We start from the raw sequence: 572,508 nt of genomic DNA, 5'->3' as shown, positions 1-572,508 counted from the left end.
CCATCGTGCCCAGCAGTCCGCTCACGCGGCGGCCCAACAGGTCCAGGACCTGTGCAGTAATCCTCTATCTATACCCCTCTGTCCTCTTTTCCAATACCATACTCTGTCCTATCACGTCCTCTGGAAGCGCATTCCAGGTGTCCTAGCATTGGTTCTGAATCTGTCCCCTTTCAACTTTGCCGAATGCCCTCTCATTCTTGTAGTTTTCGAAAGTTTAAAGAATCTGTCCCTCTCCACTCTCTCTATGCCCTTCATGATCTTGTAAGTCTCTATCATGTACCCTCTAAGTCTCCTCTTCTCCAGGGAAAAGAGTCCCAGTTTCTCCAATCTCTCAGCGTATGAAAGGTTTTCCATACCTTTTATCAAACGTGTCGCTCTCCTCTGAACCCTCTCGAGTATCGCCATATCCTTCTTAAGGTATGGCGACCAATATTGGACGCAGTACTCCAGATGCGGGCGCACCATCGCCCGATACAATGGCAGGATAACTTCTTTCATTCTGGTTGTAATACCCTTCTTGATTATGCCTAGCATTCTGTTTGCCTTCTTAGCGGCCGCTGCGCACTGTGCCGTCGGCTTCATTGTCATGTCCACCATTATCCCCAAGTCCCTTTCTTGGGTACTCTCATTCAATAACATCCCTCCCATCGTGTAGCTGTACCTCGGGTTTCTGCTTCCCACATGTAATATTTTACATTTCTCTACGTTGAACTTCATCTGCCAACTCATCACCCACTCCTCTAGATTGTTCAAGTCCCTTTGTAATTCTTCACAGTCCTCTTTAGTGCGAGCACCACTAAATAGTTTGGTGTCGTCTGCAAATTTTATTATTTCGCACTTCGTCCCTGTTTCTAGATCATTTATAAATATATTAAATAGCAGCGGTCCGAGCACTGACCCCTGCGGAACACCACTCGTGACCATCCTCCAGTCCGAGTAGTGGGCCTTCACTCCTATCCTCTGCTTCCTTCCCGCCAACCAATTTCTGATCCATCTATGTACGTCCCTTCCACCCCATGGTTCTTCAGTTTCCGAAGTAGGCGTTCATGGGGTACATTGTCAAAGGCTTTTTGGAAATCTAAATATACGATGTCTATGGGGTCCCCTTTGTTCATCCGTTTGTTAATTCCTTCGAAGTGCAGTAAGTTCGTTAGGTATGATCTCCCCTTGCAGAAGCCATGTTGGCTGATTATCAGAAGTTTATTTCTTTCAAAATGCTCATCGATATTGTCTTTTATCAGTGCTTTTGCCATTTTCCCTGGAACCGAGGTCAGATTCACCAGTCTGTAGTTTCCCGGGTCACCTCTTGATCCCTTTTTAAAGATGGGAGTAACATTGGCTATCTTCCAATCCTCCTGGATCACGCCTGTTTTCAGGGATAGATTGCAAATTTGCTGCAGTAGTCCCGCTATTTCCTCCTTTAGTTCTTTCAGAACCCTTGGGTGAATTCCGTCCGGGCCCAGCGATTTGTCAGTTTTTAATTTTTCTATCTGCCTGCTTCAAGGCTTACTTCCATGGATGTTAATTTTTCTGCTTGGTCTCCTTTGAAGATTTGCTCTGGTTCCGGTACATTGGATGTGTCCTCTTTTGTAAATACAGACGAAAAGAACATGTTTAGTCTTTCTGCCACTTCTTTCTCCTCCTTCACCACTCCCTTCCTGTCTCCGTCATCCAGCGGTCCCACCTCCTCCCTAGCCAGCTGCTTCCCTTTAACATATCTGAAGAACGGTTTGAAATTTCCCACCAACTAAGACTGCAATGAGCTAAACCCCGCAGAGGAACAGGGTGATCCAGACTGTGTCTCTGGGGTGACCACCTCCAAAGCAGAGCATAATGAAAAGGGCGCATGTGGGCCTGAGCCCACCTCACCACATCAAGGGAAGCTGCCATCGATCCCAAGACTTGGAGGAAATCCTGCGCCCGAAGACACCGGGATGCCATAAGCAGGCGAAACTGAGATTGCAATTTGCTTACTTGGGCCTCTGGGAGGAAGACCTTCCCCAATACTCCAGGCACTGCAAGGGGGCCATCCGGCTCTTGGAAAGGTTGACAACCCATCTCAGTGACTTTAGGAACTCCACCACCTGAGCCATGACCCGAGTGCTCTCCTGGAATGACTTTGCGCGAATCAACCAGTCATCCAGGTAGGGATGCACCAGAATGCCCTCTGTCCGCAAGGCCGCCGCGACAACCACCATAACCTTGGTGAATGTCCGTGGAGCCGTGGCCAAACCAAAAGGACGCACACAGAACAGAAAGTGCTAGACCAAGACCGCAAAACGAAGAAAGCACTGATGGGAAGTCCGGAATGAAATATGCAAGTAGGCCTCTGTCAGGTCGAGAGAGGTTAAACATCTCTTCATTGTAAACTATCTGTATATTGTATTTACTGCCTTTCTTAAGATTCTGCATGCTGTATTCTCTTAACTCTGCATATTGTAACTCGCTGACTGTCCAGCCCTCTTCAATGTAAACCGCCTAGAAGTCTCACGACTATGGCGGTATAGAAGAATAAAGTTATTATTATTATTAAATTCTTCTCCGGCTGAACCGCCAGAATCACAGATCGTAATGTCTCCATGTGAAAAGATAGAAACCCTGAGAGCCCTGTCGACCCCCTTCAAATCTAAGATGGGCCAAAAGGACTCCTCTTTCTTGGGCACCACAAAGTAAATCGAGTACCTGACGGTGCAACACTCCAGAGGGGGAACTGAAACAACAGCTTTGAGATCTAGCAATCTTTGAAGGGTCTGGTGAAAAGCCTTCTTCTTCCAAGCTGCCTGACAAGGAGAAGCTAGAAAATGATCTGGTAGGGAGTGGGGAAACTGCAGAGCAGAACCGTCCTGAATCACCTCCAGCCAAGCACCAGAGGGGATGCCGGCTAAGAGTCATTGGGCAGAACTGATAGTTGGAGAACCGGCAGAGGGATTCTAAGACCCCAATGGGCCCTCCGATAGGACTGCATTCGCTGAAACGACCCCGGACAAAATCAGAGGTCAGGTAGGGAGCAGCTCCACACCAAGGGCGGTACCTGTGGAAATCTCTTAGATGCCCCTGAGCAGTGCCACCACAAACAGCCTGGCAAGCACGGTCTTCAGGCAGACGGGGTACTTTAGAGTCCATCAGAGTTTGAACTAATTTGTCCAAAACCTCTGTAAACAAAAAGGACCCCCGAAAAAGAAAACTGAGTGAGTTTAATGTTGGAAACCACATCTGCCGACCAACCCCAAAGCCAGAAGGACCAACGCACAGCCACACCAAAAACTATGGATTTGGCAGATGTCCGCAAGAAGTCATAGAAGGCGTCAGAGAAGAAGGAGGCAGCCATCTCAATTTTCCCCACCTCCTGATTCACAAAGGACCAGCCATCAGACTCACTGTCAAGGACCCGCTCAGCCCACCACATCATGGCCTGAGCCACCAGTCCCCCACAAATAGCTGCCTGGACCCCCAAGGCAGACACATCAAAATTCTGTTTAAGAATGGTCTTCAACTTAAGCTCCTCAGAGTCCTGTAGACAGAACAACCCTCAACGGGCACAGTATGCCATGTAGTAATAGCTGAGACCACCGCGTCCACCACTGGCGACTTTAAGGTAGCCCTATCCCCAACAGGGATGGGATACAAACAAGCCAAGGAGCGCGCATATCAAAAAGAAGCCTCCGGCGAAGTCCACTGTGCCAGGATAATATCCAGAAAAAAACAGATGTATCGGGCAATAGCGGGAAGCAGAGGAAATCCCCCAAAGAAGAGGGTCCTCCACATTTGGGTTCTCAGGCGGCACCTCCTCAAAGCACAACACCAAGGAGGAGGAGATCTGCTGATTCAGATCTGAGAGCTTATCCCTCTGAAAAACGCTCCTCAGACAAGTCCTCATCCCAGGCCATATGTAGGAGACTGGACGAGGGAGGACGCAAAAAGAATTAAGGGGTGGAAAACTGGAACGCTCTTCAGGAGTCTGTCATAGGGGAAAACACCCTCCAGGGATTCAAGAAAAAGTTAGACAAGTTCCTGCTGAACCGGAACGTACACAGGTAGGGCTAGTCTCAGTTAAAGCGCTAGTATTTGACCAGAGGGCTGCCGCGTGAGCGGACTGCCGGGCACGATGGACCACTGGTCTGACCAAGCAGTAGCAATTCTTATGTGTCAAAACAGCAGGGGGGGCGGAGGGAACAAACACCCCGGAGACCCCTGGTACACAAGCAGGACCCCTGGCCGCCAAATATGCTTTACATAAAGCAAAAAGAAAATGAGGGGGGAAAAAACCCCTGGTGGAACCATGGGACTCCCTTCCCCAGCAGGGGACCCAGCTGAAATCTGTCCCTGTTATTCCAAAACATGGAGGTCACCTGAGGCTACATAGAAGATGGAGGGGCTAGCTGAGGAAAAACGGCAAAAAGCATGCCACAAATAACCCTCCAGGGCCTGTAGCAGCTGGGAAGCTTGAACTATCCCAGCCGCTAAAGCAGGCAAAAAACAGCATCAGCTGTGAGAAAAAACAGATGAGAGGAAATTCCCAGCCGCTTTGGCGGTAAGGGAATCCTTTGTACCCCTGTCGGTGGCTGAGGAAATCCCTCCGTGAGCAGCAGGGGAAGACCGGCACTAGCGGCGGGGAGCCCTGGTCACTGACACCTGCTGCCAACGATACTCCTCTACCACACCAGCCCGAACAGCTGATTTCAGGCTGGCCGCGAGTGCCTCACGTCTGGAGCAAACTGAGCACTTCTTCCTCTGAGAAGTGCTCATTGCTCCTTAGGCGACCTAGCTAAAAGAAAAAGTGCCGGTTAGTTGAAAAATACAATAATTTACAGGGAAAGCAACCCTTCAGACCAGCATTGCCTCAGGATTTTATTTTTTACAGAACATACTCCACTTGGCTCTCCAAACAGTATGCCTTACCACCCAGGGGGTAAGGCTTACCGATGAGGCATCTGTAAAAAAAATGTTAGGGAGGTGGAGGAAAGGGGGAAGGGACCCAGCACACGACCTGCCGGGTTTGACACCCCCGAGGTCAGATGGACCCCCAAACAGGGTCTACCCAAGCTTAATCTGGCACTAAAAATGGAATAAAAAGTCCTAAACAAATTCTAACAGCCCTACCAAGGGAGATGGGTACAGCTCACCACACCGCTAGAGACTGGGAGAAGACTGAGGTAATTAGGGAGGAGTCACATGATATGTACTATTCCAAAGTTTTGTCTCAGTCTCCACCTGCTGGTCATGATGAGATATAACCCACTTGTAAGATTCCTATGCCAGTCTGGAGAGTTGCTAAAGAAGTAGATAGATTTTGAGAAGGAGAAAAATGGAAGAAAGTTGAATGTTAAAAGTTACGTATGTAATATCATGTAAACCGTTTAGGTTCTAGACAGTATAGAGATTTCTAAAATAAAATAAATAATGCTAAAGATGGATGTAGGGCAGAAAGTGAAGGAGAGAAAAACAGCAAATGGATAAGAAGGCCCAGGATACGCAGTTAAGTACACAGACACAAGGAACTGCAGCCAGAGACTGGGATAAGATGGTTACAAAAATAAAATCACCAGACAACAAAGGTAGGGGAAAATGATTTTATTTTCAATTTATTGACTGAAATTTTCAGTTTTGAGAATTTACATCTGCTGTCTATATTTTGCACTGTTCAGGAAGAAATTAATTTGTTTCTATTTCTCTGGCGTTGTACTGTATGCAGTCTTGCATCTTAGGGTTTTGTTTGTATATATATTAGTACTTTTAGTTTGTGGTCCTGTATTTTCATAGGGGTTATCTGTGTTCTGTATGTGTGACCAAGGTCAGGTGTTCTGGTAGGAATAAATATTGAGAAGCATACAAAGTGTTTTGTGTAGTTTAATTTTGTAATTAACCATTATGTAATGTAATGTAATTTATTTCTTATATACCGCTACATCCGTTAGGTTCTAAGCGGTTTGAAGAAAATATACATTAAGTTTATAAATGAGAAGTAAGAAGGTACTTAAAAAATTCCCTTACTGTCCCGAAGGCTCACAATCTAACTAAAGTACCTGGAAATTAATAAAGAAGAGAAAATAAAGATGGTTGAAAAAAGAAAAATTCTATGTGAACTTATAGGATGGAAATTAAACTGACAGTGAAGAACTGTATGAAAAATACATATGGAATGCAGTTAGAGAGGGTAGGTTACAATCTATTTATGGTATTTGTTTAATTGGAAGGTGTTAAGGTGGGTAATTTGGGGGAAGGTTATCTGAAGGTAGGCGAATCTTCTGGAGATAAAAGAGGAGGGGTTAAGATATTTGGATGAATTTTTTGAAAAGCAGGGTTTTGATTTCTTTTCTGAATGTTTTGAAGTTGTCTGATATTGTCATAAGATTGGAGATGGAATGGTTGATTTTTGCTGCTTGTGTTGCCAGAAGGTTGTCAAACATTTTCTTGCGTTGTGTGCCTTTGAGTGGGGGGAAGGCGAAAGGGTTCGAGGTTCTTCTGTGTCTTGAGGTGGAGATTTGGTTTAAGCGGTTGTTTAGATAGGAGGGGGAAGAGCCGTGTAATGCTTTGAATATCAGGCAGTGGAATTTGAATTGGATTCGTGCTTGTATGGGTAACCAGTGAGAGTCTAAGAAGGCAGTTGTTATGTGATCATATTTTTTGAGTGAGTAGATCAATCTGAGGGCGGTGTTTTGTATGGTCTGGAGTTGTTTTATCATAGTGGCTGGACAAGGAAGATATAGGGAGTTGCAATAATCCAGCAGACCTAAGACTAGGGATTGGACGATTAGTCTAAATTGTGCTTGGTCAAAGAATTTTCTGATTTTACGGAGATTTCTCATGGTTAGAAAAGCTTTCTGGGTTGTTTTTTTGTTATTATGTGTTATTAATAATATTATATTGTGTTGTGGTATGCGAGGTAGGCCTGCTAGGATTGGCCCTAGTATAAGGCCCATGCCTAGAGCAGTTGATTCCCATTCTGCCCAAGATAAAGAACAATTTTCCTTCTTACCTGATATTCCCACTAAAACCAGCAGAGGGAGCTTAGGGGTTGAGCTACAGACTTCCCCTCCCCCTCACCTTCCCAAGGCTTGTGACCGGAAATGCTTTGCACCTGGGAAGGTTGGGCGGGGCTGTAAGTTCCTTAACCGCAGGTCTGGGCAGTTGGAAAGGCAGAGGGAGAACTGGAGAGCAGGAGAACAGTCGCAAGAGAAGTACTGGCAGCCTAGCTCAGGACTAAGAGCTCTGCAGGACCAACAATCCCCAGAATGTATGGAAATTGTTGAAGATGGGACTGAGATGACTCCTGACCTTTCCGAAGTTCCACAAGCCATGGAACTAGAATTTGAACCAGGCCCAGAGGTTCAAACTGTTCAACCCATGGAAGTGTGTGTCTCCAAGGCAAGTTCCAAATCTGCCTAAGGAAAAAGGTATTGCAATTTATTATGCTTTGGGACACTGAACTGTTTGTTTTTCTTTTGAAGCTGTGCTCTAATTCTCCCTGGTGAGGTTTAAGCAGGGAAGCACAGGAATTTGGGACTGAAAGAACCTATGCTTATTTGTTTGCTGTGTTTCTCCCTGTTATGAAGAAAGTGGACTTTATCCAGCCAGTGTGGTGGGGATTTAGCCCCACGTTTTTGAGGTGGGATAGTGGGCTCATTTTTGTAGCAATTGTACAACACGTGGAGCACACCACCTGGTTAGCATTTCCAATTGCTGAAGGAGTGCAGTGCTGTGTCACTGACCATTGTCCAAGTTTGCTTTCAAAGGGAAGAGACTGTTTTCTTTTGTTAGTTTTTTCTTTTTGCAAGGACTTTGAAGCTGAGGCTCATTGACACAGAGCCCTTTTTGCTGTTTGAGTTTGAAACTTTATCGTGTATGATATTGAATTTGAGTTTTGTTTTTGAAGGCTGGATGGTTTGTTTAAAGAATCCTGACAAAAGTTTGTTTTTCATTTTGGTTTACTGCTTTGCAACAAAATAAATCCAGTCCTGATTTTTATGATAACTTACCTGACTTTTTGGCAGAATCCTTATTCTAAACCAGTCTGCTTTTTCCTTCCTTGTGGAGCCTTCCGTGGCTCACAAGGGCATAATCCTTGTTCCCGCAGTCCTGGACACATTGCCCTGAGAGTGCAGGTGACAGTGTGCATATATGAAAAATGAATAGAAAAAATTGTATTACAATTAGTACTATCATGGGGATGGGGTCTGGGGCAGAGCTTTTGGGCCTCTCCAAACAAAAAAGTGTTCCACTGCCTACGTTATGCGGTGAGAAATAGGTAATCAGTAGGCCTCTTTTAGTAGTGGGGAAACATGATCAAATTTTTTGGCCTTATATAAAAGTTTTACTGCTGTATTTTGTATTGTTTGTAATATTCTAATTTATTTTAAAGGGATATCCTGCTGTAAAGAGAACTACGGCAGTCCATTTGAGAGATGACTAAAGAGGAGATTTTAGAAGAGTTGAAATCAAGCGTATCATCCGTACTTTGTGGAAGCATTTTAAACAACTGAACTTATTTATTTAAAAATGTATATACCACACAATACCTACATGGTTTACAAAAAAACATACATCATAATGAGAAATTACTTATTTGTTGATGATAGGATAGCTTGTTATCTAATATTACCCCTAGTAATTTAATGGAAGTATCCATTTGGATTGGAATTGAACATATGCATATAGAGGTGTTTATATCCTCTTTAGCACTGCAAGGGAAAAGAACTGCTTTTGTTTTGGAAATATTTAAAGAGCATATTTTCATTGAGACACTGACTAATCTGTTCCAATTTTTGATTGATTTCTTGAATTTTGCCAGGATTCTGAGTTTAAAGGATGTAATAGTTGGATATCGTCTGCAGAGGCAAAAACTGTAAAGCCTATTGCTTGTGCAAGAGTTAGTAAAGGAGTGAGGAAGAGATTAAAAAGGATAGAAACATAGAAGATGACGGCAGAAAAGGGCTACAGCCCATCAAGTCTGCCCACTCTGCTTGCCCTAATGACCCAATTTCCTTATCTTGACCCTCGTAGGGATCCCACATGGGTATCCCATTTATTCTTAAAGTCTGGCATGCTGTCTGCCTCGATCACCTGCACTGGAAGCTTGTTCCAATGATCAACCACTCTCTCTTAGGGAGAGATTGAATAGCTATTGGATGGAGCCTTGAGGAACTTCAAAGTTTTGAATATAAGCTTTTGATATAGAGGTATCCATATTTACCTACTATGATCTGTCTGAGAAATATAAAAAACCATTTCATAACAGTTCCTGAAATTCCTAGAGTATTCAGCCTCTTTATTAATAGTGAGTTTAAATAGGAAGTTTAGAAGAACCTATATCTTTAAAAGAAATAGAAACAGCATTGAAGTCTCTTAGAGTTGGATCCGCTCCAGGTGGAGATGGTTATACTGTTGAATTTTATAAATCATTCCAAAATATCATATTACCATATCTGTTAAATTTGTTTCAATATCAAATAAAGAATGAAAATATATCTGGTACTATGGCAGAATCGATAATTATAGTCTTACCAAAACCAAACAAAGATCCTACTCTGGTTTCAAATTACAGGCCTATTTCATTATTAAATGTAGATAATAAATTAATGGCTAAAGTATTAGCATTAAGATTGGCAAAAGCTCTTCCTTTCATTATTGATGTACATCAAACAGGATTTATTGCTAAAAGACATTCATCAGACAATACTAGACTAGCATTCCACTCATTAAATTTAGCAAAAAATATAAATGATCCAGTTTTTTTAAATTTCTTTAGATGCAGAAAAAGCTTTTGATAGAGTGGAATGGAATTTTATATATCAAGCTTTACATTGGTTTGGTATAGGATCCGGTTTTATTAAAATGATTCAGACATTGTATAGCTCTCCTGGAGCAAGATTATATATTAACAATAATTTATCAACTAAATTCAACTTGCATAGGGGAGTTAGACAAGGATGCCCTTTGTCTCCATTACTTTTTGATGTTGTCCTAGAACCTTTATTAATTGCAATAAAAAAAACTAGGGAAATAAAGGGAATCTCATTTACCAGTTTTGAATTTAAATTATCTGCATATGCAGATGATATATTATTATATTTAAGAGAACCAGAAATTACTATTCCATGTATGCTTAATTTAATAGAAAAATACGGTACATTTTCTGGATATAAAATTAATTGGAATAAATCTGAAATCCTCCCAATTAATGTTCATTGTACCAAAGGATTATTTGATCCATATTCATTTATTTGGAAAGAGGATGGAATAAAATACTTAGGAATTATGATCAAAAATACAATTGAAGACACAGTCAAAGAGAATGAAAAACTTTTATTGAAAAAAATAACAGAAATGTGTGAGCAATGGAATCCATTACATCTTTCTTGGTGGGGAAGAATTCAAACAATTAAAATGATGATATTGCCTGTGGTTTGTTACCAAATGAGTATGATTCCAATATTTTTTCAGGGGTCATTTTATAAAAAACTTAACAATATTCTTACAAAATTTGTTTGGTGTGGGAAAAGACCAAGAATCGCTTTAGTATCATTACAAAGACCAATTATGGAAGGGGGGGTAAATTTTCCAAATTTTTATAGGTATCATCAAGCCTATATTTTAAGACAGGGTATGTATTGGATCCTCCCAGATCTCTTAGAAAATGTACCAGATTGGCTGTATTTAGAATGGCGGCTCCTGTTCCCTTTAAATCCAGAACACTTAATTTCTATATCAATGCTTATAAGATACAAAGAACACAGAATCTTATTAGATACTTGGAAAACATTAAGATACATAAATAATCTGACACCAGAACCAATTGCTAAATCCCTAAATCAATCAATATGGGTAAACTCCAGGATCAGAATTGGCGGAATTAAAATTGTCTGGAAACAATGGATAACTGCAGGAATAAGAACATTAAATGACATCATATCAGAAGGTTCCTTGCTTAGTTTTTCACAATTGCAAAATAAATTTAGACTAAATAAAACACAATTTTTTAAATGGATGCAATTGAAGCAAGCCATTCAGGTAGGGTTCCCTGAATGGAAAATTCTCAATACTCAATATAGTTTGCAAGTTTTATGTTTCCAGACGGATTTCTTGGGTCACCAAGCCGCAAAATGGTATAAATTAATAAATGGATTTCTAAATAAAAAAAAGAAAACTGGACTTAGGGATATTTGGAGCATTGAGATTGGACAGACAATTTCTGCATCTCAATGGCCAAAATTCTGGTCCTGGAGATTAAGATTAACAAAGTCAGCATCTATGAGTCAAACATGGTTATTTTTATTACATAGAGTGTTATGGACCCCGACGCGCTTGCAAAAGATAGATAATACTAGATCTAATAGATGTTGGCATTGTAAAATAGAAGTAGGGACATTGGATCATTTAATTTTTTTTTGTCCCTGTATAAAAGCTTTTTGGAATTTAATTTGGCCCCAAATAAATATATTACTAGAAAATCACGTAGGACTCTCATATGATACCATATTATTCGGTACTGCAATGAGAACACAGAGTCCAATATCAGCAAATAATAATAAATTACTTTTAATATTGACAGGAGTTGCCATGCAGCAAATCACACAAAATTGGAAAGATTTTACCAAACTAAATTATACATTCTGGTGGAACTCGGTATGTCACATTTACAAAATGGAGAAAATTTTGGCTTTACAACAAGGAAATATTAAAAATTTTAAGAAAATATGGGATCCATTGACTAATTATTCTAGAGATCAGATATCTTAACACATTGATAATAGTAATATAGGGTTAGGGTGGGAAATATAGATATTAATATGAAAGAAAAATGGAAAAACAATTAATAGGGGAAAGGGATGAATATCTATGATATGAATTTGTACATACATATATATTTTATTATACATTTTATAATATGTGATTCATGTATTGAAAGAATGAAAATTCTATAAATAAAAAGTTAAAAAAAAAATAGTGAGTGATCAATGGTGTTGAATGCTGCTGTTAGGTCAAGAGAAATTAGAAGAATGGATTTCCAGTGATCTAGATAATATAAGATTGAGGTAGTGATACCTATCAAAGAGAGTTTGGTGGAGTGATTGGGTTTAAATCCAGTTTGGATTGGGTGTAGGACATTTGTTTTTTTCTAAGTAAGCAGTTAATTGATTAAAGACATTTTTTTTCTGTTTCACTATGAATGGTAGATTTGCTATAGAATGGTAACTTGAACAGTTATCAGTAGGGAAGTTTGGATGTTTAAGTTTTGGTCAAATAAACAAATATTTCCAGGTTCAGCCATGCTTCAGTTGGCATTTTTGGTTGAAACCGAAATCCCTCTTGCCATATGCACTCTCTTCTACTGCTCCCTCCAAGCTCAGCAGGAGCCCCCCACCTATAGTCCCACCAGTTGCCTGTCCTTAGCAAATGTAAACACAAGACTAAAGCAGAAACCCCCCCCCCCTTCCTACTGGAAGCAATATAGCTGGAGGACTTCTGCTCAGCTTAGAGGGAACAGTGCTGGACCGGAACCTTCTCTCCAACATCAGAATTGACATCGGGGGAAGGCTTGTGGGCTGGCCACGTGCAGTCACTGCACGTGCCTGGCCCGATCCTGTTGCAGCGGCAGGAATGGAGCGTGGCAGGGTTGGCTTGGTGGTGGGGTAGGGAGGAAGCAGCGGTGATGGCTTCAGTGGTGGGGACAGGCAGGGAGAGATCCCAAGCAGCGGCAGCCAGCCTGCATACCCCCAACAGGTGGCCCGCGTACCCCCAACAGGCGGTTCGTGTACGTACCGCAGGTTGAGAAACACTGCTCTAGTACACTAGTAGTCAGCATTAATAGACAATGGTGGGAAGGAGGAATTATCAAGCTATGCTAGGCCTCTAACCTGCGTTATTTGCTTCTTAACGCATGTTAAAGGTCCCCAAAATTGGGTGCAGTGCCCTATCATAGTGTTAAATAAGACATCCCACGTTACATGTAATTTTGCCCTACTTTAATGAAGCAAAATTGTTGCCAACAACCCTGTCATTTAAATAATTGACAACAATTCAAAAGTTCTTAAAATTCAAAAATTGCTACAAATCTTATCAAATTTAATAACAATTACAATGTTTTGTACTTTTTCATTTTTCAATTACTGTACTATAATTACACATCACATTTCCCAAACACACTCATTAAATGAAAGATTAGGTTTCTTACCTCTGCTAATCTTCCTTCTTGTAAATCTCCTCTGGAGGCTGAACTCGTGGGTTCTTATATGTCTGATAGCTTCTGCTGCAGGTTTACTAAAACTTGTTCCCTCCCCTTTGGGCTACCTGCCCGGGAGCTTCCTGTCATGCTCAGTTAGTAGAAAAGCCAGGTAGATCTGCTCAAGAAAATATCACACTAAAAACTACAGCCAAAAAAGGCCAACTGTAATCAAACACATAATGTAAAAACATTATAAAACTGCAAAACCTAGGAAATTTAAGGAACGTAGATACAGCCTGAAGAACAGAAGGGGCGTGGCCTCCTCGGGGACCCCCCCCAATCTCTAAACCTTATCAAGGGGAATACGCATGTAATTATTAGTGAAGCTGGTCAAAGACAGAAATACAGCTTACCAGTAATTGACGAGGTGATCTGCGAATCGGACAAAACAGATGGATGGGAGTTCAGCCTCCAGAGGAGATTTACAAGAAGAAAGATTAGCAGAAGTAAGAAACCTAATCTTTCATTCTTGTACAATCACTCTGGAGGCTGAACTCGTGGGACGTATCAAAGCAGTCCCAAATCTCAGGGGTGGGTGGGCCCGATGAGCCCGCCACGAGAACAGAAGTGCCAAATGCTGTATCACCCTTAGTCGCCACATTGAGCTGGTAAAACCTGGAAAAGGTACAAAGGGAAGCCCACTGGCCGCCTGACAAATCTTCTCAGGCAAGACCGCATGAGATTCAGCCCACAAGGATGCCATTCTCTGGTAGAGTGTGTCAGCCTAGCTATCGCTACCATTCAGCATTTTTAGTTGGCATTACTTATGTCAGCGAAGGCCTATGGAAAAATTATATCAATCTGACTCTGGCATGGGAATGCAGATAGACCCTGAGGACAGGGAAATTGTGTTAAGTATCCCTGATATGTTTTAAGTAGCTCTGATTGAATCATGACTAGCTAAAAGGTGTTAATGTCTGATTAAGAGGGTGCTTAGGACAATGGGTCCAAGTGCACAAAGAAGCCAGAGACTTAATCCCATCACCATGCTTGCAAGTATCACACCCTCCTTAGCAATTAAATTAACCATTGTTTCAAACAGTTTACAAATTCTAAACAGAAAGATACTGGGAGATACAATAATTTCTTTATTCAGAATAAGATTCCAAGGTATAAAAGCCTGCTCTCTGCAAAACACAGGGAGCTATCAATCTATCTATCAATCTCTGGAGGAGAGGGGTCTCAACTCTCCCTCTCTTTCTCTGTCTATCCTTCCCTATCTATGGAACACGAAGCTTAGACCATCCCCCTTTTCTCTCTCTCTCTCTGCCTTTCCCTGAAACTTCATGCTTCCTTCTGGACTCTGTAAGGCAGGGAAACTACTTTGCTCTCTACTTAATTGTAAATGCTTCATTGTAATGCTTATAAATATTGCTTTTCTGTAAGCCTATTTCTATAATATATTCTTTATATAATCACCTCTGGCTGTGCTCGTTTATTCTACTTCCTGGTGAGTCATCTGTGAGGGAACTGAACCTGGAACCTGGCGTTGGTCATACGCCTTTTCACTTAACCCCTACCACCATACATTGGGGGGGGCCACTAACGAAACTGACAGAGTGTATCTTCACCCCAAGGGGAGGCTTCTTCCCTGTCACCACATAGGCCGCGGAAATGGCCGCACGTATCCAACGTGACATGGTAGCCCTGGAAGCAGGCCGACTTCTGACAGATAGAAGTTGTTAGTGGCCTCTAGGTATCTCAAAATGAGACGCCACACATCCAGAGACTGCAAAACACAGTCCTGAGACTTGGAACCCGAAGGAACAAAGGCTAGCAAACTAACTTCCTGGTTGATGTGGAAAGTGGAAACCACTTTCGGAAGAGAAGAAAACAGTCCTCAAAATCATTGTAATTCACATTGCGGCTAATTGGAAAAATTATACAAATCTTAATTATTCTTTTTGATGGAATTCACTTTGTCACATTTTTAAAATGGAAAGAGCAATTGCTGTACAGAAAGGTAATTATAACAACTTTATAAAGATCTGGGGGCCATTAGAGAATTATTGTAATGAATGAACATCGTTTTCCTTTCTGATGGATACATGTATTTTATTGGAGGGAGGGGGGAAATTGGATGATTAATATTTTTATTTAATTATTGGATTTCTGTATGTATTATGAAAATTTTCATTGAAGAATTGTTGGGTGGGGGGAAGGGTTATAATTTCTACTTTAATGGATTTTATGTATAAGAATGTCAAGTGCTGTATATTTTATTAGTATTGTAATGTTTTAATATTAATCACTTGTTTGTCAGTTTTAAAATGAATAAAGAATTAAAAAAAAAAAATCACTGCAGATTCCTTGATGCGAAGAAAGGAACCTCTGCATAACAAAGCCTGAAGCTCTGACACTCGCCGTGCCGATGTGACCGCCCACCAGGAAGACGGTCTTAATGGTAAGATTTTTCAGAGAGATCCCATCCAGGGGTTCAAAGGGCAAACAAGTCAGGGAGCGTAGTACCAAATTCAGGTTCCATGATGGGCAAAGCAGTCACAAGGGAGGCCTAGGCCTCTCGGCCCTCCTCAAGAACCAGACAACATCCCTGTGAGAAGCCAGAGAACCCTGAACAAAGAGGGACCTAAACAGGAGAGTCCCACAATCTGAACACGTAAAGAAGAGACCGCCAGACCCTTCTTGAGGCCAGCCTGCAGGAAGTCCAGAACATGAGCCACCAACTGTACCAAAGAGTCCACCTGAACCCCCACACACCAAGCCTGAAAACATCTCCAGGCTTTTGCGTAGGCCAATACAGCTGATTTCCGCTTGCTCTGCAAAAGCATGGCGATAACCGCAGAGGAATAACCCCTGGCTGCCCAGGCTGCCCGCTCAAGAGCCAGGCCATAATATCAAAGCAGTCCGGATCTTGAAGTGCAATCGGCCCCTGCGTGAGCAACCTCCGATGGGCAAGGAAGATACAGACACCTCTCTGAGAACAACCTCACAAGGTCTGTGTACCAAGGCCATCCTGTCCTGAGGTGGCCATCTGTGAAGTTTGGAGCAAAAACGAAGCTTCTAAGTCCAAAAATTAAAGTTTAAAAAAGCTAAAGAAAATCCAAGATGGCCACCATGGGTGCCGATTTTGACAGAAAAACACCCATTAAAAACCCAGGAAAACATGAAAAACAGGGATTTTAGGATTTTACAGGTGGGGAGGACCAGAGCATGCAGGGAAACTACCCAAAACCCCAATTTGAGCACCCCCCAAAATCGGCAAACTCTGTGACTCACAGACACCACAGAGACATGTGCTGAAATGCATGTCAATGGCAGCCAGCAATATACAGTGAAAGCATAGGGAGATCAGTACCTCAGGAGCCGATTAAACTGGATTTTTAAGGTCTTCTGACCGCCTCACCTTCCCTGTCACCACAGATCACGACCACCAGGACCCCTCAGGGAAGACACAAGGTCCGGTTCCGATCCTGGTGTACCTCCACAGAACCGCAGCAGCCTGCACTCTACCCCTTTGCGGACAAACCAGGGCAGAGATGGCTCCTGATCCTGGAGACCTGATCCAATCTGCAGGCTGTCCAGAGGATTAGGATTTTTTGAGTCCAAGTTTTAATGAGTATATCTGAGGAATATGATGTGAATGATGTGTAATTATAGTACAATAATTGCAATATGAAAAAGTAAAATAATTTAATGTTAAATTTGATGAGATTTGTAGCAAATTTTGAATTTAACAACTTTTGAATTGTTACATTGAATCAGTATAGCAAAATTATTTAAATGGCAAGAGTTATTGACAACAATTTAGCTTCATTAAAGTAGGGCAAGAATACAAGTTGAAGCTATTTAAGTTTCTCACTGTATTGTATTAATTGAGAATTCAAGACCTTATATGTAATGAGATGCAAAACATGCAAATGCATATAAAGCAGCTCATTAAATCCCATATTTGTGACTTGAGGTGTGTCATTAGTGCAGAGCCTGCTAAGCCATGGCCCAGTGCCTTTGGGTCATTTCTTAAAATGACAAGCAGCATGTTAAATTTTATGACTCCTCCCCCCCCTTGAGAGAAAAAAAAACAAATTGTAATCAAGCCCCCTTCCCCCAAGATTACTCTAACATCCACCCCCACCCAAAGATGTCCAAAGGTCTAGTTGGTGAGGAGGAGCAATCCCCTGTTTCTGTTCTGCCAGCAAACACCTAAATTAAAGACAGCAGAAGTAACAATTTTAGTATATAAGGCAGTTTCCTGGATGGTAGACAGATGTGTGCGTGTGCTGGGTGAGGTATTGTGTGTGTGTGTGTGTGGGGGGGGTGAACAAATATGGTTGGTAGTAGTGTATTTCCATGTAGGATGGAACAAATATTTTTTCACATGCTAGGTGTTGGAAGTGGTGCCTATGAGAATGGCAGATGATCTCAATAGAGCAGCAGATCTCTTGGTGGATTGCAATCTCGGTGGAGGGGATGAGGGACAAGGAGATAGCAGTATGTATGGCTTGTGTAATATTGGGAAGTTGGTAAACGTCTGGAGGTTCCTGCATCTGGGAAACAAGGAATACACACGTTTAAGGGAAAAGAGAAAGGATTTGATATATTGCCTTTCTGTGATGAACTTCCAAGAACCAACATTTACAACCTAAACAGAAGCATGAGAGAGGTGGGTAAACTGCACAGTGTGATAATTATAATTTCATACTACCTTATCAGGCAGATTAGATGGGCCATTTTGATCTATATCTGCTACTATTTCACTCTGAAACATGAACACTAGAGACCATGCTGACACATTTAGACTAATCAATTGTGATTCAAATTGTCAATGCTGTGCTTAGAACTGTATCATCATCAACGTTCTTCTACAACCATTGTGGAGATATAGTCCCGGTAATGAAGAACATGCTTATCTGGATCCACAGCAGCAGATATCATCTCCTCCATCTCCTCCTGGGTGAAAGGCTCACCTAGAAGAGAGAGACATTTACTTATATAATGCATCATTTATCCTCGGTGTAGCTTTCTCACTCTAACTTATTTCCCGAGTCTTAGACTGAATTTAGGAGGAACAGAATATATGGCCTGATAAAGATACAAGTCTGATCATAAGAACCTCATAACCAGCCATCTTTGTCTTACCTCCTCTCCATTTTAATATTCAGTCAATGACAGTCAGTGTGTGTGGGGGGGGGGGATGGATGTTTTTTTTACAAACACTTGCCATCACTAGCTAAATTAACCCACTATATTATGTGCTCGGCCAGCATCCACCTAACTTTTCTTTTTAATTAGATTCCCCGAGCCCTTTCCAGATCCCCTGAAAATGCCCCCCTTTCCTTTCCCCAAGCCTGCAGCAAGAATCCTCCTTCCCTCCCCCCACCCTTGTCATGCAGGTAGGTCCTCTTCCCAGGCCTACCTGAAAAAGCACCACAAGGGTGGCAGCAAGGAGTTGTGCTCCTGCCATATATACTGGTTTATGCTAGTGTTCTATAATGGAATCTGTGTTCCTTTATATAATAGATATCTACAGCACACCCTGTTATGGAATATTCCCTCAGAAGAAACAATACACCATAGTCTAGTCACAGAGATATAACAGCGGCAAGGATGGTTTATGGATTATGAACTTGGTATACTATTTATTCCAAATAGTGAGTCTTGGGGGTTCACAATTCTAAAAACAATTCAATTTACAAAGAAAGGAAATCCATTCAAAATAGGACAGTGTATCTACATTCATATCAAGGACAGTAGTAGATAGTCTGGCAGATCAATCTCATATCAACCCCCAGTACCAAAAGCCAAATTGTTATGTGCAATCTTTTGTTTCAATGATTTTTTATTGACAACTGAACGACACAACAGCAGAGAAAACATACCAAGATTAAAGTACAGTCATCCATTATTATACAGAAGGAATAGAAACTAAAGTCTCTACCCTCCTAAACCCAGACAAACGTGTAAGATTCCCTGAGTCCCTAGCTAGTAGAATCAAAAAAGGATCCTAAACCTCCAACTAAGACAGGAGTCAGGGTTCTTATGACTCCCACGTACAAAGGGAACCCAAAGGACCCCCCAAACACACACACAGGAGAGAATACAGCAAAACTACCTAAGCGTGCAGGGTGATCTCCCCCCCACCCAAAAAAAAAAAAAAATCAAGCCAAAAGCTCTAATTGAAAGGTTCAGATCAGGACATCACCAGTTGATTCAAGATATGGCTGCAAATCCTGGGGCTCAAAGATTGTATGTATGCTCCCCATATCGCATAAAAACCTTTTTGCCCTTTAAATGTAAGCTGCAAAGATCTCAGTTCCATCAATAAAAGTGTATGGAGTTTATTGTGCCAATGCCAGAACGAAGGAGCAGAACTCTGCGTCCAATAGAAAAGAATCTTTTTCGCCCTTACCACACAGGCCTTTCTTACCCAGTCTCAGCCTCTTTCCACCTACTCGTAAAACAAAGTACTTTGGGAGAGAGGACAGCCCTTGAGGTTAGCTCAAAAGTTTGTGGGCTCTGCAACAATTGAAGACATCAGCCAGCCAGAGATCCTGATGAATTGGCCCTGCTGGAAGCGGCTATCCATTGGACCCTGCGGCTGTCCCTCCTCCGACAGCAATTTTGACTTCAATGTTGGCATGATTCCTCCTTCTGAACTGGTGTTAACAAGGAATCGTCTACTGCCTGCCTGTTTTACATTGAACTGTGCCTTACATTGAACTGCCTTACATTGATCTTTCTTTTAGCTTTCTTTTAAGTTTCATTACATTTACTTTCTTTCCCATTTCATTTTTGAATTTTCTTTCATTGTGATTTCATTGTGTAGCATGTTATGGAATGTATTAACTTTGTAAATGTATCCTTGTAACCGGGCTCCTGGGAAGGATGGGCTATAAAAATGAACAAATAAATAAATAATAAAATAACTGGACCAACAAGAGCCCCGAGAATAACAAAAAACAGAGAAAATGACCCAAGTTTCCACAGAGAAAATGGCAATCCAAACCAAGCAAAAGATGTGGAAACCACAATGTTCAAAAACTTCATTTTATTTCTTCAAAGAGAACTAAAAACACTGTCCACATTTGTGTTTACGGACCCAACATGGGCCGTGTTTCAGTAAAACACGTGATTCAGTGATTCAATGGGAAAAGATGTTATAAAATAGCATTGCTAACCGAATAAACCATAACTCGAGAAGTGTGAGCGCTGCGCCATAAACTCTTGCTGCAATCCAAGAGATTATTTCAAAATCCTCCCCAAATATCTAATTATCAACCTCCAAAAAGACTGAATTTGTGCACATCCCCAAAAAGCATGAATAAAAAGTCCCCTCCTCCCTCTGACATTTTGTGCACACTGCAGTTTCAATACCTCCGATATGGAACAATCTAGATTCCCGTAATTCTGTTGAATATATCCAATGGGGAAGAGAACCCAAAAACTGTAGCAACTCTATCGGTCCTATGTTACAGTGTAAGTCGTCTGTCCATTTTATAGCTAGCTCTGCAAGACAACAATGTGGCGAACTCCTTGCTAACTTTTTATGAAACATCAAAATTGTAAGTAAATCAACCAGTAATGTTTCAAATAAGTCATCTAGTTGGACAGCCATCTCCCGTTGCAAAGAAGCCACTGGCAAAACTGAACGTAATGCTGTAACTGCAGATATGCAAATCTGTCTGCAAAAGCAACCTCAGAGCCTAAAAGAACCTCCAGACTTTTCAACTGCCCCTCCTGCGTTACCACATGTTTTAATTGATGCAATCCCCATGCATCCCAGATGGTAAAACGAGGGTTCTCAATTCCAGGCAAAAATGTGCCATTCCTACTCAGTGGTAATAGACAATTACAACTTGGATTAAAATTCCCCCAGTCTGACAGATCCTTCCACAACTGTCAAAGAGCACAAATAGGTAAAAAGGAACGTTAACCTGTAGAATGTAGGTCAAACGTGGTGGATAGCCCAAAGAGCACTCCCTCTTCAAGGGAGAAAAATCATCTGTATCATGCAACCAATCCCGAGATGGCACAATTCGCATGCCATATTATAGAGTTTAATACCCAGCCCACCCCTCGGCCAACTTCCTAGAAGGTACTTAGACTTCATCCAAGCCTTGGAGCCACCCCAACAAAAGTGGGTGAGCAATTTATGAAGGGAACCTATATCTCTCTTCATCAGATATAAGGGAAGAGTTTGCAAAAAAAATATAACCATTTATAAGCTAATTTTTCCCATTAAAGATAAAGGCAAACTTTCCCATTTCTGAAAAAGCACAGTTACTTACCGTAACAGGTGTTATCCAGGGACAGCAGGCATATATTCTCACATGTGGGTGACGTCATCTACAGAGCCCCGATGCGGAAGCATTTTCAAGCAAACTTGATTGAAGATTTAAGTTTGCTCTGCTGTTCCACGCATGCGTGCCTTCCTGCTCCACTAGGGGGTGCATCCCCTCGTGGTCTCCAGTTCACTTAACTAGCCAAGAAGCCAACCTCGGGGAGGTGGGCGGGTTGTGAGAATATATGCCTGCTGTCCCTGGATAACACCTGTTACGGTAAGTAATTGTGCTTTATCCCAGGACAAGCAGGCATGATATTCTCACATGTGGGTGACCTCCAAGCTAACTGAAAAGGGATGGAGGGAAGTTGGCAATTTAAGCAAATAGATTTCGCAATACCGATTGGCCGAACCGGCCATTGCTTCTGGACAGTGAGTCCAGACAGTAGTGGGAGGTGAAGGTATGAACCGAAGACCACGTAGCAGCCTTGCAGATTTCCTCAATAGGTGTGGACCTGAGGAATGCTACGGAGGCTGCCATCACTCGGACCTTATGTCCCGTTACTCGACCATGTAGCGCGAGACCAGCCTGAGCGTAGCAAAAGGAGATGCAATCGGCCAACCAGTTGGACAAGGTGCGTTTGGAAACTGGGTGACCTAACCGGTTTGGGTCGAAGGACAAAAACAGTTGTGGGACTTTCCGGTGTGACTGAGTGCGTTGGAGGTAAAAGGCCAACACTCTTTTGCAGTCAAGAGTGTGGAGCGCCACTTCTCCGGGGTGAGAGTGGGGCTTGGGAAAAAACACAGGCAAGACAATGGACTGATTGAGATGAAAATCAGACACTACTTTAGGTAAGAACTTTGGATGGGTGCGGAGTACCACCTTGTCGTGATGGAATACCGTGAAGGGTGGGTCCGCTACTAGAGCTTGTAACTCACTAACCCGCCAGGCGGAAGTGAGCGCGAGCAGGAAAATCACCTTCCAAGTGAGAAATTTTGGATGGCATTTGTCTAGGGGCTCAAATGGAGGTTTCATTAGTTGAGCCAGAACCACGTTAAGGTCCCAAACCACCGGGGGGGGGGGGGGGGTTTGAGAGGAGGGTGGACGTTCAGAAGACCTTTCATGAAGCGAGAGACTAAGGGATGGAGCGAGAGGGCTTTCCCTTCCAGGGGCTGATGAAAGGCCGCAATCGCACTGAGGTGTACTCGAATGGAGTTGGTCTTTAGGCCGGAATGAGATAATTGAAGTAAATAGTCAAGGACCAGAGGGACGGGGACCGACACCGGGTCCTGGCTGTGGGAGGAGCACCAGGTTGAGAATCTGGTCCACTTTTGGGAGTAGCAGGTTCTCGTCGAGGTCTTTCTAGAGGCCTCCAATATCTCCTTGACTGATTGAGACACGGGGAGAGCAGTCAGGGGGAGAGAAACCAAGCATTCAGATGAAGAGATTGAAGATTGGGATGTAACAGCGAACCCTGACCCTGTGATAGTAGAGAGGGAAACAGAGGCAGAGGCAGTGGATCTCTGACACTGAGTTGAAGTAGAAGGGAAAACCACGGCTGGCGTGGCCAGCGAGGGGCAATCAGGATCAGGGTGGCTTGTACTGTTTTCAGGTGGACAAGCGTCCGCAGTATCAGAGGAAACGGCGGGAACGCGTACAGGAACCTTCCCTCCCAGTCGAGGAGGAAGGCGTCGGCCTCGAGCCGGTCCGGGGAGTACATCCGGGAACAGAAGAGAGGCAGCTTGTGGTTGTGGGGGGATGCGAAAAGATCTATTTGAGGCGTCCCCCACTTTTCGAACACCTGTCATAGGATCTGAGAGTGCAGTGACCACTCGTGTGGCTGGAGGAGGCGGCTGAGTCTGTCCGCCAGACAGTTTTGTTCTCCTTGTATGTACACCGCTCGAAGGAAGGTGTTGTTGGAGATTGCCCATTTCCAGAGGCGCAGGGCTTCCCGGCAAAGGGACCAAGACCCTGTTCCCCCTTGTTTGTTTACGTAGTACATTGCTACTTGGTTGTCGGTTCGGATGAGAACCACTCGGTCGTGGAGCAGATGTTGAAAAGCTACAGCTGCGAGATAGATGGCCCGAAGCTCTAGCACGTTGATGTGGCAGCGACGGTCTTCTGCTGACCACATCCCTTGAGTGCGTAGGCCGTCTAGATGGGCTCCCCAAGCGTACTCCGACGAGTCCGTGGTGAGTATCTTGCTGTGAGGTGGGGTGAGGAAGAGCAAACCTTTGGAAAGATTTGAAGAGTCGGCCCACCAGCGGAGCGATCGTTGCAAAGAAGGCGTCACTGTCACGGGGCGGTCGATCGGGTCCCGGTCTTGACGCCATTGAGAGGCCAAGGTCCATTGAGGAATTCTCAGATGGAGGCGGGCGAAGGGTGTGACGTGGACGGTGGAGGCCATGTGGCCCAGAAGAGTCATCATCTGCCGAGCTGATACCGAGGTCAGCAGGGAAAACCTTCGACTCAGACTTACTAATGCCTCTAGACGCGGAGGGGGGAGGAAGGAACGGAGGTGAACCGTGTCCAGCGTGGCCCCGATGAACTGCAGGGACTGGGAGGGGCGTAGTTGGGATTTTGGGAAGTTTATCTCGAACCCCAGACTTTGTAGGTAGGTAATAGTCTGTTGGGTTGCTGAGATAACCGCTTCCCTGGACGGGGCTTTGATCAGCCAGTCGTCCAGGTAGGGGAATACCTGGAGGCCCTGGGAGCGTAAGCTTGCTGCGACTACCACAAGGCACTTGGTGAAGACCCGAGGTGACGATGCTAGGCCGAAGGGGAAGACACGGTATTGTAGGTGCCAGTCCCCTACCTGAAAACGCAAGAACTTGCGGTGAGCGGGGTGCACTGGGACATGCGTGTACACCTCCTTCAGATCGAGGGAGCAGAGCCAGTCGCCCTCGTCGATCGGGGGTAGAGGGTCGGTAGGGAAAGCATCCGAAATTTTTCCCGTACCAGAAATTTGTTGAGGCGTCTCAAGTCTAGTATTGGGCGTAGGTCTCCCGTTTTTTTCGGTACCAGGAAGTAACGGGAGTAGAAGCCCTTCCCTCGTTGGTCGGGGGAACCTCCTCCACTGCTCTCAGGCGAAGCAGGTCTCGAGCTTCGGAGAGGAGTAGGGGTAGCTGCGTCTGGTTGGGAGGGCAATTCCTTGGGGGGTTGTCCGGAGGAATGGCCCGAAAGTTGAGAGAGTATCCTGATGAGATCACGCCAAGGACCCATGCGTCCGACGTGACTTGTTCCCAGCGAGGGTAAAAGGCTTTGAGGCGACCCCCGATGGGAAGGAGGCCTGGGACTATGGCGGAGGGGGCCTGCCCCCTTCCGCGTATCCCGTCAAAAGGACGGGGATGGTTTGGTAGTCGCAGGCGGTTGGGCCTTGGGCATGGCCCGGTGGTGGGCTTGTGGACACCTGGGTGGAGGCCGCGAGAAGGCAGGGGTGGATTTTTGTGGGTAGCGGCGTGGAGGGGCCCTGTACGGCCTGGACACGGGCGGTTTAGGCTTTTGCCGGACGAGGGAGGCGAACGAGCGTTCGTGTTCGGAGAGGCGTTTTGTAGCCGCCTCGATAGTGTCATCGAACAGTTCTTTTCCCACGCAGGGGAAGTTAGCCAACCGGTCCTGCAAGTTGGGGTCCATGTCGACCAGGCGCAGCCAAGCTAGTCGGCGCATGGTGATAGCAAAGGCTGCCTCTCTGGAGGAGAGTTCGAAGCCATCGTATGCCGCGTGGAATAGATGGAGGCGCAGGTTGGAGAGGGACTCTAAAAGCAGGCCAAATGCTCCTTGCCGGGAGGCCAGTAGGTCAGTCTCAAAGGCTCTCAATAGTCCAATGAGGTGTTTGAGGTAGGATGTGAAGGTGAAAGTGTAGCTTTGCACCCTAGAGGCCATCATTGCATTTTGATATAGTCTCCTGCCGAACTTGTCCAAGGTTCGGCCTTCTCGGCCTGGGGGGACCGCAGCTGAGACCCGGGATGGGTGAGCCTTTTTCAAGGAGGATTCTACTAGCAGCGACTGGTGGGAGAGCTGTGGTTGTTCGAATCCCGGATAGGGTACTGTGCGGTACTTGGCCTCCATTTTGGAGGGTACGGCTGTGACCATGTAGGGGGTCTCCAGGTTCCTGAAGAAGGCCTGTTGGAGTACCGGGTTAGGTGGTAAGCGAAGGGACTCTCTGGGCAGTGATGGCATATCCAGCTCCGCTAGGTACTCCTTAGAGTATCTGGAGTCGGACTGGAGGTCTAAGTCCAAAGCGTGGCCCATGTCCTGGACAAAGCGAGTGAAGGATGGGCGGAATGTTCCCAGGGCCCCGTGCGGGGTCGGTGAACGAGACCTCCGTCGGGTGGAGAAGGATGGGGAGGCTTCCCTCAAGTATCGAGGTTCCTGCTCCGATCCACGCTCCGAGACCGGGGAAGCACTGTGAGAGTGTTCCGAGGTCGTCGATCTTCGGCGTCTCAAGGAGCCCCTCGGAGACGATGCCGGGGTTCGAGGTACCGATTGATGTCGAATCGGTGGCCTCGACCCAGACTCCCTCGGAGAATACCTGCAACCTCGGGTCGGGCTCCCAGTCCGAGATGGAGTTCGGAGGATGCGCGGGTTGGAGAGTGATAACTCAGCCACCCTTAGTGGTCCCGTACGAGGTGTAGGAGAACGGCCTCGTAGAGTTGGTGAACCTCGGGCCTTCTTGGAGGTACGGCGGTTCGAGGTTTCTGTCGTTTTAGCACGACGTTTTGCCCCGCGGCGGTCTGTGGAGGGAGAGCGTCTCGGGCGCCTCGGCGAGGAGTCCGAGGAGGATGGGATGCGGCGAAGCTTGCGCACTTTTCCCCGAGGTTGCTCGATGCGAGGCTCAGGCTGGTCTGGCACCTGCGGGGTTGAGGTCGAGGCCGATTGTAACAGGGCCATTGCAGCGGACAGCTCCGACGAGATCATCGCTTGGAGTAGGTCCTGGAAGACGGGCACGGACAGCATCGAAGGCATGTCCACTGCCTCGGTGCACTCCACCGGGGGCGACCTCGTATCAGAGTATTCCCGTGTGGTGGAGGCACGGCCCGAAGGCTTGGAGGGCTTAGCCGAGGCTGTAAGCATGGGGCTTCCGCCATGCGTCAACGGTGTCCCCGAGGCTGGCTTCTTCGATGTTAAGGAACCTGAAGAAGGAAGAGGGGACTTACCCGGGGCCGAGGCTTTCTGCTGTCCCGAGGGCTTCGGATTCGGGTCTCGGGGCGATGCCGAGGTATTCGGGGCCGAGGTCAAGGCCGGGGCCGACCTCGAGGCCGAGGTAGAGGGTTGGTCCGGAGCAAAAAGGTCCGCCATGCGGGCTTTTCTTCGACGGAGGGCCTGGTTCTGGAAAGTAGCGCACTGGGGGCAGGAGTCGGTTGGATGAGCCGCCCCCAGGCAGAGGATGCACCGGCGATGCGGGTCTGTGATGGAAAGAAGCCGCTCACACCGGGTGCACTTTTTAAAGCCGGTCAAAGGCCGGGACATAGAATCGAAAGTAGCCGCGGCTCGAGTAGCCACGCGGCCACGGGGACCCGGAAGCCTCCGGGTCGTCAAAACGAAGCAGGAATCAAGTTGAAAAGTAAAGAATTCGCGCACAGCGATTTAATCGAGAAAAAACAAGAAAAAATTGCGGTGCTAGAAGGCAGTTGGGGCAGAGCCTGAAAAACACGACTTCTAGGCTCAGCGGAAAATTTTGAACTGGAGACCACGAGGGGATGCACCCCCTAGTAGAGCAGGAAGGCACGCATGCGTGGAGCAGCAGAGCAAACTTAAATCTTCAATCAAGTTTGCTTGAAAATGCTTCCGCATCGGGGCTCCGTAGATGACGTCACCCACATGTGAGAATATCATGCCTGCTTGTCCTGGGATAATATCTTTTAGTGACGTCCATTAAATGAGAAATGTTAAGTTTGTGTAAAGATGAGGGGGGTTCATACTCAATAATATACCCAGGTATTTAAAGGACTCCCCTGCACATCGCAAAAGTCAGGCCAGCAGAAGTTGCTTATGTAAATCCTATATAGAGGAAAGATATTCTGATGTACTCAAATTTAACTTAAATCCCGAATAGTCCCCAAACTCTGGCCGGATTCTATATATGGACCAAAAGATCATCAGCATAAGCCAAAATTTTAAATATCTCAGACCCCAGCCGGACTCCCTCTATTTTGGGACTGTCCATGATATCTCTAATCAAAGAATCCAGTATCAAGACAAACAATAGAGGGGACAATGGGCACCCCTGCCTATTTCCCCTACCTATTTCAAAAGAGACAGCGTACTATTCATTTACTCCAGTCTTCGCTCTAGGTGAACAATAGAGTATTCTGATACCTGATATAAAAGCCCCTGAAAATCCATAGGCCTTCAAAGCATCAAATAAAAAAGGTCAATAAACCCGATTGAAAGCCTTCTCAGCATCGAAGCTAATAAGCATGGAAGGACTAGCTTCTCTCCACACTCTTTCCAAAGATAGCCCAATTTGCCTAAGATTATTAGCTGTTCTACGGCCCTGCACAAAACCTACTTGTGGAGAGGCCAATATATTAAGGGTAATATATGGGACAAACAATTAGGTAATATTTTTGCAGAGTTTTGCCTCAAAACGATATTAACGAGATCGGTTTGTAAGAATCGAGAAGGGATCCTTCCCCTGTTTAGGCAGTACAATGATGAAAGCCTCCTTCAAAGACTCTGCTAAAGATTCCATTTCAAGGAAGGAGTTGAGAGCGCTTGTTAAGTAACCCGCCATGCCTTCATTCAGAATTTTATAAAACTCTGAGGATAGGCCATCAACCCTGGCGCTTTACCCAGGATGTTACTCTTTTTATTGTATAATATACTTTCTCTGCAGAGATGGGGGCATTAAGAGCTTCATTCTGATTGGCACTAAGTTTTGGCAGAGCCAAATTAGACATATACATGACCCCATCTGGAGGAGGATTTGCTGGCAGGGCATACAATTCTGCAAAAAAATCCCTAAATCGAGCCAAAATTCCATTGTCCCTAATTAGATCCCCCACTGAGGACCAAAGTTGTAATGCTCTTCAAGGACTATGCTCCCCAGCAATCAGTCTGGCCAGCATGGAACCCTGTTTATTCACGTTTATACAACTGAAAATGATAGGGCAAAGAAATCGACTCAGTACTATCATGAATCAACTGATTAAGAGTAACCAGGGAGGAGAGCCACTCGACCCTAATTGCCATTGAAGGATTAAGGCCATAATGACGCCTACTATCCCACACCCTTCCCTCCGATCATTTAATATCTGCCTCAAGAAATCGTTTTTTTATGGGTATGATAGGATATGATTTCTCCCCGCAGTACCACCTTGGCCGCTTCCAAAACAGGGTAGGCTGGGACATATGTTCACTATTGAGGGTTGCATAATCCTTCCATCTTTTAATCAGGTAATCATGATACTTCTGCTCAAAGTAAAGAGCCTTAGGACATTTCCAAGGACGTCTAGGGCCAGCAAAAGCACCTGCAAGATCTATCCATACCAAGGCATAGTCTGAGACACAGTCCCTATTCCTGCAGCCTGCAACCTGGAGGAAAAGGAAGATGATACCAACAGATAATCTATCCTCAATTGGGTACCATGAGTGTGCAAACACATGAATATAATCACATTCTGTAGTATATAAAAAGCGGCAAGCGTCTATAAGATCCAATGTATATAACCCCCAAGAGACGTCAACTGTCTCATCCAACCCGAAGCAGATCTATCCATAAGTGGATCATAGGTTGTATTAAAATCCCCACCTAGAATCAAGGGAACGTTTTCATAAACCTGAGCTGAGCAGAGTTCTATAAAACTTCTTATTGTAAACATTGGGGCCATATATGTTTACCAAAAGCATTTCCTGTCCATTCAGAGTTAGGTGGGCAATGATATATCTACCCAGGTATCTATTTAATGGAATGCTTGACTACCTAAAGGCCTTCCTGAACAAGACCAGCACTCCAGCTTTTTTGTTTCTAGTACCGTGTTTCCCAGAAAATAAGACAGTGTCTTATATTAATTTTGGGTCCAAAAATTGCATTAGGGCTTATTTTCGGGGGATGTCTTATTTTTTTTCATGTACAACAATCATCTCTCCCTTTCTCTCTTCCACCCTAATTCTTCCTATTTCCTTTCTCCCCCCTTCCATGTGCAGCATCTTTCCTCCCCTCTCACCCATCCCCTTATGCAGCTTCTTTCTATCCCTCCCTCCTATTCCCCTGACCCACCGACCTTCCCACCATATAGCGAATGTCTTAGAAAAATAAATGATGAGTGATGCAATTCATGCCTACTGAGGAGCCCTTTTATGGCATGACAATCCTTCAGGCCCCGGCCGCTATATCTCTCCTCTGCAAACCAAACCAAAGGACAGAGAACAAATGAAAAAGAATCCAATATGATTGTCTGCTGTGAGGGGTCCATATCCGCATTGTGTTGCGCTCCAGCACACAGTTTGTTTAAAGTCCCAATGCATCTTTTACTGCAAAATGTGTACAAAAACCCCAAAATTGTTTCATTATACTTAACCAAAAATAAGTCACAGACCAGAATTCATCTCTCAGTTGGTCTGCTTCCCAGCTTCATGGTTAAGGTGAAACCATCATCACTCACTTCAAGCCCAAACATTCATGGGATTAAGAAGGTGAAGTGGAAGGCTCCAACGTGTTAATAAAGTCCTGCGCTTTGCTGACTTTTTCAAAATAGTGGACTTTCCCAGCATGGTGGATGCGCAATTTTGCAGGGTATAATAATCAGAATTGAATCTTTTTCCTCACCAACGCTGAACAATAGGTACAAATACGTTTCTTGCTGTAGCTACTTTTAGAATAATAATCCTGAAAGCAGAGTATTTTTTGTCCATCATATTTAAGCTCAAGTCCAGAGCAAAGCGCTCACAGAATATAAAATGGAGAAGGCGGATGAGAACAGCACGTGGTTTAGCTCCAGGCTCTCTCAGAGGACCAACTCTGTGAACCCGTTCTATGCGTATTGGGCCCAATTGGGAACCAAATTTTACTGCCTCCAACAGCCAAGTCTCCAACTTATGTGACAGATCACCTTCTCCTGCAGACTCCGGGAGGCCCACGGAATGTAAGTTATTTCTTCTGGACCTGTTCTCCAGGTCATCGAGTTTGCTTTCCATGTCTGCTAGTCTTTTATGCAGTTCCGCTGCGGGAGCCTCAGCTGCAGCCTGCTGATCCTCTAAAGCAGTGGTCTCCAACCTTTTTGACACCAAGGACCGCTTTTACAGAAGCAAATATTTCCAGGGACCAGTAGGGAGGGGGAGGATATGGGGCAGGTTCATACACAATATACATTAACAAAATAAATAAAAAAGGCTTTTCCTCTCACCTTTCAAATCTGACATATTGTAATCACAAAATAGAAAATAAAATTATTTTTCTACCTTTTGTTGTCTGGTCATTTTGTTTTTCCATCATCTTGGAACAGTTTGTCTTTCTGCTTTTTGTCTATCTTCTACCAATTCTCTTTCCAGTTCTCTTCTACCAATTCTGCTGTCCAATTTTTCTCTTTTCTACTGTTCCATTCCTACCTTATGCCTGTCTCCAAATTAATGATTTTTCCCTTTCAGCTTTCTTAACTTTTTCTTTTCTTTTTTGCCTCTGTCCACTCAAATCTTGCTGTCTTTCTCACCCTTCTTCTTTTTAAATTTTCAGCTACCTCTCAATTCTCCATCTTCGCTCAGTCTCTAGCTCTCCCATTTGCCATCTCACTCCTTTCCCAGCCTCCTATTTCCTCTTAGTAAAAGGAGCCCATAAAGTACTATAGGTTTCTATGGAACTTTGTGTGTTTAGTGCTTTGAAAAAGAGCTTCAAAAGCTATTACTTTTGAAATATTGGATATTATATAAGACAATTTTTTAAAGTTTATGATTTTAACATACAGAAAAATGTCATTATAAAAATATACAAAAGATCAATTAAAGGGCTTGGACGCGAATGATGACGGTCGGGTGAAGGCGAAGCTCCGTACAAACAAGCTTATTTTACGAAATTTACTACAAAAAAATTTATTTCCCATGATCTTGATGGTGATATAAATTGAAATCTGCATCCTCAACAGAGACGGAGAGACGTTTGAAGACGAAAAAATCAAAGTGAAAGTGCCGTTTTTAAAGTCTGAGAAGTAAGGAGTAAAAAGCAGGAGACTGACGAAATTTGATACTGCTGGTGAGCTACCTAACAACAAGCTTGAAAATTTCTTCTTTATAAATAATAAATGAGGAGGTTGTGCCTGTCGTGCTGTGGAGATAAGCTGTTTTAAAATAGCTCTCCTCTGCCGGAGATGAAGTAAAGTTAGCTATAAAACTTGACAACGGTTTTTTTTTTAAATCTATTTCCTTGCTGCCAAATTCAAAAAAAATTGTGAATGACTAATATAATATAATGTCATCTCCTCTCCTCTTCTGATATAAAAGATTGTTTGTTTTTTCTTGGGCTGTGAGAAAGATGACAGTATAAAAAACCAACGGTTTTTAACCTAAAAAAAATAATATCGAAGAATGAGAGGCGCTGGAAACTGATAAAAATATATACTTATACATATATTTCAAAAATACTGAAAGGATTACTGCTCTCCTTAGTAAGGGCTGCGATTGGGCTCATAAGAGGAAAGCAAGAAAAAAGGATTACTGAATTTTCAGCGCTGATGCAAAGTGTCAACAAAAAAAAAAAAAAAGTGACTAACAGATTTAACAAAATAAATCTGTAAAAGATTAAACAGCAATATCTAAAAATTAAGGAAAGAAAGGTTGCTAATTTGAATATTATTGCCTTCATAAAAAGCTGAGACAAGGCTTGAAGGAAGAGAAACAGAGAGAAGAACTACTGACATTTTTTTTTTACTCACAGCAATAGAACTTGAGACAAATAACTGACAGTTGCTCTAAGAATATTGAAATAAAAGTTTTGAGTCTGTTCTAATAAAAGATTGAGACAGATAATTAAGAAAGGAGAAAAGAAGGAAAAAAAAAAAGGAAAAAGGCTGGAAAAAGAAAAATTTTAAAAAATATAGAAACAAATCCTGAAAGAAATCCACTCATCATAAATAGAATACTCAAAACAAAAAAGATAAGAGACAAAATATTGAAACTGATACCAAGAGACAGTGAAGATAAGCTGTAATAAAGAGAAGAAAAGAATAAAAGAAGATGACATCTAAAAAACAAAACAAAAATGATGCAGAAGCAAGTGGTTCCGGTATTGGTAGCAGCAATAAAAGATCAAAACCAGAGCCAAATAACACACCCTCAAAAGTTCCGTTGCCATCAGATGAAAGCCCCGACGTCATGGAAGAATTGAGACAAATTAAAGAAATAGTATTAGACAGCAATAAAAAACTAAAAAAAGCAATTGAAGATGCTGCAATTCTCACCAAAAGAGTTGATATAGTTGAAAATAAAATAAATGATCTAGAAAACAATACAGAACAACTAAATACAGACATGAGAAAATCTAAAATAATATGGAAAGAAGTTGAAGAAATTAAAAGAGACTTGGAAGACAGCCGAAATAGAGAAAGAAGGAATAATTTAAGGATCATCGGAATTCCGGAAGGGGTAGAAAAAAATGACCCTATAACATTCCTGGAACAATTTCTACCTAAAATACTACCTTTAAAATTCAAATCTGCATTAGAAATAGAAAGAGCGCACAGAATACCAACACAGAATAAAAACCTTCAATCAAGACCAAGAACTTTAATATTTAAACTTTTGAGACACCAACAAGCAGTAGAAATCTGCCAGCTAGCAAAGGAAAACAAAAACCTAAAATGTCAGGATGCAAGAATCCACATTGTTCCTGACTTTGCAAAAGAGACTGCACTACGAAGAAAACAATTCCTGGACATGAGACCCCAACTGCGAGCTCTAGGGGCTAGATATGGCCTTCTGTATCCAGCAGTAATGAAAATTACCATTGCTAACAAGACTCAAAATTTTTCAGATCCTACAAAACTTCAAGATTTCCTTGATCAATATGAACAGCCAATGTCCTCTTAAACAAGAACTTATTATCGAATAATATATTTGTGTTTATATTTATAATTATGTTTAAATTAATAAAACATAAAGATTAAATTGGAATACAAATGTAAAGTTCGATACAGAAACAGAAACAGATCTTTCAAATCCAACTGAAAGGAAATAGAAGAACATAGAACTGTGATTTAAACTACAGGAATATTCTAAACAACGAAATTGATTCTATGTCAAAAGGATCCAACATGCAATCTTGCCATGCTGATGAGAGATAAGATATGAACGAACATGAGACAAACGAAGGATTGGATCAAAGACAAAGAAATGAAATGGATATAGATTGAAAATTGACTGAAATAACAATAGACAAGAAAAACTTGAGACGCAAAATAAGACAGGAGGATTGTGAAAACTGAGAATAATTTCCTGATATTACCGGAATGTCATTTGTTTGTTAAACCCTTTTTACAAAACCAAGATACGATTTGTGACGACGACCAAGACAGTAACAGACACTCAGAGATGTTATTGCCACAGCTTGCTCTGAAAAGAAAAGAAAAGGAATGCTCTTCTGGACATAATAGTTTCCTACTCTTTGATTTGATATTCTAAAATGTAACTAATGACTATTTTGAAGGGAAAAAGTTAAAGGTAATCTCCTGAAGGTTGGACTGAGGAGAAATCTGTTCATCCTTTGTGACTGCCTTCAAACATATACCTAAGCCTTAAAAATATAAGTTATAATATTTCAATTACAACTATATATCATTTTGAATTAATTCATATATAACTGAATTAGTGGTATACATTGTTGTCATATGCAATAATTTCCTTAAAGAAAAGGGAAATAATATAAATTATACTTATTATTTAAAAATGAAAGCATTTCTTGAAACCACTTAGAACTTACTGTTAGAAAACAATTATTTTATTATACAATACAAACCAAAACAACAAAAAAAAAAAAAAAAAAAAAAAAAAATTATACATTGGGAATTTATAATGAAATAAAATAAATTAAAACATCTCTAAATGGAGAAATATAATTAAAAAAAAAAATAAAATAAAATAAAATAAAATAAATAATAATAGTAGTAAATAAATTTATATATTTTAATAGCTTGTAGGAGTTATATACACCTAACCTCAAAATGCGTATCCAAGTGGTCATACTAAAATGGGGAGGGAAGGGAGGGAAGGGAATGGGAAAATATAATGGAAAATGGGAAAAAAAAGAAAAAGTGTACATTCTAAAATATTTTAAATACTGGGGGAAAAAATTAAGAAAAACAATTCATATAATTTTAAGGAAAATATATCAAAAATACATAAATGGATCTTAAAATAATATCCTTAAATGTTAATGGTCTAAATCATATGATAAAAAGGAAAAAAGCTCTACTATTTTTAAAAAGGCAAAATGCGGATTTATGCTTTATACAAGAGACCCACCTCTCAAATATTGAATCTAGTAAACTACAAGGAGGTTGGGTCAAACATTGTTTTTTCTCACCAGCTACAAGGAAAAAAGCAGGTGTTGCTATTCTGGTAAATAAAAAATGTACTGCTACATTCAAATTAAAGGCAACAGATATTAATGGAAGATGGATAATTGTGGAAATGAATCTGGGAAATACTACCATGACGTTGATTAATATATACGCCCCTAATTCGAACCAAAATGAATTTTTTAAAACTCTTCAACAACTGATATTGCCACTGGCTACTTCAAATCTAATAGTAGCTGGGGATTTTAATGCTGTTATGGATCCTCTATTGGACAAAAACCCAAGTAGATATATGAAATCAATGGGATTAGATAATTTAATACAAACTTGTGATTTAATAGATATTTGGCGAATACTTCATTTTAATGGACGGGAATTTTCATTCTGTTCTCATGTTCACAATTCCTTTTCAAGAATAGATTATATTTTTATATCAAAACACCTAGCACATCAAGTAACAAAAGCTGCCATTGATCCAATTATTTTATCTGATCATGGTGGGGTATGGATTGAAATTAAGATCACAGATCAAAATACAAATAGACCAATATGGAAGTTTGATAATACATTGCTTGCTGATCCAATATTTTGTGAAAATTTTCAAATAAAAATGAAAGATTTTTTTCAAGTAAATGATAAAGATGAGATCTCTAGAGAAATATTATGGGATGCATTTAAAGCATCAATAAGAGGACAAATCATTTCTTATTCGGCTTATCTTAACAAACAAAATAAAAAACAATACTCTAATTTAGAAAAAGAAATTAAAAATTTAGAATTAAAACTAATAAAAAAATGGGAATATTCTATACAACAAGAACTGTTAAAACTCAAATGTAAATACAATGAAATATCATCAAAAATGATAAGAAAAGATTTATTTGCACAGCAGGCACTGTATTATGGAAACTCAAATAAGTCGGGAAGAATACTGGCAAATTATCTAAAAGTGAAAAAAAAGAAAACAAAAATAATTGCTATAAAAGATGAAAATGGTGAAACACTTACACAAATTGATCCAATCTTAAAACAATTTCTAAAATTCTATAAATCTCTTTATTCTTCCGAGACTTATTTAAATAAAGAAAAGGAAGGTTTAGAATTCTTAAATTTATTAGAGGGTCCAAAAGTTCCTGAACATATAAAACGAAGTATGGAAGAACCAATATCACTAAAAGAATTAGAAACAGCTTTGAAATCCCTTAGAGTTGGATCCGCTCCAGGTGGTGATGGTTATACAGTTGAATTTTATAAAACATTTCAAAACTTTTTATTACCCTATTTATTAAATCTTATTCAATATCAACTTAATAAAGGTTGTACAAATGGCACTATGGCAGAATCATTAACAATAGTTTTGCCAAAGCCAAATAAAGATCCCACTTTGGTATCAAACTATAGACCAATCTCTTTAATAAATGTAGATGGAAAATTATTAGCAAAAATCCTTGCGTTAAGATTGGCTAAAGCTCTCCCACATATTATAAGTATGTCTCAAACAGGATTTGTTGCTCAAAGACATTCATCTCATAACACTAGACTAGCATTCCATATGTTATACTTAACAAAGAAAATGAACGAGCCCACTTTTGCTGTATCTTTAGATGCAGAAAAGGCTTTTGATAGAATAGAATGGACATTTATGTATCAAGCAATGGAATGGTTTGGTATAGGTCCTGGATTCTCACAAATGATACAAACATTATATAGCTCCCCTTCTGCTAGATTATACATTAATAATATGTTTTCAGAAAAATTCAATCTACAAAGAGGAGTTAGACAAGGTTGTCCTTTGTCTCCTTTACTGTTTGATATAGTTTTAGAACCCTTAATATTAGCAATCCAACAAGTAAAGGAGATACAAGGTATACCTCATTCAGATAAAGAATATAAAATATCAGCTTATGCTGATGATTTATTATTATATTTGAGGAACCCAGAATCTACCATTCCACATTTACTTGAACTAATTGAAAAATTTGGAAAATTTTCAGGATATAAAATAAATTGGAACAAATCAGAAGTACTTCCATTAAATATACATTGTACAAAAGGTTTATTTAAATCATTCTCTTTTGTTTGGAAGGAGGATGCTATTAAATATCTTGGAATTTGGATTACAAAAAATATAGATGACACAATGAAAATTAATGAAAAAAATTTATTACAAAAAATAACAGAGATGTGTGAGCAATGGAACCCTTTACACTTATCTTGGTGGGGAAGAATACAAACTGTTAAAATGATGATATTACCTGTAGTCTGTTACCAAATGGGAATGATACCAATTTTCTTCCAAAATTCTTTTTATAAAAAATTAAATAAAATATTGACAAAGTTTATTTGGCTTGGGAAAAATCCCAGAGTTGCTTTAGTGTCACTACAAAGACCAATTGCGGAGGGAGGGGTAAACTTTCCCAACTTCTATAGGTATCATCAAGCCTATATTTTACGTCAAGGTATGTATTGGATCCTCCCAGAGCCCAATGTAAATATCCCAGAATGGTTTTGGCTAGAATGGAGACTTATGTTTCCATTACGTCTTAGTCATGTAGTTAGTATCAAAATGCCAAGGCTATACAAAGAACATAAAATATTCATGGATACATGGAAAACTTTAAGATATATAAGTAATCTAACTCCTATTCCAATTAGTAAATCAACAACTCAAACAATTTGGTTAAACCCCAAGATCAAAATAGGCGGTTTCAAAATAATCTGGAAAAACTGGATGACAGCAGGTATTCGTATTCTAGACGATATAATAAAAAATGGTAAAATGCTGGAGTTTTCACAATTGCAACATAAATTTGATCTTAATAAAACACAATATTTTAGATGGTTGCAATTGAAGCAATCCATTCAAGAAGGGTTCCCTGAATGGAAAAATCTTACTAATTATCACAGCTTGGAATTCTTGTGTTTCCAGATAAATTCAATAGGACATGAAGCTGCACAGTGGTATAAATTAATATCTGGATATATAAATAAAAAACCAAAAAATGGTCTTAGAGACATTTGGAGCATTGAGATAAAGCACCAAATTAGTGCATCTCAATGGCCACGACTTTGGTCTTGGAGGTTAAAATGTACGTTGTCAGCATCTATGAGACAAACTTGGTTTTTTCTTTTACATAGAGCTTTATGGACCCCTACACGTTTACATAGAATTGATAGCTCTAAATCTAATAGATGCTGGCACTGTCATATTGAAATTGGGACATTAGACCATCTTCTATTCTTTTGTCCATTCATCTTAACATTCTGGAAATCAATTTGGCCTCAAATTAATAGGATGTTAGAAAACCCAGTAGCCTTGACATATGATACTATATTATTTGGAACAACAATGAGAACAAAAAGTCAAATAACATCAAATAATAACAAATTATTATACATTTTAACTGGAATAGCAGTACAACAAATCACATTGAATTGGAAAAATCATGACAGATTAAATTACACTTTCTGGTGGAATTCTGTTTGTCATATATATAAAATGGAACTTACCATAGCAACACAAAAAGGATATATTAATAAATTTCAAAAGATATGGAGACCATTAACAGAATTTTATAATGAATGATTAACTTTTCCCAAGATAAAAATTGATTAGAGGGAAATGAGATGGGATTTTATTTCTGATTTACACACTATATCAATGTTGAATGAATTTACAATAAAGTTGTTTTGAAATATTATTGATTGAATGGGAGGGAGGGAGGGAGGGGGAATACTACATTCAAAAGAAATTATATAAATCTAGATTTACTGCATAATATTATAAAACTTGTATAAAATTAATTTTCTAAAAAAATGTTAAACTTGAAGATGATAAGTATGTATATCAAGTGTATATATTTAAGTATCTAATAAGTTTATATGAAACACTTGTTGTAACAAAAGAAAATGAATAAAGATTATAAAAAAAAAAGAAAAAAAAAAAAAAAAAGATCAATTAAAATGTCCTTATGTCAAATTACTTCCCAAGGAAAAGATATGTCAGGATTTAGAAAAACATTCTTACTGTCAAAAGTAACTTTCATAGCCTTAAATGCTTTGTGGACATAAAACCAATGTTCCCATAAGCAAAACTGCATTAGGAATTGCTCTCAGGAGTAGTGAGAAGTCAATCACAGGAACATGATGTTCTTACAAGTTGTAGAATAATGACCTTGGCAGAAACTGTGATGACAGCACTTCTGCTGTGAGGCATCTCCTGTAAATACTTCCCCCTCCCACCCATGTATGTCTTTTTCATAAAAAAAGATTACCTTCTTCAGTCATGTACTTGATGAGCTCCTCTTTCTTCAGAAACCCTTGCTGGTTTTGATCTAACACCTAGGAAAGCCAGAAAAGCAAAGAGTTCAGCCAGCCACCTTACAAATATTACATCTCATTTTCTAAAATAAAAAGTTAGAGAGAAAAAATAAATAAATGACTTTTGCCTGCTCAGTTTCACAAAAATGTTTTAAGATTTCCTTTTTAAAATTGTCAGAAAGTAGAATGGGAATGTGGTACATGCTCACCGAAACAAAGAGTAACATTACATTACATAAAGAGATTATGGGCTAGATTTACAAAGCCCACCGATTGTGTTTGCGATTGTGTACTGACCCGATTTTCCTCCGACCTGATTCACTAACCTCTGTGCCGATCATCCTCTGATCCAATCCACACATGCAAATGAGGGGAAACGGCATGCAAAATAGGCAAACAGCAATTCACTAAACAAATCTGGAACATCGACTGGGCTGGCCGATCAACAAAAAAAATAATTGCTGGGGACCAGTTGCTCATGTGCTTTCTGACTGCATCTCCTGCTCTCTGCCCCGATTCTCCTCTCGTCGCCCTCCTCTCTGCCCCAAATCTCCTCTTGCTGCCCCAACTCGCCACCCTGCTCTCACCCCGATTCTCCTTTCGCCGCCCTGCTCTCTGCCCCACTCCTGCCCTGATTTGCCGCCCTGCTCTCGCCATGCTCTCTGCCCCAACTCACCGCCCTGCGCTCTGAATCTCCTCTTGCCACCCCAACTCCCCTGTCCTTCCCCCGCAGTGCAAGCCCGTGGTTTTAACACATGGGTTTAAAGCATGTTAAAACCATGGGCTAGCAAAGTATTAAAAAAGTTTAAAAAAAAACCTCACAGCTCTGTAAGCATGCGCAGACTATCTGCAGACAAAGAAGATGGTCTGCACATGCTTTAGGAACGCTCACTAGCGATCTGTGTGGTCGGTGGGGGGCCTTCCTCTGATTGCCCCCATTTGCATGCTGACCCGTTGAGAATTCATCAGCCTGCCGCATATCGCTTACGGATTGGGCATGATTGGGCAGCTTAGTGAATCTAGCCCTATGTCCTTACCTTGATAATATATTTTCCTGTAGATAGGTGCGTCATTCTGGACAAGCGGATTATCTCCTCATGGCCGCAAGCCATATGCAGAAGGAATCTATTCTAGATTTTTTTCTGTGATCCTCCTACTTCACTGGGAGTTCTACTGCCACCTGCAGTTAGTACCTAAGCAAACAAGAGCTCCATTGAAATTATGTGAAGGACAAAGATGGGAAAATTTCCCAAACAAATCAACTGTTCTGCTCAAACATACTAACACTGGAACACTCACAGGGACATTCTATAACAGCAAACCGGCTCCGCAGGACTGCATCCTTTTCTCTGACAACAGACCACTGGGGAGGGTCTCAAGGAACTGAAGCCTCCGAGAAACAAAGTTTAAATGCACTTGAAGTGAAAAAATAAGAAACAGAAGCAAAGAAACAGCAAAAGACTTCTGCTCGGACTGCTTGCAGAATTGAAAACGAAGGTAATTTACTGATTCTCTCACTAGGGGGAGTGCAGCATATGCTCAAAAAACGTGAATTCTGCAATACCTGGGCTGCGGGTTAGGATTGAACACCTAGTGTATGGAATCCGGAAGGGACGTAACAGAACAGGGCTTTGTCTGAGGTTTTTCCTCTCAGTGGGGCCTGACTTAACTCATATTGTGGTTTTTTTCACCTTCTACATCAGGAGTGCCCACACTTTTTGGGCTTGCGAGCTACTTTTAAAATGACCAAGTCAAAATGATCTACCAACAATAAAAAAATTTTTAAAAACCCACAAAGCACACTGAAAGGCAGAGAAAATGTTAATTATCATTCATATTCCGGGTTTTTTTCAAAGAGGTCAAGGCAGATGATTCTATGCAATGTCATCTCAATAACAACCATACAAAAATAGACAAATATAGCCCCTACCTTTTTACTAAACCACATAGCAGTTTTTAGCGCAGGGAGTTGCGCTGAATGCCCCACGCTGCTCTCGACGCTCATAGGCTCCCTGCGCTAAAAACCGCTATTGTGGTTTAGTAAAAGGGAGCCATAGTGCAAAATATAGACAGCAGATATAAATTCTCAAAACAGACACATTTTGATCACTAAATTGAAAATAAAATCATTTTTCCTACTTTTGTTTGGTGATTTCATGAGTCTCTGGTTGCACTTTCTTCTTCTGACTTCTTCTCACTTCACTCTGGCTGCACTTCTTCTGACATCTTCTGATTTCAGCCCACTCCTTCTTTCAGCCTCCTATATGCTTTCTCTCTTCCATACCTCATTCTCTCCCCCAACTTTTTCTTTCTTTCTCCCTGCCTCCTGTTCTTTCTTTCTCTCTCTCTCTCCATGCCCACTTTCTTTTTGTCTCCCTGCTTGCCCCCTTTGTTTCTTTCTCCCTGCCCTCCCCCAAGCCACTAGGTTTGCCGTCGCCACCGAGGAACAGGCCTCTAAGCCACCGCCCCCCAAGCTCTGCATGCAGAAGTCTTGCACTGACCAGCATTCTGCTCCCCTTCAATTCTGATGTCGGAGAGGAAGTTCCGGGCCAGCCAGGCAGCGATTGGCTGGCCCAGAAATTCCTCTCCGATGTAAGAATTGATGTCAGGGAGAGGAATGCTGGTCAGCGTGAGGCTTCTGCAGGCCCAAATCTCTGGATCCCCAGGGCCGAGGAAAAGAAAAGAAAAAAAGCCAGTCTTCCATGAGAGCTGTTCCAGTCTCTTTTTAGCACGACACTCAACTTCCCATTTTCAGGCTCAAGACGTCAGAGCAGCAGCAGCAGCTCCGGCATTTTGGGCAGAGCACCTCCTGCTCCCGACCGCCTTTCTCCAGTCTGGCTTGTCAATTCCGCCAGGGGCAGCCGGCGCTCAGCTCTCAAGGGTCGTGACTTCCCTAGACCTCCCTCCCGCCTTCTCCCGAAGGAAGTGACATCATTCCCCAGTCGGACGACGGGTTCTGGCAGTCGGGCAGGAAGGGCGCAGCAAGAATGAGTGTGCTTGGGGAACCTTGGGGAGATTCCGGTGGGGAACCTTGGGGAGAGGAAGGCTGATCGGCCGGCCGATTGGAACGGCAACACGAGATCAACTGGCGTTGTCTTCCCGATCGACCGGTCGATCGCGATCGACATGTTGGGCACCCCTGTTCTACATGATCCATGTGAATGTGTTTTATATAGATCAGTACAAAAATCTCATGCACGAATACAGGATGTCCGGGGCAGTACTTGGAGAGACCTCCCAGGAAAGGTACTTGGCAGTTCTTTTTTTTTTTTTTTTTAAATTCTTTATTCATTTTAAAACTTTCATCAAGTGTACAAAAATTGCAACACAATAACATAGATTTAACCACTTGTACATTTTATCGTTATATCTTATAATTGCAAATATAACCCTCCCTCTCCCATCCTGAAATCCCTCTAGTAATTTTATTTTTCTTTTTTTTTTAATATTTTATTTATAAATTTTTCATTCTTACAATAATTTAATTTTACATAAACTTCAATTAATACATGAAAAATTGTGAATACAAGTAATTCATCTTATCACATAAAATATAACCCTCCCCTTTCTTCATTTCTTAAATCCATATAATATACATTCCCACCCTTCCCCAATCTAATATATTCATTACTAATGTGCTATGAAACCTGATCATTGGAATATCGAGTCAATGGTTCCCAAATTTTCTTAAAATTATGAATATTTCCCTGTTGTAATGCTATTGTTTTTTCCATTTTGTATATATGACAGACTGAATTCCACCAAAATGTAAAATTTAATTTGGTGTAGTCCTTCCAATTTTGAGTTATTTGTTGCATGGCGACCCCTGTCAATATTAATAATAGTTTGTTATTGTTTGCTGAAATCGGACTCTGAGTTCTCATTGCTGTACCAAATAGTATAGTATCATATGAGAGTCCTACATGATTTTCTAGTAATTCATTAATTTGGGGCCAAATTAGTTTCCAAAATGCATTTATACAGAGACAAAAAAAAAATGAAGTGATCTAATGTCCCGACTTCTACTTTGCAATGCCAGCATCTATTAGATCTAGTACTATCTATTTTTTGTAAACGCGTAGGGGTCCATAAAGTTCTATGTAACAAAAACAACCAAGTTTGACTCATAGATGCTGACTTTTATAGATCTTAATCTCCAGGACCAAAATCGTGGCCATTGAGATTCAGAAATTGTCTGACCAATCTCAATACTCCAAATATCCCTAAGTTCAGTTTTCTTTTTTTTGTTTAAAAATCCATTTAACAATTTATACCATTTTGCGGCTTGGTGACCCAAAAAATCTGCCTGGAAACATAGAACCTGCAGACTATATTAAGTATTAAGAGCTTTCCATTCAGGGAACCCTGCCTGAATAGCTTGCTTCAATTGCAACCATTTAAAATATTGTGTTTTATTTAATCCAAATTTATGTTGCAATTGTGAAAAACTAAGCATTGCTCCTTCTGAAATAACATCATTCAATGTTCGTATACCTGCAATTATCCATTGTTTCCAGACGATTTTGTATCCGCCAATCTTGATCCTGGAGTTTACCCAAATTGATTGATTTAATGATTTAGCAATTGGTTCTAGTGATAGATTACTGATATATCTTAATGTCTTCCAAGTATCCAACATAATTCTGTTATCCTTATATCTTCTAGGCATGTTTATACTAATTAGATGTTCTAAATGTAATGGGAACACTAATAAACAGATAGAGGAACCAGTTCAAAAGTTACTTTCCACTGTTAACGGTGCTCAGAATCCAAGATGGAATTAAATTCCATCTTGGATTCTGAGCACCGTTAACAGTGGAAAGTAACTTTTGAACTGGTTCCTCTATCTGTTTATTAGTGTTCCCGTTTTTTGGAACTAGGTTTTTTTGACCTAACCCAGTCGTTTATATTGGGATTCAGCACTAAATGTAATGGGAACAGGAGCCGCCATTCTAGATATAGCCAATCTGGTACATTCTCCATGAGATCTGGGAGGATCCAATACATACCCTGTCTTAGAATATAGGCTTGATGGTACCTATAAAATTTTGGAAAATTTACCCCTCCCTCCACAATTGGTCTTTGTAAAGATACTAAAGCAATTCTGGGTCTTTTCCCAAACCAAACAAATTTTGTAAGAATATTGTTTAACTTTTTATAAAATGACCCCTGAAAAAATATTGGTATCATACTCATTTGATAACAAACCATAGGCAATATCATCATTTTAATTGTTTGGACTCTTCCCCACCAAGAAAGATGTAAAGGATTCCATTGCTCACACATTTCTGTTATTTTTTTAAATAAAAGTTTTTCATTTTCTTTGACTGTATCTTCAATTGTATTTTTGATAATAATACCTAAATATTTTAATCCTTCTTCTTTCCAAATAAATGAATATGAATCAAATAATCCTTTGGTACAGTGAACATTAATTGGAAGAATTTCCGATTTACTCCAATTAATTTTATATCCAGAAAATTTCCCAAATTTCTCTAGAAGATTAAGTAAACTTGGAACAGTATTCCCCGGTTCTCTTAAATATAATAATATATCATCTGCATATGCAGAAAGTTTAAATTCCCAGTAAGAAAATGGAATTCCCTTTATCTCCTTAGTTTGATTAATTGCAATTAATAAGGGTTCTAAAACAATATCAAAAAGTAAGGGGGACAAAGGACATCCTTGTCTAACTCCCCTACGCAAGTTAAATCTATCTGATAAATTGTTATTAATATATAATCTTGTACCAGGAGAGCTATACAATGTCTGAATCATTTTAATAAAACCGGGGCCTATTCCAAACCATTCCAGAGCTTGATACATATAACTCCATTCCACTCTATCAAATGCTTTTTCTGCATCTAAAGATAGCATAAAAGCTGGATCATTCATATTTTTCACTAAATTTAAAGAGTGGAATGCTAATCTAGTATTGTTTGATGAGTGTCTTTTAGCAATAAATCCTGTTTGGTGTACATCAATAATAAAAGGAAGAGCTTTTGCCAATCTTATTGCTAATACTTTAGCAAGCAACTTACCATCTACATTTAATAAAGATATAGGCCTATAATTTGAAACCAAGGTAGGATCCCTGTTTGGTTTTGGTAAGACAATAATTATCGAATCAGCCATAGTACCTGATATATTCCCATTATTTATTTGGTATTGATACAAATTTAATAAATATGGTAAGATGATATTTTGAAATGTTTTATAGAATTCAACAGTATATCCATCACCACCCGGAGCGGATCCAACTCTAAGAGACTTCAATGCTGATTCTATTTCTTTTAAAGATATAGGATCTTCTAAACTTCGTTTTATATGATCCGGAACATTTGGTCCAATAAATGAGTTTAAGAAATTTAATCCCTCTTGTTCTTTATTTTCATAAGATTCAGAAGAATATAAATCTTTATAAAAATCAAGAAATTGTATTAAAATATCTTTGGTGTTAGTGTGTGTGTTGCCTTGTGTGTCTTTAATTGCAATAATCTTAGATTTCCTTTTTTTTGCTTTGAGAAAATTAGCTAATAATCTTCCAGCTTTGTTTGAATTACCATAGTACTGAACTTGCTTATAGAAGATATCTTTCCTTACAAATTGAGAAGAAATCTCATTATATTTCGCTTTTACTTTTAATAAATTTTGTAATGTATTATGTTCCCATTTCTCAATTAATTTATTTTCTAATACTTTAATTTGGTTTTCCAGATCAACATATTGTTTTTTAAGTTGTTTTTTGATAAATGCTGAATATGAAATAATATTTCCTCTTATTGTTGCTTTAAATGCGTCCCACAAAATCTCAGCATTAATATTGTCCGAATTCATCTTTAATTTAAAATCTTCCAGAAAGTTCGAATCCGCAAGTAAAGCATTATCAAATTTCCAAATTGGATTGAAATGTTCTACATCATTATTCTTAAAGTCAATCCACACACCAGCATGGTCTGAAATTATAATGGGATCAATAACTGCATTCATCACTCGCTGCGCTATATTATTAGACACGAATATATAATCAATTCGTGAGAAAGATTTGTGGACCTGAGAACAAAAAGAGAATTCCTGATCATTAAAATGAAGAATATGCCATATATCAACTAAATTACAAGATTGAACCAAATTATCTAAACCTAATGATTTCATTATTCTACTTGGTCTCTTATCCAAAATTGGATCCATTACAGCATTGAAATCCCCTGCTACTATTAAATTAGAAGTAGCCAGTGGTAACAGTAATTGTTGAACTTGTTTGAAAAACTCCATTTGATTCGAATTAGGAGAATATAAATTTAATAAATCCAGGGTTGTATTTCCTAGAACCATTTTGATATGCACCCATCTTCCTAAAGTTTATTAATTTGAAATCAGCATTGCACTTCCTATTTATCAGGACAGCAACCCCAGCTTTTTTCCCCATTGCAGGTGCAAAGAAGCATTTAGAAATCCAACCCCCAGATAACTTTTTAGATTCAATATCAGAAAGGTGCGACTCTTGAATAAAATATATGTCCGCATTTTGCTTTTTAAGGAACATTAGTACTTTCTTTCTCTTAATAGGATGATTTAAACCATTGACGTTAATAGAATAAATTTTTATATCCATCTATTTTATAATTAAATTTTGGCAAATACTTCTATAATAATAAAGATGACTAGACCTCAGCACATTAAGTAAATATAATTCATTCATCCAATTCCCCCATCCCTTCCCCCCCCTAAAATAAGATTATAAAAGAAAAATTCAAATTTTACATTTATCCCATTTTCAATCCTCATCAATATATTATTACTGTGAACCCCCCTCCCTCTCTCTATGCTTCCTCCCCTCCCCCCCATAATCATTGTCTGATCTGGAACACACATTGGTATAGCAGACCCTAAACCCCCTCCCCCAGACAACTAATATCCCTCCATATTGAATTAATATCTCTAAAAAATTCAGCTATTCTTTTTTCCCCCACATATTTAATATTTCATTATTTCTATCCATACATATTCAATCATTCAATTAATAATTATTATCATTAATATTAATATTTCATTGTAGCAAATAACATAAAATTATCTATAATGAATTCAAATATAACTATTCAAATAAATTTTCATTCATATAAGTTATTCATATAAATAATAGTATCTTAAAAATCTTTATCTCCTTAGTAATTATCTCTTCTTTAAAAAACCCAATTCCCAGACTTAACCCTTTATTTAATAATTTTTGTATTTCATATCAATTAGTATCTAGGTAAAATATATCATTATATTAAGTATCATACTTAATTAATTCATATAAATTATAAATATATCTTCCTTTCAAAGTAATATATATCCTATCTTAATATTTTGTTAACATTTTCAATTTTAACTATAATTCCATGTATATTAAATATTCATTGTTAATTTAAATATATTCATTCATAGCGTTAATATATTACTAATATTAGCATCTAACCAATTTATTTATAACATTCTCATTTAAAAATCAATCATAATATATTCAATATAAATAAATATTTGAATAAAATATATATTTTCATATTTATTAATAAAAGTCTAAAATTATTTCCTATTTTATTAATAATCCCTTTTGAAATATGTAATATCCTATATTTATTTCCTCATATTAATCAATTATTGTTATTCAGGATAGTTAGTAATTAGTAGTTAGGTAAATATATATATTATATTTATAATATCTCTCATAGATAATTAACTTCTTGTTAAATTAAAAATGTATCAGTAAATTCACAATATTGAAAAATTAGTCAAAAGCTCTTCATCTGCAATAAAATGCAGTAAAAATAACTTGGACCAATATCAATCCACTTCTTTTTTTTTCCCCCTCTTTTCTTCTCTTCAAAATGAGTCTTCTCCATTTTCTCTTTTTCCTTTAATCAATTTTCCTTTATGTAGACATCGGTTCCTCTTGTGATAGAAATTCTTTAAGTTTTGCAGGGTCTTGAAAATATCAGGACTTATTTCCAGTAGATCGCATTGTAGATGGATAGTACAAGCTGTACATGTAACCTTTTTCTTTCAACTGCTGCCTCAGCATAAGAAACTGCTTTCTGATGTTTGCAGTATGTTTTGCAAAGTCTGGAACCAATAACAATTTAGACCCTTTATAATTTAAATTTTTGTTCGCTTTTGCTACTTTCAGGATTTCTAAAGCTTGCTGGTATCTCAAAACTTTAAAAATCAAGGGTCTGGGGCCATTCTGATTCACTGGTTTTTTTGAAGGGATTCTATGTGCACATTCTATCTCCAACGGCCACTTGGAGTTTAACTGTAACAGTTTAGGTAGTAAGTTCTCTAAAAACTGTACAGTGTCTCCCCCTTCAAGATTTTCAGCCAGTCCAAGCACTCTGATGTTCTTCCTTTTCCCCGATTCTCCAAATCTATCAGCTGATTTTTCAAGCTTTCTACATTTTGTCTTTCACTGTCACACTTTTGTGTGACAGTTTCCAGCAGTTCAATTCTCTCCTCAATCACAGACATCCTCTGCCTGTCAGTCTGGATCTCCTGCCTCAGACCCAGCACCTCCTCCTTTACCTCCGAAATTTTGCCAGCGTTGTCTGTCAGCATTAATTTAATTTTAAATAGCTCCGCCATTATATCTGCTTTATCTGAGAATTCCTCTGTTTCCAACAGGATCGGGACACTCGACGGCGACACCGGAGTCACTTTAGATCTTTTTGCCGATACACCGGAAGTGCACGGCTTCTCCAATTTGCCTTGCCTTGTGGTAGCCATTTCAGAAGTTATTTTTTGTTTTTATAACGCGGGTGAGCGATTCTTAGCAGCTGTTTCCTTTCCTTTAGTTGTCTGAGTTCAGGGAGCTCCGTTGCTATGCGACCATTTTGCGTGCTCCAAGCCACGCCCTCAATTTTATTTTTCATATAATAGAAACCCTCCCCCCACCCCACCCTTATCTCACATATTAAATATAGAAATATTAGAAAAATGTCATCAATCATGACAAAAGGACATTAATGGTTCCCAAATTTTAATGAAGTTTTTATAATTTCCATTTTGCACTGCTATTGATCTTTCCATTCTGTATATGTGACAAACTGTATTCCACCAAAATTTAAAATTAAGCCTACTATGGTCTTTCCAGTTATTAGTAATATGTTGAATGGCTACTCCGGTCAAAATCAATAAAAGTTTGTTATTACACATTGATATCTGACTCTTTTTTCTCATAGACATACCAAAAAGTACAGTATCATAAGTTAATGCTACGTGATTTTCTAATAAACAATTTACTTGATCCCAGATTGAGTTCCAAAAGGCTAAGATATGGGGACAATAAAACAAAAGATGATCTAAAGTCCCTATATCCAGATTACAATGCCAGCATCTATTAGACAAAGAACTATTTAACTTTTGCAATCTAACTGGGGTCCAAAAAAAAATTGCCAAGTTGTATGTTCGCTTGTATATCGAAGTGCATAGGGGACTTGGGAGTTCTGATCGACAAGTCGATGAAGCCATCCATGCAATGTGCGGTGGCGGCAAAAAGGGCAAACAGAATGCTGGGAATGATAAAGAAGGGGATCACGAACAGATCAGAGAAGATTATCATGCCACTGTACCGGGCCATGGTGCGCCCTCACCTGGAGTACTGTAACACGGTACTACTCAAAAGGGTCCAGAGAAGAGCGACTAAAATGATTAAGTGGATGGAGAAGTTGCCATACAGTGAGAGATTGGAGAAGCTGGGCCTCTTCTCCCTTGAAAAGAAGAGACTGCGAGGGGACATGATTGAAACATTCAAAATACTGAGGGGAATATACTTAGTAGAGAAAGACAGACTGTTCACCCTCTCCAAGGTAGGGAGAACGAGAGGACACTCTCTAAAGTTGAAAGGGGATAGATTCCATACAAAAGAAATTCATCTTCACCCAGAGAGTGGTAGAAAACTGGAACGCTCTTCTGGAGTCTGTTATAGGGGAAAACACCCTCCAGGGTTTCAAGACAAAGTTGGACAAGTTCATGCTAAACTGGCGAGACTGGATTCATTTGGAGCATTGGTCTTGATCTTGGGGCTGCTGCGTGAGCGAACTGCTGGACAGGATGGACCATTGCTCTGACCCAGCAGCGGCAATTCTTATGTTCTTATGAATCTGAACTAATAATATATTAAACATCTAAGAAACCCATTAGTTGATATGTGACTAGACCGTCTATTAATTTTGTAAAGAAAGGTATTGATACTATTAATCTGCAATTGGAAGTATTCCAGTTAGATTCTTTTGTATCGCTCCTAAATTAATGGGACCCTTTAAAGTTCCTACTATACACATGTTATAGAAAAATAATACTAATAAGATAGTGACAAAATGTTTTGGGACAATGCACATGTCCAATAACTGTGACACGGACAGAATGAGAGGGGGAGGGAGGTGAGGGGGATAAGGAGGGGGAAGGAAGGAAGAAAGGGGGAGGGAATAGGGAGGGAATGGAGGGAAGGCGGGAAGGGGAAGGAAGGGGGAAGGTGAAGAGGAAGGAAGGGTGGAACAAGGGAAGAGAGGAAGGAAGTGGAGAAGGGAGAGAGAGAAGGAAAGGAAGGGGGAAGGGAGGGAAGAAAGAGGGGAAGGAAGGGAGATGAAAAAGAAAGGGAAATGAGGAAGGGGTTAGGAAAGAAGGCGCAAGAGGGAAGGGAAAGGAAGTGAAAAGGAAGGAAGGAGAGGAGCGGGGAAAGGAGGAGGGGAAGGAAGGGATGGAGAAAATCTCAGATTCATCTGTTCCTTGCTCCAGGCAAAAGTGCCTTTTTTAAAGTTGAACCTAGCCTTTTTTCTTTATTTTTAAATTAATGAAATTAAGCCCACTCCCACTCTTATCTCAACCGATTACCATTCTCTTGACTGCACCAGGAGCTTTTCTCTGTGACTAGTCTAAGTGCAGCAGTCCACCCATGACCATCTGCTGTAGACAGAGAAATACTGAAGACCTTAGGTTCTATGATACTCTTGTGGGGCACAGCCCACAATTCTTTAGTCTCTGTCTTCATCTGCTGGCTGATGGATGCAACCCACAGATCCTAGATTGGGCTGGTAAAGATGCTAAGGAATACTAAATTATTGTTTCATTACAGAGAAGAAAAAAAAAAAACATAAGTAAAAAATAAAAGACAATAGTTATTTTCTTACGAACTTCAAATGCACGCAGGAGGACATCTTCTGTGCTTGGACGAAATCTGCAAGGATATCATAACAGTAGTCAGTATTTAGACAGTCACACTATCTCATCTGAATTTATTATAAAATTGTAGAAAGATTCCCCTTTCTTTAACTGACCATCTGGAGTTCTGTTGCATATCAATGAACAAAGTAGACATAAATTAGGTAAAATCACTTTAAAATAAGTTTACATATTGCAATAAAAAAACTCCAGACAAATATAAGCACTGCAACAAGACTTGTTGAACCGCCTAGAACCATTCCTGGTCAGGCGGTATATAAAAAATAAAACTATTATTATTATTAGCACTTATTTAGTGAACAAAGGCAAATAGCTCAAACAAAGAACCTATCATAAGCCAACAAAACTGGAAGACTGTTAAGAAGATAATTCTAGAAAGCGGGCACCAACATTTAGGCCCCCTTTTATGAAACTGCAATAGCAGTTTTTAGCGTGGGGAGCCACGCTGAATGGCCTGCGCTGCTCCCGACGCTCGAATTCCTATGAGCGTCGGGAGCAGCACGGGCCATTAGATACGGATCCCAGCGCTAAAAACTGCTATCGCAGTTTCGTAAAAGGGGGCCTTAGGACTAACCCCCAGATTCTGTAACTGGTGCCCATGTCGAAGGCCGCTGATCACATGTCAATCACGCAACAATGCTGGTTACAGAATTGCACCTGATTCAACTAAGATAGGCGGCTGATATGTAGGCCCGGAAAACCCTGGCCTACATTTCAGCTGCCAATCTATGCTGCGGGAATCTAAAGCCAGTCTGCAACTGCCTTAAGTTGATCGTGGCAGGACTCCCCAAAGCAGCGACAGGAGGGATACCCAATCCCTCCTAGCCTGATACCTCCCAACACCCCCCCTCTGAAATTGGCAGGAGGGATGCCCACTCCCTCCTGCCTGACACCTCAACACTCCCCATCTGAAATCAGGAGGGATGCTCACTGCCTCCTGCTTGAGAACACTCCACCCCAACATCCTATGCCGACACCCCTGACACTCCCCTGTACCTTTCCTTTCCCAGTGCATCCTAGGATACACTGGGAGGGGTCTAAGGCTCTGATTGGCACAGGCACCTAAGGCCATTCCCATATGGCCCTCCTGGACCAATCAGAGCTTTAGGCTCTGCCCAGTGCATCCCAGGATGCACCAGGAAGGGGAAGGCCTGCCATTTTGAAGAGGCGGGTCTAGGAAGAAGGGGAAAGCTGACAGTCGACCGAGAGTCGATGATTCAGGAACCGGTATACCCAGAGGATACCGTGCAGGAAGATAGCAGGGAAGACTCACCGGATCATAAGCAAGACAGAAAACCTGACAGATCGAAAGAGACATAGGAGGGAAGGAAATGCAAGAAAGTGACAGGCCACAAACTCAAGTGTATGTACACAAACACAAGGAGTCTAAGGAATAAGATGGGTGAATTAGAAGCTATGGCACAAAAAGATAATCTTGACATCATCGGCATCACGGAAACATGGTGGAACGAGGAAAACATCTGGGACACTGTGCTACCGGGATACAAGCTATACCACAGAGACAGAGTGGCTCAAAAAGGCGAGGGCATTGCCCTATACATCAAAGAGGGAATTGAGTCTACCAGAGGGAACACGCCGGAATCAAACAATAAGGTAGAGTCTCTATGGGCCAAAATTCTGGGAACAAATGGAGCGGAAACAAAGATCGGCATCTATTACCGACCCCCGGAGCAGTCCAAAGAAACTGATGGAGAAATGATGGACGAGATTAAACGCAATTGCAAAGGAGGTAACGCAGTTATCATTGGTGACTTCAATTATCCGGGGATAGACTGGAATCTAGACACCTCCGGCTGTGGTAGGGAGACCAAGTTCCTGGATGCTATAGGTGATTGCTTCCTGGAACAACTTGTCAAGGAAAATACGAGAGGAAACGCAGTTTTGGACTTAATTCTAAATGGACTACGAGGACCAGCGCAGGGTATAAAAGTAGAGGGGACGCTGGGAACCAGTGATCATACTTTAATATAACAAGTTCAGTATAAAACTATTCGAGGCTTGTGTGGATGAGATCACATGGTTTGCGCGGACGGGGATCGAGCTCTCGGGGACGGGGCGGGGACAGAGACAAAATTTTTCCCCGTGTCATTCTCTAGGCTCTGCCACAAATCGATTTCAACTACATGCAGGTGAGTGGGGTGTCAGTTGGGTTGACGTAGCCGTCGTAGTGCAAGTGGGCACAGGGTATGGCTCTCAAAAAAATCTTAATTGTTGTACTGCTGATTTTAGCTCTTTTGACTAATGAGTTTGCCTACCACTTGTCTAGGATTAAGGCCACATTTCTTCATATGGGAACACAAGTAGTGGTGAGTCTGGAGCAAATGTTCACTTACTATCATTGGTATATAAACACAGTAAAAAAAACCAAACCCCCCAAAAACCACAGCTAAACCGCAGAATTGTCAGTACAGAAAAATCAAATTATAGCATTCCTCAGCTCTGACTCAAAAAGCAGAAGAAAAGCTCTGGAATGATGTGCACCTGAACAGCAGCACTTTGTAGAGGCATGGCTGACAAAGCCTAATAAGTGATCTCTAGCTATGTTACCAGCATTTTATTCACCTCCTGTCAAGTAAGACTCTGGTCATCATTGGAAGAAATTTTTCAAAACGGATGTATCCTGTAGGTTCTTCATCTTCTACCTACAAACAGAACAGGTTTTAATTTACCCTTAACAAATAATTAAGAGAGAATTGGTTAGATGGAAAGAATTAGACAGTAGAAACCTGATACCACTGAAGCAAGGGAAGTAAACTGCACTGAAGTTTTAGTACTCAAGGGTCTACTCTTAGCCCTAGTTTGTTTAATTTATTTCTAGCACCACTCACTACTTTCATTTGGGCTTTGAATAGCTTTTCTTATATCTAAGCAGATGGATATTGTAATAAAGGTTCTCTGGTTTTATATTGTTCATATTTCCTTGAATAAACAGTTTTCCAGTGCAATAGGTGAGATTCTAGACCAGTGGTTCCGAACCCTGTCCTGGAGGACCACCAGGCCCTAATGAATATGCATGGCGCAGATTTGCATGCCTGTCACATCCATTATATGCAAATCTCTCTCATACATATTCATTAGGTCTAGCCTGAAAACCCAATTGGTCTGGTGGTCCTCCAGGATAGGGTTGGGAACCACTGCTCTAGACCATTCGGTTATTTCCCTTTACTCGCAAAATAGAATTTTGCCTCTAGGGTACATCACAGGCTAGCTTAGCTCCTCCCATCAGTCTTTCTCTTCTGCATGTGATTACAGTGTGTTAGTTCTGCTTTCTCCAATTTATTATTTTTAATTCAATGTAGTTTATCCCCTTTCGCGGTTCTTTTGCATTCTACGGACATTTGAAGTTCAGTCTGTAGCTGACAGGCTGATCCCTTCGGGGTATCTGTCAGCCAGTCTCCTAGTCTTTCCTTGGATGTCAGGGCTGTCCCTGACCTTATCTCACTCCCTGTTAAGCAGGTGGGGGGGGAGGGGGTCGAGCGCAGACTATTCAGCATGCTTAGGGGGCTCAGTGGTGTTCCGCAGCATGCAGGCTGCATTTTTGCACCTCCGCCTGTCTCCGTGCGAAGTCAGTGATCTGCAGGGGTGGAGGCATTGTTACACAGTGGAATCTGACAGGCAACCCGAAGATCAGCTTGAGGACAGCTTTGCCAGCAGTGTGGTAGTGAATTCTCACTCTGGTTCTTAATCAGGGTTAGAGAGCAGCTGCAGTAAAAGGAGCTGACAGGCTCCAACAACGATTTCTAAAACTTAATTTTGAGGGGTTTTGAGTGTTTTCCAGTGATCCTCTGTGTTCCCCCACCTGAAAAATTCTATTTTGGTAATTTTTTATTTTCGGGAAGGGTCCAGTGGCCATCTCAGATTTTCAGCAATCTTTTTTTCAACTTCTCCCTGTTTCTTTAAAATTTGGATACTTGCCAAGAAAATTACTGGATCTCCTACCTTGGATTCATGCCAAATTTGTAATTTGCTGCTGAGAATTTTGTGCCATGTGGCGTGGACTTGGGGGGCGGTAACTACTGGTTCAGCCTCCTCTTCACAGAAACAGGTGATTTTACATGTTCAGCTAGTCCATTGGGCTGGCCGTTTTTGCTTTCGGGGCTTGATTCTGTAGCGGCAGTGGCGGCCAGCCACATCTAAAGTGAGCAAGTTTCAGTCATCTCAGTGACTCTATGCTCCAGAGTCCAGATGCCTTCTCAGAATGCATGAGATTTTTGTGCTCCAAGTTTCAAGCCAGGGATCCAGATGCTGGCTGTTCTGTTCCCCCTGCACAGTCTCTGCCCGTTACCGCCTCAGGAATTTCAGCGTCTGCACCTGCTCTGTCTGTTCCTTCTTTGCAGCCAGTTCAGGGGGCGCCAGCGGCGAATCCGGTCCTCAATGACTATTTGGTTGCAAGGGCTGCACTGCTTGGATTAGAGGATCCAGATTTGACTTCTGGATCTGAGGATCCCTTAGGGCATCCGGATCCTGGTTCTGATCAGACTGGTGCTCCTGTTTAACTTTGCGGCGCTGCTTGCTCTGTCTTGGCAGGGCTTGAGCTTGGATGCCAAGTCTCCTCCTTCTATTTCTGTTACTTCTTTTCCCTGGTTTTGCAAAGTGCGCTCACAGTCTGGGTCCCTTCCAGGGCATCCAGATATCAGTTTCACAGTTATGGAACAGTTTGATTTTCCGGAATGCTAGCACTATCTCCCACCGGTATCTTCTGGTGCAGGAGTGACAGCAGCTGTTGGGGCAACCATAGGTGATTCCTGGGGTTCTCAGGTGACCCAACGCACGTCGCTGCCTAGTGACAGTTTTTGACTCGGCTAATTTAGGAGTTAAAGCAGTTGTGGCAATGTCCTTCATGCCAAGCCTGCCTAGTTTGCTACATATGCTAGAGAATGAGGTGGTAGAGCCTCCTCCTCCTCAGCTTCTGATGGCTGGGATGGATTTCATGATGGATGGTTCTATAACATTTTGAGAGGACTGGCTTCAGGGTCAGCGTATTCTTTGTCAGCCCGCCAAATACTTTGGGTTTGGCAGTAAGCTACTGCTATGTCCTCCATGGCAACTCTAGCCCGGCGGACTTTCTGGAGCAGTTGCTGTTGGGAAATTGGCTGGATGCTCTCATGACTTCGGAAATGGATCATCGTCCACAGGCGCTGCCGGATGGTATAGCGCCCCCTTTTTGGGGATCTGAAATGATTTTTTTTGTGCCTACTGACCACATTATCCTTCCTTGTCGCAGAGATCCTTTCAGGGTTTCATGGGTCTGTTTGCGACCTACGGGCGCTTTCAACCTGCCTCTGCCCGACCTGCCAGAAAAGAAAAAAAAAACCAATAAAAAATATGACGCCAGGAAGTTGAAGACCCCTATGTGGTTAGGGGGTCAGATCTTGGAGCGGCTGCAGGCCTGGATTATAGAGGCCACCTCCAGCAAAAGACAAGATGTGATGGTAGTAAAGATTGCATCATAAACAACATTAGCAGCTCACTTCTTAGTACTGCAATGGGAAATAAACCAAAATAAAAAACTATACGAAAAAGGAGATTAGTACTGAAAAATAGCTGGAAAGCGATGACCACAAATGCTTGCAGTCTAAGTAACAAAGTTCATAGTATGCAAACCCTGATGTTAGAGACAGACTTGGATATTGGTGCTATCACAGAGACATGGTTCAGTGAATCCCATGGATGGGATACAAACATACCGGAATATTATTTTTTTAGGAAGGACAGAGATGATCAATATCCAAGCGACTGAAATGCAAGGGACCTGGGGAGAGGAAGAAGTGATATAGATCGCTCTGAAAAGAGAAGATGGAACTTCTATCTACATGGGTATAGTCTACAGACCTCTGACTCAATCGCAGCAAATTAATAAAGATCTGATTGTGGATGCCCAAAAGTTTGGACAGAAAGAGGAGGTGCTGCTGTTGGGAGATTTCAACCTGCCAGATGTGGACTGGAAAGTTCCATTTGCGGAAACGGAAAAAAGTAGGGAGATTGTGGACGCCTTTCAAGAGGCTCTGCTCAGACAAATGGTGACGGAACCCACGAGGGAAAAAGCGATATTGGATCTGGTCCTCATAAATGGGGAGAGTATCTCTAATGTTAGAGTGGGTACTCACCTGGGAAGTAGCGATCATCAAACGGTTTGGTTTGATATAACAGCTAAAAAGAAGAGCGGCCGCACTATACTTAAAGTCCTAGATTTCATAAGGACTTTAATCCAATGGGAGAGTACCTGAAGAAAGAGCTGTTAGGATGGGAGGACATAAGAGAAGTGGGAAAACAGTGGTCTAAGCTGAAGGGAGCAATAAAAATGGCTATAGATCTTTATGTTCACCCTCTCCAAGGTGGGGAGAACGAGAGGGCACTTTCTAAAGTGGAAAGGGGTAGATTCCATACAAACGTATGGTAGTTCTTCTTCACCCAGAGAGTGGTAGAAACTGAAACGCTGCTCTGGAGTCTGTTATAGGAGAAAACACCCGCCAGGGATTCAAGACAAAGTTGGATAAGTTCCTGCTAAACTGGAACGTACGCAGGTGAGGCTGGACTCATTTAGAGCACTGGTCTTTGACCTGTGGGCCGCCGCGTGAGCAGACTGCTGGGCACGATGGACCACTGGTCTGACCCAGTAGCGGCAATTCTTATGTTCTTATGTGAAGAAAATAAATAAAAACAAGAGAAAAAGGAAACCGATATGGTTCTACAAACTAGTGGCAGAGAAAATAAAGGCAAAAGAGTTGGCGTTCCTGAAATATAAAAACCCCAAGAAGAGGTGTATAGAAAAGACTACCGGGTGAAACTGAAAGAAACCAAGAGGGAGATACGTCTGACGAAAGCGCAGGTGGAAGAACAAATGGCTAAAAATGTATAAAAGGGAGACAAAAATTTTTTTTCAGATATATTAGTGAAAGGAGGAAGACGAAAAATTGAATTGCTAAACTAAAAGATGCTAGGAACCGATATGTGGAGAGTGTTAGCTTCATCTTCAGCAACAGCTATCTGTCTCCCACAAAGTCGCTGGATTTCCAGGGGGTGCTGTTCGATACAGGCTTGGAGACAGAAAATGTGTTCACAGATTTCGGAGTTCTAAAAAAAAGAAGAAACCCCCCTCCCCAAACAAAGCACAAGTCGGCGCCTACATGTTCTTGGCTCCATGGGGATCTGCCAGAGGTGATGTCTTGGGCGAGGGCGTACTTGCATCTTCTTCAGAAGGCCTGGCTCATCTTCCTATGTCAGGCAATTAGAATGCTAGACTAAATGGATCTCTATGTCTTTAACTATTTCAGACAAATATACAGCTATAGCCATACGGTGTATAAGGAAGCATGACCTTTTTTGAACCTCAGAAACAATTGCACTGTCAATAGTTATGTTATTTTACAATGATTAAATGCACTCCAGTTGCAAAATTAATTACAACAAACATATAAACCGACTTCAAAAGCATATAACACTTACTTCTGCAATCATGTCATGAAGCTCCCCTTCACTAGGACAGCAACCTAGTGATCTAATAATGGTACCAATTTCCCTAAAAAAAATAAAAAATTAAATTAAATAATACCAGATTGCCAGTATCAATATACATTTGACAAACACTTGGGGTAAGGGTGGGACAAGGTTCTGAATAATCCAAAAGACATGCAATCTTATCAGAAACATATTGGTAAAGTTACTACAGTGCTTCAAGGATTGACTATACTGTAAACGTAACTGGGATGTTTAATAATTTGTTAATCTCAAGGTGAACAAAGATGAGAGGGTGGGGGTTAAGGGCACCAATAAGAAGGAAAGAGGGAGAACATAACAGACCCTGCTGAATTTATTGAAGTCGTTATTCTATTTTTTTCTTCCATAAAGCAATATGTTCAGAAGCTAAACCAAAGGGCGATATATCAAATACCAATAAAACTTGGAAACTAAACATAAATTCCAAGATAGGATGGAAGTTTTTGTACCTCCTTTGAAGGAGCATATATAACAGTCATAGATTCAGTTGTATGGCCACAATTTAACTGTCTTTTGTCCTAAATTTTCCATCAGCTCAATTCCCAGTGATCTTGGGCAAGCCACTTAACCGTCCAATGTCTCAGGTATAAACGCTGATTTTAAGTTTACAAGGACATAAAAATAACTACAGTAACTTAAGTAACTCAGTGTGAGCTAACTCCACAAATCCCTTTGCCGTGTTGAAACTCTCTAGTGCTTGATAGCATGCCAATGTTTTCATGGCACGTCAAAACCCGCAGACCTGTTTGAGTTTTACAACAGATAGCATGGGACAAGCTGTTCGTAGATGCCATCTTAAATTCAGATCCAGTCTTTGTCTCCACCACCTCTACCACTCTTTCTGTAAAGAAGTATTTCCTTAGATTATTCCTGAGCCTATCACCTCTTAACATCATCCTATGTCCTCTCCTTCCGTGGCTTTCCTTCCTTTGAAAAAGACTCACCTCCTGTACATTAATGCCACAGAGATATTTAAACGTCTCTACCATATCCTGTTCTGGGAACAGTGGACGAAAACAAGCACATCCATCCTAGATAAAATAGCCCCTAAACGAAACAGAACAAACCGCTCAAATAAATATAATAAATGGTTCGACTCCGAATTATTAAACATGAAACAATCAGTAAGACGACTAGAAAGGATCTGGAATAAAACAGGAGAAATATCAGACCGGAACAATTGGAGATCCAACATAAAGGACTACAAACAATTGATAAAAGAAAAATGAAAAACATTCTACTCATCCAAAATTCATACATCCAATATGAGTTCAAAAGGATTCAACACTAAAGAACTGTTCAACCTGGTTACAAATTTATTCGACACCACACGCCACAATCAATCCATGCACGACATAAAACTTCCATCAGCAGACGATCTAGCTCAACACTTTGACTCAAAAATTAAGAACCTAAGGAACAATTGCCCAACAAACAGCATACCTGCACATCAAATAGCCAACATACATGAAAACGAAATACCTGTGGATATGTTTTGGACCTCCTTTCAGGATCTAGAATGGAATAACTTCATAAAACTCTATAACAAGTACACTAAGGGAGTCACGTGATGACATGAACGAGTGAAGACGTCTCCTCGTTCGCTCCGGGGCAGCCCTGCCGAACTTTCTATAAATTGCTGATCCTCTACCAACCTGATCCACGCGAGTGGTACCTGGCACTCTCCACCATTATATGGACCGCTATCTCACCAGGTCGCAGGAATCCATGCAGCCGAAAACGGCGAGAAAGGAGCGAGAGCGTGCACGACCAGTGGAACCCAAGATGGCGGCGAGCCCCGCGACGGCGGTCTCTGGCCTCACTGAATCGGCCTTGAGCGACATTAAAACGGCGCTGGCACAGGTATTGGGGCCCCAGATGGAGACACTTACTGCCAAATATCAAATATTGAAACGCTAATGGCAGCAGCCGCGGCTCGCATGACAGACCTTGAAAAAAGAGTGTCGGACCTGGAGGACTCCTCCGCGGCGCGGGACACGGATCTTGGTGCGCTGCAGGCGCAGGTTAGAGCTCAGGCAGACAAACTCGATGATCTGGAGAACAGATCTCGTCGCTCTAACCTGCGTCTGATGGGCATCCCCGAGACACTGCCGGATCGCTCGCTATCGGAGCAATTGGAGGGCTGGCTTCAGGCGGAATTTGCTCTGCGTCCTTCGATGGGGCCCTTGCGCATTGAGCGGGCACATCGTTTAGGCCTCCGACCTGGCCTGGAAACACGCCCGCGTGCTGTGATTTTAAAGCTTCTAAATTTCCAACACAAGGTTGAATTGCTTCGCCAATACAGGACCAAGAAGGACAACTTGAAATTTGATGGTAATCCGGTCCGCCTTAGTCAAGACTTTTCAGTAGCCTTGCAAGAACGGCGAAGACCTTACTATCCTCTATGTTCGCGCCTAGTTGATTTGAAGCAACGTTTTCAATTTAATTACCCAGCTCAGCTGAAGATTCAATGCAATGGAGTCTAGAAATCTTTCCAGACCCCGGAGGCCGCGGATGACTACATAAAACAATTAGCGGCCCCGAGTGAGTGAGCTGACTGAACCTGGTTTGGCCGCTGGCCTGAGCGGGCCTGTGGCTGCTGCGGACGCCTGGGCTTAATTATTTTTGAGGACTGAATGCCTTATGGCTTCTAAGGTTGGGGCTGACATTCAAAGGTTAGGGTGGCCCCGGAGGGGTCTTCTTCAGTGACTCTAGCTCTCCCGTATGGGGGTTCTTGGGTTTGTTCAAAGGGAAGTTGGGGTTGGGAATTGTTTTGGGGCAGCAGCGGTATGGTATAGTATTATTTGCAGTTCTGTTTTTTATTCTTTGAAGAATTTCTTACAACTGAGTGGATGGTCCGACTGGGGGTTGATTGTTTGTCCTTGGGGCGAGGCTGGGCGCCCTGGGACACATGTTCTTGGATGGCACAGAATCCTTATCGGGCAGGGTATAGATTCTTAAAGGTGATCGTAAGTTGCGCATACTTTCCTGGAATGTATCGGGAATAACTTCACCAGTAAAACGCACTAAAATATTGACGCAGCTGAAACATCACTCTGCAGATATAGCTTGCTTACAGGAGACCAGGCTTACTGATAGTGAACATCTGAAACTCAGGAGAGGCTGGGTTGGAGAGGTACACTTTGCTTCCTCCCCTGGGAGGAGAGCCGGGGTGGCCATATTGATTCGCAAGGGCTTTTTAGGCATAGTACGGGTCCTGCGGCATGATCCTCAGGGCCGGTACATCTTGGCGAGAGTGGAGGGGCCTGGTGGGACATTTAGACTATTGGTGGGTTACGGTCCCAATGGCTATCAACATACATTTTTTCAGAATTTGGTGAATATTTGTGTGCAGGATCCGGATGGCCCATTAATCTTGGTGGGTGACCTGAATCAGGTACATAATCCGGCTATGGACCGCTCCGGGCCGACGGGTGTGGCCAGGGTGGGGCGGACTGGGGGCGTTCCCTACTTGTGTCGAGCCTTGGGGTTGGTGGACCCCTGGAGACTCCTGCATCCAACGGAGCGGGACTATACACACCAGTCTAGAGCACATGGCACCTTTTCCAGAATTGATTACACATTACTTTCCGAGACATTGTTTGCTACGGTCACTGAGGCCACGATAGGCCCACTCGAAATATCGGATCATAATATGATTTGGCTTGATGTGACATTGGGTGGTCAATCGGGTCCCGGGTCGGGATGGCGCTTCTTTCCCTCTTACTTGCATACTGATGCTCACTTTCAAAAATTTTTACTTGAAAAGTGGGAGGCCTACTACACACATAATGCCCAACATGTTGATCAACCAACCCTATTTTGGGACACAGCCAAGGCGGTATTGCGTGGAGATATTATTGCTTATGTCGCGACTAGAACCCGTCGAATAGCACATCGCATAATACATCTTGAACGGCAGTTAGTATTGCTGAAACAGGATTTACTGCGAGATCCCTTGGAGGCCAACAATGAGGCATATAGGGCGGTGTTGGTGGCGCTTAATTCCTTAATTCACGAACGTACCAAGAAACTCCTATTTTACCGTAAATTCCGTTTTTACAAATATGGTAATAAGGCCGGGAAATTGCTAGCATCCATAACAAAAAGTTGGAAGGGATCTAGATATATTCCCATGATACGGGAGAGCCCTGGGAACTTTTTAACCTCCCCAGGGGACATCTCGGCTGGCTTTCAGAAATATTTTGAGACCTTTTACGCGTCCCCTGGCCCTTACGTGGGCCCTGCTGTATGTGACTATCTTGCAGACGCAGGACTACCTCGCCTGACAGCTGCCCAGATATCCAGGTTAGATCGTCCACTGCATGTGCTTGAGGTGACCCAGGCAATACAAAAATTGAAGTCTTGCACTGCTCCGGGACCAGATGGTTATTCACCCGAGTTTTACAAGATCTTGTCCCCTGCTATAGGCACTTCCCTGTTGGATTATTATTTATCTATTCAGGAAAGTGGGGCTTTCCCCCGTTACAGTAATGTAGCCCTGATTACATTGATCCCAAAACCATCTAAACCACCCGATGAAATCGAATCCTATCGGCCAATCTCATTATTAAATGTTGACGTTAAAATACTAGCTAGAATCTTGGCTGACAGGTTGGCCCGTATTCTGTCCTCCATTATTGTACCCGAGCAAGTGGGATTTGTTAGGAACAGACAATCTACGATCAACGTTAGACGGATACTCTTAGCTTACTCTCGAGCACAGCAAGCGCACCGCCCGGGCTTGCTGGTCGGACTTGATGCGGCTAAGGCCTTTGATAAGGTTCATTGGCATTACTTGTTTCAGGTCTTACAATATATAGGGATCCCTGCTAGTTTCATGTCCTCCGTGCGAGCTTTATATGCTGGCCCGACGGCCTCGGTGTTGGTCAATGGAGTGAGATCTTCCCCGTTTGAAATAGGTAGGGGGACCAGACAGGGATGCCCACTATCTCCTTTATTTTTTCTGTTATATTTAGACCCCTTGCTACGCACCCTCCAAAGAGATGATGTCCTCATAGGTCTATCAGAGGGTGAGTCGCAATTACGGGTGCTAGCCTTTGCGGATGATCTCTTGCTCGCACTGGGTGACCCCCATAGCTCTCTACCACGGGCGTTGGAAATATTAGATGAGTTCCATATTTATTCGGGCCTGGAGCTGAATAGGCAGAAATCTTTAGCACTTCCTACACTTCTAGAGGTGCAACAGACTTGGCCGGGAGACTTTCCCTTACAGTGGGCCCCCTCTTCCTTGACATACTTAGGAGTGATCATTCCCAGAAATTTAAATAGCTTATACACTGCCAATGTTTTGCCCTTGCTTCATCGAACATCTAGTACCTTGAATGGCTGGCAGAAATTCCCTCTCTCTTTGTCCGGCCGTATAGCCCTGTACATCATGATGATACTGCCCCAGTGGATATATATCCTGCAAATGCTACCGGTTATGTTATCTACACAACATATAGCACTCCATAGGTCCCACTTGTCTAAGTTTTTGTGGCAGGGTAAACGAGCGAGGATTGCCCTGGTCAAGCTCATGCTGCCGCTCGCTCAAGGGGGGTTAGGATTACTATGTATAGCCAGATTTAATCTTGCATGTCAATTACATCACATCCATGATTGGTTTTGCAATACCACTGACTTCTCATTGCCTGTGATTGAATGTTTTCCTTTTCAGCCATACCATTTTAGCTATCTTCTTCATGCTCCCAGGTTGCCGGACTTACCTCAGTTGCAGTCCCACCCGCTTTTGCCAGCAATGCGTAAAGCATGGAAATTGTTATGCAAGATGTTACAGATTTCTCCACACAATACACCATATCTTCCTATAGCTGGCAATGGGGACTTCTTACCTGGCTTGAACTCCACAGTGTTTCGACGTTGGTCCCGTGCGGGCCTTACCTATGTGTTCCAGACCGTACAAACTACTGGTTCTCCACTCTCCTTTAGCGACTTGCAAGCAAAATTTCGTCTACTGTCCACGGACTGGTTTGCATACCGGCAACTCCAACATTACCTACATGCTTTACCTCCGGCGGGGTTACGAGAGGACGTTCAGGACAGCTTACAGGAGGCGCTCTCTCTTACAGCCCAAGAGTCCATACCGCTTCGTTTCTATCATAAGTGGCTGCAGGAGCGTGCTGGTGACTTGGACTTTTCTTACCTGGCTCAGAAGTGGACTGTTGACCTCCAACTACCCATTTCAGCAGACGAGATCCGAAAGGGCTTGCGTGTAGGTAGGGCCACCATTGTATCTGCTGTGGAGAGGGAACGGAATTATAAGTTTCTTTTCCGAACATTCTATACACCAAAGAGGACACATGTAATGGGGCTCAGCGCGGGACACTGTTGCGGGAAATGTGCTTGTCCTATGGCATCGTTTGGACACATGTTCTGGTCTTGCCCCCTGATATCTTCCTTTTGGATACAAGTGGTGACTTGGGTGGCGCGACTGTGGAATTGTTCTTGGAGACTGCACCCCAGCTTCCTCTTTACTATGCAGATTCGATTTCACCCGCCTAGACCAGGCTGTGCAGCCTTCCTTCGTAAAACCGTGTTGCTGGGACGGAAATGTATCTTATTACAGTGGCTATTGCCTCAACCTCCAACCATCCCCCAATGGAGAACATTAATGCTACAACAAATGTTATTGGAACGCCGAGAGATTGTGGACATGTTGACCAAGCCTGGACGTTTGTTCTATCACTGTTGGTACCCCTTTAGTTTGACTTTTACTTCCTATGTTCAACACCAAATTTGGAATATTTGAGTTACTTATCTGCACCTTTACTTTCCTTTGACATGTTACCGCTGCTGCCGGGGCGGGTGGGTGGGTGGGAGGGTGGTGGGTTGGGAGGGTGGGGATTGGATCTATGTTATGTTCTGAAAAAACGATTTGTTATGAGCTTTGTTATCCTTGTGGTATTTAAGAACATAAGAAGTTGCCTCCACCGGGATCAGACCAGAGGTCCATCGCACCCAGCGGTCCGCACCCGCGGCGGCCCATCAGGTCCATGACCTGTCAAGTGTTCCCTGCCCTAAAAAAAACCTATCCTTACTTCTATCTGTATCCCTCAATCCCCTTTTCCTTCAAGAATTTATCCAAACCTTCTTTGAATCCCTGTAGTGTCTTCTGCCATAATAACAAGTACACTAAATTACACTGCATTCTAGATCCTTGTCCCCCCAACATTATGAAAACAGCCCCATTAGACTTTAAACTAACACTGTGGAGTTATCTGACCAATAAGTTCAAAAACGGAAAATTCCTAACGAATAACGGTCACATTATAATCACCCCAATTCCAAAAAATCATAAACAATCCCTAACATCTGTAACCAACTATAGACCGGTAGCATCCATTCCATTCTTCGTAAAAATAATGGAAGGTTTAGTACATACCCAATTGATGAACTACCTTGATCAGTTCTCACTACTACATGAAACCCAGTCTGGCTTCAGACCTCTGTTTAGCACTGAGACGGTGATTGCAGCGACCCTAGAATACTTACGCAACTTATTCAGCAAGGGCCATAATGCCTTAATCATGCAATTTGACATGAGCTCGGCCTTCGACCTGGTGGATCACAAAAAATTGCTACAATGTTTAGACGCAATCGGCATCGGAGGTGAGGTATTTGACTGGTTCCGAGGATTCCTTACGACCCGCACCTATCAAGTACGCTTCAACTGCAACCTCTCTAAAACATGGAGAAACCCATCAGGCGTTCCACAGGGGTCTCCATTATCCCCACTACTCTTTAACGTCTATATATCATCACTAGGCATGCAGCTGGCCCAACGGGGTATAAAAGTATTCAGTTATGCGGATGACTTTACAATCATTATCCCGTTTAATACGTCACCCTCCGAAATCACCCCCACGGCAACAGAAGCGCTAAACCTGATGGAACAATGGACCACAGAATTCAAACTGAAGCTTAATTCAGATAAAACTAAATTCTTCATAGCCTCGCCACACCCACATATCACCACAACACCACTACGCATTAACAATCTTAACTACCCTATTCAACCTACAATGAAGGTTCTGGGGGTAATACTGGATCAAGGTCTAACTATGAAAGACCATGTGGAATCCCTAGTTAGAAAGGGGTTTTTTACTCTCTGGAAACTTAGGTCCATTAGAGCATACTTCGACGCTTCAGCATTCAGAATTCTGGTACAATCCCTAATACTAAGCCACCTTGATTATTGCAACATTACCCATCTGGCAATCACCCGGAAGCAAATGCAGAGACTACAACTGATACAAAATGCAGCAGTCAGGTTGATCTTCAGACTGAAGAAGTCCGATCATATAACCCCTTCCTACCGACTCCTGCACTGGCTGCCAATGGAGGCACGTACGAAGTTCAAACTAGGATGTCTCTGCTTCAAGGTATTATCCGGTCTAGCCCCTAAATATATAACAGACCTCTTCTCATTCCCAACCAACAGACATGAGAGAAGAGCACACCAGAAATTCGTTTCCCCACCAGCCAGAGGATGCAAATATAAGAGACACCATCAACAACTTCTATCATACCAAGCAGCCTTATGGGGCAAAGACTTGGAAAAACTAATTACACACACAAACAATTATGGTGAATTTAGGAAACACCTAAAAACATACCTGTTCTCGAAATACCTAGGTGACGAATCAGGACAATAGCCCCCATCGCAATCCCTCCCCAAATTAGATCTTGTAAACTGTTAACCTCTAATCTCTAACTATGAATGTTCCTTTCAATTTATGGAATTTTTCTAATTCATTGTAAACCGCATGGAACTTCACGGTCCTGCAGTATATAAACTGTTGTTATTATTTTTATTGTTGCTACTATCAGATATTCACTGCTACACTCTGTAATTCGATGTCTGTGCAGTTTCTCTTCATTGTAAACCGCCTAGAAGTCGCAAGATTGTTGGCGGTATATAAGAATAAAGTTATTATTATTATTATTATTATATCCCCTCTTTCCCGTCTTTCTGCCAGAGTATACATGTTAGGATCTTTAAGTCTGTCCCTATACGATTTATGACAAAGACCACCACTAACCAATTTTGTAGCAGCCCTCTGGACTAATTAGTCTTTTTCAAAAAAAGGAAAGCTCCAGAAGAAGACGACATAGGATGAAGTAAGAAGCTCAGGAATAATCTAAGGAAATACTTTTTTTATAGAAAGGGTGGTAGATGTGTGGAATAGTCTCCTGGTAGAGGTGGTGGAGACAAGCACATGGGATCTCTTAGAGAGAGAAGGAGATAGTGGATGCTGTGGATGGGCAGACTGAATGGGCCATTTGTTTTTTCTGCGGGTTCTAGAATTTTTCTAGGGCCGGGGAGAAGTAAAAACAGCAGCTATGGCTCAGCTGGCTAGCTGTGGGATGTTTCTATACCAGGATTAAGTTCTATACATGTTCCAACAGTAGTTTATAAGTACAGTCAAATCTCTGTTTACAAGTGCTGCACTCTGCAAGACGAGCAAAACATTTGCAAAATCTGCGCCTCGCAAACCGAGCGTTGATTCGATTTGCAAGTGCCCCCCCCCTGCGATCTGGCATTCCCCCCGCCACGATCCGGCATCCCCCACTCACCCACCCAAGCACAATCTCTTACCCTGATGTGGCACGGGCACCAGCACCAACACACAGGACATGCCGGTGCCTGAAAATCCTCCCTCTTCCTTAGGCTGGGCCTTGAGCATCTGCACATGCTCAAGGCCTTCTAGTTCTCGCTCTCTCCAAGAATCTCGAAATGAGTGAGGGATGCTGGATCGCGGCAGCGGGGGGAGGGGGCGACGCTAGTGGGGGGATGCCGGATCATAGGGCGATGCCGGATCGCGGTGGGGGGTGTGTGGAGCAGCGCCGGTGGCCTCCGGGGGGGGGGGGAAACATATCAAACGAGTTTCCCTTACTTCCTATGGGGAAACTCGCTTTGATATACGAATAAATTGGTTTAAGAGCATGCTTCTGGAACAAATTATGCTCGTAAACCAAGGTTCCAATGTATTTGTTGTTTTTTCCTCTCCTGTTTGGAGTGTGTTATACTGTTTTCAGTTGCAGTCTTTCCTAGGTTCTGCTTGGCTATTCGGCAGACTGAGTTGCTGGGCAGATTCTAGCCTGATATACAAGTTTGTGCTCAGTCTCCACCTGCTGGTAGCAGTGAGGCATATGGCCCTTGGGCGTTTGGATTACAGAGGAGTAGAGGGGGCAAAACCACTGCTGTGTGGGGCCACACAGGGGAAGACGTCAAGGGAAAACCACCCCCCCAAGACCCCGTAGTGGACACGAAACCTCCAGCCACCAGCACATAAGCTTTATAAAGTGCTAACATAAATTCAGGGGGAAAGACCCCCAGCAACCCCAAGGGACACCCTGCCCCAGCAGGGGATCCTGACATACCTTGCCCCTATATTTCCAGAACAGGGGGAAGGTCACCTGATGTAACTGAGATGAAGGAGGAGGTTTCTGCTGAAATTGCACCTGAAACTGCCAAAATTGGAGCTCCTGCGGCCTGCCACATCTGAAAAGCCTGAGACTTTCCCGACGCTGAGGCCAAGGAACAGACTGACGTGAAAATGGAATCCCCAGCCGTTCCGGCGACAAGGGAATCCTTTTCTTCCTGACCGTTGGCGGCTGGGGAATTGTCCACGTGGGCGTCCTGTGATCCGAAGCCGACTCGCAAGGTACATGCGGCGGGGTGCCCTGGCCGCCAGCATCCGCTGCCGACGAGGCTACCCCACTGCTTCAGCCTGCACAATGCTTGCACAGGCCGGCCATGAGTACCTCGCATCCGGAGCACGAGCACTTTTTCCCTTTAAAAGTGCTCATTGTGCTGAAAACCGCCCTAACTAAAAGAAAAGTGCCAATTAAATGAGAAAATACAGTAAAAAGGCAGTTTTAAAGGGAAATTAGCCCTTTAGACCGGCACACCTCAGGATTTTTGGTTGTGTTTTTGGTTTTGTTTTTTACACAATAGACTCCACGACTCTCAAAGCAGGAGGGCTGACCACCAGAGGGCCAGGCCGCCGGCTGAGGCATCTCTACAAAAATGTGGGGAGGTGGAGGAAGGTGGGGGGAGGAACCCAGTACGAGACCCGCAAGGTTTAACACCCCTGAGGTCGGACGGATCCCCAAACAGGACCCGTCCAAGCTCTATCTGGCACAAAAGGGGAACCAGGAGTCCAAAAACAAAGTTTCAAAAGTTCTAAGAGGGGAGCCGAATTAGCTTTACCACCTGCTACCAGACATTGAGGAAGACTTGATTATTAGGGAGGAAGCTATACTGATATACAAGTTTGATCTCAGTCTCCACCTGCTGGTAGCAGTGAGGTATAATACCCATCCGTAAGGAACTATATTGGTCTACCAGGCGATACAGAAGCAGCATTATCAATGCCAGGAAGAAATGAAGCATTGAGACGTAAAGGCAAGAAGGGGGATACACTGGTCGAGATACCATGAAAGCGAGAAACCCAATTCCAAACCCTCTTCAAAGAGTCATGTAAAACAGTACGAGAAAGGGTCCCCGTGCATCTGGAGGGGATGGCATGTAAAAACGCACTAAAATGAAAATTACGAAAACAGGAAAGTTCCAAGGGAGTATTGGTAAAGTAAGAGGTGCCCCAAAATAAATCATTGATATGGCGCATAACGCAACCTTCAGTCAAAAAGCAAAGATTCAATAAGTCTAACCCTCCCCCCTTGTACCATGGTAAGGTGGCTTTCCGATAGGAAAGATGTGCCCTTTTACCATCCCAGAGAAAAATTTGTATCAAGTGAATGAATCTCATATCATCCTTATGGGACAAATAAAGAGGAAGCACCTGGAAGACAAAGAGCCAACAAGGCACAACAACCATGTTATATAAGCTAACTCTGCCCATAAGAGAGAGGGGTTACCCCTGCCATAAACGCAACTGATTAGTCAAGTCTTGAATAAGGGCTCAATGTTAGACGTACATAGGTGTGACAGATCCATAGGCAATCTGGTTTCTTTTTTAAAGATGTGCTACCAATTCCCATAGGCTTCTTTGCATTCAGCACACCCTAATTAGTAGCGCAGGTTTGTAAAAGGAGCCTTCTAGAAAGGTGGGGAAATATTTCATTGAGAGATATCTATTACTTTAAGATTTTTTTTTTTCCAAGTTTATTTAAAATTTGATAAAAATGCTTCTAAAACTTTCTAAGTGCTGTACATAATAAAAATAGGGGGTATAAAACAATCAGAAATACAAACAAGACAATCTTTGGATGGCAACTAATAAGAACAAAGGGAAAAGAGGGGAAGAACTACAATGATATAAAGAAAAGTTCATAATAAAGGAAAAAAATGATGGGATGGGTACATGACTAGAAAAATTTTAGGAAAATAGAAGAAATTGAAGGATTAACTGATCAGTTGCTAATGGATTCAAGTTTCAAATGCGTCTTTAAAGAGAAGTTTTCAAAGAATTTTTAAATCTTTCCATGAATGAGGGACTTTTGCTTCAGTGTTATAATACAGTGTCTATAATATATAATAATAAGTATTATAATTCTTTTAAGTTTCTGCTGTTCACTCACATATCTGACAATACTTTTAACATTGTAGAAAAAATATTTTCCAAACCTGACATCCACAACTTTATTATTCTCGTGGTCAAACACATCAAAAGCTTCGGTAATCTTTTTATGTAGTTCTGCTACCAATGCCTCTGCAGAAGAACACAAGATAATTATTTTCCTCCAAGGACCTTGTTCAATAATGATTTTTCCAGAGGCCAAAGAACTGGCAAAAATGCTCTCAGTAAGACCATAAGGGGGGAATTCATCAAGAGGCGCTAATCAATTTTCTACTACAACTATCACTAATGATAAACGTATGCAGCACTGTAAATTAAAACATTCAAGAGACAGCTCCTTGCTCAGTAGAGCTTATAGTCTAATCAAACAGGACAAGTAAGGGGGTTAGGGAGTTCCTCAGGCATGAGTACTTTACAAGCGAGTGGGGGTTAGGAGTTAAAAGTGGGCTTTTAGCCTGGATTTGAATACAGTCAGGGACGGAGCTTGATGTACTAACTCAGGCGCAATAAATGCTAAGATGACCATAGGAATATAGTTGACATCTTAGCATTTAGCTTGCACTAAATCCGTTAGCACTCTGATGAATTCCCCCCTAAAACTGTTAAAAATGTACTATGAAAGAATATAATTTGTTTTAAACATCACATTACTACTAAGGGCTTTCAGAGGCCAACATTTCAAAATGATTCGGGGTGCCAAACACAACAGAAATTATTATTCTCTGGACATAATGATGGAGCCCAGTATTGTCTATTGACTGTTCCAGGCTGGATCCAAATTATGGAATACACAGCCTTTAGAATTGCAGAACATTCAATCTGTGAAAGATTTTAAAAAGGGTTTGAAGACTTACTGTTTCAACAATATTTTGAAGCTCAATTTCTCGCATACGGAGAATTTTAACATTAGCAGCATTTAAATCCATGGCTTTGGCCTTTTCAGCAACAATTTCGGACAATTGGGTGGGTGACTTTCCATTTTCCTGGGCTCAGACCTCTATTAAATATCTGGGGGCGTGGTTAAAAGGTAAAGTGAAAAAGGCTATTAGAGCCCAAAAAACCTGTGAGGGAATCTGTGGGACCATTGGATGATCAAGGAGCAAAAGGGACGCTCAGGGAGGATAAGGCCATAGAGGAAAAACTGAATGAATTCTTTGCTTCAGTCTTTACGGAAGAAGATGTAAGAGATCTACCTGAACCGGAAATGGTTTTCAAGGGTGATGATGCAGAGGATGTACTAAGCCAAATCGACAAGTTAAAAAGTGATAAATCGCCTGGACCGGATGGTATACATCACAGGGTACTAAAAGAACTCAAACATGAAATTGCTGACCTACTGTTGGTGATCTGTAACCTGTCACTAAAATCATCTGTAATACCTAAAGATTGGAGGGTGGCCAATGTTAATTTTTAAAAAAGGTTCCGGGGAGATCCAGGAAATTACAGACCAGTAAGTCTCACATCAGTGACGGGCAAAATGGTAGAAACGATTATAAAAAATAAAATTGTGGAACACGTAGACAAACATGATTTAATGAGACGGAGTCAGCATGGGTTCAGCCAAGGGAGATCTTGCCTCACCAATTTGCTTGACTTCTTTGAAGGTGTAAATAAACATGTGGATAAAAGGTGAGCTGGTTGATATAGTGAATCTAGATTTTCAGAAAGCTTTTGATAAAGTTCCTCACGAGAGGCTCCTGAGAAAGTTAAAGTGTCATGGAATAGGTGGCAAAGTTCTTTAGATCTTTCAGCTACCTTCGACACCATAGACCACCAACTATTACTTCAAAGACTTCATCACTGAAGCTGAAACCGTGGATTGAAGACAATGTTTTATTTTTCTTTTTTTCCAGTTTATGAATTATTTTTAATCTTATTCATTGTTTTGCCACTTGTTTTTGTTTTGTTCTATTTCTTTTTTTTGAAAATATGTTTATTAAAGGATCAGTGCATACGAGAAAATACAAATTGTGACCATACAAGAAAGACATCATATACAACAATCAAGGGTGCAGGTAAAAATAACAAACGTCAATACATCCACGACATATCCTCCCCCATGCAGATCCAATTTTATTTTTAAATGAACCCCCCCCCTCCAGCCCCTCCCCCCCACCCTCCCTGTGCACCCATGATCTCTAACCAGCCCTAAAAGGAACTCCAATAATCCAAATAGGTCTTAGATTTCCAGCTCACAGCCCCCCGGCGGTGCTGCCGCTCCCACCCAGCCATCAGAGACATATTAGCCCGCCACTGTTGCACCGTTGGCCGCGTAGTACCAATCCAGTGGCGAAGAATTAGTTTCTTTGTGATTCCTAAGGCCACTAAAAGAAAGCGCCTTCCAGATTCGCTAACACCCGCTTCCACCAGGGGACCTGTGACACCCAACAACAACGTCCTATAAGACCAGTCTATAGATAATCCTATAACTTTCTCCAGCTCTTGAAGCACAAAAATCCACAGGGGCCCTACATGTGAACACTCCAAAAAGTGATGTACCAAGGTGTCCCGACGGGCCGGGCAACGGGGGCAGCAGTCATCAGGCCATAGCCCCATCTTTCGTCCCTTACATCTCGTTAAATAAGATTGGTGCAGAATCTGTAGATGTACTTCCCGCAAACTCACATTAGGGGAGGCAGAGGCACATTCCTGAAAACACAGAACTAATTCATCAGCAGTGACCTGCTCACCCAAAGCAGAGGTCCAATCCGTTGCCATGGCATCAAGAAACTTATCAGACCGCCGTTCCCTCCCCACTTTATACCACTCCGAGAGCGTGTTACATTCAGATGGGGCTGACAAAAACTGTTGATCCAAGGAAGTAAAGGTGGGCAAGCTGCTCTCCGGTGAGCGGAGCACCAAACAATAACTATGCATCTGCAAGTACGCAAACATAGACCCTGCTGTCCAACCCCAGCGGTCCCGGCATGCCAGAAAAGAGGGAACCAAGCCCGACCCCACTTCAGCAACCTGCCCCACAAAACGACACCCAGACGTCCGAACTGAGGCAAAAAAAGCATGTAACGAACCAGCAGGAAACTTAGGGTTACCCACCAATTCCGTAAAAGGCGAAGGACCTACCGCGCCCCCCAAGGAAGACCGCCACCAGCACCAGGCCATTCGTAAGGGACGAAGCATAGAAGGACAGGGTCCCGCCCCATGCCACATGAGGTTAAAAACTGACACCGGGGCTGACAAAATGTACCAGAATCCAACCGGGGCAAATCTGGCAACTCCCGTATGTAATTCATGTACCCATCTCAACAAAGCAGCAACATTATAGAGACGCAAATCGGGCAAGTTCACACCTCTGTGCTCGCGCCCCCTAATCAGTTTGTTATAGCCAATTTTCACCCGGCGGGAGCGCCATATAAAGGACGAAACGATCCCCCTATAGGCCTGCACATCTTTCTGTTTGATCCAAATAGGCACCATTTGTAGTGGATACAGGAGCTTCGGCAAGAGGACCATTTTAATAAGGGCAACGCGTCCCAGGAGCGAGAGGGGAAACTCCATCCATTTTTTACACAGAGCTCGGACTGCATCAAATTTATCAAGTACGTTCTTCCGATAGACCACCCCCGGATCTGCATGCAGATATATTCCCAGATATTTGAGCGTACCCTTAGACCATTGCAACGGAAAGGAAGGATCCTGCCAAAGAGTACACGGGGGCGGACCGCCAGAGCCTCTGACTTATCAAAGTTAATTCGCAACCCGGAAAAGGCTCCAAATCTCTGTATAAGATCTATTAATCGAGGAACCCCCTCTGCAGCATCTCCCAGAAAGATGAGCATGTCATCCGCAAACAAATTAATTTTAAATTCCTGGGAACCCAACCAAATACCACGCAAGTCAGTGCTCTGACGGAGCTTAGCCGCAAGAGGCTCTAGAGCCAGGACAAAAAGCATCGGGGAGAGGGGACAGCCCTGGCGCGTCCCCCTCTCGAGTTCAAAAGAAGAGGTAAGCTCCCCATTAATCAGGATTTGGGCCGTAGGATGAGCGTATAATGATCGAATCCCAGTCAGAAAGCTCCCCATAATGCCGAACTGGGGAAGAACCCAAAAAAGATAATCCCACAACACTTTGTCGAACGCTTTTTCCGCGTCTAAACTAACTATAAGAGCATTCTGCTGTCCCGGGTGTTGCCCAACAAGTCCAGGATTCTGAAGCACCGAAAGCGCCCTCAGTACATTAGCAGATGAATAGCGGCCTGGCACAAAACCTGCCTGGTCCGAATGAATTAAATTGGGCAAAACCCGACCCAGGCGAGCCGCCATAATAGCAGCAAACAACTTGATATCTTGATTGAGCAGAGAAATGGGTCTATAGGATCCCAGCTGATCTTCTGCTCGACCCGGTTTCGGTAGAACCACAATATTGGCGTGAGTTAGTCTATGCGGAGGCAATGCACCTCTACTGAGAGCCCCACATAGGGCTTGAAATGGGCCCACCACTCGTACCCCTAACAACTTATAATATTCAGAACCCAGTCCGTCAGGCCCAGGGGCTTTAGCCAATTTTAAGGCCCGAATAGCTTGTTGAATTTCCAACCCTCGCACCGGGGCATTTAACGCCTCTCGCTGCTCATGTCCCAGGGACGGAAGCTGTAGGTCTTGAAAGAAAGTCGTCCTCTGTCCTGTGTCACAGGTCCCCCTGTCATATAGCGCTCTATAGTAGTTAATAAAACTCTGCTGTATTCCATCTTGGGCAGTTACCTCACTACCATCAGGCGCCCGAATCCGTGAAATAATGCGCTTCGGAGCCCTTGAGGCAACCAAAGATGCAAGCAGTTTCCCGGCTTTGTTACCCCAGCGATGGAGGCGATATTTATACAATCTGATATCTCTAAGCGCTCTTTCCGCTAATAAATCATTAATTTGCCTATGTAGGTCAGAGTATTGAGATCGAGCTGTCGCAGCACCCAGAGCATGTAAACTCCCACGCAGCGCGGCCAGACGCTGTGTTAAGTCCAACAGTGTCTTATCTTGGGCTCTGCGCTTGCGGGTAGTGTACTCAATAATTTTACCACGCAAGACCGCCTTGCTCGCCTCCCAAAACACCACCTCTGATACATCAGAAGCAGGGTTTTCGTTCACAAAGAAATCCCATTGTTGTTCCAGGAAGTCCTTAAACTCATCATCTTCGTATAACGTGGGATTCATACGCCAGCTAGTAGTTGGCCCCTGGTACCCCGGCCTATCAATGAGCTCCAGCCAAACCAAGTGGTGATCGGACAAAACGCCATCTTCAATCACCACTCGTGGAATACCCGCCAGCAGAGAAGGAGCCACCAGCAGGTAGTCCAAGCGACTATGAACATCATGCACTTGAGAGTGAAAAGTGAAGTCAGATTCAGTAGGATGCAGTGTGCGCCAGACATCAATCAGACCCAGTTGGTGTAGCACAAAGTTCACCCCCTTATGGTCGCCTCCATTCAATCGAGGCTTAGGCGGCTTGCAATCAACAAGTGGGTCTGCAGTGATGTTAAAGTCCCCACCTAGTACCAAGTGATATTCAGAAAAAGGCGTCAAAGCCGCTACTAGTACAGAAAAAAATCTATGAGAGTATACATTAGGTGCATAAAGAGAACAAAACACATATTTCTTTCCCAAGAAAACTCCAGCCCAAATCACATATCGCCCCTCCGGGTCCTGTATCACCTTGTGCATAGTACAAGGGTGCTTTTTATGAAAGAGGAGAGCAACACCTCGCTTTCTGGAGTTATAGGAAGCAAAAGCTACTTCCCCTACCCAATCCCTCTTCAGTTTAACATGTTCTGTCACGCTGAGGTGAGTCTCCTGAAGCATTAAAACATCTACTTTTAATTTTTTACAGTATTGAAATAGTTTGCTGCGCTTCACTGGGGAGTGCAAGCCATCAATGTTGAAGCTGGCAATCTTAACAGAACTCACAATAGCAGTTGGTAAGAAGTACGTCCCCCCAGAGACAACAGATCTGTGGGGCAGCAGCGCCGGCCTCCCAGCCAAACCAGCACGCCACCCACTGAATTATCATTACATTCCTGATCAGAGACCCCAGGTGCATCCCACCCCCCATCCTGTCCCCCCAAAAACCCCCTCCCACCCCATTCTCGTCTGCTCTCATCCCCTCAACCCTACCCCCAGGTCCCCATACATCTCAACCATTCTCACACCAAATAATCCCCACACACACAACCAAAATCCCACCACTACCTCCATTCCCCTCTCCCTTCTCACACGAACACTCTCGTCCTCCCATCCACCACCCGGCCCCCCGACTGAAAACTAAAGTGGGAACCCCCACAACAACTCTAGTGGGCTAAAACATCCAAGTATATGGAAAACGCATTGAAGCAGTGCAAAGAGAGCTGCATAAACAACAAACTGGCAAATCTCTCAAACAGGCACTCAACATAATCTCAAACCAAGAATCCAGAGGCCAAAAGTCCTTGCAGTGCAGGTCTCCTGCTCCCGCTGGGTGTCGAGGCGGTATGGCCTCCAGTAGCTCAAGGAGCTGTATAGACTGAAGTTATGCCACGCAAACAGGTCACACAGGCAGCAGCAGAACATATGCCCCCAGCAACAGCAATCAGGACAAAGTCAGCACCACACTGTCAGAAGACCAAAACGACTTGATAGAAGAAACACCACCAGAAATCACACGACAGACGCCCATCAGCGCTCCTGATTGTCCGGTAGCCTCTCGAGGAACTTTTTCAGCTCATCCGCCGTGCTCATGGTGAAAGTTCGATTTTCATGGGTTAGTCTCACCTTAGCGGGGTAAAGAAATGCAAATCGTATTCCCCTCGTGACCAACTGCGAGCAATACGGCGTAAGGGCCCTGCGCTGCTCCGCGACTTTGGTGGAGAAATCTTGAAATATCATAATCTTAGCCCCTTCATAGGACAGAGATCTGTTTTTCTTGAACAGGTCCAACAGGCGCGCTTTGATTGCATAATTGTGGAATCTGGCCAGCACCGGCCTCGGACGGCCCGGTCCGTCTCCCTCGCGTCGCTGCCCAACACGATGGACCCGCTCTACCACCACCGGGCCAGCCTGCTCCGCCAGGCCCAGCTCCTTCGGCAGCCATCTTTCCACCACTTGGAGAAGTTCAGGGTCCTTAACTGATTCCGGGAGCCCTATCAGACGGAGGTTCTTTCTGCGGGCCCTGTTCTCCTGGTCCTCCACTTTCTCGAGCAGTTGGCACTCTCGGGTCTCCAGGGAGTCAAGCCGGCTATCTGCGACCCCCGCTCTGTCTTCTTGTGCCGCGACCCGTTCCTCCATCTGGTGGATCTGCGTCGCATGGCCAGTGCTAGCTGATTTCATCCATGGAAGCATGCAGCTTGGCCAATTTATCATCTAGTAGTTGAGAGAGGTTTCTCATGGATACCTGGAGCACTTCATCCGAGGTGCGGTCCACTGGCGCCTCCGTTTGCCATTTTTAGAGCCGGTGCCACGCTGTTTCTAGGGGCCTTCAGGGCTCGAGTCGGCATCCCCCGCGCCGCCACCGTGAGTCACGCGCCAGATGCTCCCGACGCTCCCCAGCTCAGCGGGAGCGATCCCGGAAGTGCAGGAGCCGAAGTAAACAGAAATTTACCGCCGGCGGCAGGCGTTAGGGGAGCCGAATGGTGCAGGGAGGACGGAGCTCCGCGTTCAGGCGTCCGCTCAGGTGACGGCCATCACGTGACGTCCCGTTTTGTTCTATTTCTATCATTTAAATTTCTCCAGAATTCTTTTGTTCAACGGTTCCTCCTTCTGCATCTATTCCTTTCTCTCCTCTCTTCTACCTTCCAAAGTACTTAGTTCAATACAGTCTTGTTAGAATGTTTATTTTCTTATTTTTCCTCTATCTCTACTTTTCACTTCTTTATTACTCTCTAGGTACTTTAGTTAGATTGTGAGCCTTCGGGACAGTAAGGGAATTTCTAAGTACCTTTCTTACTTATAATTTTAATGTATATTTTCTGTAAACCGCTTAGAACCTAACGGATGTAGCGGTATATAAGAAATAAATTGTTGCAGTCGGAATCTCTGAGCAAATCTTTGACTGGTTCTCTTCCTATTTCTCAAATCGCATTTCTGTAGGCTCCTTCAACAACTCAACATGAACGGTTTTTGAAAATAACTTTGGTATTCCACAAGGATCAATACTGTCTCTCCTCTGCTCTTCAATGTCTACCTGGCTCCTTTATTGACACTATGCCAGTCTATCGGTCTTACCGCTTTTGCTTACGCAGATGATATCCAGATCATCCATCCTATTGACGCATCCAATCACAATGACATTAATCTCGTTAACACAAAATTAGATAAGATCAGCCAATGGCTCTGCGAAAATATGCTCTCTCTTAGTATCTCCAAAACCAATTGCATTCTTTTCCCATGGAAAGAAAATATTCACCTTACTTCTCCTATTACCATTAATGGCACACCAATTAATTCCGTTAAAATCCTAAGTGTAATAACAGACAGCAAATTATCCTACCATCTTCAGATTTGTGGAGTAGTTAATAACTGTTTTTTCAAACTCAAAATGATTAGATCTCTAGCAAGCATTCTTGACCCTCAGTCCCTTAACATCCTAATTCACACCAAGCTTGACTACTGTAATTCATTGCACAAAGGGATCTGCCAAAAGGATATCAGTCGTCTTCAATTAATACAAAACACTGCCATAAAAATGATCATGAATAAGAAGAAATTTGATTACATTACCCCCTTGTTAAATAATGTGCATTAGTTACCTATTCCACATTGAATAACATATAAAATAGCTCTACTTTCCTTCAAAACCCCCCAAAAACTGCCTTCATGCATAAGCTCCTCATACCTCATGATCCTTCGAAAACCTTAAGATCTGCATCTCAACACCTTCTTCACATACCATCTTTAAAAATTATTAGTACTCGCAGGGCTTCTTCATTCGGGAAGGCAAGAAAAAAGTTTTAAACGGTCTTTGAAAAAAACGCGTCTTCTTAGCTCCGCAGAAACTAAGAAACTGGGGACCGCGCGCCTCCGTCGGGCAGGAAGGCACTCGCACATACGCGGTGCGGCCTAGCTAGAACTTTCTAAGTTCTTAGAGTGCAATCACTCTAAAATTGTCCGTACCGGGGCTCCGTCGGTGCTGTCACCCATCAGTTAAGAATATGCTGCCTGCTTGTCCTGGGATAAGCTCCTCATCCCTCATGATCCTTCGAAAACCTTAAGATCTGCATCTCAACACCTTCTTCACATACCATCTTTAAAAATTATTAGTACTCGCAGGGCTTCTTCATTTGCAATCACAGCTCTTTCAATCTGAAATTCTTTACCTCCATACATTAGAGCTGAACAAAATTTAGATAAATTCAAGGGAAACCTTAAATCAGTGGCGTACCTAGGGTATGTGGCACCCGGGGCCCATCATTTTTTGACACCCCCCCCCCCCCCCTCATGTAAAATTTTTTTTTTTTTTTTTTTGCAATAACCATGAAATGGAATAAATGGTCAGAATAGAAACAGGCAGTGAAAATTTTCTTTTTTTTTTTTTTTTTTTTTTCCAAAGTATTTTTATTGAGAATGGCAAAAGGTCCAGACAAGCAACCATGGTCTGTACAGAAACTTATACATTATCAAAAAGAACACAGAATGAGAGTAACAGCAACAACAAGCATGAACAAGCCTCTCCCAAGAGAAAATTGCCAATGAGAGGCATAGCAATACACAACAAAAGGCCAAAACTTGGGGCAAGCAAACAAATCCCACCCCAGAACCCACAAGAATAATAAGCCGGACTAGACCCTCAGCCATATTTTATAATGAAAAAAAACCCCCACAAGCAACAACACCCAGACCGCTCACCAGACACACCAATCCGCACAACAAGCACCCAAGAAACACCCAGCCACCACCCAGACAAAACTACCAGACACACCTACCCCACCAAGCCCAGACCCAACCCCCCCTCCCCAGAGAGTGCAAGCGCAAAGTGGACCGTGAAAAGGGCAGCTGCAGAAGTGGAAAGCCCCAGATAAGTAGGTTAGCTAAAGAAAGCCCACAGATAGAAGAAATCAGGATAACAGAAGTTCCAACAAATGCTCCCACAGAAAATTTTCTTTTATTGAACCTCATTTATGTAACCATTATTCCAAACATAACATAACATAAATTATGTCTGAATTGTCATGACATCAGAAGTACATATGGAGTAGTTGCAGGTGATGCTTGGGACAGTTCTGATTATGTTAGTTTGGTTTTATGTGTTTTTTTAATAGAAGGGTTTTTATTTCTTTTTTTAAGGTTTTGTAGTTTGTGGTCGAGGTCAATAGGTTGTAGAGTTGGGGGGTCAAGTGTTGCAGCTCGAATGGCTAGGAGGTTGTCGAACAGTTTTTTTCTTTTGACGTTTTTGGTTGGAGGGTGTGTGAATGGTGCGTGAGTTCTCCTATGTCTGTTTGAAGTGGATTGAATTATTTAGCTGAAGAAATTAGTTACCCCCCCCCATTCCACACACATTAATTCTCTTCCATTTTTGTTCCCATTATAAAAAAACACTGATAAGTTCCCAGGAAAAAAATACATTAAAATAAGAAGTGAAAACAAAGGCCCCTACAGATGAGAACATAACATAAGAATAGCCTAACTGGGTCACACCAATGGTCCATCATGCCCAGTAGCCCATTCTCATGGTAGCCAATAGTGCTGCCCGATTCAGAGAAAAATATTTCATTCGATCCGATTCACCCTGTTGAATCGATTTTTCGATTAGATTCACTGTTAATGACACCGCTTTTTAAGTTTAAACAAAGTATAACAATAAATTTCACAACAACAATAAATTTCACAAAGTACTTAAAAAAAAAAAAATCACATTTTTCCATTAAAGCAGTTCTGGAGACATTTGCTTGAACAGTCTTTTTTCCCAGTCCATAAGCAAGCAATATGAAAAAGATTTCCTTAATTATCTACTCAAACATTTTTGCTATTTACTTTCATTGTACCTATACTATTATTCAGTAGAAAAAATGGACTTAACTGTGCAGGAAATGAATCTCCTCATACACCCACCATATAGTGCAAAAATGTGCAAAGGTCTGTTTTTTTCTTTCGATCACTACATAGCCTAATGCCACACAAGCAGCGCTGTTACAAACATATTCTGAAGGTCAATGCTAAGGTTGACAAAGTTTCCTTCCTTGGACCAGAAGGAGATACTGACAAACCACTGGAAGAGATTCTAAAACAACTACCCAGAAATAACACCCAAAGACCCACTCAGTGTGTGAACCAGTTGAGTGGAGTGGACTAACTGGGGGTGGAAATGGGCCCAGAGTTTGCTCAGCAGAATTTCCCAGACTACCTCTTCCTCTCAACACACTGACATGCTACCACCACCACCAACACTAGGAACACCTCACCGAGTATGCCAGCAATGCTTATAAACTTTATAAAACACATTATTATATTTTCTTATAAAGCATATATTTTAACTGAACTCAGCCTTGCCATTCACAAAAATAGAAAAGTTCCCATTTCAAGCTGTCTCATGTACACTTTTCAAATCTAACATATTGTAATCACAAAACAGAAAATAAAATTATTTTTTCTACCTTTTGTTCTCTGATCAATATTCAAATCTTGTTGGTCCCAGGCTCTTGTTGTCTTGCTTGCCAGGGTCTCCTTTCTCCGTGCTAACCATCCGTCTGCCATCTCTGTTCTCCCCTTCCGTTTCCCTTCCCTCTCCCGGAGATCTGGCATCTTTCCTTTTTTTTGTCTCCATCCACAGATTCACCTTTTCTCAACTCCCCACCACCCCAGGATCCACCATCTCTCCCTTTCTGTTCCCAACTATCCTCCTATCCAGTATCTCTATCCCCCCTCCACACCATCCCCTGTTTCCAAGTTCTCTCCCTTTCTGTTCCTTCCCTCCCTAAATCCCATTATGCACCATCTCTCTCCCACTCCTCTGTTTTTAGACCCATTATTTCTAACCCCCAAAGTCTGGCATATGCATGTATCTTTGAACCCCCCCTTCCCTCTCTCCCTCTGTGTACTTTTACACCAGGACCCCCCCCCCCCGAAGGTCTGTCCCCCCTCCGAAGGGCTACACCCCACCCCTGAAGGACTGCACCCCCCCCGAAGGCCTGCACTCCCTTGAAGGTCTGCACCCCCCCGAAGGCCTGTCCCCCCCTTGAAGGCCTGTCCCACCCCCTTGTAGGCCTGTCCCCCCTTTAAGGCCTGCCTGCCTGCCTTTCCCCCCCTTGAAGGCCTGCACCCCCCCCCGAAGGCCTGCACTCCCTTGAAGGTCTGCACCCCCCCGAAGGCCTGTCCCCCCTTGTAGGCCTGTCCCCCCCCCTTGTAGGCCTGTCCCCCCCCCTTGTAGGCCTGTCCCCCCCCTTGAAGGCCTGCCTGCCTTTCCCCCCTTGAAGGCCTGCACCCCCCTTGAAGGCCTGCACCCCCCTTGAAGGCCTGCACCCCCCCTTGAAGGCCTGCCCCCCCCCTTGAAGGCCTGTCCCCCCCCCTTGAAGGCCTGTCCCCCCCCCTTGTAGGCCTGTCCCCCCCCCTTGTAGGCCTGTCCCCCCCTTGAAGGCCTGCCTGCCTTTCCCCCCTTGAAGGCCTGCACCCCCTTGAAGGTCTGCACCCCCCCAAAGGCCTACACCCCCCCCCCCGAAGGTCTGCACCCCCCTGAAGGCCTGCCTGCCCCCTTGAAGGCCTGCACCCCTTGAATGTCTGCCCCCCCCCCCGAAGGCCTGTCCCCCCTTGAAGGCCTGCCTGCCTGTCACCCCCTCCCCCTTGAAAGCCTGCTTGCCTTCCCGCCCCGCCCCACCCTGAAGGCCTGATGCCCCGACCCACCCCGAAGGACCGCTCGCCCCCCTGGCCTCCCCGCACCACCTATGAACAGCCGCAGCAGGATCGCGAAGTCAGCGTCGGGTACCAGCCCTAAGGGGGTGTTCCCGGCCTTGCCGTTCAGTCCCCCGCCACCCCCGAAGGACCGCTCGCCCCCCTGGCCTCCCCGCACCACCTATGAACAGCCGCAGCAGGATCGCGAAGTCAGCGTCAGCGATCCCTGCTGCTTCCTGCGCCACGGTCCCGCCCCTCCTCTGACGTCAGAGGAGGGGCGGGATCGCGTCGTAGGAAGCAGCGCAGGGATGCTGACGCTGACTTCGCGATCCTGCTGCGGCTGTTCATAGGTGGTGCGGGGAGGCCAGGGGGGCGAGCGGTCCTTCGGGGGTGGCGGGGGACTGAACGGCAAGGCCGGGAACACCCCCTTAGGGCTGGTACCCGGGGCGGCCCGCCCCCCCCGCCCCCTCCTAGGTACGCCACTGCCTTAAATGTTTCTTTTTCAAAGATGCATTCGAATGCTAATGATCTCAGGGTCTGTCCAAATAAACAATGAAACCGATTCCTTCCATCTTATTAACATCTTATTAGCAAGATCCCAGTTCAAATTCTATTGTCTACTATACAAAGTAATACATGGAACAGCCCCCAGCTACCTAAATAACAGACTACACCGTAACCTCTCACACAGACTAAGGAGAACTCAGAGCCTATTCACTCACCCCCCTCTCAAAGGAACACGACGAAAGAAACTATACGACAGCCTTTTAGCGACACAGGCAGCAAAGATCGATACTACCATCACCAATCTACTGACCAAATCTACAGACATTAAAGTATTCCGAAAAGAAATCAAAACTCATCTCTTCAAAAAACACTTCCCATCATCATAACCTCATAAAAGTATTAGAAAATGTTCTCACGACCACCTCCATCACCACCACCAGCAACACCCTGAATCCGAACAGTATTATCTCTATTCGTCTAAACAACCTATCACTATCTACTACCTGCTATCAATTTCTCCTGGAAAAGTCCAGACTAACAATTGTAACTGGACACACTCTTGATTACATGTACTGCAATGCTACTGGAAATGTCCAGTCCTCTAACTTGTAATCCGCTTAGAACCGCAAGGCACAAGCGGAATAGAAATCACTAATGTAATGTAATGTAATGTAATCTTCTCCACCACCCCTCTGTTTTTACCTGATTTGTTCTCTTTTCTATTAAATTGTATTTCCTCCACTTCCCTCTTGTTTTCACATATGTCATGTTTCTCAGTCATTAATTAATAAGTACCGTATTTGCCGGCGTATAAGACAACTTTTCAGTACCTTAAAATCCTCCCCAAAGTCGGGGGTCGTCTTATATGCCGGGTACTGTTTACATGCAGTGGCGTACCAAGGGGGGGCGGAGGGGGAGGTGCGCCCCGGGTGCCAGCCCTAAGGGGGTGCTCCTGGCCTTGCCGTTCAGTCCCCCCCCACCCCCGAAGGACCGCTCGCCCCACTGACCTTCCTGCACCACCTGTGAAGCAGCCCGCAGCAGGATCGCGAAGTCAGCGTCAGCGATCCCTGCGCTGCTTCCTGCGCCGCGATCCCGCCCCTCCTCTGACGTCAGAGGAGGGGCGGGACCGTGGCGCAGGAAGCAGCGCAGGGATCGCTGACGCTGACTTCGCGATCCTGCTGCGGCTGCTTCATAGGTGGTGCGGGGAGGCCAGGGGGGCGAGCGGTCCTTCGGGGTGGGTCGGGGCATCAGGCCTTCAGGGTGGGGCGGGCGGGCAGGCAGGCAGGCTTTCAAGGGGGAGGGGGTGACAGGCAGGCAGGCAGGCCTTCAAGGGGGGACAGGCCTTCAAGGGGGAAAGGCAGGCAGGCAGGCCTTCAAGGGAGAGACAGGCCTATAAGGGGGGGACAGGCCTACAAGGGGGGGGACAGGCCTTCGGGGGGGTGCAGGCCTTCGGGGGGTGCAGGCCTTCAAGGGGGGGACAGGCAGGCAGAAGGTTGTGCAGAAGGTGTGCGGAAGAAGGGGTAGTCTTATACGGTGAGTATATAACAAACTCTATATTTTAACTGTAAAAGTTGGGGGGTCGTCTTATACGCCGGCAAATACGGTATGTTAAATATTCCCCCTTTTTTTATTGTAAAATGCTAAGAATTTATGATGAGCGTTTCATCAAATTTTAATAAACTTTCATTTGTGGATTATGAATTGGTTATTGGATAGAAAACAGAAATGGTCATTTTTCTCAATGGAGGAGAGTAAACAGTGCCTCAGGGGCCTTACTGGGACCGGCTCTATTTAACTTATTTATAAATGAGCTGAAAATTGGAACAAGTGAGGTGATTAAATTTGCAGATGACACTAAACTGTTCAAAGTTGTTAAAATGAATGCAGATTGTGAAAAATTGCAGGTGGACCTTAGGAAATTGGAAGACTGGGCGTCCAAATGGCAGATCAAATTTAATGTTGACAAATGCAAAGTGATGCACATTGGGAAGAATAACCTGAATCACAGTTGCTGGATGCTGGGGTCCACTTTGGGGGTTAGTGCCTAATAAAAGGATCTGGGTAAGATTCTCAAAACTTTAATGCGGTTGCTAAACTGTTTTACGGTGGTTTAGCCTGCACGCATTTTAGCTCAAGGCCAGCAAAGAAGAGGAGGCCAATCTTTGGGCACCGGCACCAACGCACAAGACATGCCGGTGCCGAGATGGAAGTAAGAAGCCTGTTCAGGTGGGTCTGGGGGACTTCAGATCGCGGCAGGGGAGGGTGCCAGATCACACGGGTGGGACCTTCGGGGGGAGCAATGCCGGTTCTCGTGGGGGGGGGATAGAGCAGCGCTGCTGGCCTCGGGGGATGGGGGTTGTGGGAATGAATCAAGCGAGTTTCCCTTAGTTCCTATGGGGAAACTCGCTTTGATATACGAGTATTTTGGTTTACGAGCATGCTTCTAGAACAAATTATGCTTGTAATAATAATAATAACTTTATTTTTGTATACCGCCATACCCGGAAGAGTTCTAGGCGGTTCACATCAATTAAACAGAGTTATAGGCGGTTCTATACCGGAATTGATCAAAGTTGTGAACAAAGAAATTGAAGTTGGGGGGTGGTAAACCAAGGTACCACTGTATTTCATTAGTGAAGGTTAATATGGAGAGACAAGCATGTTTGGGGGAGGGATGGGCTGGGGAGGGCTTTAATGGCTGGGAGGGTGAAGATGGGCTGGAGTAGATTTTGACTGAGATTTTGGCAGTTGGAACCCGAGGACAGTATCGGGTAGAGCTTTGGATTCTTGCCCAGAAATAGCTAAGAAGAAAAAATTTAAATTGAATCTGGAAGGGCATCTGGATGGACCATTCGGGACTTTATCTGCCGTCATTTACTATGTTAGGCTAAAATTTTAATAAATATTTTATAATCTGTATTTAATAAAGCAATAGGCCGGTAGGAAGCGCAGTTCTCAGGGTTCTTCCCTGGTTTTAAAAGCTTTCTGGGATCTTAGTTTAGGAGAGGACCACTTAGAAAAAGCATTGCTCAAGGGGATAGGACGGGGATGTCTCACGGATCTGTTTGGCCCTATTAGGAAGAGAGACTCAGCATAATCCATACAAGGAATGATGGGAGGGGGAATTGGGTTGGCAAGGGTATGATACATTGTGGGCACGGATATATAAAAAACTGCATCACCTGTCTCTTCTAGATTTAAATTATTTTATTGATGATGGTTGAAAGCATATAATACTGAGACTGGTCAATTGAACAAGAGAATCAAACAAGAAACAAGAGTATTAAACTCACCTGTTTCTTCTAATCTAATAGAAAATGGATATAAACTTTATTATTAATGGTATATGATCCCATGTAAAATATCTCGCATATATGGTATCCCTAAGAACCTGTGCTGTGGCCAGCATAGGGATTTCTGTTATATCTAGTGGGACTGCCCCTTGGTACAGGACTACTGGCGGCAGGTGGGCCAGCTACTGGTGATCATTACTGTAATGGAAAACATCTCCCTGTTTTGATAGAATGCTATCTACTCAACACTGCTCCTCCTGGATATACAAATGATGAACATTGTCTGGCAATCGTTGTGTTTACAGTAGCCCAAATTGCACTTGCCTGCCTTTGGCGATCCGCCCAGATACCAGAATGTAAAACCCTTCTGGGGCAGTTGAACTAAATTCAGTTAATGTGCAAACTTACCTCTATCTGTCAGAATACATTACTGGCCTATCATAGAGCTTGGGACTGTTATGACTCTCTGCTGCCGGAGGGGAAGAGGGGAATAGATGTTTACATATGCAGAGTGTTAAACATTGTGGTGTCATGTCATATATATTTTAAAAACTGTTCCAGCAGCTGGTAACAGAACCCATGCAGTATGGGGTCATACTGGACTTAGGGCCCCTTTTACAAAACTGCGATAGCAGTTTTTAGCGCAGGGAGCTGCGCTGAATGGCCCGTGATGCTCCAGACGCTCATAGGAACTCTATGATCATCGGAAGCAGCGCGGCTCCCTGCGCTAAAAACTGCTTTCACAGTTTCGTAAAAGGGGGGGGAGGGGATAGGGGAAGCAAGTGCTTGACCTGGATCGGTAGCATGGAATATTGCTACTCCTTTGGTTTTGGCTAGGTACTAGTGACCTGGATTGACCACCCGTGAGAACAGGCTACTGGGCTTGATGGACCATTGGTCTGACCCAGTAAGGCTATTCTTATGTTATTATGTTATATGAGCAGGGTTGCCACTGCCAGTTCCAGCCCAGTATGAACTGGTCCTTCACCAGGGCAGAGACTGAAAAGAAATAGAATTAAAAGCACAAAGTTAGAAAAAGTAGAGTTATTAGTGCAGATGTGGAATATCTTAATTGAGTGACTGTTTAACAGTTGGATTCTCTAGCCTTCTCATCATATGAAAACCAAATTTTAGGATATATAACACACTCTGACAATCCTATTCCTTCTCTCACCATATAATCATACCTAGTACACAATGTATACAAGAAAAATTAAATTTTACTTACCTACTGTAGCTTGAAAGCCACTGGGAGGGACCCAAACAGAGCCCCCAAAATGTAAGTTATGTGCAGGAGATGTGCAGCAGACGAGCTCCCGGAATGTACGGTTGTACCCCCACACTGCACTAGGTCCCAGGAGGTTCAGTAAGAAGTGAAATTAACGACAATGACAGCCAACAGTGGTTGCTTAGTATTACAGATATGCAATGTTTAAATAAGAAACATACATAAAGGTATTCTATTATGTAGCTGCTTCTGTGCTCTTGTGAATGAGAAAAGACAGGGCTGTGATGGTGAAGAGAGGAGACAAGAGAGAGGGTGTTGGGGATAAACAAGGGTCCAGAGAGAGAGACAGGGCGGGGAGTGGTCAAGAGAGGAGGCTTTAAAAGTTTGGAATCTTATTCTAAAAATAGGATCTATTGTAGCTCTCCTGGGAGAATGGTATAGAAAATGAAATAAAAATATTTCTGTTCTGTGTTCACCGAGAGTGGGATCGTAGAAGACAAATGCAAATGGAGTTGGAGGTCTGGTAGACCTTGATCAATTTTCAGAGGATTGTGTTCGTGAGGAGCTAAAGATGAACAAAGCAATGGGGCTGGATGGCATACATCCGAGGGTACTGAAGGAATTTAGGGGAGTTCTGGTGACTCTGCTGGGCAACTTTTTCAAATCCCGGTAATTCTGACTTCTGTGGTAAGTAAATTAATGGATACACTTTAAAAACAGAGAATAGTGAAGTTTCTTGAATCCCATTGATTACAGGATCCAAGACAACATGGATTCACTAGAGGTAGGTTTTGTTAGACAAATCTAATCAATTTTTTTGACTGGGTGACTAGAGAATTGGATGGAGCAGTGCATTAGATGTGATGTATTTAGATTTTAGCTAAGACTTTGACAGTGTTCCACACAGGCATCAATAATAATAAAACCCTAAGCGCACATGCACACCCTCCTTACCTGTGTGATCCGTAACTCTGTGGCCCCGCATGCGCAGTAGAAGGAGTCAGCGGTGGTTTCTTCTGCGCATGCGGAGGCACCTTAAACAGGGCCACACGGAGGCGACTCCCCCCTCCCTCCGTCTAACAGGTACTGTTCTGCGGCCCCCGGTCTGGCCGGCTTCCTTACAGTTCCCTTGACGAACTTATTTTTAAGTTCAGAGCCGCATCTGTGTCGAAAGCCTCTCTGATGTCACGTCAGAGAGAAGGCTTCCGACACAGGCGGGGATCATGAGAGGAGCCGCCGCGGAAGCTTTAAACTCAAAAATAACTTCGGTAAAGGACTGTAAGGGAGCCGGCCATACACAAACAGAAATGCTGCTGGGAAGGGGGGAATGCTCCTGCAGCTGCACAGGAAAGTGGAGGGGGAGGGAAATACCGCTGTTGTTGCTGCTGCACAGGGAAGTGGGATGGGGGGAGGGAAATGCTGCTGCTGCACAGGGGAAAGGGAGAGAGACAGACAGAAAGAAAGGAAGAAAGAGACAGGGGCAGGGAGAGAGACAGAAAGAAAGACAAACAGACATATATTCTAGCACCTGTTAATGTAAAAGGCTTAAACACTAGTCTAATAAATAAACTGAATGCCCTTGGGATGGGCCCCAAAGTGACAGATTGGGTCAGGAACTGATTGAGTGGAAAGCAACAGAAAGTAGTGGTCAATGGAGAGCTCTCTGAGGAAAGCGATATTATCAGTAGTGTACCTCAAGGTTCAGTTCTTGGGCCTGTTTTTTTAAAAACATTTTAAAACAGCGATATTGCTGAAGAGCTGTCAGGTAAGATTTGCCTCTTTGCGGATGATATCAAAATCTGCAATACAGTAAACACCCCTGATATACATGAGGAAGGACCTAGCAAAGCTTGAAGAATGGTTTGAAATTTGGCAGCTAAGATTTAATGCTAAGAAATGCAAGGTCATGCATCCTAATTCATGCTCTTGATGTAACTTCGCTGCATTCCTGCAGCCTCTCTTTTTGTAAACCATCTTGAACTGAAAGGTATGATGGGATATAAATAAAGCTATCGTTATTATTATAGTGGATGCTGTGGCTAAGCCATTTGGCCTTTATCTACCAACATGTTTCAATGATGGTCAGAGAAGGGAAAAACTGTGGTGCAGAAACTGTTGGAGAAGACAAGATCAAGGCCATTCTGTTACATAAAAACCTTGAAAATGAGGGATAGAATTGTCATCACCTGAGAACGATACCTAACAGCCAGATTCCAGGCCCACGATTGTAGGTTTTTGGTAGCAGCCTTAGGGAGGGAATTAATGGGCACTAACCAATTTAGTGCACACTAAATGCTAAAATGCCTATTATATTCCTATGGGTGACTTAGCATTTTGCACATGCTAAATCGGTTAGTGCCCCTTGATGAATTCCCCCCTTAGTGTATGGGTTCTGGCCCAGATTACTCTCTTTCATCTTCCAGACTCTGTATGGAGAAGGTAACATGTGGAATGGTTGATATAAAATAAAGAAAAAATCCCCAAGTATGTATTTGCAAATATATCTCATCTCTAGTCCAACTGAGCTAGAAGTACTAAGGACTATTTGGGAAAATGAACTTAGCCAAATAACTGGAAAAATTATAGTAATCTTAATTATACATTTTGGTGGAATTCGGTATGCCATATTTTTAAGATAGAAAAAGCAATTGCAATACAAAAAGGGAACTATATAATAATTTTATAAAGATCTGGGGGCCATTGGAACGATATTGTAATGAGTAAACATCATTTTCTTTGGATGAATGAATATATGTACACATAGGGGGGAGTGGGGGGGTTGTTTTTCTGGAAATTTCACTAAATTATATGTTTATATTATATTTATGATATAATTGATTATAATATTTGAAAGAAGGTGGGTGGGACGGGATATAATTTTTATATTTTTAGAATTATATGAGAATTACAAGTGTTATTGTTGTTACTAATGATATATTCCTGTACGCTTGCTGTAAGTTTTCAAAATGAATAAAGAATTTAAAAAAACAAATATATTTTCCTAATGGAAAAAGTGCTGGATTACTTCAAGACAGCTGGTGTGTGCTACTATGATTTTATCTACAGTGAAAGGGTAGATATAATACTGTACAAGTAAAATTATAAGACTATAAGGGGGGAAGAGGACAATGAACGTTCTGGCCCTCACAAGGCAGCACTGAAATATAGTGCTATAAAAGGCAAAGGGAGGATAACTTTCTAATACAAGTTTGGAGATGTTCCCTCTTTTGTAGCATTTCAAGACCCAGATGAGCAATAGTCCAAACGAGCCAAACAACAGAGAATATTTTTTTTCTTTTCTTCAGGGCTGCACTGTGCTATTTTTTTTTTTATCATGCTAACTGAAATGCCTTTCTTTTTTAGCAGCCTCTGTCATCTCACAGTTTGCATGCCAAGCTTTTGGTACAAGCCAGCCTGGGACTGGGAATGGTGAAGAAGAACTGGATGGACCACTATCAGCCAATACTTCCTTTGCCATATTGTGTTATTATTGCTGTTCTAGAGGCTCTCCTCTCCCCTTATTCCAGGCCAGGTCTTTAAACTGCTGCTATGTGCTCACAGGTTCTGCTAAAGGCCTTTAGAGGTCACCGGCTATTGACCAGAAAGCACTGTAGGCAGCTGCCTACAAGAAGAACACTTAGGATCAGTGCAGTGACGTATTAAGGGTAGGAGGCAGCCCCTCCCCCCCTTTGCCACTTCCTGGCCCATAGTGGTGTCGTAGTAGTAGAGGGGCACTAGGTGGCTGGCGCGAGGGGGGAAATGGAGGCTCAAAGCAAGCAGCAGCTCTGCTACGAGGCCATCGCAGCCGGAAGCTACTGCTCGTCTCCCTCTGCCCTTACCGGCGCTGTCTTTCTCCACAACCTCCGCCATCTCACGCGCCGCCGTTGCTATGAGGACAAGACGCCACGCCACGCGCACGCGCCTTGGAACCTGGAGACGGCAGCCGCGCCTGCGCCTTGCCTCACCTCACAAACTGACCCACCCGCAGAAGTCCTGATAGTTTGAGAGGCAGCTGCAATCAGTGTTGGTCAAAGAACTTAATACTCCCATAAAAGTACTTAAGTGAGAGTTAAAAGTATCAGAACTACTCAAATGCAACTATTGTTAACATTTTTACCCCAACAACTTTATTACTCTATAATTGTGTGTTTGTGAGTCATTATTAAAACCAACACAGCTAAACAGATGTTCAACACCTGCACTTGCAGAAAGTAGAGTGATAAAAAGTTCCTTCTAATCAGGCCAGGCTATCTTCTGACTCATAGGCAAAGGGAGCTCTGATCAACCAGTCGTCCAGATACGGGTGAACCAGGACATCCAGGGAGTGACGATGGGCCGCTATTGTCAATCCAAAGGGGAGAGCTGCAAACTGAAATTGCTACCCAAGATATGGAACCGCAGAAACTTCTGGTGGTCCGGGAAAATGGAAATGTGGAGATATGCCTCCGTCAGATCAAGTGAGGCCAGAAACTCCCCCAGTGCCACTGATGCTATCACTGAGCATGTCTCCATGTGGAAGCTCTGTTTTCAGAGCCACATTGACCGCCTTGAGCTCCAGAATCGGTGTCTAGTTGTCAGATCCTTTCTTTGGAACAATGGAGTATATCGAGTATCTCCCACAGCCCAAGTTTTGCTCTGACATGGGTTCGATTGCCACAAGATCCCAAAGTGTGCAGACCATGGCCTGCACCCAAACCACCTTCTTGGAGCGGCCCACAGGGGAATCCAGAAAATACTCAGAGGTCAGAGAAACTCCAATATGTGGCCACAGCGGAGGACCTCCAGAACCTAGAGGTCAGAGGCAATGGACTCTCATTCCACCAAAAAAGCTGACAGACTCCCCCCAATGTATGGAGGAGGAGATGGCATCAGAGCTGTTTTTTTAGCAGAAGCCGACAGCCAATCGCTGACTGCTGACGGTTAGTCCTGCTGAAGCGTGATCTGGAAGATGAAGAGGACCGCTGTCCTGAGGAAGAACCTTAGTATGGACAGGAACGACGAAAAGGACAATAATTAGAACGTCCTGAACTCCTGGAAGGGCGGGGCCTGCTCCCAGGCAATGCCTTGGGTTTGCAATCCTGAACACTGGCCATAAGGTCATCCAGACCCAGGCTGAACAGCAGCTGACCTTTAAAGGGCAACTGGCTCAATGTAGGTTTAGAAGATGAATCACCAGACAGACCATTGCCTGATCCAGAGCATTCTTTAAGCCAAAACAGAGTAGATGCCAAGCTTGGCAAAAACTTTCAAGATGTTATACAAGGCATCAGCCATGTAATCCACTCCAGAGATGAGAAAATCCAAATCACGGAGCACCACAGTGTCAGGATCATGGCGCAGCTTGGAATGACATGTCCAAGCAATGAAAGATGAGGCTGTTGCCGCTTTGACATCAGCCATGGCCGAGTCAAACAGACGCTTAAGGATGAAATCCACGTATCGGTCCTGAACATCCTTCAAGACTACCCCTCCATCTGTGGGAAGAGATGTGCGCTTGGTGATCTGTGCCACTGAGGAATCCACCTTTGGAGAAACAAAGCGCTTGTTAAAACCATCCGTCATGGGATAAAGCCTCGCCATGGCCCAAACGCATTTCAGAGGACCTTCTGAATTGTCCCAGATATCTGAAAGGACACAAACCACATCAGGATTATCAGAAAAAGAGGCAGCTTGTGGCCTCTGATCACTCATGAGAGAACATTCAGCAGTGACTGGCTGATCCGACTGCAGCTTCATTTCTTGCAGAGATTCAGAAATTAAATCCATAAGGTATGCACTGTGGAGTCACTCTCCAAATCACAAGTCCCACATGGATCTGGATCATGGAGATCCACAAGATTCGTAATATCTGCGGCCACCGCAGTACTGCCTGGCAAAATCAGAGGAATCGAAATAGTGCCCACCGCAACTGTGGGTACCGCCATCTTACACTCTGGAGCCCCCGCAGGACAAGGGGAAAGACCCAGGTCCAGTGAAATAGGAGTCCCTTGATCGCCCAGAGCCAGAGGAAGGGAAACAGGCAGAGACTTTTAAACTAAGTATGAATGATAAAGCATATTCACAAAATCCAGGGGAAAAAGTTCCCCTGCAGTGGGAGCCAACTTCAGCATGTCAGATTTGGAATGCTTGGAAGACTTGAGAAGTTTTGCGCCAGATTTCACCAAAACGCCACCATTGCACTCCTCAAGGTCCCCAGACGCCAATTTTGCGGGAGTCAGGGCAGAAGGCGCTTGAAGGACCTCCCTGGAGGTAGAAGGCACTACATCTGTGCAAATCTTGCCCCCCCTCATGGGCCACAGCACACGTGGAGCACAGCTGAACATCTGACAGCTATCTACTGCAAACGAGGCATAAATCCATCCCATCCTGTCCTGGGGAGGCCATCTATGAAGTTTTCTTGCAAAAACGAAGCCAAGAAGTATGAAAAATATACTTTAATTCAAATCAGGAAAAATCTAAGATGGCTGCCACAGGTACTGATTTTGAAGAAAAATAGCCCAGAAAAAGAACAGGAACCCTCAGAAAATGACAATTTGGGGATTTAAGAGGTGGGGAAGGGTAGGGAATGCAGGGAAACAACCCAAAAATCCCTTTTGAAGACCCCCCCCCCCCCCACACACACACAATTGCTGATTCAGTATGTCAGCCTCTTACTCACTGTTACATGTGCTGTCTGATAGAAGCTGTAGGCAAAGCTGAACACAGCATACAGGGAGATTCTGAGCCTCAGGAACTGGAAATCTGGATTTCAAGTCTTCTGACTGCCCCTCACAGGCAGACCACCACAGACAGAGACCTCCGCCATCCATGGACACGCTGCGCAGATGTCTGGCGGAGGAACACAATCTGGCTCCAATCCAAGTCGTGCCTCCATGGAACCACTCAGCCTGCGGTCTACCCACTAGCGGATGAACCTGGAGTGAGCAAGCTGCAGAGGGAACAGTCTCTGAGCTCCGACATGATGTGCTGGCTTTCCGGGGACTTACTGCTGAGCAGGGAACCCCCAGAAGCAGACGTTCTCCAACAGTCTGTGATCTCCCACCGCAAGGATGTACCCACAGGGAACCTCCACAGCACAAGGGTGAAACTGTGACCGAAAAGTACCGATAGTACTGAAAAAACCCGCAAAAGAAACACAAGCAGAAGAGATTGTCCAATTTGACACGGACAAGAGGACATGAAATGAAGCTAAGGGGGGACAAGTTCAGGACTAATGTCAGGAAGTTCTGCTTCACACAGAGAGTGGTGGACATCTGGAATACTCTCCCAGGGGAGATTATTGCGGAATCGACAGTCCCAGGCTTCAAAAGCAAACTAGATGTATATCTCCTTGAGAAAGGCATATAAAGATATGGTGGCTATAAAATAAACCAGGTATATACCTGGCGGGGCCTCCGCGTGTGCGGATCGCCGGACTTGATGGACCGAAGGTCTGATCCGGAGATGGCGCTTCTTATGTTCTTAGATAAGTTCCTATAGCCCGGCCTGTAGGAATTTAGACTGGAGTCCAGAGGAGCATGCTCAGTGGTAAGGTGTCAGAGGGAGGGGGGAAAAGCTTCCCTGGCGGGATGAGGTAAACAACCCATTGGTCCCGGAATAAAGTGAGATTGTACAAGAATGTTGTTTATAACCCACCTTGAACTCTGCTTTGTGATGATTTGGCGGGAAATAAGATTACATATAACATAAGAGCTGCTGAATGAGAAAAAGGAAGTAGAGAGATTGTGTATGATGGCTCCCTAATGAGTTTCACATAGAAAGATGTAAAGAATGCAGGCAGGGCTGATGTTTTATTCCATACATGATAGTTTGGTCTTTCTTTTTTTCTGACCTTGTATTATGTTGTCACTACTATTCTATTTACTCTTTCTCTCATGCTTTCTCTATTCATACTTTCCGACAGAAGTGTCTGCTTGATATTCTGGTTATGTCATTTGCTTTTTTCTCATAAAGGTGATATTTACTATGTCCTACCACCACATATATTATTATCAGATTATGGCTGACTTACATATCCTTTCTTTTAATGTGAATGGTTTGAACCATCCTATTAAAAGAAAAAAGATAACTAACTATGTATCTAATAAACATCCTGATGTGATTTATTTACAGGAGACCCACCTCCCGCCCGCTGCCTCCTTGAAATTTAAAATGAAGGGATATTCCACTCATTTATATTCCCCTGCAACACAGAGGAAGAAAAATGGGATATCAATACTTCTCAGTGACAAGCTATCCCCAATTATTCATTCTGTTAAAACAGATTCTGACGGAAGGTGGTGTCTAGTATATGCTGCATTGCACTCTGTAGATTTTGTGCTCCTTAATATTTACGCTCCTGTTTTAGATCACCCGGACTTTTTCAAAGATCTTCAGCTGGCGTTAGTTGAATATGGCTCTTGCTCTCTGATATTAGGAGGTGACTTCAACCAAATTCAGGACATTTATATAGATCGATCATCTTCTTGCAGACCCTCAAAGTCCAAATCTTTCTCAGCCCTACATGCTTTAATGGAAGCCTTCTCCCTTGTAGATCCATGGCGTTTATTGCACCCGAAAAGTAGAGAGTACTCTCACTTTTCACCACCACACAACACTTACTCAAGAATTGATTTCTTTCTTCTTTCCCCTTCAAGACGTAACAAATACTATCATACACCCAATATCTCTTACAGACCACGCAGCCATTTCCTTGCAATTAATTACTCCTGCCCCACGCAAAGAATCTCCCTCTTGGCGACTTAATAATACTCTACTTTAGATGATGCAATAGTGGACAAAATCAAATCTTTTACCACGGAATTTTTTGAAATTAACACCAAAGATTCAGAAACCTGTCCTGCTATTGTTTGGGAAGCTTACAAAGCCTCTCTCAGAGGTGAATTGATTAAACTTGCTTCCTGGAAAAAAAAAAACAATCCATACAAAAAGAAAAAGAATTGGAAATCTCTATCAAAAACTTAGAACTACAACATATGTCCACTCATTTACATGATCCATCCATGTTCCAACGCATTCAAAATCTTAAATATGAATATAATACTCTGGTTTCCCACACAGCCAGACGTGATATTTTCATTTCCTCCTCCGGTCACTATATGGGAGATAATCTTATGGGTCGCCCTTTAGCTAGATATCTTAAAACTAAATCAAAACGTTTACACATCTCAGCTGTTCAAGACCCATCAGGACAATTAGCTAGAACTAGATCTCTGATTTCTTCCCAATTTGAAAAATTTTATACTGCTCTATATCAATCTGAGCTTTCAATCCCTGAATCGGACATAGAATCTTTCCTCGCCTCTTTAACTCACCCGACTGTATCAGAATCTATTAAAACAAAACTGGACGCTCCCATCACCACGTCTGAGATTGAAACTGCTATACAGTGTCAGCGTCTATGAGACAAACTTGGTTCTTTTTATTACATAGAGCTTTTTGGACCCCTACACGTTTACAAAAATTAGACAGTTCTAAGTCTAATAGATGCTGGCACTGTAATCTAGAACCAGGGACATTAGATCACTTATTGTATCATTGTCCCTACATTAAAAGTTTTTGGAATTCAATTTGGCCACAAATTAATAAATTGATGGAAAATCATATATCAATATCATATGATACAATATTATTTGGAATGATGATGAGGAAAAAAAGTCAAATTACACCAGAAAATAACAAGCTTTTATTAATTATGACAGGAGTCGCCATTCAACATATAACTAACAACTGGAAGAATTATAAAAACCTAAATTATACATTTTGGTGGAATACAATTTGTCATATATACAAAATGGAAAGAGCAATAGCAATACAAAGAGGGACATATACTAAATTTATAAAAATATGGGGGCCATTGACAAAATATTGTAATGAATAAATAATAGAATTTTTCTTCTTCTTTTCTTCTTTTTAATAATTTTTGAGTGACACACATAGAGGGGAGGTAATGAAAATAATTTTTACATAATATGATATAATATGATATATAATATGCAAGGTATGATTGAAAAGTAATAGAAGGGTGGGGGGAGGGAAAGGGAGAAAATTTATTTAGAACATGATCTATTAGATATAAAAGTGATATTGTGTATTTATCAATTGTATTTAATATGTTGTACACTTTATGTAAAATTTGAAAATAAAAAATAATGGGAAAAAAAAAAAAAGAAACTGCTATATCCTCCTTACCCACTGGGAAAGCCCCAGGTCCGGATGGCTTTTCTAATGAATTTTTCAAAATTTTCCGAGCTCTTTTATCGTCTCAGCTCCTCGCGTATTATGATTTTCTCCACTCCACTCCGGATAAACAGTTTAATTTCGCTGAGGCCACTATTGTAGTTATTCCTAAACCAGAACGTGATGCTACTTTGGTTAAAAATTTCCGTCCTATCTCTCTCCTTAATTTGGATTACAAAATTATGGCAAAACTACTCGCATTAAGACTCACCACAGTGATCCCAACCCTTGTACACAAAGATCAAACAGGATTCATCAAACAAAGATACATAGGAGATAATTTACGCTTATTTCACCATATCAATGCTCACGCCAAAACACTGTTGGATCCTGTGATTGGTCTAGCCATTGATGCTGAGAAAGCCTTTGACCGAGTGGAGTGGCCATTCTTATTCCGAGTACTGAAATGGTACAATTTTGGTCCTTTCTTCACAAATTGGATAGAAACACTATATAGACAACCCACAGCCCGTATTCTGATTAACAACTCTCTCTCCAACAAATTCCCCCTTCATAGAGGCACCCGTCAAGGCTGTCCCCTCTCACCATTGTTATTTGACTTATCGTTGGAACCTCTCCTGTCAGCTATCCGACAATGTCCCCTAATTAAGGGTATCCCCTTGTCCAATAGAGACATTAAATTAGCAGCCTATGCTGACGATGTCCTTCTCTTTCTTAGAGATCCTCTTGTCTCCTTGCCCCATCTTATTAACACTGTCTCTCAATACTCTCAACTCTCTGGATACTCTGTTAATTGGGAGAAATCAGAGATCTTTCCTCTCAATGACCATATCTCCTCCTCAGATCTGGCTCAATTTCCTTTTTCATGGTCACATGGAGCTGTGAAATATTTAGGGGTCCTAATTCATAAAGATCCAGTACATGCCCAGGATTTGAACATATCCAAAATCAAAAATTTAGTTTCAAATACCACAACTCGTTGGTCCCCACTTTATTTGTCATGGTGGGGTAGAATAGCCTCCATTAAAATGACTTTAGCCCCGCAAATTAATTACACCCTTTCCATGCTTCCCCTCCTATGCCAGAAAAAATTATTTCATTGGCTCAATATGAAAATCTCTGAATTTATTTGGAACAAGAAAAAACCCCGTATTGCTCTCGCCAAGCTGAAAGCCTCTAAAATTAATGGCGGATTAAATTTATCAGATTTTTATTATTATTATATCGCATCTTTAGCCAAATATGGAGCTTATTGGATCGTTAATTCTAATCCTCAGGATCAACCAGCATGGTTTGAAATGGAACGCTTTTTATGTGCACCACTGTGCGTTTCCTGCTTCCTTACGGTGTCAATACCTAGACACTTGAGAAAGTATTCCTTGTTGAGTGCAACGCAGCATGCTTTTCATCTTTTAGATGCAACAGCTGAGATCTCTGTTAGTGAAAGCCCGCTCATGTCCCTTTGGAATAACCCTAAAATTCAAAATAAAGGTAGATCCCTCTCATGGAAAAGGTGGCAACGGGCGGGAGTCGAGTTTGCTCATCAATTGATCTCCTCCACCTCAATTGTTCCTTTTCATACTTTTTGTTCTGCATATTCATTTCCACCCTCTATACATTCCCAATGGCTCATGCTTACTGAAATACTGTCTAAGGTACATATGCGCCATGACTTTATGACCTCTATCCACACTGTTCACCACTGGTCTACTCTGGCTTTAATGAAGGGTAGAGCGATATCTCTTTTTTATAGTATTCTAAGGGATCACTCTTTCACCTTTTCACCTCAATCAATGAACCAATGGGACTCGATTCTGCAGACTACACTCTCTGATATAGATTGGGAACTTTTCTGGTCCTCCACAAACCGTCCTCTCCTATCTTCCAGAGTCTCACAATCAATGTTCTTCGTTATGTGGAATGCAGTATGGACCCCATATCGCATGTGGAAAGCGAAGCTAAAACAAGACTCCACCTGCTGGAACTGTTTGAAAGAGTCTGGAACTCTTGATCACATGCTTTTTCATTGCACTATAGTCCACTCCTTCTGGATTCGTATTTGGGACACTATAAAATCTATTACTAAGTGTTCAGAAGAGATTTCCATGGACATTGTAATTCTTCGTTCTCAACACCCTTGTTTCACACAAACAAACTGCCCACCTAAACTCATTGACGCCATGTTTGTAACAGCTCTTATGCATATTCTGAAAAATTGGAAATCATCCTCGCTACTTGACTACACCTTTTGGTGGAATTCTCTGAGCATGTATCACAAATTTGAATCTTATGCATATGAGAAAAACATGATTTCTCGACTCTCCACAAACATGATGCAAAATAAATCACCTTGGTCATTCTTAGACTCATATGTTCATTCTAATCAGTAGACACTTCTGCCTCTCTATCTATCTATCTATCTCTTTTTCCTCTTCTCCCTCTTTCTTTCCCTCTCTCTTATTTCACTCTCCCTGCTTTTCTGCCTTTCATATATCTTCTATTAGCAGTTACATATACCCTAGATTCTTTTTATTAATCTGGTTGTAAGTAAATGATTATAGATATGGACTTTTTCTATACCATTGTGTCTTATTCAGATTTTGTGTGTTTGAACTGCTTTCTGTAAATTTCTTATAATATTCAATAAAAACTATTGAACTAAAAAAAAAAAAAAAAAAAAGAAAAACAAACTGTAATTAAGACCCAGCAGGAGGATACAAGAAATGGTGAAAGAAAACACTGTAATAGCTTTATAACTTAACTATTTTAATTTATACAGTATATGAATACAGTCATTATTTTATAATCTTTTACAAATTACAATTATGCTTGAATCTCTTTAATATATTAGACATGCTGTACATAAAGGTGGGACCATGAACCACATATAAGGAATAAACAGCCCAGTGACTCCTGTCACTACTAGCCAGGTCCATGACACATTAAAACTGCTCTGCTGCACATAAGTTTGTTCAAGATAAAGGAATTTCACTGGTTCCAGTGAAGCTGAGTTATATTCACTCTGCAGGGTGGAAACACTTTGTAATTTATTTTCATCTGCCATTCACCTGGAAGTTCCTCTACACTAGTGGTTCCCAACCCTGTCCTGGAGGATCACCAGGCCAGTCGGGTTTTCAGGATAGCCCAAATAAACATAGTAACATAGTAGATGACAGCAGATAAAAACCCGAATGGTCCATCCAGTCTGCCCAACTTGATTCAAATTAAATTTTTAAATTTTTTCTTCTTAGCTATTTCTGGGCAAGAATCCAAAGCTCTACCCAGTACTGTGCTTGGGTTCCAAATGCCGAAATCTCCGTCAAAACTGACTCCAGCCCATCTACACCCTCCCAGCTCATCCTCCACCAAACGGCCATATAGACACACAGACCGTGCAAGTCTGCCCAGTACTGGCCAAATGAATATGTATGAGAGAGATCTGCATATAATGGAGGTGCCAGGCATGCAAATCTACTCTATGCATATTCATTAAGGCTATCCTGAAAATCCAACTGGCCTGGTGGTCCTCCAGGACAGGGTTGGGAACCACTGCTCTACACTGCTTTCCCTGAATCTAGAGCAGTGTTCCGCTAACTTTCTCAAGCCACAGCACATTAAAGGTAATGTCGTCATGATGATGTCACATGCATGTGTGAAGGCCCTCCAGATGGGCCCTGAGGCACCAGTGGTGGGTGCCAGCAGGGAAGAGGGCCAGAGAGGCACTGGTGCCTACAGGATGTGCCTCTCGGCGCCTCTCCTCCTTCCTAGTGTGCCAAGGCACACCTGAAATCTCAGGAGGCACACAGTTTGCGATACACTGATCTAGAGCTCTTGGTGAGAAAATTCCAGATACCATGGGATAAATTTTCAAAAGTACTTTAGCACACAAAAGGACTTATGCATATAACTCAGCCCTAGGGGATACTTTTATAATGCGTATTATAATCAGAAAGCCTGTTTTACACACAGAAAAAGGGTTTTATAAAATTATGTACTGTATCATTTCTATTGAGCACTGATCAAAGAGTGCAAGAACCAAAGGGAGAGGTTCCTTAGGGCTAACACATCAACATATTTCCTAATGCATAACTCATTAAACTTGGAATACTTTGAAGGCCTGATACCCAAAGCAAACTGGTTTTAGCCAGTCTAAATTAAATGTTATTTTGCAGCTAATACACAGAGGCTTTCAGCCATTGCTTTACTGGGCATAGAAGCAGTGACTGAAAGTCCTATTTATTTAATTCGATTTATATCCCATCCTACCCAAGGAGCCCAGAACAGATAATGAGCTTGCTTGTATTAAATGAGCTCATTAGCGATTCCGTCCTATGCTCGTAAAACTGTCTCATAAAGCCCTCCTGCCCTAATGATTACAAGTTACCAACAGCTCTTAAGCTACCAGGTTTTAGTAGTTAGGGCATAGGGACAGAACCACCCAACACTAAAGGCCTGCCGTTACAAAAGATACCTGAACAGAACACTTGCCTTCCAAGCAGGTCAATGGAACGATTGGTTGGGTTACATTATCACGCACTCCTCTTCCTACCTAAGTTTCAGAAAACTTATAAAAACAAACTTGTTCAACCAATTTGTAACCAAGTCCTCTTAAGCCCTACCTCTCCATCTCCAACCAAATTGTTCCCAAGTTCTCTCATGCCTCACCTCTGTATCATGCTCTCCTGTATTTTGATGATCTTACATGGTACCTATATTCGCTGATTGTCCAGCTCTTCTTTGTTGTAAACCGCCTTGAACTACCACAGCTTTGGCGGTATATAAGAATAAAATTATTATTATTATTATAAAATCTTGCTTTTAGCAGACAATATTTTATTATTTTTCCAGGATCCGGAGTCCTCTCTTTTGGCTTTATCTGCTGTATGGTAAGATGTCGGGATTTAGGATAAACCTCGGGAAGTCAAAATTTTGAATGTGAATTTGGAGTCTTGCCAAGTACAGAGATTGAAAGCTTTATATCCCTTTAAATGGGCTACCCATTTGATTAAATATCTTGGGGTCCATTTGACTGCAGACTCGGAACAGCTCTTTCAGGCTAATTTTCCCCATATGTTGCACCATTTGTTTCAGGAGCTAGATCGGTGAGAGGGACTAACGTTAAGTTAGCTGGGCAGGATTGCTGCAATCAAAATGATACTGTTGCCCAAACTATTGTACCTCTTTATGGCCTTGCCCATTCAGATTACTCGGGCATTTTTTTGGTCCCTTACAAGCAAAATATTTGCTTATTTTTGGCGCCATAAGCCCCCCCAGATACGTACAGCGATCCTTTTTCAGAATAAACAAAATGGAGGCATGGTGAAAAAACAGTGTGACAAGGCAGTGGCTGCTGCCAGAAGGATGCTGGACTGTATAAAGAGAAGCGTAGCCAGTAGAAGGAAGAAGGTGTTGATGCCCCTGTACAGGTCATTGGTAAGGCCCCCACTTGGAGTATTGTGTTCAGTTTTGGAGACCGTATCTGGCGAAGGACGTAAGAAGACTTGAAGCGGTCCAGAAGAGGGTGACGAAAATGATAGGAAGCTTGCGCCAGAAGACGTATGAGGAGAGACTGGAAGCCCTGAATATGTATACCCTAGAGGAAAGGAGAGACAGGGGAGATATGATTCAGACGTTCAAATACTTGAACATAATCTTTTCCAGAGAAAGGAAAATGGTAAAACCAGAGGACATAATTTGAGGTTGAGGGGTGGTAGATTCAAGAGCAATGTTAGGAAATTCTACTTTACAGAGAGGGTGGTGGATGCCTGGAATGTGCTCCCGAGAGAGGTGGTGGAGAGGAAAACGGTGATGGAGTTCAAAGAAGTGTGGGATGAACACAGAAGATCTAGAATCAGAAAATAATAGTAAATATTGAACTAAGGCCAGTACTGGGCAGACTTGCATGGTCTGTGTCTTTATATGGCTGTTTGGGGGAGGGCTGGGCTGGGAAGGGCTTCAATGGCTGGGAGGGTGTGGATGGGCTGGAATGAGTTTTGACAGAGATTTCGGCAGTTGGAACCCAAGTACAATACCGGGTAGAGCTTTGGATTCTTGCCCAGAAATAGCTAAGAAGAAAAAATTTAAATTGAATCGGGAAGGGCAGACTGGATGGACCATCCAGGTCTTTATCTGCCATCATCTACTATGTTACTATGGGAGTACCTCACTTTTAATTGTATTATAAAGCTGCCTTATTACAGGATATAGTGGTTTGGATCAAATACTTGGATAGGTCCTGGATTTATATTGAACAAACTTTTCTTCCCTCTATCACACTTTGGAGGCTGCCTTGGTCTCCTACCTCAATACTTAAAGCTCGGCTCTCGGTTAAGAATCCTTTTCTGAGGGTAGTCTTGGCTAATTAGTATGCAGTTCGCAGGCAAATGTTTCCTGATCGGGTTTATTTTGCTTTCACTCCAATTAGTCTTATATTTGGCTTTTTGATAGGGGGAGAAGATTCCTTTTGCTATAAATGGGTGGAAGCAGGATTACGTACTTTAGCACAGCTTTGGCAGGATCAGGCCATTTTGCATTTTCAACAACTTCAGGAGGATCGGGATGCTTTTGCCTACACTCAATTGTGTACTTTTTTGTATAAGAATGTCTTTTGGGATATCAACCTGGAAGATATTGAGTTGGAGAAAGCATTTTGGCAGGGTTATGGTCATGGAGGGGTGTCTCGGATTTATCAGGTGCTCCTCTTGCGGGAGGATCCAGCTGATCCCTATAAACAGCAATGGAAGAGGGATTTAACGTGGGCCAATATCTATAAATCTTTATTTGTGGATCCTATTTCTGCCTCTTTGCTTGAGAATGGGTATAAGATGTACTATAGATGGAATTTAACACCCCAGCACTTGCGTCATATTTGTGTGGATCAGTCTGGGCTTTGCTGGAGGAACTGTGGCTATTTGGGTGATTTTTGGCATATATGGTGGGCATGTCCTTTTACAAAAAATTACTGGTATATGGTGGGTCAGCTTTTGGTGGGGATCATGGGTAAACATTGTCCCGTAATGACCCATTGTTGCTTCTTAAATGCTTGTATCCCGGGATATTCTCCTCCTGAATATCGCCTGGCAGGATTTTTATTTACAGTGGCACGTTTGGCATTGGCCCTTTGTTGGTGTTCTCCAAAATGGCTTACTAAACTCTGCCTTTTGCTTAGAATGGACTATGTCCAACTGATGTGTAAATTAGTGGCTACGAAAAGGCAAACATTACACTTTTATAGTAAGATTTGGAGTATTTATTTGAGGTTCCCTTTGAATGATGCGGCTGGTCTCTTTCTGACCTTTCCTTTCCAATTGTACTGTATCTCTGCTGGGGTGTTGCTGTAAGTTGGGTGGGGAGGAGGTAGGCTGTATTGGGGTTGGGTGACAAAGCTTGTTATATTTGTTGAAGTATTTGTATTGGCTATTGCTTATTTTGAAAATATTCAATAAAATAAAATGTTAATGAAGAAAAAATGGTATTACAATTAGTACTTTTATGGGGCGAGGTCTGGGGTAGAGACTGGGCAGGGTCTGGGACAGAGTTTGCAAACCCCCCAAACAAAAAAGCATTCCACTGCCTTTGGGAACACCACACAGAATAGATATTATCCATTTGGACTCAGTAGGTACGTGACTTCAAGAATCCCTGGAACCATCTATGCACCCTGTCTTGAATTCCGAACGTATAGAATGATTGACCAGATTGAATGCAAAACATAAATCAAACTGCAAAATAAGGGCACTGCTGCCTTTACTAAATAGATTATGAAGAGAATCCAAAACAGCAGCAAGAACAGTTTCTGTACTATACCGAGATCAAAAACCTGACTGTGTAACATGTAACAGAGAGAGACACAGTAATCAGAAAATAATGGTATATACTGAAGAACTAAAGCCAGTACTGGGCAGACTTGTGTGGTCTGTGTCCCGTATATGGCTGTTCAATTGAGGGTGGTTTAGATGAGCTGGAGTGAGCTTTGACAGAGACTCCAGTAAATGTAACCTATGCACAGTACTGGGCAGAGCTCTGGGTTTCTGGCCCAAAAGTATCTAAGAAAAATAATAATTTAAATTAAATCATTAAATTTTAGAGTGTATGTTTGGACAGACTGGATGGACTATTTGGGGTCTTTATCTGCTGTCATTTACTATATATATTACTATGTAGATCCGTTTCTAACAACAGATGTTAACAGTGTTAGAGTGTGTGGAAATGCAGCAGTATGCTTTAGAAAAATCTAGCTGAGTTTCTTATACAAAAATCTAATTTTCCCGAACAATATGACATTTAAATCCATATCTACAGCAATCTGGGAATATGTTTTGTGCAGTCTGCAGCCTGCCACTTTGAGTATGCTCTAATGCAAATGTACCTAATATAGAGGCTCCCCCACACCAATATAACAGGCACAAGTGCATGGATGCATGTGTTATCATTTTGATAGGTCTGCACTGTGCAAGTATTGGAGAACTCTTTACCAATGAAATACCATTCATTTGAGCCAACCTACTTGCTTCCACAAGGATGAAGAAAATTGCCAGAGACAGATCCATAAGCTCTGTGGGTGCTCTGATCAGCAATGATATTGCTGGATGAGAATGGAGAAGAGGAGGGAGGTTGAGGGGGTTGTGATGAAGAGGCTTAATATTGGGGGTCCCTAAGCACTTTCAATACTGGTGGCTCTGATACCTATGACCAGATTACTGCTAATGTAAAGGAAAATATTTAATTTAAAGCTCGAGGCTGTATCTTGCTAACTTAGGAGGATTTTGAAAACTACCTCTAGGCCTCCTTGAGGGCCGCAATCCAGTCGGGTTTTCAGGATTTCCCCACTGAATATGCATGAGATCTATGTGCATGCACTGCTTTCAATGCATATTCATTGGGGAGATCATGAAAACCCGACTGGATTGTGGCCCTCGAGGAGGGACTTTGACACCCCTGCTCTAGGCATACAGTAATCTCTGTTGTGCCACAATGTGCACATACATAGAATGGAAGTTTCTCAAGGAGGGTGACAAGTGAGGGATGGCATATGTCCCTGCAGAAAAAAAGCACAATCAGAGCAAAAAGGCCACCTAATGGTTAGTGCACTAGACTGAGAATCAGGGGAACAGAGCTGGATTCCAATGGCAGTTCCATGTGACTCTGAGCATAGGACAGAATCGCTAATGGGGGCTAATTTTAGCACAAGCAAGCTCCATTACCCCAGGTACAAAATAAAAACTTGCATAGAATACAACCAAAGGAGGACAGTATATCAAATCACATCCCCTTCTCTTTCAAAAGCTACTAGCAAAGGCAGGCAGTTGATTAAAACAGATCTATTACATTGATTCAATGTGCTTATGATATACAGTGGATAAGAAGCATGGAGGGAAGTTGGTCAGTACACATTTGATGGACTAGTTCACAGAGTATGGCAGCTCCTGGTTCAGCTGAAACCCAGCTGGGTTCAGGGATCCCTTTGTACAGTGGCTAGGAAGCTGCCGGCTCATGTGAGCTTTTCTATGGTACTGGCATCCTCAGCCACTCTTAAGCTGCCTCTTTCAGCTTTATTCTCCTAGCTCATCCTTCTCTGTAGTACTCATTTTTAAAAATTATACTTTAACAATTTTGGGTAATGAAAATAATTTCCCCAAGTCTGTTGTATTGTTGCTTTATTTATATTGGTGCAAGGGGGAGTTTCAACTAACAGCACAGCAGTGGCTGTTTTATTGCACCTAAGATTTCATCAATGGAAGCAGCATGCATATTTTTTCAGGAATGAGAAACAGCAGAAATCTGTTCACAGCCAATTGATTAAAGAGAATTTGTTTGTAATTTCACACACTATCAAAACTTGCATGTGTATCAGGTTAAGTTTCAAATCACATGCAAATGTCAGAATATCCACATTTTTATGTCCAAAATCATTGAATATACTAATTCATTCAATGATTATCTCAAAAATTGATTATTGCAATGCGTTATTTAAGGGAATGGCTCAAAAGGAAATTAGGCGGCTGCAGATAATCCAGAATGCTTCCATTAAACTGATTATGAAAGCAAAGAAGTTGGATCATGTGACTCCTTTACTTCAAAAAGCTCATTGGCTTCCAGTATCTCATCATATTCTATATAAATTATGTTTGCTTACATTCAAATCTCTCTTAGTTGAAACTCTAGCTTTTATTTATAAAGCATTGATACCATATAATTCTTCTAGATTATTGAGATCAAATGACCAACATTTATTGGTCATTCCTTCTCTTAAAATTATCAATACTAGACGGCAATTTATCTTTATTATTACGGCGCCTCAGACTTGGAATTCCCTCCCACTTTACTTAAGAGAGGAAAAGAACTTGGAAAAGTTTAAGAGCAAACTTAAGAGTTTTCTTTTTAAAGATGCATTCAATATTTAATTGATTTGCCTACTGTTCTTCTGTTTATTTTTAAAACTTCTATTCAGTTTTGTCTTTCCCTTCCTGTTGTGCTTAACCTCTAATTGTTGACTCCTACATTACTTAGATTGTATTTCTTTCCTTGCCTTGCCTATTGTTTCATTGTGTTCGTAAATGAGTTTTTTTTATTATGTTTTGCAAACTTAGTCCCTTTGTTAGTTATGTATGTTTATTTTATGTATATTTTAACTATGTATTTTGCTGATTTGTACATCGCTTAGAATTTGGAATAGGCGATTAATCAAATTGTAAATAAACTTGAATTGAAAAGAACTGAAATCAAGTATTTCAAATGGAAGCAACCAGCCAATGTCTGTCAAAATCTGAGCACACAGTTGAAGTTTTGGCTTATCTGATGTACATCACAGCCTACTTGGAGTTGTAGTCATCCTAAAAGTTCTTAGGAGCTGTAGTTATCCCAAAGTGTTCTAGGTTAAACATAAGAATTGCCGCTGCTGGGTCAGACCAGTGGTCCATCGTGTCCAGCAGTCTGCTCACATGGCGGCCCTATGGTCAAAGACCAGGGCCCTAACTTAGACAAGCCCTACCCAATTACATTCTGGTTCAGCAGGAACTTGTCCAACTTTGTCTTGAATCCCTGGAGGGTGTTTTCCCCTATGACAGACTCCGGAAGAGCGATCTAGTTTTCTACCACTCTCTGGGTGAAGAAGAACTTCCTTATGTTCGTACGGAATCTATCTCCTTTCCATTTTAGAGAGTGCCCTCTCGTTCTTCCTACCTTGGAGAGGGTGAACAACCTGTCATTATTAACTGAGTCTATTTCCTTCAGTACCTTTAATGTTTCGATCATGTTCTCAATCTCCTCTGTTGGAGGGAGAAGAGGCCCAGTTTCTCTAATCTTTTGCTGTACGGCAACTCCTCCAGCCCTTTTACCATCTTAGTCGCTCTTCTCTGGACTCTTTTGAGTAGTACCGTGTCCTTCTTCATGTATGGCGACCAGTGTTGGACGCAGTACTCGAGGTGAGGGCGCACCATGGCCCGGTACAGCGGCATGATAACCTTCTCCGATCTGTTCGTGATCCCCTTCTTTATCATTCCTAGCATTCTGTTCACCCTTTTCGCCACTGTCACACATTGCGCAGACGGCTTCATCGACTTGTCGATCATAACTCCCAAGTTTCTTTCCTGGGAGGTCTCTCCAAGTACCGCCTCGGACATCCTGTATTCGTGCATGAGATTTTTGTTACCTACATGCATCACTTTACACTTATCCACGTTGAATCTCATCTGCCATGTTGATGCCCATTCCTCGAGCCTGATTATGTCACATTCCAAATCTTCGCAATCCCCCTGCGACTTCACTACTCCGAATAACTTCGTATCGTCCGCAAATTTAATCACCTCAGTCGTTGTACCAATGTCCAGATTGTTTATAAAGATGTTGAAGAGCATAGGTCCAAGCACCGAGCCCTGCAGCACCCCACTGGTGACACTCTTCCAGTCTGAGTATTGTCCATTTACCCCCACTCTCTGTTTCCTATGCTCCAACCAGTTTTTAATCCATGTGAGTATTTCATCCTTGATCCCATGGCTCGCAATTTTCCAAAGTAGTCATTCATGTGGAACCTTGTCAAACGCCTTCTGAAAATCCAGATATACAATGTCGATCGGGTGCCCTTGTCTATCTGGATTTTCAGAAGGCGTACTTGGAAATAAAAAAAATCTGGAATGCTTCATTGAAAATTAAAATCCCAGGACCAATTTCCTAATAACTTGAAGCAATCTGAAGTGTCTACCATAGTGATGTTCTTAAAGCATAGTGTCAGGAAGGGAGCACAGAAATGCAGGAGTGTATTTTAGGTGGCTGATAAAGAAGCAAGATGGCGAGAGGATTTAAAGGAAAGAGCAAATGATCTGACTTTCTTTTTGCTTCCTCTCTTTCTGTAAGAAAGCAGAACTTGAGCACCTCTTTATGCAAAATTCTCAAATGAGGAATGCCCATCAGACTTCCCTGCATAATTTCTGTAAGCTCTTACCTGCTCTTATGACCAGATATTAGAAACTAGTAAAATAAATTTAGTATGTAGCAAATCACTCAACTGGATATATTGCCCAAGGCAAGAAGCAGGCCTTCTTGCCCAAATTTCAGAACTTCCTTATGGTAAAACATGTCCAGCTGATTTATTTAAAATATATATATATATTTATATATATAAAAAAATAATACTTTCATGCAATAGAAGATGCTCAGTGCCATTCATTAGAAAAAGAGAGTGGAGGGACAGGCTCATTTTCATGTCCAGATCACTGGTGCACACCAAATGGTTTTTCTCTTATTTCCCATTCAGCTCTTTCTTTTCTCTCCATCTCCATTCTCCTTGTTTTCTTGCTTCTCACTAATACTAATGGTACAATCCCATACAAATCCCAAAAGAACCGAACAGAATCCCATCCCCACAAACAGTTCTCTTTAGTTGGAAGAATCAATCCTCTCCTGGCGCCGTTTCATGATTTCCTGTAGCTCTGTTTCACCCTGGTTCTTCTGGAAGAAACACAGCATAAATGGCAATGAGAAATAGGTCTTATACAAGTCAGCAGGGTTTAAACTGAACAATGGAGATGGGGAGTTAGGGAGAGGGAATGGGCAAGCCAAGGACAAGAAGCAGAAGGGCTGATCTCTACTCTGCTTCAGACTCATCCCCCTTCCTTCCTCCTTTCCATGTTACCTGGAGGCAGAGCACAGCACCCTACTGTTCTGGCTCTGGAGTCTGAAAAAAGGTTTAGACAAATTCTCCAACTGTGCCCCCTTTTTAATCTCCCAGCTTCCTTTCCCACCCTAAACCCTAAAAGGAGAGGACAAAAGGGAATATAACGGGAACTCTTTCTAAACAAGCACTTATGTCTAGATTGCTCCCTCCATTTACCATAAAGGTCACGTTTTGGAAAATTGCAGAATTCTACTTCATCGTGGTGCTGCTAGTATGTACCATAAAATCTTAGAACTCTCTGGGATTCTACCAGGAACATGTGGCCTGAATTGGCTACTGTTGGAAGCAGGATACTAGGCTAGATAGACCTCTAGCCTGACCTGGTAGAGAAACTCTTATTTATTTTATTCAACAAGTTTATATCCCACACTATCTATAAAATCTAAGCTAGTTAGAATAAAAATATATACAAAATCAGAACATATTAAAAACAAATATGGTGGTGGAGAGGAAACAGAGGGACAGATTGAAGGGGATGCAAGGTGGAAGAATATTGGACCTAGTGATGGAGGGAGATGTGGCATGGTGCTGGAGAGGGGTAATAGAAGGAGAAATGGGCATGGGCCTGGTAGGCAGTGGTGAAAAATGCTGCACATGCTCCAGGGGATGAGAAAGGGAGAAATGTTAGATGTTCCAGTAGAGGGGGTGGGAGAGATGCCTGAATATCTCAAGATGGTGAGAGACAGAGAGGGAGACATATTGTCAATAAGGGTGGAGGAGAAAGGAAGAAAAGTTGGACTCATGGAGAGACAGAGAGAGATGTTGGTTGGGGAAGGGAATGAGGTCCGGAAGAGAAGAAGCATGCAGGAGACAGAAAGAAAGAAATACTGGATGCACAGTCAGAAGGAAGTGCAACCAGCGACTCATGAAATTACCAGCCAACAAAGGTAAGAAAAATGATTTTATTTTTAATTTAGTGATCAAAATATGTCCATTTTGAGAATTTATATCTGCTGTCTATATTTTGCACTATATTTTTCTGGTTTTCTATAGTTGTTACTGAGATGAAATTCCATATTTTAAAGTCATCTGCTTTGACCTCTTTGAAAACCCCCCAATATAAATAATAATTAAGATTTTTCTGCATACTGTGTGTGCTTGTGGTTTTTTTGCGGTTACCATTATGTATTAATAAGATTATATTGTGTGTATATGAAAAATGGATGGGGAAAAAATACAATTACTACTATTATTATGGGGGTGGGGTCTGGGGTGGAGCCTGAGCAGGTCTGGGGAGGAGCTTGGGGGGGTACTTGGTTGATACTTGTTAGACTTGGCTTGAAGAAGTTGAGAAACATTGGTCTATAACACTGAGTGAAAATTTCCCAGAACACCCCGACTTGCCCATGCCCTTCTCATGGCCACATCCATGGACTTTGGGTGCACAGTTTTTATATAATAGCGCAGAGCAATATGCATGTGTAAATCCATATCGGTACCCAGTAACATGTATAATTGGTTGTAAGCGCCCAATTACTGACATTAATTGGCTCATTACTCAATCTAGTTGCACACACATCTCAGGATTATGCCCAGATTTGGGAATCCAAATGCGAGCATCCTTTATAGAATCCAGGCAATTCTATGTTTTGCTTGTATATTAAAAAGAATAGAAGAACTGCATTCTGGGCCAATTCAGGCTGTCGTCCCCCTCGCCCCCCCCATGGGTCCCAACATTTTTAAATGATTAAGGGGTGAAAAACACAATACAAATTACCCCTCTCTGTATATAATGAAGGACCTTGGTACCCACTTACACCTAAAGAACTGATTCTATGGTTTCCCCCAGAAACGAAGAACTAAAGGGTGTGGGATTTACTAAAGGAATACACAGCACCCTAACATCGATGAAAGGCAATTCCACAAATCAATGCACTACACCAATGACAAAGGAAAGTCACTTACCTCCAGCAGAGATTTTTGTACTGTGGTCTGGCTATATACCCGGGATCCTTCTTCCCCACACACTTTCCTTAGTTCGTCCTTGTTAAGGGAAAAAAGCTGTGCCCCTGTCAGGATACCCAGCTGTGTCACTGTCCTAAGGAAACACAAAACAGTAGAACAGTTAAAAAGTGATAAATCTAAATTCCCCTTTTTGAATGTATTCTGGCACAGCAGCTGTCTCCCCCAGTCTACCATGTCACAGTGCTGGGGAGTAGGAGTCATTCAGGTCAGAACTGCCATGATCTCAAAATAAATTATCCAGTTAACTTTAATTCGGATATTCAGAAAAGGAAATCAGTTAGGTTGCTGGATTTGAATACATCTGGTAAACAGTTAGCCCGAGAAAAGGTTAACTAGTCTGGCCAGGCTATATCCAGGCAGCCCTGAATCCTTTAACCAAATCCAAATCTTTGGAATGAAAGCAAATTAAGAAAAGTTAATCAGAAAAAGCTTCTGAATATCACCTCTTTATTTCAAATAGGTTTTTGGGCGATATAAATTAATTAGGAAATCGAATATGAATCAAGTTCATCAAACAGTCCCTTTAATTCATCCAGATATTTCCAATTAAACTGTTATTTATACCACATGAGTAGATTGTGAGGTATTGCAGGGGGATCTTATGAGACTGGGAGAATGGATATGTGCAAAGTAATATATGTAGGAAAATGTAATCTGAACTATGGATTCTGTTTTAGGTATCACCATTCAGGTAAAGGATCCTGTATGTCAATGTGGGGAAGACATTGACATTTTCAGCTCAGTTTGAAGTGGCATTAAAAACAAAACAAAACACAAGAAGTGGAAAAGCCAACCACAGAGCAAATGCAAGAAAAAACAGAAGTGGGGTGTGTGTGTGTGTGTGAAGAATGGACTTCCAGAAGGAGGAGGACACAGCAGATGATCAGACCTGACACCGTACCATGTTTTGGCAAAAAAGAAAAAATCACCCGCCTCAGGGGTAGCCAATAAACCAGGTAAATTAAAACAAGAATTGGTAAGAAAAAATCCTACAGTAAGCGTACAACATTTCTGTGAAGAGTAGTTAAAAGACACAATTCTGTACAAGCAACAAACTATAAGCTCATTTCTTTTTAAGTTCTGAATTAAAGAAGAATTGAGTCCATCTAGTAATGTTCTGAGACTACAGTTTAGTGTGGGGGTGCCCAAGCTCCACCTCCACCCCCAGAATTTGCGCAGAATTTCAGTCCTCCCTCTCTACAGCCTGAATCAGTGCCAGCGACATCTCTTTGGCTCTACAGGCTTTCCTCTACTGCGGTCTCACTCTCACCCTCAATGTCCCTTCCTTTTTCTTCAGGTGGGACCACGGTAGAGGAAAGCCTGCAGAGCCAGAGGCAGGTTGCCTATATCAGTGAACCTGAGCTACACAGGATGGATTGGGGAGAGAATGAAGTGTTGGCTGGGGAGGATAGGGTGACAGATGTTGGCTGGTGGGGACAGTGGTGAGAGAGTGAGAGGTGCTGACTTGGTGTGGGAGGGGGGGAACAGGGGTGAGAGAAATGCTGGCTGGTGGACAGGGGTGAGAGATGGTGGTGAGAGGCACATCCTGTAGGCAAAGAAACAAAGGAAAAAACTGCAGGAATGTTGTAGAAGTTAATCAGTATTCTTATAAAATTTGTTTGGTTGGGCAAAACTCCTAGAATTGCCTTAGTATCTTTACAAAAATCAATTGCGGAGGGTGGGGTAAATTTTCCCAATTTCTATAGGTATCATCAAGCCTATATTTTGCGACAGGGTATGTATTGGATCCTCCCAGAGCTCATTGATAATACCCCAGATTGGGTGTGGTTGGAATGGCGACTCATGTTCCATTTACGATTATGTCATGTACTTAGTATTAAAATGCCTAGATTATATAAAGAAAACAGAATATTTATGGATACATGGAAAACTCTCTGATATGTTAGTAATTTAACGCCTATTCCAATCTATAAATCAACAAATCAAACTATATGGTTAAACTCCAAGATTCAAATTGGCGGATTTAAGGTCATCTGGAAGCATTGGATGATTGCAGGTAAACAAATTTTGGGCGATGTTATTTCAAACAGTAAGCTGCTTGACTTTTCACAGTTGCAACATAAATATGGTCTTAATAAATCACAAAGTTTTAGATGGTTGCAACTGAAGCAGGCTATTCAGGAGGGGTTCCCTGAATGGAAAAATCTCAATAATCAGTATAATCTGGAGTTCTTATGCTTTCAGGCGGACTTCTTGGGTCAACAGGCCGCACAGTGGTATAAATGGATTTATAAATAAAAAACCTAAAAATGGACTTAGGGACATCTGGAGCATTGAGATAAAGCATCAAATTACTGCGTCTCAATGGCCACGAATTTGGTCTTGGAGAATGAGATGTACAGTATCTGCATCTATGAGACAAACTTGGTTTTTCCTTTTACATAGAGCATTTTGGACCCCAGTCAGATTACAAAAGTTAGATAGCTCTGAGTTTAATAGATGCTGGCATTGTAATCTGGAAGCAGGGACTTTAGATCATTTAATATTCTATTGTCCCTGTATCATGACATTTTGGAAATCAATTTGGTCTGAAATTAATTGTTTACTAGAAAACCATGTAGCATTATCATATGATACAATTCTGTTCGGTATGTCAATGAGAACAAAAAGTCAAATTTCATCAAGCAATAATAAACTTTTATTGATTAGGACAGGAATCGCCATACAACATATCACCAGTAATTGGAAAAATTACAGTAGACTTAACTATACCTTCTGGTGGAATTCGTTGTGGCACATTTACAAAATGGAAAGAATAATTGCCATATAAAAAGGGAATTATAATAATTTTAAAAAGATTTGGGGGCCACTGACAAATTATTGCAAGGATTAGACACCATTTTCCACTGAAAGAACATTTATACATAGGGGGAGGATATAAAGTTATATTAAAGGTTTGATCAATAGTTAAGAATATAATATTTATATGATATTTTTGTGGGAAGGGTGGGTGGGGAGGGTATACATTTATGTTTTGAAGATGATGTTAGAAGAAATACATATGATGTTTATAAGGTTTAAATGGTGTAAGATTGTGTTCTTGATGTAAGATGGAAAAACGAATAAAGAATTAAAAAAAAAAAAGAAAGACTTGGTGTCTTGTACACTATTCCTGCAGTTTTTTCCTTTGTTTCTTGTTCGACATATCACGCTATGTCCTGTAGGCGGTCAACCGGAGTCTCTCTTCACCTTTCTTTCTCCAGCAACCCTCCGCCCCCACCGGCGGTAGCAGGAGGCTAAGGGCTGTGGCTGAAGGGCATCCGCCCATGAGCATGACATCATCACGTCAATGTCCATGCATTTCTGGATGCCCTCCAGCCGCGACTCAGAGTTTAGTGTTCTGTGGCACACTGGTCTAAAAGGTTTCAAAAAGTTGTCTAAAGTGCATTTCTTCCAGTCTTTGCTTGGAAATTCCACCAAATTGTTCATATTTGATCTGTTTTGTAGAATGCTGACCATAACAGGTATCTGAGGTTTTTTTGGTTCAAAATACAGCCTGGCCTTCAGTTGTATAAATGCTGTCTCCAAATCCAGAAATGCGGAGAAAAGTTTTACACTATTCAATTTGATACCTTCAGCGAGAAGAAAGTCACTAAGCGAGAAAAATTTGAAGGCTCTGTTTTCTCTACTATAATTTAATGAAAATACTGAATTGGACTGAAATTCTGGATAATAATTAGCAAAAATATTGTTTAAATGTTGTCAAAAAACCTTGCAGAATTTGCAATTTATCATTGGGTTTTACTAAACAGCGGTAGAGGTTTTTACCGCAGGCTAGTGAAGTAAATGCTCATAGAATTCCTATAAGTGTCAGAGCATTTACCTCCCTGGCCTGCGGTAGAAACATCCACCACTGTTTAGTAAAAGGAGCACTATGTGCATTGAATTTGGAATTTGTTTGCATAGAATTCTGCCAGGAGTAATTTCTTCTTCATATACTATGGGCTCCTTTTACTAAGCTGCGTTAGCGTTTTTAGCGCAGCTAGAACTAACGCCAGCTCCGGGCGGGCGGGGGTTCGGGTGAAGTGGGCCGATGGCAGGAGGGAGAGGGGATCCCTCCTGCTATAAGTTTGGCGGGTGGGCGACGGAAGCCCTGACAGCAGTGACAGGAGGCTGCTTCTCCTGTCACTACTGTCAGGGCTCTGCACCGACTCAATCGCTCACTGAGCAATTGAGTCGGGGAGTCTGCATGCAAATCATTTGCATACAGACTTGATAGTGAATCAATCGCTGTTTAAAACACTGCACAACAATTTTTTGGTTAAGTCTTGATTCCTGAAAAGTTTTTGGTGATTATGACAGGTACCAACTTGGTATGCTCAAATATGGTTTTGGTTTTACTGCATCACGTAAGAACTATGAGAAATAGACATTTTTATGTTTACTGACAATAAAATATATAGTCAAGTTTACGTTTCGCACAAGCGACTAAATGAAACAGAATTAAAAGTGTTTTGCTCCCGAGTTTCTTTTATATTCAGTGTCTGGTGCATCACGTTGTAGCATCCAACAATAGTCGGCAAGATCGGTGTATGGAAGCCACCATTATAGCATGGTGAGACAGCGCAAGCTCGTTCAGACCTGCCCAGACATGCCCAGGATGTCATCTTCCATAAAACAGCTTCCAACCTGGCTAGATTTTATGCATGGACATACCCAGGCGGCACAAACCGTTGTTGATAAGACACTTATGGGAGAAAAAATTGTTTGCATCCAAATATAAGAAAAAATCATGACAAAATTGAAGATTTCTCTGAAATGGTACGTGATGGGTAATTTTTGATGTAATATTCATGATCAGCACCCAAAATTCTATAAGAAACACCCAGCAGTGTTCAGGAAGCAAAAACTTTGTTGTGCAGTGAAATCGGCCAGAGAATTGGCCAACAGCGATTGAGTTGCTATCTTTAGTGAATTTGGGCCTTAGTTTTTGAATTGTCTTAAAATTTCATTTCAGTCACATCCTTTCACTTTTGAAATCAATTTTTTTTTTATTACTGCATCAAGATTTACAGACTAGGGGACACTCAATGAAGTTAGAGTAATACTTTTCAAACCAATAGGAGGAAATATTTTTTTACTCAGAAAATAGTTAAGCTCTGGAACGCATTTTCCAGAGGATGTGGTAAGAGCAGTTAATGTAGCTGGTTTTAAAAAAAGGTTTGGACAAGTTCCTGGAGGAAAAGTCCATAGTCTGCTGTTGAGACAGATATGGGAGAAGCCACTGCTTGCCCTGGATCGGTGCCATGGTCTTACCCAGTAAGGCTATTCTTATGTTATGTTCTTATATTTAGACATAAATTGTGGGCTTTTCAAATGGTACCAAGACAAGCTCAGGGCATGAGGTGCCGTACAGTTCTCCTCTAATCTTTACCCTAGGTAAAGCCTACGTATTGCACCACAGCACAGATGTGACAAGAATATGGTAAGATTTTGACAGACCCTCCAGACAATAACTCTAGTATACACTTACCCTTTACTAAAGCCCTTAGCTTCCAGCCATGCTTTCACCTCTTCAGGGCCAGACTCAAAAGTGAGAGGCACGTACACTTGCTGGGTCTTCTCCACCCTGTAGTTCTTTGATGGAGGATGTGTCTTACTGGTGATCTTCTTTAACAGTTCATCATTCACCTCATCCATATGATGGATCAGCTCTGCAAATCAAGGACCTTAAATTCAAGAACTGGGGAAGGCCTGGACAGATGTAATGCATCCATCGGGCATGATTTCACGCATGGATAAGCAGGTGGCTATTGAACTACCAAAGGAATTGCCATTCATTAATTCATAATCAATTTGAGCTTTATCGACCGGTTAATTAGTCAAATTTTGCAGCAGATATTATGTAATAATTTAGTCTGTGCTATCAGCAATGTTTATGACACAAACAATAACTGCTCCCCTCCTGAAGCAGCTCATCCAGCTTTGGTTTTGTTGCACTGCATGCATGGAATTATAGTTCCAGTTTTTACTTTAAACTGGCATTAAAACCCCAAATCTTCTCGTTAGGGTTCACAGAAGTTTACAATATACAGTCCATAAATGACCTATATACCAGTCCCCCCATGCATATGCATGCAACAGGGCAAAATAAGAACTGAATCAGACTCTTTGGTGCAAGACCTAGATTCAGTTTGTGGGTACACATACAGAAATTGAGGGGATCTCACAACAGTGACACTTAGCGTCCTTACGCGGCTTAGTAAAAGGAGCCCTTAGTAGCCAGACTCAGGGTGCTAGTCTGTCGGTGACTGCTGAAGGGTTATAAATGAAAGCTCCATTAGAGGCCGATTCTGACTGAGCTGGAACTGGAGTTGTCCATCTCAGCTGACATAGTCTTGATTTTCTGCACTGTGCGCACAGGTTAGTAATTTGTGATTAAAAACCAAAACCACAAATCCATCATACTGTGGGGAAAAACCAGGACTGGAACAGACTGTTCACTTGATCTAGACTGAGGTAGAAATGGTTGCAAGTAGTCCAGGAGAGCTGAATGAATGCCACACTCCCCAAAAGGGGGCTTCACTGCTCTAAAAAAGATTCAGTCAGCATAGAATTGTTTCTAATTTTTTGGACTCTCATTGTGGTAGCCTCTGGAGACGTTTCACAATTTTATTATAAAGTGATAATAAACAGGCATTAACTTTATAACATAGCACTCCTAGCTGCTCCTCAACAGGCAGTAGGGGCACTGGGAGATATCTGCAAGCATGCACACTGTCACTACATGTTTGCAGCCTAGAGGAAAGCACCAAGGGGCTTTAGGAGGACAGAATTTAAAGCAGATGCTCTGATCACTTATTCTAAATGCCCTGAGGAGGAAACTGCATAAGAAGAAGGGAATGAAACACTGTAGACTTACGCTCTTTGGCATCTTGGGAAGCAGGTCGTCCTGCCAATTCACTTGCCCATTTTTCTCCACCATAACTGACTGGCTGTTTGTTGGTAGGGCTGGAAGGCATCATCCCTCTGGGACTCACATCACCTCGGTATTTACTGCCAGCCTAAAGAACAAAGAATCAGAAAGTGCACTTAAAGGCACATTGCAGAGAAGATGTTTGGCCTTTTCTTAGCTTTCAGACTTTTTCTCAGAAGATAATATTGGCTCCCAAGTTTCAAGTAGAATCTCCATTAATTTCCTCTCTTGCCTCCAGAGACACCTGACTTATTCTTTGTTAGTGATAACATTTACATATTCCAGGACAAGCATCATCCACGGAGCCCCAATGTGGACAGCTGCACAAGCAATCTTGCTTGAAGAACTTTAGAAAGTTCGCAACTGACCACACCGCGGAGCTAAAAAGTCGGATTTTCAACTGCTCTTTGTTTTATTGCTTTGCCTTTCCGCTCAAGCATAATTTTTCTTTCTGAATTCTATTTTTTTCTTTTAGCATTGTTCCTTCAATTTAAAAAAAAACAAACCCCACAAACAAACAAAAAATAACAAATTTTTCTTTCCCTCACAGGCTTCTTGTCGATGGGGCCTATTTACAACGTCTCAGCCTAAATTTTGGCTGCGGCGGCTCTCTTGTCAATGTCCTGATTTTGTTTTTTTCCCATTCCCTCAAAGTTTGTTCTCCTATATCCTTTCTCCTGTTTCTCATATCCCGGAGGTTTGGGAGTGGCTATAGGGGAGATGGAGGCCACTATATCCTTTTTAGGATGTTTTTTCCCTCATTTCTATTATTGAACACCAGAGGCTTATTTCCCCTTTCTTTGTTCACAAACAACACACACGTTCTACCGTGTAACTTCTGCTTCCCTATTTTATCGATTGCTTCTACTCTCTCGATCTCAGGGACTTTATTAATTTCTTCTGAACCCTACCTCTAGAACTTCTAGAGATTTCGTATGTAGTCCCTGGGCATTTTTTTTTTTTTTTTCCAATTCTTTATTCATTTTTTCATCTTACATCAAGAACACAATATTACATCAATTGAATCATTTACATCACTTGAAATTCTTTCTATATATCATCTTAAATACATAAATTAACTCCCTCCCCCACCCACCCTTTTCCCTGGGCATTTTTCTATCCTTCTTGGATTTCGCTGTTTGCCTTCTTCCTCACCGTTTTTCACAGGAAATTCCAGTGGTTCAAAGGTTACATTTTCTGCTTCCATATTCCACGGCCCAGGGGTTCAGTCTGGGTACTTCGGTGTATATTCATTTTTATCTACCAACTTGGTTTCCTCTTTCGGGGCATTACCTGAGTACCTGATTTGGTGACAGCAACCTGAAGATCACAGGACTCTTTCAGTATTTCTCTGATCACCTGGCTCAATTAGGATCTTATGTCTCAGGGTATGCTGTTCAGAAATATACTGAACAGAATCAAAAACAGTGCCGATCCTTGAGGCACTCCACTACTCGCCTTCCCTTTTTTTCCAAGTGAATTTCATTTACTTCCTCCCTCTGTCATCTGTCTGTCAATCTAATCCAGTTCAATGAAAACAAGTGGAATTGTCCAATAAAAAGGTGCAACAAATAAAGATGTCTTTCAACTCATCTGGACAAACAGGTTATTCTTTATTCTTCCAAAAATACTCGACCCGAAGAATAAAGAATAACCTGTTTGTCCAGATGAGTTGAAAGACATCTTTATTTGTTGCACCTTTTTATTGGACAATTCCACTTGTTTTCATTGTTCTATCTTTTGTGGATTTGTTTCCCCTGTGTTTTGCGAATCTAATCCAGTTCACCACTTAGGGTCCTAACTCCAACCTGATAAGTTTATTTAAGAACCTCCTATCAGGAATCAAGTCAAAGGCTTTGCTGAAATCTCTGGTCATCCAATCAAAGAAATGAATGAGATTCGTTTCGCACAATTTACTTTTAGTAAAATCATGTTGCCTTGGATCTTGCAAGCCATTGGATTTGAGGAAATTCACTATCCTTTCCTTCAGTTTTCCAATAGCCAGAGTGAGGCTTATCAGCCTGTAGTTTCCCACTTCTCTGTCACCACTTTTGTGAAGAGGGACCACATCTGCACTTCTCCAAACCAACTGAACCTCTCCGGTCTCCAGGATTACTAAACAAATGTTTAAGAGGACCAGCCAGAACCTCTCTGAGATGGATCCTGACTGGTCCCATGGCTTTGTCCACCTTCAATTTTTCAAGTTGTTTATGAACACTTTCTTCATATGCAGTTTTGCCAGCCACTCGCGGTCCTTCTCCAGGATTTTCTTCCATAAACATGGAAGTATTTATTTAGCATGTTTGCCTTTTCCTCATCACTCTCCTCACAGCGGTTCATAGTTTCTTTCAGTCTCAATTCCATTTCTAGCTATTTGCTCTTCTGCTTGTGCTTCCACTAGCAGCCTCTTTTACAAAGCCACGTGGCAACAGCCCCAAAGCCCTTTAAATCTCTATGGCTTCGGGGCCGTTTGCACAGCCGCTAGCACGGCTTTGTAAAAGAGGTCGAAGATGTCTCTCTCTTTCATCTTGCAGTTCCTCTTCTTGAGTTTCTTTGTATTTCATAAACACCAACTATTTTCCCTTTATTTTCTTAGTCACTTGTTTGGAGAACCATATCAGTTTCCTTTTTTTCTTGCTTTTTTTAAATTTTCCTCACAAAGTTGGCAGCCATTTTTATTGCTCCTTTCAGCTTGGACAATAATCCTTCCACTTCTAATATGTCCTCCCATCCTATCATCTCTATCTTTACATATGTCCCAATTTTACTAAAGCCAACATGTTTGAAATCCCCACTCCCTCTCTCATATATACCATTTCTGTACACCTCTCCCATATATGCCACTCACCCAGCCTTCATCCAGTCTCTCATACAACCCTTACCTTCACATACTCTCCCCCCAGCATTCACCAAGCCTCTCTCATACATATTATTCCTCTAGTTATCATACAGGCTCTTTAACACCTCATATATATCTCCCCATACTCAGTCTTTTGATACCTACTCTCTCTCCCAGGCCTTCACTCAGTCTCTCATATACCTCCCCGCTCACCACCATTCACCCAGACTCTCTCTCAGACCTCTCCCCTAGTCTTCATCAAGTCTCTATCTAATATATACAACTCCCAAGCCCATCACCCAGTCTCTGTCTCATATACATCGCCCCCACCCCTCACCATCCCTCTTGTTTACCAGTCATCCACCCTTAATCCAGTCTCTTTCATCCTTCATCCAATTTTTCTCTCATATATACCACTCCTCTACCCTTCACCTAGTCTCTTTCTCTCTCTCTCATATATACTACATCCCCTTCCTTCGTCCCATCTCTTTTTCTCTCAAATATACCATTCCCCCAAAGACTTGTGGAAGCATGCCAAGAAGATAGGAAGTAGTAATCGAGACTAAGAGATATCAAACACGCTACTAGTGATAATGATGAAGTCATCAGATAACTGGACAAATCATCATTATTAGCTTGGGTAGCTTATAAACAGCATTTTTTTGTGAGATATGCCAAATATTATGCTGGTATTGTTAAGTGATTACAGAGTTTCCATTATTAGTTAAAAAGTACCTGCACATAATGTGTACAGCAGTGGGGACATTTAGTAGTGCTATAGAAATGATGAGTTGGGGAGAAGAGACCTACCCAAGAGGGATGCTAACCTTGGGAGAGGTTTTGAAAGGCTGCAGAATGGCTGTAAAAAGCCAGCAGAGTAAACTCTCTCTAAGAGACGGACACAGACCTAGAGAAAGAGAATGAATTCCTTGAACTAGGGATTTGGTGTACTGCTCAGAAGGAACTTACTCCTGACTGCAGAAGAGTGAGCATAGTGGAGTTCATAAACTGTTTCTTTGAAATCAAATGTCTTTGCTTAAGGCTCTGCTCAGCCCAAGAGCAGTTTTTCCAAGCCGGATAGAGAACTGCTCAAATCAGAGCATCAATCTAGACGTGCCAAGTGCAAGGAATATATAACAATGCCCATCCTTTTCCTTCTGAAAATGGAGTTGGATGTCCATATTTTGGCCCCTCCCTGGTCTCGTCCAAAACACACCCACACCATGCCTCCTTGCCATATGGAGGTACTGCTGTTTTAGATATACATATTCCTGGCTTTATAAAATTGAAATTTGGATTAGAGAATGACACGGGGATAAATCTGTCCCTGTCCCCACAGGAACTCAATTTCTCCATCCCTGCCCCATTCCTGTAAGCTCTGCCTTAACTGCACAAGTGTTTGAGGCTTGTGCAGATGAGGATGGAGCATGCAGGAATGGGACAGGGACGGGAAAATTGAGTTTCTATGGGGACGGGGAAAATTTTGTCTCCGTGTCATTCTCTAATTTGGATGTCTAAATGCTGGTTTTCAGCCATGCAAAACACAGAGCTTCTAAAATGACAACCTTTATGATTATGACCTCAGCTTTTATCACCTCAGGTATACGATGTGTGCTGTTACCTGGTTGTAGGATAGCTCTGCCTCACTGGCGAGATCTTCAGCTGTTACCACATCCAGGATGTTGTAGGGCACTACACCCACCTGTCCACTCCGAGAGAGCAGTTTGCACCACTGTTTGTTACCTTCTAACACCTGCAAAATTGTAAACCAGTCACTTAAAAGATTTGTAAAGAATGACACAGCCTAAAGATGCAGAGAACAGGACAGTAAAAATCCAAGAGGCTAACACCGCTAGGCAATGAAGGGACAATTCTATAACTGGATGCCCACATTTAAGTGTCCCTTGCATGCATGTAGGTAAGTGGCAGCAAAAGAGCTAAACACTATTCAGTAAGAGCCCACACAAGTGCCATAGTGCATAGATACAAGGGTGGGGGTTCACATGGGGGAGCCTGGGTGGTGCTGCCATTTATGGCACCAGTTACAGAATATTGAAATTATGCATGCCCTTGCTATATTTATGTGTCAGTAGGTACATCAGGTATATTATGGAGGACATAATAAAAAAAAAAGTCTAAGTTCCCTTTTGGCCTAGGCCCTAAACGCTGAAAGTAGAAGCTGGGAAAACGTCCATTCTCAAAAAAAAAGTCCAAAATGAGGGTTTTTTTTGAGAATGGCCTACCTCTACGTTCAGCAGTTTAAATGGCCATACCACCACTACATCTACACTTACAACACATTATCAACCCCAAAACAGCCTAAGCCCCAAATGCCCATAGGTGAAGGAGGGGCAAAAGCTGAATTCTGTAACCGGTGTCTGTCAAAAACAACACCGGTTACAGAATCCACCCCCCCCTAATGACTGCGGCAAGAGAGATGGCTCATCTCCCCTGTTGCGATCGCAATGGCGATCGGCCCACCTCCAAACTGCCACAACAGGAGAGATGCCCAATCTTTCCTGCTGCGATCCTCCCTCCCCCCCCGCCCCCCCCACCAAACCGATACGGGGAGGAGGGAGCCAAACCTCTCCTTCCCCGGTGACCCCCCGATCTGATATGGGCAGGAGGGATCCCAGGCCCTCCTGCCCATGATTCACCCCTCCATGACCGGCCCCCACGAACCCCCGATTGGCCTCCCCCAACCTGCGACCCTGCCCCCCCACCTAAAATCAGTTGGCCAGACGGACAGGTTCCAAGCCCACCCGAATAGCGGTCCTTAGGGCCTGATTGGGCCAGGCGCCTAAGGCCTCGCCCACAGGAAGGGCTTAAGGTAACTGGGCTAATTCCGCAATTAGCTCAGTGGCCCCTTTTCGGCACTTATACCTGTTTTAACTTGGTCTAAGTCAAAATGTATAAGTGCCGACTAGGTAACCTGTTACAACTTTGGTTATACCTACTGTACGACTGTCTAGGTCAGCCTACCTTCTGCCCTATCCCCTCTTCTAAAAACGTCTCTTTTCACTCTAGGCCAGTGGTCTCAAACTTGTGGCCCGCCAGGTACTATTTTGAGGCCCTCGGTATGTTTATCATAATCACAAAACAGTTTCTTGATCATATGTCTTTTTAGCTATAAATTATAATATTATTATTAAGACTTAGCCAAAAGGAAAGATTTATAAACTATAAAGCACAGTTACTTACCGTAACAGGTGTTATCCAGGGACAGCAGGCAGATATTCTTGACTGATGGGTGACGGCACTGACGGAGCCCCGGTACGGACAATTTTAGAGTGATTGCACTCTAAGAACTTGGAAAGTTCTAGCAGGCCGCACCGCGCATGCGCGAGTGCCTTCCCGCCTGACGGAGGCGCGCGGTCCCCAGTTAGGATAAGCCAGCTAAGAAGCCAACCCGGGGAGGTGGGTGGGACGCAAGAATATCTGCCTGCTGTCCCTGGATAACACCTGTTACGGTAAGTAACTGTGCTTTATCCCAGGACAAGCAGGCAGCATATTCTTGACTGATGGGTGACCTCCAAGCTAACAAAAAGAGGGATGGAGGGAAGGTTGGCCATTAGGAAAACAAATTTTGCAAAACAGATTGGCCGAAGTGTCCATCCTGTCTGGAGAAAGCATCCAGACAATAATGCGATGTAAAAGTATGAACTGAGGACCAAGTAGCAGCCTTGCAGATTTCCTCAATAGGAGTTGAACGGAGGAAAGCTACAGATGCTGCCATAGCTCGAATCTATGGGCCGTGACAGAACCTTCCAGTGTCAGTCCGGCCTGAGCATAACAGAACGAAATGCACGCTGCAAGCCAATTTGACAGCGTACGTTTAGAAACAGGACGTCCCAATTTATTCGGATCAAAGGACAGAAAGAGTTGGGGTGACGATCTGTGGGGCTTAGTACGGTCTAAATAGTAAGCCAAAGCCCGCTTATAGTCCAAAGTATGCAGAGCCTGTTCTCCAGAATGAGAGTGAGGTTTCGGAAAGAAGACAGGCAGAACAATAGATTGGTTGAGATGGAATTCAGAGACAACCTTAGGGAGAAACTTTGGATGAGTACGCAGAACCACCTTGTCATGATGAAAGACTGTAAAAGGTGGATCAGCAACTAGTGCATGTAGCTCACTGACCCTCCTGGCAGAGGTAAGAGCAATAAGGAAAAGTATCTTCCAAGTGAGAAACTTGAAAGGAGTGGTAGCCAAAGGTTCAAATGGAGGCTTCATTAAGGCGGAAAGAACCACATTGAGATCCCAGATTACAGGAGGGGCTTTGAGAGGCGGTTTCACATTGAAAAGACCCCGCATGAATCTGGACACCAAGGGATGAGCCGAGAGAAGTTTTCCATGAACTGGCTCATGAAAAGCAGCAATAGCGCTGAGGTGGACTCTGATGGAAGTAGACTTGAGGCCAGAGTCAGACAAAGAAAGAAGATATTCCAACAAGGTCTCCACTGCAAGGGAAGTGGGATCATGATGATGAAGAAGACACCAGGAAGAAAACCGTGTCCACTTCTGATGGTAACATTGCAGAGTGGCCGGTTTCCTGGAGACATCCAGAATGGAACAAACGGGCTGAGATAAAAGAGTATCATGAGAAGTCAGCCCAAGAGAAACCAAGCTGTCAGGTGCAGAGACTGAAGGTTGGGATGCAGAAGGGTCTCCTGACGTTGTGTAAGCAGAGAAGGAAACAGTGGAAGAAGAAAAGGCTCCCTGGAACTGAGTTGAAGTAGAAGGGAGAACCAATGTTGCCTGGGCCACTGTGGAGCAATCAGAATCATGGTGGCTCGTTCCCTCTTGAGCTTGAACAAGGTTCTTAACATGAGAGGCAGAGGAGGGAAAGCGTACAGGAACAGATTGGACCAATCGAGGAGAAATGCATCCGCTGCCAGACGGTGAGGAGAGTAGAGTCTGGAGCAGAATAGGGGCAGCTGGTGATTGTGAGGAGCTGCAAAGAGGTCTATCTGAGGAGTGCCCCACTGAGCGAAGATGGACTGTAGAGTTAAAGGATCGAGTGTCCACTCGTGAGGTTGGAGAATTCTGCTGAGCTTGTCCGCTAAGGAATTCTGTTCTCCCTGAATGTAGATAGCTTTCAGGAATAGTTGATGATCTGTGGCCCAAGTCCAAATTTTCTGGGCTTCCTGGCACAAGAGGCGAGAGCCTGTCCCACCCTGCTTGTTGATGTAGTACATCACAACTTGATTGTCTGTGCACAGCAGGTGGACTTGAGGAAAGAGAAGATGTTGGAAGGCCTTGAGGGCATAAAACATCGCTCTGAGTTCCAGGAAATTGATGTGATGCTTCATTTCCTGGGCTGTCCAAAGTCCTTGAGTTTGGAACTCATTTAAATGAGCTCCCCAGGCATAAGGGGAGGCGTCGGTGATGATAAGTTGATGAGGAGGTAGATGGAACAGAAGACCACTGGAGAGATTCGAGGATATCAACCACCATTGTAGAGACTGACGAAGAGATGATGTCGTGAGCAAGGATCCGTTGCTTGGGACCACTGGGTAGCTAGGGTCCACTGAGGAGTGCGCAGGTGAAGACGTGCGAAGGGTGTGACATGCACTGTGGAGGCCATGTGACCCAAGAGTATCATCATTTGCTTGGCAGAGATGGAACTTTGTGGGAGTACCTGCTGACATAGAGATTGAAGAGTTTGAAGACGGTTGGACGGTAGGAACGCTCTCATGAGGACTGTGTCCAGCACCGCTCCAATGAATTGAAGTCTCTGAGTGGGGATGAGATGAGATTTGAGAAGATTGATCTCGAACCCCAGAAGTTGTAGAAACAGGATGGTTTGGTTGGTGGCCAGGAGCACTGTCGGAGATGAATTGGCCTTGATTAACCAATTGTCCAAGTAAGGAAAGACCTGAAGGTGGTGAGAGCGTAGAAAGGCAGCCACCACAATCAGACATTTGGTGAACACTCTCGGAGAGGAGGCAAGACCGAAGGGCAGCACCTTGTAATGGTAATGACAATGATTGATCATGAAGTGGAGATACTGTCTGGAGGCCAGATTGACGGGTACATGAGTGTATGCCTCTTTGAGATCGAGGGAGCATAGCCAGTCGTCTTGATGGAGAAGAGGATAAAGAGTTGCCAGAGAAAGCATCTTGAATTTCTCCTTGACCAAGCATTTGTTGAGATCGCGAAGATCTAGTATGGGTCTGAGATCCCCTGTTTTTTTGGGAACCAGAAAATAATGGGAGTAGAATCCCTGCCCCTTCTGATCTAGAGGAACTTCCTCTATGGCGTTCAGAAGGAGGAGGGATTGAACCTCCTGAAGAAGGAGAGAAGACTGAGAGGTGTTCAAAGCAGACTCTCTTGGCAGACTTTGTGCAGGAAGTGTCTGAAAGTTGAGAGAGTAGCCGTGGCGGATGATGTTGAGGACCCACTGATCCGATGTGATGTTCTCCCAACGGCTGATGTAACAAGAAAGACGTCCTCCTAGAGGTCGAGGGAGATGGGTAGATGGTGGAATACTGGCTATGCTTTGGAGAACCACGTCAAAAGGGTTGGGTAGACTTTTGTGGTGGAGGAGGCTTCACCTGTTGCTGCTGGGCTGGCCTAGCAGGTTGTCGCTATTGTTGGCGCTGACGTCTAGGCTGTTGAGTAGCCGGTGGCAAGGGACGAGCAGCATAGCGGCGCTGGTAGGCGGATTGTTGGCGAAAAGGCCGAGCAGGTGAAGTCTTTTTCTTAGTCTTCAGGAGAGTATCCCACCGAGTCTCATGGGCAGACAGTTTTTGTGTAGTGGAATCCATTGACTCTCCAAAGAGCTCATCACCTAAACAGGGAGCATTTGCTAGGCGGTCCTGATGATTTACATCGAGCTCCGAGACTGAGCCATGCCAACCGACGCATGGCAACAGACATAGCCGTGGCTCTAGACGTCAATTCAAAAGTATCAATAATTGACCTAACTAGGAATTTTCGTAACTGGAGAAGAGAGGAAGAACAGGCATGAAAAGCAGATTTTTTGCGGTCAGGGAGGTACTTTTCAAACGCAGCCATGTTTTGTATGAGGTGCTTTAAATAAAAGGAAAAATGAAAAGCATAATTCCCTGACCTATTGGCTAACATGGCATTTTGATATAAACGTTTGCCAAATTTGTCCATGGCCTTTCCTTCTCTGCCAGGAGGGACTGAGGCATACACACTAGCTCCCGCTGATTTCTTAAGAGTGGATTCTACCAAAAGAGACTCATGCGGGAGCTGAGGTTTGTCAAAACCAGGAATGGGGATAACTTTGTACAAGGAGTCCAATTTACGAGGAGCTCCTGGTACAGTCAGGGGAGTCTCCAGATTTTTATAAAAGGTCTCCCGTAAGATGTCATGGAGAGGAAGTTTGAGAAATTCCCTTGGAGGCTGGTCAAAGTCCAGAGCATCAAGGAATGCCTTGGATTTCTTAGACTCAGCCTCCAAGGGAATAGAAAGAGATTCACACATCTCTTTTAAGAAAGAGGTAAAGGATGTGGAATCCTGTTTAGAAGAGGGATCTGCAACAAGTTGATCCTCTTCATCAGAGGAACACTCACCCTCAGACAGAAAGGGCTCTTCAGAGTCACCCCACAAATCAGGGTCCCTAATATGAGAGCTACGGTCTCGAGACTCCGGAGTGGAGGGTTCCAAGTGTCGGGATTTGCGCGCCGACTTACCCGACCTCATAGATACGGTACCGGGAGATGTTACATGCTGCGTCGGCACCGAAGTCTACACCGCCTGGTGTTGAGCTCTTGGTTCCAGAGCTAAGATTGGCATCGAAGTCGATGAAGCAGTGTGGACCGGTACCGACAAAGTGGATGCCGATAAAAGAGGGCGCTCCACTGTCGGTACCGGTGGCTCAGACCGGACCGGGACTGGAAAGCTCGGTGTCAAAAGTGCGGGAAGGAGTTGTAACTGCTCCTTAAGTTGCACTTGCAGGACAGCAGCAATCCGCTTGTCCAGCGAAGGCACCGGTACCGCCTTTTTCTTCTGCGGTACCTGCGGTGCCGCTCTATGCTCCGAGGATGAGGAACCCGATGTCGAGGGGCTCACCTCAATAGGGGCGGAGCGCTTCCGTGGGTGCCTCGAGGTCGGCAGGACTGGACTCGCTGCTACTGAGACCGGAGGACGCTCCAACGGGGAAGGCTTCTTAGCCGGCTTACCTGCGGGATGCGACGCTGGCGCGGTGTCGACGAAGTAGGTGCCGACTGAGATGGGGCCGATGTCGGTGCCGGTGCTGCGGAATCAGACATCTCGGCGCCAAATAACAACTGCTGTTGGATCTGGCGGTTTTTTAGAGTTCTCTTTTTTAAAGTCGCACAGCGGGTGCAGGTGGACGCTCGGTGGTCAGGACCAAGACACTGCAGACACCAGTTGTGCGGGTCTGTGAGTGAAATTGGTCGAGCGCATCGCTGGCACTTCTTAAACCCGGGTTGAGGGGGCATGAAGGTAAAAACGGCTTCTGCCAAATCGAAGGCCGAGGCCTCGATGGTGGAAACAGGCCCCGCCGGGGCGAAACCGAAAAAATGAAAAAGAAAACAAAATTAGTTGTTTTTTTTTAAACAAAGAAAGAAAGCAAAAGAAGGAAATAATATTTCCGAACAAGTTTACGCGAGCGGGAAGGCGATAAGGAACAAAAGTTTTCAACAGCCGTTGAAACGTGCGTCTTCTTAGCTCCGCGGGAACTAAGAAACTGGGGACCGCGCGCCTCCGTCGGGCGGGAAGGCACTCGCGCGTGCGCGGTGCGGCCTGCTAGAACTTTCAAAGTTCTTAGAGTACAATCACTCTAAAATTGTCCGTACCGGGGCTCCGTCGGTGCCGTCACCCATCAGTCAAGAATATGCTGCCTGCTTGTCCTGGGATAAAGAGTTTTACCTCATGCAAAATTGTCATTTCTTTAATAAGACATGAACTATTTTTTCAGAGGCCCTCCAAGTACTTACAAATCCAAAATGTGGCCCTGCAAAGGGTTTGAGTTTGAGACCACTGCTCTAGGCGTTTAGAGGCAGGGGAAAGGCCTAAGCTTTGAATATCGGTACTTGGATGATCTGGCTTTTTGATCATCCAAGTACCGATTTAGGCCACTTTTTTGACTTTTCTTTTTTTTTTAAATTACGAGCCCCCTAGATTTTAGGATGTGGTACAATTCTCTAACGGAAGGATCCCAGATGTCATTATAAACAGATTCTCAACACACAGCATTGAGGTACCTAAAAGGAGCCAGTCACTTATAGAATGTCTCCCTATTTGTAAGAATACTAGCGTGCGTATGTGTATATGTAATCTAATTTTAAGCATTTTTAAAGTTTAATCCCAAAGATTGTCCAAAGTGGAGTCGCAAATATATACAATGCATAATAGTGGAAGCCTACTAAGATTAATTATCATCCAAATATTTCTTGTACAAGTGGTATATCAAATTCAATAAATACAATACAATACAATTCAATTCGATAGATTGTGAGCCCAATGGGACAGATAGGAAACATGCTCAAGTAACTGATTGTAAATCGCTTAGATAACTGATAGGTAGTATATAAATACTTAAAATTACAATAAATAAATCTAACAATTTTTTGAATGAATCCTCTTAAAAGAAGGAAAACATATGAAGATCTAATATTCTCCTTATGGTAGATGGAAAATTAATTAATTGAATCAAATGAACTGAGGTTAGATTATGAATATTAAATATCAAACAGAATGACTTAAATAAAACTCGTAGCAAAATATCCTTTATTCAGCTAAGTAACTGGAGGGACAAGCGACTCATTTTTTCATTCCCTGTTCAGGTCAGTGGGTTAGACATTCGGGGCATTGTCTTCCACATTTATATATATTTATTTATAGCACATTGTTTGCACTTGACTTGCACTTTAAAGCACACAGGAGCACCCAGATGATGGTGTGTGGCTGGCAGTGAGTGGTAATCTCTGCTCAATGTTTGCTGGCTTTGCTATTCTAAGAACTAGAGCTGCTCTTTGAGTCGCTCTTTAAAGCTTTCAAACTCACACTGAGGGTGCTCCTTATCTTACAAATTTAGGTTTGAGGTTTATATATTTTTGATGGAGTCTAGGGAGTTAACTTTAATGCAATGTCCTAGGGTACGCCCAACTTATATTTTGGTGTCTTTTAAATAAAATTTGAACATAAAATGAGAACTACCGAAGCCCAGAAAGCTGTATTCTCCAGAAATTGAAGTTTTTGTTGTAATTTTATTGAGATGCCAAGATATAGAACATAAAACGTATATATTGTGATGAGGGAAGTAGGGTATCATAGAAGGTGCAGAAAGGAAGTCCCACCTCTTTACTATTCACATCATGGGGGCCCCCTCAAATCATACAAATCAATTCAGGAAAAGGGTCAGTTAAACACTATTTCATACTCAAATCCAAACCCCATATGGATACCAACATACACCTCTGCAACACTACCAGGCTTAAATCATACACACCAACCACTCATACACTATAGAGCAACAGGGACATCACAGACAAACTAAAAAAAGAAGAAAAGAAAGGTGGAGAAAAAGCCTCAGTTCAGCTTCATCTGGCAAAAACTCCACCCTTCACAGCAAACCCTGTACTCAAAAGATTCCACAAGATGTAGAGAAAAGCACTGTGGTCACCTGCAGAGTGATGTTGAACAACACGCCAGGGCAAACAGCCCCTAAATGTGAAAAAGTGAACAGGTGAGCACTCAAGCACTACAGTCCAGATTCTTGTGTCGAAACCAGAAAAAAACAATCAACCACTTAGCTGCTTTCTGCATTCAGGGTGTAACTCAGTCCAACCTCCACTCCCTGGGCCATGCAGCCACTGAACCCGACGAGAAACCCTCCGTTTCGCGTTGGTCGCTGCGTCAGGGGTTTTACTTGCACTGGTCCTCCAAGACACATTCCAGACCCACCATGCTTTACTGGCTCTCACAACACTTCACAAATTAATGCTGGCGCACAGATGCCCCGCAGTCACCCGACAGAAATCCTATATAAGCTCCGCCTCCAGTCCAAATCAACCAATCAATATTCTTTACGATCCGAAAAAGGCCACCCACTCAATCCGTGCATTCAGTCCTAAGGGATGAACAGACTGCAGCGTAAAGATCCATTTTTGCTCCTTCTGTCGGAGAATGCGCCTCCAATTGCCCCGACGAACCGAATACACGATGTGCTCAATCACCGTGCACCGAAGAGCCCCAAATTCATGATTAGCCTCCAAGCAATGCATCACCAGTGACTCCTCCATTCTCCTGGTATGCAGACATGATCTGTGCTTGATAATTCTGACCTTTAATTGACGGTAAGTATGTCCCACATACATCATGGGACAGGGGCAAATGATGATGTAAACCACCCCTTCAGTCAGACAGGAAGTGGCACTACGAAGTTTATATACTTTCCCAGTCCTAGGATGCACAAACACGTCTGACTCAGTCATTAAAGAGCACACTGAGCAATGACCACAGCTACGGTGTGCTAGCATTGTCTCCAAACCCACAGGTACAGACACAGGTCTCAAAACAGTAGGGCTAAGCATGGCACACAGATTCCAATTACGCCCATAAGAAAATAAAACTTGAAGATGTTGTAAACATGGATGAATCCGTAACACATTCAGATGACGACGAATGACACGCTGTGTGCTTCTATACATATGGTTGAACTCGGCGACAAATGAAACCATGTCCTGGAACCCCTGTCCCTGACGATATTCAAGCAAGGCCTCTCTATGATTTTATATAGGGCCCTTTTCCTGGCCCAAGCTACTACCTGAATAGGATACCCTCTATTAACAAACTTATCTTGTAGGAGGGTTGACTGGTGTCGAAATTCCTCATTAGAGCTGCAGATGCGTCTATAACGCAGAAATTGGGCAAACGGAATACTAGTCTTCATAGTCAGCATGCTGCTGAACTGCAAAAGTGAATTACGATCTGTTTCCTTAACATGTACAGTGGTGTGGATAGAACCACCCGCAACCTCCACTGTAACATCCAAAAATGCTATTTTGGTATGATGGAAATTCATCTCAAATTTTAACGCAGGATGGCATGCATTGATGTAATCTCTGAATGAAAACAATTCATCCAGAGTTCCACGCCAAACACAAAAGATGTCATCTATGAAGCGTGTCCACCCCACCATAGCTTGAAAAAATCTGGAGGGGTAAATAAACCGTTTCTCAAAAAAAACCATAAACAGATTGGCAATAGTGGGGGCAAAAGTAGCACCCATGGCAACCCCCGAACACTGCATGTAAAACAGACTCTCAAAAACAAAATAATTTTTCTTCATAGCTAGAGCAGTCAGCCCCAGCAGAAAATCAGGAGGGACCAGCCATGGGCGAGGCAATTGATGCAAGAAATTGCCTCGCCCATGGCTGGTCCCTCCTGAGGGATAGAGGTGTATAAAGAGGCCACATCAAACATCACCAAAAAAGTTACCTCAGATACTCATGTTCCCAACTACCCAACAGATTCAAAAAATGGGTGGTATCCTTAAGAAGAGATTGCACAAAAGACAGACAGGGATGCAAGTGAATATCCATATACTGGCACACACGTTCCAACAAAGAATCCCTCCCTGCCACTATCGGTCTACCTGGGGGGGGGGGGGGTGCGCATTTTTGTGTATTTTTGGAAGTAAATAGAAAGCAGGGAATTTAAAGTGTTGAAAAGTCAGAAAATTGTACTCAGCTTTCGTGAGGAACCCTGCCTTCCTACCACTATTCACCATCCCTATCAGCAACTCAAAAATCTCATCTGAAGGATCCCTATCCAAAGGGAGATAGTTACTAGCCTGCTGGAGTTGCTTCTTAGCTTCAGACAAATACTGTTCCCGGATCCCACACCACTATGCCCCCCCCTTATCAGCACGCCGTATAACAAAATACTGCCATAAAACTTATTTACAAATTGGGAAAATATGACCATGTTACACCTCTCCTGAAAGAAGCTCATTGGCTACCTATAACCCATCATATCACGTATAAAACAATTATGCTAGTTTTTAAAATCAGATTCTCCCGCCAACCTTCTTTTCTAGATAAACTTCTAATCCCCTACTGATCATCTCGGACCCTTAGATCAGCTGATCAAAACCTTCTATCTATCCCTACAATTAAAGATTTCTTTTATACGAGAAAGACCAACTTTTCGGTAGTCGCTCCTACCCTATGGAACTCATTGCCATCTCATATTCGTCACGAGACATCACTCGATAAATTTAAGGCTAAATTAAAAACTTTCTTATTCCAAGACGCTTTCTCCTCTTCCCAAATATAACTTATTCTCCTATACCTCAACCGCTTTTAAGAAGCGATCCCATTCCTTATGTTTCATCCTTCCCTATTTCCATTTTTTTTTTTTTGCATAATGTATTTTTTTTTTTTTTTCCCTTCTATCTCATTATTCCCTGCCTTCACTCTCCAATATGTAATGTAATGTAATTTATTTCTTATATACCTCTACATCCGTTAGGTTCTAAGCAGTTACAGAAAATATACATTAAAATTATAAGTAAGGAAGGTACTTAGAAAATTCCCTCACTGTCCCGAAGGCTCACAATCTAACTAAAGTACCTAAAGAGTAATAGAGAAGTGAAAAGTACAGATAGAGGAAAGATTAAGAAAATAAACATTCTAACAAGATTGTATTGAATTAAGTACTTTGGGAGGGAGAAGAGAGGAGAGAAAGGTATAGATGTAGAAGGAGGAACTGTTGAACAAGGAATTCTGGGGAAATTTAAATAGTAGAAGTAGAACAAGACAAAAAACAAATGGCAAAACAATGAATAAGATTAAAAATAATTAGATAAACTGGAAAAAAATAAAAAATAAAAAACATTGACTTCAGTCTAAAGTTTCAGCTTCAATTTCAAATCTCCTTCTCTGTGATGGTCTTCTTCATATAATCCTTACAACTCACTGCCCGTGTTCCAGCTGCTACACTGAACGACTGCTTCAAGATGACTGCCATAGATGTTTATTATTATTATTATTGTACTATTTTTAACTTGTAAACCGGCTAGATACTTGTTGATGGTCGGTATAGTAAAAATTTAATAAACTTGAAACTTGAGGTCTCAGTCTTCAACCTCTCCAGAGCATCACGCTCAGCGCGTGTCAGATCATGATGAAATTGTCGATCAATATTTTCCATTGCAGAAACATCTTTCAGTACCGCTAACTGAAATGCACTGAGAACCGGATCCAAAGGACCCGGAAGGGTCCACCCTGATTTATTTCTCACAACAGAGCGATCTCCAGGGGAATCCACAGTGGAATCAAAAAATAATCTCAATTGTAATTTTCTAATAAAATTTTCCAATTCTATCCGAAATTGGAAAGGAGAATGTTTTTCAGTGGGGACAAATGACAACCCTTTAGCTAGCAAACTCTCTTCCATATTGGATAGGGTATAGCTCGAAATATTTACCACAACTGATCTGCTCTGGACTGAGACATCGTTTGATATTTCTTGCGGCCCCTGCGATTGTTGCCTCTCCCCCTGGCTCATTTGGATTCCCCCTCCTTCTCAACTCTCTGGGGGATGTCTTCACTACCACTTGAGCCCTCAGAAGATGTTTGAAACCTGGTGGTTTTCTTTTGACCCACCTTACCATCACCATCACTGTCACATCTCATCCACGCATACACAAAACCTGTGGAATAATCTCTCTGGTCCCTTTGAAATTTTTTAATTTTCTGCTGATGCAATTCCCCTTTAAACCTATCAGCTTTACCCCGCATCTCATTTAATTTACTCTCATACGCCTCTGCGGTCTTTAGACCTTCCAGGGCCTCAGTGATAATCTGTTGTTCACCCTGGATTCGACCCTGCGCAGTTTGAATCAGCAACAACATCAAATCCAGGGAACACCTATTTAGGATTTTATTCCAATGTTCTACAAAACCGGGATCATCCTCAAATAAACGTGGGGCCCGAGACATCCGGGCCCCCTCAAATCCCCAAACTCCCATCCCATACACCTCTGTTGGGCTAAAAGTGTTTCTGAAAGTCCACCAGCCCAAGAAATATAGAATTTTCCTTTAGGTAACTATCACAAGGAACCCTGAGCTTCAAAGGTAGAACCCTTTAAGTGCAGGATCAGGGGAAGGAAACCAGAATGCTAAGAGAAGTTTACCCGTGGGGGGAGGATATAGGATCCCCGCCAAGTGAAGAGCATGAAACACCCATGGAGGTAGGTGAGGGAGAGAGTCAGAAATGGGACATGGAGATTGATCAATAATCTAGAGTCACAATCCAAAGAGGAAAGAGAGAATATTTCAACTGTTCTCTGAGGATGGTGAATCTCTCTCTTTGGACTCCATGCTTGGATGATCAGGTATGTTGTCATAACCTGAGCGCCAATTTTAATCTGTGTAAAAAAGTATCCAGCCTTGTTCTGGCCAAACCCTATTTGCCTTAGGGTGAACTTGGAAACTAAATCTATATAAAAGACTACATTTGCATAAGAGACTAACTTGCATACTCAGCCAACTAGTTGCTTGGATATAAGTTTACTAGTGAAGCACTGCAGTCCTGAGAGAACATTCTCTCAGTCTTCCTGTTTTATAAATATTTATTCATTTTTACATCTTACAACAAGTGTATCAATAATTGATAACTGAAATTAAATACATCACTTGAATTTCTATCATATTTAACATTAATACATAAAATTTAACCCCTTCCCTCCCACCCCTACCATAACATATAGAATAAAATCTATCCTATAAAATATTCTTTTCTACTGATCCAAGCACTTAATAAAATTAGGAATTCCCCCCTCCCATCCTTCACTTATATCTATAATAATAAAACCCTAGAGTGCATGTGCGCTCTTGAAATTTCGTGAGTCCTGGCACCGTGAGGTGTTCTTCTGTGCCAGTCCTCAGGGCGCCTACGCTAGCTGGAGGCGCATGACTGTGGAGCTCTTTCAATGACCACCTTACAGTCAAGCCTACGGGCTGCCGACCCCGCAGTATTGCACCTGGTCGGTGGCTGAGGTGGAGGCGCGGGGCACTGCCCAACCTGCTGGACGCTTCACGTGTTCTGCGGTACAGGGGCAGGAGCGTGGAGATCGGGTCCAGGGAAGAGGAAGGTTTGTTGTGCGCTGAAAGGGTAAGGGAGCCGGCCAGAAACAAACATGCTGCTGCACAGAGAAATGGGGTGGGGGGAGGGAAGGAAAATGCTGCTGCACAGGGAAATGGAGGGGGGAGGGAAATGCTGCGGCTACACAGGAAAGTTGGGGTGGAGGAGAGGGAAAGGGGGCCAGGGAACAAACTTGCTTTGCTTTAGGGGGGGAGGGGTGTGCTGGGGGCAGGGAGCAATCTTGGTTTGCTTTGGGGGGAGACAGAAGGGGGCCACGGAGAAAGACAGACAGACAAAGGGGGCCAGGGAGAGAGACAGACAGACAAAGGGGGCCAGGGAGAGCCACAGACAGAACGAATGACAGACAGACAGCATCCAAAGAGAGAGAGACAAAGAAAACAAAACAGACAGCAGACATCTGTTCTAACACCCGTTAATGTAACGGGCTTAAAGACTAGTTGTACATATAATGGAAAAATGGTATCTATTCATTACAATAATTTGTCAATGGCCCCCATCTCTCTTTGAATTTTTTATAATTCCCTTTTTGTACGGCTATTGTTCTCTCCATTTTATAGATGTGACGCAACGAGTTCCACCAAAAACTGTAATTAAGTCTGCTCCAATTTTTCCAATTATTTGTGATATGTTGTATGGCGACTCCTGTCATAATCAATAAAAGCTTATTATTATTTGATTAAATTTGGCTTTTTGTTCTCATTGACATCCCAAATAGGATCATATCATACGATAAAGCCACAGTATTCTCCAATAAACAATTTATTTGCGTCCAAATTGATTTCCAAAAAAAAGGTCAAGATAAAGGGACAATAGTATAACAAATGATCTAAAGTCCCTATCTCAAGATTACAATGCCAGCATCTATCAGACTTAAAGCTATTTAACTTCTGCAATCTAACTGGGGTCCAAAATGCTCTATGTAAAAGGAAAAACCAAGTTTGTCTCATAGATGCGAAGAGACAGGGGAGATATGATTCAGATACTTCAAGTTCAAATACTTGAAGGGTATTAACGTAGAACAAAATCTTTTCCAGAGAAAGGAAAATGGTAAAACCAGAGGACATAATTTGAGGTTGAGGGGTGGTAGATTCAGGGGCAATGTTAGGAAATTCTACTTTACGGAGAGGGTAGTGGTTGCCTGGAATGCGCTCCCGAAAGAGGTGGTGGAGAGTAAAACTGTGACTGAGTTCAAAAAAGCGTGGGATGAACTCAGAAGATTTAGAATCAGAAAATAATATTAAATATTGAACTAGGCCAGTTACTGGGCAGACTTGCACGGTCTGTGTCTGTGTATGGCCGTTGGTGGAGGATGGGCAGGGGAGGGCTTCAATGGCAGGGAGGGTGTAGATGGGCTGGAGTAAGTCTTAACAGAGATTTCGGCAGTTGGAACCCAAGCACAGTACCGGGTAAAGCTTTGGATTCTTGCCCAGAAATAGCTAAGAAGAAAAAAAAAAATTTAAATTGAATCAGGTTGGGCAGACTGGATGGACCATTCGGGTCTTTATCTGCCGTCATCTACTATGTTACTATGTACATCTCATCCTCCAAGACCAAATTTGTGGCCATTTAGACGCAGGAATTTGATGCTTTGAGGGGCGTGGCTTGGAAGCGCATGGCAACAGTCGGGTGAACGGTGAGCTCCGTCCCGATAGATCATTTTAAAGATTATTTAAGTTACAAAAGTTAACTTTTCTTGTTGGATACGGGAGAATTAATTATAAATATGGCGTCTGGAAAGAATAACAAAGCTGATTCAGCTTTTGTGATGCCGGCAAGTGCAAAAAGAGCCAAACCCGAGCCTCCGACCCCTTCGAAAAAACAGGCTGAGAAGGAAGTTGTTGAAACAGCTGAAATATTGAAGGAACTGAAAGCAATTAAAGAAATTGTGCTAGGAAACTCCAAGGATATTAAAGAGGTTAAGAAGGAAGTAAATATTCTTAACAGGAAAATGGAGCTGGTGGAGAATAAGATTGTTAATCTTAATGATAGAATGCTGGCAGTTGAAACAGATTTATTCAAATTCAAGCCGGTGCAAAAGAAAATGGATATACTTACGCAAATGCTGGAGGATTGTAGTAATAGGGAGAGAAGGAGTAATTTAAGATTACTTGGGATCCCGGAAGGGGCAGAAGAAAATAATATTACTTCCTTTCTGGAGAATCTCCTCCCTAAAATCCTCCCTCTCAACTTTAAATATCCTATTGAAATTGAAAGAGCTCACAGAATACCAGTCAGGAGGACTGATACTCAAAGACCTCGTCCAATAATATTCAAGCTCTTAAGACATCAGCAAGTATTGGATATTATTCGGCTGGCTAAAGAAAATAAGAACTTAAAGTTTCAGGACTCTCGCATACACTTTGTTCCAGATTTTGCTCCTGCCACTGCAGCAAAGAGGAAAAAATTTCTTGATATGAGACCACAGCTCAGAAGTCTTGGAGCAAAATATGGGTTGATTTATCCAGCGATGATGAAAGTGACTTTCAAGAATAAAACAATGAATTTCAAGGAACCAGAAGAGTTGCAGGACTTTTTGCAGAAACAAGAGGAAATTATGATTACATAGAGACATGGACTTTATTATCTATTTTTTAGATGCTCTGTGTTGCATTTCAATTTCTTTAAAAGATGCAGTTCAATGTATTATATATTTGGTGCTTTTAATACAGTCATTAATACAGTTAGTACAGTTTACTGGCTTTAGAATTGAAAGGGTTTCATATTTGGAATCTTATCCTTTTATGGAGTTATGGAATCATTTACAGGCTGTTTATTTTTGATGTTAATGTAGTTTTGATGAGTAACCTCATATGGTATTACTTATATAGTAATATGCTTTTATGTAAAAAGATTATTGGAATGGAAAAGGAAGAGGAAGAAAGAAAAAAACAGGAAAGGAGGAAAAAAAAATGATTTTTGTTATGAATCACTTTATTCTTAATATTGATTGGGGTTCTACATAAAAGTTTTGTTTGGTTTTTATTAAAGAAAATTCTTTTAAGGGGGTCGGTTTAGATATTAGGGATTTGAGGAAAGGGTTTAATTGTTAAAATATTCTTTGTGTAACTTATGATTATAGATTTTTTTTTGTTGTTTTTGAATGTTCTATGGGCGGAATTCTCTTTACCTGATTATCTATGTGTGTTTTCAAGCTTACACATTTATTAAAGGGTGGGGGGTGGGAATAGGGTGGAGGGCTGGGAAGGGGAGGGGGAGTGGGATGATTAATGTTTCTTTAAGACATGAAGTTGGGAAAAGTGCAGAAATTGAAATGTTTATTGAAATTGGGATAAATGTAAAATTTGAATTTTTCTTTTATAATCTTATTTTCGGGGGGGGGGGGGGTAAGGGATGGGGGGATTGGATGAAGAAAATATATTTACTTAATGTGCTGAGGTCTGGTCATCTTTATTATTATAGAAGTATTTGCCAAAATTTAATTATAAAATAGATGGATATAAAAATTTATTCTATTAATGTCAATGGTTTAAATCATCCTATTAAGAGAAAGAAAGTACTAACGTTCCTTAAAAAGCAAAATGCGGACATATATTTTATTCAAGAGTCGCACCTTTCTGATATTGAATCTAAAAAGTTATCTGGGGGTTGGATTTCTAAATGCTTCTTTGCACCTGCAATGGGGAAAAAAGCTGAGGTTGCTGTCCTGATAAATAGGAAGTGCAATGCTGATTTCAAATTAATAAACTTTGATCCTTTAGGAAGATGGGTGCATATCAAAATGGTTCTGGGAAATACAACCCTGGATTTATTAAATTTATATGCTCCTAATTCGAATCAAATGGAGTTTTTCAAACAAGTTCAACAATTACTGTTACCACTGGCTACTTCTAATTTAATTGTAGCAGGGGATTTCAATGCTGTAATGGATCCAATTTTGGATAAGAGACCAAGTAGAATAATGAAATCATTAGGTTTAGATAATTTGGTTCAATCTTGTAATTTAGTTGATATATGGCGTATTCTTCATTTTAATGATCAGGAATTCTCTTTTTGTTCTCAGGTCCACAAATCTTTCTCACGAATTGATTATATATTCCTGTCTAATAATATAGCGCAGCGAGTGATGAATGCAGTTATTGATCCCATTATAATTTCAGACCATGCTGGTGTGTGGATTGACTTTAAGAATAATGATGTAGAACATTTCAATCCAATTTGGAAATTTGATAATGCTTTACTTGCGGATTCGAACTTTCTGGAAGATTTTAAATTAAAGATGAATGAATTTTTTCAAATAAATAATTCAGACAATATTAATGCTGAGATTTTGTGGGACGCATTTAAAGCAACAATAAGAGGAAATATTATTTCATATTCAGCATTTATCAAAAAACAACTTAAAAAACAATATGTTGATCTGGAAAACCAAATTAAAGTATTAGAAAATAAATTAATTGAGAAATGGGAACATAATACATTACAAAATTTATTAAAAGTAAAAGCAAAATATAATGAGATTTCTTCTCAATTTGTGAGGAAAGATATCTTCTATAAGCAAGTTCAGTACTATGGTAATTCAAACAAAGCTGGAAGATTATTAGCTAATTTTCTCAAAGCAAAAAAAAGGAAATCTAAGATTATTGCAATTAAAGACACACAAGGCAACACACACACTAACACCAAAGATATTTTAATACAATTTCTTGATTTTTATAAAGATTTATATTCTTCTGAATCTTATGAAAATAAAGAACAAGAGGGATTAAATTTCTTAAACTCATTTATTGGACCAAATGTTCCGGATCATATAAAACGAAGTTTAGAAGATCCTATATCTTTAAAGAAATAGAATCAGCATTGAAGTCTCTTAGAGTTGGATCCGCTCCGGGTGGTGATGGTTATACTGTTGAATTCTATAAAAATTTCAAAATATCATCTTACCATATTTATTAAATTTGTATCAATATCAAATAAATAATGGGAATATATCAGGTACTATGGCTGATTCGATAATTATTGTCTTACCAAAACCAAACAGGGATCCTACATTTCAAATTACAGGCCTATATCTTTATTAAATGTAGATGGTAAGTTGCTTGCTAAAGTATTAGCAATAAGATTGGCAAAAGCTCTTCCTTTTATTATTGATGTACACCAAACAGGATTTATTGCTAAAAGACACTCATCAAACAATACTAGATTAGCATTCCACTCTTTAAATTTAGTGAAAAATATGAATGATCCAGCTTTTATGCTATCTTTAGATGCAGAAAAAGCATTTGATAGAGTGGAATGGAGTTATATGTATCAAGCTCTGGAATGGTTTGGAATAGGCCCCGGTTTTATTAAAATGATTCAGACATTGTATAGCTCTCCTGGTGCAAGATTATATATTAATAACAATTTATCAGATAGATTTAACTTGCGTAGGGGAGTTAGACAAGGATGTCCTTTGTCCCCCTTACTTTTTGATATTGTTTTAGAACCCTTATTAATTGCAATTAATCAAACTAAGGAGATAAAGGGAATCCCATTTTCTTACTGGGAATTTAAACTTTCTGCATATGCAGATGATATATTATTATATTTAAGAGAACCGGGGAATACTGTTCCAAGTTTACTTAATCTTCTAGAGAAATTTGGGAAATTTTCTGGATATAAAATTAATTGGAGTAAATCGGAAATTCTTCCAATTAATGTTCACTGTACCAAAGGATTATTTGATTCATATTCATTTATTTGGAAAGAAGAAGGATTAAAATATTTAGGAATTATTATCAAAAATACAATTGAAGATACAGTCAAAGAAAATGAAAAACTTTTAATAAAAAAAATAACAGAAATGTGTGAGCAATGGAATCCTTTACATCTTTCTTGGTGGGGAAGAGTCCAAACAATTAAAATGATGATGTTGCCTGTGGTTTGTTATCAAATGAGTATGATACCAATATTTTTTCAGGGGTCATTCTATAAAAAATTAAATAATATTCTTACAAAGTTTGTTTGGTTTGGGAAAAGACCCAGAATTGCTTTAGTATCTTTACAAAGACCAATTGTGGAGGGAGGGGTAAATTTTCCAAATTTTTATAGGTACCATCAAGCCTATATTCTAAGACAGGGTATGTATTGGATCCTCCCAGATCTCATGGAGAATGTACCAGATTGGCTATATCTAGAATGGCGGCTCCTGTTCCCACTACATCTAGAACATCTAATTAGTATAAACATGCCAAGAAGATATAAGGATAACAGAATTTTATTGGATACTTGGAAGACGTTAAGATATGTTAGTAATCTATCAACAGAACCAATTGCTAAATCATTAAATCAATCAATTTGGGTAAACTCCAGGATCAAGATTGGCGGATACAAAATCGTCTGGAAACAATGGATAATTGCAGGTATACGAACATTGAATGATATTATTTCAGAAGGAACAATGCTTAGTTTTTCACAATTGCAACATAAATTTGGATTAAATAAAACACAATATTTTAAGTGGTTGCAATTGAAGCAAGCTATTCAGGCAGGGTTCCCTGAATGGAAAGCTCTTAATACTTAATATAGTCTGCAGGTTCTATGTTTCCAGGCGGATTTCTTGGGTCACCAAGCCGCAAAATGGTATAAATTGTTAAATGGATTTTTAAATAAAAAAAAAAAAGAAAACTGGACTTAGGGATATTTGGAGTATTGAGATTGGTCAGACAATATCTGAGTCTCAATGGCCACGATTTTGGTCCTGGAGATTAAGATCTACAAAGTCAGCATCTATGAGTCAAACTTGGATGTTTTTGTTACATAGAGTTTTATGGACCCCTACGCGCTTACAAAAGATAGATAGTACTAGATCTAATAGATGCTGGCATTGCAGAATAGAAGTTGGAACATTAGACCATTTAATTTTTTTTTGTCCCTGTGTAAATGCATTTTGGAAACTAATTTGGTCCCAAATTAATGAATTACTAGAAAATCATGTAGGACTCTCATATGATACTATACTATTTGGTACAGCAATGAGAACTCAGAGTCCGATTTCAGCAAACAATAACAAACTATTATTAATATTGACAGGGGTCGCCATGCAACAAATAACTCAAAATTGGAAGGATTATACCAAATTAAACTATACATTTTGGTGGAATTCAGTATGTCATATATACAAAATGGAAAAAACAATAGCATTACAACAGGGAAATATTCATAATTTTAAGAAAATTTGGGAACCATTGACTCGTTATTCCAATGATCAGATTTCATAGCACATTAGTAATGATTATATTAGAATGGGGAGGGGAGGGGAATGTATATTATATGGATTTAAGAAATGAAAAAAGGGGAGGGTTATATTTTATGTGATAAGATGAATTATTTGTAATCACAATTTTTCATGTATTATTTGAAGCTTTATGTACAATTAAATTATTGTAAGAATGAAAAATTTATAAATAAAATATTAAAAAAAAAAAAAAAAAAGAAATTTGATGCTTAATCTCAATGCTCCAAATGTCCCGAAGACCAGTTTTTGGTTTTTTATTCATAAATCCAGATATCAATTTATACCACTGAGCGGCCTGGTGTCCCAGGAAGTCCGTCTGAAAGCATAAGAACTCCAAACTATATTGATTATTAAGATTTCTCCATTCAGGGAACCCCGCCTGAATGGCCTGCTTCAGTTGCAACCATCTAAAGCTTTGTGATTTATTAAGACCATATTTATGCTGCAGCTGTGAAGTCAAACAGTTCACTATTTGAAATAACATTGCCCAAAATCCACCAATTTGAATCTTGGAGTTTAACCATATAGTTTGATTTGTCGATTTATAGATTGGAATAGATGTTAAATTACTGACATATCGCAGTTTTCCATGTATCCATAAATATTCTGTTCTCTTTATATAATCTAGGCATTTTAATACTAAGGACATGACATAATCGTAAAGGGAACATGAATCGCCACTCCAACCATAACTAATCTGGGGTATTATCAATGAACTCTGGGAGGACCCAATACATACCCTGGCGCAAAATATAGGCTTGATGATACCTATAGAAATTTGGAAAACTTACCCCACCCTCCGCAATTTATTTTTGTAAAGATCCTAAAGCGATTCTATGAGTTTTGCCCAGCCAAACAAATTTTGTAAGAATTCTGTTTAACTTTTTATAAAAGGACCCCTTAAAAAAAACTGGTAACATTCCCATCTGATAACAAACCACAGGCAATATCATCATTTTAATAGTTTGGACTCTCCCCCACCAAGACAGGTGTAATGGATTCCATTGCTCACACATTTCTGTTACCTTCTGTAATAAAGATTTTTCATTCTCTTTCATTGTGTCTTCCAGTGTATTTTTTATCCAAATTCCTAAATATTTTAATCCATCTTCCTTCCATACAAAAGAAAATGAATCAAACAAGCCTTTTGTACAATACACACTTAGTGGAAGAACTTCAGATTTACTCCAATTTATTTTATAACCTGAGAATTTTCCAAATTTCTCAATCAATTCAAGTAAGCATGGAATGGTTGTTTCTGGATTTCTCAAATGAAGCAAAATATCATCTGCATATGCAGAGACTTTGTATTCCTGATCTGAATAAGGAATACCCTGTATCTCCTTTACTTGCTGAATAGTTAATAATAAGGGTTCCAAAACAATATAAAAAAGCAAAGGAGATAGAGGACAACTTTGTCTAACTCCCCTCCGCAAATTAAAGCGTTCTGAAAAATTATTATTAATATATAATTTTGCAAAAGGGGAGCTATACAATGTTTGAATCATTTGTATAAATCCTGAACCTATTCCAAACCATTCCATAGCTTGATACATGAAGGTCCATTCCACTCGATCAAAGGCTTTTTCTGCATCCAAGGACACAGAAAAAGCCGAATCTTTCATGGCTTTTGTTAAATTCAACACATGAAAAGCCAATCTTGTGTTATTAGATGAGTGTCTTTTAGAAACAAACCCAGTTTGGTGCATATCAATAATAAAAGGGAGAGCCTTAGCTAAGCGTAAAGCCAATGTCTTAGCCAAAAGTTTTCAATCTACATTGATTAGCGAGATAGGCCTGTAATTTGAAACCAACGTGGGATCTTTATTTGGCTTTGGCAAAACTATAGTCAATGATTCTGCCATAGTACCATAGGAAGTAATCATGCCGCTGTATCATGCAATGGTGCGCCTGCACCTGGAGTACTGTGTCCAGTACTGGTCGCCGTACCTCAAGAAAGACATGGCAGTACTTGAGGGGGTCCAGAGAAGAGCGACTAAACTGATAAAAGGTATGGAAAATTTTTCATACGCTGACAGGTTGAAAATGCTGGGGCTGTTCTCCCTAGAGAAGCGTAGACTTAGAGGAGACATGATAGAAACCTTCAAAATCATGAAGGGCATAGAGAAGGTAGATAGGGACAGATTCTTCAGACTGTGGGGAACCACAAGTACCAGGGGTCACTCGGAGAAATTGAAAGGGTTTAGAACAAATGCTAGGAAGTTCTTTTTTACCGAAAGGGTGGTGGACACATGGAACGCACTTCCAGAGGTTGTGATAGGCCAGAGCACAGTACAGGGGTTCAAGGAAGGTTTAGATAGGTTCCTAAAGGACAAGGGGATTGAGGGGTACAGATAGAAGCAGAGGTAGAAATATAGAAATGGTTAGGAATCACTTCACAGGTCATAGACCTGATGGGCCGCCGCGGGAGCGGACCGCTGGGCGCGATGGACCTCTGGTCTGACCCAGTGGAGGCAACTTCTTATGTTCTTACCTGTAATGCAACCCTTAGTTAATTGAGCCTGATATAAATTTAACAGATGAGGTAATAGGGTAACTTGAAATGGTTTATAAAATTCTACTGTGAAACCATCACCACCTGGAGCGGATCCAAATCTAAGAGATTTCAACGCTGATCCTAATTCTTTTAATGATATAGGCTCCTCTAAACTTCTTTTAATATGTTCAGGAACTTTCGGACCATTAATTAATTTCAAAAATTCTAATCCATCCTTTCCCCTATTGTCATATGGCTCAGAAGTGTATAAGTCTTTATAAAAATTTAGGAATTGATTTAAAATATCTCCAATTTGAGTAAGTGTATAACCTTTCTCATCCTTTATTGCAATAATTTTTGTTCTTCTTTTCTTTGCTTTAAGATAATCTATAATAATAAAGTGCTAAGCGCGCATGCGCACTCTTACCGGCGTGTTCCCTGAGATCTGATCTGTCGGGCTGTGGCCGGTAGGAGTACGCATGCGTGCCAGACAAGCCTCTCTGCTCTTCACCTTGCGCCGCTGCAGTGGGTCCTCTCACGGAGGATTCCGATGAAGGCAGCGACCGTGAGGGGAGCCACCGTGACACCTTCAAAATTAAAAATAAACTTCGGCCAGAAATGGCCCCACACTCGCGGCTTGGCTTCTCACATGTGGGAATCCCTAGCTACCAAGCTCACCAAAAACAAATAAAAATTTATAGTGATTTGGAATAGCAAGGCCTACCAGAACCAATACCTGTAACAAAAAAAATCCCTGTTGTGAAGATGCAGCCTGGAAATGAAAAGACAGAGCCTAGGAGGGTGGAGCTGGATTCTAGACTCCAAACAAATTCTCTAACCAAACCAGCTCTCTCATTGGACATTCTGCTTGAGGTAAATGTATATACTGAAGGCCATGTTGCAGCTCTGCAAATCTCCTTAATGGAAGTTGATTTCAAGTGGGCTACCGATGCTGCCATGGCGCTGACACTGTGAGCTGTGATATGGCCAACAGTGGCCAACCCAGGTCCCACATACCCAGACAGATCGAGAAGGATGAGGATAGAACAGAGGCCATTGGATCTGGCCAGGAACAGGTTGTTAGAGACTTTAGTAAGGGCAGTTTCCACAGAATGGAGAGGGTGAAAGCCCCATTGAAGCAGGACAAGAATATCTTGAGAAGAAAGGAAGTCCAGGCAATGGTGGTGAACAGCATGCTCGAGTAGCATGGATAGGAAGAGGAGGAGGGAGATGGGAGCAATAATTGGAGGTGGATTTGGGATCTAGAGAGGGTTTTTTGAAGAGAGGTATAAGTTTGGCATGTTTGAAGACATCAGGAACTGTTGTAGTGGAGAGTGATAGATTGAGGATGTGACGGATGGGAGGGATGACAGTGGGAGTAATAGCTCCAAGTAGGCGGGAGGGAACTGGATCAGAAGAACAGGTGATGGGTTTGGTGGAGGAGAGATGGTGAGCAGTTTCCTCTTCCTGACAGAAGGATGGGGTGGATTACTTCTGGAGATCTTGGTCAGCATTATTCTTTAGCACTCTCCAGACCAGTAGAGGTTAATCTTTACGAATGGGTATATATCCAATCATGACCAGCAGGTGGAGACTGAAAACAAAACTTTGGGACAGTATATACTATCCTCCCTTCTCTATTTCCCTCAGTCTTCTTTCAGTCTCCAGCAGGTGTTGATGTGATCTGTACCCATCTCTCTTGGTAGGGCTGTTGGAATTTATTTAGGGGGTTTATTGTCCCTGTTTTTGGCCGGACGGAGCTTGGGCGGACCCTGTTTGGGGGTTCATCCGACCTCGGGGGTGTCAAACCCGGCGGGTCTCGAGCGGGGTCCCTCCCCCCACTTCCTCCACCTCCCCACATTTTTTTAGAGGAGCCTCAGCAGTAAGCATTGCCCCCTAAATCAAGCAAGGCATATTGCTTCGAGAGCCTGTGGAGTCTGTTCTGTAAAAAAAAAAATAAAAAAAATCCTGAGGTAGTGCTGGTCTGGAGGGTTGTTTCCCTTTAAAAAAACTGTATTTTACTGTATTTTTTCAACTAACCGGCACTTTTTTACAGCTAGGTCGCGTATGGAGCAATGAGCACTTCTAAAGGGAAAAAGTGCTCATTGTGCTCCAGACGCGAGGCACTCGCGGCCGGCCTGTGCAAGCGGTGTTCAGGCCGGTGCGGTGGAGGAGCTCCGTCGGCAGTGGCTGCAGGCGCCCAGAGCTCCCCGCCGATGGTGACTCGCGAGTCGGCAGGAAGCAGTGGAGAAGCCCGGTCTTCTCCATCCGCCCACGGAGGGATTCCCCGAGCCGCCGACGGTCGGGTTTTTGAGGATTCCCTCTCAGCTGATTTTTTGACAGCTGATGCCGGCTTGCCTGCTTTAGCGGCTGAGACTGTTCAGGTTTCTCAGCCGCTACAGGCTATGGAGGGAGCTTTTTTGGCGGGAAAGTCGCCATCTTCTCTGTCTGTCCCCTCCATTTTGTCTTCCACCTCAGGTGACCTTCCCCCTGTTTTGTCTATGCAGGGGCAGGTTTCTGCTGGGTCCCCTGCTGTGGCAGGGAGTCCCTTGGGACCCTCGGGGGGGTTTTCTCCTGATTTCTTTTTTTCCTTATGCAGAGCCTATTTTCAGGCGGCTGGGGGTCCCGGATGCGCCCAGGGGGTTTCGGGGGGTGGGGTTTCCTCCGCGCTCCCTGCGGCTTTGCCTCTCTCGTCTGGTGTGGCGTCCCCTCTGCCGCCTCCCTTGTCCAAGCGTCCGCGGGTTTCGTGGGACGAGGATTTGTGGTCGGAGGAACGTGTCGGTCTGGAGGAGGACCTGGACCCTTCTGAGGAATTCCAGGACCCTCTGGAGGGGACGGAAGCTGGCGGCGGGTTGTCGGGTTTCCCGTTCTCCGATGAAGAGGCGTCCGTGGTGCGCCTTTTTCAGAGAGATGAGCTGCCTGACCTTATTCAACAGGTTTCTTCGGTTTTGCGTTTTGAGGACGCGCCGCCGGAGACTCCGCGTGTGGGGGACCCTCTGTTACGGGGGATCCGTTCCGTTTCCCGCTCTTTTCCTATGCATCAGGATATTCGAGATATTATTCTAGAGCAGTGGAAAACGCCGGAGACGCCGTTTCGGCTGGCACGCAGCATGGCTCGCCTGTATCCCATTCCAGAAGGGGATCGGGCTACGTTAGCTTCGCCAGTCGTTGATGCGGTGGTCTCGGCAATTTCCAAGCGGCATACCGTGCCTGTTGAGGGCGGTTCTGCCTTGCGGATCTCCGAGGAGCGCAAGTTGGAGAACATCCGTAAGCAAAATTTTCAGGTCTCTGCCTTTGGGGTCCAGGCGGCTATTTGTGGGGGACTGGTCGCTCGCGCCGTGTTTCGGTGGGCGGAGCGTGTCTTGGATCGGGAGTCTGATGACTGGTCTCTGGTGGATCAGGAGGTAGCGAAGATTGAGATGGCTGCCTCATTCCTCTCAGATGCTCTATATGACTTGGTGCGGATCTCGGCTAAGTCTATGGCTTTTGGCGTGGCCGCAAGGCGTGTTTTGTGGCTGTGCGCTTGGGCGGCGGATGCTGCGTCCAAAGCTAAGCTTACTAAATTTCCCTTTCGGGGGTCGTTTTTATTTGGGGAGGAATTGGATAAGTTGATTCAGACTCTGTCGGACTCGAAAGTGCCCCGTCTGCCGGAGGACCGTGCCCGCCCTGCGTCTCGGGGTGGTGCGGCCCGGGGGCGTTTGAGGGAATTTCGCAATATCGCCCTGGGTGTGGGGCTGCTTCTTTCCAGTCTCCGGGGTTTTCCCGGGGTCGGTTCTTCCAGCGCATGCAGCCCTTTCGGGGGGCCCGTCGGGGGGCAGGGAATCCCTCCGCCGGTTCCCCCGCTTCCCGTCCTGCACAATGACGCCTTGCCGGCGCCCCCTTTGGTTCCGGTGGGGGCCCGGCTGCGCGACTTTTTCCCCAAATGGGCCGAGATCACGTCCGATCAGTGGGTCCTGGAGGTGGTGCGGGACGGTTATGCCCTGGAGTTCGCCCGCTCTCTGCCGGACTTTTTCCTCGCTTCTCCATGTCAGACTCCTGGAAAGACGCAGGCTTTTAGCCAGACCCTTCAGCGCTTGCTAGATCTCAGGGCAGTTGTTCCAGTGCCCCCTCCGGAGTGGGGCACGGGCAGGTACTCCATTTACTTTGTGGTGCCCAAGAAGGAGGGGACCTTTCGGCCCATCCTCGATTTGAAAGGGGTCAACAGGGCTCTCAAGATTCCCTCTTTCCGTATGGAAACTATGCGGTCGGTCATTCTGGCGGTTCAGCCGGGGGAGTTTCTCACTTCTCTCGATCTGACGGAGGCCTACTTGCATGTTCCCATTCGGGCCTCTCATCAGCGTTTCCTGCGCTTTGCAATCTTGGGTCAGCACTATCAGTTCTGTGCGCTTCCCTTTGGGCTGGCCACGGCTCCCCGGACGTTCACCAAGGTGATGGTGGTCGTCGCGGCAGCCTTGCGGTCGGAGGGCATCCTGGTACATCCCTACCTAGACGACTGGTTAATTCGGGCAAAGTCGTTGCAGGAAAGCTCCTGGGTTACGGCTCGGGTGGTGGAGTTTCTCCGGTCGCTGGGCTGGGTGGTCAACCTTTCCAAGAGCCGGTTGGTCCCAGCTCAGCGTCTGGAGTACCTTGGGGTGCTGTTCAACACCTCCTTGGGGAAGGTCTTCCTCCCAGAGGCCCGGGTGAGCAAATTGCAATCTCAGATTCGCCTGCTTTTGGCGTCCCGGTGTCCTCAGGCGCGAGATTTCCTCCAGGTCTTGGGGTCGATGGCGGAGTCCCTGGACGTGGTGAGGTGGGCGCGGGCCCACATGCGTCCTCTCCAGTATGCTCTGCTCCGGAGGTGGTCTCCCCAGAGGCAAGGGATGGATGTTCCGGTTCCCCTGCGAGGCTTGGCGCGCTGCAGTCTGCGTTGGTGGCTCCAGAACCCTCACCTAGTTCAGGGGGTGGGTCTGGATCTTCCGCAGTGGACGGTGCTCCTTACGGATGCGAGTCTCCTGGGTTGGGGGGCTCAGTGTTTGGGTCACTCAGCTCAGGGTACTTGGTCCGCGGAGGAGGCCTCCTGGTCGATCAACGTGTTGGAGACCAGAGCGGTCCGGCTGGCGCTGTTGGCTTTCCACTCCCTTTTGTTGGGCAAGTCGGTCAGAGTCCTGTCGGACAATGCCATGGCGGTGGCTTATGTCAATCGTCAGGGGGGCACCAAGAGCACTCAGGTGGCGCAGGAGGCGGCTCGGCTCATGGTTTGGGCGGAGTCACATCTTCTGGACCTCTCGGCCTCTCACATTGCCGGGGTAGAAAATGTTCAGGCGGACTTCCTCAGTCGTCACTTCTTGGATCCAGGAGAGTGGTGTCTCGGCGCCGTGGCGTTTCAGTTGATAGTGCAGGCTTGGGGGCAGCCCCTGATGGATCTGATGGCCACAAGTGGCAACGCCAAAGTGCCCCGCTTCTTCAGTCGTCGCAGGGACGGTCTGGCCGAGGGTCTGGATGCTCTGGTCCAACCGTGGCCAACGGAGGGGCTGTTGTATGTGTTCCCTCCTTGGCCATTAGTGGGCAGAATACTGCTTCGCATTGTTCGCCATCCGGGGCTGGTGGTTTTGGTGGCTCTGGATTGGCCTCGTCGTCCGTGGTATGCGGATCTGGTGAGGCATCTGGTGGCGGATCCTCTTCCTCTGCCTCTCGTGTGCGATCTTCTGACGCAGGGTCCCATTCCCATGTTCGACCCGTCTCCCTTTTGTCTTACGGCTTGGCTCTTGAAAGGGGCCGCCTTAGTAAGAAGGGATATTCAGATAAGGTGATCTCTACACTTTTGGGGTCCCGGAGGCTTTCTACCTCTCGGGCTTATGTGCGGGTTTGGCGTCTTTTTGAGGAATGGTGCCGGGCGCGGGGAGTGGTCTCTTTTCGCGCTTCCCTGCCTAACATTCTAGAGTTCTTGCAGGATGGCCTGGATAGAGGCCTGGCTTGGTCTTCTCTCCGGGTTCAACTGGCGGCGCTGTCGGCTTTTCGGGGGCTGGTGACAGGTCAGCGTTTGTCGGCCATTCCTGATGTAATTCGCTTTCTTCGGGCGGCCAAGTTGCTCAGGCCTCCCATTCGGCCCTCGATTCCCTCTTGGGATCTCAATCTGGTTCTCTCGGTTTTGGTGCGCCCGCCTTTCGAGCCGTTGGATGGCTGTTCTTTGAAGGACCTTACGCTGAAGTCGGTCTTTTTGGTGGCCATTACTTCCGCTAGGCGGGTTTCTGAGCTACAGGCTTTCTCTTATAGGGCTCCCTTCTTGGAATTTTCGAGGGAGCGGGTTGTTTTGCGGCCTGTTCCTTCTTTTCTGCCGAAAGTAGTTTCTCCTTTTCATGTCAATCAATCGGTGGTCCTCCCGGTCTTGGGTAGTCGGGAGGGCTCTTCTGAGCAACGGCAGCTGCGTAAGTTGGATGTCGGTCGGGTCCTCCGCGCTTATGTGCAGCGGACCCAGGACTTTCGGAGCTCCGATCATCTCTTTGTCCTTCTGGCGGGTCCTCGTCGGGGGGCTGGCGCTTCTAAGGCTACTATTGCGCGCTGGATCAAGGAGACGATTGCTTCCGCTTATCTTCTGAGTCAGAAGCCGGTTCCGGAGTTTCTCAAGGCTCATTCCACTCGGGGTCAGGCGGCTTCTTGGGCTGAGTCGTCGCTCGTGCCTCCGGTGGATATTTGTAAGGCTGCGGTTTGGTCCTCCTTGCATTCATTTGTTAGACATTATCGGGTAAATGTTCAGGCGCGTCGGGACGCGGTGTTCGGTGAGCGTGTTCTGGTATCGGCCCTTCGGGGGTCCCGCCCGTGAGAGGGACTGCTTTGGTACGTCCCATTCGTAAAGATTAACCTCTACTGGTCTGGAGAGTGCTAAAGAAGGAGAAATTAGGTTCTTACCTGCTAATTTACTTTCTTTTAGCTTCTCCAGACCAGTAGAGGTCCCCACCCTGTCTGTTGTTGTTGGGGCTGTTTCGCGGGCAGTTTTTGTTTTTTGCTGCGGGTTCTAGTATTTTTCTAGGGCCGGGAAGATTTAAAGAACAGCGGCTGTGGCTCGGCTGGCTTAGCTGGCGAGCTGTGGGGACATTTTCCTTCGGGTATTTCTTCTCTGCATTTTCCAACAGCATTTGGGTATGTTATTTGTTACTCCTGTTCGGAGTATTGTTTTCTTTCTGTTTTCCAGTTCTTGGTTCTGCTTGGCTATTCGGCAGACTGAGGGAAATAGAGAAGGGAGGATAGTATATACTGTCCCAAAGTTTTGTTTTCAGTCTCCACCTGCTGGTCATGATTGGATATATACCCATTCGTAAAGATTAACCTCTACTGGTCTGGAGAAGCTAAAAGAAAGTAAATTAGCAGGTAAGAACCTAATTTCTCCTTTTTTTGTATGATAGTCATCTAAGTTTGTCCTCAGAACCCTGGGTAAAAAAACAGTTTAGGAAAATAATGCATTTCTTTACCTCCAGAATCTCGTCCCGTAGAACTGAGAGTTCATTGGCATTTCGGGCAGTGAAATCATATCTGATTTTGGCATATTTCTTGGATTGCCCTGTTGCTTGTGCCTCATAGTTCCTTAAAGAAAGAGTATACACAGATGAAGACAATGACATTCTCCTCATTAATAGTGCCTTTCTTGGGGGGAAAAAAGGCAAAGAGCTGTTCAGTGAATTTCACTTTGTATCTGCTTCTTTTTGGTTCATTACCATTTGCTCACACTTTCCCTGGCTGCAAGTGAGAAGGGTTTGTAACATGCAGTCCTCCAGATTTAACACTGAGCAGTATCCAGCTGATGGAGTAATGATGTCATGAGATTCAGCAGAGCATAAATAATGTGGAAAGTATGAGCCCCATTAATGCTTGGGCTTGTGAAACATTACTCCCCAGTACAGATTTCCCTTATACTGTATTTTCTAAACTGAAAAGACTGCAGATCCCAGAAAAGGCATTCAGTAGAATCTCAGTTATCCGGCACCCAGGGGGATTGGTGGATACCAGGTAACTGTTTTTCTGGTTAATAGAAAGTGTGTTAGAAACCTTGTCTAACACTCTCTATTTCCCCCTCCCACTTGCCCTGAGCCACGAAGCCCTCCTCCCTCCCTCAAGCCCCGAAGTGGCAGAAGCAGGTGGCGGTCCTAAGCTGAAAACCCCTTCGCTCTCTCCTTTCCTGAAGCACAGTGGTCAGCAGAAGGCAGCCTCAAAACAGGCTGTTCGCGGCTAGCCCTGGCAGAGCCTTTCCTCTGATGTGTTGGAAGTGAGGCGTCGGAGGAAAAGCCGTGCTGGGGCTGGCCGCGAGCAGCCTGTGCCTCCTGCTGACCACTGCGCTTTGGGTAAGGAAGAGAGAAAGGGAGGGAGGGCGCGAGAGAGAGTTCATGGCTCAGGACCACTGCTTGCTTCTGTCACTTCGGGGCTTGAGGGAGGAGAGCTTTGCAGCTCAGAACCGCTGCTACATTGGGGCTTCGAGGTGGAAGGGAGGGTTTGCGCTTCAGGACACTGCTGCTGGTGCTTGGGTGAACATCTTTTTTTACACTGGCAATTTTTTTTGTCTGTTGTTTTGGACCCCTAGATCCGCTCCCCAGGCCCACCCAGTTCCACCCAGCCCTGCCCCCTACTGTCTGTTCATTGGGCAGAAAGGCATCCACACATGCACGCACAGATGCCCCCTCCCGACGCAATTTCTTTTCAAAACCCAGACAAAGTGCCTTGTGCTAGCCTACTAGAGAAAGAGAGATTGTTCACCCTCTCCAATGTGAAGAGAATGAGAGGGCACTCGCTAAAGTTAAAAGGGAAAAGATTCCATACAAACATAAGGAAGTTCTTCTTCACCCAGAGAGTGGTAGAAATCTGGAACGCAAGTAATAACTGAGAGGACTACTCTTATTGTCTCATTTGCCTTAGAGTTTGATAGGGATTTGATTTTTCGAACATATTTTCGACATATGAATAAAACTTTTTGGGGTTCAATAATTCATATATTTCCTGATATATCTTGTGAGACGCAGAAGAGAAGAAAAGACTTTTTGGTTTATAGACCTAGAGTAATTGCTCTGGGTGCTTCCTTTGTATTAAAATTTCCTGCCAAGTGCTGTATCTCGTTAGAAGGAAAATCTTTTCTATTTTTTGAACTCAAACAATTGTTACAATTTATTGTGGCCAAGGAAGGGGGGAAGTAACCATAGGACCAATGATGATTCCTACAATTTAGCGAACTGGCAGCCGGAAGTGGTTTCTCTTACTTCTATTATATCCTGATAAATGATTTTTGTAATTTCCTTTTATTTTTATTTGCTTAGGTCTTGGATCATTATGTTTTTCTTTTAAAATTTCTTTGGATGGGGTCACCATCCATGGTTTCTTGTATTTTAATTCCAATCCATATTCAAGTTGAAGTGCTTGTTTAACTCAAACTGTGTGAGGGAAACAGAATTCTTAGAGGCTGTGAGGGACTGCTTTATGGATCAGCTTGTCAAGGAACCAACAAGAGGAGATGCCACTCTTGACCTAATCCTCAACGGAATAGGGGGACCTGCAAAAGAAGTGGAAGTAGTAGGGCCACTAGGAAACAGTGATCACAACATGATCCAGTACAAATTAGGAGTAAGTACAACAAAAGGGAAAAGAACCACAGTGACAACGTTCAACTTCAAGAAAGGGAACTATGATGCTATGAGAGCAATGGTAAGAAAAAAACTTAGAAACAGCTCAAGGAAAACAGAAACTGTAGAGCAAGCCTGGTCTCTATTCAAGGGCACAGTGCAAGAAGCACAACATATGTACATCCCCATATTTAGAAAAGGGTGCAAAAAAAACCAAACAAAAGACCCCGCATGGATAAACCATGAGGTGAAGAAAGCGATAGGAGACAAAAAAAAATCATTCTGGAAATGGAAAAAGGACCAAACTGGGGAAAACTGGAATGAACACAGGAAATGCCAAAGAGAATGTCACCAAGTGGTTAGGAGAGCGAAAAGAGAATACGAAGTGAGATTGGCCAGGGAGGCAAAAAACTTCAAATCATTCTTTAGATATGTTAAAGGGAAGAAACCGGCGAGGGAGGAAGTAGGACCGTTGGATGACGGAGATAAAAAGGGAGTGATAAAGGAGCAAAAAGAGGTAGCTGACAGGTTAAACAAATTCTTCTCGTCAGTCTTCACAAGCGAGGACACATCCAATGTACCGGAACCCGACGTGATCTTCCATGGTGATCAAGAAGAAAAACTGTCGGCAATAGAGGTGAGCCATGAGGATGTCCTCCAACAGATAGATAGATTGAAAAGCAACAAATCACCAGGCCCAGACGGAATCCACCCTAGGGTACTAAAAGAACTAAGAAATGAGATAGCGGAAATACTCCAACGAGTTTGCAACCTATCCTTGAAAACTGGAGAGATTCCGGAGGACTGGAAGATAGCAAATGTTACACCTATCTTTAAAAAGGGGTCAAGAGGAGACCCGGGAAACTATAGGCCGGTAAGTTTGACATCGGTTCCAGGCAAGATGGTAGAAGCACTGATAAAGGACAGCATCTGTGAGCACATCGAAAAAAATGGGCTGATGAAAGCGAGCCAACATGGCTTCTGCAAGGGAAGATCGTGCCAAACAAACTTACTGCACTTCTTTGAGGGGGTAAACAGCCAGTTGGACAAAGGGGAACCTGTAGACATCATTTACCTTGACTTCCAAAAGGCCTTTGACAAGGTACCCCATGAGCGGTTACTTAGGAAGCTGTGGAACCACGGGGTGGAAGGGGACGTACACAGATGGGTCAAACACTGGTTGGCAGGCAGGAGACAGAGGGTTGGAGTGAAGGGTCACTACTCGGGCTGGAGGAAAGTCACGAGCGGAGTTCCGCAGGGGTCTGTACTTGGACCGCTGCTGTTCAATGTATTTATTAATGACCTGGAAACGGGGACGAAATGTGAAGTTATAAAATTTGCGGATGACACTAAACTCTGTAGAAGGGTCAGAACTACGGAAGAGTGTGAGGACCTACAAAGGGACCTAAGCAAACTGGAGGAGTGGGCGAATAAATGGCAGATGAAATTCAATGTAGGGAAATGCAAGGTCATGCATATAGGGAGAAAGAACCCGATGTTCAGCTACCAAATGGGGGGATTAGTATTAGAGGGAAGTAACCTTGAAAGAGATTTGGGTGTACTGGTGGATACAACAATGAAGTCAACGGCGCAATGCGCAGCAGCCGCGAAGAAGGCAAACAGAATGTTGGGTATTATTAAAAATGGTATTACGACCAGAACAAAAGAAGTCATCCTGCCGTTGTATCGGGCAATGGTGCGCCCGCACCTGGAGTACTGTGTTCAGTATTGGTCACCGCACCTTAAGAAGGATATGGCAATACTTGAGAGGGTCCAGAGGAGAGCGACACGAATGATTAAGGGCATGGAAAACCTTTCATACACAGAAAGACTGGAGAAGCTGGAGCTCTTCTCCCTGGAAAAGCGGAGACTCAGAGGAGACATGATAGAGACCTACAAGATCATGAAGGGCATAGAGAGAGTGGAGAGAGACAGATTCTTCAAACTTTCAAAACATAAAAGAACAAGAGGGCATTCGGAAAAATTGGAAGGGGATAGATTCAAAACAAATGCTAGGAAGTTTTTCTTTACTCAGCGGGTGGTGGAGACTTGGAATGCGCTTCCAGAGGATGTAATAGGGCAGAGTACGGTACTGGGGTTTAAGAAAGGATTGGACAATTTCCTGTTGGAAAAGGGGATAGAGGGGTATAGATAGAGGATTATTATGCAGGTCCTGGACCTGTTGGGCCGCCGCGTGAGCGGACTGCTGGGCACGATGGACCTCAGGTCTGACCCGGCAGAGGCATTGCTTATGTATCTTATGTAAAATGTAAAATTTGAATTAAAAAAAAAAAAAAATCTGGAACGCTCTTTCGAAACCCTTCAGGGATTCAAGACAAGGTTGGATAACTTCCTACTGGAACAGAACGTACGCAGGTAGGGCTAGTCTCAGTTAGGGCACTGGTCTTTGACCTAAGGGCCGCCGCGTGAGCAGACTGCTGGGCACAATGGACCACTGGTCTGACCCAGCAGCGGCAAATCTTATGTTCTTAGTGAGGACGAAGCAGTTACTTCACTGGTAGTGTTTGTCACCATCCAGCTGTGGCTGATACCAATGTCACCAGCCTAAGGGAAGATGGCTTACCTTCTTTAAATAAATCTGACTTGCAGAAGGCCCAGATAAATGATACAGGTTTAAAGCTGGTGTGGAAAGCCAAGAAGTACCATAAACTTATTGAATTTATAATGTCAAATCATCCAGAAGTATCTCTTCTACTTTGTGAATGGGGCTGTCTGGTTATGTCTGATGATTTGTTATATCAAACAACCCACAATGCCACCAGTTGCCCCCAAAATCAGTTGGTGCTGCCACAGAAATTTTGTGGTTCTGTATTAAGTTTCCATGATGAGACAGGCCATATGGGTGTGGATCGCACCACTGAGCTGATCAAGGCCAGGTTATTTTGGCCCAGAGTGTCTGCTGACATCAAACAGATGACTGTATCTATGGTAGTTGAAGATTAATGTTCACTCTCAAATGTCATATGCTATATGTGGCCAGGATAAAGGGACAAAACAAAAAAGCATTGGCATTTAACTCTCAAAGAACATTCACTGGTCACAAAAAGGAAAAGTAAATAAGCGTGAGACACTTCAGTATGGGCCTGGATTTAAGACAAATAACTTTTTATGGCCCCAGAAACTGGTGCTGGTCACCTAAGAGTTTTCTGCCCGAGGCCATAAAATGTTATTCGTCTTAAATCCAGGCCCGTACTGAGATGTCTCACGCTTATTTATTATTCCCTTTTGTGATCAGTGAATATTCTTTGAGAGTTAAATACAGGGCACTGCCAATGCTTTTTTGTTTTGTTATATTATATTTTGGCAGTTTTTCTTAGAGTTTTTTGATTGCCTTTCAAGATAAAGGGAAGCAGGCTAAGCTATAGGATAGTCTTACTTGCTTCCTTGCTGCATGCCTTGGGGCAGATCCCCTGTCTGGCCTCCTTTGAAAGATGATTTACGGCTTGGATACCCATTGACCGATGACCACTGAAAAGATCAAAGAAACTATTTTAGAGGTGTGATATGATTGTGAGAAAGAAAGGATACCTGCATGCTGAAGACTTACCTGATCCTGTCCAGATGTATCTGGTGGGTGACCAAGGTCCATTTCCCAGGGGGCTCCTTGGAAGATTTCAAGTGGAGGCTGCCAGCCACTGTGGAATTTAGGGATGTACTGTGGAACCACATGTTCTTTGGGCCATTCAGCTCTTCACAGAAATATAAATAAAACAGAAATGCATCAGGAAGGGATTCACTGATATCCCTATATCAGAGTTTTTTTCAGGCATATGTGCCAGCACTTGTCCACCCTTTTCATTGCATGCTCACATTGTCCAGCCAACTCCCAAATGTAAACAAGCAGCTTGGCACTGCCCCATATCCTCTCTTCTGTAGCTAATCTACTGGCACTTGGACAACAATATTGGGAGTCAGTGTTACTGCAGTGTCAATGCCTACCAGTTCCATTGCAGGGCTTGGCGAAAGCAGCATGGGCCGAGGGTCTGCACATATCAAAATCCCTGTAGTTTCCTTTGAACAGGAAGGGCACTGCACGAGGGCAGCTACAGGGACAGATAAAGCACAGTTACTTACCGTAACAGGTGTTATCCAGGGACAGCAGGCATATATTCTCACATGTGGGTGACGTCATCTACGGAGCCCCAGCGCGGACAGCTTTTCAAGCAAACTTGATTGAAGTTTCAAGTTTGCTACACTGCACCACGCATGTGCATGCCTTCTTGCCCACTAGAGGGCGCATCCCCACCTCGTGGTCCTCAGTTCCATAACCAGCAAAGAAGCCATCCCCGGGGAGGAGGGCGGGTTGTGAGAATATATGCCTGCTGTCCCTGGATAACACCTGTTACGGTAAGTAACTGTGCTTTATCCCAGGACAAGCAGGCATGATATTCTCACATGTGGGTGACCTCCAAGCCAACCAAAAAAGGGCAGGTGGGAGGATGGCAATTTAGGAAAACAGGTTACGTAACACCGACTGGCCAAACTGGCCGTCGCTTCTGGACAAAGTATCCAGACAGTAGTGGGAGGTGAACGTATGAACCGAAGACCAAGTGGCAGCTTTACATATGTCCTCCACAGGAGTAGACCGGAGGAAAGCAACAGAAGCTGCCATAGCCCTGACCTTATGCCCTGTGACTCGACCATGGAGCGTGAGACCAGCCTGAGCGTAGCAAAAAGAAATACAAGCAGCCAACCAGTTGGACAAGGTGCGCTTGGAAACAGGATGTCCCAATCGATTAGGATCAAAGGACAAAAACAATTGAGGAACCTTCCGATGAGACTTGGTACGTTGGAGATAAAAGGCCAACGCCCTCTTACAGTCAAGCATGTGAAGCGCCGCCTCACCAGGATGCGAGTGGGGCTTCGGGAAGAACACCGGAAGGACAATAGACTGATTGAGGTGGAAATCAGACACAACCTTAGGCAAAAATTTAGGATGGGTGCGAAGAACCACCTTGTCATGATGGAACACAGTAAAGGGCGGGTCCGCAACCAAAGCCTGAAGCTCACTAATTCGACGAGCAGACGTGAGCGCAAGTAAAAAGACCACCTTTCAAGTGAGAAACTTAGGAAGAGACTTGTCAATTGGCTCAAAGGGAGGTTTTATCAGCTGAGCCAAGACCACATTCAGATCCCAAACTACAGGAGGAGGTTTCAGAGGAGGATTAACATTAACTAAACCCCTCATGAAACGAACCACCAGAGGATGCAGAGAGAGAGAACGTCCCTCTAGATGCCGATGGAAAGCAGCAATAGCACTGAGATGCACCCGGATGGAAGTTGTCTTCAGCCCAGACTTGGACAAATGCAGCAAATATTCCAGAACCGAGGACACCGGAACCAAACTCGGGTCCAGATGGTGCGAGGCACACCAGGATGAAAATCTGGTCCACTTCTGGGAATAACAAAGCCGAGTCGAGGCCTTGCGCGAGGCATCCAACACCTCCCTGACCGCCGAAGTAAGGGGGAAAGGAACCAAGCCGTCAGATGTAATGACTGAAGATTGGGATGCAACAGCGAACCCCGACTCTGAGACAGCAGAGAGGGAAACACAGGTAGAAGTGGAGGCTCCCTGGCACTGAGTTGAAGGAGCAGGGAGAACCAGTGCTGACAAGGCCAACGAGGCGCGATGAGAATCATAGTGGCTCTGGATGACTTGAGGTGAACCAACGTCCTCAAGATCAGAGGAAAAGGAGGAAACGCATAAAGGAATCTCCCTCCCCAGTCGAGAAGGAAGGCATCTGCCTCGAGACGGTCCTGGGAGTAAATCCGGGAACAATAGAGGGGTAGTTTGCGAGTCTCCGGGGAAGCAAAGAGATCCACCTGAGGGGTCCCCCAGTGGTCGAATACCTCGCGTAGGACTCGGGAGTTTAGCGACCACTCGTGCGGCTGGAGAAGACGACTGAGTTTGTCTGCGATACAATTCTTTTCTCCCTGAATGTAGACCGCCCGCAGGAAGATGTTCTGGGAGGTCGCCCATTCCCAAAGGCGCAAGGCTTCCCGGCACAGAGACCAAGAGCCCGTTCCCCCTTGTTTGTTTACATAATACATGGCCACTTGGTTGTCCGTCCGTACCAGGACTACCTGATTGCGCAGCAGATGACAGAACGCTCGAGCTGCCAGGAAAATGGCCCGAAGCTCCAACACATTGATGTGACAAAGATGGTCCTCCGCCGACCATAGCGCTTGAGTCCGCAGACCGTCGAGGTGAGCTCCCCACGTGTACTCCGAAGAGTCCGTGGTCAGGACCTTGCAATGTGGAGGAACGAGAAAGAGCAAACCCCCGGAAAGATTGGAAGAGTCAGTCCACCAACGGAGCGATCGTCTCAAGGAAGGAGTCACCGTTACAGGAAGGGAGAGCGGGTCTCAATCCTGACGCCACTGGGAGGCCAAGGTCCACTGAGGGAGTCTCAGATGCAATTGGGCAAACGGCGTGACATGAACTGTCGAGGCCATGTGGCCGAGTAGAATCATCAGCCTGTGGGCAGATACGGAGCGCTGCAGCAAAATCTGACGGGCCAGGCGAAGCAGAGCCTCCAGTCTCGACGAGGGAAGGCGAACCGTGTCCAGCACGGCCCCGATAAACTGAAGGGATTGAGCCGGGCACAGCTGCGATTTGGGAAAATTGACCACGAACCCCAGACGTTGAAGAAAAATGATAGTCTGTCGGGTCGCTGAGATAACCCCCTCCCGGGATGAAGCCTTGATCAGCCAATCGTCCAGGTAGGGGAAGACCTGCAGCCCCTGAGATCTCAGGGCAGCCGCGACCACCACCATACACTTCGTGAAGACCCGAGGAGACGAGGCCAGCCCGAAGGGAAGGACGCGATACTGGAGGTGCAACTCCCCCACCCGGAACCGTAAGAACTTGCGGAAGGCGGGATGCACCGGAACATGAGTATATGCTTCCTTCAGGTCCAGGGAGCACATCCAGTCCCCCGAGTCTAACAGAGGGTACAGGACTGGGAGGGACAACATACGGAACTTCTCCCGGACAAGAAACTTCTTGAGCCCTCTGAGGTCCAGAATTGGGCGTAAGTCCCCTGTCTTCTTCGGGACCAAGAAGTACCTGGAGTAAAACCCCCGTCCCCTTTGGTTCGGGGGAACAGGCTCCACCGCCCAAAGGCTCAACAAGGATTTGGCTTCCGACAGGAGAAGAGGAAGCTGGTCTCGACAGGCAAGAGAAGCCCCCGGCGGATGTTCCGGCGGCCTGGCTAAGAAGTTTAGCGAGTAACCCTTGGAGATGATCCGGAGCACCCAAGCGTCCGACGTGATCTGGGCCTAGGCTGGAAGAAAGGCCTGTAATCGGCCCCCGATAGGAAGGGGTCCTTTGACAGTGCGGAGGGGGCCCGCCCCCAACCGCGCATCACGTCAAAAAGACGGAGCGGGTTTAGACGCTCCTTGCGCCTGAGGCTTCGGTTGGGACGTTCTGCCCTGCTGCTGGGGACGCCGGGGCGGAGGCCTGGAGAAAGCCGGCGTCGACTTCTGCGGGTACCGCCGCGGAGGAGGTCTAAACGGCTTCTGCGGCGGGGCCCGGGGTTTAGGACGGACCAATGAGGCGATAGAGCGCTCATGTTCAGACAAGCGTTTGGTCGCCGCCTCCAAGGACTCATCGAACAACTCGGAGCCAACACAGGGAAGGTTGGCCAGGCGTTCCTGCAAGTTCGGGTCCATATCTAACGTCCGAAGCCATGCAAGATGGCGCATCGCCACCGCAAAGGCGGACACGCGAGAGGCCAACTCAAAGGCATCGTAGACTGCGTGAAAGAGGTAGAGGCGCAGCTGGGATAAATTGGCCATAAAGGCGCCAAAATCCTCCTTATGGGAATCAGGCATGACTCCATAATACCTGGGCAACGCCTTGACCATCTGCCTTAAATAGGAGGAGAAGGTGAATGCGTAATTAAGGACCCTGGCGGCCATCAAGGAGTTAGAATAGAGCCGACGACCAAACTTGTCCAGGGTCCGCCCCTCCCGCCCGGGGGGAACCGCAGCCGAGACCCGAGAAGGCTGGGACTTCTTCAATGCAGACTCCACCAGCAACGACTGGTGAGACAACTGCGCTTTATCGAAGCCCTTGCAGGGGACTGTGCGGTACTTAGACTCCATCTTAGACGGAACAGCTGTGACTGTAAGAGGGGAGTCCAAGTTCCTCAGGAAGGTCTGGTGTAGAACCTTGTTAAGAGGCAGCCGGGGGGTCTCTCTGGGAGGAGAGGGCAAATCCTGCTCCTCCAAAAATTCCTTCGTATATCGAGACCCTGACGCCAGATCAAGGTCCAAGGCTCTTCCCATTTCAAGGACAAATCTGGAAAAGGAAGAGGGCTTCGAAGGAGGCGAGGGAGAACGAGAAGTCTTTGTCGCCAAGAAGGAAAGGGAAGCCTCACGGGAATAACGAGGCTCCCTCCCCGTGCCCGACCCCGAACCCCAAGAGGCCGCACCAAGCGATCTCGACGGGGTCGGGGACCGGCTACGCCCCGAGGAACCCCTGCGGGAAGTCCCCGGGGTATGAGGGATCGAGGCACGCCCCCTCCGTCTCGGCGAAGAGTCCCTCGAGTACTCAACCTCGGAGGAACGGAGAAGCCTCGGATTATCGAGGCGAAGCTCGGAGACCCGAAGGGTCTCGGCCCCGGTCGGCGAGGAGCGACTGCGTCGTCGAGGAGAAACCCGTTGACGTTTGGGTTTCCTCGACCGACGCTTCGCTCGAGGCCGACCCGAGGGCGAGGAGCCCCGGGAGGACCTCGACGAGGATGAAGAGGGAGAGATCCTCCGAACCCTCCGCCCCTTGTCCCGAGGCCGCACACTCCGCTCAGGCTGGTTAGCCGAGGTCGAGGGCAAGGCCGGGGTCGAGGCCGAAGCTGTCCCGGGGGCCGAAGTCGAGGGTACCGAGGCCGCCGACGCCGGGGCCACCGAAGGCGGCTGGAGGTGCGCGAGGGCACCGACAGCTCCGAGGTAATAAGCGCACGGAGTAAGTCCTGAAAGGCCAGTACCGCCATCATGGCAGGCAGATCCGGGGCCGGCGGGTGCTCCCTCGAGGGCGACCTTGGTCTCGAGTATTCCCGCGGGGCACCCGACTTCGATGCTCGGGGCGGGGCCGAGGACGACCCACCCGCCCCCGTCGATGATCCAGAGGATGGCTTCTTCGAAGCTGGAAGAGAAGAAGGAAGTGAGGACTTACCCTTCGTCGACTTCGGGGTCGAGGAGACCGGCTTCGACGAAGCGGGCTGACGGGGCGAGGTCGAGGGAGACGAGGCCGAGGTCAAGGCCGGGGCCGAAGCCGAGGCCGACGTCGAGGCCTTCCCCGCCCCGGAGTCCACCGCAAAGAGCTCCGCCATCCGAGCGCGACAGTGGCGGAGGGCCCTGGTTTGAAAAGTAGAGCACCGAGTACAAGAATCGGTCGGGTGCTCAGGGCCCAAACAAAGCAAGCACCACCGGTGAGGATCGGTAATTGACAGGAGACGATCGCACCGGGTGCACTTTTTAAAACCCGTCAAGGGACGGGACATGGACACGAAACCCGGCCGGGAACGAACGAGGTCCCGCGGCCGCGGCTACCGGGAGCCCCCGGAGCTGACGTAAGAAAATAAAAGTTTTTTGTTTTTTTTTTTTGACGAAACTCGATACACAATCAAAGAAAAAAGCAAAATAAGCACAGCGACCAAGAGAAAAACACTCAGCCGCGGTGTCAGAAGGCTAAACACGAAGAGCACAATTTCCACAGGGCTTCTGGCTCCGCGGAAAAGACTGAACTGAGGACCACGAGGTGGGGATGCGCCCTCTAGTGGGCAAGAAGGCATGCACATGTGTGGTGCAGTGCAGCAAACTTGAAACTTCAATCAAGTTTGCTTGAAAAGCTGTCCGCGCTGGGGCTCCGTAGATGACGTCACCCACATGTGAGAATATCATGTCTGCTTGTCCTGGGATAATGCTGCGTTCCGGGGTGAAAGGTTGACTTTAAGAGGGTGACTTAATATTAAGAGATGAAACAGCCCACGCTGTAAGGCCTGTGCTGAATTGACCACTCTGAAAAAAAATTATTGGCCAAATCAGTTTGTGGCAACCATGCTCACTGGAATTTTGCCACTTTTTCTGCGTATAACTTCAATAGATTCAGTTCCTGGGATATAATGAATACTGAAGATAGGGTATTTGATAGTAGATTAGCTTATGCTTCATGCTATTGCCAGATATATAGATTTGTTTACCTGGAACAAGTCCACGTCTCACCCAATGACTCCCAGAGCGCCATCTCTTTTGGTGTCAGGTGTCCTCTCAGGAAGTCTGTGGCATCCTTGGACAGAAGAGGGCTGAGTACAGACCTGGCCATCTCTGGGCTTCCAATACTCTGAATTATCTGCAAGATTTCACAAACAAGGTCAGGTGGATTCTGCACTGAGCATGTGATAGAGCTCTACAAGGTGCTATGTGTTGAGATTCAGAACCAAGAAATTCAGGACAATTTATATACATAGTGTCAAAAATTACATAAAGTGATAAAAGGAAAGATGCATAAAAGGAACATTAATAATAATTCCTAGGTTCTGATGATTTTGAGTATTGTCTCTGGTCATGTTTGGGAAATTCTGAAACCTCATGGGGAACTTAAAATCATGCTCACAAAACTGAAAGTACATTTTCAAAGGGATATCTTGCATGTATTTTTTTTTTTAATTAAATTAAGAGGGCAACTGTGGAGCCATTCCTGACCATACAGAAAACCCAGGGCATGGGTTTATAAGCCCCTTCTCTCTCTACCTCCAGATTTTGATCTTTAAATAACTAAATAATCAAACATCATTACCTTCCCAAACATCTGCTGTTCTATTAATTGAATGTTCCAAATCATTCAAGAAAAAAATAAAATTGTACAGAAATGTAGATGATACTAAAAGTAACAAAATAAAAAAGATTATAAAATCAGAATATTCTACATCTAAAATCCTTGCCTATCACTGCACAGTTATGCTTTCCTCTGTACAAATTTGATAACATTCTGGACAGCCAGACAAGGATTCCTAAGCCCTACTTGCCCCCCTTTCCTCACCCTCCTCTGAAGTCTGCCCAATACAATAAGTACCCCAAGAAAAATCTCCCTCTTGCTGTCTCCATCAGTGTACAGTTTTCTCCAACAGTCTATATGAAAAGCACATACTAGGGGGCGTGGCTTCGAGGCGAACGAAGATGGCTGTGTGAGGAAACAGCTCCATGGTGACAGGCAGCTTGATTTAAAATAATAGCGGTAAAAGTTTAAAGGAAAGACAAAATTAGTGAGAGAAAAGAAGTATAAGAATGGCGTCGGGCAGACAAAGTAAATCTTCCGTGGCTGGAGCTGGTTCGGGGTCTCTTAAAAGATCAAAAATTGACTCCACTTCCCCGCAGATGGTGCCGTTGCCAGCGGATGAAATTGATAACAGAGATCTTATGAGAGAAATACAAACGATAAAAGATATCGTTTTGGAAAATTCAAAAGACATAAAGGAGGTGAAAGGAGAGATAGTGAGTTTAACTCAAAGGTTAAATGCAGTGGATTTGAAAATGGAATGTTTAGAAAAACGGGTGGAAAAATGTGAGGAGGAAAAAGTACTGTGTAAAAAAGATCATAAAGAAATTGAAGCATTAAGAAGGGATTTTGTGGATTTGTCCAATCGTGCAAGAAGGAACAATTTGAGGGTACTTGGATTACCAGAGGAGATTGAGAAGGGTGATCCTATTACTTTTCTGTTAAATTTCCTACCTAAGATTCTACCAATTCAAAGTAAGTTTCCGTTGGAGAAAGAAAGGGCGCACAGAATTCCAGCAAAGAGATTAAGCAGCCAAAAGGGACCGCGACCTTTAATATGTAAGCTACTTAGATATCAGCAAGTAGAAGAGATCCTGAAATTAGCAAAGGAACATAAAAATATGAAATGTCAGGATGCAAAGATATTTATAGTCCCGGATTTTGCCAAGGAAACTGCATATAAAAGAAAACAGCTATTAGAATTACGCCCACAATTGAGAGCAATGGGTGCCAGGTTTGGATTAGTATACCCGGCTATAATGCGGGTGACTCATAACAACAAAACTCTCAGTTTTGAAGAAGCAGAGAAGTTAAAAGAATATATAGATAAATGTGAAAGCCCGATGAATACCTAAAATGAAAATGAAGATATTAATGAGAAGTCTGTTAATGTTTTAATAGTGTGATGCAAAGGTTATGTTTATTTGACTTTATTCATAGCGGGGTATTGTTTTTGAATATAAAACTGTCATTTTCCATTACTTGAGACAGTTGACTGTGGGGATTGGCAACATTCTGAACTGAGCTTGAGGTAATTTAAATATGGGGAGTGGTAACATTCTGAACTGAGCTCGAGGTAATTTAAATATGGGGAGTGGTAACATTCTGAACTGAGCTCGAGGTAATTTAAATATGGGGAGTGGTAACATTCTGAACTGAGCTCGAGGTAATTTAAATATGGGGAGTGGTAACATTCTGGACTGAGCTTGAGGAAACTTAACTGTGGAGAATGGCAGCATTTTGGACTGAGCTCGAGGCAATTTGATTGTGAAGATTGGCAGCATTCTGGACTGAGCATGAGGCAATTTAACTATGGGGACTGGCAGCGTTATGGTTTGAGATGGAAGTAATTTAATTAAGAAGAATGGCATTATTCTGGACTGTGATTATGGTAATCCAACTGTGAAGATGGGAAGCATTCTGGACTGAGATTGAGCTAATGCAACTATGGAGATTGGCAGCGTTATGGTCTGAGATGGAGGTAATTTAATTGAAGAGATTGGCAGCATTCTGGACTGAGCTCGTGACAATTTAAAGGTGGAGAATGGCAGCATTTTGGACTGAGATTGAGGCAATGCAGATGTGGGGATTGGCAGTGTTATAGCTGGAGATGGTGATAATTTAATTGAAGAGATTGGCAGCATTCTGGTCTGAGTTCGCAGCAATTCAATTGTGGGGATTGGCAGCATTTTGGACTGAGTTTGAGGAAATTCAACCATGAGGATTGTCAGTATAATGGACTGAGCTAGAGGAAATTTACCTGTGGAGATTGACAACATTCTGGACTGAGCTTTGTGGTCAATGGAATTCAGAAAGTTGCTGAGTGATCTACTGGATGTAGATTGGTAAAGACAGTTTAATGAAGAACGTCTGAATTGGAATAGTCTGGACTCCTGATCCATATAAAAGAGAGAAGATCATAGGTTTGATATCTTCAAATGAGAAATATGAATGATGATATATAAATGCTGTCTAATTCTTGGAAAAATGGAAATGACTAATGTGTTAAATGATTATTCTAATTTTTGAAAGGGGTTGAAGGGTAAATGTAAAGGATTATTTATATAAGTGAGGAAGGGAAAAAAAAGGGAAAAGAGAAAAGGAAAAAAAAAAAAAAAGGAAAAAAAATATAATAAAAGATATAAAAATGCCTTTGAAATTTATTTATAAGTTATTAATAGATTTTTATAGAGTAATGGGGAAGGTTTGGGAAATACATATAAAAGATTGAAGTTTTTATTTCTTGTATGTTATATGAGATACTAAGGGTTAGATGGAAAAAAAAAAAGATAGGAGGAAAAGGAGAAGAGGAAGAAATTTAAAAAAAAATAAAAATAAATACAAAAAGGAAAAAAAAAAAAAAATTAAAGAAATAAAGAAGGAAAAAAAAAAAATATATATATTTTTTTGTCTTTTCATTATTAATAAGAAGTTATAGGGAAGCGGATAGATTAAGTATGATGTTGCCTGTGGGGAGTTTTTCTTTTACACAGTCAGTATGTGCGTTTCGAAGTCTTCATTTATGATGGGGGTGGGGAAGGAGGGGGATGGGTATTTGGGAGGGACTGAGAAGGTGGGGAGGGAGGGTAAGCTTGTATTTTGGTTTAAGGGAAAAGGAAAAGTTTATAATATATGTTTGAGTAGGATATATTTGTATATTATATTTTATTTATATAATGGGTTTTAAAATTTTTTCTTTGAACGTAAATGGCCTCAATCATCCAATAAAAAGGAAAAAGGTAATGTCATATATTAAGCAACAAAATATAGATATTTGTTTTCTTTAGGAGACATATTTGTCTGGAATAGAGTCTATGAAGCTGTCAGATAATTGGATAAAGCAATGTTTATATGCACCAGCGATGAAAAAGAAAGCAGGAGTAGCAATATTAATTAATAAAAAATGTCCAGCAACATTTAATATGGTTAAAGCAGATCCTCAAGGAAGGTGGTTACTTGTTGACATGAGCATGGGCAATAATACAATGGCGTTTACTAAATGTGTATGCCCCTAATTCGAATCAAAGTGAATTCTTTAAATCTCTACAACAATTAATTTTGCCACTGGCTACTACTAATTTAGTGGTGGCAGGGGATTTCAATGCTGTTATAGATCCAATAATGGATAAAATCCTAGAAGAATTATGAAATCAATGGGATTAGATAATTTGATACAATCATGTAATTTAAAAGATATATGGCGTATTCTTCATTTTAATGATCGGGAATTTACATTTTGTTCACATGTTCATCAATCGTTTTCAAGAATTGAAACAAAAATTGAAACAAAAATACCCATTTTTGTTTCAGATCAGATGGTACAGCAAGTTGTAAAACCAATAGTAATATCTGATCATGGTGGTATATGGATAGAAGTTAACTTAGTAGATCAGGATAATTCCAAACCTGTATGGAGGTTTGATAATACATTGATTGCTGATTCTAAATTTTGCACAGAATTTCAGAACAAAATTAGTAAATATTTTCTGTTTAATGATTTAGAGGAAATGTCGATTGAAATTTTATGGGATGCTTTCAAAGCAACGATGAGAGGACAAATTATATCATATTCTGCATATAAAAAGAAACAACTAAGGAAGCAATTTGTAAGTTTGGAAAAAGAAATTAAAAATTTAGAATTAAAATTGATTAACAAATGGGAACAAGCTACATTTCAAATATTGTTAAAAAAAAAATATGAATATAATGAGGTTTCCTCTGGATTAGTAAAGAAAGATATTTTTACTCAGCAAACGTTGTATTATGGTAGTGCAAATAGGGCTGGAAGACTATTGGCAAATTATTTAAAAAAAAAAAAAAAAAAGGAAGGAGAAAATAGGTATAATTAAAGATGAGTTAGGGAATTCTCATTCTCAAATTGGAAGTATATTAAAACAATTTTTGAAGTATTATAAGTCGCTGTATTCTTCTGAGTCTTATTTAAATAAAGAGAAAGATGGGTTGGATTTTTTGAGTTCAGTTGAAGGTCCTAAGGTTCCTGATCATATAAAAAGAAGTTTAGATGAACCTATATCACTAAAAGAATTACAAACGGCATTGAAATCCCTTAGAGCTGGGACCGCTCCAGGTGGAGATGGATTTACGGTAGAGTTTTATAGAGAATTTCAAATTTCCCTTTTACCTTATTTATTAAAATTATATCAGGATCAACTAAATAAAGGTTGTATATTAGGCACTATGGCAGAATCTTTAACTATTGTTTTGCCAAAGCCAAATAAAGATCCAACATTGGTTTCAAACTACAGGCCTATATCTTTAATAAATGTAGATGGTAAATTATTAGCTAAGATTTTAGCATTAAGATTGGCTAAAGCTCTTCCGCATATAATAGGAATGAATCAAACTGGATTTGTTGCTCAAAGACACTCTTCTAATAATACTAGACTGGCATTTCAGATGTATTATTTAACAAAACAAATTAATGATCCGGCTTTTTCGGTATCACTAGATGCTGAGAAGGCTTTTGATTGTGTAGAATGGAATTTCATGTATCAAGCTATGGAGTGGTTTGGTATTGGATCCGGATTTATACAAATGATTCAAGCACTGAATAGCTCCCCAACTGCTCGTTTATACATAAATAATAATTTTTCAGATGCTTTTAAATTGCAGAGGGGAGTTAGACAGGGTTGTCCATTATCTCCTTTGCTCTTTGATATAGTTCTTGAACCCTTGTTGTTAGCTATTCGACAGGCAAAGGACATACAGGGTATTCCATGTGCTGGAGTGGAATATAAAGTATCCGCTTATGCAGATGACATCTTGCTTCATTTGAGGAATCCGGAAACAACAATTCCATATCTACTGGAGGTAATAGATACATTTGGAAAATTCTCAGGATACAAAATAAATTGGACTAAATCAGATATTTTACCTTTAAATGTGCATTGTACAAAAGGTATACTTGATTCTTTCCCTTTTATTTGGAAAGAGGATGGAATAAAGTACTTAGGTATTTGGTTGAATAAAACACTCGAAGAGACAATGAGAATAAATGAAAAATTTTTATTACAAAAAGTTACAGAGTTGTGTGAGCAATGGAATCCTTTACATTTGTCATGGTGGGGAAGAGTTCAAACTGTTAAAATGATGATTTTGCCTGTAGTTTGCTATCAATTGGGAATGATACCAGTGTTTTTTTCAGGGGTCTTTCTATAAAAAATTAAATAGTATTCTGGTTAAATTTATTTGGCTGGGTAAAATTGCAAGAGTGGCTCTAGTGTCTTTGCAAAGACCAATTGAGGAGGGTGGGGTAAATTTTCCCAATTTTTATAGGTATCATCAGGCCTATATCATGCGCCAAGGTATGTATTGGGTCCTCCCAGAGCTTTTGGAACAACTACCAGAGTGGTTATGTGTGGAGAGATCACTTATCTTTCCACTTAGGCTTGATCTTCTGCTTGGTATAAAAGTGCCTAGAATATGTACAGACAATAGAGTATTAATGGATACTTGGAAAACATTAAGATTTGTAGACAAATTAACTACTGATTCTATTTTAAAATCGAAACAACAGACTATTTGGGTAAACTCCAAGATACAAATAGGCAGGTTTAAGGTTGTCTGGAAGGATTGGATTAAAGCAGGTATAAGATCCTTAACGGAAGTAATTGATAATGGTAAGCTGCTTGATTTTTCACAATTGCAACATAAATATGGTCTGAATAAAAAACAAAGTTATAAGTGGTTGCAATTGAAGCAGGCTATTCAGGTGGGGTTCCCTGAATGGAAATCTTTAAATGATCATTACAGCTTAGAATTCTTATGTTTCCAGGCAGATTTTCTGGGACACCAGGCCGCAAAGTGGTATAAAATTATATCTAATTATTTGAATAAGAAACCAAAAAATGGATTAAGAGATATTTGGAGCATTGAGATTAAGCATCAGATTAATGCATCTCAATGGCCACGTATTTGGTCTTGGAGAATTAAAGGTACGATGTCGGCATCTATTAGGCAAACAAGGTTCTTTTTGTTGCATAGAGCATTCTGGACCCCTACTAGATTACAAAAATTAGATTGCCCTAAGTCTAATAGATGCTGGCATTGTAAAATTGAAGTTGGAACTTTAGACCATCTTTTATTTTATTGTCCATGTATTCAGGCATTTTGGATATCAATCTGGGATCAAGTTAACCTAATGATGGAGAATCATGTGGCATTGTCCTATGACCCAGTGGTTTTTGGAATGTGCATGAGGGCTAAATGCCAAATATCTGCAGCAAACAATAAATTACTGATGATTCTTACTGGTGTGGGAATTCAGCAAATAACGACTAATTGGAAAGACTGTTCTAGACTGAATTGTAGTTTTTGGTGGAACTCAGTATGCCATATGTATAAGATGGAAAGATTTCTTGCAGTACAGAGGGGGCATTTTAAAAGGTTTCAGGAGGTGTGGAGGTCATTAATTGAATATTATAATGATTAAGGTTTATTCTTTTTCCTTAGGGGATAATTTGTAGAAATGGGGGTGGGTGGGGGGATAGGATAATCCAATTAAATAGCGGTATATTTCAACTGATTAATGGATATAAGAAACATGGTATATATGTATGAATAGAAAAGGAAAGGGAGTAAAATTATTGGAAATATGTTGTTATGAAATATTAGGGGATATATGTACTATGATGAGATGTATTTGTTGTGCATTAATGTATATAATAAAATGAAAAAAGAGTTTGAGGAAGAAAGGGTGGGGGGAGGGATAGGTTAAAATATGATTAATTGTATTAAGGAAGAGGGATGACTAAGTATGTATATGTTTGGATAGATTATTTTATTGATATGGGAAGGGATGGGAGGTGGGTGGGGGGGGGAATTAAAACATGTATAATAATATTGTGTAAGAATGTCAAGTGAGTTATGTGAATTAATTGTAATATTATTGTACACTTGTTGAGAGAAATAAAAAGGAATAAAGATTAAAAAAAAAAAAAAAAAGAAAAGAACATACTAACTCAAGTTCAACTTGGAAACCAAAGCACCCCCCTAATTCTATATAGGGCATCAAAAGATAGGTGCCAATTAACATCTGTTTAAGCGCCAAAGGTTAGGCACTTAAGTGCAAAATAGGAATGACACAGTAGTTTAGTGCCAAAGTACATTGTAGACAAGACGCTGAAATCTTCCGCCCAATGTGTGACAATGGCCAGAAAAGCAAACAAGCTGCTAGGAATTATTAGAAAAGGGATGGTAAACAAGACTAAGAAAGTTATAATTTCTCTGTATCACTCCATGGTGTGACCTCACCTTAAGTATTATGTTCAATGCTGGTCACCTTATCTCCAAAAAGATATTGCGGAACTAGAAAGGGTTCAAAGAAGAGCAACCAAGATAAGAGGGATGGAACTTCTCTTATATGAGGAAAAGACCATAGTGATTTATGCTTCATTGCCTACTGCCCCATAGGAGCTTTCTAGTCTTGCAGGATGAGAGGAAGAAATGAAACTGTTTTAACCAGAACACAGTATATTCCTATGATGATGACTTCCAACTACTATACCCAATCAATCAACAAGAAATTCAAGACATTAATCTCAAACTAGAAACAATCAAGCAATGACTACTCAATAACATGTTAATTCTTAAATCCATTAACATCAACGGGGATGATCTTCTCCCCAAATAATACTGATGATCTACCTGTCTCCCCAATCCTCCTTAAATCTACTCCAGTAAAATTTACAAATTCTGTAAAATTTTAGGTGTTGTACTCAATAACAAACTGACTCTCAATTCCGTTGTGGAAAAATGCTTCTGTAAATTAAGAATGATTAGATCCATTGCAAATCTATTAGAGCCATCATCTCTTAACATCCTCCTGCCCTCATTAGTCATCTCACAATTACTGGGCAATGATTATGCTGGGAGCCTAAAAGCTGTTGAGGTAACACTGACTTAACTCAGTGGCTCTTAGCCTGAATCAGATTCTCCCACATAGCTTTTCAGATCAAACTATAGACAGTACATACCAGTTCCAGAGGCCCAAACAGGAAATGGACCAGCTCTGAGGAGCTTGGGTTCTGAATGTGTTTCTTCAGTTTGGCCTGAAACAAAAGGAGAAGACCCATTGGGTAAATAGGGAAGGTGACCCCCCACCTCTCCCCAGCCCTCTGCAGCACAAGGAGGCCATGTGTTTGACTCTAATCCTACCAATTTGATTCCTCATTTAAAGTAAGTTTAATAACAGAATAAGTAATTACATTTTTTAACTGAATTAAAACCAGACCCACATTAGGCCATTAGGAAGTTTGCAATACTATGGAGATATTCCAAATTCGTGTGCTTGTTAAAGTCCCTGACTAATTGCAGAAGTCTCTGGTCAGCTGGAGATATTTCCTTTTTATTGAAAACAGACAGGGCCGGCATTAGGGGGAGAGCAAAGAGGTCAGTTGCCCTGGGCCCTGAGGCTCTAGGAGGCCCCATGAGCTGGCAAAATTGAGGCTGGGAGCTTGCTACCGGCCAGTGTGCTGCTGGACGGCACTCTCTAAATGCGCCCCTTCGCCTGCATCTCCTGCTCTCCCGCCCACCGCGTTTAACTTCTTTGAAAAGCACTGTACCGCCCTGCAGCTGGCCCTGGCGTCTTCTCTCCACTGCGGCCTGCCCTCTCTGACAAAGCAATGTTACTTACCGTAACAGTTGCTATCCAGGGACAGCAGGCAGCTATTCTCACTAGTGGGTGATGTCATCCGACAGAGCCTTGATACGGATGTCTCACAAGCATATTTTGCTTGAAGAAACTCAGAAGTTTCGAGATGCCCACTAGTGAGAATACCTGCCTGCTTGTCCTGGGATAACTCCCTGTTTCCATTAGGGCTGGCTGCAGTGGAGAAGATGCTGGAGCCAGCTGCAGGGCGGCACAGTGCTTTTTGAAGAAGTTAAACGAGGCGGGCGGGTGAGCAGACTGGCAGGAGGGGGAGATGCAGGCAAAGGGGCGCGTTTAGAGAGTGCCGACCAGCAGGCACGCTGGACAGTAGCTGGGTGTAGAGAGGAGCATATGGGACTGGGGGAAGGGAGAGATATTGGACTCAGATGAGGGAAGGAGGGAGAGATGTATGAGAGGGAGAGATGTCAGATGTGTGAGGGACAGAAATCGATGGATTTGGGGACGGCAGAGGGAGTAGAAGGAGGGGGGGCAGAAGAGGGACAATAAGAGATGGATTTGGAGGACAGAGGGAGTAAGAGAGGGAGAGATGTCCATGAGGGAAGGCAGAAGGAAAGGGGAGGGAGAAATGGATGGGGGGGCTTGGTGGAGGGGGCAAGATAGGGAAAGAGATTCAGGGGAGGGAACAGAAGGGGGAGGGAGAGATGGACAACTTGGTGAAAGCACAGAAGGAAGAGAAGACATGGTTAGGGAAAGGCGGAGGTGATATGGACTGGGGGCCGGGAGAGGTGAAAGATGTCATACTTGGGAGCAATACCAGGACCTCTGGCCATATTCTGCTGCTGCCTGTGGCTTTGTGAAGAAAGAAGTGCAGCTGGAAAGGAGGAGACCAACCTACTTGGATGTTTTAGAGCCAGCTAGAACACAGGTACACACTCTTGGGAGGGGGCATGAACTGGGGACACAGAAGGGAGGGAGGAAGAGAGGCACATTGGGTCACAGGAGGGAACTGTATAGATTAAGAGGATAGGATAGTTGCAAAGGGAGAGATATGGCATGGGAGGACAGTTGGGAAGAGAAAGGGAGAGAATTGGACTTGGGGATGGAAGGAGGGAAGAAAAAATGTTAGGTCTGGAAGTGGAAGGGAAATTGATGCAGCATCTTTTTTTCCCTCCCTCAAGGAGGGAGAAAAGAACAGAAAAGAGAGGGAGAGATGTTGGATCACAGGGAGACAGAATGAAAGATAGAACCATAGGAGGGAAGAGAAGTGGGATAAGAAGATGGTAGAGGAAGGAGAGAAAGGGACAGAGAGATGTAGCCTGATGAGAGAGGGAGGGCAATTCTGGAAGTGGTGAGCCAAATGGAAGAAGTCAAAAAGCATGATGAGAACACTGAGTACAGTGGTAGAAATATGGTAATGGGGAGTAAATAGAGGGAAATAGGAGGTTGGGAAAGGAGTGAGAGATGGGAAATGGAACAGCTACAGAATGAGAGGAGGTGGAAAATTCATAAGTAGCTTAAAATGTAAAAAGAAGGGTGAGAAAGAAGGTAAGATTTGAGCACACAGAGGCAGTAAAGAAAAAAGGGAGGAAAGCTGAAAGGGCAAAATCAATATGTTGGAGACAGACATAGTGAAGGAATGGAGCAAGAGGAAAGAGGAGAAAAAAAATGGACAGTAGACACTGGAAAGAGAATTAGTAGAAGATAGACAAAAGCCGAAAGAGAAACTAGGACCAAGATGATGGAAAAACAGAATGTCCAGACAAGATAGAAGGAGAAATTAGGTTCTTACCTGCTAATTTTCTTTCTTCTAGACCAGTGATTCCCAACCCTGTCCTGGAGGAACACCAGGCCAATCGGGTTTTCAGGCTAGCCCTAATGAATATGCATGAGAGAGATTTGCATATGATGGAAGTGATAGGCATGCAAATTTGCTTCATGCATATTCATTAGGGCTAGCCTGAAAACCCAATTGGCCTGGTGTTCCTCCAGGACAGGGTTGGGAACCACTGTTCTAGACCACTGTCTCAAACTTTCTCGAGCAAGGGCACACTAAAGGTACTGGCCATAGCTCGAGGCAACCAGAAGTGCGCAGATGTCGCTGTGATGACATCACACATATGCGTGACATTATCATATCGACATCCGTGCATGTGCAGAGGCCTTCTAGATGGGCACTGAGATGCCAGTAGGGGGTACCAGCAGGGAATAGGGCCGTTGAGAAGGAGAGGCATTAACGCCAGCTGATTGCCTTACAGCAGTGTTTCTCAACTACTTCAAGCTAAATACCCCCTAACTCTAACAAATATCAAGTGAGTACCCCAACCACAGACCTCCCTAGGCCCACCCAAACTCTGCCCCAGATCCCATCCCCTTTACTAATTGTAATGCAATTTTTTCCATTCATTTTTAATATACACAGCAGACATAAATTCTCAAAACTGACATTTCAATCACTAAATTGAAAATAAAATCATTTTACCTACCGGCGATCCTCTGCAGGATGCTGTAATTAACTTTAAAGGTGAGACCTGGAGGCCAGGGGGGAAGCCGGAGGACGGTAGAAAGAAGGGGGAAACATGCAGGCCTTCGGCGAATCGGGCAGCGCTGGTGCTGTACCACATAGGGAAGTCAACTGGCAGGCGCCTCTCTTCCTCCTCAGTGTGCCATGGCACACTTGGAATCTCAGGAGGCACACTAGTGTGCCCCGACACACAGCTTGAGATACACTGTGCTAGACTTTCCAGAAAGATATAGCTTAACAGATGGGTATATATCTCATCATGACCAGCAGGTGGAGACTGACAAAACTTTGGAATAGTATATACTAGGTGACTCTCCTTGAATCCTTCAGTCTGCCGAATAGCCAAGCAGAACCAAGAACTATAAAAAAAACAACAAGACTCCGAACAGGAGTAACTAATTTACAGGAATGCTGTTGGAAAATGCAAAGGAGGCAAATGAAAAATGCCAACAGCCCCACAGCTCGCATGCCAAGCCACAGCCACTGTTCTTTGATCTCCCTGGCCCTAGAAAAATGCTAGAACCCACAGAAAAAGCAAAATCTTCACACAATAACAACACGACAACAGACAGGGTGAGGTGCTATACCGGTCTGGAGAGTCTAGAAGAAATAAAATTAACAGATAAACCTAATTTCTCCTTCTTCAGCAACTGTCCAGACCAGTATAGCTTAACAGATGTGATGTACCAAAGAAGTACCCATCAAGGGTGGGACCCTTGAAGGGCTGACACCAGAACACGCTCACTGAACAGCGCGTCCCGATGCGACTGAACATCCACATGGTAGTATCTGACAAAGGAATGCAGCGTAGACCAAACTGCAGCCTTGCAAATATCCACTGGAGTCACTAGAGAAGACTTAGCCCAAGAAGGTGCCTGACCCCGAGTGGAAAGAGCTTTGAGAAATTCCGAAAAGCACAGTTACTTACCGTAACAGGTGTTATCCAGGGACAGCAGGCATATATTCTCACATGTGGGTGACGTCATCTACGGAGCCCCAGCGCGGACAGCTTTTCAAGCAAACTTGATTGAAGTTTCTAGTTTGCTACACTGCACCACGCATGTGCATGCCCTCTTGCCCACTAGAGGGCGCATCCCACCTCGTGGTCCTCAGTTCCATAACCAACAAAGAAGCCATCCCCGGGGAGATGGGCGGGTTGTGAGAATATATGCCTGCTGTCCCTGGATAACACCTGTTACGGTAAGTAACTGTGCTTTATCCCAGGACAAGCAGGCATGATATTCTCACATGTGGGTGACCTCCAAGCCAACCAAAAAAGGGCAGGTGGGAGGATGGCAATTTAGGAAAACAGATTACGTAACACCGACTGGCCAAACCAGCCATCGCTTCTGGACAAAGTGTCCAGACAGTAGTGGGAGGTGAACGTATGAACCGAAGACCAAGTGGCAGCTTTACATATGTCCTCCACAGGAGTAGACCGGAGGAAAGCAACAGAAGCTGCCATAGCCCGGACCTTATGCCCCGTGACTCGACCATGGAGCGTGAGACCAGCCTGAGCGTAGCAAAAAGAAATACAAGCAGCCAACCAGTTGGACAAGGTGCGCTTGGAAACAGGATTTCCCAACCGATTAGGATCAAAGGACAAAAACAATTGAGGAACTTCCGATGAGACTTGGTACGTTGGAGATAAAAAGCCAACGCCCTCTTACAGTCAAGCGTGTGAAGCGCCGCCTCTCCAGGATGAGAGTGGGGCTTCGGGAAGAACACCGGAAGAACAATAGACTGATTGAGGTGGAAATCAGACACAACCTTAGGCAGAAATTTAGGATGGGTGCGAAGAACCACCTTGTCATGATGGAACACAGTAAAGGGCGGGTCCGCAACCAAAGCCTGTAGCTCACTAATGCGACGAGCCGACGTGAGCGCAAGTAAAAAGACCACCTTCCAAGTGAGAAACTTAAGAAGAGACTTATCAATCGGCTCAAAAGGAGGTTTCATCAGCTGAGCCAAGACCACATTAAGATCCCAAACCACGGGAGGAGGTTTCAGAGGGGGATTAACATTAACTAAACCCCTCATGAAACGAACCACCAGAGGATGAAGAGAGAGAGAACGTCCCTCTAGATGCCGATGGAAAGCAGCAATAGCACAGAGATGTACCCGGATGGAAGTCGTCTTCAGCCCAGACTTGGACAAATGCAACAAATATTCCAGAACCGAGGACACCGGAACCAAACTTGGATCCAAATGGTGCGAGGTACACCAGGATGAAAATCTGGTCCACTTCTGAGAATAACAAAGCCGAGTCGAGGCCTTGCGCGAGGCATCCAACACCTCCCTGACCGCCGAAGTAAGGGGGAAAGGAACCAAGCCGTCAGATGTAATGACTGAAGATTGGGATGCAACAGCGAACCCCGACTCTGAGACAGCAGAGAGGGAAACACAGGTAGAAGTGGAGGCTCCCTGGCACTGAGTTGAAGGAGCAGGGAGAACCAGTGCTGACAAGGCCAACGAGGCGCGATGAGAATCATAGTGGCTCTGGATGACTTGAGGTGAACCAACGTCCTCAAGATCAGAGGAAAAGGAGGAAACGCATAAAGGAATCTCCCTCCCCAGTCGAGAAGGAAGGCATCTGCCTCGAGACGGTCCTGGGAGTAAATCCGTGAACAATAGAGGGGCAGTTTGCGAGTCTCCGGGGAGGCAAACAGATCCACCTGAGGAGTCCCCCAGCGGTCGAAGACCTCGCGCAGAACTCGGGAGTTTAGCGACCACTCGTGCAGCTGGAGAAGACGACTGAGTTTGTCGGCCAGACAATTCTTCTCTCCCTGAATGTAAACCGCCCGCAGGAAGATGTTCTGGGAGGTCGCCCATTCCCAAAGGCGCAAAGCTTCCCTGCACAGGGACCAAGAGCCCGTCCCCCCCTTGCTTGTTTACATAATACATTGCCACTTGGTTGTCCGTCCGTACCAGGACCACCTGATTGCGCAGCAGATGACCGAACGCTCGAGCTGCCAGAAAAATGGCCCGAAGCTCCAACACATTGATGTGACAAAGACGGTCCTCCGCCGACCATAGCGCTTGAGTCCGCAGACCATCGAGGTGAGCTCTCCACGCGTACTCCGAAGAGTCCGTGGTCAGGACCTTGCGATGTGGAGGGACGAGAAAGAGCAAACCCCCGGAAAGATTGGACGAGTTGGTCTCAAGGAAGGAGTCACCGTTACAGGAAGGGAGAGCGGGTCTCGATCCTGACGCCACTGGGAGGCCAAGGTCCACTGAGGAAGTCTCAGATGCAATCTGGCAAACGGCGTGACATGAACTGTCGAGGCCATGTGGCCGAGTAGAATCATCAGCCTGTGGGCAAAGACGGAGCGTTGCAGCAGAATCTGACGGGCCAGGCGAAGCAGAGCCTCCAGTCTCGACGAGGGCAGAAATGCACGAAGGCGAACCGTGTCCAGCACGGCCCCGATAAACTGAAGGGATTGAGCCGGGCACAACTGCGATTTGGGAAAATTTACCTCGAACCCCAGACGTTGGAGAAAAATGATAGTCTGTCGGGTCGCTGAGATAACCACCTCCCGGGATGAAGCTTTGATCAGCCAATCGTCCAGGTAGGGGAAGACCTGCAGCCCCTGAGATCTCAGGGCAGCCACGACCACCACCATACACTTCGTAAAGACCCGAGGAGACGAGGCCAGCCCGAAGGGAAGGACTCGATATTGGAGGTGCAACTCCCCCACCTGGAACCGTAAGTACTGGCAGAAGGCGGGATGCACCGGAACATGAGTATATGCTTCCTTTAGGTCCAGGGAGCACATCCAGTCCCCCGATTCTAACAGAGGGTACAGGACTGGGAGGGATAACATACGGAACTTCTCCAGGACAAGAAACTTGTTGAGCCTCTGGAGGTCCAGAATCGGGCGCAAGTCCCCTGTCTTCTTCGGGATCAAAAAGTACCGGGAGTAGAACCCCCGTCCCCTTTGGTTCGGGGGAACAGGCTCCACCGCCCGAAGGCTCAACAAGGATTTGGCTTCCGATAAAAGCAGAGGAAGCAGGTCTCGACAGGCAAGGGAAGCCCCCGGCGGATGCTCCGGTGGCATGGCTAAAAAGTTTAGTGAGTAACCCTCGGAGATGATCCGGAGTACCCATGCGTCCGACGTGATCTCGGCCCAGGCTGGGAGGAAGGCCTGCAATCGGCCTCCGATAGGAAGGGGGTCCTTTGACAATGCGGAGGGGGCCCGCCCCCAACCGCGCATCACGTCAAAAAGACGGAGCGGGTTTAGATGCTCCTTGCGCCTGAGGCTTTGGTTGGGACGCCCTGCCCTGCTGCTGGGAACGCCGGGGCGGAGGCCTGGAAAAGGCCGGCGTCGACTTCTGCGGGTACCGCCACGGTGGAGGTCTAAACGGCTTCTGCGGCGGAGTCCGGGGTTTAGGACGGACCAATGAGGCAATAGAGCGCTCATGTTCAGACAAGCGTTTGGTCGCCGCCTCCAAGGACTCGTCGAACAACTCGGAGCCAACACAGGGGAGGTTGGCCAGACGTTCTTGCAAGTTCGGGTCCATTTCCAAAGTACGAAGCCATGCGAGACGGCGCATCGCCACCGCAAAAGCGGATACGCGAGAGGCCAACTCAAAGGCATCGTAGACTGCGTGAAAAAGGTAGAGGCGCAGCTGGGATAAATTGGTCATAAAGGCTCCAAAATCCTCCTTATGGGAATCAGGCATGACTCCATAATACCTGGGTAATGCCTTCACCATCTGCCTTAAATAGGAGGAGAAGGTGAATGCGTAATTAAGGACCCTGGCGGCCATCAAGGAGTTGGAATAGAGGCGACGACCAAACTTGTCCAGGGTCCGCCCCTCCCGCCCGGGGGGGACCGCCGCAGAGACCCGAGAAGGCTGGGACTTCTTCAACGCCGACTCCACCAGCAACGACTGGTGAAATAACTGGGCTTTATCGAATCCCTTGCAGGGGAGTGAGCGGTATTTAGACTCCATCTTAGACAGGACAGCTGTGACTGTAAGAGGGGAGTCCAAGTTCCTCAGGAAGGTCTGGTGTAGAACCTTGTTAAGAGGCAGCCGAGGGGTCTCTCTGGGAGGAGAGGGCAAATCCTGCTCCTCCAAAAATTCCTTTGTGTATTGAGACCCAGCCGCCAGATCAAGGTCCAAAGCCCTCCCCATATCAAGCACAAATCTTGAAAAGGAGGAGGGCTTCGAAGGAGGCGAGGGAGAACGAGAAGCCCTCGTCGCCAAGAAGGAAGGGGAAGCCTCACGGGAATAACGAGGTTCCTGCCCCGTGCCCGAACCCGAACCCCAAGAGGCCGCACCCAGCGACCTCGACGGGGTCGGGGACTGGCCATGCCCCGAGGAACTCCTGCGGGAAGTCCCCGGGGTATGAGGGACTGAGGCACGCCCCTTCCGTCTCGGCGAAGAGTCCCTCGAGTACTCAACCTCGGAGGAGCGGCGAAGCTCGGAGACCCGAAGGGTCTTGGTCCCGGTCGGCGAGGAGCGGCCGCGTCGTCGAGGAGAGACCCGTTGATGTTTGGGCTTCCTCGACCGACGCTTCGCCCGAGGCCGACCCGAGGGCGAGGAGCCCTCGGAGGACCTCATCGAGGACGAAGAGGAAGAGATCCTCCGAACCCTCCGCCCCTTGTCCCGAGGCCGCACGCTCCGGTCAGGCTGGTCAGCTGAGGTCGAGGGCAAGGCCGAGGCCGAAGCCGTCCCGGGGGCCGAAGTCGAGGGTGCCGAGACCGAGGCGGCCGACGCGGGGGCCTCTGAAGGTGGTTGGAGGTGCGCGAGGGCGCCGGACAGCTCCGAGGTAATGAGCGCACGGAGCAAGTCCTGAAAGGCCGGTACCGCCATCATGGCAGGTATATCCGGGGCCGGCGGGTGCTCCCTCGAGGGCGACCTCGGTCTCGAGTATTCCCGCGGGGCACCCGACTTCGACGCTCGGGGCGGGGCCGAGGACGACCCACCCGCCCCCGTCGATGATCCTGAGGATGGCTTCTTCGCTGGAAGAGAAGAAGGAAGTGAGGACTTACCCTTCTCCGGCTTCGGGGTCGAGGAGACCGGCTTCGACGAAGCGGTCTGTCGGGGCGAGGTCGAGGGCGACGAGGCCGAGGTCAAGGCCGGGGCCGAAACCGAGGCCGACGTCGAGGCCTTCCCCGCCCCGGTGTCCACCGCAAAGAGCTCCGCCATCCGAGCGCGACGGCGGCGGAGGGCCCTGGACTGAAAAGTAGAGCACCGAGTATAGGAATCGGTCGGGTGCTCCGGGCCCAGACAAAGTAAGCACCACCGGTGAGGATCGGTGATCGAAAGGAGCCGATCGCACCGGGTGCACTTTTTAAAGCCCGTCAAGGGACGGGACATGGATACAAAAAACGGCCGGGCACGAACGAGGTCCCGCGGCCGCGGCTACCGGGAGCCCCCGGAGCCGAACGGAAAATCTTTTTATTTATATTTCGATGAAAAAAGATACACAAACCAATAAAACAACAAATTAAGCACAGCGACCGAGAAAAAAATACTCAGCCGCGGTGTCAGAAGGCAAAATCGAAGAGCACAAATTCCACAGGGCTTCTGGCTCCGCGGAAAAAACTGAACTGAGGACCACGAGGTGGGATGCGCCCTCTAGTGGGCAAGAAGGCATGCACATGCGTGGTGCAGTGTAGCAAACTTGAAACTTCAATCAAGTTTGCTTGAAAAGCTGTCCGCGCTGGGGCTCCGTAGATGACGTCACCCACATGTGAGAATATCATGCCTGCTTGTCCTGGGATAACAGACTTTTTCTGAAGAAGATAAGCAGAAGTAATAGTCTCCTTGATCCAACGCACAATGGAAACCTTGGAGGTGCCATCCCCCTTATGAGGACATAAGAACACAAGAATAGCCTCACTGGGTCAGACTAATGGTCCATCAAGCCCAGTAGCCCATTCCCACGGTGGCCAATCCAGGTCACCAGTACCTGGCCAAAACCCAAGATGTAGTAATATTCCATGCTAGCAATACAGGGCAAGCAGTGGCTTCTCCCGTGTCTTTATCAATAACCGACTATGGACTTTTCCTCCAGGAACTTGTCCAAACCTTTCTTAAAACCAGCTACGCTATCTGTTCTTACCACATCTTCTGGCAATGCGTTCCAGAGCTTAACTATTCTGAGTGAAAAAAAATTTCCTCCAATTGGTTTTAAAAGTATTTCCCTGTAACTGAGATGTGGGGGAAAGCTGACAGTTGCCCGGGAGTAGATGGTTCTGTGTAAGGTATCTTTGGAGGATACTATTGAAACAGGATATTTAGGGAGTCCCGGTAGAGAGGTTCCAATAATGGTGAAAGAAAGCCAGGAGGGTTTAAGAGGAAGGCAGAGTAAAAGACTCAAATTTTCCCCGTCTTCTCAGCAGCCTGTAGTTGCAAGGAAAAAACACAATTTGAATTGTCTGTATGCAAATGCTAGAAGCCTAAAAAATAAAATAGGTGAGTTAGATGATGAGGTAGATATAATAGGCATCTCGGAGACCTGGTGGAAGGAGGACAATCAATGGGACACTATTACTTGGGTACAAATTATATCACAAGGATAGAGTAGATCAAAACGGAGAGGAGGGTAGCACTATATGTTAAAGAGGGAATTGAATCAAATAAAATAAACATTCTGCATGGCATAGATAGCAGTGTGGAATCCTTGTGGATAGAAATCCCATGTGTGAAGGGAAGAAATATAAAGGTTGGATTATACTACTGTACCCCGGGACAAAATGAGCAGACAGATGAAGAAATGTTTTCAGAGATTAGGAAAGCTGGAGAAATGGACCCACTAGAACAGGGGCGCCCACACTTTTTGGGCTTGCGAGCTACTTTTAAAATGACCAAGTCAAAATGATCTACCAACAATAAAAAATTTTTAAAACCCCCCACAAAGCACACTGAAAGGCAGAGAAAATGTTAATTATCATTCATATTCCGGGTTTTTTTCAAAGAGGTCAAGGCAGATGACTCTATGCAATGTCATCTCAATAACAACCATACAAAAATAGACAAATATAGCCCCTCCCTTTTTATTAAACCACATAGCAGTTTTTAGTGCAGGGAGTTGCGCTGAATGCCCCACACTGCTCTCGACGCTCATAGGCTCCCTGCGCTAAAAACCGCTATTGTGGTTTAGTAAAAGGGGAGCCATAGTGCAAAATATAGACAGCAGATATAAATTCTCAAAACAGACACATTTTGATCACTAAATTGAAAATAAAATCATTTTTCCTACTTTTGTTTGATGATTTCATGAGTCTCTGGTTGCACTTTCTTCTTCTGACTTCTTCTCACTTCACTCTGGCTGCACTTCTTCTGACATCTTCTGATTTCAGCCCACTCCTTCTTTCAGCCTCCTATATGCTTTCTCTCTTCCATACCTCATTCTCTCCTCCAACTTTTTCTTTCTTTCTCCCTGCCTCCTGTTCTTTCTTTCTCTCTCTCTCTCCATGCCCACTTTCTTTCTGTCTCCCTGCTTGCCCCCTTTGTTTCTTTCTCCCTGCCCTCCCCCAAGCCACTAGGTTTGCCGTCGCCACCGGGGAACAGGCCTCCAAGCCACCGCCCCCCAAGCTCTGCATGCAGAAGCCTAACGCTGACCTGCATTCCTCTCCCCGACATCAATTCTTACATCGGAGAGGAAGTTCCGGGCCAGCCAGGCAGCGATTGGCTGGCCCAGAAATTCCTCTCCGATGTAAGAATTGATGTCGGGGAGAAGAATGCAGGTCAGCGTTAGGCTTCTGCAGGCCCAAATCTCTGGATCCCCAGGGCCGAGGAAAAGAAAAGAAAAAAAGCCAGTCTTCCATGAGAGCCGTTCCAGTCTCTTTTTAGCAGGACACTCAACTTCACATTTTCAGGCTCAAGACGTCAGAGCAGCAGCAGCAGCTCCGGCATTTTTGGGCAGAGCACCTCCTGCTCCCGACCGCCTTTCTCCAATCTGGCTTGTCAATTCCACCAGGGGCAGCCGGCGCTCAGCTCTCAAGGGTCGTGACTTCCCTAGACCTCCCTCCCGCCTTCTCCCGAAGGAAGTGACTTCATCCCCCAGTCGGAAGACGCAGTCGGGCAGGAAGGGCGCAGCAAGAATGAGTGTGCGTGGGGAACCTTGGGGAGATTCCGGTGGGGAACCTTGGGGAGAGGAAGGCTGATCGGCCGGCCGATTGGAACGGCAACACGAGATCGACTGGCGTTGCCTTCCCGATCGACCGGTCGATCGCGATCGACGTGTTGGGCACCCCTGCACTAGAAGGACTAACAGATGATCTGATCTGCTGTGTTCTCTGTACATAAGAGCGAAGAATCCAACCAACATCCAACTTGCGCAACTGTTGCTGCTCAGAAGATCTCTCTCGACTACCCAACGCTGGGAGAACCACTGACTGATTGACATGAAAAGGAGAAACTACCTTTGGAAGAAAGGAAGGCACAGGCCGCAACACGACCTGCTCCCTAGAGAACTCCAGGAAGGGAGACCTACAAGAGAAAGCCTGTAGCTCCAAAACACACCTAGAAGAAGTAATAGCCACTAAGAAGAAGACCGCCTTAAGAGTAAGGTCCTTCAACGAGCAGGCACCCAAAGGCTCAAAAGGCAGGCGCACCAGCACAGACAAGATCAGATTAAGATCCCAAGAAGGAACAGACGGTTGTATGGGAGGCTTGAGCAATTTGGCCGCCCACAAAAAGCTAACGACATCAGGAATAGCAGTCAGACGCTGACCTCGCACCAACCCATGAAAAGCTGACAGGCCATAAGCTGAACCCAGAGAGAAGACCAAGCCAGGCCCCAGTCCAGGCCCTCCTGCAAGAACTCTACGATGTTAGGCAGGGAAGCGCGATAAGAAACCACTCCCCGCGCTGTACACCACTCCTCAAATATGCTCCAAACCCGCACATAAGCCCAAGAAGTGGAAAGTCTGCAGGATGCCAACAGGGTTGAAATGACTTTATCTGAATACACTTGCTTACCTAGGCACTCCCTTTCAAGAGCCAAGCTGTAAGACAAAAGGGACCTGGATTGAACATTGGAATAGGACCCTGAGTCAGAAGGTTGGGCGAGAGTGGCAGAGGTAGAGGATCCGCCACCAGATGCTGCACCAGGTCCGCATACCACGGGCACCTGGGCCAATCCAGGCCCACTAGAATCACCAGGCCTGGATGGCAAACAATGCGAAGGAGAACTCTGCCCACTAATGGCCACGGAGGGAACACGTTGGCCATGGTTGGACCAGAGCATCCAGACCCTCAGCCTGCCTGTCTCTGTGGCGACTGAAGAAGCGTGGTGTTTTGGCGTTGACACTCGTGGCCAGGAGCTGGTCATCAGCTGGTGAGGCTTAGGGATTCCCACCAACTACAGCAAGGGAGAGGTTCATTTTGAGGGGGGCCTAAGCTCAAAGTGGGAGGCCCAGCCCCCTCTCGTGGTTATGTCAACAATTGTGTTTAGTACAAAATGAAGTACTTGCTGAGTTTGTTTTGGGGTTTCCAGTTCAGTTTTGGTATTCATATTTCAAGTTCTAATTTGTGATCCATTGTTCTGCATTTGGTGAAGTCTGTGTGTTCTGTGTGAAGAAGTCAGTTAAAATGGTTTTATACATATATGGTAGTTATGGTGGGTATAAAAATTCTTACCTGGGCCCCAGCAAGTCTAAAACCGGCACTGAAAACAGGACTGCTGCATAGTGATGGTATACTACAATTATATACTTATATTTAAAGCCCTAATAATACAAATAACCAAACAGCACTTTTGCATTATCAGAGGATATTCTAAAGGGTCTTGTGGCCAGCAACAGAAAGTATACTTGTGGGGTAAAAAGGGGGAATGAGGGGGAAGAGGGGAACTAAGGGAACAAATAAGCAAATAAAACTCAAAAGAGAGAAGGTCGAAGGCAGGGTCGAAATGGTCAGGTTGGAAGCTTCAAAACAGGGGGATCAAAGCGGCAGAGTCAAAAAATACTTCCTTGCAGCAGAGGTGTTTGTAATGTAGCTTGAGGTTGCCAGTTGGCTTCAGATTTTACAGACTCACTGATTCAGTCTTGGTATTACCTCATTGGTTACGAACTCACTGTTCTAATTCCTCCACTACAGTCTCCAAGAAACTATAAAAATGTTAATAATAATAATTTTATTCTTGTATACCATTAGTTCAAGGCGGTTCACAAAAAAAGAAAACTGTACAATTAGTGAATCACATACAAGAACGTGTCAAATAGGAGGAAGTGACGTCACCACGGAAGATGGCCGCTTAAACTTAGAGCTCTGACGGGGCTCGCGGTTTTCAGTAAAATAATTTGCTTATCGAGAAGAAAGCGAGCGTCATCTACAGAGGATACAGACCGCGGATTGCATGGCGAGTCGGAGGAAGTTGGAGAAATTCCACTTCACTAGCGATAAGACGGTAAAAACTCGCTCGCAAGCTCCCGGCTCCCCGATAACGTCACCCAAGATGGCGGAGCTGATCGCGCCTGTACCAATTGCGCCTTCCCAGACCAGCACATTACCGACTGATTGCCGTATGGAAGGGAAGATAGAATTGTGGTTCCGAGATCTCAAAGCAGAAATGGTGGGGCTGAGATCCGATGTTAAGGCAGCGCTGGGGGAGCTTCGAGCAGAAGTAAGTGAACTGAGTGGCAGAGTTCATGTTGCAGAGGAAAGGTTGAGCCACGTGGAAACTTCGGCGGAGGAACGCACAGCAGCCATGGATACCACAGTAGCACACTTGGAGGAATTAAAGAAACAGGTTGAGGATCTGGAGAATCGCTCCAGGAGAAATAACCTGCATTTCAAAGGGGTGCCTGACTTGGAACGATTTAAAGACGCCAGGGAAGTGGTTTCTGACTTTTGTTCAGCTCTACTTGCTGATGAGGGTCACACGGAGATATCAGTGATCGATTTGCAGAGAGCACATAGAAGCCTAGGTCAATTGAAAGGACCTGGCAACCGTGATATAATTGCTTGTTTTGGAGATTTCCAGATGAAAGAAAAGGTTTTACAAGCTGCCCGACGCCGCCCTGATTTTGTGTGGCAGGGGTTGAAAATCGGGGTTTATCAGGATCTAGCTCTAACCACACTCCAGAAGCGAAGATCTTTTAGAGAAATCACCCAACTATTGCGTACTGAAGGATATAGATACAGGTGGCTTTTCCCCTTTGGCTTGCATTTTACTATAAATGGAACTCATAGAAAGGTGGATAATGTCCTGGACGCTTGGCTGGCATTGAAAGAACTTGGCTGTCGGATGCCTCCGGATATCTCTGCCCAGGGTCGGAGCGGTCTAGAACTGGAGACTGGAACAAGCAACGCACTGCACATAGTTGTTGACAACCTGCCTTCCACGTCCGTTACTGGATAGGGAGATCCAGACTGGATTTTACTGGCTATTTCCAGATTATTCCTACAATAGTTGGGAATGGGACTTCTATGTAGGTTAGAGGATATAGGTTGGATGATTATGGCATTCACAGATTACACTGTTCTGGGTGGGTGCAACTCACTGATAATGTTGGTTCTTTGAATATATAGTTGACAGGGGTAATATTGATATAAGTGGTTTCTTTTGAATGAGTGGGAGTATGGCAGTGTGTGTGATGAGGGTAAGCACTAAGAGACGTGTCTTTATGGACCTTTTCGGTATGACTCACTTCTTATCATGGCTGATTCGAAACTTGGTGAATCAGCTAATCGGAGGGGGGGAGGGGATGTTCGTAAGGGCTCCGGTAGACGACGGGCTCTGGGGGATGGGAGGTCTCTGGGGATATCCCCTGGGATGATTATAGGATCTTGGAATGTAAATGGGCTTAACAGTCCTGGCAAACGGAGTATAATTTTCCGGGAACTTAGTCGTATGAAGTGGGACATTTGTCTCCTTCAAGAGACACACTTAAGGCCCCGAGATGTTTCCCTGCTCCAGCGGCCGCAGTTTGACATGCTCTGGACCCATCAGGGAGAGGGAGATTCCAAAAGGGCAGGGGGACTGGCCATCTTGGCACGTAAGGGACTGGGCCTGCAGGTGGAACAGGTCTATAGGGATGGAGAGGACAGGTGTTTAGCGATACGAGGAGTACTCCAGGGTCGCCCTCTAACTATTATCAACATCTATGGTCCTAATGTGGGTCAGGAGGCCTACTATAGGAAATTGAGGCGAGCACGGAGTACTTTTGTGCAAGGTGCGATTTATTTGGGAGGAGACTTTAATGTCCCCCCAGAACCCGCAATAGACCATTCCGGGGGAGGGCGCAGATCACTTCGGAAACCAGCTGCAGAACTACGGGCTTTAATGGGATCACTTGGCCTAGTAGATGGATGGCGCCTACTACACGGGACACAAAGGGCTTATACTTTTTACTCACATGCACAAAATATTTATACGAGATTGGATGGGGTATGGATTCATAGGAATCAAGCAGGGGGGCTGCGAGCAGCGGAGATAGAACCGATGCATGTGTCAGATCATGCGCCGGTTTGGATATCATGCACGGAAATGTTGGACCCGGGGGGCAGTACGTATTGGAGACTTAATGAATCCCTGCTGAGTTCCCCTCAGGTGGTTTCTGCGGTGGACCATCTTATCGGAGACTATCTAACTTTGAATGATACTGGGGAAGTATCTGATGCTATATTGTGGGACGCTCTTAAAGCGGTTGTCCGGGGCAAATTTATTAAATGGGGGGCTAGATTTAAAAAACAGAGAGCCCGAGCCTTTCTTCAATTAAGAATTCGTTTGACTCAGTTGGAAAAGCAACATCAGAATAGGAGGGACACCCGATCATTGATTCAATTACAAAGAGTAAGGGATGAATTATATTAACTTCAAGTGGAAGAAACGGAACGTATGCGAGAGAGATTCCGACTTAATATCTATGAACATAGTAATAAAGCTAGTGCACAATTTGCTAGATATATACGGATTAAACAAGCTCGGAATACTATTACACGAATTACAAGAGAAGTAGGGGGGGAATTACACGTCACGGACTCCACTATTCAAAAGGAATTCAAAATTTTTTATTCGGAACTATACGGGCATCCGGGGCCCATGGAGGAGGGAGCGCAGACTGGATTTTTGGACTCGCTGCAGATACCGGTGTTATCAGAATCGGATCAGGAATATTTAAGAGAGCCGATACAACTTTCTGAGATTCTAGGGGTGATTGGCGGGTTGAAGAATGGTAAATCTCCAGGGTTGGACGGGTATACTAGCCGATATTATAAACAATTCTCGGCGCACTTGGGGCCCCTTCTGGCTAGAGTAGCTAATGGAATCTCCGGGGGAGGTAGGTTTCAGCCTACGATGGGGGAAGCAGGGGTGGTGATACTGCCCAAACCGGGACGGGATCCTTTACTCTGTGGATCTTATCGACCCATATCTTTGCTAAATTTAGATGCAAAAATATTGGCCAAGGTTTTAGCTCAGCGTCTGGGGAAGGTATTACCTACCCTGATTCATCAAGATCAAGCGGGGTTTATACAGAGGAGACAGGTGAGCGATAACATCAGACGAACTCTTAATTTACTATGGGAAGTGGGTGAGAGCCGAGATAGGGCAGTCTTGATCTCGGTCAATGCTGAGAAAGCATTTGATCGGGTTCTTTGGGGGTTTTTATGGGATGTGATGGATAGGATGGGTCTGGGGGGAAAGTTTGGAGAATGGGTTCGGGCTCTATATGTGGAACCGAGGGCATGCCTACGGATTAATCAATCGTACACTGATTTCTTCTCTATCTACAGGGGAACTCGGCAGGGATGCCCCCTTTCTCCTTTATTGTTTGCGGTGTCCCTTGAACCACTCGCGTTAGCTATTAGACATCATGCATCGTTGGTTGGGGTAGTCAGTGGGGGGATAGAACACCGAATAGCGATGTTTGCAGATGACATCCTTCTATATGTGGGACAACCTGAGCTTTCTATACCTCATATACTACAGATATTTGATACTTATGGGAAGGTTTCCGGATTTAAAATAAATTTAACAAAGACGGAGATCTTGAATTTGACGCTGACACGGCAGGAGGTGGATAATTTGCGGGATACTTTCCCCTTTAGATGGGCGGAGCAAGGGATTAGATACCTGGGAATTTATATTCCTTCGGACCTCCAGAGAATATATGACAAGAATTACTTGCCTATTTATCGAACTATCCGAGCTGACTTGCAACGTTGGCATGGGCTGTGGATATCATGGTGGGGCAGGATTGCGATCATAAAAATGAATGTACTTCCCAGGTTGTTGTTCCTCTTTCAGACTTTGCCAATACCAGTCCCTTTAGGAGACTTGAGGAGATTGGGCAGGGAAATTCGTAGTTTTATTTGGCATCGTAAATCCCCAAGACTATCCCAATCCTTGTTGTGGGCCCCTAGGGAGGTGGGGGGCAGGGGGTTGCCTAATCTGGTGTGGTATTACCAAGCGGTGCAGTTGAAAATGGTGCTAGAATGGGAAGTAGGGGAGTATAAAAGTGGGGTACAAATAGAAAGGAATTATAGTGACATGGAACCTTTGAAATTCAAGATGTGGTCATCTGGGGCGCAGCGTACGTGGGTCCAGAGCATGTCTAACCCTTTTGTGCAACATTTGGCATGATTATGGAGTCAAACGCGTAAGCAGATGGGAGACGGGGCTCAGGTTTCATCACTGACAGGGATACAACATGAACCTCTGTTTCCAGCAGGCCGAGATAATAGGGTCTTTCACCGTTGGTTTCAAAAGGGACTAAGAGTGTTTCGTGATCTCATTGGAAAGGATGGGCCCATTCCATTCCCTATACTTCAACAACATTATGATTTACCAGATGGGGACTGTTTTGCATACTTACAAATTCGACATTTTATTTTAGCAGAAGGTTGGGGTTCTGGGTTACAGCTAGATAAGGAACCTTTGGAAAATCTTTGGTTGTTGCTGCAGAAGGTTCCTAAACCTCTGTCGGTGGTTTACTTACCCGCTACTTACCCTTTTCGAACGAAATGGGAGGGAGACCTAGACTCAAGGATGTCTGATAAAGATTGGGAGACGATTTGCAGGGAGGCATATAAAGCTTCTTCCTGTGCATTGGTTCAGGAAAATGCATACAAGGTGCTAACACGGTGGTATTATACACCGGAACGTCTGCACAGAATGTATCCTGGAGTGCCTGATCTATGTTGGAGATGTGGACAGCAAGGGGGATCTTTTATGCATATCTGGTGGGATTGTAGGCTCATTCAATCCTTCTGGAAAGTTGTGACTAGTATACTGTCTGAATGTCTGGGGGAATGTGTTGCTCTATCTCCTCAGAGCTGTCTTTTAGGATTATATAACATCAGGGACTGTTCTTGGCAGACTAAATTTCTCAGATGGGGCTTAGCAGCAGCGAAATGTCTAATTGCTAACCATTGGAAAAATGTGGAAGCTCCCTCTCATGGGTAACTCGATTACTTTCTATGGGAAAGATGGAGATAGCCATAGCGAAGAGATGTCATAATTATACCACTTATTTTCATACCTGGAGGAAGTTGGAAGAAATATTGGATGCTCTTTAGGGGACCTTCTAGGGACCCTTGCCTTGTTGTCTGCTGGAAGAATGGGGTTGGGGGGGGGGTTTTGGGGAATGAGGATGACAGGGGAACTTGTATTAAGATGGGACTTGGGTGATGTGGAAGTTTGCTTATTGGAACTGATAATATCTTGATTTCCCTATTGCGTTATCTAACTGCTGTTTGTATATGATATTCTTTGCTGTATGTAGTAATGCATATATTGTGTTGCCTCTGTGCGCTGTTAAATACGAAAGTTTCTTTTCAATAAACATTTAAATATAAAAAAAAAAAAAAAAGAACGTGTCAAATATCACTCAGGAAATACAATAATAATAATCAGGTCACATATTTATCAAACAGATAAGTTTGCAATAATTTTCTGAATGAATGATAAGACCAAACTTGAGGAATAAGAATATTCCAGCAAGAATTCATAGCACTGGCCTGAAATGCAAGACTGTTCCCTAAAAATCTTTTCTAGCGACATGCTTTTACAGATGGAAACATAAACCAATTAAGTTTTCGTGTGTTCTTATTGGACTTATAAAATTCGAAGTGGGAAGAAAGGTAGACTGGGGTCAATCCAAACAGATACAGCCAAACTTAAACAAGACTCTGGCCTCAAATGGTCGCCAATGAAGCTTCAAATAATAGGGGCATAAGTGATCATATTTTTTTAGGCCAAAGATCAGACGAACTGCTGTATTCTGTATTATTCTGAGTCTATTTAGAATTTTTTTATGAGATGCCAGGTAAACAATATTACAATAGTCCAAAACAGACAGAATCGATGACTGAACCAATAGCCTGAAGGACATTTGATCAAATGGTACGAAGCTTCCATAATACTGAGAAGCATTTTTTAGTCAATAGATCTGTATACAGTTGGCAAGTCTGGACTGGATCAGCCTATCCTGAAATCTAGAGCCACTGTATCAATTGGCAGCCAATCCTCTTTATCATTTAATTTTCCCTGTTTTATCAGCTTTGTACAGCTTGCACAGCAATGTACAAATAATGCAAAATAAGATGTATTCAATTCCACTTATTTTTCAGTTGCACCATGCCTTGAACGCTTGCCTGGCAATACAAATGCTTCTTTTGGACTCAACAGATCCCAAATATTCAGAACACCTTCTTTACACCTTGAGGCTAGAAGGCACCATGGATTATTTTTTATTTATTCATTTCACTTATAGTCGCCTAAAACCTAAGAGGGTTTCAATATTAAAACATAGACAACAAAAATACTCAGAATGAAAAACAAGACAATGACTGCCTCAATACAGCAATAACTCTCTGCTTCTACCCATCCAATTACAGCAAGATCAAATTAGTTAGCCAAAGGAGAAGAAATGTATTCAGTGCGCTTTGGACAATGCTAGTGCTCTATCAGTGCTCTTGATATCGTGAGAATCTGTGCCTTACCAGGAGATTGAGGGCCAGCTTAGTCTTCTGGAAACAGTCAATAAATTCTTCCTCTGTGGGAGGCTTGGCTCGCAATGTGAGCATACCCTCTGTGGGAAAGAAGAAAATCATGCAGGTTCAGGTTTCAGTCTCTGCCATAGATAAAATGTAGCCATAAACACTTGAACCTGCGTTTTCAGCAAGTAGATCTTTGATGAAAAGCATGTGCAAAGATACTGTAGATATAGCACAGTTACTTACCGTAACAGTTGTTATCCAGGGACAGCAGGCAGATATTCTCAACAGTGGGTGACGTCACTGACGGAGCCCCGCAGCGGACAGCCTCGCAATCAGACTAGCTTGAAGATCTTCTTAAGAGCTTACGAGTGCTGCACTGCACATGTGCGAGTGCCTTCCCGCCCGAGTGAGGGCGCACATCTCCTGTGAGTTACCTCATTTCAGATAGCTAGCTAAGAAGCCAACCAGGGGAGGAGGGTAGGTTGTGAGAATATCTGCCTGCTGTCCCTGGATAACAACTGTTATGGTAGGTAACTGTGCTTTATCCCAGGACAAGCAGGCAGCATATTCTCAACAGTGAGTGACCTGCAAGCTAAGCATAGTGGGATGGAGGGAGAGTTGGCAAGTTAAGAAAAAAGATTTTGTAAAACAGACTGGCCAAAATGGCCATCCCTTCTGGAGAAAGTATCCAGACAGTAATGAGAGGTGAATGTATGAACCGAGGACCAAGTGGCAGCCTTACAGATTTCCTCAATAGGAGTTGATCTGAGGAAAGCTACAGACGCCGCCATTGCTTGAACTCTGTGGTCCGTGACTCAACCCTGCAGAGGGAGACCAGCCTGAGCATAGCAGAAAGAGAAGCAAGCAGCCATCCAGTTGAATATGGTTCGCTTTGAGACAGGATGCCCCAACTTATTTGGATCGAAGGAGATGAAAAGTTGTGGGGCTGTTTTGTGAGGTTGAGTGCGTTGCAAGTAGAAAGCCAAGGCACGCTTACGGTCCAAAGTATGGAGCGCCACTTCTCCAGGGTGAGAATGAGGCTTTGGAAAAAATACTGGAAGAACAATAGATTGATTGATGTGAAATTCTGAAACAACTTTAGGCAAGAATTTTGGATGAGTACAGAGGACCACCTTGTCATGGTGGAAAACTGTGAAAGGTGGATCCGCAACCAAAGCTTGTAACTCACTGACTCTTCGAGCAGACATAAGGGCAATCAGGAAAACTACTTTCCAAGTAAGATACTTGAGATAAGCCTTATCAATTGGTTCAAAAGGAGGCTTCATCAATTGATCCAGGACAACATTGAGATCCCAGACCACTGGAAGTGGCTTGAGCGGTGGATGAACATTAAAAAGTACTTTCATGAAGCGGGAAACCACAGGGTGTGCAGATAGAGGTTTCCCATCAAGAGGCTGATGAAAAGCAGCAATCCCACTGAGATGGACTCGGATAGATGTAGAGCAAGGACACATCCAATGTACCAGAACCCGAGGAGATCATAAGTGGGGATCAAGATGAAAAGCTGGAGCAAATAGAGGTAAGCCATGAAGACGTCCTCCGACAGATAGATAGATTGAAAAGCGACAAATCACCAGGCCCGGACGGAATCCACTCAAGGGTACTAAAAGAACTGAGAAAGGAAATAGCGGAAACACTCCGGCAAATATGTAACTTATCATTGAAAACTGGGGAGATCTCGCAGGACTGGAAAATAGCAAATGTCATGCCTATCTTTAAGAAGGGATCGAGAGGTGACCCGGGAAACTACAGGCTGGTGAGCTTGACTTCGGTTCCGGGTAAGATGATGGAAGCACTGATTAAGGACAGCATCTGTGAGCACATAGAAAAAAATGGGCAGCTGAGGGCGAGCCAGCATGGCTTCTGCAAGGGAAGGTCATGCCTCACAAACTTACTACACTTCTATGAGGGAATAAACAGCCAGATGGACAAAGGGGAACCCATAGACATCATTTACCTCGACTTCCAAAAAGCCTTTGACAAGGTACCCCACGAACGGCTGCTTAAGAAGCTGTGGAACCACGGGGTGGAGGGGGATGTATACCGATGGATTAAACACTGGTTGGCGGGCAGAAAACAAAGGGTTGGAGTGAAGGGCCAATACTCAGACTGGCAATGGGTCACAAGCGGAGTTCCACAGGGGTCAGTGTCAGCTCCTGTTCAATATATTTATAAACGATCTGGAGACTGGGACGAAATGTGAGGTTATCAAATTTGCAGATGACACCAAACTCTGCAGCATGGTCAGAACAGCGGAAGACTGTGAGGAACTGCAAAGGGACCTAACGAAACTGGAAGAGTGGGTAAAAAAGTGGCAGATGCGTTTTAATATAGAGAAATGCAAGGTCATGCATGTTGGGGGAAAAAACCCGATGTTCAGCTATACAATAGGGGGATCATTGCTAGGAGTAAGTACCCTTGAAAGAGACCTGGGTGTGCTGGTGGATACAACAATGAAAGCATTGGCACAATGTGCGACAGCCTCAAAGAAAGCAAACAGAATGCTGGGTATCATCAAGAAGGGTATCACGACCAGGACAAAGGAAGTCATCATGCCACTGTATCGTGCAAAGGTACGCTCGCATCTGGAGTACTGTGTCCAGTATTGGTCGCCATACCTCAAGAAGGACATGGCAATACTTGAGGGGATCCAGAGAAGAGCGATGAAAATGATAAGAGGTATGGAAAACTTTTCATATGCCGACAGGCTAGAAAAGCTGGGGCTGTTCTCCCTGGAAAAGCGGAGACGTAGAGGAGACATGGTAGAAACTTTCAAGATCCTGAAAGGCATAGATAAGGTAGATAGGGACAGATTCTTCAGACTGTGGGGAACAACAAGTACAAGGGGGCACTCGGAGAAACTGAAAGGGGATAGGTTTAGAACCAATGCCAGGAAGTTCTTCTTCACCCAGAGAGTGGTGGACACATGGAACGCACTCCCGGAGGTTGTGATAGGGCAAAAGACACTACAGGGATTCAAAGAAGGTTTGGATAAATTCCTGAAGGATAAGGGGATTCAGGGGTACGGACAGAAGTAGTGATAGGTTTTAGGATGAGGCAGGGACCACTTTGACAGGTCATGGACCTGATGGGCCGCCGTGGGTGCGGACTGCTGGGCGTGATGCAGTGATCCGTCGGTGACGTCACCCACTGTTGAGAATATGCTGCTTGCTTGTCCTGGGATAATGCATCTTCCCATGTCCTGTCTCCATACATCACTCATCTGCAATTCATGCAGTGTATCTGCTGGATCTGTCTTACCATGGCTAATTCCCATTTCTTCTTTCTACCTCCACTTTTTTATGCAGTGTACCAAATAACTGCCACTTTATATCACTGTTAAAAAAATCTCAATATTATATGTAAAAGCAAGCAAAACATAAATAAAAAAATTACTTGCATAAAATCAATAAACAAGTAATAAAATCTATAGCAGTGTTCTCAGCGTGCAACAGGAAATAAGTCCTTACATTAATGATGGAGCCTAGTGCAGGAGCGTTTCTCCATTTTCAACTCATTGATGTGTTTTAAAAGCATACCACACATGTGAATCACTTCCCCCTCCCAGTATTTATTAAAGCTTAGAACAAAATTCAACTCTTTGGACAGTAATATGGATACATGAGGACTTGTGTCCTGCTATCCATAAAGAACAACTGATAACTTGGTTGGCTGCAAGGACCAGCTGGATATTAAGTCTTCACTGTGAGCTGATTTCAATAGAAAAAACTGCATACAAGGCATTGCAATGGGCAGATGGTAACATAGCTAGTAGGTTTTGTTTTTTTCTCATATTTTTGGCAGGAAGGCAGCCTGAAAATGAAGAATATGGGCTTGAGGTTTGAGTGGGGAGGGGGAACAGAACTGGATGCTAATTCTCAAAAATATTCTAGAAGACAAACTTGCCAGAACCTATTGTTGCATCAGGTGTCTCTTCGAAGGAGTAAATGGGTAGATAGACAAAGGTGAACCAGTCGACATCATATATCTAGATTTTCAGAAGGCGTTCAACAAGGTCCGCATGAACGCCAACTTTGGAAAATTGCGAGCAATGGAATCGAGGGTGATATACTCACATGGATTAAAAACTGGTTGGCGGAAAGGAAACAGAGAGTGGGGGTGAATGGGCAATACTTGGACTGGAAAAGCGTCACAAGTGGAGTGCCATAGGGTTCGGTGCTCGATGGCATGATGAGTGAGGTGATTAAATTCACGGACGATACAAAGTTATTCAGAGTAGTGAGGACACAGAAGGATTTCTAAGACCTACAAAGAGACATAAATACTTATCCAGTCAATATTAGGGTAACTGAAATTCATTATTATTCCAGTGTGGCCCAATTTCTGTCATATTTTCGCATCTGTCTGTTTGTACAGCCTCACCAGAACTCTTCCCTTCTATTCGTAAGGATTTTTGGTTATTTTTTCCTGCTGAATTTTTATTCTGTTTGGCTTAATTCCTTCTTTAACCAATAGCACGACCTCACTGCCAATCTGATCCACTCTGTCAATGTTATATAATTTGTACCCATTAGTTAGCCTCCTTCCGCTACAGTAGATCTCTAAGATGACTATTATAGTTAGTGCTATATATTCTTAACTCTCCTATTTTAGCTTACGATTCTACTATTTATATACAGACATTTGAAAGTGTGATTTTTGTTTGTGGGTGGGTTTTTTTTTTTGTTTTTTTTTTTTGGGGGGGGGGTAATATTGGATCTAGAAACATTACAGTATAGTAAATCTTTTTACAGAATGGATTTTTGTGACCTGTATACCACCATCCCAAACCGCATACAAAACAAATAAAAATCAACTTACACAACAATAAAATTGGTTCCCAGATATGATAGCAACATATTTTCCCCTTACAATAAAAACATGCATCTTACAACATCATGGATTTGATTAAGCCATGGATTAATCAAGAAAGCTATAGTAAAATGGACAGCTAAGAAAAGCTGTAAGAAAAAGATGGGCCCAGGCCCAGCCAATGCTCCAGCAGATGCAACTGAACAAGAAGCTTGAGCATTACCCAAAAGGATAAGACCAAGTAATATCAACACCGTAGATGTACCCCTCTTTCTCTTCCTAATGCCTCTGATGTACCTGCTGGAGCTTTTTTCTTGTTCTTTTTTCCTTTCTTCCTCTGCTTTAGCTGTCTGAAGGCTTCGGCAGCTTTCTGTAATCTTGCTACAAAGAACTCAATGTCATCCAGGGTGCAGTTCAGTGTTTGCTGAAAGGGAACACAGGAAAACTGCATGAATCAGAAGTACCAAAGAGAAACAGAATGAGGTGCAGAAGTCTGCTGTGTGAGTAGAGGTGAACATTCAGCTCTTTACTACAGCCCCTGTATGCTCTGTTTAAAAGCTGACTCCTATGGTAGCGTCTTCTTACTTCACGTTAAATATGTGCAAAAGTACATTTCAATAAAAGTGGCTGAAGATTTCTCCTGTTGTGTACACTAAAGTCTTCCTACAGCTGGTTTTAAGAAAGGTTTGGACAAGTTCCTGGAGGAAAAGTCCATAATCTGTTATTGAGAAAGACATGGGGGAAGCCGCTGCTTGCCCTGGATCGGTAGCATGGAATGTTGCTACTCCTTGGGTTTTGGCCAGGTTCTAGTGACCTGGATTGGCCACCATGAGGTCGGGCTACTGGGCTATTCTTAGGTTCTTAATTTAGCAGTAGTTCTTAAACCTGTCCTAAGCAGCTGGATTTATCGCGATATCTAAAATAAATATGTACGAGACAGAATCATATATACCAGTGTCTCACAAACTTTCTCGAGCCAGGGCACACTATACCTAGTGTCCCCAGCTCGAGACACCCAGAATTGCGCTGGCATCAGCATGATGATGTCATGCGCATGTGTGACATCAGCGCATGCGCATAGGCCCTTCAAATGGGCCTTGCACAGAAAGACCCGCGCTGGAGAGAAGACCAGCAGAGAGAAGAGGTGCCGGCATCGTGAGATTGCTTAAAGGACGTGCATCTCTTCGTGAGAGGCACATCCTATAGACAGTCATCTGGCGTCAGCACCTCTCCTCTTCCCTAGTGTATTGCAGCACACTAGAAATCTCAGGAGGCACATAGTTTGCGATACACTGATATATAGAATGGTTTTCCAGTGTATCTTTTGCATATTTGTTGCCTTAGCCTGAAAGCCAGGCAAGCTGTGAGGTAAAGAGGATAAGTTTAGGATCCACTGCTCTGACATAGCTGGGTGTATGGCTCAGTACTAGAATAGCAGTGGATGCTGGAGGCCAGAACTGAAATATGTTGGCAAACTGTGTGGGTTCAGTGCTGGAAGAGAAGGGAATGTACTGGAGACCACACCTGAGATATGGTGAAACAAATTGCGTGCTAGGCTCAGCGCTAGAATAAAAGGGATAGGCTGGAAACTGGAACAATGGGGTTGGTGCTGGAACAGCAAGACGTACAATTGTGCTGGGTATCAGAATATCAATGCCTGCCTCATATCAGTGTGGTTAGACTTGGATTTCCCTCAGCAGCACAGAGATTGATCTCAGATCCCCTCACTCTTTTCTCCCAAGGAGACTGACCCTACAACACAGATCTCTCACTTCTCCCAGGCAACTACTCATGGAGACTAACCCTCATTCACTTCTCACAGGTAAAAGACTGGCCTCAGAAAACAGATCCCTCACTTTTCCCAGGTAACCAGGCAGAAAGCGACCCTGGGACACAGGTTCACACTCACAACTGCTCACAGGTGGAAGACTGACCCCAGAACACAGATCCCCTCACGTCTCCCACTCACAGTTTCTTTTTCAATCTTCTGGGCCAAAACCTCTCGGGATTCTTCCTGGTCCTGTGAGCTGGTGCTCCGCCGATCAGACTCTGCCAGATACAGAAGAACAGTATAGTATGTCAGTGTGTGGAGGTTGTAGATCCATCTCAGGCCAAAGGCTATGTGCAGTGTAGACGGTGAAGTATTATCAAGTATTTGTGCAGTGCTTGCAGTAAGGCACCTGATAATGTCCTTCTCTATATTTTCCAATACACTAATTCCAACTGTAAAATTACCTACCCACAGTCACAACTACTACTACTTATCATTTCCTTAGCACTGCTAGACATACACAGCTCTGTACGTTAAAACATACAAGAGTCAATCCCTGTTCAGTACAGCTTACAATCTAAGCAAGTAGACAAACAGGACAAGTAGGGGATCAGGAGTTAAAGGCAACCTCGGAAAAGCCTGGTTTTGAATACTGCCAGGGACAGAGCTCGACATACTGACTCGGGCAATTTGTTCCAGGCATATGGTGCAGCATATGAGAAGAAACGTAGTCTGGAGTTGGCGAAGGAGAAGGGTACAGACAGGAGCGACTTGCCAATAATGGAGTTCCCAGGGAGGAGTATAGGGAAAGATAAGAGGAAAGATACTGAGAAGCTGCAGAGTGAATGCTCTTGGAAGTCAATAAGAAGAGTTGGAACATATGTGGAAATGGATAGGGAGCCAATGAAGTGACTTGAGGAGAGGAGTGATGTGAGCATCGGTCAGGTGAGGAAGGGTCAGATTTTGGTGATATTATAGAGAAAGAAACAACAGGTTTGGAGGTCAGTTGGATTTGTGCAGAGAAAGAGGAGTCAAAGATCAATGTGAGGTTGTGAGCTGATGAGTCAGGGAGGATGAGTTTGTTATTCACGAAGATAGAGGAGGGGTGGGTTTAGGTGGCAGTTGAACATTCAAGGCAGCGATGTCAGACAGGCAGGCTGAGACTCAGGCCTGGATTCCTGTAGAGATTTCTGGTGTAGAGAGGTAGATCTGAGAGTTGTCAGCATATTGAAAACCATGGAAGAAGATCAGAGGGAATGGAATGAGTATAGTTGGAGAAAAGAGGAGGTCCCAGGACACAGGCTTTAGGTAATTCAACTGATAGTGGGATAGCAGTGGAGGATCTGAAGGTGCAATGTAAGAGATAAAAAGAATAGAGCCCTGAAAATCCAAGTGAGGACAGTGGTCTACAGTGTCAAAAGCCTCAGATAGATCAAGAAAGATGAGGATAGAATAGAGGCCTTTGGATCTGGCCAGGACCAGGTTATTGGAGACTTTAGCAAGGGCAGTTTCTGGAGAGTGCAGGGGGGCAAAAGCCTGAATGGAGTGGGTCAAGAATAGTTACATTACATTACATTACATTACAGATTTCTATTCCGCTTGTGCCTTGCGGTTCTAAGGGGATTACAAATTAAGAGACTGGACAATTTCAGGAATATTACAGTACATAGAATCAGGAATGTATCAAGTTACAATTGTTAGTCTGGAAGTTTCCAGGAGAAATTTAGAGCTCATAGTAGATGAATAGTAGGTTGATGAAGAGAGTTGTACAATGTTTAGGTATAGTTATGGTGGGGTGATCGTGTGAGTATTTTCTAGTGCTATGTTGAGGTTAAGATGATGGAAAGTATTTTTTGAAGAGATGAGTTTTGATTTCTTTTCGGAATTCTTTTATGTCTATTGATTTGATCAGTAGATTGGAAATGGTAGTGTCAATTTTTGCTGCCTGTGTAGCTAAAAGGCTGTCGTATAGTTTCATGCGTCGTGTACCTTTGAGAGGAGGGTAGGCGAATAGGTTTTGAGTTCTCCTTAATCTGTGTGAGAGATTACGGTGTAGTCTTTTGTTTAGGTAGCTGGGTGCTGTTCCGTGTGTTACTTTGTATAGTAGACAGTAGAATTTGAACTTGGATCTTGCTTTTATTGGTAGCCAGTGTGAGTCAAGGTAAGCATCGGTGATGTGGTCAAATTTGCTGAGGGAATAGATGAGTCTGAGGGCCGTGTTCTGAACGGTCTGTAATTGTTTTATCATGTAGTTTGGGCATGATAGGTATAGGCTGTTGCAGTAATCTACTATGCTTAGAACTAGGGATTGTACTACTATCTTGTATTGATCCTTGATGAAGAATTTTCTTATTTTTCTTAGGTTACGCATTGTGAAGAATGCTCTTTGGATGATTTTGTAGATTTGGGTCTGCATTGTGCAATTTCTGTCTAGTTGAATTCCTAGGATCTTGAGTGTGCTTTGCATTGGGTACTTGATTGTGTTTAATTCCAGTTCTGTGCATGATGGTTTTTTTTCCTTCTCTAATAGTAGGAATTTAGTTTTTTCCGAGTTCAGTTTCAGTTTATGACTTGACATCCATTTTTCTACCGTTTCCATTATTATTTTCAGGTGGTTTGTTGATAAGGGGTCTTGTATGTTGAAGGGGGTGAGGATTGTTATATCATCCGCATAGCTGAATGATATTGTGTTTAGGGCGTCTAGGGTAATGCCGAGAGATGCTATGAAGAGGTTGAATAATATAGGAGATAATGGCGATCCTTGTGGTACTCCACATGGGTTTGACCATGGGTCGGATAGATGCTCTTTTGACTTGACTCTGTATGTTCGAGTTTTAAGGAAGCCTTGGAACCAGTTGTGAACATTGCCAGAGATTCCTATTGCATCTAATGTCTGGAGTAGTGTGGGGTGGTCAACTAGGTCAAATGCAGCAGAGAGATCGAGTTGAATGAGAAGTAGTTTGTTTCCTTTGCTAAGGTGTTGTCGGGCTGTGTCTAATAGTGATATCAGTAGCGTTTCTGTGCTATGGTTAGATCTGAATCCAGATTGGGATGGATGCAGTATGTGATGGTCTTCAAGGAAGTTGGAGAGATATTGTACGACTAGGCCTTCTGTTAGTTTGATATATAGTGGGATTGAGGCGATTGGTCTGTAGTTTGTAGGATTGTCTATAGGACCTTTGGGATCTTTTAGGATAGGAGTAATTATGATTTCTCCTAGTTCCGGTGGGAAATGACCTTCCCTTAGTGTAGTTTGAAGCCATAGTGTGAGGTTGGCTTTTAATTTGGTGGAGGCTGTAGTTAGTAAGTATGGGGGACAGTTGTTCAGGTCACATGAGGATTTGCTGTATTTTTTGTAAAGCCTGTCCACGTCTGACCATTGTATCTTTGGGAAGGTTGTCCAGATCCTGTCTGCTGGGATTGCTTCATCTATTGTGGGATTGATTTGTATTTCTTCTAAGTTGATTCGTGAATTATTGAATGTGGATCTGGTTGTGATGATTTTGTGTTTGAAATAATCCGCTAATTGGGTGGCTGTGGGAGTTTGGTTTCCATGGGTGGCGAGAAATGGTTTGGTGTCGGTGAGGTTTCTTACGATTTCAAAAAGTTTTTTAGTGTCTGGTTTTTCAGTGCCAATGAGTTTAGAGTAGAAGTTTTTTCGTTTTTCCTTCAGTTTGGTATTGTATAGTTTGATTTGGATTTTCCATTCATCTTTGGTATGATTATGTTTCTGTTTTTTCCATGACCTTTCCAGTTGTCTGCATTTCCTTTTTATTTGTAAGAGTTCATCGTCGAACCATTTGTTGGATGGTCTGTCTATTTTGTATTTGTTTTTTATTGGAGCTAGTTCGTTTAATGTGGTTTCACTGAGGGTCCGCCAACTGTTTATGAAGTCTTTGGGGTTGTTGGGGTCTATTTCGGGGTCAACTGTGTTCCAGAATGTGGTAGGTTCGATTTTCGGTCTGATCTTGATGTGCAATTTCTTTGGGATGGGTTTGCTGTTATTTTGAGCCCAATTGATAGTGAATGAATATTTGTAATGGTCTGACCAGAGGGTAGGGTGCCAGGACCCATTTGAGATGTGTATTTTTTGTGTGTTTTGGTTTGGAGGTGAGTAAGCTGCTATATCAAGTTGATGACCTTTTTCGTGTGTAGGTTCTGGGTTAAGAATTTGGTAGGATAGGGAATTGAGGTATGAGAGTATATCTGTTGCTTGTTTGGATGTTTGATCTTCTAAGTGGAGATTTAAGTCTCCAAGGATCAAGTTGTGTGTGGAGGAGAGAGAGTTCTGGAAGATGAATTCTTCAAGTTCTTGTTTTGCAGTGTTCCATTTGCCTGGAGTAATGTAGCAAAGAAGGCAGTTCAGATTTCCAGTTAGTGATTTGTCAGATATTTGGCAGGCTAGCAGGTCTAGGTAAGGGGTGGAGTACTTGGTTAGGACATCGATGTTGAGATTGTTTTTTATTATGATTGCTAAACCTCCTCCTCTTTTGTTTTCTCTACATACTAATTCTAGTTTATATCCTTTGGGGCAGGATTTTGTAATGCTTGGATCTGAAGCCGAGTTGAGCCATGTTTCAGTTAGGAAGAGGCAGCCTAGATTATCTTTGATCAGCCAGTCCTTGATTAATTCTGCTAGTTAGCGATGACAAGTTAAGGCAACAGAAGTGTACAGCACATTCAAAGTAGTTTGGATGAGAATGGGAAGAGGGAAATGGGGTGATAGTTGGGAGGGCAGGTGGGGTCCAGTGAAGATTTTTTTTGAGGAGTGATATAATTACGGCCTGTTTGGAGACATTAGGGATAGTTGCAGTGGAAAGTGATAAGTTGAGAATGTGACAGATGGAAGGGATGACAGTAAGAGAGATAGATGAGTGGGAATTGGATCAGAGAAACAGGTAGCAAGTTTGGAGGAGAAAAGAAAATATGCAGTTCAGTGATTTCAGGAAAGGAAGAAGGCAGCAGGTTCTAAAAGGAGAGTTGACAGAGTGGGCTGGGGAAAAAGAGGTGGCTTGGTTGAAAACCGAAGGTTAATCTCATGAACCTTGTCATAGAAGTACACAGCCACAGTCTGGTAGAAAGTGATGGAGGGGTTGGAGGTGAGGATACTGAGTAGAGAGTTCAGTGTGGTAAAGAGACGGTGAGCTGAGAGAGTTAGTCAAATGGGTGTAGTAGCTTTGTTTGCCTAGAGAAAGGGCAGACTGGAATGAGGTCAGGAGCAATGTTCCCTCTAAGGATTGATGAGGTGTGTGCAAAAAAAAATATGCATGAGCGACAAGTTACATACTCCACAAATTTATGAGCAGGCGCGGCGGACGAGTGCCTGTGAGATTGTGGGAGGGTTAAATACTCAAAACTTAGAAGAATAACAATTTACTTAAAGTTTTTGCTTCGCCAGCTTTCTGGTATCTTTACATACAGTGGCATACCTAGCATATGTAACACCTGGGGCCCATCATTTTTTGGCACCCCCCCCCAATCATCCCCAGTCTTTCTTCAATCTTTCCCTCTTCCAGGTCTTTCAACTTTCAACTCTCTACTTCTACCTAACCAACAAGCACACTTAACAGGCGGACCACACCAACCACTCTATTCTAACAGGCAGACCACACTATCCTCTAATATTTAATAATATTTAAATTAGTCTGTCCTCTCTAGCTCACTAACAACAGGCAACCTTAACTGTCAATTAACTTACTACTATATCCCTCTGACCAAGTACTAACTAACTAATTTATCCCTCCAACCTCAACACTTTCTGACCAACACCTAACAGCCCCCATTCTGACAAATATCTAAAAAAAAAATAATAATAATAATAATAAAAAACTTTTATATATGGCAGGCAGAACTAGAAGCAGCAAGACTTCAGTCAAGACAGGTATCTCAGTCGCCGAAAGTACCCAGGGGATGGCTATGGTCTTCGTACAGATAGAGGGGAAGCCTGGACAGAGGGCAGAGGTCTCTGTACAGACCGAGGCCATCCCCTCAAAGATATCTTCAGTCTTCACTCAGACGGAACCAATTGATCAGCCAGATGAAAGCCTTCTGCTAGAGCTGAGGAGCCTGAGAGAGGAGATTCAACGCTTAAGAAGCATCCGTGACGACGAGACCTTCATCAACGGAGTAATCCAGGAGCTGTCTCAGATCGCCGAACGAGAGCCTGACAAGACCATCCTTGAGACACCCAAAGCTTCCAGAACTTCAGACTTGAATCCAACTGTCGGAATTCAGGAAGTCACTGGAGACGCTGATTCCTGGCAGCTGGTGACTTCCTCCACAGGAAAACGCAGAAAACCTCATTCTGTTTCTCTCTCTCACATACAGGGCAGCTCTACATCGACACCACATATCCCCCTTAAGAACAGATACCAGCTGCTACAGGAGGGTCCTGACAACAAGGTACAAGAAGTGGTTGAGCAGACGGTTCCAGTTCCAGAGTCAACAGGTCGGCCCACCCCTAGGAAGCGCAGAGTTGTGGTCATCGGGGATTCACTGCTAAGGGGCACCGAGGGACCAATTTGTAGACCAGATCTGCAATCAAGAGAGGTCTGCTGTTTGCCGGGAGCCAGGATCCGGGATGTAACCGCTAGCCTGGGCAGACTCATCAAGCCCCAGGATCACTTCCCCATGATTCTCATCCACGTCGGAACCAACGACACTGCCAGGTGCACCCCGGAGAGCATACCCGAAGACTTCAGAGCCCTGGAAGAGAAGCTGAGGAGGATGGATGCGCAGGTGGTCTTCTCCTCGATCCTCCCAGTGAGGGGCAAGGGCAGTGCCAGGGAGGATCGAGTCCGAAGGGCGAACTACTGGCTGCAGGGATGGTGCAAGGAGATGAACTTTGGGTTCCTGCACCACGGAGAGGCACTGCAAGGACTGCTGGGACCAGACGGGTTACACCTGACCAAGAGGGGGAAGAACGTCCTTGGACACCGTCTAGCCCGCCTACTACACAGGGCTTTAAACTAGGTAAGTTGGGGGAGGGTACGGGCACAAACAACCCACCTGACGAGCTAAGCTACCAATACTCTTTTGAGACTGATCTAAGTAAACACTATAATTCTGGGACACATTACAATTCTGGGTCTAGGGGGAGTACACATAGCAATTCTGGGTCTAGAGGGAGTACACCCTGTAATTCTGGGTCCAACGAGAGTGCACACTTTGCAAAATGCACTAAAGGAGCTTAGGTAGCCCAAACAGGAATACTCCCACAGGGTACACACATTACCGAGTCTGGGATAGGAGCACACTGTAGTCATGGGGAGTCCGGGACAGGTACACGCTGTAGCTCTGGGTCTAGGGAGTATAAGAGACACGCGAATAATGCTAATGGTGTCCTAGTTGATAAAGAGGGATTGTCCCCACTGAGATGCAACAAACACACAACATGGAGGGCTATGTACGTCAACGCCCACAGTCTGGAAAACAAGATCCTAGACTTGGAAACAGAAATGAGGAATGCCGACCTGGATGTGGTGGCGATATCTGAGACCTGGCTCTCAGACTCCCACTGGTGGGACATGGTCATACCAGGTTACAACTTGCTTCGCCGGGACAGGGAGGGCAAAATGGGAGGTGGTGTAGCATTATATACTAAAGATGACATTAAGGTCACCAGAATCACAGATGTACAGTACACTGGGGAATCCCTTTGGGTAAATTTGGCCAGAGGGAAGGACAAATGCCTGTACCTTGGCGTAGTATACAGACCCCCAAGACATCAAGATGACCTAGATATGGAATTAATCGGAGATATAGAGAATATCACCTTGCGGGGGGACACAGTATTGGTAGGTGACTTCAACATGCCTGATGTGGATTGGGTCACACTTTCTTCTGCTTCCGGCAGCAGCAGGAAGCTATTAAACTCTTTGAATGGAGCAAGACTCAGGCAACTGGTATTGGAACCAACAAGGGATCAGGCAATATTGGACCTGGTACTTACCAATGGAGAAAGTATCACAGAGGTCTCGGTGGGTGACACTTTGGCCTCCAGTGACCTCAATATGATATGGTTCAATCTCAAGAAAGGTTTCACGAAATTTACCACACTGACCAAGGTGCTCAAATTCAAGGACACAAACTTCCAAGACATGGGAGACTTCGTTCACCAGGCGCTACAAAGCCAAGCAGACACCGACAGCGTGGAAGAAATGTGGTCAACTTTGAAAGCCACCATACAGGAAGCAACAAACCGCTATGTTAAATCAGTAAGCAAACGGAGTAGGAACAACAAGCCACAGTGGCTCTCTACGGAGATCTCGGACCTCATCAAAGAAAAGAAAAAAGCATTCATCTCTTACAAACAATCAGGGACACAGGACCACCTCTACCTCAAAGAATAAAACAGCCCAGGAATAAATGGGTCACAGTAGGCTCAGGAAGGCTGCGACATGTAACACAGAAACATCCACCTTCACTAATAGTACCTCTACAGAATTCCTTCGCTCCACTAGTGCACTGCGATACTCAGGAAAACAGAAGGGAAGTGGGACTGGAACCAATGAAGGTAACTCAAGAGAACAAGCGCACCCTAAGTACAAATAAAAAAGCCAAAAACAGAAAACTATTACTGTTGGGGGATTCCATCATCAGAGGCATTAACCTTGGAACACAGGGCGAGGAGACCAAAATAGTTGAAATGTCTTCCAGGATCCTCAGCTACCAGGATTTCCAGGCAAATACTGACTATAATTAAGGAAGAAACTAAGGATTTTAACACTGATGTTGTTATCCATCTGGGAACAAATGACCTGGCCAACAACTCCACACTTGCAGCATAGAAAGCTTTTCGGGAGCTTGGTGAGGGCGTGAAACATTTTGTAAACACTTTAGCTTTTTCTGAAATACTGCCTGCATATGGAAAGGGAGAGCAAAGAGTGAAAAACACAGAGGACTTTAATAGATGGCTCAGAGCCTGGTGTCATCAAGAAGGCTTCAGGTACATAGGAGGATGGGGAAATACATGGAAGGACAAGAAGCTATATTGCACTGATGGGCTACATATTACTACAGCAGGAAAAAGAAACCTTGCAGAGAAATTTAGACAATATTTTTCTAGGCATTTAAACTAGAAAGTGGGGGTGGTGTATGTACGAAGGACAATTATAGAGACCACCCCCGGCAAAAGAAAAGATGTGATAGTAGTAAAGGCTGCAACATAAGCAATATCAGCAACTCATTTCTTAGTATTGCAACGGAAAGTGAAACGACACAAAAATCCATACGAAAAAGGAGATTATCGCTGAAAAATAGCTGGAAAGCGATGACCACAAATGCTCGCAGTCTAAGCAACAAAGTTCATGATCTGCAAGCCCTGATATTAGAGGCAGATCTAGATATTGTTGCTATCACAGAGACATGGTTCAGTGAATCACATGGATGGGATGCAAACATACCAGAATATAATCTTTTTAGGAAGGACAGAGATGGTCATAAAGGTGGAGGAGTAGCTCTCTATGTAAAGATCAATATCCAAGCGACCGAAATGCAAGGGATCTGGGGAGAGGAAGAAGCGATATGGATTGCTCTGAAAAGAGAAGATGGAACTTCTATCTACGTGGGTGTAGTCTATAGACCTCCGACTCAATCGCAGCAAATTGATAAGGATCTGATTGTGGATATCCAAAAGTTTGGAAAGAAAGAGGAGGTTCTGCTGTTGGGAGATTTCAACCTGCCGGATGCGGACTGGAATGCGGAATCAGAAAGAAATAGGGAGATTGTGGATGCCTTTCAAGAGGCTCTGCTCAGACAAATGGTGACGGAACCCACAAGGGAAAAAGCGATATTGGATCTGGTCCTCACAAATGGAGAGAGTATCTCTAATGTTCGAGTGGGTGCTCACCTGGGTAGTAGCGATCATCAAACGGTTTGGTTTGATATAACGGCTAAAGTGGAGAGCGGCCGCACGATACTTAAAGTCCTAGATTTCAAACGTACAGACTTTAATGCAATGGGAAAGTACCTGAAGAAAGAGCTGTTAGGATGGGAGGACATAAGAGAAGTGGAAAGACAGTGGTCTAAGCTGAAAGGAGCGATAAAAATGGCTACGGACCTTTATGTGAAGAAAATCAATAAAAACAAGAGAAAAAGGAAGCCGATATGGTTCTCCAACCTAGTGGCTGAGAAAATAAAGGCGAAAGAGTTGGCGTTCATGAAATATAAAAAAAACCCAAGAAGAGGAGAGCAGAAAGGATTACAGGGTGAAACTGAAAGGCACAGGCGGAAGAACAAATGGCTAAAAATGTAAAAAAGGGAGATAAAAATTTTTTCAGATATATTAGTGAAAGGAGGAAGATAAAAAATAGAATTCTAGGCTAAAAGATACTGGGAACAAATATGTGGAGAGTGATGAGGAGAAAGCAAATGTGCTAAACAAATACTTCTGTTCTGTGTTCACAGAAGAAAATCCTGGAGAAGGACCGAGATTGTCTGGCAAAGTTACACGAGAAAATGGAGTAGATTCTGCGCCGTTCACGGAGGAGGGTGTTTATGAGCAACTTGAAAAACTGAAGGTGGACAAAGCGATGGGACCAGACGGGATCCATCCCAGGATACTAAGGGAGCTCAGAGAGGTTCTGGCGAGTCCTATTAAAGATTTGTTCAACAAATCTCTGGAGTCGGGAGTGATTCCTGGGGATTGGAGGAGAGCGGATGTGGTCCCTATTCATAAAAGTGGTCACAGGGATGAAGCAGGAAACTACAGGCCGGTGAGCCTCACTTCAGTTGTTGGAAAAATAATGGAAGTGTTGCTGAAAGAAAGGATAGTGTACTTCCTTGAATCTAATGGGTTACAGGATCCGAGGCAACATGGCTTTACAAAAGGTAAATCGTGCCAAACGAATCTGATTGAATTTTTTGATTGGGTGACCAGAGAGCTGGATCAAGGACATATGCTAGATGTAATTTACTTGGATTTCAGCAAAGCCTTTGATACAGTTCCTCATAGGAGACTGTTGAACAAACTTGAAGGGCTGAAGTTAGGACCCAAAGTGGTGAACTGGGTCAGAAACTGGCTGTCGGACAGACGCCAGAGGGTGGTGGTTAATGGAAGTCGCTCGAAGGAAGGAAAGGTGACTAGTGGAGTCCCTCAGGGTTCTGTGTTGGGGCCAATCCTGTTCAATATGTATGTGAGTGACATTGCTGAAGGGTTAGAAGGAAAAGTGTGCCTTTTTGCAGATGATACCAAGATTTGTAACAGAGTAGACACCGAAGAGGGAGTGGAAAATATGAAAAAGGATCTGCAAAAGTTAGAGGAATGGTCTAATGCCTGGCAACTAAAATTCAATGCAAAGAAATGCAGAGTAATGCATTTGGGGATTAATAATAGGAAGGAACCATATATGCTGGGAGGAGAGAAGCTGATATGCACGGACGGGGAGAGGGACCTAGGGGTGATAGTGTCCGAAGATCTAAAGGCGAAAAAACAGTGTGACAAGGCAGTGGCTGCTGCCAGAAGGATGCTGGGCTGTATAAAGAGAGGCGTAGTCAGTAGAAGGAAGAAGATGTTGATGCCCCTGTACAGGTCATTGGTGAGGCCCCACTTGGAGAATTGTGTTCAGTTTTGGAGACCGTATCTGGCGAAAGACGTAAGAAGACTTGAGGCGGTCCAGAGGAGGGCGACGAAAATGATAGGAGGCTTGCGCCAGAAGATGTATGAGGAGAGATTGGAAGCCCTGAATATGTATACCCTAGAGGAAAGGAGAGACAGGGAAGATATGATTCAGACGTTCAAATACTTGAAGGGTATTAATGTAGAACAAAATCTTTTCCAGAGAAAGGAAAATGGTAAAACCAGAGGACATAATTTGAGGTTGAGGGGTGGTAGATTCAGGGGCAATGTTAGGAAATTCTACTTTACGGAGAGGGTAGTGGATGCCTGGAATGCGCTCCCGAGAGAGGTGGTGGAGAGTAAAACTGTGACTGAGTTCAAAGAAGCGTGGGATGAACACAGGTTTAGAATCAGAAAATAATATTAAATATTGAACTAGGCCAGTTACTGGGCAGACTTGCACGGTCTGTGTCGGTGTATGGCCGTTTGGTGAAGGATGGGCAGGGGAGGGCTTCAATGGCTGGGAGGGTGTAGATGGGCTGGAGTAAGTCTTAACAGAGATTTTGGCAGTTGGAACCCAAGCACAGACCGGGTAAAGCTTTGGATTCTTGCCCAGAAATAGCTAAGAAGAAAATTTAAAAAAAATTAAAAATTTTTTAAATTGAATCAGGTTGGGCAGACTGGATGGACCATTCGGGTCTTTATCTGCCGTCATCTACTATGTTACTATGACTCTAGAGTAGAATATCTGGCCAAGTCAAGAGCCGTCAAAGCAGCAGTTAGGGAGGCCAAATTCCGCATGGAGGAGTCTCTAGCAAAGAACATCCAGAAAGGAGATAAATCTTTCTTCAGGTATATCAGTGACAGAAATAAGAACTTGGGCGGGATAGTACGTCTCAGAAAACCAGACGGAGACTATGTAGAGACGGACTTGGAAAAAGCCCAACTGTTAAATGAATACTTCTGCTCAGTCTTCACCCGCGAGGCGCCGGGAATCAGCCCTCAGCCACAGACAAGGGTTGAATCAGTTGACCCGTTTAGTAATTTCAAGTTTACACCCAGCAGCGTCTACTGCGAGTTGTCAAAAATGAAGGTCAACAAGGCAATGGGGCCTGACAACCTACACCCCAGGGTGCTCAGGGAATTGGGTGATGTCTTGGCGGAACCGCTATCCGCGCTCTTCAATCTCTCCCTTAGTACAGGTAACGTCCCGATGGACTGGAAGACGGCTAACATCATTCCACTCCACAAGAAAGGCTCCAGGATGAAGATGGCAAATTACAGACCAGTGAGTCTCACATCAATAGTGAGCAAACTAATGGAAACCCTAATCAAATGCCAATTGGATAGGATCATGGACGAGGAGAATCTACAGGATCCCCACCAACATGGATTTACTAAAGGGAGATCCTGCCAATCTAACCTGATCAGCTTCTTTGAATGGGTGACGAGGAAGCTGGATGTTCGGGAGTCCATGGACATCGTCTACCTGGACTTCAGCAAAGCATTTGATAGTGTACCACAACGCAGGTTGCTGAGAAAGATGAGTTCTTTAGGTTTGGGCGACACATTGACCAAATGGATTGGGAACTGGCTTGTAGGTAGGCTTCAGAGGGTAGTGGTGAATGGCACCCCCTCCGAAATGTCAGAGGTGATAAGTGGAGTGCCACAGGGCTCCGTCCTGGGCCCGATCCTGTTCAACATCTATATAAGAGACTTGGCAGAAGGGCTCCGAGGTAGAATAACATTATTCGCCGATGATGCCAAACTAAGCAATGTAGTGAGCAAAAGCACAACAGTCAAAAATTCAATGGCAGACGATATGATGCATGACCTATTTCTACTGGAACGCTGGTCTAGGTCCTGGCAACTCAGTTTCAATGCCAAAAAATGCAAAGTCATGCACCTGGGAAGCCAAAATCCATGCAAGACTTACACCCTAAATGGCGAGATCCTGACAAGAACTGAAGCAGAAAGAGACTTAGGGGTGATTGTCAGTGAAGACATGAAGTCTGCAAATCAAGTGGAGCAAGCTTCATCCAAAGCAAGGCAAATCATAGGTTGCATACGCAGGAGTTTCGTCAGCCGTAAACCTGAAGTCATTATGCCATTGTATAGATCCATGGCGAAACCACACTTAGAGTACTGTGTGCAATTCTGGAGGCTGCATTACCGCAAGGATGTGCTGAGACTGGAATCAGTCCAGAGAATGGCCACCAGGATGGTCTCAGGACTCAAGGATCTCCCATACGAGGAGCGGCTAGGGAAGTTACAGCTCTACTCACTCGAGGAACGTAGAGAGAGGGGAGATATGATCGAGACATTCAAGTATCTCATGGGCTGCATCGAGGTAGAAGAAGATATCTTCTTTTTCAAGGGTCCCGCAGCAACAAGGGGGCATCCGTGGAAAATCAGGGGCGGGAAACTGCACGGTGACACTAGGAAGTTCTTCTTCACTGAAAGGGTGGTTGATCGCTGGAATAGTCTTCCATTTCAGGTTATTGAGGCCAGCAGCGTGCCAGATTTTAAGGCCAAATGGGATAGACATGTGGGATCTATCCGTAAAGATAGATAGGGAGGGTCATTGGGGTGGGCAGACTTGATGGGCCGTGGCCCTTATCTACCGTCTATTTCTATGTTTCTAAATGAGTATGATACCAATTTTTTTCCCGGGATCCTTTTATAAAAAGCTTAATGGTATTCTTATGAAATTTCTTTGGCTGGGTAAAATGCCTAGAGTTACTTTAGTATCTCTACAAAAATCAATTGAGGAGGGTGGGGTAAATTTTCCAAATTTTTATAGGTATCATCAAGCCTATATTTTACACCAGGGTATGTATTGGGTCCTCCCAGAACTCATAGACAATGCTCTGGATTGGTTATATTTGGAGTGGCGGCTCTTGTTTCCTTTAAATTTGTCTCATGTGCTAAGTATCAAAATGCCTAGGAAATATAAAGAGAATAGAATTTTGATTGACACATGGAAAACATTGAGATTCATTAGTAATTTAACACCTATTCCAATAAATAAGTCAACGAATCAATCTTTATGGATAAACTCCAAGATTCAAATTGGCGGATCTCAAATCTTATGGAAGAATTGGATTATTGCAGATATTCGAACTCTGAATGATGTTATTTCAGAAGGTAAACTGCTTGATTTTTCACAGCTACAACATAGATTTGGTCTCAATAAATCACAAAGTTTTAAATGGTTGCAGCTGAAGCAGGCTATTCAGGTAGGGTTCCCTGAATGGAAAACTCTTAATAATCAATTTAGTTCGAGTTCTTATGCTTCTAAGCAGACTTCCTGGGACATCAAGCCGCATTGTGGTATAAATTAATATCTGGATATATGAATAAAAAGCCAAAAAATGGTCTTAGAGACATTTGGAGTATTGAGATTAAGCAGCAAATTTCTGCATCTCAATGGCCACAAATTTGGTCTTGGAGAATGAGATGTACAGTGTCTGTATCTATGAGACAAACTTGGTTTTTTGGACCCCGGTTCGTTTACAAAAGTTAGATAGCTCTAAATCTAATAGATGCTGGCACTGTAATCTCGAAGCAGGGACACTTGATCATTTACTTTTTTATTGTCCTTGTATTATGATTTTCTGGAATTCAATTTGGTCTCAAGTAAATTCTCTATTAGAAAACCATGTTGCTTTAACATATGATACGGTTTTGTTTGGCTATGAGGAAAAAAAGTCAATTATCATCAAGTATTAATAAACTTTTACTGATCATGACAGGGGTCGCCATTCAGCATATTACCAACAATTGGAAAAATCACACTAATCTTAATTATACTTACTGGTGAAATTCATTATGCCATATTTATAAGATGGAAAGAGCAATTGCTTTGCAGAAAGGGTCTTACAATAAATTTTTGAAGATCTGGGGGCCGTTGGAAAATTATTGTAATGTGTAGACATCATTTTTTCTTAGATAATATGTGTATAATTAGGGGGGTGGGGGGTTGTTTGGAATTTTTTATTAAATGCTTACTTCATTATATTCTTTTATATATGTTTAATTGAATTAATTGCAGTAGGGTGGGTGGGAAGGGTAAAAATTCAAGTATGTATGATATTATTAGAAAGATTTTCAAGTGTTTTAATTTGTTATAAAGGTATATTACTGTACACTTGTTACAAGATTTAAAATGAATAAAGAATTAAAAAAAAAAAAATTCAAAGGTCCACCGAAATGTTTCCGGTATAAAGATGCCTTTGAACAGTAATTTCTTTCTCTAACAGAGCTATTGGCCATTTATCCTCTTATTTTCCTTCTCTTCTCCCTTCTTTCTCCTATTCTTTTCTCAAATGAATTAATTACTCCTCCTTTTCGTTCATTCCATCTATGTCTTCTTTTCTTGACCATATTGTAGTTCCTCCTCCTTTTCTCTTGATAATCTGTCTGGTATGTTTTTGCCTTTGTAGTCAGTTGTATATGTTTTTGTCTTAAATCTTTGTAAAACCTTATTTTTTAGCATTGTATCCTTGCCTAGAATTTATGATAGGCATGTAATCAAATTTTAAATAAACTATGAAACTAAGAGTGAATACATGGATGGAAGGAACATCCAGAAATGACTTTCGTTTTCGCGCCGTTGTTTTCGCTAAATCTGGAACGATTAAGGAAGAAAGGTAGCGAGACTAGGAAGTTCTTCTTCACTGAAAGGGTGGTTGATCGCTGGAATAGTCTTCCACTTCAGGTTATTGAGGCCAGCAGCATGCCAGATTTTAAGGCCAGATGGGATAGACATATGGGATCTATCCGCAAAGATAGATAGGGAGGGTCACTGGAGTGGGCAGACTTGATGGGCCGTGGCCCTTATCTGCCGTCTATTTCTATGTTTCTATGATTGAGGGGGAAGAAGAGGTTGAAATCTACAAGAGGGTGAGAGTAACAGCCCAACACCACCTTACAAGGGGCCACTGAAAAGTTCTTAGCCCAACCAACAAAGCTGGGGCAGTTTCCATTGAGGGATATACATATGGAGGGGCATCATTAAAAACAAACAAACATCTAAGTCCCCTTTTGGCCTAAGGCCCTAGGCGTCCAAAGTAGGAAGCAGGGAAATGTTCATTCTTGAAAAAAATGTTCAAAATATGGGGGGGGGGGGGGGTTGAGCATGGCCTACCTGCATGTTCAGGAGTTTAATACCCAGACTGCCACTATGTCTACCTTTAAGCCCTATTCTCGGAAAGAAAAAAAAAAAAAATCACCCAAGTACCAAACACCCAAAACAAGACCTTTTAGACGTGGGAGGGACCAGCCCTTCGCCTAAAAGCACGATTCTTTAGCCGGTGTCTGTTCTAAGCACCGGTTAGAGAATCATGGAACCTTTCCTTCCCCCCTCCCCGCAACGATGTACTTTTGCACATATTTAATGATGCCCAGTCCCTCCTGCCCAAAGCCGCTGCGACACCCCACACCATTGATTGGCGACAGGAGGAATGTCCAGTCTCTTCTGCTAACCCCCCCCCTGCGAAAGTTTGCCCCCACCACCCCTCTTGGTCTAAGTCAAAATGTATAAGTTCTGTCCAGGCAACCTGTCAAACTTTTTGATTTTGGCTGCTGGACGATTAAGTGTAGGTTAGCCCATATCCCATCCACCTCCCGCCTTACCCACTCCTCCAAAAACACCCCTTTTTGCTTTGGGCGCAAAGAGGTAGGGAAAAGGCCTAAGCTGGTTTTAGATACGTCTAAAACCCTGTTCGATTATTGATACTTGGATGATCTGTTTTTTTGATCGTCCAAATGTCAATTTAGGCAGGTTTTTAGATTTTTTAAAAATTATTATTATGAGCCCCTTAGTCCAAAAATTTTTTCACTTTTTTCATTCCAGATTTTTCCAATGGAATGAAAAAAGTTGAAAATCTCTAGACTAAGTGTATAGTCCTCGATGGAAACTCCCCAACTTTGTTGGTTGGGTTGACAACTACCCAGTGACCCCTCATATTAGCTTTAAGTGGTTGAAAAGAGTATACGGGTCTGGGGGGGGAGGGGGGATGCATTATTAAGGGGAGAGTGTGGTGCAGTGGTTAAAAGCTATAGCCTCAGCACCCTGAGGATACAGAGAAGAATCAGAAGCCCTAGTTTCATCCTTGCTAAGATCCTTATGCACCTGTTTCACTTGGCGCTGATGGAGGGATAACACGATTCTTGGCATTCATCTGGAATCCTTTGGGTTTAGGGCTGGTAGCAGGTCCAGGAGCTGGCAGAATAGATTCTCTCTGAGTCTTGATCTTTTCTTGGTTTACCCTATGGAAAAGTAGCAATAAATATCAACAAGCAGAGCACAGACTGCCAAACTCTACCCACACCAGTTCCTTAGCCATGTGTAAGTTTCAAAGATAAAATAATTCCAGTATAAGACAAAATCTTAAAACTGCCAGATTAAAAACCTAAGTAGCTTGGTTTATAAATTTGTCCATTGCACTAGAGAAAGGGGACAGTAAAGAAAGGAGAAGTACTAGCTTCTCACATATACTGTAACAATATATTAGGGCTGAAGGAAGATTACAAATTTTAATTGCAATTAATCACATTGTGTGGTTGCAATTAATATGTAATAGTTTAAAAGAAAATTTGACAAACATCTAATTCCTATCCTATTTATGAAAATACAGTGCCCTAAATATTACAATGGGACTCTAAAATATCAATACATCTATAGAAAACTGAACAAGCCAAATTACTACAGAATAATACATAAACAATTCATGCTAACAGAATACCTCAGTCACACACACACGGAACACAAATGCCAAATACAGAATAACTGACCACAAACTATAAACCTCTTGCATGTAGTACAATATCAGAGATACAAGACAGACATTTCTTCCTATACAAAATATAAGTAATATGGAACATGCTAGGGATGATGTTAAGAGGTGCAACTAGGGCAATTGTTCTTTTTTGATCCATATCTCTGGGAAATGATATCTAAATCATTTTCTAACTGTTCTGTCCCTCTGACATGGAAAACGGCTCTCGTTTTTCCAAAAATTAAACATCACAATCTCGATCCCTCTCTCCCAACAAATTACCGTCCAATTGCAAATCTTCCTTTAATATCTAAACTAACTGAAAAAATCATACACACACAACTGTCAGAATTCATTGAAAAAACCTTTGTTCTACATCCCTGTCAAACAGGCTTCCGCTCATCACACTCGACTGAACTATCCCTGCTAGGCCTTATTTCAACCATACACTACTACCATGACCATCAAAAATCTGTTCTTCTCATCTCACTCGACCTATCTGCTGCCTTTGATACTATTGATCACTCGCTTCTCCTAAATAGACTTAAAGAATGTGGTATCACAGGAACGGCACTATCTTGGTTTTCATCCTATTTTCAAGAACGCAGCTTCAAAGTCTTCGCCAGAAATGAAACCTCTCCATCAATATCTCTAACGTATGGGGTCCCGCAAGGCTCCATTCTTTCCCCTTTACTATTCAATATCTTTCTATCTCCCCTCTTAACCCTAGCACAATCCATAGGTTTCACGATCTTTGCCTATGCAGACGATATACAACTACTTCACCCAATCAATATTTCCAACACCTCTGACATAAAAGATATAAACAATAAACTGGATTCCATAAGCGACTGGCTACATTCTAATAAACTCTCTCTTAACGTAGATAAATCCCGTGGTCTTCTATTCTCAATAAAAAATCCTGAATTTCTACCAGATAAAATTACTATCAAATCTATCCCAATTCAAATGGAGACAAAAATCAAACTCTTAGGTGTCATCATTGATAAAGATTTATCATTTCATGATCATATTAGTTCGGTTGTCAAAACATGTTTCTACAAACTACGCATAATTCGTTCTTTGACCCCAATTCTAGAAACCGAATCCATCAAAATTCTTATCCATTCCCTAATAATCTCTCATCTGGATTACTGTAATTCCCTACTCAACGGTCTCCCACAAAAAGAAATTCGTCGCCTTCAACTTATACAAAACACAGCAATAAAACTCATCTACAACTTAGGTAAATATGATCATGTAACACCAGCTTTGAAAGATGCACACTGGTTACCCATGACTCACCGAATCACCTACAAAATCATCCTTTTGTCATTCAAAATAAAATCTTCTCATCTGCCATCATACCTTCACAAACTTCTTATCCCACAGTGCCCCACTCGAACTCTGAGATCTTCAAACCAAAATCTCTTATTGATTCCATCCATAAAATAATTTTATTATACACGCAAAATAAACTTTGCAGTAACTGCCCCGACATTGTGGAACTCCCTTCCACAACCACTACGTGACGAACAAAATCTTGAGAAATTTAAGAAAAGCCTAAAAACTTTCTTATTTCGAGATGCATTCTCTTCCATTTAATTTCTATTCTTTGTAATTTAATTTTTCGCTTTCAAAAACATTCAATATATCTCATCCCCATCCCACATGTATTTTTCCCAACCCCTCTTTCTTCTTTTCTACTTACAATGTAACTTCACCCATCCTCTCCCTCTCTCCTCACTGTCAAGTCTGTCTTGTTATTGTTTTCAATGTTCACTTTATAATATTTAAATAACTTAATACTCTTTGTTTTCAATTGCTTCTACTCTTAACTGTCAATTTTTTTTTAAAATCCAATGTAAACCGTCCAGATATTTGCTTGATGGTCGGTATATTAAAATTTAATAAACTTGAAACTTGGCTTCCTGGCCAGAGAGAGCCCCAAGCCTGCCAAAAGCTGAAGATGGCTCAGTCAGCCTAACAGACTTTGGGGTCCCTTCCCAATTTTCTGGCCTGGGCCCCAGCCATGTCTAACACCTGCTCTGGCAAGATGTATATTCCAAATTTAAAATTCTATTCACATAATAGAAAAAAAACAAATTTTTTTTTCTACTTTACTGATGTCTGGTCATTTCATTTTTTTAATATCATGTTGGTCCTAGTCTCTAGTTTCTGCTTCCCTCTGTCTTCCCTTAACTCACTTGCCATGGCGTCCTGTTCATCTGACGTTTCTTCTCTCTCCATGTCCACCATCCATCTTCTTATCTCTGTCCCTATATTTCCTTGTTCAGCATTTCCCATGTTCATATCCCTATATTCAATATCACCCCTCTGGGTCTCCATGCCCCCCTCCATGTCTACCATCTCCCTTCTGTGCTCCTATTCTCCCTTATGTCTAGTATTTCCTTTTTGTCTCCAGCATTGCCTCTCTATTCCCATATTTTCCCCATCCCACCCTCCATATCTGGTATTGATGAATGGGGATGACATATGGACACAGAGAGGCATCTCCCCTCTATCCCAGTCCTTATACTCCCAGCTAATGCCCAACATTGCTCCCCTCTCTCCTTCCCCCACACCAATGTGTTCCTTTCCTCTATGATGCTACCCCAATCAGTGTTTCTTCCTCTCTTCTCCCCCTCTTTTCACCATCTGGTTCTTTCTTCCACTGTGGGTTCAGCATTTGACCTCCTTTTCCTTCATCCCCTGGTCTGGTACATCTCTCCCTTCCCTCCAGCCCTCTTCCCCACTGCAGATTTGGCACCTCCAGCCCCCTCCTCTGCAGGTCCAATACTTCTCTTCTCTCCTACAAGCCCCCTCCTCTGCAGGTTCAACATATTTCTCTTCTCTCCTTCATGCCCAGCACCTCTCTCCTTTCCTTACAACCCCCTCCCCTCTAAAGGGTCAGCTTCTCTCTCCTTTCCTTACAGCCCCCTCCTCTAAAGAGGGTGCACTTACTTGAGCGTCTGTGGTCGTAGTTTCTTTCCCTGTTTTTTGTCTGCAAGAGCACTCTCAATATCAGCGTGGATCATTTCTGCCTGCAAGAGAAAAAAAAACCATGAGCCTCATCTTGACACAGTGAAGACCAGGAAGCAAACTCCAGCTCTAAGAAAGCTGCTGAGCTGCTAGCGTCCTTTGGGCCCTGCTTGCTCCCTCTTTGCCATGGTATTAAGCTTAATTTCTATGTCCCCTTTCTTTACAGATTTTCCATTTCTTTTATTTTTAAAGTAAACATTGTGCATGTTTGGTTATGGACATGCTCCACTTACTGAAGCATAGGCCAAGAGGAAAAGATTTCAGGATCTTTTGCAGTGGTGATGGTTTATATCTATCATTGTTTTCTTCTTCCTGAGGCTTCTAGAGAAGATGATCACAATTGTACCCTAATTTCTCCTGTTCTAGAGAGGTGAAAATAAAGTGAACCAGGGAGAAAGGAGTAAAGAGATGGTGTGAGAGTCCCTGAGGACAGATGGACAGAAGGGATTGAGATGAGAAGCTGTGCAAGACAACTGCTAGAAAACTATAGGGGAATAAGTAAGGACAGATACCATTCAATCAGTGGCATAGTAAAGGGATGTGGTCTGCCCCAGGCGTTGTCTTGATAGGGGCGTGACACCCGTCCTTCTCTCTGCCCCCTCACTGCCCTGCGCCCATGCCGCTTCACTTCCCCCATACCTCAGTAACGTTCCTGGCTTAAGTAGCAACCCCCAACCTGCCTGTGTCGGCTCTTCTTCTGACATCACTTCCTGGACCTGCACCTAGGAAGTGACGTCAGAGGGAAAGCCCACGCAGGTGCGACAGCGGGTTGGAGTTGCTACTTGTGCCAGGAATGTTACAAAGGTAGGGGGAAGGGAAGCAGCACACACGTGCTACAGTGGGAGGGGGATGGAGAAGGGGACCGGGGGGGGGGCGGCGGGGTACCACCACCCCAGATGTCTCTCACCCTTGCTATGTCACTGCACTCAAAATGGCTCCCTGAGGAGACCTACTGCACATGGACAGAAGTAAGAAAAAGGGTAAGAGGGGGGGAGTTAAAATCAAACAAATATTACTGTGATTATAAAGCTTGTGAAAAGTTTGTACAAAAGATGGATCTGCTGTAATTGAATGAATTTATCCTGAACTACTGATGAAAAGGTATAAGCTAAAATACATCTTGCATTTTTATTGGGTCTATTACTAAGTGATCCTTTGCTGTATGTGAATGTCCATTCTCTACCCCTCCCCCCATGGTTTCTGACCTCCACGTCACAGTTGAAAAAGTGAATATCTGGCTTGCTTTGCTCCGAGTCCTGACACACCAGCAGTAGCACGGAGGAGTACCGCAGAACTGTTGCCACTGTTTGGCAGTGATGGACGATAGACAGTGGGAAGTCTTCCAGCTCTTCCTATCAAAATAGAGATCATCATAGGATAAATACAAAGAGAAGACAGATAATCAGACTTTGGCCCACCATCCGTCGCTTCTGTTCAAAACATTAATTATCCAAAGAGGATAACGCTCACAAGCTATCTAGACCACACACGCCTTGCTTTCAGACGTCATCCATGCAGAATGAAAAGCTCTGGTACTACACCATCTTTGGATAATTATAATGCTGCTCCACAAAAAAAGCACTTGGTTTTATTACATTTTCTATATACTGCCAGTTTACATGGTACATAGAGGTGATTTCTCTGTTCCTATTAGATTCATGATATGTTTTTGTATCTGGAGCAATGGAGGGTCAAGCGACTTGCCCAGGATCACAAGAAGCCGCAGTGGGAACTAGACCTCAACCCCTGCACTAACCATTAGGCTACTCCTCCACTTTGCCTTGTACATTTTTCATATTCTGTTGCCTATATTAATACTATTAAAAATGCATTAAAGTAGAAGTTTGATTCAACTTACTGTATACTTTCACTGAAAACAATTACAGAAATAATCAGAAAGTAATTAAGAATAAGAAATCAAAGTATTGATTTCAGAAGTCCTTGACATTCACTCCCAGACCTCAATGTCAGGTTTTCAGGCTACACCTAATAAGTATGTATGAGAGAGTTCTGATTGCCTTCTACCTTGGCTATATGTAAATCTTTCCCATGCATAGTCATTAGGGATATTCTGGAAAACCGACTTTTTGGTGGCCCTTGAGGATTGGGAATGAAGACCACTGGCATAAGCTTTTATACCTTCTTAACTTAATACCTGGTAAAGCCCCTTTTCCACTAACAGCAGCCATTAGTTTCATAGGATAAGCATCTATCAATATTGCACAGCAGGACAGTGCAGTTTATGCTTCTTCTTTCTGGCAGAATATCTCCATCTTTTTCAGTTTGACCGATGATCATGGATGCTGAGGAACAAAGCCAGACTTGGGCACAAGCACACACACACACACACCATGCTTACTTGAAATTTTGTCCCCCCAGTAGCCCTGCTGGGGATCATCTGTGGACAGCAGTCTTCAAATTTTGCCACTGGATTATGCTTTGAGCTTTGGTTGGGACACTTGAGGACTCATTTTATTCTTACTGAGTTACTCCACTGCTGCTTTTGCTGTGTGTTTAGGATCACTGTTCCACCAATAGTGGTAGAGAGTCTTGTGAAGATCGCCATATGGATGGTGCAAAGTATAAGCAAAGGTGAAATGAAGAAGAAACGAGAGCCGGCGTGGGTAAAAGGTGAAGTGAAAGAGGCTATTAGAGCCAAAAAAACATCCTTTAAAGCAGTGTTTTTCAACCTTTTTTTGGCAAAGGCACACTTGTTTCATGAAAAAAATCACGAGGCACACCACCATTAGAAAATGTTAAAAAATTTAACTCTGTGCCTATATTGACTATATATAAAGTAATTCACTTGAGTGCCACCGCCGCCATCGGGAACAGGCCGGCGCCAAGTTCTCCCTGCTTCTCTTCCCCGCGGGGCCGACCAACTCTCGCCACCCGTCGTCAATTCTAACGTCGGAGAGGACGTTCTAGGCCAGCCAGGCAGCGATTGGCTGGCCCAGAACGTCCTCTCTGACGTCAGAATTGACACGAGTGGCGAGAGTTGGCCGGCCCCACAGGGAAAAGCAGGGAGAACTTGGCGCCGGCCTATTTCCGATGGCGGCGGTGGCACTCAAGTGGCTAAAGAGCCGCAGTTTGCCGGCCTAGGGACAACACTGGAGGGTGGCCAGCTGTGCACCCCCTTGGGACGTAAACCCGGGGTGGGGCAGACCGCCCCCCCACCCTGGTATGCCACTATCTGTACCTCACTCCCTCCCTATGACCAAAAATTCTCCTTTCTTCTATTCCCCGTGTACACAACCATCTCTTTCCCTCCCTTCCTCTCTCCAAAGTCCATGCCTTGTGTCCAAACACTCATTCCCTCCCCCACCTCAGCATCTCTTTCCCTCCCTTCCTCTCTCCCAAGTCCATTTCTTCTGTGTCCAAAAACGCATTCCCTCCCCCACCTCAGCATCTCTTTCCCTCCCTTCCTCTCTCCCAAGTCCATGCCTTCTGTGTCCAAAAACGCATTCCCTCCCCCACCTCAGCATCTCTTTCCCTCCCTTCCTCTCTCCCAAGTCCATGCCTTCTGTGTCCAAAAACACATTCCCTCTCCCACCTCAGCATCTCTTTCCCTCCCTTCCTCTCTCCCAAGTCCATGCCTTCTGTGTCCAAAAACGCATTCCCTCCCCCACCTCAGCATCTCTTTCCCTCCCTTCCTCTCTCCCAAGTCCATGCCTTCTGTGTCCAAAAACACATTCCCTCTCCCACCTCAGCATCTCTTTCCCTCCCTTCCTCTCTCCCAAGTCCATGCCTTCTGTGTCCAAAAACGCATTCCCTCCCCCACCTCAGCATCTCTTTCCCTCCCTCTCTCCCAAGTTCATGCCTTGTGTCCAAAACGCACTCCCTCCCCCCTTTTGTGTTCCGTGTTTGCCTCCCAGCCCATCTTTGCAACTTTCTCAGCAAAACGAAGCTCAAGCCGCGAGGCTTGTCTTCTGCTTCCTGCCTGCCCTGCCGCGCACAAATAGCCGAACGGAAGTATTCTCCGACGTCAGTGCTGACGTCGGAGGGCAGGCTTTGCTTAAGCCCTCCCTCCGACGTCAGCGCTGACATCGGGGAACGCTTGCGATCGGCTATATGTTAGCTGCAGGGCAGGCAGGAACAGAAGACGAGCCTCGCGGCTCGAGATGTATTGAACTCCGCGGGTCCCCCGTCCAGCTCTCTCCTGTCCACGTGGGGCGGACCGCCCCTCTCCCTAGACTGTGGCCTAGGACCCTGGGGGAGCCCGGGCCCCCTGTCAGCTCCGGGCCCCTGAATGCAGGACTGGTGGTACTGCCCTGATGGCGGCCCTGACCGTATGGCACACCAGGCAACATCTCGCGGCACACTAGTGTGCCGCGGAACAGCGGTTGAAAAACACTGCTTTAAAGAATGGAAAAAGGATCCGAATGAAGAAAATAAGAAGAAACACAAGCACTGGCAAGATAAATGCAAAGCATTGATAAAAACAGCTAAGAAAGAATATGAAGAGAAACTTGCAAAAGAGATAAAAACTCATAGCAATTTTTTTAGGTACATCAGAAGCAGAAAACCTGTGAGGGAACCTATGGGACCGTTGGATGATCAAGGAGCAAAAGGGGTACTCAGGGAGGATAATGCCATAGCGGAAAGACTGAATGAATTCTTTGCTTCGGTCTTTACGGAAGATCTACCTGAACTGGAAATGGTTTTCAAGGGTGATGATGCGGAGGAACTGAAAGAAATCTCGGTGAATCTGGAAGATATACAAACCCAAACCGACAAGTTAAAAAGTAATAAATTGCCTGGACCGGATGGTATACATCCCAGGGTACTAAAATAATTTAAACATGAAATTGCTGACCTGCTGTTAGTGATCTGTAACCTGTCACTAAAATCATCTGTAGTACCTAAAGATTAGAGGGTGGCCAATGTGACGCCGGTTTTTAAAAAGGGCTCCAGGAGAAATCTGAGAAATTACAGACCGGTAAGCCTCACTTCAATGCCAGGCAAAATGGTAGAAACAATTATAAAAAATAAAATTGTGGAGCACGTAGACAAACATGATTTAATGAGATGGAGTCAGCATGGGTTCAGCCAAGGGAGATCTTGCCTTACCAATCTGCTTTACTTCTTTGAAGGTGTGAATAAACATGTGGCTAAAGGTGAGCCGATTGATATAGTGTATCTAGATTTTCAGAAAGCTTTTGATAAAGTTCCTCACGAGAGGCTCCTGAGAAAATTAAAGAGTCATGGGATAGGTGGAAAAGTTCAGTTGTGGATTAGGAATTGGTTATTGGATAGAAAACAGAGGGTAGGGTTAAATGGTCATTTTTCTCAATGGAAGAGAGTAAACAGTGGAGTGCCGCAGGGGTGTGTACTAGGACCGGTGCTATTTAACTTATTTATAAATGATCTGGAAATTGGAACGAGTGAGGTGATTAAATTTGCAGATGACACCAAACTGTTCAAAGTTGTTAAAATGCATGCGGATTGTGAAAAATTGCAGGCGGACCTTAGGAAATTGGAAGACTGGGCGTACAAATGGCAGATGAAATTTAATGTGGATAAATTCAAAGTGATGCACATTGGGAATAATAGCCTGAATCACAGTTACCGGATGCTAGGGTCCACCTTGGGGATTAGCACCCAAGAAAAGGATCTGGGTTTCATCGTAGACAATACAATGAAACCTTTCTCCTAATGTGTGGCGGCAACCAAAAAAGCAACAGGATGCTAGGAATTATTTTAAAAAGGGATGGTTAACAAGACTAAGAATGTTAAAATTCTCCTGTATCGCTCCATGGTGCGATCTCATCTGGAGTACTGCGTTCAATTCTGGTCTCCTTATCTCAAAAAAGGTTCAAAGAAGAGTGACCAAGATGGTAAAAGGGATGGAACTCCTCTCGTATGAGGAATGACTAAAACGATTAGGGCTCTTCAGCTTGGAAAAGAGACGGCTGAGGGGAGATATGATTGAAGTTTACAAAATCCTGAGTGGAGTAGAATGGGTACAAGTGAATCGAATTTTCACTCTGTCAAAAATTACAAAGACTAGGGAACACTCAAAGTTACAGGGAAATACATTCAAAAGCAATAGGAGGAAATTTTTTATCACTCGGCGAATAGTTAAGCTCTGGAACACACTGCCAGAGGATGTGCTAAGAGTGGATAGTGTAGCTGGTTTTAAGAAAGGTTTGGACAAGTTCATGGAGGAAAAGTCCATAGTCTGTTATTGAGAAAGACATGGAGGAAGCCACTGCTTGCCTTGGATCGGTAGCAAGGAATATTGCTACTCCTTGGGTTTTGACCAGGTACTAGTGACCTGGATTGGCCACCGTAAGAACAGGCTACTTGGCTTGATGGACCATTGGTCTGATTCAGTAAGGCTATTCTTATGTTCTTATCTTGGAAGAAAACCTGTTCTATTCTGCCTAGACTGAGAAATATATTTGAAAAACATGCAATGGAAGCAGTGGGTCAGATTTAATATCCAGATGTAAGGCCAAAAGGACCCCAAAATATGGAGGAGATAAGAATATACATAGATCAATTTTAGAGATTCCTGTAAAAATATCATTGTGGAAGCCCAGACCAGATGTATTAAAAAAGTTGGAAAGAAGAAAAAACAAGAGCCAGCATGGTTAAAAGGTGAAGTGAAAGAGGCTATTACAGTCAAGAAAACATCCTTTAAAGAATGGAAAAAGGATTCCAATGAAGAAAATATGAGACATAATCATTGGCAAGTTAGATGCAAAGCATTGATAAAGAAAGCTAAACAAGAATATGAAGAACAACTTGCCAAAGAGGCAAAAACTCATAGTAACATTTTTTTAGGTACATTAAAAGCAGAAAACCTGTGAGGGAATCCGTGGGACCATTAGATGATCAAGGAGTAAAAGGAGCGCTTAGGGAGGATAAGGCCATAGTGGAGAGACTGAATAAATTCTTTGCTTCAGTCTTTATGGAAGATGTAAGAAATCTACCTGAACTGGAAATGGTTTTCAAGGGTGATGAGAAGGAGGAATTGAAAGAAATCTCTGTGAACATGGAAGATGTACTGTATTTTCACGCATATAACGCGCGCGTTATACGCGTTTTTACCTACCGCGCATACCCCTCGCGCGTTATACGCGTGAGCGCGGTATACAAAATTTTTTTTACATAGTTCCCACCCCGCCTGACGCCCGATTCACCCCCCCAGCAGGACCGCTCGCACCCCCACCCCGAACGACCGCTCCCACGCGCTCCCACCCGCACCCGCATCCACGATCGGAGCAAGAGGGAGCCCAAGCCCTCTTGCCCGGCTGACACCCCAACTCCTCGACAATATCGGGCCAGGAGGGAGCCCAAACCCTCCTGGCCACGGCGACCCCCTACCCCCACCCCGCACTACATTACGGGCAGGAGGGATCCCAGGCCCTCCTGCCCTCGACGCAAACCCCCTTCCCTCCAATGACTGCCCCCCCCAAGAACCTCCGACCGCCCTCCCAGCTGACCCACGACCCCCCTGGTCGACCCCCACGACACCCCCACCCCCCTTCCCCGTACCTTTGGTAGTTGGCCGGACAGACGGGAGCCAAACCCGCCTGTCCGGCAGGCAGCCAACGACGGAATGAGGCCGGATTGGCCCATCCGTCCCAAAGCTCCGCCTACTGGTGGGGCCTAAGGCGCGTGGGCCAATCAGAATAGGCCCTGGAGCCTTAGGTCCCACCTGGGGGCGCGGCCTGAGGCACATGGGCCCAACCCGACCATGTGCCTCAGGCCGCGCCCCCAGGTGGGACCTAAGGCTCCAGGGCCTATTCTGATTGGCCCACGCGCCTTAGGCCCCACCAGTAGGCGGAGCTTTAGGACGGATGGGCCAATCCGGCCTCATTCCGTCGTTGGCTGCCTGCCGGACAGGCGGGTTTGGCTCCCGTCTGTCCCAACTACACAAAGGTACGGGGAAGGCGGGTGGGGGTGTCGTGGGGGTCGGCTGGGGGGGCAGGGCGGGCGAAAGGAGAGTTGGGACAGCGCACGGAGAGGCGGGGCAGTGCACGGAAAGTCAGGGCGGGTGAACGGAGAGTCGGGACAGCGCACGGAGAGGCGGGGCAGTGCACGGAAAGTCAGGGAGGGTGAACGGAGAGTCGGGGCAGCGCACGGAGAGTCGGGGCAGTGCACGGAAAGTCAGGGAGGGTGAACGGAGAGTCGGGACAGCGCACGGAGAGGCGGGGCAGTGCACGGAAAGTCAGGGAGGGTGAACGGATAGTCGGGACAGCGCACGGAGAGTCGGGGAGGGCGAAAGGAGAGTCGGGGAGGGCGAAAGGACAGTCGGGCAGCATGCGCGGTATACCCGTGAGCGCGGTATACAAAAATTTTTGTACATAAAATCGTGGTTTCTGCGCGCTATACCCGTGTGCGCGTTTTACACGGGTGCATGTTATCTGCGTGAAAATACGGTACTAAGCCAAATCGACAAGTTAAACAGTGATAAATCACCTGGACCGGATGGTATACATCCCAGGGTACTAAAACTCAAACATGAAATTGCTGATCTGTCGCTAAAATCGTCTCTATTACCTGAAGATTGGAGGGTGGCCAATATTACTCCAATTTTTAAAAAGGGTTCCATGGGAGATCTGGGGAATTATAAACCTGTAAGCCTGACCTCAGTGCCAGGCAAAAGAGTGGAAGCAATTATAAAAAATAAAATTGTAGAACATGTAGACAAACATGATTTAATGATTTGGAGTCAGCATGATTTTCCAAGGACTGCTAAGCATGGATGGTTTGCATCTATCAAAGAAAGGAACTGTCTTCAGCAGCAGATTGGCTAATCTACTGAAGAAGGCTTTAAATTAGAATCGTTGGGGCAAGGTGATCAAAGCCCTCAGGTAAATGTAGTTATCATTGAGGAAACATTGAAACCCTTGACTCAATGTGTGGCAGTGGCTAAGAAAGCAAATAGAATATTAGGAATTATCAGGAAAGAAAGGAAAACAAACATGAAAATCACTCTATGGTACAGCTGCACCTCGAACACTGTGTGCAATTCTGTTCGCTGTATCTCAAAAAACGATATAGCAGAATTAGAAATGGTACAGAGAAGAATGATGAAAATGATAAAAGGGATGGGACAGCTAAAGGAAAGGCTAAAGCGGATAGGGCTCTTTAGCTCAGTAGTGATATGATAGAGATCTATAAAATACTGAATGGAATGGAAAGAGAGTAGATGTCAATCACTTGTTTACTCTTTCCAAAAACACTAGGACTAGGGGGCATGTGATGAAGCTACTAAGTAGTAGATTTAAAACAAGCCAGAGAAAATATTTTTTCACATAACATGCAATTAAACTCTGGAATTTGTTGCTGGAGAAGGTGGTGAAATCAGTTAGCTTAACATTGTTTATAAAAGGTTTGGGTAATTTTCTAAAAGAGAAGTCCATAGGCCATTATTGAGATGGCTTGGGGAAATCCACTGCTTATTCTTAGATAAGCCTCTAAGAAAATGGCTATATTTTCTTATATTAATTTACCGGGATCAGATCTCTAAACGTACTATAACCATACATAGAAACCGGTATAGAGTGTTTTCAAAAAGCTACAATAGAGTATGAGTATGCCTCAGCCCCACCACTCCACCGCTGTGCTAGCTCTTGACTGCGGAGAGATTTATGTGGCACTTCATCATTGGCCGCTCATAATCATTTTAAACCTACTATTGCTATATTTTCAAAATTTTTTATGTATATGTTTTTTGTGTATTTTCTTATGCATGTCTATAAAAACTTCTTAGCTATAAAGCTCAACTGTACTTAGTTGTACTTAGCTTGTATTGCATAGCTAAATCCAGCCAACGCCGGCGAGTGAAAAAATAGCAATAGTAGGTTTAAAATGATTATGAGCGGCCAATGATGAAGTGCCACATAAATCTCTCCGCAGTCAAGAGCTAGCACAGCGGTGGAGTGGTGGAGCTGAGACATACTCATACTCTATTGAAGCTTTTTGAAAACACTTTATACCGGTTTCTATGTATGGTTATATTCCTAGATAAGCAGCATAAAATCTGTATTACTACTTTGGGATCTTGCTAGGTACTTGGGACCTGGGTTGGAAACTGTTGGAAACAGGATATTGGGCTTGATGGACCTTTGGTCTGTCCCAGTATGGCAGTTCTTATGTTCTTAATCACTAATACCTCTACATGAATGAGAAAAAGGGGTAATGTCTGGAAAGCAGTATATATTAATGCTCAAAGTATGGGAAACAAGGTTTTGAATTCAGAGGCTAAGATGGAAAAGGTTGAGTTGGATTCAGGTGATTTTAATATGCCAGATGTTGATTGGGGTATCTCCATTGCAGGATCAGAAGTAGGGAGATCTTGGATTCTCTACATAGAGAACTGTTCCCGCAGTTGGTAATGTAACCCACACAGGATGGGGCCATACTGGACTTGGTGCTTACAAATGTGGAAAGTGTTTCTGATGTTATAGTGGATGATCGCCAAACAGTGTGGTTTAATATTAACACAGGTGTAGAGAGGGCTCATTCAAAAGCAAAAGTCCTAGACTTAAAAAAAAAAAAACCCAACTGTTGAGATGGGGAATTATGTCATAAAATTGTCTGGATGGGAACATCTGGAAGAAGTAGGAAAGCAGTGAAGGAGCTATTTTAAGAGCAAGTAAGAAATTGTAAGAGGAAAAGAAGGCTGCTTTGGTTCTCAAAAGTAGTAGCTGAGAAGGTAAGGAATACGAGGTTAGCTTTCATAAACTACAAACGATCGCAGAATGAAGAAGACAGGCAAACATATCTGGAAAAGTTAAGAGAGGTTGGTCAAGTAGTCAGGAAAGTAAAGATGCAAATGGAAGAAAAAATGACATGGTAAAATAGACGAACAAGACATTTCTACCATGATGTACTTATAAAACAAGAAAAATTGATTAATCTTACCATGTTAATGTAATTTTGAAAGTTTTTTTGTAATATCGCTGTCTGTATACAGTCTCTTCTTCTGTAAACTGCTCTGAACTGTTTGTGGTATTGCGGTATATAAAAATAAAGTTATTATTTATTTAATTTTTTTAAGATATATTAGCGATATAGGAAGTGCAAAAGTATGTGTTGTCTGAGAATTGTCTGTCTCCTCCAATGTAATTTTGTGTGTCCATAATTACTACAGAGCCTACAGGGGATCACAAGCAGATCTGAAAAGGTTATCATGCTGTTATACAAGGCCATGGTACATCCCCACCTGGAATACTGCATCCAACACTGGTCACTGTACATGAAAATGGACACAGTACTACTCGAAAGGGTGCAGAGAAGAGCGAAAAAATGGTTAAGGGACTGGGGGAGATGCCATACAACGAGAAACTGGGCCTCTTTTCCCTTGAAAAGAGAAGACAGAGAGGGGACATGATCGAAACATTCAAAATATTGAAGGGAATTGACTTAGTAGAGAAAGAGAGATTGTTCACCCTCTCCAAAGTGATGAGAACAAGGGGGCACTTGCTAAAGTTAGAAAGGAAAAGATTCCGTACAAACGTAAGGAAGTTCTTCTTCACCCAGAGAATGGTAGAAATCTGGAACACTCTTCTGGAGGCTGTTAAAGGGGAAAGCACCCTTCAGGGATTCAAGGTTGGATAAGTTCCTACTGGAACAGAACATACGCAAGTAAGGAATGTCTCCAGGGTACCTTGTTTCCCATTTCTCCTTGAACTACTCCAACAAGCTTACACGTAGAGTTCATCTATTTACATATCCTATCATAAAATCTTGTTGTTTTAAGAGATTTCTCGAGAGAACCTTCTCTTTTCAGGCAGCCAAAATGAATGACTGGTTTTGGTAAAATTTTGCCAGGTGTCTCATCTTATTATTCTTTTAGAAAATCAGTAAAGACACAGCTATTTGACAAATTTGTAACTTAAGCTATAACTATGTATCTCTTATGATTTATAAAAAAACTAATGTATCTTTTACGACTTGTACATATTCGCTGAATTTCCAGCTTTGTTGTAATCCGTCTAGAACCGTTTAAGGTCTGGCGGTATATAGGAATAACATTATTATTATTAGATTCAAAAAGGGCACTGGTCTTTGAGCTAAGAGCTGCTGTGTGAATGGACTGCTGGGCACGATGGACCACTGGTCTGATCCAGTAGCGGCAAATCTTATGTTCTCCTTTGCCTGCAGGTTTGATGACAATGTTTTGATTATTTTGTAAGCTTTTTCTGGTTCTACGGAATTTTGTTTGCTGGAAAATTGTGATTTCACCCTATGTCTAAAACTTTCTACGTGGTTGTCTAGTTTGTTGTGTTATCCATTGTGTGGAGTGAAATACATATTCTTTTGCTTAAAACTGTATTCCAGTCTGTTGAGAGTCTCTCTATTATGGAAATGTTCTCTCAAGTGGAGTTTTCTGAAAAATTCTTCTAGATCTAAGAATAGTTGAATTTCATCTAGTTTGCAGGAGGGACAGAATGAGAGTCCTTTAGACAGTACAGAGATTTCATGCTGTAATTGCTATTTAGAAAGGTTTACTATCCCCATTTGATTTGCACTTCCCTAGGTGTGGTCAATGGGAATTTGCCTGCAGAAAATATGTTGGCTTTCACGATCTCCTTGTCTGTTTGAGTTTTGATTCCCATATTCCTTAGATAAATTGGAAAAAGGGTCCAAGTTGTTTGACTCTGTTCCATGAGGCGTTATGCTGCAGATGATCCAAGATGAGATGCTATTCTCTCTATGATTCTGCATTAGAGAAGTTAACTCTATTTTTGTAAATATCAATGTACTGTTTTGGGGGTTTTTTTTAGTTTGGATTTCTTGCAGGTCCTTCTGCAGTTGGCTCATAAGGCCGGGATTTAGCTCCTGAATGTTCCTTATGATTTCTTCTCGCTGGGTTTTTAGAAATCATTTCTTTCTTCTTGTACAGTTGATGTCTAAGTTCATTTCTAAGTTTCTGACCGGTGCGTTTGCAAAGTTTTTCTTCAAAGTTAAATTATAAGTGGTAGCCAAATGATTTTTGATCTTAAATCCTTTGGGGATTATGTAATTCTTGCAGATTGTCAGAAAGTAAATGTGACTGCTCAGTCAAACACTTTTACATTTTTTTCAATACATACCATCCTACAATCAAAATCAATACTGACTACTCCTCAGAGAAAGCCAACTTTCTAGACACCACATTTAAATATCTTCATGGTATAAATGCACAGGATTCAAGCCTCTTTCAATGGAAAGGAGACTTCAGAATGAGGCGTGATAGGAGACAGTGAAAAGGGATAGACTCAGGAGTAATCTCATTATGGAAAGGGTTGTAGAGTTAGGCCTGTATATAAATTTGAGAAATAGCAGAGCTTAGTAGCTGATGTAGTTGAGCTGACTAGATAGATCATATGATCTTTAACTGCTATCATTTTTTGATGTTTCTATTTTTTGGGCCTTTTCCCTGCAATATATATCCTATCAGATACTCTCCCTGTCCCTTGTCATGTCTCATACCTTTGTTGTAGAGTCCAGTAGTCGAATAGATTTGTCGTTCACTTCTAATAGCATCTCCTGAGTCCAAATCTTCTCCTTGGCCTCTAGCTGGATTAGTTTTTTGATGGCATCATCAACTGTTATAATAGCTTCACTTTTATCCATCACAAATGTAGCCAGATGCTGGAAATAAAAAGCAGAAAAATGTATAACCACAGGCCTCCTATCACGTGTAGATGGGATACTGCCCCACTCCATTTACTCCATTTCCCTCCTGTGATAACCTCTCTGACTCTTCAGATACCTATTCTGCAGGAATGAATATGTATGGTGTAAATTTAGCTGGAATTGTTACTGCTTCAGGTTTATATATATACATACACACATTTATACATGTTATATGTATCTGGCCCTGTTGCAGATTGCCCCAAAGTCTTCTCTTTTTGTATATTGTCACAAGTCCAGCACTGACACTAGCCTTGTGTCAGTCAGAACACTTAAGCACACACACTTAAATACAACCAGAGCTGATCAGTGCAGTTCTGAAGTCCCTATATCAGAACTGAATGCCTACCCTGAGTCAGAGTTAGAGTCAAGGACTGAACAGAGTTCTGTGCCAGTTAGGAGCAGAATGCCTGATAAATAGCCAAGGAATACCTGTAAAAAAAAAAAAAAAAAAAGCACCTAGGAAACAGGGACTGGCCCCTTTAAGCTCTAACTTAATGAGAAAGATGGCTAAGCAGGGGAAGAGCTCGAGAGAGCTGAGTTTCAGCCCTCCCCCACGCAGAGTTTGGCGTGTTTCCTGCACTCACTGGCACAATCAAGACTTGGAGCTTCAGTCAGAGGGAGAGCAGGCTGAGGGTACAGATTCTCTTGGGGAAGCTCCTGAGCAGCACAGCCAGAGGACAATGGTATGTTGGAACCTGAGGAGTCTCTGCTACCAGAGCAAGAGAATCTACCTGAGCCAATGGAGGTTATGGACACTCCTGAGCAGCATGACCGGGAAACTATGGAAGCAAGTTAATTTTTGGTTTAAAAGTTTTTCTTTACTGCTGTCTGGAGCAGTGCAGAGCTTTTGAGTGACTTTTGGAGCTGCATTCAATGTATAGGAGCTGTGAGAACTGTGGAGGCTATTGAAGCAAACTAGCTGGGCATGCCTCAGGAAGACTGAGGTTAGTTTTTTAAAAGTTTTTCCTTCTTGAGGATTATTTTTTCTTGTGTGCAGTGGCAGTGGAAGCAGGGCCTGCAAAAGTCTGTCAAACTGGAAGAGTGAACGGACTGAACCATGGCAAACAAGTGACTTTATTTGACCGTTTGGAACTTTTTACATTTTCCTTCTTTCATGCCATACATTCAAGAGGCAGTTGAGAATTTGGGAAAAATCACCAGCCATCTTAGGTGTGGGAATATGGTGAGCTTTTTGAAACCTGTTAATATTAAGGTGGATTCGCCAATTCACCATCCACCAGCTCCCAATTGTTGTTGACGAGCTGGGAAAGAAGAGTTTAAGAGGAATGCATTTGGGAATTGTAAAGGCCTGAATTTTTGATCTCTCTTTGTTGAACTGTTTAATGCTTCCTTCTTAGTAAAGGAGCAGGAATATGAACTTTTTTTAAAAAAAAATTTGCTTAGTTTGCTAAAGAGAGACTTTACTGCACAAACAGCCAGAGTTTAAGCAGGTCTGAAAAATAAGCCTTTAAGGCCCTGCCGAGCCAGAGCTCTGGAACTGTGAAACAAAAGGAAATTTTGGAACTGTGTCCTATAAATCTGTTTTAGTTGCACCTTCTTGAACACAGTGTCGAATAAAACACCTTTTTTCTTTTGAGATAAATGCTTACCGTGCCATTCTGTTTACTGTGCTAAAGAGCTATAGAATTTCACCTGAGCAGGGCCTTCCTCCCTCTTACGGAATCATGTTGGCCTTGGTATAGTGGTAAAGCAAAAAGAACCAACAAAATCTGCAGTGATGATGCAAAGCAAAAACCAAAACAAAACTGCAGGAAAAATGTTCAAGGCGCAGGAATTTATTAAAATGACACAAATCTTAAAACATATATGACATATATAAAACAAATACATGAGCTACAATAATTGCATCCAAAGAACTGCTCCTGATATCCGTGTGGACTGGACCTGACACGGTCTGTGTTTCAAAGAAACACTTCTTCCTCAGGGGTCCTACGGAGAATGGTATTGTAAGCAAGAATAAATAACACAGTACAAATGACCCACTAAGCCAAAGTTATATACGTTATACTGTGGTTGAAGGAAAATGTCCCAACAGTGGTGAGTACAGAAACAGTACTGAGAACCATTTGAAAGACACAAACCCAAGGTGAATAAAAAAGTGTAGTGAAAAACATATATAACAGATAACCAACCAAGAAAAGATAACATCATATAATAAAATCAAATAGGAGAATTAATAAATAATAATAATAATTTTATTTTTATATACCGCCAAAGCCATAGTAGTTCGAGGCGGTTTACAACAAGAAGAGCTGGACAGTCAGTGAAAAAATAACAATGAAGTCTTTGGTTACATAAAGTCACAATGTAGGGAATGAATGAATTAAACAATAAAAATATATATAGAAGAAAGAATGAAAACCATGCTGTGAATTAATATAGTGATCTAACCATAGGGTCAATAGGAAGTAAAGATAAAGACTATTATATATGTACAGTGGTGCCTCACACAACGAACTTAATTCGTTCCAGGAGCAAGTTTGTTATGCGAAAAGTTCGTTATGTGAAACGCGTTTTCCCATAACAATACATGTTAAAAAAAATAATTCGTTCTGTAGCATAAAATATGCTAAGATGACATAAAAAAAGATAAATTTTTGGTTATTATTTTTATTTAGATACATCTAAAAACATAATTGTTTTTTAAAACAACACACATTTTTTAAATTTAAAGACAGACTAAGTAGAGTCTAATTTTACAGTGAGAGAGGGCAGAGTCTCAGCGGCAAAAACTGGGACTTAACTGTTCATTTTTTTTTTTTTTCTACCGTGTTTCCCCGATGATAAGGCAGGGCCATCAAATAAGACAGCCCCCCCTTTTTAGAAAAAAATGTAAAATAAGGCACCCCCCCGCAAATAAGCCACCCACCGATACCTGCGCTTACCCGAATCGGGTGGTACGGTGGGTGACTCCGTGTGGTCCCTGGCACCCCCGACACGATCGGGGCAAGAGGGAGCTCAAGCCCTCTTGCCCCCCCCCGACTCCCCGACACGATCGGGGCAAGAGGGAGCTCAAGCCCTCTTGCCCCCCCCCGACTCCCCGACACGATCGGGGCAAGAGGGAGCTCAAGCCCTCTTGCCCCCCCGACTCCCCGACACGATCGGGGCAAGAGGGAGCTCAAGCCCCCTTGCCCCCCCGACTCCCCGACACGATCGGGGCAAAAGGGAGCTCAAGCCCTCTTGCCCCCCCGACTCCCCGACACGATCGGGGCAAAAGGGAGCCCAAGCCCTCTTGCCCCGCCGATTCCCCAACTCCCCACACAATATCGGGCCAGGAGGGAGCCCAAGTCCTCCTGGCCACGGCGACCCCCTAACCCCACCCTGCACTACATTACGGGCAGGAGGGATCCCAGGCCCCCCTGCCCTCGACGCAAACCCCCCCTCCCCCCAACGACCGCCCCCCCCCAAGAACCTCCGACCGCCCCCCCAGCCGACCCGCGACCCCCCTGGCCGACCCCCACGACACCCCCAACCCCCTTCCCCATACCTTTCTGTAGTTGGCCGGACAGACGGGAGCCAAACCCGCCTGTCCGGCAGGCAGCCATCGACGGAATGAGGCCAGATTGGCCCATCCGTCCCAAAGCTCCGCCTACTGGTGGGGCCTAAGGCGCCTGGGCCAATCAGAATAGGCCCGGGAGCCTTAGGTCCCTCCTGGGGGCAGGGCCTGAGGCACATGGTCGGGTTGGGCCCATGTGCCTCAGGCCCCGCCCCCAGGAGGGACCTAAGGCTCCCGGGCCTATTCTGATTGGCCCAGGCGCCTTAGGCCCCACCAGTAGGCGGAGCTTTGGGACGGATGGGCCAATCCGGCCTCATTCCGTCGTTGGCTGCCTGCCGGACAGGCGGGTTTGGCTCCCGTCTGTCCGGCCAACTACAGAAAGGTACGGGGAAGGGGGTTGGGGGTGTCGTGGGGGTCGGCCAGGGGGGTCGCGGGTCGGCTGGGGGGGCGGTCGGAGGTTCTTGGGGGGGGGCGGTCGTTGGGGGGAGGGGGGGTTTGCGTCGAGGGCAGGAGGGCCTGGGATCCCTCCTGCCCGTAATGTAGTGCAGGGTGGGGTTAGGGGGTCGCCGTGGCCAGGAGGACTTGGGCTCCCTCCTGGCCCGATATTGTGTGGGGAGTTGGGGAATCGGCGGGGCAAGAGGGCTTGGGCTCCTTTTTGCCCCGATCGTGTCGGGGAGTCGGGGGGGGCAAGAGGGAACCAGGCGGAGAGAGGGCAGTTAAGCGCAGTGCCTGCGCGGAAGGATGCAGCTCGGGCGACTTCGTTGTGTGAAACGAAGTTCGTTGTACGGATCAAGACATAAAGTTCGTTGTGCGCAGCGTTCGCTGTGCGAGGCGTCCGTTATGCGAGGCACCACTGTATATGAATATATGTACCCAAATGTTGGTACGTGAAATATCAGAAAACCATATTGGATAAAATAGTCAAAATCTATATAAATAAACAAAGAGGCCAATATATGAGTGAAACCTTGAAATACAAAACTCCTATCAAAGTAGCTTTATATAATCTTGCAAAATTCACATGAAATGGCATCACACAAACAAACTATTCACAGCATAGATGTAAGCATCCCGGCAGTGCATGGTTCATAATGCGCATAGATTATTTAATCAAAGAAAAAGAGCATAGGTGATATAATCAATGAAAAAGAGCCAACGTGTTACCCGTGCATAGCTCCTGTACCAATAAAGAGTAGACAATTTAATCAATATTAAAACAATATTAGAAATGCCGGCATGGCAGCCTTGCTAAATGTGTGCGTTGGCCCGATGTAAAGTCTATCTTGAGACCTGGAACTTATCTTCCAAAACTGGAGTAAAGACCACCGATGCACGGCCTGTGCAAACTAACCACAAAGGGAAGGGGAGAAATGCAAATGCAAAAATGAGATTCTAAATGGTATGATAAGTGTAAAAGAGAAATTAACCACGTCATATAGCTACGAAAGGTGAGATGCGGACAGAGATATTTAAAAAACCCTTAGAGTTGGTAAGAAAGAAGGACAGATATACCTAAAATCTGATGTACTCAAAACTAGAAACCATGCTAAGAGAAAAAGAGATGATTTAAAGGAACGTTACGGATATACTGTGTTAAACATTAAAATGTGTGAAAAGAAAAAAGAACTTACTAAAAATGAACAGGCGTAAAAGTCTCCTGTCTAAGGCACTGCACCATGAAAACCAAAGTGCAGAGTAAAAAACGCCTTGGGAAATGACTAATGATATACATAAAACGTAATGACGTGGGAACGTCAAATGTAAGAGAAAGCAAAATTTGAAACTGGCAATCAATGTTCTGATAGGAGAGAAAATATGACGGTGAGAAAATAAATCAAAGAGAAAGTTAGGGGTAATGAAGTAACAGATGACAGATAGTGAGACGAAACCGTAAAAAGTAGAGGAAAAAGATATACTGTGACACCAAAACGGGTAGCCTTAAGAAATGATGAAACAGATGTCTCTTATGAGAATTTATGATAATACCAATCTGGTGAAAGTAAAGGATGGCAATGGAAATGTGAATGAAAGGAAGGGGGTAAGTGGGGAATCGCAATATGTAACAGGTAAAAGTAGCATATATAAATACGTGAACTAAAGTGCAACAGGGTAGTGGTCCAAGCACCTTGAGTTTCTAGATCTTGATACCCACCCACAAAACTTTCCACTTCCTTCCCTGAAAAATTCTCTCCCTCCGCTGTCGAGGAGTAAACTCAAGTGTTGGGATTACACCTTAAACAATCTGATAAATATAGCCTCCTTCCAATTTTCTTGTCTCTCTACCCAGTGCAAACAACTCTTTATCAACATGCTTTCTGCCTGTTCAAGCATCAGGTACACAGAGCTAAAAGACTCTGGAAGAAATATCGCACCTCTGATGTCCTTCATGCTTGTAGATTAGTGCTTTTGCTCAGCTTAAGAAAGCTGCGAAACAGCTATTTAATGTACATGCGTCTCTGACTTCCTCATCTCATTATCAAGGTAACTTCATCTCATGTATTCTATCCTCTGATCTGCTTGCACAATACTTTCATACCAAGAACCACCACCTACAAAGTACACTCTTTCAGTCTCTGGTGTTAGGTTCCCACTCTTATTCAGACTTCATCTTGGAATGCATTTAATCTTCCTTCTATTGACTCTCTTTGCAATATCCTATCCTCTATGAATTTAGCACCTTGTTTCCTCAATCCAGTACCACTCAAATGGTTTAAAATCCCATTAGGACTGCTCCCTCTTGCTTGCCAGATTATAACTATATATGGCCCATTCTAAAAAATAACTCCTCGATCCTAGGGTCCTTGCCAGTTGCAGTCTAACTTGCCCTTCCTATTAAAAATTACAGAGGAAAATAGTCTTATCACCAACTTCTTTCTCATACTGAATTTACCAATGCTCTCCACCCTTGCCTATCTAGTTTCAGATATGGACCTAGAACGGATACCATATTTGCTTTCCTTCTTAATGAACTGGAGAAAGATTACATTGCTCTCATGGTATATAGACCTCTCGGCTGTGTTTAGCCAGGTCCACCACTCTCTGCTGTTACACAGAATGTTGGCAATCAGTATTTACAGATTACAGATTTATTAGATTTGATATACCATAAACTTACATTTCAATTTAAGTGGTTTACAATTTGAAATAAAATCACATATTAGAAAAGAACTCCATATACTAGATAGAAAAGTCCCCAACATTAGGCCCTGCAAACACACAAAAACTCAAAGTATTATTTTAAAAAAATTCCTCTCTAAACAACCAATCCCAAGGATGAACCTGAAAAGACCTACCAAAATAAATGTATCTTAAGCTGTTTCCAAAAACAAGTTAAAGAATGCTCTTCCCACAAATAAGAAGGGAAAGCATTCCAAAAAACTGGGGCTTGATTAAAAAAAATATATATATATTATGTGTACTCATTAAATGGGCAGAGCTGCCCTCAGAAACAGCAAGCAAGTTTTGGGTACCAGATCTTAAAGCCCTACCTGGCACGTCACCATCACCAACTTACACAAAAGTAGCAAAATTCCAGACCCCATCACTTTATAAACAAATTGGAGAAGAGAAGTATCATGATCTTAATAATGAATGTTAATAATATTGCAATTTGGATTGGGAGAGGAAGATATGGTCCTTTGGGATATACTAGAGGCAAAAATAGAGAATCAAAAAGAGTGAGTTAGGGGGTGTGGCTTCGGCACGAACAGTGATGGCTGTGTAGAGGAGTTGCTCCGTAGTATTAGGCTAACTTTTGAAATATATGAGTGAAATTTTACGTGAAAGTTATAATTAGAAAGGTATATTTAGGTTAAAGAATGGTTTCGGGCAAGCAGAGTAAGTTTTCATCTGCGGGAATGGGCTCAGGAAGTGTTAAGAGGTCGAAAATTGAATCAGCTTCCCCTCTGTCAGTGCCGCTGCCGTCGGACGAGGTAGACAATAAGGATTTAATGAGGGAAATTCAAAAAATAAGAGACATTGTCCTGGAAAATTCAAAGGACATAAAAGAAGTTAAAGATGAAGTGGCGGGATTGACAAGGAGATTAGATGCGGTAGATTTGAAGTTGGTGTGCATGGAGAAACGGGTGGAAAGCACTGAAATGGAAATAATTCAACATAAGAGGGATCATAAGGAGATTGAATTATTAAAACAGGAGATTGAGGATTTGTCGAACCAAGAAAGAAGAAATAATTTGAGGGTGATCGGATTACCGGAGGGGATAGAAAAAAATGATCCGATCACCTTTTTAATTAATTTTTTACTGAAAATTCTACCACTGCAGAATAAATACCCGCTAGAGTTGGAAAGGGAACATAGAATTCCTTCAAAGAGGCTAAATACTCAAAAAGGACCACGTCAATTAATTTTTAAAGTACTTAGATATCAACAGGTGACAGAAATATTAAAGTTGGCAAAAGAGAACAAGAATCTTAAATGTCAGGATGCAAAGATTTTTATTGTTCCTGACTTTGCTAGAACGACTGCTAGTAAAAGGAAACAGCTGCTTGATTTGCGCCCACAGTTGAGAGCATTGGGTGCTCGATTTGGGTTGGTATATCTGGCAACGATGAGGGTGACATATGAGCATAAAACTTTGAGCTTTAACGAGGCAGGAAAATTAAAAGAGTTCTTGGATAAATGTGAAACACCTATGAATACCTGAAAGAAAGAATGAGAAATAAATATTGGATGTTCTTTTTTCTTTTATTAGATTGATGCATGTCTATATAATTTTTTTAATAGATGAAAAACTATTTTATTTGTGTAACTGTCATGTTCCGTTGGAAAAAGATACAGTTTGGTTCTATGGCTGCATTCCATATTGGCCTCGCGGCCATTTAAAATACATGAAGATTCTACTTCAGTCTGCATTATTAATCTTCTTTCCTGCTCAGAAATTAAAGTTAAGAAAACTGGGATTGGCATATTGTCTACTGATAGAAAGTACTTTGCAGTTAATATGAATGACTTAAAGATATTGACACAGTATGCATAGTTGTAAAAAAGAAGATCTACCGGCATGAAGGGTGGCGCTATACACTTTCACGGAGCTTTTTTGTTGCAAAAGAGAGTGGAAAGTGAGTCGGATGCATTTTCTTTGAAAAGTAGGAAATGTGAAGAGAAGAATTCTGATGTTGATTGCTCCGTGTTGTAAAGAAGATTGGAAGTGAAATCTAATCTACAGATAAAGATTAATTACATATATTAAGTGCAAGGTTCAAAGTACACTGATGTTGGAATGGTTTATCTATATAAGGAAGTATTCATACACGGATGGAATGATACGGTATTCGGAAGAAATATTTCTGTAATGCGGGGAGATATAAGTCAGTGTGGCATGTCGACTTAAAATCAAAAGTAGAGTCTGTATGATACGGCCTGCTTTTTGATGGCCGTGAGCACTTGAGACCCCTGTTTTTCTCTAAAATACCTATGTAAGATATTTGTGTGACAGCGCATTTATATAAGTGGTCAGCAGGATATATATATTTGCCAATTGATTTTGGTCAGAAGAAATAAAAAATAAAAATATAAGTCTAATGAAGGAAGTGATTGGAGTATGGAAAGTCGACTGAAGATTCAGCAGATTTATGATATGTATACATATGGTTATTGCGAGAAATATTGAAATGTCTGGGAATGCTGTGTTTGGAAGAAACTTAAAGGAACTGTTATTTTTAAGGCATCATATGTTTGCAAAGATTGCTCAATACAGATATAGTTAATTCATAAGATTTTGATGAACCAATGATATGAGATATATATAGTCATGTTGGGAGGAGAGAAGCTGATATGCACGGACGGGGAGAGGGACCTTGGGGTGATAGTGTCCGAAGATCTAAAGGCGAAAAAACAGTGTGACAAGGCAGTGGCTGCTACCAGAAGGATTCTGGGCTGTATAAAGAGAGGCGTAGTCAGTAGAAGGAAGAAGGTGTTGATGCCCCTGTACAGGTCATTGGTGAGGCCCCACTTGGAGTATTGTGTTCAGTTTTGGAGACCGTATCTGGCGAAAGACGTAAGAAGACTTGAGGCGGTCCAGAGGAGGGCGACGAAAATGATAGGAGGCTTGCGCCAGAAGACGTATGAGGAGAGACTGGAAGCCCTGAATATGTATACCCTAGAGGAAAGGAGAGACAGGGGAGATATGATTCAGACGTTCAAATACTTAAAGGGTATTAACGTAGAACAAAATCTTTTCCAGAGAAAGGAAAATGGTAAAACCAGAGGACATAATTTGAGGTTGAGGGGTGGTAGATTCAGGGGCAATGTTAGGAAATTCTACTTTACGGAGAGGGTGGTGGATGCCTGGAATGCGCTCCCGAGAGAGGTGGTGGAGAGTAAAACTGTGACTGAGTTCAAAGAAGCGTGGGATGAACACAGAAGATTTAGAATCAGAAAATAATATTAAATATTGAACTAGGCCAGTTACTGGGCAGACTTGTACGGTCTGTGTCTGTGTATGGCCGTTTGGTGGAGGATGGGCAGGGGAGGGCTTCAATGGCTGGGAGGGTGTAGATGGGCTGGAGTAAGTCTTAACAGAGATTTCGGCAGTTGGAACCCAAGCACAGTACCGGGTAAAGCTTTGGATTCTTGCCCAGAAATAGCTAAGAAGAAAAAATAAAAAAAAATAAAAAAATTTAAATTGAATCAGGTTGGGCAGACTGGATGGACCATCCGGGTCTTTATCTGCCGTCATCTACTATGTTACTATGTTATAGTGTCTTAAAATATTATGTTAAGTGAGGGGTATCTGTATAAGTATTATAATTTGATCTTGGGTAATGGTTTAATAGGTGGGTAATGCAATTTTTAATATTTGATACTGGATCTTCTGGTATACTCTCCTTTAAAAAAAACAAACAAAAGTAAAGGGTAATAAGGTTGAGTGATTATCTTAATTTTTTTGTTGATTAGTGGGGGTTTGTTTGTTTATATGGGAGAAATTGAGGAGGAAAAAAGGGTTTTTATTGTTAGATATATATAATTATTACTGGTGATACACTAGTAAGGAAATAGTATGGGAAATGAAGAAAGAGTTTAATAGTTTTTTTTTTCCTTTCTCTATGACTTTCTTTCTGTTATTGAAAGAGTTATATATTTTAACAGAATTGCTTGGATGTTAGTCTACAGGGAGTTTTTCTTTTATTCAGCCTGTATGTTCATTTTGAAACTTGCAGTTATGTTATTTATGGGAGGGGGGAGGGGAAGGTGGGTTATAGGGAGGGTATGGGGGGAATAATTTAGAATATGGGTATAAGGGAAAAGAAAAGAATATAGTATGTCTTTTGAGTGGATATTCTTAAATATTATTTTTTATCTTTATAATGGCTTTTAAAATCTTCTCTCTAAATGTTAATGGCCTAAACCTTCCGATCAAAAGGAAAAAAACATTGTTATATCTGAAACAGCAGAACGCAGATGTTTGTTTTCTGCAGGAGACGCACTTATCTAGAGCAGAATCTATGAAGTTATCTGGAAATTGGGTGAAGCAATGTTTTTATGCACCTGCAACAAGGAAAAAGGCTGGAGTAGCAATTCTGGTTAATAAAAAATATTCTGCAACATTTAGCATGGTTAATGCAGATCCTTTAGGAAGATGGTTGCATGTTGACATGAGCATGGGCAATACTACTGTGGCGTTGTTCAATGTATATGCCCGTAATTTGAATCAAATTGAATTTTTTAAATCTCTACAACAATTAGTTTTACCACTGGCTACTACTAATTTAGTGGTGGCAGGGGATTTCAATGCTGTTATGGATCCGTTATTGGATAAAAAACCTAGTAGAATTGTGAAAACTCTAGGGCTAGACAATTTTGTACAATCTTGTAATTTGAAAGATATATGGTGTATTCTTCATTTTAATGATCGGGAATTTTCATTTTGCTCACATGTTCATAAATCATTTTCTAGAATTGATTATGTTTTTGTTATTGATCAATTGGTGGAACAAGTTACACAAGCTTCCATAGATCCAATAATATTATCAGATCATGGAGGTGTGTGAATAGATTTAAACTTGATAGATCAGGATAATTCTAAACCTGTTTGGAGATTTGATAATGCATTGCTTGCGGATTCCAAATTTTGTGAAGAATTCCAGATCAAAATTAATGAATATTTTTTGCTTAATAATTCGGAGGAAATTTCTGTTGAAATTTTATGGGATGCTTTTAAAGCAACTATGAGAGGACAAATTATTTCATTTTCAGTATATAATAGGAAAAAGATAAGAAAGCAATTTGTTGTTTTAGAAGAAGAAATTAAAGAATTAGAATCAAAATTGATTGGAAAATGGGAGCAGTCTACATTTCAAGCCTTATTAAAAGCAAAATGTAAATATAATGAGATTTCCTCTAGATTAGTAAGGAAAGATATTTTTTCTCAGCAAGCATTGTAGTTCAAATAAGGCGGGAAGATTATTGGCAAATTATTTAAAAGCAAAGAAAAGAAAGGAAAAAATATGTGCAATTAAGGATGAGTCAGGTAATTCTCATTCTCAGATTGGAAATATATTAAAGCAATTTCTGAATTATTATAAAACCCTTTACTCTTCTGAGTCTTATTTAGGAAAAGAGAAGGATAGATTGGAATTTTAAAGTTTAATTGAGGGACCTAAAATTCCTGAACATATAAAAAGAAGTTTAGATGAGCCTATATCACTAAAAGAGTTACAAGCAGCATTGAAGTCCCTTAGAGTTGGGACCGCTCCAGGTGGTGATGGATTTACGGTAGAGTTTTATAAATCATTTCAAATTACCCTTCTACCTTATTTATTAAAATTATATCAGACTCAACTAAATAAAGGTTGTATTTCAGGCACTATGGCAGAGTCTTTAACTATTGTTTTACCGAAGCCAAATAGAGATCCTACATTGGTTTCAAATTACAGGCCTATTTCTTTAATAAATGTAGATGGTAAATTGCTAGCCAAAATTTTAGCTTTACGTTTGGCTAAAGCTCTTCCTCATATAATAGGTATGCATCAAACAGGTTTTGTTGCTCAAAGACACTCTTCCAATAATATTAGATTAGCATTCCATATGTTATATCTAACAAAAAAAATTGATGATCCGGCTTTTTCTGTATCATTAAATGCGAAGAAAGCTTTTGATCGTGTAGAATGGAATTTCATGTATCAAGCTATGGAGTGGTTTGGTATTGGATCTGGATTTATACAAATGATTCAAGCACTGTATAGCTCCCCTGTTGCTCGTTTATATATAAATAATAATTTTTCAGATGGTTTTAAATTGCAAAGGGGAGCTAGACAGGGCTGTCCCTTGTCTCATTTGTTTTTTGATATAGCAATTGAACCCTTGTTATTAGCTATTCAGCAAGTAAAGGATATACAGGGTATTCCATGTTCTGGAATTTAATATAAGGTATCTGCTTATGCAGATGATATATTGCTTCATTTGAGAAATCCGGAAACAACCATTCCATGTCTACTTGAAGTGATTGATACATTTGGGAAATTCTCAGGATATAAAATAAATTGGACTAAATCAGAAGTTCCTCCTTTGAATGTGCACTGTACAAAAGGTTTATTTGATTCTTTTCCTTTTATTTGGAAAGAGGATGGAATAAAATATTTAGGAATCTGGTTAAAAAATACACTCGAAGAGACAATGAAAGTAAATGAAAAGTTTTTATTACAAAAAGTAACAGAGTTATGTGAGCATTGGAATCCTTTGCATTTATCTTGGTGGGGAAGAGTTCAAACTATTAAAATGATGATTTTGACTATGGTCTGTTACCAAATGGGTATGATACCAGTGTTTTTTCAGGGGTCTTTTTATAATAAAATTAAATAGTATTCTGGTCAAATTTATTTGGCTGGGTAAAATTTCAAGAATTGCTTTAGTGTCTTTACAAAAGCCAATTAAGGAGGGTGGGGTAAATTTCCCTAACTTTTATAGGTATCATCAATTCTATATTATGCCCCAAGGTATTATGCTTTTGGAACAGCTTCCGGACTGGTTATGGATTGAAAGATCGCTCATGTTTCCACTTAGACTTGGTCTTCTTCTTAGTTTCAAAATGCCTAGAATATGTAAAGATAACAGAATATTAATGGGCACTTGGAAAACTATAAGATTTGTTGATAAATTAACTTCTGTTCCTATTGGAAAATCTACACATCAAACTATATGGGTAAACTCCAAGATTCAAATAGGCGGGTTTAAGATTGACTGGAAAGATTGGATTAAAGCAGACATACGTTCCTTAAATGATGTTATTTCTAATGGTAAGCTGCTGGACTTTTCACAATTGCAACATAAATATGGTCTTGATAAAAAACAAAGTTATAAATGGTTGCAACTGAAGCACGCTATTCAGGTAGGGTTTCCCTGAATGGAAATCTCTAAATGATCAATTTAGTTTTGAATTCCTATGTTTTCAGGCAGACTTTCTGGGACACCAGGCCGCACAGTGGTATAAAGTATTATCTAATTATTTGAATAAAAAACCCCAAAATGGACTTAGGGATATTTGGAGCATTGAGATTAAGCATCAGATTAATGCGTCTCAATGGCCACGTATTTGGTCTTGGAGGATGAGATATACAATGTCTACGTCTATGAGGCAAACATGGTTTTTCCTGTTGCATAGAGCATTCTGGACCCCTGTTTGTTTACAAAAATTGGATTGCTCTAAGTCTAATAGATGTTGGCATTGTCATATTGAAGTTGGAACTCTGGATCATCTATTATTTCATTGTCCATTCATTAAGGCCTTTTGGTATTCAATTGGGGACCAAGTTAATCTTATGATGGAAAATCATGTGGCACTATCTTATGATACGGTTTTATTTGGAATGAGTATAAGTGCTAAGTGTCAAATATCTGCTGCTAACAATAAGCTTTTGATGATCTTTACGGGTGTGGCTATCCAACAGATAACGTATAATTGGAAGAATTGTTCTAGATTAAGTTATAGTTTCTGGTGGAACTCAGTATGCCATTTATATAAAATGGAAAGATTGCTTGCAATACAAAATGGTTATTTTAATAAGTTTAAGGAGGTGTGGGGGCCATTAATAAGTTATTATAATGATTAAGGATTATTTGTTACTTTTCCTTATGGGATATTAATGGAAGAAAGGGGGAGAGGGTGGGTCATGATACTTTAATATTAAAAAAGGATAATATTATTGTATACTTTAATATTAGGGGTATAAGATGAATTAAGTGGGAGGGGGATAAAGCTCATTTTAATAATTGTTGAAATATTTCAAGTGATGTGATATCTTATTGTAAGAATTTATGTACACTTGATGTTGAATATAAAATGAATAAAGATTTATAAAAAAAAACACAAAACAACAACAAAACAAGAGTGAGTTATTTAAGACAGTATTTTTCAACGTGTATGTGCCTGGCCACCACTACCAGGGATCCCTCCCTGCCCACCCACTGCTGAAGCTGATTCTGGGGATCCCTCCCTGCCTGAACGTCGCCACCCCCCCTCCACCTGAAGCCAACCTTTTTTCTTCATTGGAGCTGGACTGGCTCCCTCCTTCCCCAGCAGCACTCCATGTAGAGATGTAGGCAGCGACTCACATGCTGCGTAGCTGACCCGCAACCTTCTATCTGGTGTCAGAATTGACATCGGAGGGAAGGATTGTGAGCCAGCCACGTGCAGCGTATGAATGGCTGCACGTGCCATCCCTGCATGGAGTTGCTACTGGTGGAGGATAGAGTGAGTCTGGCTCTGACAAAGTAACAGGGATGGCTTCAGGGGTGGGGGTGGTGCAGCGGGCGGGCAGACAGGCAGGCAGGGATCTCCGATGGCTTCTGTGGATGGGTGGGCTTCAGGGGAGGGGGGGCAGGCAGGGATCCACAGCAACACCTGTGGCTTTTATTGGCAGGTTAGCTTCGGGGGAGGGCGGGGCAGACAGGGATCCCCGGCGGCAACTTAATTTTGGGACAAAGGCTGGTAGGCAGTGAGGGGGAGGGGGCACGAACGTGACACAGAAAGAAAGGGGGGCATGAACATGGGACACAGAATGGAGAGAAGAAGGGGAACTAACTTGGGACATAGGGGTGATCACTTTTATTTATAGATAAAGGGGTAGCAATGGAGGCCACAGTGACCCCCTCAATAGCCTGTCTTTACACGTCCAGATTTGAACAACAGTTTGTTTGGGAATCCCCATTTATAGATAGTATTGTGAGCTGGAAGAGATTTATAGATGACGTGCTGTTGATCTGGTCTGGTTCGTATGAAGGGTTGGAATATTTTTTTTTACAGTATTTGGAAAAATGCGATCCTAATATTCCTTCCAGTCCATAATTTCTAGTGCTAGCATTCATTTTTTGGATTTGCAGATCTCATGGATGGAAGATGGATGGAAGATCAGCTGATTACATCTATTTTTAGAAAGCAGAATGACCGGAACACTGTCCTGCATTATGCTAGTTATCACCCTAAGAATCTTAGGGACAATGTTCCTGTCAGCCAGTTTCTCCGGTTGAGGAGATTGTGTGCAGAACCCATGGAGTTTTCCCGGCAGGCGAGTGCTATGAGTGAGAGATTTGATCAATGGGATTATCCCAGCAAAAGGGCCAAGTATATGGAAAGGGAATGGTTGTTATTACGGACTGAAAGATAACACGAGAATAACTTCACATGTGTTTTACTGCATTCACATCAAGCTCAACAAATTCGTAAGGTAATTTAGACGTCACTGGCACATCTGCATCCTGATCCGACTGATATGCCACGTTTTGCGTACACTCGGGGTAGGAATCTGTCAGAAATGATGTCGGGCTATCGCGCCAAAGTTTATCTGGATGGTCATGTGGGCCATTCACAGTACTCGGATTGTGCTTATTGTCAACATACTCTGGTGTGCGATTGGATTATACCCTCAACTGATAGGGAGATTTATCTACAAACATGCTCTGATTGTAATATTGTACAAGTCAAGTAGTGTACAGCATTAAGTGCCCTTGTGAGAAGAGGTACATCGGACAAAGATTAAGCAGCGAATAGCTCAATATTTGAGCAATTTACGATTAAATAGAATGGAAACCCCTCTGGTTAATCACTAGGTAGTAGCTATGAAAGGAAAAGATTAATCTATCTATGGGATACTATAGAGCCCAGGGGGCTTACTAAGGAGGTAGAGTGGAATTCACTGTGAGTATAATTAAGGAGGGTAATGAAGATTGGTTAGTAATCAGGTGGGATCATTAGTAAGAAAATATAAATGGAAGAACAGGGTTAGTACAACCATCTTAGACACACAACCATCTTAGACAAAATAGCTCCCAAAATAGCTCCCAAACAAAACAGAACAAACCGCTCAAATAAATATAACAACTGGTTCGATTCCGAACTACAAAAAATGAAACAATCAACACGACGACTAGAAAGAATCTGGAACAAATCAGGTGATAAATCTGACAGGAACAATTGGAGAGCAAACATAAAGGAATATAAACAACTGATAAAAGAAAAAAGGAAAAAATTCTACTCATCCAAAATATACACATCCAACACAAGTTCAAAAGGAATTAACACTCATGAATTGTTCAATCTAGTCAAAAATTTATTCGACACCACACGCCATAGTCAATCAACGCACGACATAAAACTTCGTCAACAGACGACCTAGCACAACACTTTAACTCAAAAATTGTGAACCTAAGGAACAACAGCCCAACAAACAACACAGATGAACAGCAAATAACCAACATACATAAAAACGAAACACCAGTAGACATGTATTGGAACTCCTTTCAGGACCCAGAATGGAACAGCTTCATAAAACTATATAACAAATACACCAAATCAAACTGCATCCTAGATCCCTGTCCACCCAACATAATGAAAGCAGCCCCTTCAGAATTTAAAATAACACTATGGACTCATATGTCTAAAAATTTAAAAAACGGAAAATTCCTATCAAATAATGGTCACATTATAATCACCCCAATCCCAAAAAATAGTAAACTACCCCTAACATCAGCAACCAACTATAGACCAGTAGCATCTATCCCACTTTTCGTAAAAATAATGGAAGGCTTGGTACAAACCCAACTGATGGACTACCTAGATCGGTTCTCACTGCTACATGAAACCCAGTCAGGCTTCAGACCACTGTTCAGTACTGAGACGGTGATAGCAGCAATCTTAGATTACCTACGTAACCTATTTAGCAAAGGCCACAAAGCCTTAGTGATGCAATTCGACATGAGCTCAGCCTTTGACTTGGTGGATCACAAAAAACTACTACAATGTCTAGATTCAATCGGCATCGGAGGCAAAGTGCTGGACTGGTTCCGAGATTTCCTCACGAACCGCACCTATCAAGTCCGCTTCAATTGCAATCTCTCAAAAACATGGAGAAACCCATCAGGCGTTCCACAAGGGTCCCCACTATCCCCACTACTCTTCAACGTCTACACAGCTTCATTGGGCACACAGCTAACCCAACGAGGCATAAAAGTATTCAGCTACGCAGACGATTTCACAATCATAATCCCATTTACGGCATCCCCCTCTGAAACTATCCCCACAGCAACTGAAGCGCTAAACACGATGGAACAATGGACCACAGATTTCAAACTGAAGCTCAATTCAGAAAAAACTAAATTCTTCATAGCCTCGCCACACGCACAGAATACGACAACATCACTACACATTAACAATCTAAACTACCCCATTCAACCAACGATGAAGATCCTAGGAGTAATACTAGACCAAGGCCTAACCATGAAAGACCACATAGACTCCTTAATCAAAAGAGGGTTCTTCACTCTCTGGAAACTTAAGTCCATCAAGGCGTACTTCCACACTACAGCTTTCAAAATGCTAGTACAATCCCTAATACTGAACCACCTGGATTACTGCAACATCACCCATCTGACAATCCCTCAGAAGCAAATGCAAAGACTACAACTGATACAAAATGCAGCAGTCAGGATGATTTTCGGGCTGAAGAAGTCCGATCACATAACCCCTTCCTACCGACTCCTACACTGGTTGCCGATGGAGGCACGCACAAAGTTCAAGCTAGGATGTCTCTGCTTCAAAGTATTAAATGGTCTAGCCCCAAAATACATTACAGACCTCTTCTCATTCCCAACCAACAGACACGAAAGAAAAACACACATGAAATTTGTCTCCCCACCGGCTAGAGGGTGCAAATATAAGAGACACCATCAACAACTGCTATCATATCAAGCAGCCATATGGGGTAAAGACCTAGAAAAACTAATTGCACAAACAAACAACTATGAAGAATTCAGGAAACACCTAAAAACCCACCTATTCCTGAAATACCTAGGCAACGAACCGGAACATCAACCCCCCCCGTAACATCATCACATACCTGATCATACCTGATCATGCGAACTGTCAGACCCAACCCCTAACCACTAACTATGAACACTCTACTCAATTTACGGAACATTTCTACTTCTGTGCAAATAGCTGGGCACTTCCTAGCCTTGCAACACACAAACTGTTGCCAACATCATTAATATTATCAAATGTATACTACCATACTCTTTAATCCATTACACGAGATGTATACCGCTATACTCTTTAATCCAATGTACGTAAAGTTTCCCTTTATTGTATTGAGATATACACTGCTATACTCTTTAATTCATTGTACGTAAAGTTTCTCTTTATTGTATTTACATTTCCTTTCACTGTATTCACAGATTCTTTATTGTAAACCGCCTAGAAGTCGCAAGATAGCTGGCGGTATATAAAAATAAAGTTATTATTATTATTCCTCATTTGAACTGGGAAAGTGAGCGGGTGATAACATGAAAAATGAATCCCCTTTGCTGTCGATTTATGATAAGTATCAGGTAATAAGCACTATTAGAATTGTTTGAATTTTATTGATAAAGTATATCTAAGAATGAGATGTGTTAAATGATATATTATATTGTATGCATTTAGAGCTGATTGATAACCCTATATAGTCACAGCTCCTGATGACGCTGGAATAGCGAAACATGGTTCTGTGCCGGGCTGGACTATGTGGCTTTGTCGTGAACTAAGAATGGGAGGAGTGTTGAACATTTGGACAGTTTTGTGATGGAACTGACTTTTTAAGTATTACCACGTAGTTAGGAGTGTTTGGGTGATAGGGTTTCTTGCTTTCTATTATAGAAAAATCTTCTTAGTATTGTGAAGTGCAATAATTGTATTTTTATACTGTCAAATGATTAATAATAAAAAGAAGTTAAGAAAAAGTAATTTGGATATATAGAAATAGCTTCTTTATATTTGTTGTTCATATAAATTCTTTGGAGCTATTAAAATTAAATAGATTTACCCAATATAGGATTAATTGATATAGAATGACTATGCATGAGAGAGATTTGCATACCTGTCACTTCCATTATATGCAAATCTCTCTCATGTATATTCATTAGGGATATCTTGAAAACTCGACTGAATGGGGGTCCCCCAGGACAGGGTTGGAAATCACTGCTCTAGGGAATACATATTTAGGGTTTCCAGTCTCTCCTCATACGTCTTTTGGTGCAAACCTCCTACCATTTTCATCACCTTTCTCTGGACCGCTTCAAATCTTCTTATGTCCTTTGCCAGTTATGGTCTCCAATATTGAACACAATTCTCCAAGTGGGGCCTCACCAAAGACCTGTACAGGGGCATCAACACCTTCTTTCTTCTACTAGTTACACTTCTCTCTATACAGCCTAGCACCCTCCTGGCAACAGCCACCACCTTGTCAAACTGTTTTTTTGCCTTTAGATCTTCGGACACTATCACCCCAAGGTTCCTCTCCCCATTCATGCATATCAGCCTCTCACCTCCCAGCACATACAGCTCCTTCTGATTTCTAATCCCCAAATGTATTACTCGGCACTTCTTTGCATTGAATTTTAGTTGCCAGACATTAGAACATTCCTCTAATTTCTGCAGATCCTTTTTCATGTTTTCCACTTCCTCCTTAGTGTCTACTCTGTTAAAAATCTTGGTATCATCCGCAAAGAGCCAAACTTTCCTTCAGTAATGTCACTCACAAACATATTAAAAACATAAAAACATGTTGGCAGATAAATGCTAAATGGCCCATCCAGTCTGCCCATCCACAGTAGCCATTATCTCTTTCTCTCTCTAAGAGATCCCATGTGCCTATCTCAAACTTTCTTGAATTCAGACACTGTCTCTCTCTCTCCACCACCTCTTCTGGGAGACTGGTCCACACATCTACCGCACTTTCTGTAAAAAAGTATTTCCTTAGATTACTCCTGAGCCTATCACTTCTTAACTTCATCCTATGCCCTCTCATTCCAGAGCTTCCATAGAAACATAGAAATAGACTGCAGATAAGGGCCACGGCCCATCTATCCTTTCAAATGAAAGAGACTCGACTCATGCATTTACATCACGTAGGTATTTAAACGTCTCTATCATTTCTCCCCTCTCATGCCTTTCCTCCAAAGTATACAGATTGAGATCTTTAAGTCTGTCCCCATATGCCTTATTACGAAGACCACACACACCATTTTAGTAGCCTACCTTTGGACTGCCTCCATCCTTTTTATACCTTTTTGAAGGTGCGGCCTCCAGAATTGTACACAATATTCTAAATGAGATCTCACCAAAGTCTTATACAAGGGCATCAATATCTTCTTTTTACTATAGGCCATACCTCTCCCTATGCACCCTAGCATCCTTCTAGCTTTCGCCGTCACCTTTTCAACCTGTTTGGCCACCTTAAGATCATGACACAATATTTTATGGATATTGTACTCTTACACTGAGATGTGATATCAAGGTATCAAATAAATCAGTGTTCACTTAACAAAATTATTAATTATTAATTATGTGAAACATTCAGACCCACAACCGTGATGGTTAAAATATAAACCAAACCGGTATTGCCATTGGGACCATCATGATAATTCGCTGTCCCGACCGCCAATGAACTCAATAAATAAGTGACTTTAAGAAATAAAGTTAATAATAATAAAGCTTATCTGTATGTTAAGTGAGCTGTTCCACTCGGTGATGGCAGTCAGAAGGTCCCCAAAGACCTGGCAGTACCGCATTTGATGCTTTTCATTCAAGCAACTCCTCTCACAAAAGGTATTCAAATGCATCCTTATAAAGTCAACTTTTTAGTGATCCTTTGAATCTGTTGAGTATTTTTTCATCCCTAATATAGGTTGGCAGTGAGTTCCATATTTGTGGAGCCGTGACAGAGAAGATTGTATTTCTCCAAGTGTAAATACATAGTGATGAGACTGAAAGAAGGTTTTTACCCTCCGATCTTGGAGATCTATTGGGAGCATAGGGGATCAGGTACCTTTCTAGAAATACAGGGCTTTTACTGTTAGTATTCTGTGAATTAATAATGCTATTTTATAAGAGATTCTTCGAGTTATAGGTACTAATGTGCTTTCTGGGCGCCAAGGAAAGGATGTGGGCTGAGATCAGACCCTGCTCAAAAAAGAACATTGAATGACTGGGGCTTAGGCGGATCAATCTTAGGCTCAAAAATAGACTGGCAGGGCTGAAGACTTGAACAGCTGCTATATGGAAGAATCCTCTCCCGGGTCTACGGCTGGACTCCATCCTGATTCTCAACATAGGAGGCCAAAACTCCCATTAGGGAGACAGCAAGTGGATCAAGACTGAACTTTCGTCCCCTAAATCCCTGTCAGGGAGAAGCTCCGCTCTCATAGAAGCAGTGCGCTGAGGGTATTTTGTGTATTTTGGCTGTGTGCATACACCTGCCAGAGCAGATTAATGAACTCTGGGGTAAAGACCTTTGTAGGCAACTCTCCTTCTCCTTTAGACGGGAGAAGACACCACTTTTTGGCTGAGCCTCTGCACCAGTTTGGCATATCCTGGGGCTCCTAGAGAAATTTTCACTTCCCTAACAGGCTCAAAACCCACATGGGATCTAAACTTGAAGTTCCTTCCTCCCCACTTTGCTTGAAATGGCATGTGGCACAAGGGTGCTCTTCTTCCACCAATCCTTCACAAATAAGGCTTGATATAGTGGTATTAGAGTCAGAGGATTCCAACCCTGGCACTTTGTAAGCAAAATGAGGTGTTTTGGAGAAGTTTGAGAACGTAGGGGGGAAAAAAAAAAAAAGTCAAGAAAGTCCAAGATGGATGTCATTGGTGAATTTTAGTGCTAGAAAAACAGCTTAAAATCACCTCAGGGCTTACCACAAATCTCAAGAGTTTAGAGGAGGGAGACTCAGACCCTAGCTATAGAGACAGTTAATAGCTTTTGAAGGTTCTCCCCTTCCCCCAATTTTTCCCACAGGCTATCACAACCTTACTCACAAAACACATGCTGGGAAAATGGTGCAGATGCTGTCTGCTTCAGCTCCTCTCATGTGTAGCTGTTTTAGGACAGGCCCTCTGACCAAGTCAAAGGGCAAGCAAACAGCAGGGGAACAGGACCCAAGCTCTATTAATCTTCAGCAGGCTGGCTGAAACATACACCTGCCAACTATAGATTTAAAATCTGTTCCTTTCCACATAGGCAGAGTAGACCATTATCAAAAAGGAACTATAATTTCACAAAAAAGACCGTGACTAGAGTGAAAAAACGTAAATTAAAAAAGAAATAAACCAATCATTCTCGCCTGCAGAAAGAGAAATTGAAGAGGGCAGCAGATTCCTGAGAGGAGGAGGAGGTTTCAAAAGCTGTGACTAACGTCTTTCTCCAGTATGCTCGCGAGAATGGACAGAGTACCCTAAGGTTCAAAAATGCCATTCCTATTGCACTGGAATATTCCTTTAACGTTATCCCAATAACTATAGTATTCACCACCCTGAGGAATATTGGCTTCAGAGTAACACAAGTAAGTCTCTCAGCCTACTCTTGCCCTGCTGTTAATCAGCTGCCTCCGACTGTCTCATTGCAGAGGAAACTCCACCTCCCATTTCTTCCTCAATTACCTTTACTACTTACCCTCTGAATCTGTTCCAGGTGTGATAGAATTTTGCAACTATTTTATCCCCGTCTCCTATATTGCCAGGCCTTTTCACGTACCCACAACTCTCAAACTATTTCCTCTAGCTTCATATGTAGCCCTCTTTCTTTGTATATAGTCTATAGAAAATGCCTTTCCCTTGTACGTCATAATATCCTGACAGATGGTTGAAAGTTTCCATCATATCCCTTGGGGTTTTTAAAAAATGTATTCTGAGGTCCGTATCACTATAAACAACCATCAGAAGTGGTATTGATTAGCAACTTAGAAAGCAATCTAGACAGAGATACTAGATTGAATAGCAATGGACAACTGATCTTCACTCTCAACCCTTTACATGGGTTCTACAGGAAATGAGTGTGGCATGCTGTAAAGCACATATAGTCAAACCTTGGTTTGCGAGCATAATTCGTTCCAGAAGCATGCTTGTAATCCAAAGCACTCATATATCAAAGTGAATTTCCCCATAGGAAATAATGGAAACTCAGACGATTCGTTCCACAACCCAAAAACTTTAATACAAAATACTATACGTACTTCTATTGCAAGACCTCACTCGTTTAGAGCAGTCACTATACTCTTGCAGCGTCAGAGAGAGAAGAACCATCGGCTCAGTTGTGATGATGTGACGCGTGTATACTGTATGTACTCGTACTGCAAGACTTTGCTTGTTTAGAACAGTCACTACATTACATTGTGCTTGTTAACCACGTAACCACAAGTTCAACACGGTTTAAAAAAGACTATTAACGATAAGCATAGTACAAATGAATTAATTAATCAGATACTTGGAAAATAGATAAGTCTTCAGCTGTGTTCTAAAATGTTTATAAGAATAAGCTGTGAGCCATAACGCTCGAAATTCTTTGTCGTGAGAGGCTGCTTGGTACGCTAGTGTATGATCAAGACATTTTTTTATTTCTACAGCCTTTGACAGAAGGAAAATTAAACAAAGGATGAGTTTTTTTGTTGTGTTTATATGAAGTTAAGGAAAATCTATTGACCAAATAAGGAGGAGCTGATCTATACAGTACATTGTAGCAGAAAGAACCCAGCTTAAACAGCACCTGAGCTTCCATAGGAAGCCAATGTAATTCACAGTCATATTCATGGTCATAATTCGTCAGGCCGTAGATCAGAGAGAGAAGAACTATCGGCTCAGTTGTGATATGTGTATACTCTAAGTACTTGTATTGCAAGACACTGCTTGTATATCAAGTTAAAATTTACTAAAATGATTTGCTTGTCTTGCAAAACACTTGCAAACCAAGTTACTTGCAATACAACTTTTTACTGTATTAATCTTGGTAAGAAGAATCCAAATAGCTGAACAATGTAATCTGCAGATAATGAAATGAAGTTTAGGAGAGAACTAGTGTTGGAGGTGCAGGAGAGAGGGGCAACCCTCATTGGAAGGGCAGCAAGTGCTGTGTGTGCTCAGTCTCTCCAGGAACAGGACTTACCTCAACGTGATACTGGGAGGTCTCATGCATGATGACATTGGAATTTGAATACTTCTTCCTTTGCTCTGCAAAAAAAGGAGACAGAATACTTTGTTAAGGGGAGAAGTATCGGGAGGACAAAGTCTCTGCACAGTCTCAAGATCCTGAAGCTAATTGCACAACTGCAATGTTCTTTGCACTATCCACCCACACTTTATAACATGGAAAACATCTTGTCACTTGCTACAAAGCCTCTCAAAGGAGCCAGATATTTGTTTCACTCTCGAAAGGGGCCTTCTGTTTATCTAATCTGCTTTTACTGAAGATCTTAAGATATTTAAAATGGCAAAACAAAAGCCAAGATATTTTGTACTGCATGATGTTTTGACAGAGAGATACTTTGAACTGCAAGAAAGAAAATTAATTTTAGCGTAATTGCTTTCGTAGTACACATCAGGAAGGGGAGTTTACACAAGGGAGGGCAATGTACAACAGGAATATATATGCTGCATGGTGATAGCATCAGACTCTTTCAGGGGCAGATGTGGCTAGATGGAACCACACCAAAGCAAACACCACAAGAAGCAGAAAACAAACTTGTTTCCAATGTGCTGCCTATAGAGAGAAGAAAATGTTTGCAATGTGGCGTCTCTGTTATAGGTTGGGCAGGGATACAGGACATGTTCATCTTCTCTTTATATTACAATACATTGCACCTCACATTTGATACCCACCTACATCAGAAGTAGATCAAGGATCAAGCCATCATAGAAAAAGAGTCTCTAAAAATTGATTTACATTATAACCAATGCATTCATAATAGCATAATCAAAATACTCATCTCAAAAAAGATATAGCGGAACTAGAAAAGGTTCATGACAAGATGATAAAGAGGAAGCAACTCCTCACATGAGAAAAGACTACAGAGGTCATGGCTCTTCAGCTTGGGAAAAAGACAGCTGTGGGGAGATAGGATTGAAGTCTGCAAAACTGTAAGTGGTAGAGAAGGAGTACAAGTGGATCAATGTCTTACAAAGACTAGGGGACATTCAATGAAGTTACAGGGAAATACTTTTAAAAGCAAGAGGAGGAAATAATTTTCACTGAGTTAAGCTCTGGAACACTTCAGAAAATGTGGTAAGAGCAGTTAACGTAGCGAATTTTAAAAAAAGGTTTGTACAAGTTCCTGTAGTTAAAGTCCAGAGTCTGCTATTGAGACAAACATAGGTGAAGCCACTTCTTGCCCTGGAATGTTGCTACTATTTGGTTTTTTGCCAGGTATTTGTGACCAGGATTGGCCACCGTGACGATGGGATACTGGGCCAGATGGACCATTGGTGTGACCCAGTATGACCATTCATTCAGTCAATTTTCTATATCATTCTCCCAGGGAATCTCAGAACACTTTACAGGAATTTATTCACTTACTCAAGAATTTTCCATTTAAAACAGTCTAAAGCAGGGGTGTCCAACCTTTTGGCTTCCCTGGGCTGCATTGGCCAAAAAGAATGTTTCTGGGGCCGCGCAAATGCTGCAGCAAGACAGAGGGAGCCGGCAAGACGGTAAACACCCGGGGGCAGCAGAGGAAAACACTGCATCGCCCTCGACCGGGGCTGCACAAAATACTTCACAGGGCCGCAGGTTGGACACCCCTGGTCTAAAGGGTTTTAAACGTTTTCCTAACCTTTCATTCAGCCAATACATATTTTCTGCCATAGTGACTCCTGACCTCCCCCCGTATTGCAGCCAGCTCCACCAGAGACAGCTCCGCTTTGCCCTGCAATATCCAGCTAAGCTTCAGGTGCATCACAACAATCAGGAGCTCTATTTCTCTACTCCTGCAGAGATCCGTACCTTTTTGGAGAACTTACCGGGTTGACTGCCCCGCGAATGCAGCGCCTGGGGTCCCGGAGGAGTCTTAGCATTCCCTCTGGCAACCGGAACTTTTCGTGACTGTTGAGTACTTCGCCCACCGAGGCATGGACTGGGGCCCCTCTCTTCTCTTTCATTCTTTTTCCTTCCTTCCCCTGTGGCCCTGCACTCTAGCACATAACACCTGGTACAGGTTGAGCCTGTTAGGCTCTTGACCCTTGCTGTTCCTATCTTTCATTTGGTTCCCTTCTTTTCTAGACTATGAGGTAGACACTTACTCTAGGGGCTGGAGGGCTGGCGAAGGCTGCGTTCAGGGCCTTGCTCCTGATAGAGAACATGCTGAGTGAGCAGGAACATCACTCTGGGCTGTTCTACCAGTCTGCCTCGCCTTCCTCCTCTCTTGGTTATTGCTTCTTTTCCCTGGTCTCGGGATCTTTCTTTCCTTTCTCTGTTTCATTTTTTCGCTTTCTCGAGTGCTATTATGTCGTTGAGATATATTAGCTATGATTTGTGCCCACCATTGCTCCCCATAGCACAAAGGCCCTTTCCACTGGAGGGGGGACCATTGTTGTTCGCGGAGGTCGCATTTGGGGCTCCTTTGGTTTATCCAATAGACTCTTTTCTTGCTGTCTTCTTTTCTTTCCCCCTTTTCTGTTTTGTAGCGGGGATTGTGTATGTGTGGGGGGGGGGGGGTGAGGAGGGGATTGGGGGATGGTGTGGGAGGGGGGTCGGCTACTTATTTGCGAAGGTTGATCTCACCTTGTCACTATGGCGGCAGCCAGGGGTTCATTGTAGTTTCTGTGTAAAGCAAATTTTTGCTGTTGTTTTCCTGGGCCAGCTAACCTGTTTTTGGATGATTCCAGATACTTTATCTGCTTGTCTATGCATTTTTGCACTATTTTGACCACAATATACTTCACTCATCTCAATCAGGATTTAGATCTTACCACAGCACGGAAACTCTACTAGCAACACTACTGGACATAGCCCGACAACACCTCAGTAAAGGACGCAGGACCCTAATTATCCAATTAGATCTCTCCGCAGCCTTTGATCTAGTTGATCATACCATACTACTCCAGATACTTGATGCAATAGGGATCTCAGGGGTGGTTTACAACTGGTTCCAAGGATACCTTAAAACAAGAACGTACAGAGTTAAGATAAACGATACGAAATCTAATATATGGTCAAATCCATGCGGAGTCCCGCAGGGATCTCCACTTTTACCCATTCTATTCAATCTCTACATCTCCTCCCTTGGTACCACTCTAGACAACCTAAATGTAACATCCTTCAGCTACGCAGACGACATAACTATTCTCCTCCCCTTCGAAACCTAAGACCACACCTCAACAGGACACCTGGAAACAATAATGGACGAAGTAGAAAAATGGATGACAAACCACAAATTAAAACTAAACTCGGACAAAACCAAATTCTTAATGCTTGAAACGGACAAAAACCCATCCATAACAGACCTGGAAATTAAAGCAATCAAATACCCAATCCAAACCTCCCTCAAAATCCTGGGAGTGCTGATAGATAGATGCTGCACTATGCAGGCTCAAATCAACAAAACTACCCAAAAAGCATTCTTCACAATGCGCAACTTAAGAAAAATAAGGAAATTCTTCGACAAACAACACTACAGGATCATTGTTCAATCCCTGGTACTAGGACTTGTGGACTACTGCAATATCCTATATCTACCATGTCCTACAAACATGATCAAAAAACTACAGACCATTCAGAACACAGCTCTCAGACTAATCTACTCCCTCGGAAAATATGACCACATCACCAACGCCTACCTAGACTCACATTGGCTACCGATTAGAGCCAGAATTCAATTCAAACTATACTGTCTAATCTTCAAAGTATTCAACGGTACTGCACCTGCCTATCTAAACGATCGCCTAAACCGTAACCTTCCACCCAGAATAAGAAGAACACTGACACCATTCTCATACCCACCACTCAACGGCACTCATCGTAAAAAGCTTTATGATAACCTCATAGCAACGCATGCAGCAAAACTCGAACCCTCCATCACCAGATTGTTAACCTCAACATCTGACTTCAAAGCTTTCCGTAAAGAAATCAAAACGCTGCTATTCAAAAAGTATATACAATCTACCTAATCTCCCTCTCCTCTTCCACTTACACCGACCAGGTTTTGCTCACTCCCTGGCACCTTACCCTCAATCGACAAAAAAACAAACAAAAAAACAAACAAAACAAAACCTGGAACCTAATTTCATCCTACCGAAACTGATTACCTAACAACGCATGGAAACAGACTATTGATATGTAATGTAATATAACTTGATCTATCTTCCAATGTTACTAAGTCTACACTCATTCTGTTATTAAGTCTTACCCTCAATCTGTTTTCTCCAATGTCATGTACCCTCCTGGAAATGTCCAGCTTTCTTCTTATGTAATCCGCTTTGAACCACAAGGTACAAGCGGAATAAAAATCACTAATGTAATGTAATGTAATTTTGCTGAACCCCCTCCCTCTTTGGGGTCCATAGGAAGGATGGGGACTTAGTTCTTTGTCATGGGGGTTCTTCTTCTTGGGATCTTCCTGGTGCACGAGAGGGTAGTTTCCAGCCTAGTTGGGGGATTGGAGCAGATGTGAATGCTGTGGAAGGGAAGGGAAATGGGTAGCTGGGCAGGGGGAGGGGGGGTTTAAATGGGGATCGGTGAGGAGAAGTAGGTGATTGAAGATTATGTATGGGCAGGGGTCTCTTTTTCCCTATGGTTAGGTAGTCTTGCATTGCTTCGGAGCGGAGTGGGGAGAGTTTTGGGGGCTACGGTGGGACCCTTTTCGTCTGACATCTTTTAGCTTAGGGTTCGGGAGAGAGGCTGGTTGGCTGTGTGTATGAAGCCCTTTTTGGGTACAGGGACTTGGAAGGATGGGGGAGGCCTTTCTGGGAGGGGGGTGGGGGGATGGGAAGAATGTTTGTAATATGGTTGTGGATGATTGTGGAGTGGAGTGTACGACTGCAGGGGGGAGGGTTCTAGCAGAAGGGGGACTGAGGGAGCGCAGTTCTATCCTGGAGACGGGTCTAGCTGGGGGGCCTGGTCTCTGGGTTTTTTCTTCTTTTTCTCTTGGATACAGTGGTGGCTGTTTCTGCTCTGTAGCTATGGTTAATTTGACTGTCACGACCCTTAATGTTGATGGCATACATTTTCCAATCAAACGTCAGAAAATCCTTACTTGGCTTAGGAAACAGCGGGTTGACATAGCCTTCCTCCAGGAGACCCATCTGACCAGTGTTGAACATGAGAAGCTGCGGAGAGAGTGGGTGGGAGATGTGAGCTACTCTTCTTACAATGGCAGACAGAGAGGGGTGACCATATTAGTACATAAACAGATCCCTCTTCACATCCACAAGACCATTCAGGACAAGGAGCGTTGCTACATAATAGTCTTGGGGGAACTATGGGGATCTCAGCTCCTTTTTTGTAACCTCTATGCCCCGAATGTTTATAGTCATAGCTTTTACTCTGGGCTACTGGGTATTCTGGCGCAATATCCCACGTATCAATTGATAATAGGGGGGGGGGGGATTTCAATTTCTTAGCTGATCCTGCAGTGGATTGCTCTCCTGCTAAGCCGCCCACTCGGACCTCCTGTCAAGGGGTTAATTTTTTGTGTGATCATCTGGCAATGGTGGATGTGTTGAGAACCCTTCACCCATTTGACAGGGAATACACGTTCTACTCTAACCCTCATTCTATGTATTCACGCTTGGATTATGTTTTGGTGTCCCATATGCTTTTTGTACGGGTGGATAAAGTCACTATAGAGGACACTTAACTTTCGGATCATTCGGCAGTGGTGCTTGTTCTAGGGGGTCACGAACCAGATGGGGGATAGGACCTGGAGGTTTCCAGCTGCTTTATACACTGATAAGGATTTTAAGGCATATTTGCGGTCCTGTTGGTTGGATTACGACTCGTACAATAACACTTCCGATGTGGACCCAGCAGTGTTTTGGGATGCTTCTAAGGCGGTGTTGAGGGAGGTCACATCATCCAATATGTCTCCACCAAACGGAAGCAACAGGGGGAGAAACTTATGGCTCTCTCAGGGCAGCTGAAGACATTGTGCAAAAAGCATTGGGTGGATTGCGCAGGGGAGGATGATCACAAATTAAATCTCTTTGTCAGATTAATGAGATCTTGGATCTCCGTGCCCGCCAGAATATTTTCTATCAGAAATTCCGTCTCTATCAGTGTGTGTGTGTGTGTGGGGGGGGGGGGGGGGGGGGGTAAGGCAAGCAAATTTCTTGCTAATTTGGTACGGCCTTTTAGGAAAAAACAAATTATTAAGTTGGTGAAGAATACTTGGGGTGACTGCTTTACGCGGGAGGCTCAAATTTGAGATCAATTCGTGGAGTTTTATAGTGCTCTTTATGTGCGGAGAGATTTCACGGAGGCAGAGAGGGATCACTTTTTTCAGGATCTTAATCTCCCGCGGATTTCTGTGGTGCAGGCGGAACAGCTGAATAATCCTATAACCCTGGAGGAAGTTCGTCAGGGGATCAAGAAATTGAAGCTCACAAAGTCTCTGGAACCCGATGGATTTGGCCCGGAATACTATAAACTTTTGCCTGATCTCCTTGCGCAGCCTCTGGGGAATTATTTCAACTTCCTATCCACGACCACTTCAGGCGTCCGCGATAATCTAGCTCATATCACACTGCTCCCAAAACCGGGGAAGGATCCCACGCAAGTGGGCTCCTATTGTCCGATATCGTTACTCAATCAGGATGTTAAGCTGCTGGATTCTATCTTGGCAGCTCGGTTGAATTTGTTCTTACCTAAGCTTATAGTGGGTGATCAGGTGGGCTTTGTTCTCCAACGATATGCTTCCATGAATCTTATTAAAGCGATGACAGCAATTCACGAACATCGGAGTGGAGGAGGTACGTCAGCGATCGTAGGGCTTGACATGGAAAAGGCCTTTGATAGCATTTCCTGGCAGTATCTTTTTTGGGTGTTAGGGGAATTTGGCTTAGATGGGAAGTTCCTTACTTGGATACAGGGTCTTTACACTATGCCTCGGGCACATCTAATCATCAATGGTGGCCTTTCGCCTTCTTTTCCGCTCTGTCGGGGGACGCATCAGGGTTGTCCCCTCTCTCCCTTATTATTTGTTCTTGCTATTGAACTGCTTGCTATCAAGTAACAAAGTAGATGACGGCAGATAAAGACCCGAATGGTCCATCAAGATTCGAACTAGTCCTGAGTTGTGTGGAATTCTTATAGGGAGGGAGGAGTGTCTTATCACCCTCTTTGCGGACGATATCCTGCTCTTTTTGGACCAGGCCCCCTTTCATCTACCGGTTGCGTTGTGTCTGGTGGCTGAATTTGGCAACCTCTCGGGCCTCAAAGTGAATTGCAGGAAGTCTGAACTACTGACATTGACAGGGCTGGGGTGGGAACCTTGGCATGATGGGTTACCGATTCCTCCTGTGCGTAAACTGATGCGCTACCTTGGTATTTACCTGCATGCGGACCCAAAGGTTATGTATCAGTGCAATGTCTTGGCTGCTATAGACAAAATTAAGGCTCTTTGTACCGCCTGGCGAGACCTCCCGCTGTCCCTTTTGGGGAGGGCGGCACTGATTAAAATGATCTTTCTGCCCAAACTCTTATATTACATTACATTATATTACATTAGTGATTTCTATTCTGCCATTACCTTGCGGTTCAAGGCGGATTACATCCAAACTAAAAACAAGAATGTCCCTTGCAAACGATTCCTTTCTGGGTGCTCCAGCGCAATATCAGGAAACTTTGTTTACTTTTCTCTGCCTTTTTATGGTGCCATCGAGCGGCACGTATTGCCTATGTAAAGTTGTCCCGTTTTAAGCAGTAAGGGGGTCTGAGTCTCCCCGACGTCCGCGCATATGTGGTAGCTCTTTTGCACTTTGTCCACGAGGGGGTGACTAGGGTGGCTTGATTTTCTCCTCCCGGGTGGATGGTGAGATAGTGTGCACCCTATACCTTTATGAATCTCTTGCACATGTCAGGAGGTGGGGGAGATGCCCTACCTTCCAAATTACGTTTTTTGCGCCCTTTCTGTTTGGCGTGGTGGTGGTGGCGTCGGGCGCAGGCTTGGTCACCTATGGCCTCACCATTCTTACAACTCTGGGGTAATCCTAATTTCGAGCCGGGCCTGTGTTGTTCACCGTTTGCTAATTGGGCTTCTAAGGAGGTTTCTTCTCTCTACCATCTGGTCGATGGGGACTCGGGGGTCTTTGTTTCGTTCACTCACCTTAAGGAACAGAGGGGAATCCCCAATCACCATTTCTTTGCCTATTTACAAGTCAGGCATTACTACCAGGGCCTTCATCAACAGTATGGGGAAGCATGGACGTGTGGACTTCTAGACGCGTATTTGTTTAGTGTACCAGCCTCGCAGGGCTCTCTCTCGGTCTGGTACCGGGTGGTTCACTCCTCCAAATCTCAGGGACAATTGGCCATCTTGCAAGACAAGTGGAATAGGGACTTAGTTACTCAGTACAGCCCTGAAACATTTTTGGAGCTTTTCCACACATTATATGCTTTTGCGAAATTGGCGGCTTGGCAGGAGACCCAATTTAAGATCCTCCATAGGGCTTACATTACTAAAGCTAGGGGGGCCCGCATGGGTTTGTGGGAAGAGTCTTTGTGTACCAAATGTAGGGGGGCTGCTGGAACTCTTTTACATTCATTCCTGTAATGTCCTGAACTGTTCATTTGGAACTCCTCCTTTGCGCAGCTTCAATTAGTCTTACAGTGTGACTTAGAGTGGGACTACAAAACATTACTTCTCGGCGATCAGGATCTCCTGGAGGAACAGGATCTCACTGTCCCCCAGAGGCGCTTCATTTATTTGACGTTATTGACGGTCAAACGAACAATTTTACAATATTGGATTCAAGAGGGGTCTATTCCTTTGGACTGTTGGATGAAGGATCACATGGAAGATTCATGCAAGCAGAGAGGGCGAAGACTGGCGGGGACCCTGGAAGAGAAGGACTGAACCACGCAGAGGATACAGATTTGAGACCAGTGAGGAAGCTGAAGAAAGAGAAATCTGCAGTCGTTGTGGGAGACTCAATCCTGAGAGAAGTGGACAGTCACGTAGCAGGAGGGAGAGAGGATCGGCTAGTGACCTGTCTCCCAGGAGCAAGAACAAAGGACATCACCGACAGAATCGAGAGGATCCTGGATGGCGCGGAAACAGAAGAGACAGCAGTGATAATCCACGTGGGAACAAATGATGTCAACAGGAGAAATTACAGCAGGACTACGCTAATTGAACAGTTCAAGATCCTTGGAAGGAAACTGAAGCTGAGGACACAGAAGATAGCATTCTCAGAGATTCTGCCAGTACCGAGGGCAGACGTGAAGAGGCAGACCGAGCTACAAGCAATAAACGCTTGGTTGAGGAGATGGTGCGAAGAAGAAGGATTCCTTTTTGTAAGAAACTGGACAACTTTTTGGGGGAAGAACAAGCTTAGAAACATAGAAAGTGACGGCAGATAAGGGCCAAGGCCCACCAAGTCTGCCCACACCAATGACCCTCCCTACCTCCCTTTGCGAAGAGATCCCACCTTTCGATCCCATTTAGCTTTAAAATCAGGCACACTGCTGGCCTCAATCACCTGCATCGGAAGACCATTCCATCGATCCACCACCCTCTCGGTGAAGAAGTATTTCCTGGTGTCACCATGCAATGTCCCTCCCCTGATTTTCCATGGATGCCCTCGTGTTGACGTGGGTTCCTTGAAGAAGAAGATATCCTCCCCCACCTCGATACGGCGCGTGAGGTACTTGAATGTCTCGATCATGTCCCCCCTCTCCCTGCGTTCCTCTAGGGAGTAGAGCTGCAATTTATTCAGCCGTTCCTCATACGGGAGATCCCTGAGCCCCGTGACCATCCGTGTGGCCATTCGCTGGACCGATTCAAGTCTCCGCACATCTTTGCGGTAATGTGGTCTCCAGAATTGTACACAGTATTCCAGATGGGGTCTCACCATGGACCTATATAATGGCATTATGACTTCGGGCTTACGGCTAACGAAACTCCTTCGTATGCAACCCATGATTTGTCTGGCTTTAGATGAAGCTTTCTCCACCTGAGTTGCAGTCTTCATGTCCTCACTGATGATTACCCCTAAGTCTCGTTCCGCTACAGTTCTCTCTAGGATCTCACCATTAAGAGTGTAAGTCTTACATGGATTTTTGTTGCCAAGGTGCATGACCTTGCATTTTTTGGCATTGAAGTTTAGTTGCCAGGTCCTGGACCAATTCTCCAGTAGGAGGAGGTCGTGTGCCATACTATCGGTCTTGGATTTGTTGTCAGGTCCTGTTGTGTTCTTGTCCACTATATTGCATAATTTGGCATCATCGGCGAATAACGTTAATTTACCCTGAAGCCCCTCAGCCAAGTCCCTTATGAAGATGTTGAACAAGATTGGGCCCAAGCTCTTCAAGAGGGACGGACTACACCTGAGCAAGGCAGGAACGAGACTGCTAGCAAACAACGTCAAGAGAGGAATTGAGCAGGCTTTAAACTGAGAAGAAGGGGGAAGCCGATAGTCGACCTGACGTCGACGGTTCGGACAAGAGTATCCAAAGAAGATACTGAGCGGGAAAAATGCTGGGAACAGGCAAGAGACGAACAACAGAAGCTGTTGACCAACAAAAAGGGCAAACAGATAAAATTAGAGGAACAGGAGAGATCAGGAAATCAGGTTGCAGACGAAAAAGATACACCAAAAAATTAGGAAGAAAGGAACAGAAAAGATACACCAAAAAATGAGGAAGAAAGGAACAGAAATGAGGGACTGGCAGCCCAACTAGGGGATGGTAAGAGGAGCAAAACACATGTAAAACCAGCAGAGAAAAGAAAAGACCAGGACTTAAATTGCTTGTACGCTAATGCAAGGAGCCTAAAGACCAAAATGGGAGAATTAGAAGCCATAGCCAAAAAAGAAAACCTAGACATCATTGGAATCACGGAAACATGGTGGAATGAGGATAACCAATGGGACGTAGTGCTGCCAGGGTACAAACTCTATAGAAGAGACAGGACCCACAAGAAGGGTGGAGGAATAGCACTATACATAAAAGACTCCATTCCCTCGTCCGGGGTGGATATAGAACCAAAGGCGGAAGGACTGGAGTCATTATGGGTCAAATTACCAGGAAAAAGTGGCCTTGACATAAGATTGGGTTTATACTATCGTCCACCTGGACAAACGGAAGCAAACGACAAAGATCTGGCAGCAGAATTGAGGCGGGAAGGCAACAACAGGAATGTGACAGTAATGGGAGATTTTAACTACCCCGGAATAAACTGGAATATTGGAAACTCAAACTGTGCGAGGGAAACAGAATTCTTAGAGGCTGTGAGGGACTGCTTTATGGATCAGCTTGTCAAGGAACCAACAAGAGGATATGCCACTCTTGACCTAATCCTCAACGGAATAGGGGGACCTGCAAAAGAAGTGGAAGTAGTAGGACCACTAGGAAACAGCGATCACAACATGATCCAGTACAAATTAGGAGTAAGTACAGCAAAAGGGAAGAGAACCACAGTGACAACTTTCAACTTCAAGAAAGGGAACTATGATGCTATGAGAGCAATGGTAAGAAAAAAACTTAGAAACAGCTCAAGGAAAACAGAAACTGTAGAGCAAGCCTGGTCTCTATTCAAGGGCACAGTGCAAGAAGCACAACATATGTACATCCCCAGATTTAGAAAAGGGTGCAAAAAAAACCGAACAAAAGACCCCGCATGGATAAACAATGAGGTGAAGAAAGCGATAGGAGACAAGAAAAAATCATTCCGAAAATGGAAAAAGGACCAAACTGGGGAAAACTGGAATAAACACAGGAAACGCCAAAGAGAATGTCATCAAGTGGTTAGGAGAGCGAAAAGAGAATACGAAGAGAGACTGGCCAGGGAGGCAAAAAACTTCAAATCATTCTTCAGATATGTTAAGGGGAAGAAACCGGCGAGGGAGGAAGTAGGACCGTTGGATGATGGAGACAAAAAGGGAGTGATAAAGGAGCAAAAAGAGGTAGCCGACAGGTTAAACAAATTCTTCTCATCAGTCTTCACAAGCGAGGACACATCCAGTGTACCGGAACCTGAAGTGATCTTCCATGGTGACCAAGAAGAAAAACTGTCAGCAATAGAGGTGAGCCATGAGGAGGTCCTCCAACAGATAGATAGATTGAAAAGCGACAAATCCCCAGGCCCGGACGGAATCCACCCTAGGGTACTAAAAGAATTAAGAAATGAGATAGCGGGAATACTCCAACGAGTTTGCAACCTATCCTTGAAAACTGGAGAGATTCCGGAGGACTGGAAGATAGCAAATGTTACACCTATCTTTAAAAAGGGCTCAAGAGGAGACCCGGGAAACTATAGGCCGGTAAGTTTGACATCGGTTCCAGGCAAGATGGTAGAAGCACTGATAAAGGACAGCATCTGTGAGCACATCGAAAAAAATGGGCTGATGAAAGCGAGCCAACATGGCTTCTGCAAGGGAAGATCGTGCCAAACAAACTTACTGCACTTCTTTGAGGGGGTAAACAGCCAGTTGGACAAAGGGGAACCTGTAGACATCATTTACCTTGACTTCCAAAAGGCCTTTGACAAGGTACCCCATGAGCGGCTACTTAGGAAGCTGTGGAACCACGGGGTGGAAGGGGACGTACACAGATGGATCAAACACTGGTTGGCAGGCAGGAGACAGAGGGTTGGAGTGAAGGGTCACTACTCGGGCTGGAGGAAAGTCACGAGCGGAGTTCCGCAGGGGTCTGTACTTGGACCGCTGCTGTTCAATATATTTATAAATGACCTGGAAACGGGGACGAATTGTGAAGTTATAAAATTTGCGGACGACACTAAACTCTGTAGAAGGGTTAGAACTACGGAAGAGTGTGAGGACCTACAAAGGGAGAAAAAACCCGATGTTCAGCTACCAAATGGGGGGATTAGTATTAGAGGAAAGTAACCTTGAAAGAGATTTGGGTGTACTGGTGGATACAACAATGAAGTCAACGGCGCAATGCGCAGCAGCCGCGAAGAAGGCAAACAGAATGTTGGGTATTATTAAAAATGGTATTACGACCAGAACAAAAGAAGTCATCCTGCCGTTGTATCGGGCAATGGTGCGCCCGCACCTGGAGTACTGTGTTCAGTATTGGTCACCATACCTTAAGAAGGATATGGCAATACTTGAGAGGGTCCAGAGGAGAGCGACACGAATGATTAAGGGCATGGAAAACCTTTCATACACTGAAAGATTGGAGAGGCTGGAGCTCTTCTCCCTGGAAAAGCGGAGACTCAGAGGAGACATGATAGAAACCTACAAGATCATGAAGGGCATAGAGAAAGTAGAGAGAGATAGATTCTTCAAATTTTCAAAACATAAAAGAACAAGAGGGCATTCGGAAAAATTGGAAGGGGATAGATTCAAAACAAATGCTAGGAAGTTTTTCTTTACTCAGCGGGTGGTGGATACCTGGAATGCGCTTCCAGAGGACGTAATAGGGCAGAGTACGGTACTGGGGTTTAAGAAAGGATTGGACAATTTCCTGTTGGAAAAGGGGATAGAGGGGTATAGATAGAGGATTACTGCACAGGTCCTGGACCTGTTGGGCCGCCGCGTGAGCGGACTGCTGGGCGCGATGGACCTCGGGTCTGACCCGGCAGAGGCATTGCTTATGTTCTTATGGATCAATCAGATGATCAAACTGGCCCGCTTTGAAATCTGTTATCATAAATGCTCAACCAACCCTGAGATCAGGGCCTATTTGGCCTTGTGGCCGGTGTTCCTTCAGTTGCCTCTGGTTTCCCGATTTGGGGGGTAGGGAGAGGGGTGTGTGATTGTGGTGGGTGACTGGAGTGTGCCTGTTTGGGTGTTTGGCTTGGGTGGCATGCAGTGTTCCCTCTAAGCGGGCGGGTGTTGTGAGCAAACTTTTTTCACTGTGAGCTAAAAATATCGGGCGCCAGCAAGTTATGAGCCAAATAAATATGTTGCTTTCTACCACAGAACTTCCTTACGTTTGTATGGAATCTATCCCCTTTCAACTTTAGAGAGTGCCCTCTCGTTCTCCCTGCCTTAGCTACTAAGTCTATTCCCTTCAGTACCTTGAATGTTTCTATCATGTCCCCTCTCAATCTCCTCTGCTCAAGGGAGAAGAGGCCCAGTTTCTCTAATCTTTCGCTGTACGGCAACTCCTCCAGCCCCTTAACCATTTTAGTTGCTCTTCTCTGGATCCTTTCGAGTAGTACCGTGTCCTTCTTAAAGTACCAGTGCTGGACGCAGTACTCCAGGTGAGGGCGTACCATGGCCCGGTAAAGCAGCATGATAACCTTCTCTGTCTCTTCAGTCCAGCATCTGCCCCTTCCATTCACTGTCTGTCTTTCCCTGCCATCTCTCCTCCTGCCCCCCCCCCACCCCCCAATTTGGTCTAGCATCCATCATCTTCCTTCTGTTCCCCTCATGGTCTGGCATCTCTATCCTTCCCTCCCCCCTGTGGTTTTTAGCATATCTCTCTTCTCATTTCCTCCACTCAGATCTGATCATTCTCTGCTCTCTCTTCCCTTTTCTTCTCTGGTCTTCCTTCTCTATTTTCTGCCTCCATCTAAATTAAATTCTTTCTTACTATTTAGTCCCGTTTCCCTCTTTTCACTGTGTCTACACACAGCTTGTCACCCCTTTCCCTCACCCCTCCATTATCTTACTATTTTCTTCCCCCTTTATTTATCTCCTCCTTCCATCCAGTATGTGTTCTTTCCCCACTTCCATTCAGCATCTGCTCTCCCTTCTCAACTGACATCCATCTGCCTTCTGCTCTCTCTCCCTTCTTCTCACTTCCATCATCTGTCCCCTTCTCTCTCTCTCTCATCTCCTCCATTCCATCATCTGCCCCTTCTCTCTCTCTCTCTCCCCCCCCCCCCCCAACTTCCATCATCTGCCCCCCTTCCCCTCACCTTTGTGGGTCACTTTCTTTCCCCTGAGGGTGGCTCATGTCACAGGGGAAGCTTTGGCCGAGCAGAACCGCTTGATTGACAGTGGAACTTACTTGATTGATGTCGATGCTGGGGCCCGTTGCCGTTTGAAGGAAAAAAAAAAAGGTGGCAAAAAGGAACCTGTAAAGGCGAGAGGAAGGGAAACCTCCAGGACAGCTGCTTTTTGCCCTCCTTCAGCGGCCCAAGAGTTCAGACCAGCAGCGGCAGCTCTGTATGCTTTTAACTTCGGCACAGAGCTGCCCCTAATCAATAGTTTAGCGCGGTTTCATGAGGCAGCCTCGGGGCCTTTGATAGCCGGCCCGCTTCGATGATGCGATGTGGGCCGGCCTAGCAAAGGCCCCGAGGCTGCCTTATGAAACCGCGCTAAACTATTGATTAGGGGCAGCTCTGTGCCGAAGTTAAAAGCATACACAGCTGCCGCTGCTGGTCTGGAGGTGCGGAGACAAGGCAGGAGGCAAACGCGGTGGAAGGCAGGAGTCCCGGCGAAGGCAGGAGTCCCGGCACAGCGACTGCAACAGGAAGTTGCAAGTCAGCTGACGCCGGCCTTTCGTTGCGGCGGGGACCGAATCCTTCGCGGACCGGCAAGATTTTGTTTGCGGACCGGCGGTTGAAGAACTGTGCTCTACACTGTGTGCGCTGTGACGAGAAACTTGTGCGCTGCGAGGTAATATTTTGTGCGTGAGCGCACCCCAGCGCAGCTTAGCGGGAACACTGGTTGGCATGGTGTGTCTATCTTTCTGCGTGTTGCTGTAGGGGGTAGGCAAGCCATGTTTTTTCCACTTGCAAAATATGGAGTTGCTGGGGGAGACGGGCTATTTTTGTTCTTGAATGGTCTTGTATCCTCTTGCTGTATTAAGTTTCTTGGTGATGATCGATGTAATCTTCCTTAGCTTGATATTGTGTGCTTGCTGGTATTATGCACCATGTCTGTTTCTCTTGTTGACTCGTTAATAAAAATGATTTAAAAAAAAAAAAAAATTTAAAAACTCAAACTGGGCTAGATCTATCACGGTGAACAAGAAATAGATTCACATGAGGCTACGACGAGTACCGTACTACTCTTTTCTTCTTCACTTCTGTCCAATCCCCGGCTATGTAGAAAACAAGAGAGACTAACAACTGGGCTTTGTCTCTGGAATATTGACTTTCCTTAGGCTGTAGAAACTTGTAGAGTGACATTCTTGGTGTCTTGGATACTTCAGTAAATAAAGCACTGTTGTATCAGTACACTTTACAAGACCACTTTCATTTAACTGCCTATTGAAGGTAATGCATAGGGAATTAAGTGTATGCCTTTTTCAGCTGTAGAAAAAGGCTAGTTACATTCAGGCATAGTAGGTACGTTTCTTTCTCCACAGCCTTACAGTCTAGGGGGTGAATATTAGGCCTATGGTTAGTGTTTGTTTGTTTTTCCTATCCTAACTTTATCCACTTAGCCCCCCCCCCTTTTTTTTTTTTTTTTTAAACCCACAGTGCATTACTTATTCTACTGCCAAAAAGCTTCTTGTTAGCTGCCATCGACTCATGTTCAAGTCCTGGCAACTTGACGAATTACAGATCTAAAAAGAAATCACTTTTGTGTTAGTCCAGCAAGGTCCTCCGGTGTCATCCCCAATGTTATTTTCAATGTGTCCACCTTCTTCGCCTTCTTTCTTCTATCTTCCCAAACATGGTTCTTCAGTAATTTCACTCTTCTGATGGTGTAATCAAAATTAAGACAGTAGTAACTTCATCATTTGGGCTTTGAGTGATATAGCCAGTTTGATCTCTTCCAAAATTGATTTGTTAGTTCTTGTGGCTGTCCACAGCATGCATAAAATCCTTCTCCAGCACCAAAGCTCAAATGAGTCAATTTGACAAACTGAACAGTAGCAAATTGCCTGGACCAGACAGTCTACATCCCAGAGTGCTGATAGAATTGAAAAATAAGCTTGCAGAGCTATTGTTAACATAACATAAGAACATAAGCAATGCCTCTGCTGGGTCAGACCTGAGGTCTATCGTGCCCAGCAATCTGCTCACGTGGCGGCCCAACAGGTCCAGAACCTGTGCAGTAATCCTCTATCTATACCCCTCTATCCCCTTTTCCAGCAGGAAATTGTCCAATCCTTTCTTGAACCCCAGTACCGTACTCTGCCCTATTACGCTCTCTGGAAGCACATTCCAGGTGTCCACAACATGTTGGGTAAAGAAGACCTTCCTAGCATTCGTTTTGAATCTGTCCCCTTTCAACTTTTCTGAATACCCTCTTGTTCTTTTATTATTCAAAAATTTGAAGAATCTGTCCCTCTCTACTCTCTCCATGCCCTTCATGATCTTGTAAGTCTCTATCATATCCCTTCTAAGTCTCCTCTTCTCCAGGGAAAAGAGACCCAGTTTCTCCAATCTCTCAGCGTATGAAAGGTTTTTCATCCCCTTTATCAGATGCAGCGCTCTCCTCTGAACCCTCTCGAGTAACGCCATGTCCTTCTTAAGGTACGGTGACCAATATTGGACGCAGTATTCCAGATGCGGACGCACCATCGCCCGATACAATGGCAGGATAACTTTTTTCATTCTGGTTGTAATACCCTTCTTGATTATGCCTAGCATTCTGTTTGCCTTCTTAGCGGCCGCTGAGCACTGTGCCGTCGGCTTCATTGTCATGTCCACCATTACCCCCAAGTCCCTTTCTTGGGGACTCTCATTTAATAACATCCCTCTCATCGTATAGTTGTAAAGTATTACATGTGGGAAACAGAAACCCGAGGTACATTTCTCAACGTTGAACTTCATCTGCCATCTCGTCCCCATTCCCCTAGTTTGTTCAAGTCCCTTTGCAATTCTTTGCAGTCCTCTTTAGTCCGAACTCCACTAAATAGTTTGGTGTCATCGGCAAATTTTATTATCTCACACTTCGTCCCTGTTTGTAGATCATTTATGAATACAGTGGTGCCTCACACAACGAACTTAATTGGTTCCAGGAGCAAGTTTGTTATGTGAAACGTTCGTTATGTGAAACGCGTTTTCCCATAGGAATACATGTAAAAAAAAAAAATTCGTTCTGCAGCATAAAATATGCTAAGATGACATAAAAAAGATAAATTTTTTGTTATTATTTTTATTTAGATACATCTAAAAACATACATCTCCCTGTCCTTTTACTTCCACTATCTTCCTATCCCATCTCTATTCCCTTTTGTCCCTCTCCCCATGATCAATCATCTCACCACCTCTCTCTGCCCTCACCCTCAGGGTTCAAGATTGCTTCCACTCTTTTTCCTGTTGTTCTCTCTGCCTGTCACCCTATGATTTAGCATCCCTTCTGCCCTTGTCCAATATTTCCCCTTCTCTCCCTCCCTCTCATCCCCTGCTCCAACATGTGCTTTCAGCGGCCTTCTCCCCCCTTAAGCGTCTTTTCTTCTCCACTCCACCTTTCCTCCCTCCCTGCCTCCACCTTTGTGGCGCTTTTGCACCCGACCGACAACAGAACAGGCCCGGTCGGACAAATCTCCCTGTCCTGTAGCCGCGAATCTAAATTACCTTCTTACAGCAGCTGGATTATTGAAGCTGCTGTAAGAGGTAATTTAGATTCGCGGCTACAGGGCAGGGAGGTTTGTCGGCCGGGCCTGTTGTCGGTCGATCGGGGGACCTGACCAGCTGTGCACATTCTTCGGGGCGGACCGCCCCCTCCCCCCTCTTTCATTCGCCATTGCCTTCTTCCTACCTGCCCTGTCGCAGCCGCACACAGCCGACCGGAAGTCTTCCTGATGTCAGCGCTGACGTCGGAGGAAGGGAGGGCTTTGCTTAAGCCCTCCCTCCGACGTCAGCGCTGACATCGGGAAGATTTCCGTTCGGCTGTGTGCTGCGACAGGGCAGGTAAGGAGAAGGAGACTACCCTCAACCAACCCCGCTGCGATCCAACCCCGCAGGAACCCCGGAAGGATGCAGCTCGGGCGACTTCGTTGTGTGAAACGAAGTACGTTATACGGATCACGACATAAAGTTCGTTGTGCGCAGCGTCCGCTGTGCGAGGCGACCGTTATGCGAGGCACCACTGTATATTAAATAGCAGCGGCCCGAGCACCGAGCCCTGCAGGACCCCACTCGTGACCCTCCTCCAGTCCGAGTAGTAGCTCTTCACTCCTACCCTCTGTTTCCTACCCGCCAACCAGTTTCTGATCCATCTATGTACGTCTCCTTCCATCCCATGGTTCTTCAGTTTCCGGAGTAGGCATTCATGGGGCACCTTGTCAAAGGCTTTTTGGACATCTAGATATATGATGTCTATGGGGTCTCCTTTGTCCATCTGTTTGTTTATTCCTTCGAAGAAGTGCAATAAGTTTGTTAGTAATTTGTAATTTTTCTTTAAAACCCAGCATATTGTATCTTTCAACTTGGACCACTGTTTTTCAACTTCTCTTATGTCTTCCCATCCAATCAGCTCTTTCTTCAGGTACTCTCCCATGCTACTAAAGTCCGTATGTTTGAAATGCAGGACTTTGAATTGTGTGGTCATCCTCCACTTTGTCTGCTTTATCGAACCAAACCGTATGATGATCGTTACTTCCCAGGTGGGCCCCCACTCGGACATAAGAACATAAGCAATGCCTCTGCTGGGTCAGACCTGAGGTCCATCGCGCCCAGCAGTCCGCTCACGCGGCGGCCCAACAGGTCCAGGACCTGTGTAGTAAACCTCTATCTATACCCTTCTATCCCCTTTTCCAGCAGGAAATTGTCCAATCCTTTCTTAAACCCCGAAACTATTCTCTGCCCTATAACATCCTCTGGAAGCGCATTCCAGGTGTCGACCACACGTTGGGTAAAGAAGAACTTCCTAGCATTCGTTTTGAATCTGTCCCCTTTCAACTTTTCCCGAATGCCCTCTTGTTTTTTTATTTTCTGAAAGTTTGAAGAATCTGTCCCTCTCTACTCTCTCTATGCCTTTCATGATCTTGTAAGTCTCTATCATATCCCCTCTAAGTCTCCTCTTCTCCAGGGAAAAGAGACCCAGGTTCTCCAATCTCTCAGCGTATGAAAGGTTTTCCATCCCCTTAATCAGTCGTGTCGCTCTCCTCTGAACTCTCTCGAGTAACACCATATCCTTCTTAAGGTACGGCGACCAATACTGGACACAGTACTCAAGATGCGGACGCACCATTGCCCGGTACAGCGGCAGGATAACTTCTTTCGTTCTGGTTGTAATACCCTTCTTGATTATACCTAGCATTCTATTCGCTCTCTTAGCAGCCGCTGCACACTGTGCCGTCGGCTTCATTGTCATGTCCACCATTACCCCCAAGTCCCTTTCCTGGGTACTCTCAGTCAATAACATCCCTCCCATCGTATAATTGTGCCTCGGGTTTCTGTTTCCCACATGCAATACTTTACACTTCTCAACATTGAACTTCATCTGCCATCTCTCAGCCCATTCCCCTAGTTTGTCCAAGTCCCTTTGCAATTCTTCGCATTCCTCCTTCGTCCGAGCTCCATTAAATAGTTTGGTGTCGTCCGCAAATTTTATTATCTCACACTTCCCAATCTTACATTAGAGACACTTTCTTCATTTGTGAGCACCAGATCCAGATCACTTTTTCCCCTCATGGGTTCTGTCACCATTTGGCTGAGCAGAGCCCCTTGAAGGGTATCCACGACTCCCTACTTCTTTCTGATTCTGAGACGGAACTTTCCAATCCGCATCTGGCAGGCTGAAATCATCCAGCAACAACACCTCCCCTTTCTTTCCCAACTTTTGTATATCCGTAATTAGATCTTTGTCAATTTGCTACGGTTGAGTCGGAAGATAGAAGCTCCATCATCTCTTTTCAAAACAATCCATATTGCTTCTTCCTTTCCCCAGGCCTCCTGCATTTCAGTCACTTGGAAATCTGTCTTTACATAGAGAGTTACTCCTCCACCTTTTTGACCATCTCTGTCCTTCCTAAAAACGATTATAGCCCAGTATGCTGGAATCCCATTCATGGGAATCACTGAACCATGTCTCTGTGATAACAACAATATCCGAGCCTGCCTCTAACATCAGGGCCTGCAGATCCTGATTTTTGTTGCTTAGTCTGTAAGCATTTGTGGTCATTGCTTTCCAGCTACTATTCCTCAACAATCTCATTTTTTGTATAGTTTTTAATTTCAGCTCATTTACTGTTGCATCACTAGGAAATGAATTGCTAATATTGTTGTTTTGATTGCTATCTTTATTATCATCAAATCTTGTCTTTTGCTGGAATTGATCACCGAAGGTAACCTCCATAAGTACATCATCCTCACCTTCTAGTTTAAATGCCTAAAATTATATTGGCTGGATTTCTCAGCTAGGATTTTTTTTCCTGCCATTGTAAGGTGCAGCCCATCATTACAATACAGTTTCTTATTTTTCCATGTTTTGCCTCATTCTCCTATGTACCTAAAGCCTTCTTGATGACACCAGGCTTTGAGTTACCTATTGAAGTCACAGGGCTTCTTTCATTAGTAATTTTCTCTAGCAACTATTATGACTTACCACATTTTCACGTAGATAACGCGCACCCGTGTAAAACGCGCACACTGGTATAGCGCGCGGGAAACTGAAATATATGTAAAAAAAATTTTATATACCGCGCATGCTGCCCCGACTCTCCTTTCGCTCGCCCTGACTCTCCTCTCCCCCTTGAAGTCCTGTCCCCACCCTGAAAGCCTGATGCCCCCCCCGATGTCCGATTCACCCCCCCCCCCGCAGGACCGCTCGCACCCCCACCCCAAAGGACCGCTGGCACGCACCCGCACCCCGAAGGACCGCTCGCACGCACTCCCAACCGCACCCCCACCCTGAAGGACCGCTCGCACCCCCACAGCCTCCCGACACCCCCCATCATGTAGAAGCTCCTACCGGTGTCCTGCTGCTTCCTCTTGGCGGTTCTGGCCCTTCTGTGAGCCCTGCATCTGCGTGCTTCCTCTTCCGGCGGTCCCGCCCTTTCTCTGACATCAGAGAAAGGGCAGGACCGTTGGGGGGGGAACTATGTAAAAAAAAAGTTGTAAAACGCGCTCACGCGTATAACGCGCAAGGTTATGCACGGTTTGTAAAATCATGTATAACGCGCGCGTTATATGCATGAAAATACGGTAGTTATCACATGCAATTGGTGTCACCCCTTTCAGTTACATAGGGGGTAACATGCTCACTTAGAACTCATCTATTTCCCAATCTTACAGGAATCCGACAGGAAATAGCAGCTGTGACATACATTTTAAAACTAACATTTTCTAGTACTCTAACTCTGAAGCTTTGCTATCCTTCATCTTTTGCTGTATCTATACTGTATATCTCAAAGCCTATATTGAAAGATGCATGATTCACTGTGGCAGGTTGGGAAACACTGCTTTAGAGCGTAACACACACACTGGGAGAACATGAACAAAAGGGAGTTTGCACTACCAGCCTTTCTATGGCTGCTGACACAAAAGGCACGTGTGTGGGGTAATATTTCTTGCCATGCTAGCAAGTAATTGAGTACAAAGTTCAATAGCTAATTCTGCTTTATTCTTAGCTAATCCGTATAAATATGTGGAAGTGGATTGACTACAGCCCTCTTCAGAGCTTAGAAGAAAAGGCTTTGGTAGGTTAAGGTAGCAAACATTTAATTATGGTTGTTCCACCTGTCTGGAGTCTGAGCAGAAGTAGGCTGGCCAAAGAAAAACACAGATTCTGGGGCCTGCTTGATCCTGCCTGCAGAAATGGGGATGCATTTTTATTCCACACTTGATACTGGAAGTTTATTGTTTATTGAAAGCTTCTATACCGCTGCTAATGATTGGGGGAGTCAATTCAGAGAAGACTATTTGAGCTTCTGTAAAGGTGTTACAATAGAGTTTGCATTTCCTGGGATGGTTTCAATACAGACATTATTAAACCTTAAATCAAAATTTGTCCTTTTCTAAAGGTGTTACAATACAGAGCTAGCATTTTCTGAGTTGGTTCTCAATAAAACCCTCTTAAATGATAATCAATCCTCTTTATATATTATAGGCGGAAATAAGAATCAATCTACCTGCTTATGCATATCTTCTTTTACATATCTATACAAAACAAATATTTATTCATATTATACCTTCTTATACAAACATATAAATATATACATCCATATTTAGTATAGTGTACTGTGTTCATAATACTCCTATTTCAAGTCGCACTTAGTGTCTGTATCGTGATCTATGTTCATTTTGGAAGTACTAACTTCTTGATAAATCTGGTCATCTGTGCTATGATTATCTTATCCCCTGTCCCTACTGTAAGAATATAAGAGTAGCCTTACTAGGCCATACCAATGGTCCACCCAGCCCAGTAGCCGATCCTCTCAGTGGCCAATCTCGGATACTAGTACAGTATTTTCACGCATATAACACGCGCGTTATACACGATTTTACAAACCGAGTATAACCATGTGCGTTATATGTGTGAGCGCGTTATACAAATTTTTTTTTTCAGTGCGATCCGGCATCCCCCCTGCGAACCGGCATCCTCCCCCCCCCCCCCCCCCGCAATCCTACATCCCCCTCAGCACCGCAAAGACATCGGTCGCTTACCCGATTGGGCACCGGCACCAGCACCAATGCACAGGACGTGCCAGTGCCAGTGCCCGAAGATCCTCCCTCGTTGGGCTAGGCTGGGCTGGGCGGTGCGAGGGAGATCCTCCCTCTTCCCTGTGCCGGGCTGGACTGGGCTTTGAGCATTTGCGTATGCTCAAAGCCTTCTGGTCTCGCTCTCTCCGAGATTCTGAATCTCTTACCACAACCTCTGGCAATGCGTTCCAGAGCTTAACTATTCTCTGAGTGGAAAAATATTTTCTCCTACTGGTTTTAAAACCACTTCCCTGTAATTTCATTGAGTGTTCCTAAGATTTTGTAATTTTTGACAGAGTGAACAATCGATCCACTTGAACCCATTCTATTCCACTCAGAATTTTGTAGCCTTCAATCATATCTCCCTTCAGCTGTTTCTTTTCCAAGCTGAAGAGCCCTAGCCTTTTTAGTCTTTCCTCATACAAGAGGAGTTCCATCCTCTTTATCATTTTGGTCGCTCTTCTTTGAACCTTTTCTAGTGCCGCTATATCTCTCTTGAAATAAAGAGACCAGAGTTGAATGCAATACTCTAGGTGAGGTCACACCATTTAGCAGTTCAGGGGCATTCTTAGACTTGTTAACCATCACTTTTTTAATAATTCCTAGCATCCTGTTTGTTTTTTTGGCCGCCGCCACACATTGGGCAGAAAGTTTCATCGTATTGTCTATGATGATATCCTTTTCTTGGGCGCTAATCCCCCAGGTGGACCCCAGCATCTGGTAACTGTGAATCAGGTTATTCTTCCCAATGTGCATCACTTTGCATTCCTCCACATTAAATTTAATCTGCCACTTGGATGCCCAGTCTTCCAATTTCCTAAGGTCTACCTGCAACTTTTCACATCCCGCATGCGTTTTAACAACTTTGAACAGTTTAGTATCATCTGCAAATTTAACCACCTCACTCATCGTTCCAATTTCCAGATCATTTATAAATAAGTTAAATAGTTTCAAGTTTATTTAAAATTTCTTATACCACCCAATCAAGCCTTCTAGGTGGTGTACAAAACATCAAAATAATGTGCCAAATAAAATATTATTTAAACAGAAACAGACCAGGGGAAATGACAATATTTAAAGACATTGACGAACAGGAACAAAAGGAAAGAAGGGTTAGAACTACAATTGATAGAGAGAAAGAGAACACATAAGGGAAAGAATGACAAAGAGAGGGGGAACAGAAGGTAAAACCTTTCTTGAATCTAAGTCGCTCTTCAAAAGGACAGTTTAAGTTGCAAAACCATCAAGGAAGAGAAATGTCTTTAACTTCACCTTAGAATTGGCAAGAGTTGTTTTTTCACGTAAGTCATTTGGGATACTGTTCCAAAGAGAGGGGGCACTAACAGAGAAAGTTGTAGTCCTCATTGTTCTATGTTTCAATGAGGGGATGGTAAGGAGGTTATGAGCTGTAGATCTTAATGTCCTAGTTTGATTATATGGGATAAGTAAGTTATTAATAAATTCTGGCTGATTATTTATTCTGGTTTTAAAAGTTAGTAGAAGAATCTTATAGGTGATCCTATGCTCTACTGGTAACCAATGAGCTTTATGTAAAAGAGGAGTAACATGGTCGTATTTTTTTGCATTAAATATAATTTTTACTGCCGTATTTTGTACTATTTGTTGTCTTCTTATTTCCTTTTTTGTTATGCCTTTAAGGAGGGCATTGCACTGGTCCCAGTACAAATCCCTGCGGCACTCCATTGTTTGCGCTCCTCCATTGAGAAAAATGACCATTTAACCCTACCCTCTGTTTTCTATCTGATAACCAATTCCTAATCCACAACTGAACTTTGGCTCTCATGAGGAACTTTGTCAAAAGCTTTCTGAAAATCTAGACATACTACATCAACCAGTTCACCTTTATCCAACAACAAGGTCTTGAATTTCATTTTGTTTTTGATAAGGATCCAGTGTATTTTTTTCAGTAACAGGGTGGCACTCGTAACATCAAGAAGGGGCTCGACAGAAAGAAGACCCCGGAGAGGTCTCTGAAGATTTTTTCATGAAAGCACGATGGCGGGGGAAACTCTGCTGCTATTGTAACCAGGTTACAATGCTAGATGCATATGCTAGATGTAATTTACTTGGATTTCAGCAAAGCCTTTGATATGGTTCCTCATAGGAGGCTGTTGAACAAACTTGAAGGGCTGAAGTTAGGACCCAAAGTGGTGAACTGGGTTAGAAACTGGCTGTCGGACAGACGCCAGAGGGTGGTGGTTAATGGAAGTCGCTCGGAGGAAGGAAAGGTGAGTAGTGGAGTCCCTCAGGGTTCGGTGCTGGGGCCGATCCTGTTTAATATGTTTGTGAGTGACATTGCTGAAGGGTTAGAAGGAAAAGTGTGCCTTTTTGCAGATGATACCAAGATTTGTAACAGAGTAGACATTGAAGAGGGAGTGAAAAATATGAATAAGGATCTGCAAAAGTTAGAGGAATGGTCTAATGCCTGGCAACTAAAATTCAATGCAAAGAATTGCAGAGCAATGCATTTGGGGATTAATAATCAGAAGGAACCGTATATACTGGGAGGTGAGAAGCTGATATGCACAGATGTGGAGAGGGACCTTGGGGTGATAGTGTCCGAAGATCTAAAGGTGAAAACAGTGTGATAAGGCAGTGGCTGCTGCCAGAAGAATGTTGGGCTGTATAAAGAGAGGCATAGCCAGTAGAAGGAAGAAGGTGTTGATGCCCCTGTACAGGTCATTGGTAAGGCCCTACTTGGAGTATTGTGTTCAGTTTTGGAGACCGTATCTGGCAAAGGACTTAAGAAGACTTGAAGCGGTCCAGAGGAGGGTGCCGAAAATGATAGGACGCTTGTGCCAGAAGACGTATGAGGATAGACTGGAAGCCCTAAATATGTATACCCTAGAGGAAAGAAAGGACAGGGGAGATATGATTCAGACGTTCAAATACTTGAAGGGTATTAATGTAGAACAAAATCTTTTCCAGAGAAAGGAAAATGGTAAAACCAGAGGACATAATTTGAGGTTGAGTGGTGGTAGATTCAAGAGCAATGTTAGGAAATTCTACTTTACGGAGAGGGTGGTAGATGCCTGGAATGCCCTCCTGAGAGAGGTGGTGGAGAGGAAAACAGTGACTGAGTTCAAAGAAGCGTGGGATGAACACAGAGGATCTAGAATCAGAAAATAATATTAAATATTTAACTAAGGCCAGTACTGGGCAGACTTGCACGGTCTGTGTCTGTATATGGCCGTTTGTGGGAGGATGGACTGGGGAGGGCTTCAATGGCTGGGAGGATGTAGATGGGCTGGAGTATGTTTTAATGGATATTTCGGCAGTTGGAACCCAAGCACAGTATCTGGTAGAGCTTTGGATTCTAGAGCCCAGAAATAGCTAAGAAGAAAAAATAAAAAAAATTAAATTGAATCAGGTTGGGCAGACTGGATGGACCATTTGGGTCTCTATCTGCCATCATCTACTATGTAGGTTTATTTTTTGTTGTTTTTTTTTCAGTTTTAGCCCATGTTGGGGGGGTGGAGGGTGGAGCCCCTGACGCCAACATAATTTTTTGAATATATTCTTGTGTTTCTGCTTTGTTAATGAAGGAACTATGTTAAGCAGAAGGCTTTTAACAGAGTATTCCTTTTTTGGTTTTATTAGCTTTATTCTGGTGCCATTTCCTGGACTTCATTCATACACCCCTGAGGAAGGCTTTTATAGCCGAAACACTGACCATGTTGGGGTCCAGCACAAAAGGATTGAAAGACTCTTAGTTAGACCTGCATAATTTTGTATATATATACCAGTTTTTTTTATTTATATACATATTTTCAATAAATTCATTGTTCCTGAAGTTGGTTGACTGTGTCCCTTTCCCATTCCTTTTTTCTGGTTTACATTTTCACATGTGGGGTTGTGTATTTCCTTGTTTTGTGGGATACAGTTATCCCCAATAACCAGTGACAGATCATATATTAAAATTTATCTATTAAAATTTCTCCAGTGACAATTCTCAGTAATTAAACAGTACCCAAGTCAAGGTCACACTCCCACTGATAATTACGTCCCTTCCTGACACCGCTGTGCTATACGTTCCTTCAGTATAGTCTAACAACTCTTTAAGCAAACATTCAATTAAATGCTAGGGCATGATATTCAAGTTGTAAAGCAGATCAGCCCAGAATGGCAGATAAAAGCTTATTGACTGAAAATAAAATACCACATAAAAAACCCCCAACGTGGCCAAGTTTTACCCTAAAAAGTGCTGTGTCCTTGGAAACCGGAACTGCGATGGTGGTGCTGGTTGCCTTACAGTGCTAATTAAAAGGTTAATTGTGAAGTGTCTATCTGGCATCATACTGTTTGTTAACCAGTTTTAATTTACACCATGATATCCTTCTTCAGCTGCTTTCAGATATAGGTCTTCACCAAGTGGTCTTGGACTGGTTTTCCAAATTCCTTTTGCATCATTCCTATTCATCTGCTTCATGGCAACCCTCCTGTGGAGTTCCTCAAGGTTCTCCACTTTCACCAATATTATTTAACCTCTATATGACCACTCTTAATATTTTTAAGTTGTCCACTTGTGAAACCTACTCATGTATGCCGATGACATTTTTATCCTGATAGAGATAGATCCAGATACTACTGATTTAGTGCCTAAAATAAATTTCTGTATCTCCAAACTTCTAATGTGGGCCCAGTCTGTTCAGATGAAAGTGAATGCATCTAAGACGAAACTATTGTGGCTCGGCCCAAAATTGGATTGTCTCCCTAGTTCTGTAGTACTGACTTCTGGATCCTCCTTACAAATTGAGTTTTCTACCAAGATCCTAGGAGTCCTTTTTGACCATGCACAATGAGCTACTAATTGATGTCAACAACCAATTACTGGCTAGAATTAGAGTTAATTGGAGCTAACCCGTAGTTATATGCTTAACTGCCCCTTATACTATACTATATTATACTATATGTGTGCACACAACTTCAAGTGGGTGCAAACGGGTCAAGGATGTACCTAGCGGTTACACATATGGATTATGGAATATTTAAGTTAGGAGTAAGCATTTTCATAAACCATTTGACCGGTGTAAGCTCATGCCTAAGTTAGGCCCATAAAAATGCATGCTGCACACACAATTATTATACAATCAGTGCTTAGAGTAGGCGATGTCGCCTTTTTGTAACAGGACTCTTGGGAAAGTTGTACTTTAAATCTTCCTTGCTTCTTCTTAGCACCTGGAAGCGAGCAGCAGACTCTCCTTCCAGTCCAATGCTGCAGTGAGAGCCCCTTCCGCCCCAAATCCCTTCACTCATTCCATGCTTCAACTCACCAAATAAATCCTTTGCGCTCATTTTGATCGATCCCCCACTGAAATGAAATGAATTAAAGTGTTAATATTACATGGGAGGTGCGGGGAACATAAAGCGATGTTACTTACCGTAACAGTTGTTATCCAGAGACAGCAGGCAGCTATTCTCACTAGTGGGTGATGTCATCCGACAGAGCCCCGATACGGACGTCTCGCAAGCATGTCTTGCTTGAAGAAACTTAGAAGTTTCGAGATGCCCGCACCGCGCATGCGCCAGTGCCTTCCCGCCTGATGGTCCGGGCGTGTCTCCTCAGTTCAGGTAGCTAGCAGAGAAGCCAACCCAGGGGAGGTGGGTGGGACGTGAGAATAGCTGCCTGCTGTCCCTGGATAACAACTGTTACGGTAAGTAACATTGCTTTATCCCAGGACAAGCAGGCAGGTATTCTCACTAGTGGGTGACTTCCAAGCTAACCTCAATGGGATGATGGGAGAGTTGGCAACTTAGGAGAATACATTTTGTAACACTGTTTGGCCAAACTGTCCATCCCGTCTGGAGAAAGTATCCAGACAATAATGAGAGGTGAATGTATGAACCGAGGACCAAGTGGCAGCCTTACAAATCTCTTCAATCGGTGTCGATCTGAGGAAGGCTACAGAGGCTGCCATAGCTCTGACCTTATGGGCTGTGACTTTACAGGGAAGGGGTAAACCAGCCTGGGCATAGCAGAAAGAGATACAAGCCGCCATCCAGTTGGAGATGGTACGCTTCGATACAGGTCGTCCCAACTTGTTTGGATCAAAGGAAACGAAAAGTTGAGGAGCAGTTCTGTGTGGCTTGGTGCGATCCAAGTAGAAAGCCAAAGCATGCTTACAGTCCAGGGTAAGAAGAGCCGACTCTCCAGGATGAGAATGAGGCTTTGGAAAAAACACTGGAAGCACAATGGATTGGTTGAGATGAAATTCAGAGACCACCTTAGGCAGGAATTTAGAATGAGTGCGGAGGACCACCTTGTCATGATGGAATACTGTGAAAGGTGGATCCGCCATCAAGGCCTGAAGCTCACTGACCCTGTGAGCAGATGTGAGGGCCACGAGAAACACCACTTTCCAAGTGAGAAACTTTAGTGGAGCCTTTTTTAGAGGCTCAAAAGGAGGTTTCATAAGCCGAGAAAGGACAACATTGAGATCCCAAACCACTGGAGGCGGTTTGAGAGGAGGATTGACATGAAAAAGTTCTTTCATAAATCTGGAAACCACAGGATGAGCAGAGAGAGGTTTCCCCTGTAGAGGCTGATGGAAAGCCGCAATAGCACTCAGGTGGACTCGTATAAATGTCGACTTGAGACCAGACTGAGACAGGTGTAGAAGATAGTCCAACACCGAGGATAGGGAGGCTCGCTGAGGCTCCTTAGAGTTAGAACTACACCATGAAGAAAATCTAGTCCATTTTTGGGAGTAGCATTGACGAGTAGCAGGCTTCCTGGAAGCCTCCAAGACATCCCTCACTGCCTGGGAAAACTGGTGAGGAGTTACGTTGAGAGGAACCAAGCTGTCAGGTGGAGAGACTGCAGGTTGGGATGAAGTAGAGATCCCTGATGCTGAGTAAGCAGCGAAGGAAATACCGGAAGAAGGAAGGGCTCCCTGCTGCTGAGTTGAAGTAGAAGGGAGAACCAAGGCTGTTGGGGCCACCGAGGAGCTATCAGAATCATGGTGGCATGGTCAGATCTCAGCTTGACCAGAGTCTTTTGAATGAGAGGAAATGGAGGAAACGCATACAGAAAGCGATTCCCCCAATCCAGTAGAAAAGCATCCGCCTCGAGGCAATGAGGAGTGTAGATCTTGGAGCAACATTGAGGCAGCTTGAAGTTGTGGGGAGCCGCAAAGAGGTCTAACTGAGGCGTCCCCCACTGAGCAAAGATCTGATGAAGGGGCGCGGAATGGAGTGTCCATTTGTGAGGTTGGAGTAGACGACTCAAGTTGTCTGCCAAGACATTGTCCTTCCCCTTTATTTTTTAAATAAATATTTAAAATCAAATCAATAAACAGATAAATTGAGACTGATCTGTGAGTCTCTTGCACATAAGATGCCTATGGCCCTTTGATATAAATACGCTCATGTTAGACTTGAAACATGGGTGTCCTGTTCAACGGACGGGAACTCTCCATGGTGCTGAACTTGGTGTGTGCCGCATCTTTCTTCAGCTCTCATTAAGCAGACGGCAGCAGAGCGCAGGGCGGGATAATACCTCTTAACTTCTCTGCAGTAAAGATATTGATGAGTGTTGCAACTTTGATTTTGCATGATAACCTTCTCTGTCTCTTCAGTTCAGCATCTGCCCCTTCCATTCACTGTCTGTCTTTCCCTGCCATCTCTCCTCCTGCCCCCCCCCCCAATTTGGTCTAGCATCCATCATCTTCCTTCTGTTCCCCTCATGGTCTGGCATCTCTGTCCTTCCCTCCCCCCTGTGGTTTTTAGCATCTCTCTCTTCTCATTTCCTCCACTCAGATCTGATATCATTCTCTGCTCTCTCTTCCCTTTTCTTCTCTGGTCTTCCTTCTCTATTTTCTGCCTCCATCTAAATTAAATTATTTCTTACTATTTAGTCCCGTTTCCCTCTTTTCACTGTGTCTACCCACAGCTTGTCACCCTTTTCCCTCACCCCTGCATTATCTTACTATTTTCTTCCCCCTTTATTTATCTCCTCCTTCCATCCAGTATGTGTTCTTTCCCCACTTCCATTCAGCATCTGCTCTCCCCTCTCAACTGACATCCATCTGCCTTCTGCTCTCTCTCCCTTCTTCTCACTTCCATTATCTGTCCCTTTCTCTTCCTCAAAGTAGACAGCTTTGAGGAAGGTGTTGTGGCGAACCGCCCAATCCCAGACTCTGAGAGCTTCCTGGCAGAGGGAGGCCGAGCCCGTGCCCCCCTGCTTGTTGACATAATACATGGCGACCTGATTGTCTGTGCGAATGAGGACCACCATGTCGTGAAGCAGATGTTGAAAAGCTTGAAGAGCATTGAAGATGGCTCTGAGCTCCAGAAGATTGATTTGATGGAGGCGGTCCGCACTAGTCCAGAATCCCTGAGTGCGAAGACCATCCAGATGTGCTCCCCAGGCATAGGTCGAGGAATCGGTTGTGAGAACCTTCTGGTGGGGAGGAGTGTGAAACAGCAAACCTCTGGATAGATTCGAAGAGGTCATCCACCAAAGTAGAGACTGCCGAAGAGCAGGAGTGACGATGATGTGACGACACCATTGAGACGCCAGGGTCCACTGAGGAATTCTGAGATGGAGTCTGGCAAACGGCGTCACATGAACTGTAGAGGCCATGTGGCCCAGGAGGACCATCATGTGTCTCGCTGAGATGGATTGGCGAGAAGACACAGACTGGCAGAGACGAAGAAGAGCTTCCAGGCGCTGAGGAGGAAGGAATGCTCTGAGGCGGATGGTATCCAGGACCGCCCCGATGAAGGGGAGCGACTGTGAAGGTTGTAGATGAGATTTGGGAAAGTTGATCTCGAATCCCAAACTCTGCAGGAACAGAACCGTGGACAGGGTCGCCGAGATGACCTCCGAGGCCGAAGGCGCCTTGATGAGCCAGTCGTCGAGGTAGGGGAAAACCTGAAGACCCCGGTTCCGGAGTGCCGCGGCCACCACTACCAGACACTTCGTGAAGACTCTGGGAGATGAGGACAGGCCGAAGGGAAGCACTCGATACTGCAGATGCAGATGTCCCACCCGAAATCTGAGAAACTTGCGAGAGGCCGGATGAATGGGAATGTGAGTGTAGGCCTCCTTGAGATCCAGAGAGCATAACCAGTCGTTCTGCTCGAGGATGGGGTAGAGAGAAGAAAGGGTCAGCATGCGGAACTTCTCTTTGACTAGGAATTTGTTGAGGACCCTGAGGTCCAAATTGGGGCGCAGGTCGCCCGTCTTCTATGGAACAAGGAAGTACTGGGAGTAAAACCCCTGGTTGTGTTGGTCCACAGGGACCGGCTCGACGGCCCGGAGCCGGAGCAAGGCCTGGGCTTCCTGAAGAAGAAGGGCGGTCTGTGTCAAGTTGGAAGGATACTCTCTTGGCGGGTGGTCCGGAGGGACCCGATGGAAATGAAGAGAGTATCCTTCCCTGATGATAGTAAGGACCCAGAGGTCGGTGGTTATGGCCTCCCAGCGATGATAAAAATGATGGAGGCGCCCTCCGATGGGAAAAACAGGGGGAGGCGGAACGAGACTGGTTATGCCCTCTACGAGACAGTCAAAAAGGCTGAGGAGCCTTAGGGACAGCAGACGGTTGAGACTTTTGCTGAGCCTTCTGAGGGGGCTGCCGCTTCGCAGGTTGCCTCGCAGGAGGAGCTTGCCTTGGCTGATAACGCCCCTGATAGATCAATGGCGGTCGAGAGGGCCAAGACTGCTGAGGCTTAGGCTTCGGCCTAAGAATGGACTGGAAGGACTTTTCATGATCAGACAGCTTCTTAGTGACTGTCTCGATGGATTCGTCGAAAAGATCTGCCCCAGCACACGGGACGTTTGCCAGCTGGTCCTGAAGATTCGGGTCCATGTCAATGGTTCGTAACCAGGCCAAACGGCGCATCGCCACAGAGCAGGCTGCCGCTCGGGCCGAGAGCTCGAAAGCATCATAGGCAGATTGCATCAATTGAAGATGAAGCTGGGACAGCGAGGCAACCACCTCCTCGAACTCAAACCGAGCCTGGGACTCGATGTAGGGCGTGAATTTCCGAAGCACAGGTAGAAAAAATTCCAAGTAGGTGGCAAAGTGGAAATTATAATTCAGGACTCGAGACGCCATCATAGAATTCTGATAGATGCGTTGTCCAAACTTATCCATGGTCCTGCCCTCGCGGCCCGGAGGCACCGAAGCATACACCTGGCCAGGATGAGACCGCTTGAGCGAGGATTCGACCAGGAGGGACTGATGAGAAAGCTGAGGCCCCTCGAAGCTCTTATGATGCACCGTGCGGTACCGAGCATCCAATTTTCCAGGGACCGCAGGGATAGAGTAAGGAGACTCAAAGCACCTCATGAAGGTCTGGTCGAGGAGCTTGTGCAGAGGTACGCATAAGGACTCGGCCGGAGGACGAGGCAAGTGCATGGTATCGAGGTACTCCTTGGAGTATCGAGACCCAGCATCGAGGGTAATGTCCATGTCATCCGCCATCTGTCTGAGAAACGAGGAAAAGGACAGTTGGTCCGCCAGCGCCTGTCTTCGAGAAAGACTAGAAGAAGTCGAGGCTTCGGGCTCCATAGAGGCCTGTGAGCAACAGGGCGAGTAAAACACCTCGGAGTCCTCAAACTCCGGGCCCAGAGGAGGAGACCCAGCCGAAGCAGAATACCCCATCCGAGGCAATTTCTTCTGAGGTGAGACGGTCGAGTGCCGAGAGGAATGCCTCGAAGAGTGTCTGGATCGATGCCCCTCTCGATGCCTGGAAGGGGATCGAGCCCTTCTGTGAGAGTACTGGTCCCCAGAAGCCTCCAAGGAGCAGATAGGACTCGAGGCCGTCGATCGGAGAGGCGGAAGAGTCGGCGCCTCCCCAGAAACCGCCCAGGCTTGATAGGGGGTTCGGAAGAACTCGTCCTGCTTCCTGCTATGCCCAGGACTGGGAGGCCTCGAAGGTGGACGCCACACTGTGTCATGGGGCGGGGTAATAGGTTCCAAGGGGGGCAAGTCGCTAAGCGAAGCTTTCCTCGAGGGAATAGGCTCCAAAGGAGGCATATCACTAAGGGAGGCCTTTCTCAAGGGAATCGGTTCCAAGGGAGGCATGGCACTACCCGAGGACCGCCTCGACGAACTGGACACCGCCTGCCGCTCCTCCTCGCTAAGCAACGAGGTCGAACGGTGCGGTGGAGGAGGGGGGGGCGGACCGCCCCTCGGAGCCGGAACTGGCAGGTCACCCTAGATCGAGGCAATCAGCCGGGGACCCATGGTGGTCATGAGTTCCACAAACTGAGCCTCCAGAATGGACCTCAACGAAGCCGATATGGAGGGATCTGCACCAAAAGGGGGCCCTTCCGCACGGTCTCCACGCTCTTTCGGTGCTGCGTGCTTTTGCTTGCCAGCCTTCGGCACTTTAAGCACCACCGGTGGAACTATAGGGGTCGATACCTGTTCCGAGGAGACGGAGGAAGGCACCGGCGCCGAGGTCGAGGCCGAAACCCGCGTGAACGAGGCTGGTTTCAGAAGGCCCGAAGCGGCTGGGGAGGCAGAGGGCTTCGCCGAAGGAGTCGAGGCACCAGTCGATGTCGAAGCTGAAGGATCCAACGAAGCTTCCATCTTGAACATGGACTCCCACAGCAGACAGCGGCGCTTAAACGCTCGCGCCGTCAGAGTGGAGCAAGGCCGGCACGATTTCGGAAAGTGGTCCGGGCCCAGACACTGTAAGCAGCATCGATGAGGGTCCGTGAGCGAAATCGCGCGCTGGCACTTGCTGCACTTTTTAAAACTGGTGATCGGCCGGGACATAGGCCGGAAAAGTTCCGCCGCAAGGTCGAAGGCGCGGGGCCCCAGCCATGCGGCCGACCCGGTATCGGAAGTAAAAAATTTTTTTTTTTTTTTTAAAAGAAATCAAAGAAAGAAAATAAATGCACGGGAGAGCCAAAAGAACCCAACCCGCGGCAATAAGAAGGCAAAAAAACAGAATCAATGGGCGCAGAATTGAAGTGAACTTCTCAGCTCCGCGGAAGAAAAAGAACTGAGGAGACACGCCCGGACCATCGGGCGGGAAGGCACTGGCGCATGCGCGGTGCGGGCATCTCGAAACTTCTAAGTTTCTTCAAGCAAGACATGCTTGCGAGACGTCCGTATTGGGGCTCTGTCGGATGACATCACCCACTAGTGAGAATACCTGCCTGCTTGTCCTGGGATAAAAGTCATTTCCATACACAAACCTGCAGTTTATGTGCTTTTAAAATTACCCCCCTTCCACCCCCCCAATGTATTTATCTTTGTTGCAAACCAAGCTAAGACTCACCAACATGACTTCAACTTAGCTTTAAATCAGCATTTTTGCCCAAATTTCTAGAGGTGAAAGACTAAGGCCCCTGTACTCCCAACAGCCCTCCATTCAGAACCTTTACTAGAGGGCAGAGAATTAACCTTTCAGCAAAGAAACCACATCAGATACACTAAAGAACCACTATTTTCCACTGTGGCATTTTCAGATAACTGGAAGGCTCAACTGAGCCTCAAGCACTCCACGGCCCTATATCTTAATGCTGCCTCACCTTAGTTTGCAGGCTTTCTTTTTCGGCGACCTGCACGCTTTCAAAGAGCCGCGCACACGCGGCTGCTCAGTGTTCAATCTTCTGCTCTGCTGCAACTTCCTGTTTCCGGTTGCATCAGAGCAGAAGATTGAACACTGAGCAGCTGCGTGTGCGCGGCTCTTTGAAAGCGTGCAGGTCGCCGAAAAAGAAAGCCTGCAAACTAAGGTGAGGTGAAGGGAGGGAGCTGACTAAGATCTATCGGGCAGGCAGGGGCTGCGTGGACCGCGCGATCCTTGATGCCTCACTGCGGAGACAAGACCATTCACTGCTCCACGGGGCGGTGAATGGCCTTGTCCCCATCCCCGCAGTGACTGCTCTTTTTCTTTCCCCGTTTCGGCGGGTTACCGCCACCGTGTCATTCTCTATTCCCTCCCTCTTATTTTCATGGCAAGTTACAATGTAATTCGTGCAAGCCGCTGGAGCCTGCGAGCTCAGTCCCTGTCCCATCCCCACAAACCATCTCGCTTCTGTGTTCCTATTTTCCCCATTTCTAATATCTCCCCTATGTATCTGGCATTGCCCCACCCCCCGTGTCCATATACCATCCCCATGGCATGTCCCCTTTATGTCTCTGTCCCTATGCCCCATGCACATAATTTACCCTCTTTCTGTTACCTTCCTGTGTCCAGATTTCCCCTATCTTCCTCTTTCATACCAGTGTGTCTCTTCTTTTCAACCCCATCTAGCTTCTCTCCCTCTTTCTTCCCCCCTCCCCCCCTGCTTCCAGCATCTGGCTCACCTGCCTGTCCTCCCCTTTCTTTCCTGCTGTGGGTTTCTTTCTTTCACTCTTCATCCCCTTGGCCCAGAATCTTTTTCCCTTTCACTCCCTCCTTCCTAGTCATTCTCTAAAACAAACTCTCCCAATTTCCCCTTCTTAACATTTCATTTATCAGACATCGATATTCAAAAGGTTTGTTTGGCCGAACAAATCTTCATGTTTAAATGATCCACCTCCAGCTCCTTCCCCTTGAAATCACTGATCATCTGAAATTCATGTAGATAGTCAGTGTGTATGCACAGATTACCCAGATATAAGAGGCAGTGCTGGTGAATATACCAAAAGTGCGCTTTAACTTTAGCCAATCAGAGTTCATATTCTGTACGGGTCAACCAAATAGGTTTCCTAAAGTTACTGAACAGCATCCTCATTTCTGTCCTGGATCATTCTCCCTCTTTTTCCCCTTCCCATTCCTGCACAGCAGGTCTTCTTCTCTCCTCCACCCCATGTCCACCATCTCTCTTACTCTCATTCCATCCCTTGCTACAAAGGGGGTGGAGGAGTGTGTGGCGCAGTGGTTGGAGCTACAGCCTCAGCACCCTGGGGTTGTGGGTTCAAACCCCGCGCTGCTCCTTGTGACCCTGGGCAAGTCACTCAGTCCTCCATAGCCCCAGGTATCTTAGCTAGATTGTGAGCCCACCGGGACAGAGAGGGAAAATGCCTGAGTACCTGATTGTAAAACCGCTTAGATAACCTTGATAGGCGGTATATAAAAAAATCCTAATAATAATAATAATAACTTTATCCAGTTAACTATAGACCAGATAGTCAGTCAGTCATTCTATACTGATACAGGCTGAATATCCAGATGACGTTGTCCAATTAACTTTCAACTTTCCTACTCAGTGTTTTTTGAATATGGATCTTTCATTTGTACCAGCCTCTGGGCTACTTCCCCTACCCATAGCACATAGATTTCTACAAAAAAAAACTCCAGCTTACTTTGAGGAACCAGGGAAGCTACTTGTAGATCCACTCAGACTCATGTTACTCTCTAGATGTTCACCTGAAAGACAATAAAGTCTATATATTACAGAGGAATGAAACAAGAAGAAACAACCTATGAGACTAGCAAAACTAGGCATGCATAAGACTATAGAAAAAATTTATAGCAGTGAAAAGACCAGAAAACCCTCCCAAGAGAATACGAGCACAATACAAAGACATCTGCTATATACATTTCCCAAAGCCAACATATTTCAATCAGTAAATTCTTGGTTTGTTTGTTTGTTTGTTTTACTTTTGTTGTCTGATTTATTTTCCATCAAGTTGGTTTCTCTTTCTTCTGCTTTCCTGTCTTTTGCAAATTCTTCTTCAAGCTATTGCTGTCCATTGGTTCCTCCTTCCACGGTGCAACATTTTTCTTTTGCATCCCCTCCGATTCTACAGCATCCTCATTTCTGTCCTGGATCATTCTCCCTCTTTTTCCCCTTCCCATTCCTGCACAGCAGGTCTTCTTCTCTCCTCCACCCCATGTTCACCATCTCTCTTACTCTCATTCCATCCCTTGCTACAAAGGGAGTGGGGAAGAGAGGCAAAGAGAAAGAAAGAGAGACAGAGATCCAGGAGGGTCTCTCTCCCACCCTCTCTATTGCCACATCTAACATTTCTCCCTTGCTCATCCCCCCAGCATTTTTCGCCTCTGCCCACCAGCCTCAGACCCACCATTTCTCCATCCTCAGACCCATTTCTCCATCTATCACCCCTCTCCAGTACCATGCCACATCTCTCCTTCCACCACCACGTCCAACATTCCTCCCTCTTGCATCCCTTTCAATCTGTCCCACTGTTCCCTCTCCACACCCTATCCAACATTTTTTCTCATCTTTCTCTTTCCTATGCACCTCTACCTCACTCCTCTCCCTCCCAATGCCCAACAATTCTCCTCTCTTCCATTCCCAAAATGTACCATCTATCTTTCCTTCTCACTCACACCCCCATGCCTAATAATTCTCCCTTTCTATTCCCTCCCCCACCTCAATATCTCTTTCCCTCCCTTCCTCCATCCTATGTCCCAAGTTCATGCCCTCTAACATCAGAGGGAAGGCTTCCGGGTCGGCTGTGGGTGGCATGCTGGGAGCGCTACACACTGTTTTGCGGAGGGGCGAGTGCAGCTGGAGGGCAGGAAGAAGGAAACACACTACTGAGGTAACACATTTGAGCAACCTTAAGGTGTCTCCATCTCTATGAGATCCCTGCCGACCTGGGGGGGTGTAGAACCCTATATGATCCCCATGGGTTCAGTGGGATTCCCACTGGCCCAGTTCCTGTGCAGCTCTCTAACGGGATCAGAGTCCTCAGGGGCAGGGGCAGGGGCAAATTTCATCCCTGTGTCATTCTCTAAAAGAGACTAGCCTTAAATAAGCTGCTCCATATAGATCAGGGGTGTCCAACCTGCGGGCCGAATGTGGCCCCGTGAAGTATTTTGTGCGGCCCTGGTCGAGGGCGATGCACTGTTTTCCTCTGCTGCCCCCGGGTGTTTACCGTCTTGCCGGCTCCCTCCTCTGTCTTGCTGCAATGTTTGCGCATTTGTGTGGTCCCAGAAACATTATTTTCGGCCAATGCGGCTCAGGGAAGCCAAAAGGTTGGACACCCCTGATATAGATGGAACAACATCTATAAAATTCTAGTATCAATATGTAAAACCTAACACATTTTAGACAACTGATTTTGAATTCAATAATTAAAAAAACTGCAAAAGCTACTTTGGGATTTAAATGAACTACTGTTAAAAAGGAGAGAAGACACAAATTATGTCATTAATGTGGCAACAAGAGTCTTGTTTGCTGATTGGACTCCTACCATCATGTGTCCAGTATCTTACTGTTACTGCAACAGATCAATTCATTGTTGCTGGCATCAAGGAGCATTTTCCAACATTTAATTGAAACATTTTCTTATTCATCCACTACAGAGTTAGTTCTCTTCTACACCCACATCTTAAATATAATCCCAATTATTTTCCTAGGTAATATAAAAACACAGGCAACTGAATTTTCAAGAAGGCTGTACCAAAACTAGATCAAAATGGAAGGCTTGAGTCCATCAACAACTCAGAATACTCCACAATCCACATTCCCACTGTCACATCTGTTGAAGAGCCCCACCTCCTTCTGCTGGGGGTGGGGTATATCAGGTGGGGTTATTTGACAGCGGAGGTGGGAGAGAGTGGGCATCTCTCCTGCCAATGTTCAATTGAGGGTCTTTTCTTGTGGGTATATTCTGTGCATGTGCCAATCGCTATCACTAGCAACTCACTCCATGCAAATTTAGTGACCTTCTGTGATTCTCCACAAACCTCAACTAAATGTGTGTTTTTTAAAATCATTACAATAGCGGCCACGACAGCAGCCCATCGGATTTTACCGCGAACATTAGAGAATTTTCCCCTTAGTGAGGAGGAGGCCGACAGAGATAGACTGAGAGAAGAGTTCTAAGAGGAAGGATCTTGGAGAAGAGTTAAAATTTATTAGCTTCTCCCCATAGCTGCGTAAACCAAGAATCGTTTAGGAGGGAAGCAATAGTGTTAATTGGGCTGGTCTCTCTCTCTCTCTTTTTTAAAAATATATTCCAGCCTCAACCCCTACTGCCATTTCCTTCTCAGTCTATATCCTCTATCTTCAACCAACCCCTTATCCGCATCTCTTTTTATCACAGCCCATGCTCCCCTCCCCCGCCCCCAAGCCTTGTTTGACTCCAGCTCTGTTCTCCTTTTCACAGCTCATGTCTCTTCTCTTAGAACCTAAAGTAGAGGAGGTAGAATTTGCATGAGCTCCCTTTTAAAAATGACTTTTCCATGGCAGCTTCAATATCGAAGGACTGAACTGAGAGGGAAAGGAGAGTGCTAGATATTGCCACTCCACAACAAAAACAACGTCCTTGCACAGTTATATCCCACAGGAAGTTCAAATGGTAAGCCAGGGCACCGCGCTATGTGAGCCTAAGGTAAGCTCAGCAGCAGCAGTAAGAATAGATGTCAGAAGATCACTGGTAGAGTTTAGGGGGGGAGGAAAGGGCATATTTCCTGGTTTGACTCCCTAGTTTTCATCCTACTTAATTGCTTCAAGAGAATCTGTTTCACAGAATGTTTCTATACGATTGAAATGAATGTCAAAATGAAAGCAGATGTAAACCAGCTTGCTCAGGGCTACCAAGTGATTAGGGGCCGGGTTTGCCCTGTTCTTTGAATGGAGTTGTAGCTCTGCTTTCCCTGTGTCTCCTACAAGTCCTTACATGCAATAAGACAAAAGCAGAAGTGGCCAAGCCTGTTCTTGGTGATAGGAGTTCATCACTAAAACAAGCAGCTGATAGATCTGAAGGTAAAGGTTCACTCCCTGCTGAAAGCAAAGTCACTTATCCAACCCTACAGGCCGATTACCTGAAGTTGCGTATTGCAACTCAAGCCTATGTCCGAGGAAGCTAAACTGATGTGTCCCTAATTAAATGAGTATCAACCTCTCAGTTTTCTCCTTACTATGTGCTGTGGCAAGTCTAGTGCATCTCCTGACTTGCCATGGCAAAGGGGATTAAAGCTCCTTCTAGTCCCAGTCCCTGGCAGGATAAGTTTGGCCAGTCTAAAGGGAAAGCTATTAAAAGCCAGCATACAAAAGACTTTAAACCTTCTCTAAAGAAACACTACTACTGTGTTTCCCCGAACATAAGACAGTCTCTTATATTAATTTTGGGTCCAAAAAACACACTAGAGCTTATTTTTGGGGATGTCTTATTTTTTTCATGTACAATGATCATCTCTTCCTTCCACCCCAATTCTTCCTCTTTCCTTTCTCTCCCCCACATGTGCTGCAGCTTTCCTCCCCTCTCACCCATCCCTTTGTGCCTTCCCTCTGCAGCATCTTTCTATCCCTCCCATCACCCCCCACAGAACCCCGCTAACCCCCTCCCACTGTAAGACTAACATACCTCCCTCCAAACAGCAGCGTCGGCAGCACTCTAAACAGACTGTTTCGTGGCTTTTCCTGTGCTGCATCACTGATGACATCATCAGTGATGCAGTAGAGGGAAGGACCCGGCAGGAGAAGATTGTGAAGCAGCCTGCTTAGAGTGCTACCAACGCTGCTGTTTGGAGGGAGGTATGTGGGTCTCACGGTGGGAAGGAGAGATGGAAAGATGCTGTGCAGGGGGATGGGTGGGTCAGCGGGATTTGGCTTCACAGCGGGGCGGGGAGCGCTGCTGTCAGCGAATCCAGGGATGGAGTCGGGGAGTGTCAGGGTCATTTGAGAGGTATCTGGGGGTCGATATAACTAGGGCTTATATTAAGACCTACCCCAAAAATCATGCTAGATCTTATTTTCGGGGAAACACGGTGTCGGGACATTTGAGAGGGGCTTCGGGGGTTGATATAACTAGGGCTTATTTTTGGGGTAGGGCTTATATTAAGACTTACCTCAAAAATCATGCTAGGGCTTATTTTCAGGGAAACACGTTATTTCCCTGAGAGCAATCTGCAGCCTGGCCAAAGGGGGAGCCAGAGGGAGTTTTTGCCCATGTTGATTCCGTACAGGTTTGGGCAGGGTTCCCACCAATATAAAGCAGAGCTTCAGGCAGGAGAAGAACATAAGAATTGCCGCTGCTGCGTCAGACCAGTGGTCCATCGTGCCCAGCTTCTTTGACTGGCTCCTGCGAATTCTCGCAATTTGCGAAAATTCATGGGAACCAAAGAAGCTGCTGAGCGCCAAACAGGCGCTTCAAAGCCTGCTCATTGCCACTCAGCGGCAGAAGAAACAAGCTGCGACCGACCGAGTTAGTTGTGGGGCAGGAGCAAGGAAAGTTCGCTCCTGCCTGCTGCACCTCTGGACCACCAGGGATAAAATTAAGTAAGTGAGTAAGTGGCAATTTTAGGGGAGGCCACGGCCCCTTTGTACCCCCCCCCCCCCGTTCCAATGCCTATGGATCTATGTAGATACTTGGGACCTGGGTTGGCTACTGTTGAAAACAGGATACTGGGCTTCCTTCGGTCTGTCCCAGTATGGCAATTCTTATGTTCTTAACACAGAAGCCACTAACAGTAACACTAACAGACTACTACAATAAATATACACAGCTGTGCTTTACAAAGTCCAAACACCTATGACAAAAAAAATTAATAAATGAGACTGCACCTTTGGACTCAGTTGTCTAATTGTATGGATAAAAGAAATGATCCATTAATACACACAAAGTGCAGTGACAAAAGCTTGAAGCAAACATTTTCAACCTTGAAACCAAAGGACAAATGGCCCCTACTATAACAATAAATCTCAAGATAGATTTTAATGTTTTTGAATATTAACTTTCCTGGCACAAGGGTTGAACTAGCACATGCTTGATACTTGTTTGAAGTAGCATCTTGTGGTCTCGTATTACTTTTCCATGGCAGCTCTTCCTGCTTTGTTCTGTGTCACCATTTTTTTAAACCCAGTCATCAGTGATGGTCTTAATTGCAACTCCCTTTGGAATATCCTAGCTATGTACACTAACTAACATATACATGCATAGTACTTGTTTAAATGTTTAGAATACTAATATATTCATGCCAGCACGCCACCTAACCACTATTCTGCAAACACCTGCTTAACTTACATAGCACATCTTTACAAGAGGGGCGTACCCAGGGGTGCTGCTCAGGCAGGGCACCCACACACATGCAGCTTACAGATTAATGTAAGTTACATAGGTATCTTGGGAGGTGAGGAGTGGCCTAGTGGGAGAGCTTCTGAAGTTGTGGGATCAAATTCCAGGGCTGAATTAGGAAATGGATATCGGATAAAAAACAGAGGGTAGGGTTAAATGGGCAGTTTTCTCAGTGGAGGAGCATAAACAATGGAGTGCATCAGGGATCTGTACCGGGACCGGTGCTATTTAACTTAGTTATAAATGATCTGCAAATTGAAACAACAAGCGAGATGACACTAAACTGTTCAATGCGGATTGTGAAAAATTGCAGGCAAACCTTAGGAAATTGGAAGACTGGACATCCAAGTGGCAGATGAAATTTAATGTGGACAAATGCAAAGTGATGCACACTAGGAAGAATAACCTGAATCACAATTACTGGATGCTAGAGTCCACCTTGGGGGTTAGTGCCCAAGAAAAGGATCTGGATGTCATTATAGACAATACGCTAAAACCAATGTGTAGCGGCGGCCCAAAAAGCATACAAGATGCTAGGAATTATTAAAAAATGGATGGTTAACAAGACTCCATGGTGCGACCTCACCTAGAGTATTACATTCAATTCTGGTCTCCCTATCTCAAGAAAGATATAGCGGTACTATAAAAGGTTCAAAGAAGAGCAACCAAGATAATAAAGGGGATGGAACTCCTCTCGTATGAGGTAATATAGAAATAAAATAAAATACAAAGGAAATAAGGTAATACCATTTATATTAGACTAACTCAATGCATTTTATGATGAGCTTTCAAAGGTACTGTATAGACTTGAATATAAACAAAAATGGCTCCAAAATGGGGGTCTTTGCTTTTATTCAGGTCAGCACCCACCCTCCCTCCTCCCGGACCTGTTGTAGACCTCCGCCAGGCCTGCTGTAAGACCTGGTGGGTCAGGACAGGAGGGATCCCACCCGCCTCCTGTCTCAGCTGTCTGTATGAGAACTATTTTCTTTTTGACAAGCAAATTTACAAACAAATCAGTGGAGTAGCAATGGGGGCTACTTTTCCCCCCTCAGTTGCAAGCCTATACATGATATACAAAGATCTTGCTATTCCAAAAAGAAACAGCTCTTTCCAGAATGAATAAACCAGCTTACAAATGAGGCTAGGCTGAAGGAATATCATATTGTCCAACACTTAGGATTTCTCTTGACTCAAGGCTCTAAAAGCTGGACTTTGTTCCTCCTGCGATCAGACACTCCTCTTTTGATCATGTACACATCACCTTCAGCTCCTAGCAGTTTCCAAGAAGTGCTCATTTCAAATGAAAGAGACAGGACTACACGTACCACAATGCACAGGGACAAAAGATCAATAAGTGTCACCCCATAGTAACTGGGTCACTTGGTAGCTACACAGATATAAGCAAAACTGCCTGAGTCATAAAAAGAATCACGAGCCAGTCAGGGGCTTTTCCAAGATCCTTCCTTAGGGTGTCAAGTACTCTAGTGCTGCCCAATACAGAGAAAAATATTTTTTATTTATTTAGATTTTTATCCCGTCCTCTCAGTAGCTCAGAACGGTTTACAAGTAAACATTCACAATTATACAGTAGATTTAAATACTTGGACATACGAGATTGTGCAGCAGTTTAAATATAGGGACTATATAGCAAATTAAGAACAGTAGTTTAAATATAAGTAGTTTAGTTTAGATACAAGTTATTTGAGTATAGGCTGAGAGTGGACTATATAGAAATTTAGGCAGAAGATTAGAATGGAAAAAGAAGGGTAGATGTGGGGTTTAAGGGGTTGGTTTAAGGGGTTTAAGTGCTAAAGTTTTATTCTAAACCTGTGCATAAGGAAAAGGATTTTAGAATAAAGTGAAAAGAGAAAGCACTGATGAAAGAAAGCTGCTGCCTGAAGCATTCTGATTTTCCCACTACACTGCAAAGCTGATAAGGCAGCGGTCAAGTTCCAGGGAGGAAGAGAGTAGGTGTAATAGGGATCTCGAAGGATGAATTTGAACTGAAATAAACAGCTTCTCTCTGATTGGCCAATTTATGTTTGCTTGACTGAATTTCTGTCCTGTACATCCCCTTGATAAAAGCCATAACCTAACACTACCATGTTTAAAAGGCTGACCGCTGCATGAGCGCAATGCTTATAAAACACTTGACATCGTTTAAGGTGTGGGGGGCTGGGAGAAGGGTCATTTGGGGAATGAACACAACTTTTGATTCAATTCGATTCGATTCACCCTGTTGAATCGATGATTCGATTCACTTTCAATGACACAGCTTTTTAAGTTTAAACATTTTATTTAACCAAGGCAATAATATCATGTCAAAAATAGGAACATCCAAAGTATAACATAGCTGTAAAATTAGTTAGAAACATAGATTCACAGCTTCCCCAAAGCAAATCATCCCCAAAACTTCCCCAGCCCCCCTGCCAGTTCTCAGTTTTACCAGCCCCCCCTGCCCGATTCATATACTTATAGTACACTGTGGATATGGAATCGCGGGGAGGAGAGGAGAAATGCGCGGAGAAAGGAGCCAGCCAAAAATACAAATATCTCCGGCGCCGATCTGCACAAGGTTGTTTTGTTTCTTCTGATGCAACTTTCAGCTTTTCAAAACAGGAAGGTAAAATGATGGTCTTACCTGTTAATTTTCTTTCCTTTAGAAGCAGCAGATGAATCCAGAGACTAGTGGTATAGCTCACATCGACCAGCAGGTGGAGATAGAGAACTGATTAACAGTTGGCCTTAAAGCCTGGTGTTCCTTCTGTTGATTCAGTTATGCACTTTGCCCAAGCATCCCGAAAGGAGAATGAGCAGCCACAAAACTCCATTCCAGTAGAAAATGTGTCTTTCTCTTATTATTATTATTATTATTTTTTTTTTTCAGCAATGAAATAATACACTTACCAACCATAGCCCCAACCAAACAAACAACCAAACACCCTACACACAGACAGTGCCCTTGGGGAGGGGCTCTGGATTCATCTGCTGCTTCTAAAGGAAAGAAAATTAACAGGTAAGACCATAATTTTACCTTCCATAGCAAAGCAGCAGATGAATCCAGAGACTAGTGGGATGTAGCAAAGCAAACTCAAACTGGGTGGGACGCCAATGCCCCCTCTGTCAGTACTGCAGCGCCAAAACTCGCCTCCGAACTGGCCGCTACATCTAACCGGTAATGCTTTGAAAAAGTATTTCCCGACGACCAAGTGGCCGCCCGGCAAATCTCTTCTAAAGACATCCCCCCGGACTCCGCCCAAGACGTAGCCAAAGCCCGAGTGGAATGAGCATGAAGGTGCTCCGGTACTTTCTTCCCTGACAACACATACGCCGAAGCAATAGTGTCCTTGACCCAACGCGCAATGGACGCTTTCGACGCCGCCATCCCTTTGTTTTTACCCGCGAACGCGACAAAAAGATGGTCCGACCGACGAAAATCATTCGTCACCCCCAAATAATGAAGCAGCATACGGCGTACATCCAGTAGCCGTAAAGACAAAAATCGTTTCCCCCAATCCTCCTTCCGGAAGGATGGAAGGAATAAACTCTGGTTCATATGAAAGGCAGAAATAACCTTAGGCAGGAAGGACGGCACCGTACGCACCGACACCCCAGTTTCCGAAAAACGCAAAAAGGGTTCTCTGCAAGAAAGCGCCTGCAGTTCCGATACTCGCCTTGCTGAAGCCATCGCCACCAAAAAAACTGTTTTCAGCGTGACATCTTTCAAAGTGGCCGCTGACAGAGGCTCAAAAGGTGCCCCCTGCAACTTCCCAAGGACGAGCTTAAGGTTCCATGTTGGACAAATTCGCTTTACCGGCGGGCGGATATGGTGCACCCCCTTGAGGAAACGGACCACGTCCGGCTGTGACGCGAGAGCCGAGTGAGCCACCCGGCCCCTGTAACAGGCAATGGCCGCTACCTGAACTTTTAAAGAGTTATATGCTAACCCTTTCTCTACGCCCTCCTGCAGGAAAGCAAGAATAGCCGGCAGAGATGCCCGGAAAGGCGCAATTCCTTGTCTTCCGCACCATGTCTCAAAGATCCTCCAGACTCTCACATAGGAGGCTGACGTTGAAATCTTCTTAGCTTTAAGCAGGGTGGAAATCACCCGTTCTGAATAGCCCTTCTTTTTTAGCCTTGACCGTTCAATAGCCAGGCCGTAAGACCAAAGCGGGCCGGATCTTCCATCAAAATTGGACCCTGAGTTAGTAAGTCCGGAGTTACCTGGAACGCTACCTGATCGCCTACCGACAGCTGCATCAGATCTGCGTACCATGGCCGCCGTGGCCAATCCGGAGCCACCAGGATTACTCTGCCCCGAAAGCGAGAGATGCGTTGCAACACCCGCCCTATCATGGGCCAAGGCGGGAACACATACAGAAGGGAATCTGGAGGCCACGGGAGAGCCAATGCGTCCACCCCCTCCGATCCCTTTTCCTTGCGTCTGCTGAAGAACCGAGGCACCTTCGCATTGCGGGAAGAGGCCATGAGATCCATCTCTGGCAACCCCCAACGACGGACCAGCAGGCCGAACGCTCGAGCCGACAACTCCCATTCGCCCGGATCCAGAAGATTTCTGCTGAGGAAGTCCGCTTGCACGTTCTCGTGACCTGCAATGTGTGCCGCCGACAGAAGCGGAACATGCCCCTCTGCCCACCGAAACAAATTTCTTGCCTCTTCGGCCAACTGCGGACTCCGGGTGCCCCCCTGACGATTGACATATGCGACCGCCGTGACACTGTCCGAAAAGATCCTGGTCGGCTTGTCTTGAATCAGTGCCTGAAAAGCCCGCAGCGCAAATTTATGGGCCATTGAGCCTCCTGGGAGGACCACATTCCCTGGACCGACGTTTGGAGGCACTGGGCTCCCCAGCCCCGCAGACTGGCATCCGTTGTAACCACCACCCAATCCGGCGTGGCCAACGGCATGCCCCTCCAAAGATGCAAGTCCTGTAGCCACCAGCGCATGCTGCGAGCTGCTCGAGGACTCCATTGGAGACGCACATTGTAGTTCAGAGAAGCTGGGGACCAGCGAGAGAGCAGAGACTGCTGTAAGGGCCTCATGTGGCTTCGGGCCCAGGGAACCACCTCCAGAGTCGCCACCATGGAGCCCAGCACCTGTACATAATTCCACACTCGAGGTCTGGCCGACCCGAGAAGGAGGCGAATTTGAGCCTGCAATTTCTCCCCCCGGTCTCGGGGTAGAAACACCTTCCCCAGAGCCGTATCGAACCGCACCCCCAGATGCACCAATGACTGCGCTGGGGACAAAAAACTCTTGGGAAAGTTGACAATCCACCCCAACGACTGAAGGAGAGAGATTACTCTCTGAGTTACAAACAAACTCTCCTGTCGGGATGAGGCGCGGATCAACCAATCGTCTAAGTAAGGGTGTACCCGAATCCCTTCCTTGCGTAGAAAAGCGGCTACCACCACCATGACTTTGGAAAACGTGCGGGGAGCCGTCGCCAGGCCAAAGGGCATTGCCCGAAACTGATAATGTTGGCCCAGAATCGTAAACCGCAGATACCGCTGATGCGGAGGCCATATCGGAATATGGAGGTACGCCTCCTTGAGATCGAGAGACGTGAGGAACTCTCCCGGTCTTACCGCCGCAATAACCGAGCGTACAGTCTCCATTCGGAAATGGCGCACACTGAGGAATCTGTTGACTCCTTTGAGATCCAGCACCGGTCTGAAGGACCCCCCCTTTTTTGGTACAATGAAGTAAAGGGAATATATACCGCGGCCTACCTCTTCCGGGGGCACCGGTACCACCGCCCCCAGATCGAGCAGCACCTGAAGAGTCCTGCGGACCTCGTCTCCCTTGGCCGCCCCATTGCACGGGGACACCAAGAAAGAATCTACGACGGGAGAGGCGAACTCTAATTTGTACCCGTCTTGAACAATGTCCAACACCCACTGATCGGACGTGACTGTGGCCCACTCCGCCCGGAATGCCGAAAGCCGACCCCCTAAGGGCAAGGCGGAGGGAGCCAAGCCCCCGTCATTGTGGAGTGCGACTGGCTGGGGTACGTGTTGACTGCCCTGAAGAGGGTTTCGTCGTACGAAAGGAACTCCTCTGCTGAAACCGAGGTCTCGAAGCAGAGAACGGGCCAGACGCAGACCTGGAAAAAGGTTTACCAGCCCTGGCACGCCTAACATCCCGGAAACGCGGTCTAGAGGATGAGGACCTTACCGGGGGCCTCGCCCTGTCCTCCGGTAAACGCTGAGTTTTGGCATCCCCAAAATCCTTCACCAGTTTATCTAAATCCTCTCCAAACAATAAACCCCCTTTAAAAGGGAGTCTCACCAGCCGAAGCTTGGACGCTGCATCGGCCGCCCAATGACGGAGCCACAAGGATCTGCGTGAAACCACAGAAAGAGACATCTGTTTCGCAGACGCCCGAATAATATCATATAAGGAGTCTGCCAAATAAGCCAAGCCGGACTCCAAATCAGCCAGCTCCGAAGGGACAGAACCCCAGACTCCAGTAAATTATCGGTCATCCCTTGTGACCACTGCAGACATGCACGCGCCGCGTAAGAGCTGCAGATTGCGGCCTGTAAGGTAACAGCAGCTACTTCAAAGGACATCTTTAGGGATGCTTCAATCTTTCTATCCTGCGCATCCTTTAGTGTCACGCCCCCTTCCACCGGCAAGGTAGTTCTTTTAGTCACCGCCGCCACCAAAGCGTCCACCCTAGGTAATCTAAACTTTTCCAGTTCGGTCGGGTCCACTGGATACAAGAGCCGCATGGCTTTTGCCACCCGCAAACTGGCCTCCGGCGCCTCCCATTGCGCCGAGATCAGCTCCTGCATGGCTTCATGGACCGGAAAGGACTTAGGCGGCCTACGTGTACCTGCCATCAGGGGGTTACCGGCCACCTTAGCAAATTCCTGAGCAATGTTCAAACTCTGCAAAATTAAGGAAGAAAGTTCCTCTCTATGGAACAAACGGAGAGTGGAAGGGTCATCCACCTCCTTACCCGGGAGATTCTCCGCGTCCCAATCTAGCTCACCTTCCTCTAACGACTCAGGAAGTGAAAAAGGCGACCTCGGCAAATTATCTTCTGCCTCCGCAGACACCAGTCTGCGCTTCTTTGCCCCCTGCGACCGCCCCGGGGACCCTGCTGCCCCCGCAGTGGGTCTGGTATCCGTCCCCTCCTCCCCCCGCAGAGGTAGAGGGTACCGCAAGGGACTGCCCGGCCCCCAGCACCGGCTGGGTAGGCTGCGAGGCCTGCAACTTAAAAGCCTGATGTAACAACCTTACAAATTCGGGCGAAAAAGATCCCCAGTTAAGGGGCGCTAACCCGCCCTGATCCGAGCCGAGGAGCGGGCCTGCGCCGTCCTCCGGCGCTCTCGACTCCCCCCCCGCCGCCTCAATCCTGTCCTCCGTGGCAGAGCCCTGCAGTAATCCTGCATCGACTTCGAGCGGCGGGGACATCGAGCGAGCTTCCCGCACCCGGGAAATGGCCGCCTCACAAGCTGTCAAAAAAGGATCTTCTGCCGGTGCGTCCAAGCACCTGGCAGAGCAACGACCCGACAGTGTTCGGCGCTTCCCACAGCGCGAACACTTTTGACCAGCCTCTGCAGCCATCCCCCCTCGGCCCAACCAAACCTCCGACGCTTATCTCGTTTTTTTTGTTTGTTTTTTTTTACACACGCGGCGAACGCCGACTCCGCCCCCCAAGACGCCCGGCACCCGGGAACGCTACGAGGAACCACCACAATCGAGTAAGTAAAATTACTCACCCAAATGGTCAGCCGCTTACCCCCGAAGCCAGGGAATTGTTGGTAAATGTACTGGAAGCCGAGTCAACCACTGCCCGGCTCAGTACAAGCAGGAAGGCCCCTTTTTTTTTTTTTATACTGGAATGAAGAAGCCAGCCAGCACTCCTGCAACTTCGAAAGGAACCCCTATATCCAACGGAGGGGAGGGTGGAGCAGGGACCTGGAAGGGCCCAGGTGTACCTCCCAAAGCCGGCACCAATCAGCCAGGCACCCCCAACCTACTGAAGAGAACTAGTCTCAACAGAGGAATCCCAACGGAACACCAATCCAATCTATCCGGCAGCAGCCAGAGACCAGGAGCTAGAAAGGTAGCTCCACCCCTGCTGGGAGATAGAGCAAAACTGAATCAACAGAAGGAACACCAGGCTTTAAGGCCAACTGTTAATCAGTTCTCTATCTCCACCTGCTGGTCGATGTGAGCTATACCACTAGTCTCTGGATTCATCTGCTGCTTTGCTATGGAAGTTGCATTAGATGGGAACGACTCCGGCTGGCGGCGGCAGAGGGAAACCTGACCAGGTTTCAGGGCCGAATTGGTGAATCCAGTTTTTCTTAACAACGAACCGATTTGAATTGGTGAATCGATTTGAATTGGAAATCGGGCAGTACTACTGTACACTTTTGATGTACAGAAAATAAATGCACAAACATTAGGGCACAGTTCATTTAAACCCTATGCTTTGGCAAAGGCATTATCAGATGTCCGTCACAACGCAGAGAAGCCTCAAAGCTTAAAACGTACTTTAACCCTAGGAATTTGTGAGTAGAAGTTGCTGTGTCAGTACAATTTACCTGTGACGCTTCTTCTTCACCTAATTCTTCTGGGTGAGACAGGTGAGCAATGGCCAATATAGGAAATAGAAAGCCCTTCAGGCTCAACTTGAAGGAGTTCCACTATAGCCAGAGCATATTAAGGTCAATGTGATACAGTTGTTACAAAGAAATAAGAGCTGAAACAAACAAATATTCCTTTTGGGGGGGCAGTACTGAGTGGCAGTGAATACAATGAGAAAACCACGATTGAAATCAAATCCACTCTGATAAGAAGCATCTAAAGAAGGACCTTAGGGGTGGAAATTATTAAATCCAATTTCTAACTGTAACAATCAGTTATAATTGCCAAGCAAAAGGCAGTAGCTTGAGATGAAAATAAAGAGGTTGATATTCAGGGCGATTTAATAGGGTAAGAGGCTCCTGTCCAGTTAAACCACGCTGACCCAGATGAGAGCAGTTAACCAATTAATATTAAAATTAGCATAACCGGTTAGTGAAGGGGTGGTCTGGGGAAGAGTCAAGATTGAGTTGGTTGTCAAAATTCAGCAGCAGTATCCAACAGCTACTCAGGTAATTTAGGATAGCAAAAGGAATAGCCAACATAACTGGATGGCTATCTGGGTCCCACTGCTAAATGCTGAATCCACACTGCTCCATAGACATACAGCAGCAAACTTTGCCTTTCCTATCGGAGAACTGTTGCTCCCTACAGTGGGGTATCTAGCATATGTAACACCCGGGGCCCATCATTTTTGACACCCCCCCCCCATCTGTATGAAAAACATGATTTTTAGTAACAATCCACACATCACACAAGAGTGTACCTAGGAAAAGGCAGCATCTCACATACTGCAGTGAGCAGTATATCAATACACCCATTGTAAAACTAAACAAGCCAGACTAATACAGATCAATCCTGCACAGTCAATCCTAACACAAAACCATGTCTTTTGAACACACAGAAAACACCTTTGCCTAGTATGGAATCACAAACTAGTCCCTCCCCCTTTTACAAACCATAGTGTAGTTTTTAGCCACGGTGGTAACAGCTCAGACGCTCAGACCCCTTTTCTCTCCTTCCCCCACCCTTCGATGCTCCTTTCTCTCTTCCTCCAAACTAGCAAGGTCCTGCTATGACTGCAGCTGCAATGGTGCCTCTCTCTGCTCTTCCTCTCAGTGGGCCCTAAGAGCCCTAAATCACCCAAACAACCCTTCCATTACTGCAGTGTTCATCAGCTCGATCGTCTTGTCCTTGATGATCGAGTCCGGCTCCATATCGCTCCACACCCAATGCCAAGCACCGTCCCTGTTTGCCTCACGCTCACCGACAACGAGGAGCTGCAGCGGCACTCCTCCCCCTCCCGTTCACAAGCGCCACTGTAAACCGCCTGCCCCGCTAGTTAAACGTGTTCGAAGGGAGACTGAGGGAGTTCTGCTGGAAGAAGTAAGTGACATCGGAGGGGGTGGTCCGGCAGACACAGGGAGTTGCGGCAAGGTCCCACAATGACTGTGGCTGCTGTTCCACTACCCCTCCAACGTCATTTACTTCTTCTGGAGTAGAGGTGGCAGAAGTAGTTACCGCAGGACCTGCCTGCACTTCAGCTTGGCTGATAACTCTGCTCTGGATTAAGTACGGGGAGTCGGCTGCACTGAGGTGAGGTGCAGGTTGAAGAGTAGGGCGGGAGGTTCTGGACCCGGCTGGCTGTGCACCCCCTATGGGGTGTACCTGGGGCGATCCCCCCCTGCCCTTGGTACGCCACTGGTTCCCTAAATTTCTTGTATTTATTTTATTGTAAACTGTTTAGATGGTGTTTGCCAACAGGTAGTAAAGCAAATGTTTACTAAATTTTGCAACTTAACAGTAGCCAGACAAGGGCCAGAACTGAGTATCTGGAGTATCTAATTAGCCAGTGATGGCCAGCATTTAAAAAAGTAAAAAGGAGCAGAGGTGACCAAACCAAACACACCTCAAAGAAGGGGGCTTAATGTTATGTTTGGTCCACTCATGAAGAAGAGTATTTAAAGTCACTTGTGCTGCCAACATACCTTCGTCGTCCTACCTTGGCTCATATAAAGAGGGTAAGTCCTCTTTGCATTTTGAAATTGATGTTCAAGAGAGACAATTTTGGAAGCAAAACAACGATTACGCCCCGTGACATAGGCTATAATATCCCCCCGTAGCACAGCCTTGGAAGTTTCCCAAAAAAGGATCAAATTAGCTTCATGTTTTGAATTAAAATGGGCATCATCTGCCCATTGCTCCACATGAAATTGTTGGAAATGAGGGTCATCATATACATAAACTGGAAAATGCCAATTACCGCCTCTACGAGCACCCTTTTCCAAATCTATAATTATCAGAGCATGATCAGATTTGGTCATTGGACCAATAGTAGAAGAGAGTATTCCAAGAAACAAGAATTGAGATAACTAAACTAAACTAAACTAAACCTTAGGATACAAGAATATAATCAATTCGGGACCAAGGGGAGTGAGAACGAGAAAGGTGTGTGTAATCTTGTTCAACAGGGTGTAATAATAATAATAATAATAACTTTATTTTTGTATATCGCCATACCCAGGGAGTTCTAGGCGGTTCACATCAATTAAACAAAACTTAATAAGAAAGTACAATAAACTATATTTACAAGTAAAGAAGATATTGGAACAAAATTAACAAGAAATTACAATTGATCATGGTTACAATTGATCATAATTACAAGCAATGAGGTGATGAAGGTGAGCATGCGAGGGGGGGGAATGAGTAGGTCATTGGAGTTAGTGAGATGGGGGAGATCAAAAAGAGGGGGGAGGGGACCGGGAGAGTTGGGTCATTTGAGGGAGGGGAGAGAGAAATGGAAGAGAGGGGATTAGGGATATTGAGCATGGAATAAATGAGTTTTGAGTATTTTTCGGAAATCAAGGTAGGTGTGGGCCTTGAGCAGAATTAATAATAATCTCCAAGGATCAACTAAATCTAATGTGGAACCTAGATAAGGAATTCCCTTATGAGGAATAGAGAGGCTTGCTGCCCCGGGGAAGACCTGTCCAAGGAAAGATCTAATACTTGATTCAAATCTCCTGCAAAAATACGAGGATAGGCTTCAAGCCTCAAAATAGTTAGAGCCAAAGATTGAAAAAAAGGCAAGTTCATAAATCGTGGGAGCATAAACCACTAAAAGATTAAAAGAGAGGAAACTCGGACTCACCTGTAACAAAAGAAAGCGACCATAAGAATCCTTGGTCAGCTGCTTGGTATGGCATTGCAAACATTTACTAATTAAATAGCTACTCCTCCCTTTTTACAGTCAGTTGAAGAACAACAGACCTCTCCCAACAGTTTTAAGCTTCATATGCTCTATATCAGACAACTTTGTTTCTTGTGAACAGGCTTATGTCTATCTCACTAGGGTCACTAGGACTTGAATGAGCGGGTCAGTAGAGTGACAGTATAATTACAATTATACTTTAGGGGGTCAGTAGACTTAAGAGGGTGGGTAAATAGTGTGGGCAGACTTGATGGGCTATAGCCCTTATCTGCTGTCATCTTTCTATGTTTCTATCTCCTGCCGCTGGATAGAAGAGAGTAATTTAGCATGTTTAATAGTTGAATTTACCCCTGATACATTCCAAGATGCTACTCTCAATTAGGGAGATGATTTAATCACCATCATCCCAGTTGAAAATGGGTGTAATTTGCAATGAAATAAAGCAAAAACATCTGGGGGCCCAGCCCTCCCCCCAAATGTAAATATATCTCAAAGTCACGTAAGCAAAAAATAAAGGGGTATGGCAAAGTACACTTCTCCCTCCGTATTTGTTGTGATAGGGGATTAACAGAACCGCAAATAACTTTTTCACGTTATTCACTTTTTTCTGTTAAAAACCACCGTGAATATGGTGAAACTGCGAATAACCTGGTGGGAGACCTGGCCTGTTCCTGAAGGAGAGGCAAAACACAGTGAAGAAAGTGCTGGGAATCAGCAATTTTCTCTGTAAATGCTTGGAATCAGCGATTTCTCTATGCAAGCTGATGCAATTTGGGGGGGGGAGGAGTTAGCAAGCTAAAAAACGTGAATAATCAAAACCGTGATTGCTGAAACCGTGAATACAGAGGGAGAAGGGTAAAAGCCAAGAAACAAAAAGTGATAAATTAAACAACAAAAATTCATGCATATAAACAGCCAAACCAAAAAATATGCAGTCCTGGATGCAGTAGCGTACTAAGGGGGGGAGGTCCGCCCCGGGTGCCAGCCCTGAGGGGGGTGCTCCCGGCCTTGCCGTTCAGTCCCACCCACCCCCGAAGGACCGCTCGCCCTCCTGGCCTCCCTGCACCACCTATGAAGCAGCCCGCAGCGGGATCGCAATGTCGTCGATCCCTGAGCTGCTTCGGCGCTGCTTCCTGCGCCGCGGTCACGTCCCTCCCCTCCTCTGACATCAGAGAAGGGGCGGGACCGCGGCGGAGGAAGCAGTTCCGAAGCAGCGAAGGGATTGCTGACATCGCGATCCCGCTGCGGGCTGATTCAGGTGGAGCAGGAAGGCCAGGGGGGGGAGAGCAGTCCTTCGGGGTGGGGCCGGCAGGCAGGCCTTCAAGGGGGAGGGAGGGGTGACAGGCAGGCAGGCCTTCAAAGGGGAGACAGGCAAGCAGGCCTTCAAAGGGGGGACAGGCCTTCAAGGGGGGGGGTCAGGCAGGCAGGCTTTCAAGGGAGGGACAGGCCTTCAAGGGGGGGGGACAGGCAGGCAGGCTTTCAAGAGAAGGACAGACCTTCAAGGGGGGGACAGGCAGGCCTTCAAGGGGGGGACAGTCCTTCAAGGGGGGGATAGGCCTTCAAGGGGATCAGGCAGGCAGGCCTTCAGGGGGGGGACAGGCAGGCAGGCAGGCCTTCAAGGGGGGGTGCAGGCCTTCGGGGGAGTGCAGGCCTTCGGGGGGGGAGTGCAGGCCTTCAGGGGTGGGATGCAGACCTTTAAGGGGGGGACAGGCCTTCAGGGAGGGGGGCCTGGTGTAGAAATGCACGGAGGGAATGAGGGGGGTTCAAAGAGACACGCATATGCCGGACTTTGGGTGGGAAGAAATAATGGGTCTGAAAATAGAGAAGAGGGAGAGATGATAGACCATAGTTTTTAGAGAGGGAAGAAACAGAAAGGGAGAGAAGTTGGACACAAGGGATGGTGTGGAGGGGGGGGATAGAGATACTGGATAGGAGGGTAATTGGGAAAAGAAAGGGAGAGATGGTAGACCCTGGGGTGGTGGGGAAGGAGGGAGAGATGCTGGATGAAAGGGTAGTTAAGAAAAGATAGATCTGTGGAGGGAGACGAAAAAAGGATAGATGCCAGACCTCCTGGGGAGGGAAGGGAAATGGGGAGGACAGAGATGGCAGATGGATGGTTAGCATGCAGAAAGAAGGAAGAAGGAGACCCTGGCAAGCAAGTTATCAGAAGACAACCAGAGCCTTGGACCAACAAGATTTGAAAAATAACCAGACAACAAAAGGTAGAAAAATTAATTTTATTTTCTGTTTTGTGATTACAATATGTCAGATTTGAAATGTGTATCCTGCCAGAGCTGGTGTTAGACCGCAAACGTGAGCTAGGATTTAACAGAGAGGAAAAGTCCTTTTTGTTTCTTTATTTTATTTACACCACAGTGCCAGTGTGGTTAGGAGAAGCCAAAGGGGGGTGAAAAAGCTATGAAATAAACCCACCAGGATGTTTAAAAAAAAAAACAAAAAACCAAACAAACACTCAATTGGGCAGAAAAGTTGAATCAAAAAACCAATTCAATAGGCTGAATCGAATCGAAAAATTTTTTTTTCTTGAATTGGGTAGCACTAGTTTGCACTACTGTCTTAGACTTTAGGACCTGGGATTGGAGAGAGATGGCATCCTCAGTACTTTATAATGCAAGTGAAACGAGGATTTGGTCAGACTTTTGAAGGGTCTGCAGAAGAAAAATATTGTATAGGCCGGGGACATGAGACAGCAGGAAACAGGAAATTTTCTTCCTTCTATTTTTGTGAATGGCAAGGCTGAGGATGTCAGAGAGTTCAATTAAAATGTGTGCTTTATAAGAAAATATAATAATGTGTTTTATAAAGTTTATAAGCATTGCTGGCCTACCCGTTGAGGTGTTCCTAATGGTGGTGGTGGTGGTGGCGGCAGCGTGTCAATGAGTTGAGAAGAAGAGGTGGTCTGGGAAATTCTGCTGAGCAAACTCTGGGCCCATTTCCACCCCCTAGTTAGTCCACTCCACTCAACTGGTTCACACACTGAGTGGGTCTTTGGGTGTTGTGCCTGGGTAGTTGTTTTGGGATCTCTTCTAGTGGTTTGTCAGTATCTCCTTGTGGTCCAAGGAAGGAAACTTTGTTAACCTTAGCATTGACCTTCAGAATATGTTTGTAACAGCGCTGCTTGTGTGGCATTAGACTATGTAGTGATCGAAAGAAAAAAACAGATCTTTGCACATTTTTGCACTATATGGTGGGTGTATGAGGAGATTCACATTTTCTGCACAGCTAAGTCCTTGTGAAGTTACCTTGTTCTTTTTGTATTTGACATCTAGCAAGGTCTCTGTTTGGAAGGAAAGAACTAAGCTTAAAAATGAAGTGGCCAGAAGTTATAGTAAAAGCAGATAGCATTGCTGATTTTAAGAAAGGTTTGGACAAATTCCTGGAGGAAAAGTCCATAGTCTGTTATTAAGACATGGGGGAAGTGTCTGCTTGCCCTGGATCGGTGGCATGGAATGTTGCTACTCTTTGGGTTTTGACCAGGTACTAATGACCTGGATTGGTTACCATGAGAATGGGCTACTGGGCATGATGGACCATTGGTCTGACCCAGTTAGGCTATTCTTATGTTATGTTCTCATCTGTAGGGGCCTTTGTTTTCACTTCTTATTTTAATGTATTTTTTTTCTGGGAACTTATCAGTGTTTTTTAGAATGGGAACAAAAATGGAAGAGAATTAATGTGTGTGGAATGGTGGGGGTTACTAATTTCTTCAGCTAAATAATTAAATCCACTTCAACCATAGAAACATAGAAAAAGACGGCAGATAAGGGCCCATCTAGTCTGCCCACCCTAATGACCCTCCCCTATTTAGCTCTGTGCAGAGATCCCACGTGACAATCCCATTTCTTCTTAAAATCAGGCACGCTGCTTGCCTCAATCACCTGAAGTGGAAGTCTATTCCAGCGATCAACCACTCTTTCGGTGAAAAAGTATTTCATGGTGTCGCCGTGCAATTTCCCGCCCCTGATTTTCCATGGATGTCCTCTTGTCACCGTCGGACCTTTGAAAAGGAAGATATCTTCTTCTACCTCGATACGGCCCGTGAGGTATTTGAACGTCTCGATCATGTCTCCCCTCTCTCTGCGTTCCTCGAGTGAGTATAGCCGTAATTTATCCAGCCGTTCCTCGTACGGGAGATCCTTGAATCCCGAGACCATCCGGGTGGCCATTCGCTGGACTGACTCAAGCCTCAGTACATCCTTGCGGAAATGAGGCCTCCAGAATTGTACGCAGTATTCCAGATGGGGCCTCACAATGGATCTATACAACGGCATAATGACTTCAGGCTTGCGGCTGATGAAACCCCTACGTATACATCCTATGATCTGCCTAGCCTTAGATGAAGCCCGCTCCACTTGATTGGCAGTCTTCATGTCTTCACTGATGATTACCCCTAAGTCCCATTCTGCAACAGTTCTTGCTAGGATCTCGCCATTTAGGGTGTAAGTCTCGCATGGATTTTGACTGCCAAGGTGCATGACTTTGCATTTCTTGGCATTGAAACTCAGTTGCCAGGTCCTAGACCATTGCTCCAATAGGAGTAGGTCGTGTTTCATATTGTCCGTTGTGCTCTTGCTTGTTATGTTACACAGTTTGGCGTCATCGGCGAATAACGTTATTTTACCGCGAAGCCCCTCAGCCAAGTCCCTTATAAAGATATTGAAAAGGATCGGGCCCAAGACCAAGCCCTGTGGCACTCCGCTGATCACTGCCGTCGTTACGGAGGGGGTGCCGTTCATCACCACCATCTGAAGCCTACCACCAAGCCAGTCCCCAACCCATTTTGTCAAAGTGTCACCTAATCCTATAGAACTCATTTTGCACAACAACCTGCGGTGAGGGACACTATCAAATGCTTTGCTGAAGTCCAAGTATACAATGTCCAAGGACTCTCCAACATCGAGCTTCCCCGTCACCCAGTCAAAGAAGCTGATCAAGTTGGATTGGCAGAATTTCCCCTTGGTAAATCCATGTTGACGGGGATCCCGTAGATTCTCCACATCCAGAATCTTATCTAATTGGTGTTTGATTAGAGTTTCCTTTAGTTTGCTCACTATTGATGTGAGACTCACTGGTCTGTAGTTCTCAGCCTCTGTCCTGCAACCTTTTTTGTGGAGTGGAATGACGTTAGCCATTTTCCAGTCCAATGGGACTCTACCAGACATAGGAGAACTCACGCACCATTCACACACCCTCCAACCAAAATCGTCAAAAGAAAAAAAACTGTTTGACAACCTCCTAACACTCGACCCCCAACTCTACAACCTATTGACCTCGACCACAGAATACAAAACCTTCAAAAAAGAAATAAAAACCCTTCTATTCAAAAACACATAAAACCGAACACAATCAGAACTGTCCCAAGCATCACCTGCAACTACTCCATATGTACTTCTGATGTCATGACAATTCAGACATAATTTATGTTATGTTTGGATTAATGGTTACATATATGAGGTTCAAGAAAAGAAATTTTCAGTGCCTGTTTCTATTATGACCATTTATTTTTCATGGTTATTACAAAAAATATTTTTTTACATGGGGGGTGTCAAAAAATGATGGGCCCTGGGTGCCACATACCCTAGGTACGCCACTGTCTGGATGCCCCCCAACCTTCCCAATTTCCAAATCTTCCCCCAACCCCACCCCCATCTCCATGACCCTCCACAGCTTCTCTGATCTTACTAAATTCATAGGAATTTTAGTCACCAAAATGACTCCTGTCCCCAGGTCCCAACCTGCCAACATAGATTTCTCAAGAGCCCAAACCTTGAAAAATAAAATAATATAATAAAGCCTCTAGTTCCATTTTAAGTACATATAAACCATTTAATATCTCCAAAAAGCTTCTATTATTAGCTTTTATCTTTATATAACCATATATAAACAAACATATATACGCACATTAGATCAATAAATCTATAAATAACTATATAAACAAACAAGTAAATAAATATATTAATAATTTACAGTTAAGTATGCAATAGATAAATAGATCAATTAATAATAACTGATCAACAATGGAACAACTAAATAAATAAATAATTGGACAAATAAATAAATAGACAAATAGATAAATATAACCTCTTATAATAAAACAAATAAAGCAAAAAGCAAACACTCCGTAGAATCGTGCTCCACAATCCTGGTACATATTCTCGCTCACCAGATTATCTTGTTCCCCCGCATTCAGAGTGCCAGTACCCTCCACAACCCTTCTCTGTAAAGGAGGATTGGAATAGCAATCTCTGATCACAATGTCTGCACATGCAGAGACATGGCCAAAAAGCATATTCCCCCCTTGGTGCACTCCCTGTATCCTCACCCTTCTCTCCACTTTCACCTTTATGTTAATTCTGCTGGTAATTACGTGGAGCATTTCTACAACATTAATAACGCATATAATAGTTCTAGTCTGTTGTCCACTTGCTGCCTTGCACTGGAGTTCCACCAGGTCCCATAACATTGGCTGCTTCTGCACCTTTTTTTCCTGCTCACTCTGTTTCCCATTAGCCTTCATTTAACATATTTCCCAAATCTCCACATTAAAGCCTCCTGCATGCCTCCACCCGGTTTATTCATGTAACCACTTACAGCACCAGTCATTTCTTTATTCAAATAATCTCAACTAAAAATAAGTTTCATAAAAAACAGAATACATAAAAGAAACAAAGAAAAATATAAAGCTAAAATAGAATAATTATAATGGTAAATACAAATAATCCACTTCAGTGAAAGTACAGTACTAAGTACTTCTGGTTGTACTCAGGAACTCGATGTTTATTGAGATGAGGGCAGAGAGTTCAAATACTCCCCAGCCGCTGCAGGAGAATCAAATACATGCCAGCTAGCATTAGTGAAGATTTTCAGAGTTGCTGGGTAAGCCAGTGTAAAACATTGTTTACGCTTTACCAGGTCAGTGCATATTTGTGAATATTGATGACTTTTTTCTGTTACAGAAGCAGAGTAGTCTTGGAACAAGCGTATCTTATGTCCCTCAAAGGGTACTGTTGAAATAGGGTTATTTTGTGGACATAATTATGAATTTTTGCTATTACCACTCGAGGACGTTGTTGTACATCAAATTTGTGGCCCACCCGGTGTGCTCTTTCCAGGCAAAGGGGGCCCAATTCCAGATGGTAGTGGGAGTTTCTTATGTAGCCATTTTTCAAGTTGTACCAATAAATAAGAATCTAAAATAATCTCAGGGAGACCTACAAAGTGAACATTGTCTCTGCGGGAGCGGTTTTCTAAATCTTCAATTTTAGCACCCTGCAAGTGAAGTTGCCCCCGCAGAGTTGCCATTGATTCTACAGTCACCTGGGTTATACCTTCAACTTCTGCCACACGGACCTTCAACTCCCCAGCGCGACGAGAAAGATCTGACAATAGGGACTCTACCCCAGAAATCTGGTCAGATAGCTGAGTGAATCCAGGCTCCAACGCTTTTATTGCCGCTATAAACAAGGCTCCAAAGCTTTCACCACTGCAGTTGTAATCTCCTACACGAGTCTTTTCACAATCTTTCTCTCGTGGTAATTGCTTTGAACTCATCATAGATTTTGATTAAATTCTGTATAATGTAACAAACAGCCTATGGAAGATCAATTTCAGGCAAATTTCAGAGTTAAAAGGATGAATGAGGCCCAGGGACAGGAGCTCAGCAAAAACACATCCAGCTGGACTCACCAACATTCTGGAACAGTTCTCCTTGTAAAGAATCCAGAATCCCCCCACAATAGGAATATCCCAATTAACATCTGGCATGGTAAAATCTTTCTATTAGTAAAATGTTCCCTTTTTTAGATATATTCTGAATGTCTACTATTAAATCTGTCCACTTCTTAAATCTGTGAAGGAGGCCCATATACCACACCAATCTAATATAATAAAACCCTAAGCGTGCATGCGCACTCTTACCTGCGTGTTCTGTTTAACGTGAGCTGTAGGGCCCCGCCGGCAAGAGTGAGCATTCGCGCTTCTACTCCCTCCCTCCCTCATTGTAAGTTTGCTGCCGTCATCGTCCCCTCTCCCCCCCCCCCCCGCGCACCCTTTCCCGGCGCACATGAACCCCTACTGACCCTTCCAACGTGAGAAGCACAAACCTCCCGGCTCCAGCAGCGGCCGCATCACACTAAAGACGCTGCTTCGCGGCCTTCCCATGCTCTGATTTCCTCTGCCCCTTTTGTTATTATCTTTTGTAAAGGATGGTAGACCTCTGATGCCGGCAGACATGCCAAAACATGGTCTGTGTCAGGTTCTTTTTCTTCATGAATCGTATGTACATGTTTTATTCCAATAGACATTGCTGAATCACATTGATCCCCCTTCCTTGAGGGGTGTTTGGTTTGGCCATCTTTGCTCCTTTTTACTGTTTGATTTGTGCAGAGTTTTCTCCTTTTTGTGTGCTTATGTCAGCATTTAACACAAAACACTACTAGCCACCCGCTGAATATTCAAGAAAGCAAAGGGAATGTGAGGGAGGTAAGAGCTTGTAGAGTACACTGAAGGCTGGAAAGGCCATAAGGTCTCTCTCTGCTGTCATTTGCTCTGTTTCTGTTCTATGACTTATACAAAAAGAAGTGCAGTGAGCCTTATGTTATTATGAAGGCAGGGCTGATGTGGTGACAGGAGGCTGCGAGGAGGTGCCTGTCTCAGTGTACACAGCCCTGCAGTATGCCTGGAATGGCAGGAATGCAGAGGTGTGAGACCAGTTTCTGTAACTTGAGGTGCAGCCCTGCCTGCTCTAATATCCTAAAAGTTCTTCAGCACTACAATTACTCACTGAGGACACCTGATACAGGACTCTGGGAGGCTGATTAGCAACCAGAAGAGCTACGAAACCAAAGCGGGTGGAGTGAGAGGGCAATGAGCCATGACCGGGCTTCCTTTAACATTTCTGCCTTGACTCAAGTCTACCTTATGACAAGTCAGTCCCTCTGATGGTTACTCAGCTACATCATGAATACTGATAAAAAGAAAGACTGTCGCTTCCAAAAGATGTGCTTTTAAAAAGCAGCATGGACTAACGTGTGTAGAGCTGATTAACACGTTCTAATATATGCTAAAATGAAAACAGGAAAAGGTTCAAAAATGACCCAGACGGTTTTTACATGCTTCCAGTTAACCCTGGGACTGATTCATAACCCTCCAACAATCTGGTCTGCTCCTGCCTGCACAGCAGGATTCTGCATGCTTTAACATGTGGAGAGTATTACATAACTTAACACATTTGTACCTTTATTTCTTTAAGGTTAAAACTTTGGCAGAAATCTACATACGAGGACTGGCTTTGCATTATATAAAGATTAAGCAGTAACACAGGGGCTTTGTCCGACTTCCTTGGCCTCCTGGTTCATTTCTGAGACATGCCCAAGTTACCCCATATCTGGAGGAAGACTCCAACCGATACCGGTTTGGATTTTTATCCTACTGCTGTCTGGTAATTGCATTTTTGCTTCTGCCCTTTAAAAATCAGCACTACAAATCGCAGAATGCACCTATAGGAAGACAAACAGCCAGGCTGGTCCAAAATTTATAGTGGCTCACAGGGCAAAACTGCCATTGTGGTACCCAGGAGAGAACTGTGTTAGTGTTCACAGGAATGAGTTGATATGAGCAAAACTTTCCCATTACATTACCTTGTGAGCACTTCTTAGAGATACACACCCAGATATGCACACACGTACAGGGAAGCTGGAAAGAATTGCACAAGACATGCTCTGCGTGATTTCCCTACTTGCTCACCTATAGTTTAACTATATATTTATAGGTACTCTGAAAAAGAAATAAGAGCATAAGCATTGCCATACTGCACGTGTCAAACATAAGGCCCCAGGACAAATCCAGCCCACCTGGCTGTTTCATGCAGCCCACGGTTCAGGGCTGGCATTACAGGGGAGTAAACAAGGCTTCAAGATGTCGCCTTGCTTTCTGTTTTGGACTCTCACCTGACGGCAACAATAGCACTCGTGGGCCATGGTGATTATCAGCTTGTGTGCGTCGGCAACACAACAAAAATGACCCCAGCAACGCACCCCATTGCCGGCCAGTAATTTAAACCGCCGGTGTGATTGTAAACTTGCACATGCCGGCAGCGCACCAGACATGAGTTTAACTGTGCCAGCCCCAGCTGAGATGCATCACTGGGGCCGGCACAGTTAAATTCATTTCTGGTGCGCTACTGGCATGCGCAAGTTGACAATCACACCGGCGGTGTAAATTACTGGCCAGCACTGTTAAAATACTGCTGAAGAGAGGAGGAAGCCAGACCATAAGAGAAAATTGAGGCAGCGACGGGGAGGGGGGGGTGCGCTGATTATAACCGTAGGCTTGCCCTCTTGATTTCCACCTCCCTACTGGTCTGGCCCAGCAGTACAATGTGCGCAGGGGTTGGGGATCATGAGTACCTCTCCTGCCTCCAGTAATATTCTGCACAGCCGCAGTGGTGAGGGAGGGAGACGACAAAGGTAGGGGGAATGATTTTATTTTCAATTTAGTGTTTGAATTGTGTCAATTTTGAGAATTTTCATCTGCTGTCTATATTTTGCACTGCTCAGGAAAAAATACATTTGTTTCTTTTTCTATGGGGGTTATTCTGCATGCAGAGTCTTGAATCTTAGGATTTCTTTTTTATATATTAGTACTTTTAATTTGTGGTCCTGTATTTGCATAGGGATTATCTGTGTTCTGGTACGAATGAATGTTGAGAAGCATACAATGTGCCTTGTGTAGTTTAATTTTGTGGTTAACCATTATGTGTTAATAAGATTATATTCTGTGTGTATATATATGAAAAATGAATGAAAAAAATTGTGTTATAATTAGTACTATTATGGGGCAGGGCCTGGGGCGGAGATTGGACAGGGTCTGGCCTGCGACTTAGCCTGCGCTTTGGATTTCAGTTTGACACCCCTGCCATAGTGGGATAGAGCAACGATCCATCAAGCCCTGTATCCAGGCAAATTCTCCCCAAAAAAGTAAAACAGATTTTATGCTGCTAATCCCAGGAAAACATGGTGGACTTATTTTAGGAACTTGTCCAAATCTTTTTTAAACCCTGCTAAATTAACTGTTTTTTCCACATTCTCTGGCAACAAATTCCAGAGTTTAATTATACATTGAGTGAAGCAATATTTTCTCCAATATGTTTTAAATTTACTGCTTAGTACTTGCATTGCATACCCCCTAATCCTTGTATTTTTGGAAACAGTAATCTTGATTCACATCTACCATGTCATTCCATTTAGTATTTTATAAACCTTATTCATATCTCCCCTCAACCAACTTTTCTCCAAGCTGAACAGCCTTAGCTTCTTTAGCCTTTTCTCATAGGGAACTTCTCTGATCCTATGCCGACCTGATTCAGAAAATGGCTCACTGCCTGGTTTTCTGCACGATTGCTCATTTCCCGATCCAACCATGCAAATAAGCTGATTAATATTAAAATGTCTTGTAAACTAGTAGAGAGACTGATGCTTTAACATGGCTTCCCGATGCACTAAAGATCCAAAAAAAGAGAGACTGGTCAAGACCAGTAGCTTACGTATCTAACTTTTTTTTTTTTAGACGCAGATGCTGTGCATATTACACATGTACAATATCTGCCCCATTAGAAAAAAATAAATAAATAAATCCGATGGGAGATGTATGTGCTGGGAGGCGAGAGGCAGATATGCACAGATAGAGAAAGGGATCTTGGGGTGATAGTGAAGGCAATGAAGCAGAAGGATCCTAGGCTGTACAGAGAGAGGCATAACCAGCAGAAGAAAAGAAGGTGTTGATGCCCCTCTACAGGTCATTGATGAGGTCCCAGGGAGTATTGTGTTCAGTTTTAGAAACCATATATGGCAAAGGATATAAGACGATTTGAAGCAGTCCAGAGAAAGGTTTCAAGTTTATTTAAAACTTCTTATACCGCCTAATCAAACCTTCTAGGCCAGGGGTAGGGAACTCCAGTCCTCGAGAGCCGTATTCCAGTCGGGTTTTCAGGATTTCCCCAATTAATATGCATTGAAAGCAGTGCATGCAAATAGATCTCATGCATATTCATTGGGGAAATCCTTAAAACCCGACTGGAATACGGCTCTCGAGGACCGGAGTTCCCTACCCCTGTTCTAGGCAGTATACAAAAATGTTAAAACCATCTACTGACTAAAATACAGTTTAAAAAACACACAACATTAGGACAAATACTAGCTTTTAAGGACTAATAAACTAACAAAAAATTAATGAACAGAGACAAGCGGGAAAGGGGGCTGGAACTACAATATGTGGAGAAAAAGAGAACATGTAAGGGAGAAGAACACAATACTGGGTAGTCCTTAAAAGGACAATTAGGAGTCAAATGCATCGAGAAAGAAAAATGTCTTTAGTTTTGACTTAAAGTCGGAGAGTGTAAGTTTTTTACGTAAGTAGTTTGGAATACTGTTCCAAAGGGAAAGGGCGCTAACAGAAAAGATTGAGGTCCTTAGTGTGTTTATATGTTTCAATGATGGGATAACAAGAAGGTTTTGAGCTGTAGATCGCAAAGACCTTGTAATATTGTAAGGAATAAGTAGGTTATTAATAAATTCAGGCTGATGATTTTCTCTGGTTTTAAAAGTTAATAAAAGAATTTTATAAGTGACAAAAATGGTAAGGGTTTTGAGATAAAAGACATACAAGGAGAGGCTAGAAGAACTGAATATGTGTGGAGAGGAGGGACAGCGGAGACCAGCAAAACCTCGGGTTCCGCAAAGTAACGAAGAATATGTAATTTCAGTGTTTAATCTTTCTTCTGTAATTTTGATGCCCGCTGAAGAATCTGTACTCCAATTGGGTATGTCTTTAGTGCCCTTTGCTCCAGTTGACCTTTATGATGCTTATGTTCATCTCCGTAGATTTTTTAGAGCTCTTAAACTATATTTTGGTTGGGACAATGACTCCAATGCTGACAATAAAACTTTTATGGACTTTCAACGTATACCATCTCCCTGGATTCCTCCAAGTCAGTCCGATGATGTCATGTTTGAAAAATTAGTCCTTAGGGACTTATCATCGTTAGAACATAGGAAGATGAAACAACCTTTTAACCTAACTCATGCTCAGAATGCTGCTATTAAATAAATCACTTTCTCAAGATGCCTCCATAGTGGTGACCTGAGCAGACAAGGGGGGTGGGGTGGTGATACTAGTTTCTATTAGATATCAAGATGAAGCCTAACATCAACTGGCTGACAATGAGGTGTATATTTGACTTCCAGGTGATCCTACCCTCAGTTTTCAAAAGGAAGTCCATGAACTCTTATATCAGGTTAACAGTGATGGTATTTTGTCTACTAAAGAATTTGAATATTTATTTTGTCAATATCCTGTGATTCGTGATTTATTTTCTTCCTAAAGTACACAAATCCCTCATTAATCCCCCCGGCCATCCTATTGTGTCTTGTCGCAAATCCTTGTTTAAACCAATCCTTTGCTCCTGTCATAAACTTTATATCGGACCAAGAGAGCTTGAGTTGCATTAGGACTAATAAAATTGATTCTCCTTTAGTTCAGCACTGGAGCCAAGAACATCATATGCTCACTGAGTTGAAGTTTTGTGTGTTAAAACAGTTTTGCCCTAAAAATGGTGGTGACGTATCTCAGCTTCTCACCTATCATGAACAGCGATTAATTTTTGCATGGAAAACTGTTATTCTCTATGGTTTCAACAGGGAAATTGAGTGGCTGGTACCGCACGCTGATAGGGATTTAAAGTTTTGTTGAGTTTTCTTTTTTCTGCTGGACCCTGTTACGGATTTTTTCAGCTAGGCTGCTTATGTCATGATTTGAATAGTATTTAAACCTTGCTGCTCATGTGGTTGGGTTCAACGCTAATTGTATCGCTGAACTTGGTAGTGTGCTGTCTCTGCTCTCCACCCGGTAAGCTAGTTATAAAGCTACTGTGTATTTAGATTTAAATGCTGTTTTTTAAAAACTTTTGAGGGGTGTGTTTTGACCTTTTGCTTGCTGTGTGTGTTGATATTTCCAGTGTCCTTTTCCTCTTCAGAAAGAACTGGTTGAAATATGATCTGTGTCGAGGAAACAGAGTTTGAACTTGCTGCATACGCATGGACTATATGGATTTTAATTGGTTTATTTTGATTTTTAATCACTTTGCTTGATTTTCACTATGGATCAATTTCTGGGGAATTTGACATACACACGTTTTTTATGCCAGCTGGTTGAGGACTGTATTGTTTCCTATACCCCCTGCCTTGAGAACTGCAAAAATCTACAAAGACTGAGATAAGTAATTTATTGTTTAAATATCTTAGACTCTTTTATATACTCTATATATTTTGATTAGATACATAAGAACATAAGAATCGTCGCTGTGGGTCAGACCAGTGGTCCATCATGCCCAGCAGTCCGCTCATGCGGCGGCCCTCTGGTCTAAGACCAGTGCCTTAACTGAGACTAGCCCTACCTGCGTACGTTCTGGTTCAGCAGAAACTTGTCTAATTTTGTCTTGAATCCCTGGAGGGTGTTTTCCCCTATGACAGACTCCGGAAGAGCGTTCCAGTTTTCTACCACTCTCTGGGTGAAGAAGAACTTCCTTACGTTTGTACGGAATCTATCCCCTCCCAACTTTAGAGAGTGCCCTCTCGTTCTCCCTACCTTGGAGAGGGTGAACAACCTGTCATTATCTACTAAGTCTATTCCCTTCAGTACCTTGAATGTTTCAATCATGTCCCCTCTCAATCTCCTCTGTTTGAGGGAGAAGAGGCCTAATTTCTCTAATCTTTCGCTGTACAGCAATTCCTCCAGCCCCTTAACAATCTTAGTCGCTCTTCTCTGGACCCTTTTGAGTAGTACTGTGTCCTTCTCCATGTACGGCGACCAGTGCTGGACGCAGTACTCCAGGTGAGGGCGCACCATAGCCCGATACAGCGGCATCATAACCTTCTCCGATCTGTTTGTGATCCCCTTCTTTATCATTATTTTATGATGGAGATAGGGAGGGCATGTGCAATAATGTTATGAGTTGAACTTTTACCAGCCTCCCAGTGACTATCAGATTTGTTCACGTCACTGCGCACATATATTTATTAAATCTATTATATTTATTCTATGAAGTTCTCTAGTACTAAAATATTTTTTACTAGTATTTTAGCCCATTACATTAACGGGTGCTAGAATATATGTCTGTGTCTCTCTCCCTGGCCCCCTTTGTCTGTCTTTCTTTTTGTCTCTCCCTGCCCCTGTGTCTTTCTTCTTTTCTTTCTATCTGTCTCTCTCCCTGCTTTCTATGCAGCAGCATTTCTCTCCCACCATTTCCCTGTGCAGCAGCCACAGGAGCATTCCCTCCCCCTCCATTTCCCTCCCCCCACACCACTTCCCTGTGCAGCAGCAGCATTTCCCCTACCCCCCCTTTCCCTTCCCGCGGTCTGGCTGGCTCTCTTAGTCCCTTACCACCCCCCCCCCTTCCCTTCCTGCGGTCCCGACAAACCTTCTAATTCCAGCAGCGTCTGCAGCACTCTACACACTGCTGCTTCGGGGCCTTCTACTGCCCAGCAAATCAGGGCAGTAGAAGGCCCCGAAGCAGTGTGTGTAGAGTGCTGCAGACGCTGCTTGAATTGGAAGGTTTCAGGACCCGCAGCCCTTGCCGGACCCGAAGTGAGCTCTGGGGGTTTTGGGGTTTTTTACACGGAGCAGGAGGAGAAGCCTGGGAGGCAGGAATTAAAGTCCATTGGGGAGGGGAGGAAGGCAGCTCCTCTCTCTTCCAGCTCCGGTCCGGCCCCCGCTGACGTCGCCCTGGCCAGTTCACACTCCGAAGCTGTGAGAGATGCTGTGCTGTAAGGCCTCTTCTTTCTGCTGCCGCAAGCATGGGTTCTGGCCGATAGGCTCCGCGCCGCCGCGCGCATGCGCACTCTTACCTGCGGGTCCCTACAGCGCATGGAAAATGGGAACACGCAGGTGGGAGTGCGCATGCGCGCTTAGGGCTTTATTATATTAGATGTGAGAATTTTCTTTAAATATAGTTTTTCTCTATTTACTTTTTGTATTAATACAGGACCAAATCTTTTCCAGAGAAAGGAAATTGGTAAAACTAGGGGACATAATATGAGGTAAGGGGTGGTAGACTTAAGAAGTTTTTTCACAGAGAGGTTGGTGAATACCTAGAATGCCCTCCCGAGGTAGGTGGTGGAGAGGAAAATGATGACAGAATTCAAAAGAGCGTGGGATGAACACAGATGATCTCTAATTAGGATCTGAATGGACAAACTTTCACGGTCTGAATCAGTAGCATAGCAAGGGTGAGAGAAGCCCAGGGTGGAGGCACCACTCCCCCGCCATTGTCTCCACACATACCCCCCGCATGCGCTTCCCCTTCTCTTCCACCGCCGCAAGTAACAACTTCAACATGCTCCTCGTGACCCCGGCAGCTCTCCCTCTGACATCACTTCCTATGTGCGGCACCTGGAAGTGACATCAGCGGGACAGCTGATGCGATTGCAAGGAACACATTGAAGTTGTTTCTCACAGTGGTGAACAACTAGAGGTATGGGGAAGGAAGAGGAGGAACGTGCGTATGGCAATGGGAGGAGTGAGAAGAGGCGGAGGGTGAGAGAGGAGGAGGGGTGCTAGCATCCGGGGAAGACTGCCCCCTTGTCCCCCCCCCCTTTCTATGCCACTGGTCTGAATCCCACCAAGGAGATGGTTTGGATAGTGTAAAGCACTGGTCTCAAACTCATTTTGGATTTGTCGGTACTTGGAGGGTCTCAGGAAAAATAGTTATTAATGTCTTTATTAAAGAAATGACAATTTTGCATGAGGTAAAACTCTTTATAGTTTATAAATCTTTCCTTTTGGCTAATAATAATATTGTAATTTATAGCTAAAGAGAAATAGGTTCAAGAAAGCACAGTTACTTACCATAACAAATGTAATCCAGGACAGCAGGCAGCTATTCTCACATATGGGTGATGTCATCAGCGGAGCTCGGATGAGGAAGCTTGCAAGCAGACTTGCTTGAAGAAATTCAAAGTTTTGAGTCGACTGCACTGCGCATGCGCGAGTGCCTTCCTGCCCAGCGCAGGGCGCGTCTCCTCAGTTCAGATAGCTAGCAGAGAAGCCAACCAGGGGAGGTGGGTGGGTTGTGAGAATAGCTGCCTGCTGTCCCTGGATAATACCTGTTACGGTAAGTAGCTGTGCTTTATCCCAGGACAAGCAGGCAGCCTATTCTCACATATGGGTGACCTCCAAGCTAACCAAAATGGGATGGTGGGAGTGTTGGCAATTTAAGAGAATAAATTTCGTAATACTGTTTGGCCAAACTGTCCATCCCGTCTGGAGAAAGTATCTAGACAATAGTGAGAACTGAAAGTATGAACCGAGGACCAAGTAGCAGCTTTCCAAATTTCCTCAATAGGTGTAGATCTGAGGAAAGCTAGGGAAGCTGCCATTGCTCTAACTTTATGGGCTGTGACTCTACTGTGTAGAGGTAATCCAGCCTGGGCATAGCAGAATGAGATACAAGCAGCCATCCAGTTGGAGATGGTACGCTTAGAGATAGGATGTCCCAACTTATTTGGATCAAAGGAGACAAAAAGTTGAGGAGCAGTTCTGTGTGGTTTGGTGCATTCCAAATAGAAGGCCAAAGCATGTTTACAGTCCAGAGTGTGAAGAGCTACTTCTCCAGGATGAGAATGAGGCTTCGGAAAGAACACTGGAAGAACAATAGATTGATTGAGATGAAATTTCGAGACCACTTTAGGTAGGAATTTCGGATGAGTATGAAGAACCACCTTATCATGATGAAACACAGTGAATGGTGGGTCAGTAACTAAGACTTGCAGCTCACTGACTCATCGAGCAGAAGTGAGGGCAATGAGAAACACCACTTTCCAAGTGAGATACTTCAGATGAGCCTTGTCAATTGGTTCAAACGGAGGCTTCATCAGTTGAGCAAGGACAACATTGAGGTCCCAAACCACAGTAGGTAGTCTGAGAGGAGGTTTGACATTGAAAAGTCCTTTCATGAATCTGGAAACCACCGGATGAGCAGAGAGGGGTTTCCCTTAAATAGGGTGATGGAAAGCCGCAATTGCACTGAGATGGACTCGGATCGATGTAGACTTGAGGCCAGAAGTGGATAAGTGCAAAAGGTAATCCAAAACAGAAGATAAGGAGGAATGCTGAGGCTCCTTATCATGAGAAAAACACCATGTAGAAAATCTAATCCATTTTTGGTGATAGAATTGTCTAGTGGTAGGCTTCCTAGAAGCCTCTAAAACGTTTCTTACAGATTGAGAAAACTGAAGAGGGGTTATGTTGAGAGGTACCAAGCTGTCAGGTGTAAAGACTGCAGGTTGGGATGAAGCAGAGATCCCTGACTCTGTGTAAGCAGAGAAGGAAAAACTGGTAGAAGGTATGGCTCCCTACTGCTGAGTTGAAGTAGAAGGGAGTACCAAGGTTGTCTCGGCCAGCAAGGAGCAATCAGAATCATGGTGGCATGATCGTTCAACTTGACCAGAGTCTTGAGAATGAGAGGGAATGGAGGGAATGCATATAAGAAGAGATTCGTCCATTCCAGAAGAAAAGCATCTGCCTCGAGGCGATGAGGAGAGTATATCCAGGAGCAGAACTGAGGCAGTTTGTAGTTGTGGGGAGCTGCAAAGAGGTCTATCTGAGGTGTTCCCCACTGTGAAAAAATGTGATGAAGAGGCGAGGAATGGAGTGTCCATTCGTGAGGTTGCAGAAGACAACTCAAGTTATCCGCCAAGCAATTCTTTGCCCCTTGGATGTAGACAGCTTTGAGGAAGGTGTTGCGGCGGATTGCCCAGTCCCAAACCTTCAGAGCTTCTTGACAAAGGGAGGCAGATCCCGTCACTCCCTGTTTGTTGACATAATACATGTCAACTTGGTTGTCCATCCAAAAGAGGACTACCTGGTCGTGAAGAAGATATTGAAAAACGTTGAGAGCCTTGAGGATCGCTCTGAGTTCCAACAGATTGATATGACACTGACTATCTGTACTGGTCCAGTGGCCTTGAGTATGGAGACCATCGAGATGAGCGCCCCAAGCGTAGGTCAAAGAATCTGTCGTGAGGACCTTCTGATGGGGGGGGGGGCAAGCCTTTGGAGAGATTGGAAGAGAGCATCCACCAACGGAGAGACTGCTTCAATGAAGGAGCGACTTATGTGTTGAGAAAGTGGGTCACAAACCTGCGTCCATTAAGATTCCAGGGTCCACTGAGGAATTCTGAGGTGAAGTTTGGCAAAAGGAGTCATGTGTACTGTGGAGGCCATGTGACCTAGGAGTACCATCATGTGTCTTGCTGAGATGGAAGACCGGGAAGACACTGTATGACAGAGTTGAAGAAGAGCTTCCAGACGTTGTTGTGGGAGGAATGCTCTGAGTTGGACAGTGTCCAGAACAGCTTCAATGAATTGTAGATTCTGTGAGGGCAGAAGTTGGGATTTGGGAAAGTTGATTTCGAATCCCAAACTTTGTAGGAACCAGGTAGTCCGTTGGGTCGCTACAATAACCCCTTGAGATGTTGAATCTTTGATGAGTCAGTCGTCGATGTAGGGAAATACCTGAAGACCATGGTTACGTAGAGCTGCTGCTACCACTACCAGGCACTTGTTGAACACTCTGGGAGATGAAGCCAGGCTGAAGGGCAGCACTCTGTATTGATAATGCAGATTCCACACCCGAAATCTGAGATATTGATGGGAGGCCGGGTGAATGGGGATATGAGTGTAGGCCTCCTTGAGATCCAAAGAGCATAACCAGTCGTTCTGCTCGAGAAGGGGATAAAGGGATGCTAGGGACAACATTCGAAATTTTTTTTTGACCAAAAATTTGTTGAGAGCCCTGAGATCCAGAATGGGTCGCAGATCACCCGTCTTCTTCAGAACAAGGAAGTAACGGGAGTACAACCCCCTGTTCTGCTGTTCCAAAGGAACTGGTTCGATGGCATGGAGACGAAGCAGAACTTGAGCTTCCTGAAGAAGGGCGGTATGGGAAGGATTGGAAGGATACTCTCTTGGAGGAAGCTCTTGTGGAACCTGAGTGAAATGAAGAGAGTATCCTTCCCTGATGATGGTGAGCACCCAGAGGTCAGATGTAATAGTCATCCATCGGTGGTAGAAATGATGGAGACGACCTCCAATAGGGGGGAAGAGAAGTCAGAATCAGAATGGTAGAGGTTATGCTCTGTTTTAAACAGTCAAAAAGGCCGAGTAGCCTTAGGTGCAGCAGAAGGTTGAGGTTTTTGTTGCTTCTGAGGCTGCTGTTTTTTAAGAGGAGGGAGATTTTAAGGAGCCGTCCTCGGAGCAATATGCCATTGATAGATAGGAGCAGGGCGTGTAGGTTTGGCAGGAGCTGGCTTTGGCTTAGGTCTAACAATAGAAGCAAAGGATTTTTCATGTTCAGACAATTTCTTGGTGGCTGTCTCGATAGACTCATCAAAGAGGTCATTGTCCACACAAGGAATATTAGTTAAGCGATCCTGAAGATTAGGGTCCATGTCAATAGTACGAGTCAGGCAAGGCGACGCATGGCTACAGAGCAAGCAGCTGCCCGGGCAGATAACTCGAAGGCATCATAAGATGACTGGAGGAGATGTAATTGGAGTTGTGATAAAGAAGCAAGGACTTCTTGAAATTCAAAGTGCTTTTCAGTATCCAAATAAATCAATAATTTTGGTAATAGAGAAATGAGGAACTCAAAATAAGTAATAAAATGAAAATTATAATTGAGGACTTTAGAGGACATCATGGCATTTTGATAGATGCGACGTCTGATTTGTCCATAGTTTCCAGGAGGAACGGTGGCATAAACCTTGGAAGGATGGGAACTCTTCAAGGAGGACTCGACTAGCAGGGACTGATGAGATAACTGTGAGTTGTCAAACCCTTTGCGATGTACAGTTTTATACCTAGAGTCCAATTTGCCTGGAACAGCCAGTATGGTATAAGGGGTCTCCAGACATCGACCAAAAGTCTGAGACAAAAGCTTGTGAAGAGGAAGCTTAAGAGACTGCCGGAGGTTGAGGAAGATGCATGAGTTTGAGGTACTCCTTAGAATATTTGGAACCAGCATCTAATTGAAGATCCAAGTCAACAGCCATCTGACGAAGAAAAGATGAGAAAGATAGCTGATCCGCCAATGCTTTGCCTCAAGAAGGACTCGAGGACATCGAGGCAGCCTGGATCGAAGATGAAGCTTCAGCAGGAAAAAAGGCATCAAAAGAATATGGAGACTTGGACGAAGCAATTGAAACCGCTGCATCCTCAAGGTTCAGAAATGGAGACCTCGAGCGAGGAGTCGGCGGTCTAGTCGAAGTAGGAGTAGAGCGAGGCTTAGTTGAAGAGGGATGTTCTTAACTATGCCTAGAAGTATGCCTCAATGAAGGCCTCGATTGTCGGTGAGAACAATGCTGGAAGCAGATCTCGAAGATCGAGGAGACTTCGCCTCGGAGACAGAAGCAGCCGATGCCACCAAAGAATGGATAGGACTGAAGGCTGTAAAGCAAAGCTCCAGAGGCTTGATGGAGGAACCTCGATGCACTACCAAAGACTCTGCTCCTTGGATAGAGTGTGAGGATTCCTGCCGAGGCACTTGCAAAGATTCTGCTCCTTGCTTCACATGCTTGGATACCAGACCAGACACTCGCAGAGACTCTGCTCTCTGCAAAGAGTGTGTAAGTTCAGACTGAGGCAAAGGAAGCGGCTCGACCTCGCGGAAGTCTGCTGAATGCCCAGGCTGGATGAGAGGAAGAAGTTTCAGTCCCATATGATAAGGGGTATGGAAAACCTCTCATATACTGACAGACTGAAAAAGCTAGGGCTGTTCTCCCTGGAAAAGCGGAGACTTAGAGGAGACATACTCTGAAATCCCTACAGCAAAAGTTACGAAAACATTAAGGGATACTACCTAAATACCCGTTCCGTGAGAAACAAAGCCCACATATTATATGATTGGATACTACAAACAAAACCGGATCTCCTGTTTCTGACAGAAACATGGATGATCTCCGACACTGACACTATCATGAAAGAAATCCTACCTCAGGGATACAAAATTATCCCATTATCAAGAAACTGGAAAAAAGGAGGAGGACTAGCGATCATCCTAAAAGAACACTTCGACTACATCAAGACCGACTCCAAATCGTCAGAAAACCTTGAAATACTAACATGCAAAATCACTAACGCACAGTTAGAAGAATCATTAATTACAACTTTATTCTATATCCCACCCAAAAAATGGTCAAACGCTAAAGAGGAATTTGCCGAATTCCTTACCTTATCCACCCTAAAAGGATCATATAACCTGCTTCTGGGAGACATAAACACTCACCTAGAACAAAAGACAAAACCAGAAATAACTGAAATCGCTAACTTCCTAATGTCACTGGACTTTCCAAACCCAGACGCTGAAATAACCCATGAAAAAGGACACAAACTAGACTTAATCACCTTCTCCCACAAAGAAACAATAGATCTCAAAATACAATATTACCCAGGACCCTGGGAAAAATGCATCTGGTCAGACCACTACATTGGCAAATTCAATCTACACTGGCTAAAACAGAATACACAGAAAAAACACAAAAACGTCAACACAAACACAATAACCAGCCGGGGCATTATTAACCCAACCGAATTCTGGACCCACTATGAGTTACATCCCATAACCAAAGAAATTCAGGATTTCCCTACAAGATGGGAAACTTTCAGCAAAGAACTCCTAGACCAAATAGCACCATATAAAACATACAAAAAGAAAAATAGACCACCAAATGAATAGTTTGACTGCGAACTACTAACCACCAAACAGGAACTAAGAAAATTGGAGAGAATCTGGCAAAAAACAAACAACGAGTCAGACAAGACAAACTGGAAACAAAAAATGAAAATATACAAAAATCTGATCAAAGAAAAACGCACTAAGCATTATGCAAAAAAAATTGGTACCTCAAAAATAAACAGCAAAGAATTGTTCAAACTAGTAAAAACAATAACCGATACAACACAAATTCTGAAAAAGGACAATGAGCCCACTCCACCGGCACAAACCCTAGCCAACTACTTTCAAAATAAAATTGCGGAGTTAAGAGCAACCCTACCCACAACCACAACATATGCTCTTCAATACCTCGAACCCCATGACCAAGACACCAGAGTAGACATGATATGGGACCACCTCGAATACCCAGACTGGCATCAGTTCCTAAATTTATTCAACAAGTACACCAAATCTAACTGTCTACTTGACGTATGTCCCCCAAAAATCATGACAGTTGCCCCTCCAGAATTTAAAAAGGAACTATTCGCATGGCTAACATCCACCCTCACAAGCGGAACATTAAACAAAAAAATGGGTCACATACTAATCACTCCAATCCCCAAAGATCAGAAAACCTCTTCAGCTCTGACATCCAATTTCAGACCCATAGCAAGCATTCCCCTTCTCACAAAGATACAGGAAGGATTGGTCAACCTTCAACTAGTAAACTACCTGGATAAATTTAACATCCTTAGTGAACACCAATCAGGATTCAGGAAAGGAACAACACAGAAACTGTCTTAGCCTCCTTACTGAACCACCTTTATGATCTCTTTAAGCAAAGGCAAAAGCGCACTGATCCTACAACTAGACCTCAGCAGCGCGTTCGACCTGGTAGACCATGAAATCATGCTGCTGTGCCTTGAAGTAATGGGAATTTCTGGAAAGGCAAAGAAATGGTTCCAAGAATTCCTAATAAACAGATCCTACCAAGTAATCAGCAATGGAAACTACTCCAAACCATGGAAAAACCCATCAGGCGTACCTCAAGGTTCCCCCCTATCGCCCACCCTTTTCAATATCTACATCGCCTCCTTAGGTCACCTCCTACAAAAACTAAACTTAATACACCACATTTACGCAGACGACATATCCATCCTAATCCCCTTAAACGACATCACAAAAGAAATTGTAGACAACCTCTCAAACATAATGACCGAAATTGATAAATGGACCACTAATTTCAAACTAAAACTAAACGCAGAGAAAACAAAAGTCTTTCTGGCTAGTCCTAATGACAAAATTACGAGAACAACGATAAAAATAAACAATCACGAATACCCAATATCCAAAAACATAAAAATACTCGGCATCACTCTAGACACATTTAACTATGACTGACCACACAAACTCACTAGTGAAAAAATGTTTTTACACGCTATGGAAACTAAGGACCATAAAAAAATATTTCGACCCAACTTCATTCAGGTTGCTGGTACAGGCGCTGATCCTATCCATTCTTGACTACTGCAACATCATCTACCTGGGCATCCCACAAAAAACAATAAAAAAAACTGAGATTAATACAAAACACCGCCGTTCGCCTAATTTTCGGTCTAAGAAAAAACGATCACATCAGCCCCTACTACAAAAAGCTGCATTGGCTTCCAATAGAAGCGCGAATACTATTCAAATTTGCTTGCACCTGTTTCAGGCAAGCCTGGGGACTAGCACCTTCATACCTGCAAACTCACTTCATCCTGCACAACCCCACACGAACAACCAGAAGCAAAAACATCTTTGCATACCCAAAGATTACAGGCTGCAGATACAAATCATTCCTGGATAGAACCTTTAAGTTCCAAGCGAACAGACAGCAAGTTTGGCTGAAAAACTACATAAACGAACCCAATCTGTCTTACAGTGCATTCCGTAAATTGATCAAAACCGCCCTATTCGCAAAATTTCTTGACTAAAACTGTCCCCTCCCTCACTAGGACCCTCCCTCACTAGGACTCCCCTCCCCGTAAATGCCTTTCCTTTCTCTCAAGAAGCTCCTCTTCTATTCAGATATCCCCTACCCATAGAACTCCAACTCATATGTAATGTACTAAGCATTCAGGTATTCATTACCCACAGAACTCCAATTAGCACGTAAGTTTCCCATTTGACTATTATATCGTATTTAGAATCATTGTATGGTATTGTATTTAGTCTTATCGTATTGTATTGTATTCAGACTCACTATATTGTACTGTACTGTATTGTATTTAGACTCACTGTATTGTATTGTATGTAGACTTATTGTATTGTATTAAGACCTTTTGTTATTCGCTGAATGTCCAGCCTTCTTACAATGTAAACCGCCTAGAAGTCACCTGACTATGACGGTATAGAAAAATAAAGTTATTATTATTATTATTATGATAGAAACCTTCAAGATCCTGAAGGGTATAGAAAAGGTAGACAGGGACAGATTTTTCAGATTATGGGGAACCACAAGTACAAGGGGACACTCGGAGAAATTAAAAGGGGACAGATTTAGAACAAATGCCAGAAAGTTCTTTTTCACCCAGAGGGTGGTGGATACTTGGAACGCGCTTCCGGAGGCTGTGATAGGCCAGAGCACGTTACAAGGCTTCAAAGAAGGTTTGGATAGGTTCTTAGAGGATAAAGGAATTGAGGGGTACAGATAGGAGTAACGGTAGGTTATAGGGATAGTCTGGGACCATTGCTCAGGCAATGGGCCTGATGGGCCACCGCGGGAGCGGACCGCTGGGCGAGATGGACCTCTGGTCTGCCTCAGCGGAGGCAACTTCTTATGTTCTTATATTAGTAAGGAACTGAATGAATTGCTTCTCCAACATGGTCTGGAAAGAAGCTGGCAAGGATGGATCCGCGTCTGAAACTGGACCACTGCTTTGGCTGGAGGCTCCACTGAGGCAGTGTAAATGTGCTTCGACTTGGAAGTCTTAGACACTTTGAGCACCACCGCTGGAACTTTCTGCTGAGCTATCTAACCTGAGGAAATAGGGGAAGATACAGCAGGTGTCGTCAAAGAGAGAGCCGCTGCAAACAACGAAGGTCTGATGAGGCTCGAGGTGGAAGAAGTAGAAGCAGGAGGAGTCTCGGTCAAAGGTGAGGCTGAGGGCGCCTTCGATGTCGAGGGATCGGAGGAAGAATCCATCCCGTAACAGCTTCTCCACCAAAAGGTGACGACGTTTAAGGGCTTGAGGTTGAAGAGTAGCACAGCGCTCACATGACTTCGGGTGAAGTTCCGGCCCAAGGCACTTGAGGCACCAACGGTATGGGGCTGTAAGGGAAATTGCACGCTGGCCCTGGCTACATTTCTTGCAGTCCATGACAGGCCGGGACATAGGAGGAAAAATAGCTGCCGCAAGATCGAAGCCCTTGGGCTGTGGCCGAGCGGCCTGCCCCGGCAAACGGATGGAAGATTGAAATTTTTTTTTTTTTAACTAGAAATAAAGAACAGCAATTCATTTTGAAAAAAATACAAACCGCGGTTCAGAGAAGGCACGAAGTAACTAAGTTAAACGCAGAGAGTCAAAGACTGACTTCTCGGCTCCGCGGAAAACTGAGAACTGAGGAGACGCGCCTTGTGTTGGGTGGGAAGGCCCTCGCGCAAGCGCGGTGCTGTCGACTCGAAACTTCGAATTTCTTCAAGCAAATCTGCTTGCGAGCTTCCGCATCCGGGCTCCGCTGATGATGTCACCCATATGCGAGAATAGGCTGCCTGCTTGTCCTGGGATAAACTGTTTTATTTTACTTTTGTGATTATGATAAACATACTGAGAGCCTCAAATAGTACCTGGCAGGCCACAAGTGGCCCCCAGGCCATGAGTTTGAGACCACTGGGCTAGAGGAAGCTTCAACGGCAACTCCAGTAGTTAGAACCTAAGGACAGAAGAGGAAGAGGGTGGACTTCTAAGGTTTGTGGCCCAGAAGAAACAAAGAAAACAAAAGAAGAAAAATTCAATCATGAAATTGTAATGACTGTAGTTACAGGGCAGAGTGGATGAACCGTTCAGGTTTATTTATCTGCCTTCATTTACTACGTTACTATAAAAGTTAAGCACGCTATAGAAATGCGCTTAGTGCCACCTAAATGGTGTTAGGCATCACTATGCAGACTAACCTTTAGGCGCATCCTATTGATGAAAAAATTGACGCACAAACAACAACATGTTAACCTGAAAACATGGCCACAATCCACCCCCACTTTTAGGTAGGTGCTTTGAACTAGGCACATACCACTTTGTGCACCTTTCAATTAATTCCAACTAACATCAGTTATGAGCTAATTGCCAATTATAGGCACTCCAATGTAGGCGCCTAACTTAGGTGAATTTTAGAGAATATGGGAGTAAGTTTCTCCATACAAAATAGATCATGCATTAGATTTCTTCACAATGGAAGTATAGGTGGTTTGGGGTGTAGCTATTAGATTAAAATATATTTGTTTGCAATAAGATAGCCTTTATGCAGACTTACAGCTCAATTCACTCTTACTCTCGCTGAAATGATATACTCGAGCATCTTTCTGATTTCATGGGTACTTTTCTTTAAAATCATTCCTTTTATTTTTTAACTGTTGTTCCTCTCTTATCTAGATATTCGATCTTTACTTATATCCTATGCTATTAAAATGTTGTATTATTCATTGTGTTAACGCTAATGTAGCATTCAATGCCATACCTTGTATTGTTATTTGAATATTTTTACTGCGCTGTCTGCCTGTTTGACTTACTCTTGCTGTACACCACCTGGGTGAATTTATTCAAAAATGCAGTAAATAAAGCCTAATAAAACAAAACAAACATTGTCTACATTATGCATGAGACACACCTCCATAATCCATAATTGGCACAAAATGTTGCTGCACGTCTTATTGTTCATGCCTCGAAATTTGATCACATTACTCCGATATTCCAAGAGCTTCATTGGCTACTTGTTGGCATGCGGGTCGACTTTAAGGTTCTTTGTCTGCTGTTTAAAGTTACTTCAGCGCAATTACCCGTCCTAAGTTCGCTCTCTTCTGCAGTGGTATTATCCTTCACATGTGCTACGGTTGCCAGTTTGAAACATTAAATTCCGTCGTTAGTTGCCGTGAGGCTTACAGGGAACTGTAAATCCATGTTCTAAGTGCAGGGCCCGTTGTTGTGGAATGCTTTACCGTTGACATTGCGCCAACTGAATATTCTTTTGCAGTTCAGAAAGGGGGTGAAAATGGTGTACAAGTGCTTTTTAAGTGCCAGCCATGCGACAGTATGAGTTAGAGCTAGAGCAGTTTTTTGCGGTTTTATCTTGTTTAGTATGTTTGTTGTACTTGTTTGTACTTTTTATTATGACTTTGTATGTGATTTTGTTCCTTGCTTAGATTTGTGGATAGGTGGGTTATAAATAAATCATTGGTATATTTTCACCTATCAAAGTTTTCAAATAAATCCAAAGGTTCTCCCAAAATTGTTTATTCTGATCACATCCTCAAAGATAAGTTCTTTCACCATACACTGAGGATTTGATTCTCAAAATGGTGTTAAAAAATATTGAATCATATGCTATATGTTTTCAGGCCAATCAAGGTCTTAGGCCCCTCCCAGTGCGTCTCAGGATGCACTGGGAATGGGAGACCCACCATTTTGCAGAGGCAGGGGTCTGCCAGCAGTAGGGAATGCGTATTCCCTCTTGCTGGATTTCTACTATAATGTCTATGACAAGGTACAGGGGGGTTGGGGGTGTCCTTGAGCTGGGAAGGGGGGGAGGTCGTACCTGACTCCCCCAGCCCACCAAGGCCTTCTTTTGGGGACTTAAGTGGGGTAATGGAAGGGATCCGAAGGGGTCAGATGCACTAAAAACATGGTGCTGCCGAGGCAGTGGGCATTCCTCTCGCCGATTTTTTGTTTGTTTGTTTGTTTATCATGGGGAGATTGAAGGTGGGGAGGGGGATCTCCAGTGGCAGGAGGGAGTGGGCATCCTTCCTGCCTCTCTCTTTTTTCAGGGCAGACATTGGTGGGTGTGGCCGGCCCAACTTTCTGTTTAATGGGGACAGGTATTGTGCATGTGTAACACATGCAGAACATCTATACCATTAAACAAACCAACAAAAAAGTATCCCTGCCCAGAACAGCTGAGTGGCAAGAGGCTGCTTCGGGATTTCTGCTACTCAGCTGTTCAGGCTTCCCCTGCCAGCTATGTGCATGTGTGAAAGTCACTTTTCCAGCGACTGGTGGGGTGGGATTACAGCTGACTCCACAAAACTCATTTGCAAGGGAAGTCATTTGAACAATCAATAACCGTTTTGGAATCTGCCAAAAAATTGTCCCACAGTGACCTACACAGTCTTAATGACAATTTTTAGTACATCTGGCCCAAAGTCCTGTAAATATATGGGGTATATTTTAGCATAAAGATTACAAAAACACAGCAGCTAGCTGCTGCAACACTTAACCTTTGGATATTACTGGCCTTGCTGAAGCTGAGCTGAATGAACCTTTTGTGATGTTTACTTTCCAACACATTCCACTAAAAACTGATCCAAACTGTTCATAGTAACACTTACAGTATGATAACAAGGCAGGGGGAACTCATAGTACATGAGAACCTTCTCAAGTAAATTTGGGTCTAATTATAAGAAAAGATTTATATCAATTAGCATTTCATATTTCCTGCAACATTCAAAACAGAGGAACCAGGCTCTCAACTGTTATCTGTAGGATTTTAGAGAGCAAAGACAACATCCTCTGTTGTATTTAATGGAATATTTTTGGGAGATTATGCAGGGTCTCAGTGTGGTAGACATTCAGTAAACTCCTTCCAGCTTTCAAAAGAGGTTTCAAATCTTTGGAGAGAGGATTTTTCATCTCATATTAGGATAAAGAAATAAAACAAGAAAACAAAGGAAGTAAGGCAATACCTTTTTTATTGGACTAACTCTTTTATAAGCAGCTTTCAAAGGTAACCCTTCTTCAGATCAGAAATAAGCAAATGTTGACAAATATCAGTATATATAGTATAAGGAAAACATGAAAGCATTTCAGGGCAGGAGATTTAAAACTGTTCTGCCACCTTTCTATGTCTTTATAGTGGGAAAGAAAGCCCAGATCTCTGTTAAGTCCTGTCTGGTAGGTATTAAAATAGGTTTTGCATTTTTGGATTGTCTTAAAGATCCTTTTTAGGATTCTCACCATAAAGTCATTGTTGCAGTGGTCAGTTTTTCCAAAGTGTTGTCCGACAGAAGTGATACCCTGCTTGTAATTGCAATTCTTAATATGATATCTATGTAGGTTGATTCTGGTCTTCAGCATTTGGCTTATTTCGTCAATGTAACATGCCTCTTTGCAATGAATGATGTCTACCACATTAGAAGATGAACATGTGAAGGATCCCTTTATGCTGAATGTTCTTTCCATATGAGTGACTGTGGGATCCTTTGAGATGTGATTGCACAATTTGCAGTTTGTCACACCACAAGGATGGGTAACTTGCTTTTTTTTTTTACCTATTTTTGTTTCAAATTAGGTGCCCGAGGGAAGGCCAGCACAGATGAAGCTGGGAATATTTCTTTTAGTAATTCATCTTCCTGGAGTAGTAGTTGTAGATCTCTAATACATTTTTCTTGGTTTTTCCAGCTCTGGAATGTATTTCACTGACCTACAAGTGTGTTCATTCTGCTGCCCCTCAATATCTCTCTTCGCTTCTCTCTCCTTATCCACCTTCCAGAGAACTCCGTTCCTCAGACAAGTCACTCTTAGCATTACCTTTCTCCTCCACTGCCAATTCCAGACTTCATTCCTTTCATCTAGCTGTCCCCTATGCCTGGAATAAATTACCCGAGTTTGTCCATCAAGCCCCTTCCCTTGTTTAAAAGCAGACTGAAAACCCACCTTTTTGATATAGATGTCAATCCTTAACCCTACTCCTCTGCCCTCCAACCCAGCCAGCTGATTAACTATTCCCCTTGACTGCATCCATGACATCCCGTTTGTCTGTCTTGCCTGTTTAGATTGTAAGTTCTTTCAAGAAGGGATTGTTTTCTTATTCTTTACGACTCTGTGCAGTGCTGCGTGCGTCTGGTAGCGCTATAGAAATAATTAATAATAGTAGTATCAAGGGGGTTTTCTGTCTGTGGTTTTCTTGTCCTTGTAGTATAGTAAGTTTTCTCTGGGTGTTTTAAGGCAATGTTTCTTAACTTCTTCAAGCCAAGTACCCCCTAAGCCTAATAAATGCCAACAGAGTACCCTGCCCAAGCTGTGCATAATAGTACTAATTGTAGTGCAATTTCTTCCATCCATTTTTCATATACACACAATATAATCTTAATACATAATGGTGACCACAAAATTAAAAAAAAAACACCCCACAAAGCACTATGCAGAGAAAATGTTAAGGTAGATGCAGATGACTTTAAAATATGCCAATGTCACCGCAGTATTTTTCTATAGAAAAATAGAAAATATAGTACAAAATATAGACAGTAGATATAAATTCTCAAAACCGACACATTTTGATCCTTTTTGTTTGAAGGATTCAGTCAGGGTCTTTAGGTGTTTATCTCTGTTTTGGGGGTCAGAGCAGATGCTGTGGTATCATGTGGCTTGGCTGTGTAGAATGGATGAAAAAGCTGGAATAGTGGAGGTAGCTGCATCTGTTTGTGGGTTTGTAAGTAACCACTGTTGATAGAGATGGTGGTGTCTAGAAAATTGACTTTTTCTGGGGAATTTTGAATTGTAGAATTGAGGCTCTTCTCCCTTGGTCTAAATCATAAAAATATCATCCATATTACCGGTGGTATTTCAGGGGTTTTGTCTGAAATGTCTTTTCTAGTTCTGCCATGAAGAGGTTGGCGTATTGCAGTGGAAATAGTCAAGAATTACAATGAATTTGATTAATGCTGTAATAGTTTCTGGTGAGTGTTGGTGGTCCATTGTGACTAGAAGTGTGCCGGGTGGTTTTCTTTATATATACAGTACTGATAATTGGTCAACATTTGCTTTTTACCTTCAAAAGCTCTTCATAAAATGCACTGAGTTAGTCCAATATAAAAGAGATCACCTTATTTCTTTATACTACCTTGGAAAGTGGCCTAACGACCACCACACCATTTCACTCATCTCATTTTAGAAAGGGGAGGGAAAGGGAAAGTAGATGGGATGGGATATACTGCCTTTCTGTGGTTACAGTCAAAGTGGTTTGCTTCATTTTGTACCTGGAGCAATAGAGAGAATTGATTTACCCAGAGTCACAAGGAGATGCAGTGGGGATTGGAAACGGTGCCTGGTTCTCAGACCACTGCACTAGCCATAAGGTTACTCCAAGGAGAGTGTGGTGCAGTGGTTAGAGCTACAGCCTCAGTCTGAGGTTGTGGGTTCAAACCCTATGCTGCTCCCTGCACTTAATCCTCCACTGCCCCAGGTACATTAGATAGACTATGGGCCCACTGCTTGAAGTACCTGTATGTAAACCATTTGCCTGATATTCAGAGCATGAGAGGCAGCCCAGCATCTCCTGGAAATTCAACACTGGGCCGTAGGGGGGGGGGGTTATTCTGCTTTTGACATAGTCAGTTATGTTTCTATTCATCAGCCGACTGACCAAGTTCCAGCTGCCAAAGATGGTCAGTCAAATAACACCAAATATCAGGCGGTAGAGAGGTCCGTGCTTGAGTACAGAGCATGTCACTTGGCTACATCTTTCAAAAGGTGCACTGCTTTATACAGAAATACATTTCACAGCCTAGTCTCTTTTGATGGGTGAACCTGGGACAATTGCTCTCCCTCGTATCACTTTTCAGCTCTAGCGAGATGGGGGGAAGGAGCCCGGCTCCATGAAAACTTGTAATAACCTGATGTAGTCTCAAAATATGTGCAGCCTTTAGCCCGTGGTGCTCAGCTGACTGCCAATGGCTAAATTATAGCAGGATATTCAATGTTCTGCCTTTTCATGAAGATGCCGACACGTGCACTTCGAGTCATTACATAATCCCTTGAGTTGAACTGTGTCCCCAAGTGTAAATAATCTTCTGTTCTTCACACAGTAACATAAATTAGATGAATGTCCAGGAAGTTTATGGCTAGTGCCCTCATATCCCCAGACCACCCTGGCATTGCCCAGATTGTATCGAGGTAATCAGAACTGATATTAACTGAGTAGCGCCACTGAATATTGACCCTGTCATTTCCAGATATCTACTACAACTACTAATCATTTCTAGAGCACTGCAAGACATAGGCACAGCGCTGTAGAGAATGAAATCTAATGAAAAGAAGACAAACAGGATGGATACTTTACAAAAAAAGATGAAGCATTTATCAAACTTCATACACACGTCCTTTGAAAATTAGCCCCTTCTCCCACTTCCCTAACTGGTTCTGCTGCTAATACATTTATTCAGATCTACCAGCTCAGCTGCTTCCTCCCTGGGACTCTTTGTCACCACCTCTCCTGCCAAAAAAAACACAGATGGTAGCAAGCTTGCTCATTCTCACACACACTCTACCAACTCCCTTGTCACCCCCTCTCCCTCTCCTTGCTGCTCTCAGCCCTTTGCTCCCCAGCAAAATGAAAGCAAAACCACAGTCCCCACTCTCTGATTTCAACCTCTGCTGGTTGGACTACAATGTTTGCCCCAATCAACCTTCATAGTGAAACTGGAAGAGGCAATTTAGCATTTGCCCATATGCTCTTTCCTTTGCAGGTATGGGTGACATTGTATTAAGTGTCTGGATAATATACTGGAAATCCAATGAGAAAATTAATTAGCCCCATTTTAAACAGGCCATAGAAGTAAGAATTGAAAGGCGGTCAGTGCATCTCAAATTTCTACTACTACTTATGTCTATAGTACTACTAGACTCTTCTCTCATCTCGTCCTCACAGGAACTAAATTTTCCCATCCCGTCCCCGTGGGTTCTGTTGCTGCCCCACTCCTGTAAATTTCAAATACTTAGGATTTTCAAGTGTTTGAGGCTTGTGCGCATGAGGACAGCTTGCAGGAATGGGGATGGGTCAGGAAAATGAGTCCCTATCCCACACTCCACTCATGGGGTACCTGTACCTTTCCCATCTACCTTGATGCACCGTATGCCTGGAACAAACTGCCTGACTCAATACGTCAAGCTCCGTCTCTGGCAGTCTTCACATCCACTTCTTTGAAGATGCTTTCAATTCCGTACTCCAACCCATCAATATCTGTCTTATAATTTCCTCTATAATTCCCCCACTTGAGCTCACTGTATTGATGCACCTTCTTGTCACGTCCGTCTGTCTTGACTAGATTGTAAGCTCTTTTGAGCAGCTACCATCTCTTCTGTCTTCTGATGTACAGTGCTGCCTCTGTCTACTAGTGCTACAGAAATGTTTAGTTGTAGTCATACACAGCACTGTACACAAAACAGTCCCTGCTCAACAGATAAATAGGACAACTTAGAGATTAGAGAGAGTTAGTTATTGTGGGTACTGAACAGGTGAAAAAGGGTAAAGAGTTAAAAGCAGCCACAATACGGTGGTCTTTTAGCCTAGATTTCAATACAGTTACAGACAGAGATTGAAGTCTATTCCAAGTATAGGAGGCTGGAGTTGGCTGTGAAGGAGAAGGCTATAGATAAGAATGAAAAGAGTCTCCAGGGAGAGGTGTAGGGAGATAGAGTGGAGAGATATTCAGGAGCTGCAGAATGAATGCATTTCAGGAAGAGGAGTTTGAAATGCATTCAGAAATGAACAGGGAGCCAATAAAGAGAAGGGATTATGTGAGTGTAGCAACACCACCAGTGGAAACAAATCGTGCAGCAGAACTGTAAACAGATTGTAGGAGAGAGAGATGGTTTTGTGGGAGATCTGTGACAAGCAAGTTGCAGTAATCTAAGCGTGAAGTGATGAGTGTGTGGATAAGAGTTTTGGTAGTATGCTCAGAAAGGAAAAGATGAATTTTAGTGATAATGAAACAGCTTTTAGCAGTCTGTTGAATATGTGAAGAGAAAGAGAGCATTAAAGATGATATTGACAATAATGGGAGGAGATCAGAGGGCCAAGGAAATAAAGTATAGAGAAAAAAAAGAGAAGGTCCAAGACAGAGTCCTGACTGATAATGCAATAGCAGTGGAGGAAGAGCCACCAGAGAATATTCTAAAAGCCTTAAAAACCAAGCAACAACAGTATCAAAGAGAAGGTGGTGCTCAACTGTGTCCAAACCAGAAGATAGATCGAGAAGGATGAGGACTGAGTAAAGGCCCTTGGATCAGGCCAGAGAAAGGTCACTGGACTTTAGTGAGGGCCTTTTCTATTGAATAGCTTGAGATGAAATAAAGCCAAGACAAAGTTAGACAAGTTCCTGCTGAACCAGAATGTACGCAGGTAAGGCTAGTCTCAGTTAGGACACTGGTCTTTGACCTAAGGGCCGCTGCGTCAATTCTTATATGCCAAATTATAAGCCTTTTGATGAACGCTCAATGATTTTTAATTTAATACTTAAAATGCAAGTACAGAATTTATATTAATTTTCCATCTAAATCTGAAATGTGAGCAAATGCACTGAGCTTTCTGGGAGGGCGGTAAATAAATTGAAATAAATTAATAAATGGAAAGAAGTTAAAAATACATTCTGTGTTACTTACAGCTGGAAATAGGCTTGTTGGCCTAATGATTTATTACGCATTGTTCAGTAATGATTGGTAAATACAAAATGTTTGTTATATGCGAATGCTGAACGGTAGCCCTACATTCAGTCAGTCAATCAATGAGGCTTTGGAGCAAGTTGGATAGGCAAAGGAGGAGCTGCTTCACTCCTCATCCTTTGTGAGACCTGAATTACATTGAGCATTAAGGCAATTAATTGTTCTTTCAGCAGATTCGTTGGCTACTATCACTGATGATGCTGGTAGTTTGGATCATTTCACCAGTTTGTAGGATCTTTAACTAGAAATGATTGAGCTTTTTCTTGTCCATTTGTGTCAAGAGCAGCAAAGAAAACATAAGTTCTTTTTGTTATACATGATGCCAGGTCTATAGATCCAAGTGACTCAGGAGGGCAGTTGAGACATTTCACCAAACTTGTGGCTGAAGGTTTGCTTGGACTTTACTTCATTGCTTAATCTCATCAAAAAAGGCCGGAGCAGTCAAAATATCTGACACATGAGGTAATGGTGCTGAGGCCGCTTGATAACAATGATCATAACATGATCAGATTTAGGTGTCAGGTCAAAAGCGCACCGGGACAAAGGCACGCGCAGACAAATAAGCGCAGCGCGAAGGTGTGTGCCGTGAAAATTACTGTTTTTATGGCTCCGACGGGGGGTGTGTGTGGGGGCGGAACCCCCCCACTTTACTTAATAGAGATCGCGCCGCATTGTGGGGGTGTTGTGGGGGGTTGTAACCAGTGTTCCCTCTAAGCGGGCGGGTGTTGTGAGCAAACTTTTTTCACTGTGAGCTAAAAATATCGGGCGCCAGCAAGTTATGAGCCAAATAAATATGTTGCTTTCTACCACAGAACTTCCTTACGTTTGTATGGAATCTATCCCCTTTCAACTTTAGAGAGTGCCCTCTCGTTCTCCCTGCCTTAGCTACTAAGTCTATTCCCTTCAGTACCTTGAATGTTTCTATCATGTCCCCTCTCAATCTCCTCTGCTCAAGGGAGAAGAGGCCCAGTTTCTCTAATCTTTCGCTGTACGGCAACTCCTCCAGCCCCTTAACCATTTTAGTTGCTCTTCTCTGGATCCTTTCGAGTAGTACCGTGTCCTTCTTAAAGTACCAGTGCTGGACGCAGTACTCCAGGTGAGGGCGTACCATGGCCCGGTACAGCAGCATGATAACCTTCTCTGTCTCTTCAGTCCAGCATCTGCCCCTTCCATTCACTGTCTGTCTTTCCCTGCCATCTCTCCTCCTGCCCCCCCCCCCACCCCCCAATTTGGTCTAGCATCCATCATCTTCCTTCTGTTCCCCTCATGGTCTGGCATCTCTATCCTTCCCTCCCCCCTGTGGTTTTTAGCATATCTCTCTTCTCATTTCCTCCACTCAGATCTGATCATTCTCTGCTCTCTCTTCCCTTTTCTTCTCTGGTCTTCCTTCTCTATTTTCTGCCTCCATCTAAATTAAATTCTTTCTTACTATTTAGTCCCGTTTCCCTCTTTTCACTGTGTCTACACACAGCTTGTCACCCCTTTCCCTCACCCCTCCATTATCTTACTATTTTCTTCCCCCTTTATTTATCTCCTCCTTCCATCCAGTATGTGTTCTTTCCCCACTTCCATTCAGCATCTGCTCTCCCTTCTCAACTGACATCCATCTGCCTTCTGCTCTCTCTCCCTTCTTCTCACTTCCATCATCTGTCCCCTTCTCTCTCTCTCTCATCTCCTCCATTCCATCATCTGCCCCTTCTCTCTCTCTCTCTCTCTCCCCCCCCCCCAACTTCCATCATCTGCCCCCCTTCCCCTCACCTTTGTGGGTCACTTTCTTTCCCCTGAGGGTGGCTCATGTCACAGGGGAAGCTTTGGCCGAGCAGAACCGCTTGATTGACAGTGGAACTTACTTGATTGATGTCGATGCTGGGGCCCGTTGCCGTTTGAAGGAAAAAAAAAAAGGTGGAAAAAAGGAACCTGTAAAGGCAAGAGGAAGGGAAACCTCCAGGACAGCTGCTTTTTGCCCTCCTTCAGCGGCCCAAGAGTTCAGACCAGCAGCGGCAGCTCTGTATGCTTTTAACTTCGGCACAGAGCTGCCCCTAATCAATAGTTTAGCGCGGTTTCATGAGGCAGCCTCGGGGCCTTTGATAGCCGGCCCGCTTCGATGATGCAATGTGGGCCGGCCTAGCAAAGGCCCCGAGGCTGCCTTATGAAACCGCGCTAAACTATTGATTAGGGGCAGCTCTGTGCCGAAGTTAAAAGCATACACAGCTGCCGCTGCTGGTCTGGAGGTGCGGAGACAAGGCAGGAGGCAAACGCGGTGGAAGGCAGGAGTCCCGGCACAGCGACTGCAACAGGAAGTTGCAAGTCAGCTGACGCCGGCCTTTCGTTGCGGCGGGGACCGAATCCTTCGCGGACCGGCAAGATTTTGTTTGCGGACCGGCGGTTGAAGAACTGTGCTCTACACTGTGTGCGCTGTGACGAGAAACTTGTGCGCTGCGAGGTAATATTTTGTGCGTCAGCGCACCCCAGCGCAGCTTAGCGGGAACACTGGTTGTAACTCCCCACATTTTACTGAACACTCCACTTTTTCCCTGTTTTTAGGGAAAAAGTTAAGTTTACAGTAAAATGTGGAGGGTTACAACCCCCCAAACCCCCCACAACGCCGGCGCGATCTCTATTAAGTAGACTGGGGGGGCTCCCCAACAAAACCCCCCCGTCGGAGCCCCTAAAAACTGTAATTTTCTTCGGTGCACGCGCTTCCATCTTGCGCTCAGTTGTTGGCGCGCGCCTTTGTCTTTCGCGGGGTTGTCTATGAACCTCAGATTTGATATAATCCCTGGAATAGGTTTACACAGGAAATCCAATACAATAGCACTTAACTTCAAAAAAGGAGACTATGATAACATGAGCAGAATGGTAAAAAAAAATAAAATAAACTTAAAGGTGCAGCTGCAAAGGTAAAAAATATACATCAGGCGTGGATGTTATTTAAAAATACCATCCTGGAAGCCCAGACTAGATATATTCCATGTATTAAAAAAAGGAGGAAAGAAAACCAAAGAGTAGCCAGCATGGTTAATGAGTGAGGTGAAGGAAGCTATTAGAGCTAAAAGAGAATCCTTCAGAAAATGGAAGAAGGATGCGACTGAAAATAATTGTAAACACCACAAGGAATGTCAAGTCAAATGCAAGGCGCTAATAAGGAAGGTAAAGAGAGATCTTGAACAGAAGATTGTGCTGGAAGCAAAAACACACAGTAAAAACTTTAGGTATATTAAAAAGCAAGAAAGCCAGGAAGAGAATCGGTTGGATCGCTAGATGACCAAGGGATAAAAGGGGCTCTCAGGGAAGACAAGGCCATAGCGGAGAGATTAAATGAATTCTTTGCTTCAGTCTTCACTGAGGAAGATGTGTGAGAGTTACCAGTGCCATAAATTGTATTCAATTCTGATGAATCAGAGAAACTCATACAAATTGAACAGTAACCTGGACTGGATGAAATACATCCCAGACTGCTGATAGAATTGAAAAATTAACTTGCAGAGCTATTGATAGTAATATGTAATTTTTCTTTAAAAAACATCATAGTACCAGAAGCCTGAAGGGTAGTCAACGTGATGCCAATAGGTGATCCGGGAAATTATAGACAGGCGAGTCCGACGTATGTACAGAATACATACATAAGTATGGATTAATGAGAGAAAGCCAACATGGTTTTAGTCAAGAGAAATCTTGCCTCACCAATCTACTGCATTTCTTTGAAGGGGTTTATGAAGATATGGATAAAGGTGAACTGGCCGATACTCTGTATTTGGATTTTCAAAAGGCATTTGACACAGTACCTCATGAAAGACTTATGAGGAAATTAGAAAGTCATGGGATAGGAGGTAATGTCATTTTATGGATTGAGAACTGGTTGAAAGACAGAAAACAGAGAGGGTTTGTTCCTGTTTGTTCTTGGTTAAAGCATCCTTGGATGTCTATTAATTTTAAATTTGTATTATACTCAATATTTGTTTTTACTAAAATTGTACACCGCCTAAAAGTATGATTAGGCAGTATAAGAAATTTTAAATAAACTTGAAACTTGGTCATTATTCTCAATGGTGAAAGGTAAATAGTGGGCAGCCAATCATTAGCAGTTCTCCATTGAGTAGGCGTGCCATGAAGCAGGAGCATAGGAAGGCCACTCCTGCTCACCACTGGACCACCAGGGATTGTAAAAAAGTATGAGAGGCAGGAGGGAGGTAAAGCAAGGCACAGTTGGCTGGAAAGGAGGTGGTATGGATCCCTCCTATCCTAACCCACCGCTGGTCCACCAGGGATTTTAAACGGAGTTGGGAGGGTGGGTAAAAGTTTTTCAAGTCTGCCGGGACAGGAGGCGGGTGTGATCCCTCCTGTCCTGGCCCACCAGGTCTTAAAGCAGGCCCAGCAGAGGGGGGGAGGGGGTGGGCGCTGACCCAAATATAAGCAGAGACCCCCATTTTTGGGCCCAAAATCTCAGCTTATATTCGAGTATATATGGTAGGTGTCATTGTTGAACCCTCAGCTCAATGTGCAACGGCTGCTAAGAAAGCAAATAGAATGTTAGGAAAAGTCAGGAAAGGAATGGAAAACAAAGATGAAAATGTTATAATACCCTCATATCGCTCTATGGTACAGCTGCACCTCAAATACTATGTGCAGTTCTGGTCACCATATCTCAAAAAAGATTTAGCAGAATGAGAAAAGGTAAAGAGAAGGGTGACAAAAATAATAAAAGGGATGGGACGACTTTCCTATAAGGGAAGGCTAAAGTGGCTAGGGCTCTTCAGCTTGGAGAAGAGACAGCTCAGGTCTTTAAAATATTGAGTAGAGTGGAAAGGGTAGATGTGAATCGCTTGTTCACTCTTTCCAATAATATTAGGACTAGGGGACATGTGATGAAGCTATTAAGTAGAAGATTTAAAACAAACCAAAGAAAATATTTCTTCACACGTGGAAATCATTGCCGGAGAATGTGGTGAAATCAGTTAGCTTAGCAGGGTTTAAAAAAGGTTTGGATAATTTCCTAAAAGAGAAGTCCATAGGCAATTATTTAGATGGCTTGGAGAAATCCACTGCTTATTCCTAGCATAAGCAGCATAAAATCTGTTTTGGGATCTGGCAAGCTGCTTGGGACCTGGATTAGCCACTGTTAGAAACAGGATACTGGGCTTGATAGACCTTCGGTCTGTCCCAGTATAGCAATTCTTATTCTTAATGTTGTTGTTACAGACTTGGCAACAGCTTTGTTCAGATATTTCTGGAGTTTTGAAAGCAGAAGCAAGTAGTTGAATGGTGCTTTTACAGGAAGAGGTGCTTCATGCCAGTAGCAACAAAGAGATCCAAGTTCTTTGATACCCTGCCTTTCTTTGGCAGTAAGAGAACTGCTGCTGGAACAGAAATATCTTAAAGCTGTATATGGCCTTTGCATTTCTCATGCATGGTGGAAGACCCAGGTTGCCCAAAAAGATGACTGCTGTATCAGCATCCAGGCAGATGTCAAGAAAAATTAAAACAGAGCTCAAGAAGCTCCTTGTAGCTTTTCCTTGGATGTGATGCATTCAAGGCTGTTCTGCAGAAAGTTGCCATTTCTTTCAGAAGGAATGATGTGTCTGCATCAAACATTGTCCACAGCAACCTTGTATGAATCCTGGTCTATATATGGTCAATTTTGCTGAAATCTTTTGAACACCGCAACATCTGTTCTTCCACTAACTATGAACAGCTGGGTGAAGATGCTTCCAAGCACCAGTTCCATGATATGATGTCAACAGGCAAGTCATGCTAACTCTTGTCCTACTGATGATTCAATGTATGCACCATTCTTCAGGCCTATGTTACTCACAGTGGTATCAAACACCAGTCTCCAGACTTGTCTCCAAAGGCTCCACTCCACATCCAGGCCTGCGAGACAGGCTTCAACTTGCTGTTTGTCAGTTCCATGGCCAATTTTTGGGATGCCAAATTACCTCTGTCCATTGGCAATTTTAAGTACTGCAATTCAGTAATGTCCAAGAGATTTATATCCTAATGCAACAGTAATAGAGTTTGTTGTTTCGTCAAGGAATTCATCCTTCAAAGTGGCTGCCTCTTCACAATTTTTACACTGTGAATGTTGGAGTGAGCTTCTTGATAAATGCAATTTCATTTATATCATGGCCAAGTGCCAGTAACAAATGTGGCATCCCTGTCTGGCAAATTGAACACAATTTAATGCTCTGGTAAATTCAGGATGTACAAGGATGTTCACCTTTAGCTGTTTTGATCAAGAACTGGAACAAGGGATTCTGCTGACTTCAAAATCAGCATCTAAATTTGAAAAACTGTCAGTCAACTTCAACAATATTCTTGGAATCACATAATCCACTAATCAGAGGGAGAGAAGTCTCAGCTGGCTGTGTAGAACTGACTGACTGACATTTTCTGTCTCTACTTTGGCTGCAAACTTACTAAATCTCTTTTCTTGCACTCTCTTTCTATCATCCTCCTTTGCAAGTACAGCATCAATGCTGCATGACGAAACATCTTGCCTCTGGTAGCAACATCAAAAAGATGGATAAAACGATCTGGTGACTCAAGAAGCCTTCAGAGAACATGTTTGTTGCATCTGTGCTATGTTTTTTTTTTAAGCTTCTTATATTCATCGTAAAGCTTCATCAATATGCGAATCCCTGAATCTATTCGCTGATGTGGTATTCTTGCATGCTGGCTGCCAAATTTCCAAGACCTTGAACATGGCCAGATGAGCTGCTTCTTTCAAAGCAACTTTTTTATCAGTGTGTAAGCAAATCATCAATCAAAGAACTGGAGAGTTTATCAGTGCCCTTCCCTAGCAGCACTGCTTCTAGTCTTTGACATTCTTACTTAGTTTTTTATCCTAAAATGTTACATCAATTTTGTTTTCAACTGTCTAACTTTCTGCTTTGCAACAGTACATAGGAAGAGCCTTAAACAACCTGGGCCTCAGGCCCCTCCCAGGATGCACCAGGGAGGGGAAGGCCCATTTTTAAGAGCCAGTTGGGCGCAGGGAGTAGGAATCCCTCTGGTCAGCCAACTAATTCAAGGTAAAGGGGAGAGGGGTCGGAGGTAAGGAGGGTGTTGTGTGGCAGCGGGAGAGAACGGACATCTTTCCTGCTGCTGGGGGGAGGGTCACTTGGCAGCGGGAGAGAGTGGGCATCTCTCCCACTGCTGGGGGGGGAGGGGATGTTGGTTAGCAGTGAGAGAGATTGACCTGAGGTGGAGAAATTAGAGTGAGCAGTTAAACAAGATAAAATCAAGGCAGTGGCTATGCTGGGAAAAGGGGTGGTGAGCACAATTGAAGACTGAATGAGAAACTTAAAAGAGGTGTAAGAGTCTAATCTAATCCTTTGATTTATATACCGGGTCATTCCCATAAGGGACTCGAACCAGTTAACAAAACTTAAGAGTTAAAATCCCCAAGAATGAGGGAAGGGGAGGATGGTTCAAGAATAAAGGAAAAGCCAGGAGTCAAAGTAAGTGAAAAAGGGACTTATCAGGGGAGCAGGGTCAAGAAATGACAGCTGCCCAGAGAGGAAGTGGACTGAATAGATGGCTGAGGTGGACTTCAAAAGGAAGAAAGGCAGCAAGAATGAGGTGTAAAAAGAGATTGATATATACAAGGTGGTGAAAGTAGCAATCCAACATAAGCATTGCAGCCAACCAGGCAAATCTATGGGGGAAAAGAATCCATGTGACACAAAGCAACAACTGAAGCAGAGTCTTCAAGGAAAAGTCAAGTCTCAGAGAAGCAGATGGAGAGTGTAAGAAATAAGAGGTCATGAATGCAGGCAAGTTTGTTGCAATCAGAGCGGACATTCCACATGGTACATGGGATGAGAGAAGGAGAAAGGAGACTAACAGAAATAAGATCAGACATTGTGGATTGACCTGCATAGATTGGGCGAGTTGATTTTGAGGCCAGGATTGGATCAGACAACCCCAGCAGAGAGGAGAAGGAGCAACGGAGTAGGGGAGGCAAGAAGACTGTGACAAAGATGAGATGTGCTTAGAGAATGACAAAAACCATCTCCTTTCACAATATCCCCTCCACTATCAGGAAAACTGAATGAAACATAGAAAATTCATCCTACCAGAATACCTTGGTCACACACACAGAACACAAATGCCAAATACATAATAACTGACCAAAAATGATAAACATAAATTAAACCCAAATCCCAAGAAGCCATACCTTCCATATAGTACAACACTAAAGAAATAAAATGATTCATTTCCTCCTATACTATGCAAAATATAAAGATCACACATGCCAGGGATGGTGTTAGACAATTAGAACAACTGCCCCCTGCCTTAAGCCTGCTAGAAGCTGAAGATGGCAGGGGCTAGTAGAGGGTTTTGAGGTCCCCTCCCAAATTTCTGCCTTGGGCTCTACCCATATCTATCACCAGCACCAGCAGGATAAACATTTCAGTTCTTATATATTCTAATCACAAAATAGCAAAAAAAAAAATTTACCTTTTGTTGGTCCCAGGCTCTGGTTTCTGTTAGTCTTCTGTTAACTTGCTTGCCAGGGTCTCCTGCCCATTTGACGTTTTCTTCTTTCTCCATACTTCCATCTCCCTTTCCCTTCCCTGGAGGTCAGGCATCTTTTTTTTAGTCTCCATCCCCATAGTCCAGCATTTCTCTAATGACCACTGCAATCCTCCAGTGACACCCCCTTCCCCCAAGTTCCTCTCCTCCATGGGATCCGATAAGGCGGTACTCTTGCACTTTCTGGCCCACTGGCAGTGTGATTGAAGCTTTCCCTCTGCGGGGCCAGGAAGAAGTAGCAGAGAGAAAGCTTCCAGCCATGGAAAGCAGCATGTTTACTTCACTCACACTGCTGGCGGCCTGAAGAATGAAAGAGCGGCTGCAGCAATGGATCCCAACATCCCCAGATCCACCATCTCTCCTTTTCTCAAATACCCTTTCATCCAGCATCTTTCCCTCCTTCCCCACCACCCCAGGGTCTATCATCTCTCCCTTTCTCTTCCCAACTGCCATCCTATTCAGTATCTCTATACCCCTTCCCTGCACACCACCCCTTGGGTCCGACTTCTCTCCCTTTTGTTCCCTCCTTCGACAAAATAAAACAGGAAACAACTTTATTCACATTGTCAAAGGTGTCTCGGACAAGAGGTCATGGACTGAAGCTGTGGGGGGCAGGACCAGGACAAATGTCAGAAAGTTCTGCTTCACACAGCGAGTAGTGAACGCCTGGAACGCTCTCCCGGAAGAGGTTGTGGAGGAAACCACCATTCAAGGATTTAAGGGCAAGTTGGATGCATCTCTTCTTGAAAGACACATTGAGGGATAAGAGTAACTAAGGAATTCGCCAGGGTAGGCCTGGCAGGGCTTCCGTGTGTGCGGATCGCCGGACTAGATGGACCCAAGGTCTGATCCGGTGCAGGCATTTCTTATGTTCTTATGTTCACCATCTCTCCCTCTCCTCTGTTTTCAGACCCATTATTTCTTCCCCTTCACCTCCCCCACTCAGTCCAACATATGCTCCTCCCTTTGGACCCTCCTTCCTCCCTTCCTCCGTGTACTTCTAATAGCTACTACAGCAGGGAGCTCCCAAAGGTCAGCATGCTTCCCCCTTCTCTCCACCATCATCCGGCATCCCCCTGGTCTCACTTCCCTTCTGCCTCAGTCTGCTCCAGACCAAATCAGGACATTAGGTCAGAGTAGGGACGGGACCACAGCAGAGGAAAAGTGCACCAGCGATACTCCGCAGGCCGTAATTACTTTTTAAAAAGTGAAATCGGGAGGCGAATCGGACAGCACTAGCTCACGGGTCCAGCGGGTCTAGACAGCTTCCCTCCCTCCCTGCTGCTGGCACACACCTTGCAGAGCAAGCTGATCTCTACACAGGGCTGCTGGATGGTGCTCGTGGCCTTCCCTCTGCCAGGCTCCTCCTTATGATGCAATTCCTTTCATTGTGAAAAAAAAAGAAGTTGCATAATAAAGAGGAGCCCGGCAGAAGGAAGGCCACGAGCACCGTCCAGGAACCCTGTATAGAGATCAGCTTGCTCTGCAAGGTGGGTGCCAGTGGCAGGAAGGGAGGGAAGCCAACTGGAACCGCCAGACCCAAAAGTGAGGGATTTAGGCTGGAGCCTCTGGACCCACGAGCGAAGCGGGGGCTGGGCTGGAGCCGGCAACCCACGATGGTGGGATATCGGGGAGTTGTGGTGGGTGGGGCTGCCAGCGGGAACAAAGCTTTTTACCGCTCCATGGAGCGGTGAAAAGGTTTGTCGCCTTTCCGGCAGTGAACATATATAGATTTGACCCATACCTGCGGTCTTACTGTGGTCACTTGCGGTTAACCGTGGGAATGGGTCACTATGTCATTCCCTAGCTCAGACAGAATGAAGATGGTTGAATGAAAGGAAGGAAATGTTGAAGCTTGAGAGCTCAGAAGTTAGAAGACAAAATGGATGGCGAGGCAATCAAAGCAGAAAGCGGGCAATGTAATCTTGAGGTAAGCAGTGGTTTGAGATGTGGAATAATATTGGGAAGAGTCAGTATAGTGGAGAACGGGAAATACAAACCTGTGGAAATAGAATGTGACAGATAAAGCACACACCACTTGGCAGATAATTGGTGAGAGTGGCAAGTAGGAGTGGAGGCTGAAAATGTTCAGGGTGGACCTGGGAGACACCCCAGAGAATGTTAGAAGGAAAATGCAGATGGGCCAATGAGAGTGCTGGATAGGAGTAAAGGCCCTAGTTTCACCAGTATTTTACAACAAAATCTGCTGATATAGATAGAATGTGCTCTAAAATATAGAAGAAATGGATATTTATACATCGCTGCATGTAGTATATAAACATCCATTTATAAATATTGATGTGTTCCAAGCCAGCACATAACCAATTCTCTTTGAAACCCTAGAAACACAACTCCCAACTCACAATAAAGTGTAACCCAGTCATTTCAATAAGAGCAATTACTCAGTGAAAGAGGAAATTAATTCACTTCTGACAAGTCTTCTCTCCCTTCCTAATATCTATGAGAGAAGCAAGACTGACCACATGAAGTAATAATAATTTGGGTGTTACTCACCTTTCCAAATAATGCATAAAGCAACTCATAGTATTAGTAGTCAGGTATAATAAGTGTCTTTCCCAAAGAGCTTGCACTATAAGTGGGTCAGCTGAGGCAACAGGAGATATTGCGACTTGCCCAAGATCATAAGCAGTTTCAGTGGAGAAAATGTACAAAATGTTTGACCCTGAATCATGAATTCAGGCTCTGCCAATTACAGTAGACTCACTTAACTGGCACCCTTGGGGACTGATAGATGCTGGTAAAGGTAGTTTCTGGTTGCTTGAGAGTTACTATTAAAAACAGGCCTAACTAATACTATACCCCATACTATGCCATACTATAAACTGTTCCAGACAAACTACGGGAAATGTGGTAGGCAAAGCGTAGGTGTACTCAGAAGTGACAAGCCAAGTTTACACTTAAATTTCCACCAGATTTTTTTTCTGGTTGCTTGAGAGTTCCAGTTAATTGGAGTTATAGAAGATTCTCTGGTAACTGGATCTAGAAATTTGCCCATGAACAGAGTTCTGGCAAGGGCAATACACCCCCTCCCGCCCCCGGAAAAAAAATTAAATAAATGAATCTCAAACTAAATGACATGAGGAAAATTTGTGCCGTTAATCAGTCACTGATCTCCATTCTTGACTGCAGTGCTTGCACAACAGAGGTAGAAGTGTACAGGCAGTCCCCGGGTTAAGAACAAGTTCTGTTTTTTTAAACCGTTCTTAAGTTGAATTTGTATGTAACTCAGATCCTGCAAAGTACACAGTCTATAAAAACAAACATTAAAGAAACGGTCCTCAAAATATAATACTGTAGTTTAGATAGAAAGAAAAGATAGGAGGTTTACACTTACTTTTGTGGAAAACGCTTTTTACTTAAGCGGATGACATTTTTATGCAAAGCCATGGCCGTGGGTCCTACATGTGGCCAGCGGATGACCTGGAAGCCTTCCCTCTGATGTCAGAGAGAAGGCTTCTGGGTCAGCTGCAAGCAGGAGCCGCTGATCAAGGCTTTGTGTTCACAAAGAGAAGCGTGGCTGGGAGGAGGCAGCCGGTCAGAGGAGGTAAATACAAATCTGTGATGCAGAATGGAGGGAAGGACAAGGGGTGCATTGAGACACGGAAGTGAGAAAGAAGGTCGTGTTTGGACAGGAAGGAAGAGGCAGGACCCTGATTCGTAAGTTGGATGTAAGTCGGACGTTCTTAACCCAGGGACTGTCTGTATTAGAGGAGGGCAAGGGCAAGAGATGATGGTTGATGAATTATCTTACCATGTATTTGTTGCCTCTAATATCAGGATATAAACCATCAGAGGTGATACTTTTTCTTCTTTAATGTCCTTGGTATTCCCTTCTAAAGTTTACTCCATAATTGCATAATATCCCCGACAATAGGAAAAGTTAAGTAAACTTCTTACTTGAATGACAGAAAATTGTCTAAAAATTGATGTAAAGATTTTAATAAATGGAAGATGCAAAAGATAAGTTAAAACATTATGGACTTATGACAGTATAAAGGTGAATTTGTCCATTTGAAGAAAAGGAAGTATCACCTCTGATGGTCCATATCCTGATATGGAGAGAGATATAGATGGTATGGTATCAGAGTATGTATATTTATTTCATATCTCTATGGAAACAGCATACAGGAGCAACTGGGCAGACTGAATGGGATGAGCTGTCCTTACTATCCCTCACTTTAGGGAAGGTGGTCCTTTAAACTTTAAGGTTTGTAATTCCAATAACTTTCCTGTTTCTACATTACAAATAAAATGACCTGGAAATCTGGAGAACAAAGAAGTACTTTTCTGAGCATCAGTCAAATGCCACCTATTTGGTTTTGGAAGCTTTTACGCTTTTTTTTTTTTTTTAACAGTTTCCATGTTCAATTTAACAGAAGCCTTGTTCTCTCCTTTTGGGCATATTCTCTCACAAAGCTCAGTACAACCCTGGACGTCCAAACTAAACAAAGGACCCTCCTTTGCTGATGCACATTGCCACAGCAACCGTGACACCAGATCTCACAAGGTCTCTTTCAGCAGATCATTAAAAGTAATACTATAGTTACTAAATAGTACTGTCCCCCTCAAAGACAGACCAGGCAACGCTTTTCATATGAAGCAACAAAGACACAGAACTAGATTTGTGATCTGGAAAGTTATCTTGTTGGCACTGTGCTAAATTTATTCTTACAAACTGTAGGAGATTCTACAACCTGAACTCTTGTCTCATGAGATGAAACATCACTGGCATTAGAAACATCACTGGCATTAAGGTATAAATCAAAACACAAGCATCTAGAAACTGCTGGAAGGACTGACTATCCTCATTTCCAAATTCTATACTTAAGACTCACAACTAGGCCTGGGTTAGTCGCTTGAGACGCCTTCTGCAAGCTAATTTATTTGGCTTAGCGAGGTGATTTCACCAAGGGACCCCTGATGGAAGGCACTTCTGCTCGCCGAAACCGTGCAGGGTCCTTTTCATCCAATTGGGATTTGATATGTTTCACCACCTACCAGCTATGTTCTTCTGACTCATTTGCCAGCTGATCTACAACTTTTGAAATCTTGCTACTGCACTTGCCAAACTGGAACTGTTTGCATCAACTTGGGACTATTTGACAGAACTGCTAATTGCTATTGTTTTCCATATTTTATTTTAGGTTATTAATAAACCTTTGTTTCTCCAGTCCATCAACTCCACTTTTGCTGCTTCTTTAGCATACCAGTCTTTTGTTTTGCTTTGTCCTTTATCAAGTGGAGTAGTAAGGTCCTTTGGATTGTTGTGACATTCTCCAGTGAAGGCAGCACTGGGTTTATCACTTGGTTGCTATACCATTCATATTTTCCAGGTATTAAAATAGTTTTTACACTCAGAATTCATAGACTTAAGAAGGCCTTGTTGAACCCATTACCACCAATGATTTTAGCCATTTGCTTATTGCTTTGGCTTCATTCACGCGCTTTAGTCAGGTATTTTTAAAATTTTTGAACCTGTGCCAAGATATCTGATTCGGATTGTGATCTTTGATTTTTAGCTTATAGATGCCAAACTTGAAGAGGATATAACTGTGCCTCCCTGTTCAATTGGGTAAGGTACTGGTACATCAAAGTGCCATGTAATTTTCCATGCAAAAAAGATTTGAGGATTTTACAAATCATGAGCAGAAGCTACTGATCAGACACTCGGGAGCAAAGCTAGATCAAACATCCCAAGTTTGCTTTCATCATGAACCTCTCTTCCTCACTGAATATGAGTCTTTACCAAAGAAATGCTGTGATCCCTTTGGCAAAGGAAACCGTGATGTAAACAGGCTTGGGATCCTGTGGAGAAGAAACCCATGGCTATTGGGTGGGGTCCCTATGGTGACGGGGATACAGGTTTGCTCATTTGGAAACCAAGTGGCAAAGCCAGCATGGCCCAACACAACACCTATTTCATATACATTTTCTAGCCTTGTGATGGGTATATCATGGGCCATGAACACAAAATATCCCACACTTAAGCAAATTTATATTACAATAAGGTTTGCATTGCAAAACAAATAAATATAAATCAGGTAGAGTAATATTTACTTTTTCAGATGGTAGTAGTTACAAAAAGATTCAGGCAGACTTTTTTTTATAATTGATTCTGAAAATCAACAAATTTCAGCCCTTGTGTCAATGGTGCAGAATTTAAAGGAATGTTCTGATGCAGTTATTCATACTGAATTGCTGCAAATTGGACATGGCAGTAGTGCCCAGTACAAGGATAAAAATCTGAAGTCTGAATCTGCTTTTGCTCTGGAGCTATAGCAGCTGATAGATCGGACCTGACAAACTGCAACAAGTTTTAAAGGCACACTTTGAGCAAAGTTTTTAAGCGGACTTTTGCATTCATAACGCTCATACTAGCATCACTGAAACTAGCATAAAGTTAGTATTTTTCATAAATTATTGTCAGCTTTATGAGCAGCTAAAAATGACATTTTATTCACTGCTGTGCACGATGCTACCAGCACCCAGTAAAACAAGGGAGTCTAGCTCAGCAACTATTGCAACTAAGGATTTCATATTTTGGGATTTTTTTTAATGCTATGCTTGCTCTGCATACAAATTTTGAACAAAATCTAAGACATCATGGTGGGGAGCTTTTTTTTTAAACTTGGTATGGAATGACCCTTTTTTCTCACCTTCGGACCTCATTTCCTTCTCCAACCAACATCTTTCTCGTCCTTCCACGAGTCCAAAATTTCTCCCCCTGTCATCCCCTGGATCATGTGCAGTATTTTTCACCACTGCCCACCAACCCCATGCCAATTTCCCCTTCTCCACTACCATGGCACATCTCTCCATCACTATGTCCAACATTCCTCCCCCTTGCATCCCCCTTCAATCTGTCCCTCTGTTCCCTCTCCACCACTATATCCAACATTTCTCTCTCTCATCCTTCTCTTCCCCATACATCTCTACCTCTCTCTCTCTATGCCCAATTTTCCTCTTTTTTCCTTTCCCAATGTGCCACCATCTCTTTCCCTCTCACTCACACACATGCCCAACAATTCTCCCTTTTTACTCCCTCCCTCCTAAGTCCCAGGTTAGTGTCCCCTTCCTTCTTCCCTCCCTTCTGTGTCCCATGTTCATGACACCTCCCTTCCTTCTGTATTGAGTTCATGCCCCTCCCCCTTCCACTCATTGTCTTCAGCTTGGAGAAGAGACGGCTCAGGGGTGATATGATAAAGGTCTATAAAATAATGAGTGGAGTGGAAAGGGTAGATGTGAATCACCAAAAATACTAGGACTAGGGGGCATGTGATGAAGCTACTAAGTAGTAGTTTTAAAACAAACCAGAGAAAATATTTCTTCACACATGTAATTAATCTCTGGAATTCATTGCCAGAGAATGTGGTGAAATCAATTAGCTAGTGGGGGTTTAAAAGAGGCTTGGATAATTTCCTAAAAGAGAAGTCTATAGGATATTATTTTTGAGACGGCTTGGGGAAATCCAGTTTAATTCCTAGGATACACAGCATAAAGTCTATTTTACTACTCATGATCTAACTAGGTACTTGGAACCTGGGTTGGCCACTGTTGGAAACAGGATACTGGCAATTCTTATGACATCCACATCAGGGCATTTAGGGTCTTACAAGAGATGGTGCTGCAGATCCAATAGTGTGACCTGTTCTTAGTCCGTGGAACTAGGCAACTGCTACAAATGCATCAAGAAAACTGGAAAAGCCTTTGCATTATCCCAATTGAGGGGTCCTGTTTTGGGATTAGCTACCACCCCAGTACAGCTTCACAGGGGCTTAAATTTGTCCTCCAGATTATATACTAAGACCCATTTCAGTGCAAAGTGGGACTGGCCTACTTTATCCTGTCTGCCTTAGCAATAGTTCCTAGGAAGGGGCAGGAAATGTTTTACATAGAAACATGATAGCAGATAAAGGCCAAATGGCCCATCTAGTCTGCCCATCCGCAATAACCATAATCTCTTCCTCTGTCTAAGACATCCCACGCCCTCTTGAATACAGACACAGTTTCTGTCTCCACCACTTCTTCCGGGAGACTGTTGCACACATCTGCCACCCTTTCTTTAAAAAAGTATTTCCTTAGCTTACTCCTGAGCCTATCACCTCTTAACTTTATCCTATGCCCTCTCATTCCAGAGCTTCCTTTCAAATGAAAGAGACTTGACTCATGTGCATTTATGCCACATAGGTATTTAAACATCTTTATCCTATCTCCCCTCTCCTGCCTTTCCTCCAAAGTATACAGATTGAGATCTTTAAGTCTGTCCCCATATGCCTTATCAGGAAGACCACACACCATTTTAGTAGCCTTCGTCTGGACCGACTCCATCCTTTTTATATCTTTTTGAAGGTGCGGCCTCCAGAATTGTACACAATATTCTAAATGAGGTCTCACCAGAGTCTTATACAGAGGCATCAATACCTCCTTTTTCCTACTGGCCTACCTCTCCCTATGCAACCTAGTATCCTTCTAGCTTTCGCCGTCACATTTTCAACCTGTTTGGCCACCTTAAGATCATCACATACAACAATCACACCCAAGTCTCGCTCTTCCGTCGTGCACATGAGTTCTTCACCCACTAAACTGTACAATTCCCTCTGTTTTTTTGCAGCCCAAATGCATGACCTTGCATTTCTTAGTATTAAATTTTAGCTGCTAAATTTCAGACCATTCTTCAAGCTTCGCCAGGTCTTTCTTCACGTTCTTCACACCATCCGGCATGTCTACTCTATTGCAGATTTTGATATCATCCGCAAAGAGGCAAATCTTACTCGACAACCCTTCAGCAATATCATTTATAAAAATGTTAAAAAGGTACACACCACTGGTAACATCCCTTTCCTCAAAGCGATCTCCATTGATCAATACCCTCTGTCGCCTTCCATTCAACCAGTTTCTGACCCAGCCCGTCACTCTGGGAACTATCCCAAGGGCACTCAGTTTATTTATCAGACGTTTGTGGAACACTGTCAAAGGCTTTGCTAAAATCTAAATATACCACATCTAGCGCACATCCTCTATCCAATTATCGTCATCCAGTCAAAGAAATTGATCAGGAAGTTTTTTTTCACCCAAAGGGTCGTGGACACATGGAATGCGCTACCGGAGGAAGTGATCAGGCAGAGTACGGTACAGGGATTCAAACAGGGATTGGACGGATTCCTGAGGGATAAAGGGATCGTGGGATACTGAGAGAGATGCTGGGATGTAACACAGGCATAGAAAGCTAACCAGGTAATAAGTATAGTAACCCAACAGGTCGTGCATGTGCAAGACCGGAGGGTTAGGACTACGATGGGAAGATAGGACTTAAATGAGAAAACAAGGTGGCAAGGGAGCCCCTTCTGGTGATGCAGACAGGTCGTGACCTGTTTGGGCCGCCGCGGGAGCGGACTGCCGGGCAGGATGGACCTATGGTCTGACCCGGCGGAGGCACTGCTTATGTTCTTATGTTCTTATATTTGTCTGACAAGACCTACCTCTAGTGAATCCATGTTACCTCCAGTCCTGTAATCCACAGGATTCCAGAAACTTGACCATTCTCTGTTTTAAAAGCATTTCCATTTCATTTGCTTATCACAGAAGTCAGATTTTTCGCCTGCAATTCCCTACTTCTTTACTTCTTTGTGGAGAGGGACCACATCCGCTGTTCTCCAGTCCTCTGGTACCACTCCCAACTCTAGAGACACATTGAAAAGGTCAGTCAGCAGAGCTACCAGAACTTCTCTAAGTTCCTTCAGCAACCTCGGATGTATACCATTTGGCTCCATCGCTTTATCTACTTTTATTTTAGGTAGCTCCTCACAAACACAATTCTCTGAAAATCGATCAGGGTCTATTACTCCTCCATCCCTATTCACGTTTGTCTTCTGCGGTCCCACTCCCAGCGCTTCAGCCATGAACACAGAACAGAAATATTTGTTAAGCAATTTGGCCTTTTCTTTATCAGCTTCTACATATTCCTCCCCTTCACCTATGAGTCTCATAATGCCACTTTTGCATTTCTTCCTATCACTAATATATCTAAAAAATATCTTGTCTCCCCGTTTTACTGTGTCAGCTATTTTTTCTTCCATTTGCATCTTTGCTTTCCTGACTACACGACCAGCCTCTCTTAACTTTTCCAGATATTTTTGCCTGTCTTCCTCTTTCTGCGATCTTTTGTAGTTTATGAAAGCTAACCTCTTATTCCTTACCTTCTCAGCTACTACTTTTGAGAACCAAAGCGGCCTTCTTTTCCTCTTATTTGCCTCACAAAAGGTTTTTCGCCCTTACAATCGCTCCTTTCAGTTTTGCCCACCACATTTCCACTCCTTCCAGACGTTCCCACTCACACAATTCCTTAACGTAAACCCCCATCCAAACAAAGTTAGTATTTTAAAGTCTAAAACCTTTGCTTTTAAATGAGCCCTCTCTATGCCCATCTTAATATTAAACCGTACCTTGCAGTGATCACTAGATGCCAGATGATCACCCACTGTAACATCAGAAACAGTTTCCCCATTTGTAAGCACTAAGTCCAGTATGACCCCATCCTGCGTGGGTTCCATTACTAACAGCTGGAACAGTTCTCCTTGTAGAGAATCCCTACTTCTAGAAGACCCCGCAATAGGGATACCCCAATCAACATCCGGCATATTAAAATCACCTATTAGCAAGACTTTCCCTTTTTTAGATATATTCTGAATCTCTATTTACTTCTTCCATCTGTGAAGAAGGCCTATAAATCACACCAATGTAAATATACCCACCATTCCCTCTTTCCAAATTGATCCTTGACCTGCAATTGTGTGGCTTTAATATGATCTTTAACATATAACGCTACTCCCCCTCCTTTTTTTCCTACCCTGTCTTTCCTGAACAGAGTATAGCCTGGTATAACTACATTCCAGTCATGATTCTCCGTGAACCACATCTCCGTGATCACCACTATATCCAACCCCTCTTCTTCCATCACAGCTTCTAGATCCAGAATCTTGTAGAACAGCTTGGGACTGCACAATTTTTGTACACCCTAAAGGGTACTGGCAAATCCCGTTAGATGCAACCTCTAAAGAGAAAACAGTGTTTGTCATACATCAGGGCCTTTATCAATTCACCGTCCTTCCTTTCAGGCCACTTTCCAAAGAGTGATGAATCAACTACTCAGGCCCCATTGTGGTTATGCGAAAACCTATTTGGATGATGTAATTTTCTCTGACACTTGGGAGCAACATTTGCAGCATTTGGAGACCGTTTATGTCCCCCTGACGAGTGGGCCTCCTGGCCAATCCTAAAAAGGTGTACTCTAGGGAAAAAGGAAGTTCAGTATCTTGGTTAATATGTAGGAAAGGAATGGGTCATACCCCGTGCTTCAAAGGTCATCCAAAAAGTACAATTATATTACATTACATTGATGTCTTCTATCCCGCCAATACCTTTCAGTTCTAGGCAGTTTACAACAAGAAATTAGCCTGGGCATTCCCAGGGAGATTACAAGGTTGATAGATATAGTATGCGTCAGGATCTGGAAATGGTCGATAAAGCTTGAATAGATCTTTTGTCAAATTTCTTGAATAGTATGGTTTTCAGTTCTTTCCTGAATGTTTTGTAGTTGGGCATCATGGTCAGCAGATTTGAGAGGTGATGGTCTATTTTTGCTGCTCTGGTGGCTAGTAGACTGTCATATATTTCTTTACATGCCTTTGATTGGGGGGTGGGTAAAGTGTGCTTGAGTTCTCCTTGGTCTGGATGTGTTTTTCCTGATTAGGGGGTTGTTCAGCTAGCTTAGTCCATTTCCATTTAGGGCTTTGAATAGGGTACAGTAGAATTTGTGTTGTATGCGTGCTTGTACTGGGAGCCAGTATGAGTCTTGGAAAGCTGAGGTAATGTGGTCATATTTTTTCAGCGAGTACCCATTTCCAGAACTAAAAATCAGTTGCGCCAATTTCTATGCATGTTCAGTTATTACTAGCAGTTCATGCCTAACTTTGCCAAAATAGCAGCCAACTTTACTGAACTCTTGTGAAACAACTGCCCTAATAAGTTGCAATAGAATAGTAAAGTAGAGCAGGCTTTTACAACACTTAAAACAAACTATGTAGGGAATCTGTTTTAAGAAACATTGATTTCAAATCAAAAATTTATCTTACAGACCGATGCCTTGGGGGTTAGTCTGGGAGCCATACTGAGCCAGGGGAATGAGGACAATCCTGTGATGTTTCTTAGAAGAAAATTATCCAAGGCGGAGCAATGGTACTCCATTACAGAAAAGAATGCCCAGCAGTTAAGTGGGCTGTAGAAACTTTACAGTACTACCACCTGAATTGACAATTTACACTTGTAACAGATCATGCCTCCAAGTGGCTTCATCTAATGAAAAAGAGTATTGCCCGTTTGTTGAGGAGGAAATTTAACCTTAGAGGCTTATTGGTTTGATAGTTCATAGAGCAGGAAAAGCACATGGAATGCTGATTACTTATTCTGAATAGTCGACCATGAGGGTGAAAGCTTAACCCTGACAGTTGAGCTGAGGGGGAGGGATTGTGACAGGGTATATGCTCTGTTACTCACCCTAGACACTCACAGGAATCCAGTATCAGAGGACAATCTGGGTTTGACCAAGATCTGTAATAGCAGACTTAATTTGCATATGAATTAGTTCTATAGCAGAGGTCTCAAAATCCTTCCTCGAGGGCTGCAATCCAGTCGGGTTTTCAGGATTTCCCCAATGACTATGCATGAGATCTACGTGCATGCACTGCTTTCAATGCATATTCATTGGGAAAATCCTGAAAACCCGACTGGATTGCGGCCCTCAAAGAGGGACTTTGAGATCCCTGTTCTATCGAATTAACTGTTTTGAGAGGATAAAAGACTTAATGGGGGGGGGGTTGAGAAGTGTACCTGACCACAGGTGAATAAAGGACAAAGGACTTTTCAACAGTATAGAGGAGGGTTTTGTATAGGTAGGGGAATAGGACTCACCCTGACCATAAAAGGGGGTTATCACATGAGAACTATTTTCCCCCTGGAAAAGGAGAGCTTCTTTAAGAGCTCTCAGGCAACCCTTGGGAACCTGACTAGTGGCCTGAGCATGGCCAAGGGCCTTTGAACCTGACCAGAGCTATCATGAGGTCTTGGCCTACACTCTCGGGTGACACTCACATGACAATAAGCTTAGCAGATTATGCCAGCTTTTTAGGGAAAAGGCTAAACTAACCCAAGTTCTTCCCTTATTCATTTGTATACTTCTAGTCCTACTCTTCTCTGACATGCACAAGTCAATGAATACAACAAAGTCAAACTACCTGAACTGTTTAAGTTTTTGATAACTTGGAGCCATCCATCAAGCCCTAGTGTAGGTTCCCCAGAAAACAGAATGTCTGTAAGCCAGTTCTGGATTTTGAGTTGTCACCCTAATGTGCTACAGAACTTCTAGTCTTGCTTTTTCCATATACAATAAAAATTATAGGTTCCAGTATGTATCAGGAGAAGTGCAAAACAAACAAGAACTTTTCTACAATCTTCCTTCCAGAAACAGTCACTTAGCAGCTGTTGTAACAATATCACAGCGTCGATTCACCCGCTTCAATTCCTGTCAAAAAATGGCCCCCCAGGAATTGAAGCGGGTGAATCGATGCTGTGAGTTGAGCTATAATTCAGATGTGCTTATTTTTTTCTTTAGAGTTTGTAAGCACTGTTTTTTTGTGTTTTGTTCCCAGCAAATCCCTGAAGAAGCGCACCAGCGAAACAGGGAACCCTGTTGGATTTTGCTAGTGGTGATTTTGAAAGTAGCTGCTATGCTTTGAGTTTGACTCCTACGGAGTGATTTTCTCCTGCTTCTAAACTCCAGGATCACGTTCTATTGTTTGAAAACTGATGGTGAAGACAGCAATGTTCAGATAAGTGATTTTTTTTTAATTTTTTGTATTTAAGAATTAAGACTGTTGAAAGTTATTGTGAAATTACGTCTTCCATCTTTTAGGGAGTTTTTTGACCGAGGATGTCTCTGCTAGTTTCAAGTGATATTTGCAACTAGCTTGTCTATGTGGGTTTGCTGTTTTGATAGCCCCTATTAGACACTGAGGTCTTTTCTCCCTTGTGAGTTCTATCTAGATGTGAAGGGATGACAGGGAACTGAACAAGCATGCAATGGACAGAGGTATGTATAAGTTTGGGACTAGAATTGCACAGCTCCTGGAAGTGGATATAGAAACATGATGGCAGATAATGGCCAAATGGCCCACCCAGTCTGCCCATCCATAGTAACCATTATCTCTTCTTCTAAGAGATCCCACATGCCTATCCCAAACCTTCTTGAATTTAGACAGTCTTTGTCTCCACCACCTCTTGTGGGAGAATGTTCCACGCATCTACCACCCTTTCTGTAAAAAAAAGTATTTCCTTAGATTACTCCTGAGCCTGCGAGTCTCAGAATATAGAAGCAGTTGCACAACCATCATATATGTGTACTTAGAACATGCAGGCACACCCTTTACCTCATATTCTGAAAGTTTTAGTGCTTTGAAAACATTCACAAGAGGTATGAAGTACTCTATTACAGGATGGCCCTTCCCAGTATAATACTCTGAGCAGCAATTACAGCTGTGAGCATTTCTACAAGAGGAGGACTATAAAGGATGTGTCTGTACCCGCCTTCTCTTTGTAGTTCACTTCCCATCCCCTTCCAGCCCTCAGAACCAAAACAATCAGGAACTTAGCAGAGCCAGATCTATTTCCTATTTATAGGTGACTTGTAACAATTCCCTTATCCCATGTAGTTCTCTCTCCAGTCCGCCCCCTTTTTCTCCACTGCTCAGTCTCATATCCAGAACATTTTCTCTTTCTGCCCTGTATCTCTGAAGTCCCTCTCTCTTGCAGTATCTGAAGACCAGCTCTCTTTCAAACTTCACATCCATGGGAAGTGGCAGTGCTCCACAGAGCTTTTCCATTACTGAACTCCCTCTGACTGAAATCCAGCATCACAGACTTGCTTACACCAGTGTTTCTCAACACACGGTATGCCACCGCAGAGAATATTCCCTGCCCGCCTGTCGAAGCTATGCTGCTGCCACCAGGGATCCATCCTTGCTGCCTGCCCCACCTGCTGAAGATACTGCCAGGGATTCCTGCCTCTCCTCACCCTCCTTCTCAAAGCTGATCCACAGGGCTTCCCTGAGGAAAGCCTTTTGGGTCAGCGGGGAGGGGGGGTTCCCAGTTACCTCCATGCCACATCTGCTCCTTCTGCCTAAAGCAGCTTGTTGGGGGGACACGGAGATGGCAGCGGTTCACATGCTGCACATAGAAAAACTTGGAAACCTTCTTTCTGATATCAGAGCTGACATCGGAGGGAAGGCTTGAGGGTAAGCCACATGCAACATGTGAATCGCTGCCTGCGCGTCCCCCCAAAAGCTGCTGAAGGCAGATGGAGTGAGTACGGCTTGAACGTGACACAATCTTTTGGGACAAAGAGAGATGGGGGAGGGGGAGAAGCATGTTGGGGCATTAGAGGGGCACAATTTTGACTCAGAAGGGAGGTGGCATGAACATGGGACACAGAAAGGAGTGAGGAAGGGGGCACTAACGGGACAAAGGAAGAAGGGAATACAAAGGGAGAATTGTTGGGCATGAATGTGAGTGAGAGGGAAAGAGATGGTGGCACATGGGGACAGGAAGAGAGGAAAATTGGGCATAAAGAGAGAGGTAGAGATGCATGGGGAAGAGAAGGATGAGGGGGAAATGTTGGATATGGTGGTGGAGAAGGAACAGAGGGATAGATTGAAGGGGATGCAAGAGGGAGGAATATTGGACATAGTGATGGAGGGAGAGATGTGGAATGGTGCTAGAGAGGGATGATAGAAGGAGAAATGGGCATGTGGCTGGTGGGCAGTGGTGAAAAATACTGCACATGATTCAGGGAATGACAGAGGAAGAAACTTTGGACTCATGGAGGGACAGAAAGATGTTGGTTGGGGAAGGAAATAAGGTCTGGAGGAAAGGAAGCGTGAAGGCAGAAAAAAAAAATAAATATTGGATGCACAGTCAGAAGGAAGTGCAATCAGAGACTCATGAAATCACCAGTCAACAAAGGTAGGAAAAATGATTTTATTTTCAATTTAATGATCGAAATATGCCCGTTTTGAGAATTTATATTTGCTGTCTATATTTTGCACTATATTTTTCTGTTTTTCTATAGTAGTTACTGAGATGACATTGCATATTTTAAAGTCATCTGCCTTGACTTCTTTGGAAATAGACTCTGTAGAGAAAGACAGACTGTTCACCCTCTCCAAGGTAGGGAGAACGAGAGGACACTCTCTAAAGTTGAAAGGGGATAGATTCCGTACAAACGTAAGGAAATTCTTTTTCACCCAGAGAGTGGTAGAAAACTGGAACGCTCTTCCGCAGTCTGTTGTAGAGGAAAGCACCCTCCAGGGTTTCAAGACAAAGTTGGACAAGTTCATGCTAAACTGGTGAGACTGGACTCATTTGGAGCACTAGCCTTGACCTTGGGGCCGCCGCGTGAGCGGACTGCTGGGCAGGATGGACCATTGGTCTGACCCAACAGCGGCAATTCTTATGTTCTTAAAACAAACCCCAAATATAAATGATAATTAACATTTTCTCTGCATAAGAGTGTATGCTGTTTTTTTTAAAAAATTTTGTGATTATCATTATGTATTAATAAGATTATATTGTGTGTACATGAAAAATAGATGGAAGAAATTACATTACAATTAGTACTGTTATTATGGGGGTAGGGTCAGGGGCAGAGCCTGGACGGGTCTGGGGCGGAGCTTGGCGGGGGTACTCGGTTGATATTTGTTAGATTTAGGGGATACTTGGCTTGAAGAAGTTGAGAAACACCTGTATTCTGTCTACAAAGCCAATAATCCTTTGCTCATTGTAGCTGTAAGACTAATATTACATATCCACTGCATCCTTTCTAGTTTTGGTTTTCTGATACTATGAGAATTAAGGATAATTTCAAAATGTGAATTAAATCTGTCATGGAAACTGATCCATCTAACCCTAAAACACACTCGGAGCCAGAATATACCCCATGTTTATTCATGCTATAAAACAGCTGGACCTATATACAGAACAGCTGCACTCCAGGAAATATCAACTCATATGCTGAAAAACCCAATAACATCTAAAGTCTTCAAGCAAACCTCAATAGCAATATTTGAAATAAGTCTGCCTTGACTTCCCATGTAGGTGAAATATGAGACCTAGGTCCACATCCAATCCTGGTTTGTAAGAGCAAAACTCTACACTGTCAAGAGGCTCTGTGCTATGACATTTTTGCTACAGATAGCCCATGTAAAGAGCAAATACACCTTTTCTTACTGTCACTACATATATCCACTCATACAGCTCAGAAGTCACTAGGGTAAATGTGATGAGGAAGGCCATGCCTTCAACCTCGTTTCCTAATCGTGAAAGAAATGACTCAGTGACTCACCTCTGGTTCTGCTGGAATAGTGACATATCACTGCCTTTACTTAGAATCTCTTACTGGCAGACAATCACACCCAAGCATCTACATATTTGGTGGCTTAAATGAATTTCAATAAGTGTGAGAACTGTCTATCCCCTCTTGAGTTCTCTGGGTAAAGTCTGACCATCAGGACCATAACAAGGCATTTATGCCCCTGTCCTACTGTGAGCCCAAGCCTTTCTCCTTACACCCTTGCATTTCTGATCACCAGTTCTGGTTTTTTCTCTCCTTTTTCCCATACCACATGGTTGTCATGCACTGCCAGGCCCACTTACATCTCAAGTCATTTTTACACCACCCTATCACCCAGTTATGGAAAAATTCTGCACCCTTTTCTAAACCCTTCTGAAATATACAAGACAGTTCAACATATTGGAACAAATGGTAGTTCTTGGCAGGTCCGTACTGGCCCATCTCCAGTGGTGCTGGTGTGCTGAAGGAGCAATCCCATCAGGATTCAATTACACCAGCACTTATGTCTGGCTTTCCACAGTGGAGATGAACAGCTTCGCTTTATCAACCTAAAGGACACTGGTTCTCCCCTTTCTCCTATTTTATTCAATATACTAAACCTCAGTAGTTTGGGTAAAGTGTTCAGACTCTGAATATTTGTTATTTTTCTTATGAACATAGCATTGCTCTTCTATTTCCTATATATCAAGATATGTTTTCAACATATATGTTGATGAATGAGGCTTCTGAACTTATTTTCAACTAGATGTGTATGAACCATTTTAAGATCAATGCCAATAAGAAATATTTTATGGGTGGAAAATTCCTAGCAGACTATACCTGTAATTAACACAAGATTGGCAGGAATTGAAGTACCATTAAAATCAAATATTAAACTGTTGGATGTTATATTAGATTCTAGGTTAACTATGGATCTTCATATAAATTATGACATTCAGAAATGTTTAAGTTAAAATTATTAAATTATTAAAAAGTTGGCTCTACAAGGACGCTTTTGAATCCTAAAATTCAGATTCCTTTGAACTCAGGTTTTATTAGAGGTCTAGTATTCCTTGAAAAGAAAATTAATGGATAACAATTCCTACCCTAAATGTACTAACCCTACTTGTTTTTCTTTTTCTTTAATTCATTGTAGTTCAACCTGCCTGCCCTAAGTCCGTCGTGTGTTGTCAGAGTCTTATGTATACTATATTTTATTAAAACCCCGATTTTATACTTGTAAATGGCTTTGAAATATGATGTTGCGATTGAATCAAATTTTTAAATAAAACTTGAAACTTGATTGTAGTATCTTTGATCATGACTACTGTGGAGTGGCCTAGTAGTTACAGCAGCTGCCTAAGCAATTCCCACTGCAGCTCCTTGTGACTCTGGGCAAGTCACTTAACATTTCCCCGGCCCAGGTACAAAATAAGTACTTGCTTAAAATATGTAAACCACACAGAAAAAGCGGTATAGAAGTCCCATCCCCCTTAATGTGGTATTTATGAGTTTGCCAAAGAAACAATTTCAAAAGGTTACAAGACATCCAAAACTCAGTAGCTAAATTGATCCTGAATGGAAAATTATATGGCCATGGGACTTCTTATCTGACTGAGTTGCATTGGCTTCCAGGATTGAATTTAAGATCTTGACTTTTATGTTTTAAGATTCTTTACGGTCTCAGCCCCCATTACACGAAGAATTTCCTGACGATCTATACTCTTCATTCTACTGAACTGCAATTGGTTTAACCACCCAAAGCTTTATGTAGGCTGCAAAGCTTTGAAGAGCAAACATTAATTTGTAATGGGGCTGAACTCTGGAATTTTCTTCCGAGACATTAACCCCCCCCCCCCTTTTTTATGAGCTGCGTTAGGCTTTTTTAAAAAAACTTTTATTTCTGGCTAAGGCGGTAAAAGCTCCGAAGCTCATAGAATTCCTATAGCATCAGAGTCAATACCACCATGGCTGGCGATAAAGAGGGCCTAAGAATTATTTGTCTTTTTGTTGAAGTTTGAAGACCTGGCTTTTTAAGAAATATCTGATGACATCTCATTAATTTTGGTACTTGATGTCTTTGGCTTATTAGGAAAACTGTCTCAGTATGCCTTAAAGATCTAATCTTGGCTATCCCTGCTACTTTTTAAAGATCCATGTCAAACATTTTGAAATGTTGATTTATTTGTATCACAGTAATCTGAGATATGTATTAGCTATGAATGTATTAATTTCCTATTTTGTACTCTGCTTAGAACTATTGGTTAAAGTGGAATGTAAATTTGGTAAATTAAATTATATCTAGGAGAGTCTGTTTGTACATGCAAGTCTAAATGCAGGCAGTGTGTATTTGAGCACCTCTACAAGCATACAGAAAGGTACAATGGGCAGAGGAACCGAAAAGACCAAGGTAAAATCAGCTCAAGAAGCAGAAACTTAGCAACACTCAATGCTAAGGTTGGGCTTCTCAGAGTTACAAGACAAACAAGGACAAAGGGACAGTCATGTGCTCTTTTGTGGAAATTACTGTGTATGTTCTTTTGTTACCCAACTAGTATGTAGGATAGTATGGGCTATGTATACATTTTTTAAAATAAATTTCCTTTGTTAGATCTGGACTACGGGGATACGATGAAGCTACTAGGTAATAGAATTAAAACAAACATAAGAAAATATTTCTTCACTCATCATGTAATTAAACTCTGGAATTTGTTGCTGAAGAATGTGGTGAAAGCAGTTAGTTTAACAGGGTTTAAAAAAAAAGGTTTAGATAATTTCCTAAAAGAGAAATTCATAGGCCATTCTTGAGATGGCCAGGGGGAAACCCACTGCTTATTCCTAGGATAAGCAGCATAAAATCTGTTTTACTACTTGGGATCTGGGTTGGCCACTGTTGGAAACAATATACTGGGCTTGATGGACCTTCAGCCTTCCCAATATGGCAGGTAAGAGGGATAAAATTTTCTTGAATGTTTACCATGATTTGGGCTTATCGGGCAGCTAAACTTTGGAGAACTTTACCAGATCAGATTGGTTTGATAAATGATAATAAGAGTTTTAAAGAAGCCTTGAAAACATATTTGTTTAAAGAATATATGTTTGAATAAGTTGTTCTATGGGCCATTTCTGATCTGCCTGGTTCCACTCTTTAGTAGCGTGGATAATCTGCTAAAGCACAAGTTTATGAAGAATATGATTCACATCTGGGCATTGTGAAACAGGAGTACTTACTGTCAGGAGGATTCTGTTCGTGGCGTCTGAAGAAAAAAATCGTTTTCTGTCACGGATTCAGATAAGTTTTTTTTCACGCTACCTGTGGGTTTGTTAAAACAGTGGACTTTAATTTAGACTGTAATATACTCAGCTGTAGCTGTCTGTTGTAAGTTTTTTTTGCAGTGAACACATTTTTTCTTGCAGTTTGAAAGTTTATGAATGAAAAATCTACCGTTTATCTATGTGTGGAGTTTTTTTCCCAGACTGCTTAGGGTACTGTGTAGTCCTGGCGGTCTGTTTTTCTCCACGTTTTTGTGCTTATGATTTTTGTTATGTGTTCTGGTTTGACTGCATGATTGCGTGACCCTGCAAGAACAAATTAACAGCCCGTGTATTCATTTTTTTCTTTTTTCTGATGGCTCTTTATCCTGTGCATTGATTGGGTGTTTTCAACAATACCATATTTGCCAACACCCTGTATAAAAAACATATAAGTATGTAAACTTGTAACCTGTTACGAGTTCCTCTGGCAGGATGGGATATAAAACCAAATACAATCTTTTCACATTCTTTTTCTATTGTAATTTTATTTTTATGTAAAATTGGTGCGAGCCTTTTGAGGTATTGGTGGGTATATAAATAAAATTTTTATTGTATAAATTTTGTAGTCTAATGGCATTTGCGGCAGGACACTATGATGTTACTTTGCAGAGAATGGCTGGAGGAACTACACAAATTAAGGAGATACTGTAAATGAGGATTTTGAGTCCCTCCCAAAGAAATGTAATAAAATTATCAATTTGCTATAGAGATGGGCAATTGGGATGAGATGATACCTCGGGAGCTCACAATTTCATCGAAAGAATGGAAGAGACTTGTAGGAAACTGTTTAAAATATGCTATTAAAATGTTTTATTGTGTTGACATTGTAATGTATACTGTGCCATATTATTTAAATATGTATACTGCTGTAATTGTCTTTTCCTTATTTTGTCTTAGTTTTACTGTATACTTACTGCCTTCAGCGAATTCCATCAAAAAGGCAGTAATAAATAAAAATAGTATAGGGGACATATAGCCAAGATGAAAGTTTATCAGATGAAGCTCTGAGAGGTGGGAGAGGCACCTGGATAAATGCCCTCCCACCACCCCAAGTTTCCAGGAGAAGGCCCTGGTGGGCTGGTGGGTCAGAACCCCCTAGCTCAAGCAGACATCCCCAAACTCCCCCTCGTACCTTGTTGTAGAAATCCAGCAAGAGGGATGTCCACTTCCTCCTGCTGGCAGGCCCACCTCTTCAAAATGGTGGGCAGCCTTCCTGCCCCTCTCTTTTATCAAGGCCATTGTGGCTTAATGGCAGAACTGTCAGTAATTTTGGGTGGTTTGTAGTGGTCACTAAATTTTGTGTATGCTTAAGCGATTGTAAGACATTGATTGGGGTGCTCATTTTAATATTAATGAGGTAATTTGTATGGCAGAGTTGGAGGCTGCAATAAACGCACGGAAAAGCCCATGATGAGCTATTGTGGACATCGGTCGGTAAATTACATCTGCTGCTAAACCAGTTCAACTGGTTTAGCGATGATGGTTAGATGCACAGTGAGTTTATTGCATCCGGGCCTTAGACTGTAATCTGCTCTAGTGCACTGCTGTCGGGTTTTCTATTTGATTTCTGTGACATCTGAAATAATAAAACGCTAGCCGCGCATGTGCACTTAACTGCGTGCTTCCGTTTTCCCTGATCTGAGATGTAGGTCCGTGGCCTTGCAGGAGTGCGCATGCGCGACTCCCCAGTCTTACTTGGCCTGCAAGAGGGCGGATGCGGCGGCCACACAAATCGGAAAACGCTGGGCAGACAACCCCTGCCCTCTCCAAGCCGGGACCGCAGCCAGCCAACGATGCCTCCACACCGCGGAATTACTTATCTGCCAAGCCCGCGAGGGGAGGAGGGAGAGGGCTGGAAGGGGGGGTGTGCCAGGGCAGGAGGGAGTGGGTATCCCTCTTGCTGATTTTTTTTTAAAGCTGTGGAGGAGGATCATCATTGGGGGTAGAGGTTGAGGTGCGTATTTGGGAGGTCCAGGTGGCTGAAGGAGGGAGTGGGCAAATAAAAAGAGCGATAATGCTTGTGGGACAGAAGGACTTGTGGGAAGCAATCAGGAGTCGGGGGAGGGGGAAGATGTGGGATGGGCATGGCAGATGTATGGGGTGAATGAATGGATGAATATTTGGGAAGCAAAAAAAAAAAGGAGTATAAAATGTGGTAGAGAGAACAGATGGCAAAACTTCCTTTGGATAAGAATTGTACCAGGGGAGACATTCTGTTTTCCAGTTATGAGATGAATGATAGTTTTCTTCCCCCTAATTCTATATAGCGCACCATTAATTAGAAGCCAATTCAGCATGTAAATTTTGGTACTAAAATGGGGAGGAGGGAGCAAAGGTGCTATTCTATACAGGTAATATCTGGGTGGGTCACAATGCTGTAGACACTAATATTTCCACCTGCCCTTTCCATGGTGTAAGTTCTAGCACTCTCTTTTATAATGGAATGAGGGTGCGCATAGACTTTGGTACCTTTTAATGCCCATTATAGAATTGTCAGCTTTGTGTCTATAGTATCTAATATGCAACGAACAAAATATGACACAGATGACAATCTGAAGAAGAAAAGCTACAGAAAGAAAGTACATCTTATACTGAGAAAGGAAAGAAGGTGGAAAACAATTGCCCGTTTGGTTAGTGACTGCAGGTAACAGCCAGAAGAGTGCAAAGAGACATCACCCAGTCCACAACTTTAACCTTTGCTCCTACTACAGGCTCCATTTTAAGATGACAAGGCTGAGTCAGGCCCAGTATTTACTCTGTACTGAAAAACTTTGCTCTTCTGAGAAGCCTGGTGGCACTAAACTGGACAGAGAGCAGCTGATAAGGGTCAATAACTCAACCCGAGTATAGCAAGTCAGACCTAAGACACAAAGGACAGCAAAGGAACATCTTTTCAGGACCAAATCACTGCATCAATGGGAAAATTCAGCCCTATCCAAACGTGGGCATTTTCTATCAATCCCCCTTCTTTTCGTCCTGCAACACATACACTCTCCCTCCTTTCACCCTTCCCACAAGCACCGTCATGTAATCTATAATTCACAGCTACAGGCAGGCAGGATCAGCTCTTGTTTTACTCTGAGAAAAGGAGGTGGTACCTCCTGAAGCCTAGTCAGGAAATGTATTATATTCGTTCAATAAAAGCTATTAAAAGCCAAGTGAACTTTAGGCCCATAACATCAATAAACATATTCAAATTTATTCCAGTGCTGTTCTTGGAGAAGAAGTGGAACTGGCTTTCAAATTGGTGTATAGTAAACTAGGCAGCAGCAAGTCCTCTCCCTGCCAGCTCTCTTATCTGTCCCATTCTTTAATTAAACAAATAAAGTGAAGCCAGCCCAAGAGAGAAGAGTGAATACATCTACATGGGTTATACATAATGTGGGATGGAGTTTCTATGACTGTGCTTGTTTGCTTTGGGAAGAACTGTTTTTAGCTGACAAATATTCACTCATTATTCCAGCTTTTAGACCGTAATGCATATATTTGCAAAACCAGCTGTTCTGTAGAAGCAATAATACTGTAATTTGGGAATTATACATCACATTACAGCGACACAACATCTCAAAACCCTCCATTACTTGAGAAACGTAGCATTATTATCGCACTGAAGTCCAAGGAAATACCTGTGACTGGCTATCCACAGTCCCAGAGAGTCAGTGGCACAATAGGATTAGAAACATTTGCAACAAAGAAGGAATAATCCACCAAAAGTGAAGCAGTGTATGGTCTCATCAGTCATGCTATATTCGTGAAATCAAAAAGCTTTCTTTACTCAAACAGTACAGAGGCGACTTCAAGTGCTAAAGTTTTATTCTAAACCTGTGCATAAGGAAAAGGATTTTAGAATAAAGTGAAAAGAGAAAGCACTGATGAAAGAAAGCTGCTGCCTGAAGCATTCTGATTTCCCCACTACACTGCAAAGCTGATAAGGCAGCGGTCAAGTTCCAGGGAGGAAGAGAGTAGGTGTAATAGGGATCTCGAAGGATGAATTTGAACTGAAATAAACAGCTTCTCTCTGATTGGCCAATTTATGTTTGCTTGACTGAATTTCTGTCCTGTACATCCCCTTGATAAAAGCCATAACCTAACACTACCATGTTTAAAAGGCTGACCGCTGCATGAGCGCAATGCTTATAAAACACTTGACATCGTTTAAGGTGTGGGGGGCTGGGAGAAGGGTCATTTGGGGAATGAACACAAATATGGGGTCCTTTGGCAGAAAAGCAGTAGAAATAAAATTCTATTTCTGAGCCAAAATAGTGCACTAGCAATACAAAAGAGCTAGGGAGGTGAGAAGCATAACACCCTTGACTACATGGACTGAATGAAACTGAAGCTGGCAGATCTTCTATCCTGCAGCCTTCAAGAAGGAAGGATAGGATGAACTGGGAGGGAGAGTGTTAGAGGATACCTTACACCCTAACATCAGTTTCTGTCATCCACAATCCTGAGCACTACATCTGACAAGCTGACTGAAGAATGAGACTACGCCAGAACTGCCAAAGTCCTCTCTAGCTCAGGGATAGAAGTTGGTGTGCCTCTGAGCCTTCACTACAACTATTCTTTCTTTTTTTTTAATTCTTTGTTTTCATAAAGAACAAAATTAGGAACATTACCATATTACTTAAAGAAATAAACTCAAACAGAGAGAAACTATAGCCCACATCATTGGAAAATACATATTAACACAAACAGGCAAAAAAAGGCCTTAACTTATATGTCAGACTATTTCTCAAGTAAATGTTTATCTTTTAGGAGATTCTCTAATTGAGATGGATCCACACATATATATTTATCTGTTCCATAAGATACTAAACCTTCATTCCAACTATTCCAGAGTCTCTTCCAGTTTTACTGTAATCCAGTCATTGTAGTGCCAAGCCACCTGTAATAACAGGCCTTAAAACACAGTCGCCAGGTGTTGGCATTAACCACTGGAAAGGGATGGGACTTGATAGGCTGCTTTTTCTGTGTGCTTACAATCAAAGTAGTTTACATATTTTAGACAGATACTTATTTTGTACTTCGAGTAGTGTCCACAGTCACAAGGAGCTGCAGTAGGAATCGAACTCACAACCTCAGGGCGCTGAGGCAGTTGCTCCAACCACTAGGCCACTCCATCGGGACATCCCCTGCACCAGCCTCATACCATGGATGATTTGGTGATTGAATGACCTAAACCAGCAATCAAACCTGAGTTCCTCCGCACAGAAATTGTACTGAGCCACTGTGCCCAGAAGGACATCCTAGCCGTCACTTTACACATTTGATACTTGCTATGAACAGAGATGTTACAAGGAACCATCACCGTGAGTGAGGACTTTCTAGCTGGTGTGACTTTAAAAGCAAGTAATGGCTAGGGAGATGTCAGAGAGTGACTAACGTATCTACATACGTCTGATAGCGCTCTAGAAATAATTAATATTAGTAACTATCATACATGTGCTGGGCTTTTAGTCATATAAAAAACATATGTTGTCATTTCACCCATCCCTTGGGCATCATACCTTACTGTAATACAACTGGCCTGGCTCCTAAGCCATCACTATTTAGACTAGTGTTCTTCAACCTTTTTACACCTATAAACTGGCAGAAATAAAAACTATTTTGTGGACCAGCAAACTACTATGACTGAAATTTTAAAAACCCCGTCTCCGCCCCATCCCTGCAGCTTGGTCCCCATCTCCATCCTGTGTACAGGAAGTAGGGAAAAAGAGAGAGTGAGAAAAATCCACTCCCTCTACTGCCATAGCCAACATTTTTCCCTCTCTCATGTGCAGCATTTTTCACTATTGCCCACCAGCCCCATGTCCAACATTTCTCCTTCTATCACCCCTCGCACCAGGCACCCCTCCGCCAAAGCCAACTGGAGGGCTTCCCCCCAGTGTCAGAGCTGACGTCAGAGGGAAGCCTTTCTGGTCAGCCAGGGATCCCAGGCAGTTACCACAACCATCAGACACCATCTTCCTTCCAGCTTGGCTGCTCCTTATCTTCAGAGCCAGCCGCACTTGTTTGCCAGGACAGCGCACAGCGGCTCTTGCATGCTGCTGACCCGGTTCCAGATCAGCCATGTGCAGCATGAAAGAACCACTGTGTGCTGTCCTGGCAAACAAGTGTGGCTGTGCTGAAGGAGCAGCCAAACCGGAAGGAAGACGGTGTCCAACGGTTGAGATAACTGCCTGGAGAGGATCGCTTGCAGGGGACAGAAATTCTTCATGGACCGGCAGGAAATTTTTGCAGAGACACAGCAGTCCGTGGACCAGCGGTTGAAGAGCACTGATTTAGACTGTGCTATTGTGATCCACTGGAAAGTGTTATCCCACAGAATTTTTCCAAAATATGTAAAGCTATAGGTTATTATAAAACATCCACAAATGCAAACTCTACATTTTTTTAAAATAAGTGATCTCTCTGAAGTTTGTGTGGCAGACTGTCACCTCATTACAGTTCTCTCATCCTGTGAGATTCCCGAGTTTTAGGGAGTAGCAGTGTGGGGGCCTCAGACTAAGTTCCCAAAAAAAATACCAATTTGCATCCATTGCTGTGTACATTTTTGAAATCTCTCCGTGTCATAGAAACATAGAATGTGATGGCAGAGCGTGTCCATTTAATGAAAAAGTGCAAGTTCACACGGACAGGCTCCAGCTGATCTCTATCTTTTGTCTTATGTCTAAGTTTATGGAGCTTTCTTTAATTCTGTTTTCCTTCTTTCTCCACCATCCTTTCATTCAGACACTTTGCTCACTGTTAGTTCTGGGTCTTTGCCTTGGAGGCTTTAGTGGCCTTTTGTTGCAGAATGCTCTTATTTCCTGTATGTCATTTATGCCTCTGGAGCATTTTACTGTCTCTCTCACAGCATCTTTTGTCTCCTCTCTACAATGCACATGTTTGTGTTCTTAAGTCACCCATGGCTTTTCACAGCCTCCAACCGTTCTATATTTATCCCTGTCAGAGGTAGAGCCTTGAGAGTCTCACAGAGGACCTGTACCAGGCACTGGCAGCTCTCAGTGTGGGAAAGGCACCGTGAAGCCTGTCAAGGTTGGACTCTGTCACTTACAGTCTAATGCCGTTGCCTTATCATCTACTAGAGGCTACGACCAAACTGTGTCTTGTGCCCATGAAAAGCATCCCTGTGGCACTCCACCCGTAACCTCTCAGCTCCCGCCTCAGCACCCTGGGGGGGGGGGGGGTCGGGGGTTCCTTGCGACAGACCGAGGGAAAAAGTGCTCTTTAACATCCAACAGACAGTCTCTGCCCAGAAGAGTTTACCAGCTAATTTAGACGGGACTTTTCACCTAAGAAACCACGAAGACTGAAAAGGGAACCATGGCAACGACCGTTCACTCACCCGGCGCGCGGACAAACTTGTCTCGAGACTCCACAGGGTCCGGCTCTCGCGCTTCGCTTGCGGCGGCTCCTTCGCTTCACTCGCGCACCACGGCAGGTGTGAGCCTGGGCTACGGCGCGCGCGCAGGGGGCGTGGCTAGAACAGGAGCAACAGGTTGGCGTCGAATCGGGGCGTGGCACGCCCAGAGTAACCCCTTCGTGCCGGGAGCGCAGGCGCCTGAGAAAAGCCCCTCCGGGACGGCTCGATGTAACGTAGGAACTCGGGCCTCGAGCGATCGCACGTGCTCAAACCAATGACCAGAACCCAGAGAAACCCTCTTGCATGATTTTCTTTTTTAGCATCTTTAATCCATCTCTTGCTGCACTTCCTTCGCTCTTAGACCGCGAAGAAAGGCAAGAAATAGAGAGAAGCTAATTGGGGAGCAGCTCTGACACGAGCAGAGCCCAAAAGTGGGGTCCAAACCCGGCTCTGCTCGTTTCAAACATTTACCTGCCATCAAGAAATCTGAACCACTGGCAGTGCTACAACCCCAAAGGTCTCCCTTGAATTCTTGGTTCTGCCACCCCATGCCTGATGTTGGACCACCTTCACGGAGCCACTTGAGGACCAACCTGGGGCGAGCGATTGGCCCTGAGCCAACACCGCAAAGTCTGCCATCTTCCGCAGCCAGTGCTGTCCCCACGGGGAACCTCTGTGGCGCAGGGGCAAAACCCCCCAAAAGAAAAGAGAAGCCCAGCTCCTATAGTCCTGATGGAAAGAGGGGAAGGGCTCAAGTCTCAGCATGAGGCTTCCTACTAGCTCGGGCAATTATGGGAAAATAAAACTTGGCCAATCTTCAAAGGTAGCCTATTGCAGAGTACTTCGGGTCAACGCAGGACTTAGGCACTGCTAGGCATGATTCTCTAAAGGTCTTGGCTGCCTTTAAAACCTGCCTACATTACAGGTGCCCGTAGGTACGATGCTGTAAAAAGCGTCTAAGCGTGCCTATCTTTTTATACAACATTTACAGAATTTTCCTTTATATCCTCATCAAATAATCGATTTATTTTCCAACAATCGGAAGCATGATATGGATGCACTGTAACGTTGAAGAGTGAAGGGCTGAAGCAGGAGCAAATGGTTGGATTCCAAGGAACAGCAAAGAGTCAGTTGTGAGGATTCAAATTTTATTCTTTTGATTTTATACAAAATGTATAAATTATAATTATAGACATTAGAGGGCACCAGAAATTTGGTCACTATAATGGCAATATCACTCAAAGCACCTCCGGAATGAGAGGGTACAGGATGTAAGTCTCGGTGGAAGCACTTATGCCATGTCAAGGGTTGTTGAGCCTAATTGCTCAGCATGCCCTGAACCACTCCTACCTCTCCCACATCCACACCCTCTTTGCAGTTGTACACTATAGAAATTCGGCAGAGTTTATCAAATAGGGGTGTAAGACATTTACGCATGGAATTACAAATACTTCTTGATACCATTTACAGGAACTCAATGCCAATTTAGCATCGATTAGCTAATTTAGTTATGTGAATAAAATGACCTTTCTGTGCCCAATTTTTAGCACCCTTTATAGAATATGGGGGTATATGCACAAAAATATACAAAAGACTAAAAAAAATAATTCCAAAGATTATAGTCTGCTACATTCACATGTACAAATACTGTATTTCCTTATAAAATTATTTAATTATTCAGCTGATTATGAATCAGGCTCCAAAAGAAGTCAGGAGTTTTGTGTGAGATTTCAAGTTGCTGAGGAGTTGGATTTACACTGTAGAGTGGAGACAAACAAGAACTCTTGGGAAGGGCAGCCATGCCTAAAACGGCTCTTTGGATTTGCAAATGCAGAAATTACAGCAAGATTAGACAGAAACATTTTCCTTTCTAAAGTTTTACACTAATATTTGCGTGAAAAGAAAGATGATGGCCAATTATGATGTAAAATCGCACACTTTGGTGTGATATCATAAGGAAGGAGATTGTGGATGCCTTTCAAGAGGCTCTGCTCAGAGAAATGGTGACGGAACCCACAAGGGAAAAAGCGATATTGGATCTGGTCCTCACAAATGGAGAGAGTATCTCTAATGTTCGAGTGGGTGCTTACCTGGGAAGTAGCGATCATCAAACAGTTTGGTTTGATATAACGGCTAAAGTGGAGAGCGGCCGCACGATACTTAAAGTCCTAGATTTCAAATGTACGGACTTTAATGCTATGGGAAAGTACCTGAAGAAAGAGCTGTTAGGATGGGAGGACATAAGAGAAGTGGAAAGACAGTGGTCTAAGCTGAAAGGAGCGATAAAAATGGCTACGGACCTTTATGTGAAGAAAATCAATAAAAACAAGAGAAAAAGGAAGCCGATATGGTTCTCCAACCTAGTGGCTGAGAAAATAAAGGCAAAAGAGTTGGCGTTCATGAAATATAAAAAAACCCAAGAAGAGGAGAGCAGAAAGGACTACAGGGTGAAACTGAAAGAAGCCAAGAGAGAGATATGTCTGGCGAAAGCACAGGCGGAAGAACAAATGGCTAAAAATGTAAAAAAGGGAGACAAAAATTTTTTCATATATATTAGTGAAAGGAGGAAGATGAAAAATGGAATTGCTAGGCTAAAAGATGCTGGGAACCAATATGTGGAGAGTGATGAGGAGAAAGCGAATGTGCTAAACAAATACTTCTGTTCTGTGTTCACAGAAGAAAATCCTGGAAAAGGACAGTGATTGTCTGGCAAAGTTACACGAGAAAATGGAGTAGATTCTGCGCCATTCACGGAGGAGGGTGTTTATGAGCAACTTGAAAAACTGAAGGTGGACAAAGCGATGGGACCAGACGGGATCCATCCCAGGATACTGAGGGAGCTCAGAGAGGTTCTGGCGAGTCCTATTAAAGATTTGTTCAACAAATCTCTGGAGACGGGAGTGATTCCTGGGGATTGGAGGAGAGCGGATGTGGTCCCTATTCATAAAAGTGGTCACAGGGGTGAAGCAGGAAACTACAGGCCGGTGAGCCTCACTTCAGTTGTTGGAAAAATAATGGAAGTGTTGCTGAAAGAAAGGATAGTGTATTTCCTTGAATCTAATGGGTTACAGGATCCGAGGCAACATGGCTTTACAAAAGGTAAATCGTGCCAAACGAACCTGATTGAATTTTTTGATTGGGTGACCAGAGAGCTGGATCGAGGACATATGCTAGATATAATTTACTTGGATTTCAGCAAAGCCTTTGATACAGTTCCTCATAGGAGGCTGTTGAACAAACTTGAAGGGCTGAAGTTAGGACCCAAAGTGGTGAACTGGGTCAGAAACTGGCTGTCGGACAGACGCCAGAGGGTGGTGGTTAATGGAAGTCGCTCGGAGGAAGGAAAGGTGAGTAGTGGAGTCCCTCAGGGATTAGTGCTGGGACCAATCCTGTTCAATATGTTTGTGAGTGACATTGCTGAAGGGATAGAAGGAAAAGTGTGCCTTTTTGCAGATGATACCAAGATTTGTAACAGAGTAGACACTGATCTGCAAAAGTTAGAGGAATCTGCAAAAGTTAGAGGAATGGTCTAATGCCTGGCAACTAAAATTCAATGCAAAGAAATGCAGAGTAATGCATATGGGGATTAATAATAGGAAGGAACCGTATATGCTGGGAGGAGAGAAGCTGATATGCACGGACGGGGAGAGGGACCTTTGGGTGATAGTGTCCGAAGATCTAAAGGTGAAAAAACAGTGTGACAAGGCAGTGGCTGCTGCCAGAAGGATGCTGGGCTGTATAAAGAGAGGTGTAGTCAGTAGAAGGAAGAAGGTGTTGATGCCCCTGTACAGGTCATTGGTAAGGCCCCACTTGGAGTATTGTGTTCAATTTTGGAGACCGCATCTGGCGAAGGACGTAAGAAGACTTGAGGCGGTCCAGAGGAGAGCGACGAAAATGATAGGAGGCTTGCGCCAGAATACGTATGAGGAGAGATTGGAAGCTCTGAATATGTATACCCTAGAGGAAAGGAGAGACAGGGGAGATATGATTCAGACGTTCAAATACTTGAAGGGTATTAACGTAGAACAAAATCTTTTCCAGAGAAAGGAAAATGGTAAAACCAGAGGACATAGTTTGAGGTTGAGGGGTGGTAGATTCAAAGGCAATGTTAGGAAATTCTACTTTACGAAGAGGGTAGTGGATGCCTGGAATGCGCTCCCGAGAAAGGTGGTGGAGAGTAAAACTGTGACTGAGTTCAAAGAAGCGTGGGATGGACACAGAAGATTTAGAATCAGAAAATAATATTAAATATTGAACTAGGCCAGTACTGGGCAGACTTGCACGGTCTGTGTCGGTGTATGGCCATTTGGTGGAGGATGGGCTGGGGAGGGCTTCAATGGCTGGGAGGGTGTAGATGGGCTGGAGTAAGTCTTAACAGAGATTTCGGCAGTTGGAACCCAAGCACAGTACCGGGTAGAGCTTTGGATTCTTGCCCAGAAATAGCTAATAAGAAAAAAAAATTTTTAATTGAATCAGGTTGGGCAGACTAGATGGACCATATGGGTTTTTATCTACCATCATCTACTATGTTGATACCCTCAGCTCAATGTCCATCAGCGTCTAAGAAAGCAAATAGAACGTTAGGAATTATCAGCAAAGGAATGGAAAACAAAGATGAAAGTATTATAATGCCTTTGTATCGCTCTATGGTACGGCCGCACCTCAAATACAGCGTAATTAGAAAAGGTACAGAGAAGGGTGACAAAAATGATAAATGGAATGGGACGACTTCCCTATAAGGAAAGGCTAAAGCAGCTAGAGCTCTTCAGCTTGGAGAAGAGACAGCTCAGGGGTGATATGACAGAGGTCTATAAAATACTGAATGGAGTGGAAAGGGTAGATGTGAAATGCTTGTTCACTCTTATTTTACCAAAGACTCTGCTGGATTCTGTAAAGATCATCCAAATCTGGGCATGGATCCCAGCTGCTTCTGCAAACTAATTAAAATGATCTTGTGTGGAAAAAGGGGGTGTGGCCATGGGAGGGGCATTTCCAAAATTTAGGTAGTTATAAAATACACTCTTTTAGGCACCCAACTGCCATTAGCTGCACGCCAGCATTTGCACCAGGTTTTAGCTGGCGTAAATCTTCGTGCTAAGTTTGCTTAGCGCTAAGCGACCTTTATAGAATGGGACATAACTTTGGGTATTATTGAATTGAGGGAGATATTAAATTAAAGGTTGCGATAGACTTGACAATTGTATAACTTTAATATCCCAGCTCTTATATTAAAAGAATTAATATAACTTAGTAAAGTGCTGAGACCTCATAACCCTTAGTGAGATGATAACATCAAAGTGAGGTTATTGTAGGGACCATCATCGCCTTTACTGTCACCAATAGAGTAGACTAAAGAACTTATCTGTAAACTCTGCTTGGGTTCTTCTCAATAACCACAGCTATTCAACGTGTAGTTCTGTGCAAAATCATAGTAATATAAGAGCTGGGATATGAAAGTTATACATAACTTTGGGTGTCATTTACAGGATCTGGTCCTGTGTTCAGCAAGCCTTTCGTTAAATAAGTCTATTTATTTAAATGTCTCAACTTGTCGGATCTTTTTTTGCCAGCCTAGACCAACCTATGAAAATGAACTTAAGGTTTACATTTAGGCATGTTAAATTTAGATGAATTTTCAGCTGAAAATGCAGGTTCTCAAGTTTGGCTGATAAGAAGTGACTCTGGCACAAGGTCTGACATGCTCTGACACTCGTAGGAATTCTACGAGTGTTGAAGCAGCGTTGGAGCATTTAGCGTTCCAGGTCGCGGTAGAAACCAAAAAAAAAAAAGGGGAGTTAGGAACTTAATGTGTACATAATTTAAAGGCTCATTTTTATAAATTTTTGTTAAATATTTGCCTCTAAAACAAACAACCTGTATTCTGTGAAAACCAAAATTTACTTGAATCAAAGTAATTGCATTTGCTTTCCTGCCCTTTTTTTCACAAACAAATGTGTCAGTACCAATCAACTCCTTGACAATTTTGTAAGCCATTAATTTAACTTACAAATGCTGCAATAGAAAAGATATCCAAAATGCCCTCCAGTCCATAGAAGATGAGCAAAAGTGCATTAATAATGACGTCTGCTCTCAATACATATGTCTCCCACACCAGGAAATAAACCGATAGAATGACATTGGCCACAGTCAACGCCAGGCTGATCCCCAATGGAAGCTCTTCTTCTGTAAGGTTTCCTTTCACACCTTAAGAAAAAACCAAAACATTCAATCACATTTTCTTATTTCCAGAGAAAATATTTCAAATTTTACATTACTTGGCATGCTTATGTGATTCTTAGATATCTCAGACCCAGCAGCACTATTCCATGAATGGAGCACTGAGATACATCCGTTTTTACAGTGGTGAGGAGCTGAATTCGCTCATGTTTTGCAGTAGTGGCACGAGTTCTCTGCAATTCTGTGAGACTGCCAACACAAACTATTCCAAAGCAAGACTGTTGATTGTGATGCACAAAATTGTGCTGCATGGAAGCCCATATGAATTAAATACATCTCATTTCTTTTAATTTGTATTTTTTTTTGAAACAGATTTATAGACTTCTTCTCTGAAAAACCATTGAAAGTGGTGCACATTATGTTGAAACGATTTTTATTGAGCCAAGAGAAAATTAATCTATTCATCCAATAAACAGAGCTCAAACAATTTTCCAAATGTACAAACGCCCCCCACCCACCCCTTCTGGAGTCCCACCACTACTAAACAACAAAGAACTAAACAGTATACTGGAAGACATGAAAAAGGAGTACAAATACAGAAAAATCACACAATCAGCAATTCAAAATTCAACTCATGGCTCCCAGGTAGCCGTAAAACCAGAGGTCATGTGCAGAAGAGAGGTCCAGGACGCTCTGGCGTTCCCAGGTGAGCGAGTTAATCATCTGGATCCTCCGGCTCCAGCCATTTCAGTAAAATACATTTTAAGGCAGACAAAATTGGCCATCGCAGGAAAGCCCTTGTGCCCGGCAGGTGAAAAACGGACCGTCATCCTCCAAATGCGTCCAATAAAGGTGAACAGGCTGGTCCAAAAGGCCTGAACCGCCGGGCAAGACCAAAACATATGGCCAAGAGCAGCCTCCAAATGGCCACATTTATCACAAACTGCGGATGAGCGAAACTTGGCTCGATGCACCCGCCTGGGCAAGACATAAAGATGGAATAACTATTTATATTGCATTAAAAAAAAATTTCCATAAAGCAGGCAATCTAGTTACAGCTGTTAAGATAATATCATCAGGCAGTATTACACGGAGATCCTGGGCCCAGGAGGTCTGGTATCTGGCATAGTCAGGCAAAGGGGTCTCATCCTTCAAATAGCGATGATGAAATTTCAGGGGCACCTTCATCTGAGAACCAAGAGTACAGGCTGTGGATAGTAGTTCCTGTCTACCAATAAACAAATTTTCTCTCCGAAGGGAAGCCACATAATGGTGAATCTGCAAATATGCAAACCTATTAATACCAGTCAGGCCATACTCCTGACACAGCGCGAAAGGTTTCATAGTGGAAACTGGTGCACATTATAAAAACACTTACCTGGGATACCCACAGACCCAACGGGAATCCTGCGGGATCTCTGTGGATTCCCGTCCGCCATATTCCCGTGCAACTTTCTATCTGGCCCAAAGGCTCTCCCAAGAACCTACGGTATTGCCTGGAGGCCCAAAAATTACCACTACCTGATCTGGTAAGGAATTTAATTTGCGATCCTGCACGCTGGAAATAAGATCATCCAGACCCTTCCCAAAGAGTAACTGTTCCTTGAATGGTAGTTTACTCAGGGTTGCCTTAGAGGAAGAATCTCCCACCCACTGCCTAATCCATAGCATCATGCGGGCAGAAATGGAGCCAACATTTTGCTCACACTCTGAAAAGGTCATACAAAACATCAGCCACATAATCCACTCTGTCTTCAATTCCTGGAAGGATTCCGTGATCATCTCCATAAGCGCTGAAGGCTTAAACAGCTTGCACACAGCGGGGACCTTGCCAAGATCAGGGGCCTACATCAGATTCAGATCCAGCCCCCACCAGAGATGAAGCTGCATCTCCTGCCACATAGGATCCTAACTAGGAGAGTAAAGGCTTTGAAATAGAGCCACTTTCATCCCAGGCTCTGACTCAACTTCCCCAACTTGCTTATGGCACTGTTGCTGGGGAACTGTGCTCAGGGGTGGAGGAGAGAGGCCGCGATCCCTGAGGGTTCCACGCGGCCCATGTTAATCATGTAAGTTTCAAACATCATATTTATGAATTCAGGGGGAATATCGTGACTGGGACTCTGCCGAGTTCCCTTCTGGGGTTTTATTGCTTTGTAAAGAAGCAAGTGTGGCTGTGTTTCACCAGGGACACACTTGCACTGCTGCCCAGTTCACATCTGGACTTTTTCCCTGGCCTTTGGACCAAATGGGTACTAACACCACCTGAGTGACCAAAGGAGGCTAAACTAGTGGCTCCTGCCCCCCTTCACATGTCACGTGGAACATGGATGATCCTCAGACAGCTATCTACCACAAATTTGACATGAATCCATGGCATCCTGTCCTGAGGAGTTCATCCCACCTGTTTTAAAGCAAAAACAAGGTGTCAGTTAGCAGCTTTTATTTTCAAACTGGAAAATCCAAGATGGCCACTGTGGCAGTGATTTTAGTGCCAAAAACGGCCTGGGGGAGCTAAACTGAAAAATAAAAAATAGTGATTTTAGAGATGAAGGAAGCCTAACTCTAAACCCAGGCCAGAAATGAAGAAAATTGGATTTTAGACTCCACTGATTTGATTTACCAGGCTGTCAGTCTGCTACTCACTGTGCCATGCTATGTGCTGGGAGTTGCAAGTGTGGAAGCTGCAAACAGCTACAGGGAAAACCTCTGCCTCAACAAGCCTGGAATTCAGACTGCTTCTCGGGTCCAACAAACTGGCCGGATTCTCAACTTCACCAGATCACGTGCACACAAACGGGGATAGGAACACAGTTGTCACCAATCCTGGAAAAACTGCCACAGTCTGCACTCAAGCCCAACTGCGGACGAACCTGGGGTGAGCGTTGCTCCCAAGCGAACGGTCCCTGTGTCCCTGAACTGTTAGGGCAAGCAGTCTAAGTGGGTGCACTGCAAAGCAGTCTAACCCTTGGAAGAAGACTCTCAACCTCAGAGTCTGCACTCTCCCGCAGCCACAGCTGTCCCACAAGAGGGATCCTCTACAGCACTGAAAAGCCTCGCACATGGTTAGCAATAAAGCTCAAATTTAAATGAAAAGAAACATGAGAGAAAAGACAAGGTCCTACCACCTCGCTTGTAGGAAGACAATTAAGGAATTGAGGGACAGCCCAGATAGATGAGAAGAGGAACAAAAGAATGCAAATGAAGTTCTCCACAAGAGTTCTCACAAGAAGAGATTGACTACCCTCAGGTTCATGAAGTATCTGTCACATTGAAAAACTATTATAGCACCACACTCATGAAAGTTCTCTCTGAGATCTGGTTATTCTATGCCCATCAAGGGAAACTTACATAATGTAAAAATTGTGGTGTGAGAATTAAAGAACAGAGAAACAGGAAATGCTGAGAAAGAGGCCTGGAAATGATCCATACATCTTTCTACATACAAAAGCCAAGCTGAACTCACCCAGATATAATCGCACAGCTTCCAAAATCACCATAATGAACAGCAATGCTAAATCCAAAGCGAGATTTGCATCAGGATAACTGAAAACCTGACCTGAAATATCAAAAACATATATTAATACTGTTTTTCCACTTCACAGAGTACCATACATGCTTTATAGGCATTTCTTGAGTCTCATTATATTTTTCAGCCTATTTTGGCCTGGAAAATCAGTTAAACTTCTGTTCTTTTATGGCTTCCGCTATAAAATGGGGAACAAAGGCTGATTTAAACAGCCATCAGTGCTCTCCAAGACCACTTGGCTAACCATACCGCAAATGGTAACAATGTCATCCAGGGTGGATGCTGATTTCAGATCTGTTATTAGTTTTTTCAGTCACGTAAACTTTTAAAGTTATGATTAATGTTAGTTTATAGTGTTTTAGCATATAGAGTTTTAAGAATTGCAGCATCAACTTAAAGAAATGATGCAGTATCTTCAGTTCAAAGTCAAATAAGCACACAGCATAGCATAATTATACTGGACTGTGTCACTTAACAACCAATATTTCTTCAAAAATGCTTAGGAGTATGATTTCTTTTTGTGAGTTGTGTCCAGCAGTAGTCGGACATCATACTCTCATTCCAGAAACCTTGGTAGCGACGCTCCATTAACTGAATGTCCTGGTGAAAACGTTCTCCTTGCTTGTCACTCACCATACCAAGATTTTCCAGAAAAAAGTCAAGATGCGAGTGCAAAAAGTGTATTTTGAATGACATGCGACAGCCAAGTTTCTAAAATGAGTCAAGGAGATTCTGAACTCCTTCCTTGTATGAAGGAGACTTATGGTTGCCAGAAAGTTTTCCACTAACCACTTAAATGACTCCCAATCTTCAAGCTCAGCTGCTGAGGGTGATTGCTTAAAATCTTCATCCTGTATAACGGACTTGATCTGTGGGCCTATAAATATCCCTTCCTCCAGTTTTGCAGTGCTGATTTTTGGAAATTTCTTAACAATATATTGAAAACCTGGCAAGTTTGCTTTACCCATGGCCTTTACCAGGTTCTTCATCAACCCCAGCTTGATATGAAGACATGGAAGAAAAAATATGAAACAGAAGCAGAGCAACTGCAACAGACTTCTGCTTGGACTGCTTGCAGAAATTGAAACTAGCATTGTTTACTAACTCTCAGGCTAAGGGGGTGGAGCATGTGTTCAGACAAGATGTGATTTCTGCAACACGCGGACTGCAGGTTGGGATTGAACACCTAGCGTATGGAATCTGGAAGGGATGTAAAGGGTTCTATGTCTAATCTGTGATCTACTTCTGAGGACTAGGTCAGAGTAGGAATAATCCCTCCCATGGTCCTCATTGGCAAATGACTATTGGACATCTGCTACACTCATTAGTTTTAAACATATTTTAGTATATTTTACTCACTCTAATCCTGGTTATCACTGGGGATGGAGATTCTGAAAGTGGGGAGTTAGAAGCCTTCAATTACAGTGAACAATGATTTTATTTATTTAGTCATTTATTTAGCCCATCCTCCCAAAAGGAACCCAGAATGGGTTACATGAGTACATTCATAGTATGCAGTGTTCTCCCTAGCGTCTTTTGCGCTGGAGCATTTACTGTGCTGGTCCGCACTAAAAACCTGTAACGCAGCTTGATAAAAGGTGCCCAAAGTGACGTCTACCACAAATGAAGGTCCAGAAAATACAACGTATGCCAAAACAGGAGTAAATATCAAAAAACAAATCATATGATGAAAAAATCATATGATGAACAGGAAATGCTAAAATCTGAAAAGCCATGTGGATATATAGTGAGTGCAAGTCAATACAGTAAACACCCACATATACATAGCAAATTAAAAAAATTCAGCTTGTGGATAAATTGTGGGCGAGAAAGTAAAAAATTAAAATAAGCTGATACTGCTGGAAAATAATGTTATGTATAACAGATAGGAAATAGTAATATCACCATCTGGTTGAAACAGTAAAAAAAGACAATGAATGCAAATGGACTGCAAAGTAAAAGATACAGTATTTCAATTACAATGGCGCCATCTGGTGGAAATAGTAAAAAAAGACAGTGAATGCGAATAGGCTACAATGTAAAAGATACAGTATTTCAAATACAATGGCGCCATCTGGTGGAAACAGTAAAAAAGACAATGAATGTGAATGGACTGCAAAAGATACAGTATTTCAAATATAATGGTGCCATCTAGTGGAAACAGTAAAAGAACAAAAAGACAGTGAATGTGAATGGGCTGCAAAGTAAAAGATATTTCAAAAACAATGGCACTATCTGCTGGAAACAATAAAAAAGGCAATGAATGGACTGGCTCCCCGCGCTAAAAACTCCAATAGCAGTTTGGATAGAATAGTTTATCACATGGAGAAATTAAGATGTAACTTGATAGGCATTGCAGTCAGATGAATGATGTATATTGAAACCTTTATTAGTATGTGGATCTGTGAAGGAATCAATGCATACCACATGTTTGCAGACAGAGCAGCAACCGCAGGATCGATGGCCAGTGTATGCAGGTAGCCGAGTGTCTGAGCCAGGTAAAATAGATGGCATCAAGATCTCACATAGATTCCTGTTTCTCGTATAGGCAATAGTATTAAAGCATGAATGGCAACCAGGCAACATCAACAATATTTTATATAGGGAAGAATAGAGACTCAATTATCAGCTTCACTATTATGGTCTGAATGCTGATATTTATTATATTGCCTTTTTTAAACATTACATATTACAACTGTTTTAAACATTTATTTATTTAATACATCTTTTTTTCACTTGCAGTCCATTCATTGTCCTTTGTGATAGTTTCCACCAGATGGCGCCATTGTATTAGAAAAACAGTATCTTTTACTTTGCAGCCTATTCGCAATCACTGTCTTTTTTTACCGTTTCCACCAGATGGCACCATTGTATTTGAAATATAGTATTTTTAACTTTGCAGCCCATTCATCATTAGGGGACACACTAACTGCATGGGTTAGGGACTGGCTACACGGTAGACTTCAAAAGGTAGTGGTTAACGGTACCCCCTCCAAAACGTCAGATGTGACCAGTGGAGTACCACAGGGCTCAGTCTTGGGCCCGATTCTATTCAACTTATTCATAGGTGATATGACCCAAGGGCTTAGAGGAAAAGTATCTTTGTTTGCCGACGACGCCAAACTATGCAACATAGTAGGCAAAAGCATTTTGCCTGACAGTATGACGCAGGACCTACTACTACTGGAACAGTGGTCATCGACTTGGCAGCTATGCTTTAATGCTATAAAGTGTAAAGTAATGCACCTGGGTAAGAGAAATCCTTGCAGAACTTACACACTAAATGGTGAGACCTTGGCTAGGACTACGGCGGAACGTGATTTAGGGGTGATCATTAGTGATGACATGAAGGCTGCCAATCAAATGGAGTAAGCTTCCTCCAAGGCAAGGCAAATGATGGGTTGTAACCGTAGGGGTTTTATCAGCAGGAGACCTGAAGTGATAATGCCACTGTACAGATCCATGGTGAGACCTCATTTGGAGTATTGTGTTCAATTCTGGAGACCACACTACCGGAAAGATGTGCGGCAAATTGAGTCGGTTCAGCGAATGGCCACCAGGATGGTCTCGGGGCTCAGGGATCTCACATATGAAGAAAGGCTAAATAAATTGCAGCTGTACTCACTAGAGGAACGAAGAGAGAGGGGGGACATGATTGAGACGTTCAAATATGTTACGGGCCGTATCAAGGTGGAAGATGATATCTTCTGTCCTATAGGTCCTTCGACCACCAGAGGGCATCCGCTGAAAATCAGGGGAGGGAAATTTCGTGGTGATTCCAGGAAATACTTCTTCACAGAGAGGGTGGTCGATCATTGGAACAGTCTACCTCTGCAGGTGATTGAGGCCAGCAGCGTGTCAGATTTTAAGAGAAAATGGGACATTCACGTGGGATCTCTAAGGGAGTAAAGTCAGGGGGGTGGGTCATTAGAGTGGGCAGACTTGATGGGCTATAGCCCTTTTCTGCCGTCATATTCTATGTTTCTAAGATGGCTATATTACTACATTACTATTATACATACTGTATATTTTCCCCATCAGTTTCAGCTTCTTTAAATTGTATGTTTATTTTATCGCCCACCATTTATCTACAGGTTGATTTTTATTTTATTTTGCTATGTATTTGTGGACGTTTTCTGTATTGACTTGCACTCACTATATAGCCACATCGCATTACACCTTCTGTTCATCACATGGTTTGTACTTTTCTTTTTTTTTTAAATCTTTACTGATTTGCAAACTTCAATAGTGCAATACAAATGGTAAATGGTTTGTACTTTGATGCTTTCTCCACTTGACTTATTTGCATATTTTGTCATACTTTGTGTTGTCTGGATTTTCTCTTGTGATATGACTTACCCCCTCTTCTATGAAACTGCGATAGCAGTTTCTAGCTCTAATAGAAGAGGGCAAAGTCTTTTCTATGCATGTCCCTAGGGGCTTTGGTGCATTTCTCACAGGGGACTCCCTACTGCGGCTTTGAAAGGGAAGCCCTTGGGGATTTTTGAATGTCTTCGGGCATGCGCGGTTCCTTTTTCTCACTGACCTCTTTTGGTTCCGTTCCAAACTGGTTGAGTGTCATAAATTTGATTGTACATATTTGATTTTAAGATGAGGCAACTTCGACAAGAAGTCATGAGCTTGATGCCCTTCACCTTTTCCATCTGAATACTGAGACTTTAAAAAATATATATTACTTTTTTAAACATTTATTTATTACATCTCTTTTCACTTTACAGTCCATTCGTTGTTTTTGATTGCTTCCACTAGATGGCGCTATTACCACATTATTTGGAATATCTTTTACTTTAGTCAATTCATCATTCATTGTCTTTTTCACTATCTCCACTAGATGGTGATATATACTACAGTATTATTATCCAGTATTTCCTATTGCACATAGAGATATTTTTCCAGTAGTTTCAGCTTATTTTATTATTTAAATTTTATTTTCTCGCCCACAATTTGTCTACAACTTGATTTTTGTATTTTGCTATGTAGATGTGGGTGTTTTCTGTATTGCCTCGCACGCACTAACCCTCTCTTCTATTAAACTGCGCTAGCAGTTTGTAGCGCAGTGAGCTGTGCTAAATGGCTCGCGCTGCTCCTGACACTCATATGAACTCTATGAGCGTTGGGAGCAGCGTGGGCCATTCAGCGCGGCTCCCCGTGCTAGAAACTGTTATCCCAGTTTCATAAAAGGAGGCCATAGAGTTCCTATGAGCGTCGGGAGCAGCGCAGGCCATTTAGCGTGGCTCTCTGCGCTAAAAACTGCTAGTGCAGTTTGATAGAAGAGGCCCCAAGTCATTGAGATTTGTGTGTGTAATAGAGGAAATATAAATCCCACTTGATAAAAGCGTCCCTTTATCTGCAAAGGACTGCATAGCTCACATCGATAACTCAGCTTTTTTGATATGAAAAGTGGAAGACTTGAAGTTCCATCTCAGGTCTTTTGGTACAGCTCTCGTTCCTCCTCTGTCTGACAGCAGTGACTCTGGGTAACGGCCAGGGATGGATTTCCGATGGGCGATCTGTGCCTATAGGTGTCTTTTGCCTCCTGCGCAGGCTTTAGCCTGAACTATGGTTAATCAGAGAGATTTCCCCACCCCCTTTATTTGGTTTTAGAATTTTAATTTGTGAACCCCTTTCAATTCTATTACAAATAAGTTCAGAATAAACAATAACTCTGAACTGTACAGGACTCCAGAGTCTCACAGGGTCCACTAGCTCCAGAAACTGATGAAAGCAGATAAAAGGCTCTAATAGGAGGGAGAGCTCATATCATGCTGGGAGGAATAAAGATTAGAGCAGGAAGAGAAGGCAGTTAAAAATCAGCTTAGGGGCAAGTGAGATGTGAATGGAGCCTCCCCCTGCCCCAACACATTAATGGGCTCTATTAATGGACCTCGCTCCTGCCCTGCAACATCGCCAGTGCCAAGACCCTGTCTCACACACAGAGTTCTTCCAAAGCATCTCCTCCTATTCTAGTACACTTGCTCTGCCAACGCACCTCTTTTCTGCTCTGCTGTTCCAGTTCTGAGACCCTCACACAGACAAAGAGATCCCTCTGCCAATGCATCTCACTCCTTCCCTGGTACACCTCATTCCTGCCCTGCAGCACCCTCTCTACTGCCTTCAGCTACCTATTCCATTCATTCTCTACATGCATCATTTCATTTGTCATACTTGTGTTACAACTTCTATATGTGTGATGGTCGCATGAGACTCTGCTGAAAATCTGCTTTCCCGCTATCTGTATTGTGTTCATGCTGTTATGTCTATCAGGGGGACACTTGCATAGGGCTCTGAAGATCTGCTCTTCAGCTGTCTGTGCTGTATACAAACTGTGTGCATCTTATTAGAAAATTTCAGGAGGAAATCGAATACTGAGGAACATTGGTTATTTCACTGTTTTTTGAGCAGGACTTGAATTGAATTATGAAGGCCTTTTTTTGATTTCCCCATAGACTTTTTATGGGACAAAAAATTAGAATTTTCCCAGATGCTACTAAAATAATACAGGGCCGCAGAAAGTTGTTTCTAGTTATAAGGGAAGAAGCTGTAAAAATGGGAGCAAATTTCTTGTTATCCTATCCATGCAAATGTCAGGTAAAATATGTATTTGTTGAGCCAGAGCAGCTTCAAACCTTTTTGGATGCAAAAAAATTAATGCAATAGTATTAGAGTGTAAAGAAAAGAAGGCCGGTTTATACCGCATTAAGCTTTACTTATGCGATGTCTTCAAATTTCAAGTTTAATGGAGATTTGATTAATCGCTTAATCATAATTCTAAGCGATGTACATAATAATAAAATTACAAAATGTGGGGAATACAATAAATAACAAAAATCAGGTCTGACAAGACTATTGACAAACGTAACAAAACTAAGAACATAAGGGAAGAGAGGGATAAGAACTACAAATTATTTAAAAGTTAAAGAGACATATAAGGGAGATACAGAAGGAAAGGGAAGTTAAAAATTACTTCAATAAAATTAGAGAGAAAAAGTAAAATTGGTTGGAAGACTAAATGGCTAATTTTCAAAGGCGTCTTTAAAAAGAAAGCTCTTTAGTTTACTTTTGAGTTTTTCTAAGTTGTGTTCTTCCCTGCCACCTGCCTCACAGTTGGCAGGGAAGCACCATCTGGTGACCCCCGCTCAGTGCCGGGTGAGCCGCAGGCTGAGCCCCCGCAAGAACTCCACCTGCACGGCCCACGAGCTGGAGAACCACAGCATGTACTGTGTGCAGTGGAAGATGCCCGTCTGCTACCAGTGCCTGGAGTTGGGCAAACATTCCAGGGGCCATGTGGAAGCTGCACAAGGTGAGTGCACGTAATTAGTGCTGGAGGGGTGCGGCAGCAACCAACACAATCCGTGCATTGGCACTCCACACGGGCGGGCCATCTCTATAGATGGCAGGATGGGCAAGCTGCAAGCATAGAGAGGCTAAATAGCTTAGCCCATGCTGAAAGGATAATTGGGCTACCCTGGTTGATTTTACAGGCACGGTGGGGGCGGAGAGCAGTGCTGCATGCTGCAAGCTTCCCCGAGTACTTATCAGTTTGTGGAGGTTGTGTGTTCTCACTGCTTTTTCTTTCTCAGAGTGCATTGCCAAAATCCAGGCTTCCTTTTGTGCAGTGCAAAGGATTTTCTGCAGAAAGGGGAATAAGCAGAGGAGTGGTGGACGTGCTAGGCAGTTTGGCTACTGAGGGGAAAGGCAATACCTAAAATGTAAACAAGGTTAAACTAATCTGACCTTTCAGAAGGAAGCAGGGTAACAGGAGGGGCCTAGTTACTAACAATTTTATCCCGTTTGGTGCCTATGGCAATGGAAAAATATGAGTTCTCATTTTAGATTTTTCTTTTACTGGCCTTTTCCTTCCAAATCTTTGCTGAAAGCCAGTTATATTCAGGTGTACAGTTAATCTCTGTGCAAGTGGACTTAGCAATCAAGTTGGAATTAGGTCTGTATGCATTCTAGCGAGGAACTCCAGAGTGACTTGTGTCAGTTAGAGAAATGGGCAGAGAAATGGCAGATGAAGTTTAATGTGGAAAAGTGCAAAGTAATGCATTTAGGCAGAAGGAACACAAGTATAGAATGTCAGGAGTGAACAAGAAAAGGACCTGGGTGTACTGATAGAAAGGACCCCGAAACTGTCGGCACATGCACGGCAGCGGCAAAGAAAGCAAATAGAATGTTAGGCATGATAAAGAAAGGAATCACGAATAGATCGGAGAAAGTTATAATGCCGCTTTATAGAGCAATGGTCAGACCACACTTGGAATACTGTGTCCAACATTGGGCTTCCAACCTAAAGAAGGATATAAAACTGCTAGAGAGGGTGCAGAGACGAGCAACGAAGCTAATAAAGGGTATGGAGAACTTGGAATACGAGGAACGACTTAAGAAACTTGGACTGTTCTCCCTTGAGAAGAGGAGACTCCGAGGGGATATGATTGAGACTTTCAAAATACTGAAAGGAATCGACAAAATAGAGCAGGAAAAAAAATATTTACCATGTCCAACGTGACGAGGACATGGACTGAAGCTAAGGGGGGACAAGTCCAGGACAAATATCAGGAAGTTCTGCTTCACGCAACGAGTGGTGGACACCTGGAATGCTCTCCCAGAGGAGGTTATTGCGGAATCCACCATTCTAGGATCTAAAAGCAAACTAGATGCACATCTCCTTACGAGAGGCATAGAGGGATATGGGTGACTAAAATTACGCCAGGTGTACACCTGGCTGGGCCTCCGCGGGTGCGGATCGCCGGACTTGATGGACCGAAGGTCTGATCTGGAGAAGGCAGTTCTTATATTATGTTCTTATATAAATCTAAATTACTCAAAATGGATGGGAACTTAGTTTGCTAATTGAACTATCAATAGGAATAGTTTTTGACTTTAACACAATTTTACAGTGTTCAAACAAAAATAACTTTCCTATGTTGTCATCCCAAATTGATATCAAATACTTAAGCAGGTAGGGGTGAGTGAGGGATGACTTTAGCAGGTTAACAATTGTATAAGGTGGTTAGGAAATGCACTTTACTCTTCATTTCATAACTTTTAACAACAGAGAATTTCAGAAGGGACATTTTGCAAATGAAAATATGCATTGAAAAGCAAGAACTGTAGTATTATGTACATCTGATACAGGTAAATGGAACTGCTGTGAAGAACATACAATTGATCGGTTTTCATAAATAATTGCAGACTAAAATCATTATGATAATTTTGTGAGTCTGTTTCCTCTTGTATGCTTTTCAGCTTTGGTAGTGCCCCATGACCCTTCATTAGCAATTACGATGTGCTGCTGAAAAGTTTTCAACCCAACCAAGAACAGCAGTGTTCTCCCTAGCGCCTTTTAGCCGGGTGCTTCCCCCTCAGCGTCCTCCGGATTCCCCCCCTAGTCTCACCTTTAAAGCTAATTACGGCAGCCTGCAGAGCGAACCTAGCAGGCTCCCATCGGCCTCCGCAGCACATTCCCTTTGCCGCAGTCCCGCCCCTGGGTTTTGGCCAGGTACCATGACCTGGATTGTCCACCATGAGAACGGGCTACTGGGCTTGATAGACCATTGGTCTGACCCAGTAAGGCTATTCTTATGTTCTTAACGTGCTGCGGAGGTCAACGGCAGCCTACTAGGTTCACTCTGCAGGCTGCCTTAATTAGCTTTAAAGATTGGTCCTCGATAAGCGGTGGTCACAGCGTGGAAGATGATCTCTTTTGCTGGGTGTGGGAAGCAACTGAGGTAGGTTCTGCCCGTCACGAGGGCCCCAGCGGAATTGGGATTACCATAGAGACACTGGATCTGGGAGGGAGACAGAAAAAGACCTTGAGGAGGGACGGGAAAGCAGGCTTGAACCAAAAGGAAGGGGGAAGACAGGGCAGATGCTGGACTAGAGGGAGTTGATAGGGGAAACACCCTGAACCGAGGAGAGATAGATACCAGGCCCTGGAGAGGGGGAAGACAGTGAGAGAGACAGAAAGACTCGGATCAAAGGTGGGAGGACTCAAAATGTTAGAAGGAAGATAAGAGAGGGAGAAACGTGAAACAAAGAGGCAGAAGAGAGGGGGGCAGATGTTGGACTTAGGGGTGTATAGAGAGAAGATAGAGAGAGAGACTGCAGAGAGGTGGAAAGATTCTGGACCAGGGAGGGAGGAAGGAAGAGAGAGAGAGAGAGAGAGAGGTAGAGAAAGGAGAACAAATGCTAAACATGGGGGGGGGGGAGTGTTGTAAGCATAAGAAAGACAGAGAGAGATAGACCTGGACCAAAGGGGAAAGACAGGAGGCAGATGCTGGACTATGGGAGGTGCAGACAGAAGAGACAGAGGGAGAGAGACCCTGAGGAAGAACAGATAGATGCAAGGTCATAATAGAGGAGGGAGAGAGAGGGAAACATGTTGCCAATAGGGGTGGAGGAGAGAGGAAGAAAAGTTGGACTCATGGAAGGACAGAGAGAGATGTTGGTTGGGGGAAGGGAATTCAAGGTAGGAAAAATGATTTTATTTTCAATTTAGTGATCGAAATATGTCAGTTTTGAGAATTTATAATCTTCTGTCTATTCTTCTATTTGTTACTGAGGTGACATTGCATATTTTAAAGGCATCTGCCTTGACCTCTTTGAAAAATAAAAGAAATATAAATAATTAACATTTTCTCTGCATACAGTGTGCTTTAATTTTGTAGTTACCATTATGAATTAAGATTATATTGTGTGTACATGAAAAATGAATGGAAGAATTTGCATTACAAGTACTATTATAGTGGGGTGGGGGTCAGGGGCGGAGCTTGGGCTGGAGTACTCGGTTGGTATTTGTTAGACTTAGGGGATACTTGGCTTGAAGAAGTTGAGAAACACTGGTCTAGGTGACTATGGAGTTCACTCAGTAAGGGCCCCTTTTACAAAGCGATAGTAGCCATTCTCCCATGGCAAATGCACCAAAGCCAATACAATTCCTATGGGCATTTGCTGTGGCAGAATTGCTATTGCAGCTTTGTATAAGGAGCCCTAAGGCAGGAACTATGTGCATTAGATTCAACATGAGTTTGAAGTTGGTTGAGTGGTTTGAAGTTGGTTGAATACCACTCTCTCAAGTATGGTCATTTTGAAAGAAATGGAAGGTTTGATACTGGCCAGTAGTTATTTGGAATAAGAGGATCTGCACTATTTTTTTTCAAGGGTGGCTTAAATGCTACTGGAACACTGTCTAAGTGTCAAACCTTAAAGGAATAAGTAATGTGTTATGCTATCATTCGTGTTCTCCACAAACAGTACTTCATAACATATTCATTTCTAATTTGTACTAATTCATTGGTCTTCAGAAGTGCCAGTATTAGCCGATTGGTTTGAGTGGCCAAATACTATGTGGCACTAGCCTCCTCATGTTTTATTTAAAGTGCTTTAGTGCTTCTATACTTCAGTGCTTGAGTAAATAAATAAATAAATAATCTTTCAACTTATCTTTGTCACAAAATTTCCAATGATCGGGATGGTGTGGAGCTAAAGCAGAAGGTGGGACTTTTTCTTGATACAGCCTTTGAGCGAAACATGTCGGAATGTCAGGTCCCTTCCCGATAACTACTGACAAAGGGAAAACTCAGAAAATGCAGAAAAAAAGATAAGTTAAGATTATTTATTTACTCAAGCACTGACGTCTAGAAGCACTAATGCACTAAGGCACTTTATATAAAGCATAACGGTCTGATGAGGAGGCTAGTGCCACATAGTATTTGGCCACTCAAACCAATCGGCTAATACTGGCACTTCTGAAGACCAATGAATAAGTACAAATTATAAATGAATATGTTATGAAGTACTATTTGTGGAGAAACCTTAAAGGAAGTCATATTGAGCATTGGAAAATAATAATAATTAATTAATTAAAATAGTGCACATTTAATTTTCCCTGCCCTACCCTACCCGGCTGGAAAAAATTTCTGGAGAGAACACTGGTCTGGGTAGGACAAACTTTAGTGAGAAATAGAGACTTTACAGCATTTACAGCGTGGGCATAAGATACAGACTTAGTGAACATGGTTTTCAGTGTAGATGTAACATGGAGGTGAAGTAGCTTTTCTTTCAACTGTTAAGTCACCATATCACTTTAGTATGTTCTTAAACCCTTTGCAGGGCTACATTTTGGATTTGTAGGTACTTGGAGGGCTGCAGAAAAAATAGTTATTAAAATAATATTAAAGAAATGATAATATTGCATATTAACTGGTAAAGGAAAGATTTATAAACTACTAGCTGATGCCCCGGCGTTGCACGGGTATTTAATTATAGCAATAACACTGTAAATTGATTAAAATAAAGACACTTTATAGTGGTGAAGGAAATTATTTTTTTACAGCTTAATAAAAAGTACAATATTCAAATTATAATGTGAAATATTTGACAAAATGAATACAATACAACTAACGCAAAACGTGATTATAAATAACAATTTTAGTTTCACCTCCTGGAGCAAGGACATATAAATTCTTGGGTGAACCCACCCTTGAGCAAGCAACATAGAGTTGTGGGCCGCGAGACCCCCAGAACATATCACCCCAGGTAGTGAGGGATCTGCATACCAAGTTTCGTTCAAATCGGTCAAGCCGTTTTTGCGTGATCGCGGCACATACACACACACACACACATACCTCCGATTTATATATATAGATAAAGAGTTTTACCTCATGAAAAATTATCATTTCTTTAATAAGAGATTAACTATTTTTTTCTGCGGCCTGACACATTTCAATCACTATATTTGAAAATAAAATAATTTTTCCTACCTTTGCTGTCCGGTGACATTATTTTTCTGTGCTTTTAACTATGGGCTCCTTTTATCAAGGCGCGCTACGGGGGTTATCGCGTCGGACATTTCATCATGTGCTAACCCCTGCGGCAGCCTAAAATCCTAACGCCTTGTCAACGGAGGCGTTAGGTACTAGCACAGCAGGCGGTTTAATGCGCGGTATTCTGCGCATTAAATCGCTAGTGCGCCTTTGTAAAAGGACCCCTAAGTTTCCAAGGCCTTCTTGTCCATTGACTGTTTTTCTCTCTGCCTTCACTTTCTGCCTTGCATCCATCTTTGGCATTAACATTCAATTTTTCTGATTTCTTCTGAAAATCTAATTTTCTATGTCTTACCTTCATTTCCTATCTCTCTCTCCTTCCCTCCCAATTTCCATAGTCTGACATCTCCCTCCTTCCTTTCTTTCTTCCTTTCCCTTCCCCTGGTCTGGCATCTCTCCCCCCCCCTCCATGGTTTGGTATCTCCATTCCTTCCCCTCCCTCCCTCCCTCCCATGGACTTGGCATCTCTCATTCCTCTCCCTTGTCTTCCTTCTCCCTCCTTCCCTCTCTCTCTCCCCCCCAATTGGGTGCAGCAGCATCCCCCCCTTCCCTATGCAGCAGCAACATTCACAACTCGCTGCTCTTGCTTGCTTTGGGCCTTCTTCGCTGACGGGTCCCACCTAACATTGTGTATCCATGAAGGAAGGCCCAGAGCAAACAAGAGCAGTGAGTTGTAGGTCTCTCTCTCTCTTTTGTGCCTCCCTCTGGCAAGTGTTTAGTTTCTGGCCGGCTCCCTTGATGCAGTTGTTTTTCCATTCAAAGCCACAGGCGGCAGCTCCTCATGAGATCTGCACCTGAGTCGGAAGCCTTCTCTCTGATGTCATGACATCAGAGAGAACGCTTCCGACGCAGGCACAGATCGCATGAAGAGCTGCCACCACCGCCTGCGGCTTTGAAAAGAAAAACAACTGCAGCAAGGAAGCTGGCCAGAAACTAAACACTCGATCATCGCGTACAGACTGTGGGCTGCAAAATAGTACCTGGCAGGTCGCATGAGGCCTGCAAGTTTGAGACCGCTGCTTTAGTAGAATGAATCATTTATTCTTTGAAACTAGGAAATCACCACTTTGCCTTTTGGAGTTGGGTTACATGTGTTTACATGTGCATACATGAGTTAGCTGACAGTTATGGCTAGAACTTCCTTTTCCAAGAACCTCCAAATACTATCGCTTTAGTGTAATTTGCAAAAAACAAACATAAAAAAATGAAGCAACAGAACTTACTTTTGTAAATAATCATTAGAAGTGTAGCTAAGAAATAAAAGATGTAATAAACTATATTGAAATAGAAAAGAATCTGCAAGGGAACAGATGACAGCTGATATAAGCTACATTAAGGAATAATGAGCAATGTTTATGTGGAGGGATATTTTCGATAGGATGTCAGTCTAATTTGGACGTTTTTGAAAAAACGTCCAGAAATCCAGTAGAGAAAATGTCCATATTCAAAACAGCCAGATGTCTATCTTTTATTTTTGAAAATGACCTATGTAGACATTTTTGCCCTTAGTACATCTAGCTTTTTTAGCTATTTTCAAAAAAGCACAGTTACTTACCGTAACAGGTGTTATCCAGGGACAGCAGGCAGATATTCTTGACTGATGGGTGACGGCACCGACGGAGCCCCAGTACGGACAATTTTAGAGTGATTGCACTCTAAGAACTTGGAAAGTTCTGGTAGGCCGCACCGCGCACGCACGAGTGCCTTCCCGCCCGACAGAGGCGCGCGGTCCCCAGTTAGGATAAGCCAGCTAAGAAGCCAACCCGGGGAGGTGGGAGGGACGCAAGAATATCTGCCTGCTGTCCCTGGATAACACCTGTTACGGTAAGTAACTGTGCTTTATCCCAGGACAAGCAGGCAGCATATTCTTGACTGATGGGTGACCTCCAAGCTAACAAAAAGAGGGATGGAGGGAAGGTTGGCCATTAGGAAAACAAATTTTACAAAACAGATTGGCCGAAGTGTCCATCCCGTCTGGAGAATGCATCCAGACAATAATGAGATGTAAAAGTATGAACTGAGGACCAAGTAGCAGCCTTGCAGATTTCCTCAATAGGAGTGGAACGGAGGAAAGCTACAGATGCTGCCATCGCTCGGACTCTATGGGCCGTGACAGAACCTTCCAGTGTCAGTCCGGTCTGAGCATAACAGAAGGAAATGCACGCTGCCAGCCAATTAGACAACGTACGTTTAGAAACAGGACGTCCCAAGTTATTCGGATCAAAGGACAGAAATAGTTGGGGAACTGATCTGTGGGGTTTCGTACGCTCTAGATAGTAAGCTAGAGCCCTCTTACAATCCAAAGTATGTAGAGCCTGTTCCCCAGAATGAGAATGAGGTTTCGGAAAAAAGACAGGCAGAACAATGGATTGGTTGAGATGGAATTCAGAGACAACCTTAGGAAGAAACTTTGGATGTGTACGCAGAACCACCTTGTCATGATGAAAGACCGTAAAAGGTGGGTCTGCAACTAGTGCATGTAGCTCACTGACCCTCCTGGCAGAGGTAAGGGCAATAAGGAAAAGTACCTTCCAAGTGAGAAATTTAAAAGGAGAGGTAGCCAAAGGTTCAAAAGGAGGCTTCATTAAGGCGGAAAGAACCACATTGAGATCCCAGATAACAGGAGGGGCTTTAAGAGGTGGTTTCACATTGAAAAGACCCCGCATGAACCTGGAAACCAGGGGATGAGCTGAGAGGAGTTTTCCATGAAAAGCCGCAATAGCACTGAGGTGGACTCTGATTGAAGTGGACTTGAGGCCAGAGTCGGACAAAGAAAGAAGATAATCCAACAAGGTCTCCACTGCAAGAGAAGCGGGATTATGATGATGGAGAAGACACCAGGAAGAAAATCGTGTCCACTTTTGACGATAACATTGCAAAGTGGCCGGTTTCCTGGAGGCATCCAGAATTGAACGAACAGGCTGAGACAAAAGTGTATCATGAGAAGTCAGCCCGAGAGATACCAAGCTGTCAGGTGCAGAGACTGGAGGTTGGGATGCAGAAGGGTCTCCTGATGCTGTGTAAGCAGAGAAGGATACAGAGGAAGAAGAAAAAGTTCCCTGGAACTGAGTTGAAGTAGAAGGGAGAACCAATGCTGCCTGGGCCACCTTGGAGCAATCAGTATCATGGTGGCTCGTTCCCTCTTGAGCTTGAACAAGGTTCTCAACATGAGAGGCAGAGGAGGAAAAGCATACAGGAACAGATCTGACCAGTCGAGGAGAAACGCATCCGCTGCCAGATGGTGAGGAGAGTAGAGTCTGGAGCAGAATAGGGGCAGCTGGTGATTGTGAGGAGCTGCAAAGAGGTCTATCTGAGGAGTGCCCCATTGAGCGAAGATGGATTGTAGAGTGAAAGGATCGATTGTCCACTCGTGAGGCTGGAGAATTCTGCTGAGCTTGTCCGCTAAGGAATTCTTTTCTCCCTGAATGTAAATAGCTTTCAGGAATAGATGGTGACTTATGGCCCAAGTCCAGATCCTCTGGGCTTCCTGGCACAAGAGGCGAGAGACCGTTCCACCCTGCTTGTTGATGTAGTACATCGCAACTTGATTGTCTGTGCACAGTAGAAGAACTTGAGGGAAGAGAAGATGTTGGAAAGCCTTGAGGGCATAAAACATCGCTCTGAGTTCCAGGAAATTGATGTGATGCTTCTTTTCCTGGGCTGTCCAAAGGCCTTGAGTTTGGAACTCGTTCAAATGAGCTCCCCATGCATAAGGAGAGGCGTCAATGGTGATGACTAGTTGATGAGGAGGGAGATGGAACAGAAGACCTCTGGATAGATTTGAGGATACCAACCACCATTGTAGAGACTGACGAAGAGATGATGTCACAGATATGTGTCGTGAGCAAGGATCCGTCGCTTGGGACCACTGAGTAGCAAGGGTCCATTGAGGAGTGCGCAGGTGAAGACGTGCGAGGGGTGTGACATGGACTGTGGATGCCATGTGACCCAAGAGTATCATCATTTGCTTGGCAGAGATGGAACGGTGTGGAAGCACCTGCTGACATAGAGACTGAAGAGTCTGAAGACGGTTGGATGGCAGGAATGCTCTCATGAGGAGTGTGTCCAGTATCGCTCCAATGAATTGAAGTCTCTGAGTGGGGATGAGATGAGACTTGGGTAGATTGATCTCGAATCCCAGTATTTGCAGAAACAGGATGGTTTGGTTGGTGGCCAGGAGTACTGCTTGAGTGGAAGTGGCCTTGATTAACCAGTCGTCCAGGTAAGGAAATACCTGAAGGTGGTGAGAGCGTAGAAATGCAGCCACCACAATGAGACATTTGGTGAACACCCTTGGAGAGGAAGCAAGACCGAAGGGCAGCACCTTGTATTGGTAATGACAATGATTGATCATGAAGCGGAGATACCGTCTGGAGGTTATATTGATCGGTATGTGAGTGTATGCCTCTTTGAGATCGAGGGAGCACAGCCAGTCGTCTTGATTGAGAAGAGGATAAAGAATGGCTAGAGAAAGCATCTTGAATTTTTCCTTTACCAAACATTTGTTGAGATCGCGAAGATCCAGGATTGGTCTGAGATCTCCCGTTTTTTTGGGGACTAGAAAATAACGGGAGTAGAATCCCTGCCCTTTTTGATCTAGAGGAACTTCCTCTATAGCGTTCAGAAGGAGGAGGGATTGAACTTCTTGAATAAGGAGGGCAGATTGAGGACTGTTCAAAGCAGACTCTTTTGGCAGGTTTTGGGGCGGAAGAGTCTGAAAGTTGAGAGAGTAGCCGTGGCGGATGATGTTGAGGACCCACTGGTCCGAAGTAATAACTTCCCACCGGCTGAGAAACAGAGAAAGACGACCTCCTATAGGTTGAGGCAGGTGAGCAGATATGGGGATACTGGCTATACTTTGGAGAATTAAGTCAAAAGGGCTGTGTTTTCTGCTGTGGAGGTGGCTTCACAGGTTGTTGTTGCTGTTGTTGTTGTCTGGGAGGCTGACGTTGCTGTTGCCGTTGACGCCTGGGTTGCTGAGAAGCTGCTGGTAATGGGCGAGCTGTGAAGCGGCGTTGATAGGCCGATTGCTACCTGAAAGGTCTTGTTGGAGGAGGCTTTTTCTTATTTTTAAGCAGGGTATCCCAGCGTGTCTCATGGGCAGAGAGCTTTTGAGTGGTCGAGTCCATGGATTCCCCAAAAAGCTCATCCCCTAGGCACGGGGCATTGGCTAACCGATCTTGATGATTAACATCAAGTTCGGATACCCGAAGCCAGGCCAGGCGACGCATTGCCACAGACATTGCTGTCGCTCTGGAGGTAAGTTCGAAGGTGTCGTAAATGGACCTAACCATGAACTTACGAAGTTGAAACAGAGACGACAAGCAATGGTGAAAAGATTGTTGTTTACGTTGAGGAAGGTACTTCTCAAATGAAGCCATGGTGGTAAAGAGATGTTTAAGATAGAAAGAAAAATGAAAAGCATAATTACCAGCTCTGTTAGCCAACATTGCATTTTGGTAGAGCCTCTTACCAAATTTATCCATGGCTTTACCCTCTCTGCCAGGAGGTACAGAAGCATATACACTAGCTCCTGAGGATTTTTTAAGGGTAGATTCCACAAGTAGAGACTCGTGTGGAAGCTGAGGCTTGTCGAATCCAGGAATGGGAATTACTTTGTATAAAGAATCTAATTTACGTGGAGCACCTGGGATCGTTAAGGGAGTCTCTAGATTCTTGTAGAAAGTCTCCCTCAAGATGTCATGAAGAGGGAGCTTCAAAAATTCCTTTGAGGGTTGGTCAAAGTCAAGGGCATCTAAAAAGGCTTTAGACTTTTTGGACTCAGCCTCCAAAGGAATAGACAGAGAGTCACACATGTCTTTCAAAAAAGACGAGAAAGATGTAGTGTCATGCCTAGAGGATGGGTCAGGTACAGCAGAATCATCCTCATCTGAGGAACATTCACCCTCAGAGAGAAAGGGTTCCTCTGAATCTCCCCACAGATCAGGATCCCTGACATGGGAAGTACGGTCCCGAGACTCTGGGGTAGATGGTTCTAAGTGTCGGGTTTTGCGCACCGACTTACCCGACCTCATCGATATGGAACCAGGGGATGTAATCGGTGGCACCGGTGCCGAAGTCTGTACCGACTGATGTTGAGCTCTCGGCTCCGGTGCGAGGAATGGCATCGATACCGATGAGGTCGAGTGAAGCGGTACCGAAACAGTGGATGCAGACAGCACAGGCTGTTCCACTATCAGCTGTTCCGCGGCTCAGTGCGGACCGGCACCGGAAGGTTCGGTGCCAAGATAGCTGGAAGGAGATGTTGTAATTGCTCCTTGAGCTGCACTTGGAGGATGGCCGCAATGCGATCATCCAGGGATGGCACCGGTACCGCCTTTTTCTTTTGCGGTACCTGCGGTGCCGCTCGACGTCCCGGAGATGAGGAGCCCAATGTCGAGGGACTCACCTCAATAGGGGCGGAGCGCTTCCGCTGGCGCCTCACAGTCGGCAGGATTGGGCTCGCTGCACTCGAGACCGGAGGACGCTCTAGCGGGGAAGGCTTCTTAGCCGGCTTACCTGAGTGCTGGGACGCCGGTGCGGTGTCGCGCGGTGTCGAAGAGGAAGGTGCCGACTGAGCAGGTGCCGAAGCCGGTGTCGATGGAACGGGGTCGGACATCTCGGCACCGAACAGTAATCGCTGTTGTATCTGGCGATTTTTTAGAGTACGTTTTTTTAAGGTAGCACAGCGGGTGCAGGTGGAAGCCTGATGCTCAGGACCCAAACACTGTAGGCACCAGTTGTGTGGGTCCGTGAGAGATATAGGCCGAGCACACCGCTGGCACTTTTTAAACCCTGGCTGAGGGGGCATGAAAGTAAAAACGGCTTCAGCCAAATCGAAGGCCGAGGCCTCGATGGTGGCAGAAGGCCCCGCCGGGGAAAAACTAAAAATGAAGAAAAAAGTAAAAGTTTTTTGTTTTTTTTTACAAAAATGAATCAAAAGAAAAAAGACAATAGAGCCAAAAAGGTTTACGCGAGCGGGAAGGCAAGTAGAAAAAATTTCAACAGCCGTTGAAAAACGCGTCTTCTTAGCTCCGCGGAAACTAAGAAACTGGGGACCGCGCGCCTCTGTCGGGCGGGAAGGCACTCGCGCGTGCGCGGTGCGGCCTACCAGAACTTTCCAAGTTCTTAGAGTGCAATCACTCTAAAATTGTACCGGGGCTCCGTCGGTGCCGTCACCCATCAGTCAAGAATATGCTGCCTGCTTGTCCTGTGATAATAAAAACGTCCACATGAAAAAACACACAAGAGCAAGTTTTGCAGACGTACTCAACTACCTTGTCTGATCAAGGCAGGGGAATCCCCATCAGCTTAGCCGGTTTCAGGGATACCTGCCAGCTCAGCTGGAGGAGAGATTAATCTCTCCTTCCCTCAGAGGCACTGATCCCCTCAAGTACACCTCCAAACTAGCCAAATAAAAGAAGAGTCGCCAAGCCCTACACTCCTCCAACATCCCTGGACTCCTGACATCCTCGGACCCCCCCTAACATCCTCTGTATGGCCGCATGGTCAGAATGATGGGCCTTCACCTTCCCAATGCAAGTGGGAGAGGCTCATCATTCTGAGCACGTGTCCATATATGCAGGAGGGAGTGGGCTTCCTTCTTGCTGATTTGTCATCCAAAGATACGGGGGGGGGGGTGTTTCCAGGAATGTTGGGGGGATATCAGGGGGTACAGGAGTGTTGGGGGATGTCGGGGAGGTATCCATGGATGCTGGAGGATGTCTGGGGTCTAGGAATGTCAGGGGATGTTGGGGGGGAGGGGGTTAGGGCTCGGTGGCTCTTTTTTACTTGGTTAGTTTAGAGCTATACTGGAGGGGATTGGTGCCTGGGAGGGAGAGAGGAATATCCCTGCCAGTTCAGTTAATCCTGGCAGGAGGAATCCCCATTAGCTGAGCGAGCAGGAATCCCCGAAACCAGCTCAGCTGATGGGGATTCTCCTGCCACAATCAGCTAATGGCAAGCCCTCAATGTACTGTTTTCCCCTCATCTTTTGGTGTTGGAAGGGGGTCCATGACCATTGGGGGAGTAAGGGGGGATCATACCTTAATCCCTCCGGTAGTCATTTGGTTAGTTTGAGTAGTTTTGGGGCACTTAGACCTGTTTTAGTTGCATATAAATTTATTCTAGGATGTCCTGGGAAAGCTTTGATTATTGCTGCAGGACGTCCAGGCCTAAGCCCGCCCGATGTCCACCCATAACACACCTCCCAACACGCCCCTTTGAGCTCTGGACACACAGCGGCCTAGAAGTGCTGCTGGACATCTAGAAAGTCAGTTTCGATTATCGGCACTTGGACGTCCCAGTTATTAGGACATCCAAGTACCGACTTAGGCTGGTTTTTGGACATTTTAAAGTTTTGATCATGAACCTCTTAGGTAGTTTAACCAATTTATATTTTTTCTTGCATTAATAAAACTAATTTGTACATGTATGGCAATTTTATAACAGGTCATCTATATGTGCTTATATCCAGTTTATTTTATAAAGACAGTAAGAGGCTCATTTTCAAGGCACTTAGATACATATTTGAATGTCTAAGTGCTTTGAACATAAGAACATAAGTAGTGCCTCCGCCGGGTCAGACCATAGGTCCATCCTGCCCAGCAGTCCGCTCCCGCGGCGGCCCAAATAGGTCACGACCTGTCTGAATCACCAGAAAGGGCCCCTTGCCACCTTGGTTTCTCATTAAAGTCCTATCTTCCCATCAAAGTCCTCACCCTCCGGTCTTGCCCATGCACGACCTGGTTGGCTTTCTATACTTATTACCTGGTTAGTTTTCTATACTTGTGTTACATCCCAGCACCTCTCTCAGTATCCCACGATCCCTTTATCCTTCAGGAATCCGTCCAATCCCTGTTTGAATCCATGTACCGTACTCTGCCTGATCACTTCCTCCGGTAGCGCATTCCAAGTGTCCACGACCCTTTGGGTGAAGAAAAACTTCCTTGCATTTGTTCTGAACCTATCTCCCTTCAGTTTCTCCGAATGCCCCCTCGTGCCTGTTGACCCCTTCAGCCTGAAGAATCTGTCCCTATCCACCCTCTCTATGCCCCTCATGATCTTGAAGGTCTCTATCATATCTCCCCTGAGCCTCCTTTTTTCCAGAGAGAAGAGCCCCAGCCTATCCAACCTCTTGGCGTATGGGCAGTGTTCCAGCCCTTTTAAATGAGTCCCTAAGGATGTACATTCATTTAAAACATTTCCCATATGGTTTCATGTGATTTTTTTCCCCTGAAATAGCAGCCCCCTTGCAAAAGTTCAGATTTTCTCGTGTGTCGTTAATAGTGTACAATCCTTCTATTGTGCACACATGGGCTCCCCTTCACAAAGAGCAGAATCTGAATAATATTGCTGCTTTAATGAAAAAAATAACTTTGAACACAATGAAAATTCCCATAAATATGCAATGAAAGTTTTCAGGCTGCCTAAAAGGCACACAGTTGCCTAAACAGTAGATAAAATACTAGGGCAAAAGGCAGGAATCAAAGCATGCTTTGGGGGCAATTTTTTAATAAGTACTTTAAGTAAACACAATTTAGTCATTTATGAGGGACAGGAAATGCATCTCAGCAACCTATACAGACAATATAGAGAAACCTTTTTGTCTGTACATGTGAAAAAGAAAGAAAACATTTTTATCACTATAATTTATTTTATAGTACCAAGTAATATAAAATTAGTTGCACCGACACATGTGCAGGATAAAGTATGAAAGCGCATACATAAGAACAGCCTTACTGGGTCAGACCAATGGTTCATCAAGCCCATTAGCCTGTTCTCACGGTGGTCAATCCTGGTCAGTAGTACCTGGCCAAAACCCAAGGTGTAGCAATGTTCCATGCTACCAATACAGGGCAAGCAGTGACTTCACCATGTCTGTCTCAATAACAGACTATGGACCTTTCCTCCAGGAACTTTCTTAAAACCAGCTATGCCAGGGGTGTCCAACCTGTGGCCAGAGGGCCACATGCGGCACTGTGAAGTATTTTGTGTGGCCCCGGTCGAGGGTGATGCAATGTTTTCTTCTGCTGCCCCTGGATGTTTACAGTCTTAATTCAGAATACCGTGGCTAAGCTTATCTTCTCAAAAAGTAAATTTGACCATGTCTCACCACTCCTGTCCAAGCTCCACTGGCTTCCTGTAATCTCCAAGGTCCACTTTAAATGTGCCTGCCTAACCTTCAAGATCCTCCATGGCATCCTTCCTCCTTTTATTCCACTATCCTGGAACTCCTCAAATCCAAATTCCACAAGATCCGCCCAGAAACTAAAATTATCCTTCCCCTCTTTAAAAGGCATATCCCATTTTGGTAAACTAGGGTCTTCCCTCCACTTCAGAATCACTGAGCTCTGGAATAACCTTACCTCCCCACTTCGCAACTTGAGCTCCCTTCAACTATTCCGTAAGCATCTGAAAACTTGGCTATTCTCTAAAATGTAACTTTTCTTTCCCTCTCTGGTACACTAAGCCCTCTTACCTCTCTTTATACTTACTTCTATAATTCCATTGGAGTTCCGTTCTATCCCAACTCCTGTAAACCGTGCTGAGCTCCACATTGTGGAGAAGGTGCGGTATATAAACCCAAGGTTTAGTTTAGTTTAGTTTCCGGCTCCATCCTCTGTCTTGCTGCAGCGTTTGTGCATTTGTGCAGCCCCAGAAAAATTTTTTGGGCCAATGCGGCCCAGGGAAGCCAAAAGGTTGGACACCCCTGAGCTATGCTATCCGCTCTTACCACATCCTCAGGCAACACGTTCCAGAGCTTAACTATTCTCTGAGTGAAAAAAAATTTCCTCCTATTGGTTTTTAAAGTATTTCCCTGTAACTTCATAGAGTGTCTTCTAGTCTTTGTAATTTTTGACTGAGTGAAAAATCGATCCACTTGTACTCATTCTACTCCACTCAGGATTTTGTAGACTTCAGTCATATCTCCCCTCAGCCGTCTCTTTTCCAAGCTGAAGAGCCCTAACCATTTTAGTCTTTTTTCATACGAGAGGAGTTCCATCCCCTTTACCATCTTTGTCACTCTTCTTTGAACCTTTTCTAGTGCCGCTATATCTTTCTTGAGATAAGGAGACCAGAATTGAACGCAATAGTCCAGATGAGGTTGCACCATGGAGCGATACAGGGACATTAAACACTCTTAGTTTTGTTAACCATCCCTTTTCTTAGCATCCTATTTCCTTTTTTGGCCGCCGCCACACATTGGGTAGGTTTCTTCATATTGTCTACGATGACACCCAGATCCTTTTCCTGGGCGCTAATCTCCAAGGTGGACCCCAGCTTCCGATAACTGTGATTCAGGTTATTCTTCCCAATGTGCATCACTTTGCATTTGTCCACATTAAATTTCATCTGCCATTTGGATGTCCAGTCTTCCAATTTCCTAAGGTCCTCCTGCAATTTTTCACAATCTGCATGTGTTTTAACAACTTTGAACAGTTTAGTGTCCTCTGCAAATTTAATCACCTCATGGGGGGTGTCAGTATGATAGCAGCTTAGGAAATGCAGCAGACTATGACTGGAGGAGAGCTTCCGCTGGTGGGGCAAACCCAAATTAGGGGGGACCCCAGGCCTCCAAGGCTAGGCCATTATTTTAGGGGCTAGGAAAACTTCTTCGGGGGACAATAAAGAATTAGGCAATTAAGGACTGAGCTTGCATGGGGGGAATGGGATAATAGAGCATGAACTTCATGAAATTAACAAAATAACATAGTAAGTGAGCAGCAGATAAAGACCCAAATGACTCATCTAGTTTGTCCAGTAATATGGTCAGGGTTGTATTGATGCTCTGTGCAGACTACCCTCATCCCTTCATTTAGGCTACCTTCTTAGAAGTGCTTTTTTGAGCTTAAATATCAAATGCTTGGTCTCCATTCTGTTTCTCCCATGATTGCTTCAAATGTCAGATCCTGGGACACAATCCCTTTCATGCTTCAAGTTTGACTTTATTTAAATACATGAGTAATATAAATGTACATCTTTCCGTCACCGCACTTAAACAGGAGAAGCACAAAGAGGACAGAGAAGGTGACCTGTGGTACTCTGTTCTTTTATTATAATCAAGACTCGACACGTACATGTTTCAGCTGTTTGGTCAGCCTCAGGAGTCTGAGTCTTAATACAGAAATATACGTCACGATTATTTTCGGTCTTACAATTGTGATGCTCGAGTTTAAAGTATAATAAACACAAATCATACAAAGTGTGTCTGCTGGACTGAGCAGTAGGACAACTTTTCTAATACTCTGTAGCTTCAAACACAACTTCAGCTATCACCAACCTCTATGGATCCCAGTAACCCTTTTTCTAGTCCTGGGACCTCTCTTTCTCTCCATCTATACTTCTTCCCTTGGTGCTCTCCTCTCCTCCCACAGCTTCCAGTATCACCTCTATTCTGATGACTCACAGATCTACCTCTCTACACCTGAAATCTCAGCCTGCCTGTTTGATATTGCTACCTGGATGCCTTGCTGCCATCTAAAATTAAACATCGCCAAGATTGAACTCCTTATCCTTCCTGCTAAACCTTCCTCTCTCCTTTGCCTCTGTTCAACCTCAGCGTCATCTTTGACATCTCTTTGCATATCCAACAGACCGCCAAAACCTACTGTTTCTTCCTCTACAATGTTGCTAAAATCCGGCCTTTCCTTTCTGAGCACACTGCTAAGACCCTCATCCATGTTCTTGTCACCTCTCGCCTGGACTATTGCAACTTGCTTGTCGCAGGTCTTCCCCTAAGCCATCTCTCTCCCATTCAATCTGTTCAGATTGCTGCTGCATGCCTCGTATTCCGCCAGTGTCGTTCTGTTCACATTAACCCTCTCCTCAAATCACATCACTGGCTCCCTGTCTGTTCAAACTCCTGCTATTGATCTACAAGTACATTCACTCCCCAGTACCTCTCCTTATACTCTCTTGTCTGTACCTTTCTCCTCTACTGCCAACTCCCGACTCTGTCCCTTTTACTTGGTTGTACAGTTTGCCTAGAACAAACTTCCTGACTCGTTATGTTGGGCTCCGTTTCTGGCGGTATCCAAATCCATGTTACGTTTCAGTCCTAACTTCACCCCACTTGTAAAGCACCCATTCTGTTTGTCATTCCCTCTACCTTTTCTCCTCATCACTGCCTTTGTAATTCCCTACCTCAGCAACATGTATACAGACTCATCCTTGTCCTGTTTGTGTATCATAGGTTGTAAGCTCTTTCAAAGCAGGGACCGTATCTTGTGTGTTTAATGTACAGAGCTGCATGTGTCTGGTAAAGTTATAGAAATAACCAACAGTAGTCGTAGTTAGGACCAATTTGATTTCTCAAGAGTGGGATTATCGGGTTCTGCCAGCCTACTCCTACTTATCATTTCTACCAATCAGTCTCACAAGCAGCTAAGCCTAACACTCAGTCCAACAAAGAGGAAAGAAAAGAAGAATGCTAGGAGCCAGAAATACTTCCATGTAACTGACATCTGAAGAACAGAAATGCAATAGTTCAAGAATAAAAAGAGGTTTTAAAGATAGCCAAGAGTCTGAATCCATATGTTCTTAAGCTGCTGCAGTATCTAAAAGGGATTTACTGTTTGAAGTGAAAGGATGGTGCTAGGTTTCCTGTCTCTCTTATCCATTATAGAGGTGATGCCCTTCGGCTCCGAGGAATGGGAAACTAAATTCTCTGAACCTTGGGTGAACTACTGCTGGCTTCTAAGATAGCAATGACTGTCAGGCTCAAAAGTGGCTCCTATTGCATGCATTTTCAGGTAGAACCAATCTAGATCAGTGGTCTTTGCTAATTTTTAAGTGAGGGCCGTTTTGGGTCCAAAAGGGCTGAAGGAGAGCTGACAAATATCTTCCTACTTGAGGCCATGATGCCAATTCGACATTCATTCCTATCAGAACTCCCGGCCTTGGCCACACATGCAGAACACAGATAACCCCTTTGCAAATACAGAATCACAAACTAAAAGTCCTAATATACACAACTGAAACCTATTTCTTCCTGAACAGTGCAAAATATAGACAGTAGATATAAATTCTCAAAACTGACATATTTCAATCACTGAACTGAAGATAAAATCATTTTTCCTACCTTTAATGATTTTTCTAATTATCTTTTCCCAGGCTCTGGCCGCACTTTCTTCTGTCCGTGCTCTTAACTGTTTCTAGGACCTTCTTACCCATTTGCTAGTTTTCTCTCCTTCACTTTCTGCCCTACATCCATCTCTCACATTAACTTTTAACATTCAACTTTCTTCTATTTTTCTGCTTCCTTCTCAATCTGTCTACTTTTCCCTTCCTCTTCATCCATGTGCACCATCTCTTTCTTCTCTTTGCCCATGTAGCATGTTTACTTCATTCACGCCAGGGATCTCAAAGTCTCTCCTCGAGAGCCGCAATCCAGTCGGGTTTTCAGGATTTCCCCAATGAATATGCATTGAAAGCAGTGCCTGCACATAGATCTCATGCATATTCATTGGGGAAATCCTGAAAACCCGACTGGATTGCAGCCCTCAAGGAGGGACTTTGAGACCCCTGATTAACGCTGTCCACAGCCCAAAGAGTGCAGAACCGCAACACAGGAAACAAAAGTGCCTGATCCTGACGAGGGGTGGGGGGATGATATTCTGCACAGGCTCCGTAGACTGCCCCAGAGGTCTTGGAGGGAAGTCATTGGCTCATGGTCTTGCAATGAAAACCACTGATCTAGATATGAACATTGAGTACCATAAAAGAAAAAGGTGGAAAGGGGAGTAGAAAAAGACAGCTGTGGAGACTCTTAGCTGGTACAACTGCTGTTTTCTAAGCCTGGGGCTTAGATCTTCTTCTTACTGAAAGAAGCACTGATAAAGAAGACAGATACTATAAAGCAAATTTAAGACAAATAATGCTAGAATAAGTGCAGATTAACCAACATATTGCAGCAGAAAATCATAGTTCCTTGGGACATGTGATCACAGCCTTGAGAATATCAGATATCATACCAAAAGGATACAACCGTTGAGCTTCTTCCTGTCAAGACAGAAAAAACCCAGGAATTAGAAAAACAAAATTCTACAGAAAGATTGAAAAAAAAGTCACTTTTACATCTTGGAGAAATTCTGCTTTCAAAATACTCAGGTCAATTCATGCATACTTATTATTAGTTTATTGAGGTGATTAACAAACACCACACTTGAAGGAAGGGCATGGGGAAACTCCCCACATAATAATTATTACTCTGTTCTGCTATGTAAGTAACATTCATAAAAGAGATTAGATTCTTACTTTGATGATATGCTGAACCAAGGCTCTTGCATCCGCTCCCATGAGTCCATTGCAGGTCAAGTTTCTGGAATCCTGTGGATTACAGGACTGGAGGCAACATGGATTCACTAGAGGTAGGTCTTGTCAGACAAATCTGATCAATTTTTTTGATTGGGTGACCAGAAAATTGGATAAAGGATGTGTGCTAGATGTGGTGTATTTAGATTTTAACAAAGCTATTGACAGTGTTCCACACAGACATCTAATACATAAACTGAGTGTCCTTAGGATGGGTCCCAAAGTGAAGGGCTGGGTCAAGAACTGGTTAAGTGGCAGGCGACAGAGGGTAGTGATCAATGGAGATCGCTCTAAGGAAAGGGATGTTACCAGTGGTGTGCCTCAAGGTTCTGCTCTTGGGCCTGTTCTTTTTAACATTTTTATAAATGATATTGCTGAAGGGCTGCCAGGTAAGATTTGCCTCTTTGCAGATGATACCAAAATCTGCAATAGAGTAGACACGCCAGATGGTGTGAATAACGAAGAAAGACCTGGCGAAGCTTAAAGAATGGTCTGAAATTTGGCAGCTAAAATTTAATACTAAGAAATGCAAGGTCATGCTTTTGGGCTGAAAAAACCTGAGGGAACAGTACAATTTAAGGGGTGAAGAACTTATGTGCAAGATGGAAGAGCAGGACTTGGGTGCGATTGTATGTGATGATCTTAAGGTGGCCAAACAGGTTGAAAAGGTGACGGTGAAAGCTAGAAGGATGCTAGGGTGCATAGGGAGAGGTATGGCCTATAGTAAAAAGAAGATATTGATGCCCTTGTATAAGACTTTGGTGAGATCTCATTTAGAATATTGTGTACAATTCTGGAAGCCGCACCTTCAAAAAGATATAAAAAGGATGGAATCGGTTCAGAGGAAGGCTACTAAAATGGTGTGTGTGGTCTTCGTAATAAGGCGTATGGGGACAGACTTAAAGATCTCAATCTGTATACTTTGAAGGAAAGGCGGGAGAGGGGAGATATGATAGAGACATTTAAATACCTACATAATATAAATATGCATGAGTTGAGTCTCTTTCATTTGAAAGGAAACTCTGCAATGAGAGGGCATAGCATGAAGTTAAGAGGTGATAGGCTCTGGAGTAATCTGAGGAAATACTTTTTTACAGAAAGGGTTGTAGATGTGTGGAACAGGAAGAGGTTGTGGAAGGGTTGAAGATGTGTGGAACAGGAAGAGGTGGTGGAGACAGAGACTGTCTGAATTTCAAAAGGGCCTGGGATAGGCACGTGGTATCTCTCAGAGAGAGAATGAGATAATGGTTACTGCGGATTGGCAGACTGGATGGGCCATTTGGCCTTTATCTGCCGTCATGTTTCTATACTGATTACTGTTGAAATAAAAGGTTGCTTATTTTATATCACTGGTGAAGGAAAAACACGGATTTACATTTGAGCATCTGAACTGAAACCAGTTTGAAAAAGCCCGTGACTTCAGCAACTCCAGCAAAAGGCAGGAATAGGTCTCACATTTAATGCAGCATTTCATGCTATCAGACTCTTTAAACTGGTGAGGTGCACACTGGAAATGAAATGGTGTCTGCACATATGAAGGGACACAACAGCTTGAAAGGAGTCCAGGTATCTATCATCATCCAGCAGCTGAAGCCCAATGAGGTGAACCAAAGAAGAGAGAGAGAGAGAGTGAAAGAGCATGTTGCCTGTAAGAGTGTGGCAACATGTGACAATAATAATGCATTTAATTGGCATAGGTACAGCAAGAGAGAGACAATATTCAGGTATACTCTGCGATACTCAAGAAAACAGAAGTGAGGAGGTACTGGAACCAATGAAGGTAACTTGAGAGAACATGCGCACCCTAAGCACAAATAAAAAAGCCCAAAACTGAAAACTATTGCTATTGGGGGATTCCATCGTCAGAAGCATTAACCTTGGAACACAAGCAGAGGAGACCAAAACAGTGAAATGTCTTCCAGGATCCTCAGCTATCAGGAGTTCCAGGCAAATACAGACTATAATTAAGGAAGAAACACTGATGTTGTTATCCATCTGGGAACAAATGACCTGGCCAACTCCACACTTGCAGCACAGAAAGCTTTTTGGGAGCTTGGTGAGGGCGTGAAACCTTTTGTAAACACTTTAGCTTTTTCTGAAATACTGCCTGCATATGGAAAGGGAGAGCAAAGAGTGAAAAACACAGAGGACTTTAATAGATGGCTCAAAGCCTGGTGTCATCAAGAAGGCTTAACCTTACCCTAATACTCAAGGTTGCATCAACTCCCCTTAACCCTAATTTTTAAGGTCCCCCACCACCTTCTGGCTGATGCATGACTAACTCCTCCCTTTTGTAGATGTTCAAGATCAGGGAAGAAAACAGCCAGTGCACGGCTGCAAAAACTCAAACCAGCAGATCCAGTGTTAAGGCAAAAAACAAAACTGGACACTCAGTGGAAAAATAATGAAGCCGACAGACATTTCATTCAATGTCGGTCCAATGTTTGTTTGGTGAAATGTCTGTCAGTCAAAATTCCAGCCACAAAGCTAGATAGCAGACTGAATATTACTGTGGTCTGCCTGGATTTTCAGCAGCAGCATTTGGGTAATTGCTGCTGAGAATCTGTGTAAGGCCTGGGTCTTATGGAGTAGGATCTGCTCCTGCCCAGATTTTGTCCTGCTGAAGAGGTTGTCATTGGTAATGACATAGGAAATGTCAAAATGACATATCTCATGTTGTTGCATGTCATTAAAACATTAAAATGAGCAGAAAGGACAAAAAAAGTTGTATTTTCATTTGCCAATAATAGTGCATGCTCTTTTGAGAGAGGGTGAACTATTTGTTCAAAGGGTGCCCTCTTTCTGAAACAATGCGCACTCTTTTCCCTATAATGTACCAGTGCCCAGGCACATACTAGCAGGAAAGTAGAGGGCATCGGTGTCCAAATAGTGTATCCTCTTTCAAAAGAATGCACACTCACCAACTTTGAACAAGACAAAAAGAGGGCAAAGAAAAACGACCAAAATGAACATTCCTGGAAATACACAGGAAGTAACATGAAATGAAAATTTTCTGGCTGCCCATCCATACTGAGAATCATCTTTACAAGAAACAACAGGATTCATCTCCTTTCCCTGGTCTCACTATTCTTATAGGAACATTTCATTGTGGCACCCTCGGAAGGAACTGACTCATTCCTTACACCTAATAGCCATTATAGTAAGGATACCTTATATTAGTGGGTATCTAAGAAGTCCCTATAAAAAGAATGGATTTCTAAGGCACAAGGGTCTTGCAAACAATAGAAATAAAGAGAAATGAAGGCAGATAAAGACCATGAAATCTATCCAATCTGCCCAAATTGTTGAGTGCTCAATCATGAGTCAATCACAATCCAATAACTCCAAAAAGAACTTCAGTAGATACTTCACAAGACACACCCAAAAAAAGCAGTAGTAGTCAATAGACTTGCAGAGACACAAGCCCTGCTTAGTGCACATTTATCAACAACCATAAAGAGATCATAACTCTGATTAAATATATATAAATATGTGTGGCGAGGGGAGAAGATTCTCCAGCGCTTTACACAACACGGCCTGCACACCATCACAGAACACCTCACGTGTGCTCAAATTAATATAATAATTTAACCGTGATATAATTTAATCACATAAGTGCTGAAATAAAGCAGAACAAATCGCTCTGAAAGTCCCCCAGCCATGCTCCTCAACAAAAATCAGACTTAAGAACATAAGAAGTTGCCTCCGCTGGGTCAGACCAGGGGTCCATCGCGCCCAGCAGTCCGCTCACGCGGCGGCCCATCAGGTCTATGACCTGTAAGTGATCCTTTGTCTAAAACCTTTCAATACCCTTTCATCGTCCTATCTCTGTCTCTATCTATATCCCTCAATCCTTCAGGAACTTGTCCAATCCCTCTTTGAATCCTCTTAATGTATTCTGTCCTATTACATCCTCCGGAAGCACATTCCAGGTGTCCATCACCCTCTGAGTGAAGAAAAATTTCCTAGCATTGGTTCTAAACCTGTCCCCTTTCAATTTTTCTGAGTGCCCCCTTGTTCTGGTAGTTCTCAATAGGCTGAAGAATCTGACCCTTTCCACCTTCTCTATGCCCTTCATGATCTTGTAAGACTCTATCATGTCTCCTCTGAGTCTCCGCTTTTCCAGGGTGAAGAGCTCCAGCCTTTCTAGCCTCTCAGCGTATGAAAGGTTTTCCATACCTTTTATCATTCTTGTCACTCTTCTCTGAACCCTCTCAAGTATCTCCATGTCCTTCTTTAGGTACGGCGACCGATATTGGACACAGTATTCCAGATTCAGTCGCACCATCGTGCAATACACTAGATGTATCCTCACTTGTGAAAACTGACGAGAAGAACTTATTTAACCTATCAGCCACCTTTTTCTTCTTTTATCACTCCCTTTCTGTCTCCATCATCCAATGGTCCTACTTCCTCCCTCACTGGTTGCTTCCCTTTAACGTATTTGAAGAATGATTTGAAATTTTTTGCCTCCCTGGCCAGTCCTTCTTCGTAATCCCTTTTCGCTCTCCTAACCACTCTATGACATTCTTTTTGGCAGTTTCTGTGTGCCTTCCAGTTTTCCCTGGTTTGGTCCTTTTTCCATTTCCGGAACGATTTTTTCTTGTCTCCTATCACATTCATTGGTTATCCATTCCGGGTCTTTAGTTTGGTTTTTTTTGCACCCTTTTCTAAATCTGGGGATGTGCATAAGCTGTGCTTCTTGCACCGTGCCCTTGAATAGGGACCAGGCTTGCTCCACAGTCTCTGTTTTCCATGAGCTGTTTCGGAGCTTTTTTTCTCACCATTGCTCTCATAGCATCATAGTTCCCTTTCTTGAAGTTGAGCGTTGCCACCATGGTTCTCTTCCCTTTTGATGTTCCTACTTCTAGTTTGTACTGTATCATGTTGTGATCGCTGTTTCCTAGTGGTCCTACTACTTCAACTTCCTTTGCAGGTCCCCCTAGCCCATTGAGGATTAGGTCGAGAGTGGCATTCCCCCTCGTTGGTTCCTTGACGAGCTATTTCATAAAGCAGTCCCTCACTGCCTCTAGGAATTCTGTTTCCCTCGCACAGTTCGAGTTTCCAATACTTCAGTCTATCCCGGAGTAGTTAAAATCTCCCATTACCAGCACGTTTCCGTTTTTGCATTCCCGCTTCAATTCTGCTGTCAGTTCTTTGTTGTTTGCTTCCGTTTGTCCAGGCGGCCCCAATTTTATATCAAAACCATTTCTTCCTGGTAATTTGACCCATAACGATTCCAATTCTTCTGCCTTTGTTTCCATATCTACACTGGTCGATTGAATGGTGTCCTTTATATATAGTGCTATTCCTCCACCCTTCTTGTGAGTTCTGTCTCTTCTATAGAGTTTGTACCCTGGCAGTACTATATCCCATTTGTTTTCCTCATTCCACCCTGTTTCCGTGATTCCAATGATGTCTAGATTAGAGAATGACACGGTGGCGGTTTACCCGCGGCCACCGCATTTTAGCCGCGGGTCACCCACCGAAAACAGGGAAGAAAACTAGCAGTCGCTGCGGCGACAAGGCCATTCACCGCCCGCGGGGCGGTGAATGGTTTTGTCCCCGCAGTGAGGCATGAAGGATCGCGCAGTCCCCGCAGCTCACACCCGCCTGCCCAATCGATTCTAGTGTTTAGCCAGCTCTCTCCCTTCTCCTCACCTTAGTTTGTAGATTTTCTTTTTCGGCGACCCGCACGCTATCGGAGAGCCGCGCACCCGCTGCTGCTCAGTTTCATCTTCTGCTCTGACGCAACCGGAAACAGGAAGTTGCAGCAGAGCAGAAGATTGAACACTGAGCAGCCGTGCGTGCGCGGCTCTTTGGGAAAGCGTGCAGGTCGCCGAAAAAGAAAACCTATAAACTAAGGTGAGGAGAAGGGAGAGAGCTGGCTAAACACTAGGATCGATTGGGCAGGCAGGTAGTGGCTGCGGGGACCATGCGATCGCTAGTGTTCCCGGCTCAAATTGGAAGGAGCGAGTGAAAGGGAAAAGGATTCTGGGCCAAGGGGATGAAGTCGGAAAGAAAAACCCACAGCAGGAAAGAAAGGGAAGGACTGGCAGGTGAGCCAGATGCTAGAAGCAGGGGGGGGGGGGAAGAAAGAGGGAAAAAAGAGGGAAAAAAGCTAGATGGGGTTGAAAAGAAGAGACACACTGGTATGGAAGAGGAAGATAGGGGAAATCTGGACACAGGAAGGTAACAGAAAGAGGGGAAATTATGTGCATGGGACATAGGGACAGAGACATAAAGGGGACATGCCATGGAGATGGTATATGGACACAGGGGGGGCAATGACAGATACATAGGGGAGATATTAGAAATGGAGAAAATAGGAGCACAGAAGCGAGATAGTTTGTGGGGATGGGACAGGGACCGAGCTTGCAGGCTCCAGTGGCTTGCACAAATTTCATTGTAACGTGCCATGAAAATAAGAGGAAGGAAGGTAGATAGGCCACTCGAGAGGAGCTGAAGGGTAGTAGAAAGGAACAGATGGTAAAGGAGGGAGGGAAGGGTGGTGGTGGAAAGGAATAGAACAGACAATGAAGGAGGGTGGAGAGGAACAGACCCCCAAGGGAAATGTGGAAGACAGAGTGGGAAGAAGACAGATGCCAGACTATGCGGGAGCGGAGGGAAGAAGATGGGTGCTAGACCAATTGGGGGGGGGGTTAAGGGAGAGGCACAGTAACAGCAAATGGAAGACGCAGAGAGAAGACACACAGTGGATGGAAGGAATTCAATGAGATGTGGAAAGCAGAAACCAGACAACAAAGGTAGAAAAAAAAAAATATTTATTTATTTATTTTTTGCTTTAGGATAAAATAGTATATTAGTTGTGTTGATAAAAATTTATAAACAAAGCCCTGCCAGCTGAACATCTCTTTCTCTAGTTCAGCAGCAGGAACTTTGATTTATAAGAAAGGAATAAGCTAAATATTACAGTACTAAGGCTTATATGGATGCAGCGGGGACGGTGACGGGGCGGTGAATGGGATGGCAGTGGCGGGGCGGTGAAAGGGATGGCGGTGACGGGGCAGTGAAGGGAACGGCGGTGACGGGGCGGTGCAGAGGATGGTGGGCCGGTGACGGGGACAGATTTTTTCCCCGTGTCATTCTCTAGTCTAGATCCTCTTTTTTGACTGTGACTTCTAGTTCTCCCGTTTTGGTCATTAGGCTCCTCGCATTTGTGTACAAGCAATTTAAGTCCTGGTCCTTTCTTTTCCCTGCTGGTTTTCCTTGTGGTTTACTCCTCTTACCATGCCCTTTTTGAGCTGCTAGTCCCTGATTTCTGTTCCTTTCTTCCTCTTTTTTGGGCACATCTTTTTCTTCCTCAACCCGATTTCTCAATTTCTCCTGTTCTTCTAGCTCTTCCTGTTTGCCCTTCTTATTATTTGCCAGTTTTTCTTGTTCCTTAGACTCCCCATGTTCATCTTTTGCTTGTTCCCAGCATTTTTCCCGCTCAGTATCTTCTTTGGATACTCTTGTCTGAACCATCGACATCAGGTCGACTGTCGGCTTTCCCCTTCTTCTTAGTTTAAAGTCTGCTCTATTTCTCTCCTGATGTTGTTTGCTAGCAGTCTCGATCCTGCCGTGCTTAGCTTGAAAAGATTGGTCATTGGTCTGTAGTCAAACAGGGGGGCAGCATTTCCACACCACCGACTAACCAGGTTATACATATATTTATATATATTTAATCAGAATTATGATCTCTATATGGTTGTTTGATAAATGTGCACTAAGCAGAGCTTGTCTCTCTGCGAGTCTATTGCTTTTTTAGTGTGTCTTGTCAATCATGAGTCAAAGCATAATCCATTCTGGCAGTTTAAACCCTATCAAAAAGCTGCTGAACTTTTTCTGTTTCTATCAACAGTGTGACCGCTGTCGAATGTAAAAGGAGATGGTATAATATGGGGTGTATAAAGGTAAAGTCCAAAAATCATACAATCCCATTCACTGCAATCTGATATACATAATAATTACTTTGTAGCCAAACATCCAAAGACAATATATAATATAATCACCAAGACCCAGAGACCACATGGGAAAAACCCAAAATAAGTCTAACCACCCAATCATTGCATACACTGTTTTATGGGAAGGATGATGAACATGTCGAATAGCCGCCTTGTGGAACTGGTGGACACAAGGACGGTGTCTGAATTTAAGAAAACATGGGACAATTGCCTCAAGACAAACCTGGACACATGCACAACATTAAATGGGGAAGAGAAGATAAAACAATTATTTTCAAAGACTAAAACAGGGGTCAGGATAAAGAAAAAAAAGACAGATCTCTCAGATCCTCAGAGTATGACTTTAAAAACGGATCACTGTTTTGATTGCCGCTGTTGCTTTCAGTATGCTATGCCTTCTCAAGTGGGTCCTGCTCCCTCTGACTTGGCAGAAAGTGACTGAAAGCACCAGCAGTAGTCAGAACTGCACAGTGTACCTTTCTTCTCAATCTTTAGTTGAATTTGTCTCTCTTGCCTGTTTAGATTGTAAGCTCTTTTGAACAGGGACTGTTTTCTTTGTGACTCTGTACAGTGCTACAGAAATAATAATAGCAGTAGTATAGAGGCAAAGGAAGAAGATTGATGCTTTAGAAAATGTCAGGATGAGAGTAGATATTGTGGAGATGAAGGGGATAGGACTAGAATCCAAGCCAAAGGGCTAGATCAGTGGTCTCAAACTGAAACCCTTGGCAGGGCCACACTTTGGATCTGTAGGTACTTGGAGGGCCTCAGAAAAAAAACAGTTAACGTCTTATTAAAGAAATGACAATTTTGCATGAGGTAAAATTCTATATTTATAAATCTTTCCTTTTGGCTAAGTCGTTATAATAATATTATAATTATAGCTAAAGAGACATGATCAAGAAACTGTTTTATTTTACTTTTGAGAGCATGATAAACATACCGAGGGCCTCAAAATAGTACCTGGCGGGCCGCAAGTTTGAGACCACTGGGCTAGATGCATCCAGATCCAGCACTCATTCTCTTCTGAAGGGCTTGATCCACTTGAATGCAACAATCAATCCCACCAATTCACCTGGATCCAGCGCTCATTCGCACCAGAAAGACTGGACCCAGCATCTACTCCGTCCAAACAGGGTCAGTCAAAAGAGAAGAGTGTGAGGATCTGGAAGATGCAACTTCCCCCTCCCTCCACACCCCCAAAATAACACCTGCTATTGTATTCTTTTGTTCCACATAAACCGCTTTCATTTGAACAACAAACAATGGTGGACTTAGGATGAGCTCCTTGGAAGCAAATGAATGCGCCCCTCCCCCCCTGCTTAGGTCAGGAGGGTCTTCAGGATCAGGTCTATTTGCACGCATTGCCTGCCCTTGACACCCCAGCGCTACGCAGAGCTGCAGTCACAAAGGTGAGAAGAGTCCCTGCCCGAAAGAGCTTACAATCTAAAAACAAGATGTCATGGATGCAGTCAAGGGGAACGGTCTCCCTTTGGAACCCCGCTTCGGGGTAACTATGGCAACGCGTCAGCGCCCTCACCTCGTGCTACCGCCGCCATGTCCCGACAGCCTGTGCGCCACACAGAACGCAGACGTTTCTTCCTGCGACTGTCTTCGGCTATTTCCGGACGCCCACAGAGTGACAGCAGGGCAGCCAATCGGCGAAGGAGGCGGGCCCAGCTCAAGCGGCGGCCGCTGCGCCGTCCTTCGTTTCGTTTCCCTTCGGCCGCGGCTCGGCCCTACTCGGGGAAACGCGGGCTCGGTCCTCGTCGGCATCTTCCGCCGCCACGCAGCTCGGCTGAATCCGGCCGGCTTCGGCTTTGCTGGAATGGAGGAAACGGCTAAGCAAGGGCTGAGCCTGGAGGACGAAGACGACGATTCGGAGCCGGAGCCCGAAGTGACGGCCGTGGCAGTCATGGCGGATCCGGAAGCGATCGACCTGGGAGCCGAAGCGTTGCCGAACCCAGACGAGGCCGAAGCTGCTTACGCAGGCAAGTGAGGGGCGGGGCGGGCGGGCTGCCCTTGCCTTGCGGTGCATTGTGGGACTTGTAGTTCGGCAGAAACAAGGGGGAAGGGATTGAAAACGAAAATCACACCAAAGGCCTCCTGCCTTCGTCATTTATTCTGACATTTTTATGTTGTTTAAATTGCCAATGTCCTTTAAATGTACACCTTCACTTTTTCTCTACTTTTTTTTTTTTTAGTTCAAAGCTTTATTTTACATTTATATTTACTGGTATCTTTGGGTGGTTGTTCTGTTTTTTTAGACTACTTTTTACACCCCTGAAGAAGGCTGCTGTAACAGAAACATGGACTGTGTTAGGGTCCCGAATGTGTTTTATTATAATGGACTTTATGGATTTGTGTCATTTTAATTGAAATTTGTTTGATATTTTAAATAAACGTATTTGTCCACACATTGGTCTGACCTGTAACCCATCCCCCACTTTTTTTTCTGCTATGGTACTCAATCGACCCCCGCCAACTATATTCTGACCAACTGAGACCATAGCCTTCAAGAAATAATTATTTATTTCAAAAATATACTAAATCCAAAACATATTTTGTGCAAACTGACTTACAATCGCTGTACAAAGTCAAATGACATCTGGGACTTTTAAAGCCATAAAACTTAAACTTTATATTCCAAAAGAAAGAATAATACTTACCCCATCTTTGGCATCGTAAGCCCCCCAATCACCCTTTCTCTATACTCTTTAACCTTCATGGAGTTCCTTTCTCTCTCAACTCCTGTAAACCGTGCCGAGCTCTACGATTGTGGAGTTGATGCGGTATATAAACCTAAGGTTTAGTTTAGTTTAGTTTAAAACAAAAGTTAAACCCAAACAGGTCTTCTTGTACATACTGTTATTTGTATTGCTCTGAGATTAGCCTTCCCAAACTCGTTTTTGGTAGTTTTTCAGAGCTTTTCATTTTTTTCCAATAGCCTTAGAAGCAGGTCCTGGTGTATGCCTAGGTACTGTAAGGGAGGATCACACCCATAAAGAATTGGTTTGGGCGGGGGTCAAGATTGACAAAAGTAGACAGTCACCACACTCTTTCCACGCAATTCAGACAGTAAGATCACTCTAGGTTTGCTGTTTAGAACCAAAGAACTTACTTAAGGCAAAATGACTGGGACATAAGCAACAGTCGAGGCAACCTTCAAAACAGTATTTCCATTGCAATAGGTGAGTCATTCTAGACACGTGGGTTATCTCCCAATGGCCGCAAGACATCTGTATAAGGAATCCACTCCAGATTTTTTTCTGTGTCCCTCCTCTACTTCACTGGGAACTCTACTGCCCCCTGTAGTTTTACTCTTCGACACATCAGCCTGAAGATTACCATATTTTGGGCCGCTAAACCCCAGCCTCCTCTATTCCCAGGCGAGCTCCAGCCACATCTGAAAGGCCTGGAATATGCACTGATCTGCACATGCTCGAAGGCCCTCCAGATGCGTTCGGAGCTCATCAGGGCTTTCCAAAACCCGGACAAACTGCCGGCACATGGATAGTCCTCTAAAAAGAGTTTATGTCCTGGTTTTCCCCAGAGGTTTGGTAACCTTATGAAGGAGTGTTTTTCAGTCTCCTGGTTCTAAGAAGCAGGACCACATTTTCAGGAAGTTCTTTTGCATTATCTAGAAGTCACAAATGAGTTTGGCCTCTCTGACCCACTGTTTGTGCTGACTCATTCTTCCAGGCAGGGGCGCTCCCACTTCCAAGGCCACTATTTCCAGATGGATCCAAAAGGTCATGTCATCAGCCTACATTCTATGCGGTAAACAGTCTCCTGTTTCTGTGAAGGCACATTCTGCCAAGAGTATGGCTTCCTTGTGGGCCGTGGGTAGGGCAGCTACTTGGTCCATTCCGCTCATTTGCCAAACTGGATGTGGCTGCAAGACAAGACCACTCTGACTTTGGGTACTTGATCTTGAGGGTCAGCGCAGTCAACCCGCCCTAGGAGTTTGGGACTGCATTTGTACGTCCCACATGTCTAGAATGACTCGCCTATTGCACTGGAAAAAGAGATTATGCCCTTACCTTGAAATCTTATCCAGTAGATAGAATTCTGTCCTTCCTGCGGCTGCTTGTCTCATTCTGTTTATGCTTCTCCAGGTTTGATTCTTGGTTGCCAGTCAATATTTGGGTCTTGACGCATTCTGTATAGAAACATGATGGCAGATAAAGGCCAAATGGCCCATCTAGTCTGCACATCCGCAGTAACCATTATCTCTTTCTCTCTCCGAGAGATCCCACATGCCTATCCCAGGCCATTTTGAATTCAGACACATCTGTCTCCACCACCTCTTCTGGGAGACTGTTCCACGCATCTACCACCTATTTCTGTAAAAAAAAGTATTTCCTTAGATTACTCCTGAGCCTATCACCTCTTAACTTCATCCTATGCCCTTTCATTGCAGAGTTTCCTTTTAAATGAAAGACTCGATTCGTGCATAACGTGACCATTTATTTTTTTCCTCAAAACGGGACATCTACTAATTTTCAGTCCCGCCCCAATCCCACCCAAACTCTGCCCCTGACTCCACCCCCATAATAGTACTAATTGTAATGCAATTTCTTCCATACATTTTTCATATACACACAATATAATCTTATTAATACATAATGGTAACCACAAAATTAAAAAAATACTGTACGTAGAGAAAATGTTAATTATCATTTATATTTGGGGGGTTTTCAAAGATGTCAAGGCAGATGACTTTAAAATATGCAATGTACCTCAGTAACAACTATAGAAAAATAGACAAAGGTAGTGCAAAATAATAATAATAATAACAGCTTATATATCGCAATACCGTGAAGTTCTATGCGGTTTACAGAAGATTAAGCAAAGGTAACAAATACAGACAGCAGATATAAATTCTCAAAACTGATACATTTTGATAACTAAATTGAAAATAAATTCATTTTTCCTACCTTTGTTGTCTGGTAATTTCATGAGTCTCTGGTTGCACTTCCTTCTGACTGTGCATCATTTCTTTCTTTCTCTCTCCCTGCCCCCCTTTTCTTTCTCCTCTCCCCTCCCCAAGCATAAAACACATAACATGGCAGCTGCCGCACAGGAATGCCTGACTTGCTCTTTGCCCTTTTTCTCTGGCTCTCCTGGTTTGTGACATCACCAAAGCGTCACAGAAAATTCCCATACAGATTGTAGGATGGACAGAGAGTGGGATAGAGTCATCAAGCTGCGGTGGGAAAGAGTGACTTAAAGATCTGCTATGGACAGGGACTGGCCCTGGCCCTCTTTGGCACAGGCAGTACAAGTGCTCAGAAGCTAGCAGAAGCGCTCCAGGAACTGGCATTGTGGACTGTCCTAGACAATTGCAGCTGGCAGAGAACAGAAGTACAAAAGGGAGCTAACAGAAAACCATGTCTTTCATACATACAGAAGAAGAAAAGAGACTGTGGAATCCAATAATCTCGACAAGGCATTTATTGTTAAAACAAGTCAAATAAAATAATCTCCACTTCATGAATGACTGACGTAAGATGTAATATGGACCCAACAAGGTCTGTGTTTTGGCTGAAAGCCTTCTTCAGGGGTCCTGGTAGAGTAAAAAGGGTGAAGAACATAAGAATTGCCATCTCCGGATCAGACCCTGGGTCCATCGTCTGGTGATCCGCACACGCGGAGGCCCCGCCAGGTGTGCCCTGGCATGGATTAAGTCCCCATGTCACTGTATGCTTCTCAAGGGAGATGTGCACCTAATATTTATTTATTTATTTTATTTATTTATTTAGATTTTTATCCCGTCCTCCCAGTAGCTCAGAACGGTCTACAAGTGAACATACACAATGGAGGGTAATTAGACATATAAGAAGTGTGACAGGTTTGAATGATTGGACTTACAAGACTGAGATGTGATTTAAATACAGGCAATACAGCAATTTAAGAGTAGAGTTCATATATAAGTAGTTTAGTTTAAGTACAGTTATGTGAGATTAGGTACAGTTTGTCAGAGGATAGACTAAGAGACGACTGTACTGAGATTTGGGGAGAAGATAGGAGAGAGGAGAGAGGGGTGCTTAAGGGGGGGGAGAGACAGAGGTGATCTTTAGTTGAAGAGGAGGGTCTTTACCAATTTGCGGAATGTTAATAATGAGTTCTGTTGTCTGAGTTGGGGAGGGAGTTGGTTCCAGAGGTGTGGAATGAAGTGGCTGTAGGACCCTTACCCATGTCACTCTATGCCACTCCTAAGGAGATATGCATCTAGTTCAGTGATTCCCAACCCTGTCCTGAAGGAACACCAGGCCAATCGGGTTTTCAGGCTAGCCCTAATGAATATGCATGAGAGAGATTTGCATATGATGGAAGTGATAGGCATGCAAATTTGCTTCATGCATATTCATTAGGGCTAGCCTGAAAACCCAATTGGCCTGGTGTTCCTCCAGGACAGGGTTGGGAACCACTGATCTAGTTTACCCTTAAATCCTAAAACGGTAGATTCTGCAATTACTTCCTCTGGGAGAGCATTCCAGGTGTCCACCACTGCATGAAACAGAACTTCCTGATATTCGTCCTGGACCTGTCCCCCCTCAGCTTCAGTCTGTGTCCTCTTGTCCGTGTCACATTGGATATTGTAAATAGCTGCTTTCCCTGCTCTATTATGTCGAATCCTTTCAGTATTTTGAAAGTCTCGATCAGGTCCCCTCGCAGTCTCCTCTTCTCGAGGGAGAACAATCCCAGTCTCCTAAGTCGTTCCTCGGAATCCAGGTTCTCCATACCATTCACTAGCTTCGTTGCTCGTCTCTGCACCCTCTCTAGCAGTTTTATATCCTTCTTTAGGTATAGGGACTAATGCTGGACACAGTATTCCAGGTGTGGTCTGACCATGGCTCTGTAGAGCGGTACTATAACTTTCTCTGATTTACTCGTAATTCCCTTCTTTATCATGCCTAACATTCTATTTGCTTTCTTCGCTGCTGCCGTACATTGCACCAACGGCCTCAGGGTCCTATCTATCAGTACACCCAGGTCCTTTTCCTGTACGGTCTTTTCCTGAGTTACACCTGACATACTATACTTGTGATCTTTATTTTTTCTGCCTAAATGCATCACTTTGCATTTTTCCACATTAAACTTCATCTGCCATTTGTCTGCCCACTTCTCCAATTGGAATTACTAGTGATAATTATGATCAGGTGATGAAAGTGACCAGAAAACTGCAGGCGACCACGGAAGTGAACTGAGGGGAAAATGTTACTAGAACTGAAGGTGGACAAAGCGATGGGACCAGACGGGATCCATCCCAGGATACTAAGTGAGCTCAGAGAGGTTCTGGCGAGTCCTATTAAAGACTTGTTCAACAAATCTCTGGAGACGGGAGTGATTCCTGGGGATTGGAGGAGAGCGGATGTGGTCCCTATTCATAAAAGTGGTCACAGGGATGAAGCAGGAAACTACAGGCCGGTGAGCCTCACTTCAGTTGTTGGAAAAATAATGGAAGTTTTGCTGAAAGAAAGGATAGTGCACTTCCTTGAATCTAATGGGTTACAGGATCCGAGGCAACATGGCTTTACAAAAGGTAAATCGTGCCAAACTAACCTGATTGAATTTTTCGATTGGGTGACCAGAGAGCTGGATCGAGGACATATGCTAGATGTAATTTACTTGGATTTCAGCAAAGCCTTTGATACAGTTCCTCATAGGAGGCTGTTGAACAAACTTGAAGGGCTGAAGTTAGGACCCAAAGTGGTGAACTGGGTCAGAAACTGGCTGTCGGACAGACGCCAGAGGGTGGTGGTTAATGGAAGTTGCTTGAAGGAAGGAAAGGTGACTAGTGGAGTCCCTCAGGGTTCGGTGCTGGGGCCAATCCTGTTCAATATGTTTGTGAGTGACATTGCTGAAGGGTTAGAAGGAAAAGTGTGCCTTTTTGCAGATGATACCAAGATTTGTAACAGAGTAGACACTGAAGAGGGAGTGGAAAATATGAAAAAGGATCTGCAAAAGTTAGAGGAATGGTCTAATGCCTGGCAACTAAAATTCAATGCAAAGAAATGCAGAGCAATGCATTTGGGGATTAATAATAGGAAGGAACTGAATATGCTGGGAGGAGAGAAGCTGATATGCACGGACGGGGAGAGGGACCTTGGGGTGATAGTGTCCGAAGATCTAAAGGCGAAAAAACAGTGTGACAAGGCAGTGGCTGCTGCCAGAAGGATGCTGGGCTGTATAAAGAGAGGCATAGCCAGTAGAAGGAAGAAGGTGTTGATGCCCCTGTACAAGTCATTGGTGAGGCCCCACTTGGAGTATTGTGTTCAGTTTTGGAGACCGTATCTGGCGAAAGACGTAAGAAGACTTGAGGCAGTCCAGAGGAGGGCGGCGAAAAGGACGCTTGCGCCAGAAGACGTATGAGGATAGACTGGAAGCCCTGAATATGTATACCCTAGAGCACAGGTGTCAAAGTCGGTCCTCGAGGACCGGAATCCAGTCGGGTTTTCAGGATTTCCCCAATGAATATGCATGAGATCTATGTGCATGCACTGCTTTCAATGCATATTCATTGGGGAAATCCTGAAAACCCGACTGGATTACGGCCCTCGAGGAGGGACTCATAATTTGAGGTTGAGGGATGGTAGATTCAAAGGCAATGTTAGGAAATTCTACTTTACGGAGAGGGTAGTGGATGCCTGGAATGCGCTCCCGAGAGAGGTGGTGGAGAGTAAAACTGTGACTGAGTTCAAAGAAGTGTGGGATGAACACAGAAGATTTAGAATCAGAAAATAATATTAAATATTGAACTAGGCCAGTACTGGGCAGACTTGTACGGTCTGTGTCTGTGTATGGCCGTTTGGTGGAGGATGGGCAGGGGAGGGCTTAAGTGGCTGGGAGGGTGTAGATGGGCTGGAGTAAGTCTTAACAGAGATTTCGGCAGTTGGAATCCAAGCACAGTACAGGGTAAAGCTTTGGATTCTTGCCCAGAAATAGCTAAGAAGAAAAAATTAAAAAATTTAAATTGAATCAGGTTGGGCAGACTGGATGAACCATTTGGGTCTTTATCTGCTGTCATCTACTATGTTACTATGTTCAGAGTGGGAAGAACAAGTGATGGCACAATATGTGAATGTAGTGTCATGTGGCAGAAGCTATGGGGAACAAAATTATCAAGCAAGCTGTGAAATACAGTTAAAAAAGGGAGGTCAGGACGGAAACAAAAAGCCAAAAAACCCCCAATTAAGATAAGTCTATGTGGGGGAGACATTCATATTTAGTAAACATATGTACCAGGTCTATATTTACTCATGGTATGAAAGATAAATAACAAATGTAGATAAAACCTACCAATAGTCAGACCTATCAGCTTAGTAAAGACATGAAAGACTGAAGCCTGAAGGAGAGTGTGGTTCAAACCCTCGCTGCTCCTTGTGACCCTGGGCAAGTCACTTAAGCCCCCCATTGCCCCAGGTATATTAGATAGATTATGAGCTCCCCTGGGAGAATGGTAGAGAAAATTGAATAAATGAAAAGAAATCATAGGTACATGGAAGCAATAACAATAAAATGCATAGAAATGTGACATGAAAAACATAAAATAATACAATACATGGAACCATTGTAAAGCAATAAAAACAAATCAAAGCATTTAGAAATCATGGGTACATGGGAACAGTAAAAACCATGAAATGCATAAAGTCTTACATGGAATCATTGAAATGCAATAGGATGAATCATATTCATAACAGATGCAATGAAAACAAAATTGAAATTAAAACAGATTGAGGAAATGCATAAAATGCAGAGACTATAATGCATAAAATGTCATGTCATACATATTGGATGTGAGGAACATTACATTCTTGTGTAATCATAGAAAGTGCATAATATGTGTTTACTGAAAACGTGATGTTGCAGAATGGGAACAAAAAACTAGACATACAAAGATCTGAGACCATATGATAAGGTCTAATATATTGATTATTATGCCCAAAACTAAAAAGGGAAACCAGAATTAAAAAATGGGAATCAGAATTTAAAACATGCCATAGCTGAGAGCAACTGGCACCAACGGCTGAGAGAAGGACATAATGAAACCCACTAGAGAGAAGGCCATGCGAGCCTGGGACACTCAACATGAGTTCCAAAAATCTGATGTAAAGAACGGTGTGAAAAATAATCTAAGAAATAAAAATATGAAAAGGTTTCCCCTAATGCAGCCAGACTTAAGAACCAGAGAACATGAAACGGAATAAAAGGGCTTTGAAATAGCAGTCCAGATGGGGAACTGGGTGAGGAACACGGGGTGAGTGTACGACTTGGGTTTTTTTAAATTTATTTATAAGTTTTCACATTTACAGATCAAGTAAACACTTGTACAGAAAGTTGGTTAGACAGAACAATTCTCTGAAGGTATAAATCCTAATACCTTGATGGTCCTTAAAAGGAAATAAAATTAAAAGGGCATTAATAATTTCATCTAACACAGCTCAAGTCCTCAACTTATGATCTAAGATTTCTTATAAGCGAGAAAAGAAGGTAAATTATAATCAGTTAAGAAATATGCTAAACATAGTGCTGAGATAGGAGATACTTATTAAACTTCTAGAGCACTTGTTGTTGTTCCGCCATCTATTCGGGACATAGCCAAGAAAGCAGTTAACTGATAAGGTTAAAAAAAAAGCATATTTAACTGAACGGTGGCATATAATACACTTACAAGGATATCTCAGGTAAAAAGTCGCCCCTAATAGAATGACCCCTGGTCTGAAAAGAAGAAATTCGACATCGTTTTTGAGTCTCTCTTGAAAGATCAGGAAACATTTGAACTCTTAGTCCTAGGAATTCTTTTTGTTTATTTTTTAAAAAAAGCCTCAATAACCATCCTTTATCAATCGAAGAGCTACAGTTAATATCAATGTAGATAGTATTACCATATCCTTATCAGACGTCTCCAAGATTTCCGATACATTTAACATTGCCTGATCAGGTTTTTTTCTGTAGATGAGGTCCATTTTTATTTGGGAGGTGTAAACTTGAGAGAATGGAGGTAATGTCTCTTCAGAAACTTGTAAAATTTCTACCAGGTATCTCCTAAGCATTTCCCTAGGAGTTACCATTGTCATTCTTGGAAAGTTAATAAGTCTCAAATTATTATTTCTTGAAGCATTCTCAAGCACTTCCAACTTCTTTCTAAGATTAACATTACAGTGGTACCTTGGATTACGAGCATAATCCGTTCCAGGAGCATGCTCGTAATCCAAAATGCTCGTTTATCAAAGCGAGTTTCCCCATAGGAAATAATGGGAACTCGCTTTGATAGGTTCCCCCCCGAGGCCAGCAGCACTGCTCCCCCCCCACGAGAACCAGCATTGCTCCCCCCCCCCCCCCGCGAACCGGCACCCTCCCCCCTGCGATCCGCACCCCCCCCTCGCCACCATCGGGCACCCCCCGCCGCGACCTGAGGTCCCCCCAACCCACCCAAACCCTCTTCTTACTTTGCTGTAGCCTCCGCAGCGGCACCGGCACCAGCACCAGCATGTCCTGTGCGTGGTGCCGGTGCCTGAAGATCTGCTTCCTGTGCTGGGCCTTGAGAGTTCACGTTCGACGTGAGAGTTCACGTTCGACGTGAACTCTCAGGCCTTGAGCATGCGCACATGCTCAAGGCCCAGCCCAGGAAGCAGATCTTCAGGCACCGGCACCATGCACAGGACATGCTGGTGCCGGTGCCGCTGCGGAGGCTACAGCAAAGTAAGAAGAGGGTTTGGGTGGGTTGGGGGGACCTCAAGTCGTGGCAGGGGGGTGCCCGATGGCGGCGGGGGGGGGGGGGGGCCGGATCGCGTGGGGGGGGGGCCCCTCGCAAATCGAAGCGCACTCGGTTTCCGAGGTGCAGATTTTGCGAATGTTTTGCTCATCTTGCAAAACACTCACAAACCGGTGCACTCGTAAACCGAGGTACCACTGTATCCTTAACCTCTTGGATTTGTTTCACTGCTATAACATCTTGGTCAAGCTTTTGACCTAAAGTTTTTGAAGCTGTCTGATCTTTTATATCTTTAAGCTTGTTGAATCAACTTGTTCTCTATATAATGGAAATTGGGGCTAATAGTTTTAGCAAAATTAGCCACTAAGCCACGGAGAACCGGCATGGCTTACCAGACAGGTGAGGGTAGCCATAAAAGAAAAGAAGGACTCTTTCAAAAAATGGAAACACATGAAAACAACCAAAGCATGGAAAATACATAAAGATGATCAAAAGAAATGTCACAAGGCAGTGAGGGATGCCAAAAAGGACTATGAGGAAAAAATAGCGCAAGAAGCCAAAAAGTTCAAACCCTTCTTTAGATACGTGAAAGGGAAAAAACCCGCAAAAGAGGCGGTGGGACCCCTGGACGACCAGGGAAGGAAAGGGTACATCAAGGAAGATAAACAAATTGCTGACAAACTAAATTCCTTCTTTGCGTCCGTCTTTACGGAGGAGGATACCGCTAAAATACCAGAAGCAGTGAAAGTGTTTAGTGGAGTAATAGAAGACAGCCTCACCACAGTTGAAGTGGAGTTGGACCAGATATACTACCAGATAGACAAACTTAAAAGTGACAAATCCCCTGGACCGGATGGAATTCACCTGAGAGTTTTAAAGGAATTGAAGGTTGAAATCGGAGAGCTATTGCAGAAACTTGCCAATCTGACAATCAGAACTGGACAGATACCAGAAGACTGGAAGATAGCGAATGTCACGCCAATTTTCAAAAAAGGATCGAGAGGGGAACCGGGCAACTACAGACCTGTGAGTCTTACGTCTGTCCCTGGAAAGATGGTTGAAGCACTGATCAAGGATAGCATAGTCCGGCACCTAGATACACACGACTTGATGAAACCCAGTCAACATGGGTTCAGGAAAGGGAAATCATGTTTGACGAATTTACTTCAATTTTTCGAGACCGTGAACAAGCAAATTGATAGTGGAATGCCGGTGGACATAATATATTTGGACTTCCAGAAAGCATTCGACAAAGTTCCACATGAAAGGCTTCTCAGGAAACTACAAAGCCATGGAATAGAGGGAGATATACAAAGGTGGATAGGCAAATGGTTGGAAAACAGAAAGCAGAGAGTGGGCATAAATGGAAAGTTCTCAGACTGGGAGAAAGTGACTAGTGGTGTGCCCCAGGGCTCCATGCTTGGGCCGATCCTATTTAATATTTATATCAATGACCTGGAAGACGGAATATCCAGTGAGATCATTAAGTTTGCAGACGACACAAAGCTATGCCGGGCAATCAGATCGCAGGAGGATAGCGAGGAACTCCAGAGCGACTTGTATCAGTTAGAGAAATGGGCAGATCAATGGCAGATGAAGTTCAACGTGGAGAAATGCAAAGTAATGCATTTAGGTAGTAAGAATAAGGAATACGAGTATAGAATGTCAGGCGCAACTCTGGGTAAGAGCGAACAAGAAAAGGACCTGGGTGTACTGATAGATAGGACCCTGAAGCCGTCGGCACAATGCGCGGCAGCGGCAAAGAAAGCAAACAGAATGTTAGGCATGATAAAGAAAGGAATCACGAGTAGATCGGAGAAAGTCATAATACCGCTTTATAGAGCAATGGTCAGACCACACTTGGAATACTGTGTCCAACATTGGTCTCCCAACCTAAAGAAGGATATAAAACTGTTAGAGAGGGTGCAGAGACGAGCAACGAAGTTAATAAGAGGTATGGAGAACTTGGAATATGAGGAACGACTCAAGAAACTAGGACTGTTCTCCCTTGAGAAGAGAAGGCTGCGAGGGGACATGATCGAGACGTTCAAAATGCTGAAAGGCATCGATAAAATAGAGCAGGAAAATAAATTATTTACATTGTCCAACGCGACACGGACAAGAGGACATGGTTTGAAGCTAAGGGGGGACAAGTCCAGGACAAATGTCAGGAAGTTCTGTTTTACGCAGCGAGTGGTAGACGCCTGGAATGCTCTCCCAAAGGAGGTTATCAAGGAATCCACTGTGCTGGGATTCAAAGGCAAATTAGATGCACATCTCCTTATGAGAGGCATAGAGGGATATGGGTGACTAAAACTACATCAGGTGTATACCTGACTGGGCCTCCGCGTGTGCGGATCGCCGGACTTGATGGACCATGGGTCTGATCCGGAGATGGCAGTTCTTATGTTCTTATGTTATGTTCTTATGTAAGTCCCATAGAGATTCCAGAGTCACCTGAGTAGGCTTCTCCCCTATAGGAAATTGTTGAGTGTAAAAATGCTCACCCTGAAGGAAAGTTCCTTGGCTTTGCTCCGTCTGGTTTGTTCCACCGTCGCTTGCTGACAAAGCCTCAGAATCTTCTGCCGAGTTTCCCTGTTCAGGGAGTTCTGCCTCCACGCGCTCCACCATGCTGTAACCTGCCTCAGGAGTAAGGACCGCCCCCAGCTTCGGGGTTACCTCGTTCCCTGGAAAGCTAGTGATTTGCGGCTGCAGGGGTGGGGCTCGTATGTCTGGGCTCAAGGTAGTATCCGGCCCAGGAGGTGCAGAGTCGGTCTCGCTTAACCCCGGTGCCCTCAGCGGGCCAGCTCCAGACAACGGACTTGTAACTCCCTGCATCCGCCGCAAAAGATCTTCAATGTTGCCGAGAGTCGGCACGGCAGTGCGCCCTTGCCCCGCCTCTTCGGCATGGTGCAGGAATTGAATCGCAAAAATCCTCCACAAAGGAAGAAACAAAGAGAAGATCCGAGCAGAAAGGTGCGTACTTCTCAGCACGTCTTAGCAGCAGCCATCTTGGATCGTGCGATATGTTAACCGCAAGGAAGGTGTGTGTGCGCCATAAAGCTGCCTGCATTCCAAGGGAGAATTTGGTGAAAGCCCAAGGGAAAATGTGCAGAGGAAGTTAGTGTGCTGCCAGTGAGAAAGGCTAACCAATAAAGAAGACAGAGTTACTAAAGGGTTAAGGAGGAAAAAAAAACTACGTTTCCAAATAGGACCCATAAATAAGGATCAACCAGTGTTAAAAAACATAACGACAGGAAACCATAAATGAAGGAAAAATGAAGTTCTGCTTCACAGAACTGGGGTTTTTTCGCTATCACGGACATGGTTTTCTATCGTTATGTTTTTTAACGCTGGTTGCTAGGTGCTCCTTATTTATGGGTTGCTGATCGATGCTGGGGGTGGTCTCATCGCCGTGAGGAGGGGGGCTCTGTCGCCGTATAAAAAAAAAATAATTTTTGAGTAGTCTGTTTGCCTCCTTCAGTGGGCCCCCCTGACAATTTTGAGTGCTAGGCACGTGTCTACCCTTTAATCCAGCCCTGGCTGCAGGCAAGTTTATCAGACCTCCCTAAACTCACAGACCGGCAGGAAATTTTTGCAGACCGGCGGTTGAAGAACACTGCTTTAGATTGCCTGTCCCGTTGTCCCCATGCACAGCTTCGGGACGCTCTTTCTGAAAATGACATTTTGGCGTCCCGAAGCTGTGCTTGGGAACAACGGGACACGGGATCTAAACACGGGACGTACGGGCACATTACTCATGCACATTTATAGGTTCAAATTACCTGCAGGGGTTGTTCCTGAGCTCCTTTGACGCTTCTGTTGGCTGTTCTAATATTTGATGTTCTAAGGTTACTTTATTTAGGCAGAACAGTTGATACGTGGGAAAATTCCCATTGTTGCCTCTACTTCACATACTGTCGATGGAGCTCTTTATGCTTCGGTGTTAACTACATGTGGCAGTAGAGTTCCTAGTGAAGTAGAGCAGGGACACAGAAAAAAATCTGAAGTGGATTCCTTCTGCAGATGGCTTGTGGCCATTGAGAGATAACCCGCTTGTCTAGAATGACTCACCTTTCTACTGGAAAATATATTATCAAGATAAAGAATCTCTTTTTACTACTACTTAGCATTTCTGTAGTGCTACCAGATGCACACAGTGCTGTACATTAAACAAGCAAGAGAAAGTCCCTGCTGGAAAGAGCTTACAATCTATAGTAATTATGGCCGACAAACAAGCTTCCAGTGCAGGTGATCGAGGCAGACAGCGTGCCAGACTTTAAGAATAAATGGGATACCCATGTGGGATCCCTACGAGGGTCAAGAAAAGGAAATTGGGTCATTAGGGCATAGACAGGGGGTGGGTAAGCAGAGTGGGCAGACTTGATGGGCTGTAGCCCTTTTCTGCCGTCATCTTCTATGTTTCTATAAACAAGACAAAAAGGGTGATTCATACAGTAGAATCTCGGTTATGCAGCACCCACCGAGATTGGTGGATACTGGATAACTGTTTTTCTGGTTAATTGAGTGTGTTAGAAACCTTGTCTAACACAATCTCAACCACCTCCTCTCCTGCCCTGAAGCACCGGCATGGCAGCGGTTCAGAGCCGCAAAGCCTTCCTCCCTCCCTCAAGCCCCGAAGTGGCAGAAGCAGGTGGTGGTCCTGAGCCGTGAACCCCCTCACTCGCTCGCTCCCACTCTCTCTTCCTTATCCAAAGTGCAGCGGTCAGCAGAAAGCAGCCTCAAAACAGGAACTAAGAGAGGAGGTGGCAAGACTGAGAAGCATCCATGAGAATGAGAGGTACATCGATGAAATCATTCATGAGGTGTCAAACATTTCCAACAGTGGGGAAGAAGAGGCTATACTGAGAGACTCAGATTACAGAATCCTGCAAGATTGGTACTGTGACTCCACCCGCCCTTGATCTGAAGAACCAGTATACTGCCCTGGAAGTGGAGGAAATGAAAGCATTCTCGGGAGAGGAAGGATCAAAGCTTGAAATCCCAAAAATTGCTGAATCCATGACCACTAGGAGGCATAAGGTAGTGGTAGTGGTAGTTGGCGATTCCCTTCTGAGGGGTACAGAAGCATCCATCTGCAGACCAGACATGATGTCTCGGGATGTATGCCGTTTGCCTGGTGCAAAAATCCTGGATGTTATGGAGAGATTGCCAAGACTCATCAAGCCTGATGATTATTATTCAATGCTGCTCATCCATGTTGGCACTAATGATACTGCAGATACCCCTGCAAATGTATCAAAAGTGGTAGTTGCAGTGGTCAGGAGATTAACCTGCAGCAAACATCTCTAAAACTGATGTGTTACCATTCTCTGTTGCAGAAGTGACCACAGTGACGATGGGTAATGTTGGAACATCTGCAGACAGTGTTTTCACTACTTCTGTGGCCAGTGCAGCATCCATCTCCAGACACGTCTTGGTGAGTAGGTGCTCCTTGATTTTCTCCAATCTGTAGTAACCTTTGCAACCAAAAATTCCTGTGTTCTAGTTAATATGTAGCGAAATTACTGGTTCTTTAAGAGATGAGCTTGAATTTTTCCTGTAGATCATTACCAATCAGAAGATTTAATAATTAGGTTTCTTAAGGTCTGTGGGTTATAGAAGATTCTTATTCATTGTGCATACATAATTTTCATTGTAGATATAGAGGCATATTTTCATAGTAAGCTATGGAACTTTGAAAGTTTAAGTGCTTTGAAAATGTTCCTATTTGCCTAGAACATTACACACTGGGCATGAAACTCAAAGAGCTCCTTCTATAGAGCCATCGTAGCAATTCCTGGGCGACAAATGCGATGCAGTCCCTTCAGTTCCTATGGGCATTGTTGCATTGGGAATCACCACTTTGGCTTTGTAAAAGGAGCCCAAAGTGATCTATACATTTGCCAGCAGGCAGTGAATATATAACTCACTTATCCATATATTTTTAGCAATGCATTCAGCCACAAAGAGGAACGAGATAATTATGGACCTGATATGGCCTCTGTTTTGGCCAATTGCCCGTGTCAGGAATTTGAAAAATACATTAATAAAAAAAAATTATAAATATATAAATATTACTGTGCATCAGAACAAATCATAAGCTCTTGAATGAGGTTGAAGTTAAGAGGTGATAGGCTCAGGAGTAACCTAACATCGGATTTCTACACTGCATAACTTTGAAGTTCAATGCGGTTTACAAAGGTTACATAACAAAGGAAGAAAACAATGAAGATTAACCAAATATTTTGAAAAAAGATAAGTCTTCAATTGTTTTCTAAAATGTACATAGAAGTGAGGTGTAATCTAAGGAAATACACCCTTTTTTCACAGAAAGGGTGGTGGAGACAAAGACTGTTTGATTTCACGAAAGCCTGGGATAGGCCCGTGGGATCTCTTAGAGAGAGGAAGAGAAAATGGTTACTGCGGATGGGCAGACTGGATGGGCCATTTGGCCTTTATCTGCCATCATGCTTCTATGTTTTTGTCAACATCCACAATATATGAAACAAATCATAGGATTACAAAATATAAACATAAATGTGATACAGAAAAATAAAATAAAAGTTAAAAGTAAATGAAAAATTTTGAGTAGCCAGAATAAGTGTATTTGATAAGAATTAACTGTTACAGCAGTGAGATAGGGGCCATCCAGTCTTCTGCGTTCAGCATCATATGCATGATTATCACCCAGTTAGTGAGAGTTTGTATGTGTGTGCTCAGTGCAAAGACTTCGTAGCACTCAGGGAATGAGTTCGATCCCTAGATGCTAGAGTAGTTGAAGTGTGAAATTCTTAAAATCTAATGGTTTACAAGATCCGAGACAACATGGATTTACTAAAGGTAAATCATGCCAAACGAATCTGATTGAATTCTTTGACTGGGTGACCAAAGAATTGGATCAAGGCCGTGCGCTAGATGTAGTTTACTTAGATTTCAGCAAAGCCTTTGACACGGTTCCTCATAGGAGGCTCTTAAACTCCATAGGCTGAAGTTAGGGCCCAAACTCGTGAACTGGATTAGAAGCTGGTTGACGGACAGATGCACAGAGGGCAGTGGTTAATGGAATTTGCTCAGAGGAGGGAAAGATGATTAGTGGTGCTGGGACTGATTCTGTTTAATATGTTTGTGAGCAACATTGCTGAAGGTAAGGTTAGTCACAATTTGTAAAAGAGTGGACACCCTGGAGGGAGTGGAAAACATGAAAAAGGATCTGCAAAAGTTAGAAGAATGGTCTAACGCAGGGGTGCCCACACTTTTTGGGCTTGCGAGCTACTTTTAAAATGACCAAGTCAAAATGATCTACCAACAATAAAATTTAAAAAAACACAAAGCACACTGTACGCAGAGAAAATGTTAATTATCATTTATATTCTGGGTTTTTTTTCAAAGAGATCAAGGCAGATGACTTTATGCAATGTCACTTCAGTAACAACCATAGAAAAATAGACAAATATACCCACTTCCTTTTTACTAAACCGCAATAGCGGTTTTTAGTGCAGGGAGTTGCGCTGAATGCCCTGTGCTGCTCTCGATGCTCATAGGCTCTCTGCGCTAAAAACCGCTATTGCGGTTTAGTAAAAGGGGGCCTTAGTGCAAAATATAGACAGCAGATATAAATTCTCAAAATGGCCACATTTTGATCACTAAATTGAAAATAAAATCATTTTTCCTACCCTTGTTGTCTGGACATTATTCAAATCTTGTTGGTTCCAGGCTCTGGTTGTCTTCTGATAACTTGCTTGCCATGGTCTCCTTCTTTTTTCTTTCTCTGTGCTAACCATCCATCTTCTATCTCTGTCCTCCACTTCCATTTTCCTTCCCTCCCCTGGAAATCTGGCATCTTTCCTTTTTTTCATCTCCATCCACAGATCCACCCTTCTCAACTACCCTTTCATCGAGCATCTCTCCCTCCTTCCCCACCACCCCAGGGTCTACCATCTCTCCCTTTCTTTTCCCAACTACCCTCCTATCCAGTATCTCTTTTCCCCCCTCCACACCATCCCTTGTGTCCAACTTCTCTCCCTTTCTATTCCTTCCCTCCCTAAATCCACCATCTCTCTCCCACTTCTCTGTTTTTAGACCCATTATTTCTTCCCCCCAAAGTCCAGCATGTGCATGTCTCTTTGAATCCCCCTTCCCACCCTCCCTCTCTCCCTCCGTGTATTTCTACACCAGGGCCCCGAAGGCTTGCTACCCACCCTTTGAAGGCCTGCCTGTCCCCCTGAAGGTCTGCACCCCCCCAAAGGCCTGCACATTCCCCCTGAAAGCCTGCACATTCACCCCTGAAGGCCAGCACTACCTAATGAAGGCCTGCCCCTGACCCCCCCTCCCCCGCAAGGCCTGCGTATTCCTCCCTGCCCTCCCACATCCATTTACCTAATTCCTGCAGGGAGCAGCCTGCAGAGAGGATCGCTGGTACTTTAGCAATCCTTGCAGGTTGCCATAGGCCTCAGGAGCTGTCTTCCCTCTGCCCCGATCCTGCCTCTGACTCAGAGGAGGGGCGGGACCGCGGCAGAGGGAAGCCAGCTCCTGAGGCCAATGGCAATCTGCAAGAATTGCTAAAGTACCGGGAGGCCAGGGAGAAAGCCGGATGTTGCCCAGTGGCAGCTGCTCACCCAATGGCTACAGCAAGATGTGGATCAACGGGGCCAACCCCAAACTCTCCATGGAGAGCAATGACGGCAAGCTGCCCTGCGCGGACTACATAAACATGTCCCTAGCCAGCGGCTCCATGACCAGCACCCCTCCCGATTGCTACCTAAACTCGCTCCTTCAAGCATGTCCACCGCCAGAAGGACGAGAGCGTGTTACGCCCCTCTGCCGCCTGCTCTGCGCCGAGGACTCCTCTTCCTCCTCCACCAGCAGCGGCAGCCTGGGGGGCATGGAGGGAGGCGTGGACTGAACAAGCTGACTTTTGATTGGCCTGCGTTCTTCAAGAGGTGGGCCAGTCAGGAGGGGGAAAAAAAACAGAAGGGAAGGGAACCCGGCTCTGTGATCGACTGGGGTTGCCTGAGCGATCGACCGGTCGATCGCGATCGACGTATTGGGCACCCCTGGTCTAACGTCTGGCAACTAAAATTCAGTGTGAAGAAGTGCAGAGTGATGCATTTGGGGGGTAGAAATCAGAGGGAAGGTGATAGGCTGATAAGCACAGATGGATAGAGGGACCTTGGGGTGATTGTGTCTGAGGATCTAAAGGCATCTAAATAATGTGATAAGGTGGTAGCTGTAGCCAGAAGGATGTTAGGCTGTATAGAAAGAGGAATAACCAGCAGAAGAAGGGAGGTGTTGATGCCCCTGTATTGGTCCGTTGGTGAGGCCGCACTTGGAATATTGTGTTCAGTTTTGGAGGCCGTGTCTGGTGAAGGATATAAAAAGACCTGAAGTGGTCCAGAGGAAGAAGAAAATGGTAAGGGGTTTGAACCAAAAGAAGTATGAGAAGAGACTGGAAGACCTAAATATGTATATTCTGGAGGAGAGGAGGGACAGGGGAGATATGATACAGACGTTCAAATACTTGAAAGGTATTAATATAGAACTAAATCTTTTCCAGAAAAGAGAAAATGGTAAAACTAGAGGGCATAATTTGAGGTTGCAGGGAGGAAGACTCGGGAGCAATGTTAGGAAATGTTTTTCACGGAGAGGGTGATAGATGCCTGGAATGCCCTCCTTAGGGACGTGGTGGAGAGGAAAATGGTGATGAAATTCAAAAAAGCATGGGATAAACAGAGGATCTCTAATTAGAAAATGAAGAATGTAAATTAAAGAGCTAAGGCCAGTACTGGACAGACTTACATGGTCTGTGTCCCATATGTGATGATTTGGTCTAGGATCGGGCATCAATGGGAACTCCACTAATTTGAAACATGAGGATGTTACTAGCCAGACTTTATGGTAGACATCCTGCAAACAGGATGGTTGGATAGGCTGGAGTGAGCTTGGATGGCAACTTTAGGACAATACCAGATGGACTTTACAGTCTATAACCCAGAAATATCAAAGAATAGACAATTTAATCATGTATTTTTAATGGGTATAACTAATGGGCAGACTGGATGGACCGTTCAGTACTGTTAATATAGTTAGGGACTTAATAGAGGTTCCACCTCTAGTCTGGTAGCTTTTGTTCTGCCCTGGCGGAGAAAGGTCACCTGAAAGGAGAGCATCACCTTGATGTAGTAGGAAGTGATCCTATAGCCAGGACATGCCTCTGAGTGATGAGGTATCCTCTCGTACTGAGGATAAGTCTCCAAAGACATGCTTCTAGCTGGAAAGGGTTAGAACAGCTCTTACCATCAGTGGTTTGAATAGTAAACATGAGGATTACCTGGTCCACTTACCCGCTGATGCAAAGGTGGAAGACCTCAGGTGTCAACCAAAAAAAAGGAGTGGGGAAGGGACACAGTTAACCAATTTCAGGGACAATCAATATAAATAACTGATACATATATAACATCTACATGAAAAAATACAGGCCTAACAAAGAGTCTTTCAATCCTTTTTTTTATGCTGGACCCCAACATGGTCTGTGTTTCAGCTATGAAAGCCTTCCTTAGGGGTGTATGAGTGACGCCTATAAAACGCAACAGCAGAAAAATGTATCTACTCTCATATATAAAATAAATAAATTGGATAAATCATGAAGGACTGAATACAGAAAAATGTGTAAGTTGTCATCCACAGTAAAATGAGAAATATATACAGATTCAAAGATGATATAAAAAGAAATAAGAACACGCATGTCATAAAACTAAAAGACCATGTTAAAGGGAAAAATATTAAATGTTAAATAGACAAGCTGAATGTACAAGAAAACAAGATTAAAGACCAAAACAAAACCAAACCTACCCAGTAGATGGCGCCAGAATACAGATTAAAAAAAATACTGCACTATAAAAATATAATTCAAAAGTTAAATAAAATATGAAATATCAACAGAAAAATAAACCCAAAATGAGAATAGAGAGTAAAAACTTTGGTTACCAAGTGCCCATTGTGTCTACACACTACTGAAAAACATTAGAAATATCTGGTGTAAGTGAATGCTTGAAAGCAAATGAAACAAAACAAAACAAACGCCCATTTAGTGCACAAATTTAAAACATAAGTTTAAAATATTTCATATAAAGAACTGATAGAATGAAAAACTGTGAGCTCAAGCGGAAGAAAGTGGCTTGAAAGTCTAAAAAAGCAAGGTTACCTCTCGATAGCCAGCTGCTTAAAAAGCTAATCAGGAACACAAGCTGTATTTTTAAAAATCTATATAAGAAGCTATGCAAGCCTAAAAAGGTGGCTAGTATGAAAAAACAAATCAAATGGACTTCCCAAATAAGAACGAGGCTGTGAACTCCTGCATCAGCTGAATGAAAGCGCGCGTGAAAACAAAACCATTTTAAAGCTCTTCTCCTGGCGCGATAAATACATCATCATCAAATAACATGTATCGGTTATTTATATAGTTTCAATAAATTGATTGTCCGTGAAGTTGGTTGACTGTGTCCCTTCCCCACAACTTTTTTTGATTGATATTTTCACACATGGGGTTGTGCGTTTCCTTTGTGTTGTGAGATACAGACCTCAGGTGTCACCTAGATAAGATTTTATTCAGTGCTGAGGAGCCAATTTTGGTACATGTGGGCTCCAATGACAGGAAAATTTGAGAGGTAGGTTACTCTTAAGATTACATTGATTGCCTGTTTTGTATAACATATGAGTTACTTGTGTTGGTACAGTGTAGGTTATAGCATGAGGTAACATTATATGTCCTCAATTTGTCCTACATGGATGTTGAGACCAGAGGGCTCCTACCTGCTTGTTGTATAATTATGATGTTTAAATATTTTTATTGATCTGCAATTGACATTCTTGCACAAGTAAATTTCAAACAACACCATGGAACACAAACTCCCCCAACCCTCCCCCTCCTCTATAGATACTGTGAGAGGGAATATCATATGGCTACATTGAACACCCACCAACGAGGATAAGGCCATAGCAGAGAGATTGAGGGCTAGATGGGGCCACATTCATCCAGCAGATAAACTGAAATCCCATCTCACAATAAGACAGATGTAGTACCAGGTCACCCGGTGCTCTCAAGTATCTCTGCAGATGTTTGCCCCGCAAAGTCTCAGCTAGCTACCGTACAAGTCAAGTGGCACTCTAGCAAGTACTTAAGATGTTTTGACAGACTTTCTTAAGTATCTGCAGTTAGGCCAGGGCATCCATGGGTCTCCAGTTGAACTGGGGTTTTACTGCATTGTAGCTTTTAATGGTGCCCTCATCAGTCCACAGTCCCCTCTGTTCTCCAAAGATGAAACATCCCTGTCATAGCAGGAGTAAAGCTATCCCCGTATTAGCAATAAATGGAGTAACAGTGGCCCGGAGGGGTTTCGGCAAGAAAAGGAAAGGGCTCCCAAGTAGTTCTTTCAGCAGATAACTAAAGTGATAAGGCTTCCACGACGGTTTTTAGTGCAGGCTGGTGTGCTGAATGTTCTGCGCTGCTCCTGAAGCTCATAGGAACGCTAGAGCTGACCTGTGTTAAAAACTGCTGTTGCGGCTTTGTAAAAAAGGTGGGGGGATAATTTCTTATTTTAATAGATGATACATTCTTCAAAGTTAATACCAAGGATGACTTTCAATTTATTTTTCTCTATACAAGAAATTCATTTTCCTCCTCTTTTGATGATAAAATGAGATGCTTATTTTGGTAGCAACATAGTAGATGACGGCAGAATGGTCCATCCAGTTACGATATTTAGTGCTTTTCTTTGACTCTATATGATTACCAGATTGTATCATTATTAAGAGACTCATTGCTTGCCAAGCCATATTGATGTTTATTATCTGCTGGTCTTACACACATTTGGATTGTCTGTCTTAAGATTGTTTTACACAATAGGGCCCTTTTAGTAAGCACCAATGTGTGCTTCCCGCAACTTAAAAATGGCACTAGTGGGCCATGTGCTAACTGAGGGCTTGATGTGCACACTGACTGATTAGCACACGATTAGTGTGAGAGTCCTTGCTGCCTACAAAATAGATGATGGCCATGTGCTCATTTCAAAACTAGCACGTGGCTGTTAATAGGGAAAGCTGAATTGCGGCTGTTTTAGAGCCACACTTAAAAGTGGCCTCAATTCATGGGCAACCTACATTCTAAAAATACCCCGTTTCCCCAAAAATAAAACCTATCCCGAAATAAGCCCTAGCATGATTTTTAAAGATGCTCCTAATATAAGCCCTATCCCAAAAATAAGTTATAGTTAAGATCGACCCCCAAAGCGCCCCTCTCCCCCCCCACCAATGTCCACGATACTCCCTGACTTCATCCCTGACACTAGTGCTGCCTAATTTGCTGAAAAAATATCAGACTCATCGATTCAGCAACCCCCACCCTTGCTGCTTTAGGAGGCTTCGGAGCGGAGGTATGTCAGTCTCACGGTGGGAGGGTGGGTGGGGTTCTGCTGCACAAGGGGATGGGTAAGAGAGGAGGAATGATACTGCACATAGGGGGGGGGGTGGAGAAAGGAAAGAGGAAGAATTGGGGTAGAGGAGAGGAAGGGGAGATGATGAAGACCAGCCAAGCATGGCATCAGCAAAGGAAGATCTTGCTTGACGAACTTGCTGCACTTCGAGTAAACAGGCAGCTAGACAAGGGCGAACCGGTCGACATTGTATATCTGGAATTTCAGAAGGCGCTTGGCAAGGTCCCGGATGAACGACTACTTTGAAAAATTGTGAGCCATGGAATCGAGGGTGAAATACTCATGTGGATTAAAAACTGGCTGGCGGATAGGAAACAGAGGGGATAAATGGACAATAATCGGACTGGAAAAGCATCACGAGTGGAGTGCCACAGGGTTCGGTGCTTGAACCCGTGCTCTTCAACATATTTATAAATGACCTGGAAATTGGTACGACAAGTGAGGTGATTAAATTTGCGGACAATACGAAGCTATTCAGAGTAGTGAAGACGCAGAAGGATTGTGAAGACCTGCAACGTGATATAAACACGCTCGAGAAATAGGCCGCGACATGGCAAATGAGGTTTAACGTGGATAAGTGTAAGGTGATGCATGTCGGTAACAAAAATCTTATACACGAATACAGGCTCGAGGAGTGGTGGTGGGGGGGGGGGGCAGATTAGCACCAGGTGCTCCCAAACGGATGCAAGCTGCTGCTTCTCACGGGTCCTTCACCTTCTGGAAGGTTGCGTGATAGCCACATAGCTGTGGATTTGTCTGCATTTAAAATTAGATTGTCTTCTGCTAGCCAGATGTTAAGATCCTTCCATTTTCTGTTGAGGTCAGAAATGACTTCTTCTTGGTTGTTGCCCACAAATATTAACAACTGTATATCATCTGCAAAGATGTAGAATTTGATGTTTGCTAAAGAGACCAGATACAAACGATTCATTATCGTCGTGCCACTGGGGCTGAAAGCTATGCTGTGGGTCGTTTCACTACCAGCAGAGCCTCCTAAGGTGGCAGACTAATGATGTAGCAGCCATCTGGGCAGCAGCAGGTGGGCAGTATAGGAGGTGGAGGATCATGTCTGATGTGACAACATCGAATTTATACTGCCACAAAAACTTTGATGATGTTCATCAAGTCGCTAGGACTCAAACACGAGTCAATGACACCTATATATTCATTATCAAATACCTACATATTCAAAACTTTTCATTTCCTTTGATCTTTCATATTGCTGTATGAAATTTATGACTAGAGATTGTGAATGTTATGATTTGTTCTGATGCACAATAATATTTATACAATCTATTGATGTATTTTTTTTAGATCTCTGGCGGGCAATCTGCTAAAACACAGGCCGTGTCAGATAGCTAATAAACATTGTCTCCTATTCTCCTCCTTGCCGCCAGCGACTGTGCTGCTTTTACCTTTCTGTTCTCTCTTCTTAGCTCTTTTACCGATAAAAATCTGTCTAACTTGCTTTGGAGCAAAATTTTACTTGTATAATAAGGCGCTGGTTTGGGGGAGAAATGAGGACAAGCCAATGATTTTCTATTTTGAGGTGCTGCTAAACGGAGTTTTTGAGTGTCCCTCCAGACCAAGTATGGTTTGTCATAATCTATCAGGAGGTGGAAACTGAGAACTATTAACTGGTAACATTGCAAAAGAATCCTTAGAAGGAAACTGATTAGCCAGTCTTTAGCAGGAAAAAGGATGCATTCTGGGCAGGATGGTGGGACCAAAGAGCAGTTTCTTTTCTTTATGGGTTTATACTTGTTAAGGACATCCAGACAGGTATTTATTTTCTCATCATGTATTGTCTAGATCAGCGGTCTCAAACTCAAACCCTTTGCAGGGCTACATTTTGGATTTGTAGGTACTTGGAGGGCCGCAGAAAATATAGTTAATGTGTTCAGTGTTCTCCCCAGAAATTTTTTCCAGCCGGGTGGCACGAAAAAATAGTCGGGTGGGGTGGGATGGGGAAATTTGTTGGTGCAAATTTGGTGCTATGCAAATTACCCCTCCCTGCTTACAGTGAAGGAGTAGGAGCGGGGAAGAGGGTTGGCGTGCGTACCTGGAACCCTATGAAAATTACCCCTCCCTGCTCACATTGAAGGAGTAAGAAAGGGATGTCCAATCTTTTGGCTTCACTGGGCAGCATTGGACGAAAAAAATTTTCTGGGGCCACACTAACACTAGCTGATGAACAAAAAAAAAAAAAAAAAAGGCTGAGCAGGTCCCAAATTTGCAATCACTAATATAGAAGATGTACGCATCTAATAATAAACCTTCATTAAAGGGACACTGTGGAGAGGAATCCAAAAAAGCAGTAATACTTACCATGACTGAGTGATCCTCCATGTGAATCCACAGGCTGATGAGCAGGGATGCGTGCTCCTGGTTCTCTCATTCACTTCTATTACAGCTATGGTGAGCCTCTTCAGAGGTGAGTCTGATCAGAGTGGGGATGCTAAATCAGCTGTTAGGAGCACATGTGGAGGATCGTTTAATCAGGGTAAATATTACTGCTTTTTTGGGCTTCCCACTTTGAGCTTAGGCTCCCTCAAAATGAACATCTCCCCTGTTGTAGCTAGTAGGGATCACCAACTGACAGCCACCTCCTCCTCCAACTTCCCAAGTTCTGCAGCTGGCAGCAATATTGCAGAGCTGCTGCCTTCCCTCCTCCCTGCCCCCCCCTCTTTGGCTTTCATGCATGCATGAAAGCAGGGGCAGCTTGAGGATATTGCCATTGGCTGCAAAGCATGGAGATTTTGACTTGCCAGACTGGAAGAAGATCTCTTCAGTTGGTAGGGCTTGGGAATCCCCACTAGCTCAAGTATTTATAAATTGCACTCAGGCAGGGAGAAACTTTGGTGCCCATCCACTAATTTTAGGCTCGTCCCTCCCCCAAATCAACTGAATATCCCAAAGCTAACATATTCCAGTTAATAAATTCAAAATAAAACAATTTTTTCTACCTTGTTGTCTGGATGTTTTGTTTTTCCATCATCTTGGTCCCAGTTTCTCTTTCTGCTTTTTCTCTATCTTCAACTAATTCTCTTTCCAGTGTCTGCTGTTCATTTTTTTCTCCTCTCATTCCATTTCCTCCTTATGCTTGTCTCAAACGTATTGATTTTTCCCTTTCAGCTTTCTTAACTTTTTCTTTTCTTTTTTGCCTCTGTCCACTCAAATCTTGTCTTCCTTCTCACCCTTCTTCTTTTTAAATGTTCAGCTACCTCTCAATTCTCCATCTTCTCTCAGTCCCTAGCTCTCCCATTTTCCATCTCACTCCTTTCACAGCCTCCTATTTCCTTCTATCTACTCTCCATTACTACATTTCTACCACTGTAGTCACTGCTCTCTCACTCATCTTGTCATCTCCCTTTTGTTCTCATTCACATGGCTTTACCACTTTCAGAATCCCCCTCCCTTTCTACACTGGTCAAACTATAACTCCCTGTCCCTTTCTTTCCATCTCCTGCCTAGCATCTTCTTATCCCAGCTCTCTTCCCTCCTGTCCTCCCATGGGACCATCCCTCCTCCTTATCTCCATGGTCCAACATTTTGCTCCCTCTCTTTTCTGTTTTCATCTTCCCTCCCCCCTTGATGCTGAACAATGAAATGGAGGAAAAAAAAGAGAGATGCTGCAGTTCTCTGCCTTCCATCCACAGGCTTAACATTTCTCCCTCCTTCCCATGCCAAGATCCAACTTCTCTCCTTTTCTCTTCCCAACTGACCCCTTCCCATCTCTCCCCCTGCCTGCCTGCTGTACTTTTCTGGGCTTGGGAATAACATTTCTGGCTTTAGTTCTGCCTTTCTTAGGGTTTTTAAATGGGAACATGTCAGGCATAGAGTATAGTGACTGGTCACAATATGTATCCAAACATGAATTGAAAATAAACACTCCAAAAATATATACCCCAGAAATTGATTCCTCGTAGCTTTCGTAAAACTCCACTTACCAGGTATCTCTAGTATTCTGATCAAGGAAAATCCAGTATGCCCAGCTTGTTGCTCAGGTTCAGTCAGATCACTAGGACTTTCCTTGTTCAGGGGCTCTAGAAAGGACTTAGGGCTAGGTTCACAAACCTGTCCGATCGGAACCAACCCATTCCCGATCCAGGCAGGTCTGATGGATTCTTCAAAGTTGAATATGCAGATGGGGGGCGATCAAAGGAATGCCCCCATCTGCCGGCATGGATCACTGGTGTACTTTCCCGACGCATGCGCAGACCATGTGTAGATGGTCTGCGCATGCATCTAGGCCTGGCCGAGCCGCGACTTTTAAAAATAATATTTTTATTTTACTTTTTAGCCCAGCGAGCTCGTGGTTTTAACCTGCTTAAACCCGCGGGTTAAAACCACAGGCTCGCATCGCGTTAAGGGCAGGAGAGATTCGGGGAAGGGCAAGAGATTCGGGGCGACAGACAGGAGAAAACCAGGGACGAACAGGGCGGTGATTTGGGGCAAGTAGGCAGAAGAGATCTGGGCAGAGCAGGGGGGTGATGCGGCAATTTGGGGCAAGCAGGCAGGAGAGATCTGGTTACAGCAGGGCGGCGATTCGGGGTGAGCAGGCAGGAGAGATCTGGGGAAGAGCATTGGGGCGGCAGGCAGGAGAGATTCGGGGCAGCAGAGAGCAGGGCTTCTATGGAGCTGGAGAGTCTGAAAGACGTTTTCGACTGGTCCCCAGCAGTCGCTTCTTGGGTTGATCAGTCAGCCCAGTCAGTTTAAAAAATGTGTTTGGTGAATCACGTCCCTGTCCAATTTGCATGCGTTTTTCCTCATTTGCATGCACAGATTCAAAGCGGATTACAGGAGAGGTTAGTGAATAGTGCAGGAGGGAAATCTGGTTGCAAAGGGGTCGCAAACCGATCGGTATATGATCGGTTTGCTTTATGAATCTAGCCCTTAGCCTCCTGTACAGAGTCAAAGAAGTGGTACACCCATAGGTAAGAAAGATAAGGCAGAGCAAATCTGATTTTTTTTCCTCAATAAAGTATAGCAAATCTTCAATGGAGATCATGCAGAAAAATTGACATCCATGGAAGTAAGCCTTGAAGACGTACGCAGGCAGCTAGAAAAATTAAAAACTGACAAATCCCCGGGTCCGGACGGAATCCATCCAAGGGTTCTGAAGGAACTAAAGGAGGAGATAGCAGAACTACTGCAGCAAATTTGCTATCTATTCCTGAAAACAGGCGTGATCAAGGAGTATTGGAAGATAGCCAACGTTACGCCCATCTTTAAAAAGGGATCAAGAGGTGACCCGGGAAACTACAGACCTCCGTTCCGGGGAAAATGGCGGAAGCACTGATAAAAGATAACATTGATGAACATTATGAAAGAAACAAACTTCTGATAACCAGCCAACATGGTTTCTGCAAGGGGAGATCGTGCCTAATTGCACTTCTTCGAAGGAATTAACAAACTGATGGACAGAGGAGACCCCATAGACATCATATATCTAGATTTTCAAAAAGCCTTTGACAAGGTACCCCATGAATGCTGAAGAACCATGGGGTGAAAGGAGACGTACATAGATGGATCAGAAACTGGTTGGCGGGTAGGAAACAGAGGGTAGGAGTGAAGGGCCACTACTCGGACTGGAGGAGGGTCACGAGTGGTGTCCCGCAGGGCTCGGTGCTTGGGCCGCTGCTATTTAATATATTTATAAATGATCTAGAAACAGGGACAACGTGAGAGATAATAAAATTTGCTGACGACACCAAACTATTTAGTGGAGCTCGGACTAAAGAGGACTGCGAAGAATTGCAAAGGGACTTGAACAAACTAGGGGAACGGGCGACGAGATGGCAGATGAAGTTCAACGTTGAGAAATGTAAAGTACTACATGTGGGAAGCAGAAACCCGAGGTACAGCTATACGATGGGAGGGATGTTATTGAAGGAGAGTACCCAAGAAAGGGAGTTGGGGGTAATGGTGGATATGACAATGAAGCCGACGGCTGCTAAGAGAGCGAATAGAATGTTAGGTATAATCAAGAAGGGTATTACTACCAGAACGAAATAAGTTATCCTGCCGTTGTATTGGGCATGGTGCGTCCGCATCTGGAGTACTGCGTCCAATATTGGTCGCCGTACCTTAAGAAGGATATGGCGTTACTCGAGAGGGTTCAGAGGGAGCAACACGTCTGATAAAAGGTTTGGAAAACCTTTCATATGCTGAGAGATTGGAGAAACTGGGTCTCTTTTCCCTGGAGAAGAGGAGACTTAGAGGGGATATGATAGAGACTTACAAGATCATGAAGGGCATAGAGAGAGTAGAGAGGGACAGATTCTTCAAACTTTCGAATAATAAAAGAACAAGAGGGCATTCGAAAAAGTTGAAAGGGGACAGATTCAAAATGAATGCTAGGAAGTTCTTCTTTACCCAGCGTGTGGTGGACACCTGGAATGCGCTTCCAGAGGACGTAATAAGGCAGAGTATGGTACTGGGGTTTAAGAAAGGATTGGACAATATCCTGCTGGAAAAAGGGATAGAGGGGTATAGATAGAGGATTACTGCACAGGTCCTAGACTTGTTGGGCTGCTGCATGAGCGGACTACTGGGCACGATGGACCTCAGGTCTGACCCAGCGGAGGCATTGCTTATGTTCTTATGTTATAAGCACAAAAGCCTTTTTCTGAAGAAAAAACACCCCACTTTCTTGCTCTCATAACATTAGGGACTGGCTGGATCAGAGAGCCACAGCACTACCTATTTGTTTCCATAGTTCAGTATAAGGAGGATCACAATCTAGACCTCTGTTGATTGACCTGGGCACCCACTTCATGGCTCCTGTTGATTTTCAAGTTTTAATGGTTGAGTGAGCCAAGACTCCCAGAAAGTCCACCAGCTCTGCTTCTACCAGTGATTCTGGATTTCCAGTCAGGTGTAGCTTGTTCATAGTAACATAGTAGATGACGGTAGATAAAGACTTGAACGGTCCATCTAGTCTGCCCAACCTGATTCAATCTAAAAATTAGTTGGGTTGTTTTTTTTCTTCTTAGCTATTTCTGGGCAAGAATCCAAAGCTCTATCTGGTACTGTTCTTAGGTTCCAACTACTGAAGTCTCCATCAAAGCTTACTCCAGTCCATCTACACCAGGGGTCTTCAAAGTCCCTCCTTGAGGGCTGCAATCCAGTCGGGTTTTCAGGATTTCCCCAATGAATATGCATGAGATCTATGTGCATGCACTGCTTTCAATACATATTCATTGGGGAAATCCTGAAAACCCGACTGGATTGCGACCCTCAAGGAGGGACTTTGAAGACCCCTGATCTACACCCTCCCCAGCCCATCCTCCCCCATACGGCCAAATACAGACATAGGTCGTGCAAGTCTGCCCAGAACTGGCCTTAGCTCTTCAATATTTACTTACTATTATTTTCTGATTCTAGATCCTCTTTAGTCATCCCATGCTTTTTTGAACTCCGTCACTGTTTTCCTCTCCACTACCTCTCTCGGGAGTGCATTCCAGGCATCCACCTCCGTAAAGAAGAATTTCCTTACATTGCTCTTGAGTCTCCCACCCCTCAACCTCAAATTATGTCCTCTGGTTTTACCAATTTCTTTTCTCTGGAAATGATTTTGTTCTATGGTAATACCTTTCAAGTATTTGAATGTCTGAATCATATCTCCCCTGTCCCTCCTGTCCTCTAGAGTCTAAGGTATTCAGGGCTTCCAGTCTTTCCTCATTCGTCTTTTGTCGCAAACCTCCTATCATTTTTCTTGCCCTCCTCTGGACCGCTTCAAGCCTTTTTGTGTCCTTTGACAGATATGGTCTCCAAAACTGAACACAATACTCCAAGTGGGGCCTCACCAACAACCTGTACAGGGGCATCAACACCTTCGTTCTTCTACTGGTTACGCCTCTCTTTATACAGCCCAGCATCCTTCTGGCTGCAGCCACCGCCTTGTCGCACTGTTTTTCGCCTAGTTTGTTTTCTAGATTACTGAGGAGCTTTTCCAGTGTTTCTGTTCCTTTTCTTCTGTGTTCAGTCTGTCTTTGAAAATGATCAAGGCCAAAACTATTGAGGCATTCACGAACAGCCTCAATCTTATGAAAAATACTTATCCAGCATAGATTCTTTAGTGGTTATCACCTCTGCCATGATGTCTGCCATTTACATGGAGCAGACAGAGGGACTCCAAGGTACTGGTGTATCAGTCATCCTGCCCTTTAGGCTTTTCTCACTCTTTGGTGGCTTGGAAGTCATGGCTATCAAATTTGACATCTTGCAGCACAAGATGATTCTGTCCACTGTAGCCAGATATGTAGATAGACTGAAGATTCTGAGGATAAGAACCTGAACAGTGGATTTGGCGGAGGACCGCATTCACTCTGCAGCTCCACTTTTCAGCAACTCATTCCTATCACGATGCACTCCTGCGCCTTGATGAGATCTGCTTTGTTATGGCCCACAGATCTGGACTGGTGTGAAGAAAGGAGATGGAAGAGAAATGACAGTACAGTAGTTCTTACCCACTAATTTTCTTTCCTTTAGTCCAGAACTTACTCACAATGTTTTCAGTATGCTTTGTAGAATTCTTTAAGAAGAGTTCTTTTATAAATAGTTGAGTTTGTCAGTCTTATTTTTGTGTTCCAACAAATTGGCTAGATTGTATTCTTTCTGCTGGGATTGGGTATGTCCTTTTCATCTGCACATTGGCTACTCAGGTTCCTGTACAGGATTCTTAAGTGAAGATGTCACTAGTTAGTAGTTCTCAATCTCTACCTGCTGACAGGAGAAGACAAACCACTCATCTGGAGGGGCTAAAGGGAAGATAATTAGGTAAGAACTAATTGCTCCATTTTCTGTGTTATTTAGGCCTGCGCAAATAGCACACCTAAAATAAACTAATTTGCATTCACCACTTGGGTGTATATTCAGCAGCACTATCTATTTATATATTAAACTAAGTGCTACACTGGTGCTTAATTTTAAAGATGGATACCCAGGATATAAACCGGGCCCACTGTCAGTACTACTGTGTCGACTACTTTCTGGGTCTGTATGTGGTTTTATAAAATGGTTTGATCACATATTATACACTACCTGCCATAGTGAGTGTGGAAGGGTTTAATGGCTTTGTATTAGTATGAAATGGTAGATACTTTGTATTGAAAATTAATAATTCCATGAGCTCTTTGCTCAGTAAACTCTCCTTAGCTCATGCTGGATCCTGCCAGGATGTCCGTTTGATGAGCTGCTCTTGTTTGGGGCGAGTTAGTTTCAGGACCCTTTCAAGCTGACTGTAACTTATGAGCTGCATACCTGAGCCATGCTGGACTCTATTGGAGCGTTTTCTTTCTGGGGCTTGCTTTCAAATGTGAGATACATTTCAAATGCACAGATTAAAATAGTTCCTATTTGCTGTAGTCAGAGAGAACAACTCTTCAAATTGGTGACAGTCTGAATACGGAAAAAGCCACCTTGATTGTAGTTCACACCGATGGAAGCATTGTGGAAACCAGAGGGTTAAAAGTGCCATCCACAACAATGACACCAGGTATAGTAAATAATCATTTATGACAGAATCCGTTGAGACACTTCTGTTTGGCAATGGAAGAAACCTAGTGCAGTGATAGGTTTTATTGGGTTATTTTTGCTACTTGTCCAGTTCTCTAGTAACTTAGTAACATTCTTGTTTCTCGCCTTTTTTTCTCCTGTGTTATTACTCTTTCTCTGGAGACAAGCAGGGGATATGCTGGCACGCTTGTTGGTGAAGTCCTCCGACTAAGCCTGTGTGTCGTTGCTCTCCCTAGCTATAGTAAGCTTTAAGCTTACTGAGCATGTGCAGGATGCCCTATACCTGGGACCCCTCCTCTCGTCCTGTCAGTTTTTTCTTCAGCTGCTTCTGTACAGTTGCAGCTCTCCTCTCTCTTCACTAAAAAAAAAAACCCCAAAAACCCAAAACTTAGAGGAATCCAAAAGGCTTTCTTCAGTATTAGAGGACTTGTTCTTTTTCATTCTTTTTTATATAATTAAAGGAAAGACTCAAGACACAAAGCCTGTCAGAACCCCCTCCACCCCTTCCCCGGAACAGAAAGCATTTAGACCAGGGGTGTCCAACCTGAGACCCCATGAAGTATTTTGTGCAGCCCCAGTCGAGGGCGATGCAGTGTTTTCCTCTGCTGCTGCCAGGTGTTTACCATGTTGCCGGCTCCCTCCTCTGTCTTGCTGCAGCATTTGCATGTTTGTGTGGCCCCAGAAACATTTTTTTCGGCCAATGCAGTCCAGGGAAGCCAAAAGGTTGGACACCCCTGGTTTAGACGCTACCAGTGGTTTTAAACTGTGTCACCTGCCGGGGCCTCTGTAAGATTAAGGAGGACCGCCGATAGGGGGTAGCACAACCCTGGCGTGGCTCCCAAAGGGGGAGACCTCACTGGTGCCTCAATATCCTAGTCTTCACTCAAATAAAGCACAGCGAGCCTAGTTGAATCAAAAAATAATGTGTCAAGTTTAATTGTCGCCTAACACATAATCATTAGAAAACTCAAAATCCAGATAAGGAATCATTAAAGTCTAAGTTTCCCTGTTCAAAAAAAAACCACAAATAAAAGACTTTTGTCTTACACTCAGTTCTGTGAAAGCAGAGCAGGGCTGCTGTCAGGTAAATTCATAGTCCCGGTTTTACTGCTCTCCCTGCATTGAAACACAGTCTCTGAAGAAACACATCAAAATTAGTCCCATAGGAAGTCCTTAAGAATTGCGCTTGCACCCTGGACTTTCAATTCAAGACAATCCGGTTTCTTCACCAGGTATTTACAGGTTCTATCATAAAGTAAACTTTAAACATGCAAAGCAAAAGAAAAACTCCAGCCTCACTGCAGGCTCCTGTTCTTTCAGCACTAATTAGCTTACAGTCTTTCCCACGGCTGGGCCACAGAATTGTTGGATCCCCCTTTCAATATCTAGCTTCAGTAAGCTCCCTCTGAAACCCAACCCTTGGTTCTTCGGGGTTCCTACCCCAATTCTGTGAGTCCTTAGAACTTAGGTGGCTTAATTGGGAAACTGCTTCACAAGCCAGCAAACCTCCAGTTCCTCTGAGCTTCTGCACAGCTGTAGTGTAGTGAATTAATCAGGCTGCTGCAGCACTGCTCTGGGCTGGTCTTTACTCAAACAACAAACAATCAAAAATAGCTTTCCATTAATCTTTTCCCTTATTATTCTTATGCAGCTCCGTACCTGCAACCCTTAGTGGAAAGCTGCCAAGCCTACATCCATGGCTTCCTCCGTATCGGTCTCAGGCATGCCCCATTCATCCTGTTCCATGTTTTCCACCATACCCAGCTGCTCGGCTGGCTCTTGAGGCAGGGAATCCTCGCACTCCATAGGTTCTGGAGCGGGGTCTGGCCTTTGCCTGGCCCGGAGAACCTTCTCTGCCAGCTCCTGGTGTGCTCTCCCTCTTAATGCTCTGGAGAGCTGCTTAAGAGGCTTTTGGCCACACCCTGCACTCAGTGTGTGTGTGTCTAGCTTGCATGCTCTTGGGCTCCCTTCCAGGTTGCCGGGCAGAATACTACTGGGAACCTGGTTTAACCTGCTAGTGTGACTCAGGTTTCTCTTGGGTCGTGGAGCTAACTTATACTCTGGGCATTGCTCCGGCTCAGAAGGCTCAGGACAGGCAGCACGGTTTTCAGGATCTTCTTCCTGATCGTCCTTAGGCAGACTCTGGTCTCTACTACAGGATTGAGACCGGGGTTTCACTTTGACATGACCGTCGTGTAAGGCGGAAATGTCACAACTGCCAGTTTTTACTCATATTCTTTTCAATGCTGCGGTCGTTAGGACCATGAAGACACTTTTTTCTTCAGGGCTGCAGCCATGGATAACGGCACTCTCTCGACGCCTCTTCGCACTGTTGCTTCAATGAAGAGCTCAAAGCCGCAAACTTCACAGCTTGCTCCCTCCCCCCAGGGCCCTGTCTCAGTGCTGCCGATGCCACCTGAAAAGAAAATGCCGGCAGTTGTGACAAGGCAGAGAAACAAACCTCCACACAGAGCGGATACTCCTTTTCCTCCTGAGGCAACATTAACAGCACGTCCCTCACAGGAAAGTACGGGGACATTTGAAGTGTCTGGGAAGGCTCCCGGGGGCTTAGCTTCGGCCTCACGGTCCTCTCCCAGTATTATGTTAAAGAATTTGGCTGCAAAGTTGGGATCCTCGTCCAAACAGACAAAAATTAAACGGGTTGCCTCTCCTTCTCCCTTGGACCAAGACCAGGAACCTCCTAACCATCTTGCTCTTTCTGTTTTACCTTCAAAACTTCCTTTTCAAAGTTCAGATTCTCTTCAGGCAGTTTCTAATTTTTTCATTCAGCTACAAAGATTTATGTGCTGCTTTACTGCACCTTTCAACCTCCTCTACTTGAGGCCCTGTAGTGCCCTCCTTGTGAAGAACATCCTTCAGAGAACCCTATGCTGTCACATGCTTTGGAAGTACCACAAGACGTGACCTGGGATCCCTGCACCACCATCTGCTTTTCTCCAACACAGGGTGCAGAGTCTCCTAAGGATTGATCTGATCACGAGGATATCCTTATTTCAAACCTAGACCAGCCTTCTCTACCTTGTCTGTAGCAAGTCCCAACAGAAGAGTATTCTTATCCTAAATTCTTACAAATGGTTTCTACTCTTTTGAGTCTTCATCAGGCTGCTGTATCTATAGGCACTAAGAATTTTCAAGCTATACTTCAGTCCTGTAAAACTCCAGTGAAAGAGATGATTTCATTGCCAGTGCATCAGATATTTCAAGACCTGCCACTGGCCCACTGGCGTAAACCACTATCAGTCTCCACAGCTTCTAAAAGGCTTGAATTGAACTATAAAGTGCAGAAGGCACCTGGTCATGATCTGCTTCAACTCCCTCACCATTCCATGGCCTCCGAGTCAGCTATTAAGAAATCAAAAGCAGCAAAATTTCCTGCTAATGCTCCACCAGGGAAAGATTGTCATCTCCTGGATTCCGCTGGTCGTAAGATATATCAGGGCTTTGCTTTCATCTAGGATTATGGCTCATCAGCTTCAAATCCTACATTTTCAACATTCAATCCTTCAACAACTTGACACTGCTTCTCCTGAGGCCATTTCAAATCTTCAGGAGTCTACTTACCACTTAATTAAAACCAACTATGATGCCTATGATATAATAACTAGAACTGTGGCAGTGACTTTAGTTGCCCGACACACAGAGCATGGTGAAGAACATTGGACCTCAAAGACGACCTCCATGACAGGTTAGCAGCTACTCCTTGCTTGGGAGACAGCTTGTTTGGAGAAAAAGTGCAAACCACAGTCTTGCAACTTAAAGAGGATTCCTCTACAAGTCATGAACTCTCAGCACATTCTTTGGATCACTCCCAACAGTTTTGTTGCCCTTCCTCTACTTTTTCTTATCGAAGGGCTTACCATCACCAATTTTTTCAGCAATATTGTCCTTATAGTAGAACCAACATGCAACAATCACAGTCTTCTCCTTATGCACCAACGCAATGTCCTACAGATCGTAAGCAGTCTGCTGTATTTCCACTGCCTGCACCTAAGCCTTCGCTTCGTTTTTGACCCTCTGCCAGTAGGAGTGCGGCTAACCCTGTTCTTTTCAGCTTGGCAGGACATCACAACAGATCAATTTCTCAAGGGTATTAACTAAATTTCTTACCCCATATTCTACCCTCTCAGACACACTACCGTCCACGGTGCCTCATCAGCATATTCCTCAACTTGCAGCAGAACAATGCTATAGAAGAGGCACCACTTCAAATAAATCAAGGGTTTTATTCAAAAATTTTCCTACTTCCCAATAAGGTGCAAGGACTCTGCCCAATCCTCAATCTCAGACCTCTCAATGCCTGCCTCAAGAAGGAAAAGTTCAGAATGATATCTCTTCCAGCAATTCTTCCCTTACTGAAGCAACATGATTGGTTAGCTGCCCTAGACCTCAAGGATGCATACACTCATATTCCCATTCATCCTTCCCACTGGCACTTTCTACGCTCCAGGTTTCTCAACATGCATTTCCAATACAAAGTTCTGCCCTTTGGCCTATCATCAGCACCATGGGTGTTCAAAGTACCTAGCTGTGGTAGCGGTGAAAACAGCACCATATAGTGTTTTCTTACCTAGACGATTGGTTATTGGTAACCCATTCCGAAGACCATTTGCTACTCACCATCCAAACCACAATGTACATCTTGCAAACCCTGGGTTTCATCATCAATTTCAAGAAGTACAAGCTAACTCCAGTTCGTTCCCCCACGTTCATTGGAACACTTTTAGACACAATCTCTACAAGGGCCTATCTTCCTCAGGAAAGACAGCAAGCCATAATCAAGCTAGCAGACCAAGTAAGGCAATCCTGTTTCTTACCAGCTCAAACTATACTACGTCTTTTAGGCCACATAGACATAGAAACATAGAACATGACGGCAGAAAAGGGCCACGGCCCATCTAGTCTGCCCACACTAATGGCCCACCCCCTAACTACCTCCATGAAGAGATTCCACATGCCAATCCCATCTTTTCTTAAAATCTGGCACACTGCTGGCCTCAATTACCTGTTGTGGAAGATTATTCCAGCGATCAACCACCCTTTCGGTGAATAAATATTTTCTGGTGTCGCCATGAAATTTCCCACCCCTGATTTTCAACGGATGCCCTCTTGTTGCCGTCGGTCCTTTCGCTGGTGCCACATGCCAGACTTCACATACATCCACTACTGTGGCACTTGAAGCTATCCTGGAATCAATGACTCCATCCATTTTCAAAGCAGATTCCTCTGCCTTCAAAGATTCTCTCTTGTAGTGGATTCATTCCACCTTCCTGCAAAAAGGATGTCCATTTCAGCTACCATCTCCGCTACTTACTATAACAACCGATGCTTCCAACCAAGGCTGGGGGACTCACCTCAACAGCCTCAAAACTCGGGGCCAGTGGTCAACAAATGAAAAGACCCTGCTTATCAATCACTTAGAACAGTTTATTATGCTCTTCAGGCCTTCCGTCAGTGGTTTTCCGAAAGAAACATTCTCATTCAGACGAACAATCAAGTGGCTATGTTTTATAAAAATAAGCAGGGGAGCTTGGGATCCCTCCAACTCTGCTGGGAAGTTTACCCTCTATGGAACTACGCTCTTTCTCTTCAAATGGACCTTCATGCAGTCTACATTCCAGGGGAACACAATGTCCTGGTAGACTCCCTCAACAAGGAAACTCAATCCTCATGAGAGGATCCTAAATACTACTGTCCTACACAACATTTTCCAACAGTGGGGGACTCCCCAAGTGGATCTCTTTCCTTGTTTTGCTTTCTACGCCCAGCTCCATGAGCAATAGCAAGAAATGCTTTTTCCATTCCATGGGGGCACAACCTTCTCTATGCTTTCCCACCATTTATTTTCATTTCCAGAGTACTGCAGAATGTGACTGCAGACAAAGCACAACTCAAACTCATTGCACCCCAGTGGCCCAAATATGGTACCCATTAGTGCTGCCCGATTCAGAGAAAAATATTTCGATTCGATTTACTGTTAATGACACAGCTTTTTAAGTTTAAACATTTTATTTAACCAAGGCAATATCATATCAAAAATTTCCAGCTTTCATCCCCAGCCCCCCAGACTCACCAGCCCCCCTGCCAATTCCCAGCTTCCAACCCCAGCCCCCTAGACTCACCAGCCCCCCTGCTGATTCTGAGCTTCCATCCCCTGCCCCCCTGCCGATTTCAGCTTCCATCCCCAACCCCCCTGCCAATTTTAACTTCCATCCCCAGGCCCCAAGACTCACAAGCTCCCATTCCGATTCTCAGTTTCTATCCCCAGCCCCCCTGCCGATTTCAGCTTTCATCCCCAGCCCCCAAGACTCACCAGCCCCCCTGCCGATTCTCAGCCCCCCCTACCGATTCTCAGCCCCCTCTGCTGATTCTCAGCCCCCTCTGCCGGTTCAGTTACATCGACTGGATGTGGAATCGCGGGGAAGAGAGGAGAAATGTGGAGACAGACAAAAATACCCTTTGCTTCCGACTGGTCCACTGCACGAGGTTTGCTTGCTCCCCCTCGATGCTCCGACGTCCTTTCGTTTCTTCTGATGTAACTTCCGGTTTTGCAAAACCGGAAGTTACATTAGATGGGAACGAGTCCGGCGGCCGGCAGTGAAAAAAGAATGAACTTTAATCGGGATGAATCAGTAAGTCCGTTTTTTTACAAAAACGAACCGATTCGAACCGATTCGAATCGTGAATCGGGCAGCACTAGTACCCACTGCTCCTGGACCTTCTGGATGCTCCTCCAATTCCATTAGGGTACCATCCTTCTCTTCTTTCTCAGCAAAATGGCCAACTACTGCATCCCAGTCTCAGTCTAAGGGCTTTGAAGTTGAGACTTCGTCCTAACCAACCTTCCTCTCTTGCAATCAGTGAAGTCAGTTCTGCTTATGGCAAAATGTCCTTCCACTAGGAAATCTTACCAAGCAAAGTGAAACGTTTTTTTTTTTTCTGGGCACTTGCTCAAGGTCAAGAACCACTTTATTGCCCACTGGACTAATCTTCAGATATCTTTTACTTGTCAGACCCCAGCCTAAAGACAAATTCTGTAAGACTTCATTTGTCAGCCATCTCAGCGTACCAGTTTCACAGCACCCTTTCATTTCTTACCAATTTTAGACCTCCACTGAGAGACCCTTCTCCATCCTGGGAGCTTAATGTAGTCTTAGAAGAATTGATGAAAGACCCTTCTGAACTGCTGGGATCTGTATCTCTCAATTTCCTTTCCTGGAAGACAGCTTTTCTTACAGCGCTCACATCAGCTAGGAGAGTTAGTGAGCTTCAAGCTCCTTATTTACAATTTTTTCTAGAGTGCAATTACGAACTCATCCAAAATTTCTTCCCAAGGTGGTTTCAGACTTCCATCTTAATCAAACCATCACTGCTGTCATTCTTTCCACCTCCACACTCCTCTGCAGCAGAAGAGCATCTTCATATCTTGGATTGTAGAAGAGCATTTCTTTTTTATTTCAAGGAGACTTCAGTTCCACAAATCCAGCCAACTTTTTGTTTCCTACAATCCAGCTGCCCGGAGACAACCAGCAACAAAGAGAGCTATATCATCATGGATTACTCGCTGCATTCATTTTTGTTGCACATTAGCTCATATACAACCCCCTTGTTCAATTGGGGCCATAAAGTGCGAGCTATAGCTGCTTCAATAGCTAACTTGAAATCAATCCCAGTTCAGGATATCTGCAGAGCAGCAACCTGATCTCCAGTGCATACTTTTACAAAGAACTGTTGTTTAGAGCAGGGGTGTCAAAGTCGATCCTCGAGGGCCGCAATCCAGTCGGGTTTTCAAGATTTCCCCAATGAATATGCATGAGATCTGTGTGCATGCACTGCTTTCAATGCATAGTCATTGGGGAAATTCTGAAAACCCGACTGGATTGCGGCCCTCGAGGACCGACTTCGACACCTGTGGTTTAGAGTTTAGACCAAAGATTGGCACAAGACGTGTGTTTTGCAAAATCAGTCTAGGTAACTTATTTGCATTATAATTCATATCCATCGCCCGTCTGCTTTTTCAGCTTGGGACTCACCAACAAGTGTGCTTACATATCCCCTGCTTGTCTCCGGAGAAAGCAAAGTTGCTTACCTGTAACAGGTGTTCTCCATAGACAACAGGGGAATGCAGCCACATTTGCCTTCCCACCGTCCCCTCATCTCGACTTGTTACATTGCTAGAGACAAAACTGACAGGATGAGGGGAGAGGTTCCAGATGTAGGGCATCTTGCACTTGCTCAGTAAGCTTAAAGATTACTATAGCTAGGGGAGAGCACCGACACACAGGTCAGTCAGAGGACTTCACCAACAAGTGTGACTGCATTCTCGACAAGTGTGGCTGCATTCCCCTTATCAGTCTAAAGCAGTCTGTTTTGTCAGGATGTCCCTGATGAATAGGCTTCAGATTTGCATATAACTGAGTAAATACACATAATGAAAACTCTGATGTATGTACATAAAAGGCCTCTTATAATATTATCCCATGTGGAACAGTTGCTGATGGAAATAATGGGATAGACTATAAAATGCAAGGCATTTCCTATATGCCATGATTTCCAGAGTCCTGTTTCATTGCAAATTACAACAAAGCCAGTCAGTTACTTGGAAATTTTGATATGGATAATTCAAAAGATAACACTGAACTAGAATTTCAGAGTTCTAGTACCCAAAACAAATGTGTTGTCCTTAGGGAGCAGAATGCAAATGATACGAGAGAGAGGAAAAAATCCTTTTATATTTGATATTACTTATGGTTGGAAAGGTAAGTGAAAACTGAGTGTTTCTGTGCAATGTTCCTGGGGAAAGAGTCAGCAATGAAAGCATATAATGGGCTAATCCATAGGCAATTCTCTAAATACCATAGTACATATTTTAAAGATTATTCTACCCTCCAAAGGCTACTAATGTAACCATTGAAAAGTGGTGTGATCTATGCCAGTCAAATCTGCGAACATAGAAAAGCAATCTAGCAGCTGTATTTTGTAATGCTTGCAGACATTTCAGTTTTTCATATTCTTTAACAATCTTCAAAAGGACAAAAACTTTGAATAATGGTCCTGAAATAGTCAAATAAGATATTTTCTAATTCTCTGCAACCAGAGGAAAGAAAGGAAAGAGGAGATATGATACAGATGTTTAAATATGTGAGTTTCCGGCTAAGTGCTGTGTTTCACTACAGGAAATACATTTTTGGGTTTTTTTTTTTAACCAAAGCAACTATTGGAATTTATTGTGGCCAAAGAAGGGGATGGAGTGGTGATAGGTCTGATAAACCCTCCTGTAGTTTAAGACCAGGCTGTCGGGGTTTTCTGTCAATGTCTCCCAAGCTGTTCTTCAGATGGAATGTATTTTCTTAATTTAATTCTAATACTTGGATCTTTATTTTATTGTGTGGACTAAATAATCAATAATTATTTTCTTTCCATGCAGGCTGGGTATTTAATTTCATGTTTTAATATTACAAATCTGTCTTCAAGTATTGAATGGCTTGTTTAATAATTTGAAAAGTTGAATAAATAAATAATTTAAAAAAAGACGTTTAAATATTTGAAGGGTATTAAATCTACAACCAATCTATTTCAGAGATGGAGAAATCCATAAAACTAGAGGTCATAATATGAGGTTGCAGGTATTAAACTTAGGAGTAACGTCAGGAAATACTGCTTGAAGATTTCATTCTGATGGTGGAACACAACTTGCTCAACTCTCTTTAGTAACCACCAAAAAACTGAGACAAGTAAAGGTGAAAAACAATTCCATATGGTATATCCAGTAGTGGAGATAATAATAATAATTTATTTCTTATATACCGCTATAAACACCCGCAACATGCTGGAGTAATGAATACCATCACGGGCTCTATAATCCCCTACCAGAATTGTGCTCAATTCAGCTTGGCTATTATGCCACCGTCGTCTGTGCAGTGATGTGTATGCTAATGTGCGAAAACTTTAAAAATTTTAAACCCTGGACGAAGCTTTCAAAAGCGAAACGACAAGAGCTCCCGTCGGGTCAAAAGCTACGTATTGGCTTCATCTAATTATAGTTCAGTTTGTTAAAAGTTATGGCACAATTCTAGTGGGAGATTATAGAGCCCGTGATGATATTCTTTACCCCAGCAAAAACACCAGCGTGTTGCGAATGTTTGAGGTTCTTTCTCCACGATTGGATATACCATATGGAATTGTTTTTGACCTTTACTTGTCTCAGTTTTTGGGAGGAAATACTACTTCACAGAGAGGGTGGTGGATGCAAAAACAGTGATGGAGTTCAAAAATGCAGGAGATAAACGCAAAGGATCCCTAAACAGAAAGAGTATAGTATCGACACAAAACGTGACAAATCAAAAACTATATCTTCATTTATGATACTGTGGCCACTGGGCCCTGATTAGGCTGATAGCGCCCCTATTGGACCACAGGATAACTGCTCCAGACACGCTGCTTAATAGGGAGACCAGCCCTACAGGCAAGGTATTAAGCAAACAAAATCTAAAAGGAATTATAATAATAATACATTTATTCTTTTATACTGCCATTACCAAGAGTTCTAGGCGGTTTACAGTGAAATACATTCATACCACAAAAATAAAATCATTATAAAAAGTTAAAAATGAATTGAAATCTTAAAAATACTCAACTAATTAATACATTTGTCAAACAATGAAGACTTAACTAATTTTCGAAAAGAACAGTAAGATATGGCTTGATGAATACATTCACCAAGCTAAGATTGTAATTTACCTGCCTGAATCGCTAAGGTCTTATCAAAAAAGATCTTATATTTGACACCATTTGGCTTAGGATAGGCAAATAAGTAAGAACTTCTTGTATTCCTTGATGGTCTATGCCAGTGATTCCCAACCCTGTCCTGGAGGACCACCAGGACAATCAGGTTTTAAGGCTAGCCCTAATGAATATGCATGAGAGAGATTTGCATATAATGGAAGTGATAGGCATGCAAATCTGCTCCATGAACTTTATGTTGATGGGTTTAGAGACCCTGCCTTCGAGTGCTAGGTTGAGTCTCCATTTCCTCTACCTCAGAACTATCAAAGAAGAGCTCATTTTCTGAAAGGTTCTCTTCAGTGTACTCGGAGAACCTAGGCTGCTGTACTTTTCTGGGCTTGGGAATAACATTTCTGGCCTTAATTCTGCCTTTTAGGGTTTTTAAATGGGAACATGTCAGGCACGGAGTCTGACTGGTCACAATACGCAGGAGTGGTGCTTAAATAAAAATCCAGCAACGGGGAAAGAAGATGATGCCAGATGGACCTCTATGGTATATGTGTCCTATACGGCAGGATGGACCAGGGGTGGGGGGTGAAATTAGCTGTGATGGCAACTCCAGCCATAGGGGGTGGTGTAGCCAGACTTCTACAGTCTCTGTCCCATATGTGACAAAAAAGATCCAGAGCAATTATAGGTATTTAACATCACATTCAAATCATCTGAGTAAAGATCTTGTTTATCTCGGAGGGGGGGGGGGTGGGGGCTGCTGAAACATCTTATACTGAAACTTAGCAAGTAAAATGAATAATTACTGGTTTGTTGCCTTGAGAATGAATGTGGCTATTGGGCAGATTGGATGGACCAAACAGGTCTTTCTGCCCTCATTTACTATGTTACAAAGTAACTGGTGGAATTTTCCAAATACTTTTCTGGTTAGTAAGAATATAATAATAGCCTTACTGGGTTATATCAATGGTCCATCTAGCCCAGCGGTCTCAACCTTGTGGCGCACCAGGTACTGTTTTCAGGCCCTCGGTATGTTACCTTACGTTCTGGAATGTTGCCCGCCTCACTGCTGTAACCTCACGCAAGCGCTTTCCTGCATCTTTACACGATTGTGAGGTGGAGTGGAAAGGACAATCGCTTGCGTGAGGTTACAGCAGTGAGGCGGGCAACATTTCAGAATGTGAGGTAACAATTGGAGGCAGTGCAGCTTGTGCGTGTATGTAATCTCATGAACTCTTTCAAAATTTGGCACTTCTCCTGGTGGCGACTGCTTGGCGGTTGTGTCCGGTGCTGAAGAAGGTGAGAGCTGAAGGCAGTTGCGGTCACAACCACCGGACTTAAGGCACAAGTTTTCCCCTCTACAAAAAAGCCTAGAGGACTACACCAAAATCTTGTCTTTTGCAGTTGATACTTTAGAATCTAAATCGCAATTTTGCATGTTGCACTGCTTTCAACTGTGTATAGCTGAAATTATCAGAAGCAATTAAGGAAAGATTTATAAACTACAACGAGTTTTACCTCATGCAAAGTTGTCATTTCTTTAATAAGATATTAACTATTTTTTCTGCGGCCCTCCAAGTACCTACAAATCCAAAATGTGGCCCTGCAAAGGGTTGGAGTTGGAGACCACTGATCTAGCCCAATATCCCGTCTTCAAGGTGGCTAATAATCCAGATTTACAAGTGCCTGGTAAAACCCCAAAAAGTAGGAACATTCCATTCTACTGATCCCAGAGCAAGCAATGGCTTTCCCATGTCTGTCTCAATAGCACACTATGGACTTTTCCTCCAGGAACTTGTCCAAACCTTTTTAAAACCAGCTACTTAAACCATTCTTACCACATCCTCTGGCAACGTGTTCCAGAGCATAACTATTCTCCTGAGTGAAAAAATATTTCCTCCTATTGGTTTTAAAAGTATCTCCCTGTAACTTCGAGTGTCCCCTAGTCTTTGTAATTTTTGATGGAGTAAAAAAATCAATCCACTTGTACCCCACTCTATACCACTCAGAATTTTGTTGACTTCAATCATATCTTCCCTCAGCCATCTCTTTTCCAAGCTGAAGAGCTATAACCTCTTTAGTCTTTCTTATATGCGCATCAAAAAACATTGAGCCAATATTAACTTCTAGAAGAGGATTCAATGGAAAATATGTTCTCCGAGTCCTTTCTTCGTGTCATATAATATCAATATCTAAATAAGTTGGAGAAAAAATCTATAAACTTAATTCACAATTTAAACAATATAAATAATAAACTGTGTTTGTAAATCATTAAAAATGATTTTAAGAGTGCTCAGTGTGATATCTTATTCAAAACCAGCAGATTATAAGAATGAAGATATATGATCTTTACATCATTGCACTCACCTCCCTACCAGCCCTAAACATCTTGTAGAATATAATAATATAGATGTATACATCTTCTATTATAAGTTTGCTTGAACAGTTTATATTCTACAAGATGTTTAGGGCTGGTAGGGAGGTGAGTGCAATGATGTAAAGATCATATATCTTCATTCTTATAATCTGCTGGTTTTGAATAAGATATCACACTGAGCACTCTTAAAATCATTTTTAATGATTTACAAACACAGTTTATTATTCAAATTCACTTTATTAGTTATATATAATATCAATATTCAATTTCAGACAATATTGTAAAGCCCAATTCTCAATATCATGTAAGTATGAATGTGGATGAAGAATAGATCAGATCAAGATGAGTAATATCATCTGCATAAGTAAACAAGTTGTCTGTAAGTTTTGTAGAGTCTGTCCATAGGAACTCACCAGGATATTAAAATACAGGGTGCCCACAAAAACACCTTGATTTTAAATGGTTGCCAAAATTTATTGGAATATTCTTTCACCTTTGAGGTTACAGTTTCATATCGTATCCGTTGATTACATACACTCGATGTGCGCTCCACCTGTTACTGGCAAACATCAATGCGATAATCGAGCTCGGACCAGACTCTCCGAAGCGTATCCGGCATGATCGCGTATATAGCTTCAGTAATGCATTTCTGTAGATCATCCATAGTTGCGGGTAGTGGAGGTACATACACTCTGTCTTTTTACGTACCCCCAAATGAAAAAGTCAAACAGTAATGTCCGTTGATCTCAGGGACCACTTGAGGAACACCTGGTCATTTTGTCGCAGTGCATTGTCTGAAGGTTTCACTTCTGCACCAATTGCAGCTTATAAGGGTGAAAGTATAAGCAATTGTGTAAGATCTTGCTAACTGTGCTTTTTGGGACTTGAATTTGCTGTCATCTTATTTATAAACATATTCCAATAAGTTTTGATTTTGTAACCATTTAAAATCAAAGCGTGTTTTTGTGGGCACCCTGTATAGTTACATAATAGATGACGGCAGATAAAAGACATGTATGGTTCATTCATTTTATTTATCCATAATGACCGACGCTACTCAAGGGACCTAAACTGCTAACCACCAATCATGTACTCGCTTACAACACTAAAACCTTAGTACAATTATGTTATGTTCTGTTAGTCCAGTGAATGCTGTCCTAAATCTATATTATGCCATGTAATATCTTCTACAAATGCTGCAAATTCTTCTAAGCTACATCTGCCAAAAATGTCTTTCAATAATTTTGTCCTTCTATACTGTGAATGTACCTTTGTAACCCGTTCTGGGCCCCTTTGGGAGGATGGGCTAAATTAATGAATAAATAAAATAAAATGTTATTACTTCATGCTTATTTCTGCATCTACTTTCATAGGCTCTGTAGATTACAAAAAGATTTCTAATTGGTTAAACAGGAGCTACAAAATAAATAATATAAATATCGTACAACAAGCTACATTAATTCTTCCAAAATACATATTTTTGAAAGAAGAAAGTTTTAAGTGCTTTGTAGAAGAATTGATAGCCAATTACTACTAAGTGTGTTCATTTCATGTTTATCCAATGTTAGTAAGAATTTCCCACCAAATAAGGGGGTCATTTTGCTACTGTTGGTTTTGCATTTTTGTGTAATGCGGTGTTGTATCGCCGCCAGTAATATGATACTTGAAGAGAGGAATATATATATGCATTGTAACCAGCACTAGAGCGTAGCAATGGGACTCCTCAGTGCCCCTAGTGGTTACAGCTAAAAACTGCACCGGCGTGTAACCCAGTATGGAGTCACCCTGCAAACAATGTAAATTATATTCAAAGAAAAGAAAAACCCATCCACAAAGTTTCAGGGTTTAGTTTTCACAGGTAATTTAATGTCAGAATGAAAACAGAATGGCAAAATAAAAAAAAAAAAAAAACAAACCCAACAACCCAATGTAACTTGCAAAACCCAAAGAAGGAAATAAACCCAAAGGGAAAACTCTGGGTAAGTTCTGGATTTCCGCTCCCAATACAAACAATCTTCTCTGTGGTTCTACTCTCCACAGAGCTTCTTTTTAATAAAGGTTTCCAAAAGCCTGCTCCTAGCAGGTTCCAATAAAGTTCAGTTCCCTGCTATGTATGATGCACCAAATAAATACTCTCTGCAAAAAAGAAAGCCTCCAGCTTAACATAAAGCAGAGCTGGGTCTAGGGGAGTGCCTCAAGTTTGCCTGCAAAAGTACAAAAATGGCTTTCAAAATCCCTCCCAGTTGTTGGCAAACTTCTCCCCACTAAAGCACTCCCAGCTTCTTAACAAAAGCTCTCAGGGACCAGCTCTCCTTGCAGCTCCATTGGCATCTCCTGGTCTGCTTCCAGCAACTCTGAAGTGGGTCCAGCCTCTTCCATTTCCATCGGGTTGTAGGTATTACCTGTGCTTGAGCTAGGAAGCTCTTCTTTAGGGAAAGACCTGAGCTTCCTCCCTAATCTGCCTAGTAGCTTGCTGACATCCACTGGCTTTTCAAGAGGGGAGCCACGCCCTGCTCTAGTTGAGCCTGCTCTCACCTGGCCTTCTCTCTGGCTCCCCCGGTGGACATTAGAGCAATAGTCTTCCTCCCTATTCCTAGGACTAGGTTTTAAATCTATGTTCCTAGCCCTGCTATGTGGATGGTAATGATTGTGCAGGGTTTCCTCTTCCCCCCATTCTGGGTCAGTGGCATCCTCAAGCGGGGCAGATTGGTACTGGGAGCTAGCCTTGGCAATCCCCTTTTTGGGTTTCTTGGAACCCTTTCTTCCAGCTTTCCTAGAGACCTTGGCAGGCCCGGAGCCTGACTGGTCACAGAATGAAGTAGATGTTAATTTGGGGAATGGAGCTACCTGCTCTGTGTAAGATTTAAGAACAGATACTCAAAGCATTTAAAGACTAACTTTTTTGTTTAAAGATGCTTTTGCAGCCTAAGTAAAGATACTACCCTTAGTATTAGTTTTTCCAGGTTTCTCTCTTTTTTACTTTATCCCTCCCTCTTGATTTGTTCCTTTCCCATGTCCTTTTATTTTTTTTTAAACTTCCCTTTTGCATCCAATGCAGTCTTTTCTATGTTTTTAATAGTCTGTGTTAGTTTCCCTTTATATTTATACTTTTGTAAAACTTTTATTAAACCGCTTAGATTTTCAATAGGCGCTATATCAAACTACATTGTAAATGACAGCAGATAAAGTCCTGAACAGTCCATCAAGTCTGCCCATTAGTTACATGCATTATAAATTCATAATTCTTGTACAATCCGCACACTGTTCCTGGACTAGTGCTCTCCCCTCTTATCTCAGGTCTGCCTCCCAGGAAGCAGGTGCATTCCTACAAGCCGTAGGAGCTAGTTTTTCTACTCGTGTTTATTTTTCTTTAAAATTAATCAGTCTTTTTGTTTGTGATTCAAAGAGGTTCCCTGCAGGTGCAGCTCTGGCTGTGGGAGATCACAGACTTTGGGGAAAGTCTGTTTCCAGGGGGTTGGCTGCCTGACAGTGCACCCTCTGGACAGCCTACACTCTCGGATCGGGGCTCAGGGACCGTTCCCTTGGGAGTTGGTTCACCCCAGGTTCATCTGCTAGTAGGTTTGAGTGCAGGCTGCGTGACTCCATGGAGGTGTGTCCTAAATCTAGGCCGACTGCTCTCCTCCACTAGGTCAAGCGCATGGTATGTCCTCGCTGGCCATGGGGGTTTTTCCCCTTCTCAAGACATGGTAAAACCAGAGGACATAATTTGAGGTTGAGGGGTAGTAGATTCAAAGGCAATGTTAGGAAATTTTACTTTACAAAGAGGGTGGTGGATGCCTGGAATGTGCTCCCGAGAGAGGTGGTGGAGAGTAAAACTGTGACTGAGTTCAAAGAAGTGTGGGATGAACACAGAGGATTTAGAATCAGAAAATAATATTAAAAATTGAACTAAGGCCAGTACTGGGCAGACTTACACGGTCTGTGTCTGTATATGGCCATTTGGTGGAGGATGGGCTGGAGTGGCCATTTGGTCTGTGTCTGTATATGGCCAATTCCATTTGATGGAGGATGGGCTGGGGAGGGCTTCAATGGCTGGGAGGGTGTAGATGGGCTGGAGTAGGTTTTAATGGAGATTTCGTCAGTAGGAACCCAAGCTTTGGATTCTTGCCCAGAAATAGCTAAGAAGAAAAAATTTAAATTGAATCAGGTTGGGCAGACTGGATGGACCATGCAGGTCTTTATCTGCCGTCATCTACTATGTTACTATGTATTATGCGCAGTCTTCCTGAGGTGTCACCAGCTGTTGTGCCAGCAGTTGGCGCAGATGACCTGGATGCCCAGACCATGCCTTTGCTTATGTTGGCTGGCACTACTACTGTGGAGGATGCTGCAATGCTCGCATATCTCCAGGATTAGTATCCAGGTAGGAACCCAAACCAGAGTGAGGGTCCCACAGTGCAGAGATTTTTTACACCCACGAACCTGGTTGATCTGATCTCTGAGTCCCTCCAGGAGTTGAAATTGGGGGTTAGTCGGTCTGCTGCCGCAGCATGCGCTTATAAGTAGCAAAACATTGCAGTCTGCCACCTTCTCTGGTTGTCCAGATATAGTCAAGATACTTCCAGATACCTGGGTGCTGCCTGAGGGTCCCTAAAATGCACCAGAGCAATGTCCGGGCTCTACCCAATGGCAGATGCCTTTAACCATCATTTTGCATCTCCGAAAGTTGATTCTTCCGTGGTGCAGGTTACTAAGCGCACTTCTCTCCCCTCAGGACCGCAGAGTGGATTTCATCCTCAAGCGCCTTTTTGATTCAGTGACTGACGGGCTCAAGGTGGCGGTCGGTTCCTCCTTTGTGGCTAGAGCTTGTTATTTGAACACTATTGTGATCCAGGATCTCGTCTTCCTGATTTCAGAGGTGGATTACAACATCTTCCAGGTCTTTAGCAAGCTGTCGGCATGTAGGATGTTGTGGATCTGGCAGTGGTCTGGTGACTCATCCTCTAAGGTGACCTTGAGTAGATTGTCTTTCAGAGGGCAATTGCTGTTTGGCAAAGGTTTGGATGACCTCATGGCTAGTGTACAGGACCACAAACCCAAGTCCTTTCCAGATACCAGGCCCCGACTCTCTAGGGGGTTGGGGTACCCTAGTTTTCATCGCCTCAGATGTTCCCCCTAAGTACTTTGTGGGCTTCTTAGGGCAGCATTCTTCTCAGTCCATAAAACCAGAGGTTCAGTGGTTCCCGATGCTAGCCATCAACTGGAAGCCATTTGACAGCGGCCTTTAAGACACAATTCTGATGCCAGGCCTCTGGATGCTCCTCTGCACATTGAGGGCAGCTCTTGGTCTTTCTGGCAGAATGGCAGGTCATCAGAGGCCATAGTCCCAAAGTTGCTGGACATTGCAGCCATAGAACCTTTCTGGTGCAAGAGTCAAGTTCCGGGAGTTACTTGATATACTTAAATTGTGCCAAAGAGAGTCTCCGAAGATTGGAGGCTGATCCTGGATCTGAAAGCAGTCAATGCAACCCTAAATGTTCTGCATTGCAGGACACCAGGGATACCCTGTAAGCATGGTGACTGCATTAGAGGAAGGGGTAGGGGGACTGGGCCCCAAAGAGAGAAGGGAGAAGCTGCTACTTGTTGTGCTTGTGGCCCACTTGGAGAGGAGAGTGGGTCTGCTCTTGTTGGGAGGGGGATGTTAGTGCCAGCAGGGGCTGTTTGTATCAGGAGAGGTTGGTAATGGGGAGGTTTGAAGATTTTATTTCATTTATATTTTTACAGATATCTTCAAGTAAGCTTGTACAGTAATTAGATTGGACTTCATCTACATTAAGTTTAAAATAAATATAAACAATCAAGGAATATCTTATCAGTTAAGTCCAGTCAAAATTCAGTCCTCAAATATATGAAGATTCAATGAAGAAAAGAACAGGAAAAGTAAAAGAAACAACAATTATAAAGTACAGCAGGTTGAGGATTTTTTATTTATTTATTTGGATGATCACATTGGGATGGGGTGATTTTAGAAAGCTGCTACCATATAGGTGTGGTGAGGGAAAGTAAACTTTTCTCCATGTTGAGTTTTTGAAAATCTCTTTCCCTATGGACATGGAGGAGCTCAACTGTGCAGCCTCTTTTCAATAGTCTGGGAATTCCACACATCCTGATTTGAGCATTGGAATTCCCTTCCTCACGTCCTCTCCCAAACGACACTCTAGATTTTAAATTTATAGGAAACAATTTGAAAAAATAACATTAAAAAAAAATAAGGAATATAATAAGTAAGGAATAGCAAAAAGTGAAACTTGTATCATACATCACCGGGTGCTCCGAGGTTCACTGTTCTCTTTTTATTAATCTGAAGGCTCACAGACTACATCAACTCCGCTATCTCCTGGACCAGAGAAAGAAGGAACAAAGTATAATTGGGACCAGACTGTCTATGAGAATGAGCTCCCTGTGAGATGCAGGAATGTGAGTGGGATTCTATATAAGAACAGGCTGGGCTCAGGTAAGAAACTGAGTAGGAGAAACAACAACAAAGGCTGTCCAGGCAAAATTCTGTTAAGTGGTAATGCACAAGATAAACAAGAAGAATCATTAAATAGATGTCTTCTGTTATGTTGATGTTCTTCCAGCTGTCACTCTGAATAAAGAGCAGTGTAGAGAAAATGAGAGAAACTGATATACCTGTACTTGGAACAAGAAAATACTGAGCAATTAAGACCAAAAGAATGAACTCGTCAGAAGTGTACTTAAATTCATCACTCTCTGAGGTTCACAGGCTAATTGATTAGGACGCCAGAAAATATACCCGCTCCTTTACAAGAACATAAGAATTACCGCTGCTGGGTCAGACCAGTGGTCCATCGTACCCAGCAGCCCGCTCCCGCAGCGGCCCCTAGCTCTAACTGAGTCTAGCCTTACCTGCGTAAGTTCTGGTCTAGCAGGAACTTGTCTAACTTTGTCTGGAGGGTGATTTCCCTTATAACAGCCTCCGGAAGAGCGTTCCAGTTTTCCACCACTCTCTGGGTGAAGAAGAACTTCCTTACGTTTGTACAGAATCTGTCCCCTTTTAGCTTTAGAGAGTGCCCTCTCATTCTCCCTACCTTGGAGAGGGTGAACAACCTGTCTTTATCTACTAAGTCTATTCCCTTCAGTACCTTGAATATTTCGATCATGTCTCCTCTCCGTCTCCTCTTTTCAAGGGAGAAGAGGCCCAGTTTCTCTAATCTCTCGCTGTACGGCAACTCCTCCAGCCCCTTTACCATTTTAGTTGCTCTTCTCTGGACCCTTTCGAGTAGTACCGTGTCCTTCTTCAAGTACGGCGACCAGTGCTGCACGCAGTATTCCAAGTGGGGCTGCACCATGGCTTGGTACAGCGGCATGATAACCTTCTTTGATCTGTTCATGATCCCCTTCTTAATCATTCCAAGCATTCTGTTCACCCTTTTTGCCGCCGCTGCGCATTGCGTGGACAGCTTCATCGACTTGTCGGACAGAACTCCCAAGTCTCTTTCCTGGGGGGTCTCTCCGAGTACTGCATCAGACATTCTGTATTCGTGTACAATATTTTTGTTACCGACATGCATCACCTTACACTTATCCACGTTAAACTTCATTTGCCATGTCGCAGCCCATTCTCGAGAGTGTTTATGTCCTATTGCAGGTCATCGCAATCCTCCTGCATCTTCACTACTCTGAATAACTTTGTATAGTCTGCAAATCTAATCACCTCACTCATCGTTCCAATTTCCAGGACGTTTATAAATATGTTGAAGAGCACGGGCCCAAGCACTGAACCCTGCGGCACTCCACTGGTGACGCTCTTCCAGTCCTAGTATTGTCCATTTACCACCACTCTCTGTTTTATATTCACCAATCAGTTTTTGATCCACATGAGTATTTCACCCTCAATCCCTTGGCTCGCAATTTTTCAAAGTAGTCGTTCATGTGGGACCTTGTCAAGTTTCAAGTTTATTAGGTTTTTATATACCGCCTATCAAGGTTATCTAAGCGGTTTTACAATCAGGTACTCAAGCATTTTCGCCTTCTGAAAATCCAGATATACAATGTCGACCAGGTCACCTTTGTTTATCTGCCTTTTGACTCCCTCGAAGAAGTGCAGCAAGTTCATCACGCAAGATCTTCCTTTGCTGAAGCTGTGCTGGCTGGTCCTCATCAGATTGTGTCCGTCAAGGTGGTCAACGATGCAGTCTTTTATCAGCACCTCTACCATCTTTCCCGGTACCAAGGACAGACTCACCAGCCTGTAGTTTCCCAGATCTCCTCTCAAACCTTTCTTGAAGATCGGCGTAACATTCGCCACTTTCCAGTCTTCCTCAAATTTGATCGACGGATTGGTTATTAGTTGAAGCAGTTCAGCTATAATCCCTTTCAGTTCCTTGATTACCCTTGGATGGATGCCATCTGGTCCAGGGGATTTATCATTTTTAAGCCTGTCAATCTGCCTGCATATCTCTTCTAGATTGACTGTCAACCCAGTCAGTCTCCCGTCTTTGTTTCCTAGGTATAGTCTGTCAGCTTCTGGTATGTTGCATATATCCTCTTCTGTAAACACAGATGCAAAAAATGTGTTCAGTTTGTCGGAGATGGCTTTGTCCTCTTTCAACACTCCCTTTATTCCATGGTCGTCCAACGGCCCCACCGCTTCCTTCGTGGGTTGTTTTCCCTTAATGTATCAAAAGAAAGGCTTGAAGTTTTTCACCTCACGCAAGCGCTTTCCTGCATCTGTACACAGTATAAAAGAATAAATTTATTATTATTATAATTCCTTTTAGATTTTGTTTGCTTAATACCTTGCCTGTAGGACTGGTCTCCCTATTAAGCAGCGTGCCTGGAGCATTTATCCTATGGTCCACTAGGGGCGCTATCAGCCTAATCAGGGCCCAGTGGCCACAGTATCATAAATGAAGATATAGTTTTTGATTTGTCACGTTTTGTGTCGATACTATGCTCTTTCTGTTTAGGGATCCTTTGCATTTATCTCCTGCATTTTTGAACTCCATCACTGTTTTTGCATCCACCACCCTCTCTGTGAAGTAGTATTTCCTCCCAAAAACTGAGACAAGTAAAGGTCAAAAACATTGTGTATATTTGTATGTTAACTGTATTTTTTGCTCCATAAGGGACACTTTTTTTTCCACCGAAAAGTGGGTGGAAATGTTGGTGTGTCTTATACAGCAAAGATACAAATTTTTTACCCCCCCCCCCCCCCCCCCATCGTAGTACCTTTTTACATGGCTGTCGGACAGACGCCAGAAGGTGGTGGTTAATGGAAGTCGCTAAGAGGAAGGAAAGGTGAGTAGTGGAGTCCCTCAGGGTTCGGTGCTGGGGCTGATCCTGTTCAATATGTTTGTGAGTGACATTGCCGAAGGGTTAGAAGGAAAAGTTTGCCCTTTTGCGGATGATACCAAGATTTGTAACAGAGTAGACACCGAAGAGGGATTAGAAAATATGAAAAAGGATCTACAAAAGTTAGAGGAATGGTCTGTCTGGCAACTAAAATTCAATGCAAAGAAATGCAGAATAATGCATTTGGGGGATTAATAATCGGAAGGAACTATATATGCTGGGAGGTGAGAGGCCGATATGCATGGATGGGAAGAGGGACCTTGGTGTGATAGTGTCCGAAGATCTAAAGGTGAAAAAACTGTGTGACAAGGCAGTGGCTGCTGCCAGAAGGATGCTAAGCTGTATAAAGAGAAGTATAACCAGTAGGTGTTGATGCCCCTGTACAGGTTGTTGGTGAGGCTCCACTTGGAGTATTGTGTTCAGTTTTGGAGACCGTATCTGGCAAAGGACATACAAAGACTTGAAGCGGTCCAGAGAAGGGTGACAAAAATGATAGGAGGTTTGTGCTTAAAGTCGTATGAGGAGTGACTGGAAGCCCTGAATATGTGTACCCTAGAGGAAAGGGGGGACAGGGGAGATATGATTCAGACGTTCAGATTCTTGAAGGGTATTAAAGTAGAACAAAATCTTTTCCAGAGAAAGGAAAATGGTAAAACCAGAGGACATAATTTGAGGTTGAGGGGTGGTAGATTCAAGAGCAATGTTAGGAAATTCTACTTTACGGAGGGGGGTGGTGGATGCCTGGAATGCGCTCCCGAGAGAGCTGGTGGAGAGGAACATGGTGACAGAGTTCAAATAAGTGTGGGATGAACACAGAGGATCTAAAATCAGAAAATAATAGTAAATATTGAACTAAGGCCAGTACTGGGCAGACTTGCACAGTATGTGTCTGTATATGGCCATTTGGGGGAGGATGGGCTGGAGAGGGCTTCAATGGCTGGGAGGATGTAGATGGGCTGGAGTAGGTTTTGACAGAGATTTCGGCAGTTGGAACCCAAGCACAGTACCGGGTAGAGCTTTGGATTCTTGCCCAGAAATAGCTAAGAAGAAAAAATTAAATTGGATCAGGTTGGGCAGACTGGATGGACCATTCGGGTCTTTATCTGCCGTCATCTACTATGTTACTATGCTATAGCCTAGTGGTGTATTGGCCGGCAGAGCAAGCTTTCCACACTCCTGCCTGAGCCGGCGCTGCTTCCTGAATGGCTGCAGTCAGTTCTCACTGAAGAGTGTGGCAACTATATCCTTTATATCTTTGTTTCACGTGAGGAGAACAGCTGTTATACTCCACAAAATTGGGAACAGTGACGAGGCAGTGACGAGATTCTTTAATCTAAATTTGGAAACCCTACTAAAGAAAGCTAGTAATGTGCCTTGATAGATGCAGCATAGTGAGCTGGATACTTCCTGTTGTGAAATTATCCAAAAAACATCATTTTCATTGAGATTCTTTTTACTTCCATAATTACAGCAAGACAAAATCTGTGCATTAAATTGATGCCTGACTTTCTTGCTGTCTTTCAGGAGGCCGTGGTCGGTGTGTGAGACATACAGAAAACTGGTACACTCCCACAGAATTTGAAGCTATGGCTGGAAGGGCCAGTAGTAAAGATTGGAAAAGAAGCATTCGTTATGCAGGACGGCCCTTACAGTGCCTCATTCAGGTGAGACTTCATAGACAGGCCTTTGCTTGCTTTTGGGGGTAGGAAAGGAGAGGAAGGGTTCCTTGTACTGATGTTCTAATCATTTGTATTTTCTGAAGCTCTTAATTTACAATTTTGTCTCCAAATCAAGTGTGCTACTCATGAGCTGAAGTAGCAGAAAGCCACATCTCACTAGTCTAATACATCCAAATTATCAGTATTGTGGCCACTGGGCCCTGTTTAGGCTGATAGCGCCCCTAGTGGACCTACTCTGCGCGCGCTGCTCAATAGGGAGACCAGCCCTACAGGCAAAGCATCAAGCATACAAAACCAAAAATCTTGAAACCAGTCACAAACACAATAACATGTCTCCAAACTTTGCAGGATTCTGGTTCAGGATTTTTATTCCATAACAGTTCAAAACAGAATGGCAAAGATACAAAAACTTATAGCAAAAATCCTGGTTAATATTTTCCACAGTTCAGCATTTACAAATGTCACTATGCCCTATCAGTTTCAGCACAGCCTACAGAAACTAGGCCCAGGCCTTACTCTGGCCCTTAAATCAGGCCTGCTCCGAATGGTGCTCCAGTCCAGCAAATTAACTCAATACCATTCACAGTTTGGCTTTTCAAAATATCAAAATAAGAAAATGTCCAGGAAGCCTTCAGCAATATCTCCTTTGAGCTTGCAAAACTACCCTAGGGTTCTCCTGCTTCCAGCTGGGAATCCTCTTCCACACCAGTACATGTGGCACCATCATCTCTGCCATCTTTGCTGAGGTCTGATAAATCTGCCTTGGATCTGGAAAAGGCAAGTGTTTGAAGCTCACGGTTTGCTATTGGGAAGCCATCCAAAATAGATACTTCCATCACCAATGTGCCCTCAGATTGCAGAACTGCTGCTCGATTTGCTGAAGGCTACCTCTATTAGTTGAACTGTTGTATTCAGAGATCTCAGAGCTCTGGCAAGACATGGCCATTTTAGCAGGTCTCGTCACTTCTTCCCCTTGAACTTTTGATTTCCAAGTGCAGCACCATTTTTTAATGTCTCTGAAATGCCTCAGAGATATCTTATGCATAACAAGCAAGCATTTTAAAGTAAAAAAGATGTTTTAAAATGAGAGGTCATAATATGAGACTAGAAATTAGGATTCTCAGGAGTAAAAGGAATATTTCTGCATAGAAAGAGGGAACCCATAAAACAGAGGTGATGAAGCCAAAAAAATTAACTTGAAGGAAGCTAAAAGGCAACTTGAAGGAAGATAAAACGAGCTCAAGCAAGATTTGCAGTATTGTAATGGGGGAGGGGGAAGGGATTGGGACTTGTATACCACCTCATTGTAGTTATACAACCACACTCAAAGCAGTTTACATACTAAAAATATTTTCCTTATCTGTCCTGGTGGGCTCACAATGTACCTGGGGCAATGGGGGGGGGGGGGGGATTAAGTGACTTGCCCAGGGTCACAGTGAGCAACACAGGGTTTGAACTCACAACCTCAGGATGCTTAGGCTGTAGCTCTAACCACTACATCACACTCTCCATACAATCTTTTTGTTTTCATATTACAAACTTCTGTGTTCCAAATGAGTTTTATTCTGGTTTCAGGATGGCATTCTGAATCCTCATGCTGCTTCCTGCACTTGTGCTGCTTGCTGTGATGACATGACCTTGGTAAGTTGCTTATTTACAATTTACAAACATTAATTTAAATTTCTGTGCTAGAAGCTTTTGTGATGAACTGTCATTTCATATATCCCAAATTTGGTCCAGAGCATGGAACAATTTCACTTCATTATGAATGTGATCATTTTCTTCCATACGTGGACATAATGTAGTTGGCATAATGGGAAGAAAACATTTTTAGAAAGCCCAGTCTTGAAAATATGAAGAGGAAGGTTTACAAATATTATTTACATCATATTTTATATATATTATTTTCCTCTTGCAGTTTTCACCTGTTTGCATTTGATAAATTTAAATCTTTTTGCCATTTCGGTATAAGCTTCTGTTATTGGATTCTGGTCCTTGAAATTGGTTAATTTATAAGATGCTACCTGCTTCTTTTCAGTTTTGTTACACAGACAGCGGAAAGCTTTTTTTGTTTTGGGGGGGGCCTGCAAGCTCTGCCACCAGACCACGCCCCATAATAGTACTAATTGTAATACAATTTTTTCCATTCATTTTTCATATATACACACAATATAATCTTATTAACAATATATAATGGTTAACCACAAAATTAAACTACACAAAGCACACTGTATGTTTCTCAACATTCATTCCTACCAGAATACCTGGCTTTGGTCACACATGCAGAACACAGATAACCCCTATACAAATACAGGGCCACAAACTAAAAGAACTAATATAGACAAACAAAACCCTAAGATACAAGACCAAAGAGAAATAGAAACAAATGCATTTCTTCCTGAATAGTGCAAAATATAGACAGCAGATGTTATTTCTCAAAACTGACACAATTCAATCACTAAATTTAAAATAAAATAATTACCCCTACCTTTGATGCCTGGTGATTTTTGTTTTCAAACCATCTTTCCCAGTCTCTGGCTGCACATCCTTCTGTCTGTGCTCTTAACTGTGTATCCATGGCCACCTTATCCATTTGCTGTTTTTCTCTCCTTCACTTTCTGCCATACATCCGTCTTTAGTAATACCGGAGCACTGCCCCAAAAAATTACCTAAATAAAGCTATACATATGTAAAGATCAGCTCATAGACATGGAAGGGCTTTTTCAGAAGGTTAAAAACCCCTATTTTTGCCATCTCACCACCCAATCATTGCTGAATCTCAGGAACTGGTTGAGTGGAAGGCGACAGAGGATAGTGATCAATGGAGATCACTCTGAGGAAAGGGATGTTACCAGTGGTGTGGCTCAAGGTTCTATTCTTGGGCCTGTTCTTTTTAACATCATCTTAATTCTAAGGCAACCCTCAGTAAGCTGCCCTTTAAGGGGCAATTACTGTTCGATAAAGATATGGATGATTTTATGGCTTCTGTTCAGGACTGTAAACATAAATCCTTGCCAGACAGCAGGCCCTGGTCCTATAAGGAACAGGGGTGTTCTAATTTTAATTCCTCCAGGCGATATCATCAATACTCTGGAGGTCCTTCGCGTCAGAGATTTTATCAGACAATCAAACCGTGGTTTGGTGGAGCTAGCAGTCTGCAGTGTTTGGGAGCTTGCCCTACTTCCACATTAAAGAAGCAGTTATGACACCAGGCTCTCGCCTGACCCTACACAGATCGGAGGGAGGCTCTTGGCATTCCTAGACGGGTACAAACTCGAGGTTTGCAGACCTCTTCAAGAATTTTTTCTGAACTATCCAGCGGGAAGACAACAAAGCAGCCAAGGTCAGAGTCACTGTCCAGAGATTGTTGGACATAGCAGCCATAGAGCCCGTTCAAGTCCAACTTGGGCTGTGGCAGATACTCAATATACTTCATCATGCCAAAGAGAGGCTCCGAAGACTGGAGACCAATCCTGGATCTCAAAGCAGTCAATGTGACCCTCTAAAGTTCCCCATTTCAGAATGGAAACGGTGGTCTGTGATTGCCTCAGTAGCACCAGTGGAATTTCTGGCCTCTTTGGGTTTTATGGAGGCCTATCTTCATATCCTCATTATTCCGGAGTACAGAAGATACTTGAGGTTCCACATCTTGCAATGGCATTTCCAGTTTGTGGCTTTGCCCTTTGGTCTGGCAACAGCACCTAGGACATTTACCAAGGTGATGGTAGTGGTAACAGCCCACCTACGAAACCTTGGAATCCAAGTCCATCTGTATCTGGATGACTCCTTATCTTTCCACCTAAACCCACCTTCTCCCTCCCGCTGTTCTTTATTCTGTGGATAACACTTTCATCCTCCCTGTCTTGTCTGCTCACAACCTCTGGGTAATCTTTGGCTCCTCTCCCTCCTTCTCCGCTCAGATCCAACAAACCGCTAAACCCTGTCGTTTCCTCCTCTATAATATTACCAAAATCTGACCTCTCCTCTCTGAGCGCACTACTAAAACCCTTATCCACACTCTCATCATTTCTTGCTTAGACTACTGCAATGTACTTCTCTTAGGTCTTATGCTCATCTGTCTCTCACCTCTTCAATCTGTTCATGGCTCATATTTCTACTATTGATACTACTACTATTAATTATTTCTATAGCACTACCACACATACGCAGTGCTGCACAGAGTCACAAAGGAGAAGAAACAGTTCCTGCTCGAAAAAGCTTACAATCTAACAGCCAAGACAGACAAAAAAGGTTCTCCAGCCTAGTGGCTGAGAAAATAAAGGCGAAAGAGTTGGCGTTCGTGAAATATAAAAAAATCCAAGAAGAGGAGAGCAGAAAGGATTACACTGAAACTGAAAGAAGCCAAGAGAGAGATATGTCTGGCGAAAGCACAGGTGGCAGAACAAATGGCTAAAAATGTAAAAAAAAGGAGACAAAATTTTTTTTCAGATATATTAGTGAAAGGAGGAATATGAAAAAGGGAATTGCTAAACTAAAAGATGCTGGGAACCGATATGTGGAGAGTGATGAGGAAAAAGCAAATGTGCTAAACAAATACATCTGTTCTGTGTTCACAGAAGAAAATCCTGGAGAAGGACCGAGATTGTCTGGCAAAGTTACAGTAGAAACTGGAGTAGATTCTGCGCCGTTCACGGAGGAGAGTGTTTATGAACAACTTGAAAAACTGGAGGTAGACAAAGCAATGGGACCAGACGGGATCCATCCCAGGATACTGAGGGAGCTCAGAGAGATTCTGGCGAGTCCTATTAAAGATTTCTTCAACAAATCTCTGGAGATGGGAATGGTTCCCGGGAACTGGAAGAGAGCGGATGTGGTCCCTATTCACAAAAGTGGTCATAGGGATGAAGCAGGAAACTACAGGCCGGTGAGCCTCACTTCGGTTGTTGGAAAAATAATGGAAGTGCTGCTGAAAGAAAGGATATTGTACTTCCTTGAATCTAATGGGTTACAGGATCCGAGGCAACATGGCTTTACAAAAGGTAAATTGTGCCAAACGAACCTGATTGAATTTTTTGATTGGGTGACCAGAGAGCTGGATCGAGGACATATGCTAGATGTAATTTACTTAGATTTCAGCAAAGCCTTTGATACAGTTCCTCGTAGGAGGCTGTTGAACAAACTTGAAGGGCTGAAGTTAGGACCCAAAATGGTGAACTGGGTTAGAAACTGGCTGTCAGATAGATACTAGAGGGTGGTGGTTAATGGAAGTCACTCGGAGGAAGGAAAGGTGAGTAGTGGAGTCCCTCAGAGATCAGTGCTGGGGCCAATCCTGTTCAATATGTTTGTGAGTGACATTGCTGAAGGGTTAGAAGGAAAAGTGTGCCTTTTTGCAGATGATACCAAGATTTGTAACAGAGTAGACACCGAAGAGGGAGTGGAAAATATGAAAAAGGATCTGCAAAAGTTAGAGGAATGGTCTAATGCTTGGCAGCTAAAATTCAATGCAAAGAAATGCAGAGTAATGCATTTGGGGATTAATAATCAGAAGGAACCGTATATGCTGGGAGGTGAGAAGCTGATATGCACGGAAGGGGAGAGGGACCTTGGGGTGATAGTGTCCGAAAATCTAAAGGCGAAAAAACAGTGTGACAAGGCAGTGGCTGCTGCCAGAAGGATGCTGGGCTGTATAAAGAGAGGCGTAGCCAGTGGAAGAAAGAAGGTGTTGATGCCCCTGTACAGGTCATTGGTGAGGCCCCACTTGGAGTACTGTATTCAGTTTTGGAGACCGTATTTGGCGAAGGACGTAAGAAGACTTGAAGCGGTCCAGAGGAGGGTGACGAAAATGATAGGAGGTTTGCGCCAGAAGACGTATGAGGAGAGACTGGAAGCCCTGAATATGTATACCGTAGAGGAAAGGAGAGACAGGGGAGATATGATTCAGATGTTCAAATACTTGACGGGTATTAACGTAGAACAAAATCTTTTCCAGAGAAAGGAAAATGATAAAACCAGAGGACATAATTTGAGGTTGAGGGTGGTAGATTAAAAGGCAATGTTAGGAAATTCTACTTTACGGAGAGGGTGGTGGATGCCTGGAATGTGCTCCCGAGAGAGGTGGTGGAGAGGAAAACAGTGACGGAGTTCAAAGAAGTGTGGGATGAACACAAAGGATCTATAATCAGAAAATAATAGTAAATATTGAACTAAGGCCAGTACTGGGCAGACTTACACGGTCTGTGTCTGTATATGCCTTTTTGGTGGAGGATGGGCTAGGGAGGGCTTCAATGGCTGGGAGGGTGTAGATGGGCTGGAGTAGGTTTTGACGGAGATTTTGGCAGTTGGAACCCAAGCACAGTACCGGGTAGAGCTTTGGATTCTTGCCCAGAAATAGCTAAGAAGAAAAATTAAAAAAAAATAAAAATTTTAATTGTATCAAGTTGGGCAGACTGGATGGACCATTTGGGTCTTTATCTGCTATCATCTACTATGTTACTATGTTACCTGAAGAGAAGAAATTATTTTACTATCTAGATTTTATGATATGGTTTGATTTTATCTTATGAATGTTTTAATTGATGTAAACAGTATAAAAATGTTTTGAATAAATAAATAAAAGCCCACTTTTTTGAAGCTTTCAACTCTTAACTCACTCACCGAATCATTCCTTCTGCTAGAAACACCCTAACCTTGAGATGTCCTGTTAGTCCAAATTAGATTGTAAGCTCTTCTGAGCAGGGACCGTCTATTGAATGTTAAAGATATAGCGGTGTGTATGCCTTTCAGCGCTATAGAAATGATAAATAGTAGTAGTACTACAAGCGAAAATGCCTTACAAATGGAAAATGAAAAGTGAAAAACAAACAGCGAAGGAGACTTCTGGTGTTCGATGTCTTTTATTGTATCTCACAACTTGACACGATCATGTTTCGGCCCAAAATGGCCTGCCTCAGGAGTATGAAGTTTGTAGGTTGAATGTGTACGCTATTCCTTTAAAACAGTGACAAGAACAATCTTATAAAATATACAAAAGGGCTCTAAGAACCGACATCGTGGTCCTGATAACAAGCTTGGCCGTAAAGTGAGTGAGTGCCCAGGCTCCCCCTTAAAAGGCAGGAAGTCGGGGGTCACGTGATGCTCGCGTGCTGACCAGACGCCGGTGAGCCGAGCTCCATTCCAAGCCTCTGAAAACACCCCCGAAATAGCTCTCAGTCGGCGCAAATCGCCCTTTATTTGCTCCATCCAGCATCGGGAGTCTCCTGCTCCTCGGGGGCAACTCGGTGGTGAGCGGATTCGCTGGGGCCGGTCGGTATGCCGATAAGGACCCCGAGGCCTGGCAAAGAGAGATCTGCTAAACCCTTGAAAATGGCGGCCCACAGCCCGATCGCAGCAGGTACGGCCCAGCACGATGCAGACATGCAGGTCTCGGTCTGCCACCTCTCGAAACTCTTGGACGAAAAATTGTCAAAACTGCATGCAGTGCTGGAGGAAGTGAAAGACAGCATTGCGGGTCACGCTGCTCGCCTCCAGCACGCTGAAGAACGGATATCGGCACAGGAAGACCGGGCAGAAATAGTGGACGGACGTCTGGCGGCCTTGGAATCTAAAATTCAACAGCTGGACGATCGGGCTGAGGAGGCAGAGAATCGTAGCCGCCGAAATAACCTGCGGCTTATTGGGGTGCCGGAGTCTGTCCGTGATGCTGAGTTGGCAGACCTGGTGGCCACGTGGCTGCCTCAAACCCTCGGACTTCCATCCTCCATGGGCCCAGTGCATGTGGAACGGGTACATCGGATAGGGGCACCACGCGCTGAAGGAGCCCGACCACGACCAGTCATAGCTCGCTTCCTCAACTATGCTGTTAAGGCTCGCATCCTGGAGGCATACAGGCGAGCTCGCTCCCTGGATTACAATGGCACCAAGATCTTGCTCTTTCAGGATTTCTCCATCAGGCTCTCGGAAAGGAGACGGGCCCTGGCGCCTTACTGTACACAGCTTCATGCCAGAGGGATTAAATTCACTCTCCAATATCCTGCTAAAGTGCGCATTCAAACCAACACTGGGGTAGTCCTGATGGATACTCCAGCAGCGCTTCGCTCTTACTTGGAAGGGCTGCCAGCCCCCTGAGAGGACTGGGGCTGCTGACAGCTTGAGTGAATTGTTATCCCAAACTCCTTGGGAGGCGGCGGACTTTATACCAGTTTCTGGGACAGAGAGAGAGGGATCTTTGGTCCTGCGCATGAGGAGCGCTGGCTGATGGAGGATTCTTTCCGCTCTTGGCTCCTGGTTTCTGGACAGCTCCGTACCAGGGGCTATCTCCCTGCTACCTGTACCTGGGGAGTCCTTTCTGTAGCCTATGGATTTGTTTCCACATTTTGGGGGGTCTGGATCTATTGTTCTGCAGCCTGCTGGGGAGTCCTTGTTGGGCATTATGTTTTCTTAATACTTGCTGGAGCGAGTTTGTTTACATTTATTACTTTTGTGCTGACTGTACAAATATCATGCTGCACTTTGTTTATGGGGGGAGGGGTACGGGGTTTTGGTTACATCATGGTTTTCTGGTTGGGTAGGGTACTGGAAGGTTGGAGTATGTTGTGGGGGGGTGGATGGGATGAAGAGGGGTGGGGGGGGAGTGTGTCGGGGGGGAACGTATGGGGATGTATGAATGGAGTCTCGAGAGCACCGGTTTTTTCTCATTTGAAGGTACTGGTCATCTTTGGGGATTTGATGGGGGGGGGCCTTGCTGGGGGGCTCTTCCTCTTCTCTTATTTGGTTGACATTTCTGCTCCTATGGTTATTTGGTGGGGGGACCATGGTTAACTTGAAACTTTCCTCCCTTAATGTAGATGGGATCCATTCCCCGGTCAAACGAAAGAAAATACTCTCCTGGTTTCGCAGGGAACGTATTGATATTGCATTCCTACAAGAGACCCATCTCACACCTGTAGAACATGAGAAACTTAGGAGAGATTGGGTGGGGGAGGTATACTATTCTTCTTATAACGCTCGTCAAAGGGGGGTAGCAGTCTTGGTCCATAAGCAACTCCCGTTTCAATTGCATAAGGTTATACAGGACAAAGAGGGCCGATATGTCTTAGTGCTGGGAGAGCTTTGGGGAAGGCTTTATCTTCTTTGTAATGTTTACGCCCCTAACATTTATAATCACAGCTACTTTTCGGGGTTGATGTCGCGGCTGGCGCAGTACCCGGGGTACCATGTCCTTGTGGGAGGCGACTTTAACATCACAGCGGATCCCTCTCAAGATTGTGCTCCCGCTAAGCGCTTCCCTAAGGATCACTTGGGTAAAGGAGTTAATTTTCTGACCACGCAGTTAGGGCTCTTAGATATTTGGCGTCTATTCCATCCTATGGAACGTACTTATACGTTTTACTCCAATCCCCATAATCTTTATACACGTCTTGACTACTTCCTGCTCTCTCCTGCGTTGCTGCCCATGGTTAGCGCTGTAGAGATAGTGGAGGTTCCTCTTTCTGATCATTCTCCTGTGACACTATCCCTCCAAATTACTGCTGAATCTTCCGCGAGGACATGGCGTTTCCCGGGATACCTTTTTAAGGATCTTGCCTTTCGTAGATACCTTAGGGAAAAATGGCTGGATTACTGTAGCACCAATTCTGATCCTGATCTTGATCCGGGGCTTTTCTGGGAGGCATCCAAGGCAGTACTGCGGGGCTTTGTTATCGCTTATGTCGCGGGTAAGAAAAAGAAACTGGAAGTGGAATTGTTACAGCTGTCGGGCGAGTTCCAGCAGTTGCGAAGGCGCCATCAGGGGACCTTGCAGGAGGCCGATCGTATTCGCTTACGTACACTCCGACAGCAGATAGATGCGATCCTAACACAGCGAGCGGAGAGGGATTTGTACTTTCGTCGCTATAATCTCCACAGGTGGGGGGGGAGAGCTGGACGGTTGTTAGCCCGCCTGGTCCGCCCTCATCGAAAGCGACAAGTCATCACCGCTATTACTGATATGCAGGGTCACACTCATACAACGGAAACACACATACATCAACAGTTCGTGACGTATTATAAGGACCTGTATGCAGAGCGACCCTCGACGGATACGGATAGGGACCGTTTTTTCAGTGATGTCATCATTCCGAGACTCCTCCCGAATCAGATTCAGGCTCTGAATGCTCCCATTACTAGTCTCGAAGTGGAATTGGGTATAAGAGAGCTTAAATTGACTAAATCACCTGGGCCAGATGGTTATGGGCCGGAATACTATAAAATTTTGTCTGACGTTATATCTCACCCTCTGGCGGAGGCTTTTAACTCTTTGCATTCCCACAAGGGGTTGGATCGCTATAATCTGGCACATGTTGTTCTGCTGCCCAAGCCGGGCAAGGATCCGTCTCAGGTGGGCTCTTATAGGCCCATATCACTTCTTAACCAAGATGCAAAATTGCTCGCAGCGATACTTGCCAAACGTCTGAATGCATACCTTCACCTCCTTATCCATGAAGATCAGGTGGGATTCGTGCCTGGCAGATATGCCTCCATGAATCTCACGAGAGCTTTGATGGCTATCTATTCCCGCAGAGGAGGGGATAACCAGGCAGCTATTGTAGGCCTAGATATGGAGAAGGCGTTCGATAGCATCTCTTGGTCTTACCTTTTTTGGGTCATGGGGCACTATGGGCTGGAGGGCATGTTTTTGGACTGGGTGCGCAGTCTTTATTTTTTGCCCATGGCTAAGCTTCTTATTAATGGACAACTTACTTCACCCTTCCCGCTTGAACGTGGTACTCGCCAGGGTTGCCCCCTGTCCCCGCTACTATTTCTTCTGGCTATAGAACCACTGGCGATTAAAATTCGATCTCATCCTTTCATTCATGGTATTCAAGTTGGGGCTAAGGAGAGCCGCATTAACCTTTTCGCAGACGATATTTTGTTATATTTAGACCACGCGCCCTTACACTTACCGGAGGCTCTCTCGCTGGTTCAAGAATTTGGCGCAGTCTCAGGCCTTCGAGTTAATTGCGCCAAATCGGAACTCTTGCCTCTGGCTTCTCATAGACATGAGCCCTGGCATGATACATTACTGATTCCACCGGTTCGGAAGCCTATGCGCTACCTTGGCGTTTATTTGAGCACCCAATCTCATCTCCTTTACCAGTACAATGTTCTCCACCATATAGAGACTATCCGTACTCTTTGTGAGAAATGGAAGGACTTGCCTCTTTCCCTTTGGGGCCGTGCGGCGTTATTCAAAATGGTGCTTCTCCCAAAACTTTTATATCCGCTTCAAACGATTCCGCTTTGGATTCTGAACAGAGATGTCCAAGTCTTTCGGTCTATTCTTCTCTCATTTTTATGGCGACACAGGCGGGCTCGAATCAGTTTTGATACCTTGTCCCTGGACTCTAGGCTAGGTGGTTTGAATCTCCCGGATATTCGCAGGTACAACGTTGCTTCCCTGCTGCGCTTTGTTCATGAGGGCATCTCTGGCCATTATAGGTACTCCCCTCCAGGTTGGATCCGTGAGTGGTGTGCTCCTCATTCCTTTGTCTCTTTATTGCATTTGTCCCCCCGATCTTTTCCTGGGGGGGATCATCGATTCCTCTTTCTGAAACCGCTAAGACAGGCCTGGTGGTGGTGGCGGAAGGCACAGGGGCGAACCCCACAGGCATCTCCTTTTTTGCCTCTGGTGGGTAATGTAGATTTCCTCCCGGGAATGGGTACCTCAGGGTTTCAATTGTGGGATTCCCGGGGCTGTGTCAGCTTGCGACATCTCTCCGACGAGGGAACGGGGACTTTCCCCACCTTTCCACACCTTCAGACACGCTGGGACCTCCCGAATACGCACTTTTGGGCCTATCTGCAAGCCAGACATTACTTTTTTTCTCTAACTCGGAGGTGGGGAGAGCATTGGACGATGGGGAAATTGGACTCTTATTTGGCCCTCTTACCTTCTCAGACAAACACTTTGTCCACCTGGTATAGGCTCCTTAAAAATGCTCTTCCCCCCTCCTATCTGCCTAGGCTGGCGGCCCGGTGGTCGCGAGATTTGGCTCTTGAAATTCCTGAGGCCCATTTTTTGGACCTTTTTACTAACCTTACTCAATTCACGGGATCCATGGACCTTAGGGAAATGCAATATAAGATCCTGCATCGGACTTACATCTCTAGGGCCCGGGGACATGTCATGGGTTTATGGGATGATGACACTTGCACTCATTGTCAGAGAGAGAGGGGCACACTACTGCACATGTTTTTGGAGTGTCCCCATGCAGCTTTATGGCTCCAGGTGCTCCCGTTTCTTGAGGATCTCCTTGGCAGGGCCATTCCCCGGTCTTATGGCCTCTTATTGCTGGGTGACATGGGGGAAACATCCGCTGCAGGCTTTACCGCACCATATCAGAAGTTTTTATACACTGCACTCTTAGCGGTGAAAAAGCTGTTGCTTGTCCATTGGGTGGGGCCTGAGCCCGCATCCTTCCCTCACTGGCTTCACAAAATGCGGGAACTAGCAGCTTTTGAACTTCACACTCATGCGGCCTCTACTGGACGTGATAGGGTCGTATACGTTTCCCTGTGGAGAGCATTTCAGGTTGCGGCTGACTCACAACCCCCGTAGTCTTGCCTTGTTTGATCCCCTTTTGGGATATGAGTGGCTCCTTGACTGGGCCCTCTACTATGCACCATGACCGGTGACTCTCGAGCTTGGTTGCTTGTGGTATGTCTGTGGAGTGTTAGGTGGGTGGATGTTGAGGATGGTGTGGACTGATTGAGTGGGATAGTTCTGTATGTAGGATGAGTGGGTGTATGTAGGGTGTGGGGTTTCCACTATTGAAAAAATAAAAAATTGTTTTTGCGGTCTCTCTTATCTTGAGGAGGGTGCTTTATGGGGAACCTCTTGCGACTCGTTTAGGCGAGACTCTTATTTCTCACACCGTCGCTAGGGTGTGCCTACATGTTGGCTGTTACGATAACACCTCCTCTGCTTTGAGGTATTTGTATTTCTTATTGTTTTGCTTCATTGCTATACCTGTTATGTGGCCCCTTGCCGGACCACTGTTGTGTGTCTTTTGACTGCTTTTTCAATAAAAATTATATTAAAAAAAAAAAAAAAAAGGCAGGAAGTCTGAGCACGAGGCAGACCGCGGCGGCGTTCGAATCGGCTTCTATTTACCTTTCTTTTTTCTTTTCAGGATAGCAAGCAGGATCAGGAGGCAGGCAGGAAGCCAGGGCTAAGAAGGGAGACACTAGGGCAGCAGGCAGAGGACAGGAGTGGTGGAAGACTGATCGGGGTAGCGGCGAGAGTAAGCTCCGCCCCCCCCCCCACCGCGTCAGAGGTTGCTTCAGTGCCCAGGCTCCCCCTTAAAAGGGGGCGAGCCAACGGCACGCGGCCGTTCGGCGAGCGGCAAAGGCGCTCGCCTTAGCGAGGGCGCCTTTGCGAAGGAGCGAAGGAGCCAGGAGTCCAGACTGCTCAGCAGCAACTTCAACTTTCAACCTTCAATCTTCCAAACTAAATTCTAAAAAAAAAAAAAAAAAATCTATCCTTTCTTCTATACTCATTATCTCTTCTCTCTCTACTTCTCCACACGTCGGGCACACTCCAGCTCACAAAGAAGGAAAAATGGAGGCAGCAGAAGGCCAACAAAGCTTTCCAGTATACTGCATTGACTGTCACATGTATGACTACCTCCCTTCTGGGAGGCAGGCCTACATATGCAGTCGATGTCAGGAACTGGCTAGCCTAAGGAAGACTGCAGATCAAAGTACAGGAACTAGAGGGACTCCGCTCCATAGAGGAACCAAGGAAATTTGAACCAACTGAGGACACCACCAGAGATAAGCACATCAACGAACAGGTCAGAGAGCTCGAAAGATTCATCGAGGAGGCCTGCAAGATGGTAGAAACACAGGATCACCCGCTCTTCAGAAGGGAACAAATGGATGGAGGACAGGACCCTCCAGGAGCCTCCAGGACCCACCAGGAGCCGAGGGAGAGGAACCTTGCGGAGAAACCACTCAGGAGAAAGAAGGACTGGAGGACCCAATCATCGACATAGACCTGAGACCCAGAAGGAAGCTGAGGAGAGGAAAATCTGCTATCGTGGTGGGAGACTCAATCCTGAGAGAGGTGGACAGTCACATAGCAGGAGGCAGAGCGGATCGCCTAGTGACATGTCTCCCAGGGGCGAGGACAAAGGACATCTCCGACAGAATCGAGAGAATTATGGAGGAAGCTGAGACAGAGGAAACAGCAGTGATAATCCACGTCGGAACAAATGACGTCAGCAGAAGGAATTTCAACATGACTACACTGACCGAGCATTTTAAGATCCTGGGGAGGAAGCTGAAGCTGAGGACAGGGAAGATAGCCTTTTCAGAGATCCTGCCAGTACCAAGGGCAGATGCGAGGAGGCAGACCGAGCTGCAAGCAACAAACGGATGGCTGAAGCGATGGTGTGATGAGGAGGGTTTCCTCTTTGTACGGAACTGGTCGACCTTCCTGCGGAAAAACAAGCTCTACAGGAGAGACGGACTGCATTTGAGCACGGCTGGGACAAGGATGCTGGCACGAAACATCCAGACCTGCATAGACATGAGTTTAAACTGCTAACAGGGGGAAAGCCGACAGTCGATCTGACCTCGACACATCGGACCACAGTATCGAGCAAGGATACTGAAACAGGAAATGGTGATAGTGGACTAGAGACAAATGGTGATAGTAGGCTGGAGACAAAATGGACACTTTATGGACATAAACCCAAAGATGCAGTACAGGGACCCGAGAGGAAATCAGAGCTGAAGAAACAGCCGGAACCAGAGGGCTATCAAAGAACAAAGAAGCGGGCAGAGGACGGGATAGACACATCACAGGAGGCAGACCGTGAGGAGGCAGCCCGTGAGGAGACCAGCAGGAGCATCAAATCAAGAGTAGATCCAAAAGAAAAGGTAACAAACTGGGACTTAAATTGCCTATATACAAATGCTAGGAGCCTAAGGACTAAAATGGGGGAGCTAGAAGTTATAGCCAGAGATAAGGACCTAGACATAATAGGAATCACAGAGACATGGTGGTCAGAGGACAACAAATGGGATGTGGCACTGCCAGGGTACAAGCTCTACAGGAGGGACAGGGCACACAAGAAGGGGGGAGGAATAGCACTGTATATAAAGGACTCCATTCCTTCATCCAGAACAGAAACAACAATAAGGGCAGACAGTCTGGAGTCACTATGGGTCAAACTGACAAGAGGGGAGGGAGCTGACATCAAATTGGGACTGTACTATCGCCCACCAGGACAGCCAGAAGCAAAAGACCTGGACCTGGAGGCCGAACTGAGGCAGATGTGCAAAAGTGGAAGGGTGGTGATTATGGGGGATTTCAACTATCCGGGAATAGACTGGGACATTGGGCTCTCAAATTGCACGAGAGAAACTAAATTCCTAGAGGTGATAAGGGACTGTTTCATGGAGCAGCTGGTCACGGAACCGACGCGAGGGGATGCCACTCTAGACCTAATCCTCAACGGGCTAGAGGGACCCACAAAGGAAGTGGTGGTAATAGCACCGTTAGGAAACAGCAATCACAACATGATCCAGTACAAATTAAACATGGGAACATCAAAGGTGAAAAGAACCACAACGACAGCACTCAACTTCAGAAAAGGAAACTACAAGGACATGAGGAAATGGTAGGTAAAAAGCTCAGCAACAGCTCAGGGAAGGTGAAGACCGTAAAGGAAGCCTGGGCACTGCTTAAAGGCACAGTGCTCGAGGCACAAGACCAGTGCGTCCCAAGGTTCAGGAAAGGGTGCAAAAAAAAAAAAAAATCAAACTAGAAACCCAGCATGGATAACAACTGCAGTTAAAAAGGCGATAAGTGACAAGAAATCATCCTTCAAGAAATGGAAAAAGGAACCAACAAAGGAAAACCAGGAAGAGCACAAAAGACACCAGAAAGAATGCCATCGAGAGGTCAGGAAAGCAAAGAGAGAATATGAGGAAAGACTGGCGGGAGAAGCAAGAAACTTCAAACCCTTCTTCAGGTATGTAAAAGGGAAACAACCAGCCAGAGAGGAAGTGGGACCACTGGATGACGGAGACAGGAAAGGAGCGATTAAGGAGGAAAAAGAGATAGCAGAAAGGTTAAACAAATTCTTCTCGTCAGTCTTCACCAGAGAGGACACATCCAATATCCCAGAACCCGAGGTGATTATAAACGGAGATCACGACGAAAGGCTGGTACAACTAGAGGTAAGCAAAGAGGATGTCCTCAGACAGATAGACAGACTGAAGAGCAACAAATCACCGGGCCCGGATGGCATCCACCCAAGGGTAATAAAAGAACTGAGAAACGAAATAGCAGAGACACTTCGCCAAATATGTAACCTCTCCCTAAAAACTGGGGAGATCCCAGAGGACTGGAAAATAGCAAATGTCACGCCCATCTTTAAGAAGGGATCAAGGGGTGACCCGGGAAACTACAGGCCTGTGAGCTTGACCTCGGTCCCGGGAAAGATGATGGAAGCAATGGTAAAAGACACAATCTGCGAACACATAGAAAACAATGGACAACTGAAGGCGAGCCAGCATGGCTTCTGCCAGGGAAGGTCATGCCCTACGAACTTGCTGTACTTCTTTGAGGGAATAAACAGCCAGATGGATAAGGGGGAATCCATAGACATCATCTACCTTGACTTCCAAAAAGCTTTCGACAAGGTAGAAACATAGAAACATAGAAAAAGACGGCAGATAAGGGCCGCGGCCCATCTAGTCTGCCCACCCCAATAACCCTCCCCTATTTAACTCTGTGCAGAGATCCCACGTGACGATCCCATTTCTTCTTAAAATCAGGCACGCTGCTTGCCTCGATCACCTGAAGTGGAAGTCTATTCCAGCGATCAACCACTCTTTCGGTGAAAAAGTATTTCCTGGTGTCGCCATGCAATTTCCCCCCCCTGATTTTCCATGGATGTCCTCTTGTTGCCGTCGGACCCCTGAAGAAGAAGATATCTTCTTCTACCTTGATACGGCCCATGAGGTATTTGAACGTCTCGATCATGTCTCCCCTCTCTCTGCGTTCCTCGAGTGAGTATAGCCGTAATTTGTCCAGCCGTTCCTCGTACGGGAGATCCTTGAGTCCGGAGACCATTCGGGTGGCCATTCGCTGGACCGACTCAAGCCTCAGTACATCCATGCGATAATGAGGCCTCCAGAATTGCACGCAATATTCCAGATGGGGCCTCACCATAGATCTATACAACGGCATAATGACTTCAGGCTTACGGCTGACGAAACTCCTACGTATACATCCTAAGATCTGCCTAGCCTTAGATGAAGCCCGTTCCACTTGATTGGCAGTCTTCATGTCTTCACTGATGATCACCCCTAGGTCCCGTTCTGCAACCGTCCTTGCTAGGATCTCGCCATTTAGGGTGTAAGTCTCGCATGGATTTTGACTGCCAAGATGCATGACTTTGCATTTCTTGGCATTAAAACTCAGTTGCCAGGTCTTTGACCATTGCTCCAATAGGATTAGGTCATGTTTCATATTGTCCGTTGTGCTCTTGCTTGTTATATTACACAGTTTGGCGTCATCCGCGAATAACGTTATTTTACCACGAAGCCCCTCAGCCAGGTCCCTTATAAAGATATTGAAAAGGATCGGGCCTAAGACCGAGCCCTGTGGCACCCCGCTGATCACTGCCGTCATTACGGAGGGGGTGCCGTTCACCACCACCCTCTGAAGCCTACCACCAAGCCAGTCCCCAACCCATTTTGTCAAAGTGTTACCTAATCCCATTGAACTCATTTTGCACAACAACCTGCGGTGTGGGACACTATCAAATGCTTTGCTGAAATCCAAGTATACAATGTCCAAGGACTCTCCAATATCAAGCTTCCCCGTCACCCAGTCAAAGAAGCTGATCAAGTTGGATTGGCAGGATTTCCCCTTGGTAAATCCATGTTGACGGGGATCCCATAGATTCTCCTCATCCAGGATCTTATCTAATTGGTGTTTGATTAGGGTTTCCATTAGTTTGCTCACTATAGATGCGAGACTCACTGGTCTGTAGTTCTCAGCCTCTGTTCTGCAACCTTTTTTGTGGAGTGGGATGACGTTAGCCGTTTTCCAGTCCAACGGGACTCTACCTGTACTAAGCGAGAGATTGAAGAGAGCGGATAGTGGTTCCGCCAGGACGTCCCCTAACTCCCTGAGCACCCTGGGGTGTAGGTTGTCTGGCCCCATTGCTTTGTTAACCTTGAGTTTAGTCAGCTCGCAGTAGACACTGCTTGTTGTAAACTTGAAATTACTAAACGGGTCCACTGAGCCATCCTTTTTCTGTAGCTGAGGGCCGGAACCCGGCGCCTCGCGGGTGAAGACCGAACAGAAGTACCTCACGAACGGCTACTTAAAAAGCTGTGGAACCACGGGGTGCAAGGGGATATCCACCGATGGATCAAACACTGGTTAGCGGGCAGGAAACAGAGGTTTGGAGTCAAGGGCCAATACTCAGACTGGAAATGGGTCACGAGCGGAGTTCCACAGGGGTCGATGCTGGGACCTCTACTGTTCAATATATTTATCAACGATCTGGAGACGGGGACAAAATGTGAGGTTATCAAATTTGCTGATGACACCAAACTCTGCAGCAGGGTTAGAAACACGGAAGACTGTGAAGAGCTGCAAAGGTACCTAACGAGACTGGAAGACTGGGCAAAAAAGTGGCAAATGAATTTTAACGTAGAGAAATGCAAGGTCATGCATGTAGGAAAAAAGAACCCGATGTTCAGCTACAAAATGGGGGGAACACTGCTAGGGGTTAGTAACCTTGAAAGGGACCTGGGGGTGATGGTCGATACATCACTGAAACCATCGGCACAGTGTGCAACAGCCTCAAAGAAAGCAAACAGAATGCTGGGCATCATCAAAAAAGGTATTACAACCACGACGAAGGAAGTCATCATGCCGCTGTATCGCGCAATGGTGCGCCCGCACCTGGAGTACTGTGTCCAATACTGGTCACCGTACCTCAAGAAAGACATGGCGGTACTAGAGGGAGTGCAGAGGAGGGCGACTAAACTAATAAAAGGTATGGAAAATTTTTCATACGCTGACAGGTTAAAAATGCTGGGGCTGTTCTCCCTGGAGAAGAGGAGACTTAGAGGGGACATGATAGAAACCTTCAAAATCCTAAAGGGCATAGAGAAAGTAAATAAGGACAGATTCTTCAAACTGAGGGGAGCCACAAACACTAGGGATCACTCGGAGAAATTGAAGGGGGATAGGTTTAGAACAAATGCTAGGAGGTTCTTTTTTACCCAGAGGGTGATGGACACATGGAACGCGCTTCCAGAGGAAGTGATAGGCCAGAACTCTGTACAGGGGTTCAAGGAGGGTTTGGATAGGTTCCTGGAGGATAAGGGGATAGAGGGGTACAGATAAAACTTGAGGTAGGTTATAAAAGAGGTCTGAAATCACTTCACAGGTCACAGACCTGATGGGCCGCCGCGGGAGCGGACCGCTGGGCGAGATGGACCTCTGGTCTGACCCAGTGGAGGCAACTTCTTATGTTCTTAACTGCCGTTAAAAGATTTCCTTCCACAGGAGTGAAAGTTGAAACCATAGAGTGGAGGTTTCCTTTAACTTCCACGATCACTGTTATAACTTATCTTTCCCTTAGAGTGGTCCAGTACGCCTGTTCGTACCATATAAAAGGCGAAAGAAGGAAAATGAAATACCTGCAACGCCAGTGAAGAAGGAGTCCCCCAAAAATATCACTTTACTCCCTGCCTCAGCTGCCACATGTAAGTTCTTTATCACTTACATTTTCCAAACATGCATCTTGGCTGCAAGTGTAACAGTGCTGTACCTTTGATCAGTTTGATATGCTCCCTTGAAGAATTAAATCGTCAGAAACCAACACACTTTTATAGAGAAATATATTGTAGGTGTGGGACTACATCTTAGGTTTGGGCTATCTTTTATTCCCAGAATGCATTTTGTGTCGGGTTTAGCACAACCCTTTCATATCCAGAGCAGCCTCCTCTCCTAAATAGTTTAAGTTATCTTCTTACCCCAGCTCAGTGGTGGCTGGAGTGGGGAGTGCTGCTGAAGCAGCTCCCACAGATTTTAATGGAAGAGAAGATGAATGTAACTTGGTGGGAATCTTTATATTGTCTAGTGCAGTCATTAATTTACAGATGCATTTGTAATTCATATTTCTCTGCAGTCACAGTGACTCCGTCAGGACAGATTACTACTTCTGATGCTCTGACCTTTGACCGCGCATCCACCGCAGAGGCCACCGCCATTATCTCTGAAAGCCCTGCTCAAACTGATGTTTTCACAGGAGCCACTGGTAAGCCCTCTGAAAACAACTTTGGAAAGCATCTATCAGCTAAAAAGAAGCCTTTGGATTTTTGGAGCTACCAGAATGTGTGCAAAATGCAAACTGAAGTAGGTTTCAGTTAATTTTCAACACAGTCAGCCTTGCTGAGGAAATTTAAACCTGTTTGCCCTGTAGTTGTATAGCAACACCAATGTTAAACGTTCTCCTATTAGCACCCTTTGTTCTGGTGATCTGAAAGATGGGAAATGTCGTATAAGATTAACACAATGTTCTTTAGCTCTTCAAATAGAATGAGCTTTATATAGGCCCAGATTCACGAAAGATAGCGATTCAATTGTTGTTGGTCGATTCTCTGGCAGATTTTGAAACAGCAATTGATTCACTCACTGTCTTTTTTGCATGCAAATGATTTCCACGGAGGTGCAAATCATTTGCATGCAAACTCCCTGACTCAATCGCTCAGTGAGCGATTGAGTCAAGGCAGAGCCCTGACAGTAATGACAGGAGAAGCAGCCTCCTGTCACTGCTGTCAGGTCTCCTGTCAACTGCCTGTTTGGGGGGCAGATTTAGGAGGTCAGATGGGTTGGGTGCAGAAATAAGATATGCTTATAATGCTCCATTAAGTAAGGAGGTGGGATGGTCCATTTTTATGCGTAAGTCTTTGTATTACTCAGAGAATAATAAGTCTGGTTGTCTTTTGGCGCAGTATTTGCGTGGGAAGGAGATTAGGGTTAGGGTGCCCTTAGTTGTGGGTAGATATGGAGCCTGTCTCACAAGTGTTGGTGATATTGTTAAAAAAATTTCAGGATTTTTATATGAACGTCATTGCAGCAGCAGGAATTTCTGGGTGGTAGCATGACTGCAGGGTAGATTAAGGAGGTGCTGAAAAGTCTTCCTGATGGGAAGGCTCCTGGCCCTGATGGGTTGCCTGTAGAGTGTTGTTTGGTATTTTCAGGACTTATTAATTCCTTATTTGGTGCAGTATTATCAGGCTTTGTTGGATAAAGGAGGAGGGGGTGTGGATTGCTTTGGAGAGTCTTGAATTGTGGTACTGGGTCAAAATCCTATTTGAGTGGAGAATTATAGGTTTATTTCTACCTTTCTAAATTTTTGCCCTTGTTGATTCATCTGATCAGAGTGGTTTTACACAGGGTTGGTTAACTATGGAAAACTCGCATACATTCTGGACAGTTCTGACTATAGCTCCTCAGATGCATGATCCTTTGGTGGCCTTGTCATAGGATGTGGAAAAAGCATTTGATAGCATAGAGTGGGCTTATTGTTTAAGGTGCTGGAATGGTTTGATGTGGGTTCACTACTTGTGCAATGGATACGGTTGTTTTACACTGCACCTACAGCTCGGGTGTATGTTAATGGGTCCTTGTCTAGTGTTTGTCAGCTCTTTCAAGGTACAAAGCAGGGGTGTCCTTTATTGCTATTGTTGTTTAACCTGGCCTTAGAACTATTGGCAATTACAATTAGGGAAAGTGGTGTTATAGGAGGGTGTGCAGTGTGGAGGCCTACATTGCAAGTTGTTGGTTTTTTTTAAAGATGTCATTGATGACTGCTTTATTTTCCACTGTGTCATGGTATAAAGTGGATTGGGGGAAATCAGTGGTCATGCGTCTTAATGTCCATACTCATAGAGCACATGTTTGGGCTGCAAATAAACAGAAATGTTAGGGGGTCTGGAATGGTACTTCGGTGGAGAGCACTCTGGAGCTTATGAGGTGCATTGATTGCAGTTGTTGATGAGCTGGTTAATAATTGGTCTTCTTTATATCTGTCACGGTGGGATAGACTGGAAGCAATTAAAATGGTGTAGGTTCCCAAAGCAAATTATATTTTGAGTAAGGTACCGTTGCCATTTTTTGATTCATTTTACAAAAGTTTGGAGGTTCTGAATGTGCATTTTTTCTGGTGGAATAAGGCCCCAAGAATTTCTCTACAAAAGCTTAAGGATAGAGGGAGTGTTTATTTTCTGGACTTCAAGTTGTATCCTTATGCTTATATGGCTGCTGCTGCAGTAGCTTGGTTTATGCTGGATATATGCATGTACACAGGAAAACCTTGGATTGCAAGTAACTTGGTTTGCAAGTGTTTTGCAAGACAAGCAAAACATTTTATTAAATTTTAACTTGATATACAAGCAATGTCTTGCAATACAAGTACATACAGTATACACGAGTCACATCATCACAACTGAGCCGATGGTTCTTCTCTCTGACGCTGCGGGAGTGTAGTGACTTTTCTAAATGAGCGAGGTCTTGCAATACAAGTACATATAGTATTTGGTATTAAAGTTTTTGGGTTGTGGAATGAATCGTCTGAGTTTCCATTATTTCTTATGGGGAAATTTGCTTTGAAATACGAGTGCTTTGGATTACAAGCATGCTTCTGGAACCAATTATGCTCGCAAACCAAGGTTTTACTGTACACAAAAAGGCTTAAACTCCCTGACCCAGAAAGAAATAGTACCTTAGTTCAAAGAACCACACTTTTGATAGGTTTTCCATAGTGGTATATTTATGCCTTCATCTTGTGCTTGTGTTCTGGGTGTACATGCTATTAATATTTATTATTTCTATAGCGCTGAAAGGTATATGCAGTGCTGTACATTTTAACATTCAATAGACAGTCCCTGCTAAGAAGAGCTTACAATCTAATTTAGACAGGACATTTCAGGGTTGGGGAAGTTATAGTGGGTCTAGGTATCTGATAGCAGTGCGTGGGAGTCGAAAGCAGTTTCATAAAAGTGGGCTTGGATTTGAACACTGCCAGGGATGGAGCACGACATATTAATTCAGGCAGCCTGTTCCAGGCATACGGTGCCACAAGAAAGAAGGGACGGAGTCTGGAGTTGGTGGTGGAAGAGAAGGGTACAGATAAAGGGGCTTGCCTGATGAACGGAGATCACGGGGAGGAGCATAGGGGAGATAAGTGAAGAGAGATATTGGGGGGCTTAAGAGTGAATGCACAATTCTGTAGAATTGCAGTAATGATTTGACACCATGATGATGGCCTTGCTGCTCAGAAGTTTCAGAGTTAAACTTAACCAGTCATCCTTTTATGTACTGTTAGTGAATCATTTTACTTAGAAAGCAGGTGGTTGCTATGTTTGTTAGAAGCAAATAGAGAAATTCATTGTACTGCTGCTGTCACAATCTGGAATGATGATGATTGGAGCTTTAATTTCTGTTGTTTTTATTATTTCAGTATTGACATCACTTCCTGCCCTCGCTGTGGCACCTAGTACACCTACAAAGGCGGTATCCCCCACAGCCGTGAGTGGGCTGGAGGTCACTGAGCAACGGAGTTGGCTTTACCTCGAGGAGATGGTAAACTCCTTAATTAACACGGCCCAGCAGCTCAAGACCTTAATTGATCAAGCCAAGCAAGCCAGCTTATCGTACCGTGAGGCTGCAGTGACTCAAGCCAAGATCCAAGCTGATGTTGAGAGAAAAGAGGTATCAACAGATTGTCATGCCAAGAATTCAAGAGGGAATAAATCCATAAGGGCAGGAGAAATTCATCTGTGGATTTGTTGTTTTTAAATAGTATCCTGGTGTATCCTTGGAAGACCAGGTTTATCCCAGGACAAGCAGGCAGCTATTCTTGACTGATGGGTGACGGCACCGACGGAGCCCCGGTACGGACAATTTTAGAGTGATTGCACTCTAAGAACTTTTTAGAAAGTTCTAGCTCGGCCGCACCGCGCACGCGCGAGTGCCCTCCCGCCCGACAGAGGCGCGCGGTCCCTCAGTTTCTTAGTTTCCGCGGAGCTAAGAAGACGCGTTTTCAACGGCTGTTGAAAATTTTTTCATACTTGCCTTCCCGCTCGCGTAAACGTTTGGCTAATTTGCCTTTTTTCTTTCTTTTATTTTGTTTAAAAAAAAAAAAAAAAAAAATTCTTTCAATTTTTTCTTCAATTTCGGTTTTCCCCGGCGGGGCCTTCTGCCACCATCGAAGCCTCGGCCTTCGATTTGGCAGAAGCCGTTTTTCCTTTCATGCCCCCTCAACCGGGTTTTAAAAAGTGCCAGCGGTGTGCTAGGCCTATATCTCTCACGGACCCACACAACTGGTGTTTACAGTGTTTGGGTCCTGAGCATCAGGCCTCCTCTTGCACCCGCTGTGCTACTTTGAAAAAACGAACTTTAAAAAATCGCTTAATTCAACAGCGATTGTTGTTCGGTGCCGAGATGTCCGACCCCGTTCCTTCGACTCCGGCTTCGGCACCGATTCAGTCGGCACCCTCGTCTTCGACGCCGCGTGATTCCACACCGGCATCCCAACAGTCAGGTAAGCCGGCTAAGAAGCCTTCCCCGCTGGAACGTCTTCCGGCCTCGAGTGCAGTGAGCCCAATCCTGCCGCCGGTTCGACGCCAGCGGAAGCGCTCCGCCCCTATAGAGGTGAGTCCCTCGACATCGGGCTCCTCATCTCCGGGGCGTCGAGCGGCACCGCAGGTACCGCAGAAGAAAAAAGCGGTACCGGTGCCATCCCTCGATGACCGCATTACGGCCATCCTTCAGGTGCAGCTGAAGGAACAATTAGAACGACTCCTTCCTGCCATCATGACACCGAACCTTCCGGTGCCAGTTCGCACCGAGCCATCGGTACCGGTTGTTGAACAACCTGTATCGGTACCGATTGTGGAACCCGTTTTAACCGCTTCCACTGTTTCGGTACCGCTTCACCTAACCTCATCGGTATCGATGCCAGTCCTTGCACCGGAGCCGAGAGCTCACCATCAATCGGTGCAGACTTCGGCACCGGTGCGTCCGATAACTTCTCCGGACACGGTATCGATGAGGTCGGGTAAGTCGATACGCAAAACCCGACACATGCAAACGTCGACACCTGAGTCTCGGGACCATTCTTCCCATGTAAGGGACCCTGATCTGTGGGGAGACTCAGAGGAACCCTTTCTTTCTGAAGGAGAATGTTCCTCAGAGGAGGAGGATTCGGCTGTCCCTGACCCATCCTCCAAACAGGCCACTTCCTCTTTCTCTAGTTTTTTGAAAGAGATGTGTGAGTCCTTGTCCATTCCTTTGGAGGCTGAATCCAAAAAGTCTAAAGCTTTTTTGGATGCCCTTGATTTTGATCAGCCTCCAAAGGAATTTTTGAAACTTCCCCTTCATGACATCCTAAGGGAAACTTTCTATAAGAATTTAGAGACTCCTTTAACTGTCCCAGGGGCCCCACGTAAACTGGATTCTCTATATAAGGTAATTCCCATTCCTGGGTTCGACAAACCTCAACTACCACATGAATCCTTATTTGTCGAATCCACCCTTAAAAAGACTTCAGGAGCCAGTGTATATGCATCTGTCCCTCCTGGCAGAGAAGGAAGGGCCATGGATAAATTTGGTAAGAGGCTCTACCAAAATGCTATGTTAGCTAATAGGGCTAGTAATTATGCTTTTCATTTTTCTTTTTATTTAAAGCATCTCCTTACCACCATGGCTTCTTTCGAGAAATATCTTCCTTCACGAAAGCATTCCGCTTTTCACACATGCTTGTCGTCTCTTCTCCAATTGCGTAAGTTTATGGTGAGATCCATATATGACACTTTTGAACTTACATCCAGAGCGACAGCAATGTCAGTAGCTATGCGTCGTTTGGCCTGGCTTCGGGTATCCGAGCTTGATGTTAACCATCAAGATCGGTTAGCCAATGCCCCATGTCTAGGGGATGAGCTCTTTGGGGATTCCATGGACTCAACCACACAAAAGCTCTCTGCTCATGAGACGCGCTGGGATACCCTGCTCAAAAATAAAAAGAAGCCTCCTCCGCCAAGACCATACAGGCAGCAATCGGCCTATCAACGCCGTTTCACAGCCCGTCCATTGCCTACCACTGCTCAACAACCTAGGCGTCAGAGACAACAGCAACGTCAGCCTCCCAGACAACAGCAACAGCAACAAGCTGTAAAACAACCTCCTCAGCAAAAGTCACAGCCCTTTTGACTTCATTCTCCGCAGTATAGCCAGTATCCCTATTCCTGCTCTCCTGCCTCAACCAATAGGAGGTCGACTTTCTCTGTTCCTCAGCCGGTGGGAAGTAATCACTTCGGACCAATGGGTCCTCAACATCATCCGCCACGGCTACTCTCTCAACTTTCAGACTCTCCCACCTCAAAGCCTGCCAAAAGAGTCTGCTTTGAACAGTCCTCAATCAGCCCTCCTTATTCAGGAGGTCCAATCCCTCCTCCTTCTGAACGCTATAGAGGAAGTTCCTCTAGATCAAAAGGGGCAGGGATTCTACTCCCGCTACTTTCTAGTTCCCAAAAAGACAGGAGATCTCAGACCCATCCTGGATCTTCGCGATCTCAACATTCATCTGGTAAAAGAAAAATTCAAGATGCTTTCTTTAGCCATCCTTTATCCCCTTCTAAATCAAAACGACTGGCTATGCTCCCTCGATCTCAAAGAAGATTACACTCACATACCGATCAATGTAACCTCAAGACCATATCTCCGATTCATGATCAATCATTGTCATTACCAGTACAAGGTGCTGCCCTTCGGTCTTGCCTCATCTCCAAGGGTATTCACCAAATGTCTCATTGTGGTGGCGGCTTTTCTACGCTCTCACCACCTGCATGTATTTCCTTACCTGGACGATTGGTTGATCAAAGACACTTCTGCCCAAGCGGTCCTTCTGGCCACCAACCAAACCATCCAGTTTCTACAACTTCTGGGATTCGAGATCAATCTACCCAAATCCCATATCATTCCCACTCAGAGACTTCAATTCATTGGAGCGATCCTGGATACACTCCTCATGAGAGCTTTCCTGCCATCCAATCGTCTTCAGACCCTTCAGTCTCTATGTCATCAGGTACTTCCTCTGCCGTCCATCTCAGCAAGGCAAATGATGGTGCTCTTGGGACACATGGCATCCACAGTTCATGTCACACCTCATGCCCGTCTTCACCTGCGCACTCCTCAATGGACCCTTGCGACTCAGTGGTCCCAAGTGTCGGACCCTTGCTCACGACACATATCTGTGACATCATCTCTTCGTCAGTCTCTGCAATGGTGGTTGGTATCCTCAAATCTATCCAGAGGTCTTCTGTTCCATCAGCCTCCTCATCAACTAGTCATCACCACCGACGCCTCCCTGTATGCATGGGGAGCTCACTTGAACGAGTTCCAGACGCAAGGTCTTTGGTCAGCCCAGGAGAGGAAACATCAAATCAATTTCCTGGAACTCAGAGCGATGTTTTACGCCCTCAAGGCCTTCCAACACCTTCTCTTTCCTCAGGTCCTTCTGTTGTGCACAGACAATCAGGTTGCGATGTACTACATCAACAAACAGGGTGGGACAGGCTCTCGCCTTTTATGCCAGGAAGCCCAGAAGATCTGGACTTGGGCCATAGATCATCATCTCTTCCTGAAAGCTATATACATTCAAGGGAAACAGAATTCCTTAGCAGACAAACTAAGCAGAATTCTCCAACCTCACGAGTGGACACTCGATCCCGTAACTCTGCACTCTATCTTCACTCAATGGGGCACTCCTCAGATAGACCTCTTTGCAGCTCCTCACAATCATCAGCTGCCCCTATTCTGCTCCAGACTTTACTCTCCACACCGTCTAACCGCAGATGCTTTTCTCCTCGACTGGTCGAATCTGTTCCTGTACGCCTTCCCTCCTCTGCCTCTCATGTTGAGAACCTTGTTCAAGCTCAAGAGGGAACGAGCCACCATGATTCTGATTGCTCCGAGGTGGCCCAGGCAACATTGGTTCTCCCTTCTACTTCAACTCAGTTCCAGGGAACCTTTTCTTCTTCCTCTGTTTCCTTCGCTGCTTACGCAACAGCAGGGAACCCTTCTGCATCCCAACCTCCAGTCTCTACACCTGATGGCTTGGTATCTCTCGGGCTGAACTCGACTGATACTCTTTTATCTCAGCCCGTTCGTTCCATTCTGGATGCCTCCAGGAAACCAGCCACTCTACAATGTTACCATCAAAAGTGGACGAGGTTTTCTTCCTGGTGTCTTCTTCATCATCTTGATCCCACTTCCCTAGCGGTGGAGACGTTGTTGGATTATCTTCTTTCTTTGTCTGATTCTGGCCTGAAGTCCTCTTCCATCAGGGTCCACCTCAGTGCCATTGCAGCTTTTCATGAGCCAGTCCATGGAAAACTTCTTTCAGCTCATCCCCTGGTATCCAGGTTCATGCGTGGGCTTTTCAATGTGAAACCACCTCTTAAAGCCCCTCCGGTTATCTGGGATCTCAATGTGGTTCTTTCAGCTTTAATGAAGCCTCCATTTGAACCTTTAGCTACTTCTCCTTTCAAATTTCTCACTTGGAAGGTACTTTTCCTTATTGCTCTTACCTCTGCCAGGAGAGTCAGTGAGCTTCATGCACTGGTTGCAGATCCACCTTTTACGGTCTTTCATCATGACAAGGTGGTTCTGCGTACACATCCAAAGTTTCTCCCCAAGGTTGTCTCGGAATTTCATCTCAACCAATCCATTGTCCTACCGGTTTTTTTTCCAAAACCTCATTCTCATTCTGGGGAACAAGCTTTGCATACTTTGGATTGTAAAAGGGCTCTTGCTTACTATCTGCAGCGTACGAAACCCCACAGATCAGTTCCCCAACTTTTTCTGTCCTTTGATCCGAACAAATTGGGACGTCCTGTTTCTAAACGCACGTTGTCTAATTGGCTAGCAGCGTGCATTTCTTTCTGTTATGCTCAGACCGGACTGACACTGGAAGGTTCTGTCACGGCCCATCGAGTCAGAGCAATGGCAGCATCTGTAGCTTTCCTCCGTTCCACTCCTATTGAGGAAATCTGCAAAGCTGCTACTTGGTCCTCAGTTCACACTTTTACATCTCATTATTGTCTGGATGCATTCTCCAGAAGGGATGGTCACTTCGGCCAATCTGTATTACAAAATTTGTTTTCTTAATGGCCAACCTTCCCTCCATCCCTCTTTTTGTTAGCTTAGAGGTCACCCATCAGTCAAGAATAGCTGCCTGCTTGTCCTGGGATAAAGCACAGTTACTTACCGTAACAGGTGTTATCCAGGGACAGCAGGCAGATATTCTTGCGTCCCACCCACCTCCCCGGGTTGGCTTCTTAGCTGGCTTATACTAACTGAGGGACCGCGCGCCTCTGTCGGGCGGGAGGGCACTCGCGCGTGCGCGGTGCGGCCGAGCTAGAACTTTCTAAAAAGTTCTTAGAGTGCAATCACTCTAAAATTGTCCGTACCGGGGCTCCGTCGGTGCCGTCACCCATCAGTCAAGAATATCTGCCTGCTGTCCCTGGATAACACCTGTTACGGTAAGTAACTGTGCTGAATCGCCTGTCCTTTCAATTCTTTGCCAATCAGATTCTCTCTTAGTTTTCCAGGAAACTTCCAGAAATCTTCCTGTTTTCTCTTTGGTATTGCATTTTTTAACAAGATAACTGAGCCTATTTAGGTATTTTTCCTAATTTGGTTGTTCTTTCCAGCAGTTGTTTACATCACTCCCTCTTTGTGCCTAGACAGGGGTTTGTTTGTTGTGAGGTGTTTTTAGTTTTTTTTTTAGCATTTTTGAAGTTATTTTTTTGTTGCTCTTTGTAACAGGCCTGCTTTAGGCCTCAGCTTTTTAAATAACAAAAAAACCAACAACAATCAATCATAAATATTGAATACAAAAATAAACATGTCTAACCACAACTTTTTCCAGATTCAATAATAGTAAACATAACTATCTACCCTTACCCCAAAAAACTCCCACCCATTTCCCACCTCCAAGAAACCCCCCACCAAAAAAACTAAGGTCTACCTAACAAAACACAACTGCGAGCAGCAGGAGTCAAGGTCTCTAAAAATGGTTGCTGAGTTGTGAGTAACACCCTGCCCTGTTTCATATCCCAAATAGAAACAGACATAGCCTCCATAAGCACAAGATGTAACATTCTCCAGTGACCATAAGTCGGACCTGAAGGCCCTATCCATAAACAGAGAATAGTTTTCAAGCCCGAAAGAATCACCCATTTAAAATTTTTTTTATAACCCTAGGTATAGGGTGCTGAATATCAAAGATCCCAAATAAGCTATAGCTATCACAATGCCACATACAACTAACTTGAGAAAAAATTATTGACCAAAAATTACAAATCAAATAACATTCTCAGAACATATGAGCTAATGTTGCTTTAGAGTGACCACATTTCAGACAAGAACCCACAGAGCAACAAAGAAATTTAAGAACATAAGAAGTTGCCCCCGCTGAGTCAGACCAGAGGTCCATCTTGCTCAGCGGTCCGTTCCCGCGGCGGCCCATCAGGCCTAGTGCCTGAAGAGTGGTCCCTGATTAATTTTGTAACTTACCTCTAATCCCATCCCTATAATCTCCTTTACTCTTATCTGTACCCCTCAATCCCTTTGTCTTCCAAGTACCTATCCAAAGCTTCTTTGAACCCCTGTAGCGTGCTTCTGTTTATCACATCCTCTGGTAGCACGTTCCATGTATCCACCACCCTCTATGTGAAAAAGAACTTCCTGGCGTTTGTTCTAAACCTCTCCCCTTTCAATTTCTCTGAGTGCCCCCTTGTACTTATTGATCCCCTTAATTTGAAAAATCTGTCCCTGTCTATTTTTTCTATGCCCTTCATGATCTTGAAGGTTTCTATCATGTCTCCTCTAAGTCTCCGCTTTTCCAGGGAGAAAAGCCCTAGCTTTTTCAGTCTGTCAGTATATGAGAGGTCCTCCATGCCCTTTATTAGCTTAGTTGCTCTTCTCTGGACCCTCTCAAGTACCTCCATGTCCTTCTTGAGGTACGGCGACCAGAACTGAACACAGTACTCCAGGTGCGGGCGCACCATAGCACGATACAGTGGCAGGATGACTGCCTTTGTCCTGGTCGTGATACCCTTCTTAATGATACCCAACATTCTGTTTGCTTTCCTTGAGGCCGTGGCACACTGCGCCGACGCCTTCAATGTTGTGTCTACCATCACTCCCAGGTCTCTTTCAAGGTCGCTCACCCCTAGCGCTGATCCCCCCATTTTGTAAGTGAACATCGGGTTTTTTTCCCCTATATGCATGACCTTGCATTTCCCTATGTTGAAACTCATTTGCCACTTTTTGGCCCATTTTTCCAGTGTTGTCAGATCTTTTTGGAGATCTTCGCAGTCCTCCATGTTATTTACCTTGCGATATAGTTTGGTGTCATCCGCAAATTTAATAACCTCACATTTTGTTCCTGCTTCCAGGTCGTTAATGAATATATTGAATAGGAGCGGTCCCATCTGCACCAAGAGAGACCAGTGCCCAAAGCAGATGCCCACTCTCAGGGCCTATATGAACTGCGAGATCTGGTTTTACAAGTCAAGTGACTTGGAGTTCTTCATGAGTTGGAAAGAGAGAGAGCTATACCAGGGTGCCCAAAAGTCCTGCTTTCTCTGGAATTCTTTAGTATTCTGGAAATGGTAGTTTCTATCTCCCTTTGTTTTCTTTACCTCATTTCTGGAGGATTTTCCAACTGCCTATCTGCAAGACTCTTCTTTTTCCCTTTCGGTAGTTCAGCATGCTTTTTTGATAAAAGCCCCCTTTGAATGTAGATAATTTTCCATCTTACAGTGATGGATTTCCATTTCAATCAATCTGTCATCCATCTAGCAAATTAAGCCTGATGCTCTTTGGGTCATAAAAGAAGTAGTGCTATCTCTTTAGAGTGCACTAAAGACCAAAGAAAGTTCACCCAATGTTTTGTTTGTTTTTGCTGCAACAGAATTGGCATTGCTAGGTCAGATGATTAGCAGATTGTATATGTTCCAATAATGCTTCTATCAACTAATATGACTCTGAAGGGGTATGTCGAGACCTATAACGTTAGGGCAATCTAGAGTCAAACTTGATCATTATACATACAATAGCTGCAACTTGAATTCAAAGCCCTTTCCAGTGTAGTCTTGACAAATAGATTCTTTTCCCTAACCTGCAGGTATTACAGAAACTCCCCAACCTGAAATGTCCTGTCTGTCCAAATTAGATTGTAAGCTCTTTTGAGCAGGGACTGCCTATTGAACATTAAATCTATAGCGCTGCATACGCCTTATGATGACTGGGATGGAAGAAAACATGTTGACTAGGAGGGTAATTGGCATGAAATTGGAAAGCAGAGAATGTGGCATTGATAGTGTATCAAGTTATCAAGGTAGTGTAATTATGAAGGATTGTGATTGGCTAGGCTTGGGATACAGGAGCTTTGGTCTGTATTTTTGTTGTGTACTCTTAAGGCTATCCCAGCCATCTGTTAAAGTATGACTGGTGATAAATGGTCTCCTTCCAATCTACTTCAAAGTTAATTTGTGGATTTGGGTAGGGTCAGGTTTGAGTTTGTGTTATTTATTTGAGTGGTAGGTAGGTGGAGTGAGTGAAAATATGAGATTACGAGGACAGAGATTTGGTTTCAGCTTAGTTTTAGGTTATATGCAGTGTCTTGGTTAGTAGTTTAGTTATTTTCAGGTGTGAGCAGTGGTTAGGGAGTTGAGGATGTATTTTGATACGGGTTCATACTTAATTAATGTTAATTTGTAGTTGTGGGTGTACAAGTGTAATATGAGCCTAGGGTTGGGTGGGTTGAGGGGCAGGGTGGGTGGGCATGATGTAGCTGTGGAAACTATCTCTAAAGGGTCCTAGAAGTCAGTATATATTGTACATTTCAGGAACACATGTTTCCAGTCAGAAGCTGACCCAGAACATGAACATACATGAATTTTAGGTGTAATGTGAGCAACATACCTGTTGAATAAGTTTCTAACAGAGCATTAAACCCTGTGCTCCCCCCGAGTGTCACTTATACTCTTCCCCCCAAGCGACTGTAAATGCTCCATGCACACATACATCTAATACTTACTATGTTTTAATTTACCGTGATTGTATCTGATGTTGATTTTGTCAAGCTCCTAGGGTGCTTGTATTTGTATTTTGTTAACCGCAAATCAAGTTTTTTGTTATCTTGGCTAAAGCTGGAGCAACTGAATATAATGGGTAGACAAATGGTCCTTGTTGCTATACTTCCGCATTTTGTTCAAATCAAGGTATCTAACAAAATTGTCATCATGTCCATTTACAGTTTCATAACCAGTTATTCCAAAACACGGAAGATATGGATGGAAAAACAGAAATCATCATCAAGGTAAGAGCATCAGCCGTACTTGTTCATTTATTGGACTGTCTATTCCAATGAGTTTAACCGTCCCTGCTGAGCTGGCCAACTGCTGATGTTCAAATAGCCTTTAACTGGGTAGTGCTGCCTTCTAGCTATCAGTCTCTGGAATTTCTGCTTTTCACTTCCTGAGAAGGGGGAGGGCAGTTGAGCAATGGTTTATTTATTTGTATTGGATTTTTTTTTCATTGTTGTATACCTAGACAGTTTGGATATATTTAAAATTTCCAATAAAGATTCAAGTTAAAAACAATCTTTCTACTAACCAGCCAAACTTCTGAGGAAATTAGAAAGTCATGAGATATGAGGTAATGTCCTTTTATGGATTGAGAACTGGTTGAAAGACAGAAAATGGAGAGTGGATTTAAATGATCAGTATTCTCAATGGAGAAGGGTAAATAGTGGGGATCCCCAGGGGTCTGTGCTGGGACCGCAGCTTTTTAACAAATTTATCAATGATCTAGAGATAGGAATAACTAGTGAGATAATTACATATGCTGATGACACAAAGTTGTTCAATCGCAATAGGATTGTGAAAAATTGCAAGAGGACCTTGTGAGACTGGATGACTGGGCATCAAAATGGCAGATGATGTTTAATGTGAGCAAGTACAATGTGATGCATGTGGGAAAGAAGAAGTCAAACTATATCTAGGTGTCATCGTTGAGGATACATTGAAACCCTCTGTTCAATATGAGACAGCTGCTACGAAAGCAAATAGAATGTTAGGAATTATCAGGAAAGGAATGGAAAACAAACATGAAAATGTTATAATGCCCTTGTATCGCTTAATGATATGGCCGATCCTCAAATACTGTGTGCAGTTCTGGTCGCCACGGTGGAATGCGACCTAGGGGTGATCATTAGTGAGGACATGAAGGTTGCCAATCAAGTGGAGAAGGCTTCCTCCAGGGCAAGACAAATGATGGGGTGTATCCGCAGCAGGAGACCTGAAGTTATGATGCCGTTGTACAGAGCCATGGTGAGGCCTCACTTGGAGTACTGTGTTCAGTTTTGGAGACCACACTACCGAAAGGACGTGCTGAGGATCGAGTCGGTTCAGCGAACAGCCACCAGGATGGTCTTGGGGCTCAAGGATCTCACGTATGAAGAAAGATTAAAAAAATTGCGGCTGTACTCACTTGAGGAAAGAAGAGAACGGGGAGATATGATTGAAACATATAAGTACATAAGTACGCATCGAGTCAGAAGATGATATCTTCTGGCTCATGGGACCCTCGACCACCAGAGGGCATCCACTGAAAATCAGGGGAGGGAAGTTTCATGGCGACTCCAGGAAGTACTTCTTCACCGAAAGAGTAGTGGATCATTGGAACAGACTCCCACTCCAGGTGATAAAGGCCAGCAGCGTGACGGATTTTAAGAGAAAATGGGATACTCACGTGGGATCTTTAAGGGAGTAAATTCAGGGGAGGGGATACTTGGAATGGGCAGACTTGGTGGGCTATAGCCCTTTTCTGCTGCTTTTTTCTATGTTTCTATGTTTCCATATCTCAAAAAAGATATAACGGAATTAGAAAAGGTACAGAAAAGGGTGGCAAAAATGATGAAAGGTTTGGGACGACTTCCCTATGAGGTAAGGCTAAAGCGGCTAGAGCTCTTGAGCTTGGAGAAAGAGACGGCTCAGGGGTGATATGATAAAGGTCTATGAGTGGAGTGGAAAGGGTAGATGTGAATCGCTTGTTCATTCAAAAAAAAATACTAGGACTAGGGGACATGTGATGAAGCCACTATTTGAAACAAACCGGAGAAAATATTTATTTGCACAGCATGTAATTAAACTCTGGAATTCATTGCCATAGAATGTAGTGAAATCAGTTAGCTTAGCGGGGTTTAAAAAAGGCTTACGTAATTTCCTAAAAGAGAAGTCCATAGGCCATTATTGAGAAGGCTTGGGGAAATTCACAGCTGATTCGTAGGATAAGCAGCATAAAATCTTCTGTTTTACTATTGGGATCTTGCCAGGTATCTGTGACCTGGTTTGGCCACTGTTGGAAACAGGATACTGGGCTTGATGGACCTTCAGTCTGGACCATAGACACAGAAAAATGACAAAAGAAACTGTGAAGATCTTTATTTTGGATTTTCTACATGGCATTGCCCACAATGTGTGCTTTTAGAATAGCACTAAATGTAGACTTCGGCACTGTATTCAAATCAGTTTGAATGAAAAGTAAAGCTAATGTACAAATATACTTCAACAGGGAGAAATTATCTCACTGCATTAATTACCTTCATTCAGTTTTATATTCATTAATAATTCATGGTACCTCAGCGGGCCACCACATACTCAATTACTCTCATAGTACGTGGCTTTATGCTCACCCTCCTCATTGGAACCAATATGTTTTTTAGTTTTATACTTATTTGCGATTTTATAAGTGCGTAATTCACTACTAAGGGTACTTAGCTTTAAGCTGTTGGCTTGTTTAGCAAGACGCTGTGCATGGGAGTTTTTACGACAACACCAACATGTTTCGCCCGTGTATATTAGTGGGCTTTCTCAAGGCTCCAACTCCCTGTGAAGTATAAAATACAAGTCTAAATTATGCTAATCCACCTTCCCAGCTTATTAAAGCGCTGTTGCCAAGTATAATTGTCTAAAACGTGTTTAAATCATTCTTACCGTTTATAAACATTCTGCCACCAAAGCGCCGAAGCGAAATGGCTGGCCGGCTTAAAATCACATGATTTATAGGCTCCCTCCCACCGTACGTCACTGTCCACCATTTTGTGAGCAGTGACGTCAGGGGTTGAAGTCAATTCTTTTATAATTGGGTACATTGAATCTCTATAAGACAGGAGGACACCTCAAGACCTAACCCGATATGGGATCCTGACATATCTTAAATAAGGGAAGCCCACTCTAGCTCATTATTAAGTCCATAAGGAGCTACTGAGTTTAGGCGGTAAATCCACCGCTGCTCAAGCACATTAAGTCTCTGTTCCCAGTGGGACTTATTTGCGATTTTATAAGTGCGTAATTCACTACTAAGGGTACTTAGCTTTAAGCTGTTGGCTTGTTTAGCAAGACGCTGTGCATGGGAGTTTTTACGATAACACCAACATGTTTCGCCCGTGTATATTAGTGGGCTTTCTCAAGGCTCCAACTCCCTGTGAAGTATAAAATACAAGTCTAAATTATGCCAGTGGGACTGGGAACAGAGACTTAATGTGCTTGAGCAGCGGTGGATTTACCGCCTAAACTCAGTAGCTCCTTATGGACTTAATAATGAGCTAGAGTGGGCTTCCCTTATTTAAGATATGTCAGGATCCCATATCGGGTTAGGTCTTGAGGTGTCCTCCTGTCTTATAGAGATTCAATGTACCCAATTATAAAAGAATTGACTTCAACCCCTGACGTCACTGCTCACAAAATGGTGGACAGTGACGTACGGTGGGAGGGAGCCTATAAATCATGTGATTTTAAGCCGGCCAGCCATTTCGCTTCGGCGCTTTGGTGGCAGAATGTTTATAAACGGTAAGAATGATTTAAACACGTTTTAGACAATTATACTTGGCAACAGCGCTTTAATAAGCTGGGAAGGTGGATTAGCATAATTTAGACTTGTATTTTATACTTCACAGGGAGTTGGAGCCTTGAGAAAGCCCACTAATATACACGGGCGAAACATGTTGGTGTTGTCGTAAAAACTCCCATGCACAGCGTCTTGCTAAACAAGCCAACAGCTTAAAGCTAAGTACCCTTAGTAGTGAATTACGCACTTATAAAATCGCAAATAAGTATAAAACTAAAAAACATATTGGTTCCAATGAGGAGGGTGAGCATAAAGCCACGTACTATGAGAGTAATTGAGTATGTGGTGGCCCGCTGAGGTACCATGAATTATTAATGAATTTAGAATAGCACTGACATACTTTCATGTCAGGTTCGTTTGGCACGATTTACCTTTAGTAAAGCCATGTTGCCTCGGATCCTTAAACCCATTAGATTCAAGGAAGTGCACTATCCTTTCTTTCAGCAACACTTCCATTATTTTTCCAACAACCGAAGTGAGGCTCACCGGCCTGTAATTTCCTGCTTCATCCCTGTGGCCACTTTTGTGAATAGGGACCACATCCGCTCTTCTCCAGTCCCCAGGAATAAGATGAGGGAACTGGACAGGGCCGCTGAACTAATCAGTTATTTGGTGTTCCAAAAGTGGAGCTGAGGAGGAGCTGGGAGTTTTATGACACAGCAATTGGTTCTTTTAGAATTGCAGAAATAGCATCTTAACTTTGCCTGGTTAGCAGTGTGGGTGCCAGCACCCCCATAACTACTGGGTTGAAGCCTGAAGCTGATCCTTTGTCCCTGACAAAGTCTGATCCATTCTTCCAGCCCTCCCTCCAAGTTGGTGGTCAGTTATTGGGACAGGAACAAATCTACCCATGGCTCCTGGTTCAAAATACTGCTAGAGGCTGACCATGAGATTACTGATAGAGGTCACAGTAGTCATTACCATTCAGAGTGAATGGGGTTTGCTCCTGCCCTGACAACCATTAGACCTCCAGATCTATTAAAATAGTCCTGGGGCAGTCTGCTGTGACTTAGGGGGAGGAAGGATCAGACTTTGTCAGCGGATGGAGGCTGATATTCAGCTGGGACCCAAATATATCTCTTATAAAGGGGCCGGGACCTGCATAGTTCCTGCTGCTAGCACATGTGAGGGCCAACTTGGCCCAGCATTGAATATCCAGGTCTAATTTAGCTGGCAACACCGGCTGAGTATTGACCAGTAAGTATTTATACAAATAAATGAAAATAGAAAAGTAATTTCACTTTTAGGCTTCCTTCTGGGGTTTGACTGAAAAGCAACCTTTACTAAAATGTTCCTTTTTTATGTTTTTGCAGCAGTCTTGTGTAAATTGTGGGCGAGAGGCAATGAATGAATGCACTGGGTGCCATAAAGTCAACTATTGCTCAACATTTTGCCAACGCAAGGTATGTTGAGATGTACTGCCCAGGATATAATTAGCTTTATCTAACAGCTTTTTTGACTATAGAAATAAATGGGAAACTGTATTTAACAGGCCACTTTACAGTAAGCACAGGGAAGTGATTTCTTGTTCCTTCCGCCAACGACTATTTAAGTGCTTTGGAGAGAAGTTAATCCCTCCCGTGAAGCTCTGGCCCCTAGATGTCCCAGGTAGCAGGTCTAAAGCCGATGTCTATCTTTTGGATATAGGTGTCCATTCTCTTTCTGAAATGGGGAATAAACCTCTCTATTTTGCCCCAAAACATGCCTAGAGCATCCTCTCTAACCTAATGGATGGTTTTCAGTTCTCCTGCCTTTGCAAAACGGGGATTTAGACATCCATTCAATATGGACATCTAAATGCCCGTTTATGATGTCTACATCCCAAACAATGCTTCTGAAACATCTGAGTCTTTAAAAGGATTTTTGTTTCTTGATACTTTCTTAGTCTCTTGACCTCTTATTTTTTGCAGGATTGGAAGGATCACCAGCATCTATGTGGCCAATCAACAGTAGTTACAGTGCAGACAGATGATGTGCATGTCACAGAAACTGTAATAGAGAAAGTAATTGTCTGAAAGACAGAAGCCAGAGAGGAAGTGAATGGAAAAGATGGAGCAGAGCTGCTCAAACTGCATTCTCCTTCTCAATGAACCGGCTGGAAGGTTCTGTTCAGGGTTTGCTACGAGTGGATGCAAAAACAAGGCAGCAGGACAATAAGGAAGCTAAGCAAGAAAACTGCCAGCAGTACCCTGTGTTATCTGAAAATGTGTGAAGAATGTAAAATGACTTTAGCTGATGATGTGACAGAGATCTGAAATGAATTACTTTCAAAAGGATTTTCTTGTAGATTGGGAGGATAGGACTTCTGTGTTTCAAGCACTTCTAGAGAAGACGGATTCAAGCAAGTCTGTTATATTCTTTCTTCCCCATTTTCCCTCGCTTGCAATGCCAGCATCCCACTTTCAGATACTATCAAAACAGGAAATTATGTACCATTCAGTCTTCATTCGGTATATTCCAGTTCTGTTACTGTATGTTACAGAGCACCGAGCTACTTGGCCTAGAAAGCCTTCAATAAGGAAAGACTTTTTTCCACAGTGCAAAGCTTTCCTCCCCTAAAAATGGAATATCTGATGAAGACCTTGGATTTTAGTGTACTGCAAATGAATAAGGAAAAGCAAAAGCACTTAATATGATCAAATTAATATTTGGTTTCATATATTTTCTTGGAATATTTGTATGTCTATAATGAAACACAGTGAGTACCTAACGGAAGTGACTTTTTTGAAATCATTTCAGAGTTGATTATTTCAGTGAAATAAGGAGCCTAATTGCTTAGGTGTAGACTATCCTCTGTCTATTTTATTGTGAATTTGAATTTTTAAAACTGACCTCTGTCAGTTTGAAAGTGGCCCCCACAATATTAGGTGGTAGGGGTTAAGTGAAAGGCGTACTGACAAACGCCAGGTCCCAGGTTCAGTTCCTTCACAGAAGTTTCATTAGGGATAGAATCAAATAAGAAGCACAGCCAGGGGTGATTATATAAAGAATATATTATAGAAATAGTCTTACAGAAAAGTAATATTTATAAGCATTACAATTAAGCAGAGAGCATTACACTTAAGCAGAGAGCAAGCAGTCTCACTGCCTTACAGAGGTCAGAGGTAAAGAGGGACATAGAAGCTTGTAGTTCTAGGAAGCTTCGTGTTCCATAGATAAAGGGAAGGATAGACAGAGAGAGGGAGAGCCAAGACAGAACCAGAGTGCCAAGCAAAGAGCCAAGAGGTAGTTAGATAGAAAGAGAGAGAGGGAGTGAAGACCCCTCTCCTGATAGCTCCATAGAAAAAGAGAGAGAGCTGTGTGTTGCAGAGAGCAGGCTTTTATACCTTGGCTCAATATAGAAACCTGTATGCCCCAGTATCTTTCTGTTTAGAATTTGTAAACTGTTTGAAACAATGGTTAATTTAATTGCTAAGGAGGGTGAGATACCTGTAAGCATAGGTTAAATAGGAGGAATTGTACAGCAAAGCGTCCTTAGGAAGGTGGCTATATCCGATGAACAGGAAACATTGTGTACAGCATGTGTGGAAAAGTCTTTGCAGTCAGGGTGCAAGTCTCTGGCTTGATCTGTGCACCATTGTCCTAAGCACCCTCTTAACACCTTTTAGCTAGCCATGATTCAAGCAGGGCTACTTGAAACTTAAAATATATCAATCAGGGCTACTTAAAACAGTTTCCCTGCACTAAGGGTCTATCTGCCTTCCCATGCCAGGGTCAGATTGATATAATCTCCCAGAGGCCTCTAGGCTGACATCTCCCATAATTTTTTTATTTTTATTTTTATTCTTTGAAATGAGGGCAAGCTTGTGGTACCCTCGCTTACCTCCAACAGTACGTCCCCTGTCTTGCAGAATCTCCAAGCTATGAAGATAGGTTGTAAACAGTTCCCATTACGAGTTCAAACCTCTGTCTTAGGTCGTATAGGCCATAATCTGGGCGGGGATCCCAGTATGCCTATATCTTACCCGTCGTTGAGCGAGTGAACGGTGCATAATGGATGAAGCTTTTTCAGGAGGTTCAGGTATAAAGGTACCAAGATGTCATAAGAGAGAGTATCTAAGTATGGGATATGGGATAATATTATATCTGACCCTGGTAATAGGCCATGCCAAATTAAAACCAAATTAGAACCAAATTAGCAAGTGTCAGAAAAGATACTGGAAATACATGTATAACTGCCTTAAAAGTTAGAGGGAAGCTTGTATGATAAGCGTTGTAAAGAAATGTACATGTGTTTCACTTTACAGCAAAGGAAAAATCATAATAATACATAACAAAATTTGTACAATAATTAAGATAATGATAGGGTGAATTAAAACATTAAATACGTGGTTTGCAGTGGGCGAATACCCAAAGAAAAGTTCCCAAACTGAGACATGAGCGTCTTGTATTAAATTTTGTGCAATCTGTCCATTTTAAAAAGTGATAGTATGAATCACTTCTTTGAAAGTTTTCTTAAGTTGTTCAATGTAAAGTTCAGTAAAGTTCAGCAGCTTGTGGAATGTCTCATTCCCCATTCCAAGAGGTAGTGGATGTACAGCATAAGAAATAAAGTCTGGAATGTCCATAGAATAGGTTAAATAGGAGGAATTGTACAGCAAAGCGTCCTTAGGAAGGTGGCTATATCCGATGAACAGGAAACATTGTGTACAGCATGTGTGGAAAAGTCTTTGCAGTCAGGGTGCATGAAAATGAATTAGTCCAGCAGGAACCGGCAGTCTCTTTAAACTGATGAGGTTCACACTTGAAATGAAAGGATGTTTGCACAGGATCTGATGTTTGCACAGGATCAGTCAAGTCACTGGAAACTGGTGGTGTTCGCCCTTGAGATGAAATGATGTCTGTGCATACAGGGAGGGATTTGAAAAGAGTCCCGATATCATTCAGCAGCTGTACTCCAGTGTGATCCAAATAAGAGATAGAAAATGGAAAAGAAAACATGTTGCCTGTACTGAATGTAGAGAGAGAGAAACCAGGTTGCCTGTACTGAATGCATAGAGAGAGAGAGAGACTAGTTGCCTGTACTGAATGTGGCAACATGTAACAATATTAATGCATTTACTTGTTATAGTTATGGCAAAAGACAGACAATAATCAGGTACTTAAGGTTCTTAATCAGACATTCCAAAAAGATATGTTTTTGTGTGCTGCATATAACTTATGGCAATTCAGAGAAACCATAATTCTGTACTGAATGTATATATATAAAAAAATTATGTCAGAAATGTGTACTGAATCTAATGAGGAGCATAGAATAAACACGGTATAAAGTGAAACCTTTACTTAAAAATATAACCCCTAACTAAGCTAAATTTAGGATATAAAAAGAACATTGCGCAATTGGGCTAGTTAAAAAAAAATAAAAATGGGGAAAAGAGCACTAGAAATGGCCAATGTTATGTATCCTGGGGTACCCCCTAAACTAAAACAAATAGACAAAAGACAGACCACATAGCACAGACAACATAAAACACAAATTTTGAGGCGTCGGCATTATTCTTCCATCTGTCAAGTGTTCAGGGCTGAATTTAACTCTGCAAATAGTAGTACAAATAATGCATATCATAACCATCTCATATTCAGAAAAGGCATAAAGCTAATATCTTTTTTGGAACATCTTTATCTCTGCAGTGATAAAGAGGAACCTTGGAAAACACTAGAAATATCTTTGTGCCAAAATTGGTCTGGGATGGCTATATTATTATTATTATTATTATTATTCTTTATTCTTATATACCGCCATACCCAGTGAGTTCTAGGCGGTTTACATCAATTAGCAAATGATCTGCATTGAATAGCAGATTTACAACAAAATTAGAGGTAGGTTTACAAAATTAGAAGCAGATTTACAGCATTGAATAGCAGATTTACAACAAAATTAGAAGTAGGTTTACAAAATTAGAAGCAGATTTACAGCATAATTAGAAGAATTTTTGACAGAAAATTGCAGGCCGAATTACGATAAATTACAGTGATTTGCCGCAGTCAGCCGTGAAGTTACAGCGATTCTTAACTGTCTGCACAGAGGGCAGGTTTACATCAATATTACAGAAATTGCAGGTTTGACCGAGCTAGGTAGGGGAGGTAGAGAGTGGGGGAGGGAGGGAGGGACTGGTGAAGGAGGAAGGGGGCAGCGGTGGGGTAAGTGTCCTGTGAGGTGAATGGGTTATTAAGGGTCGTGTTTGCTGAAAAGGTACGTTTTTAGTAGTTTTCTGAATGATAGGTAAGTGGGGGCCTCGAGTATCATCTGTGCTAGCCATGGGTTCGACTTGGCTGCTTGGAAGGCAAAAGTTCTATCCAGGAATCTTTTGAGAGGGCAGTGTTTAGGCGAAGGGAAGGCGAACAATTGAGTTCTCCGTGATGTCCTGTTGCTGCAGTAGAGGTTAAAGTGTGTGTTTATGTAACTTGGGGAGGAGCCGTTAACCGATTTGTAGCAGAAGCATGCAAATTTAAAGAGAATTCTAGATTCAAATGGTAGCCAGTGTAGTTGGTGATAGAAAGGGGTGACATGTTCCCATTTCTTTAGGCCAAAGATGAGGCGCACCGCGGTATTTTGGACTGTTTTTAGTCTCCTGGTAGTTTTCTTAGTGGCGTTAAGGTAGATGATATTGCAGTAGTCGAGGATGCTGAGGATGGAGGATTGTACAAGTAGGCGGAATGCATTGTCATAGAAGTGTTTTTTTATGGTGCGAAGTTTCCAAAGTACCGAGAAGCTTTTCCTAATTATGAGGTCGGTATGGTTATCTAGAGATAAGTTTTTGTCCAGCGTGACTCCCAGAATTTTTATGGTCGGATCAAGGGGGAAGGTCTTTCCTTTTAGTTGAATTGTGGTTTCCTTAATTTTATCTTTGGGGGAGGCTAGAAAAAATTTTGTTTTGTCTGGGTTTAATTTCAGTCTGAATGAAAGCATCCAGAGTTCTATCTGGTTGAGAGTGTTTGAGATGTGGTCGAGTAGTTCTTGTGAAAAGTTGGTTAATGGAATGGTTATTGTGATATCGTCTGCATAAATGAAGAATTTGAGATTTAGGTTGTGTAGGAGTTTACCTAGTGAGGCAAGGTAAATGTTGAATAGGATGGGGGATAGGGGGGAGCCCTGTGGGACCCCGCAGGTGTTGTCCCAGCAGTATGAGAAAGAGTTATTCTTGAGTACCTTGTATGATCTATTTTGTAGGAACCCCTGAAACCAATTGAGGACCTGGTCTGAGATGCCTATGTGCGCTAGGCATTCCAGGAGAATGGTGTGGTCGACCAGGTCAAAAGCACTGCTCAGGTCGAGTTGTATGATCAGGGCACTTGAGCCTTGACTGAAGAGTGTGAGGAGGTGGTCGAGAAGGGAGGCTATGATGGTTTCAGTGCTGTGGTCCGGCCGAAATCCTGATTGGTTGTCACTTAGAATGTTGAATTTTTCAAGGTATGCGGAAAGTTCCGCTTTTACCAGCCCTTCCGCTATTTTGGTAAATAGGGGGATACTGGCGATCGGCCTATAATTAGAAGGGGAGTTTGGTGGTTCTTTCTCATTTTTTAAAATTGGGGTGATCATTATTTGACCCTGCTCCGATGGGAAGTTACCTTTGGATAATAGGTAATTAACCCATGTCATCATTTTTGCTTTAAAATGGGGGGGGGGGCCGTTCTCATGATTTTTGGTGGGCATGTGTCCAGATGGCAGTAGGAGTGAGTATACTTGTTGTAGTAAGTATTGAAGGTTTGCCAATCGGTTACTGCGAACTGTTTCCAACTAAGGTCGACTTTGGCTCCCGGGTCTGGGTTTGGTGGATTCATGTCTGTGAGGATGGGGAAGAGCTCGAGGGGGTTGGGGCTGGCTGGTAGAGTTGTTCTTATTTTTGGATCTTGGTATTGAAGAAGTCAGCCAGGGTGTTGGCGGTTAAGGTGGCTTCTTCGTGTAGGTTTGTGTAGGTTTCTATGTTGTAAAGATCATTGACCAATCTGAAGAGGTTATTGCTATTGGTTTTAGGATTACCGATTTTGTTGGAGTAGAATTTTTTTCTTTTTTCACTAGTGAGGGTTTTGTACTGTTTTAATTTTTGTCTCCATGCCAGTCTGTGTTCTAGCGTTCCGGTTTTTTGCCATGATCTTTCGGCTTTTCTGAGGTCCTTCTTGCATTGCAGCAGTTCAGAATCGAACCAGCCTTCTTGGTTGGGGGTTCTTATTCTGCGGGTTTTTTTGGGGGCAATCTCGTTTAGTATATTGGTACTATCTTGTATCCAGGAGGTCATGATTTGTTCCGTATCTTCTATTGGATTGGTGTTGATTTCGAAGTGGGACCAGAATTCCATTGGGTCAATCTTTCCTCTGGTATTGTGGGTTTTGACTGTTCTTGTTTTTTCGCTTTTAGGGGGTTTAAGTTGGCATCCAATGGTGAAGCTACAAAGGCGGTGATCGGACCAAAGGGAGTCTGACCAGTTGCCTTGTTTCCAATAAAAAGTGGGATTGGTCTGTTCCTTGGAGGATAGAGTTACCAGGTCTAACTGATGTCCTCTTTGGTGGGTTTTGATCGGGGGGTGTTTGTCAAAGCCTAGTTGTGAGAGCAGTGACCAGAAGTCCGCGGTTTCAGGTTGGTCAGTTTGCTCGAGGTGTATGTTGATGTCCCCACACAGTAGGTTGTATGGGCTTGTTAGAGAATTGGTAAGAAGTAATTCAGCAAAGTCGTCTTTGGTCGTGGTCCATTTTTTGGGGGGTATGTAAAATAGAGTGATGGTTAGTGAGGAGGGCAGAGATGTTGATGCTAGGGCGATGGTTAGCATTTCGGAATTAGGTGAAGAGGTTGTGTTAAGAACGGAAGCATTGAGATGGTCTCGGAAGATTATTGCTAGTCCTCCTCCTCTTCCCCATGTTCTGGCTAGGGAGAGTATCTTGAATTTTGGTGGTAGACAATCTTTAATAATGATGTCTTTGTCTGAAAGCAACCAGGTTTCTGTGAGAAGGACAAAGTCAGGGTTGTTTTCAGTTAGCCAGTCTTTGATTAGTGTGGATTTATTCCTCATAGATCTGATATTCAGGTAAAAGCCCTGCAGGGACTGGTGGTTGGTGTGATTGGGTGGGGAGTAGTGGGAGTACGCCAGTTTTTTTAGGGTTCTTAGTTTTTTTGGGTGGGACTTGGTCGGTTTGTAGTGGTGGGGGGGGTTGTTGGGCAAGTGGGCGTGTGGGTGGTCTTGTGTGGTGTGGAGAGTGTATGTAGTGGTTCTGGGTTTTACCGATCGGTGCAGCGTGATGTGGATGGGAATGGGGGATGCATTGGAGTTGTCTGCGTTGCAGAGCCTGGAAGAGAGCAAGAGGAGTGTAAGTAGAGCTACGCATTGTTGTGTATTTGGCTTGGCCATTGTGAGGGGCTCGTCCCAGCTGTGGTTGGAGACGTTGGGGTGTTTCCTGTGATTGAGGACAGGATTAGTGCAAGGGGGGAAAAAACGGAAGTTGGGGTTTCTAGATTGGTGGGTCAGAGGGCGGTTTGGTATATTCCTGTAAGCTGTCCTGAAGGTTAAGCAGTGTAACAAGGATAAACAATGTGGTTTCAATACAGTGGTGCTATGATCTGTATAGGTCCGGCAGGGTTATACATTAGAGTTTTTTGTAACAGTAAAACGTATCCGGATTGGGGGTATCAGGGTATCCACGAGACCCGGAGTCGGTGCTGTTGGATCTGTCTGGGAAGGAGTTCCTTTTTGGGTTGAGACGGTTGAGTCTTTGTTGGAGTGCTGGGGCTGTGACTGTAGTGGTCTGGGCAGGTTCTGTGGTCGGTGGGCTGGTATCGGAGGCTGCCTGTGCTGGTGTCTTCCCGCAAGTGCTTCGCGGTTGGGTTCCTGCTGGTTAGGGAGGGGTGTCCGGCTGAGCAGGCTGGGTGTTGTTGGGATCCGGGTGAGGGGATCGGGCTCGCCGGTACAGGAGTCGTTTGCAGTCGCTTTGCAAAGGCGCGTGCTAAGGCGCTGCTAGGAAAAAGAAAAAAACATTTTAAATTAGCAGCAACCTCAAGGTCACTTAGAGCAAACTTTGTCAGTGTTCCATTCAGGCCGACCTGGACCACGTCTGCCACCTGGGTCCCACTGCACTCGGAGGAGTGGGCACTGCGGTGCAGAAGTCAGGTGCAGGCTAGATTTGTCTTCTTTTGTCTGCACTGTTGTGTCCTGGCATTCAGAGGCAAGGGGCAAATTCCGAAAATCATTAGTCATGTCTAGGACAGAGAAAAATGCACATTTAGGATTAAATTTCACAGTAATATCAGAGTAAGAGGCAGCCACTGGCACTACAGGCTTTGAAATCTTAGTTAGGGCCTGAGAGTGTATAGTGAGCCTAACAAAGCCCTCTGATTTAGCAAATGACCCAGTTGGAGAGCCACATGCTAAAGAGATAGGTCCACTCAGACCCCTCTCCTCCATCTTAGGCACCAGTTCTGTTGCTGGAGGAAGTACTGGTTGCTGTGTTTGTGGTGCAGGATGTTTGCCCTCAAACAAAATTTCTATGTACCTTTTTCCACAATCTTGTGGCCAAACTGAAAGATCTGCAGCCTCTGAGTGAGTTACACTATGATCATGCTTCTGCACTGGTAGGCAGCATTGTGTGGCTAACTGCACAGGAATAACCTTGTGAACCAAAGGTTTAGAAGCATTTAGAATTCCTGTACCTAATGCAAGACCAGTCACCTCAACTATTTCTTTGCCTGTATTCTCACTCGTGCTGGCAGTAGTTTCTACAATGTCTTTCATTTGTTCCTTTTGTGGGATAGACACACACTTTGAAGCTTTGTCATTTAGACCCTGAATCTCACAAATTTCCATATTTTTCTGATCTCCAGTAGGAGGCGCTCTATCTATGAAACTGATTCTAGCCCCTGTATCAATCAAAGTTAATTTATCCTGACCCTCTATGGTAGTATTAACATTGGGGCTATCGGAAGTGTCCAAAATCAAAGGTGCAACATACCTCAAGCTGAATTCTGAGTCTGACTTCTTTCCCTTATCCTGCGTCTCCAAAAGTGAGTCCACAGGTAAGTGAAAGGAGTCTGGCTGGGCTGTGAAGGCCTGAGTCACCTTGGCATTCGGATACAGAGAGTCAGGACATCCCTATGGACTAGCACTGTTTTTCCTGGCTGTCAAATCACTTTTTACTCTGTCCAATTCTATCTGCATTGTGTGACGATCCTGTTCCCATTTCCTTTTCTCTTTCTCTAATGCTTCTGTCTGTGCTCTGAGCTCATGGAAAGGAATGTAAGTGGAGGCATTTCTGTAACTACCTCTGACATGACCTCTATTTCCTGTGTGTGGTGTGTTCTTGCATTGGGGTGCTCCCTCAGCACACCACCTTCTAGCTTCTGAGACTGAAATAATTTGAGCTGGCTGGGTCTTCCACACAGACCCAATCCTGAGCAGTAAAGTGTCAAAAGGCGTAGTTTTAGGGTCCTCCAAGAACAACAGAAGGTGTTTAGTAATCTCGGGAGATAATAATTCTAATAGGAATTCTTTATGTTCTCTCTGACCGTAATCTGAGGAAATGGGCCAATGTTCATGTTCGTTAAGTACCGCGTTGATTACCCACACTCTATATGCAAACTGCTCTGGTGTATCACTTGGCAGGGGTGAAAGAGTTCTAAGTACTTGCAAAGAGGTGCAGCGAAATAGTTGTTCGATGCCCATCTTTACAAATTGGTATGGATGAACAAGAGATCCAAATTTATAATAATGTGGACCCAGGGCGAGGTGCATAAGCTTATCAAAATCTGCATTGTTCCTTTTGTATTTCCCTAGACCCCAGTGAATCAGTATGTCAGTAGCCCATTTGCACCATTCATTTATGTTAAAAGGCATAGGGCCCACTTTCTCCACTATTCTTTCAATGTCACTATCTTTCATATGTCCCTGCAGCACTAGTTACTGGAGCTGTGTCACTTATAGGGGTACTATTGGTATTGCTCTGGCCTGGTAATGAATTTTCCTCACTTTCGTTTGTCGGGTCTTCTTCCTGTTCTACATCTGTAGCTAGTTTACCCTTTCTCTGACCTGCTACAAAAATGGTTTTCTGACTACATGGATTATATGGTGATGGTGGCACAGGTGCAGATGGCAGAATAGCCTGTCCCTGTGAGGCACATTTTGACTTTAAATACTTTAATTCTGCCTTGGCCTCTTCTAATTGTTCATTTACAGTTAAAAAGGAATTTGTGGCTTGAACAATTTGGGTTCTTAGCATGGATATATTAATTTGTGCTTCATCTAAATCTTTGGACAGCTGATGGCACTGAGTATTCAAGTCAGTGTTTTCTTGTGTTAGGCTAATAACTCCCCTTAATATTCCTTGAATGAAAAGGCATTTTCTTTTATTTGTTTTCTTTCTAAACTCCTGAGAATGAGAAACCATTTGTTTCTGAATATCGTGCCATGTGTGTTCAGGAAAATTACCCTCATATGGACCCCCTTTCTTGTCAAAATATTTGTGTACAATATCTGTGAGTTCTTGAAAATCAAAAGGGTTCATATTTGAGGCTGCAGAAGTCTGCCTTGGTTCGTGGGCCTTGCTCATATATTTCATGAGAGAGAATGGGCTTCTAAATGTCCCTGTCTGTGTGTAGCCTTTGAGATTGAAATGCTCCCACTTATGAAGGAGGGAGACTTTAGTTAATAGGTAGAAAAGCGAGGTAAAGCGTGTTAGGCAAGAGTCATTGGCATAAATAATACACTTATGCCCACACTTGCCCACACTGGTTACTACCTGAAATTTACAGGCAGAAGTTTAGCAGGATAAAATATAGAAGAGCAGAGGTGTCAGCTGCCAGTTCCAGACCAGTGTGCACTGGGCCTTTCACCAGGGCAGAAACTGACAAGAAATAGAATTAAAAGCACAAGGTAAAAAAAGTAAAAGTTAGTACAGATGTGGCGTGTCTTAATTGAGTGACTGTTTTCACTTTGAACCCTGCTTTTCTTCAGAGCAGCTCAAATATTCTTACATGCAACACCCTAGCAAGCATATAATAGCAAATCATACAATGCAAACTGGCACAGGTAAACTACAAAGACTTTTGATAGTAAAATCTCACCAAATATAAAACCCAAAATATTACTGAAACTTTTCACAATTGTGTCATCCAGTCTAAAACAATTTAAGGGTTCCAAAAGGACTTTTGATTTCTATCTCACTCTGTCTATCAATCAAAATTGAAATAAAATCTCACCAAGTATAAAACCCCACAATATTACTGGAACTTTTCAACAGTGTGTCATCCAGTCTAATGTATAATCAATCTAAGGGTTTTCCAAGGACTTTTGATTTCTATATCACTCTGTCTATACATAATCCTATTGCACAGTGCATAAAAAAAACTTAAATTCTACTTACCCAAATGAAGTCATCAGGAAGGACCGAGACAAAGCCTTTAGAATATCTTGACAGCCTCAGCTTGCAGTTTCCAACCGCAGATGTGTGATTTAGTCATAACAGATAGTTTAAAAGTAGCACCCTAATCTGCTTCTGCCTGGAGCATCACAGGCATCAGATGAGTAGATGTCATTGTGAAGTGAGCTCAGACAAAGAAGGGCATAGGTGACTCCATCGCTATAAAGAATAAATGATAGCTCACTCAATTACACAACAGTACGACCAATGGAACATTTTGAGGATGTCAGATTTGTTTGCCTGACTAATTCTATGATATCCCGATCCCATTCAAATATTCTGTTCCCTTGCCAGCGTCTACTGGGTTCTTTATTTAAGAACATAAGAATAGCCTTACTGGGTCAGACCAATGGTCCATCTAGCCCAGTAGCCTGTATTCACGCTGGCCAATCCAGGACATTAGTAACATAGAAACATGGTGGCACATTTACGCCATGTAGGTATTTAAATGTTTCTATCATATCTCCCCTCTCACGCCTATCCTCCAAAGTATACAGTTTGAGATCTTTAAGTCTGTCCCCATATGCCTTATTATGAAGACCACATACCATTTTAGTAGCCTTCCTCTAGACCAGAGGTGTCAAAGTCCCTCCTTGAGGGCCGCAATCCAGTCAGGATTTCCCCAATGAATCTGCATGAGATCTATGTGCATGCACTGCTTTCAATGCATATTCATTGGGGAAATCCTGAAAACCCGACTGGATTGCAGCCCTCGAGGACTGACTTTAGAGAGAACAAGACCATGTTCAGCATCTCTCTCTTCCTATGCTTCTTCTGCCTAGCATTGCCCTTCGAAGTCCCCCTCTCCCAAGTGACCAAGTTGATAAAGGGGAAGGAACTCCTCTCGTATAAGAAAAGACTAAAAAGGTTAGTGCTCTTCAGCTTGGAAAAGAGACAGCTGAGTCTACAAAATCCTGAGTGGAGTAGAACGGGTTCAAGTGGATTGATTTTTTTATTCCATCAAATATTACAAAGACTAGGGGACATTCAAAATTACAGGGAAATACTTTTAAAACCAATAAGAGGAAATATTTTTTCACTCAAGAGAATAGTTAAGCCCCGGAACGCATTTCCAGAGGTTGTGGTAAGAACAGAAAGTGTAGCTGATTTTAAGAAAGGTTTGGACAAGTTCCAGGAGGAAAGACATGGGGGAAGCCGCTGCTTGCCCTGGATCAGTAGCATGGAATGTTGCTACTTTTTGGGGTTTTGCCAAGTACTTGTGACCTAGATTGGCCACCGTGAGGCCGAGCTACTGGGCTAAATGGACCATTGGTCTGACCCAGTAAGGCTATTCTTATATTCTTAGGTTCATACCATACCATATAGTTTCTTATATTCCACAATTTTCAACAAGGAATCATTGTGGCTTAGAATAAAATTTGGGACCAGTTATTACATTATCAATTAGATTATAGAGAGCATATTGGATAGAGATCACTCATTATAAGGAGAAAAGATAAGTCTTTAACCTTCTCCTGAAGCTGTAATAGGAAGGGACTCAGGGCCCAAAGCATCCACCTCTGTACCCCATATCCCTCCTCATGTCCAGTTTCACTCCTCACTTTTCCCAAATTCTCCTGCACCTCCAACACCCCCATCTGGGGCTAGACTGTTTCCTTCTCTCTTCTTTCTCTCCCTTAAGAGCCAAGATATTTCCCTTTTTCTCTATCTTCTTTCCTATCTCTTCTCTCTCCCCTCTATAGCGATTAACTTGTTCTATTGATCACTCTCTCCTCAAAAATGAATTTCCTGTCCTATTAACCCTCTTTTTTCCTCCTCTCTTAAAGTCAATCAATTTGTACCTTTGCTTAATCTTTGTAAACCGCATAGAACTTCATGGTATTACGGTATATAAGCTGTTGTTATTATTATTATTATTATTATCTGCCCCCCATTCTAGGGTTCAGTATCTGACTCTCCTCCTTTCTTTCTGTCAAACTATCCTTCCCCTCTTTAAAAGGCATATATATCCCATGCAGGAAAATTAGGGACTTCCCTCTTCTTCAAGATCACCGAACTCTGGAACAGCTTTACTACCCCGCTTCGAAGCCTGACCTCTCTCCAACTCTTCCGAAAACATTTGAAAACTTGGCTTTTCTCTAAAATGCAATGACCCCTCCCTCTTCGATATACGAAGTCCCTCTACACTTCTCTCTCTAAGTCCTTCTACTTTTCATTGTAGTTCCTTTCTATACCAACTCCTGTAAACCGTGTCGAGCTCTACTTCTGTGGAGATGATGCGGTATACAAACTTAAGGTTTAGTTTAGTTAGTTTAGTTTACCCCCCAGGAATCCAACAAGATCTCTCTCTCTTTTAAACATAAGAACATAAGAATTGCCGCTGCTGGGTTAGATCAGTGGTCCATTGTGCACAGCAGTCTGCTCACGCGGCTGCCCTTAGGTCAAAGACCAGTGCCCTGAGTCTAGCCTTACCTGCGTACATTCTAGTTCAGCAGGAAATTGTCTAACTTTGTCTTGAATCCCTGAAGGGTGTTTTCCCCTATAACAGCCTCCAGAAGAGTGTTCCAGTTTTCCACTACTCTCTGGGTGAAGAAAACTTCCTTACGTTTGTACGGAATCTATCCCCTTTCAACTTTAGAGAGTGCCCTCTCGTTCTCTCTACCTTGGAGAGGATGAACAACCTGTTCTTATCTACTAAGTCTATCCCCTTCAGTATCTTGAATGTTTCGATCATGTCCCCTCTTAGTCTCCTCTTTTCAAGGGAGAAGAGGCCCAGTTTCTCTAATCTCTTACTGTGCGACAACTCCTCCAGCCCCTTAACCATTTTAGTTGCTCTTCTCTGGACCCTTTCCATGAACAAATGAGTATAGAAATCAAAGAACACAATGAATTTGCAAAGCATATAAAAATACAAATGCCAAAGTAACAAAATAGCTTATATGTGAAGGAAATGGAAGGGGGAGAATGTTGCACCAAAAAATTAGGGGAATGGAGCATATGAAAGAACTCGCCTCCACTGGGTCAGACCAGAGGTCCATCCTGCTCAGCGGTCCACTCCCGCGGCGGCCCCTCAGGAATGAAGAGGGAAGACATGGGGCACAAGAAGGAAGAGAATAGGGGAAAATGCACATGAATAGAAGGGAAGAGAAGATGGGGAGAAATACCACACATGAAGGGAAGGGCAGGGAAGAAGGGAGACATGTTGCACATGATGGAAAAAGAAGGGGGAGAATGCTGCACAGGATAGAAGGAAACAGGGGAAAAGCTGTACTTAATGGAAGGAGGAAGGAGTGACCTAGTGGTTAGAGCTACATGCAGGACTTAGTGCTTACAAATGGGGAAAGTCTTTCTGATATTATAGTGAGTGATCACCACATGGTGTGGTTTAATATTACTATATCTATAACCAAGCTGGGTACTATGTCACTTCTCACTTTTACTCTTAATCCCAGTAAATCTTTTAAATAAACTTATTTGAAAAATGGGAAAAATTGCCTCAGAAGCCACAGGGCATGTATCTGCACCGGAGATATGAGAGAGAATTAAGTGCTTTCATTGACTCTCTCCCATGCTTCTATCATTGGCTAAAAAAATCCCTTTAGAATTGCATTTATAATAATAGGTTTTTTTTATATCCCGTCATACCATTTCAGTTCAAGGTGGTATACAACAAGAGGGTGCTGTAAGGACAGCGAGGTTACATCAGTTAGAATTGGGAAGGGGTAGAAGACAGTTGGGTAGATGGTAGTTTAACTATATATACTTTTCAGCAACATCAGTGAATTGAATCTACCATGAGTTGAAAAGCAAACATAGCTTATCTTAGAGGTAAGTCGATCCACTGCATACTGCTGGTTGCTTTGTATTTTGGTAATTGCTCACTTTCCGTCTTTATGCAGGCTAAAATTTAAAGTGGAACTCCTTGCTGCATTCTGCCAACGATGGCCAACGTTTCACAGTATGGCATGCGGGAGTCAAGGCATTGGTACCGGCCCCCCAGATGCCATGACTTCCCTTTGCCATGACACCCCTTTCCCTATGCCACGACACCCCTTCCACACCCCTGACCCCATACTTTAAAAGAATTGACAGGAGAGATGCCCACCAACACCATCCTAGGAACCCCTACGCACAACCCTATACCTTTTAGTTGAAGATCCGGCAGAAGGGATGCCCACTCCCTCCTGCCGACAGGTTTGCTTCTTCATAATGATGGCCTTCCCTTTCCTGGTACATCCTGGGATACACTGAGAGGGGCCTAAGGTCACTCCTATGGAAGGGGCCTAAGATGCCTGCGCTAATCAGAGCATTAGGCTCCTCCCAGGATGCACTGGCAAGGGGAAGGCCCACAATTTTGAAGAGGCGGGCCTGCCAGCAAGAGGGAGCGAGGATCCCTCCTGCCAGATCTTCAACTAAAAGGTATGGGGTTTTGGGCTAGTGTGAAGGGGGCCCTGGCGGCAGGAGGGAGTGGGCATCCCTTCTGCCACTCTGTAATTTAAAGGTAGAGGGTTAGGGGGTGTGAGGGGCCAAGTGGCTGAGGTAGGAGGGAGTGGGCTTCCTTCCTGCCAATTTCTTTTTTAAAGTTTTGGGGCTATCAGGATGGGGGCCATTGTTGGGGGTCTGGCACGACTTTCTATTTTTAATGGGCACAGATATTTTACATTTGTAACTTACATTCATATTTGTGCCCATTATAAAGAAAAAGCTAGCTTTTTTAACACTACCAACACCTGTCAGAGATTTCAAAGCATTAAAAAACAGTGTTTCTTTTTGTGCATCATGTGGGTATCGATCGGAGTGCTCATTGTAATGATCCACATCGGGACAAATGATGTCAGCAGGAGAGACTACAGAAAAAGCACACTGATAGAACAGTTCAAGATTCTGAGAAGGAAGTTGAAGATGAGGACCCAGAAGATAGCATTCTCAGAGATCCTACCAGTACCAGGGCAGATGTGAAAAGGCAGGAGGAGCTACAATCAGTAAATGTGTGGATGAGGAAATTATGTGAGGAAGAAGGATTCCACTTCATGAGGAACTGGACAACGTTCTGGGGCAAGAGCAAGCTCTACAGGAAAGATGGACTGCACCTGAGCATGGGGGGAACTAGACTTCTAGCAAACAACGTCAAGAGAGGAATAGAACAGGATTTAAACTAAGAGGAAGGGGAAAGCCGACAGTTGACCAAGCGTCGACGATTCAGAAGAAGGTATCCCGTGAAGATACTAAGGGGAAACAAGGCTGGGAACAAGCAAGAGACAAATTACAGGAGTCAACTAACCCAGAAGAGGAGGTTAGAAAGATTGTAGCAAATGAGAAGACACTAAAGACCAAAGCACAGGGAAAGGAAATGAAGACAACAAAATGCCAGGATCTAAATTGCATATATACTAATGCAAAGAGCCTAAGAAACAAAATGGGGGAATTAGAAGCCATGGCCAATGCAAAAGACATAGACATCATTAGAATCTCTGAAACATAAGAACATAAGAAACGCCTTCACCGAAACAGACCATTGGTCCATCCAGTTCGGTGACCCGCACACGCGGAGGCCAAGCCAGGTGTTCCCCGATGAAGACCTGTTTATCCGTATCCATCAATGTGATTTGCAAGAAGGTGTGCATCCAACTTGCCCTTGAAACCCAGAATGGTTGTTTCTGTCACAACCTCCTCCGGGAGAGCATTCCAAGTGTCCACCACACGCTGCGTGAAACAGAACTTCTTGGTATTTGTCCTGAGCCTGTCGCCTCTCAACTTCAGTCCATGGCCTCTTGTCTGATTCACATTTGACAACTTGAATAACGATGCTGGAATGAGGAAAGCAAATGGGATATAGCACTGCTGGGGTATAAGCTCTATCGCCAGGATAGGTCAGGACAGAAAGGAGGTGGAATAGCACTATACATAAAAGAAAGCATACAATCAACAAGAATGGACACAGCAGAGACGACCAACAAGCTGGAATCGCTATGGGTTAAAATACCGGGAAGGAAAGGGCCTGAAATAAAGATGGGCTTATACTATCGCCCACCCGGGCAAACCGGAGATATCGATGAAGAAATGGAAGCCGAGATGAAGCGAGAATGCAAAAGCGGTAACACGGTTATTATGGGAGACTTCAACTACCCCGGGATAGACGGGAGTATTGGAAGCTCAAGATGCGCTAGGGAGACAGAATTCATGGAGGCTACACGAGATTGCTTCATGGAGCAGCTTGTTAGAGAACCGACGAGAGGAAATGCCACTCTGAATCTAATCCTAAATGGGTTAAGGGGACCTGCAAAGGAAGTGGAAGTAGTGGGACTGTTGGGAAACAGCGATCATAATATGATCAAGTTCAAGGTTGAGGTAGGAATACCAAAAGAAAAGAGAACCATAGCGACAACTTTCAACTTCAGGAAAGGAAACTACAAAGCAATGAGGAGAATGGTAAGGAAGAAACTTAGAAACATTTCCAAAAAATGGCAAATGGTAGAACATGCCTGGTCTTTTTTCAAGGACATGGTGAGCAAAGTGCAAAATCTGTATATCCCCAGATTCAGAAAGGGGTGCAAAAAGAGTCAAACAAAAGACCCGGTGTGGTTAACTAATATAGTGAAGGAAGCGATAGGCAATAAGAAAAATTCATTCAGGAAATGGAAAAAGGACAAAACTGAGGGGAACTGGAAAGAGCACAGGAAGTATCAAAAAGAATGTCACCGTGTGGTTCGAAAAGCCAAAAGAGAGTATGAAGAGAGGCTAGCCAGGGAAGCACGAAATTTCAAACCGTTCTTTAGATATGTTAAAGGGAAGCAGCCAGCTAGGGAGAAGGTGGGACCGCTGGACGACGGTGACAGGAAGGGAGTGGTGAAGGAGGAGAAAGAAGTGGCAGAAAGACTTAACATGTTCTTTTTGTCTGTATTTACAAACGAAGATACAACCAACATACCGGAACCTGAGCAATTCTTCAATGGAAGTCAAGCAGAAAAATTAACATCCATGGAAGTGAGCCTTGAAGATGTGCGCAGGCAGATAGAAAAACTAAAAACTGACAAAACCCCAGGTCCGGACGGAATCCATCCAAGGGTTCTGAAGGAATTAAAGGAGGAGATAGCGGAACTACTGCAGCAAATTTGCAACCCATCCTTGAAAACAGGCGTGATCCCGGAGGATTGAAAGATAGCCAATGTTACGCCCGAAGGAATTAACAAACGGATGAACAAAGGAGACCCCATAGACATCATATATCTAGATTTCCAAAAAGCCTTTGACAAGGTGCCTCATGAACGTCTACTCTGGAAACTGAAGAGCCAAGGGGTGGACGGAGACGTACATAAGTGGATTAGAAACTGGTTGGCGGGTAAGAAACAGAGGGTAGGGGTGAAGGGCCACTACTCGGACTGGAGGAGGGTCACGAGTGGTGTTCCACAGGGCTCGGTGCTTGGGCCGCTGCTATTTAATATATTCATAAATGATCTAGAAACAGGAATAAAGTGTGAAATAATAAAATTTGAGGACGATACCAAACTATTTAGTAGAACTCGGACTAAGGAGGACTGCGAAAAATTGCAAAGGGACTTGAACAAACTAGGGGAATGGGCGACGAGATGGCAGATGAAGTTCAACGCTGAGAAATGTAAAGTATTGCATGTGGGAAGCAGAAACCTGAGGTACAACTATACGATGGGAGGGATGTTATTGAATGAGAGTACCCAAGAAAGGGACTTGGGGTAATGGTGGACATGACAATGAAGCCGACGGCACAGTGCGCAGCGGCCGCTAAGAGAGCAAATAGAATGCTAGGTATAATCAAGAAGGGTATTACTACCAGAACGAAAGAAGTTATCCTGCCATTGTATTGGGCGATGGTGTGTCTGCATCTGGAGTACTGCGTCCAATATTGTTCGCCGTACCTTAAGAAGGATATGGAGATACTCGAGAGGGTTCAGAGGAGAGTGACATGTCTGATAAAAGGGATGGAAAACCTGTCATATTCTGAGAGATTGTAGAAACTGGGTCTCTTTTCCCTGGAGAAGAGGAGACTTAGAGGAAATATGATAGAGACTTACAAGATCATGAAGGGCATAGAGAGAGTAGAGAGGGACAGATTGTTCAAACTTTCAAAAAATAAGAGGGCATTCGGAAAAGTTGAAAGGGGACAGATTCAAAACGAATGCTAGGAAGTTCTTCTTTACCCAACGTGTGGTGGACACCTGGAATGTGCTTCCAGAGGACATAATAGGGCAGAGTACGGTACTGGGGTTCAAAAAAGAATTGGACAATTTCCTGCTGGAAAAGGGGATAGAGGGGTATAGATAGAGGATTACTGTACAGGTCCTGGACCTGTTGGGCCGCCGCACGAGCGGGCTGCTGGGCGCGATGGACCTCAGGTCTGACCCAGCAGAGGCATTGCTTATGTTCTTATGTTAATTATCAGAGACTGCTACAGACTACAGAAAAGACCATGATTTGTTGTTTTGTTCATCAATTGATGCAATGTTTTGTCGCTAAACCTGTTAAAACTGGTTTAGCAATGATTGTTATTTATCTAAGTCAGCCTATAGCATTAATTCAACAAACTTGAATGAAGTGCTATCATATACTTCAATCCAAAGATGTCAGGCTTACCTAACATTTCTACTGCACTTCATTAACAGTGAATACAAACACCGTGTTACTGATCCTCAGCGGGCCACCAGGTACTCAAATAGTCCCTGGCTTTATGCTCCCAATCGTCATCAGATCATTGAGTTCTATTAATTTGTTTTGTTTTGCTTTCTTGTTTTTATATATATTTCTTAAATAAATATGTACTAAAAGTACTTAGCTGTGAAATGACACTTCATGCGGGGGTAGATTCACCAACATGTTTCACCCGTGAGATTCTAAGGGCTTTTTCAAGGCTACCACTCCCTGCCTGATTTTAACCATTCAAACCGACCACACGCTATCTCAAAGCAGGAACAAAGAACTACATAAAGTACAAAAACAGTATTTTGCAAGTTGTAAAATTGTTTAGATTGTATTACCGCCATCTGGTGGATTAATAAAATTCTCTACATTGCAAGGTGACATTGCAAATATTGCAAGAATCACAACGATAATGTCCTGTTACGGCTGAAGCTACTGTATTTTTGCTTTTTATCTCCAGAATTGCAGGACTTAAAATCACTTTTAGATTTTTAGTCCTAGAAAATGCTATTCTCAGCTTTATGTTTTCAAATATTGGATGTAATCTAAAAATATTCAAAATATCTCTAATGATCTCAACTATCAGATTGCTGCCAAAGAAGTGCCGAGAAGAAGAAAAATTCCACTGGAATATCTTACCTGCTAGCATTCAAACTTGGGAAAAGGTAAAACTTGGGCTTCAGTAGGTTATTTAATTGTTCTTTTTTAGCACGAACTTGTCCAACTTTGTCTTGAATTCCTGGAGGGTATTTATCCATAACTCTACTCCCCACTGCTCACCAATCCTGCTAGCAGATTACCATATATACTCATAAGAACATAAGAACTGCCATCTCCGGATCAGACCCATGGTCCATCGAGTCCGGCGATCCGCACACGCGGAGGCCCAGTCAGGTATACACCTGATGTAGTTTTACCACCCATATCCCTCTATGCCTCTCATAAGGAGATGTGCATCTAATTTGCCTTTGAATCCTAGCACAGTGGATTCCTTAATAACCTCCTGTGGAAGAGCATTCCAGGCGTTCACCACTCGCTGCGTAAAGCAGAACCTCCTGACATTTGTCCTGGACTTGTCCCACCTTAGCTTTAAACCATGTCCTCTTGTCCGTGTCACGTTGGACAGTGTAAATAATTTGTTTTTCTGCTCTATTTTATCGATGTCTTTCAGTATTTTGAACGTCTCTATCATGTCCCCTCACAGCCTCCTCTTCTCAAGGGAGAACAGTCCTAGTTTCTTGAGTCGTTCCTCATATTCCAAGTTCTCCATACCTCTTATTAGCTTCGTTGCTCGTCTCTGCACCCTCTCCAGCAGTTTTATATCCCTCTTTAGTTTGGGAGACCAATGTTGGACACAGTATTCCAAGTGTGGTCTGACCATTGCTCTATAAAGCGGCATTATGACTTTCTCCGATCTACTCGTGATTCCTTTCTTTATCATTCCTAACATTCTGTTCGCTTTCTTTGCCGCTGCCGCACATTGTGCCGACGGCTTCAGGGTCCTATCTATCAGTACACCCAGGTCCCTTTCTTGTTCGCTCTTACCCAGAGTTGCTCCTGACATTCTATACTCGTGTTCCTTATTCTTACTGCCTAAATGCATTACTTTGCATTTCTCCACGTTGAACTTCATCTGCCATTGCTCTGCCCATTTCTCTAACTGATACAAGTCGCTCTGGAGTTCTTCGCTATCTTTCTGCGTTCTGATTGTCCGGCATAGCTTTGTGTCGTCTGCAAACTTAATGATCTCACTCGAAAGTAAGGGCCAAAACAAATGGTGATCTTGCCCACCCACCACCCTCCAGAACTTGTTGCAGACCTCCGCTGGCCTTCCATATGACCTGGTTGGCTGGGACAGGAGAGATCCTTCCGGTCCCGGCCAACTCTGACCATTTTTTACCTCCCCCAACCCTCCCCATGTACCTTTTAGAATCTCTGGTGGTCCAGCGATGTATTGGATAGGAGCGAGCTATCCATACTCCTGCCCCATGCTGAGCCCCTCTGAATAGCTGCTGCAAGTCCAGCGGTGTACTGGGCAGGAATGAGCTTTTTGTGTTTCTGTCTGGCGCTGAGCCGCTTGCTGAATGGCTGCCACCAGTTCTCATGGGACTCAGGGCCAGGCAGGATTGTAAAAAGCTCGCTCATGCCCAGTATACTGCTGGGTCATGAGAACTCAAGGCAGCCATTCAGGGAGGGGCTCAGTGCGGGGCAGGAAGCTTGCTCCTACCCGGTACACCATTGGACCACCAGGGATTAAAAAAGGTACATGGGGAGAGGTGGGAGGGAGGTAAAAAATGTGTGAGTCAGTCAGGACAGAAAATGGGAGGGGTCCCTCCTGGCCTACCAATGGACCACTGGTGGAGCCTGCAGGACATTGGGAGAGAGGGAGGACAGGGTACAGGACAGGGAAGTGGGACAGGGCGCAAAGCCTGGCAGGGAGGAAGGGGGAACAGGGTGGAGAGCCTGGCAGGACAGGGAGTGAGGGGGCTGGGTACAGAGCCTGGCAAGGAGTGAGTGGGGCTGGGTGCAGATCCTGGCATACCTTGACTTATATTCAGATCATCTAAAGTTAAAAGGGGATAGATTCCATACAAACATAAGGAAGTTCTTCACCCAGAGAGTGGTAGAAATCTGGAATGCTCTTCCAAAGGCATTTATAGAAGAAAACACCCTCCAGGAATTCAAGACAAAGTTAAACAAGTTCCTGCTGAATCAGAACGTACACAGGTAAAGCTAGTCTCAGTTACGGCACTGGTCTTTGACCTAAGGGATGCCGTGTGAGCGGACTGCTGGGCATGATGGACCACTAGTCTGACCCAGCAGCGGCAATTCCTATGTTCTTAACTTAAGAAAGAAATCACCAATATTAAGATGCAGACAGTAGTCCAGCAGCAAGATGGGGGCTTTCCAGTCTTTTGCAGTGAGTGTCATAGGTTTTATTATCTCCCAATTGGTGAGAGGTCTTATGTGTGTTCTTGGTGCAAAGAGCTCCTAGCACTCAGGGAACAGGACTGATCTCTTGAGGTTAGAATAGCAGACTTGAAGGAGCTAAGGGAGACAGAGAGGTACATTTGTAAATAGCTTTGGTCAAAAATGGTCTTTAAATTTTTAAAATAAGTAAAATCAAGACCTACAGGAATATTGTAGAAAAGTCCTACCTTCAGTCTGGCAGCCTCTGTACTGCCTCGGAGGAGGGAGGTCTTCTTAAAGGAGAGCATCCTCCTGATGAAATAGGAGGCAATTCTATAGCCAGGACCTGCCCACCAGGTGATGCAATGTCTTCTCTAACCAAGGTTGTGTCTCCAGGGGCTTCTGCACAAGAGGGCGATTCAATCATTAAGCATTTAGATAGCTGGGTGGCTGATGGACATGAGGATTACTTGGTCCCTTGCCTGCCTGGTCCGAAGGTGAACCTCACACATCAGCTAGTTAAGATTTTAGACAATGCTGGTGAGGAACCTTCTGTCTTGGGAAATGTGGTAGAGAGGTTCTAGAAGTCAAATTTAGGCTCTTAGGTAGGAGGTTAAAATCCAGAACCTCCAGGGTAGCATTTTCAGAAGTATTCATTGTTCCACGCACAGGTCCCAAAAGACAGGCAGAGCTCTGGAGTCTCAATGCATGGATGAGGCGATGGTGCAGGGAGGAGGGATTAGATTTGTTAGGAACTAGGTGACATACTGGGGAAGGGGAAGCCTATTCCACAAAAATGGGCTCCACCTTAACCAGGGTGGAACCAGGTGCTGGCATCAACATTTAAAAAGGAGATAGAGCAACTTTTAATCTAGAAACTGAGGGAAGGCTGACAGTCGCTCAAAAGAGCATGGTTTGGGACAAGGTATCTTTAAAAGATATCATCATAATTTACCCCCTCCTTTACAAAGCCATGCTAGCGTTTTTAATGTGGGCTGCGGCAGTAACAGCTTGGACGCTAATAGGAATTTTATGAGCACTGGAGTTGTTACCGTGGCGGCCGGCGCTACAAACACTAGCACGGCTTTGTAAAGGAGGGGGTTATTTATTTGGTTTTATATTCTGCCCTCTCAAGAGAGCTCAGAATGGGTTACAAGTTTACATACATAACAAGCATGGTAAAGCGTAACATAGTAAATGACGGCAGATAAACACCTGAATGATCCATCCAGTCTGCCCGTTAGTTAAAAATTAAATGATTAAATTAGCTTCTCTCTTTTTTAATATATAGGCTGTAAAGTCCACCTGGAATTGTCCAAGGTTCCAAATGCTAAAGTTGCCGTCCAACCTCACCTACCCAACCATCCTGTTTGCAGGATATCTACTATAAAGTCTGGCCAGTAACATCCTCATGTTCCAAGTTAGCGGAGTTCCCATTGATGCCCTCCCCAGCCCGATCCTACACCAAATCACCACATTTGGGACACAGACCGTGCAAGTCTGTCCAGTACCGGCCTTTGTTCTTTACTTTACATCCTTCATTTTCTAATTAGAGATCTTCCATGTCTATCCCATACTTTTTTGAATTCCATCACCGTTTTCCTTCCCACCACTTCCCTCAGGAGGGTATTCCAGGTATCTACCACCCTCTCCGTGAAAAAGAATTTCCTAACATTGCTCCCGAGTCTTCCTCCCCGCAATCTCAAATGATGCCCTCTAGTTTTACCATTTTCTCTTCTATGGAAAATATTTGGTTCTATATTAATATCTTTCAAGTATTTAAACGTCTGTTTCATATCTCCCCTGTCCCTCCTTTCCTCCATGACAAACATGGTATGGTGTGGTGTGACATAGCATGACGAGAATTGTATGGCAAACAGTCATATAACATAACATCCATTTCTAGACCGCATAACCTTTAAGTTCTATGCGGTTTACAAAAGATTAGCTAAGAATACATAATTAGAGATAGTTAGGAATCTAAGAACCCTAAAACTTTGAAAATAAGTAAGTCTTCAGCTGTCTCCTAAAATGCAAATTTGAGACAGACATCAATAGTAAAAGTTTAAACTCATCCTAAATAAATAAGGTGGCACTTGACCAGCTAAAACTTTATAACACATGCTGCCCCGCTTAAAAGATAACCCAGGCCTCCACTGGCAGCCAATGCAACTCTCAATAGAGATGAGATACATGATCATACTTCTTCAAGACATAAATAAGACTTACTACAGTGTTTTGAATTATTCTCAATTTTGAAAGATTTTTCTTAATCCCAGCTAAGTAAACTATATTGCAATAGTCCAACTGGCTCAATACCAAAGATTGTGCCAGCAATTTGAAAGTCGAAAAATTGAAATAAGCCCTACGAGTGCACAGTTTTCAAATAATATGAACTAGCAGAGATACTCGATTACACATAGTTAGGTTTTGATCAATGGTATCCCCCAGAATTTTAACAGTTGAATGAATTGGATATTGCATAGTTTTTAATGTAATAGAGGTCTCAAGGTTATTCTGACGAGATGAGGCAAAAAATGTTTTTGTTTTTTCAGAATTAAGGTTAAGTCTGAATTCAGACATCCATCCTTCAATCAAATCAAAAACTTCCTCAACGACATGTTCAATGTCAGCAACAGAAAAAGGACATGGTATTACAAGCGAGGCTAGCATAGCATGGCAAACATAGTATTATACAGTAAAACCTTGGTTTGCAAGCAGAATTCGTTCCAGAAGCATGTGTGTAATCCAAACCACTCTTATATCAAAGCAAATTTCCCCATAAGAAATAATGGAAACTCAGACAATTCGTTCCACAACCCCAAAACTTTAATACAAAATACTATTTGTACTTGTATTGCAAGACCTCGCTCATTTAGAACAGTCACTACACCCCCGCAGCATCAGAGAGAGAAGAACCATCGGCTCAGTTGTGATGTGTGTATACTGTATGTACTTGAATTGCAAGACCTCGCTCATATATCAAGTTAAAATTTAATAGAATGTTTTGCTTGTCTTGCAAAATACTTCCAAACCAAGGTTTTACTGTATATACAAGCATAGACAGAGCATCCCGATAGTGAGATTGCAATACAGGCCACAGTATACCAGGCTTCCTTAAATACAGAATAGGCTGGTTTTAAAGATTGCTAATTATCTGTGCCAACTGCTCAGAAAATTGTCAGAAGCCTAGGAAACAAGATGGGAGAGTTAGAATATATTGCACTAAATGAAGAGATAGCTATAATAGGCATCTCTGAAACCTGAAGGAAGGAAGATAAGCAAAGGGACACTGTCATACCAGAATACAAGTTATATCATAGTGTTAGGGTAGATCGAATCGGTGGAGGTGTAGTGTTATATGTTAAGGAGGGCCTTGAATCGAATGGACTGAAAACTTAAATGCATCTTGGAATCCCTATGGGTAGAAATTCCTTGTGTAAAGGGGAAAAGGATAGTAATAAGAGTGTACAACCGTCCATCTGAGCAGGATGAATGGACACATTGTGAAGTGTTATCAGAAATTAGGGAGGCTAACAAACTGGGTAACAGTAATAATGGATTATTTCAACTACCCCGATACTAACCGGGTAAATGTACATCAGGGTATGTGCTAGGGAGATAATTCCTTGATGAAATCAAGGACTGCTTTATGGAGCAGCTGGTTCAGGAACCATCAAGAGGCAAAGCAATTCTAGACCTACTTCGTAGTGGAGCACATGAACTGGTTTTCCGGCCCTACATTTCCGCTGCCTATCTTAACTAAATTGGTGCAATTCTGTCACCGGCACCCTGAAATGACTGACAGGTGATCAGCGGCCGCTTTTAAGGTGGCCACTGACATGGGCACCGGTTACAGAATCTGGCCCTAAGCCTCTACTTTTCTTTACAGATACTAACACAAATTATAGAAAATATGCCTACATTTAAGGTCTGATCACTTACACCAGGGGTGTCCAATGTCGGTCCTCGAGGGCCGCAATCCAGTCGGGTTTTCAGGATTTCCTCAATGAATATGCATTGAAAGCAGTGCATGCACATAGATCTCATGCATATTCATTGGGGAAATCCTGAAAACCCGACTGGATTGCGGCCCTCGAGGACCGACATTGGACACCCCTGACTTACACTAACCTAGACGTTAGCCAGAATGCACATAAATGCACTCTGCCCAAACTCTGCCCATTTGCACACACATTGGCAAAATACATGCCCTCAAAACATGGCACGTGCTTTTCTGCAGATGATGGAGGCAGTGTATGCAAATCAGCTCATGCCTATTCACTGTGGATATCCTGAAAACCTGGCTGGCAAGGGGAAATTCCAGGAGCACCTTAGGAACCACTTCTAGAAGAGCTAACCTATGTGTGTAGTGCTAACCTATGTGTGTAGTGTGTAGAAGAGCTAACCTATGTGCACATATTTATGGGCCCAACTGCTGTGTGGCATCTTATAGAATTAGCTCCCGATTGTCAAGTGTGCGAATGTGCTAACAGTGAGAGATGATTCCCATGTTAACCAATTGACACATTTTAGTAGAAGCCATAAGAGCAGCCGCAGTTGCTAGATTGCACAGCATATTTCCCGGTTCAAGGTCTGCTCGATTGCATGCCTCTTATCTTACCCTTAACAAATAAAAGCTTTCTCTGCACTGCGATACCTTGCTGACTGCTCTTCCTAGTGTATTTTAACATGATCTTGGCTAAGAACAGCAGACATTGTGTCTAACAGGTGACTTGAGCTATATGGCCCTATACATCACAAATCTCCCTCATTTCCCTCTGCTCTTCAGCAGCTATTATCGAATCAATTTTTACCATCCTCTAGCAGAAGTTGCTCTAGACTCCATCCTCTCCTTTTCCAGCTGTCTGAGCTTGTTTTATCTATGTAAAGTGCACACCAGCAAAGATCCTCCGGTCAATAGTGTTATGAGGCTCAAACTAATTCTACCACCATCTGCTGTTTGGATTAGTTATTCTTACTGTTTTAAACTGACCAGTAGAAATACCTTTAAACATTTGTTTTGTTTTATTTTCCTTTGGACCAGCGGTCTCAAACTCATGGCCCGCAGTCTAAACGCAATGTTCAAGTGCTTCCTTGCTGCAGTCGGTTGTTCCGTTCAAAGCCACGGCCGGTGGCTGCTCCTCGCACCTGCATCGGAAGCCTCTCTGAGAAGGCTTCCAACACAGGCGTGGATTGCATGAGGAGCCACCACCCGCGGCTTTGAATGGAACGATCAACTGCAGCAAGGGAGCCAGCCAGAATTGCTGCTGCTGCACAGGGAAGGGAAGGGGGAAGAGAAATGCTGCTGCTGCTGCTGCAAAGGGAAGGGGGGAGGGAAGGGGGAAAATAAATGCTGATGCTGCACCCAATTAGGGAGAGAGAGGGAAGGAAGGAGAAGGAAGACAAGGGAGAGGAGAGGAACAAGAGATGCCAAGTCCATGGGAGGGAGGGAAAGGAAAGAAGGAAAGGAGATAACAGACCATGGAGGGGGAGGGAGAGATGCCAGACCAGGGAAAGGAAAGAAGGAAGGAGGGAGGGAGAGAAAGGAAGGAGAGAGATATCAGACCATGGAAATAGGGAAGGAAGGAGAGAGAGCTAGGAAGGGAAGGTAAGACATGGAAAAGTAGATTTGAAAAGAAAGCAGAAAAATTGAATGTTATTTAATGCCAAAGATGGATGCAACTATGTTTCCACTATAAGCAGGAATAATGTAACCGAAAGTCAGAAAAAGCACTATACTATAAACAAAAACAGACTGACTTTGTAACAGTATCACAACCCCGGAGGAGGACCCGTTGTGCAAAAAATTTAGCTCAGAGATATAAAACTCTGAAGAGGGAGAGGTGACCCCCTCTTAAGGAAAGGAGTTTATCTTCCAATCATTGCTTCATACTTTGTGACAAACGAGTCCAACTCAGAGGTATAAAAATTTTCAGCTGTATATATATCTCAATAAAGATGCAATATGCACTCCAAAAAGTTTCAAAAATCAGGTATATACTTTTGCATTCAACAAAAGACCGGTAAGATCCAAACAACCTCGGACACAACCTTAACATCTAATGTTTTCAATCTATCCCAACGTGACTTATCTCCTATAAAAATGTCAGTTTTGAATAAAGGTCTGTCTTTTGTCCCCACCAGTCGTTACACGGCTTTTGACACTAGAGTGGCTATGTTTAAGTTTATAAGATCTTGTAAACTTAAAAAATTCTTTTTTACAGAAGATATTTCCACTGAATCTCCCCAGGACAATCATCCAGCTTTCCATGTTAAATCCTCTTGGTGTCCTTCGGTTATTGATCCACATATTCAAACTTTTGAGGATTTAATTTTAAAAGACATTGGTGATTTGGAAATTAACCCTCCTTATACTCGGTTTAATTTATCCAAACAACAACCGGTAGCAATATCTACCCTGTCATCTGACACGAACATTGTTATCCATCCAGCAGATAAGGGAGGAGGAATAGTTATTCAAGATACTAGTGCTTATGTTAGAGAGGCACAACGACAATTAGGTGATCCCACATATTATACACTATTACCTCATGACCCTACACAATCAATTCATGACGTCATTTCTGACGTACTGTTACAAGCTTTAGAATCTGCAGTCATTACCGACAAGGAGTTCAGATATTTAAATTGTAAACATCCTCGCACTCCTGTCATTTATTTTGTTCCCAAGATTCATAAATCTCTGTCCAGTCCTCCAGGTAGACCTATAGTCTCAGGTATAGGATCACTTTTGGAACCTTTGTCAGCTTTTTTAGATTCATATCTAAAAGACAGGGTCCCCACTGGCCCCTTCTTACGTTTTGGATTCCACTAGTATGATACAATTTTGTCCTCCCTTCAGAATATACCATCCCATGCTATTTTACTGACCTTTGACATCTCAGCCTTATATACCAATATTCCTCAAAAAGAAGCCATTGAGGTCATTAAAGTTGAACTACAATCTCAGGAGTTACCTGCCACTAGGGTACAGTTTCTGCTTGATTTGGCTCAGATTGCTCTCAACATGAATTACTTTCAGTTTGATTCCGATTTTTTTAAACAAATTAAAGGCACGGCTATGGGGTCTAAAATGGCCCCGTCCATAGCCTGCCTTTATATCCCAGTTTGAAAGTAAGTTCTTGTATCCTTCTGAGTTTTGGCAATTTTTTCCATTCTGGAAGAGATACATTGATGATGTGCTGGCTGTTTGGATTGGCACTCCTGAGGACTTGGCACGTTTTTATGATTGGCTTAATAGCTGTGACTCTAATCTACAGTTTACTATGACTATGGACCTTCACCACATTGCTTTTTTGGACATCCAGATCACATTGACCAATGGGCAGTTTAACACATCTATTTTCCGCAAGCCCACAGACAGAAATAATCTGCTACAATACGATAGTTTCCATCCGAAACATTTGAGAAACAACATACCTACGGGACAGTTTTTACGTCTCCGGAGACTTTGCTCCACGGTGCAGGAATATGTGTATAAAGCGGATGAGAATCAACACAGATTTTTGAAGAAGGGTTACCCCCCTTCTGTGCTCAAGAAAGCCTACAAACGAGCATTATATGCCAACAGGTCGTTGTTGCTGCAATCACAACATGAATCTAAAGGTAGTTCATTGGTATGTGTGATTCCGTATTCTATCCATGCTTTTCAAATAAAGAAAATTATCAAGCACCATTGGTCCCATTTTACAGTACCATGAAGCTTTTCAAGAAGTCCCCAGGTTTGCCTTTACCAAAGCTTCTAATTTGAAACAACGTGTCACGCATTCACAATTTCTAAGCCCTGTGGCTTCGGATTTCGTCAGAGGCCAGCATTTACCATGTGGACATTGTAAATATTGTCAGTTTAGTGTCACTACTTCACAAATGTCATTACCTTCCCGATGCAAGTACACTCAGCATGCGACTAACCTGCAACACTCATTCACATAATTTATGCTATATCATGCCCGTGCCAGCTTGTATATGTGGGGAACACTACCCGAAGTTTGAAACATCGGATTGGAGAACACATGAGCCGCATATGAACTGGAGTGCAGGAGGCCCCCCTGGTGCAGCATTGGCAGAGAAATAATCATGCCATAACAGACTTGAGATTTACAGTATTGGATTGTTACTGCAACACCAGGGGAGGTGACATAGCCCGTATGCTGTGGAGAAAGGAACAGAAATGGATCTACGATCTCAACACCCTTCACCCTTATGGCCTCAACAATGAAATCGAGTAGGTAGCGTTCCTCTGATCATGTCTGGTACTCGCTAGATATTTCTGTAGCTTTTTGCTCTGTATTGACTTTTCAGCGCTACAGTGACGTCATCACGCCTGCTACGTTCGGTCTTCCCGCCTTTTCTCCGGTTTTAAATTCCGCAGTGGGGGCGGGCGCCTTGTGTAGCACGGAGATTTTTTCATTTGCAGGAATGGTATGTACACCTTTATGCTCCTGTCCTTCAGCTAGCTGGAAACCTCATTACATTTTGCATTAGTTTGTGGCTATTTGAATGTATTTAGCCCATATCTACTGTATTCTGAAGTTTTGTTTTTTGTTTTTGCATTTCAGAACCTGTATTTGAATTTCTTATAGTTATTAACCTATGGCAGAATTCAATTAGTCAGACGGGGTCTCCTGAAGTAGACACCGAAACGGGGCCGCGTTGGGACCCTGATAAGTATTTTTGAGATTTAATCATATGAATGCTGAACATTCCAGTGCTTACCTGAATGCAAAAATATTTACCTGATTTTTGAAACTTTTTGGAGTGCATATTGCATCTTTATTGAGATATATATACAGCTGAAAATTTTTATACCTCTGAGTTGGACTCGTTTGTCACAAAGTATGAAGCAATGATTGGAAGATAAACTCTTTCCTTAAGAGGGGGTCACCTCTCCCTCTTCAGAGTTTTATATCTCTGAGCTAAATTTTTTGCACAACGGGTCCTCTTCCGGGGTTGTGATACTGTTACAAAGTCAGTCTGTTTTTGTTTATAATAAATAGTGGATGCAAGGCAGGAAAGTAAAGACGCAGAGAAAAACAGTCAACGATAAGAAGGCCCTGGAAACATAGTTAAAAGCATAGAAAAATAAAGTCACCAAACAACAAAGGTAGGGAAAATGATTTTATTTTCAATATAGTAATTGAAATATGTCAGTTTTGAGAAAGGAAAGATGTTCAACTTTAACTGTGAGAACCGCAGAAAAAATAGGGTACTTGGAGGGCCACAGAAAAAATAGTTAATGTCTTATTTAAGAAATTACAAGTTTGCATGAGGTAAAACTCTATTTTATTTTTTAATTATTTATGATTTCAACAAATTACAAGGAAAATTAACATCTTGTTACAGAAAAGTAGCATGTATAATGCTACTTCACATTTGATACATTTTATTAAAGAATAATTTTTAAATCCTTCCTTAGACAACCACATCAAGGGGAAGTGACACCAGTAAACTGAGAAGTTACATAAACCAATACTAAAATTTTCTATAAGGAACAAGCTTAGAACAAAAAAGTTCTGCTCTTTACTTTCATTCATTCATTTTGGGGCAATTCTCTTAATTCTTCAGCTGCCTTTACAATACATTTGCACAGGTTTGCTAATAGGAACAAAGCGCCCAGGGATTTAGTCCCTTGTCGCATAGATAGGAATTGCTTCCTCCTTTCTTGAGTAGATTTAGTAACATCTTGGTAGGCCCATATCCTTTTACCGAGGAATACATTTTTTGAGGAACAAAAATATTGCTTCATAAATGCATCTAATGGCATCTTTTACAAAGCCGCACTAATGGCCCTGAAGCCCATAGAGATTTAAAGGGCTTCAGGGCCAATGCCACGCAGCTTTGTAAAAGAGGCAGTAAATCTTGCTGAAAAACAAAAGATACTAAAAGTGTTGCCCTTATAGAGGTCTCTGTAATGGACTCTTCTAGGATGGCTGATATATTTTGTAAGTCAAGTTGAGGAGATTGAATATTTTCTCTTTCCAAAACTTCTTGGGACTCCTTAGATGGAAGATAGTATATCTTATTAATGAGGTATACAGTCTGAGGTATATTTTAAAGTCCCCACTAAGTTAATTTTTGAACATATCGTATGATGATATCCTACAGATTTCAGAAAATTAAGAATCCTTACATTCAATCTCCAATTGAAGTTCTCAATATTTTCAATTTTCTTATGTATAGCTATGTTGTCTTTGACCACCATAGTTCTAAATCCCTGTAGGGGCTGAATTTCTGTTTGTATTGTTGTAATAGAGTTTTTAATTTCAATATTAGATTGATCAAGAGTCTAAGATATATCATCAATTTTCCCACCCAGAACTTTTACCTCCTTTGATGTTTGAAGTTATCAGCCTTTGGAGCATTCTCCAAATCGCCTCCAAAATCACCTCACTGGAAGGGTTCAATGCCCCTGAGATTGTGTCCATCGGTAGAAGCTCATCTATTGCGTCTTCTTTCCTCAGCTGGGATGTCCGGTGCACTTTCGGCAATCTTTTTTCTTGCTTCAGCGGCAGCGATATCAACCAGACAGGGAGGTGCTGCATGAATGTGGTGGCGAAAGCGAGATCTCATGCTCCAGCGAAATTAGTCCTTCTCTGACCTCTCTTGCAGTGGGGTTTATCGCTTCGCCAGTTTGTGAGCAGATTTCTGGCAAAAAAATGCTCAATTGAGAGCTGCCTGGATGGTAGAAAAGGCAGTCGAGGAGGCTGGCGCCTTCACACTCCCCTTCTGTTTATGCAGCATATTTCCAAGTTACGACAAAAATCGCCAACTAGCCTCGAGAGTGCATTCTTAGCACCGCCAGTTAGGTGCTGCCATCTTGGTCACTCTCCGTAACCCCCCTCATTGGGCAATCGGTAAAACTCTTTATAAACTGTAAAGAGTTTTACCTCATGCAAAATTGTCATTTTTTACTAAGACATTAACTATTTTTTTCTGCGGCCCTCCAAGTACCCACAAATTCAAAATGTGGCCCTGTAAAGGATTTGAGTTTGAGACCACTGCTTTGGACTGAGCTGCAAATCATTTCTAAGTCTTCCCTCTTTGTATTCTGTTTGTTTCCCTGGAGGGTTCATAGAAACATGAGGGCAGATAAAGGCCAAATGCCCCATCTAGTCTGCCCATCTACATTAACCATTATCTCTTTCTCTCTCTATCCCAGGCTCTCTTGAATTCAGACACAGTCTCTGCTTCCACCACCTCTTCCGGGAGGACTGTCCCACGCATCTACCACCCTTTCTGTAAAAAATATTTCCTCAGATTACGCCAGAGCCTATCACCTCTTAACTTCATACTATGCCCTCGAATTGCAGTTTCCTTTCAAATGAAAGAGACTCAACTCATGCACATTTATATTACATAGGTATTTAAACGTCTATCATATCTCCCCTCTCCTTTCCTCCAAAGTATACAGATTGACATTTTTAAGTCTGTCCCCATACGCCTTATCATGAGGACCACACACCATTTTAG

General features: G+C 43.7%; 4 protein-coding genes across 10 annotated transcripts; 1 reads left to right on the top strand and 3 right to left on the bottom strand.

The window, feature by feature from the left end:
- Nucleotides 1-15,216: 15,216 nt before the first annotated feature.
- Nucleotides 15,217-93,322, bottom strand: EFCAB2 (EF-hand calcium binding domain 2). Its single transcript, XM_033928645.1, has 7 exons — nt 93,261-93,322; nt 71,641-71,725; nt 58,974-59,046; nt 54,090-54,169; nt 51,459-51,501; nt 39,242-39,308; nt 15,217-18,147 (listed from the first exon to the last, which is right to left on the bottom strand). Exons 1-7 carry the CDS (start codon nt 93,289-93,291, stop codon nt 18,032-18,034), a joined length of 495 nt encoding a protein of 164 aa, XP_033784536.1. The 5' UTR covers nt 93,292-93,322; the 3' UTR covers nt 15,217-18,031.
- Nucleotides 93,323-111,629: 18,307 nt separating this feature from the next.
- Nucleotides 111,630-394,427, bottom strand: EPS8L2 (EPS8 like 2). Of its 3 annotated transcripts, XM_033928822.1 has the most exons (22): nt 394,318-394,426; nt 386,883-386,964; nt 304,654-304,717; nt 295,675-295,712; nt 266,875-266,939; nt 241,725-241,886; nt 229,496-229,642; nt 228,213-228,292; nt 224,603-224,739; nt 207,108-207,187; nt 205,436-205,562; nt 200,309-200,397; nt 179,246-179,320; nt 170,176-170,324; nt 163,521-163,662; nt 163,350-163,441; nt 157,820-157,931; nt 126,155-126,286; nt 121,641-121,782; nt 120,252-120,432; nt 114,698-114,830; nt 111,630-112,566 (listed from the first exon to the last, which is right to left on the bottom strand). In XM_033928822.1, the coding sequence occupies exons 3-22, from the start codon at nt 304,695-304,697 to the stop codon at nt 112,495-112,497; spliced, it is 2,199 nt and encodes a 732-aa protein (XP_033784713.1). In that variant the 5' UTR covers nt 304,698-304,717; nt 386,883-386,964; nt 394,318-394,426; the 3' UTR covers nt 111,630-112,494. The 3 variants fall into 3 exon arrangements, with proteins under 3 accessions (XP_033784713.1, XP_033784712.1, XP_033784714.1); XM_033928821.1 differs by lacking the exon at nt 386,883-386,964 and having other exon boundaries at nt 394,318-394,427; XM_033928823.1 differs by lacking the exons at nt 386,883-386,964; nt 394,318-394,426 and adding an exon at nt 271,955-272,027 and having other exon boundaries at nt 304,654-304,695.
- A 5,787-nt stretch (nt 394,428-400,214) lies between these two features.
- Nucleotides 400,215-441,826, bottom strand: TMEM80 (transmembrane protein 80). Of its 2 annotated transcripts, none has more exons than XM_033928530.1 (5): nt 441,712-441,826; nt 431,876-431,892; nt 418,113-418,206; nt 403,979-404,071; nt 400,215-400,539 (listed from the first exon to the last, which is right to left on the bottom strand). In XM_033928530.1, exons 1-5 carry the CDS (start codon nt 441,728-441,730, stop codon nt 400,334-400,336), a joined length of 429 nt encoding a protein of 142 aa, XP_033784421.1. In that variant the 5' UTR covers nt 441,731-441,826; the 3' UTR covers nt 400,215-400,333. The 2 variants fall into 2 exon arrangements, with proteins under 2 accessions (XP_033784421.1, XP_033784420.1); XM_033928529.1 differs by lacking the exon at nt 441,712-441,826 and adding an exon at nt 441,135-441,189.
- A 5-nt stretch (nt 441,827-441,831) lies between these two features.
- Nucleotides 441,832-538,954, top strand: DEAF1 (DEAF1 transcription factor). 4 transcript variants are annotated; one of them, XM_033928524.1, is made up of 12 exons: nt 441,832-442,162; nt 457,236-457,333; nt 474,756-474,885; nt 494,363-494,509; nt 498,898-499,037; nt 500,628-500,693; nt 518,672-518,795; nt 519,221-519,349; nt 522,557-522,807; nt 532,424-532,486; nt 537,390-537,479; nt 537,987-538,954. In XM_033928524.1, the coding sequence occupies exons 1-12, from the start codon at nt 442,000-442,002 to the stop codon at nt 538,089-538,091; spliced, it is 1,506 nt and encodes a 501-aa protein (XP_033784415.1). In that variant the 5' UTR covers nt 441,832-441,999; the 3' UTR covers nt 538,092-538,954. The 4 variants fall into 4 exon arrangements, with proteins under 4 accessions (XP_033784415.1, XP_033784417.1, XP_033784418.1 ...); XM_033928526.1 differs by lacking the exon at nt 494,363-494,509 and having other exon boundaries at nt 441,835-442,162; XM_033928527.1 differs by lacking the exons at nt 457,236-457,333; nt 474,756-474,885; nt 494,363-494,509 and having other exon boundaries at nt 441,835-442,162.
- The last annotated feature ends 33,554 nt before the right edge of the window (nt 538,955-572,508 follow it).

Source organism: Geotrypetes seraphini, chromosome 19 (genome assembly GCF_902459505.1).
Source record: "Geotrypetes seraphini chromosome 19, aGeoSer1.1, whole genome shotgun sequence".
Lineage (NCBI taxonomy): Eukaryota > Metazoa > Chordata > Amphibia > Gymnophiona > Dermophiidae > Geotrypetes > Geotrypetes seraphini.
The sequence above is the reverse complement of the archived record's forward strand: the minus strand, read 5'-3'. Positions and strand labels throughout refer to the sequence as shown.

Excerpts from the sequence above, each read along its gene's own strand:
- EFCAB2 (XM_033928645.1), bottom strand. The coding sequence starts at position 93,291 with ATGGCGGAGGTTGTGGAGAAAGACAGCGCCG. Across the intron at positions 59,047-71,640 it reads AATAAAGTTGTGGATGTCAG|GGAAATTGGTACCATTATTA; the intron begins GTTTGGAAAATA and ends TATTTTTTTTAG. Across the intron at positions 54,170-58,973 it reads TTCATGACATGATTGCAGAA|GTAGAAGATGAAGAACCTAC; the intron begins GTAAGTGTTATA and ends TTCTGTTTGTAG.
- EPS8L2 (XM_033928821.1), bottom strand. The coding sequence starts at position 304,697 with ATGAGTCTGAGTGGATCTACAAGTAGCTTCCCTGGTTCCTCAAA. Across the intron at positions 295,713-304,653 it reads AGCTTCCCTGGTTCCTCAAA|TGGGGGATCGATCAAAATGA; the intron begins GTAAGCTGGAGT and ends ATTTCATTTCAG. Across the intron at positions 163,442-163,520 it reads ATACATCTGGACAGGATCAG|TGGTCATCGGTCAATGGGTA; the intron begins GTAAGTCTTCAG and ends TGATCTTTTCAG.
- TMEM80 (XM_033928529.1), bottom strand. The coding sequence starts at position 441,174 with ATGCATCTAGCCCAGTGGTCTCAAACTTGCGGCCCGCCAG. Across the intron at positions 404,072-418,112 it reads TCTAATGATTATTTACAAAA|GTCAGGTTTTCAGTTATCCT; the intron begins GTAAGTTCTGTT and ends TTGATATTTCAG. Across the intron at positions 400,540-403,978 it reads AGCTGTGCGATTATATCTGG|GTGTGAAAGGAAACCTTACA; the intron begins GTGAGTTCAGCT and ends TTTTTTCTTAAG.
- DEAF1 (XM_033928524.1), top strand. The coding sequence starts at position 442,000 with ATGGAGGAAACGGCTAAGCAAGGGCTGAGCCTGGAGGACGAAGACGAC. Across the intron at positions 499,038-500,627 it reads CCTTACAGTGCCTCATTCAG|GATGGCATTCTGAATCCTCA; the intron begins GTGAGACTTCAT and ends TTCTGGTTTCAG. Across the intron at positions 518,796-519,220 it reads CCCTGCCTCAGCTGCCACAT|TCACAGTGACTCCGTCAGGA; the intron begins GTAAGTTCTTTA and ends ATTTCTCTGCAG.